Source organism: Typopeltis vanoorti, chromosome 2, assembly GCF_054136105.1.
Source record: "Typopeltis vanoorti isolate ZY-2024b chromosome 2, IOZ_Tvanoo_1.0, whole genome shotgun sequence".
Classification (NCBI taxonomy): Eukaryota; Metazoa; Arthropoda; class Arachnida; order Uropygi; family Thelyphonidae; genus Typopeltis; species Typopeltis vanoorti.
Window position 1 is genome coordinate 54932257 of NC_143550.1, and position 576716 is coordinate 55508972.

The window sequence follows — 576716 nt, forward strand, 5'->3', positions numbered from 1 at the left end:
TGGGCACTCTGCTCCTTCGTTTTGGACAATCAAGAAATCGGCTGCAGAGTTTAAACGTGGCTGTACCATCCTTGAAGATGATTCACGTGAAGGACGTCCGAAAAGTGTAACAACACCAGAAATCATTGATCAAGTGCACGATATGGTATTGGATGACCGGCGACTCAAAGTGAATGAAATTGCTGAAACTATAGGCATTTCAAAACAAAGTGTAGGTTATATTTAGGATGAAGAATTGCATATGAAAAAGCTTTGCGTAAGATGGGGGCCGTACTTGCTCACAGCAGATCAAAAACGCACTCCCATGAAAATATCTGAACAGTGCTGGGAGCGTTTTACCAAGAATAAAACTGATTTCGTGCTTCGATTTATTACCGTGGATGAGACTTGGATTCACCATTACACACCAGACTCCAAACAGCAGTCAAAACAGTGGACAGAAACTGGTTGTTCAGCTCCAAAGAAGAGAAAATCGGTTGCATTAGCATGAAATGTCATGGCATCGGTGTTTTGGGATGCTAAAGGCATTTTGTTTATTAATTATCTTGAAAAGGGTGAAACAATAACTAGGGAATATTATTCCGATCTTTTAAACAGACTAGACGAAATAACGTAGTGAGAAAAGACCCGGTTTGCAGAAGAAAAAAATCATCTTTCATCAGGCCAATGCACCTGCCCACACAGGTGTTTTGGCAATGGGAAAATTAAGGGTGCTGCACTATGAATTGTTGGAACATTCACCCTATTCCCGAGATTTGGCTCCCCCGACTTCTATCTCTTCCGAAAACTAAAATTCTTTCTCGGTGGTCAGCATTTTTCTTCGAATCAAGACGTGATTGCAGCAGTAGAGGGGTATTTTGCAGATCTTACTGAGAACCACTACAGGGACTGGATAGTGGCATTGGTGCATCGCTGGAATAAATGTATTAGTCTTAAGGGAGATTATGTTCATAAATAAAAATAATTTTAAAATTATAAATTCGTTTTTTCATTGTTAGGCCGAGAAATTTTCAGACCACCCTCGTATAAGAAGTTCCACATGATTAGAATTAGTAACTTAAAATCTGAGAATCTTTTATTTGGGAAAATAAACAGTAGATCTCTTGATCCATGCAATCCGATGTTCTCTGGGATGCAAATCTGGCAAATTCAACAAACATGGCAACAAGTGGAAGCCACCGTTGTATTCGTTGAATCGCCCTCGAAGAATACCTACATCTTCACACGATATCGTACTACAACACCACTGTGTGATATGGAAAGAAAGGTCATATGAAAAGTAGGGTACCTGATGGCAATAATGGATAGGTAATTTGTAGCCTTTATAGCACTACCAGTATAAGTGAGTATGAGCGCTCCAAGAAATACTCTAGAAACATTATTCATAGGAATACGCAGACTTCGATATTGGAATAATTCCTTTCCAGGGTTTTCAATATTCCCACAGCTACTATCCACATTTCATAGCAAGAAACGTGACTCGCACACAAAAAGGCTATTTCTTTCTAGTTTAGTGAACCGATGATATCTCTAAGAAGTAAATATATATAGAGTCCTTGATGATTAGTTGTCGGAATCAGTACCTATAGTGAGCACCTAATTTTTAGGAACATTTGGCTTTAGGTAAATTTTCATTATCAGCTATGGAACAAATGATCTGTTCTGGATGCCGCTGAGAATCAATATTTAGAGTCGCTGCCATATGTTAGATCAGCAATTGCTTTACTGATTGAAACACCATAAGTACAGGATTCTGAAAACAGCCTAAAATATTTGCAGCTGCTGCCCTACAAATGCAACCTATCATCATGCCATTTTAAAATAATCTCGCATTGCATCGCTTGTTTGTGTCAATCAGAAAATTCGAATGAAAAGTACTTCACAGACTTTCAGTGTTTTATATGCTACATTTCAGCATAATACTCTGGAAGAATAGTGAAATAATGGGGTGGTCATAATATTTTGACTAAACTTTAATGACATTAAAAGAGTACAATAATATCTAATTGAAGAAATGAAGAAAAGCTGTGCAGTACCTAGGTAACTTATTTTCCCCTCCATGATGCTGGATTAGCAGGATGATAACTTGTGAAAGCATTATCGCGATGAAGCCGCATAATTGTTGATTTTGATGAAAGTGAGCTATTTTATCATCTTACTTTTTAGATCCAAGATTTTTTTCTCTTGCTATCTAATTAATTTTGTCAGCCAACTTGATGTGACAAACTCAGACTTTTCATACTTTAGGATGCTTTCAAAAACTATATAAAAATTAATTAGGGAACCACGAGATGCCAGAATTTATTTACCAGTCTCTTCTCCAGATGCCACTTACAATTAGTGAGTCTTGGGCCAGCTATCTCTGACTGAGTGCCAGTGGAGATAAAACTCTCCACTTGGCCTCCAAAGGTTAGATAGAGCTAATTGTCTCGTCTACAACCTATTAGAGAATAAAATGCGTTATCTCAGCTAAAAATTGTTCATAGCTTATTTCTAGATTAAAAGTAAGAACCTACACTATTTCAGAGAATAACATATACTGTTAGGGTTAGGGACAATAAGATGGCAGCACTTGTTTGCCAGTTTTTTCTTTGGGTTGCCGTTTATAATCATTGATAGTCTTGGGTTAACTATCTCTGGTGATCTAAGGATGGAGTTTGAACTATCCACTCAGTCTCCAAAAGTTAAATTAGGCTAAAACGGCCTCTCCTGCTCCCTATAAGAGAATAAAAGGCGTTAGCTGATTTTTTATTATTATTTCAGGATTGTGTAGCTCAGTGGAAGTAGCATTTGCTTCCTCAGTACTAGGTTACCTGAATAAAGGCCTAGGTTCCATTCTAGTCGCTGACTAGAGGATCTGTTTCTAAGCTTTTCTTTGACCACTTCCAAAGTTAGTTTTTCTTTGACACTGACAAGCAGGTTTTTTCTATTGGAAAGAAACTTGAATTTTTCGTTCATTAAACTCAAGAAAAGTGACCTAAGAACCCACCTATTTCAGAAAACGGATACTGATGTTAGGATTCAGGACCACTACAGGGCAACACTTCCCAGCTGTCTCTTCACTGGATGCCGTTTACATTTAGTGAGAGTGTTAGCGAATCTCTGATTGGCTACTGGTGGAGACTGAACTTCTTCCTCAGTTTACAAAAGTTATATAGCGATAAAGCGACATTGCCCACTCCTAATGGATAATAAATCCGTTACAGGACGTATGAAATACGTCCTGTAACGGATTATAAAGAGTACATGGATTTATTTTATTACCTCTTTTTATTTCCAGTTTTTCTCATTTCTAATCCCCCCCATTAACATTTTAATGCTCACGAAGTGTAGATTTTGATTTCATATTTGCATTTTGAGATTAATTAATTTTTTCATTATGGGGCCCATTAGCTTGTGTTCAGAGACTTCTCCATTTTTGTTCTACCCTGTTGGCTAAATCAAAAACTATGATTTTTTTTTCATGTTTCATTTATACGACGATGGTCTAACAAGGAAAATACGAATTTATAATCTCAAAATTATTTTAATTTATGAACATAATCTCCCTTAAGACATACATTTATACCAGTGATGCTCCAGAGCGATTATCCCGTCCCTGTAGTGGTTCTCAGTAAGATCTGCAAAATACCCCTCTACAGCTGCAATCACGTCTTGATTCGAAGAAAAACGCTGACCAGCGAGGAAGAGGTTTAGTTTTGGGAAGAGATAGAAGTCAGAGGAAGCCAAATCTGAGGAATTTGGGTGGATGTTCGAACATTTCATAGTGCAGATCCCTTAATTTTACCATTGCCAAAACACTTTTGTGGGCAGGTGCATTAACCTGATTCAAGATGATTTTTTTCTTCTGGAAACTGGGTATTTTCTCACGAAATTTTTTGTCTGGTCTAGTTAAAAGATCGGAATAATATTCCCCGGTTATTGTATTACCCTTTTCAAGATAAATAATAAACAAAATGCCTCTAGCATCCCAAAACACCGATGCCAGACATTTCCTGCTGATGGAACAGACTTTGTCTTCTTTGGCGCTGAATAGTCGGCTTCTGTCCGCTGTTTAGATTCTAGTGTGTAATGGTGAATCTAAATCTCATCCACAGTAATAAATCGAAGCAAAAATCAGTTTTATTCTTGTTAAAACGCTCCAAGCGCTATTCAGAGATTTTGATGCGAGTGCAATTTTGATCTGCTGTGAGCAAACGGTGCACCCATCTTGCGCAATTCTTCATCCTAAATGTATCCTACACGTTCTTTTGAAATGCGTATAGTTTCAGCAATTTCATTCACTTTTAGTCGCCGGTCATCCGATACCATATCGTGCACTTGATGAATGATTTCTGGTGTTGTTACACTTTTTGGACGTCCTTCACCTGGATCATCTTCAAGGCTGGTACGGCCACGTTTAACATGTTCATTGCCAATGAACTCGCATCGCGCGATGCGAGTTCTCGCCAAACGGCCGATCACGCGTTATCGCATGGACGTCACTAACTAAATAAAAAAAAATTGGCCACCACACGAAACTCCAATTTTCAGCTTGGCAATGAAAGTGTTAAACTCGGCAGCCGATTTCGTAATTGTCGAAAACGAAGGAGAAGAGCGCCCATAAACGTTTATGAACTTCGAAAGAATTTCTTTTGGCATTGAACCTTCTTTTACAACAAATTTTATAATCGCATGATACTCAATTTTATCCATTTCAAGGGATGCAGACAACACTTTGGCTTCCGACAGCTGTACGAAAAAAACTACTTGATAGAACCACTTGCAATTTCACTTCGATGCTTATGGCAGATGCACCAACTTAGAAGAAAAAAAATCTTGCTGATAGTATTGCCATTTATGATTGAGGCCGAGAACATTTCAGGCCACCCTCATACATTAATTGGAATAAGTATACTCAAACTTATTATAATTAAAGTTTTTGTTGAACGAAAAAAATTCCTGAAAGATTGCAAAAATATTTTTTAAAAGGCTAACTTTGAAGCTGAAATAAGTTATTGCAAGAAACAGATAAGATTTCCAAATTTTTACATGAGACACTGTTCATAGGTGGCTCTAGAGGCAAATTATTACATCCATTTATACAATGTTTTACGATCTCCTCATTGCGGTATAAACATAAAAATCGCTTCTTGGGAGTGTTTACATGTGACCTGCTTAATGTTAATGTAAAAATTCACAAGTAGAATATGTTACAATTTTTTACTTTCATACCAGTAACTGAACTCTGCTGACAATATACTTTATATTTCCAGGATTTGCAAAGATTGTGTGCATTAGTTAACTGTTTTTAAAAATTATGTTCTGTTAGGTGAATAGTGGACATATTGTGGAGATGCATCTACCAACTTCCAAAAGATGAGATGTTAAGGCAGAAGAGCTTCATTTAATCTGCTTGGGGAAGTAAATAGGAATGGATTTTTTGTTTTCTTTTGAGAAAAATAGGATAAAGATTTATTTTGATATTTTTGATGATCTAAGGGGTGCTTAATGATGAAAGTTATATAACTAAGAGGAGACCACCACATAGCCTTTAAAGGAATGCGGAAAACTGATCAGGGCTTCTGAACTAATGTCTAATCCTCACCTTCTCGTGGTATTATCTATTTGGACGAACGAGGATGGGCTGACAAATTGGGACATAGCTGACCAATTTGTATATTTATTGGCTTAAAGCAAAATATCAGATGATGGTAGAACATGACAGAATTTCATGCCCGCTGGGGCGTCGCTCCGGTTAAACAAAGCTCCGTTGTTTTCGCCAGGGAACCAGGGTAAAAGGTCAGCTATTGGAACAAACCGTAAAACCCACCCCAATTCAACATCAAGAGTTCAAGATCGGCACTATCAACGTGAGAAACTTGAATGGCAAAGAAATGGAGCTAGCTGAGGAATTAGATAAGTACCAGATCGACGTAATAGGGGTGACTGGAACAAAAAAGGCAAAAACTGGTGAGATCTTTCTGACCAATAAATACAAAATATTATATTCAGGAAATGACAAGCAAGGAAAAGAAGGAGTAGCCATAGTATTCAACACTAAATACGAAGTTAATCTTCTTTAATGACAGGCAGTCTCAAGTAGAGTGATGTGGGCAAGTATAGGAATGGGGAACTGGAGAATGAGACTTATTTGTGCCTACGATCCCACAGAAGATAGAAGTGGAGGAATTTTTTGAGGCTTTAGAGAAACAACTGACATAATGAAAAAGGAAAATTTGGTATTTATTGTGGAACTAAATAACCTGGTAGGAAATCTTTGTCAGACATACAAAAATATTTCGGGAAAATTTGGAGAAAAGAGCAAAGCAAATAATAATGGCCAATACCTGTGGGATTTCTGCTCATAATGTTTCTGGAAACTGTCAGCAAAGGCCCCTTTAGGAATCCATCGCAGAACCGCTGTCACACGTTCTTGGATTCCGGATCGAACTGGTAGCACCAGGTCTCATCTCTTGTGACGATGATTTGCAGAAAGAATGGATCCTGGTCACACATAGTAATAAAATCTCCAGAGGTTTCCATCCGTTTTGCTTTCTGTTAGTCTGTCAGCTTGTGCAGCACAAACCGGGAACAGATCTTCCGCTTACCTAACTCTTCCCGGACGATAGTGCACACCGTGTCCTTTCTAATGCCCAGTTCCTCCGCCAGCAATCGTGGAGTCAGTCGCTGATCTCGTGCCCAGCATTTGTCGCACTTGTTCGATCATGTCTGGGATTCTGTTTGCCGACGGACGACCCGAACGTGGCTCATCCTCAGTCGTTTCCTTCCCGTGGCGAAAGCGTTTGAACCAGTCGTAAACACATTTTCTGCTCACGGCTTCCGTCCCCTACACTTGCACCAACTTTTCATGCGTCTCTGTTTTCCTCGACTTGTAGCAGAACTTGATGTTCACTCGTTGCTCTATTGCACTGTGACCCTACCTCTCACAGTGACTACGTTCGACTGCCTGCAGCGAGTTTACCCTGACGGTCACGTGTACTCCACGCTAGATGGTGCTTCTCGACGTGTCTCTGGATAGTCATGTGCATGCGCGCACCTGGCCCATGTGCCGTTGAGATATCGGACCATTCACCAAACTTTTCAGACCGCCCTCGTAGATGGTCTGTGTGCTGATTGTAGCCGGCTTTTATGTCCCACCCCTTTTAACACCCTCTGGTCCCTGTCAGTCATTTTCGGCGGCTGCCCTGGGTGTTTTCCTGCACTAGTGATGCCAGAACGTCTCCATTTGTCGATCACATCACCAGCTGTTGAATTTGGATGCACCAGTTGAGTGGCAATGGCACATATAGCCATGCCACCAATGTGACCGCCCATCATGACACCTTTCTTGAAGTTACTGAGTTCACGTCGTGTTACCATACCACTTGTATTCAACTGCTATGATGAAATATTGCTTTATACTGTCTGTATACCAGTTTTTATGTTATTAACAAACCTGGAATGTCCATAACCTTCAAATAACAGGGGTTTCCAGATAATTATTTGTAGAGAGTGTATATTTCTTACAATATGTCAATTCGTCTTCTATGACCCTTGATGACATTCAGATCACTGGTCTTGAGCTGCTAGTTTCTAGCTTTCATGACAAGAATGCACCATATGAGTAACTTCCTTGCCTTCTAAAAGACCAGGCATCCTTTTCATTCAAGACATTACTTTTTGCCCATTCAGTTACCAACGCTGTACAAACTGTAAAGTACAACCTTAAAATGCTGTTCTCATGTTAAGGATCAGCCTATCCTAATTCTCTAAGCAATTAAGGCAATGCCTCGAAGCGGAAAGTTTGAAGTGCGGAAAAATTGTATCTCGGCCATAAAAGCACCGCTTTCTTTTTATTTTATATTTTCTTGAATTTAGGGGTGGAACATACCCTAACAATAGTCCTGTTATGGATAAGTACACTAACCACCCTAAACATACTTGATACCTTCCACAAGAGAGTACTTCAGTAATTGGTTATCTTTTTCTCACTGATTCACTTCAACAGCTATTTGATAGATTGTTTATTTGTTTTCTACATGTATTTCCATAGGTGATATCCCACGGAATTTGCATCCATCTTTGTTTCATTTTTTACTAAGTCTATTAAAGTAGGGGCAGTTTGGGTCAAACGACATTGCTCGTTTATGTTTTTACAGTCTAAACACAAACCCACTGAACCGGCTTCTTGTCTGCCTCTATTTTCTGGAATAAGAACATTTCCAACCTTCAGTTTTTGAAGAAAAATGTCGGTTTTTCCTTTATCCTTGTCTACACTCAGCAATAATATGTTATGGAGTTCCAACCTCTCATGTATAGGATTGCTGGGGAAAAAAAATCCTGAAAGATGTCAATATTAGGATAAATATAAAAAAGTAGTATAGAAATCGTCAGTATATAATCCTCAAAATATACAATAACACTGAGAACAAAAATTACAGTGATGAGTATCTAGAAGTTGTTTAAAGAGTGCCTAAACCACGGGTGTTGTTTTATCACCTTCCGCTTCAGCCCCCGCAAAATACTTGTGATATTTGGAAGGATAAATACTTATTCTCCTACTTTTTAAATGTCTTTTAACTTGCACTTTGATTCTGCGTTCAAATTTGTCGATAGGCGACGTTGCCCTTCTTATATTTGTCTTGCCGTTTACTAATACGATAGGCTCCTATGAAATAAGTGCATGTGAGCCAAACGGTATCGAGGTTAGGTATAAATGCATGCTCGTAGTTAGTGTTTTGATCATTAAATGTAAATGCGCGCGATAGAAGGAAGTGGATTTTCTACGTTTCTAGTCACATGATTCAATTCACTTTTCAGTGTGTGTTTTCAATTAAGTGTAGCAGTTTGTTGTCCTTACTGTTTTTTCAGATCTTATTCTTTTCTTTTTCCATCAATGTTTTTGGGGAAAGGATAACATTTTAAGAAACTGGGTAGTAGTAATTACTGTCTTCTATCGAAATGTCTCATCATTGGATTACACACTGACGTTTTCAGTAAAATTAATAAGTGATCCCTGTAAAGTAAGTTGAGAAATTTTATAATTATATTAATGAAATAACAACATGTGCAAGAGATAATTTTGGCTTTTGAAGGTGTACATACATATATATAATGAATATGTATTGTCCGATTTAAAAGTCATCAAGCATTTAACGAATATACACAGTCATCCGATTTTGGAAGTAGATCTTTATACCTTTTAATTCTAATCTCATCGACGAACGCTCCTACTGAAAAACCATCTATTATCATTTTCTTGAATAGACTACTGAATGAGTTCGTACCGCTATTTTATTTTCGTGTTTCATAAGTTTGCATGAACTTTCAGAAGCTGTATCATATTGTTTTAGTTTGGTGAACATTTGATCTCTCTTCTTTTTATTTTGAACATTTGATCTAGAGGGCCATTTCGATTGAAATTATTGTTCAGCATTACAGTATTTGGTAGCAGAACGTTGATGTGTTTGACTGTTCACAGAATTAAAACTTATATATCATGTGGACTGATGGGTTCCAAAATCACAGATATATGTATTTTTATGCCCTTTTAAACAAAACAAAAAAAAAAAGCTAGCTCTTGAGGCTTATCTCTTCATTGAGGAACAAATTATTATTATTTTATGGTATCTCCATGGAGTCTGGAGACTCATTGCAGGAGACCCAAATCAACCATCATACACACATATCCTATCATTTCTCTCCTTGAATCCATTTACGGTCAGGGAATTCTGACAATCCATTCCACTCACTCTCTATGCAAAAAATCTGGACCACACACCTACACAACTTCCATGGATGGCCCTAGTTCTCTGACTCTTTGTCATATATTGAAAATTTTCACTTGCATGAATTTTAAAAACCCCTTTAATCTCTTAAAAGTTTCTATTGTGTCTTCCCCCCCCCCCCTTTTCCGCATATCAACTAAACTTTGTAACCCACAAACCTTCAACCTATCATCTGTAGGGAATATTCCACAGACCTGTTACCATATGGGCGCTCATCTTTGAATCCTTTTGACCACCGTCTGGTTCCCAAGAAACCCAGGTGACCAAATCTGTGCACAGTAGTCAAGATGTGGCCGAATCATAGCCTTATAAAGAAGGATAATAACTTCTTTATTTTTTTTGTTAGTGTGTTTTTCAACATCCAAGCAATTTGTTGAGCTATTTTACCAACTTTTCAGTATTTCCTCTGAACTTCAACCCTTTGTCCCCAAGTCACTAGCCTCATCAATTTCCTGCAAATCATCAATATGATACACCATATGCAACCTTTTCAACCAGAAGTGCATAACCTTATGTTTTGCACCATTAAATTGACAATCGCTATCCTTTGCCCACAATGCCAATTTATTTAAATCATCCTGCAGGATATTTACATCACCTTTATCAACTATGGCTCTCTAGTTTTGCATCACAGTAAACGACTGAATATCTGCTCTTAAATCTTTCCCTATGTCGTTGACATACAAATTAAAGAGTAGTGGCTCTAGTACCAAACCCTGAGGTACTCCACTAGTCACCATCATTCTTTAGCTAGACTCCACTTTACCATATACTACTCTCTGGTGTCTGTCAGACAATCCTTATCCATGCTACTAGTCTCATATCCATTCCCATCCTCTCCAGTTTTTGTAATAGTTTTCCAACTGGTATTCTGTCAAATGCCTTGGTAAAGTCAAGCAGTATCATGGTGTAACCATTATCTTTATTCACATCTGCTGTCACTTTATTATAAAATGTGAATAAGTTATTAATACAGGACATATCCTTTACAAATCCTTGCTGCCCACTAAGAGTATTGCATCCCTGCCCACCCACTATTGTAATTTACCTTTCACCAACTTTTCTAATACTTTAACAACTACTCTGATATATTAATTGGTCTGTAATTTGCTACCTCTGTCTTGGAGCTAACATTATGCAATGTTACTATCTTACTCTCTTTCCACTCCCTTGGAACCCTGCCAGAGCTGAGATTTAGATTTGAACAACTTCATCAGAGGCAATGCCAATTCTCTTGCATATTCATAAATAGGTGTCGAATATTGCTAGAGGACATATTCAGTAATCTTGGTTTTTATTTTATTTTTTAATAGCTATTAATATTGACCAGATTTATGTATTTTCATAGCTGGCAGCCTAGCTTAAAGTTAAATCTTAAATTAAGTGGTTTCAAGTTTTTCTTTAATTTTCAAGATATCCAGGCATATCTAAAATTTCCTAACCATATCCACTTATATCTGTGCAGTGAATCCCCCCCCCCCTGCCCAAAAAAAAAAAAGAAAAAAAATTAAATCAGCTCAATTCAGAAGAAAGTTATTAGTTGATCAAGAAATTGCATTACTGTCACACATTCAACTTGTAATTAATGTATTGTCTACACATACTTCTAAGGATTTTTGTAGGCAAAATAAGTTGCCATTTATAATTTCCTAGGTTTGTTTTTCATTTAGAAAAACAAACCTAGGAAAGGTTTGTTTTTCATAATATAATATCATAATATAGTATAATATCAGTTTAACTTTTGGAGTTAAACTGATCTTATACTATCAGTTTAACTCCAAACTCAACAAACTACCTTTTCCTGTAATTTTTCCTCCCAAATTTCTGTGGCACATTCTTCTTTTATACATTTTAAAGTAAAATGTATATTACTAGAAAGGTTTGTTTTTCATAATATAATATCATAATATAGTATAATATCAGTTTAACTTTTGGAGTTAAACTGATATTATACTATCAGTTTAACTCCAAACTCAACAAACTACCTTTTCCTGTAATTTTTCCTCCCAAATTTCTGTGGCACATTCTTCTTTTATGTATATTACTAGAAAATTATAACTTTGGAGGTGGGCAGGACCAGATATGTAGTCAGGTGTTGCTATAGGCCAGGATATGTAGAGGGTGATTAGCAGGAAACATGCAGACAGATGAGCTTGAAAAGTGGGTGATTTCAATTATGACAATATAGTTTGGATAGAGGAAAGTGATATATTGCATAACAATTAAAATGACTTGCAGATTATGGATAAACAAAAGATTTTAAAAATATCCAAATTATTGTTCAGCATTAGTGTCTAGTATCATTCATTATAATATAATGAATGACACCAGACACTGTAAACCTTTCTCTGTCTTTATATTTTATTAAATCAAATATAAAGATTATGAGAGAGGTGATTAGTACAGAGAAAAAAATTAGAGGAGACTGGCTCTACATTTAAGGGACAGTTCTTTCATTATGTGACCAGCAAGAGAAGGAATGATTTGGATAAATAGTCTTGCTAGATGAAACAGGTTTGTCGAGTGACCAAAGCATACGATAGTGTTGAGCTGTTTTAATGAATACTTTATTAATATTTCATTCAGGGAAATACTCAATTTGCAGATGATGCAAACTTATGGTTATTAAGTGTAGTACTGATTTGGTGGCTTTTTAGGAGGATGATCTGAATAAGTTAGAAAGGCAGACATATGAATGGGGATACTGCTCAAGAATCTATTTTACAACCACCCAGTTACTAATCTTATATAAATCGCAAATCCACCCATCCTTGGCATGTACACACATTTGGGGTGGTGCACCTAAAACTGCCTTAAAATCTTGATGTTCTCCAGAGGAAAGCAATTTGTTTAATAGATGACTCTTTCCTCACAGGCTCACTTCAACCTCTATCTTACAGATGAAGTGTTTCAGCTCTGTGTCTCTTCTACAGCTGCTTCTGTGGTCACCAACTGAATTGGTAAACATTATTCCTCCATTTGCTGTTAGGTCTATTAAAACAAGAGCAGTTGCTGTCCAACATCCCTTTACAGTACAACTACAAACTCATCAAACCTGCTTATCCTCTTCCTCATCTATTCCATCTACCTCTGTCCTCTTGAACATTCTTCCTTATGTGTTTCCCAACAATTTCAACCTGCAGCTCTTTAAGAAGAATGTGAATAGGTTTCTTCTTTCTCAGCCCTCATCTGCACAGCATTTGATGTGCTATAGGTTCTTGTACCTCTCGTGTGTTGGGATAAATATTAAAAAAAAAAACTTATTGCAGTTGACAAACATGATTTCAATACTGGAGTGATAGCTATGAGCATGAGCATATTGAAGTCATGATCTACAGAGTTTGGCAAATAGAAGGCAAACGGATGATATGATTGAGATGTTTAACTGTTGAGAGGTACTTACTTGGATGGATATGAGAGATTTTTCTGATGGTGGAACAAATGGAAGGATTCCATTTGTTCCACCATCTGAAATGGACATGTTATGCTGGCCTGAGTTGTTAGTGTATCCGCTTTCCAGCCAAAAGGCTGCAGGTTCGAATCCTACCATGAGCATGTGTTTGTGATTGTCTGTGAAAATACTAGTGGTAGTGATCAGTGGTAGATGGCATTGGTGTAGAAGATGAAAGTAGTTGCGATTCATTGTAGTTGATGGAGAAGGAGAGTTGTAGAGTAGGTGCTCTGCCTCAATGAGTCTTTGGACTCCCTGGAGGTGTCACAACAATAATAATAATAATATGGACAGGCGAGATTTTCCATAATAAGTTTGTGGACTTTTGTAATATTTGTATAATTCTTATATAATGTATATTGCACAATATTAATTGTTAATGATATAAACCTCTTCATCCCTCCCTCAGTACATAAGTTGATATTCAAATCTGATTATTTATTTTTTTCATTATTATTATTATTATTTCGGGCAACTCCAAGGAGTCAACAGACTCATCGAGGGAGGCCCTAACATCATGTCAAGAACAACTATTTGACATTCACACAGTATCTATCATACCTCGTCTTGAACTCATTCACAGTCATAGCATCCACAACAGACTCTGGCAGCTTATTCCACTCATTCACCACTCTCCAAGTAAAAAACCTAGCTCTGACACCCTTGCTAACCACATTCTTGCCCAGCTTCCATGTATGTCCCCTAGTCCTCCCACTACCAGTCCTATTCTCGAAAATATCTTCTGAATTAATCTTATAGAAACCCTTCAGTAATTTCAATGTCTCAATCATATCACCCCTTTTCTGCCTATCAATCAATTTTTGCAACCCACAAATCTTTAACCTGTTCTCATAAAGTTCATTCCATAGAACTGCTATCATCTTGGTCACTCGTCTCTGGATCCTCTCCACCTCCTCCCCATCAAGAAGAAACCCTGGTGCCCATATCTAGGCACAGTAGTCTAGATGGGATCTTATCAAGGCTCGATACAGAGGAACAATAACTTGTTTGTCTCTGCTTGTTAAAGTATTTTTCAGCAACCAAGTGATTTGATGAGTTGATTTAGCCACTTTTGCGATTTGCCCCCTAAACTTCAACTCCCTATCCACCAACACTCCCAAATCCCTAGCCTCATCCATCTCCTGGAGTATGGTTCCACCAATGTGATATACTGCTGCTAATCTTTTCACCCCAAAATGCATAACCTTACTTTGCCACATTAAATCGACATCCATTTTCCTTAGCCCAGTCCTCCAAACTATCCAAATCATCTTGCAAAATTTTGACATCCTGTGCACTCACTATTGCTCTACCCAACTTTGCATCATCAGCAAACAAGTGAACACTTCCTCTCAGATCGTTTCCTATATCGTTAATGAACAAATTGAAAAGTAGTGGTCCAAGAACAGAACCCTGCAGCACACCACTAGTCACAAGCTGTCTTTTGGACCCTACTCCTGAATTAACCACTCTCTGATATCTCTCCATCCTATCCATCTCACCAATCCTATATCCATCCTCATATGCTGCAGTTTACTGATTAGAATTCTATGTGGTATCCTGTCAAAGGCCTTAGCAAGGTTCAGTAGAATCACTGTAAACCATTACCCTTATCCAGTTCAGCCGTCACTGTGTTATAAAACGTGAGCAAGTTACTGAGGCATGATCTACCTTTCACAAAACCATGTTGTCTCCCATACAGTATCCCATTTTCATCTATCCAATCCTGTATTTTTCTCTTGACTAATTTCTCCAAGACCTTGACAACGATTCCTGATGCTAATTGGTCGATAATTTACAACAGCAGTCTTGGAACCTCCTTTATGCAGTGGAACTATTTTCCCTTCTTTTCACCCCCTCGGGACTAACCCAGACCCGAGATTCAAATTAAACAAAATGGTCAACGGCACTGACAATGCTTTAACCACTTCACGTACGACACAAGCTGGTATACCACCCAATCCCACAGATGTATTGACATTGCGGTTTTGTAATGGACTACTCACCTCCACTTTATTCACCACATTAGTTCATTCATTCCTGCAATGTCACCACCTGGATGATATATTCTAGCAAAGGGCTCGCTCAGTAATTCCACTATATCAACTGATTCCGTTACCTCTCTACCATCGGCATTCTTTAAAATCATTCTACCATATTCATTTTTTCTTTTACTTGCAACATATCGAAAAAACTGTTTGGGATTCTCTTTAGCCTGCATGGCTAATGTTCTTTCATAATCTGTTTTTGCTTTTCTTACCACACTCGTTACCCTTCTGGCCTGCGCTTTATACCGTTCATGTGCCTGCCGGTCACGTTAACGGTATATTGGTCACCTTTCTCCTTAAATTCCCTCCATAGTTGTTTTTTTTTACAGCTCAAGCTTAATGGTGTTATTCATCCATTTAACCCCTACTTGATTTATTATTCAGACTCTAGGTATACAGTCAGCCATTGCCTCATGCAAACACTTCCTAACCGCCTCCCATGCACTATCAACATCTAGCCCTTGCAGTTTTACATGCCATGGCACTGAACCAATCAAACTCCTAAGCTTGTCATACTTACCAGCCGGATAATTCCTGTATCCTGTCTTAATTGTAAATTCCACACCTTTAGCTACCTCCCAAGTCAAGACCCTATGATCACTCTCACCAATTGGTGGCAACATGGTCATATTCGTTACAGCCAAATTCTCAGATGGAATTACTAGGTCAAGCACTCTCTGACCCCTAGTATTTTCTATTACATGCTGTTGCAGATTGTTATCCCTTAATAATCGCATAAAATCCAATTCCTTCCTCCCATGTGTCATCTCCTCCTTCCAATCAATGTTACCATAGTTGAAATCACCTATAATAATTACCCTCCTTCCACTCATTTCTTCTATTTGCTTATGCATACTATCTCCACCATCTATTCCATCACCTGGTCTATAGCAGCACCCAACTATATATTTTTCTGCTAGTTTCAGTCTCACACCAAATAGCCTCAAATGTGCTCTTTTCTCTATCCTGCAGTTCCACTTGTATTCTCCATTATTGATGATAGCTGTAGCTCATCAGCTATCATCAATAACACTCCTCCCCCATTTTATTCTCCCTGTTACTCCTGAACACACCATACCCCTTCACATTCAATCCCACTAGCTATTTCATCTCCTGTCAGCCATGTTTCACTAATGCCAATAACCTGTGGCCTGGAAGTGCCAACCAAGGCCAAAAATTCTTCCTTCTTGTTCCTAATACTTCTGGCATTAGTATACATGAATTGCAGAAGCCCATTTGTAGAACAAATGGGCTTCTGCAATTCATACAGTCAACCATTGCCTAATGCAAACACTTCCTAATGATTCGTAGTCTTTCGTATTTCACTTGGGCATATTACACACATTCATACACTCAACTGTCTCCCTAAAGTCTGCATATCTACTCCCCCCCCTTAATAACTCTAGTTTCTCTGATTCTGCACATTCACTTCCACTACATTCGACAACACCTTTTCAAGTCTCCGTACACCAAATCCATTCAAATGTAAACCATCCATCTTATATAAATTCTTTCGCCCATCGAACTCACTCCACACTTCCACAAATTCCACACCACTCGTCCTGCATAAATCACTCATAAAGTCATTTGCAATTATGGCCCTCTTCCTATACTCTTCACTGTCATACCGCAGCAACAGACTCATCATCCTAACTCTCTCACTCTTCTCTTTTGCTACCTCAAGCAATTCCTTCACATCCTCACTCATAGCCATTTTGTCTCCTTTCAAATCATTTGTACCTGCAACCACTATCAATTCTTTCACCTGCTTGATGTTCATCATTTTCTTCTTTCTTTCCAACCTTCACTTTATTTATAAAATTGGCTTATTGTAGGTTAAACCTTTCTGTTTGAGATCATTATAAAAATGCTGTAGCATAATTTCCAGGAATCTATTTCAAGAAGCAAGCATGTATTATTAAGTCCAATTTGATCTGATCAGTTCTGATCATATTTTCTAAGTCATTTCTAATGAAGCCATCTGTATATGGAAGTTATCTTCCTTTTGTTTTATTCTTCTAGTGATGATGATGAATGTGTAAATTCATCATCATCACAAACCGTGGACTCACTGCCCATTGGTGTCCGATGCCTCCTTCACTATCTTCTTCTACCTTTCTTTGTCCAGTGTCGTAGTTTCTTTACATCCATTCCACACCAGTCTTTTATGTCGTGTATTCATTTTCCGTATGGTCTACCTCTTCTGTTTACACCATCCATAATACCAAACATGAATGCCTTTATCTTCTGGTCCCCACTCATTCTGCAGATGTATCCAAATAATTGCAGCTTCCATTTTATAATCTTCTGGATTAGATTCTCCTTTGGTTGTATCTTCTGATAGGGCTCTTCGTTTGTGATTTTCTGTACCCGTCCTATTCTTAGAATCTTCCTGTAACAAGTTCTTTCAAATGCCAAAATAGGTTTTCTTGATTCTTATTTATTACCCACATTTCAGGTCCATAGTACACCACTAAAGATACATGTTTCCAGCACTCTTAGTTTTGTTTGCAGGTTAATCACTTTTCTTTTCCAGATGTTATCCATAGCATTTAGATTTGTTCTTCCCTTTGCAATCCTGATCTTTATTTCTTTTTCACAGTCCAAATCATATGTCATTTTACTTCTCAAATATGTGAAATGTTCTACATTTTCTATATCAATTCCATCCACTTATATCTTTCACCAAATACCATTGTCTTTGTTTTTTCCAAGTTCATAACAAGTCCAAATCTCTTTCCTTCCTCATTTAACAGTTTCAGTGATTTTTGTAGTTCTCTTTCTTCTTCTTCTTCCATTGAATCATTTTGGATCATTTTTGCAAGGCTGTTAAAAAAAAATTAAGATAGTGTGCTGTACAAAAGTCACCATCTCCACTCATTACATCCTTTTGTTTTTTTTTTTTTTACATCCTTCCTCATTTAACAGTTTCAGTGTTTTTTATAGTTCTCTTTCTTCTTCTTCCATAATAATGTCATCTGCAAATCTCTTTACACATTCCTGACTATTAATGTTGATCAGAACTGGTCCAGTAGATGATGTGGGATTATCACCTTGGATCATTTTTGCAAGGCTGTTAAAAAAAAATTAAGATAGTATGCTGTAAAAAAGTCACCATCTCCACTCATTACATCCTTTTGCAATTTCAGTCTTGTAAATGTCTCTCAACAGTTTCTCTGTCATATCATCTCTTTGTAATCTATACACCAAACTGCAGTTTGCATGTTCTTGGTCTGTCCTCATAACTTGATATCATTTATTTTAGATAAGGATTACAAAAATTATATTGGTCCTATTATCATTTTTGTTATCCAACTCTGTACCCTTTCCAAAGTTACTTCATCTCCTTCAAATCCTGGTGACCAAATCTAAGCAAAGTAATACATATTTGGTCTGATCAGGGCTTTATACAATGGAATTGCCACTTATATTTCTGCTGATTGTCCTTCTCAGTATTGCAGCACTCTTCTGAATTATTTTCACCACCTTCACAATATGTCTCCTAAACTTCAAATTTGTATTGCCATCACTCCAAAATCATTTGTTTCCACTTCATCTACTATAGTTCCACCAATAGGATATGCAGCCTCCCATCAGTGGCTACTAAATTTCAAGCTTTACATTTAGGTGGTCTATGAGCTTGAATCCCACTGTGGGCATGGACATGTGATTACCTTTAGGTGATAGATGAACTTCATTGCCCAGTTTGAGCAATAAAGCAACAAACTACCACCCTGCTTATTGTAGGTGTGTTTTGTAGGATTTTTGGACTAGATAAAATGAATAAAAAATGAATAGAAAAAATCCTTATCTCCATCCACAATGCTAATATGCTATAAATTTTCGATCCTTTTATGGGTGGGAGTTGCATAAAAAAAAAGTTGCATTAAACGGATATCCATATTCATTCATCCACCTACCCAGCTTATTCAAATCTTCCTGATGGATCACCTTCTTCTTCTTCAGCCTTTTGGCTCTGTCCACTGCTGGATGAACGTCTCCCCCATGCTTTTCCAGGCCATTCGGTTTTTCTGCCTCTCCCATTCCATCTCACTCCTGCAACTTGTTCCAAATCATCCTTCCATCTTCTTCTTGGTCTTCCTCTTCTTGCTCTATCCATTGGTCTCCACTCTGTTGTTTTTCTAGTCCATCTTCCGTCACTGCATCTGGCAATATGGCCTGCCCATCTCCACTTAGCCAGTTTAATGTATTTTACAATATTGGTGACACCAGTTTGAGATCTTATCCAGGTATTTGTCTTCCTATCTCTTAATGTTATTTTTAGCATACTTCTCTCCATTCGATGTTGTGTTGTTCTCAGCTTTTTGTTTAGGACTTCTGTTAAAGTCCATGTCTCTCCTCCATATGTTAGGACAGGAAGTATGCATAGGTTGTAAGCTTTCCTTTTTAGACTCATAGGGATGTCACTTCTGAATATCTCTCTCAATTTCCCATAAGCCATCCATCTAAGATGAATTTTTCATTCAATTGCTTTTCTTTGTCAGCCCTGAAGAGATATCAGCTGGCCTAAATATACGAGGTACTTGTTCTATTTCATGATTTTCAACTTTGACAGTTTTTTGGTTTATGTATTTATTCATTATTATTTTTTGTTTTTTCTCTATTTATTTTTAATCCAATTACTCTGGAGGCTTCATTTAGCTGATTTAGCCTTTCTTCCAAATCTTCAAGATTATCTGCTATTAATCATCATCATCATCTGCAAATTTCAGATGATGCAGCCTTTCTCCATTTATGTTTATTCCTTTTGTTTCTCAATCAAGGCTTTTAAAGACTTTCTCTATTGACAACTTATTGATTTTTTTTCCCAGTAAGTTGTCTTAATGTGTGAAAATGGGCCCAAGTATTGTAATTATTTCTAAATCCAGCTTGTTCACAGGATTGCATTCTTTCAAGTTTAGATTTTATTCTATTATTTAATTTTAATTTTTGTGAAGACCTTGTATATTTAGACTTTATACTCAATTGGAAGAGCTGTACTGGAGGAAGTAGGGGAGACGAGATCTGTGGGTGATGATTAATAGAAAACTGAAATTCAGGGAACATTGCAAAGGTGGTGAAGGTAACCCAGAGGATTGCTGTAATACTGGGATGGACACTGACCTGCAGAGATAAGAGTTATCGTTCCATTGTATAAGACCCTGATCAGACCACACTTAGACTATTGTTCTCAAATTTGGTCCCCAGGATTTGAAGGGGATAAATTAACTGTGGAAAGGGTACAGAGGATAACAAAGATGGTTTCAGGACTGTACAATGTTAGTTATGAGGATTGGCTCAGGGGATATGGACTGCAGAGCTTTGTAAATAGAAGGAGAGGTGATATGATCGAGACTTTTAAACTGTTGAGAGGTAGTTACAGGATTGACACTGGGGATGTTCTTTCGCTTGGTGGAACAGCAGGAAGGAGCGATGACAAGGGGCCATCCCTGGAAGTTGCAAGAGGAAGAGGGTGAGGACTGGTTTCTTTGCATGGAGGGTGGTTGAACCTTGGAATGCATTGTCTGATAGAGTGGTGAAAGCAAAAACAGTCATTGAGTTCAAGGAGTGGTATGATAGACTTTGTGTTTCTAGGAAGGACCTCCAACGATGAGTCTTTTGACTCCATGGAGGCCTGAATAATAATAATAATAATATGGTGGAGAGTAGGCTTATAGGTCTGTAGTTTTTAATTTCTTCCTTATTTCCCTTTTTAAAAATTATTATTAGGTGTGAATTGTTCCAATTTTTTGGAATGTTTCTCTGTTTTTAGCCATTTATTAAAGAGTTTGATCAGCTGTTTGATGATAGGACTTCATCCTAGTTTTAAGAAGCCTACCATAATTCCACCTTTTCTTGGGGCCTTTCCATTCTTCATTTCCGCTTCACCTTGTAAGATCTCAGGGACATTGTATTCTTCCTCACTCAAGTTATTCATAGTTGATTCTTGGATGTCTCGTTCTGTGTTTTCATAAAGTTCAGTATAATTCTTTTGATTATTGCTTCTCTATTTTTTTATAAGTTTACCATTTTTTCCTCTTACAGCAGCTATTTCCTTTGTTCTAACATATAATGTTCATCTTAGGATCTTTGTAATGCTATTTTTTTCTACGGTTTCTTTAGTTTTCTTAGTATTATACGATCTAATTTCATTTTTCATCCTTTTTCGTAGAGTTACAAATTTCCGAGTATTCTATTGTGGTCACATTTGAATTTCTTCTTTTCTTCATCAGATCTAAAGTTTCCGGTTTTAGTTTTTCCTCTCTTTGGTGTCTTTTTTACACCTCCTATTTCTAGTGCACATTTCAAGAGAGATTTTGTTAAGATTTCATTAGCATCATCAATGGTAGTGGCTATGTTTAATTTCTTCAGTTCATTTTTGAGTGATTTTCTATAACAGTTTTTATTGTAATAGAGGTTTTGTAGATTCACTAAATTGGACTTTTCTCTTATGAGCTTATTCCGTTCCCATTTTTTGTTGATCCTTACTTTTGCTCTAACTAGTCTGTGTCACTTCCTTTATTGAATCTATTGAGCACTTAGGTATTATTTATTATGTCTTTTGTTGGAGAAGATAAAGACTATTTCATTATAGGTTTGTCTATTTTCGGTTAATTTTCTTCTTCAAAAAGCTGTTTATAATAAAAAGGTTATTTTCTTCTGCGAATTCAATGTCTTTCTCCTCTTTCATTCTTCTGTCCAAATCCAAATTACCGATGGAGTTCAGATGGTCATCTCAGATTCCAATCTTGGCATTAAAGTTGCCCATTATAACTATAGAATTCTTTAGAATAATTTAATGTGGATTCTAATGTCTGATAGAAAACTTCTATCTCTTCATCTGGATGGTCCATGATTGGTGCATATATTTGTATAATTTTCAGTTGGTATATTTTATTTATTAAGAGACTTAGTTCAACTATTCTTGATATTTTATTAACAAACAGGACATTGTCCTTGAGTGGTTCATTTATTAGGAATCCTCCTACACCACCAGTTGAGTTTCTTTCACATTCATAGTGGTAGAATAGATGTCCATCTTTTAATTGTATGAAAGTTTTTTCTTCTTTCCTTCTTATCTCTGATAGGCCCACAATGTCCCATTTTATGTGGTCCAATTCCTTCATCAGTTCTTCAAATCTATCATCATCCCGGAGAGATCTGCAGTTATATGTTCCTATTGATATCATTCTGCCGTTGTTCATTGTAGATGGCCTTGAGGTGACTAAAGATGGTGGAGATCTTCCTGAAGGACTACCACATTAATATTATTACTAATAACCCTTCCAAGCTTCACATCACCTGTAAATAGCAGAATGTCTCTCTGCAATCCAGTGACTTTATTGTAGACATAAATGTTAAACAGCAAAGATCCCAGTACTGAGTCCTGTAGAATTGCACTTGTGACCTCCTTTGATAACAGGATGCACAATTCCTATCCGAATAAACAGCACATTAAATTTAATAACTACATCTGGCCTATCTGATCATGTCCTGAATACTCTACATAGAATTGACTGAAAAGGCACCTATTCTTTACATTATACTAAAATGTGGTATGAGCACAAATTTAAAGAGGCCTGCGAAATTCTTATCAACCACCCTAATCTTAAAGTAATGGTAATCTAAATATCCCAAGATGGCACATATTCTACCCACATAACCTTTTGTTCTGAGAGTTAATTATAATTACAACTGTAGTAATTATAATTAAAACTGTAGTAATCTAGGATCTTAGCTTTAATATAACAAAGACTTGTTTAAATTATTGATTAGGCTACCAATTTTGCTGTAATTATTAATATGAAATATGCAATGAAAAAGTTCATAGAAGAAGCAGATATAAAGAGTATGAAAGTAAAGATTGTGAGCCTTCTGCCTCAGTATGATAGGATAAAATTGAGAAGGATCATGATTGCTAATGGGTCAATGAGAAGATTGTGCAGGAGGAATGGTGTGCAATTTATAGATGTGTGGAGTGAATTTGATAGACGCCTGTATATGCCTAATGGATTGCACTTAAATGGTTTGGGAGTTTAGGTGCTTGGAGAAAGTGTTGTTCAGTGAGAGGTTGGAAGTGCAAAACCAAGGAACCTAGAGATATTAGGGGCAGGGGTACAATCAAGCATATCTCTAGCTACCCCTGAAATAGATGAGTGCAAGAATGATCATGAAGAGCTGGGTGCAGTTTGCCATGTTTCGAATCTCAATGGGCAAGTAATGACATTATGTAAAGGTAACTGTGGACCCAAGGAGATGTTGAAATGCACATCCACAAATGCCCAAAGTATCAGAAATAAAGGAGAGGAGTTTTTAGCATTGGTCAGCTCGACTTGGCATCAGCCAGACATGTTGTGAGAGAATGATGTAGTTACAGAGATAGAATGTAATGTATATTGTATTTTCAGAGAAGATAGAAGAAATAGGGCAGGAGGAGGGGCATTATTGATGATAGCCTCAACCAACAAAAATAGAAGTTAAGGAGGATTGTAGATTTTGATGTAAGTGGTTCATTTGAGGTTATCTGGTGTGAGATAGAGATCAATAAGACAAAATATATTACTGGTTGCTACTATTAAACCTGGGGGATCCAGAAGAAAAGATGGGTGACATGCATCAACAGATTATCACAATGAGTGCAGGACAAGCAATTATCATGGGAGACTTCAACTATGGTGATATAGATTAGGAGGAGGAAAGTGCACATGAAAAAATGGAAATTAAATTTATACAGTTACTAAGGGATATTTACCTGAAACAGCGCATGATATGGAAGGCACCAGAGATTTGAGAGTGTTGGATCTGGTAATAGCATCAGTATATTTATCTTATAACTGCAGTAGCAACTCTATCTCTGATCTGGGAAAGTGACCATGTAGCCTTGTCCTGGGAGGTTGCTCAACATGTGGACATTTCAGTCAAGAAAAGTTTTATGCAGAATTACAAAGCCGGCGATTATGACAAACTTAGGAGGCAACTTGGAGCAGCACCATGGCATACACTATATGGAATGAATGTCAGTAGTGCATGGGAAGTGGTCAAGAATTGTTTGAGTGAGGCATTATAAGAGTACATACATACCCTGGGTTAGGAGGATAAATGGAGTAGGGATTAAGTTGATGACTAGCAATATAAAGCAGGAGCTACAAAAAAAAAAAAAAAACATTGTGGAAGGAATATAAACAACAAGCTGATCAGCATGCATATGAATAGTATAAAGCACAAGCAAGAAGGGTAACAGGTATTGTAAGAAAGGCTAAATCAGATTTTGGGAGAAAATTAGCTAAGCAGGCCAAAGTAAATCCAAAAGTTTTTTAGCTACATAACAAGTAAGAGGAAAGAATGATTATGGAAAGATAACTTTACTCAGTGCTGATGGTAGGAAAGTGACAGAAGCAGAAGAAATAGTTCAGTTAAAGTGATCACTTTGCAAGAGTATATCATCCAGCTGGTGACTTAGCAGTTACTGAGGTGACAGACATTGATGTGAGCATTGTAGTCAATGTGAATCGAGTTTAATCAATGTAAATACAGTAGCTCACCTACTGTATTCACGTTGATATTGCAAAACATCAATGTGAATTGAAATTTTGCAATGTGAATCAATGTGCAAAATATCAGTGTCTGTCCATGTGCTACGGGAATGTGCAAGTGAACTGACAGTGCCTCTGATGAAGTTGTTTAATCTAAGTCTCAGCTCTGGCAAGATTCCAAGGGAGTGGAAAGGGGATAAGATAGTTCCATATGGATAATACCTTTCCAAGTGATTACTTGGCAATCCAATTATTTCTTCTGTTTCTCACACCTCCCTGACATCAACATTCATTAACGCTATCTTTTCATAGTCATTCTTCCTTTTGCTCACATATAGAAAAAAGAATCATTTGGGATTTCCTCTGATCTGCTTGGATAATTTTCTCTCACTCATTTTACATTTCTTACCATGCTAGTCACCCTTCTTTCTGTGCTGAAACTGCTGATTTTTTTCCCCTTATATACTCTTCATAACATTTTCTCTTGCAGCTCCTGCTTAATGATACTACTCATTCCGTTAACTCTTATGCAATTTATTCTCCTAACGCCAAGTATGCAATGTGATACTGCATTTCTTAAATGCCTTTTGATTATTTTACACGTGTTGCTATCCTTCCCTTTCAGTTTAAGACATGGTACAGCTCCAAGTTAGCTGCTGAGTTTTTCATAATCATCATCACATATGCTCCTCCTTAAATGAAGATTTCACATGCTTAGCCACCTCCCAGGTGAAGGTGGCATGATTTTTCTCTCTCTCCTCCTAATCAGAGGCAAAGTAGTTATCTTAATTGGACAAATTACTCTCAAAACCCAGGTATCTTGTATCCTCCATCAAATGCTGCTTCAGGTAATTCTTTCAACAGCTATTAAACTCCATTTCTTTCTTCTTGTGTTCCTTTTCTCCTTCCAAGTTGTGTTCCCAAAGTTGAAATCACTCCCACTCCCATAACGATTACTCAACCTGTATTCAATGAGGCTTATTTACCAATGCATGTTTTCCTTTTGCTTTCCCTAGCAGCAATCAACTGTATATTTTGTCTTACTGCCTTTTATCACCAAATATCATTAAATGCACCACCTCCTTCAACTATATCTTCCTGATTAATTTCTACTTTTGCTAGTGCAATTCTTCAGATATCGTTGGCAGTACCTCCTTCCCATTCCTGTTCTATCCTTCCTGAAAACATTCATTACACTCTAACCTTGTGACAATATCATCTCTGTTAATCAAGCCTGCCTGTTAGCTTGAATTAGTCAAAAATTATGGGTAACCAGTGCCATAAACTCCTCACCTTTGGGATTAGTATGTGTCCTGCAATATCCACTTTGGACCACAGGTATCCTTAAATTTTTTTAATGAATGCTTCATTCTGATCTGAGACCTGAATAACTGCATTCGACATTTTAGGATCTTTCTCAATCACTCACCTAAGATAACCTATACCCATGATCACTTGCACCACCCTAAAAGCTTTAGTTTTCTTTATTTTGCACATCAGTTCTCTATGTGAACACAACTCCCTCCAGACAACTAAATCCAAATCCACTCAAGTGCAATTTATCAGGCATATGCAAGTCCTTACATCCATGAAATTCACTAAGTATCTAAAAATTTTACATCATTCCCCTTACACTACCTACACACCAACTCATTTTGCAAATCATTAAAGAACAGATGTCAAAAAAAAAAAAAAAGTAACAGATCACTCAAGATATTTCAAACCTAATAGATGAAAGAAGAAAATACAAACTAGCAATAGAAGTGCCATTTGCCCATTTACTTGAATGGACAAATGGAATTTCTTCCACTCTCCTCTAAATCTGTTAAAATGCATGTCCCTAGTTACTCAAAACCTCTTCTCTTCATAGTGCAACTCCTGACAACAAATTTTCTTTCCTCTTCTATACTACTCCTTTTTCTTAGAAATACAATATAAATCAGCAGGTTTTCAAATCCAACATTTTTCATGATCAACTATTTTTTACACATCCATAGTGTTAATATTACTATTTAATGAACAACCTTTCATTTGCAAATGCCTTCAAAAAAAAAAAAATTCTTACACAAATCAATCACTAAATACCAACTATGAATAACATTAGGGATAAACAGCACCTATACAAAATGTGTTCATCTTTAAATGGGCTGGATAGTACTGCATTACTGGCCAAATCATGCTCATGCGTGCAGGCTGCATTGGTTATCTCTATCAAGTTCTTAAACTTTGTTAATGTGGAATCCCTGTGAAAATTTTCATTTTCACAGTGAACCATTATCTGAAAAATATTTTAATCAAGAAAATATATTTACATCAGAAATAATAAAGTAACATCTGTTTTGAAAATTATTTGATTTAATAAAAATATAGTATTTTCCCATTCACTAAAGGTTTTATCAAAAAACTTTTCAGAACAGACATAAGTTATGTCTATATGCTCTAAGAACCCCCCCCCCCCCCCCCGACAAGTTTTCGTGGATAACTAGAGGTCCATGGAATACGGTTTAAGACTCATTGATCTAGCCTGAGGCGATCAGAAAATGACCGTCGCATTCAAACCCTATCCAATGCTCATGCAATTAAACCTACACATTTGGACAGTGTTATTAAGGAATTTAGTTTGCAACCGTGGGTATAAACTGCTGAATTCATTAGGTTTTCAAGAAGTGCTTGCAAATGTATAAGGCATTTTACTGTAAAAACAATCTTCATTTAGTCTCAATTTTTTTTATATATGAATCTCACCATGAAAAGTTGTAAATTTCCTGTACTTTATCACAAGGAGGCAAAATAGAAAAATCTGGAACATCTGCTCTGAAGCTTAAACATAGTACTTTCTTCATGGTGGTGTGGTAATCTTGCAACACACAATGAAAATCATTTACATGTATCCTCCAAAAGGTATTCACAATCATCCATGCCACAGTGGGATTCAAATGCTGAGCCTATAGAATGAAGAATGTTCATCTATAGATTTAGTAAAAATTGCTAATATGCACATTATGCAACCTAAAAATTCCACCTTTACTCATCCACAGTACCAGTGCACTATTTGATAAACAAATAGTACACTAGTTCAGTTATCCTTGAGGAATATGTGACTTGAAAAACATTCAAAACATTTTCAAAATCTAGCTGAAATGTCAGCTAAATTTTACATTCAACAAACTTTTGCAGCATATATTATTATTATTAAGACTTTGTCCAAGCAAGGTTTATATAAAATTTTTTCATTGCTTTTCAGCTGATCATCTTGCAATTTACAAAACCTCTTACAGAATCACTATATATATCCGGCCTAGTTGGCCGAGCGGTTAGCGTATCCGCTCTCCAGCCAAAAGGCTGCAGGTTTGAATCCCACTGTGGGCATGGATGTTTGTGATTGTCTGTAAAAATACTAGTGGTGGTGGGCAGTAGATGTTGGTATAGACTGTAGATGAAGATGGTAGTTAGTTTGCTGTAGCTGGTTGATTGAGCTGTGTAGTAGGTGCCCTCCCTCGATGAGTCTTTGGACTCCTTGGAGGTGTCACGTAATAATATAAAGATGGATTTATACATTGGGTAGTATGTTTGAAGATTCAGAGGTTCTAACAGATGGTGCTGACTAAACAGGTAAAGGTTTATGCTTGGAAAGAGACAGTCTCCTCTCCACCCACCTTCTGATCCCCAAGAAATGCAGGTGACCAAATCTGTGCATAGTAGTCAACATGTGACTGAATCATAGCCTTATAAAGAGGGGTAATAACCTCCCTATCTTTACTTGTCAGTGTGTTCTTCAGCATCCAAATAATCCTCTAAGCAATTTTGTCAACTCTTGCGATATATCCTCTGAATTTCAAATCGCTATCTGTCATCACCCCCCCCCCCAGATTCCTAGCCTCATAAATTTCCTGTAAACTAGTACTATCAACATGATACGAAGTTTGTAATCTTTTCATTCCCAAAGTGCATTACCTTACATTTTACAGCATTGGATTGACAACCGTTATCCTTTGCTCACACTGCCAATATATTTAAATCATCCTGTAAGATATCTACATCACTTTTATCAACTATTGCCTTCCCTAGTTTTGCATCATTAGCAAACAACTGAATGTCCCTCATTCAAATTTTCTGCTATATCATTAATGTACAAATTAAAGAGTAGTGGTCCTAGTATAGCCCTGGGACACTCCACTAGTCATCCTCATTCACCTTGATTCCACTCCACTGTACACCACCCTCTGATGTCTGTCAGCCACCAGCCTGATATCCATTCCCAAGTGCTCCAACTTATATAATAGTTTTCATGTAGTATTCTGTCAAATGCCTTAGCAAAGTCGAGCAGTATCATGGTGTAGCTATTTCCTTTATCCAATTCTGCTATCACCTTGTTATAAAATGTGATTAAATTACTGAGGCAAGATTTACCTTTCACAAAGTCATGCTGCCACTATAAAGTATCATATTCCTATCCACCCATTCTTGAATTTTACTTTTAACCAACTTTTCCAATACTTTAACCACCACTTCAGAGATACTAATTGGTCTGTAATTTGCTACTTCTCTCTTGGAGCAAACTATATCATCTACTTCATATCTATCTCTAACTGCTTCAATTTATGTAACAAAACAAAAAAAAAACTAGTACATGACTGATGCATGACTTGCCCTTCACAAAACCATGCTATTTTCTGTATACAATATCATATCCCCTTCTACCTGTTACTGGAATTTGCTCTTAACCAACTTCTCCAATATCTTGGCCACCACCCTTACATGCTGGTGAGTATAATTTCCTTTATGCAACAGAACTATTTCCCCCTCCCCTCCTTCCACTCTATGTAGTTAGCACCCTACCAGAGAAGAATCTTTCTTATCAGAGGAAGTACCAATTCTTTAACACATTCTCATAATATGCGGTATCCCCCCTCTAATTCCAAGCTGTATTCATATGAAGATTCTGTAATATCCTAAGTACCTAGTTCATCTACCCTTATTTCCACATCAGCCCTGTCACACCTGTTACTGCTATCTCATCCAAGTGAATACCAGCAATTCAGTTATTTCATATACTTCTGTCACCACCCTATATAGCATCAACAATCATCTGAGTTATCCTACCATAGTTACTCTTCTTTTTTACTTGTTGAATAGTGAAAGAATTCTTTGGAATTTTTTTTGCCTCACTCAGCTGATTTCCTCTTATACTCTGATTTTTTCTTTTTTCACCATGCTAGTTTCCTTCTTGCTTGTGCTTTATAATGTTCATGAGCCTGCTGATTATCTTTATCCTTTTGGGGGGGGGGGGAGTCTGGAAAGTTCTAATAAACATCTAGAACGAAAATGTTTTTTTTTTTTTTTTTTATTTTCAAAAAAAAAAAATCTTTTCTTTTAGGATAAATTAAAAAATTAATTTTGGTTCTAGGTGTTTATCAGAACTTTTCAGACCACCCCTCATATATCTCTTCCATAAATTTTCTTCTTTGCAATCCAACTTAATAATGCTACTGATTTGTTTTCCACTGGACATTTGTATAGTGGAAAAAGGTACTCTGGAGTGATGAATGAAGGTTCACCTGTTTCCAGTTTGATGGCAGGATGTGGAGGCGCATGGTGCACACTTGTTACCACATGTGTGGTACCCATAGTAAAGTTTGATGGTGTGAGGTGCATTCAACTGGTTGTTTTCCATGGTTCTATGAAGGCAGCTCAGTACCTTGATATTCTGGATAATCAGGTGCTGCCTACACTGTGGAGTTTTTATGGAAGATGACAATGTCCCATGCCACAAAGCTGCAGCTGTTATGGAATGGTATGAAGAGATGGGTGTTAAACGACTACCTGGCATGTGTGGAATCCTGATCTCAACCTCATTAAACACCTGTGGGACGAACTGGAGTGGTGATTGAGGTCCAGAGCAGCACTTCCTCAGTCTGTGAACTCAGTGCTGCTGCTTTGATCGAGGAATGGAGACATATGTCACCTGATGTCTGCCACACATCGGTGGAAAGCCTCCCTCAAGGGGGGGGGGGGCGGTGCAGGAGGTGATCAAAGCCAAAGGTGGACATACCGGATATTAGGATTCGCTTGCTGGTATCAATTGTAAATTGCTCAAGTGTCTGAAGAATTATTGGTAGATAGTGTATGTGATACTGCATTTCTTATATATATATATATATATATATATATATATATATATATATATATATATATATATATATATATATATATATATATATATTATTAATTTATAGCACATGAAATCATCAATAGTCATTGATGATTCCATGTGCTATAAATTAAAGATGCCAAGAAATTATATTCTTGGTTTAATCCTTGATCCAAGTGCAAGCAAACAAAGTTTTGCACCTAAAGTAACTTCAGGACTGGGCAACTTGTATATAGCGGCTAATGACTTCATACCACTTGCCTTAGTATCCCATAATACAAAGCACACATACTTGTAGACATGTACCGTATTTACTCGAATATAACTCCTTTCCCCCCCCCCCCCCCAAATGAAAGTTAAAAATCATGGTGAGAGATATATGTGGGGATTTTCAGAAACTAAAGTTTTTCAGGAAAAAACTAAATTGACATTTATAATTAAATTCTCAGTATTCATTATAATTTATAATTGCTCACATTACGACCCAGAGGAAGACCACAATATAGGTGGATTGATACGGTACAAAGTGCCTTAGAAGACAGAAATATAAGATCTGATAATATTGGAGTCTTGACAAGTAACAGACTGATCTGGAGGAAAATTGTAGATAGGAAGTTAATAATGATGTAAATTTTTCATGTAGTACTATCATATCCTGTATACCCCTTGAGGGTACATGGCAGAAATTTGATGATGATGATGTTATTTACACGATCGCTGCTCACCTTCATCACACGATATATTTGAATCTTTAGCGACAATGCTTCTGTAATTAAATTAAAACAAACAGTTTCATTATTGCTTGTCTTTTTATTATTTCGGAATCATATGATCTTTGAGTTATCATAACTTTGAGTTTAAAACCAGCACTGTAATTGAACATTTCTCCATATTTCAAGCAAAAATTACCAGTAATTTAAGACTTGACGTTATGAACAATTCTTCATGAATGACTATTGAAGTGAAAAGAGAGCGCAAAACGGACAGCAAAGGTAGGACGGTAGAAATAGCATAGCTATGAAGATGTGCACATGATTGTGCGGCATGAATGAAAGATTGCACAACTCAACGACAGAGGCAAGCCAACAGTTGTTGAGTTGAAATGCTGATTCTCTTCAGCTGAATTCCAAAATATCTGAAACTGCCATAACAGCATTCACCATCTGTTTCTTCAAATTTTTAACTTTTTTTCGTGTGCTAGGTATATGTGAAACTTTTTTAATTTCTTTTTTCCTAAAGTAGAATCAGGAGGTGCAAGATATACTTGAGAGCAAGTTATATTTGAGTAAAGACAGCATAATGCTATGCATTATAGGAAGGATCACTACTCAGACTGGTTTTGACCTTTATTGAGGTCCCATCAGTGGGAGCCAGATCCAGAAGTGGTACTAAGGTAGCCAAAAGGGGTCACACCTTATTTCTAAAATAGATGAAGTTTTTGCACTTGGTTATACTATAAATTAAAGATGCTAAGAAATTATATTCTTGGTTTAATCTTTTATCTAGACCGGTTTTGACCTTTATTGAGGTCTCATCAGTGGGAGCCAGACCCAGAAGTGATATCAGGGTTGAATTAATGAAGGTCATATTTCCATATACGAGGAACCAAAAGGTGTCTCACCTTATTACTAAAATACTATTGATTAGAGATAGATGTTGAAGACTTTCCACTTGGTTATACTGTAAATTAAAGATGCCAAAGAATTATATTCTTGATTTAATGAGACCCTTCTGATAGTGCATAACATACATGTCTGTAAGGATATGTGCTTTGTATAATTGGATACTAAGACAAGTGATGTGCAGTCATTAGCCTCTATATATGAGTTGTCCAGTCCTGAAGTTACTTCAGGTGCAAATTTAGTTTGCTTACACTTGGATAAAGGATTAAACCAAGAATATAATTTCTTGGCATCATCTTTAATTTATAGTATAACCAAGTGGAAAAACTTCCAACATCTATCTCTAATTCAGAGTACTTCAGTAATAAGGTGTGACACCTTTTGGCTACTCATATATGGAAATGTGACTTGTGCGTTACTTCAATTTTGGTATTACTTCTGGTTCTGGCTCCCACTAATGAGACCTCAAAGGTCAAAACCAGTCTGGGTAGTGACCCTTCCCATAATGCATAGCATTATACATTTTTAGCATTATGAGATACTAAGGCAAGTGATGTGAAGGCGTTAGCCTCTATATATATGAGTTGCCCAGTCCTGAAGTTACTTCAGGTGCAAATTTCGTTTGCTTACACTTGGATAAAGGATTAAACCAAGAATATAATTTCTTGGCATCTTTAATTTATAGTATAACCAAGTTGAAAAACTTTCGCCATTATGGGAACTCTACTAACCACACCGGTTTCTACCTTTATTCAGGAATGTTTAAGTGCAAGAATACCTCTCCAAAAACTCATAAGATCCCTCAGATTACCAAACAGTGAGTGATCCAAAGGATCATTTAACTCGGCAGTAGTTTCACTCAGTGACAGGCTCACCCTGCCACCAAGAAGAACCCTCAGCAGTGGCTCTGCACAATGGCAGGTTCACCACACCACTGAGTAGAGCTGCTGATATCTCAGGGAAAGCAACCACATCAGCACAAAAGCACATCAGTGGGAGCCAGATCCAGAAGTGATACCAAGGTTGAAGTTATTCAAAAGTCATATTTCCGTTTACAAGTAGTCCAAAGGTTTCACACCTTATTACTAAAATACTCTGGATTAAAGATAGATGTTGAAAGTTTTTTCACTTGTTTATATTATAAATTAAAGATTCCAAGTGAAAATACTTTAGTAATAAGAGGGGTAGGGATTAAATACATTACACTTGGTTTCATCCTTTATCCAAGTGTAATGTGCTTAATCCCTACTCTAGCAGATCAAGACTGCATGCCCACTCTCTTCTCCCTTATGGACAGCATGGGAAAATTCTGTGATCTTGCAAGATCCAATACTCCCAAACTCCAGGTAATGTCATTCATATGCTGTTTCAGGTCATTCACTAGCTGTAAACTTTAATTCTTTCTCTCCTTCCAGTCTGTGTCCTAATTGAAGTCCCCTTATAATGATTACTCAATCTCTGCTCACTTAGCTAATTTTCCAACAATCTTATCCATATCTCCTTTTTTTTTTTTTGTTTTCTCTAGCTTACAGCAACCAACAGTATATTTTGTCCTGTTGGCTTTTGTCTCATGACATATTCCTTCAAATTCTAGGGTTGAATTAATGCAAAAAGTCATATTTCCATATATGAGTAGCCAAAAGGTGTCTCAACATTACTAAAATACTGTTCATTAGAGATAGATGTTGAAGACTTTCCATTGGTTATACTGTAAATTAAAGATGTCAAGAAATTATATTCTTGATTTAATGAGACCCTTCTGATAGTGCATAACATACATATCTGTAAAGATATATGCTTTGCATAATTGGATACTAAGACAAGTGATGTGCAGTCTATATATGCCTATATATATATATGCCTATATATATATATATATATATATATAGCCTCTATATATGAGTTGTCCAGTCCTGAAGTTACTTTAGGCACAAACTTTGTTTGCTTACACTTGGATAAAGGATTAAACCAAGAATATAATTTCTTGGCATCATTACCACCCTTAACTCTGCCTTTCTGATCATGAGCTTGGTTATCCCTCCACAACTTTTTGCAGCTCCTGCATAATGTTAAATGCTACTCATCCATTTATTTCTTACTTGATTTATTTTATTGACTCTAGGTATGTTCTCTGATATTACCACATAACCTTAAGTCACAAAGAGATTTAAACATTTAATAACTTTTTTGATTATTAATTTTTTTTATTAATTTTTTCATTTGATATTTTTCAGGTATTCTAAGTAACATTTGGGAAATTAATATGGAAAAGTTCACCACTCCAAAAGCGAAATAAAATCATGCAGTTTTCTTTTGAAATCCAGCACATTTTTGGCAAGTGAATAATTTTGCGAATATCTGCAATTACTTGGCCATCATGTTCTCTAGATCTGATGACTCCTGACTACTACTTATGGAGTTACCTGAAGGAAAAGGTGTATGTGAACAATCCTCACGGTCCAATGGCTGAAGGAGAACAGCTGTCATGGAAAACACTATAGAAAGGGCCCATCTTTGTGAATCCCAAAATTTGTTATATGGTTTTTCATAACTAATAATAATAATAAAAAAACTTGAGATTCTGTATTTCATCATCAATCATCAATTTCCTGATATGTACCCCCAAGGGGTTTTCAGATTACTATGACAGCACTATATGATTAACTTTAAATTATTGTTAATCTCCTATCAACAATTTTCCTCCAAATCAATATTACTTGTGAGCACTCCAGTATTGTCATATCTAACATTTTGTGCTTCTAAGGCACTTCTGACTGAATCAATCTACCTAGACCTTGGTCTTCCTCTTGATTTCCTTCTGCCATCTTGGAATCAAACACCTGTTTTGCTAACCTTTCTTCACCCATTCTATTTTAAGTGGCCATACCACCTTAGATTAGCTCTGCTGACATATTTTTGAATGCTTATAATGTTAAGTTCCTTTCTAATATCTTCATTTTTAATGTGATTCTGCCATTGATGCCATTTTTCATTCCTCTAATTTTTCTCATTACCCTGACATCTGTGGTCTCTAGTCTTTGATGCCTGTATTTCATTATAATAAAACAAAATAATAATAAAGGTATTAAATGTTTAAATCCCTTCGTGACTTATGGACCACCCTGTACTTACTTCAAACAAGCCTTGATCCTTTCTCCAGCACTGTTAACATCATCCCTCTGCAGTTTCTTATATCACTGCTAGGCATGTTACTTCCAAGCAGTCTCCTAAGTTTATTATAATTACCAACTCTGTAATTTCATATGCACTCCCTTCTTAACTGGAAACTCCACATTTAGCCACCTTCCAGGTGAAGACTACATGATGATCTGCCTTAGTTGGCTGCCTTAAGGGTAAATAAACAAATTCTCCAGTGCATTCACCATACCAGCACTCTCTAATCCCTGGTACCTGACACGTATGAGGGATTTATGTTAGTGATGTTACAAGAGGTTTAATTGTGGGAGTGATATGTAGTTTTCAGATAATGCAAAGTTGGAGAGAGAGAGGAGGAGGATTTCAATAATTCGACTGCACTAAGTGTTATGAGTGGCCTGCCAGTAAGGTTTGGTTTAATTTTTTTGTGTACAGTTTGCTAAGCGTTAAATGCAAAATGATTCAACAGATCCTTTACTATTAACTCGAGGATTAAAACATGAAGATACTCTAGCTCCTATACTTTTTATCGTAGTTTTGGAATACATTATCTGATTGTTTACAGTAGATATCAAAAGCACTCTATTAAACAAATCATGCAGATTGTAGCATATGCAGGTGACATTAACATGTCAACAACTAAACAGAAAGTAGAATCATTTCTCATTTCAAATGAAACATTTGAAATGAGAAAATTTAGCACATGCTATAGGGCTAAAAATTAATCATCAGAAAACCAAAATAATGATTAATACCAGGATCAATTAACTGATATGAGTGTAAAAATTGGGAATCTTGCATTAAAAAAAAATGAAACAATTTAAATGTTTAGGGGTAATTTTTTTATTTTTATCCTACATGAGAGGTTGGTTAATTGACCTATAGTACGTCAGTACCATGTATGAATAGTGGGTTGGAAAAGGAGAAACTTGTTTACATTTGATTTAAAAGTCTGCTTATTGTATTCCTTGCGAAACACATCAGGGGAAAGACTGTTCAACAATACAACAGTAGTAGGCATGAAAGAGGAGGAAAAGAAACTTGTGCTGTGGAATTCAAGGTATACTGTGAAGGGATGCTGGGTGGCAGCTGCATATGTTTCAACAGACTTAGTACTGAGTGTAGAAATTATTGATGCTATTTCAGATGAACATTTGCCATGGAAATATTTATAGAATACACTCAATGCAGAAACCAAACATCTTTGCAAAAGTAGGGAGGGAGGGAGTTAGTAAGAGATGGGTTATTAATCAATCTAATTGCTCTCAGCTGTATCATCAAGCATTTTGAGGGAGCTCTTAGGGCCCCCCCCCCACTCTAAATGCGAGAGCAGTATTCAATAGCTGAGCAGATTTGTGATTTGTATAAGTTAACAGAGGTCAAGTAACATCTTCAGTGAAAGAGAAATCCTTTTTATTAGAAGCTGAGGATGCAATAGTTGCGATGTGTTTATGCCAAGAGAGGCTTGATGTTAGGGTAATTCCAAGAAGAGAAATCTCATTCATCTTGTCTAGAAATTTGAGTGTTGTCAAAAATAATACTGGGAGAAAATGGTTCTTTTTTCTGTGTGTGTGTGTGTGTGTGAGAAATAGAACTGGGTCTTACTAGCATTGACATTGATGAGGTTATCCGAACCCTATTAGATGGTGGCTTGGAGATCAGAATTGAGGGCATTGGTGGTTGATGTTATGTGGGAGTAAGGTTTATCAAATGAAAGGGAAGAATGCAATGTGCTGTTATCTGCAAAACTGTGTATTGAGTTGGAGGTCAACTGAGGAAGATCGTTGATATATAGAAGGAAGAGGATTTGGTGAGAGAACAGAACCTTGTCAAACCCCAGCATTAGTTGAATGGTCAGAGGATAAGGGCCCATCCACCATCACACTTAGTGTACATCTGGACAGAAAGCTGGCAATCCAACTGCAGAAGTTCTGAGACAGACCAAATGATGGGAGTTTGCTTAGTAAGCCTTTGTGCCAGACCTGGTCAAAAGCTTTGGAGATATCAAGTGCAACCACTTGAGATTCACCAAACTTCTCCATTGTATTTGTCCAGAGATGGTGATATATGTGAGTAGTTCTCCTGTTGATTGGCAGCGACAGAATCCATACTAGTGGTCGTTTATTAGCTGGGTGCCTTCAAGGTAGTATAGGATTTGGGAATTGACAGTTCTCTCTCTCTCTCTCTTTCGACAGAATCCATACTGCTGGTTGTTTATTAGCTGGGTGCCTTCAAGCTATTAGGATCTGGGAATTGACAGTTCTTTACATTACTTTAGATGGGACTGAGGTGAGTGAGATATGATGTTTGATGGTGATTTGTCACCCCTTCTTGGGAATGGGTTGAATATAGGCCAGTTTCCACTTTGGGGTAGATACCAGTGGAGTAAGAGAGTGTATACAGGCAACATGGGATAGGAGTCAGTTCTGGTGCACAAACTTTCAGGACAGTTGGAGGAATGCCATTAGGGTCAGGAGATTTTTTTGTGTCTAATTTGGATAATAGTTTGCTAATCTCTTTCTGGCCAAAGGATATACGGTCATTGTATATTGGGCATCTGGAATTGAGGGGGAGGATTTATTATTTATCAGTTATGCATGAATTGGAGCCAGGAGATTGACTTTTACTGTTGCTGATGGTAGGCTTGGCTGCCATTTGAACAAGCTGCAAGTTTCTGCTTTTTTCTCTTTCAAACTCTGATTTCGAAGCATTGATAGTTTTCTTGGAGCTATTTTAGACTTTGGTATAAGCACTAAAGAAGGATGGAGTTCTTGGTAGTGGACACTATTAAGTTTCAGTTGAGGCCATGGATGTTAGTGGTGGATATGCAAAACTCTGTGGGGTATATATTTGGTCGCAAGGGTCTTGCACATTTCCTATGCAGGGCCTGCATACTGGTCTCCATGGTGGCTACTATTGGTGTTGCCTGATTTTTGCACTAATTTAACTTGTTTGTAGTTGATAACCCAACTGTTGTCTCCATTTTGGCATTTTTCTTCAAGTTGTTTTCAAAGTTGTCATCTGTGTTCTCTCTGGGCAAAAGTTAAATTAGGTCAAGCATGTAGTGCATGATTGTGGGCAGGTGTCCTTGAACTTGTTATTAATTTAGATGTGCTTGTTGGTGTGTCACATGATATGGAAAGTTCATTCTGTCCTTTCTTTTATTTATGAGTCTGAAACAATGGTACCTAATGATGTTTGTTGAATCAAAGTTGCATTCTCCTGCTAATTTGCTTATGTTATCTTTTAGTGATTTACTGTAGCGCACTATCCTATTAAACATCTAATTCCATTTGCCTTAAAGTTTACATTATAATTCAGAATGATTGCCATTGTTATTCTCATGCATTGTGACTAAAAAGGATAATTCCACCATTATCAATGATAATATTTGTTTCTTCCTGGATATAACATTCCTAATTAGTAGTATTTTTTAATAAGTTGATAACTGCCTTAGAAGAGGAAGAAATGTATAACTGATATTTATTTTGACGATAACAGGGCAGTTGAGAATGTGATATTACATTAAATGAATTGAAGTTTCTCCAGTTGAAGCTGAAGGTCTGTACACTTCATGGATTTATGTAGAAAAGTTGGAATGGTCTAAAAGAGATGAGCCACATTTAGATCAGTTAAGTGTTATATGTTTTGAATAACTGCTATTGGACAAAAGAGAAGGCAGGATGGTAGGAATAAGGGTGCGTGAGAGAGTGAGAAGAAAGAGAAAGCATATGTATAGCAATTAAGAGTAGAGAGAGAGAGAGAGATGATACAGGTAGGATAGCCCTGAACAGAGTTAGATCAGTCACATCTGGAGAAGTATAGTGATGAGAAGAGAAATTTGGGAAAGTCATGGGCTGGTGAGAGCACAAGGGAGTTATAATAAGAGCGTGACTTAATGGGACTTTACATGGACTGTTATTATTATGATTATTATTATTTGACACCTCCAGGGAATCCATAGACTCATCGAGGGAGGGCACCTGCTCTACAGCTTTCTCCACCAGTCAATCCACCCACTACAACTAACCGCAACTATACCAACGCCGACCACCACCACCACCACTAGTTTTTCCACAGACAATTACAAACATCCATGTTCAGGGTGGGATTCAAACCTGCAGCCTTTTGGCTGGAGAGCAAATACGCTAACCACTCGGCCAGCCTGGCTAGCTGAGTGGTTAGTGTATTATGTTTGTATACTAATTCGAGGCGTATCAGAAGGCTGATTGTGTGGCATTGAGTCATTGTACACAAAGATAATTTGAATAAACAAAAATTGGTTACCTGAGGATGACATACACTTGAGAGTGTTGATGCTATGTAGAAGGAAGAAAGTAGGTGAATGAATGGCCTTGTGAATCAGCATTAATTACAGAGTTTGAGAATAAAGATTCATTCATCCTTCCACTATCACACGTGATGTGCATGCAGACCAATTTGAATAGTTGCAGATGTGAGAAGATAGATCATGTGATGGGAGCTTACTTAATGGGCCTTTGGGCCAAACTCAAGAAAATGCCTTAGATATAACAGTCATTACTTGACATTCCCCCCAGACTTTACCATGACATTTGTCCAAAGGGGGTGACATAAGCAAGGACACCCCCACCCCGAGGTTGATCAACAGCAGCAGAATCTGTGTGACTGGATTCCACTCATTAAATCAGATGAGTGCTGTAATAACCTTCATGTAAATTTCTATTAATACACCACACTAATAACAATCCTGTTGGATAAAGGTTAAGTAAACTAAAATCTAATAAAGATTAGAGATTTGATATTAGTAGTCTTGGTAGACAGCAGGTTATGATTTGCAATGCTTCATTAAACCAGTCACATTAACTATATCATTCTCTTTTTCTCTTTTAGTTATTAAATCATCATGAGTCTATATGCAAATCAGAATTACAACATTTCTCAAGTTGCGCAATGGTTTCATGCTTTTCCACATATAAATATAACATTTCAGCAAGTAAATTCTACCTTTGAACCTAGCAGCAGCACTTATCTTGAGGTAAGTTGAATTTTTACAGTGGTTTATCATGCTAGAAATTTGTATGGACTTTAGGTTGTCTCATTAAAGTAGTGCTGTATCATTTTAGATTAAAATTATCATTTTCTAGCATAAACAAGGTTTTTTCACTTAGTTGGGAAGTTAATTATACTTGACAAATTATATTCTTGTTTTTATTTACACTCAAGCATAAGCAAACAGAAGTTCGCACAAGAAGTATCATTGCAATGAAGTTACTTGTGTGTGTGTGTGTGTGTGTGCGTGCGTGCGTGTGTGTGTAGAGGCACAAATTTTGTATTATGATTTAAGCCAATGAGAATATAATTTGTTTGGCAATTTTAGATTTAACTGAACAAATTGTATTCTCGTTGGCTTAAATCATAATACAAAATGATGGTACAATATTACAGTATTTCATTCTGGTGTCACCTGGTTAAACAAAGCACAGTAGTAGAAATCATTCTTGGTTTCTACAACTGTGCCTTGTGTGAATCAACCTCCACCAAAGCGTATTAAGACCTCCATGCTGGAACTTGTGGTATGGCCTCTGAACAACATCATATTTCATGGTAAGTAGTGGACCTTCCAACAGGACTCAGCCCCTGCACACACGGCGAGGACCACACAACAATGGTTGGAGGCGGATGTGACTAACCGCCTATCACCATCTGATTAGCCATCTGGAAGTCCTGATCTGAATCCATTGGACTTTGTTGTGATCGGAGCTTGAGAGAGAGTAGCCTGCAAGAAACGACACCTCAGCATCGCCAGCATGAAGTTTTACTGATAGATTAAAGGTTTATGCACTGTTCAAGTTGTAACAAGGAAAGCAGCAGCAACAACAATAGCAAAAAAAAAAGTACTGAAGCCCTAATTGTAAACAAAAACCTCAAAAAAAAAAAAAAAAAACTGGTGTGGGGATATTAAACTGGCCCTAAGAGATATCAACTTCATATTTAGGTATCGTTTGCAAAATAATCTGTGTGTATTATTAACTGCCTGAAGGCATAGGCCTGGTAGTAGTCGTGCAGGAGGAGGAGGTGGGGGTGCCTTTGTTGAGTCCATGATGTTGCAATTAGTGTTCCCTTTATATCTCTGTATCCACAAGTTGTATTTTTTCTCAACTGAATGCTCCTGTTTTCTTTCAACTAATAACCAAAATGAACAGAATATCATTTATAGTTTGCAAACTATAAATACAAAACATTCCTCAAATTCTATTCGGCTATACTAACATTTTGCAAGATAAACAAAAATGATGTACATCACCACTTAGACTTCCAGACTTGACTTTCTTTTTCTGACTGAACTTTGATATCAACATCATTCACTGTACCATCTCTACGGTATACACTGTATGTTCTTTCTGCACAAAGGGGATTTTTGAATTCACCACATGTCTTGTGGTTTCCAGAAAGACAAAAGAATGTTAAATAATATAGATATGAAATTCTGAAAATGGCATAATTAGAATAATGTTAAATAACCTCAAAAGTCCTCTGGTCCTGATGTTGTCCCAATTGTGTTCAAAGGTTGCATCCCAGAACTAATATATGTCCTTTTCGATCTATACATTCTTTGTACCCAGCTGGTAGCTACTTGGAAGCAAGTCTACATTCAGCATATTCCAAAAAATGGGAGATAAATCTGCTCTTAAACTATTGATCCATTGCCTCCACTTCAGTTCTTTCACATGGAAGTCACTAACACTCAATTTTGTTATTACTTGGAGACTCACCATTTAATTATTGACCACTGTTATGGATTTTACTATAGATCTACTGTGGATTGCCTATCCTACACTACTAACCTCTCGACATAAGGCATGGAAAGGTTTGAACAAATAGATTGTGCTGCCCACAATATTTCCAGAGCATTTGATCAGGGCCTGCCCAGCAAATTACTGTCCTTTGATCTAGCTTCTCTGTAATTGGGTAGCCAATTTTTTCTCTAGTCAGTATCAGGTGATAATCTTCATAGTGCAAACATTTCAAATTTCCACAACCACAATCTTTAAATACAGACTTTTATGCGATTCTTCAGTGAGCAAGGTTTATCTAGTTGTCTTCATTTGTACCAAACATTTTTCTTTCACACAAAGGGAAGATTAATTAAGACTTTTTTTTTTTTTTGATAATACACAAACCACCAAATAGGATCAGATCTTAGACTGGCATTTACACCTAGTATTTTCAGAATATTGTTTTCATGTTTGGGGGTTTCTAAATGCTGTGTAGAAGAGAGCAATCTGGCTCTCTGACTTCAGTTGTCTTACAGCACCTTTATGTCTCTTCAACAAATTCTCTGATTCCATAGTTGCTGCTCTATTGAAATGGAATTCCTGTTTCCTATACTTTCCACCAAGCCTGTTAAAATACCAGCAGTTGCTCATTCAGTGTTATATTCGTTTGTTTAGTAGAACTGATGGAGAGAAAACATGTTGAAGCAATTACTTTACTTAAAACTAAGATAAAATAACCCTTGATGTTTCAACTTTTATATCATGTTCATCATCAGGAATTCATATATATGAACTAAAGCACAAGTTATCACAGTACACTAGTAAGCTGTAGCATATCTGCTTTAACTATTTATCCTAGCCTGACATCTGGTGATGGAAAAGAAAGAGGAGGAAGGGAAGAGTCAAATTAAAAAAATAAAATAAATAAAGAATAGCATAAATTAAAAGTGGAATTACATCAATTGCTACTAGTTAAATTCTATACAGTCCTGTTATCTTTAGATTTTTTTTTTTTTTTGTACATTGAAAAGGTTTTCTTAGAGAATATAACTACTAGCTAATTTATTATTTTTGATTAGTTTTAATTAAATTTTAATTTTAAGGTCAGACTAAGATAAACAGTTAACAGAGCAGTTATGCTATTATCTTACTAAAGTGTATTGTGAAGCTTATGTTTTATTTCATGTACAATATATATATTCCTGCCAGACTGGTTGGCCACGTGGTTAGCATATCTGCTAACTTTGCACTCTTTTTTTTTTTTTTTTTATTCTATCCATCTCTTCTATGGTATAGCCTTTTCCACAAAGTGTTCTTTCCTACCAACTTCAAGTTCTTCAAAAAATATATCAGTAGTTTCCCACTTAACTTTTGCCTAAACAGTACCAGTGTGCTATAGGTTCTACTGTCATGTGTATGATTATAAACAAAATATTTGGAAATGGCTCTAGGTTCATTTGTTGTGATACTGAATAATATCACCATAAAAGAATGGCATCTGAAAATGCATATTTTGTATAATTTGTTTCAGATCATATTCAAAGTTGCTTTTTTTTTCCAATACATTTTTTAAAGAAAAATTAGTTAGTATTAATCTTTTTCATAAGAGCATATGAGATTTCCAGTATTTTGTATTAAAAAATTTGCCACTTTTTTGTCAGATTTTTTTTAAAATACAAACTACTGGACTTATTTAGGACAGATATTCAGTGCTTCATGCCCCTCAGTAAAGGATTACAATAAACTGAACTATAAAACAAATGACTGGTACTTGTATCCTCATTAGTGATACTAATGCCAAACAGAAGACTGATTCAGAAACTGAAAACAATTTTTTGTGGTAGTGAAATTTAGGTAGAAGGCTGAATCCAGTGTGTATTTTATCAGTATACATAATTTGTCACCAAATTTTCTGTAAATGTTTTAAAGATTAAATGGTTTGTTTATATAAATAAACTTTGTTTATACAAATGCTTAACATAAAATACCAATTTATATAAATCTACCTTATATGGCAAAATTTAGCAACAGTAAGAATTTGGATAATTTATTAATTTTTGCTGTAAATTGATTTAGCATATTTTATTTCTCTTTTGTAGGCTCTTGGAATTATTGTGGCCATTCCAGGTTTCTGGCTTATCTTGACACTCTCAGCATTCCTTATTTTCTTTTTATGCCGTTGTTGTGATTCAAGTTTTAAGAGAAAAAGAAAGATTACTTGCTTAAAATGGATATTAACTATATTTGCTATCTTATGTTGGTGAGTTATTTTAAATATCAAGTTAATGAATTTATTGTGTGTGTGTGTGTTGTTTAACATTAAAATAACTAGCATTTTTAACAGTTCTCTAAAGCTCCTTCATATTAAAGCTTCTCTACCAAATGTAGATTTATTTATTTAGTGTATGGGGGAAAATGCAAAAAATTAATGAGCAAAACTGTATACATGTTTACCAATCAATGACACTATCTGGGAGTAAATGCAAGTTCTTGAGGCCTTCCGGGAAGGAGTGTGGGACAGCCATTAATGATATGATGCATAGTCTGCACAGCACCACACACACACACACACACACACACACACACACACAAAAAAAAAAAAAGGGTGACTGTGAAATTCCCCACAGATGTCATAGTGGGCACAGCAGCCTTGTCTGGCTCTAAATCTGTTTAGCTGACTCCATAGGTATTGCAGTAGATTGAATCCTGAAGGTTTGTTAGTTGGATCTGTAATCAGGTACTTGTTTTTAGTTCATTCCAGAGTCTTCACCACTAGTTCTGGGGATAATCATCTGGCACTTCCAATATCCATATGGGAGATCTGGAGGTAAGGCAGAGGTGGAGAGATATCTTGATGTATAGGAAGGTAGATGATTTTTATCATATATGATGATTAGCATGTATGTAAGAAAGGTAAGCTGTATGACACTTTGCATTCATTATTGTCTGAAGAATGAATGGTATTGGCACATGGTTTTAGCCTATCAAATCCTTGGTGGATCCACGAACTATTATGAGTTTGTGGATGCACTGATTACTGTGCAGTTTCTGTCATATGCACCAATTTAATGTTAACATCTTTGTGTATATACTGAGTGATGAGGAAGAATTGCAAAAAGTTCATATCTGATTGGTGCAATGACTTTAAACTTAATCATATCCTGGATGCTAAAAGAAATGACTCAAGAGACCAAATAAAGATTTTATACATATATATATATATATACATACATACATACATACAAGTACACCAGGCCTCCCATATGAAATTTTCTGGCATCCTTGGTTCCAGAGCTTTGCTGGATTAGCTGTTTTACGAAACTAATGGAGGATAATAACAGTTCATCTCTGTCTCGCTAATTATACCTCTCCCATATCTCTAAAATACCATGCACTACTAGGAACTTAAATATTAAATGTGAATTAAGTGATCATATGGAATGTATTAGCATAAATGACGATATAAATGGGTATGGACTTGTCTACTCTTGATATATTACCACCATTGTAAACTGTTCCTTGCTCAGAAACCTTAGCTAGGGTTAAATGGTTAATACAGGATGCCTCGCAATTCGACGTCCCACAATTTGACAGTTGAATTTCGCCAGCCGGCTCATGTGCATGTATGGAATTGTGCGATGTTATTTGTCATTTCTTGTTGGGCTGCATTGGTGTTTGCTCGTGTTGTTTGTGCTAATTTTCAATTCTGCATTTTTCAGAAAGTAAAAATTTTGTGTACCTGCAGTTATTATTACATTTTTGAGTGAAATTTAAGAATTGGTTCAAAGAGAAGTGAGCAGAGGAATAATTCAGGAAAGAAGCACACTTGGTTGAGCATAGAGAAGAAGAAGAAAGAAATTGTAGATAAAGTGCAGAAAGGTAGAACAATTACACAAGTAGCTCAAGAGTATGGCGTTCCTAGGGCAACTTTTTGGCAACAGAGAGAAGATTATGGGTGCTGGGGTGTCTGCCAGTGCAATGAAGATTTCTGACAAGAATAGATCTTCAATCAGTGAAGGGATGGAAAAGCTGCTTATCACCTGGATTAGAGAAAGACAGGTGACGGGAGACCAGTAACTCAGGCAGTGATCTGTGAGAAGGCTAGGTTAATTTTTGAAGAATTGCAAAAGAAAACTCCAGGATGTACCTCAGATCAAACTGAGGAATTCAAAGCAAGTTGAGGCTGGTTTCACAGATTCCAAGATAGAACAGGCATCTAAAGTGTTCTCAGACAGAGAGAAGCTGCTAGTGCAGGTAAAAAGGCTGCAGAAAAGTTTATGAAAAAATTTGAAGATTTTAATCAGGAAGGAAAGCTACAACAGATTTTTAACTGGGTTATTTTGGAAACACTTGCCAAATCAAACTTACATCACGCAAGAAGAAGAAGTGATGCTCCCAGGATATAAGCCTATCAAATGCAAGCAGAGACTTTAAACTAAAGCGACTTCTGGTTTATCACTCAGAAAATCCTTGGTACTTTGGGAAGAAAATCAGTAAGTCCAAACTGCCAGTGATGTGGAAATCCAATGCACAAAAGCCTGGGTAGACCAGCAAGTTTTCAAAGATGGATTTTTGAGGTGTTTGCCCCGAGCATGAAGAAGTTCCTCATTGACAACAATTTGCATTTGAAAACACTGCTGATCCTTGACAATGCTAGTGCTCACCCTCAAGACTTAGAGGACATTCTTGAAATTGACTTTGACTTCATCAAAATCCAGTTCTTGCCTCTAAACACGACGTCACTGATCCAACCCATGAAGTGATTGCGTGTTTTAAAAACTTTACACCAAGGCTTTTTTTTCACGACTTTTCAACATGACTCACTCTTCTGACAAAACACTGAAGGACTTCTGGAAGACCGAGTTCAACATTCTCCACACCATTTCCTTCATTAAAACTGCCTGGGATGGAGTGACACAGAGAACCCTTCATGCATCGTGGAAGAAACTCATTTCTAATTTTTAAGGATGACCACGGTGCAGACCAAGCAGCTGGAGAATCAGAAGCAGCTGTAGCCATGCGAGAGATCATTTCGACGGCTCTTGACATAGAAGAGGTTGATGAGGCTGATGTAGAAGAGCTTGTGGAGGATCACAATGACGAACTGACTATGGATGAACTCAGAGCACTCAGCGAACAGCAAACAAAGGAGAGAGGAAGAGGAATTTCACCTGAAGAAGAGGATAGCAGGGAAAAAGGGCCGATGCCAACAGCTGCCATTAAGGAAGTTTTATTCCATTGGGAGAAGGTGCAGTCTGTTTGGAATGGCACCTCAACACTGCTGATGTGAGTAGAATGACTGACTTGTTCAACAACACCATCAAGCATCACTTCAAAACCATCTTGAAAAAGAGGGAGAGACAGTCCAGCTTTGATCAGTTCATCATTCCTCTTCCAGCAAAGAGGAGACAAGAAGAGGTAGAATAGAACAGGATAAAGAAGACTCCCTTCCAACATCTAAGGCCCAATAGATTGTATGTATAGTGTATACAATAGTGTATAATTTAGTGTGTTATACAATAGTAAAATACGTAAAGTAAATAATATGGTGTATTTCTCTCCCACTCCCCCATTAGGGGGAATGGATGGGGGTCTGACAACAAATGAATCTATTTTCCATAGACTTATATATGGGAAATATTGTCCTGCAATTTGACAGTTTCGCAATTTAACATTAGTTCGGTGACAGATTAATATCAAATTGCGAGGCACCACTGTATATGCAAAATAAGCTAAGAATCACTCTAAATCAAGAGATCATCAAGTGCAGATATAAATAATTCACCGAGCATGTGCAGATGCAATTTACAAATTATGGTGGCCTAATATGAACTAGTCTAGTTACTATGGGAATTTCAGATGTGCTCTCATAATTTTTTCCAGACTGAAGGAAATAATGGACAATCTGTTGTATACTTGTTCAAAATATATATATATACTGGGAGGGCACCACCCCCCCTGACACCTGCGGTGCCAAGTTAACCTCCCAACTGGCTGCTATGGATGAAATAGTCTAGCTTTTTTCATGGATCAAAACTTCGTCGACATTCTGCCTTTTATCATGCCATTACCTTCCTCCACCGTTAATCTAGTTTCGGCTATTTTATAGCCATTAGTGGATTAACTGTTGGTGAGTGACCTTTGTGTCCCCCCTGTCTTTACGTCTATTGTGTTGCTTAGAATTTCATTTACTATCCTAAGGTATTTGACCTTTTTTGCCTCTAAAATGATTTATTGTGTCTCTTCCCAAAAATTGAAATGAATTTCACATATGTGAAAAAAATCAATCCTGAAATGACTACCGATCAGCCTTTGCAATGAATCTATTTACTGATAGTAAATTTGGTGTATTTTATTCTACAAATCAGTGCACCGGAAGAGTTGCACTGTGATTGTTCTTTCACTTTACTTATAATGTAGAAACAATTTTTTTCGAATTTCAGAATTTTCAAATGTTTGCTTTGAAAATATGTCAAATATTTATATTTTTAAATAATATTTATTGAAATAAATACGTCCTTTTGCTTTCGTTTCTAGTCAAATAGCATTATATGGATCATCACATTTCAGTTTTAGAAACGGTTTTTCGTTATTCATAAAGACAAAAAAAAAAAAAAGTTATAATGCTAAATTGCATTACTTGGTTTCCGATTGTGTCTTTTTTGTATCAAAAATTTATATCCAATGATATTTTAGTGGTGATTCTTCGCCTTCTTTTATTTATTTATTTATTTGTATTATGCATATTAAGATAATATCCAGTGCATATCCTCGTAGATATGTTGAAAATATAATGTGAAAAATATCATATACGGAATGATTCAAAATTTTTGCTAATTTTGAAGATTTTCTAATGCTTCCCCCCCCCCTCTCCTTATCCTCTCCTGGAACTCAATTACATAACTACTCTAAACTTCTACAGGTTTGAAAGCTTTTCTAGACAGTATTCAAAATCTATTACTTCATTTTACCATTTTGACAAAAGATATACGGCAATCAGATTGTACCATGAAGCTTCTAATTCTGTATACTAATTATTTGCAATCTAAAACCAGCTGTTCTACTGTCTGCTGAAATTATGTGAAATTTTAGAAATAATATGCTATATTTTCACCATGCAAAATTGTTTATATGCATACCACACAAAAGAAAGTTCAGTAGTATTATTTTTGTTTGTTTTTCTTTAAAAAAATCTAAATATTACTTCTGCTGCTGCTGGAAGCTATTTCTGAAATAATCTATGTCTTATAAATACTTGGTAATATCCTCTTATCTGGAGAAAAAGCTGAAGGCTTATTACTCTCAGTGCTATTGAGAAAGAAAGGGGAGAACACTAAAGTGCCTCTGGCTGTAGTGCAGAATACATCAAGAATGTCTTGTTTCCTTTTCGATCGTTGATTACCGATATCCTAACAGAAATACTGACATTTCGTTTGCATGCTTATACATTATTTATGCCAAAATATTTTCTTAATTTATCATGATCAGTTTCACTTTTATTATCAAAAAATTAGAATTTTCATACAAATATCTTGAAAAAGAGGATTTGAATTATTTTCAAAGAAAAGGTACAAATGCGTTTCATAATCTTCTTTTTTTGGGTGGGGGGGGAATATAGACCTAATCAATCTGCGGATATTTCAGAGAATTTATTTCATAAATCGTTCGCAAGACAACTGTTACAAACATAAATCACTTGGGGAACATACCCATTCATTTTAGTGTAAAATAGTAGCAAAGGTTCAGTTACTTTAGATATCTAATCCAGAAGAAAATGTTATGTCTGCTGAGATTAGAATCTTACATAAATAATTTTTCTGACATGATTTCTCTATTTGTTATAATGTAACCAATTTCCAGATTTTTTCCCTCCTGCAGACTTCATGTTATATGCAGTGATTTCTTCTTTGTAGTACAAGAAAAAAAAATCAGATAACAGAAGAAAAATATGTAGTATTTTCTTTTCCACTGGCTGAATTTACAATGTTCTTTCTTTGTGTTCTGAAGAGAAAGTGCAAATGACTTTTTTCTTACTATTTTTGCTATTATAACATCTGATATAATTATAAGAGTGACATTTTACTGTTTTTCTCAAACACAAGAAATAGAAATAAGGTAGTAATAATATTGTTGATTCTATCAAACTTCATTGTAGCAGAAATTTTTATTACAAAACTTTGTAATATATATATCTCCTAAACGAGAAATTTGGAACCCATATCACATCAGTGTTGAGTGTTGGCAAGGTGAAAATGTTCACGTTATTATTTATATATTTCATTTATTAACTAGGGGGGCTATGCCCAACCCCTCGTGTTCCAGACTGGTAGGCCAGTTCTCCTTGAATTCTGATGACTCGAACTTTGAAGACTCGAAAGGGGAGGGTTCCTTCCCTCCAGAAATCCTTCGGATTTCCCCCTTCGATAGCTTTCCTGAAGCAGATCTGGAGGCATGTCTCGCCTTTTTTGCATTTACAGTACCATAACTATGTGTACGATTCAGTAAAAGCAAATCAGTGAGTTCAGGACACATATAGTAATTATCCATTGTAATGCAGTAACCTTTCCCTAGTAAAGGGTTTAGTAACTGCATTACTGCATGCATCGACAAGGGGGAGATCTGAATATTTATCTTGCTCGATTACAGTTTGCTTTCCTGTATAAGGTTTGAAATCCCAAAGATATCCACTTTCCGATTCACAAAGCATAAAAAATTTTACTCCATACTTTGCTTTCTTTTTGGGAATATACTGCTTACATTTCGGTCTACCTTTGAATGGCATAAGGCTTTCATCGATACTTAAGTCTCTCTCAGGAATGTAGAGTGATCTACATTTCTGACTGATTTTCATCAGAAAATCATAAATTTTGTTGAGGACTGGGCAAGGATGTGTTGCCTGATCCTATTCCTCATTATTTTGAAAATGCAAATACTTCATGATGAGACTGAATAGTTTTTCAGTCATAACATCACAAAACATTGGCTTGTTCAGAATCCAGTCTGTAGACCAATGCATTTCGAGAGCAGGCTTTTTCACAATACCTTGCACAATCAAGAGTGCTATAAATGTAAGGAGCATGTTGATATCTATTGGACTCCAAAGTTTACTGCGAGAATTGCTGCTTGCCATCTCGTAAATGAATTGTGTCTTGGGTATACTTACTAATTATTCCTTTCTTCCCAGCTCTAAGTTAACGGAGATTAACTAAACCCCACTGAGAAACAGAACAATAGAACATGCAGCACACTAAAGAGCCTCAAGCAATATCTGAATATTTTACAGGCAGAAATTTCTTTTTTGGTTTTCCACTTTCTTTATTCTGATATTGCATTTGAAGGATGACAGTGATTTTAAATATTAATTTCGCCTATTACCGAATATCACATAATTTCCTGATTTATAATAATCAGGAAATAATATGTATATTTTTGATTTATAATTTGCTAATTTATAATAATCACCACATAGTTTCAGTATCGAAAAATTAAAGTTATGTGGAACAATTACTAGAGAAAAATAACGAATTAAATAAAAACTGTACCTATGTTTCATAACAGTTTTCAGGTGTGTGATAGTGATGCAATGAGGGGGGGGGGGTTTAAACTATCAGAGGCGAAATAAAGTTCAATATACATATTTTGAATGATAAAAATAAACAAATGTATCGCTTACTTTAAAAATTGGAGAATAAAATATCTGAATTATGCAGAAAATATCTAAATATAAATTTAAATCATAACTGTTAATTTCATTTTGTAATGACCAATTATACAAGGAAACCAAGAAAGTGAAAGTAGTACAAAGAACAGTAGATTACTATACAATAAGAAGAAAAAATTTAGTGATATGATTAAAGAATTTCATGTTATTCTCTATAAAGCAAAGTTGCTCAAGCATGTCTTAATGGAAATTTGTGAAGTATTATTCGATTTCGATGGTTTTGTACAAAAATAAAAATAATATAATCTGGAACATCAGCAGCCGGTTTTCTTTTCTTTTTTTAAAGAATATTTCAAATAATTATCGTGAATTAATTTCTTCAAGAACAAAGAAAAATGTTTTGTCTAGTAAGCGATTAAAAAAAAATTAGCACAAAAAAATTAAAAATTAAATTGGTTCTCCAGGGTAAGGCAAATTTAAGTGAAGAAATTATGCAAGATCTTTATTTTGTCCAGACATTAAAATTGTATTCTACAATAAAAAGAGAAAACAAAAATATAAATAATTTCTCTATTTTTAGTCTATCCTATATAACTAAAATCTAGTTACCCAATATAGAACAAGGAAGTGCGTTTCTTGTTTTATGGCAACTGAGAGACAGCTACGAATGTGAGATAATCCGATTAACCGTTCTCTTCAGCGTGAGGGTTTATCTCACCTTCTAATGAACATGAAAGTCAAATTGCACTTCTTATCCAGACTCTTTCAACAGGTGGGCTGAATCATATCCAGATTTAGCTCAACATCTATAGACGTCCTGGCTGTTTGGGAGGTTAATCATCGAGAGTGTTAATCCTCGCTTCCCATCTAGTATCTGATAAAGTTTCAAGTGCTGTTTTGGTGTACTTTTTTCATTACATCCCATTGTTTAGTCGAAGCATTAAAGCAATTATAAATTTCTCATATAGTGCTAAACAATTAAATGTTTAACATTTAATTGTTTTTAATTATGATATGATCTTTTAATTGTTTAAGTTCCATCCACTTCTTTCAAGAGTAGTAAGAGTTTTCGATAAATTTGCCAATTAGAATAACCATTGGTAGTTAATTTCTGGTTTCTTTCATTCGAAATTATTTTGCAACAAAAACAAAAAACATGGTTTACAGAAGTGGAATACATGAGCCATGTTCTTGGCAAAATTTCATTGTTTGCTATTTGATGATAATAATCAACATTACTAAAACTTCTATGACAGTCATGTAGACAAAAATTATTTTTAGTTTGTTTTGGTCCTTGTTTTATGAGAAATTTTCGAATGTCACCATTATTAATTGCAGGCCAAGTTGCTGGATCACTTCAATTAAAACTGGTTGAGATATGTAGTGTCACATATGACTGATGTTGATGGGTCTAATAAATCAAAATTGGAAGTTCTCTTTGATAGCTGTGTAGAAAGTTCTGCAGAACGTTGCTTCGCTTGTTCATTTTCGTCTTGTTTATTATCTTCATATGCTATTTTCGTATTTTCAGACTTTTTTGAGGAATTTAGTTAGCTTCCCTTTCTGTTTCTCTTTTTCAAGTTATTTTTGCCACTTTTCTTTTTTTATTTGCAGCTCTGGATATATATATATTTTTTTCATTTCCATTATGCCCAAATTTATTCTGAAATAAAAAATCTATTGAACAAAAAAATTCCAGAGGAAAAAATATAAGGGTTAGGGTTAGTTATTCGGACTTAAAATTTTAGGTTATAGTAGACATTAATACACAAAGCACTATATTAAAAAAAACTATGCCAAGAAAATTATAGGATTCTAATAATGGAAGGAAGTTTTTTTGAGCAATTACAAAATCTTGGCTTTACAAACAACATGTGAGATCTGTTTCACAAAAAAAAATACCCAAATGTCACTTCATAATAGAGGTTAAGCCAGGCATAGATTCTCGTGATCGCTACAACGAACTGCAGAAAATGCTGTGTGCACGTCATATCCTAACCGGCAAATGCGCACTGCATGTAAAAAAGAAAGTGAGTAGTGTAAGACCATCCCCCTGTAACATGGCACCCTGGGCGAGCGTGCGGCTCGTCTAGTGCCTCTGCCAGCTCTTTACTACAAATAGTGAAATACAACTTGCAGTTTTTGCTAAATTTTATTAAAGTTGCAGTATTTATTACAATATATTTAGTGCATATCAACATTAATGTCGAAAAATTTTTTCTGCTCACATCAGTACCCCTTGAAAAGGCACCCTGATGCGATGCATCGCCTGCTGCTTACTGTGTTAAGCCGGCACTGGGTGGAAGAATTATTGATGCCAATTCTGATGAACAGTGCCCATAGAAGTATTTATAAAGGATGCAGGCTGCAGAGACTGAATATCTGTGCAAAAGTGAGTGGAGTGTATTAGTCAGAGAGAGGTTATCAATCAATCTGACTGCTCTTTTCTGTATAGAATTCAGTATTTTCCAGGAGCTCTTAGGGCACTACACCAGATGTAAGCATATTCAAAGGTTCGGCAGATTTGTGATTTGTATAGGGTTAGGCGCTGTTCAGAGTTAAAGTAACTCCTCGAGCAAAAGAGAAAGACTATTTTTTTTGGATGCAGAGAAGGCATAGTTGTGATATGTTTGAATCAGAGAGAGAGATTTGAGGTTAGTTATTCCAAGAAGGTGAATCTCAACTTGAACAGAGATTTGAGTATATCAAAGATAAGATTGGAAGAACAGGGTTCTTTTTTTGCAGAAAATAAAGCGTAGTTGTGTTTTGCTAGCATTGAAGTTGATAATGTTATCCAAACTCCATTGATGAATGTTTTGAAGATTAGAATTTAATGTAGTAGAGGATGAATTCTGGATGTTGTGATTTGTGCTTTGCAAGGCTTGTCATTTTTTGTACTGGATGACTGTCATCCAGTACAGCGAAACTGTACTTGATTGGCAGTCAGCTGGAGTAGATCATTTATGTACAGAAGGAAGAGGGTAGGTCAGTGTTTCTCAACGTGGGACGTACGCTCTACAGGGGGGGCAATTCGAAAATGTACATGCACACATTTATACATATTTATATTATACTTTATCAGAACTTGGCTGACTATTATGCTGGGGGGGGGGCATCAAAATCTTTGAGACGTTGAGGTGGGGCATGATCCAAAAAACGTTGAGAAACACTGGGGTAGGCAAAAACACAGAGCCTTTTGGAACCCCAGCATTAGTTGTATAGATAGAAGATAAGGAGCCATCCACAATCACTCAAAGTGATTGTCCTGTCAGAAAGCTGGCTATCCAATTGCAGAAGTCAGGGGACAGACCAAATGATTGGAGTTTTCTTCATAGACCTTTGTATTAAACTTCATCAGAAGCCTTGGGGACATCAAGTGCAACCACTTGAGATTTTATTATTATTATTATTATTCAGGCCTCCATGGAGTCAAAAGACTCATCGTGGGAGGTCCTTTCTAAGAAACACCAGTCTATCAAGACTCGTCGAGGGAGGTCCCTCCTAGGAAACACAAAGTCTATCATACCACTCCTTAAATGCATTGACCGTTCTCGCTCTCACTACTCCATCAGGCGATGCATTCCATGGTTCAACCACCCTCCATGCAAAGAAACCACTCCTTACCCTCTTTCTCACAGTTTCCTTTCGTAACTTCCAGGGATGGCCCCTTGTCATGACCCCTTCCTGCTGTTCAACCAAGCAAAAGAACTCCCTAGTGTCAACCCTGTAACCACCTCTCAACAGTTTAAAAGTCTCAATCATATCACCCCTCCTTCTATCCACCAAACTCTGCAGTCCACACTCCCTCAGCCGATCCTCATAACTAACATTGTACAGTTCTGACACCATCTTTGTTATCCGCCTTTGTACCCTTTCCACAGTTAATTTATCCCCTTCAAATCCTGGGGACCAGATCTGAGAACAATAGTCTAAGTGTGGTCTGATCAGAGTTTTATACAATGGAATGATAACTATTTTATCTCTGCAGTTCAGTGTCTTTTTCATTATTGCAGCAATCCTCTGCATTACCTTCACTACCCTTTGCAATATGTCCCCTAAATTTCAGGTTTCTATCAATCATCAAACCCAGATCTCTTGTCTCTATGACTTTCTCCAGTTTAACTCCTCCCATGGAGTATGCAGCATCCCAAACCTCAAGACCTTACATTTTGCTGCATTAAACTGAAACCCCCATTCATTTGCCCATCTATCTAGCTTATTCAAATCCTCTTGCAGGGCTACGACATCTGCACTATTACTAATAACCCTTATTTGTCAAACCTTTCCCTCTTGTTTGGCCATAGATGGATGACATAGTTTAGTAGATCCATTGTTTATTAGATGAGTCTTGAAGGTAGCATAGGAGTTGGCTGTTGATCGTTCTTTCCATTACTTTAGAGGTGAGAGAAATCGGACGGTTGTTTGAAGGTAAAGATGTCACCTTCTTAAGAATAGGTTGTATATGGGCTTGTTTTCAGACTTCAGGAAAGATACCAGTGGAATAAAAAAATGCAAATAGGCAGCATAGAGCCAGAGTCCACTCTGAAGCACTGACCTTTGGAACAGTTGGAGAAATGCCATCAGGGCCATGAGACTTTTTTGGTATCCAGTTTAAGCAAAATTTTTCTGATCTTTCTGGCAAAAGGTCATTGATATCATTGAAGTGTTGGAAATGTTTGGGGGAGGACATTTACCATGATCAGCTATGCAAGAATGGGATGAGAAGTAAATTGTTAGCAGTAGAGAAGAAATAGTACCATCTGGAAGTAGTGTTGGGCAGAAGTTTCAGCAGGGAGCTTTTGACCAGAGCCCAGAAGACATGGCTGCTGTTTGGGCAGGATGCAAGTTTCCTGCTTTTTAGCTCTCTTAAAATCAGTTTTTGCTGTGGCGATAATTTTCTTGCAGCTTCCAATATACACTTTCAAATCAATGATTATAAAACTATTTTAAATCCAGTCTGATTACTAAAATTACTCTTTTTGACATCTCCTTTTTCTATAATTATAGAAGATTAATAATTCTTACACTAGTATTGAATAATTTTACAAATTAATGAATATTATTAACACTATCAGTCCACCAGACTGAGTATATTGTTTTACACAGCAAAATCTATAGAGAAGAAATATTCTTTTAAACTGAGTTATCAGGCCTATCTCGAAATGTAATTTTTTTTTTTTTTTTTTTTACTTTGACAAGGGTGTGAAGTTTTTCTTTATTTAGCATATATGTTCTTTTACACTGTCACACCAAGCTTGAATATTATCTTACTTAAGGTAGTTTCAGATTAGGAAGTATAATCACAAATTCTTTATGAGTGAGAACATTTTTTGTAATGTTTTACAAATGGATTATAGAGAAAAATTGGGACTTTTTCTTCATTGGTGCTACTTTACAGTGTCATCTCCTTCAGTTGTTTCTGAATAATAATAATTCATCATATCACTTATGCTCTTAAGAAAGAAAACAAACTTTATAGCATTTTTTTTTATGTTGAAATAAAATACCTGTTGAGGATTCTTTTTGGTATTATCCATTTAATTACACTATTAATTTGTCAGCCATAGGATTTGTCTTTGCTTAAAAATTCAATTTCGAGATGCCTGTTATTCCTGATGGAAAGTCTTATACAAACTTTTAAAACAACTCCTTGAGGTTTCCATTCTTAATTTTGTCCCTGTCTGTTTGTTACTTGGATACTGACACTCTTCTGGTCCAGTTGTCATTCTCCCATGAAATTTTCTTGCAAGTTCATTTGGACATCCAGACATTAATGACTACCCCATTGTTAGCAAAATGGGAATGTCTGTACAACAAAACTGTATTTTTTTTAGAACCATTTTTCCAGTATAAAACCACAAACAAAGATGTCAAATAGAAGCTCTTTTTATTTTGACTAATTTCATGAAATCTATTGTTTCATTTCATTGGGAAATAACACGAATAAACTGAAAACTAGAAAGCAACAAACTGAAATGCTCTACATTGATTATCATTTTTACTCAATGTTCAGAAAATCAGCTGAAATGTTGAATTATCCTCTACAGTGTAACAATAAAAACAAGGGATGATTTTACATAACTGTTATTTTAAATGTCACTTAGATAGATACAGTAATAGTGTAACAAAAACGCTGTAAAGGATACTTTACACTGTTTTTGTAATTACACTGTGTTATGTTGACGATAATAACATATCTTCAACATTTCAGCTGATTTTTTGAACACACTTATATAAAAATGGTAATCAGTGTAGGGCATTTCAGTTTATTGCCATTCTATTTGGTGTTTTGTTTCCATCGTATGTGCTGCCAGCCCTGAATTTTTTTTTTTTTTTTTTTCATTGCTTTTCTTGCCAGATTGCTTGTGCAAACAGGGTTGATAAACGAGTCACTGGGGTTTTTAGAATTTCATCTTGTTCTTTGATGAATTTTATTGAACAGTTTGTATTTGGAGAAAGTGGAATGTTTGATTTTCCACATCACCTGCTTGCCATTTTATTTAATAAAAAAGCAAATATCAATGGTATTAGCTGAGCAGCTTCAAGTTACTATTACCATTATTTAAATTGTAAATAAAGAATATCATCTTTCAGATCCCCCCCCCCCAAAAAAAAATGATGAACGATTTGTGATGTAACTGTTCTTGTAGTACTGTCATAAGATCCTTCACACCCTGAGAGTACATATCAGGAATTTGATGATGATGATAAAATAAAATAAAAATGACTGATTTTGAGAAGTGAATACATATCTTGAAAATGTTAAAGCATCCAGAAATAAAAAACTAGTGATGATCATAACTGCTGCTGAAAACTAAATATCAAAGGCAGAATATGATATCCAAGTTTTTTTATAGTCTTTATAAAGAATTTATAGTCTTCAGCTCCACTGTTGTGTGAGAGGGTGATTGAAGACTATTGTTGATTAGCTTGTTAGAAAGTGGAGATGCTATCCACTTGGCCAACAGGCCAGAAAATTTGCATATGACTCATTCTTTTGATTTACAGAGTTTACATTCCACATAGGTTAAATCCCAGCAGTGTTTTTATTTTAAAGGATGCTCTTTATTAAATTGCTGTTTTTGTATATCTAGTGTATGCTCAGATTAGTAAATAATCAACATATGATAATGTTGATGAACTATTATGATTATAACTGAATTTCCATTGCTAGTTTTTGATTAAAATTTTATAGTTGTATTTGATACAATGTGGTAATGAAATTTTATCTGATATAATATGGGAATGAAAATACATATTGAAAAAATGCATTAAAACATTTTTTTTTTCAGTGGTGCTCTTTCTGTTGGACTGTATGGAAATGAAGAAGCTCATGTAGGAATTCGGCATCTAGGAAAACATCTGGAAAATATTGCAAAAATAATCAGCACTTTGAAGAATCAGGTCAGAATATTGTATAACATTCTGTTATGACTTGGCTAGGCAGCTGTGAGGTGAATATCACAGATGCCTACTGTAACTGTATTGGAAGACAGTCATATATGTAAGCAAATAAGATGAGGCCATTCATTAATCTTCAAAGTTCAGAATTCATCTTATATTCCAGATAATCTTGTGGATTAGGCATTGAATTTTCTGGATATTAAAATAAAAATCTGTTTATCCTTTTTTGGTTTCAGTCTGGAAAAACAGCTATTTCTCCTTTCTGGTCATTAACATTAACCATACCTATCCAATACAGTAATAGAAATAAGACATTTTTTTTCTTCCTGCAGTTCATTAATAAGTGTAAACCACTCTGAGTTACCAAATTTAATCTTCACACAGCTCTTACATTTAGCATGTATATTCCTGATCATAACTGTTTCTTTTCCTACACCTTCCTTTTCCAGATTTCTCAGTTTTCCATTGAGCACAGTAATATATTTTCCAAATCAAATGCCATAGCTTTTTAAAAATTCCAAAATTCAAGGTTTGAGATGGTCCTGGATCATAACAAAAGTTTGCAGCAAGTTAGTCAGGAAGAATATAGAGAAAAATCTAAGAAAATGAAGTGTGTAAAAGTGCTAAACAAAGCATGGAAAGACTTTGGTAAGCATTTAGAAGATAAATATCAGGAAAGTGGTAAAATTCTGGGGACTATTGAAAAAGCTAGAAATGGAGGACAAAGTATAAAGGAATCAGAGATATTTTGCTTATGTGCACTATGTACTATATATGTATTTTTTCTTTTACTTAATTTTTTTTCCAGTAGAAGGTAAGGATAAGGATATTCCAGATGTTTAGAATAATTACATTGAAAGATTGTATTGTTAAATGAAATGAAAAAGTGTATTCCTAGTGAATGCACTTTTTCATTTCAGAAAAGTGAAGATTTTCTGCACAACGGTGGCAGACAACATTCATTAGGAATACAGTCTTGTAGGTAAAAAACTTCATCTCATCTTCCTTTTTCCCTCTTTTACCTTGCGGTGTTGAGGGTTAAAAAACTTGAGGTAAAAAAAAATCCGTTAAAGCCTAAAATGTGGAAAAGTAGATGATTTGACCAGAAAATTTTAAATATGGAGGTATAAGTTTGCAGTGCATGCACCCAAGATGATCAGAATGGAAAGACCTCGGTTCAAGAAATTGTATATCAAGTACCAAAATCCTGAACATTCCATCTCCACCAAGCATAGTTTTCTGGAATAAGACAAGAATCCTTTATAAAAACCAGTTTCTTGTAGAACCGCTTTATAATAGAAACTTGTAATGTTGCTCTATTGCCCTAACTTAAAACAGATGTGATGGTCTGTATTTATCTCCTTTATGAGAAATGGTACTCTTCCACTCCACCAATCTTTTCTAACTTATATGTATTAAATTGAAAAATGTAGACCATTTTTGTGGTCTTACTTTAGCTACTGTGGTGGTGGTTTTTTAGAATTTTCTGTTTAAATTGCTGTTCCATTTATGTACTGAAGATGCCTGTGAAACATAGGCACAATTTTACAATTAAACATCAAGATTTTCCATATGACTTTCCTATCTTGTATTTTATTGTTAGTATGCCTACTCCTGGTATTTCAATTTTAAGCCAAAACTTCAGTGAAGGTCGAAACCAGTCTGGGTAATGACTATTCCCATGATGTTTTCCAGTATGGGATACTAAGGCAATTGATGTGAAGTCAAGAGCCTCTGTATATTTATGAAAGGATTAAAACAAAGATGTAAGTTATCAAGTAATATACTTTGTAATCATGCTCAGTAATATACAATATAATTTAGTCAGGTGTCTCAGATTTTTTGTGACCCCCACCTATAACAGATAAACCTATAGTACCATTTGTCAATAATGGTTGTATTATTCAGAAACTCTTCCCTAGAAACAAAAACATGACATTTTAAACTTGAGGCCTCTGATAAGCAAGATGGTGTCCTTACATCAGTTGAAAAATATTGTTTACCACCTGGAGATATCAACAACCTTCCTTGCTATAGTGGGATTTGAACCCATGGTCTTGTTAATACTTATTTGTTCAGCACCCAAGTGGATATTACTATTAAGAACAAACAGTATTTGTGGCTTAAGTATAGTGCACATGCATTTTTCATTTACAAGATATCCATTGTTTGATTTTTACACAGCACAGTATATTGATACTCAAAATGAACAGTTTTAGTTAATTAAATGTTCACCCTTCTTACCCTGTGTTTAAGTTATGGAAAGCACTTTATTTTCTACTCATAGGAACAAATGGAATGAGAGTTGTATATTACAGGTTAATTGTTTCTAGGCATAGTGCTTTATGCCATGTGAGACACTATTAGAATTCATGATGACTTAAAATTCTTCTCTTTAATTTAATGAATTAATAGCTTTGGGGGGGGGGACTCTTTATTTAATATTGTCCCATTCCATCTTTCTGTATGTATTAGTCGGAATGGCCTGCTACTGCCAAGTAATTGGATTTTTCTAAATTAATTTTTAGCAGTGATAGGACAGAATTCTTTTCTCATTGCTCTCTCTTTCTCTCTGTGTGTGTGTGTGTGTGTGTGTGTGTGTGTGTGTGTGTGTGTGTGTGTGTGTGTTGATACAGGACCATCTGAGTCGAAAATATAAATATTTCTCATATCCTTGAATCATAGGGACCATCATAATTAAAACTTTAAGAAATCATTCTTCCAGATTTTTTTTTAAATATTTCTTTTGTAAGTTTCCTGAATCATCATATGGTATCCACGTTGTAGCCAAGAAATAACTCATATATCTCAGCTGGTTGTTTCTTATAAATGTACTCTTTTTCTATTACTCTGAAGACACAATGAAGACTGAATTATTAGTAGAAAATCAACTTATTATAATTATTTTTATTTTTTATAGTAATTTCATGCATGGGAAATTCAGTTTATATAGTACATTATAGTGTATTAATACTTTGAATGGTCAGTGAGTGATGAAAAAGAAACTTGTTGATATTGTGTTTTTGAAAACAATTGCAGATTATACTGTACTAATTATATAAGAAAAGACTGTTGACAGTCATTTAATGGTGAAAGCTATATAACGAGCATAAGACCATTACATGGCCTTTCAAGGCATGTGGAGAACTGATTGGGTCTCTGACCAAATGTCCATTCCTCGCCTTTGGTGCACCACCTTATCTACTGAATGAATGAGGATAGGCTGGCAGTTTGGGATTTAGCTGGCCAAATTCTGTATTGCCTTAAATCAACAGAATGATGAAATTTCATGCAGACTGGGTTTTTTTGCCTCGTTAAACAAGGCCCAGCTGTTTTCAAGGAACTATGGCGAACAGTGAAAAATCATCTACTGGAACAACAACAGAATTCAAGGTAGGCACTATCAAGATTAGCAACATCTACTGAAAAGAAGTGGAACTTGCAGAAAAAATTGTAAAGCACCATGTTGACATGATTGGTATTACAAAACAGGTGAGATTCTTCTACTAACAAATACAAAATGTTCAGGCAGTAATTATCATTTGAAAGAAAAGAATGAGTAGGTAATATTCAACACTAAGCACAGAGATAAATTTCTTGAAGGGCAGGCAATATCAGGTAGAGTAATGTCGACATACAACATAATGGGGAATTTGACAATGAGACTTATTGTGTCTGTAGTCTCACAGAAGGTTCTACTTCTGTGGGACTTCTTTAATAATTAAGGCAGCTAACATAGAGGAAAATTTGGTCCTTCTTGGAAATCTAAATAGCAGAGTAGGAAATGGATACCAATCATACAGAAATGTTTGGGAAAATTTAGAGTAGAGCACAAAGCTAAGAATAATGGCAAGCAGCCACTAGATTTCTGCTCAGGACATGGAATGTAACACCATGTTCCTGCATAAAGATGCACACAAATTTATATAGAGAGAAGATGCAACAAATTGAAAGTCTCATTGACTGTCTAGCTGGCTTAGGACACAGTGTATACAGGAATTTGAAATAGGAATTGATTACCATGTAGTTTTAAACAAGATAAAATTGCACATCACATTGGGGGAGGGGGGGTAGAAGTTTTAAAGATTACTTGAGTTGCTTTTAGAGGTGAAATGCAAACTCAAATATAGAAATATTATTCAAGAAAAAATGAGTGAGCATGATGATAAGAATCACTTATTGACAAACTCTGAAGAAAACTAATTGATTCACTCAGTGAAGCACATGATAAAGTTTTGCAGTTGCCTTCAAAGATTGAAACATCAGAATTCCATGACTGCCTCTAACTTCTTGATGGAAGTTAGAGGCAGTCGTGGACATGATGAAAACAAGTTATTGAAAGTTCCTACCATGTAAATCAGCATATACTATGAGAGAATATAAAATAATGTGTAAAACCAGCTATGGGAAGACTGGTAAGAATATAGAATATAAATATTAGGAAGGTGGCAAAATGCTCTGGAGACTATTGAAGGAACTTAAAAATGGAGGAAAGAGTACTGTAAAAGGAATTGGAGATGATAAAGGTGACTTCAGAAAGGTAGATGATATTCTTAATGTCTGAAGTAATTATTTTGAAAGATTCCAGCACGATCCCCAGATCTCAGCCCCATAAAACACGTTTGGAATGCAATAGTTAGATGTATTGCTACTCGAAATTCCCCTCCAGAAAACAAACAAGGTCTTATCCTGCTCTGAAGGAGGAGTGGGCCAGTCTGCCTCAAGATCTACTGAATCACTTGGTGCTAAGCATGGTATGACATTGTGAAAGCTGCAGCACAGTTTGGGGTGGACATATTCTTCTTCTTTTGCAGCTTATCCCACTTAAGTAGGGTTGCTGGTTTTAATGAATCTTCCACATCCTTCTGTCTTGGAACCACATCCAAGTTCATCCTCAAGTCCTCCTCCACCAGTTCCCTCCATCTCTTCTTTGGCCATCCACACCTCCTCCTCTCCTGCACATCCATCTGCATGACCTTTCTTCCCACATATTCGTCCTCCCTCCTCGTCACATGACCATACCGTCTCAACCTTGCCTCCTGTATCTTCACTCCTAAGTTCATAACTTTCACCATTCCCCTTACATGGTCATTTCTCAGATGATCCTTTCTGGTCACACTGTACAATTCACCTAAGCATTCTCATCTCCTCTACCTCCATCCTGCTGAGGCTATTTTTTCTCAGGGCTGCAGTTTCCATAGCATATATCATAGCTGGTCTTACTACTGTCCTGTAGATTTCGTTTTTTAGATTGATTGGCACCCTCTTATCACATAGCACTCCATCCATCTCTCTCTCCAGTTCTTCCATCCATCCTGTATCCCACCATTTCTCAAACTGTGGTACATGTACCACTAATGGTACATTACGTTATTTTTGGTGGTACAATTTTTACACAAAATATATAAATAAATGTTCAGAAAAATTTATTTTATTATTGTAACGAGTAGACTGTTCCAAGAATTTAGCTTGGTGAATCGAATAAAACAAGGAAATAAATTTTATTGCAGTTTTATGTGAATTTTCGGAGGCGAAGTCTCATTAGCGTGTCATAAGGGTTTTCATATTTAATATTTATTTTGAAAAAGTATTTTATGGTGGTACATATATTTTTTGATTCTTATTTAAGTGGTATAAAATTTAAAAAGTTTGAGAGCCCCTGCTGTATCCCACTTCCTTCTCAGCCTCTCTATCCTCTTCCTCTGTTGAACCCAAGTATCTAACTTCCCTAACCTTCCTGATGATATGTCCTTCCAGCTCCAGATCCATCTCTTGGCTGCTATCCACTTTGCAGCACACATACTCTGTCTTACTTTTGCTCAGCCTCATGCTCTCTCTCTTCCAGTACTTTCTTCCATCTTTCCAGTTTAGCTGTCAATTCTCTTGAGTCTGCACAAAGCATGATGTCATCCACATACAACATTGTCCAAGGCACATCTTCTCTCACCTCCTCTGTCACCACCTCCATTACAATATTAAACAGGAACGGACTTAATACTGACCTTAACTTGATACACAGCAACTGTCACTTGAAAATTTTGTCTTTAGGGTGGACATATTCCATACTCAAATGTCTCTCCTCAGTTTTCTGTAAGCACTTTACATTAATTCCTTAACTACGTCCTTATGAAATTTGTAACTTTTGCCAAAAACGTATTGTAATTTAATTTGTACAAAATTGATAACACATTTTTTGTATAATATAATTTATTAGTAAGTTGGCAATAAATTTATGTCCACATTTGGCAGTAGTCATGGAAATTTTTTCATATACAGGTAAAAATATAGTTCATCCTTAGCTTTTGGACACCATTGTACTTGATAGACATGAGAGTTCTGAGAAGAATTAGAAGATTGAACAGATGCCTCAACTGTAGAATAATCGTATTACAAATTATGGTATTAGGAAGGAGCTTAAGTGGTAAGCATTCCTGAATGCTTACGGTTTAAGCAGAGATGATTAATAGGTAAACATCTTATAAACACATTGGCCATTGAATTAGAAACTTTTATTTAATACCGTGTTGGACCTCCTTTAGTCCGAATTACAGCACGTGTTACCAGCATCTTTTCCTTTAATATTACTCAGTGATCAGCATTCATTTCGTACAAATTATGGAGACTACAACCATGTTAAAATTAATTGCTTTAATTTCCTGACATTTCGACCTTCATATTAAGGTCATCACCTGAAGTATGCACATATACGAGGGTGGCCTGAAAAGTTCTTGGGCTAACAATGAAAAAATGAATTTATAATTTCAAAATTATTTTTCAACATAATCTCCCTTAAGACTAATATATTTATTCCAGCAATGCTCCAGCGTCATTATTCCCTCCCTGTAGTGGATCAGTAAGATCTGCAAAATACCCCTCTACAGCTGTAATCACCTCTTGATTTAAAGAAAAACTCTGGCCAGCGAGGAAGAGTTTTAGTTTTGGGAAATAGGATGGATGCTCCAACAATTCATAGTTAGATCTCTTAATTTTCCCATTGCCAAAATACCTTTGTGGGCAGGTGCATTGTCCTGATGAAAGATGATTTTTTTCCTTCTGCAAACTGGGTCTTTTCTCATGAATTTTTTCGTCTAGTCTGGTTAAAAGATTGGAATAATATTCCCTGGTTATGTTTTATCCTTTTCAAGATAATCAATAAACAAAATGCATCCCAAAACACTGATGCCATGACCGTTCTTGCTGATGGAACCGGCTTTTGTCCACTGTTTTGACTACTATTTGGATTCTGGTGTGTGATGGTGAATCCAAGTCTCATCCGTAGTAATAAATCGATGCACAAAATCAGTTTTGTTAAAACGCTCCAATCACTGTTCAGAGATTTTCATGTGAGTGCATTTTTGTGAGCAAGCACAACACCCATCTTGTGCAAAGCTTTTTTATTTGCAATTCTTCATGCAAAATATATCCTATACGTTCTTTTGAAATGCCTATAGTGTCAGCAATTTCATGCACTTTGACTTGCCGGTCATCCAATACCATATTGCACTTGATCAATGATTTCTGGTTTTGTTACACTCTTTGGACGACCTTCACTTGGGTCATCTTCAAGGCTGGTACAGCCACGTTTAAACTCTGCAGCCCATTTCTTAATTGTCAGAAACGAAGGAGAAGAGTGCCCATAAACTTTTATGAACTTTGAATGAATTTCTTTTAGCATTTAAACCTTCTTTTACAAAGAATTTTATAACTGCAGGATACTCAATTTTATCCATTTCAAATGATACAAGCAACACTTGCTTTAGGTAGCTGTATAAAACAAACTACTTGATAGAATGACTTTCAATTTCACATGGATGCTTATGACAGATATTCAAACTTAGAAAAAAAAAAAAAAAACTTGCCGATAATGTTGCCATCTATGGTCGAGGCTGAGAACTTTCAGATCACCCTGGTATATATACAGAGACAAGCTATATTACATTTCAAACAGTATGCCAAAGAGACAATGATTTGATCAACCACTATTTTTTTTCCACTAGAGGTCAGGCCAGTAGAATAGTTGTTGATCAAATCATTGTCTTTTTGGCATACTGTTTGAAATGTAGTATAGCTTGACTCTGTATATATTGAGTGTACTCGAGATGACCTTAATATGAAGGTCAAAATGTTGAAAAATTAAAGTAATTAATTCTAACATGGTTGTAGCTCCATAATTTGTCTGAAATGAGCACATGTGGTTTGGCATAGATTCCACAATGTGTAGAATTGGATTGAGGCCTTCAACATACCAGCCATTCACCAGACAGTCCTCTAACTGGCTCTGATTTGATGGAAGAGGTCTTCACTCCTGGATCTGTTTTTCTAACATGTCCCATACATTCTCAATGGGCTTCACATCTGGGCTTTGTGGTGGCCAGTGAAGATTTAGCTGCCACTGTTATATTTGCTGAACAATTGTTTGATGGGCAGTAACATTGTCATCCATGAAACAACCATCACATGCTTGATAAAAAGCCAACATTACAGGATGGACTTGATCTGCAACAATGTTCAAATATTCCTTGGAGAATACCTAAACTTCCAGCAGCCTTGAATTGTGTTTACAAGGCAAGCTGGCTTTTTTGATTCCTAGGGCTCCTGCCAAACTCTGTCTACTAGTGGTACAGAATAAGGTGTACCGTGACTCATTGGACCACATCGCTTTTTCATAGTCTTCCAGTCACACTGTTCCTGACACCACTATAGACAAATTTTCCAGTTCTTTGCAGAAATCAGTGGTTTCTATATAGGCATACGACTGCTAATGCTAATTCTTTTCAATTCCCTGTGCATAGTTCGGTGAGATATGGGTTGGAAACAGCCTTCATTAAATGCTTCGCTCAATTGCTGCACACACACACACACACACACACACACACACACACACACACACACACACACACACACACACACACACACACACACACACACACACGCATGCGTGCACGCACACACACACACACGGGAAGTTTTGTTTGTTCGTACAAGCCTCCTCAGACAATAGCTGTCTCGTTTTTGACAGACTGGCTGTCTTAGGACTACAGTTAGGCCTCTTAGACAAGCAGTGTAGGTTATTTTTTCACTAATTAACAGGGATACCTTGCCTTTTGAGAAACCAGTAAGCTCTGCTGTTTTCAAAATTATGACCCAGCCAGACTGGTAAGCACAATAAGTCCTTTATCAAACTCCAAAAGATCCTTTATTTTTCCCCTTCGTGATCAACACTAGTGATGATGACTGACCAGCAGCATTCTTAAATAGTTGCCTAGTGCATATGGTGAAGCACCTGACCAGGTATTTTGCATAAAGTCTTCTAATTCAATGGTTGGTGTGTGTAGATGCAAGCAATATTTTATAGTTCTTTGCCGATGAAGGGAAAACTAGAAATCATTCCTGGAAGCTATGGGAGTGTGGTTAGGAAGCATATGAGATCCAGATTCTCTTCTGTGTGGTGAGTGTGCAGAAGGGTTTATCGTTAAATATTGTGTATGTGATTTGAACATAAAGGAGAAGCTTGCCTAATAGTAATTCATTAAAAGATGTCAAGATTTAACTATGTTGTAACTTAATTGCTATTTAGTGTTATATATATCACAAGCATTGCGTATATTTCGTGTTTCAAATTGTATGTATGCAACAGTTTTTGAAATTGGAGTTATGAAAATGATACAGTTTTGCAGGCACCAGCCAAAATTATCCTAATATTCCATTTCTAGTTTTTGGTTTAATGTTTTTCATGCTTCACATGAAGAAGTTATTTCTATTTTAGAAGTAATATAACAGTTTGGTAGATGACTAAAGCCTGTGGCTACAACTTGTTTTTGAGCTGGAAACAAAGTACAGTACATGTGGTTCAGGATTAAATGTCAGTGAATATGTGTTTGCATGCTTATATTTGGGTGATTTAACTTTGTAGATTTTTTTTCTTTTTAAACCAGTTTTCTGATACATTCTCACAGGCCAGATTAAAATTGTTAGTGTGTTCAAAAACAATGGAAGGTCCTTGAAATATCTCATTTACATGTTGTTCTAAGTGCACTCTTAGTGTATATAGGCTACTTGGAAAGAAGTCAATGTACACCATAGTGTGAGGAACAAACAGCCATGGTCATGATCAAATTCCTGACATGTAGCTTCAAGGGGTTTACAGATATTATGATAGTTCTGCATGAAGAACTTAAATCATTACTAAGTGCCTATCAACAATTTTCCTCCAAATCATTCTGTTATCTGTCAAGACTCCAACATTATCAAATCTTATATTTCTGCAATTAATCCACCTATATCTAATTCTTCCTCTGGGTCTTTTTCCTCCAGCCTAGCAGAGAACACTTGTTTTGTTAATCTTTTCTCTCCTATTCTGTTTAAGTGACCTTCCCAATGTCAAGTTCTTTCCTAATAGCCTAGTTTTTAATATGATATTGCCATTGATGCCATCTGTTCATGCAACTAATCTTTTTCAGGACTCTCATATCTGTGGTCTCTAGTCATTGGTGAAGTGTTTTATTTCTAACCCCCAGCTCTCAGATCCATAAGTTAAAATTGATTTAAACTAATGTAGTTTTGACTAATTTCTCTCTTATTCCACATAAATTTATTCACTTGATTTCCTATCATACCAGCTTTGTTGATTCTGTTGTCTATTTCCATATTTAATTTAAAGTCTTCATTAAAAATTGTGCCTAAGTAACTGAAATGTTTTACTTGTTCTATAGGTTCCCCATTCACGATGCAGTTGATATTTTCAATGTTTCTGCCTATTTTCATTGTCTTTGTCTTGTTATTGCTGATTTTCATACCAAATTTATTACAAAGTTTATTCAGTTTAGTCAGAGAATCTTGCAGACATATACTGGATTTATTTAAAAGTATAACATCATCTACATAAAGTAAAGAGCTGAGATTAACATCTCCAATTTTGATATCAGGTTTAATACCACTTTCCTTCATAATGTGATCCATATAGATAATGAATAACAGAAGGGATAATGTACATCCTTGTCTGACACCAGATTTAATATCAAGCCATCTTCCTATACTTCCTTCAATTCTAACTGCTGACTTACAACTCAAATAAAGACTAAGTATTGCTTGATATAATGCCCCATTGACACCATATAACTGTAGCCTCTTGAATAGCTTTTCTCTTGGCATCTTGTCATATGCCTTTTCCAGATCTAAAAAACTTAAATACAGACATTTGTTGTATTTCCTCAGTTTCTCAGCTGCATGACATAAAGTGAAAATCTGATCCGGACAACCTCTATCTATCCTATCCTATCCCAATGGCTTTAACAGGCCTTTAAGGCCCACAACCTTCCAAGCATGCTTGGATTTCGTAACCGAAATACGAGGATAGAATGGTCACTCCTATGTCTCAAGGTATTCTTGGCTGTATCCCTGTGTGTTCACGGGGCCGGTTTGCCTGCTTGCGGGATGAAAAACACTAGATAAACTGGCGGAAAAAACCCTACTGCCCGCGCCCAAGACCGGCTAACTTGGCTATGGCTGAAGAAGATCCTTCAGCTCCTCACGTCTCCGACGGGAATCGAACCTAGGACACTCCTTCCCCAGGCATATGGTTGCAAAACGCAAAGCCACTAGGCTAACCGCGCGGACCGGACAACCTCTACTTGGCCTGAATCCAGTTTGTTCTTCACCAAGCTTCCCTTCCAAAATCCTTCTCAACCGTTGAATAAATCTTACCAGGAACACTCAGTAAGCCTCTAATTCTTACATTCAGTTTTATTTCCCTTTTGTACTATGTATTTTGGGTATTATAAGCTCTACTCCGATCATCTGGTATTCACCCCTGTCCACGCCTTCTGAACTATGCAGTGCAGCCACTGTAAGACTCCATACTTTCTGGTCGAATATCATCTACTCCTGCTGCCTTTCCACATTTCAGGCTTTTGATGGCTGTTTTTACTTCAAATAGGGATATGTATTCCTGATTGCATGCCAGTTGAGTGTTTTTTACCATTGTGCTGTGACTGATTGTTTCGTTTACAATTTTTCAACGTGATTACTCCATACATCAAGAATATCTTTTTCACCAGTTTTCATGTCACCTTTCCAACATTTCTGAGCTTTTACAGCAGTCTCTAGAATATTTTGCTACCGTCTTGATATTTATTTTCTATGTTCTTGTCAAATGTCTTCCCATGATGTTTGTTTATCTAGTTTTACACAGTGTTTATCTTTCTTATATTTGTTTCTGTATTCTCTAAGAATACAAGCCGACTTATTTGTCAGGAACTTTCTATATACTTTCTTCTTTTCCTTCACTGCCTCTTTCACTTCTTGTGTCCACCATAGAGTTTTGATTTTTCTATCCTAACCACATGCCTCTCTGGCAATCAGTGTTTTCTTCAGGGCTTGCCACTGAATTTCCATGATTTGGTTCCTGTTCTCAAACTCTCATTTTTTCTTGAATAATGTTTGTGTATTTTAGTCTTCAGTTCACACCTGAGAGCTGCTCAACTTTTATTCGCTTTAAAACTTTCTTACATGTTCTTCTTTTCAGTAAGAAATTCAATGTTATCCTGCTCAAGACTAAATGTGATCACTTCCAATTTCAAATCCTCTGTACGCTCTAGTGTCCTTCTCCAGTGAAAAAACATCCCTCTCTACAACAACATAGTCGATGAGACTTTTCTTATTCCTTGCCTCTTCTCTCCATGTGAATTTATGCACATGTTTATGTTAGAACATTGTGTTAGTAATAAGCAGTCCATGTCCTGAGCAGAAATCCAACAGGTATTTGCCATTATTATTAGCTTTGCTCTTTTCTCCAAATTTTTGTATGTCAGACAATCATTTCCTACTCTGCTATTTAGATCCCCAACAAGGACCAGCTTTTCTTTTTATATTGTGTCAGTTGCTTTCTCTAAAGCCTCAAAAAATTCCTCCACTTCTACCTTAGTAGAACCTTCTGTGGGACCATAGGCAAAAATCAGTTATTGTCCAGTTCCCTATTCTGAATATTTGACCACATCACTACTTGATATTGCCTTCCATTCAAGAAGATTAGCCTCGTATTTAGTGTTGCATGCTATCGCTAATTCTTTTCCTTGATTGTCATTGTCTGAATATAACATTTTGTATTTATTGCTCAGAAAGATCTCACCAGTTTTTGTCTTTTTTTGTTTCAGTCATCCCTATTATATTGATCTGGTACTTATCCAATTATTCAGCGAGCTCCATTTCTTTGCCCCTTCTGGGTTCTTATGTTGATAATACTGATCTTGAACTATGGTGATGTTGAGTTGGGGTGTGTTCCAGTAGCTGACTTTTCACTGTTCACGCTGGTTCACTGGTGAAAACAACGGGGGCCCTTTTTTAACTGGACAGCGCTGAAAGAAAGTATGAAATTCTTCTGTCATGTTGTGCCATTGTTTTATATTTTGGTTTAAACCAATAAGAATACAATTCAGTTGGAATCCCAAATTGCCAGCCCATCCTCTTTTGTTCAGCATCCACGTATATACCTAACAGGGTGCACCATGAGATGGTGAGGGTTGGACATTAGGTCAGAAGCCCTGATCAGTTCTCTGCATTCTTTTGAAGGCTATGTGGAGGGCTCCTCTCAGTTACACATCTTTGACTCTTAAGCAACCTCCACTTTAATAAGATGTAGGAATGACTGCAGGAATCATACGAAGGCATTGTTTCCACAAGCGTACAATAGCAATCAGTGGGAATTTTGGACCATTCTTTCTGTAGGTTATAATGAGGTCCTGAACTGTGGAGGACATCCTTTGACCTAACCCGATTCTCCATTTCATCCTACAGATGTTCAGTAGGGTTGAGATCAGGGCTCTATGAAGACCAGTTAAGGGTTGGTGACATGAATGTCTTCACACGACTGGTGACATTCATATTCACAAACTATGCAGTTACAGCAGCAACCTTATGACAGGGTGCATTATCTTGCTGAAAGAGAGAAATTGTCAGTTCCATGAAAACTCCACAAAGTGGCATGCATTGCATTGTTCAGAAGGTTGAGATACCTCTCTGAGTTCAGTGTCCATGGCACCACAAACAGAGGTCCAAGGACAAACCAGGAAAAATGACCATACCATCACACCACCACCAAAAAATTTCATAGTTGGGATTACACACTCTGGTAAGACATATTCACTTGGCATCCACCACCAAAACTGTCCATCTTCTCAATAGAGGATGAATCATGATTCATCACTCCATAACACAGCTTAGCAAGCTTCCATGTCCCACTGTACCCACTCTTTGCAACATTGCATGTTGTTTCGGGTAATGTGAGGCTTGCATATTGTGATCTTACCATGGAAACCCATTTGTGAACCTTGGTTCTGAATGTTTTTGTACTGATTCATATTCCAATAAATACCTGGAACTCCACATTCAGTGTGTTGGCCAATGAATGGCGGTTTTAAATATTATTCTTCATGGCACCCTACAGTCATTCAGTGGGTGTGGTGGGTTGTCCACTGTGGGTAGCATGAAAACTCCACAGTTGACTCCCTATGCTTCCATCTCATTATTTTATCACTGATTGTTGACCTGAGTTGGCCCCATTTGCCAACAATTTTCTGAACAGATAGGCCTGCAACATGGCATCCTATCATGATGCCTCTTTCAAATTCTGTCATTTCCCTTCTCACAGCCATTGCATTTGGATATACACTATCTACCGATAATTGTCTGGACACTTTAGTAATTTACAATGGATACCAGCAGGCAAACACTAATATCGGGTATGTCCACCATTGGCTTTGAGGGAGACTTTCCACCAATGTGCAGCAGACATCAGATGGAATTTGTATCCATTCTTCTTTCAAGGAAGAAAGACATTCTTCCATCCTTGATGGAAGAAATGGAGATCGAGGATGTGCTGCTCTGGACCTCATTCTCCGCTCCAAGGTGTTCAATGGGGTTGAGGTTAGGAATCTGCGCAGGCCAGGACAGTCATTTAACACCTGTCTCTTCATACTCTTCCATAACAGTTGCAGCTTTGTGGCATGGGGCATTGTCGTCTTGATAATAACACGTGTCTGTTCCATAAAAACTCCACAGTGTAGGCAGCACCTGATTATCCGGAATATCAAGGTATTGAGCTGCCTTCATGGAACCATGGACAACAACCAGTTGTCCCACTCCACCCAGCTGAATTCACCCCACCACCCAACTTTACTGTGGGTACAACACATGTGATAAGAAGTGTTCACCAGGCTGCTTCCACACCTTGCCATCGGACTGGAAACAGGTGAACCTTGATTCATCGCTTCAGAGTACCATTTTCCACTGTAATCTCCAGTGTGTGAACTGGTCAGTTGTCCAGTTCTCACACTATTTGCACCAGGCCAAACAAGCCGGCATGTTCGTTGTTGTAATGTTCGGCTTGTGTGCTGCTGCTATTCCATGGAAACCCACTAAATGGAGTTCTTTTTGTACAGTATCGGTGCTCACCATGGTGCTACTTGCACTCTGGAACTCATCACAGATGAGCTGTGCCAATTATAGTCAATTTTTGCATACCTGTTTTAACACCCTCCTGTTGCCGTCAGTTATTTTTGGCAGCTGCCCTGGATGTTTTCCTTCACTAGTGATGCCAGAACGTCTCCATTTGTTGATCATATCACGAACTGTTGATTTTGGATGCTCCATTCGAACGGCAATAGCACATGTGTACATGCCACCAATGTAACAGCCAATGATGACACCTCTCTCAAAGTCACTGAGTTCATGTCATGTTGCCATACAACCTGTATTCAACTACTATGACGAAATACTGCTTCCCACTATCTGTACACCAGTTTTTACATTATTAATAAACCTGGAATATTCCATAACGTCAAATAGCAGTGGTATCTATACAATTATTGATAGATAATGTAGTTGCACTGACTTGGGAGTATTATTTATTATTATTTTTTTTTTTTCACCACATCGTTATACAACTTCTAGGGATGACCTCTTGGCCTTCCCATCTTAACATACACTTTTTTTTATGTTTCCTTCTGAATTAAACAGATGGAATCCCTTAATTAACTTGAGGATATCTGTCATATCTCCTCTTATCAACACTTCAGAGTTCTCATATCACTTTGGTCATTTGTCTTTGGACCTTCTCTAGTGTTTCTACATCACACTGAAAACTAGGTGACCAAATCTGAGCATAGTACTCCATGTGTGGTTTCACCAGTGCCTTATATAGAGGCACCACCGCCTCCTTATCCCTACATGTCAGTGTACTTTTCATCATAGCAACTAACTATACCGGCTACAAACACGTGGTCATTACATGCCGTGATGTACCTTGTCCATGGGGGTGTCCATTGACTTCTTTCCAAGCAGTGTGTGTGTAAAATGATATTGAAACATATGATTTAATTGTAAAACAAGAAAATTACATGCTAACCACAGTAACAAACTTTGATGAAAGTACAGATATTTCATATTGAAAATAACAGCATGTCATCAGTTTGCAGAAACATCAGGCAAAGCAAAGAACAAGAATAAGGTACATACAACAATCAGTTTATCAATCAAAACAGGTTGCTGAATGTGTGGTTTATTGTTTTATAGTTATGCCACAGGTGCTTTTAAAGTTTAGATTAATTTAACTTTAATTTTTTTTTAAATCAAAACCATGCTGTTTTACTTCTGTTAAATCCTGAATGAAATGCTCAATAACAAATTGAACCTTTCAATTTGTTATTGAGCATTTCATTCAGGAATTAACTAGGATCTAAAAACTCTATAAAAAAGGAAATGCTTGTTACATAGGTGTAAAAACTTTAATGTATTAATATTTTATTAACGGAATTTTGTAAGTGATAAATTGTAAACTGTATTATAAATAACATACCAGAGTCTAAAAGGTCTTAGTGAAAGTTACTTTAGAAGGAGAAAGTTTAAGCCAAGTCCACTTTAGCCTAATCAGCTTTTGAACATAACCCCGGGGCATCACAATGTGAAGTTCGAGACACGTGCGTGAGGCACCCATGTGATGAGGAGCATTTCAGGGAGAAGCGTAAAGGAGTGTGCAAAAAAGAGTTAGGTGTTGTGAGCAATCAGTGACGTAGTTGGGAGAGTGGACAAGGGGATATATAAGGATTTGGCACCGAAAATAGCTCTCTCTCTCAGTCCTCTGTTCTTCGTGGTGTCTCTCTCTCCCTCAACTGTGGGTTCTGATGGAAGCAGTTCGTGGCAACGACTAGAAGGATGGTCAACGACGGCTACAAAGTCAAGTAGCAATCCGTTTCAAGCATAGCAGCGGCATAGCCATGCAGCCAGAGGAGACAGCAGCTTTATGCAGAGTCGTACATGCCTATCTGTCGAAGCGGTGTCGCTAAAGTTATGGTTCGTGATCGTAATCACTAGTGGTAGGAAGTCGGAGGAAATTACAGATAGCAGACCTAGGAACCTAACCGAAGGGAATCAGCACAGATTGACGTTAAGCCCACGTGGTCGGTAACGTAGAAACTTTTATTGTCTTTCGAACTGAGAGCAGGACTAGAGCAAGTGAAAGTGCTAGCCGTATATGTGATATGACCTTTTTATAACTGTCTGGACTATAGTGTTTTACTTTGTGGCTAAATGTTGTATTCTTAGAAGTTCGTAGTTACTAAATTATGTCCATGATAGAATTTTGGTATATTGTAGCCAACCTGGGAATTGAAAGGTTGTTCACTTATATAACTGTGATAAGTTAACGAGAATTAGATTAATTGATCTGTTGAAAACCTTTTAAGTGACTATTTAGTTATAATTAGATAGATTGTCTGAGAACCTTTGAGATTTTCTTTCATGAACAAGTCATATGTCTAAAACAAAGTTTTGATCTCTGTGTACAATACCTTAGGTGTAATATAAATGTTTTGCTTTCTATACCTAAGAAACTTGCCTGATTTCTCATGCCAATGTACCGTTTGCTAAAATTAGAACCTGTGTAAATTCAAGTGCAGGGGGGAAGGAGATTTGGTTACGACTGCTGATTAAAGAATAAACTAATAGGGTGTATTAAATAATAGATTCTAACCGTGTGATTATCAGCGTGTTAACTCTCTGACAGGAATATCTTTTTGTATAGGAATCAAGATGGCGCAACTGTGTTAACAAATAAATTTTTCTTGATTCCGAAAAGGAGCTAACTCCAGAACTGCAACAATAGAAGAATTTAGCTCTCGCCCAGGGCATTCTCTTTGTCTGCAAGAATAACACACGTGATCCGTCAGAAAAACGGTATCTGATAAAATTTGGGTCTAACTAAGACTAAGCACTGTAAAATTAGTGGCCAGAACAGGAACAGCAGAACAATTAATCCAAAGACTAAAGAACTATAGGTAAGATTTATAAAGGACAATAAGGCACGACATATACATATAAAGAGAAAATAACACTTCCACAAGTCCTGAAATAGGATTGAACCGTCTTGTAATGCTTCCTCTCAATTTGAATAGTCTTTTTTGGGGGATATGTTTTCAGAAATATTACTTGGAAGCTGGTAGCATGGATAATCTTTAAAAAAAAGTTTCTTGGATCACTTCAAGGACTCTTCCTGATCTTCTGTGACAGTCTTAAAGGATTTTGTTAACACTGTGCATCCCAACATCTTTTGTTAAAATCCACTGACAAACATCAATCATCTGTTGAATTTTAATTGTGGGATAGTCTACATGAACCATTATGCCATCCATATGAATTTGAGTGGTTGATTAGCTAGTGTGAGTCATATTTAATATTTTTTCAGCCAGCCAGCAACCTTAAAACCCATGAAAACACTTTTGCCTAGCAAATGTGCATTACCAAATGCTTTAAGAATTTCTTAAATCTGAATGTCTGCTTTACTAAAGTTTTCAGCTTTAAAACAGGCAGCACTAAGCACAAGTAAATGCAAAGTTATAATAATCCTTGTGGGCATGCAGAGTAGCAGTGAGTGATATGCATATAATCTAGTTTAGTTTCATGATCTTTTCTCAAAATGTTTCTGAATTATTACACTAGATGAAAAGTTTTAGATCTCTTGTATTATCTGTTCTTGCCCAATTGAATTAATTTTTTTTTACCTCTTGCTTCTTTAGTTCATAGCCTTAAGGAGAATGAACTGATTAAATTAAAAAAAAGATGAAATAAAGTTGGTTATGCCTAATTGACTCAATTCAAAAATGTTATCAGAAAAGGAAATCTTTTAATAAGTTAATGTACATTGTTGACACAGATATTGCTAATATTTCGCTGGTATTCTATCCACATCTTCAGAGCACAAAACAGTTTGTTACAGTACACGAAACGACAACAATCCGATATAACAATGGGACTAGTTTGAAAAATTGTAACATACAACACAGACTGAAGTCCTAATTAGGCACCATCTATGTTGGGGGGGGGGGGGGACAGAGACAACGCACGACATTAATTTGGTCTTAAATGACTGTCTCCCAAATTTTTTGACATATTTATACAGCCATACTTGTTGAGGTTTGGAGTATGTTTCAAGGCATCTATTGATTCCAAGAACAATCACTCTGACTTATAACGACTTCTGTGCTATGCTTTTGTTTTTTCCAATGGTCTGCTAGACCCTACCTGCCATAGCGATAGTGCTGGATGTATTTTTTATGTTCACTGAGGCAGATGTCCATATTTCTTCCTGTCTGTCCATAGTCAGCTCGGTCACAAGAACAGGGCACTTCATAAACTCCTGGATGTGATAGAGAAGAGAGTTTATCCTTAGGTGAATGGACAAGAGTTGCCAATTTGACATAAGGTTTAAATACAATACATAGCTGATATTTATTAAGCACTCTATGTATCTTTTCAGATCTGCCTTGAGCAGACCATATCTTGGATACCTTCACACAGTATCAATTGGAAGAAAATCAAAATGCTACACAAAAGTCATAGAGATTGTCTTTGGAATCAACAGAAGCTTTAAAACATACTCCAAACCTCAGCAAGTATGGCTGCATAAATTTACCAAAAATGATTTTAAGATCTAATTAGTACTTGTCCTAATTAGATCTTAAAATCCTAATTAGGCACCATCTTTTTCCAACATAGATGGTGCCTAATTAGGACTTTACTTCCTTGTGCTGTCCAATTTTTTAAACTAGTCCCACTGTTATAGCAAATTGTTGTTTCATGTATTGTGACAAACTGTTTTTGTGCGCTGAAGATGCTGGATATAATACTGCGAAATATCAGCAAATAAGTTAATAAATATTAGTTATTTTCTTATCATTCTGTGTTGTCATCAATACTGTGAAAATAAATTATCATCTACTGTGAACACATAAGCCTTTCCATGCTTATTTTAATATTAATGATTATTTTATTAAGTTAGTGAAATGTTAAAACTATTCCCCCCCCATGATAAAATTCTTCTATATCATGTTAATTTTTCTTTCTTTTAATTCAAATAGACTGCTACCATTGAATTTATTCTTGATGATGACATGAAGAAAGATATTAATAAGCTGGAGAGTATTTTTAAGACTCCTGTTGCTAACATTACTATGCATTTACTTCTGGAAAATGCCCTGTTCAGTTTACGTAATAATACACATGCTGTAATTTCCTCGGCTATTGAAATTGGTGGTGAAATAGAGAAAGTTGACATTCAGCCTATTCCTACTATTATCCACCAAGTTGAAATAATCAGGTAAGCATAACTAACTTTATAATGCATTATCTGATGCTGTTATTGTGGTGCATTAAAATTGCTTATAATAAGTTATGACTGCTATAATCATCCACCTTTTGAGGCACATACTGCAACCCACCAGCCTATCTGGTTTGCAAGGCAGTTGATAAACTACAGATAACACTCTTAAAAATTTAATTAAATTACCTTGCCTTAAAAAATAAAATTAAAAAAATCTCTATTTAAAATAATGCTCTCACTCTTATTATTAATATGTAACCCATAGTTTAGTGTCATACTGTTGCAGTTTGTATAATTTTCTGTATAGTTTTTCGTCATGTGCCCCCGAGATACATCTGATTCTCCTTTTTATTAACAGAATCTAGGATGTTATTACATCATTACAGTGAACAGTAGTTGAAATAACATATTTCCTTGTCTCCTTTTTTTGTTGATCCCACACATGAAAAGTTACAAGACCTATACCACTGCATTGCCATATGTGAGCAAGTGATTAAGGAGAAAAATGGAGATTGTTCCATAGAATGAGGTGGATTTCTTTTACCAAATCAAATTTCCCCAAACTTTTTCTGTTTCCAGTTTTCTCTCTCTTTCTCCAACACACATTAAGATCTAAGATGATTATCTTATCTCAAATAATTTCCAGCTGTTCCCAAAAAAAGTGTGTTTTCCTCTATATATCCATAATATCCAACTTCTCATTATTACCTTCAAGTGTCAATATGTCCAATGTTCCTCTTTTCAATTTCCTTTCTAGTCCAGGTTATTCATTATCATTATATCCATCCAGCTTTGATTCATTTGTTTCTTTTTAGCTGTAAATAATCTCACTGCTAGCATGACATTCCTGTTGCATCTTCATTGGAAGATATAACAGGCTCCATTAGGCAGAACTTAGTATAATGGATTCACTGTACTAGTTTACTCACTTAATAAACATGTCTTAGCTTTTATCAGTAGCCTGCCAAACATTTTGCTACTTTTTTGATATTTATCTTCTATATTTTTATTGAAATCCTCCCATGATATTTGAGTTTTGCTATTTTTAAATTTTTGCAATTTTTTCCCCCTCTGTCCCATGAGGGTGGTACTTGCAAATTTGCTTATTACAAACTATCAATAGAATTTTTATTTTTTTCCCCTTTGTTCCCTGTTTTTCTTTAATATTTCAGGATGGTCTCTTTAACTCCCCGGATCTACTGGGAAGTAAGAGTTTTTTATTCTTTCAAACAACTGTGTCATCTTAATATGCCTACCTGGCTGATTCATTCAGTCATTTTTTTTAAATTTCCACTGAATCTCTAAGGTGTGGTTCTTGTTTTCAAAGTCTTTCATTTGTATACAAATGCAAAGTTCCCTGGGGTTCTGTTTTATTGCCTATCCTCTCACTGACCAATAACTATTTATGGTTTTACTGATGATAGCACACTATTCATCTTGCTGTCTTGATAATATACAAATATTCCAAGTTTCAGAATATTTACAACTGTTGTATAAGTCCAGCCCATCGTGTCATTGTTCAGTTATAAGGATATTCTTCTCATATTCAATATTACTTTAATGCAGCCTAGCCTTTTTACTTAGTCTTACTTTTGATAACACGCATATCATATTTACACTTTGCCTTCCTTAGTAAAAAAAAAAAAAAAAAAAGGGGGGATGCTTAAGGATCATAGCTGTACAACTGAGAGGAGACCTTCGCATCGCCTTTAAAGGAATGCAGAGAACCGACCAGGGCTTCTGACCTAATGTCCAATCCTCACCATCTCATAGTGCACCCTGTTAGGTATCTTCCTGGATACTGAACGAATGAGGATGGGCTGGCAATTTGTGATTTAGCCAGCCAAATTCTATTCTTATTGGCTTAAACCAAAATAAAAAAAAACGATGGTACAACATGATATAATTTCATGCAGGCTGGGGCGTCACCCAGTTAAACATGACCCCTGTTATTTTCGCCAGGGAACCAGGGTGAACAGCGAAAAGTCAGCTACTGGAACAAATCCAAAAACGCACCCAACTTGTCACCAGAGTTCAAGATCAGTACCATCAGCATAAGAAGCCTGAATGGCAAAGAAATGGATCTAGCTGAGGAATTGGATAAGTACCAGATCTACATAATAGGAGTGATGACTGAAACAAAAAAGACAAAATCTGGTGAGATTTTCTGAGTAATAGATACAAATTGTTATATTTAGGCAGTGACAATCAGGGAAAGGAAGGAGTAGCCATAGTATTCAACACAAAATACGAGGCTAATCTTCTTAAATGGCAGGCAGTTTCAAGTAGAGTGATGTGGGCAAATATCAGAATGGGGAATTGGACAATGAGACTTATTTGTGCCTATCGTCCCAAGAAGGTTCTACTAAGGTAGAAGTGGAGGAATATTTTGAGGCTTCAGAAAAAGCAACTGACACAATGAAAAATGAAAAGTTGGTCGTTGTTGGGGATCTAAATAGCAGAGTAGGAAATAATTGTCAGACATATAAAAATATTTTAGGAAAATTTGGAGAAAAGAGCAAAGCTAATAATCATGGCAAATACCTGTTGGATTTCTGCTCAGGACATGGACTGCTTATTACTAACACAATGTTCCAACATAAAAATGTGCACAAATTCACATGGAGAGAAGAGGTAAGAAATAAGAAAAGTCCCATTGATATGTTATTGTTAATAGTGATGTTTACCCACTGGTGAAGGACACTAGAGTGTAGAGAGGATTTGAAATTGGAAGTGATCACATTTAGTCTTGAGCAGGATAACATTGAATTTCATACTGAAAAGAAGAACATGTAAGAAAGTTTTAAAGTGAATAAAAGTTGAGTAGCTCTCAAATGTAGACTAAAATACACAAACATTATTCAAGAAAAAATGAAAGAGTTTGAGAAGAGGAACCAAACCTTAGTGAGTCAGTGGCAAATCCTGAAGAAAACATTGATTGCTTCAGCCAGAGAGGCATGTGGTGAGGTTGTCTGCAAGAATAGCAAAATCAGAACTGCATGGTGGACACAGGAAGTTAAAGAGGCAGTGAAAGAAAACAAGAAAGCATATCAAAAGTTCCTGGCAAATAAGTCAGCTTGTACTCTTAGAGAATACAGAGACAACTGTAAGAAAACTAAACACTGTGTACAACCAGCTAAACGAAAGTCATGGAAAGACATTTCACAAGAACATAGAAAATAAATATCAAGAAGATGGCAAAATATTCTGGGGGCTGTTGAAAAAGCTCAGAAATGTTGGAAAGAGTGCTGTAAAAGGAATTAGGGATGATAAAGGTGACATGAAAACTGGTGAAAAAGATATCCTTGATGTAAGGAGTAATCACTTCAAAAAATTTTAAACGAAACAATCACTCACAGCACAATGTTAAAAAACACTCAACAGGCATGCAATCAGGAATATATATATATATATATATATATATCCATACTTGAAGTAGAAAAAGCCATGAAAAGCCTGAAATGTGGAAAGGCAGCGGGTGTAGATGATTTCGAACACAAATGCTCAAGTATGGAGGTATAAAAGTCTTACAGTGGCTGCACAGCATAGTTCATTAGGCATGGATAGAGGGACAAATTCCAGATTGGAGTAGAACTCTCATAGTACCCATATATAAAAAGGGAAATAAAACTGAATGTAAGAATTAGAGGCTTACTGGGTGTTCCTAGTAAGATTTATTCAAGTATACTTGAGAAACGGTTGAGAAGGATTTTGGAAGGCAAGCTTGGTGAAGAACAAACTGAATTCAGGCCAAATAGAGGCTGTCAGAATCAAATTTTCAGATTACGACAAATAGTTGAGAAATCGTGGGAATATAACAAAGAACTGTATTTAAGTTTTGTAGATCTGGAAAAGGCGTATGACAGGGTGCCAAGAGAGAGAGAGAGAGAGAAGCTGTTCAGAGTTCTACAGTTGCATGGTGTCAATAGAGCATTATATCAAGCAATACTTAGTCTTTATTTGAGTTTATAAGTCAGCAGTTAGAATTGAAGGAAGTACAGGAAGTTGGTTTAATGTTAAATCTGGTGTCAGACAAAGATGTGCATCATCTCCTGTTATTCATTATCTATATGGATCACATTATGAAGTGGTATTAAACCTGATATCAAAATTGGAGATGATAATCTCAGCTCTTTACTCTATGCAGATGATGTTATAATTCTCAATAAATCTGCTACAAGTCTGCAAGATTCGCTGACTAAATTGAATAACTCTTGTGATAGATTTGGTATGAAGGCAGTGGCAGCCAATGAAAATTTTAAGTGGGGGTGCTGCATATACAAAAAAAAAAAAAAAATTCTAATCAGTAACGAATTTATTAATAAATAAATTTACATATTAAAAATTGTTTTATTAAAAATATTTCATCCTCACCACGAACAAACACCAATAATAAAAGTTTCATATCAATAGCATTGCTATTGCAAAACGAATATCATCAGTGTTAGATCGCGGTGCATTTGTTTCGTGTAATGATAATTGAAAAAATATAATTCTTTTCATATTTTCAACAGTGACACTCATCATAATTCAGCCTTGTATCTATAATAAATAAATAAGTATATGTTATTTTAACAAAATAAAATAATATTGACAAAAAATAGTTCACCACGCACACACACCAATAATAAACATTTCATATCTCACAGAAATAACATGCGTAAGGATACTAAAAATACACTGCCTTTTGGGCAGTGTATTTTTACACTGCCCAAAGTTGGCAGTGTAAAAATATTCGTTGGTGCTTGCAATGACAAGCGCCAACGAATATCGGCGTTAAATCGCAGTGCATTTGTTTTGTAATCTTAAGTGTTAATCGAACAATTCCAATTATTAACTATTCAGCCAATGTCAAAACATAAGCTGTAATCTTTAGCATGTTGTATTGCATTTATATAATGTTGTGAGCATTGTTATTATTTATAAACACAAACAAAATTAAAATTTTTCATTTTTTCCTTGGGAGTGCTGCAGTGTCACAGTGCTTATGTACGGGCCACCACTGTATGAAGGTCAGCAATGACAAGATAAAGACAATGATAATAGTCACTAACATTGAAAATATCAACTGCATTGTGAATGGAGAACCTATAGAACAAGTAAAACATTTCAGCTACTTAGGCACGATTTTTAGTGAAGACAATAAATTAAATATGGAAATAGATAACAGAATCAATAAAACTGGTATGGTAGGAAGTCAACTGAATAAATTTATATGGAATAAGAGAGAGAAAGTAGTCAAAACACTAAATTAGCTGTATACAAGACAGTGTTCAAACCAATTTTAACTTATGGATTTGAGAGCTGGGTTAGAAATAAAACACTTGACCAAAGACTAGAGACCACAGATATGAGAGCCCTGAGAAAGATTAGAGTGGTGAACAGATAGCATCAGTGGCCATACTAAAAATGAGGACACTAGGAAAGAAATTAATATTATTAGCATCCAGGAATATGTTAGCAGAGCTAATCTCAGGTGGTATGGTTGCTTAACCCCCTAACCGGCCGGTGTGGATGAAATATTCAACACTCCCTAGCTTTTTTCATGGATCAAAATTTCGTCGGCATTCTACCTTTTATCATGCCATTACCTTCCTCCGCCGTTAATCTCGTTACGGCTATTCTATAGCATTATTGGATTAACTGTTGCTGAGTGACCTTTGTGTCCCCTCTCCCTGTCTTTACGTCTATTGTTTTGCTTAGAATTTCATTTACTGTCCTAAGTTATTTGACCTTTCTTGCCTCTAAAATGATTTATTGTGTCTCTTCCCAAAAATTGAAACCAATTTCATATATGCGAAAAAAAAAATCAATCCTGAAATGCCCACTGATCAGCTTTTGCAATGAATCTATTTAGTGATAGTGAATTTGGTGTATTTTATTCTACAAATCAGTGCACCGGAAGAGATGCACTGATTGTTCTTTCACTTTACGTATAATAATTGAATAATTTTTTTTTGAATTTTAAAATTTTCAAATGTTTGCTTTGAAAATATTATGTCAAATATTTATATTTTTAAATAATATTTATTGAATTAAATATGTCCTTTTTCTTTCGTTTCTAGTGAAATAGCATTATATGGATCATCACATTTCAGTTTTAGAAACGATTTTTTGTTATTCATAAAGACAAAATAAAAAAAAAATGTTAAAATGCTACATTGCATTACTCGATTTCCGATTGTGTGTCTTTTTGGTATCAAAAATTTATATCCAATGATATTTTAGCAGTGATTCTTCGCATTCGTCATTTATTTATTTATTTATTTATTTGTATTATGCATATTACGATAATATCTAGTGCACATCCTCGTAGATATGTTGAAAGTATAATGGGAAAAATATCATATACGGAATGATTCAAAATTCTTTTTCATTTTGAAGATTTTCTAATGCTTTCCCCCCCCCTCCTTATACTCTCCTAGAACTCACAGGTTTGAATGCTTTTCTAGACAGCATTCAAAATCAATTACTTCATTTTACCATTTTGACAAAAGATATACGGCAATCAGATTGTATTGTGAAACTTCTAATTCTGTTCTATTTATTTGCAATCTAAAACCAGCTGTTCTACTGTCCGCTGAAATTATGTGAAATTTTAGAAATAATATGCTATATTTTCACTATGCAAAATTGTTTATATGCATACCACACAAAAGAAAGTTCAGTAGTATTATTTTTGTTTGTTTTTCTTTAAAAAAATCTAAATAATACTTCTGCTGCTGGAAGCTATTTCTGAAATAATCTACGTCTTCTAAATACCCTCTTAGCTGGAGGAAAAGTTGAAGGCTTATTACTCTCAGTGCTATTGAGAAGAAAGGGGGAGAACACTAAAGTTCCCCCAGGCTGTAGTGCAGAATATGTCAAGAATGTCTTGTTTCCTTTTCAATTGTTGATTACCTATATTCTAACAGAAATACTGATATTTCGTTTACATGCTTATACATTATTTATGCCAAAATAATTGCTTAATTTATAATGATCAGTTTCACTTTTATTATCAAAAATTAGAAATTAAATCATACAATTATCTTGAAATGAGGATTTGAATTATTTTCAAAGAAAAGCTGCATATGCGTTTCATAATCTTCTTTTTTTTGGGGGGGGGGGGATATAGACCTAAGCAATCTGCGGATATTTCAGATAATTTATTTCATAAATCGTTCGCAAGACAGCTGTTACAAACGTAAATCACTTGGGGAACATACCCATTCATTTTAGTGTAAAATAGTAGCAAAGGTTCAGTTACTTTAGATATCTAATCTAGAAGAAAATGTTATGTCTGCTGAGATTAGAATCATATAAAAAAAAAATCAGCTAACGCCTTTTTTTTTTTTTAATTTTCGTATACGGGAGTAGGCGAGGCCATTTAGCCCTATCTAACTTTTGGAGACTGAGTGGGCAGTTCAATCTCCACTGGTACCCAATCAGAGACAGATGGCCCAAGGCTATCACTAATTAAGCGGTACGCAGTGAAGAGAGACGGCTCAAATGTGCCGCCATCTCGTGGTCCCTAACCCTAACACCATATATTTAATGTCTGAAATAATGTGGGTTCTACGGTCGATTTTCTTGAGTTTACAGGACGAAAAACCCGAGTTTCCGGGAGGAAAAACCTGCTTGCCCGTGCCAGAGATCGACTAACTCGGGAACCGGTCGAAAAAAGGCTTAGAAAAATTTCCTCTAGTCGTCGACTAGACTCGAAACCAAGTCTTCCTTCGTGCGGCCAAGCGCGGCGGCGATGTGCAGATTAGAATCATACGTGAATAATTTTTCTGACATGATTTCTCTTTTCGTTATAATGTAACCAATTTCCAGATTTTTTTCCCTCCTGCAGACTTCATGTTATATGCAGTGATTTCTTCTTTGAACTATAAGAAAAAAAATCAGATAACAGGAGAAAAATATGTAGTCTTTTCTTTTCCACTGGCTGAATTTACAATGTTCTTTCTTTGTGTTTTGAAGAGAAACTGCAAATGACTTTTTTCTTACTATTTTTGCCATTATAACATCTCATATAATTATAAGAGTGACATTTTAACGTTTTTCTCCCACACGAGAAACAGAAATACGGTGGTAATAATATTGTTGATTCTGCCAAACTTCATTGTTGCAGAAATTTTTATTACAAAACTTTGTAATATATATATATATATCTCCTAAACAAGAAATTTGGAACCCATATCACATCAATGTTGAGTGTTGGCAAGGTGAAAATGTTCCCGTTATTATTTATATATTTCATTTATTAACTAGGGGGGCTATGCCCAACCCCCCGTGTTCCGGTATGGTAGACCAGTTCTCCTTCAATTGTGATAACTCGAAAGGGGGTTCAGCCCCTGAATTCTGATGACTCGAATTTTGAAGACTCGACGCTCAGGGTAGCCCCTGAGTTTCAAAACGTTTCAATAAACATGACATAAAAAAGCTTATCATTTTATATATATATAGGGTAGATTTTATTTCATTATTTTTTATTGTTTTGATGAAATACTTTACCTGGAATACTCTTTCCAGTTTCTCTGTGTCATAAAGAGAACTTAAAAATTAGCCTTCAAGATGAAAAGGAAACAGTTCATTCAGGTATCCCTCTATCAATATTTGTAGTCCTGAAAAGGACTGTTTTGATTGCCTTGAAAACAAACATTTTTTATTTCATACTGTTCAGAATTTAAAATTCTTGAACAGCGTGGAACACCTTGAAGCAAGGGTAAACATACAAAGCAGTTTTATACTCAGGGCACCAGATTTTTGTTTCCTTTCTGATATTTTTTTTATTACATACATAATATTTGCGTTGAGGTTTATTTTTTTATTAGCCGTTGGTGGTAGATTTTCGGGATAATGGCTGGAGTTAGCAGCGTTCAACCTCAGATGTCTGATAGGATTTCCTGTTTTTCTGCTTGCTGAAGAAGGTGCATGTGCATGCAGCAATGCTTTCGCAATTTCTATTCTGTATTCTAGATATGTTATGGTAGACAAACATTTTTTCTTGTACAGGAGGATACTGTTCCAAATAACAAAATCCAAACACTTCAAAATTCAAATAACATGTCCGAACACTAGATTGTAATATTTTTTATGCTGTTTCCTCATTACAGAGTAGAATGATAGCTGCTGATCGTACCTGTCGACTCAACTCATAGTGTCGTTGTATGCACACACAGCAATGGGTTTTTCTTTCTTCAAACCATGCTTCTCCACGGATTCCGCTGATGGATTGTACAGGGAAGATAGCAGAAAAACATCTTTTTTGTCTTTCCAACGTAGTGCAAAGACTTTCCCTCGCTGATAAGTTCGGATTTCCCCCTTCGATAGCTTTCCTGAAGCCAGATCTGGAGGCATATCTCGCCTTTTTGCATTTACAGTACCATAACTATCTGTAAGATGCTGTAAAAGCAAATCAGCGAGTTCAGGACACATATATAGTAATTATCCATTATAATGCAGTAACCTTTCCCCAGTAAAGAGTCTAGTAACTGCATTACTGCACGCATCGACAAGGGGGAGATCCGAATATTTATCGTGCTCGATTACAGTTTGCTTTCCCGTATAAGGTTTGAAATCCCAAAGCTATCCACTTTCCGATTCACAAAGCATAAAAAATTTTACTCCATACTTCGCTTTCTTTTTGGGAATATACTGCTTACATTTCAGTCCACCTTTGAATGGCATATGGCTTTCATCGATACACAAGTCTCTCTCAGGAATGTAAAGTGATCTACATTTTTGACGGATTTTCATCAGAAAATCATAAATTTTGTTGAGGACTGGGCAAGGATGTGTTGCCTGATCGTATTCTTCCTTATTCTGAAAATGCAAATACTTCATGATGAGATTGAATTGTTTTTCAGTCATAACATCACGAAACATTGGCGTGTTCAGAATCCAGTCTGTAGACCAATACATTTAGAGAGCTGGCTTTCGAAATGTATTTCGAAACTTCGGGTTTTTCACTTTCTTTATTCTGATATTGCATTTGAAGGATGACAGTGATTTTAAATATTAATTTCACCTGTATCCGAATATAACATAATTTCCTGATTTATAATAATCAGGAAATATGTATATTGTCTGATTTATAATTTGCTAATTTATAATAATCACCACATAGTTTCAGTATCGAAAAATTAAAGTTATGTGGAACAATTACTAGAGAAAAATAACGAATTAAATAAAAACTGTACCTATGTTTCATAACAGTTTTCGGGTGTGTGATAGTAATGCAACGGGGGGGGGGGGGGGTTAAACTATCAGAGGCGAAATAAAGTTCAATTCTATTGTAAAAATATGGAAATGAAATTTCACATTTGATATACATATTTTGAATGATAAAAATAAGCAAATGTATCGCTTACTTTAAAAATTGGAGAATAAAATATCTGAATTATGCAGAAAATATAAATTTAAATCATAACTGTTAATTTCATTTTGTAATGACCAATTATACAAGGAAACCAAGAAAGTGAAAGTACAGATTACTATACAACATGAAGAAAAAATTTAGTAATATGATTAAAGAATTTCATGTTATTCTCTATAAAGCAAAGTTGCTCAAGCGTGTCCTAAAGGAAATCTGTTAAGTATTATTCGATTTCGATGGCTTTGTACAAAAATAAAATTAATATAATCTGGAACGTCGGCAGCCGGTTTTCTTTTCTTTTTTTAAAAGAATATTCCAAATAATTATCGTGAATTAATTTCTTCGAGAACAAAGAAAAATCTTTTGTCTAGTAGCGATTAGAAAAAAAATTAGCGAAAAAATAATAAAAAATTAAATTGGTTAAGTGAAGAAATTATGCAAGACCTTTATTTTGTCCAGAAATTAAAATTTTATTGTACAATAAAAAAAGAAAACAAAAATATAAATAATTTCTCTTTTATTCTATCATATATAACTAAAATCCAGTTCACCAGCATGGAACAAGAAAGTCCGTTTCTTGTTATAGGCAACTGAGAGGCAGCTACGAACGGGAGATAATCCGATTAACCTTTCTCTTCAGCGTGAGGGTTTATCACACCTTCTAATGGACATGACAGTCAAATTGCACTTCTTATCCAGGTTCTTTAAACAGGTGGGCTGAATCTTATCCAGATTAAGTTGGACGTCTATAGACGTCCTAGCCGGTAGGAAGGTTAAACAGAATGGGAGAGGAAAGATTAGCAAAACAAGTGTTCTTTTCCAGGTTGGCAGACAAAAGTCCCAGAGGAAGACCAAGAAATAGGTGGATTGATACTGTAAAAAGTGCCTTAGAAGACAGAAATATAAGATCTGATAATGTTGAAGTCTGATTGATTTGAAGGAAAATTGTAGATAAGAAGTTAGTAATGATGTAAGTTTTTCATACAGTACTATCATATCCTGAGAGTACATATCAGGAATTTGATGATGATAATAGTTAAAAAAAATTAAAAAAAAAACCACTCGGTGTCCATTTCTGCTCAAGGTGTACTTCTTATTTATCCAGCAAGAGCTGGATAAATAAGAAGTACACCTTGAGCAGAAATGGACACCCAAGTGTTTATTTTTTATTTTATTTTTTTATTTTTATATCTCGATTCAGTAACTCATATGTAACTGATTACCTCTTTTATCTAGTAGTATAGGTATTATATATTATTTATTCTTGTAGAAGGGCTTATATGCTGGCTAAATGATAACTAAATACTTAAGGAATTGACAGCGTACACTAGAAATATAAATTAAATCAACTTTAATATATACTTTCTGATATTTCGGCAACGTGCCATCTTCATGGGAACTTAAGATAAAGACACGTGCATGCAAGTACCACATAACAGAAAATGAGAAAAGAAGCGAGGAAGCTACCTTTTTCCTAAAGTCCTGATGGTGCTCCTGACAGGCTATATTAGGTGTTCTTGGCCTTTGGGCTGAAGTTCTTCTGATATATGTTTCCCAAATTTGGGGCAGTCTCATGCATCCAAATTTGTTAAGGTTTGGCATGTTCTAAGGGCTGAGGCTGATTCCATGAATAGTCTTTCATATTTGAACTTGCTGCAGTATATTACTGTGACTGTCTTCCACCTTATTCTGTGGCGAGTATCCAGAGCATGGTCTGCAAGCCCAGAGTGGCTGTACTGGTGAAATCGGATGTAGTCCTTGTGTTCTGAGATTCTGATATTTGCTGTCCTGCCTGTTTGGCCAAAGTAGGACAATTTACAGCTGCAAGGAACCCAGTATACACCAAGTAGGTCTAGGGGAAGTGGTTGGTCTTGAGTGGAGTGGATAAGGGATGCCAATTTTCTATATGGTCTGTAACAAGAGGTCCAGTCATGTTACAGACCATATAGAAAATTGGCATCCCTTATCCACTCCACTAAAGACCAACCACTTCCCCTAGACCCACCTGGTGTATACCAGGTCCCTTGCTTGAAATTGTCCTAATTTGGCCAAACAGGCAGGACAGCAAATATCAGAATCTCAGAACACAAGGACTACATCCAATTTCACCAGTAGAGCCATCTGGGTTTGCAGATCATGCTCTGGATACTCTCCACAGAATAAGGTGGAAGACAGCCACAGTAATACACCGCAGCAAATTCAAATATGAAAGACTATTCATGGAATCAGCCTCAGCCCTTAGGAACATGCCAAACCTTAAGAAATTTGGATGCACGAGACTGCCCCAAATTTGGGAAACATATATCAGAAGAACTTCAGCCCAAAGGCCAAGAACACCTAATATAGCCTGCCAGGGGGGGCACCATCAGGACTTTAGGAAAATGGTAGCTTCCTTGCTTCATTTCTCATTTGCTGTTATGTAGTACTTGCGTGCATGTGTGTTTATCTTCCCATGAAGATGGCAATGTGACGTTGCTGAAATATCGGAAAGTATATATTAAAGGGGAGTGATGGGGAGGAAGTGGAGAGGATACAGAGACGAGTGACCAAGATGATAGCAGGTCTGTGGAATGAACCTTATGAGAATAGGGTGAAGATTTGTGGGTTGCAGAAATTGGTCGATAGGTGAAGGAGGGATGATATGATTGAGACATTCAAATTACTGAAGGGTTTCTATAAGATTGATCCAGAAGATATTTTTGAAAATATGACTGGTGGTGGGAGGACTAGGGGCCATGAATGGAAGCTGGGCAAGAGTGTTAGAGCTAGGTTTTTTACTTGGAGAGTAGTGAATGAGTGGAATAAGCTTCCAGAGTCTGTTGTGGGTGCTACGACTGTGAATGAGTTCAAGGCAAGGTATGATAGATACTGTGTGAATGTCGAATAGTTGTTCTTGACATGATGTTACGGCCTCCCTCGATGAGTCTGTCGACTCCTTAGAGTTGCCCGGAACAACAATAATAATAAGAATAATAATAATAAAAAGTTGATTTAATTTATATTTCTAGTGTATGCTGTGAATTCCTTAACTATTTAGTTATTATATATTATTTAGTAGTATAGGTATTATATCACTTCATGGGATTAGATATTCATCATTAGGAAGTAGAGATGTGACATCCACATGAGCTGGGTTGCTTTATTTATTTATTTTATTATGGGCAGTTTGTACTATATTTTTGAAGTTCCAGTTTTGATCATTACAATTTCATTAGAAAAATATATGGTTATCAAAATATCAGTTGCTGCAATCTTAATTAAAAAAAAGCATTCTCAGAATAATTAATATTTATTTTAATACAGGTGGCCAGTTACAATTGCTGTACTTGGCCTCTTGATTATCTTGTGCCTTATTCTTATCTGGGGAGTAATTCGTCATTCTCGATGTCTTTTGATATTGTAAGTTCAATTTTGAATTAGATAATTTTTTAAACGAAAAATTAAATATTTCTTACATGTATGTGTTTCTTGCTTATTAATAAATTTGACATAAATAATCTTACTATACTTGAAGCATAAGTAACAATACCTGATGATCTAATTATTTGTTCACTCTTCAGTTTATACATGAAAATTAAATTTATGGTTGTGCCTGATCTGAAGAGTGTGTCAACTCTTGTCACAAAGGATAGGCTAGCTGATGTGGCATCTGTCCAAGATAAACACCTTTTTTGAAGTCTTTAATTTCTTCATATTCCACTGATAGCATACAGATGTACATTCAATTACATTAGGACACAAGTAGATGTGCATACATTGAGCTCTATACCTGCCTTATGAAGTAGTAGTATAAGCTAAATGTGATAATCTGAATATATGTATATTCCTCTTTCATTCTAAAATCATGGAATGTCCCACTGCTTGTTTTGGCATAGTGAACATCCATTCATCACTCCCAAACATGCACAAGCAGTGGGAGTAATTCGTCATAATGTGAATTATGATTCACATTATGACGATAGTGAACTCAGCTAGTTAAAAATTTAACCTCATGCTCAAATTTCTGCTTACATCTACCAGGCTATAATAAGGATGAGATCAAAAGCATAATTTTCCATTGGATGTTGTGTGTGCAAGTAGAGTGAATGAATTCAAGAACAGGTGTGACAGCTGGTGCAAAAAGTATGGTCTCTCTCAGTGAGTTCCTGACTCCTTGAAAGTCTCTCGTAATAATAAGAATTTTATGCTTACTTATGCAAAACAAAATCAAATGAGATTGTATCTGGATTGGCCCTGAAGGTGGAATCTCAATTTGAACAATTGCCAATAATTCTTTTAAATGCAAATCAGTTTCAAAGCAGAATTATATATTACCAAAGAACCAGTCACGTATCTTAAAGTTAACTTTGAACATCTGTGAACATAAAGAGGAGTGCATATCAAAAATGAAAGAATTAACAAAACTGACCACCGTTTTAGCCTTACTTTGAATAAACAGACCAGTATTGGAAATAACATATTTCAGTCTTGTTGTTCATTGATATGATGCAAACATTTTTTCTTTATGGTTAGTTCATATACCCAGAAAAAAAATTTCTTCAATTGATATTCAAAATAGTGTGGACTTATGAATGGAAGAATTTGGGATAATAAGAATAAGAATTAATAATAAGAATTTGGATATAGAAAGTTGGAGTGAAGATTTATTCTGCTGTAATCATACCATTTATTCATGAGCCAAATTGCATATATGTTCCTGGAATTTCTAGGAATTGGAAAACAATGTGTCTCAAGTCCTAGCATGCTTATTATACTCCAGAAACATGCAATCTGAATTCCCCTGCTCTTTTATTTCACTTACTTAACAATATTTTTATTTCTTTTCTTCTCTCATATCAATTTCATGGGTATGAATTTTTGCTCTTAGAAAACACACTTTATTCACTTATCCAGCACATGCATAAGCATTGAATCTTCATGCTATATCCTTTCTGTGGAAAGGATTATGCTTACATAGTTTTCTTTCTTTGAAACCATTCTCTTTATGTTTTTGCTTTCTCTACATCTTTTGCTTAATGTGGTAAATTCTGTATAATCTTATTACCTCTGCTCATCTTCCATTCTTCACTGTTCTGACTCTGTCATCTGTTTTACGCTCCATTTTGTTAATAATAGAGCACATATAGACCACAGTAATAACTTTAATTAAATAAAGGTATACAAATATTTCTTACTGAAAATAACAGTACATCCTCAGTGTAGAACAAACAGTTAAAAGGAATGGAATACAAAATACAGAACAGTCGGTGGATCACCAAATAAATTGTTGCCGTGTACCAGAAGATTAATTACTAAATTATTATTAAATAATTCTTTAAAGATAATAAATTCATTAATGGTTGCATAAAAAAAAGAGTGCTGAAATCCAATGGCTAACTTCATTAAGGGAAAAAAAAAAAATGAAATATCTATTTCAAAAGCCAATAAAGGAAAAGCTGTTGATCATGATAAGACTATGAGAAAAAAGTAACCAACCTTAAGTATAAAGAGCTAATAAGCTTCATTTCGGCAATGAAAACATTACTTAAATTAAGGGGATATTAAATCCCACATAGTTTTAAAACCGAATAAGAAACTCAAAGATCGGAATCAGAGAGTTTCTTGCCGAATATAGTAAACTATAAAGTATCGGCGACACTAGCGTTAGCCAATGCAAGTGATCCTAGTACGTAGTACAATACCGGGCACCTCGTTGCAAAGGTGGGGGAAGTTCAGATCGCTATTCTTAGGTATTTTCCATAATGTAAAAACACATTTCCTAGGAAATGTATGCTGTTATTACATTATGGAGGGAGGTCACTACCCAGACCGGTTTCAGCCTTTTTTGAGGCTTCATCAGTGAGTAGCTAGACCTAATACCAAAGTGTATAGCGAAAAGAACTTATGTACTCTGCGAACAAGTTTTCCAAACAGGTGCAACCATTAAGTTAAGTATAAAGAGCTAATAAGCTTCATTTCGGCAATGAAAACATTACTTAAATTAAGGGGATATTAAATCCCACATAGTTTTAAAACCGAATAAGAAACTCAAAGATTGGAATCAGAGAGTTTCATGCTGAATATAGTAAACTATAAAAGTATCGGTGGTTACTAGCATGAGCTAATGCAAGTAGTCCTAGTACGTAGTACAATCTCAGGCAACTCGTTGCAAAGGTGGGGAAAGTTCTGATCGCTAATCTTGGTATTTTCCATAATGTAAAAATACATTTCCTAGGAAATGTATGCTGTTATTACATTATGGTGGGAGGTCACTACCCAGACCGGTTTCAGCCTTTTTTGAGGCTTCATCAGTGCAACGAGGTGCCCGGTATTGTACTACATACTAGGATCACTTGCATTGGCTAACGCTAGTGTCGCCGATACTTTATAGTTTACTATATTCGGCAAGAAACTCTCTGATTCCGATCTTTGAGTTTCTTATTCGGTTTTAAAACTATGTGGGATTTAATATCCCCTTAATTTAAGTAATGTTTTCATTGCCGAAATGAAGCTTATTAGCTCTTTATACTTAAGTAACTTAATGGTTGCACCTGTTTGGAAAACTCGTTCGCAGAGTACATAAGTTCTTTTCGCTATACACTTTGGTATTAGGTCTAGCTACTCACTGATGAAGCCTCAAAAAAGGCTGAAACCGGTCTGGGTAGTGACCTCCCTCCATAATGCAATAACAGCATACATTTCCTAGGAAATGTGTTTTTACATTATGGAAAATACCTAAGAATAGCGATCTGAACTTCCCCCACCTTTCCAACGAGGTGCCCGGTATTGTACTACGTACTAGGATCACTTGCATTGGCTAACGCTAGTGTCGTCGATACTTTATAGTTTACTATATTCGGCAAGAAACTCTCTGATTCCGATCTTTGAGTTTCTTATTCGGTTTTAAAACTATGTGGGATTTAATATCCCCTTAATTTAAGTAAAGTAACCAACCTCTTACAAGATACCTCCACATATCAAGAAATCAATCATAATCCTACAAATTCGCAAATTAAACAATTAAATAAGTTGCTTGATGAAGTTATCAGTTGGGATCAAAACTTCGTGGATAAACTGCACACTCATTTTGGAAGAACTCCTCGCTTATATGGCCTCCCAAAAATCCATAAAGGTTATCCAGTAAGACCTATCATAAATTGTATTGACTCTCCCACTTATCAAATTGCTAAATTTTTGTCATGTTCATTAACTGCCCTTAATGGACATTCTAGATCTTACATCAAAAATTCGACACATTTTCTTGAAAAAATCAAGGATGTTCAAATCAAAGAATCTGACTTATTAGTCAGTTTTGATATTGTTTCCCTTTTTACCAATATTCCATTAGCTGACACGATCAACTTATTATATGATGATTACCCTCCGGATATTGCAAAGATATTTGAATTCGTTATACATTCAGGTTATTTCAGCTGTAAAAACAAGATCTACAAACAAGTTGAAGGTACTGCCATGGGTAGCCCTCTGTCTCCACCTTTGGCAAACTATTTTTTGAAACATCTAGAAGACACCTTGTTCTCATCCATTCATCCCCAACCCTCTCTTTGGTTTCGTTATGTCGATGATGTTTTTGCTATTTGGCCACGTGCTGAAGAGGAACTTGCCACATTTCTACAACAGATAAATAGCCTTCACCCACACATTCCGTTCATCATGGAAGAAGAAAAGTCTGGTAGTTTACCATTCTTGGACATCCTTCTTACACGCTCATCCTCTGGTACTTTGTCTACAAGCATCTATTGAAAACCTTCTTTTACTGGAAGATACATTCATCAAAAGTCTGCTCATCACACCTCAAAAAATTGGCATTATCAAATCTTTAATTAATAGAGCACATAAAGTGTGCTCCTCTCCATTAAACTTACAACAAGAACTTTTCACTGTAAAAAAGTTAATAGAATCTAATGGTTACAACCCCAATCAAATCCAGCAAATATTTGACTCCTATGTTCCAGCACCTCAGGATTCTTCAACAGACTGCAGAGTTTCAATCCCTTAAATTTCAGGCATCTCAGAACCTATAGGCAGAATTTTGAAGAAGTAACATCTTATTCCCACATATTTTCCTATCAACAAAATTTCTCACTTGTTGCCATCTACAAAAGACAAACTGTCACCTTTATCATTAGCTGGTGTTTACCAGATAGCATGTGAATGCAACGTATCTTATTTTGGATAAACAAGCCATTCTGTGGAAAAAAGAATGAAGGAACATCAATATTATATCGAATACATGCAACCTCATAAGTCTGGTCTAGCACAACATAGCATTGACACTAATCATAATATTCAGATAAAGCTTGTCTTCTCCACAGATGTAGATATAAATATGAATGCCTTTTTAAAGAAAGTTGCGAAGCCCTCTTACATCGGCCAAATTTAAATCGAAATGATTGTCTCTCTCTCTCTCTCTCTCTCTCTCTCCCCTAAAAGTTTGGGAGACTCTTATTTTATGCAACCATCAATGAATTTATTATCTTTAAGAATTATTTAATAATAATTTAGTAATTAATCTTCTGGCAACCGGCAACAATTTATATGGTGATCCACCGACCGTTCTATACTTTGTATTCCATTCCTTTTAACTGTTTGTTCTATACTGAGGATGTACTGTTATTTTCAGTATGAAATATTTGTACCTTTTATTTAATTAAAGTTATTACTGTGGTCTATGTGTTCTATTATTAATTTACTATGCCACAGGTACCTCTTAAGATTAGCTCCATTTTGTATCATTGTCTCATCTCTCGCTTTGCTTTACTTTCACCCTCATTCATTCCTTCACTTTTATTTTTGTTTCCACAGTCTTGTGTTCATGTGCCTATATGTATTGCTGCTAGTACTGTATATTTTTCTTTCCATTCATAAACTCTATACATTTCTCAAAGTGTATGTTATCTGTCTACTACATCGGATAAACAGCTCAAGTTTAGTTCTGAGGTTTTACTCAAGTTCTGTACTGACTATACTGAATTTTATTCCAGTTTGCTTGCTTGGTTGGCTGAGCGGTTAGCGTACCCACTCTCCAACCAAGGCTTGAGCTTCGAATCCTACCATGGGCATAGATGTTTGTGATTGTCTATAAGGTGGGAGATGGATGTCATCACCTAGTGTGAGACCACCACACCGCTTATTGGAGACCTGAGGTGGCTTGAGAAAGTTCCATGTTTGGTCTCTAGAGCAGGGTTTCCGGACTATGCAAAAAATAAATTAAAAATACAAAAAATAAATAAATAATAAATAAAATAATGTGTGTATCTATAAAAATTTATAAAAATAGGAAAAAAATATCCCTAGCCTGCCAACAGTACAAAATGTACTATAGATTTACAAATAACGATTTGCAAGTTGCAGCAACATAAACAAATAAAAAAAATATATTTTAGTAACCTAAAAATTATTTACACACCTGTCTATCTCTATCTAACTGTGGTAAATTAATTCTTTACTCTAAATCATAAAAATGCAAATCGAATTGACCTTTGTTTCACAATTTCCTGGTGAATGGTAGCCTACATTCACCAGTGCTACCTTATAGGAAAGTTATCCTTTGTTTGTCTGCAGTTCATTTTAGTTTAAATTGTAACTTGATTTATTCCTGTACTTGTAAGATTTTTAACTGTCTTTATAGGTTTTCTGTTCTTGGACTTCTGTCAGTGGTAATTTGCTGGGCATTAGTATGTGTCTATGTTGGTATATGTGTAGTAAGTATTTTTATTTGCTCATTGATATATATGAAAACTTAAGCATGAAGTGTACTTATTTTTAACAGCTGGTTGAAACAGTTTACACCAGGTTAACACAAAATTGGTCAAAATTAGTTCAGTTTTTGCCATTTAGAATTTTTTCTTATTACTATTTATTGTTATTTGTTATTGATTATTTTATAACTATTTATTGAATTATAATAACTTAATTCATTTTAATTAATCTTATCATTAAAGAATGAAAAGGTTGAAGCTGGGTTTTAACAAAAATGTTCCCTTGTATAATGATTAACATCAAAATAATGACGCCACATAAATTACTTACGTGATCGTAAAGTAATATTTTTTGCGACTCCGCCTGTGAGAATTTGTAAATCTATTAGTACCTATATTAGGAATTTAGTACTTATCATGAGTGCACTGAGGTTTTTCGTTTCTCATTATCAGCATCAAATTCCTGACTGGTACCTTCAAGGGATGTACAGGATATTGTGATAGTACTACATGATGAACTTACATCATTACTAACTTCCTATCAACAATTTTCCTCCAAATCAATTTGTTATCTATCAAGACTCCAATATTATCAGATCATATATTTCTGTCTTCTAAGACAATTTTTACTAAATCAATCCACCTATATGTAATTCTTCCTCTGGGTCTTTCTTCGTGTCAACCTGGAAGAGAACACTTGTTTTGTTAGTCTATCTCTTCCCATTCTGTTTTAAGTGGCCATACCACCTGAGACTAGCTCTGCTAACACATCCCTGGATGCTAACAATGCCAGGTCTTCCCTAATATCCTTGTTTTTTAATATGATATTGCCATTGATGACATTGATTCACACCCCCTAATCTTTCTCAGGACTCATATCTGTGGTCTCTAGTCTTTGTTCAAGTGTTTTATTTCTAACCCACATCTCAGATCCATAAGTTAAAACTGGTTTGAACACTGTCTTGTATACAGCTAATTTAGTGTTTTGAATAATTTCTCTCTTATTCCATTTCAGTTCACTTCCTACCATCTGGCTTTGTTGATTCTGTTGTCTATTTTCATATTTAATTTACCATCTTCACTAAAAATTGTGCCTAAGTAGCTGAAATATTTTACTTGTTTATTGGTTCCCCATTCACGACAGTTCATATTTTCAATGTTTCTGCCTATTTTCATTGTCTTTGTCTTGTTATTGCTGATTTTCTTACCAAATTTATTACAAAGTGTATTCAATTTATTATTATTATTTGTCACCTGCAGGGAGTCCAAAGACTCATCGAGGGAGGGCACCTGCTCTACAACTCCTATATCCACCACTCAATCCACCAACTGACTGCAACTACACCAGTGCCATCTACTGCCGACCACCAACACTGGTATTTCCAAAGACAATCGCAAACATCCATGCCCATGGCAGGATTCGAACCCATAGCCTTTTGGCTGGAGAGTGGACACGCTAACCACTCGGCCAGGAAGGCTGACAATTTAGTCAGGGAATCTTGCAGACTTGTACTGGATTTATTTAATAGTATAACATCTGCATAAAGTAAAGAGCTGAGATTAACATCTCCAATTTTGATATCAGGTTTAATACCACATTCCTTCATAATGTGATCCACATAGATAATGAATAACAGAGGTAATAATTATACATCCTGGTCTGACATCAAATTTAATATCAAACCATCTTTCTGTACTTCCTTTAATTCTAAGTATTGCTTGATATAATACCACAGTGGCACCATATAACTGTAGCATTTGGAATAGTTTTTCTCTGGGCACCTCATATGCCTTTTGCAGGTTTACAAAACTTAAATACAGATCTTTCTGATATTCCCAGGATTTCTCAAATATTTGAATTGAAAATCTGATTCTGACAGCCTCTATTTGGCCTGAATCCAGCTTCTTCTTCACCAAGCTTCCTTTCTACAATCCATCTCAACCATTTCTCAAGTATACTTGCATAAATCTTACCAGGAACACACTGTATGGAAATACCTCTGTAATTGTTACATTCAGTTTTATTTCCCTTTTTTGTATATTGGGTACTATGAGAGCTTTACTCCAATCATCTGGAATTCCTTCCTCTGTCCAGGCCTTCTGAACTATATATTGCAGCCACTGTAAGACTTGTACTTTTATACTTGAGCATTTCTGGTCGAATATCGTCTACTCCAGCTGCCTTTCCACATTTCAGGTTTTTGATGGCTTTTTCTCTTCAAGTATTGATATGTATTCCTGATTGCATCCCTTTTGAGTGTTTTTTTAACACTGTGTTGTCACTCCTTGTTCCATTTAGCAATTTTTCAAAGTAATTGCTCCATACATCAAGAATATCTTTTTCTCCAGTTTTCATGTCACCTCTATCAACTCTAATTCCTTTTACAGCACTTTTTCCTCCATTTCTGAGCTTTTTCATCAGCCTCCAGAATATTTTACCACCGTCTTAATATTTATTTTCTATGTTCTTGTCAAATGTCTTCCCATGACTTTTGTTTAGCTAGTTTTACACAGTGTTTTTCTTACATTTGTCTCTGTATTCTCTAAGAACACAAGCTGACTTATTTGCCAGTAACTTTTGATATGCTATCATCTTTTCCTTTGCTGCCTCTTTAACTTCCAGTGTCCACCGTGGAGTTCTTATTTTTCTATCCTTGCAGACAAATCCGGCTCTCTGGCTCAATCAATCAATATTTTCTTCAGGGCTTGCCAGAATCTCCAAGGTTTGGTTCCTGTTCTTAAACCCTTTCATTTTTCTTGAATAATGTTTGTGTATTTTAGTCTACAGTTCACATCTGAGAGCTGCTCAACTTTTATTAGCTTTAAAACTTTTTAAAAATTTATTAATTTTTAAAAATTTTTAAAAATTAATATGGATCACATTACAAAGGAAAGTGGTATTAAGCCTGATATCAGAATTGGAGATGTTAATCTCAACTGTTACTTTATGCAGATGATGTTTTACTTCTTAATAAATCCATTACAAGTGTGCAATGTTCTCTGACTCAATTGAATAACTGTTGTAATAGATTTGGTATCAAAGTCAACAGTAACAAGACAAAGACAATGAAAATATCATCTACATTATGAATGGAGAACCTATAGATTAATTGAAACATTTCAGCTACTTAGTCACGATTTGTGTAGTGAAAATGATAAATTAAATATGGAAATAGACAACAGAATCAATAAAGCTGGTATTGTAGGAAGTCAACTGAATACATTTATATGGAATAAGAGAGAAATTAGTCAAAACACTAAAGGTGCTGTATACAAGAGAGTGTTTAAACCAATTTTAGCTTATGGATCTGAGAGCAGGGTTAGAAATAAAACACTTGATGAAAGACTAGAGACCACAGATCTGAGAGTCTTGAGAAAGATTAGAGGTGTGAACAGATTGCTTCAGTGGAAATATATTAAAAACGAGGATAGGAAAGGACTTAACATTGTTAGCATCCAGAAATGTGTTAGCAGAGCTAATCTCAGGTGGTATGGTCACTTAAACAGAATGGGAAAGGAAAGATTAGCAAAGCAATGTTCTCTGCCAGGTTGCAAGAAAGACCCAGAGGAAGACCAAGATATAGGTGCCTTAGAAGAGAGAAATATAAGATCTGATAATGTTGGGGTCTTGACAGGTAACAGATTGATTTGGAGGAAAATTGTAGATAGGAAGTTAGTATTAATGTAAGTTTTTCATGTAGTACTATCATATCCTGTACACCCCTCGAATGTACATATCAGGAATTTGATGATGAAACTTTATGTTCTTTTCTATTTGAAATTCAATATTATTCTGCTCAAGACTTAAATGGTGATCATTTTCAATTTAAAATCCTCTGTATACTCTAGTGTCCTTCACCAGTGAAAAACATCCCTGTCAACAATAACATAGTCAATGAGACTTTTCTTATTCTTTGGCCTCTTCTCTCCATGTGAATTTGTGCACATTTTTATGTTGGAACATTGTGTTAGTAATGACCAGTCCATGTCCTGAGCAGAAATCTAACAGGTATTTGCCATTATTATTAGCTTTGCTGTTTTTTCTCTAAATTTTCCCCAAATATTTTTGTATGTCAAAAAATCATTTCCTACTGTGCTATTTAGATCCCCAATAAGGACCAACTTTTCGTTTTTCCATATATTAGTTGCTTTCTCTAAAGCCTCAAAAAATTCTCTTCCACTTCTATCTTAGTAGAATCTTCTGTGAGACCATACACACAAATAAGTCTCATTGTCCAGTTCCCTATTCTGATATTTGCTCAGATCACTCTACTTGATATTGCCTGCCATTCAAGAATATTAGCCTCGTATTTAGTGTTGAATACTCTATCTATTCCTTTTTTTCCCTGGTTGTTGTTGCCTGAATATAGTTTTTCAATCATTTGAAAGGAGTAGCTATAGTATTCAACACTAAATATGAGACTAATTCTTCTTGAATATCAGGCAATATCAAGTAGAGTGATGTGGGCAAATAACAGAATGGGAAATTGGACAATCAGACTTATTTGTGACTATGGTCCCACAGAAGGTTTTACTAAGGAAGTAGAGGAATTTTTTGAGGCTTTAGAGAAAGCAACTGAAACAATGAAGAAGGAAAAGTTGGTCCTTGTTGGGATCTATATAGCAGGTAGGAAATGATTGTCTGACATACAAAAATATTTTGTATTTCATTTTGTTTTTCATTTCTTATTATTTTTAAGATTTTTATTTATTTAAATTTTTTTACATAATCCAGAAATCTGCTCTGGAAGCTAGACACGGAACTTTTTCAAGGTCACTTCAAGCATCTAGTAAGTAGGGTGGTGTTGGTCTCGCACCAAGTGATGAAATTCATCTCCCTCTGAGGACATTCACAAAACATTCATATCTGTGGCAGGATTCCAACCAACAAGTGTATGTTAGGAAACAGGTATGATAACCACCCAGTTACTCATGCCAGCATGTAATCACATTTTGTAAAATAATTGGGAAAAGAGAACCATGCTTACTGTGTATTGTGTTTGATTGTATGCTGGAAAAAAACTTTCTCAGTCTGTGTTTCCCATAATGTGTTGTGTTATAAAATGACTGTCATTCTCTAATAATGTAGCCATTGATGGTTATTTGTATGAATGGCTAACTGTGCACCTTGCTTCCATGTAACTAATTGCTCACTACACGGTGATATACCTTTTTCCTTCATGCCCATGTTAGTGCCATTTATTTGTTGTCGTTTGTTAATCATTTTGCCTATGAGGCTCTTCTGCATATACACTATATGATAGAAATATATAATTTTTTTCCTGTTTAAGTTTTGATAAATTTTTGTTATCAGTTTAATTCATTTTATTTTTAAATTAAGTAAATTAATCCTGCCATTAGAAAGAAAAGCTTTATGGTAAACTACACCAAAGTTTGGTTTAAAAAATCCATTTTATACTTTATTTCCCCCTCTCTCTTCCCTGCACTCTTAATTTTGTTTTTGATTATTAACAATTCATTTAATTTCTTTGTTTCTGAAGAAAAAATGTTTAAGCCAGACTTGGCAAAATTTTATTATCAAAATAGTTATACATTAAGTAAAAGTAAAAATAATCATTCTTTACTGCAGTTTCCTTCTGGAAACTTATGTTTTTCATTGTACAAAACAAACTAGCAAGGAACAGCATTCATTTAACAGCCATACATGCATTTCATAACCTTAAATGCTCATATTTTCCAATAACAGTTAGATTAGTGTGGGTGAAGTATTTTGCAAATTTTATGCTTTATTTTGGCTTTAATTGTTGGCATTATAGATGCATTGTGAAAGGCATTAGTATTGAGATGTTGCATAATATTTATTTTATGCTTTAAGTATTAACACAACACCAGATGAATAAAAGAAATTATATAGAAATAGAGGATATTAAAGATCTAACCTTATTTCAAAGCTGAACATATGTAGAAACTGAAAGTTTGAAATTTTGACCAGAGAGCTTATGAGAATACAGTACTTGGCATTCATTGAAGTTGCCTTAGCTTGCACCACTTAAAAGACATGAACATTGTCCAAGCATCCATGTATTTGCCTTTTATTAGTGCATATGATACAGGTTTCACTGGCCTGACAGCTGTTTTGAACTGTTGGTACTCTTCAGAGACCAGGCAGAAACCTTACGAAAGCACTCTCATTCAATAGAGAGTTGTATTTTTCATAAATGAACTCTTGGTTGGTGGATAATAATAGTTATCAAAGGGGCCATACAGCTTCATTTTGGCAATGTAAGTTATATACACAGTCTTATCATAAATACTGTTACAACTTCCACAGATCACTGTTCTGCAGAATTGCTTGAGCCCGGTTCTGTTATGGCACTGTATGCACATAACATTTTCATGCTTAGTTGTCTAGGTGTAGCTTAACATGCACTGGGGAGATTATGAGAACAGTGTAGCTGTAATAGCAATAATTCATGATAAGAAAACACTCGGGATCTGTAGGATGTTTGTGTATCGAACTATTAACCATTATAATGATAATACAGAAGACATATCTCACCTCTAAAGAACAAGCTGACTGTGCTGCATTAGTATGAAACAGCTTGTGAAGCTGTGAAGACATGCTTCTGCCATAATCCTGTGAAAATGCAGAAAGTGATGTTGAAAGTTAATGTTTTGCAGAGAACGATGCCACATGTAGTAACTGATGACCTGGGGGTTACAGCCTATCATCTTTCTGATGGACACTTCCTAACACCACAACTCATGTGGCAGAAGGTGATAAAATCAAAGGTAACTCTCCAACAGTATGCAAACAACAGACACAGAGATATCCTTGTAGCAAATGAGATTTTCACCATTGAAGAGTCGTTTAACTGCCAAAATTATTGGGATATATGCCCTGGATGGTCGCACAGCATGTGTCTTAATACCCAGGATTCAGAGAGATCATCACCCCATATCAGTGATGGTTTGGTGGGAGGTGATATATCAGGGTGTGTATAAGTTGCATTTCTGCAAGGAAGGGTTCAAAACCTCCTCCAAAATGTATCGAGACATATTGGAACCTGTGGTATGAACAACACCTTGCTTTGGCAGGCAGTGGACTGTTCAATAGGACTCAGCCCTTGCACACAATGCCACACACCAATGGTTGGAAGTGAATGTGCCCGACCACATATCATCATCTAATTGGCCATCTAGAAGTCCTGATCTAAATCTGTTAGACTTCAAGTTGTGGTCGGAGTCTGAAAGAGTAGCCTGCAAGAACCTGTTTTCAGTGGTGTTGTATCCATAAAAATTATACAAGACACCAATAGGCTAATGTACTCTTTACAGATGAGTCGTTTTAGTCTTTCCTCTGATTCTAGATAACACTTGATCTTTCATGAAAGTGATACTGCCTACCATTGTGAGAATGTTCCTGAAAGGGATAGATACAGCAGTGCTGGGATCATGGTGTGTAGGGAGGCATTATGCTTAAAGGATACACTGAGCTACAAGTGCTGTAAACAGGGACTGTGACTGGTGAATGATATTGCAACGAAGTTCTTCATTGTCATGTTCGATTGTTCCATAGTGCAGCAGGCAAAAAATTCATTTTGATGGATTACAGTACCACACCACATCGTACACAAGCAGTGGAGATACTTCTGGAAACCAAGAATATTAATCGAATCAAGTGGCCAGCATACTACTCAGATCTCAACCCCATAGAACACGTTTGGGATGCAATAGGGAGACGTATTGCTGCTCGAAATTCCCCTCCAGAAAACAAACAAGGCCTTATCCTTCTCTGAAGGAGAAGTGGACCAGTTTATTATTATTATAATATGGGTACCTCCATGAAGTCTGAAGGCTAATTGCAGAAGACACAATCTATCATACCTCCCCTTGAACCCATTAACAGACAAAGCACTCACAATTGACTCTGGCAACCCATTCTACTCATTCACAGCTCTCCAAGCAAAAAATCTAGTCCTAGCACCCTTACTAACTACAAGTTTATTCAATTTTCATGGATGATCCCTTGTTTTGGTCCCCTCTAGCCAAGTTCTGAGACATTTCCCCTGCATCTATCCTATAAAATCCTTTAAGCAACTTAAATATTTCTATCATATCCCCTCTTTTTTTTCCTATCAACCAACTTCTGCAATCCACGCACCTTCAATCTATCCTCATAGGGTTCCACAAGCCACTCACCTTGGTCACTTGCCTCTGAATCCTCTCCACCACTTCCATCCCCCCCCCCCAAAAAAAAGATTTGAACACAGTAGTCCAGATGTGAGCATATCAAGGCCTTATAAAGAGGAATAAATAATTAGTCCATAAAATTACTTATAGCCAAGTAATTTTATGGACTACCTTAGCAGTATGCCCTCTAAACTTTAACTCTCGGTCTACTACCATTCCTAAATCTCTAGCTCCATCTATTTCCTGGAGTACAGTGCCATCAATCTGATATGCACAGCTTGTAATCTGTTTATCCCAAAATGCATAGCTTTACATTTCTCAACATTAAATTGATACCCATTAACTTTAGCTCATACTGACAGCCTATTTAAATTGTCCTGCAAGCCTCTCCACATCACCTTGATTAACTATTACTCTACCTAATTTCACATCATAGCAAACAACTGAATATTTCTTTTCAGGTTATTTCCTATATCTTTTATCTACAATTTAAACAGCAGTGGTTCCAGCGCTGAACCTTGTGGCACACCACTAGTCACCTGCTTTTGCCTCAATTCTGCCAATCAGTATACACCATCCCCATTTGTTCTAATTTGCATTACAGAGTTCCATGTGGTATTCTGTCAAATGCCTTTGCAAAATCATGTGTAGCCATTTCCTTTATCCAACTCAGCTGTTACTCTATTATAAAAAAGTTAGTAAATTACTAAGGCATGACCGACCTTTCACAAAGCCATGTTGACCCCACATACAGTATCATATTTATATCTACCTATTCTTGAATTCTCTTTTTTTATCAATTTTTCTTGTACTTTTACCACCATGCCTGAGATACTGATTGGTCTATAATTTGCTACTGCAGTCTTAGAACCTCCCTTATGCCAAGGAATTATTTTGTCCTCTTTCCACTTGGAATTTTCTTTCTTTCCCCTAGGAATTCTATCAGAGCTGAGACTTAAAGAGCCTAGTCGAAGGTATGCCAGTTCCCTTCACATTCTTGCAAAACCCAAGCTGATATCCCACATCTGAATTTACATTGAGATTCTGCAATATCCTAAGAACCTCCAATTCATTCACCTCTGTTCCCACCCTTGCAAAGTGGTCACTCAGTAACTCAACTATTTTATCCACTTCGGTCTCCTCATCACCATCATCACTCATTAAGGTTAATCTTCCATAGTCGTTCTTCCTCTTACTTCTCACATAATGAAAGAACTCTTCGAGATTTCCTTTAGTCTGTTATGGCTAGATCATAATCTGATTTTGCCTTCCTTGCCATGCTGGTCACCTTTCTTTTTATATACCCTCCACAGCATTTTCTTCTTCTGCAGCTCGTGGCTAATGATATTACTGAACCATCTAACTCCTACCCAATTAACCCTCCTTACCCTAGGTATACAATTTAATATTGCTTCCTCTAGATGACCCTTAACTATATCTCATTCACTACTAACATCCTTACCCTGCAGTGTTTTATGCCATGGTACAGATTTAAGCTTTTTCCTAAGCATGTCATAATCAACTGCCTTATAGTTCCACAAATACCCCTTTTTAATAGAATATTCCTAATGTTTTATGATCTCCCAAATCCAGACTGCATGGTCATTTTCACCAATTGAAAATAATGTTGTCACCTTGGTTATGGATAGCTTCTTTGATCCTATGACCAGGTCCAATACTCTCCCATTCTTAGTTTCCTCCATCACATGCTGCCTTAAGTATTTATCTCTTAGCCGGTGTATAAATCCTATTTTCTTCCTGCCATGTGATCTTTCTTCCTTTCCAGTCCCTCATAATAATCACTCAACCTGTAATACTAATTTGGCAATGCATGGTCTTCCAGATTATTTGTGGAACTCCCTGTCCTATAGCAACAACCGAACCAACTATATATTTTGTTTTAGTTGCCTTAATCTCACACCAGATTAAGGCAACTGTCTATCTACTATTCTTTTTGGCTACAATTTGACAGACAGATATCAAAAAGTGGTATACAGTGGGTGTGAATCTACCAGATTTAAGGTCGAAGGTATTCCAGTTCCCTTCACATTCTCGCTTTCTCTTTATATATCCTCTTTATATTCATAGTGATGTACCTCAGGGTTCAGTCCTTGGGCCATTATTGTTCAATCTATACATTAACGACATCAAGCAGGGTCTATCATCAGATGTGCAATTGTTTGCCGATGATGTGAAGATTGACAGTGCAATCAGGGATGCTACTAATATTCAGCAATTACAAAATGATTTGAATAGACTAGAAATCTGGGCAAACAAAAATGGCTGTCAGTTTAATGTTAGTAAGTGTAAACTTATGCACTTTGGTGTGATTAGAGTTCCAGCGACATATTATATTAGCAGGGTTATGCTACAAGAAACTGAGGGGCAAGGGATCTTGGCATATTGGTGGATAAGAATTTAAAGTTCAAAAGTCAAATAGCAAAAGTTGTAAATACAACTCAGAGGATAATTGCAGTGTTGAAGCGAACCATGACATATAAGGATAAGGAAGTCATTTTGCCTTTTTATAAGACTTTGATAAGACTACAACTGGATTATTGTGTGCAGATTTGATCTCCCAGGTTCCAAGGGGATAAAGAAGCTCTGGAAAGGGTGCAAAGAAGAATTACATAGATTATATCCACATTATGGGATTTAGATTATGAGGACAGATTGCAAGTATGTGGATTGCACTCTGGTTAACAGGAGAAAGAGGGGTGATGTGAATAGAGGTCTTTAAACTTTTGAATTGGTGTTATAGCATTTCAGCTGATGAAATTTTTTGTAATATGGAAGGCAGGGAGAGAACATGGGGCATTCATGGAAGTTAAGTTTGTTCACAGGCAAGAAAGGGGTAAGAGCTAGGTTTTTCTCACAGAGAGCAGTGAGTGAGTGAGTGAAATAATTTGCCCTTAAGGGCAGTGATTGCATCTAGTGTAAATGAATTTAAAGGAAGGTAACATACTGATTTGGGTGATTTATAGCCTCCCTTGATGAGTCCTTGACTCCCTAGAAGTCTCAGATAATAATAATTCATCTGGTATCATCAGCAGTGCTCTCCATCCTATCTTCTTTATCTTCCCTGAAAATACTTAACCTTTCACATTCAATCACTGTAACTACATCTGCTGTTAGCCAAGTTCTCACTAGTGCCTATAATTTTTGGTGAGGTTGCACTAATTAATTACAAAAACTCCTCCCTCTTGTTCCTGATATTTCTGACATTAGTATATAGAAACTTCAACATCACTTTAGTGCCCCCACACACACCTTTACTTTCTGAATTGACTACCCTATTCTTTTTTTTGCTTGAAAGACTAGATTTCTCATTTAGTCATTCACACACTCACTCGCTTCATGTGGGCCTTCATACAAAGTCATTTACTTCCACCCTAATTGCTTAAGTTTCCCTAAAGTTTCACTTCAGCATGCCCGGTGAACAAAACTCTCTATAGACACCTAACACCAAAATCATTTAGATGCAGTTCATCAGCATTGTACATATCCTTCTTTCCATCAAAACAGAGACTGCAGATCCACAAATTCTACATCATTCCTTTTGCACAATCTGCATATAGACTCATTGACTATCAATGCCCTTCTCCTCGGTTGTCCTCTATCATAGCGTGGTAGGAGACTTACAATCTTCACCTTCTTGCTCTTCAGTTTTTGCCTCTTTTAACAACTCCTTTACATCCTTCCTCATAGAATACTTCTTGCCTCTCAAATCATTTGTACCAACCAAGACAATCATTTCTTTCGACTTGCCTTTTTGTATCCAGATGGCATGGCTAATATCGTGAATTTTTTACAACTGGAAAAGATGATTTTGTCACACTTTCGTTAAGTACTCCCCTGATCATTGAGTCTTCATACATAATTTTCTCTTTAACTTGTTTGTTCGGTCGGTCTTTATTATTCCTTCAGATCACCTGCTTCTTTTTTTTTTTTGCATCCCTGCTTAACTCTTGCCACTTTTTTTAATTTTTAAATTTTGCGATTTGTCCTGTGAAGGGTAGCATTTAAGTGCCAATTTCTTTATTAATATCCATTTCATTCTTCTCTATTTCCACGGCTGCACGTTCAACATTGATGTCATTTTCCATCTTACTGTTGCTATTTATTGTGTTCTTGTCTCCTGACAGATACTCACTTTTGAAACACTTAATAAATTCTCTCTCTCCAGTTTCAATTTCCTTCCATGTATTCTTTAATTTTCTTGACGAATACATTTCACACACTCACTGCACTAAATAAAATCCCATAAATTCAAATCTCCAGACAACGTGGTCTTTGCTGTCATTGTTCGTCGCATTGGTGCCATGGTGACAATATCACAATAAAAATGTTATAAAGATACTAAATACTCTAAAAACACGAAAATCTACACTACAATACACTAATTTTCCAAGGATAAAATACAATAAAACAGACAAAAAATCACTAATTCTTCATGAGCACTAAATTACAATTACACGACCACTCACAATATAACCTTGAACCAAACTTCAGTTTGCCTGAAGAACTCCTGAATCACTTATTGCTAAGTATTTATAACATTGTGAGAGCTGCATTGCAGTTCAGGGTGGATGTATCCCATACTGTGAAATGTCTCTCCTCATACTCTTCTGTAATTCCTTCATTCGTAGTTAAGGACGTAGTTAGAAAATTTGTAGCTTTTGCGAAAAAGTATTGCAATTTAATTTATAACACATTTTTTTTGTGTAATATAATTTATTAGTATGCTGACAAATTTATGTCCACATTTAGCTATAGCCATGAAACTTTTTTCATATACAAGTAAAAATATAGTTTGCTCTTAGCTTTTGGACACTAGTGATAGTGATCAGATTATTAAAATATGAAAATTAACAATAAAACAAGATATCCAGTATTCAACATTATTCAAGAAAAAATGAAAAGAGTTTAAGAATAGGAACCAAACCTTGGAGATTCACTGGCAAATACTGAAGAAAACATTGATTGATTCAGCCAGAGAGGCATGGCATGTGTTGAGGTTGTCTGCAAGGATAGAAAAATCAGAGCTCCATGGTGAAAGAGGCAGTGAAGGAAAAGAAGACAGAATATCAAAAGTTCCTGGCAAATAAGTCAGCTTGTGCTCTTAGAGAATACAGAGTCGAATGTATAAAAAAGAAAAGAAAAGAAAAAGCTAAACACTGTGTAAAACTAGCTAAACAAAAGTCATGGGAAGACTTTGCTAAGAACATAGAAAATAAATATCAAGAAAGTGGCAAGATATTCTGGAGGTTGTTGATGAAGCTCAGAAATGGAGAAAAGAGTGCTGTAAAAGGAATTAGAGACGATAAAGGTGACATGAAAACTGGTGAAAAAGATATCCTTGATGTATGGAGTAATCACTTCGAAAAATTGTAAACGAAACAATCAGTCACAGCACAATGTTAAAAAACACTCAACAGGCATGCAATCAGGAATACATATCCATACTTGAAATAGAAAAAGCCATCAAAAGCCTGAAATGTGGAAAGGCAGCAGGGATAGATCACCAGAAATGCTTAGGTATGGAGGTATAAAGGTCTTACAGTGGCTGCACTGCATAGTTCAGAAGGCCTGGATAGAGGGATGAATTCCAGGTGATTGGAGTAGAGCTCTCATAGTACCAATATATAAAAAGGGAAATAAAACTGAATGTGAATTACAGAGGTATTTTTCTACTGAGTTTCCGGCAAGATCTATGCAAGTATACTTGAGAAACGGTTGAGAAGAATTGTGGAAGAAAAGCTTGGTGAAGAACAAGCTGGATTCAGGCCAAATAGAGGCTGTCAGGATCAGATTTTCACTTTACTATATACAGTTGAGAAATTGTGGAAATACAACAATGATCTGTATTTAAGTTTTGTAGATCTGGAAAAGGCACATGACAAGGTGCTACAGTTATATGGTGTCAATAGGGCATTATATCAAGCAATACTTGGTCTTTATTTGAGTTGTAAGTCAGTAGTCCGAATTGAAGTACAGGAAGATAATTTGATATTAAATCTGGAGTCAGACAAGGATGTACATTATCTCCTCTGTTATTCATTATCTATATGGATTGCATTATGAAGGAAAGTGGTATTAAACCTGGTATCAAAATTGGAGATGTCAATCTCAGCTCTTTACTTTATGCAGATGATGTTATACTTTAAATGGATCCAGTACAAATCTGCCCTGACTGAATTGAATAAATGTTGTAATAAATTTGGTATGAAAATCAGCAATAACTAGACAAAGACAATAAAAATCAGTAGAAACATTGAAAATATCAACTGCATCGTGAATTAGAAACCTATAGAACAAGTAAAACATTTCAGCTACTTAGGCACAATATTTAGTGAATACTTTAAATTAAATATGGAAATAGACAACAGAATCAACAAAGCTGGTATGGTAGGAAGTCAACTGAATAAATTTATATGGAATAAGAGAGAAATTAGTCAAAACACTAAATTAGCTGTATACAAGACAGTGTTCAAATTAATTTTAACTTATGGATCTGAAAGCTGGGTTAGAAATAGGGCACTTGATCAATGACTAAAGACAACAGATATCAGAGGCCCGAGAAAGATTAGTGGCATTGACAGATGGCATCAATGGCAATATCATATTAAAAACAAGGATATTAAGAAAGAACTTCACATTGTTAGCAGAGCTAATCTCAGGTGGTATGTTATGGTTACTTAAACAGAATGGGAGATGAAAGATTAGCAAAACAAGTGTTTCTGCCAGGTTGGCAGGAAAAAGACCTCCAGAGGAAGACCGAGATATAGGTGGATTGATACCGTAAAAAGTGCATTACAAGACAGAAATATAAGATCTGATAATATTGAAGTCTTGACAGATAACAGAGTAATTTGGAGGAAAATTGTTGATAGGAAGTTAGTAATGATGTAAGTTTTTCATGTAGTACTATCATAATATCCTGTTCACACCTTGAGGATAGCATGGCAGGAATTTGTTGATGATGATGATGAACAAATGCTTTACATACCAATCTCCTTACTCTTCTTCAGTGTGATTAGAGCAGCTCATTTCACTTCACTTCCTCTTGGTTTTCGATACTACCAGATAAAATGTAATCTTGTTCAGAACACATACACATGATCAGGTTGTCTTATAGTTTCGACAAACTGTTTTATCCTTTTCTGCAGAAATCATATCCATATATACATCAACTTAAAAAAAAAAGGCTTTTTTGGTCAAGGCATAATGCCTTCTGGCCTGATTTGCCAAGTCATTAGCGTATTCACTCTCCAACAAAAAATAGGTTGTAGTTTCAAATCCTGCCATAGGCATGGATGTATGTCAAATGCTTTTAGGTGGTAGATAAATTTCATAACTCTGTGTGAGGTTACTCTCCCACTTATTGGAGGCTTAAAGGGGCTTCAAAAAGTTGGTTGTTTGATTTCTGGAGTAGGTATTTTGGATCAGATAAAAATGAAACAAAAATTCCTGCACTTTTCTCTGAACTCATAAAAAACAAAGCTGCCCATCAATTTCCATTAACAGTCCAGCTTCCTCATGTAGGCAAAAAGCCTGCACCCTCTTAATGTTCAAGAGAAAAGTCATTATATTGTTTCTTTCATTAACCTGTTGCTTGCATGTGACAATAAAGTGCTGTTAGTATCGCAACTTCTTGATATTTTCCCCATGAGGTGTTTAGTTTTATCTTAATTTTCACTACAGTAAATTTATTGATAGTTAAAATTCTGTTTCATAGTTCTCTTTGTGGCTAAATAGATCTCCCTAATTTGCCTAATTGTTGTGCTAGCTGTACATATGCTATTCTGCAAAAATTATAGACACTATTTTTCTTGAGCGCTGCATATGGTAGCCAACCATGAGACAACATGGTATAAAGGCAAAGGCTGTAATAATATTGTAAAATAATGTAGTTGTATACACTACAAAAAATGGGATATAGTTTAGAGTTAACTGCTATAATTTATCAATCAGTTTATGCAATTGCAGCATAATTAGAGCATCTGAGATCAACTGTGATGTGTGATGGTGAAGAGAAACTTAGGAAACATCGGGCAGACCACATAAATTTAACTGAAAGCAATAGAAAAGTATGCTAAAAATGGTTGTGCATTCCTCTCATTGAATGTTGTGGATTTTCACAATTGCAGAAGTTTGAATCAGAAGACTTATATGCATATAAATATGACCTTCATGTCTTTGGTTTCCATGGAAGGGCTGCTGCATGTAACCAAGCAAAAATCCAGCAATATCCCACTAGTGCCCCCCCCCCCCCCCCCTAGCCAGCTTGCATAGAGCAAAACCTGCTGTGATTTGACAGTTACTGCTGGAAAGCTGTAGTATGAAGTGATGATATATCTGTTGAAAACAGATTAATGTGCTTAGGTATGGCAGTTTTTAGGAGGCCATTATTTACCAGAGTATATCAACCTATTTGGTAAATGCTGACAGTGCTGTTATATTTGAAGATATTCCTCCTGGTTTAGACTAATATCATTTTCTGTAGTATCCAGAAAAACTGAACATAAAATTTTCCAGAATGTCAGTATGATGATGTCAGTACTATGGAAATGACTTAATTGCATATTAATGTAGCAATGTACCACAAAGGTTATTGTGATGTGGTTTGAGCAAATAGGAGTGCAAACATTAAACAGAACACCACAGACTCCTAATGTGAACCTATCCACATCCAACTTCAGGAACTAGTTTGCTGTTTTGATGGAAGAATGGACCAAAAAATATCTGCATCCATTTATCATTTAGTGGCAAGTCTACATAGTGGACCAACAGTTTGATTTTTGTAAGATTTGCAAGATATATACTATGAGAGAACAAAAAATATGAATAATGGCTTATAGCTGTCTTATATTTGTTTTAATCAGTTATATGTTTTGAAATGAATCAGGATTATTCCAGATGTTTTAAGGTTCAAAAACAGCTATTTATCTCATCAGAAATTTTGAAAGAATGCATGCTCTTTGTTAATGTTCTTAAATGAAAACAAAACATATTCCATCTTTAAAATATGAAAAATTTATGAATTGCTTTGTGGAACATTCTGTAGCATTTAATTTCTCCATTATGGATTATTATTTATTAGTACAAAAATATGGGGAGGGAGTAAAACAATAGTAAAAAGCAAGTATACCCGATTTTTCCAGTTCCCTTTGTAATTGTATACACCAACCCTTCCCAGATTAGCCATTTTGCTGGACTAGTGATGGGTGCATGATGATGATAATTCATCAGTACACCTATGACCTACTTGTACATCTCATGTTTCTAAAGTACCCATAAACAGCTAAAACACTTAAATAATTAAAGGTGATTAAGTGATTTAATGAAATTTATACATTAGTACAGTAAAAATGATATGGGTTTATCTGTATAGTATAAATGAAAAGAAGTTTAACTGATATACTTATGAAAAATGTTGCATTAGTACCACTCCCACATTCAAAAATTTAGAATTTGACTGAGATTGTAACATCTGGAAGCTGTGTGCTACCTGGATTACCATTTACTTCATAGCTGATTTGATTAATTATGGGTCTGTCATATTGCAGGGAAAATCAGAACATTTTGAAGTGATGTTTAATGCGCTTTGATATTTCCCTATATAACATATCAATTTTCATTTTCATACATCAAATGAAAATTGATTAGCTCATGTTCTGTCACAAAGGTGCGTTTACTCTAGCCCTTTGATTAATGCATCCACCAAATAAATCAACTAGTCAGTAGTAAGTTTTCATCTACATCTGCTTCATTTTCATCGCTGTTATCTTCATTACTTTCGTTGTTTTTTTATCAGGATTTTCAAAACAGTATCTACACAATTTCAATCAGTATTGTACGTCCACACTTCATAGAACCGAGCCTGGCAATGTGCCAAGAATAGTCAATTCATAATGGGGAGAAAGAAATAAAGGATGTACGAATTGGTCACCAACACACAAAATCACGTGTTTTATAAGTAAATTTTCCAACTGTTGTACAAGCAAAATAGTTACCACTTTAAGAAGTAGAATTTTAATAAAAGGAAAGCTAATTTTCCAACATATAATAATAAACACCCATCCCATGAAACGTATTGATTACCTTAATATTGGAATGGATTCTCCTTCTTCTGACATGCACAGAAGCGTCAAAGGGTCTCACATCTGCGGACGTACAGTATAGTGATGAACGACATGCAGCAGGTTCAGCAATGCATTTTGAATACTCAATCAAGTCATGAACAACTTATTTCTCCTTTGATATGTTAAATTCTATAAAGTCATTGCCAATATTTACATCAGAAGGATTATTACGTGTCATGACAAGCCACAACTTAAGCCATTATTTTGTTCACATTGAGTCAGTCTTGACCTTCTCTCAAGTACTAGTGACAAACCGAACTTCTTTCATATTAATTTCTTTAATAAATATTTCTATAGGCATCAGCATTTACAGCTAACAAATGTTATATGAAAAGTGAGCCTTCACAGAGCATAATATTCCTGTAATATTCTATCCCACGAAGCATCTTCATTACTTTAATATTGGAATGGATTCTCCTTCTTCTGACATGCACAGAAGCATCAAAGATTTCACACATCTGTGGACGTACAGTATAGTGATGAACGATAGGCAGCAGGTTCAGCAATGCATTTTGAATACTCAATCAAGTCATGAACAACTTATTTCTCCTTTGATATATTAAATTCTATAAAGTCTTTGCCAATATTTACATCAGAAGGATTATTACGTGTCATGACAAGCCACAACTTAAGCAATTATTTCGTTAGCATTGAGTCTTGACCTTCTCTCAAGTACTAATGACAAACCGAACTTCTTTCATGTTAATTTCTTTAATAACTATTTCTATAGGTATTTACATCTAACAAATGTTACATGAAAAGTGAGTCTTCACAGAGCATAATATTCCTGTCTTGAAACTGTATAAACATTTTTCTTACACAAAATTCTTCTCATTCTGAACAAATGAGAAGAATTTTTCAGTTTTCTGGTAGGGCTACAGATGTAGTGTTCTCAGGCTTCAGGCACAATTCAAATCATTCTAACATCACATGTGGTAGTCCAGCAATTTTAATCTGCACATTATATTACAGAATAAATTTTAATGCCTTTCAAGGCCTATAGCATTTAGTTTTTTGTATTACTAGTGACTTAAATCTATGCGCCTGCTGCGTTTGGACACCCCAAGACTAACTCTGTCCTTGGATGGTCTGAATCCTATTAGCCTCTCTTTATCCTCCGCTGTTAATATCCTTTGCATCACCAATATAATGCAGTTTATCAGCATTATACACTTCCTTAGAATGGAGTAGCTACAAGTTTAAGAAATTTGTCCATATACTCTGTATCTTCTTCATGGTTTGCAAACCATTTCTCACCACATGCACACTTCATGGATAGAAATTAAAATTCTGTGATGTTTAATTAAATCTTTGAAGCCATCCTTTGCTAGTCATATTCATGTTCTTATTTAAGTTCTTTATAGAGTAACATTGAGAGGCCTGTGTAGTTCAGTGGAAGTGGCGCTTGGTCGCTCGAAGTTTAACTTAAGTTCAGGTCTAGTCGCCTACTGGAGGAACTTTTTCTAAGCCTTTCTTCGACCGGTTCCCGAGTTAGTTGATCTCTGGCATGGGCAAGCAGGTTTTTCCTCCTGGAAACTTGGATTTTTCATCCCAGAAACTCAAGAAAATCAACCATAGTACCCACATTATTTCAGACAGTAACATATCTTGTTAGGGTTAGATACTAAGAGATGGCAGCACTTGTTAGCCAGCTTCTTCATCTGTGGCTTCTATAATTAGTGATAGACATGGGCCAGCTATCTCTGATTGGCTACCAGTGGAGATTGAACTGCCTACTCAATCTCCAAAAGCTAGATAGGGTATAAAGGCCTCGCCTACTCCCTATAAGGGAATAAAAGGTGTTAGCTGATTTATTTTTTTATTTTTTGATAGAGTAACATAGCCTGTTCTATTAACATGCTATCCAACAAGTCCACTCCATCACTCTGACATCAAAACCATTCCATCATCACTCAATCATGTTCAGTACTCCTACCATTTTCATAATTTATTTACGATTTACTTGCTTCTTGAATTCACTACCCGAAAATAATTTAAATATTTGTACATTTGCTTTTTTTTTTTTTTTTTATCAAACAATTGGCCAACCAGTATCATACTACTTTTGCGATGAAAACATCACTGTCTGTTATTTCTATACTTCTTTCTTATCTTGTATTAATATGGACTTGTGTTTATGCTTGATACTACCACTCTCACTACTACTACCACTGTGAACTGGACCCACCTTAGAAACCCTACTATGGTTTAAATATAAGTGATCAAGATGTCGCCACCAACTTCAAATGTAAATAAGTAAGTGTATACCACAAGTAACGTCATCTTTAGTGGATCAGTGAATTAGTCAGGTGCACTCTCGTAACTTTGTCTGGATTAAAGAAGGTGCCAGACCATCTGTTTTCTGAAAATCGGGGTGTACCTATATTTACCTTATGTGCATAAGAAAATGTCTGTGTCATTAAAAAAACTATTCAGTATTTGGGTTATCATTTATTTACTTTTATCTGCATGATATGTGCAGTGGTGATTTTGCTACTGCAAATGTGTAATTCATTATTTATTTGCATCTAATATTATTTTTTGATGATTCATAAATTACATTGTCATTAATTTTTTTAGGCTGGTTCAGACTTCTGCCTGGATCCTCAACCATTTTTGTACCATCAAGCTGAAGGAGTGCTAGAAAGCAGTTATGTATTTCTCTTGCTTTTTTTTTTGTCATTTGTTAACACTAATACTTTAGAAGATACATTGTAATCAAGACTAGTCTCATAAACTAACTACAGGTCATTGAACTAGAGCAGTGGTGGCAAACCTTTTTATGTCCGCATGTCAAAATTTACAAATCAAGTTGCTGACGTGCCGGGCAGGTCAGCAACTAATTAATAAAACACTAATTAATTAATTAACATTAATTAATACAAAATTAATTGCAGAATTTTATTGAGACAAGTTTAAAAATTAACATAGAATTTCATAAAAATTAACTCATAATTTGACATACACATTGTCGTATACAAATCAATATCAACCTTTCATTAATTTGTCAATATCAATCTATCAATTTATTAATGAGATTTTTGCTGTTGTACATTAGATGCCAAATGCTTTATATCAGGTTCATATTTTGTCACTTTTAGTAATACACATGCAGAACTAGAATCATCAGTCATTCTATTTCTTAAACTGTCTTTTATAAAATTCATTTCGAAAAATAATGACTCACAAGCATATATAGAGGAGAAAATTGTTAATATAGCCGTCAAAGCTGTATAACTGAGAGGAGACCTCCACATAGCCTTTAAAGGAATGCGGAGAACCGACCAGGGCTTCTGACCTAATGTCCAATCCTCACCTTCTCGTGGTGCACCTTGTTGGGTATCTACTTGGATACTGAACTAACGAGGATGGGCTGGCAATTTGGGATTTAGCCGACCAAATTGTATTCTTATTGGTTAAACCAAAATAAAAAATGATGGTACAACATGACAAAATTTCATGCCGGCTGGGGCGTCGCCCGGTTAAACAAGGCCCCCGTTGTTTTCGCCAGGGAACCAGGACGAACAGCGAAAAGTCAGCTACTGGAACAAATCTGAAAATAAACCCCAACTCAACATCACCAGAGTTAAAGATCGGTACTATCAACGTAAGAAGCCTGAATGGCAAAGAAATGGAGCTAGCTGAGGAATTAGATAAGTACCAGATCGACATAATAGGGGTGACTGAAACAAAAAAGACCAAAACTGGTGAGTTCTTTCTGAGCAATAAATACAAAATGTTATATTCAGGCAATGACAATCAAGGAAAAGAAGGAGTAGCCATAGTATTCAACAGAAAATACGAGGCTACTCTTCTTGAATAGCAGTCAGTCTCAAGTAGAGTAATGCGGGCAAATATGAGAATGGGGAACTGGACAATGAGACTTATTTGTGCCTATGGTCCCACAGAAGATTCTACTAAGGTAGAAGTGGAGGAATTTTTTGAGGCTTTAGAAAAAGCAACTGACACAATGAAAAATGAAAAGTTGGTCCTTGTTGGGGATCTAAATAGCAGAGTAGGAAATGATTGTGAGACATACAAAAATATTTTGGGAAAATTTGGAGAAAAGAGCAAAGCTAATAATAATGGCAAATATCTGTTGGATTTCTGCTCAGGACATGGACTGGTTATTACTAACACCATGTTCCAACATAAAAATGTGCACAAATTCACATGGAGAGAAGAGGCTAGGAATAAGAAAAGTCTCATTGACTATGTTATTGTTGATAGTGATGTTTTCTCCCTGGTGCAGGACACCAGAGTGTACAGAGGATTTGAAATTGGAAGTGATCACTATTTAGTCTTGAGCAGGATAAAATTGAATTTCATATTGAAGAGAATAACACGTAAGAAAGTTTTAAAGCAAATAAAAGTTGAGCAGCTCTCAGATGTGGGCTGTAGGCTAAAATACACAAAGATTATTGAAGAAAAAATGAATGAGTTTGAGAACAGGAATCAAACCTTGGAGATTCAGTGGCAAACTCTGAAGAAAACATTGATTGATTCTGCCAGAGAGGCATGTGGTGAGGTTATCTGTAAGGATAAAAAAATCAGAACTCCCTGGTGGACACAGGAAGTTAAAGAGGCAGTGAAGGAAAAGAAGAAAGCATACCAAAAGTTCCTGTCAAATAAGTCAGCTTGTGCTCTTAGAGAATATAGAGACAAATGCAAGAATGCTAGACACTGTGTAAAACTAGCTAAACAAAAGTCATGGGAGGACTTTGGCAAGAATATAGAAAATAAATATCAAGAAGGTGGCAAAATATTCTGGAGGTTGTTGAAGAAGCTTAAGAATGGAGGAAAGAGTGCTGTAAAAGGAATTAGAAATGATAAAGGTGACATGAAAACGGGAGAAAAAGATATCCTTGATGTATGGATTAATTACTTTGAAAAACTGCTAAATGAAACAAGCAGTGATGACAGCACAGTGGTAAAAAAACACTGACCAGGCATGCAGTCAGAAATACATATCCATACTAGAAGTAGAAAAAGCCATCAAAGGCTTGAAATGTGGAAAGGCAGCAGGAGTAGATGATATTCGACCAGAAATGCTGAAGTATGGTGGTATAAGAGTCTTACAGTGTCTGCACTGCATAGTGCAGAAAGCCTGGACAGAGAGAGAGACAAATTCCAGATGATTGGAGTAAAGATCTGATAGCACCCATATATAAAAAAGGAAATAAAATTGAATGTGAGAATTACAGAGGTATTTCCCTACTGAGTGTTTCCTGGCAAGATCTATGCAAGTATACTTGAGAAACGGTTGAGAAGAATTGCGGAAGAAAAGCTTGGTGAAGAACAAGCTGGGTTCAGGCCAAATAGAGGCTGTCAGGATCAGATCTACACTTTACGACAAATAGTCGAGAAAGCATAGGAATATAACAAAGATCTGTATTTAAGTTTTGTCGATCTGGAAAAGGCATATGACAAGGTGCCAAGAGAGAAGCTATTCAATATGCTGCAGTTATATAGTGTCAATGGGGCATTATATCAAGCAATACTTAGTCTTTATTTGAGTTGTAAGTCAGCAGTTAGAATTGAAGGAAGTACAGGAAGATGGTTTAATGTTAAATCTGGTGTGAGACAAGGATGTACATTATCCCTTCTGTTATTCATTATCTATATGGATCACATTATGAAGGAAAGTGGTATTAAACATGATATCAAAATTGGAGATGTTAATGTCAGCTCTTTGCTTTATGCAGATGATGTTATAGTTCTAAATAAATCTGCTACAAGTCTGCAAGATTCTCTGACTAAATTGAATAGCTGTTGTAATAGATATGGTATGAAGGTCAGCAATAAAAATACAAAGACAATGAAAATAGGCAGAATCATTGAAAATGTCAACTGTGTTGTGAATGGAGAACCTGTGGAACAAGTAAAACATTTCAGCTATTTAGGCACAATTTTTACTGAAGATAGTAAAATAAATATAGAAATAGACAACAGAATCAGCAAAGCTGGTATGGTGGGAAGTCAATTGAATAAATTCATATGGAATAGGAGAGAAATTAGTCGGAACACTAAATTAGCTGTGTACAAGACAGTGTTCAAACCAGTTTTAACTTATGGATCTGAGAGCTGGGTCAGAAGTAAAACACTTGACCAAAGACTAGAGACCACAGATATGAGAGTCCTGAGAAAGATTATAGGCGTGAACAGATGGCATCAATGGCAATATCATATTAAAAACGAGGATATTAGGAAAGAACTTGACATTGTCAACATCCAGGAATGCGTTAGCAGAGCTAATCTCAGGTGGTATGGTCACTTAAACAGAATGGGCGAGGAAAGATTAGCAAAACAAGTGTTCTCTGCCAGGTTGGCAGCAAAACGACCCAGAGGAAGACCAAGATGTAGGTGGATTGATACAGTACAAAGTGCTTTAGACTATAGAAATATAAGATCTGATAATGTTGGAGTCTTGACAAGTAACAGACTGATTTGGAGGAAAATTGTAGACAGGAAATTAATAATGATGTAGTTTTTTTCATGTAGTACTATCATATCCTGTACACCCCTTGAGGGTACTTGGCAGGAATTTGATGATGATGATGCTAGTTTTTATAAACAGCAAAAGGTTTCAGGAATGGCATTCCATGTTCTCAATATTTCCTCTTCTGCATTCTTTTTAATTGCACCCAATAATCGATCATTTTCCATTATTTCCAAGTCATTTCTCAAATCGACAAACTTTTGTTTCCATATAGAACTAGATTGAAAATCGATTAGTTGCATTTCAAATTCAGCCACTCGAAAATCTCCAAATTGAGTTTATTTGTTGATGTGTCCGGATGCAAATTAATTTTGATGTCTCCGCAAATTGCCTGAACTGCATAAATCTTGAATAAAATTTGTTGATTATCGACTGAATAACTGTAGAAAACTCTTTTGTCAATTTAATTTGATCTGTTTTTTCATGGGATTCTAGATCGGCAAAGAATTTTTTTTTATATTTGGAAAATATTGGAAGGTATTGGAAATAACGTCACAATTAAAAATTAGTAATTTAGCTTCGAATGCTTTGATTAAATCAAACATGACAATAATTGTCTTGTTAACACCTTGCAGTATAACATTTAATTCATTTAAATGTAAACACAAATTAGTAAAAAACATTAATTTCTAAAGCCATTCGATGTTCATTAATTGATTGTATTTTTCAGTGATTTTCTTATTATGTAAAAAAAGTCTGACTTCATCTAGACACTCAACAAATCTTTGAAGAACTTTCCAACGACTTAACCATTGGACGTTGGTGTACATAAGTAAACCATTATACACTGAGTTTACTTCACTTAATAATTCTATAAATTTTCGTTTATTTAAAGTGCATGCCGATATAAAATTGACCAATTTTGTTACAATGCTCATAATATCTTCCAGTGGCTTGAAACTAGCCTTTGCGCATAAAACCTGCTGATGTATAATACAATGAAAACCCAGAACTGAATGTCCAATATGTTTGGTAAATAAATTGACGAACTCATTTTCCTCTCCAGTCATACTGTGAGCACCATCAGTAGTTACTGATACAATTTTGGAGGGATCTATTTCTCTTTCAGCAAGTGCATTTACAACTGCGTTGCAAATATCTATTCCTTTTGTTGTTGTTGCTAATGATGTTAAACTTATCAATTCTTCTTTGATGTTATTCCCAACACAATAATGAATAAAAATTGCTAAATGAGCTGATCCAGTTATGTCAGTACTCTCATCAAGACAAAGAGAAATTAAACCAGAAGATTTTATATCTGTTTTTTGCTGATGGGTTATATTTTTAGCCATTTCTCTGATTCTATCTTTCACCGTGTTTCTAGCATATCTTTTATTTGAATAATTTTTTTTTCTTTTCAAAATCTTCAAAGAGAACTGGTGTGCATTTTAACCATGCTTCTTTTATATATTCCCGTTCACTAAAAGGTTTTCCGTGTTTGGCAGTTACATTTGAGGCAAAAAAATTAGCAGGCAAGTTATATTTGAATGACTGCCGATAAATTTCATTAGGGTTGTTGACTGGATATTCCTATTTTTAATTGCCCGAGCAATAAATTCTTTCTGTTCATCCTTGCTTTTCTCAAGGAGCGATTTATGGTTGTCTCATAATGCCGTTTTACTGACGATGTTTTTTTTTGCACACAACTGCCCCGGAATATACTGCATATTGCTTTATTGTCTTTATTAATCAAGCCATACTCTCTCTGCTGCTCGACTGTGATAATTTTCATTTTTTATTTTCACCAGCCGTTCACTAGAACTGTAACAAAATAATTCGCAACTTAAATCAAATACATTTTTTTATGTTTCAAAAAAATCAACATTTTATTATATGCCTAAATTAAATTATGTTTATAATTTCCATTTACAGTAGCAAAAACAAAACAGTGCACATACGCAACAATAATGCACTTGCCGCTGCTTATTTCTGACTACTGGCGGATGCGTGGTGTGAAATGCATAATGAACACATGTGCGATTAGAAAAGGGAAAAGTCGGAATCCTAAGGATCAGTCGTTCTCAGTTCTTTTTCTATAAGACTGTATTTTTATTTATTCTTACTGTATTAGAGGACTCAGTCGTAAATACCGTTCCCATTTTTTTAAAGTTCATACATTAAACTAACATAAGTATTAATATTATATAAATTAAGTGGATATTAAATCCAACATTATTTCAAAGCCGACTACAGTGACTATAGAATTTTCGTGGGAAATTTGACCAGCGAACTTATGGAAATACACTTGCCACCATACTACTTTTGCTCTAGCCGCTAGGGCAACTCGTAGTATGGCGGCGAGTGTATTCCTGTAAGATCTCTGGTCAAATTTCGTACAAAACATCTATAGTTTCTGTAGTTGGCTCTGAGATAATGTTGGATTTAATATCCACTTAATTCATATAATTTTGTATCGCCGATGTGAAGCCTTTTGGCTATTTATTTTAGTAAATAAGTATTAATAATTAATTATGGCATAATCATGGAATATTAATACACTTAATGTATACAATGTAGCATGTTGACAATTATAAAAGTACGCATTTAAATTAGTTATCAATCACAGGACTAATGCTACAATATTGTAGTTTCCTTAGGCCAACATCATTAAATTAACTTCTGGTAAGTTTCATTGACATATCCCATTCTGATCACCAAAAATTTATAATGTTATTCAGTGTAAAATTGATTATTGTATTATTAAATTGATTTTAATGATGTTGGTTTGAAAAAAGAAACTGTAGTGAGAAAAATATTTATGCATTGTAACTCACCATAGAAGTCAGTGGAGCAGGGGAAGCAGCAGAAGGTTGTCGGCGAATGCTTACTGTCGAATATAACTTGCCCTCGCGTATAACTGGCACCCCTCATTTCACTTTACGAAAAAAGACATTAAAAAGTTTTGCATATATATCTTCCATACAAAAAACAACATGCCTCCCCAACAGCCATATATACTGTAGATGCAAGAAAAAAAATAGTTTTATTGTATCACTGAATAAGGTACAGAGGCTTTTGCAGTCTATGTAATATATTTCTCAACAATTAGTGCAATTAGAGACAGCTGAAATAAAAACGGCACTAACTAATGAATCACATGTACCCCTCTCACAGAAACTATTCTGTATAGGCAAGCCAAACCATATGTTGCACCAGAAACACAAAAACTATTGTCCAATTTTTCAATTACATGAAATAAGTGTTTGATTGCATTTGAAATTCTTGATGTCATTATGACAGATCATAAAGGCTAACTTCAAATAAAATTCTACCACGAATTGAAACATGCCATATAATGCTTGTGTGAGTTCCCTTCCAGCTCTAATGCAAACAAGCAGCAATAAAAATCAACCAAGGGTTGAAACTTTGTGTGAGTTGATCCCACTGGTAATGAGTTCTGTCGGAATGATAAACGACACCCCGTCATGAATGTCTTAAAACTAAGAAATATATAGTGAATGTTGTTATGACAGTTGCTGATGTTATGGAATTCAGTTGAAGAGAATTAGCATTTCAACTCAAAAATTGTCGGTTCCATTTGTCTTTGGGTCACGTGATCTTTTGTTAATACCGCACCAATCAAATTCATGTCTTCATAGCTGCTCTCTCCTGTAAAACAAAATTTAACTTGTACATATTGTAACAATTAAAAAAAAAGGTGGAATAATTTATAAGCATATAAAAGGATATCATGTGTAAATCGCTGATGTGCCAGCAAAATTCTCGTGCGTGCCACCTCTGGCACGCATGCCATAGGTTCGCCACCACTGAACTAGAGTATATAATGAACTTTTTTTTTGCACTTTCCCAGGAATAAGTTTGCCTTTCAAAAGAGAAAAATATATATATTATTACTTAGGGTTATATTTGTAAACAAGAAAAGTTGACCAAGACCTGATATATACTCAAAGCCTAATACAACATTTTAATTTGGATAAAAAATAGTAATTTGCATTTATTTGGCATATCGAATAGAGAAAATGCTCCTAGATGTCCAAAGGTCAAACTCTTTAATTTACAAATAACACAAATATATACATCATCAAATCAGCCACTTAAGTATGCATGCACCAATATATTCTTCAGCTTGTAACATGAAAAACATTTTAATGCACACAACTTCCTTTCAATCGCATAATCTAATAGTTGTTATCCTTTACAATGAAGCTTCTGGAATTTTGTTTTTTTGCTTCCAATAGAAACTTTTATCCCTTGTTGAATTCACAAAGAAGAAAGATTAACATGAAAGCTGCTCTCTATATGACAGCAATGCAAATTAAATTCTTCTTGTATCTCAAATCAGGAAATACTGAAATAAACATGTCTTATTTTCATCCAAGACACTTCAATAACTTGATCTACTTTCTATATGAAAGTAGCAGAAAGTTCCATTGAATAAACTGTTAAAACCATATCAGCAATTTTCACTTCTAAAGAAATTTACTTTCTATATGAATGTATCAGCATACTTCCCTGAAGAAATAATTAATCACATCAACTGTTTCAAATCACTTATCATGCTTAGAATCCTAAATGAAACACTTTCCTCAGCCCATTTCTATATGAACTGGAGAACAATGAAGTTCCTTTCTGCTTTAACTGAATTAAATCCTATATGGGGTGCTTAAGGGTCAAAGCTATATAACTGAGAGGAGACCTCCACATAGCCTTTAAAGGAATGCGGAGAACCGACCAAGGCTTCTGACCTAATGTCCAATCTTCACCTTCTCGTGGTGCACCCTGTTGGGTATCTACTTTGATACTGAACGAACGAGGATGGGCTGGCAATTTGGGATTTAGCCGACCAAATTGTATTCTTATTGGTTAAACCAAAATAAAAAATGATGGTACAACATGACAAAATTTCATGCCGGCTGGGGCGTCGCCCGGTTAAACAAGGCCCCCGTTGTTTTCGCCAGGGAACCAGGGCGAACAGCGAAAAGTCAGCCACTGGAACAAATCTGAAAACAAACCCCAACTCAACATCACCAGAGTTAAAGATCGGTACTATCAACTTAAGAAGCCTGAATGGCAAAGAAATGGAGCTAGCTGAGGAATTAGATAAGTACCAGATCGACATAATAGGGGTGACTGAAACAAAAAAGACCAAAACTGGTGAGATCTTTTTAAGCAATAAATACAAAATGTTATATTCAGGCAATGACAATCAAGGAAAAGAAGGAGTAGCCATAGTATTCAACACAAAATACGAAGCTAATCTTCTTGAATGGCAGTCAGTCTCAAGTAGAGTAATGTGGGCAAATATGAGAATGGGGAACTGGACAATGAGACTTATTTGTGCCTATGGTCCCACAGAAGGTTCTACTAAGGTAGAAGTGGAGGAATTTTTTGACGCTCTAGAAAAAGCAACTGACACAATGAAAAAGGAAAAGTTGGTCCTTGTTGGGGATCTAAATAGCAGAGTAGGAAATGATTGCGAGACATACAAAAATATTTTGGGAAAATTTGGAGAAAAGAGCAAAGCTAATAATAATGGCAAATATCTGTTGGATTTCTGCTCAGGATATGGACTGGTTATTACTAACACCATGTTCCAACATAAAAATGTGCACAAATTCACATGGAGAGAAGAGGCTAGGAATAAGAAAAGTCTCATTGACTATGTTATTGTTGATAGTGATGTCTTCTCCCTGGTGCAGGACACCAGAGTGTACAGAGGATTTGAAATTGGAAGTGATCACTATTTAGTCTTGAGCAGGATAAAATTGAATTTCATATTGAAAAGAATAACATGTAAGAAAGTTTTAAAGCGAATAAAAGTTGAGTAGCTCTCAGATGTGAACTGTAGACTAAAATACAGAAAGATTATTGAAAAGAAAATGAAAGAGTTTGAGAACAGGAATCAAACCTTGGAGATTCAGTGGCAAACTCTGAAGAAAACATTGATTGATTCTGCCAGAGAGGCATGTGGTGAGGTTGTGTGCAAGGATAAAAAAATCAGAACTCCCTGGTGGACACAGGAAGTTAAAGAGGCAGTGAAGGAATAGAAGAAAGCATATCAAAAGTTCCTGGCAAATAAGTCAGCTTTTACTCTTACAGAATACAGAGACAAATGTAAGAAAGCTAAACAGTGTGTAAAACTAGCTAAACAAAAGTCATGGGAGGACTTTGGCATGAATATAGAAAATAAATATCAAGAAGGTGGCAAAATATTCTGGAGGTTGTTGAAGAAGCTTAAGAATGGAGGAAAGAGTGCTGTAAAAGGAGTTAGAGATGATAAAGGTGACATGAAAACAGGAGAAAAAGATATCTTTGAAGTATGGAGTAATTACTTTGAAAAACTGCTAAATGAAACAAGCAGTGATGACAGCACAGTGATAAAAAACACTGACCAGGCATGCATTCAGGAATACATATCCATACTTGAAGTAGAAAAAGCCATCAAAGGCTTGAAATGTGGAAAGGCAGCAGGAGTAGATGATATTCGACCAGAAATGCAGAAGTATGGTGGTATAAAAGTCTTACAGTGGCTGCACTGCATAGTTCAGAAAGCCTGGACAGAGGGACGAATTCCTGATGATTGGAGTAGAGCTCTCATAGTTCCTGGCAAGATCTATGCCAGTATACTTGAGAAACGGTTGAGAAGAATTGTGGAAGAAAAGCTTGGTGAAGAACAAGCTGGATTCAGGCCAAATAGAGGCTGTCAGGATCAGATCTTCACTTTACGACAAATAGTCGAGAAAGCATGGGAATATAACAAAGATCTGTATTTAAGTTTTGTCGATTTGGAAAAGGCGTATGACAAGGTGCCAAGACAGAAGCTATTCAATATGCTGCAGTTATATGGTGTCAATGGGGCATTATATCAAGCAATACTTAGTCTTTATTTGAGTTGTAAGTCAGCGGTTAGAATTGAAGGAAGTACAGGAAGATGGTTTAATGTTAAATCTGGTGTGAGACAAGGATGTACATTATCCCTTCTGTTATTCATTATCTATATGGATCACATTATGAAGGAAAGTGGTATTAAACCTGATATCAAAATTGGAGATGTTAATGTCAGCTCTTTGCTTTATGCGGATGATGTTATACTTCTAAATAAATCCGCTACAAGTCTGCAAGATTCTCTGACTAAATTGAATAGCTGTTGTAATAGATATGGTATGAAGGTCAGCAATAAAAAGACAAAGACAATGAAAATAGGCAGAATCATTGAAAATGTCAACTGTGTTGTGAATGGAGAACCTGTGGAACAAGTAAAACATTTCAGCTACTTAGGCACAATTTTTACTGAAGATGGTAAATTAAATTTAGAAATAGACAACAGAATCAGCAAAGCTGGTATGGTGGGAAGTCAATTGAATAAATTCATATGGAATAAGAGAGAAATTAGTCGGAACACTAAATTAGCTGTATACAAGACAGTGTTCAAACCAGTTTTAACTTATGGATCTGAGAGCTGGGTCAGAAATAAAACACTTGACCAAAGACTAGAGACCGCAGATATGAGTGTACTGAGAAAGATTAGTGGCGTGAACAGATGGCATCAATGGCAATATCATATTAAAAATGACGATATTAGGAAAGAACTTGACATTGTCAGCATCCAGGAATGTGTTAGCAGAGCTAATCTCAAGTGGTATGGTCACTTAAATAGAATGGGAGAGGAAAGATTAGCAAAACAAGTGTTCTCTGCTAGGTTGGCAGGAAAACGTCCCAGAGGAAGACCAAGATATAGATGGATTGATACGGTACAAAGTGCCTTAGTTGATAGAAATATAAGATCTGATAATGTTGGAGTCTTGACAAGTAACAGACTGATTTGGAGGAAAATTGTAGATAAGAAGTTAGTAATGATGTAATTTTTTCATGTAGTACTGTCATATCCTGTACACCCCTTGAGGGTACATAGCAGGAATTTGATGATGATGATGATGGATTGACTACATTTTTATGTTCCAACATAAAAATGTGCACAAATTCACATGAAGAGAAGAGGCAAGAAATAAGAAAAGTCTCATTTACTTATTGTTGATAGTGATGTTTTCCCACTGGTGCAGGTCAGCAGAGTGTACAGAGGATTTGAAATTGCAAGTGATCACTTAGTCTTGAGCAGAATAAAATTGAATTTCATATTGAAAAGAAGAACATATAAGTAAGTTTTAAAGCGAATAAAAGTTATGCAGCTCTCAGATGTGAAGTGTAGAATAAAATACACAAACATTATTCAAGAAAAAAATGAAAGAGTTTGAGAATGGAAACCAAACCTTGGAGATTCAGTGGCATGAAGAAAAAACTGATTCAACCAGAGAGGCATGTGGTGAGGTTATCTGCAAGGATAAAAAAGTCAAAACTCCATGGTGGACACAGGAAGTTGAAGATGCAGTGAAGTAAAAGAAGAAAGCATATCAAAAGTTCCTGGCAAATAAGTCACCTTGTGCTCTTAGAGAATATAGAGACAAATGTAAAAAAAAAAAAAAAAAAAGCTAAACACTGTGTAAAACTAGCTAAACAAAAGTCATAGGAAGACTTTGGAAAGAACATAGAAAATAAATATCAAGAAGGTGGCAAAATATTCTGGAGGCTGTTGAAAAAACTCAGAAATGGAGGAAAGAGTGCTGTAAAAGTTGTTAGAGATGATAAAGGTGACATGAAAATTGGAGAAAAAGATATCCTTGAAGTATGGAGTAATTACTTCGAAAAATTGCTAAATGAAACAAGCAGTGATAGCACAGTGGTAAAAAAACTCAACAGGGATGCAGTCAGGAATACATATCCATACTTAAAGTAGAAAAAGCCATCAAAGGCCTGAAATGTGGAAAGGCAGCAGGAGTAGATATTTGACCAGAAATGCTCAAGCTCAAGTATGGAGGTATTAAAGTCTTACAGTGTCTGCACTGCATAGTGCAGAAAGCCTGGACAGAGAGAGAGACAAATTCCAGATGATTGGAGTAGAGATCTGATAGCACCCATATATAAAAAAGGAAATAAAATTGAATGTGAGAATTACAGAGGTATTTCCCTACTGAGTGTTCCTGGCAAGATCTATGCAAGTATACTTGAGAAACGGTTGAGAAGAATTGCGGAAGAAAAGCTTGGTGAAGAACAAGCTGGATTCAGGCCAAATAGAGGCTGTCAGGATCAGATCTTCACTTTACGACAAATAGTCGAGAAAGCATGGGAATATAACAAAGATCTGTATTTAAGTTTTGTCGATCTGGAAAAGGCATATGACAAGGTGCCAAGAGAGAAGCTATTCAATACGCTGCAGTTATATGGTGTCAATGGGGCATTATATCAAGCAATACTTAGTCTTTATTTGAGTTGTGAGTCAGCAGTTAGAATTGAAGGAAGTACAGGAAGATGGTTTAATGTTATATCTGGTGTCAGACAAGGATGTTCATTATCTATGTGGATCACATTATGAAGGAAAGTGGTATTAAACCTGATATTAAAATTGGAGATGTTAATCTCAACTCTTTTCTTTATGCAGATAATGTTTCACTTCTAAATAAATCCTTACAAGTTTGCAATACACCCTGACTAAATTGAATAACTGTTGTAATAGATTTGGTATCAAAGTCAGCAGTAACAAGACAAAGACAATGAAAATGGGCCAAAACATTGAAAATATCATCTACATTGTGAATGGAGAACCTATAGAATAATTAAAACATCTCAGCTACTTAGTCACGATTTTTAGTGAAAATGATAAATTAAATATGGAAATAGACAACAGAATCAATAAAGCTGGTATTGTAGGAAGTCAACTGAATACATTTATATGGAATAAGAGAGAAATTAGTCAAAACACTAAAAGTGCCGTATATAAGACAGTGTTCAAACCAGTTTTAACTTATGGATCTGAGAGCTGGGTTAGAAAAAAAACACTTGACCAAAGACTAGAGACTACAGACGTATGACAGTCCTGAGAAAGATTATGAACATGAACAGATGGCATCAATGGCAATATCATATTAAAAACAAGTATATTAATAAAGAACTTGATATTTGCAGCATCCAGGAATACATTAGCAGAGCTAATCTGAGGTGGTATGGTTATTTAAACAGAATGGGAGAGGAAAGATTAGCAAAAAAAATTGTTCTCTGTCAGGTTGGTAGGAAAAAGACCCAGAGGAAGACCAAGATATAGGTGGATTTATATGGTGAAAGGTGCCTTAGAAGATAGAAATATAAGATCTGATAATGTTGGAGTCTTGACAGGTAACAGATTGATTTGGAGGAAAGTTGTAGATAGGAAGTTAGTAATGATGTAAATTTTTCATGTAGTACTATCATATCCTGTATACACATCTTGATACATGGCAGGAATTTGATGATATTTTAATCCTTACCAAGTACCTTTAAAAAAAAAAAAAAGAGGTGAAACTGTTCCAGCTGCAGTTTATTCAACATCATTGAAGAAGGTACTGAATGGAAAATGCCATGGGAAACTGAGCAGATTTGTGTTGCTTTTGCAAGACAATGCATCTGCTCACACTGCTCGTGAAACCTAACTAACAGTACACAACCTGGGCTTTCAATGTCTGCCTCACCAGCCTTATTTGCCAGACCTGGGCCCATCTATTTCCAAATTTAAAGAAACACTTGAAAGGATCAAAATGTACCACAGATAATGAAGTCATATCTGCAGTCGATGAGAGGACTGGTTTGTGAAATAAGGGAATGACTTTTTTTTTCAGAGGACTGCAAATGACGCAGCCACGTTGTAGCTAGTGTATAGAATAATGTGTAAGGTACATGGTTCTACCTCAATTCCTTCATGGTGATTATCACAACTTTTCAGCACACCCTCATATATTGAAGACATTGAAACTACACAATTTTTCACATGCTGTGTTCTTTCCTTCCCTCAAACAGCTGAACATGTAGTGATTGTGATAACATTCTTTTCACTTCCATGCTTGCTCAGAAATTGATTCAAGCAACTTCTGCCTGAATCCATCATTACTGTTTTCAGTACTGTGCTTGAAACAACAGTTCTTATAGTGCAGGAAAGTTTATTTTAATTATAATTTCAAAATGAAAGTAGTGGAAATTGTAACAGTTCTTCCTTTTGCCTTTTTTTTTTTTTTCTGCACTGAAGAAGTTCACTTTTTTCAATATTTAACTTCCCTCATCATTGATGACATTTTGTAAATGTTTGTCTAGATACAAACCACACAAACATTAAACTCTAATATCAAACTAAATAACAAAAAGGAAACATGTTTAAATAACTACTTTTATAAAATGCCTTATAACTAACTTCTTAATTTTAATGAATTTTTATATTTTTAAGTTGTTGATATTTGCATTTTAATACAGTGATCTTATAGTAGTCTTATTTACATAACACTTGATGATTTTACTTTCATTTCACTGCTAAAATATTTTCTGTGCACGCCAGGAACCCTAAGTATGGAAATTCCTCTATAATGTTCACATTGTTTTATTTTCTTTTTTTTTTTATAGATGGGTACTATGAGACCTCTATCCAATGATCTGGAATTCAACTCTCTGACTACTCAGGGGTACATATAAATTCTTTGCTTTCCACATTTCAACTTTCTTGATGGCTTTTATCTACTCAAGTATTTATATGCATCTCTGATTGCCTTCCTCTTGAGTAATTACTTTGACGGATTGCTGAATGAAATGAGTATTGACAGTACACCAGTAGAAAAGAAAACATTCAAGAGGAAGGCATTCAGGAGTACATAGAAACAAGTCGAAAAGATAAAAATAAAAGTCCTAAAAGGGGTAACTCTCTATGGACACTTGTGGATAGCTGAAGCTGTTAGGTGGAAGGTCTAAGAAAGTTCTCTCATCTTCAGAAACTATACAGAACTACATTTTATCAAGATTAGGTTGCTTTAAGATTCCAAAAAATCATTTGTGTTTCTATTTACTGCAGTGAAGCATTTTAGTTTTTTCTCCACTTGATTCTGTGCAAGGTGTCCAAAGCTTTGTCTGCAAGGAAGGCAATCAGAGTACATATAAATACTTGAGGTAAATAAAAGCCATCAAAGAAGTTGAAATGTGGAAAAACATCTGGAGTAGATGATATTCACCCAGAAATACTCAAATATGGAGGTATAAAAGTACAGTGATTACACTGCATAATTCAGAAAGCTTAGAGGGGTTGAGTTTCAAATCATTAGAATAGAACTCTCATAGAATACCTCTGAAGAGGAAAATAAAACAATATGAAACTTACAGAGGAATTTTTCTACTTAGTGTTCCTGGTAAGGTTAATTCAACTAATTAACCTCAAGTATACTTCAGAAAAATTGGATCAGAAAATGTGGAAGGGAAGCTTGGAGAACAAGGAACTGCGTTCAGGCCAAATAGAGATTGCTAATATCTGATTTTCACTTTAAGTCAGAGTGAAATTTTTCTTCAGGAGTACTCCTTTTATGATGTCATTCACTTTTTTACTCAATTTAGGACATTACTGATGTTTTAAAGACATTGATACATGAAGAATATAAGGAAGGAATAATTTTGACATACCTTTTGTAGGATGTTCCTGGTTGTGTTCTTTTTGAGCAGCATCTGGCGATACACATTTATATATTACTACTGAAGTATGACTGAAAGGAGGGGGGTTAGAAATGTGAAGATAGAAAGATGTGGGAGAATTGTAGATAAGACAAAGGTATGTGAATTTAAAACCCGAGTTTCAAGGGTGGGCTGTGAATTCTTTGGGAAGAAGGCTAAAGATAGAAATTTTTGGGGGAAAGGAGAAGGATAGAATATGATGAAACAAGATTAGGGGTGTGAGTCATTTTGACTGCATGTCATCTTCAGAGAGCATGGGAAAAGTGGAGTCTATATCGTGTCGGCTTAGTGTTTTTGTCTTGGGTGTATCTGTGTTGTTTTCTATTGGTTGGAGTCATGACCTAATTTTTATGCTGTAGAGCTTCCAACTCTGGGAGATTATATAGGGGAGGTTAACATTTATTGAATTTTTGTCACATTTTATGGCTGTAGGTTCCATTATTCTAAGCGTTTTGTTTTCCTGTATGTCTACTATTATGGCTTTGTCGATTTGCGGGGTATGCTTCTGTTCAAGAGCGTAGGCTGCTATTTCTGTTTTCCTTGTATTTTGTGTTTTCTTTTTCTTTTTGGTTACCACATTTCTTAATATTAATTTAGTGGAGTAACATGGAAAATTTTCCAGAAATAATATTTGTATTTAAGTTTACTATAGAAATATAAGATCTGATAATGTTGGAGTCTTGACAAGTAACAGACTGATTTGGAGGAAAATTGTAGATAGGAAGTTAGTAATGATGTAAATTTTTCATGTAGTACTATCATATCCTGTATGCCCTTTCAGGGTACATGGCAGGAATTTGATGATGTTGAAGTTTTCTAGATTTAGCAAGACATAATGACAGGGTGCCAACAGAAAATCATTTTAAATTAAACACTAGTTACATGGTGTAATGGGATGTTATAATCAACAGTATATGGTCTGTATTTGAGTTGTAAGTCAGCAGTTTGAATTGAAGGAGGTACAGGAAGATTGGTTTGTTAATTCAGGTGCAAGGCAAGGGTACACATTTCAAGCTTGAAAATAACAGATTAATTTGGAGGAAAAATTGTCAATAGGAAGTTATAATCCTATGAAAACATTATACCATTACTATCATAATATCCTGTACAACATCTCGTCTTATTGAAAAAATTTTTTCAAATCAGATTAGGGGCTATTGAAGAACACTCTAACAAGTGGGGATAGAGAGGTTATTTTCTCCTATATAAGACTTTAATAAGACCACATCTGGACTACTGCACACAGATCTGGACTTCTGAATTCCGTGACGAAGTTGTGGAGAGGCTCCAGAGGCAAGTGACGAAGATTGTGGCAGGTCTGTGGAATGCTCCCTAGAAGAATAGATTGATGGCCTATAGGTTTCAGAAATTAGCTATTAGATAGATGAAAAAAGAGGAGACATTATAGAAGCATTTTTGTTATTAAAAGGTTTTCTTAGGATTGACACTGAAGACATTTTTCGATACATGGCAATAAAGGAGAAGGACAGAACAAGGGGTCGCCAATGGAAGTTATGTAAGTTTGTGGTTAACAAGAGTGTTAGGACTAGATTTTTTGTTTGGAGAGTGGTAAATGGGTTGCCAGAGGTGTTTGTAGGAGTAAATGAGTTTAAGGAGAAGTATGACAGGTATTGTATGAATAAATGGATCTCCCATGATGAGTCTTCTGACTCCATGGAAAGATACCTGCATAATAATAATAATTATCTCCACTGCTACTCATTATCCATGTGTATCACAAAGTGAATTTAAACATGATATCAAAATTAGAGATGTTAATCTGAGTTCTTTACTTTCTGCAGATGATATTATGCTTCTAAATAAATTCAGCAGAATCAATAAAGCTGGTATGGTAGCAAGTCAACTGAATAAATTTATATGGAATAAGAGAGAATTTAATTAAAACACTGAACTATCTGTATACAAAACGGTTTCAAACAAATTTTAACTTAGGGATCTGGGAGTCGGGTTAGAAATAAAACACTTGATTAAAGATTGGAGAGTAAACATCAGGGGAGTAAACAGATGGCATCGATTGCCTTATTTAAAATGATAATATTAGGAAAGAACTTGACACTGTTAACATTCAGAAAAGTGTTAGCAAGCTAATCTCAAGTGATATGGTCACGTGAGTAGAATGAAATATGAAAGGTTATCAAAACAAATTCTTGCCACAATAATAGGAAAATATCCAGAGAAAGACCAAGATCTAGATGTATTGATAGAATAAGAGGTGCCCTAGAACAGGGGTCTTCAACGCATGGCCTGCTGGCCGCCTGTGGCCTTTCGGAGCTCTTTGCCATTGCCCACTGGCATTTTGAAAAAATAACTACTTAACATTGAAACACAATTAAATAAAAAATAACTTCAATGAAGCCTGCGGGCCACTAAGCTATACTGTGGTATTTAGAATTATAAGATGCTTTCCAGATTCACAAGGAACGCTGTTCATTTGATACTTTATATAATAAAATCCTATAAAAATAAATATTAAATTGACATGCTTCTTCAGCCATCTACCAGTGCCAAGTGGTACTTAAGCACCGGTACTAACGTTGCCAGTAGATGGCTGAAGCATAGCCTATTATGGTTTTATATTGCCAGACTTTTTTCATTAGTGTGAGACATATTCAGTGGATAATAACTGTTACGTGGCCATTTTGGATCATTTTTTGGGTTCACCTTCCATCACTATGGCGTCTATGAGTAAAAAGCGTAAATCAAGTATTTCTTGTTGATTGGATTTTATAGATGCGAACACAGATTGATAAGAAAATAACTATTAACTTAAATGCTAATATTTCGCTGGTATTATATCCAGCATCGTCAGAGCATACAAACAAAGTTTGTTACAGTAGCGAGACAACTGCAGTCCGGTGTAACAGTGGGACTAGTATGAGTAATTGTAGCGTGCAACACAAAGACTAAAGTCCTAATTAGGCACCATCTAAGTTTAAAAAAAAAAAAAAAGATATTAATTTGGTCTTAGATGATTGTCGCCCAAATCTTTGGTAGATTTATACAGCCATACTTGTTGAGGTTTGGAGTATGTTTCAGAGTTTCTGTTGATTCCGGGAACAACCTCTCTTACTTGTAGAAGCTTCTGTGCAGTACTTTTGTTTTTTTTCCAGTTGATCCTGTGTGCAGGGTATCCAGAGCATGGTCTGCCAGACTTGACTTGCCATAGCGAAATTGCCGGATATATTTTTTGTGTTCACCGATGAGGATGTCCACAGTTCTTCCTGTCTGTCCATAGTAGGCTCGATGATATGAACAGGGCATTTGATAGACTCCTGCATGCAATAAAGGAGAGAATCTGTCCTTGGTGAACGGATGAGAGTTGCCAATTTCACATAAGATTTAAATATAGTGAGTAGTTGGTGTTTTTTAAGCACCCTAGATATCTTTTCAGATGTGTCTTTAATGTACGGGATAGTGATAGTTTTGTTGTAGTTTCTGTGGTAGATAGTGTGGGGGGGGGGGATTTTGGGGGATCATTTAGTATTTTGTCTATCTTATGGGGATTATAGCCATTGGTCAGGAAGGTGTGATGCAAATGAGAAAGTTCAGAAGTGGAGCAATGCCATTGGAACAAATTGCTCTAACTCTATAGGCTAGTGTTTTTAAGATACCATATTGTTGAGAAGGGTGATGGTGTGATTGTTTGTATAAATATCTCCCTGTATGTGTGGGTTTTCTATAAAACGAGAATGATAAGGAACCATCTGGAAGATGTGTGATAAGTGTGTCCAAGAAGGGTAGACAGTCATTGGCTTCTAGTTCCATTGTAAAGTGGATTTTAGGATGTTGGCTATTTAGATGCACTAAAAATGTATTTAATGTGTCTGGGCCATGTGGCCAAATAGCAAACACATCATCAAAATAGCATAACCAGAGATTAGGTTTGAGAGTGACTGTGTTGATAGCTAGCTTTTCCAGATGTTCTATGTAGAAGTTGACTAAGGAGGGAGAAAGAGGGGGGGGGGGGGGATCCCATAGCTGTCCCATCTATTTGTTTGTATATTTTCCCTTTCCATGTAAAATAACTTGCCTGTACTGTGAATTTAAATAGCTGAAATATATCAGGGGGAAATTGTGAATTTAGTAAGTTGAGTTTTAATTAATGGTACATTCGTGAATAATGACGTGATATCAAAACTCACCATTAGGTCTGAGCTTTTTTTAAGGTGTGATTTTCTAAAATACTTTTTAAGTGGGTAGAATTTTTAACAAAGGAGGGAGAATTGTTTGTGCAAGTGGCTAGTAGTTTGGCTAAATGTTTAGCAAGCTTATATGTTAGACTGTATTTCGACAAGTGATTCTTGTCAGGTTTTTAATGAAAAGTGGACCAATTTGTACTTTTTTGTGCTGATCGACGATAAGCCAGTGTGTTTAATTTGTCAGTGTCGGTATCAAAAGAATACAATATAAAACGACACTATGAGACAAAGCATGCATCCAATTTTGATCACCTTCAAGGGCAGCTTCCTGTGGACAAAGTGAACCATCTCCAAATTGATTTAAAATGCCAGCAGGATACGTTTAAAAAGCAGAGGGAAGAGAGCAAAGTGCACATCAAAGTATATGTAATAACTGAAAAAATTGCTAAAAAATCAAAAGCCTTCTTGGATGGCGAGTTTGTGAAAGAGTGTCTCATCGCTGCTGGGGATATTCTGTTCTCAAATAATGACATGTTTTAAAATCGAGTTTTTTTTGGGGTAACTGTAGCACGACGTGTTGAAGAACTTGCCAGTGACATTGAAGGAACTTTAAAAAAACGGTCATCCGAATTTACGTCATATTCACTTGCTTTAGATGAGAACACAGATGTAAAGGATACAGCACAACTGGCTATCTTTGTCCGTAGCATTGATCAACAATTCAATGTGACAGAAGAACTGCTAGCGCTCGTATCTATTCTTGAAGCTGCCAGGAAAACTCTCCAGCATTTTGACCTCAGCTTCACCAACCTCAAAGGTGTGGTAACTGATGGTGTCCCTGCTATGATGGGAAAGAACGAAGGGTTTGTTGCGCTGCTACGGAAAGAACCAGAACTAGAAAGAAAAGATTTGGTCCATTACCACTGTTTAATCCACCAGGAGAATTTGTGCAGGAAAACTATTGGATTTGAGAATGTCATGAAAGTTATTGTGACTATCGTCAATATTATTAGGGCAAGAGGATTGAATCATCATCGATTCCAAGAGATTTTGACCCAAGAGTGTTGAAGCGGATCATGGCGATGTGGTTTATTACAGTGATGTGTGTTGGTTGAGCAGAGGGAAGGTTCTTAAAAGAGTCTTTAACTTAAGGAGCGAAATATAGCAGTTCATGCAAACCAAGGGGAATCCGCTTGCGAAATTTAATGATCCAAAGTGGATGACAGACTTTGCCTTTGTGACCGACATCTCGTTGCATATGAATGACCTAAATACACCGCTACAATCCAAAGATCACAGGTGCACACTCTGTTTGATCACATCAAAGCTTTTGTGGCCAAGCTCAAACTTTGGGAGGCACAACTCGCAAAAAAAATACTTAACTCATTTTCAGCTTCTCGCTGAGTCCAACTGTTCATCTCTTGATGAATACTCTACAAAATTAGCTGTGTTGCGAAGTGAGTTCGAAGAGAGATTTAGTGATTTTCGTAACCAACAGTCTTCTTTAGATTTATTTTCAATGCTGCCGGAAATGCCAGGCTCAGTACAAATGAAGCTGCTTGAACTCGAAAACAACTCTTCTTTGAGAGAAAAATTATTCAATGTGCCCTTGCTTACATTTTACAAAGACTACATTTCTGAGGACGCATTCCCTAATCTTCGCCAGTATGCTTTGAAGATGTGCACATGTGAAGCCCAAGACAAGAACTTAGATTACTGACCAACATCTCGAGAATACTCTGCGCTTAGCGACTTCCAACATTGATGCCAACATCAACAAGCTAGTCAAGGAAAAACATTGCCAAGTTGCCCATTGACATTGTAAAAAATGAATGTTTTTCTTCATTAAATTAACTTTTTTCAAGTATTGATTGTATTTACTTATCATAAACCCAACTCCTACCTACGCTCTTAATGCTGAGTTTGTTTATTTTTATAGGATTTTATGTAAAGTATCAAATGCACAGCATTCCTTGTGAATCTGGAAAGCATCTTACAATTCTAAATACCGCAGTATAGCTTAGTGGCCCTGCGGGCTTCATTGAAATTTTTAATGTGACCCACACTGTCTGAAAGGTTCAAGACCCCTGCCCTAGAAGAACAAAATGTAAGATCTAATAATAGCTTGACAAATAACAGAATACTTTGCAGAAAAATTGTCAATAGGAAGTTAGAACCCTATGAAAACATTATGCCATTACTATCTTAACACGTTCGCTGCCATGCTCTTCGGGCATAGTTTGTTACCGCACGCCAAGCGCTTTCACTTCTTCAAGGTCAGTAAAAGTAATCTCGTAGCCAGTGGTAATTGACATACAAATATATTCGCAGTTGGCTTGTGAGGCTCATATACCAACTACGAGTATACGCACGTTTGCTGCTCGCTCCGCACGCCAAGCACTTTCACTTCTTCAAGGTCAGTACGAGTAATCTCGTACCTGCCGGTAATCGACATATGAGTATATTCGTAGTTGGCTTGTGAGGCTCAAATACCAACTATGAGTATACTCGTAGTTGGCAGCGACGTGTAATATCCTGCACATTATATGAAGGTACGTATCAGGAATTTGATGTTGATGATATAGAACTTGATCATTGCATATGTATCAACAAGCGTGCAGATAAATGGAATGATCTCATGAAAGAATGTCTTTATTTTGTCAAATAATAATTTTTATTTGTAATTTTATGCAGTGTTAAAATAAAAATGTCAAAATTCTGAAAACTTTTGGATTATTTTCATGCACAATAAGATGTGCATGTTGTTCTTATTTGAAATCAAATGGAAAGATATGATATTAAAGAAACTGCTTTGGAAACTTTTTCATTTATTGAAACTAGAAAAATCAATGTTTTTCACTGAGTATTGTAAATAGTACCAAATAAAATCTTCCAGTTTGGTAGAGAAGACAAATTGAATATTGAATTAAAGAAACAAGAAATTATGTTCTTGTGTAATCCTTTATTCGAGTGTAAGCAAAACAAAGTTTGCATGTGAAATATCTTCACGGCTAGGCTGCTTGTCTATAGAGACTAATGACTTCACATTAATTGCTTTGGTATCCCATAAAGCACACAACCATTATGAGAAGGGCCTCTGCATAGTCCAGTTTTGACCTTTATGAAAGTATTATCAGTGGGAACCAGACCCAGAAGAGATAAGGTTAAAATAAAGCAGAATTCATATATTTTTCATATACAAGTAGTGAAAATATGTAATATCTTATTATTGAAATACTCTGAATTAGAGCAAGTTGTTGAAAGTTTTTTCACTTAGTTATAAATTAAAGATAACAATAAATTATATTCTTGTTTAATCCTTTTTCCAACTGGAAGCATAGTTTGCATGTGGTGTATGCACATAAGTAAACAGTTTGCTCTCACAAACAAACAAACAAAACAGTGTGTGTGTGGTTTGCATTATGAGATAAGTCGATTAATATGAAGTCACTAGCCTCTTAATACAAGTGGTGTGAAGATACTTCACATGCCAACTTTGTTTGCTGACAGTTCGACAAAGGATTAAACAAGAATATAATATCTTGTGAACTTCAATTTATTGCTGAAAATAACTTAAATTTAAAAAAAAAATGAAAATAAGGATATCCTAGATGTCTGGAGTATTAAATGAAACAAGCAATGACAGAAAATTAGTAAAAATTTTCAAGAGGAATGCAAACAGAAATACATATGAATACTTAAGGTAGAAAAAGTCATCAAAAACTTAAAATATAGAAAGGCAGCTGGAGTAGATGATCTTATGATCTTCAACCTGAAATACTCAAATATGGAAGTATAAGCATTTTGCAGTGGCTCGACTGCATAATTCAGAGGGCCTGGTCAAAAGGTCAAATTCCATATGATTGGAGTAGAGCTCTCATAGTTTCTCATCTATAAAAAAGAGGAGAAAAAAAAAAGGGGGGGGATGAAGCTGAATGTGAGAATTACAGGGGAATTTCTCTACTAAGTGTTCCAGACAAGATTTTTGCCAGCATACCTGAAAAGAGTTTGAGAAAGATTGTGGAAGAGAAACTTGAACAAACTGGATTCAGGTCAAATAGAAGTTGTCAAGATCAATTTTCACTTTTTGACACATAATTGAGAAATCATGGGAATATGACAAGATCTGAGTTTTGTTGATCTGAAAAAGGCATACCACAAAGTGTCCAGAGAAAAGCTTTTTAAAATGCTTTAGTTATGTGGGATTAATGGACTATTAATTATATAGAACAATATGTAGTCTATATTTAAGTTGTAAGTCAGCAGTTAGAATTGAAGGAAGTACAGGAAGATGTGTGATGTAAAATCAGGGATAAGGCAAAAATGCCCATTATCTCCACTGTTATTCATCTGTATGGGTCACGTTATGAAAGAAAGTGACATTAAACCTGATATTAGAAATGGAGATATCAATCTTTGCTTTATGCAGATGATGAATTTCTAGTTCCATGGTTCTCTAACTAAATTGCATAACAGCTGTAATAAATTTGGCAGGAAAATCATCAATAAAAAGATCTAAACTACGAAAATATGCAGTAATACAGATAATAAAAACTTCAGCTGCATTCTCAATGGAGGACCTATAGAACAAGTAAAATATTTCAGATATTTAAACACAATTTTTAGTAAAGATTGCAAATTAAATTTGGAAATAGACAACAGAATGAGCAAAGCTGGTATGGTGGGAAGCTTGATGAATAAATTTATATGCAATGAGATAGAAATTAGCCAAAACCAAACTAGCACTGTGTCAGACATTGTTCAAGCCAGTTTTAAGTTATGAATCAGTTGGGTTAGAAATACACTTGAGCAAAGACTACAGACAACAGATATGAGTGTTCTGAGAATTACAAGAGTGAACAGATGGTATCAATGGCAGAATCATATTAATAATGAAGATATTAAAAAGGAACTTCACATTGTTAGAATTCAAGAATGTGTCAGCAGAGCTGATTTAAAGTGGTATTGTCACTTAAACAGAATGGATGAGGAAAGGTTAACAAAACAGTTGTTTCATGCCAAAATGGCAGGAAAGAGACTCAGAGCAAGACCAAGGTCTAGTTGAACTAATTCGGTCAGAAGTACCTTAGAAGCATGAAATTTAAGATACGACCATATTGGAGTGTTGACAATTAATAGACTAATTTGGAGGAATATTGTTGATGGAAGATTAATAATAATGTAAACTGAATCATGTAGTGCTTTCACAATAGTCTGAACAGCCCTTGAGGGTATGTATCAGGAAATTTGTAATGATGATTGTTTCTTATATTCGAGCACCTCAGCAAAAAAGAAGAAAACAAAAAAATGCCAAAACTTTGAAGAAATATAATTGCATCCCATATCATGGCTGCTGTTATCTGCTTCTCTGAAGATTTTACTCTTTCATTTCTGCATATATACAAGGCTACTTATTCATGCTTCTTGTCTAATTACTATGGTCAAACTAGAAGATCTACCAGTGTCTTCTGGAAGAACATTAGGAATAAGCTTGATACCAGAGTTATGGTCAGCAGATTCAGTAGACGATGCCTTGGTTACCCTGAACGGAATCAAGGAGAAAAAACTAAAATGCATGATTGTATTTACTGGAGTAAATACAATCGTGCATTTTAGTTTTTTCAGAAACATTTTTTGGAATCTTAAATCAATGCAACTTCAAAATGTGGTTGTGTATAGTTTCCGAAGATGTAAGAAACTAATTCTTAACTACCCAAAAGTGTCTGCAGTGGATGACCCTCTTCGTAGTTTTATTCTTATCTTTCCACTAGTATTGTTTATTACACAATACAATTCATTGTATCATCTGAAAATGCCTCATTGACTGAGATCAAATATTGGAATCATTAAACCTTTGTTTAATTCATTCCTTTAAACCTTAACATGAACTTCAGCTAGCACTTAAGCCTGAAAACAAGATTGCTGCAAGATGTGCCAGCAGGGCTGGCGGAAGCGGGCATGCAGAGCATGTGTTGAATGCGGGCGCCGCCGGGGCACCATTCATAAGTTCATTTTTATCAAACAAAATTTTTATCATGAAAACAAAAAATTCTTAGACTGATCAACGTTAAAAAAAATAAGGCCGGATACACCGAATAAAAATTTAAAAAAATTGTATGTTGCCACCTCTTTGATCAGCTGACTGTTTACAATTTTGCAGTGAGAGCAGGCTAAATGCTTGCCTGCAGAATGTTGTGTCTACTGCAGTCTATCTAAAGTGAAATGGTGAACGGTTTTTATGTGCAGAAACGAACTTTCGTACAAAACATTTGTTGCTAGTTAACCTGTCATATGGTGTGCATCTCAGTAGGCTACTGACAGTAGCGCAGTGCGGACTATTATTTCGTCTCTGTGTCTTGTTGTGTAATAATTTCTTGTGGTATAAAATAGAAATAGAATCAAAAATTAAAAAAAAAGTTATCTGGTGCACAAAATCATAAGCGTCATGCTGCGAAAGAAGCAGATATTAAGAAATGAACACTGGGCTCTCAATAAATGTGTTAAAATATTAAAATATTCTGATGCAGATTGTAACCAACTCGATACATCAGAAATCAGAGTTGAAGAACTGTGCACATCATCCAGTTTACATGAAACTACTATTGCAACTATTGAATAAGATAACAAGACGCATGATTTAAGTGAAAAACAGTTAGGAGGAAGATTTAGTTGTAGTTGACCATGAAACTAACATATTGTTAGTCTCTGTAAATTTAGAAGATCCAGGTGAATGGGGAAATATTGATGAAAAATCACCAGTTGTTTTAATTGAAATGGGGCCTATTCAAAAGAAAAATATAATATATCCCAGAAATACATATGGTCATAAATTTGGCGACACGTATTATAATAGAAAAATGATAAACAGTGAGCTCGTGCCAAGAACATGGCTCATTTATTCCGAAATTTTAAATTCTGTTTTTTGCTTTTGTTGCAAACCTTTTCACCTACCGAATCAAGTAGTCTTGTAGAAGGTTATAACGATTGGAGAAATGTAAGTACAACTTTGCATAGACATGAGACTAGTTTAGCTCACATGAAAAATTTCTTAAAATGGAAGGAACTTGATAAAATTTTAAAAAACAAAACTACTATTGATTGCCAGACTCAAAGCATGTATGAAATGGAAAAGAAACATTGGACGAGTGTTTTAGAATGCTTGATTGAAATTATAAAATTCCTCAGTAACCAAAATTTAGCTTTTTGCGGATCATCTGATAAATTATATGAAAGGAATAATGGCAATTTTTTAAAATTAGTCGCACTGTTTGCGAAGTTTGATCCTGTTATGGAAAATCATGTTGAAAGAACCCTACAACGAAACAATAGAGTACACTATTTGAGTAAAGACAGTCAAAATAAAATATTGGAAACTTTGAGTAATGCAATCAGGGATACAATTTTATTATCAATTCGAAAATCTAAATATTCCATAATTTTAGACTGCACACCTGATGTAAGTAAAACAGAACAAATGACCATTATTATTTGCTTTCTTTCCTGTGACAATGGAATTGTCGAGATCAGGGAAAACTCTAGGTTTTGCAGATATATCAGATTCCACAGTGGTTTATATGCAACAATAATGGAACAACTGGAAAAATTGAACATTCCCATTGAAGACATGTGAGGTCAAGGGTATGACAATGGGGCAAATATGAAAGGAAAAAAATATGGGCTCCAAAATTTGCTTTTAAACAAAAATCCTCGAGCTTTTTACATGCCATGTGCTGCTCATACTCTAAATTTAATCATTAACGATGCAGCCAAATGAATGCAGATACAATTAGTTTCTTTGCAATTATTCAAGAAATATACAATTTCTTTTCATTCTCTTACAAACGTTGGGCAATCTTTTTAAAGTTCGTAAAAAAATTACCCCATCAGAAACGCGATGGGAAAGTAAAATTAATGCAATCCACCCTCTACGATATCAGTTAGGAGAAATTTGCAATCCTGTGAGTAAAATGCTTCAAGACAAAAATATGAACATTACACTTACTTTAGAATCTATCAAAAACTTAAAAATATTCTTACAAGAGTATCGATCAGATGCAAATTTTAAAGAAGTTCTAAAACGGCAAAAGACCTGATTGAAGAGGTGGACGAAGCAAAAGAATTTAAAACTGGTACGGAAGTTCGACAATGAAAGAAGACACGACAATTTGACTACAAGCATCATGACGAAATATCACAATCGCCAGAAGATAAATTTAGAGTGAATGTGTTTTATACACTTCTAGATGTTGCAATGTGTTCGTCAATGGAACATTTTGAACAACTAAAAACATATTATGATAATTTCAATTTCTTGTATAGGTTACTACAAATTAATAACGAAGATTTACGAAAAAATTGTGATGATTTAGAGATTCTCTTGAAGGACGGCGACAATAAAGACGTAAATGCAATAGAACTATATGATGAGTTATGTGCTTTCCAGGATATTTTTCAGAAGGATAATTTAAATATTCAAAATCCTTTCGATATTCTTAATTTTATTGTGTCCAATAATTTATCTTTCCCTAACTTTTCAATTGCTTTAAGAATACTATTAACCTTACCTGTTGGTGTAGCGAGCAGTGAACATTCCTTTTCCAAGTTGAAATTGATTAAAACCAACTTAAGAACAAGTATGTCACAAGAAAGCTTGTTAGTTTGGCGTTAATAGCTATTGAAAATGATATGTGTGGAATTAGACGTAGACCATTATTTCTAATTTTATGAATATGAAATCAAAAACCCTAAAATTTCAAGTATATTTATGTAATTTAATTTATTTTCTGTTATTCTGTAAAGATGTTATTTTTTGAATACTTATATTAAATGTTCTAATTATTTCTGAATTCATTTCTTATTTTCTCATCTATCTTGAGTTTCTTTTATTTTCCTAAAAGATAGTTCCACTTATAAAAATTGTTAAAAATTTTTACAAGTTACTAAGAATTTAGTAACTTGTAAAATTTTACAAGTTACTAAGAATTTAGTAACTTGTAAAATGCAAGAATTTTTTAAACTTTAGTTCAAATAAATTTTAACTTGAATTAAAATTCATTTTAATTTTGTTAGCGATTTGGGTCGGTGAGAAGGCTATAATCCCTGTATCATTATATTCAACGATTAAAGTGACGTGGCTTTATCAAAATTTGCTTCAACTTTTGAGAATTTTTTGAATATTTGGATTTTTAATGATTATCCTGCCTAGTCAACACCCCTGGTTCGTTACATTTAGCGAACCATCTTGTGGCTGTTCTGTCAAAATTTATTTAAGAAATTTGAAATAATTTCAATTTTTATTATCGTAAAAGAACCACACATGCCCGGATTGTTTCAGGGGCGCTTAGATAAACATTGCATGCAGGCGACAAAGACCCTAGCACCGGCTCTGTGTGCCAGAATAGCATGTTCGTGTTATTCACAGTTTATTACTGTTATGAGATAGAGAATTTTTGCAGTGTAAAGAGGTTACTTTGTCGCATGGCATTCTTTACTGTAACTGGGGAGATGACATTCCCATGTCATCTCCCCAGTTATGATAGACAGTATGGCACAACATACTGTCTATGTGTGATGAGATTGAATGGATAATTTCAATTTATTAAAAATTTAAACCTTTAAAAATTGTTATGTAGATAGTATACATTATGGATTAGTTTTTCCTTTAAAATTTTTATTCTTATTGGTCCTAAAAATAGAATACTGGAAAATAATGGCAAAATGTATAGACAGACATTAATTATTGGTTGTTTATGTGAGCTAACCTCAGGCTTGCTTTGATTCCCCCTCCCCGAGTATATTATGTTCTGGCCTGAGGTCTAGAGATGTTACATTTCTGAATTAGAGTCATTAAGGCTAGTTTCTTGCACTATTAGTACAGAGCCAGTAGTCATACAAACGGCTGGCTGTTCACGTAAATATAGTGCATTGATTTTAGTAGTTGTCAGAAGTATATCCACAGTGAATGGGAATTGTAAAAGGATTTCTGTAGTACTTTCCATATGTTTCTTTTTTTTCCTTTTTTATGTAACATTTTGTGACAAACACATAGGAAGTTCTGTTTTATTTTAGAACTTTGCTTTTATATGATATTTATAGACTTTCTAATAAAAGTTGTATATAGGTGGAATTTTTCATTTTGTAGAGTCAGAGAATTAGAAAGGCATCCTTGGAGGTTGAATGAATGTGGTCAAGAAATGGATGAAAGCTAGATTTCTCTCTCATAGTAGTGTAGTGCATGACCTTGGACTGGCATGCCTTTTGAAGTGGTGAGTGCAAATCGTGTGAATGAATTCAAGGAAAGTATGACAGTTGACATGTGTGATGTGTAGCCTACCTATGAGAAGTTGACTCCCTGGATATCTCTAATAATAATAATAATTTATATATATATTAAAAAAAAGTCTCAAGAGATCTTCAGAATATACTTTTTCAAATCTATATAAAAAAAGTTTTATTATGCTATTATAAAGTGCACATTCATCATTTTGCATTTTCCATTCTGAATTTTGCTATTCGTGTGCATTGCACGATTTTTAGTAGCAGCTTTTCTTGGATGTTGGCTCCTCTGTATGCTATAAAATTCATGGTTAATGTGTAAGTAAATAAATCATTTCTGTTTACTAAAACATGTTCTGTCTTATTACTGGGAAGTAGGAAGGTATATCATTCATGAAAAACAAATATACTGCAGTAATGTGAAGAATCATAAACAGTGTATGAAGAGATATTTCATGGGAGATTGCTCCTTGGGCAATTTTATTTTATTTTTTCCATTATTTTCTCAGCTTTTGTGAAATTCTGCTGCACAAGAATTTGCTGTTTATTTCATTAGCCACTTGCCAGAACTACCTAATAATTATAATTAGCAAGATTTAAAAGTTCTTTTTCCATAGCTCATAAAATCTCTGAAAGGAAACTAACCTTGTGTGGACTTGATCTACTTGCTTAATTTATATTTAACAATAAGTGCAATTAAATGAGAATGAAACTAATATGCTAAATGCAAACTTGATGTATAATCATAGTAAATTCTTTTGTAACATTTTATTCTATGTTAAACAAATTTCTGTTTTGTAGGTATTCTTTCATATTATCTCCAGTGTAGTGAACAGAGTGTTAATCCATTTTCTAAGGTAAAATATTAACTTAAGCAATAAACTAACCTGAGTTTACAAGCTTTCTATTCCCTCCCCTCTCCCTATCTGTTGTTAGACCTTTAGAAGTTAAAAAATAAATAATGAAGACATAACTGCTTCAGTTCATATAAGACTTTCTCTATTAGCTATTGAAATATTCTAATGTTATTCTCTTCAAACCATGTATTCTCATGCAAGTACTAATACAAACAAATTGTCATAATGTAAGACTCAGAAATGTCCAGAGCAGCATGTGGGATCTTGCAGTCATGATTCTGACCACTGTGCAACTCAGCCCTTTTCCAGTTAATGTGTATTTATCATTTACATGGGATTCTTAGTGATTGCTTACATCTCCAGGCAACACCAAACATGAAGTAACCTGTCTTCTCAGGGAGTAATGCTTCTGTCACGCTTAGGCTCGCTGCCCTAATCCATGCTATAGGAAGCAAACACTGTCATTATGCTGCCACCTCCAAACTTCATTGTTGTGACAACAAACAGATAAATGTCCTGTGGTGTGTGTGTGTGTGACTTATCACACACTACAGGATTGATTGCCATTGCTCCACTTTCCGTATCCTGTGTAACTTGTCCATTTCCAATTAATGTGTATTCGTTATTTTCACAGTGCATAGACACATGGGATTCTTTGTGATACATAAGCAGTCACTGCAAACAACACCAAAAATAAGGTAAATAGTCTCCTCCAGAAGTAATGGTTCCTTTCACTAATGGAAGTTACTGTCACTGTTGAAACTGCTGATCTTTATTAGACACTTAACTTGCAAATTGTCTAGTTGTATCACCACTGACTTTTTTGGTAGAATTTTCCCTAATGAGACTTCATTATTCAGTGAAATTCAATTGTAATTTTATGAGTTATGCAGTTCAGAGTATGTAAATGTACACTTCAGAAAGTATTCATTTCTGAAGATGTGAACAAATGTGAAGTTGTAGCAAAAGACATCTACAAGGATAGAAAAATCAACAACAAACCAGAAAATTACCGACCAGTTGTCCTACTTAGCACCTGTTATAAGCTCCTAGAAGGGCTCATCCTCAGTAGAATCGTCCCTAAGATAATAAAACAAGTCCCAGTGGAACAGGCCAGATTCAGACATAAACGAAGCTGCTGTGATCAGGTTATGTCACTCACTACACACATAGAGGCAAGCTACCAACAATGCCTGAAAACAGCTGCTAAAGCTGTAGCTTTTGTAGACCTTACTGCAGCTTATGATACAGTCTGGAGGCAAGGTGCAATCTCTAAGTTACTCCGTGCAATCCCATGCAGAATAACAGCAAAACTAATTGATAACATGCTAAGCAACCGCCTGTACCAAGTGTGTATGGACGAGAACAAAAGTAAACAAAGAACACTGGATAATGAATTACCACAAGGGTCAGTTCTGGCTTCCCCCCTCCTTTTTAACTTATACATTGCAGATTTGCCTAATACAGCCTCCAAGAAGTTTTGCTGTGCTGATGACATTGCTCTAGCCACCAGACATACCAATTTTACTACAATGGAAGATACACTAACAAATGCAGTCCTAGATGAATACTTCTGCAAATTACGCCCAAATCTTAGCAGTTTCATGCTTTCATCTGAACAATAACCATGCTAACAAAGAACTGATGGTCTACTTCAACCACAAACTGCTACACTACAACAGATTCCCGAAATATCTGGACGTCACTTTGGATAGAACTCTATCTTTTAAACCACATCTCATTAACACAGCATCCAAGCTAAAAACATGAAACAATACGCTGCACTGCTCTTGGTCTCATTTACTCTGCAGCTGAATATTGCTCACCCATATGGCTGAACAGCATCCATGTGTACTTAGTTGATGCTCAGCTTAACACCACTATGTGCCTTATTTCTGGAACAGTGAAATCAACCCCAACTTACTGGTTCCCAGTTCTAAGCAACATCCCACATCCACAGATCCATCTTTCTTCTATGTGAATACAGCGAAATCATGGAAATCCAAGATCTCCCAATCCATGAAGACATCCCATCCCTAGAAATAAATAGGGCTAAAGTCAAGGCACCCTCCAATCTTAACAGCGAAAAATTACGGAGAGAAGTTTTAACATGGAGGAGAAGTGGAAAGAGTCCTGGCGTAACACTTCAACAGGGGGATTTCAACAAATTAGTGGACCCAACACAGATGCCTTCGGGTTTTGACCTACCTCAGAAAACTTGGTCAAACCTTAACAGAATCCGCATCAATCATGGCAAGTGTACAGACCACCTAGGTGCGACTGTGGATCACCCTGTCAGACAGTTAATTACATTACAGTAGATTGTGCCCAACGTGCATACAATGAAACCTGTCAGACTTCATCCATGCTAGACCAAGTGCAGTTGACTGGATAATCAACCTAGACATACAGTTGTAGTCTATTCTTGAGTGTCTTTTTTATGATTGTATTATGTATTATTATAGTACATATGTCTATTATTATGTTTTATGTTAAGGATTAATGCAATGTAACTTTTCATGTGTGAGCCATACGCTAAATCAATAATGATAGAAAAAACAGAACTTAGTGAAGGACTTACGAAGTTGAAGTGGCAATCCTGAAAAAGACTAAGTATCAATTTCTTGTGAACTAGCAAATGACCTTGGAGAGCACAGAGAAAAATGTAAGGAAGCTACATAAAATTACTAAATAAAAGTCACAGGAAGAGTTTGGCAGGAATATTGAAGATAAGTATCACAAAGATGGCAAAATGGAGGAGGATCTGATTAACACAATATAAAAATAGAAGTTAATGGATGACCGAAGTAATTTCTTGGCAAAAATTGTTAAATATTATTATTATTATTTTAACGGTGTCTCCATGGAGTCAAAAGACTCATCGCGGAAGGCCCGACGTTGACACACTAACCATTATTTACACAATACCTGTCATACTTCTCCTTAAATTCATTCACAGTTGAAGCATTCACAACCACCTCTGGCAAAGCATTCCACCCATTCACAACCCTCCAAGTTAAAAATCTAGTCCTAACACTCTTGTTAACCACACTCTTACACAATCTCCAGGGATGGCCCTCGTTCTCTCACTTCCTGCACTGGTCTTAAAAATATCATTAGTATCAATCCTGTAAAATTCCTGTAACAATTTAAATGCCTCTATCATACTCCTCTCCTACGTCTATCATCTAGTTTTTGGAGCCCACAGATCATCAATCTATCCTCATAGGGATCATCCCACAGACTTGCAACAATCTTTGTAACTCGCCTCTGAATCCTCTCCACCACTTCCCCATCACCAAGAAATTCAGGCGACCAGATCTGTGCACAATAGTCCAAATGCGGCCTTATTAATGCCTTATAGAGTGGAACAATAATCTCCCCATCCCTGCTTGTTAGTGTGTTCCTCAACAACCATGTAATTTGATGTGATGTTTTGGCAATCTTTGCAATATGCCCTTTATACTTACGTTCTCTGTCCACAATAACTCCCAAGTCTCTTGTCTCGTCAACTTTTTGCAATTCAGTTCCGTTAATATAGTAAACAGCATGTGATGTCATCCTCCCGAAGTGCATCACCTTACACTTAGCCACGTTGAACTGACAGCCATTTACCTTAGTCCATACCGTCAGCCTATTTAAGTCATCCTGTAAGATATTTACATCGTTTGAATTGATTATTGCTCTTCCCAATTTTGCATCATCAGCAAACAAGTGGATATTTCCATTCAAAGTATTTCCAATATCATTGATGTACAAATTAAACAATAGAGGACCATGCACTGAGCCCTGAGGTACACCACTAGTCACTTGCCTTTTCCTGGACTCAGCTCCTCCGTAAACCACTATTTGATATCTGTCCACCAGCCAGCCTTTAATCCAAATCACCATCTTCAAATCCATACCCATTTGCTCTAATTTATGCAACAGAGTTCTTCAGTATCACTGAGTAAGGATTTCCTTTATCCAACTCCACTGTTACTTTATTATATAAAGTAAGCAAATTACTTAGGCAAGACCTACCCCTCACAAAACCATGTTGCCCCTTATAAAGTATCATATTGCTGTCCACCCAGTCCTGAATTCTAATTTTTACCAATTTCTCCAAAATCTTAACCACCACTCCAGATATGTTGATTGGTCTATAATTTGCAACCTCAGTTTATATTATAAGCTGAACAGTTATATAACTGTTCCTGCTTTCTGTTTTATAATATTAAATGTTATAAAATGGAGTGCAGGTATAAAATATTAAAAGATTCAGATCGATACTTGAGTGGAAAAGCCACTAGAAATCTAAAATTGTGAAAAGGCTGATTAGATGATATTCAACCAAAAGTGCTGAAATATAAAGGTATATAAACTTTATAGTGGCTACACTGCATAATTCAGAAAGCTTGGTCAGAAGGTCAACTTCCACTTGATTGGGTTAGCAGCACTAAAGGGCAATAAAGCAATGTGAGAATTAGAAGAATGCCCCTACTGAGTATTGCAGGTATGCAAAAAAAAAAAAAAATGTTGAAGAGAAACCTGAAAACAGTTTAGACCGATTTGGGGTTGTCACCATCATACTTTACACAGCAAATAGTCCAGAAATTATGGGAGTGTCACAAAGATCTGTATTTAAGTGTCGTAAATCTTGAAAAGGCATGAACTGCTGACTGACAACTACTTAGAAGTTGTCAGCAGTTCAAATTGGAGGAAATATAGGAAGATAGTTTGATATAAAAAAAAAAAAATCAGGGGTAAGAAAAGGATGCATATTATCTCCACTCTTATTTATCATCCCTGTGAATCACATGAAAGAAAGTGACATCAAGCCTGATATTAGAATTGAAGATGTCAAATTTAGCTTTTTGCTTATTGCAGATGATGCTGTTCTACTAAACATATCTAGTGCAAGTCTCCAGGATTCACTAACTGAATTGAATAACAGCTGTAACAAATTTGGCATGAAAATCAGCAATAAAACAACCAAAACTATGAAAATAGGCAGAAAACTTCAGCTGCATTCTGAATGGAAATCATATAGAACAAGTAAAATATTTCAGCTATTAGGACAGTTTTTAGTGAAGATGAGAGGTTAAATCTAGAAATAGATAACAATAAGCAAAGCTAGTATGGTGGGTAGCCAGCTGAATAAATTTATATGGAATAAGAGAAAAATTAGCCAAAACACCAAACTAGCAGTATACAAGACAGTGTTTAATGAGAGTTGGGTTAGAAATAAAGCAGTTGATCAAAGACTAGAGATAACAGATATGAGGATTATGAGAAAATTAGAGGAGTGAACTGATGGCTTCAATGGCAGAATCGTGTTAAAAATGAAGATTATTAGAAAGGAACTTGACATGATTAGCATTCAAGAATGTGTCAGCAGAGCTAATCTAAGGTGGTATGGCCACTTAAATAGAATGGGTGAAGAAAGGTGAGCAAAACATGTGTTTGATGCCAAGATGGCAGGAAAAAGACCCAGAGGAAGACCAAGGTCTATGTCGATTGATTCGGTCAGAAGTGCCTTAGAAGCACGAAGTGTTAGATATGACATCATTGGAGTACTCACAAGTAATAGATTGATTTAGAAGAAAATTGTTGATAGGAGATTAATATTACTGTAAACTTAATTATGTAATGCTGTCATAGTAACCTGAATGCCCCTTGGGAGTACATATCAGGAAATTGATGATCACTTTGCTGAGATCAAAATTTTGGGAGACTGTTCATAGAAATTACACAGAACTTTAAAACACAAATAAAAAAAACACGGCATGTAGTTGTGGTTAGTGTTAGTTTTTACAGCTACTCATGCATATATATTAATTGCCTCCTTTGTAGAGCCATAACGAGTTTAAGTGTGCTTTATTACCAATTTGCAAGAAGATCGGTGGAATTTTCTTATTAAATTGTGTCGGTGTTTTAAATTTGTATGACTAGCTCTCTTGAAATTTTAATTAATTTGAATTCAAATTATTTTTAAATAGCAATTACTCATACTACCCAGTATTTATGAAATAATTTCTTAAGTTCAAGTTGTAGTTGCTAGTTCTTAATTAATGCTGGTGCTATAACCTGTTCTTTTAAATAATTTAAATTTAGAAGTCTGATATTTGAGTTGGTATTATATGTAATGTCATCTTTTTTGCATTTCAGGCAATAAGAGAGGGCAACAAAGCTGTTGATAGTATTCAGACTTCATTAGAAAAAATTATTGAATTTTCACAGTTTCTATATCATGAAAAAGAGGTAAGTAGGATAACTTTATTTGAATAAATTATGAGATGAAAGTACAGTAAAACTTGTTCAAAGCAGAATCTCAAGGACCGAATATATTTTCCACATTGGTCAAGTTTCTGCTTTATACAAAATTGCAAAAGAATTTAAAATCCATTAAAATCAAATTACATGTTACATACCTGTTTATGAGTGAAAATCGGCGGCACTGGCTCTTGTAAGTAGGTGATACTTGTGGACCTGTGTTATTAAAATAATAGTAATAATAATAATAATAACACATTATTAAAGTATTAATGCTCTATTACACTGCACATTACACATTTCCAATATACAACTCATTGAGAATTCTTCCACAGATCCAACAAAGAAACTTGTTTCCACTTTTTTGTGATCATGTCTTTTTGAATGCAGTCCTTAACTGTATACAATAGTTCAAGAAGGCTGGAAGAGTTTGAATCGATTGCAAACTGCATTACTTCACTGATGCATTGAAGAGCCTGTTCATGTGTACGAATTTTCGTTGAAATATCCTGTTCTTCAGCTGCTGCTTCTCCTCCTCATCCTCCACATCTTCGTTTTTTGTATTTCTTACCGCTAGTAGAGCTGTAGCAGATTCAAAGCTGTAATGTGTGGCTAGATGGTCATCACTCCGAACAAAGTTCTCTGTATCACAGAAAAGTTCTTTTCCTTGGCAGAGATTGGATATTACAGCAATGTTTTCACTTGTCTCCTCCAAATTATCTCTTACATCACTTTCCCCAAACCCAGCTTTAGCAAAACACATTTTTACAGTTTCTGCTTTAATTTTCTTCACTGCCAACCCGATCCAGTTCACAGCATCTAGAACCAATACGGATCTTGCAAATGCGTAAGAGCTATCAGCTTCTTCTACATTCGAAATCAAAGTTTGCATCAGAAATCATAGTGCGATTTGAATGTGTAAATAACACCCATATCCATGGGCTGTAATACGCTTGTTGCATTTTCTGGGCGATTTTCACATTTGAAGGTATTACCTTTGGGTGGCAGGTAGCATTGTCAAGAAAAAGGATGACATTTCAATTTTCCTTCTTCATTTTTGCATTAAACGTGTTTAACCACTCTTCCATTGTAGCTGTAGTCATCCAAGCTTTTTTATTGTTCTCCAAATCATTGATGAATTGTTAATTTTCAGGTTCTTGAAACATCTTGGTTTTGCTGCTTTTCCAATCACGAGAGGCTTTTCCATTTTTCCCACCATATTCCCACACAATAAGACTGTAAGTCTTTCTTTGGACATTTTGCCCCCTGTACACTTTTCTCCCTTAACCTCGAGTGATTTTGTTGTTAATTCCCAAAAAAACAATCCTGTTTCATCTGCATTATAAATGTTTTAGGTTCATATGGTGAAATCAGTTCTAGAAGTTTTGGTTTCCACTCACTACAATTTCATCCACATCTTTAGATTCCCCACAGAATTGTGCCTCTTCTTAAAACTATCCAACCATCCTGTAGACACCTTAAACTGATCATTCCTGAAAGATTTGGCTACTGCAAGAGCTTCACTTTGGACCATTGGACTGGATATGTTAATGTTTTTTGATCTTGCATTCGTGAACCACTCCCACACTATCTTGTTGATTTCCTCATTACCTTTGCCTTCCTTTTCTTTCGACCGTTTCCTTGCAGGCACTCATTCATTATTTTATCCTTTTGTTTAAGTGTGTTGTATACTTGCGTTTTGCCACACTTAAACATCATCATTATTTCCTGTACCGAGAGTTTATCGTTTTCTTTAGCTTCAATGACTGACTTTTCATTTAGCGACAACATCATGTACGATTTAGCCATGACGGTTTGTTGAAATTCAGGTTACTGAAATGTTTGAACTTACCAGAAACTGACCAACATTGTTTCTCAAATGAAACAATAAAAGCAACACGAGTGCCAAAATCTAATAAATATAGGTGTATTTTTAAAACACTTTCCACTTTATACAAATAATTTTTAATAAATTCTTCAAATATTGCTTTCCGTTTCCACGTTGGGCAGATTCCGCATTATACAAAATAAATAACACCGTAATGCCTATTCTTCTGGCTGGGACTATATAATTTGTTCACATTGAGCAAGTTTCCACCTTATTCACGTTCTGTCTTAGATAAGTTTTACTGTATTTGGTAGCCTGAAGAAGTTTGAATGAGTTCCATATTTGGTCTCTAAAACAAGTATTTTAGAGACCAAATATTTCCATATTTGGTCTCTAAATCAAATATTGTTTTGATTTAGATTTGTGTAAATCAAAACCCCATGTTCTAGAGCTTATTTACACCAAGTTTGGTTGAATTTTTGTCCAGTATGTTTTTTGCTATAGGGCTCTGAACACCTCCTCTTTAATCTTCTTCTGTGTGTGTATACACACACGAGAAAATGATGATGATGGTACCAATGCCCCATGTAGCAGTGAGTTTGAGTCTATCTGGTATGAAATGGAGGCTAACAAATTAGAAAATCAACTAGAGAATTAGAAAAAGTGGAAAAACGTTTAACTAAACTTAGATAGGATAAGAACAAGCAGGAAAGTACTGAATTTGGTGATGATAATATTAATAACAACAAGGTATGTCAGTTAAAATCTAAGAAAAAAGAGGTGATTTGGTATGGTGACTCAGTCTTAATTTGTGGTTGCCAAGGAAGTCACCACTTCTAGTTTCTGACAAATATGACAAATCTAATTGAAAAGCAAAAAAAAAAAGTAAAAGAGATGGTAGTTCTGGCAGGTACTAATAATTCAATTAGTGAGAAATATAGTATGAGAGAAGATATGAAAGATTTGTTGGAAGAAGCGAGAAAGATATGTGAGAGAGTAAAAATTGTACGATTGCTACCTAGATATGACAGTACTGAGCTAAGAAGGGAGGAATGGGAAAAATGTGTGTGAAAGTTCAGCTATGGTATGCAAACATGATAAAGATATGAATGCCTTTGAACATGGTTATATATGTGGTGAAGGGATGGAAAAATATGCTTTTGGTTCGGACCTTTTAAGTATGTCTGGGGAAAGAGAAGAGAAAATTCTAGAAAAAGACCAAATAGATTGCATATCTAATTATAAAAATGCTGCAAGGTCGAAGAGCTGTTGCATAACCTGGATAAATTTGTCTATAGGACAGATGGAATATCAGCCTGTTTGCTAAAGGAATGTTCAACTGAATTGGCTAAGCCTCATGTTTGTATCACTCGAGTCTCAGCTCAGGAACGATACCACAGGAATGGAAGGAATGTATGATAATTCCATTGTACAATGGGTGCAAAAACTGATGTGTCTAACTACTGACCTATCAGGATCTCTGGTGTGGTAGAGAAGTTGGTAAGAACTCATATACAGAAATCAGTAGACAAACAAGCTATACTTTGCTAGGAGCAGCATGGATTTACTTAAGGAAGGTCATGTTTTAGCAATTTGCTCATATTTTATAACAATGTTATAGTTGAGTTGAATAAAGGAAATGCATTCACTATGATAATGTTGGATTTTTCTAAAGCATTTGATAGGATACCACACAAAAGGCTCTTGTATGAACTGGAAAATATAGGATTGGAATATAAACTTTTGACTTGGATCAGTGGATGGTTGACAGACATATCAAAGAGTAGTATACATTGGGTGTGAACCGACCAGATTTAAGGTGACCGGTGTAAATCAGGATTCAGTCCTTGGGCCATTGTTGTTCAATCTATACATTAATGACATTAGGAAGGATCTAACAGGAGATGTGCAATTGTTTGCCAATGATGGAAAGATAGGCAGGGCAATCAGGGATGGTACTGATATTCAGCACTTAACAAAATGATTTGACTAGGCTGGAAATATGGGCAAACGAAAATTGCTATAAGTTTAATGTTATTAAGTGTAAAGTTATGCACTTTGGCATGACTAGAGTTTGAGCAGCATATTATATTAGCAGGGTTATGCTACAAGAAACTAAGGAGACTAGGAACCTCGACGTATTGGTGGATAGGAATTTGTAGTTCAAAGGTCACATAGCAAAAGTTGCAAATACAACTCAGAGGATAATTGCAATGTTGAAGCGAACTGTGACATGCAAGGATAAGGAAGTCATTTTGCCTTTTTATAAGACTTTGATAAGACCACAACTGGATTATTGTGTGCAGATTTGAACTCCTGGGTTCCAAGGGAGGGGATAAAGAAGCTGTGGAAAGGGTGCAAAGAAGAGTCACACAGATTATATCCAAATTATCGGATTTAGATTATGAGGACAGATTGTGAGTATGTGAATTGCAGACTGGTTAACAGGAGAAAGAGGGGGTAATATGATAGAGGTCTTTGAACTTTTGAATGGGTGTTATAGCATTTCAACTGATGAAAATTTTTTGTTATATGGAAGGCAGGGAGAAAACACCGGGGGGGGTATCCATGGAAGTTAAGTTTGTTCACAGTCAAAAAAGAGGTGAGAGCTAAGTTTTTCTCCCAGAGAGCAGTGAGTGGAATAGTTTGCCCTTAGGGGTAGTGAGTGCATCTAGTATGAATGAATTTAAGGAAGGTATGACCGCTAGTTTGGATGATTTATAGCCTCTCTCAATTAGTCCTTGACTCCCTGGAGGTCTCAGATAATACTATCCTATCATTCTCATCCATCTAGGACGGGTTGAGCTCCCTTCTAATGAGGGGTTATTGGCGTATTAATGCAGGCAGTTCGTGACTCCTCTGGTGCATCACCTAAGGGCAATATTCATGACTGCATCAATGTGTGTGTTCACAGGGCCGGTTTGCCTGCTTACGGGATGAAAAATCCCAGATAAACCGGGGGGGGGACCTGCTGTCCACGCCCAGGACCAGCTAACTTGGCTATGGCTGAGGAAGATCCTTAAGCTTCTTATGTTGTCGACAGGAATCAAACCTAGGATACTCCTTCCCCGGGCACATGGTTGCAAAGCGCATAGCCACTAGGCTCGCTGCGTGGGCTCTCAGATAATAATAATAATAATAAATAATACACACACACACACACACACACACACACACACACACACACACACACACACACCCTAAATACCAACATATAACCTCATTTGTTGATACTTTGAATAATACTGTAGCTTATTTTGACAAATTGAAACATAACTATCTTGTCAAGAAAGATTAATATCACAGAAATTTGGTCTCTAGATCAGGGTTTCTGATCTGTGTAAAAATAATTAAAAAATATAATATATAAAATTAATAAAAAATACAGAGGGGAAAAAAAAAACTTTGGCCCACCCATGGTAAAAATGCACTATAAATTTGCCAAAAATCTTTCGTGAGTGGGGACCATGTAAAGTGTGCATGAACGATGTAAAATGATATATATATATATGCTATTCTCAGTTAAACAGTATCTCAATATAACCAGCCAGCCAGATGATTCCCCAAACGTTCCATTTGGTTATATGGAACGTTTGGGAAATTATTTGGCTGACTGGTTATGTTCAGATACTGTTTAACTGAGAACAGCATTTTTTATATATAATGTATGTATATATATAAATTTATTTATTTAGCGTATGGCTCACACATGAAAAGTTACATTAATCCTTAATATATATGGACATAGTAATAGACATATGTACAATAATAAGACATAATACAGTCATAAAAGAGACACTCGAGAATCAAGAATTGGCTACAACTGAATGTCTTGGTTGATTATCCAGTCAACTGCACTTGGTGTAGCATGGATGAAGTCTGACAGGTTTCCACTGTATGGACACATTCTGCTGTAATATGATTAATTGTCTAGCGGGGTGATCCACAGTCGTACCTGGGTGCAGCAATCATGCCATGGTTGGTGCGGATTCGGTTAAGGGATGACCAAGTTTTCCGAGGTAGGTCAAAACCCGCCCGAAGGTATCTGTGTTGGGTCCACTAATTCAGTGTTTCTCAAAGTGTGGTACGTGAAAGGTCGTTTGGGGGTACGTGGCAATTTTCGGCTATGCATAATTAAAGGAGTATTATATTTTTCAATAAACAATGCCATAGAGACAACTGGGATAAAACGGCACTAACTAATGAATCACATCCCCTCTCCAACAGAAACTTCTGTATAGACCAAAACCATATGTTGCCAGTGGAACATATGGTTTTGCTTGGTTCTTAACGTGTTAAAACTAAGAAATATATAGTGAATGTGTTTCAGATATTATGGAATTCAGTTGAAGGGAATTAGCATTTCAACTCAACTGTTGAAATGCTAATTTGTCTTTGGTTCATGCGATCTTTTGTTAATACCGCGCTAATCATATGCAGTTCTTCGCTGCTCTACATATCTCAAGTCTTGTAAATTACTGGTAATTTTTGCTTAAAATAATGGGAAAGAAGATGACGCTATTTGGGTAGATGACTTTGACAATGCACACAAAGAAACTGTTCTCGATGCCAAAAGTAGTGATAGCGAGTAGGAGCTTCTTGGTAAGTTGCACCATTTTCAGTTTTTTTCTGATAACTTTAGTTTCCAAAAATTCCCACAAGTATCGTGCAACACGATTTTTTAGCTTTAATTTTGGGGAAAAGGTTCGGGTTATATTTGAGTAAATATGGCATTTTTTTTTATGCTTTCAAATTCTATTATTACAATTATTAATTATTAATATTACAAATGTACATCTATTATTACAGTAAATGTAATTAAAATTGTAATCATAAACTTTTCATAAACCAGGATAATGTGCAAAATATAGTCCAAGTTTGATCAAGATTGATCTTCATCTTACGAAAATCCTGTATATGGCACTGCTATGAATTTATCATTTTCTGGTTATTATAAAGTTCATAATAAAATGTATATATGAAGAGTTAAAGATTGGATTTATAAAACTCCCAAAAGAGAACAATATAGCAAATACAAGTAACTGAAAGCAACAAGAAAACGTTGATATTGCATCTGGATCAAATGAAATTGATGAGTGTGTCGTCTGACATCTCTAAAGAACCAAAATTTAAAAATAAATCATATTTTTTGTTTACATGAACATATAAATTCAAATAAAATAGATATTTAATTTTAATTAATATTTTAAATTAATTTATTAATTTAAATTAATTAATTTTTAAATAATTAAATTATTTATTTTTAATTAATTAATTAGGGGTACTTGGTAATAATGAAAATTTAAGAAGGGGTACGTCGATATCTGAAGTTTGAGAAACACTTCACTAATTCATGGAAGATCCCTGTTGAAGTGTTACACCAGGACTCTTTCCACTTCTCCATGTTGAAACATGTCTCTGCACAAGATTTTTTGCTGTTAAGATTGGACGGTGCCTTGACTTTAGCCTGTTTATTTCTAGGGGTGGGATGTCTTCATGGATTGGAAGATTTTGGATTTCCGTGATTTTGCTGTATTCATTTAGAAGAAAGTTAGATCTGCGGATATGTGGAGGTGGGATGTTGCTTAGCACTGAAAGCCAGCAGGTTGGGGTTGATTTTACATTTCCAGAAATAAGGCTCATAGTGGTGTTAAGCTGGGCATAAACCAAATACACATGGGTGGTGTTCAGCCATATGGGTGAGCAGTATTCAGCTGTAGAGTAAACGAGGCCAAGAGCAGTGCAGCAAAGCGTTGTTGCTGAGGCACCCCAAGTTGTTCCACATAGTTTTTGCAGTATATTGTTTCTTGTTTTTAGCTTGGATGCTGTGTTAATGAGATGTGGTTTAAAAGATAGTGTTCTATCCAGAGTGATGCCCAGATATTTTGGGAATCTTTTGTAGCGTAGCAGTTTGTGGTTGAAGTAGACCATGAGTTCTTTGTTAGCCTGGTTCATACACCAAATTATGAAAACATGCCTATAGGTTAGTTATTGTAACAAATGTACATCTATTATTACAGTAAATGTAATTAAAATTGTAATCATAAACTTTTCATAAACCAGGATAATGTGCAAAATATAGTCCAAGTTTGATCAAGATTGATCTTCATCTTACGAAAATCCTGTATATGGCACTGCTATGAATTTATCATTTTCTGGTTATCATAAAGTTCATAATAAAATGTATATATGAAGAGTATTGTTCTTAATATATTAATAGCACTATACATAAAATGCTTATTCAGCTGAAGGTAAATTAGTCTCATATGAGTAGTGGGGCTTTCCTTCCTGAAAAACAGGCATACATGTTGAAGAATGCATACAATTAACAGACAAAAATACATTTGGCTTGCATTGCTGTAACAAACTATTGAAAACCAAAATCCCATAGGCACAATGCTAGGATAAAAGAAATTCACTGTAGCAAATTATTCACTATAAAAAAACTTTTCCCGTGTATTCATGACTTCTTTTTCACGGTATTAACAACACCACAAACACTTTTATCACAAAGATGTTTTATTAACGCTTATATTTCGCTGATTTTCAACTCAGCATCATCAGAGCACAACACACTTGTAAATGCGACAGTGAGTGAGTGAAACAATATAATACCAAAAGACAAAAGATCTCAAGTCCTATTTTTCGCGCTCTCTAACGAAAAAAAAAAAAAAACAGCAGTTATCCAGGAGTTTTTCTTAGGATAACCGTCTCCCAAATTTTTGGCAAATTAATGCAACCATATTTGTTAAGGTTGGGAGAATTCTTCAAAGCCATTGCTGACTCAAAAAATAATCTTTCAGATCTATAACAACTGCTAAATAGCACATTCGTTTTCCTCCATCTAATCCTGTGTGAAGGGGTGTCCAAAGCGTGGTCTGCCAGTCCTAACTTGCCATAGTAATAGTAGTGAATGTATCTTTCATGTTCTTCCAGGCGGATGTTCACTGATCTTCCTGATTGCCCATAATAGGCCAAGTCACAGTCACACGGAACTTCATACACTCCTGGGTGTGCTAAAAGTTTATCCTTAGGCGAGCGGATCAGAGTTGCTAGCTTGACATGAGGTTTGAAAGTGGTGCGAAGGCCATGTTTCAACAATACTTTGGCTATCTTTTTTGATGTACCTCTGATATAGGGAATAGAAATGGTCATGTTGTATTCTTGTGTATTGGGGGGGGGGGGGCAGAGTAATGGGCCTATGTAGTATTTTATCTATTTTGTAGGGATTGTAGCCGTTGGTTAAGAACGTATAGTGCAGGTATTGGAGTTCAGTGGTCAGAGCTGTATCGTTAGAACAAATGGCTCTGTGTGTAAGTGTTTTTAAAATGCCGTACTGTTGGACTGGATGATGATGTGATTGTTTATGTAGGTATCTTTCTGTGTGTGTAGCTTTCTGTAAATAGAAAAAGATAGTGATCCATCTGAAAGGCTGGTGATTAATGTGTCAAGAAATGGTAAACAGTTATTTGATTCTTTTTCTACTGTGAAGTGAATTTTGGGATGTTGGCTGTTTAGGTAGGTGACAAAAGCATCCAAAGGTGTCTTGTCCATTGGGCCAGATGGCAAACACATCATCTACATAGCGTAACCACACTTGTGGCTTGTATGTAGCTGTGGTAAGTACTTTGTTTGATGATTCTGCATGGAGAAGATATTGTATACAAAGCACGACGGTTCGGTAAGGTGAAACTGAAATTGTCCAGAAAATTCAACAGGTTAGCCTTCCTTAAACGATGCCACGACAACGATATCATTCCGTCTTTTCTGAAATTCAAAGAAAAGTTGCAATCGGCAAAGGCACATCGTATTTATCGACCGGCAAGTATAGCGCTTCTAACGAGAACAGATCGCCGCTACTCGCATAGAGCTTAGTAAGCTAAACAGCTCTATCACAGCTCTACAACAAGAACTAATCATCATCATCATCATCATCAAATTCCTGCCATGTACCCTCAAGGGGTGTACAGGATATGACAGTACTACATGAAAATTTACATCATTATTAACTTCCTATCTACAATTTTCCTCCAAATCAGTCTGTTACTTGTCAAGACTCCAACATTATCAGATCTTATATTTCTATCGTCTAAGCCACTTTGTACCGTATCAATCCACCTATATCTTGATCTTCCTATGGGTTGTTTTCCTGCCAACCTGGCAGAGAACACTTGTTTTGCTAATCTTTCTTCTCCCATTCTATTTAAGTGACCATACCACCTGAGATTAGCTCTGCTAATGCATTCCTGGATGCTGACAATGTCACGTTCTTTCCTAATATCCTCATTTTTAATATGATATTGCCATTGATGCCATCTGTTCACGCCTCTAATCTTTCTCAGGACTCTCATAGCTGCGGTCTCTAGTCTATGGTCAAGTGTTTTACTTCTGACCCAGCTCTCAGATCCATAAGTTAAAACTGGTTTCAACACTGTCTTGTATACAGCTAATTTAGTGTTCCGACTAATTTCTCTCTTATTCCATATGAATTTATTCAGTTGACTTCCCACCATACCAGATTTGCTGATTCTGTTGTCTATTTCTATATTTAATTTACCATCTTCAGTAAAAATGGTGCCTAAGTAGCTGAAATGTTTCACTTGTTCCACAGGTTCTCCATTCACAACACAGTTGACATTTTAAATAATTCTACCTATTTTCATTGTCTTTGTCTTTTTATTGCTGACCTTCATACCATGTCTATTACAACAGCTATTCAATTTATTCAGAGAATCTTGCAGACTTGTAGCAGATTTATTTAGAAGTATAACATCATCCGCATAAAGCAAAGAGCTGACATTAACATCTCCAATTTTGATATCAGGTTTAATACCACTTTACTTCATAATGTGATCCATATAGATAATGAATAACAGAGGGGATAATGTACATCCTTGTCTCACACCAAATTTAACATTAAACCATCTTCCTGTACTTCCTTCAATTCTAACTGCTGACTTACAACTCAAATAAAGACTAAGCATTGCTTGATATAATGCCCCATTGACACCATATAACTGCAGCGTATTGAATAGCTTCTCTCTCTTGGCACCTTGTCATATGCCTTTTCCAAATCGACAAAACTTAAATACAGATCTTTGTTATATTCCCATGCTTTCTCGACTATTTGTTGTAAAGTGAAGATCTGATCCTGACAGTCTCTATTTGGCCTGAATCCAGCTTGTTCTTCACCAAGCTTTTCTTCCGCAATTCTTCTCAACCGTTTCTCAAGTATACTTGCATAGATCTTGCCAGGAAACACTCAGTAGGGAAATACCTCTGTAATTCTCACATTCAGTTTTATTGACCTTTTTATATATGGGTACTATGAGAGCTGTACTCCAATCATTGGGAATTCGTCCCTCTGTCCATGCTTTCTGAACTATGCAGTGCAGCCACTGTAAGACTTTTATACCACCATACTTCAGCATTTCTGGTCGAATATCATCTACTCCTGCTGCCTTTCCACATTTCAAGCCTTTGATGGCTTTTTCTACTTCAAGTATGGATATGTATTCCTGACTGCATGCCTGGTCAGTGTTTTTTATCACTGTGCTGTCATCACTGCTTGTTTCATTTGGCAGTTTTTCAAAGTAATTACTCCATACTTCAAGGATATCTTTTTCTCCTGTTTTCATGTCACCTTTATCATCTCTAACTCCTTTTAAAGCACTCTTTCCTCCATTCCTAAGCATCTTCAACAACCTCCAGAATATTTTGCCACCTTCTTGATATTTATTTTCTATATTCTTGCAAAAGTCCTCCCATGACTTTTGTTTAGCTAGTTTTACACACTGTTTAGCTTTCTTACATTTGTCTCTGTATTCTGTAAGAGTAAAAGCTGACTTATTTGCCAGGAACTTTTGATATGCTTTCTTCTTTTCCTTCACTGCCTCTTTAACTTCCTGTGCCCACCAGGGAGTTCTGATTTTTTTATCCTTGCACACAACCTCACCACATGCCTCTCTGGCAGAATCAATCAATGTTTTCTTCAGAGTTTGCCACTGAATCTCCAAGGTTTGATTCCTGTTCTCAAACTCTTTCATTTTCTTTTCAATAATCTTTCTGTATTTTAATCTACAGTTCACATCTGAGAGCTGCTCAACTTTTATTCGCTTTAAAACTTTCTTAAATGTTATTCTTTTCAATGTGAAATTCAATTTTATTCTGCTCAAGACTAAATAGTGATCACTTCCAATTTCAAATCCTCTGTACACTCTGGTGTCCTGCACCAGGGAGAAAACATCACTATCAACAATAACATAGTCAATGAGACTTTTCTTATTCCTAGCCTCTTCTCTCCATGTGAATTTGTGCACATTTTTATGTTGGAACATGGTGTTAGTAATAACCAGTCCATGTCCTGAGCAGAAATCCAACAGATATTTGCCATTATTATTAGCTTTGCTCTTTTCTCCAAATTTTCCCAAAATATTTTTGTATGTCTCACAATCATTTCCTACTCTGCTATTTAGATCCCCAACAAGGACCAACTTTTCCTTTATCATTGTGTCAGTTGCTTTTTCTAAAGCGTCAAAAAATTCCTCCACTTCTACCTTAGTAGAATCTTCTGTGGGACCATAGGCACAAATAAGTCTCATTGTCCAGTTCCCCATTCTCATATTTGCCCACATTACTCTACTTGAGACTGACTGCCATTCAAGAAGATTAGCCTCGTATTTTGTGTTGAATACTATGGCTACTCCTTCTTTTCCTTGATTGTTATTGCCTGAATATAACATTTTGTATTTATTGCTCAGAAAGATCTCACCAGTTTTGGTCTTTTTTGTTTCAGTCACCCCTATTATGTCGATCTGGTACTTATCTAATTCCTCAGCTAGCTCCATTTCTTTGCCATTCAGGCTTCTTATGTTGATAGTACCGATCTTTAACTCTGGTGATGTTGAGTTGGGGTTTGTTTTCAGATTTGTTCCAGTAGCTGACTTTTCGCTGTTCGCCCTGGTTCCCTGGCGAAAACAACGGGGGCCTTATTTAACCGGGCGACGCCCCAGCCGGCATGAAATTTTGTCATGTTATACCATCATTTTTTTTATTTTGGTTTAACCAATAAGAATACAATTTGGTCGGCTAAATACCAAATTGCCAGCCCATCCTCGTTCGTTCAGTATCAAAGTAGATACCCAACAGGGTGCACCATGAGAAGGTGAGGATTGGACATTAGGTCAGAAGCCCTGGTCATTTCTCCGCATTCCTTTAACGGCTATGTGGGGGTCTCCTCTCAGTTATACAGCTTTGACCCTTAAGCACCCCCAAGAACTAATCACGTGTTTAAATCCTGAAATATGGACTGTCCTACAGCACATCTCTGAAGTTGCAGCAAAAGAAGAATTTACAAAAGTAAAAAGCAAACACCTAAAGAAATATGAACTCCTACAACAACGCCAACATACAAAGTCCCGACCGCAACTTCGACGAGACCACGTGGTCGTAAACCTATCGTCGGAAACACTCACTGAAGAAGCCAAGAAGGCTCTCAGTCTAGGACATAACTTTGCCGTCACGCCCAAACAAATTCCTAAACAAGAAATTATGATGAAAGTAGAACGGAGTATCCACGATCTTCTGCCAGCAATGGCCAATAATGTGCGACTAGATATAGCAAGTATTATAAACAAGGCTAAGCCTCCAAAAAGCAATATGCCACGTAAGCAAATAACTGCCCTAAAAAAGTTATATAATAATAAAAATATTATTATTACAAAAGCCGATAAAGGAAATGCAACAGTTATCATGAATAAAGAAGAGTATAACAGAAAAATGCAAGATCTCATATGTGACAGTTCCACATATCAAATTATACATCGAGACCCTACGATGTCTCAAAAGAAAAAAAGTCCAAAAATTACTGAAAAAAGTGACATCATGGCCCAAAGAAATCATCAGGAAAATAAAACCAATTCATGTTAAACCACCCCGTATTTAAGGATTACCAAAAATCCACAAAACTAATATTCCCCTACGCCCCATAATTGATACCATAGATAGTCCCACATATAAACTGGCCTCGCATTTAGCCAAGTCGCTTGCCCCCCCCCTCTACTGGCAACTCCTCTACTTTTGTAAAAAATTCAATCCATTTCAAAACACTGGTTAAAAATCTAATCTTAAAAGATTCAGACATAATGGTTAGTTTCGATGTCACCTCCTTATTTACCAATGTACCACTTATAGACACTCTTGATTTAATCAAATCTATCCCCCCGGATATTTTTGAATTATTTCAATTTACCATGAATGCAGGTTTCTTTACATGGGGGGGGGGAATTCTACAAACAGATTAATGGTACTGCTATGGGTTCCCCCCCTCTCTCCCCCGTTAGCAAATTTTTACATGGAACACTTTGAAAACAAAGTACTTACCACAGCTACATACAAGCTACAAGTGTGGTTACACTATGTAGATGATGTGTTTGCCATCTGGCCCCATGGACAAGACACTTTGGATGCTTTTGTCACCTACCTAAACAGCCAACATCCCAAAATTCACTTCACAGTAGAAAAAGAATCAAATAACTGTTTACCATTTCTTGACACATTAGTCACCCGCCTTTCGGATGGATCACTATCTTTTTCTATTTACAGAAAGCCTACACACACACACACACACACACACAGGAAGATACCTACATAAACAATCACATCATCATCCAGTCCAACAGTACGGCATTTTAAAAACACTTACACACAGAGTCATTTGTTCTAACGATACAGCTCTGACCACTGAACTCCAATACCTGCACCATACGTTCTTAGCCAACGGCTACAATCCCTACAAAATAGATAAAATACTACATAGGCCCATTACTCTGTTCCCCCCTCCCCATACACAAGAATACAACATGACCATTTCTATTCCCTATATCAGAGGTACATCAAAAAAGATAGCCAAAGTATTGTTGAAAAATGGCCTTCGCACCACTTTCAAACCTCACGTCAAGCTGGCAACTCTGATCCGCTCACCTAAGGATAAACTTTTAGCACACCCAGGAGTGTATGAAGTTCCGTGTGACTGTGACTTGGCCTATTATGGGCAATCAGGAAGATCAGTGAACGCCTGGAAGAACATTAAAGATACATTCACTACTATTACTATGGCAAGTCGGGACTGGCAGACCACGCTTTGGACACTCCTTCACACAGGATTAGATGGAGGAAAACAAATGTGCTATTTAGGAGTCGTTATAGATCTGAAAGATTATTTTTTGAGTCAGCAATGGCTTTGAAGAATTCTCCCAACCTTAACAAATATGGTTGCATTAATTTGCCAAAAATTTGGGAGACGGTTATCCTAAGAAAAACGCCTGGATAACTGCTGTTTTTTTTTTTTTTTTTTCGTTAGAGAGCGCCAAAAAATAGGACTTGAGATCTTTTGTCTTTTGGTATTATATTGTTTCACTCACTCACTGTCGCGTTTTACAAGTGTGTTGTGTTCTGATGATGCTGAGTTGAAAATCAGCGAAATATAAGCGTTAATAAAACAACTTTGTGATAAAAGTGTTTGTGGTGTTGTTAATACCATGAAAAAGAAGTCATGAATAACCATCAACACCTAAGCTTATCTGTAGATTTTCCTATGTATGGTCCCTGGGAGTTAGCTGTTCATTTAATGAATAGCTTGTGGAAGGCCTTCTACAATGGGTTCTAGCATGCCATCGAGATTTCAAATAATGACAAGTAAGGAAATGTTTGCTGACAACCATGAAAAGGTGCTTGGAGTTTTCTGAAATATTTTCATGTAGCAATAAATTAAAAACCATTGTTTTTAGCTCATTAACTGAAACATACAACTTATTTGGTAATGGAGCTGCCCTGTATTCCAAAGGCTGAATTTACTAAAACATTCAAAAGTATACCACAGTAATTAAATTTTAATAATATGTAGATATTTCATCTTAAGTATCGCTAGACATCATCAGTACAGTTATTACAAATAATACTAGGAATTACATACAAAGGGACAGTAAGTTTGCATGCTTAACATTGGAATCTCTCTAATATCCCTCTATTAAAAAAATTCGACTGTAATTAAAATATATCTGATGAATTTATTTTATACAATTGAGGATAATAATTTCCTAGACTTTTGGGATAGTGAGACAGTCATTATGGTTCAGAAGCTGTATCTTTAAATGCTCAAGTTTATATAAGGATCTATGTAGTAGCTTGGTGTTTTTCCATTGGATCCTATGGTTAGGATTTTCATCTCCATGTTGTGCGAAGCCAGATTTGTGTGGTTTGATAAGATGGATGTGGTCTTGATGTTCAGAGATGCCTTTACTTATAGATCTTCCTGTTTGTCTGTAGTAAGACATCTTACAAGAACATGGAGCTTAGTGTATGCCTGGTAGCATCATAGGTGAGAGTTTGTCTTTTGGAGAAGGTAGCAAATTGTGGATCTGGTTGATTGGTTTATAGGTAGCAGCAAGTTGTATTTCTTCATAATTTTTGACAGACATTCCAAGATGCCTTTGATATATGATATAGGTGTCCTACAGGCTTCTTCTTGTCTGGGTAGATGTGTCAGGAAGTGGCTGGTGATTTTTTGAGTTGTTTTTGGATTGTATTCATTTAATAAAGATGTATCTTTAATAATTTCCAATTCTTGTTTTAAAGATTCTTCAGAGGAACAAAATTTGTGTGCTCTGGATACCAAAAATTTTATGATGCCATATTTTTGAGAAGGATGGTGAGCCGATGAATTGTGGATGTAATGACTTGAAAAAGTTGGTTTATGATAGACAGAAGTGGAAATGGAACCATCTTGTTTTTGTTGGATGTGTATATGAAGAAAAGAGATACCTTGCGATGATTCTTATTCTAGTGTGAATTTGATTCAAGGATGAAGATGAACTAGAAATGAGTCTAGTTCTTGTTCAGAGTGACTCCAGACTACAAAGATGTCATCAATATATCGTAGCCATAATTTTGGTGCACAATCCATAATCTTGAAGCAAAATTTTGCTTCAAGAGTGAAAATTTTATCTTCTAGATATTCCAGAAAAAGGTTGGCTAAGTTAGGTAATAAGAGGAATTCCATTGCTGTTCCTTCCTCTTGTTTATAAATTTTATCTTTCCATGTGAAGTATCCAGGTGTGATAGCAAATTTGAATAATTTCACAATATCATCATCATCATCAAATTCCTGCCATGTACCCTCAAGGGGTGTACAGGATATGACAGTACTACATGAAAAAATTACATCATTACTAACTTCCTATCTACAATTTTCCTCCAAATCAGTCTGTTACTTGTCAAGACTCCAACATTATCAGATCTTATATTTCTATTGTCTAAGGCACTTTGTACCGTATCAATCCACCTATATCTTGGTCTTCCTCTGGGTCGTTTTCCTGCCAACCTGGCAGAGAACACTTGTTTTGCTAATCTTTCCTCTCCCATTCTATTTAAGTGACCATACCATCTGAGATTAGCTCTGCTAACACATTCCTGGATGCTGACAATGTCAAGTTCTTTCCTAATATCCTCATTTTTAATATGATATTGCCATTGATGCCATCTGTTCACGCCTCTAATCTTTCTCAGGACTCTCATAGCTGCGGCCTCTAGTCTTTGGTCAAGTGTTTTACTTCTGACCCAGCTCTCCGATCCATAAGTTAAAATTGGTTTGAACACAGTCTTGTATACAGCTAATTTAGTGTTCCGACTAATTTCTTTCTTATTCCATATGAATTTATTCAATTGACTTCCCACGACACCAGCTTTGCTGATTCTGTTGTCTATTTCTATATTTAGTTTACCATCTTCAGTAAAAATTGTGCCTAAGTAGCTGAAATGTTTTACTTGTTCCACAGGTTCTCCATTCACAACACAGTTGACATTTTCAATGATTCTGCTTATTTTCATTGTCTTTGTCTTTTTATTGCTGACCTTCATACCATATCTATTACAACAGCTATTCAATTTAGTCAGAGAATCTTGCAGACTTGTAGCGGATTTATTTAGAAGTATAACATCATCCGCATAAAGCAAAGAGCTGACATTAACATCTCCAATTTTGATATCAGGTTTAATACCACATTCCTTCATAATGTGATCCATATAGATAATGAATAACAGAGGGGATAATGTACATCCTTGTCTCACACCAGATTTAACATTAAACCATCTTCCTGTACTTCCTTCAATTCTAACTGCTGACTCACAACTCAAATAAAGACTAAGTATTGCTTGATATAATGCCCCATTGACACCATATAACTGCAGCGTATTGAATAGCTTCTCTCTTGGCACCTTGTCATATGCCTTTTCCAAATCGACAAAACTTAAATACAGATCTTTATTATATTCCCATGCTTTCTCGACTATTTGTCGTAAAGTGAAGATCTGATCCTGACAGCCTCTATTTGGCCTGAATCCAGCTTGTTCTTCACCAAGCTTTTCTTCCACAATTCTTCTCAACCGTTTCTCAAGTATACTTGCATAGATCTTGCCAGGAACACTCAGTAGGGAAATACCTCTGTAATTCTCACATTCAGTTTTATTGACCTTTTTATATATGGGTACTATGAGAGCTGTACTCCAATCATTGGGAATTCGTCCCTCTGTCCATGCTTTCTGAACTATGCAGTGCAGCCACTGTAAGACTTTTATACCACCATACTTCAGCATTTCTGGTCGAATATCATCTACTCCTGCTGCCTTTCCACATTTGAAGCCTTTGATGGCTTTTTCTACTTCAAGTATGGATATGTATTCCTGACTGCATGCCTGGTCAGTGTTTTTTATCACTGTGCTGTCATCACTGCTTGTTTCATTTGGCAGTTTTTCAAAGTAATTACTCCATACTTCAAGGATATCTTTTTCTCCTGTTTTCATTTCACCTTTATCATCTCTAATTCCTTTTACAGCACTCTTTCCTCCATTCCTAAGCTTCTTCAACAACCTCCAGAATATTTTGCCACCTTCTTGATATTTAATTTCTATATTCTTGCCAAAGTCCTCCCATGACTTTTGTTTAGCTAGTTTTACACACTGTTTAGCTTTCTTACATTTGTCTCTGTATTCTGTAAGAGTAAAAGCTGACTTATTTGCCAGGAACTTTTGATATGCTTTCTTCTTTTCCTTCACTGCCTCTTTAACTTCCTGTGGCCACCAGGGAGTTCTGATTTTTTTATCTTTGCACACAACCTCACCACATGCCACTCTGGCAGAATCAATCAATGTTTCCTTCAGAGTTTGCCACTGAATCTCCAAGGTTTGATTCCTGTTCTCAAACTCTTTCATTTTCTTTTCAATAATATTTCTGTATTTTAGTCTACAGTTTACATCTGAGAGCTGCTCAACTTTTATTCGCTTTAAAACTTTCTTACATGTTATTCTTTTCAATATGAAATTCAATTTTATCCTGCTCAAGACTAAATAGTGATCACTTCCAATTTCAAATCCTCTGTACACTCTGGTGTCCTGCACCAGGGAGAAAACATCACTATCAACAATAACATAGTCAATGAGACTTTTCTTATTCCTAGCCTCTTCTCTCCATGTGAATTTGTGCACATTTTTATGTTGGAACATGGTGTTAGTAATAACCAGTCCATGTCCTGAGCAGAAATCCAACATATATTTGCCATTATTATTAGCTTTGCTCTTTTCTCCAAATTTTCCCAAAATATTTTTGTATGTCTCACAATCATTTCCTACTCTACTATTTAGATCCCCAACAAGGACCAACTTTTCCTTTTTCATTGTGTCAGTTGCTTTTTCTAAAGCCTCAAAAAATTCCTCCACTTCTACCTTAGTAGAACCTTCTGTGGGACCATAGGCACAAATAAGTCTCATTGTCCAGTTCCCCATTCTCATATTTGCCCACATTACTCTACTTGAGACTGACTGCCATTCAAGAAGATTAGCCTCGTATTTTGTGTTGAATACTATGGCTACTCCTTCTTTTCCTTGATTGTTATTGCCTGAATATAACATTTTGTATTTATTGCTCAGAAAGATCTCACCAGTTTTGGTCTTTTTTGTTTCAGTCACCCCTATTATGTCAATCTGGTACTTATCTAATTCCTCAGCTAGCTCCATTTCTTTGCCATTCAGGCTTCTTATGTTGATAGTACCGATCTTTAACTCTGGTGATGTTGAGTTAGGGTTTGTTTTCAGATTTGTTCCAGTAGCTGACTTTTCGCTGTTCGCCCTGGTTCCCTGGCGAAAACAACGGGGACCTTGTTTAACCGGGCGACGTTTAACCGTAAAAGTTAAACCTTGTTTAACCGTATTAATTTCACAATATTGGATGGAAATTTTTGAGTTAACAATTCTATTGTCTCCTTATGCGGAATATTAGTGAAGAGAGAGAGAGAGAGAATGCCGAAGCTTATTAGCATGTCTGTTTCTGACAGTTGAATGTCTTTTATTTTTGTGTGGAATTTTTAATTGATGAAGCTGAGTGGCCTATGAGAGGACAGAAAAGGTTATGGCTCCTAAGTTTACTATTACAAACATTTAGGAGCTATAAACTTTCGTTATGGCAAAATGAGTTTCTTAGTACATGGCATCACAGTCAGGAGACATAAAGAAATGGGTTAATATATAAAAATCACAGGAAATATAAAAAGAAAATTGCAGGAAACAAAAGAATCACATGGAGAGAAGATGCAAGATATAAGTCTCATTGACTATGTTATCGTTGATAGCAATGTTTTCACACTGGTTCAGGACACCAGAGTATACAGAGGATTTTAGATAGGAAACTATTACCATTTAGTTTTGATCAGAATAAAATTAAATATCATATTGAAAAGAGAGAGCCTGCATAGCTCAGTCGGTATAAACAAAGCCCTTTGGGCGGAAAGACCTGGGTTTGATTTCTGTCAGTCACATGAGGAACCTTCATCTGGTCTCTTTCGATGAAAGGTGAGTTAGCAGGTTTCACACAGAGGTAGGGGATTTTTTCACCTGTAAACTCTGGGGTTTTTTGTTCCCCAGAACAGACAAATCGGTCCCGTGAACACATGCATCTACAAACATAAGACACACCGGGAGGCATGGGGATAACCACCTTATCCTTGAGTTGCAGTTGCGAAGTCCAAGAATACTTGAAAAGGTCATGGGTGCTTAAGTGCCTGTTAGGACCATATGAATAATAGGAAAATCATATTGAAAAGAGTGTGTAAAAAGTTTTAAAATGAATGAAAATTGAGCAGGCTTTCAGAGAGGAACTGTAGAATTAAATACACAGACATTATTCAGAAAAAGAATGAAAGAGTTTGAAAACAAGAGCCAAACCTTTATCTCCAAGATTTAGATAGGTTAGGTCACTGGCAGACCCTGAAGAAAATGATTCAGCTAGATTTATTTATAGAAACTTTCACAGCTTACACCTGATATCAGCTTAAACCTGATATCAGAATTGGAGGTGTAAAGATCTGATTTTAACTTTATGCAAATGATGTTATTTTTCTAAATAAATCCAGTTGCAGGATTCTCTGACTAAATTGAATAACTGCTGTAATAAATTTAGTATGAATATCAGCAATGAAGATAAAGCCAATGAAAATATGCAGAAACATTGAAAACATTAACTGCATCCTGAATTTCTTTCTTATATTTCTTATAATATAGAAGTGTGAATGAAATTATATTTCTTCCTTTTACTTGTTCTTATAGGAGAACTTATAAAACAACTAAAACATTTCAGTTATTTACACACACTTTTTAGAGAAGATGGCAAATTAAATGTGAAAATAAACAATAAACAAAAAATGAACATGATTAGCAAAGCTCGTATGGTCAGAAGTCATCTAAATAAATTTATATGGAATTAAAAAGACATTAGTCTAAACACCAAACTAGCTTATACAAGTGGAGTGCTTCCTTAAAGAGAATGGGAGAGGAAAAGTTAACAAAGCAGGTGTTTCTTGCCAGGATAACAGAAAAAGATCCAAACGAAGGCTAAAATCTAGGTGGATTAATAGATTAAAATTAAAAACATAAGGCAAGCAATTCAAAAACAGAAAAGTAAACAAAATCGTAATTGTAGTAGATACTACAACTTAACCAGTGATAAGTTCAGTATGAGAGAGGATATGAAAGGGTTGTTGGAAGAGTGAAAAAGTAAAAATTGTAAATATATTACCTAAAATGGATATGTTATGGTAAAAATGAATTAAGAAGAAGGGCTATGATGCCAAATGATTCGATGCATAGGCTGTATGGATGTATGGAAGGAATGGATGCGAGTTTTTGAATGTATGGAGTTAGTCTGAGGGAAAATTCGATTTGTATAAGAGAGACAGCCTACATTTGAATACATTTGGTATTAGGAGTCTTGAAAAACTAATAACTGGTATGAGACCTAACACAAAATCACGAAAACTAGATTATAAAGGAGGAATGGTGAGAATATGAGTGTAAGAGTGACAATGTTATATAACTGTGTTAATGACAGGAATTAGATTTTAACATAAAAATTATTACACGGAGAGAACGATTTCAACTTTGTGTTCGTCTGGTTTGGACTCATCAAATGTGTGCAAGGATGTCTACATGTACAGGGTGTCCCAAAATTCAAGCAAGAAGTAATTTTGATAGAAAACACAGGTTTTTAATTAAAAATTTTAATTTCTTATTGGTTCATAAAGTATACAGTATAGGGTTATGCATGGAATAGCATATCGGGTAAATGGCCTCCATGGCTTTGCTGGCACATACGCACTCTTTTGTCGAAATTTTCCATGACCGTTTTGCATAAATGTGGCTGAATTTCGTTGATACAGCGCTCAATTTCCTCTTTCTAGCCGTGGATGGTCGTGGGCTTGTTAGCATAAACCTTAGACTTCAAAAAAACCCCAAAGAAAAAAGTCCAACGCCGTTAAGTCACATGATCTGGGCAGCCAATTCTGATCACCAAAACAGGAAATTACACGACCAGGAAATGACTCATGCAGTAATTGAATTGTTTCTCGGGCTGTATGGCATGTGGCACCGTCTCGTTGAAACCACATGTCGTCCACATCCATATCTTGCAATTTAGGCACAAAAAACTGGATTATCATGTCGCGATAGCGAGCACCATTAACTGTTATTGCCTTACCAGCCGCATTTTCGAAGAAGAATGGACCGATGATACCTCCAGCCCAAAATCCACACCAAACAGTGACACGTTGTGGATGTATTTGTTTCTCAACAATCACTCATGGATTTTCTGAACCCCAAATGTGACAATTTTGTCGATTAACGAAGCCATCAAGATGAAAATGAACCTCATCGCTGAAGACGATTTTGTTCGAAAAATAAGCATCCACTTGTTGTTGTTCCATAATCCATTCAACGAACTCTCTTCGCTGTGTGTGGTCAGTAGGCTTCAGTTCTTGAGTCAATTGAACTTTGTAAGCATAAAGATGCAAATCTTTCATGAGAATACGCTGTAGAGAGCTTCTCGAAATGCCCAATTCAAGACTACGGGGCCGAATTGAATTGATGTTCCTGGACTCTCAGCAACACTCTAACGAACTGCTTCGATGTTTTCTGTTGAACGACTTGCTGAAGGATGGCCAGAGTGTATAAGATCACTAATTGATCCAGTTTCCTTGAATTTTTTAATTAATCTTTTCACAGTTGAAGTTATATCACTATTCCGACCATATTTTTTATGAAAATTGCGAACTGTAGCTGCCAAACCTTCATTATTTTTAAAATATTGCTCAACAATGAAAATACAAAAGAACATGCAGGTAGATTATTATGTCTATACACGAATGGAAAGAGTATCAGAAACAAAGGGGTAGAGTTTTGTTGCCTTGGTCGATATGTTGGTACCTCAGATTGTAGGCATTAGTGAGACCTGGCTGTCAGAATCAGACATACTAACTGGTATTGAGTGTAAAGGTTTGTATTTTTAAGAAGAATAAACAGGATAGGAGAGGAGGAGGGCATGCTACTAATAATGTTGGATGACTTGAATCCAGTTAGTGTTGAAAACTATGATTGTAGTACTAGTAACATTATTTCATGTGGCAGTGAATTTGAAACCATCTGGTGTGAGGTGGAATCTAACAAGATCACAGAAGTGGCAGGTTGGTTGCTAATAATGAAGAAATGCATCAACAAATAGAGATGATTGGTGTAAAAAGACTGACTAATCATAATGGAAAACTTTAATTATCCAAGTATTGATTGGGTAGCAGTAAAATCTCATGAGAAGAATGAAACCGAATTCGTTGAGCTGTTGCGAGACAACTTCCTCAAGCAACATGCGACAGAAGGAACTCGAAAGTCAAAGGGTGTTAGATATGATTATAGTGCCAGTGGGTGTTTCAGTTAAAGACCTAACTATTCTGCAACTTGATGACAATGATCATGTGATACTCACTTGGGAAATGAATAAGTTTATGAATGTTCCATTCAGCAGAGTATCAGTTGCTGGATGAGAAGAATATCAACAGTGCATGGGAAGCATTTAAAAAATACTTGAATGATGCAATATCAGAATGTGTCCTGAGAGTACGAAGAATAAATAGCATATGAGTGAAACGGATGTGTAATCTTATTAAGTAAGAGATTTGTAATAAATGGATGATATGAAAGTAATACCGTGTACATAAGGATGATGTCCGTTATAAGCAGCAGGCCAGAAGAGCCACAACTGTTGTGTGGAAAGCTAAGTATGAGCATGAAAAGAAAAGAAACTGGCTCTGCAAGCTTAAAGACAATCCAAAAGAATTCTGTTGATATGCTGCAAGTAAAAGAAAGAATGAATATGAAAGAATAGCTCTTCTGAATGCAGATGGTGTTGAGGGTGACAGATGCAGAAGAGATTGTTCAACTAATGAGCGCCCATTTTGATAAAAGCTATCGACTCGGTGTATGCAACATTGAATTCACTGTTTCCTCTTCACTGGATGAAGAAACTCAGGCATATGAAGAGGAGATATTAGAGCTATTGCACAAACTGAATAAGAATTCAGCAATAGGGACTAATGGGATATCCGCATGGGTGCTAAAAGAGTGTTCAGCTGAACTGGCTATTCCTTTAATCAGGCTATATAATTTGAGTCTCAGAACAGGGATGATTCCACAGGAATGGAAAGAATGTATGGTAATCCCATTACACAAGGGTGGTGCAAAGACCGATGTGTCCAACAACCAATAGGTATCTCAGGAGTGGTGGTGAAAATTTTGGAAAAATTGGTTAGCACTTGCATTAAGAAATGGGTTGACAGTGAATTTCTACTTTGCAATGAACAGCATGGGTTACCTAAGGGAAGGTCATGTTTTAGCAACTTGTACACCTTCTATAATAATGTTACCATTGAATTAGACAAGGGGAATGGATACACCATGATACTTTTGGATTTTCTAAGGCTTTTGACAGAATACAGCATGGAAGACTGTTGCATAAATTGGAGAATATATTTGATTTATAAAGCATTAGCTTGGATAAGAGGATGACTGACTGACAGATGTCAAAAAGTGATATATGGGGGGGGTGAGTCTGCAGGATTTACGGTAATCAGTGGTGTACCACAAGAATCAGTCGTTGGTAAACTGTTATTCAATCTGTACATTAGTGATATTGGGAAGGATTTGATATGTGACATTCAGCTATTTGCTGATGATGCAAAGATAGGTAGAGTAATCAGAAATGCTGCTGCTGATATGCAGTATTTGAATGATGATTTAAATAGGCTGCAGTTGTGGGCATGGGAAAATGGATGTCAGTAAATATAAAATCATGCACTTTGCCGTGATTAGATATCCATTGCTGTATTATATTTTTGAGATCATGCTAGAAAAAAGTGAGCAGGCTAGAGATCTTGGAGTATTAGTAGTTAGCAAGTTGAAGTTCAGGGAGCCATGTAGCAAAGATTGCAAATACAACTCAAATGATAATTGCAATGCTGAAACAAACTTTGACATGTAAAGATGAGGATGCTTCTTTACAAGGCCTTGATGAGACCTCAGTTGGACTATTGTGCACAGGTCTGGTCTCCTGGCTTCTGTTGTGATTCTGATACAGTGGAGAGAGTACAAAGGAGAGTGTTAAAAATGATATAAGGATTGTGGAATTATGATTATGAAAGTAGATTGAGAATTTGTAGATTGCAGACACTGGCAAATTGCCAGCCCATCCTCGTTTGTTCAATATCCAGGTAGATACCTAACACGGTGCATCACGAGAAGGTGAGTATTGGACTCCTTACTTTTAGTATTGCACAGTGATCATTCATTGTAGAAATTATGGACTTTACAACCATGTTATAAATATCTATTTTAATTTCCCAACTTTTCCACCTTCATATTAAGGTCATCATCTGGAGTATATACAAGGACAAGCTGAGTTACATTTCACACAGTATGCTAAAGAGATAACGATTTGATCAACAGTTATTCTACTGGCATAACCTCTAGTAAAAAAATTAATTATTTAGAAACTAAATCAAAGCTAAATTCTATTTAAGATAACATAAGAGAAACATTCTTTCATACAGATAGTTTTCTTACAGTAACAATGATGTCCTAGTTTAACATGACAATTGTTATGTTAGATTTAAGATTCTGGAATATCTACAGTCCTGTTTATAGTTAACTCTTAGGAAGAAAGGTTCCATGGGTAGAATATGTGCCTTCCATATGCTTGGGATTTTCAGACCATCATTATTGTTCAGATTAGGGTGGTTGATAAGAATCTCACAGGCTTCCTTCGAGATTCTTATCAATAATCTGAATTAATGATGGTCTGAAAATCCCAAGCATATGGAAGGCACATATTCTACCTACAGAACCTTTCTCCCTAAGAGTTAATTATAAACTGGGCTGTAGAATCCAGATAATCCAGAATCTTAAATCTAACGTAACAATTGTCATGTTAAATTAGGACATCATTGTTACTGTAAGAAACTATCTGTATGAAAGAATGTTTCTCTGTTATGTTATCCTTGATAATTTATCTTTGATGTAGTTTCTAAATAATTAATTTTTTTTTTATGTTATATTTTCTCTAGAGGTCATGCCAGTAGAATAACCGTTGATCAAATCATTCTCTTTAGCATACTGTGTGAAATGTAACTCAGCTTATCCTTGTATATTTGTATATACTCCAGATGATGACCTTAATATGAAGTTTGAAACGTCGGGAAATTAAAATAGTAGTTTATAACATGATTGTAAAGTCCATAATTTCTAAAATGAGTATTGGACATTAGGTCAGAAGTTCTGGTCAGTTCTCTGTATTCCTTTAAAGGCTATCTGGAGTCAAAAAATAACACGTAGTTATAATTCGGGTTCTTGGAGTGTGTGTGTGGGGGGGGGGACAATGTACCGTATTTGCTGGCGTATAGGATGCACTCCCTTTTTTGTACACATTTTTTAGGAAAAAAAACTTTATCACTGAATATTATAATGAATTTACAGTATTTCAAATATAAAGTAATAAATAGGTCTACTTTTCAACAAATACCTAATCTAACCTTTTAATCATCAAAACCCAGAAATTCATCTCCAGAGCTAAATGAAGAGACACTTGAAACCTCTTCTAAATCAGAATCTGAGTCCTCATACAACAAATTGTCCTCTGTACCATCCAGTGCATTACTAATTCTATACTTCTTAAATGATTTAACCACTGTCTCAGTTTTCACAGCATCCCACGAAGCTTTGACCCACTCACAAACTTGCGAAATGCTAGGCCTCTTTCTTCTTCCTGATGCGTAACCTCAAAATCTGAAGACTGCATCCAGCTCTTCCACTTCTCCTTCATAAATCCCTTAAATGGTTTATTAATACAGACATCTAAAGGTTGAAGCTGACTAGTTAGACCTCCTGGAATTACAGCTAACTGAGTTTTCAATTCCTTGAGTTTATTTGTAACATCGTCTGTTCTTTGAGAATGAAACTGATCCCATACTAGCATGGCAGGCTTCTTCAACAGTCCACCAAGGCACCTAGACCAAATTTTATCTATCCATAACTTCATTCCTTCTCCATCCATCCGGCCTTTTGCGTGAACATGTACAAACACTCCTTTAAGCAGTTTTTCTTTGGGTAGCGTCTTCCTTTTAAAAATCAACAGTGGCGGCAATTTTGTCCCATCAGCACAGCAGGATAAAACAACCGTGTAGTGAGTTTTTTCGTGCCCTGAAGTTTTAATAGTAACACTTTTAGTGCCCTTGGAATCTACAGTTTTGTTTGAGGGCACATCAAAAGTCAGCGGAACCGCATCCATGTTTCCTATTTGTGCAAGTTTAAAATTTTCTCGTTTCCTTGCGTTAATGACTAATAGATGAAATTCAATCATTTTTTTCTTCATATTCAGCTGGCATCTTTTGTGATTTTTTGTTTTAGTCCACATACATAGCTGGTTTCTCTTCATGAATCTTGAACACCATGATGTTGATCCGGTAAAGTTGGCGATCCCTTTGCTAGTGGCTATCACTTTCGCTTGATGAATAATCATTTTTGTAGACACTGAAAGTCCCACTTTTCTGTGGTCTAAAATCCAAGTATTCAGTTCTGCCTCAAGAAAATTTTTTTTTAAATCCTCTTCCTGATTCTGCCAAGTTCTTATCATTTTCTCAGTTGGGGATGGTTTGAAATGCCTCTCTGCAGCCCTGTTTCCATGTTCTTTAGCATACGCAATCACACATAGCTTGTATGCAATATTGTAACAATGCCGACATTTTTCAGCCATAATTTGCCAAGAAATTTAGAGAAAATTTAACGGCAGAAATTTATCACCATTCACAACTGCGACAACAATTGGAAAGTTTAAACGAACAGGATGCAGCTGTGATCATTGATGACAGCGCATGTGCATCCACTGAACTCTATGTCAGTGTTTCTCAAAGTGTTGGTACGCATACCCCCTGGGGTACGTGAAAGGTCTTCAGGGGATCCATGGCAATTTTCGGCTATGCATCATTAATGCATAGAATAAAATTTAATGTATCCGTGAAGTTCGAGATCGTAAAATGTTCCTATTGTATCACTGAATAAGGTACAGAGACATCTGTAGGCTGTGCAATATGTTTCTCAACAAACAGTGTAATTAGAGACAACTGGGATAAAAACGACACTAACTAATGAATCGCATGTCTCCCTCCCACAGAAAATGCTGTATAACTCAAGCAAAACCATATGTTGCCAGTGCAACATATGGTTTTGTTTGAGTGAACGTGTTAAAACGAAGAAATATATATAGTGAATGTGTTTCAGATATTATATAAGGAATTCGGTTGAAGAAAATTAGCATTTCAACTCAACTGTCGGCTTGTCTTTGTCATTTAGTAGCACGATCTTTTGTTAATACCGCACCAATAATGAACGTGAATGTCTAAAGTTTGAGAAACACTGCTCTACGTAACTGGAATGCTCTCGCGCGCACACACACTGCAAGGAAGCAATAAAGAAATTGCATAAATCAGAACAGAGAAAATTTCCAGAAATGAAAATAATAAAAAACTGAGTATCGACGTATAAGACACACCCTGTTTTTCAGACCTATTTTCAAAAAAAAAAAAAAAGTGCATCTTATATGCCAACAAATACGGTAATTGAAAATCTTCAGAAATGAGCATAAATTTTGAACCACCACATCTACTATAGTTACACATTTGATATTATTAAAATAGGCATGCTACAAAAAAAAAAAAAAAAAAAAAAAAAAATTGCAATTTCAAGCTGAATGTGAAAGTGACTGAGATTTTGCAGAAATATTATGATATTAATTTTTGATGTTAACAAATGTAACAGTCAGGAAGGGAGTAATATAACTTAACATCATTTGTTGCTATTAAAATCAGAAAAACTTATCTACACCCTCTGTCCAAAAAGAAAGCGAACTTTTTGAAAATAGAAGGAACTATTGGCGCCACCTGTTGTATCTTTTCGTTGTCAAAAGCGGCAACCTTCATTAATGTTGTGTCAACTGTTTATGATATTTGTTTCATTAGAAGCCGAGTTATAGTGCCAAGAGTGACATTGTGTTGTGACAAATGGTCGGAAAATGAGTTTCAAACAGAGAGCTGCAATTGACTTTTGTGTTAAACTTGGTAAAAGTTTTACCAAAACACATCAAATGCTTCAAAAAGCATACGGCGATAAATGCTTATCCTGCACTCACGTTTACGAGTGGTTTAAGCGATTTCAAAGTGGTCGTGAGACGCTTGAGGACGATGAAAAGCTGGGCCTTCTAAAAACTGGACTGAGCAAAGTTAACAACCAAAAAGTGCTTGATTTCATCAAAGAAAACTCGAAATCATCTGTGAGATTGATTGAAGATGAATTGGAGATTCCCAAATCAACTGTGCACAACAATTTGACCAAGAGTTTGGGCCTTCGTAAATTGAATTCGCGATTTGTTCCCCACAAGTTGACCGACGACTAAAAGATGTATCGAATTAAACACTGCAAGGACCTCATTAAAACTGCACGTAAGGACTCAAACTTCCTTGAAATGATCATTACTGGTGACGAAACATGGTGTTTTGAGTATGAGCCCAAAACAAAGCACCAGAGTGCTGAGTGGAGAACACCAGAAGAAGGGCATCCGAAAAAAAGTTGCTTTGAGAAGTCAAAAGTAAAGACAATGCTAATTTGTTTCTATGATTCCAAGGGCATTATCCACAAAGAATTCTTTCTGCCTGGCCAAATGGTCAATGGTGAGTTTTTATCACGAAGTTTTGAAGCGATTGATAGCGAGAATTCGCTGTGTACGGCATAAATATTGTGACGACCAACCGTTCATCCAAACACACTGTCACACTTGGCACTCTAACTCGGCTTCTAATGAAACAAATATCATAAACAGTTGACACAACACTAATGAAGGTTGCTGCTTTCAACAACAGAAAGATAAAACAGGTGGCGGCACTAGTTTCTTCTATTTTTGAAAAGTTCGGTTTCTTTTTGGACAGAGGGTGTAGAATGGAAGCTTGATGATCAGTATAATAGTATCTTGGAGGAAATCAGATAGTTCAAATATATTTAATTCATTAAAAATATTGTTTAAAAACATTTATGAATATTAACATAATGATTTTCAGTGTAAGTATTTGAAAGTTGCCAAGAATAATTTCTGCAATATTTTGTTATAATTGATAAATTATCTTGTTCCATTATATTGATTTCAAAAATAAAGGCAGATATCTCCATTAGTAAATAAATTCATTGCTCAAGTTGGGCTCTTGTCACATTACAAAATAGATAATTTTATTTTCACATATGAAATTTGTGTCTTTATCCTTAAAACCCTACAAAAAATAAACTGTAAAGCGAAAAGTTAAAATATTGAATAACAATTTCTGATAAAAGAAATTCCAAGTAAAATGGTATACTTTGTGGATACAAAGGTCGTTTGGTTTCTGTTAATGGCTGTACAGTTGCTATTAAGAAATTAATGGCAGAGTTGGGTAATTATATGATAAAAGACAAAGCTGCTCATATTTTGATCCTTGAATAATTCTAAGGTGCTTTGTGTATTTCATCCACTTTCCAGTAGGGAAGTTAATCAAATAGTATTTAGTAAAACTTAAGTGAGCCATGGACTATGATATTTTAAAACATAGTCCATGTCTCATTCCCAGTCAAAGAAACATGTAAATCTCCAAGATACTAGTAAAGCCAAGACAGGCCTGCGTAGCTCAGTGGAAGTGACACCTGCATCCTCTGCGCTAAGTTGCCCAAACTTAGACTTAAGTTCAAGTCTAGTTGCCGACTGGAGGAACTTTTTCTTACTCTTTTTTCAATCATTTCAATGATCTCTGGCAGAAGCAAGCTGGTTTTTTTTTCTCCCCCCAAAATCGGGGTTTTTGTCAAGTAAACTCAAGAAAATTTACCATAGAACCCACATTATTCTCAGACAGTAACACACTCTGTTAGGGTTATGTACCAAGAGATGGCAGCACTTGTTTGCCTGTCTCTTCATTGGTTGCTGCCTATAATAAGTGATAGTCATGGGCCAGCTATCTCTGATTGGCTACTGGTGGAAATTGAACTGCCCACTTTTTTTTCCAAAAGCTAGATAGGGTTAAAAGGCCTCACCTGCTCCCTATAAGGGAATAGCTGATTACAGGAAAACCTTGCTTAACACGAATTTGATATGCACAATAATCAGTTAATGCGATTTTTTTACATTATGCAAATTTTTTTGTCACAAATCTGCAGCAAGTGGAAAGGCTGGAACTCATTAAGAGAAACTGGTGCTAGTAATACAATGATTGTGCAAGACCTGGAATACAGCGAGTTTACAGTTTGGACTATATTAAATAAGAGCAAAGAATACAAAGAACAAGGAAAAGTTGCAATTGCTTCTTTAAACATGCTGATCACCCGAAATAGAAGCCATTTAATGATTGAGATGGAGCTTCTATCACTCTGGATTGAGGATTATAACCAAAAAAAAAAAAAAAGAATATCTCTTAGTACAGGTAATATTCAGGCAGAAGCTCTCAGTATTTTACATCATTGAAAGAGACCAAATTTCAAGAGGAATGTGAAAGCTTTACTGCGAGTTTAGGATGGTTTAACCGTTTTCAAAATCGAGCTGGACTGCATAACATAAGAATAACTGGGGAATCTTGTAGTGCTGATAAAGATTCTGTGGCCAAGTTTCCTGAAGAATTGTAAAGGATTATGACGATTGACAAATATTCAATGTCCACAAATTTTTGTTTGGAAGCCAACAAAAACTTTAATAGCTAAAACTGAAGCATCTCAACCAGGATACAAAGTATCTAAAGATCTTACGCTTTTATTAGGAGGCAATGTGGAAGGTGACTTTAAACTCAAGCCCCTATGTTAGTTTATTGTGCACAAAATCCAAGAGCTAACATTATTGAAGAAATCTGCACAATTGAAAAAAAATTTGGATTTAATGAAGGGATAATGAAGATGTGAGAAAGTTGCTCGATTCCCATTTAGAACAGTTAATCTTCACATAGAAGAACAGCGTGCATATGAAGAAGAAGATAAGGAGCACGAACAAGAACAGAATATTATGACTAAGAAGCTAACTTCAAAAGAACTTGAGCTAGTTTTCAGTCACATTGAGCATGCTAAGGAAATTTTGTTTGATGCTGATCCTGATATGGAATGAAGCTTCGAAGTCTGCCGAAATCTTGATAAATCTATCGCACATTGCATCGCAAGAAGAAAAAGTTGAGCATGATTCAAACATCTTTAATTTTTTGCAAAGAAAAAAAAAGTAACTGAATCAAATGTTGAGACATTAAATAAAAATTTAAGCAATTGATTTTTATTAACTTTGATTATTTTATCCTCTAATATAGCCTATACTGTAATTTTTTTTCAAATTTATGTTGATGGATGAATTATAATTATTCCTATTGTTTATTGTATTCGCTTAGTGCGCATTAAGCGAGGTTTTCCTGTATTATTATAGAAACACTTCATCCCTCCACTAATAAGACCAAGACAAATGCCCGCCTTAGATCACCGTTAAATTCACAGATGTATACAATGATCTAACAGCTAACCTGATGAATAATAGTACCTTAGTAGTCATTTTTCCCCTTCAGTAGGAATGATTTCTGCTGGATGTTTTTGGGTGGCCATGGGAGGCATCTGCATCATCTGAGGCATATATATAATAGATTCTCCCTACTCCTTGTATAAGAACATTGTAGAGATTCGTTAATCATATGAGTTGGATTCTTGCTGAGCCTCTTGAGGTTGTTGTATGGTGTTGTGTAAGAACATATTAAGGACAGTGATCATTTTCAGGCAAATATCTTCAAAAGGTGTACAGCATTCTGTAATGGTACTAAATAATTAAATGTACATTGTTACTAAGGCAGTTTTCTTCCAAATCAAACTGTTATTTGTCAGATTTCCAATATTGTCAGATCTTACATTTAGTTTTCTAAGTTACTACTAACTGCATCAATCCATCTAGATCAGGGGTGGGGAACCTTTTTAGTATCAAGGGTGAAAATTGCTAATTTAAAAACTTCTGCGGGCGACTGGTAAATTTTAACTCTTATATGTAGTGTGCAATATATATCTTACCAGACGTATGATGATCATATTATATCTAATATAGCTATTTTTGGTTTTGTATATTTAATTATTTAAATTTAAATAAATTTAATTATAATAAATTTAAATTATTATAAAATTTTATTTACATGTACATACGAGTACATCAGCATAGGGGCGAATTGAAATAGACTCACGGGCAAGGGGTTCCCCACCCCTGATCTAGATCTTGGTCTTTGAGATTTTTCTCCTTGTCGTCCTAGTATTATAAACTTATTTGGCTAACCTTTCCTCTCATATTCTGTTTAACTGGCTGTGTATCACATTAGATTAGCTCTGTTTACACATTCTTGAATGATAACAATATAATCTAATAGATACCAAATAATAGAAATCTAATGATTTCTAACCCACCTTTCAGATCCCCTAGTTAAAATTGGTTTGAAGATTTTGTTAAATCTGTTAACAAAAGATTAACAGAGTAGCTGGAATCAGAATCCTTCAGCTGGTGTATGGACTTAAAAGTGTAGAGTGGTTCTCAATTTGGGGATATTCTAGTAATTCTCACATTCAACTTTATTTTCTTTTTTTTCCATAGATGGTACTATGTGTCTATTCCTATAATCTTGAATTGAACTTTCTAACCAGATCTTCTGAATTATGAAATGTCACTGTAAAACTTTTATACGCCAATATTTGAGCATTTCTGGTTGAATAGTATCTGCTATCTACCCCAGCTGTCTTTCCACATTTCAGTTTTCTGATGGGCTTTTTCTACTTATATTGGTCAGTACTCCTGATTGCATTCCTCATGAATATTTTCTCTCAATGTTCTGTAACTACTTCATTTAATATTTCAGTGCACTTACTCTAGAACATCCAGATTATCCTTATCTTCAATTATTATCTTGCCTTTGGCATCTTCAATTCCTTTTTATAGTAGCTCTTTCCTCCATTTCTAAGCTTCTTAGAATTGTAGCATCAAGAATGTTTTCCCCATCTTCATATTTTCTGTGCTCTTTAACTTATCTTCTGTACTGTTTTGAGGGCTTTTTGTTTAGCTACTTTTACATATAACTTAGCTTTCTTACATTTTTTTTCCTTTATATTCTCATCATATATATATACTTATTTACTTTCTGGAACTTTTTGGTTTCTTTTCAGTATGCTGAGTGTTAACTCAGCATACTAAAAAGAAATGATTTGGGAAAGAAAAAAAAAACTATTTCTGATGGCTGATTTTTCCGGGTCAAGCAAATGAAATTTAATTGGCTTTTAGCAACAGATACTTTCACTGAACCCAGAAGATGTTATGCTATAGAATAGATATTAATAAAATGTTCACTCAGTGTGTGTTGTCAAGCCTAACAATTTTGATTTGATAGGCTCGACAAAAGGATTTAGCTTTTGCATTTATATATTTAATTGTTTTTGTTTCTAGTTACTCAGTGGGAAAGAAATCTTCAGTTTTTTTTTCTTCTTAGCTAATGCCAGATGGCAATATCTTCTTTGAAACTTTTCTTTTCAATATAATGCTGATTTTTATCTTATTAAAAACTAAAGTGATGACATCCTGTTTCACATCCCCAGCATGCTCTTCTGTCTTGAACTACTGTGAAGATATCACTGTTGACAATAACATAATAAGACTTCTTATTTTGTGTTTTTTTGTCTGTGAGAAGTTATGCACATTTTTGTGTTGGAACATGGCTTTTTTTAAATATATACAGAGTCTATCAAAAAAAATGTATACACACTTCAGCAAAAGAAAAACCTATTAAAAAATTGCAATACTAAATTTATACAGACATCATGGGATGAATACAAGTTACCTTTAACTTCCCAAAGTGTCCAGTGGGAGTGCTGCACATGCCATTTCAATTTCTTTCCAAAGGGCCACCAGTGTGGCTGGTTTTCTACAATACACTACATCCTTTAGTTCCCCCCCCCCCTCCAGATAGAAGTCCATGGGTGTTTAATCAGGAGAATGTGAGGAGAACTCAACTGCATCTCTTCGTCCTATCCATTGTCCCTGCAAACTCATTGAGGTAAGCTCTCACGTCTCAGTGGTAGCATGCCATCTTGTTGGAAGAGAAATTGATCATTCCCATAAAGTGCATGAATGGCAGGTAAAATGGTTGTGCATAGCATGTCTAGGTACACTTAACCAGTAACAGTACCTTCAAAGAAGAATGGTACTGTTAAACCCCTGGATGACAATCCACACCATACATTGAGCCCGGTAAGTTTGACTGGCTTGTCCACATGAATGCCTGGATTTTCTTGAGCCCAGTAAACACAATTATGCAGATTCACTATTCCATTAAGCTTAAATTGTGCTTCATCAGACCAAAACCATCTTCCTCACAAATTCCTCATCCTCATCTACTATATGTTGAAACCACTTACAATACTGCATTCTTCAATTAGGATCATCTTCATTCATTGCATGTAAACTTTCCATTTAGCTGCTTTAAGAATGCACCATATGCTTGCACTGCTAACTCCTGTCTCATGTGCACATTGTATGGTAGACTTCTGTGGCAAGTGTGTAGACTGTTTCAACACCATAGCTGAGGAAGCAGGACTTGTTGCTGTGCGAGCCCTCCCGGATCTTCCCTTGTGCACATCACACGTTACCATGGGTCTCAAATTTATCACGAATACATGCAACTGTCAGGCATGTTGGAGGTTGTGTTACAAACTCATACCTCCATTGTCATTGAACTTCAACAACATTCTCAAATTTGAAATACCACTTTAAAATGGTCTTGCGTTTCTTGAATGACAGTCGTGCCTCGGCCATTTTGTTTCACTGTCCTACTAGTCACATGTTGATGCTAGTATTCATGTGAGTAACATCTTTTGAGAGAACATCATACTACACATTGCTACCATAATTCGATCCAACTTCAAAAAAAGTCCATCTGTTAAAGTGTGTATACATTTTTTGATGGACTTTTTGTGTGTGTGTCTATCACCCCACACACAAGATGCTTCAAGGCCTATAGCAAATAAATGCCACATGTGGGCTGGGTTCAAGAGCAAAGAAATTTGTTGATATTCTTCATAAAGAGCTGGAGGTCATAGTCATGAGGAAGGCTGTTCTGCAGAACTGAGTTAGATGGAATTTTTATTCCATGATGACAGGGAATAGCAATTTTAGTGAGTCTGCAGTTCAGCCATAAAAGGATGATGGCAGCTGTTAGCAATTATATTTCTTGGCAAGTGTAATTTATTAAGTTTGTATGTGGAATAAGAGAGAGATTAACCAAAATACATTTGTTTCAAAAATGTATAGTATATAGAGCAGCATTCTGACGAATTTTAACTTGTGGATCTGATAGCTGGGTCACAAGTAAAACAGTTGATTAATGGCTAGAGACCATTTATATGAGAATTCTGAGAAAAATCAGTTAACAGATGGCATCACTTGCAGAATCATATTAAAATTATTATATTAGGAAGGAACTTGATATTGTTAGAATATTAAGTTAAGGGGATAATAAATCCCTCATTATTTTAAAGCCGGATACGAAACTCAGAGAACGAAATCGAAGAGTTTCATGCCGAAGAACTATCGGCGAGTCCAAGCATAAGTCAACACCTGGGTGGTACAACACTAGGGCAACTCGGAGCAAAGGTGGAGCAAGATCCATCACTATCCTTAATATTTTCTCATAATGTAAAACTCAGCTCCTAGGAGATGTTTTACATTATGAGGAGAGGTCACTACCCAGACCGGTTTCGACCTTTATTGAGGTCTCATCAGTGAGTAGGTAGACCTGGATAATACCAAGGTTTAAGTGAACCGAACTTACATATACCCCCTACTATCCCCTTAACTTTATTATCCTTACTATCCCTACTATCCCCTAACATATTAAGGGGATAATAACTCTATATTATCCCCTTAACTTAATTTACTCCGCTGGAAAAATAGCCTCTTGGCTCTTTATTGTTAGAATATTGTCAGGAATGTGCAAATAGAGCTAATCTCAAATGATTTGGTGATTAAACAGAATGGAAAATGAAAGATTAATAAAATGAGCATTGAAGGAGAAAAGATCCAGAGGAAGATCATGTTCTAGATAGATTGTGTAGTTAGATATGCCTTAGAAGACCAAAATGTATCATCTGGCAATGGAAGAAACTGTCAATAGAAAGATCGTAATGTGTAAACTTTTCACGTAGTACTATCATAGTCGTCTTTACATCTCTTGATATATATCAAGAATATTATGATGATGATAAATATTAGTGACAGTTTATGGTAGTCACTTCCCAAAATTTTGATATTAAAATACAATGGGAATGATTCAAATTTGAATAGCAGTGTTTTGCTGGTCTCCATGATTTTGATAGAAATGAGCTGCACATTTACTCAAAATTGTTTGATGCAAATTAGAATAGAAAATAAATCATCTGCTACCTGGATTATGTGAAAATCATTCATGCAAACGAAAAAAGCTGCATGCTCCAAGGGGGTAAGAAACATGGAAGTCCAATGTTTATCACATGCTGAAAGTATAAATGCAACCTTTCCAAATACAGTCATCCCTCGACTTACATCCGGGTTCCGTTCCATCTGGCAGGACGTAAGTCGATACATTAAATCAACAGAGTTATAGGGGTTAGGGACTTAATGGTAATAAGTACATATATTGTCATTTTAATTTATAAATCTTATTATAAAACTGTGCTGTATGTTACTGCCACTGTAAAGAAATAAAAAGAAAGGACCCAATTATTTGCTGTGGCAAATAATTTTCTTCCATGATAATTTTATCCAATTTCTCCACAAACTCCTTGTCAGCCTTCTCATTAGCATTTGCAGATTCCCATACATTTTCACATATTATTCAGCACAAAATGCTGCTTGAATCTCATAAACCAACTGGAAGAAGCGTTGAATTTGTAGTCATAATCGGGTTCTGCTTTCTCCTTTAACATGTTGAAGAGACTTAGTGCCTTAGCAGTTATGGACACAGTGCTAAGGGGTATGCGCTTTTGGTTCAGGTCCTCTATCCATGATGCAAGTAGTTTTTCCATATCACCGATAGGACCTTGTCATTGCTTCGTCACTATCGTCGATTTAATGGAAGCAGATCCTTTCACAGCCTCTACGATTTTATCCTTATTTTTCAAAATGGTTGTCACTATAGAATAAGACTATCCGAAGTCACGTGCGATCACGCTGACTGGCTTACCAGCTTCATGTTGCTTTATAACTTGCAACTTTGTTTCAAGATCAATTGCTCGCCTCTATTTTTCTGCAATTCTTCACTAGGTTTTTTGATTGTCCGTGTAGGGGGCCATGTTGCACAAAACATCCAGAAATATTTAACAATAAATACATAAATAACCCATTTCTCAAATACAAAATCCACAGAAGAACTGTTGAAGACACGTGCGACTGCCAAGGGAGATTACTGCTGAAAGCGCTGTTGCCATTGTGCATGCTTTACCTTAGGCTCACTAGCGTCTTGTTTGAAAGTATACCCGAAAATGTTATTTATTCCCTTACGGGATCACGGACATATCTTTGAAAGAACGTAAGTCGAGGGATGACTGTATTGTGATTTACTGGGACTCGTCAATTAATATTTTTTACCAGAGTTGTGAAAATCTGTATGGAATACAAACTCTATAAGATATTATTAAATTATTTTAAGGCATTAGAGCTTTTTTTTTTCTTTCAAGCTGTTAATTATTTTTTATGTGAACATTTGTAGAGCTTGTAAAAAAAGAACAGTGTCATATTTCTTTTCAGCCTTTCCACTGAAATTATACTTTGTGTTCTTAATTTTCTTAGGTTACAAGCATTTTGGATCATTTATCACACCATATGAATGAAACAGATAAATTATTCTCACATGCTTCAGCATTATTGGATTGCCAGAATATGCATGAAAACTACATATCTGCTATGGATGCTGTTTGTACAGATACATTGTATGTATTTTCTATTTCGTTTTAAAAATAAATATTTATTAATTTCTAAGCTGAAAAACAGATATTTAAGTAATATACTCTTCTTTTGTCTATTGTTTATTTAATATAAATCATATTTTTAACATCTTAAATTAAATAAATATTATTTATTTATTGGGGGTGCTTAAGGGTCAAAGCTGTATAACTGAGACGAGACCTCCACATAGCCTTTAAAGGAATGCGGAGAACCGACCAGGGCTTCTGACCTAATGTCCAATTCTCACCTTCTTGTGGTGCACCCTGTTGGGTATCTACTTTGATACTGAACGAACGAGGATGGGCTGGCAATTTTGGATTTAGCCGACCAAATTGTATTCTTATTGGTTAAACCAAAATAAAAAATGATGGTACAACATGACAAAATTTCATGCTGGCTGGGGCGTCGCCCGGTTAAACAAGGCCCCGTTGTTTTCACCAGGGAACCAAGGCGAACAGCGAAAAGTCAGCTACTGGAACAAATCTGAAAACAAACTCCAACTCAACATCACCAGAGTTAAAGATCGGTACTATCAATGTAAGAAGCCTGAATGGCAAAGAAATAGAGCTAGCTGAGGAATTAGATAAGTACCAGATCAACATAATAGGGGTAACTGAAACAAAAAAGACCAAAACTGGTGAGATCTTTCTGAGCAATAAATACAAAATGTTATATTCAGGCAATGACAATCAAGGAAAAGAAGGAGTAGCCATAGTATTCAACACAAAATACGAGGCTAATCTTCTTGAATGGCAGTCAGTCTCAAGTAGAGTAATGTGGGCAAATATGAGAATGTGGAACTGGACAATGAGACTTATTTGTGCCTATGGTCCCACAGAAGGTTCTACTAAGGTAGAAGTGGAGGAATTTTTTGACGCTTTAGAAAAAGCAACTGACGCAATGAAAAAGGAAAAGTTGGTCCTTGTTGGGGATCTAAATAGCAGAGTTGGAAACAATTGTGAGACATACAAAAATATTTTGGGAAAATTTGGAGAAAAGAGCAAAGCTAATAATAATGGCAAATATCTGTTGGATTTCTACTTAGGACATGGACTGGTTATTACTAACACCATGTTCCAACATAAAAATGTGCACAAATTCACATGGAGAGAAGAGGCTAGGAATAAGAAAAGTCTCATTGACTATGTTATTGTTGATAGTGATGTTTTCTCCCTGGTGCAGGACACCAGAGTGTACAGAGGATTTGAAATTGGAAGTGATCACTATTTAGTCTTGAGCAGGATAAAATTGAATTTCATATTGAAAAGAATAACATGTAAGAAAGTTTTAAAGCGAATAAAAGTTGAGCAGCTCTCAGATGTAAACTGTAGACTAAAATACAGAAATATTATTGAAAAGAAAATGAAAGAGTTTGAGAACAGGAATCAAACCTTGGAGATTCAGTGGCAAACTCTGAAGGAAACATTGATTGATTCTGCCAGAGTGGCATGTGGTGAGGTTGTGTGCAAAGATAAAAAAATCAGAACTCCCTGGTGGCCACAGGAAGTTAAAGAGGCAGTGAAGGAAAAGAAGAAAGCATATCAAAAGTTCCTGGCAAATAAGTCAGCTTTTACTCTTACAGAATACAGAGACAAATGTAAGAAAGCTAAACAGTGTGTAAAACTAGCTAAACAAAAGTCATGGGAGGACTTTGGCAAGAATATAGAAATTAAATATCAAGAAGGTGGCAAAATATTCTGGAGGTTGTTGAAGAAGCTTAGGAATGGAGGAAAGAGTGCTGTAAAAGGAGTGGAGAGATGATAAAGGTGACATGAAAACAGGAGAAAAAGATATCCTTGAAGTATGGGGTAATTACTTTGAAAAACTGCTAAATGAAACAAGCAGTGGTGACAGCACAGTGATAAAAAAAACACTGACCAGGCATGCAGTCAGGAATACATATCCATACTTGAAGTAGAAAAAGCCATCAAAGGCTTGAAATGTGGAAAGGCAGCAGGAGTAGAGGATATTCGACCAGAAATGCTGAAGTATAGTGGTATAAAAGTCTTACAGTGGCTGCACTGCATAGTTCAGAAAGACTGGACAGAGGGACAATTCCCGATGATTGGAGTAAAGCTCTCATAGTACCCATATATAAAAAGGTCAATAAAACTGAATGTGAGAATTACAGAGGTATTTCCCTACTGAGTGTTCCTGGCAAGATCTATGCAAGTATTCTTGAGAAACGGTTGAGAAGAATTGTGGAAGAAAAGCTTGGTGAAGAACAAGCTGGATTCAGGCCAAATAGAGGCTGTCAGGATCAGATCTTCACTTTACGACAAATAGTCGAGGAAAGCATGGAATATAACAAAGATCTGCATTTAAGTTTTGTCGATTTGGAAAAGGCATATGACAAGGTGCCAAGAGAGAAGCTATTCAATACGCTGCAGTTATATGGTGTCAATGGGGCATTATATCAAGCAATACTTAGTCTTTATTTGAGTTGTAAGTCAGCAGTTAGAATTGAAGGAAGTACAGGAAGATGGTTTAATGTTAAATCTGGTGTGTGACAAGGATGTACATTATCCCCTCTGTTATTCATTATCTATATGGATCACATTATGAAGGAAAGTGGTATTAAACCTGATATCAAAATTGGAGATGTTAATGTCAGCTCTTTGCTTTATGCGGATGATGTTATACTTCTAAATAAATCCGCTACAAGTCTGCAAGATTCTCTGAATAAATTGAATAGCTGTTGTAATAGACATGGTATGAAGGTCAGCAATAAAAAGACAAAGACAATGAAAATAGGCAGAATCATTGAAAATGTCAACCGTGTTGTGAATTGAGAACCTGTGGAACAAGTAAAACATTTCAGCTACTTAGGCACGATTTTTACTGAAGATGGTAAATTAAATATAGAAATAGACAACAGAATCAGCAAAGCTGGTATGGTGGGAAGTCAATTGAATAAATTCATATGGAATAAGAGAGAAATTAGTCGGAACACTAAATTAGCTGTATACAAGACAGTGTTCAAACCAGTTTTAACTTATGGATCTGAGAGCTGGGTCAGAAGTAAAACACTTGACCAAAGACTAGAGGCCGCAGCTATGAGAGTCCTGAGAAAGATTAGAGGCGTGAACAGATGGCATCAATGGCAATATCATATTAAAAATGAGGATATTAGGAAAGAACTTGACATTGTCAGCATCCAGGAATGCGTTAGCAGAGCTAATCTCAGGTGGTATGGTCACTTAAATAGAATGGGAGAGGAAAGATTAGCAAAACAAGTTCTCTGCCAGGTTTGCAGGAAAACGACCCAGAGGAGGACCAAGATATAGGTGGATTGATATTGTACAAAGTGCCTTAGATGATAGAAATATAAGATCTGATAATGTAGTCTTGACAAGTAACAGACTGATTTGGAGGAAAATTGTAGATAGGAAGTTAGTAATGATGTAATTTTTTCATGTAGTACTGTCATATCCTGTACACCCCTTGAGGGTACATGGCAGGAATTTGATGATGATGATGATTAAATAAATAATATAGAAAAAAAGAAAGTGCACAACTGAAGATAACACTGCCCTACAAAACTTGAATGGGATTTTTATTAGGATAACTTACTATGCCTAAGTTTGCAAATACTGATTTCATAAATGAAATTTATTTATGAAAAGGAAGGTATGCGTGAATGAATACTTTCATGTTCATTTCTGGCTTAAATATGAGCATTGATGATCTTCACACATTCATTAAACTCTGATCTGTTGTTTCTTGAGAACTATGTTCTGTATGATATCTGTGAAAAGGTCAGTATGTACATTTATTGCTGAAAAATGTATGTATTTCTCTTTATGATCCTCTCTGCCTTGAAGTTTCCTTACACAAGCCTGCTTTCATTTACTCTCTTAACCTCTCTTCTAACTTTAATAACTACTCTGGTGTGTTTGGTTATTTATCTGTGAAGGGTAATTTTCTGTAGTCTAGTTGACCAAACAATTAAAACATCTTGGAACTTCAATGTTCATGATTCAAATTAACTTTTTTAACTCTCACATCAAACTAGAACAGATAGCCAAGTATTTGCTGTCTGTTAGTAACAATAAGATGCACATTGTCCATCTAGCAATCAGTCATTTAAATTTTGAAAACATGTATATATCCTAAAGGGGTGGACATTATACTGTGATATGTTCTACTTTATTAAGTTTACGTTATCATTAACCTTCAACAATTTTCCTCCTTATATGTCAAGACTTTATATTGTCACATCTCGTACACTGTTTAGAAAGAAGGCAACAGACACCATAGTGTGAGGAGCAAACAGCCATGAATTCCACCTTAATAAGATGTAGGACCTCCTTTCACTGCGATGACTGCAGCAATCCAGCAAGCATATGATGGTGATCAATGGGAATTTTAAACCATTCTTCCTGTTGGCATGTAATGAGGTCCTTGACTGTTGTGGAGCAGGCATCCCTTGACCTCATCTGACACTCCAGTTCATCACACAGAAGTTCAATAGAATTAAAATCAGGGCTCTGTTGGAAGCCATTCAAGTGTGGTGACATTCATGTTTATAAACCATGCAGTTGCAGCAGCAGCCTTATGAGACAGTGGATTGCCCTGAATGTTCAGATGCCACAGACAATTTTCATTGTCCGTGGCACCACAAACAGAGGTCTGAGGCCAAACTAAGAAAAACAGGACAATATCATCACACCACCACCTCCCAATTTCATAGTTGTGGTCACACACTGGTAAGAGGCATCTGTCTACCTGCTCGGTAGAGGGTGTAGTGTGATTCACTGCTCCGTTACACAGCTTTCCAAGCTTCCATGTCCCACTGCGGATGCTCTTTGAACCACTGAAGACAATGCTGCATATTGATTCGGGTAATATTAGACTTGCATAATACAGTTCCACCATGGAAACCCATGTTTAAGAAGAGGTATGATAGTGCCTATCATACCTCTTCTTAAACTGATTCACTGACGAAGAACTGACAACCACCACAAGCAATCCATTCCACTCATTCACCACCCTTGTGGACAAAAATCTAGATCTCACATTCTTGCTTACTGAAATTTTACTCAACTTCCAATGATGACCTCTTGTTTTGTCACCACCTGCCATATACTGAAAACGTTTCCTTACCTCCATTTTATAAAACTCTTTTAGCACCTTGAATGTTTCTATCGTGTCACCTCTCTTTCTGCTATCTGCCAATTTTTGTAACCTACATATCTTCAATCTGTCCTCATACAAAATATTCCACAATCCTGCAGCCATCTTGGTTACTCACCTCTGAATACTCACAACCACCTTCACATCTCCTAGAAACCCAGGTGACTAAATCTGAGCACAATAGTCCAGATGTGGATGTATCAGTCTTATAAAGATGAATAATGACTTTTCTGTATAAATTAGTACTCCTGATTGGATTCCTCTTAAATATGTTCTGTCATTGTTCTCTCATTTAAGTCTTTCATAGTAATTACTTCAGTCATCCAGAATATCTTTTCAGGTTTTTTTTTTCACCCTTTATCTCCGATTCCTTTTACCATGTTTTCTTCATTTCTAAGTTGTTGTTTTTTCGGTAGCTCCAGAACATTTCACTCCTGTCTACTACTATCTGTCTACTACTATGTCTACTACTACCTGTCTACTACTATGTTCACTGGGCATCTGTAGATGCCCAGTGAACATAGTAGTAGACAGGAGGCATTATTCTTGTGAGCAACCATACTCCATTCCAACATGCAGCTTGATGCTAACAGAGGCAGTGGTCATCTGCCTGCTTGATAGGACCTCTTATTATCATAAGAAGGGACACAGATAAGCCTCTGTAGCTCAGTCAGTATAGATGAAGCCCTTTGTTTGGAAAGACCTGGATTTTGATTCCTTCCATGACACGAGGAACCTTTATTTGGTCTCTTTTGACTAAAGGTGAGTCTCATACAGAGGGTAGAGGGTTTTTTCACCCGGAAACTCAGGTTTTTTGTCCCTCAGAACAGGCAAACTGGCCCCGTGAACACACACACAGATGTACATTAATTATTACTTACAACAATATGTGGAAGAGATAGATTTATGAAAACATCCCAAAACGATACCACTTAAGAATCTTTTATTTAAAAAAAATAACTGCACAAACTCTGCCAAAACACAAGGAAATTCTTCCAGATGTGTGAATAGATAAAATGGATACCTCTTCATCTATAGAGTAAATTCAGAACTATTAAAATAGTTCTGAATTTACTCTATATTTAATAGTTCTGAATTTACTCTATGGATAAAGAGGTATCCATTTTATCTAGTTAACTAGTCTGATATATTTACTTAGGAGTAATGAATGCTGGCCTTCTGTATTTTCCCTAAAAGGTAAAACAGAAATTGATGAAAGTGAGCTTCATAAGATAAGAGTGTTTCATAGATTGATTACAAGGATATGGGAGACAGGATTATGGCCTAGAGACTGGAAGAAGTCAGTTTTCATACCACTACAAAAGAAAGGTGATATGAAGGCATGCAAGCAAAATAGGGTTGAGGCAGAGATGCCTGAGGAACAAGCAAGTTTTAGGAAAGGTAAGGGCACCAGAGATCAGATCCTTTGTCTTAGACAGATCATAGAAAAATATAAAGAATTTGATAATTCTGTAACACCACATCTTTTGAGATGTGGTGTTACAGAAGGCTGTTGAGGATATCATATACTGAAAGGCGTACAAATGAATGGGTGTTAGAAAAGATCAGTAGAACTTTAAGGCTCCTTAAGGATATTGACAGAAGAAAGTTAAAATATTTTGGACACATAGAAAGGATGGAAGGGGGACTTCTCAGAACAGTAATAGAAGGTAAAGTTCCTGAAAAAAGAGGATGGGGGTAGACCATCAATGAGATGGATGGATGGATGGCGTGTGTGGAGTGACTAATCTTCAGAGAGTTGAGACCGCCAGAAAAGCAAACAACAGGCTACATGGCGAGGCCTGGTGTAGCACATCACTGAGCATCGGAGTGACCATATGGCATCTGTAGATGCCCAGTGAACATAGTAGTAGACAGGAGGCATTATTCTTGTGAGCAACCATACTCCATTCCAACATGCAGCTTGATGCTAACAGAGGCAGTGGTCATCTGCCTGCTTGATAGGACCTCTTATTATGGTATTTCTCACTCCATATACAGTGCTTATAAAGGGTTAATTAAATGATTTCAGCAACACTATGGGGTAGTACACATTACTAACATCAGAAGAGTGTTGTAGAGTGCATGCCTGACATCCCTATACGCTTACCAAAATCCAATCATTTTTCCATGTTATCCATTCTTTTACATGGCAACTGAGTACTCTATCATGGATATGATGGAAGATAGATCAAGCTGACTGGAACATGTTTTCATCTTAGCAGAATTTGATTCTGTAACCCTTCATTTTAGACAAATTATGGACTCTATAACCATGTTATAAATAACGATTTTAATTTCCTGACATTTTGACCTTCATATTAAGGTCATTTCAAGTATATACATATATACAAAGACAAGCTGAATTACATTTCACACAGTATGCTAAAGAGACAATGATTTGATCAACGGTTATTCTACTGGCATGCCCTCGTGAAAATAAAATAAAATAATTTTAAAAAAAACTACATCAAAAATATACATCAAAGCTATATATAAGATAACATTAGAGAAACATTCTTTCATATAGATAGTTTTATTACAGTAACAATGATGTCCTAATTTAACATGACAATTGTTATATTAGATTTAAGATTCTGGATTACCTATGTTGTAGGTAATCTTAGGGAGAAGGTTAAGTTAACTCTTATAGTTAACTCTTAGGGAGAAGGTTAAGTGGGTAGAATATGTGCCTTTCATATTTTAGGAATTTTTAGACCATCGTTATTGTTAAGATTAGAGTGGTTGATAAGAAACTCACAGGCTTCCTTAACCCTTTAACTGCTGATTTTATATTCTACTGGCATTGTCCCATATGCTGAATTAATTTTGCAGAAAATTTATAAATAAAATCAATTAAAATTCTTACTGAAGTAAGAAGTCCAGACAGCATCATACAGTCCTGATATACACTTGTTCACTCACAAAAATGGCAATAATAGTGTTTTATAAAATTTACATAATCAAGGGGGGTGTCCACTTGATTAAGCAAATTACACACATTAATTTATGTAGAATCACCAGGATCTTTTTCATCTGAAGTACATAATTCACACCATCTACCGCCCTCCACCACAACTAATTTTTTTGTCTGTAAATTGCGTGTGTTCTGAAGGGCCGATTTGTCTGTATGCGGGATGAAAAACCCAAGTTTTTGGGAGAAAAAACCCTGCTACCTCCATATGAGATCAGCTAACTCACCTTCGATTGAAAAAGTCCATATATAAAGATTCCTCCCGTCACGACGAGTATCGAACTTAGGCCTTTTCCAATCGAAGGGGGAAATGTACTGTCATTCTTCCAATTGCGCTACGGAAGTGTTTAATATGATTAGTTACACCAGTTCAAAATTTTCTCTTTAGATGTCATACAAGGACAGAAACCCAAGCCAAAGAAACTTCAATCGAGTTAACTCGATTGTAGCAAAGTCGGCATTTTTTTTCGCGCTTGAGTTAACTTGACCGTAGCAGTTAAAGGGTTAAATTTACGTTCATACCATGTTTTGGTGTGATGTAAACAATTGGTGCTTTTCCAGTCAATTCTATGTAAAGTGTTCAGGGCATGATCAGAAAGGCCAGCTTCACCATAGTTATTATATTTAATGTGTCGTTTATGCTTTTGTCTGATAGGAATTGTGCGTCCCGTTTCCCCTATATAGGGTAGATTACAGGTGCAATAAATACGGTATACTCCAGGGTGGGCCAGCAGAGGGAGTGGGTCTCTGGATGAGTTGAGTAAGCTCTTTAATTTTGCAGGAGGTTTAAAGGTGGCTTTAAGGTTGTATTTTTATAGTATTCTGTTTATTTTATTTGATGTCCCTTTCATGTATGGATGGGTTACAGTTTTATTGTAGTCTAGTTTATCTTTGTTTTTAAGTGAGATCTTGTAGAGAATTTTATTGATAGTATTTTGGCTATAACCATTTTTTAGGAAAGTATTGCTGATAACTTTAAATTCATCTTTTAATGCTTGTTCATTGGAGCAAATCTTCAAAGCCCTGTTTTTTTAGAGTATTAATGGCACCTAGTTTTTGTGTTGGGTGGTGGTTAGAATCACACGTCTTCCTTCTGGCAGAAGGAAGACGTGTGACAAGTGTATCTAGAAATGGAAGTGTGTTCTGCTTTTCAATCTCAATTGTAAACTATATGCGTTTGTGTTGTTTGTTTAGGTGGCTGAGGAAAGTGTCTGATGTCTGGCAGCCATGCGGCCAGTTAGCGAAAGCATAGCATCGTCAACGTATCTAAGTCAGACTTTGGGTTTTAAAGGAGAGGAATCTAGAGCACATTGCTCAAAATATTCCATGTAAAAGTTAGCAATAGGTGAGGGATACATTTTGAGCCCATGGCTGTGCCTTCTTTTTGTAGGTAGAAAGCACTTTGCCACACAAAATAACCAGAACGTAATACATGCACAAAGAGCGCTGTGATATCGGGATGGAATTTGTCCTGTAAAAGAAGGATTGTGTCATTGATTATGAAGAGGACAGAGACGTCAAAACTGACTAATAAAGCATCTTTTTCTAATGTAATGTCTTTGATTATGTTTATAAAGTGTTGTGTGTTTTTAATATATGAAGGGAAAATGACCTACCAATTCCTTAAGTGTTGGTGCTAATTTCTTGGCTAGGTGATAATTAAGGCTGTCTATACCCTCCCCCCCCCCACTATTGGCCAGAGTGGCATGTTTTGTTTGTGAATCTTTGGTACACCATAAATTCTCGGAGAATGAGCTTAGTGCAGAAGTAATTTTTTGATTGTATCTTTGGACCATGTAGTGACTGATTTAAGTAGCTTCTCTGTTTTCTTTTTTATTCTATTGGTTAGGTCGTAGTTGATAGATACTGTTGTCTGAGACTATCTGATTCATTTTTTCTAAATATGTGGTTCGATTTAGAATAACTGTGGCACTGCATTTATTGATTTGCACGCCAGTACCGGTGCAGATCTCCACCAGAGTTTCCTCTGGCTTAGTCCTGCCCAGGCATATCCTCCGCGCGGTTAGCCTAGTGGCTTTGCACTTCACAACCATATGCCTAGGGAGGAGTGTCCTGGGTTCAATTCCCATCACAGATGTGAGGAGCTTAAGGATCTTCCTCAGCCATAGCCAACTTAGCTGGTCTTGGGCATGGACAGCAGGGTTTTTCCCCCCCCCAGTTTATCTGGGGTTTTTCATCCTGCAAGCAGGCAAACCGGCCTCATGAATACACGGATCTGCAGCCATAAAAATACTTAACCCCCCATGAGGGGACTCAACTCGCCCCAATAGAGACAGGGGAGAAAACGGAGGAAACTCCATATGAATAAATAAACTGCCTTTATCGACTTATAATTACTATGTCCGGATTTGATTTTGGTGATTTCACTGCTGTTAATTCATGTTTCGTTAAGTTGCTTGTCATTGTTTTCTTATAATTTACATTTAAAATGTTAGAGGTTTCTAAACATATTTTATCATTCAAATAACTTGAAAGTTCAGATTTTTAATTTTGTACCTGGTTTTGAGTAAAAGCCAAGTTTTTTTTCGAGTAGCCTGGATCTGTTCTCTGAGTAACGCTTTCTCCATACAGTGTATATTCGTTGCACCTTTGTTGAGGTAAATTTTCTCTTCAGTTTGATGTAGTTTGGAATGATCTTGCTATCCTTACAATGTTTTAAAAATGAGTACCCTTGTGCTCTGTATGCTGACCACTCTTTCTCTTGTACTTAAATTGCCTTCTCTCGCTGATTGCAGAGTCTAAAGAAGACCATATTTTACTGTCATTTGACAAAAACCATGTAGTGTACAATCATCTGAAGCTTAAGTCTTTCATACCTCATCTCCTTGTTGTTCACCAGTAGGATGACTATAACTTTGTGGACTTCATTGCTACCAAAATTCAGTCCTGGCTCATTTCTGGAAAGAAAGATCGCATATTATTTCCCCTTATTTTGGTAATATGCAGGTCTTCAAACAAGATCAGGTTTCTTTTCTTGAACTAACTTTAAACTGGCACCCTTTCCTGCACAAACACATCTTGGCCATAGCTTCTTCTACCTCCACAAAAAAAAAAAAAAAAAAAAAAAACTAAGCATCCAGTGCAACTGCTAATGCTGTATAACTTAAATCCATCCAACTGTGGGCTGCTCACACTTCACTGAAAATGCTTGATGCTCAAAAGATAATACTCTCTTTATTAAAGCTTTACTCTATTCACTTTCTTATCTCTTTTCTTCTTTTTTTGTAGGTATTTTCATGAGCAATGTTCTGCTGAACTGGTCACTCTCATTCCTCTACTGTCTTTGAGAACACTATCTGTTGGGCAGTGTCCATTTACTGTCTAGCCTCAAAGCTACCAAACAAACTTCTTTTTTACTCATCATTCTGCCTACTGTACTGCTTTTTTTTTCCCAAGGACAAGCCAACTTCTTGCTGTTGTCAAAAAACCTTATCGAGTTCTTTCTCTTCAACCGCTTACCTATAGTGCAGCTGTATGTGCTATCGATTTGCAACTTTTATGTTCTTTATAAAAGTTCTGTTAGCATGGTAACAGATGTGAAAATTTTGATTATTTTAACAGTTTAGGAACACTTTTATAATTTGTTCATCACATTGTTTATAATTCCATTTTGTTATTTCTAAGTTGCCAAAGTTACATAAAGAAGTCTGGATCTATGAATAAGCCAATTTAGGAATCTTTTAAATTGAAGTAATCATTCCTAGTTTTGTAATAGTAAGCTCTGACATTTTATACTCAGCATTTTTATCCTAGATTATAAGCAAGTCTTAGGGTTTGGTTACAAAACCTTGCCAAAAGAGCAAGAATATCCCCCAATATATTTGCCTCATTATTCAATTTATTCTTAATGAGGATGTGTGTGTACTTGATATATGGGCAAAAATCATATAATAAAATTTGTTTTATAAGTTTTTATAAGTATTATTTCTGCGAAAATTCCCATGTTACTCCTCTTAAAAACTATTATTTTTACGGCTATTTTTCCTGCTTTCGTTTAGTAGTGCATCTTTTAATGTCATTGGCTTTATACTCAAGATTTCTTAGGGCATTACAGATCTATTATAGAGACAAATATATATGCAGAATAATAGAAGAAGAAAATTTGCACATACCTTTTTTGGAGGTTGTGGTTGGCTGTCTTCTTTCTGCGATGTGCATACTTCTGCTGTTAGGCTGTTAAAAGGAAGGGGGTTTTTTTTGGAAAAAGTGGGGGGGGGGGGTTGAGGCAATGTGGAAGAATTGATTTGAAAAAACTGGGATTTATATATATTTATTTATTTATTTATTTATTTATTATTAATAAGGGTGGGCAGAGCACTTTTTTTGGAGGGGGAAGAGATGAAAAAAGGGGCCTGAAAATAGAAATTATTTTTTTGAGAAAAGGGAAGGGTTTATGGGAGAAGGGGTCAGGGGATGTGCACATGCTTAGTGTAATTCTTTGCCCCTGATGCCTTGATGACCAAAGAAAAATTGGTAAAAATAATCTAATTAGATAAATAAATTTAGTTAATTATTATCTCTAAACTTGTTTCTCATTTGCTGCCTTGTGTTTTAGCCAGTCTGGAAAATCTTCAGCTGTTCATCTTGAGGAATATCAAAATTGCATTAATACCATGAGCCAGAGTATGCTGTTATTCTAAACACAAGGTCCTTTGGTAAAAGACTAAAATTTGTATAAGAATAATTTTCTTATGGAGCAGTTATGCACACAGAGAGTTGTGTATTATTGCTACATCATCCCAATCTCACTTGATTGAGGATAATAGAGGAGCTTTTCCCCTCCTGTTTGTGGAAATTGTTTATCATATCTGTCATCATCATCAAATTCCTGTCATGTACCCTCAAGGGATGTACAAGATATGATAGTACAACATAAAAAAAATTACATCATTACTAACTTCCTATCTACAATTTTCCTCCAAATTAGTCTGTTACTTGTCAAGACTCCAACATTATCAGATCTTATATTTCTATCGTCTAAGCCACTTTGTACCGTATCAATCCACCTATATCTTGGTCTTCCTCTGGGTTGTTTTCCTGCCAACCTGGCAGAGAACACTTGTTTTGCTAATCTTTCCTCTCCCATTCTGTTTAAGTGACCATACCACCTGAGATTAGCTCTGCTAACGTATTCATGGATGTTGACAATGTCAAGTTCTTTCCTAATATCCTCGTTTTTAATATGATATTGCCATTGATGCCATCTGTTCATGCCTATAATCTTTCTCAGGACTCTCATATCTGCGGTCTCTAGTGTTTGGTCAAGTGTTTTACTTCTGACCCAGCTCTCAGATCCATACGTTAAAACTGGTTTGAACACTGTCTTGTATACAGCTAATTTAGTGTTCCGACTAATTTCTCTCTTATTCCACATGAATTTATTCAATTGACTGACTACCATACCAGCTTTGCTGATTCTGTTGTCTATTTCTATATTTAATTTACCATCTTCAGTAAAAATCTTGCCTAAGTAACTGAAATGTTTCACTTGTTCCACAGGTTCTCCATTCACAACACAGTTGACATTTTCAATGATTCTGCCTATTTTTGTTGTCTTTGTCTTTTTATTGCTGACCTTCATACCATATCTATTACAACAGCTATTCAATTTAGTCAGAGCATCTTGCAGACTTGTAGCGGATTTATTTAGAAGTATAACATCATCCGCATAAAGCAAAGAGCTGACATTAACATCTCCAATTTTGATATCATGTTTAATACCACTTTCCTTCATAATGTGATCCATATAGATAATGAATAACAGAGGGGATAATGTACATCCTTGTCTCACACCAGATTTAACATTAAACCATCTTCCTGTACTTCCTTCAATTCTAACTGCTGACTTACAACTCAAATAAAAACTAAGTATTGTTTGATATAATGCCCCATTGATACCATATAACTGTAGCGTATTGAATAGCTTCTCTCTTGGCACCTTGTCATATGCCTTTTCCAAATCGACAAAACTTAAATACAGATCTCTGTTATATTCCCATGCTTTCTTGACTATTTGTTGTAAAGTGAAGATCTGATCCTGACAGCCTCTATTTGGCCTGAATCCAGCTTGTTCTTCACCAAGCTTTTCTTCTAGAATTCTTCTCAACCTTTTCTCAAGTATACTTGCATAGATCTTGCCAGGAACACTCAGTAACGAAATACCTCTGTAATTCTCACATTCAGTTTTATTTCCCTTTTTTATATGGGTACTATGGGAGCTCTATTCCAATCATTGGAATTCGTCCCTCTGTCCAGGCTTTCTGAACTATGCAGTGCAGTCACTGTAAGACGCTTATACCACTATACTTCAGCATTTCTGGTCGAATATCATCTACTCCTGCTGCCTTTCCACATTTCAAGCCTTTGATGGCTTTTTCTACTTCAAGTATGGATATGTATTCCTAACTGCATGCCTGGTCAGTGTTTTTTACCACTGTGCTGTCATCACTGCTTGTTTCATTTAGTAGTTTTTCAAAGTAATTACTCCATACTTCGAGGAAATCTTTTTTTTCTCCTGTTTTCATGTCACCTTTATCATCTCTAACAACTTTTACAGCACTCTTTCCTCCATTCCTAAGCTTCTTCAACAACCTCCAGAATATTTTGCCACCCTCTTGATATTTATTTTCTATATTCTTGCCAAAGTCCTCCCATGACTTTTGTTTAGCTAGTTTTACACAGTGTTTAGCATTCTTGCATTTGTCTCTGTATTCTCTAAGAGCACAAGCTGACTTATATGACAGAATCTTTTGATATGCTTTCTTCTTTTCCTTCACTGCCTCTTTAACTTCCTGTGTCCACCAGGGAGTTCTGATTTTCTTATCCTTGCAGACAACCTCACCACATGCCTCTCTGGCAGAATCAATCAATGTTTTCTTCAGAATTTGCCACTGAATCTCCAAGGTTTGATTCCTGTTCTCAAACTCTTTCATTTTTTCTTCAATAATCTTTGTGTATTTTAGTCTACAGATCACATCTGAGAGCTGCTCAACTTTTATTCACTTTAAAACTTTCTTACATGTTATTCTCTTCAATATGAAATTCAATTTTATCCTGCTCAAGATTAAATAGTGATCACTTCCAATTTCAAATCCTCTGTACACTCTGGTGTCCTGCACCAGGGAGAAAACATCACTATCAACAATAACATAGTCAATGAGACTTTTCTTATTCCTAGCCTCTTCTCTCCATGTGAATTTGTGCACATTTTTATGTTGGAACATGGTGTTAGTAATAACCAGTCCATGTCCTGAGCAGAAATCCAACAGATATTTGCCATTATTATTAGCTTTGCTCTTTTCTCCAAATTTTCCCAAAATATTTTTGTATGTCTCACAATCCTTTCCTACTCTGCTATTTAGATCCCCAACAAGGACCAACTTTTCCTTTTTCATTGTGTCAGTTGCTTTTTCTAAAGCGTCAAAAAATTCCTCCACTTCTACCTTAGTAGAACCTTCTGTGGGACCATAGGCACAAATAAATCTCATTGTCCAGTTCCCCATTCTCATATTTGCCCACATTACTCTACTTGAGACTGACTGCCATTCAAGAAGATTAGCCTGTTCGTTTGTTAATTTTTTTAACATTGTTAAGACTTAGTACAATATGACCATGCCACTCTGTTAACTCAAGATTTCATTTGCAGATTTGCATTGTTTAATTTTTCTGTTCTGTTTGCTTGTGCCTATTTTACCTTATTCATAACTGGTGATGTCCCTGAGGCATAGATGAAAATTTTATAAGAAACAGTTACATAAGAATAAGTTACATAAGAATTTCTTATTAAAAATAAAAAGTTAATTTGGTGTTTGCTTCTGTAAGGGAGTTTCTGTATTCTGTTTCTCTTGCATTCATTAATGCTTCCTTACTTCATTCTGCTTACTAAAGAATAAGTCAACTTCTAAGAAATTAATGGAATTAATCGAACAATAGTCAAAAAAAAAAAAAAAAATGAAGCAGCTAGCTTCGCAGTTTTGAAACCCTCTCACAATGATATCATAATAGGGTTTGGTAGTGTATCACCATAACAAAATTCCAGTCTTGTAATATGATTATTTTCCATTATCAAGTGTACTGAAATAACCTAGATATGAGAATATATCCAAATGTTAGTCAGCATTATGCAGACATGGTTATTAGTATCATACTGTATTACTATATTTATCAAGGGTAACACAAAAAAATAAAGCATCAATTTTGATTTTATGCAGTTAGATTATTATTATTATTATTCCTGATACCTCCAAGGAGTCCGAAGACTCATCGCGGGAGGACATCTTCAACTGTCTCTACACCTTACCTCTACTACGAATCAACGCCATCTAGCGCCCACCTCCAACACCACCACAACTAGTAATTTTTGTCTGTAAATTGCGTGTGTTCTGAAGGGCCGATTTGTATGTATGCGGGATGAAAAACCCGAGTTTCCGGGAGAAAAAACCCTGCTAATGTCTGAAGATTTTATTAAAACCTTGTATGTATTTTGCTATGTCCTTCATAACAAATTGTTAAGAAGGAAATGAGTATTTTTCATCAGCAAAACTACAAATTATTTTCCTTAATAAAGCATAATTCTCTTCTTATAATTAGTTTTGCATGTTTTTTTTATATCCAGAAATGGAAATAAAAGTATGATATTTTCAAATAACTCAGCTTTATTAAATATTTATTTTAGGGAAGGTACTGCTTTTATGCTTGTATCTGCAGCTGGATCTGGACTGCTACTTACTATTCTTATTTGGGTAGCTTCTCATACATGGATCCACATAAGGAAAAAGTAAGTTATATGGTTCTGTTTGTTTGAGAGAGATTTGGGTTTTTTTCTTTCTTCTGCAAAACAAATCTAGCCAGTGAACATGTTGCAATTGATAGACAGTACATTCTTCTCAGGTGCATCTACATTTATTCTAAATGATCCTAATATTGTAAGACTTGTATTTGTTAATGTATTCTTAATTTCTTTTTAAACTACTTTGTTATAAGTGCGTAAACCTAGAAAGACTTGGAATCAGACTTAATCTACTTAAATTATCTAAAGTAGTGTTTTCTGTGTTCCAACCTGAGTCACAGAAAAATATTCTGTCTGCCTGCATATTCCAGGGCAAATAGTCTTTACGTATTAGTAACTAGCTAACTTGCTTACAGAGAGAAAAGTCTACAGAGTTTGCAAATCTTGTGTTAAGGCTTAAGTGCTATGAGGACATAGTGTATGAGGTTTAATGGAATATTTACAGCACTGGGAAAGGATTAAAACTAATTTTATTGCTTCCAGTATTTCATCTCAGTCACTGAGACTTCTTCAGGGATTACAAATAAATTTTTTAACAACACACTCAAATGTAAAACAATACTAAGTTAAACATGTGGGTGACTCTAAAGTCCTATCTATGTGGTGTGCTCTCTGTGGGCATTTGTAGGTGACCTAGGATGTAAAGTGGATCTCTGATAATTCATTTTTCCCAAATTTTGTGAAGTTTTATACAACCATATTTATTTAAATTCAGTTGATTTCTGAGTGCCACTACAGATTCTGAAAACAGTCTTTATTTTTTGAATTTACTATGGTGGAGCATGGTGGTTTTTTTCTCCAGGAGATTCTGTGGGTTATATCCAAAACATGGTCTTCAAGGTCAGATTGACAGTCATATAAGGCTATGTATTGACAATTTATGTCAATACATAGATTGACAACTATGTATTGACATAGTTGTCGATACATCTTCTATCAGATGTCGAGAGAGGAAGGAGCTGATCTTTGGTGGAAACGGATAAGGGGTAGTAAGTTTACGGCAGGGCTTAAACACTTTTTGGTGGTTGTACTTCTTTTAAGGATCTGGCTATTTTTTCTGATGTGCCACAGATGTAGGGTATGGTGATGGCATTTCTGAAGTCCTGAAGAGATGTCTGGAGAATAGGGAAGGAACTGATTATTTTTTTAATTCTGAAATTGCTGTAGCCATTGGAAAGGAAGGTGTTGTGTATGTGGTTTTGGTTGAAAGGGAGGTTCCACTGGAACAAAGCTTGTGGGCTCTATTGGTTAGCGTTTTAATAATACCATATTGTTGAGAGAAGTGGTGGGAGTTTGTGAATGTATCTTCCTGTGTGAATAGGTTTTTTGTATACAGAGAAGGAAAGGTTATCATTAGGAAGGCATGTTACTAAGGTGTCTAGGAAGGATAAACTATTGTTATTTTCCTTTTCCATCGTAAATTAGATTCATGGATGTAGGCTATTGAGATGCCTGAGGAAGGAGTCTAATGTGTCTGGGCCATGAAGCCAAATACATATCTTAGCCAGGTAGAAGGTTTGAGAGGGGGGGGGGGGGCTGAGTCTATGGCTTGTTTTTCAAAATTTTGCATGCAAAAATTGGCAAGAGGGGTGGGGGGACCCATATTGGTTCCCTCTATCTGTTTGTAGATTTTATTTTTCCAAGAAAAAAACCAGAATTGATGGCAAATGAAAAGAGATCTAAGATATCAGAAGGAAAAACATTTTTTAAGAGTGCTAAGATATCAATTTCCTTCTGATGTCTTTGAGCTTTTTTCTTTTGCCATAATTCTGGTATCAATATCATCATTTGTGAGGTATCCCCGGCATTTTCTTCCAATTTGCTTTATACTTCATGTTTAGGATATTGAGTGTTGGCTATTTGGTTTATATGTTCTATACAATTTTGTTATTTTTGTTTAGTTTTTCTTCTATTGAATTTACATAATTCTGGTATCAATGAGGTATCCCCGGCATTTTCTTCCAGTTTGCTTCATACTTCATTAATTGTTTAGGATATCGAGTGTTGGCTAATTTGGTTTATATGTTCTATACAATTTTGTTATTTTTGTTTAGTTTTTCTTCTATTGATTTTATTTTTAATTCTTTTAAAATATCTTCATTACTTTTTTTAGTCTAATAATTTGTTTTACAGTTTTCATTTTACTCATTTTTATTCTTTGTTCACCTTGTTTATTTATTGTCCAAATTTGCTACCAAATAAATAACCTTGGTACTGCAAAAGTATTGTATACTTTCAAGTGTGTTTCTTTTTATACAGGATTAAGATTTAAAGTTCTGTTTATCAAGCCTGCAAAAATTTTGAGATTTTTAATTTCATGTCCTATTTCACAGCCAAATAATTAAGTCTTTGTATTCAATTATTTTATTAATAATATAAATTCTTCTCACTGTAGTTTGTCCACAAAGTGCCATTGTTTTAGTCCTGTTTCTATGATGCTTATGTATTGACCTTTGTAAATTATCTTCCTTATCTGATGTTATTACCTGATCATCTGCAATCAGGCAATAACATTATCTGATTTGATATTGTGTATGTCTGTAATACTGCGGAGCAGAAAGCAAATGGAAAAACTACTGCTCTTCCTTATCTCCATGGCGAGCAAATCCTTACAATTGGCCCCAAGTTCCCGGCGTCCCTTAAATGGGACAGGGGTGCGAAGAATCTCGGGCTCAAAATGGTGTCCACTTTTAAAATCTCAACTTGGAATGTCAGAACTCTGTATGAAGCTGGCAAATTAAGAAATGCCACAAGAGAAATGAAGAGGCTGGGCATCCAAATTTTGGGAATTTGCGAGACAAGATGGCCAGGATCTGGAAAGTGTCAACAAGATACGACAATGTATTACTCTGGGAATGATGAGAACAAACATCGACATGGTGTAGCTGTAATAGTAGATGAAGAAATCAATAAATCAGTAATAAATTGGATTCCATTTTCTGAAAGGATAATGCTGTTACAACTTAAGGGAAACCCCGTTAACATAAATATCATCCAAGCTTATGCACCCACAGCTGACAAAAGTGAAGAAGATGTTGAAGAGTTTTATGAACACCTAAAAGAGATTAAAAACCTAACAAAGAAACATGATATAAACATAGTGATGGGTGACTTCAATCAAAAATGGGAAGAAGGGGTGATGGAGAAATTGTTGGAGAACATGGCTTAGGCACCAGAAATTACAGAGGAGATCGCCTAGTCCAGTTCTGTCAGGAAGAAGATCTAACAATAGCAAATACCTAGTTTAAACTTCCACCCAGAAAACTGTACACTTGGAAATCGCCTCAAGATAACCGACATAACATTGTCAAAAATCAAATTGATTACATACTGATAAATAAAAGATTCCACAGTAGTATAAAGAGTCCAAAGACTTATCCTGGAGCAGATATCTCATCAGACCACAATCCCATAGTTGCAGAAGTACGTCTTAGATTAAAATCAGCTAAAAAATCACAAAAGAAGAAAAAGAAAATTGATGTAGAAAAACTGAAAGACCTGAACATAAATAAAAGTGCCAAGACACAGCTTAACCTACAATTACAACAGATTAACATAGAAGAAAAAATAGTGGAATCTCTTTTATTCTCTTATTGATACAAGAAGAATGTACAAAAACAAAAGACCTAGCCAGATATACAGAAACACATAACATCATCAAGAAAAAAATAAAAGAAGCCAAGGAAAATTGGATGAAAAATTTATGTACTGAAATTGAACTGCTTCAGAAGAAACATGATAATTTCAATCTGTATAAGAAAATCAACGAAATTTCCGGAAAACTCAGAAAAAAGTAAACAGTGTCTCTAAGAGACGAAAATGGAAAAATAGTTCTAGAAGAAGAGAATAAATCACAGATTTGGATAAAATATGTAACAGAACTTTTCAATGATACTAGACAGAAGCCTATAAATATAAAAGAGAACATTCAAGAACCAGCAATCATGAAATGTGAAATAGAGAATTCTATAAGATCAAGTAAAACAAGAAAAGCCAGTGGACCAGATGGTGTGCAAACAGAATTTTTAAAATTAATAGAACCAGATAACATCAAACTTCTTGGAAAAACTATTTAATAAAATATATGAAAGTGATGAATTTCCATCAGATTGGCTCAAATCTACATTTATCACTATGCCAAAGAAACCCAAAGCGAATTCCTGTGGTCACTTCCAACTTATTAGTCTAATGAGCCAAACATTAAAAATATTTTTGAAAGTAATTCAGAATCGCATTTATAGAAAAAGTGAAGAAACTCTAAGTGAAACACAATTCGGCTTTCGGAATGGTTTTGGTACTAGAGAGGCCCTTTTCTGTACCCAAATATTGATACAAAATTGCATAGAAAAACAGAAATCTGTCTTTATGTGTTTCATAGATTTTGAAAAAGCATTCGACAAAGTCAGACACACTAACTTAATAGAACTACTTCAACAAATAAGGCTAGACGAACAAGACATAATACTAATAACAAATCTGTATTGGAATCAGTCAGCTACCATTCAATTAGACAACATTACCACAGTAATATTAACATCAAAAGAGGAGTGAGACAAGGATGTGTGCTCTGACCACTCCTGTTCAACATATACACAGAGGTAATCTTTAAAAAAGCATTGGAAGAATGTCCAGAGGAATCACAATAAATGGAAAGATTGTTAACAACCTACGATATGCAGATGACACCGTGCTAATTACAGATAACATTATGGATCTCCAAAAACTCATTGACAGACTATACATAGAAAACCGAAGAATGGGAATAAATATAAACATCAACAAGACAAAATACATGATCATCAGCAAACATCCAGCCTCATCAATGAAACTGACACTCAATGGGAAAAATTCGATCAAGTGTCAAGATATAAATATCTTGGTTGCTGGCTTAATGAAAGGTGGGATCCTGAAATAGATATAAAGACAAGGATTAAAGTTGCACAGCAGTCCTTCATGAAAATGAGAACACTATTCTGCAATAAAGACCTAAACATGGAAGTCAGATGCCGAATGCTGAAATGCTACGTGTGGTCTCTTCTGCTCTATGGAGTTGAAACATGGACATTGAAGGCAACAACTATCAAGAAAATCGAAGCCTTTGAGATGTGGCTATACAGAAGAATGCTAAAGATATCATGGACAGAAAAAATTACCAATGAAGATGTCTTAAAATCCATTGGCAAAGCTAAACATCTTGTACAAATAATCAAGAAACGAAAAACATCATATCTTGGCCACATCATGAGAAACAGCAAACACCAACTTCTACAAACTATTTTGGTAGGAAGAATTGATAGCAAAGGAACTAGAGGAAGAAAAAGAATATCATGGTTGGACAACATCAAGACGTGGACAGGAAAGAGCAGTGCACAACTGCTCAGATTAGCACAAGAGCACAGTTTGTTTGCCAAGATGGTCGCTGACCTTCGATAAAAGATAGCACAATAAGAAGTTACCTGATCATCTGATGTTATTACATGATCATCTACCAATTATCTATCAATCCATCTATCAATACATTTCATAAATGTATTAATTAATAAATGTTGGAGAGAGCATCCATGTCTTACACCTTGATTTATAGATTATTTTTCACATTTTTTTGTTGTTTTTCCAGTTTTTATTTTTATTTTGTTATTTTTGTATATGTATTCATTGTTGCTTATAATAAAATATTAGGTATATTTATTCCTTGTAATATGTCAAGGAGTATGTCTTTACTTTTTTCATAATTTATAAACAGATGAGTTTTTAAATTAAATTTGCTTCTTTATAAGTATTAAACAAAATGCTGCATCCATTGTAGAGTATCCATTTTTAACGCATTCACGATGAAGTGATCAAAAGTCTCACTGTTGGGGTGAGAGAAAACACCATGCTCCACCAGAATTTCATGCTTCCATATCAGCAGATGATGCTACATATTATGATGGGTTCTTCGATTGACTAAATCTGCATGGGAGAGGGGAACAAATAAGATTGTTTTAGGATATATTAGAAAAACAGTTGAATGGATTTGAATTTATTATATATGATCATCATAATCATCAGTTTCCAGATATGCACCCTCATCTGGTGTTCATACTATTATAACAGCACCACATGATTAGCTTTACATTATGATTAATCTCCTATCAACAATTTTCCTCCAGATTAGTCTATTACTTGTCAGTACTAGGATTGTCATACCTAACATTTTGTGCTTCTGAGGCACTTCTGACTGAATCAATTCACCTAGACTTCGGTCTTCCTCTGGGTCTTTTTCCTGCCATCTTGGCATAAAACACCTGTTTTGCTAATCTTTCCTCATTCTATTTAAGTGACCTACTATAGATTAGTCTTTCTCACACATTATTAAATGCAAACAATGTCAAGTTCTTTTCTTTTCCTTTCTTTTAGGCTTACACGGTGATCCAAATGCATTTTTGAAAATTATGGAGACAACTACCGTGTTTGAATAAAAACTTTAGTTTAATATAATTAAAATCTACATTCGACGTTTCGACCCTTATGTCAAGGTCATCTTCTGAAGCATACAACTATACACAGAAAACAATCTACACTACAATCAGACTATTTGTTAAAGACACTGACCAACCCTACAACAATTGTTGGCCTGACCTCTGGCGAAAAATCATCATAAATAATGGCTATAACAAAAATACTGTTAATAAAATACTCCATAAAACTACAACAAAAACGAATCTAGATTACAGTAAAACCATAGCCATCCCATACATTAAAGGGTTATCAGAAAAAATCAACAGAATCCTACAACATTATAACCTCAATGCCACCTTTAAACCACCCACTAAACTTAAAACCATATTCAACTTCTCTAAGGATCCTCTCCTCCCATTAGCACATCCTGGAGTCTATTGCATCCGCTGCACCTGTAACTTACCGTACATTGGTGAAACAGGACGGACAATCCCATATGCAAGAAAGAACACGTTAGACACATTAAATATAACCATTATGGTGAAGCAGGCCTCTCAGACCACGCACTCAACACCTTACACCAAATCAACTGGAAAAGCACCTGCTCTTTACACCGCACAAAAACGTGGTACGAAAGGAAATTTAAGGAAGCCTGCAAAATCCTGATAAACTACCCAAATATCAACAACAAAGATGGCATGAAAATTCCAAGGATCTGGATGGCACACATTCAGCCTACCTAATATATAAGATCCAGCATAAGTCAGGACTCTAGCCAATCATCAGCTAGTATTAGAAACCATTCCATACCAACTGGCTGGAATGTGTACATGATGTTAATATATGTATATAGATAGATATTGGTTATTGTGCCCAATGTATTTCTACAACAGATAACACTAATAATAGGACTCTAGCATTGATGTATAATTTTTTTTTTCCACCAGAGGTCAGGCCAACAATTGTTGTAGCAGTTGGTCAGTGTCTTTAACAAACCAGTTTGATTGTAGTGTAGCTTGTTTTCTGTGTATAGTTGTATGCTCCAGAAGATGACCTTGACATAAAGGTCGAATGTAGATTTTAGTTATATTAAACTAAAGTTTTTATTCAAACACGGTAGTTGTCTCCATAATTTTCAAAAATGCAATGTCAAGTTCCTTTCTCTTTGTAATGTCTTCATTTTTAATATGATTTTGCCATTGGTAGCATCTGTTTAGGCCCTCTCATTTTTCTCGTAATCATCATATCTGTTGTCTCTAATCTTTGATCAAGTGCTTTATTTTTAACCTAACTCTCTGATCCATATCCTAAAACTGATTTGAACACTGTCTTATATATATATATTGCTAGTTTAGTGTATTGGCTAATTTCCCTCTTATTCTGTATAAATTTATTCAGCTGGCTCCCCACCCAATACTAAACTGAGACTACAAGGTTTGGTTCTTGTTTTTAAACTGTTTCATTCTTTCTTCAATAATGTTTGTATGGTTGAGTCTACAGTTGACCTATAAAAGCTACTCAACTTTAATTCTTTATAAAACTTTTTTGCATGCTGTTCTTTTCAATGTATTATTCAGTTTATCCTACTTTAAATTAAGTGATGGTCACTTGCAATTTCAAATCATACAGTCTTGTATCCTGAACCAGCATCAAGATATCACTATCAACAATAACATAATCAATGAGGCTTTTCTTGTGTCTTCTTTCTAGGTGAACTTGTGCACATCTTTTTTATATTGGAACATGGTATTAGTAATGACTAGTCTATATGCTGAGCAAAAATAATAATAATGGTAAGTATCAGCTTGCCTTTTTCTTTAAAGTTTCCCAAAACATTTCGATATGGCTGATGGGATTCACTTATAACTACTTATAACTGCTGTTTAGGTCTCTAACAATTACCACTTCTTTCTTCCATTTTCATTATGGCAGATGCCTGACTTAAAAAATTCCTCTACTTCTTCCTTCTGTGGGAACATAGACACAAATATGTTTCATTATCTATTTTCTCATTTCTAAGTTTTCCCACATAACTCTACTTAAAACACATGGGGATAAACTTCCAATCAAGAATTTATCCCCATGTTTGTTGTTGAATGCTATCACTACTCCTTCCTTTCCTTGATCATTATTGCCTGAATATAACATCCTATACTTATTATTTAGTAAGATCTCACCTTTTTTGTCTTCTTTGTTTCAGTCATGCTAATTTTGTCTTCTTTGTTTCAGTCATGCTAATTTTGTCTATGTGGTATTTTTCCAGTTAATCTGCAGGCTTGATTTCCGTTCCATCATCATCATCATCAAATTCCTGATATATACCCTCAATGGGTGTACATGATATGATAGTACTACATGAAAAATTTACATCATTACTAACTTCCTATCTACAACTTTCCTCCAAATCAGTCTGGTAAATGTCAAGACTCCAATATTATTATATCTTATATTTCAGTCTTCTAAGGCACTTTTTACTGTATCAATCCACCTATATCTTGGTCTACCTCTAGGTCTTTTTCCTGCCAGGTTGGCAGAAAAAAGACCCAGAATTAGCTCTGCTAATTCATTCTTGGATGCTGACAATGTCAAGTTCTTTCCTAATATCCTCGTTTTTAATATGATATTGCTATTGATGCCATCTGTTCATGCCCCTAATCTTTCTCAGGAATTTCATATCTGCAGTCTCTGGTCTTTGATCAAGTGTTTTTTTTTCTAACCCAGCTCTCAGATCCATAAGTTAAAATTGGTTTAAACACTGTCTTGTATATAGCTAATTTAGTGTTTTGGCTCATTTCTCTCTTATTCCATATAAATTTATTTAGTTGACTTCCTACCATACCAGCTTTGTTGATTCTGTTGTCTATTTCCATATTTAATTTACCATCTTCACTAAAAATCGTTCCTAAGTAGCTGAAATGTTTCACTTGTTCCACAGGTTCTCCATTCACAATGCAGTTAATATTTTCAATGTTTCTGCCTATTTTCATTGTCTTTGTCTTTTTAATGCTGACTTCATACCATATCTATTACAACAGTTATTCAATTTAGTCAGGGAATCTTGCAGACTTATAGCAGATTTAGACGTATGACATCATCCGCATAAAGCAAAGAGCTGAGATTAACACCTCCAATTCTGATATCATGTTTAATACCACTTTCCTTCATAATGCGATCCATATAGATAATGAATAAGAGAAGGAATAATGTACATCTTTGTCTGACACCAGATTTAACATTAAACCATCTTCCTGTACTTCCTTCAATTCTAACTGCTGACTTACAACCCAAATAAAGACTAAGTATTGCTTGATATAATGCCCCATTGACACCATATAACTGTAGCGTTGGAATAGCTTCTGTCTTGGCACATTGTTCATATGCCTTTTCCAGATCTACAAAACTTAAATACAGATCTTTGTTATATTGCCATGATTTCTCAACTATCTGTCATAAAGTGAAAATCTGATCCTGACAGCCTCTATTTGGCTTGAATCCAGCTTGTTCTTCACCAAGCTTCTCTTCCACAATCCTTCTCAACTGTTTCTCAAGTATACTTGCATATATCTTACCAGGCACACTCAGTAATGAAATGCCTCTGTAATTCTCACATTCAGTTTTATTTCCCTTTTTATATATGGGTACTATGAGAGCTCTACTCCAATCATCTGGAATTCATCCCTCTATCCATGCCTTCTGAACTATGCAATGCAGCCACTGTAAGACCTTTATACCTCCATACCTAAGCATTTCTGGTCACCTATCCCTGCTGCCTTTCCACATTTCAGGCTTTTGATGGCTTTTTCTACTTCAAGTATGGTGTTATATTGTATAAAATATCCTTTTATACAGCTTAATATGTTTTTAATATCCTTTATACTTTACTTATACTTATCTCTTTCATACTTAAACCTACTTAAATCAAAATCCTGGCTGGCTCGCCATTGTTAATTTGAAAAATCTTTCCAATATCTTTCTTCCACAGTATTTCTCTATATTATAAACTTTATCTCCTTAACTCAAAATTATCTCTAGGCCGAATTACTAATAAGAGTAAAGCTATTGGTTTGTGGGACAAAGGAATTACTAATGGCAGATACCTATTCCTTTGTCTCAGCACTGGTTCTAATTCCTTATTCGGATTCAGGGAAAAAATATTTTTTAACTGCACCACCCCAAATCCTAGATTAACAAAGCTTGTATGACCAAGGAACCAGAACACAGTTAGCATTCAATCTCATTAAACTATAATTCTCTTTTCAGCAGTTGTAGCCTATCTACGTAGGCTGTTCAATAAGTAATAAGACTATATTTATACAGAAAACAGATTACCTTTAATCGTCATCATTTACATGGTCTTTTTCGAAGTAACTACCATGAGACACAATGCATTTGTCCCAACGTTGCATCCACTTCTTAAACACATGTGAAAGTCCGTTTTTTTGGAGTTCTTTCAAAACGCCTCTGCAGCTTTTACACATGCTTTGTTGCTTTCGAAATGGCGGCCTCTTAGTGGTTTCTTGAGCTGAGGAAACAGCCAGAAATTGCATGGTGCGAGATCAGGACTGTATGGAGGGTGTGGCTGCAAAACGTCCACTACACAACCAGCAATATGTGGCCTTGCATTATCGTGGTGCAATAAGAAGCCATTCTTCAGCAATGGACGCTTCCTTTTGACGTGCTTGATGATAATCGCTGCTGTGTTGATCATTGTCTCTGCTATGTTGATCTGTGATGGACGTTGAAGGTCTTCCCTCACGTTCAAGATCTTCCACATTTTGCCTTCCTTCCTTAAAAGTTTTATGCCAGCGAAAAACACTTGCCCTTGATATTGCTTCATCGTGGAAAGCTTCGCGTATCATGTTAAATGTGTCCGATGCCGATTTTTGCAAATGCACACAAAATTTAATCGCATAACGCTGTTCCAAGGACGCTTCCATTTCAAAGACTGGTCGCGCCTCGTAGGCGCGCTGAAACAAGCTTGCGTTTAGTCGTGACACTCTGGCACATCAGCCCATATATGCCATCTATCAACCTCTTTTGTTAATACAGACAGCAACATTTCTTTATTCCACAGAAATTAATATTGTTATGAGTGGTTTTGCCACAGTAAAATTAGTCTTATTACTTATTGAACAGCCCACGTATTATCTAACCTCCCACTATGGTTCGTAAATTTTATGAGCAAGTGCAATAGAACAAAATTTAGGCAAGGCAGCAGTTAAACTCAAAACAAAACATTTAATTCAAAAGACATATCATACATTTTACAGTACTAAACTGAATAGACATTCTAAAATAGACAATGAATGAGCACTTAGTTTACAATTTCTTAATCTCTCTCATGGATTGCATTCAAAGAATCTCACTCATGATAACTAAATATTCACTTGATATATCACTCTTAACCTTCAATTCTATGTACATTATTTAACAGACCTATTCAATTTCTTTACTCCACATGCTCTCAACAAAATTATCTCATACAAAACAAACATATCTCTATCCTTTAGGAAATACGTTCTAGACACCACGGGCTGTTTCACTATATCCTATACAGAATTCTCAATTTAACTCAATAAAATAATGAAACAATTACTAGAGTCTTATCTTAGTATTCACAAACATTCTTCTTAAACAATTTCACTTGTAAGAGAGCATTAGCTGTACATTACCAATTGCCGGGTTGCTACTTGGCCTCGTCACTAATTTCGTCGGGATATTCACCTTTGATTCCAAGTTCACTCTGCATATTCTAAGGTATTCTTCACGGATTCTCTCTGCACAGAAGCTTACAGGATATCTCTGTAAGCATCTGTGCTTTTCGTCTGCTGGGCTGACCGCTAACTGGTAGACTTTCGAGTCATTGTCTCAAAAACCTCGTCGAAAGAAGGGGATACCATGTGGAGGCTCCACACACATCAGCACGACCACAAGACGCACAAGATTCAGGACCTATGAGACCATCCGATAGCACGAGAACCCGATAACAGGAGCAAGGCGCGATTTTTGGCACTGCATGCCCTTTTAAACTTCGCGCCAACCGTTCATACTACGTCATCAATCTCCCCTTCCAATATCTTTAGCGTCATCCCACATCACCAAGTACTCAGCGCCCCACACGGAATCCATTCGCAATCTACGGAGTGTAGGAGAAGGGGGGGAGGCAGCGTGCTTACAAAAGATATACACCTGTACTCCGTTGCACGTGTTATAGACTTTGGCCATTTTTGCATAATAGGATTATCTCTCTTTTCTAGCAGTTGTTAAGTACTTACAAAACAGTAAGGTTTAAACAACTTAATAATTCATAAAACTTGACAATATAAGACAATATTTAAAACTGAAGGATTAATTAACATTTTAGTAACATTTGGTTAATTTACAAGTGCTCAGTAAGTCTGATATATCAATATTTATTTCCAAAGTGTAAGGTCCATGTTAAGTCTGTATGAAACGTAAATTACTTTAATTCAAGTTTCATTCAGACTCAAGAATGGATATGTATTCCTGACTGCATGCCTGGTCAGTGTTTTTTACCACTGTGCTGTCATCACTGCTTGTTTCATTTAGCAGTTTTTCAAAGTAATTACTCCATACTTCAAGGATATCTTTTTCTCCAGTTTTCATGTCACCTTTATCATCTCTAATTCCTTTTACAGCACTCTTTCCTCCATTTCTAAGCTTCTTCAACAAACTCCAGAATATCTTGCCACCTTCTTGATATTTATTTTCTATGTTCTTGCCAAAGGTCTCCCATGACCTTTGTTTAGCCAGTTTTACACAGTGTTTAGCTTTCTTACGTTTGTCTCTATACTCTCTATAGCAAACAATCTGAATCTCAAAGTGAATGATGACGACATAATTCAACTCATAGAAAGTTCCCCTGAAGAGCTGACCAACGAAGAATTAGTCGAACTGGAGGAACAACTGTTGCAGAAGAGGAAAAATGAGAAAAGGAAGAGGGAAAAGAGAAACAGGAATAGGTAGTTAAGCAATTTACAGTGAAGGGTCTTGCAGAAATGTTCTTTGCGGTTAGCGATGTTTTCAAAATGGTTGAAGACAGAGACCCCACCCCAATATCGAATGATACTTAATAATAGAAATGAAAGTACATGATGTGTTTGCTTGCTATGAACAAATTTATGATGAAAAGAAGAAGAGGAATAAGCAAAGCACATTGGAGATTTTCATCAAAAAAAACAAAGGTTATACCAGAAGAGCCACAGCCTGATTGTTCACACAGGGAAGAAAATGAAGATGTGATTGTGGAGGAAGATTTGGATGATTATTCTCCTGTTTTCTGGTGGCAGTAACGCACATTATAGTTTTATAATAAAGTTTAAAAATTAAAATGACAGTATACTTATTACGGTTAAGTCCTTAACCCCTATAACTCTGTTGATTTAATGTATCGCCTTACGTCCTGCCTGATAGAACGGAACCCAGACGTAAGTTGAGGGATGACTGTATTTGTGTATTTTAGTCTACAGTTCACATCTGAGAGCTGCTCAACTTTTATTCTCTTTAAAACTTTCTTATGTGTTCTTCTTTTCAATATGAAATTCAATTTTATCCTGTTCAAGACTAAATGGTGATCACTTCCAATCTCAAATCCTCTGTACACTCTAGTGTCCTGCACCAGTGGGAAAACATTACTATCAACAATGACATAATCAGTGAGACTTTTCTTATTCTTTGCCACTTCTCTCCATATGAATTTGTGCACATTTTTATGTTGGAACGTGTTAGTAATGACTAGTCCATGTCCTGAGCAGAAATTCAACAGGTATTTGCCTTTATTATTAGCTTTGCTCTTTTCTCCAAATTTTTCCAAAATATTTTGTATGTCTGACAATCATTTCCTACTCTGCTATTTAGATCCCCAACAAGGACCAACTTTTCCTTTTTCATTGTGTCAGTTGCTTTCTCTAAAGCCTCAAAAAATTCCTCCACTTCTACTTTAGTAGAACCTTCCGAGGGTCCATAGGCACAAATAAGTCTCATTGTCCAGTTCCCCATTCTCATATCTGCCCACATCACTCTACTTGAGACTGCCTGCCATTCAAGAAGATTAGCCTCGTATTTATTGTTGAATACTATGGCTACTCCTTCTTTTCCTTGATTGTCATTGCCTGAATATAACATTTTGTATTTATTGCTCAGAAAGATCTCACCAGTTTTTGTCTTTTTTGTTTCAATCACCCCTATTATGACGATCTGGTATTTATCGAATTCCTCAGCTAGCTCCATTTCTTTGCCATTCAGGGTTCTTATGTTGATAGTACTGATCTTGAACTCTGGTGATGTTGAGTTGGGGTAAGTTTTAGGATTTGTTCCAGTAGCTGACTTTTCGCTGTTTGCTCTGGTTCCCTGGCAAAAACAACAGGGGCCTTGTTTATCGATGATTGCTGTCATCACTTCTTTTGAGGTTGGTTTTTTTTTTTCTCTTCTTCTAGGAGTTGAAGTTGCATCTGTTCCAGTAGCTTACTTTTCATTGCTCACTTTGGTTCTGTGACAAAAACAGCCGGTGCCTTGTTGAACCAGAATGATGCCAATCCGTCATGAAATCTCATCATGTTGCACCATCATATCCACATAAACCACATCACATCCATGAACCACAAAACATAATATTTATTATATTTGAATTAATAAAATATGTAAATATGTGAACTATCATTTATATTTGTGTCCTATAAATTGCTGGGTGGAGCGAATAACTTGATCCTATAAACTCTTGATATACATGTTTGCATTTATGATAGTATAATTTAAAAAAACAAACAAAAAAACTTGAAAGTAAACACAGTTTGTTTCTGTAATGTAAATAACTAACCAATAATAAACAGTGATCAGCTTCTCAACATAACTATGTGGAGAGGCTAATCCAGTGAACTAATAACGATTAGATGATTCAACTAGACATAACAGGAATACATGCAGGTTGATTGAGCAGCAAATGATATCATACAATTTGTTGTGCTTGTCATATGTATTTATTTTTGTTTTATTTATATTTCACTTAGTTTTCTAAGAAGTTTCTTTTATTCACTGATGATCAGTATATATAGTTTTTACATAACAATATATACAAAAATAATTTCCAGTCATTGGAATTATTCACTATTTTGCAAACCCTACATTCGTTTTTTTTTCTCCCTCAGTGGCTCTTTTGTTATATCAGTTATAGATATATTGCATATGCTGGTATTTTACTGTAGATCAACATATGCAGTTAACTTATTATAATTCATAGGATTCATTTTTATTTAGGATTAGATGAATTTTTCTTAGCGTGAAAAACATTCCTTCCTTAACAGACACTATACTGTAGAACCAAGAAAAACAAATAGTGTTATTGTATCACTAAATACAAAAGCTCTCATGGCATTTCACCTTGTTTTCTTATCATTGTCTTTTGCTTTAAGCTAGTTGGATGTTGGTTAAATCTTAAATTTGAAGTCTATCCTCATTTGTTTATTATCTGGATAAACACCTGCTGATGGAATGTACCATGAGAGAATGAAGATTCAACATTAGGTCAGATGTCTGGTTTTTTTCATTCCTTAAAAGGCAATTTGCATGTCTCCTTTCATTATCTTGCTTTGACCCTTAAGTGACTTACTGATATATCTAATGTTTTTAAATTTCTCGTATGATGCTCTTAGTCTAGTATACTGACAGTTATACATAAACCACTCCAATAATAGAGTGAGTCAGTCTCCAATAAAAGAAGTTTCTCAAAAGTATAGTTTTATTTAGAAAACACTTTGGATCAAATTGCTTTTATAGTTATTAATTTATATTTATCTTATATACAGTTTAATTTTATTAAAAATGTTTTTTTTTTTTTAAATTTTGATGTTGTCACTAATTTCCTGGATTCTAAAAAGAATTAAGTTTAAAGTCATTGCACAAAAATTGTATATGAGCTTTTGTTTTTCACTTAATTATCATCATCATCCATTGTCAGTCCACTGCTGAATGAATGCCTTTCCAGGATGACTCCAAAAGTGTCTGTCAGTGGCTTTTCTTTCCCTCTTGCAAATTTAATCGAAAACTACCATGTCATCATGGTTGTTTTTTCTCCTTTAGAATCCAATCCACTACTTCTTTTATCCAACATTGATCTTATGTTCGAACAATATGCCCGGCCCATTGCCACTTCAGATATTTCATTCTTTCTTATGATGTCAGAGACTTTGGTTTGATTTATCCACGTATTCCTTTTGTGATCCAGTCTTGTGATACCAAGCATATTTCTTTCATTACTAAATTGGGCTCTTAATTTTTGAATTTCTTTTGCATTTACTATACGTTTCACAGCCATGTGTCAATATAATATAGAAAGAATACATTGGTTGAAAACTTTCCTTTTTAGGCATAATGGTAATTAGCTTTTGAATATTGACTATAATTTCCCAAATGCTTTCCACCAAAGCACTGTATGTCTTTTAATTTCTTCCATGATATTTTGATCCATTGATGTCCATTGTCATAAGTATATGTAATGATCCACTTGTTCAATTTCATCATTAATTATTATTATTTCTGGCTATTCACATAAATTGGGTATTCTATTCTTCATGTTTATCTTTAAGCCAGCTGTTTTGCTAGCAATTTAGAGTTCATGGATAAGTCTGTAATTCAGGTGCTGTTGAAGTAAAAATAACTGTCATCTGCAAAGTATAAATGACTTAAATATCTTCAACTTATCTTCAAACCTTAATACATGCTATAAATACAAATGTGTTAACACTAATTAGTGCATCTAATAGGATTACATCCAGTGTGTACATGCATGCACAAATTTCTCTCTATCATAGACTATCTCCAATCACTTTGTCATAGTTGTTTTCTTTCTGCTTCATTGCCTTTTCTATGTGTATTTTCGATGTCACTGTTCTGCCTACATGGTGATCATTATTTCTCCACTTTGTAACTTTAACTCTAAAAATATTGGCACTTGCTAGTCAGCATTCATACTTCATCTTCAAACTTTCAGAACCAATTGCTCATCCTTATCTTTCATTCCATCTTTCTCTGTTCCATCCTTATGTTCTTTTCCCAAAAAATTCTTCATATAATTTGTGGCTTGCTTTTGCACAGTATATGGAAGTTCCTTATTAGATTACATAATGTCAGACTCCAGTTATAACTGACAACATTCATGAAAGTGGGAATCTTAAAAGTAAGCTTTCCTGTTGATTTGAAATTGTGTTTGTGACTCCTGCACACAAAAGGGTGTAAACCTATAGGACATTAATATTGTGAGTGGGCAGAACTTGAGCTTTAAGCCAAGCATGGAACTTTTTCAAGCCACTGGGGCTTTGCAATAAGTGGGCAGTGGTCTCGCACTGTGTAATAAAATTCATTTCCTACCTAAAGAGAATTGGGGGAAGGGACACACCTTAGTGAAATTTGAATCCTCAAGCTTATGTTTCCAAAAGGTTAGCATGCTAACTTTCCAAAAGTTAGTATGCTAACCCTTCTGCCAACTACATCTAATTCTTGACAGGATATCAATTCTATTCTAGATTCTCTGGTTTGCTCGAACTTTTAATTTTGGGTCCACATTTCATTACCAGTGGGAGTTTCAGAAGACATCACTTTCCTTACAAGACTGGCTAAAAAGGTAATTAAAAATATCCACATTTTTTCCCTATTTCCAAGTTATTTGGGAACTTGTCTTGCATAAACTTTCTGGTTGTTTGGTACAATTTCATGCCAATTCTTATATGTGAACTTCATGGAACTGACTGTATTTTGGATGACTACATCATCATGACTGATCTGCATTTGGTTTGCCACATTAGTAGTCAAGAAATAAGTGCACATACTTTTCAGTGTTCTCCATTTTCACTAGGTTTCCCTTTGCTTTAGCAAAACACTGTCACCATACTATGCTGTAAGTTTTCAGTGAAGTACTGCACCTGCTAATCTTCTAGTCCCAAAACTGAATCACTGCATATTGTTCTTCAGTGCAGATAGTCAACAGCGTGGCTATGTTCCTATCCTTCTCATCCGTCCCTTAGGGTGGATTGAGTTCCCCCCCTCCCCATGAGGGCTTATGACGAATTAATGCAGCTGGTACATCACTCCCCTGCTACATCTCCTAAGGGCAATATTCATAACTGTAATCCATGTGTGTTCTTAGGGCTAGTTTGCCTGTTCTGGGGATGAAAAATCCCCTACCTCCATATGAGACCAGCTAACTCACCTTTCATCGAAAGGTAAGTTTCATCACTGATGGGAATCAAACCCAGGTTTCTTTCTGACCAAAGGGCTTTGTCTATATCGACAGAGCTACAGAGGCTCTGTGGCTATGTTCATGAAACTGATTAAAGCAAGGCAGTCAATTAGAGAATGAAATACTTTAACACAGTTACATGTTTACTGGCTGTGAACACATTCATCACTGGAATGAGTTGCAGTGGATGGAATTTAAGAACTGAAGTTGCAGGTGCTTTCTGACTCTTTGTATCTCTAGTACTTAAAAGTAAGAGAATTTACATTGTTTTGATTTTTTTTTTTTTTAAATGTCAGGTTTCCCATAATGTAAACAAATAAGCTAGAATTCTTCTTCTTCTTCCTAACATGGAATTTAGGCCAGACAGCCTATTCTGGTCTTATGCCATCTCATTCTTGGTCTTCCATTTCTTCTTTTTCCACTTACTTTATATATCTGTATAATATTTTTGGTAGTCTGCTGTTGTCCATTCGATTTAAATGTTATCCATTTTTGTTTATACTGTCTTATGTAGTAATTAGTAAGTTTTATCTTTAGGGATTGTAAAATTTCTTCATTTGTTTTATGGTCCTACTTGGTATATCCAGCTGTTTTTCTGAGAAATTTCATTTCTGCTGTTTGAATTTGTTTTTCATCTTTCCTTTTTATGGACGATGTTTCACTTCCATATAGTAAAGTTGGTTTTAACAAGATATTATATAGTCTGATTCTAGTATGTTTTGTACTAGGAATGGCTTAAATATATTATTTATTATGCCATTTACTTGGACAAAGTTTGATATTTTAGTCTTTGTCTTTTTCTTCTTCATATGATAAATCACATCCCAAGTATTTGAAAGTATTTACTTGTTCTAATATTTTATTATCTATCACTATTTTACTTCTTATTGGGTTTTCTCCTTTGAATGCAATTATTTTCGTTTTGTCTTTAGATGTTGTCATATTATATTGTTTTGAGATATCATTTAATGATTTTAATGATCTTTGTAAATCATCTTCTGATGTAGCTAATACTATTTGATCATCTGCAAATAGTAGTGTATCTATCTTCATTAGTGGGGTTATTTGTATACCAGATGGATTATACTATTTTGAGATTGTTATAATTTTACACACACACACACACACACACACACACACACACACACACACAATTCTTCATTTACACGGTAGATTGGTTTCAGAAAAAACCATGTAAATGAAAACTATATAAAAAAAGAATAAAGTGCATATGAAAAAATAGAAGAATGGTTCCAGATGTTAAAACCCGATATGAACAAGAAGTTATTTTCAAACAAAATATATGAAAATCATTGAATAAAACTCTAATTTTAATGGAATATTTTTTTTTTATTTCATATGCTTGTTTAAAGTATATACATATGTATCTTTCTTAAAGAAAACAGTGTGTCACTAATAAAACAGAAATTCGAAAAGGCTCAAATACACCCGGTTATTATGGTTATTAGTTAAATTTTATTTGCCATCACTTTCTGACTGTAGCCGCATTCTTTTTGTGTGAGACTGTAATAAAATCACTTCCATCACTTTGGCCTTCTTGTTCATACTGTAATGGCAAAAACGTTTTCTTCAGTAAAGGGAACTAAATTAGCATTCATTTCCAATAATTCTGAAGGTTGATTTTTTTTTACCACAAACTCTGTAATTAATCGTTGAGATCCTCTTTTGACCAGATCTTTGTATAATTCTTCATATCGCACCATACATGAGTTCAGTTCACATTTAAATTGTTCAGCTCGTTCAGTATTTGGATCATGTCTAAGATGATGACTGCAATTTACTAGCCATTTGAAGCCCTTCTTTAATTAATTCTGCAGTGAGTGGAATCTCTTCATCATCACCACTTTTTTCTTTTTCATCAAGATTCTCAAGGACAGCTTCTATTATTTCGTCATCACTATAGCCTTGTCAACCATCAATTCTTCAATATCTGTAGACGAAAAATCATCAAATCCTTCTCCACCAACTGGATATGCTAATCTGACGATATTGGGATATTCAGTTGTATGCAAAGGGTTTTTCTTTTTCACACATTCTGGCCAAGTAGCTTTCCAGCATGCATTTAAAGTTGATGGTTTCAATTCTGATAATGCCAACTTAACTTAGCAAGTCTGATGCAATCCAAATTAGAAAATTTCTTCCACACATCAATAACTGTTAGTAAATTATCCTTATATAATTTATCCAAAATGTACTGGAATATAGGTATTATTTCTGGGAAAATTCCCATTCCAGTACATCCCATGTACTGGAATGTTCTTATGTAGTAAGTTTTGAAGGTAGTGATCACATCCTGGTCTAGTGGTTGTAGGTGACAGAAAACAAAATTCCACATTTGGGTGTTCTAAAAACAGGATGGCCAGGAGCTTTGTCTATAATCAATAAAACTTTGAAGTCCAGATTTTCTTCCGTCAAATAGCTTTTAACTTCTGGAACAAAACAGTGATGGAACCATTCATTAAAAATTTCTTTTGTAACCCAACCTTTTTTTGTTTGCCTTCCAGTGCACTGGTAACGTGTTAAAATCCATACCTTTCATTGGCTGTGGTCTCAGGAATCGGTTAATGAGTAATGGTTTTAATATACGATCTCCTGAAGCATTGCTGCAAAATAATAGTCACACGATCCTTAGCTGCTTTAAAGTCACCAACACATTTTTGTGATTTTGCTATATAAGTTCTACTTGGCATTTTTTTTCCAAAAAAAGGTCGGTCTCATCTGCGTTCCAAACTTGATATAGTAGCCATCATTTTCAATAATTTTACACAGTTTTGAAAGAAATTCCCTAGCTGCCGCTTCATCTGCAGATGTGGATTCTCCTTTTATTTTTACATTATGAAGCACATATCTTTTGAGAAATTTTGTAAGCCAACCTGTGCTTACAGAAAAATCACAATTGTTATTTGATTGTTGTTGGCTCCTTTTTCTGAATCTGTTTGTACAACCGTAATTCTTTCTCTTTGATGATATTTCCATCTAAAAGTATTCCTTTTTGTGAGCAATCTTCTATCCACATTGCTGGAACCTTTTCCATCTTCACTTTTATAAGGTCTCTCGTATACGATGACAACTTGGCACCTAATTTTGTTCCATAAAGAACAGATTTTCTGATGGCCTCTTCATTTTTCTTAATCGTTCTCACAGTAGCTTCGTTCAGTCCAAAATATTTCCCTTAGGATGTTGAACCTTCTCCAGCTGCTAAACAATCTAAAATTTGGATCTTAATTTCTAAAGAAATAGCTCTTCTTTTCTTCTTTTGTCTAACTGAATTATCTGACATCATGATTAATGGGGTAATGTTACAAAAATATCTGAAAATAATTAATTTTACTAATTTGATATTACACATACAAAACTTCAAAATTTAATATATATCTGTATAACTCTATTGCATGAACAAAACACAAGACTTGTAAACGTTTCGAATTGTAAACAAGAAACGATTGTTTAGCAAACAGCTCAACACCTTCCAAGCAGCTTTATATAGGAGAGCCTCCTGCAACGCACCAACTTAACTTTGAGGAATCAGCATAGCACCCTTCTGCTTCCAGGAACCAACTGCAAATGAATATAATGGATCATTTGTCGGCTTAACTTCGGAGGATTGTAATTACAAAAATTGATTTTTTATTGTTGTCGCCACAATTGTCTACATTCTGTAGCATAGAGTAATCCCTGATATTTAAAACATTGAGGTGGGAGGGATGGAGGATCCCCAAAATTCAAGTTTAAGTACATATGTACCATTCTAGGAAATGATAATTATAATGGAAATACCCTTTTTAACAGAACTGAATTCAAACAGAAATTTTAAAAATAAGCGCCATTTGAACTGTGTAGAATCAAAATGTGCCGTGTAAAAATAGAATTCCTTCTGTTTTCTAAATCGTGTAAAAAAAAAAAGGAATTAGCTGTATATTGAAAAGCAGAGGCAAGAGGGTACATCTTTGTTGTACTCCTCTTCATATATCTTTCCATTCTGAGATGTGTTCTAATTTAACTGCTATTTTATTTCCTGTATATATATTTCATGAATGGATTGTAAAAGTTGGTTTGGTATATTTAAATCGGTTAATAATTTAAACAATTTTTGTCTATTAATTTTGTCAAAGGCTTTTTCATAATTAATAAAGACCACATATGTTTCTTTTTGAAATTCTCTTCTCTTTTCTATTAATTTGAGATCGTCAGCTTGTCGAGAGCTCCTGAAAAGATTAGTAGTATTTTGTGTTAACATTAGAAATTTTACTAGAATTTTAAGTAGTATTGTTGCATTTTGTTTCTTGGTGTGTCTGTGCAATTTTTGCCTGTTTTCTGTTATTTTAATTATTAATTTTAAGATAAGATAGCATACATATGGCACCGATAAAGAAAAAAATGGCAGCCAGGTCGCCATGTTTGCTTAAGAGTTTTGATGTAAATGATTTTATGCAATGTGCTGTCTGTGAGATGTATACCTTGCGAAGAGCGGTGGGAGTCTGGTTAGAAAGTGATAGTGGAGTTAATATGTGTGCAGAAAGTGTAAAGAGAATGAGGATTTCAAGCGTGTTTCGTGTGGCGAGAGTGATATCGTTAACGGTAGTCAGAATGTAGAAAATGGCGGTGTGCCAGAGAATTGCGTGGTAGTGCCAGATAGGTGTGAGAGCGTCGTTGAAAGTGTAAATGGGGGCAGAAATACAGAACGAATGGATGATTTGATTGATAATGAAAATGGTGAGATAAATGCGAGTAGTGAAATTGTCGTTTGAATGGTGCGATACACAGAGCTAAAAGGCAACTGGAGCGTATGGAAAAATGCGTGCTGAATGTACCGACAAATAACCGGCGAAAGTTTGTGACGGCAAATAATAGAATGTTTGTAAACGTCAATAAAATGAAGGAGCGAGTGCTGTATGTGTATGGGGATTCGCTATTAAGAGGCATAATAGTTGAGAGTTTACCGAAGTTGTACCAGCCGGGTGCGAACATAAAGGACGTCAGCGAATCTATTCGACTGCAAAAACAGAGGGTGAAAGAGATGATAATCGTGGCAGGAGCATATGATTTGAAAGAGGACAAAATGGAAATGATAGAGGATGTGAGGGAATTATTTGAGGTAGCAAAAGAGAAGAGTGAAAGAGTTAGGATGGTGAGTATCTTACCGCGGTATGACAGTGAAGCGTTTAGAAGGAGGGCCATAATTGCCAATGACTTTATGCGTGGGTTATACATGGAGAGTGGTGTGGAATTTGTGGATGTGTGGAACGAGTTCGATGGGCGAAAGGACTTATATAAGATGGATGGGTTACATTTGAATGGAGTTGGTGTACAGATACTTGAAAAAGTGTTGATGAATGATGTGGAAGTGGATGTACAGACTCAGGGAAACTAGATTTATTAAGGGGGGGGGGGAGTAGATATGCAGACTTTAGGGAGGCAGTTGAGTGTATGAATGAGTATATTATGCCCGAGCGAGTACGAAGGACAACAAATCAGAATGGGATAGTTAGTATAAGGCATCAAAGTAGGGATAGGACAAATGGGCTTCTGCAATTATTGTACACTAATGCCAGGAGTATTAGGAACAAGAAGGAAGAGTTTTTGGCCATGGTTGGCACTTCCAGGCTACAGGTTGTTGGTATTAGTGAAACATGGCTGACAGATGATAACGCTAGTGGGATTGAATGCAATGGGTATAGCGTGTTCAGGAGTGACAGGGTGAATAAAAAGGGGGGAGGAGTGTTATTGATGATAGCTGATGAGCTGCAGCCAAGGAGTATAGAAGTGGAACTGCAGGATAGAGAAAGGAGCAAATTTGAGGCTGTTTGGTGTGAGATGGAATCTAGCAGAACAAAATATACAATTGGGTGCTGCTATAGACCAGGTGATGGAATAGATGGTGGGGATAGTATGCATAGGCAAATAGAATCTATTCCATCTCCATTCCATAATAATTACCCTCCTCGGAAGGAGGGTAATTATTATGGGTGATTTCAATTATGGTAACATTGACTGGAAAGAGGAGCGGGCACATGGGAGGAAGGAATTGGATTTTATGCGGTTATTAAGGGACAACTATCTACGGCAACATGTAGTGGACAATACCAGGGGGTAGAGAGTGCTGGACCTTGTAATTGCAACTGAGAATGTGGCTGTAACGAACATGACCATGTTGCCACCAATTGGTGAGAGTGACCATAAGGTCATGACTTGGGAGGTGGCTAAAGGAGTGGAATTTACAATTAAGACAGGGTACATGTGGAATTACCGGGCTGGTAAGTATGACAAGCTTAGGTGTATGCTTGGCTCAGTGCCATGGCATGTAAAACTGCAAGAGCTGGATGTTGATAGTGCATGGGAGGTAGTTAAGAACTGTTTGCAGGAGGCAATGGTTGACTGTATACCAAGAGTCCGAATAATAAATCAAGTAGGCATTAAATGGATGAATAACACTATTAAGCTTGAGCTGCAAAAAAAGAAACAATTGTGAAGGGAATTTAAGGAGAAAGGTGACCATCAGGTGCAGGAACAGTATAAAGCTCAGGCCAGGATGGTAACAAGGGTGGTAAGAAAAGCAAAAGCAGATTACGAAAGAAAATTGGCCATGCAGGCTAAAGAGAATCCCAAACAGTTTTTTCAATATGTTGCAAGTAAAAGGAAAAATGCTCATGGTAGAATGCTGAGGGTAGGGAGGTAACCGAATCAGTTGATATTGTGGAATTACTGAGCGAGCACTTTGCAAGAGTATATCATCCGGGTGGTGACTTTGCAGGAATGGAAGAACCAACAGCTTATACTGGAATTGTGATGAATGAAGTACAGGTAACTAGTCTATTACAGAACCTCAATGTCAATACATCTGTGGGATTGGATGGTATACCAGCTCGTGTCGTACGTGAAGCGGCCAAAGAACTGTCAGTGCCCTTGACCATTTTGTTTAACTTGAGCCTCGGGTCTGGGTCAGTCCCAAGGGGGTGGAAAGAGGGGAAAATAGTTCCGCTGCACAAAGGTGGTTCCAAGGCTGCTGTTGAAAATTACCGGCCAATCAGCATAACAGGAATCATTATCAAGGTCTTAGAGAAAATAGTCAAGAGGAAAATACAAGTTTGGATAGAAGAAAATAGGATACTGTATCGGGGACAGCATGGTTTTGTGAAGGGTAGGTCATGCCTCAGTAACTTGCTCACGTATTATAACACAGCGACGGCTGAACTGGATAAGAGTAATGGGTTTACAGTGATTCTACTGGACCTTGCTAAGGCCTTTGACAGGATACCACATGGAATTCTAATCAGTAAATTGCAGCATATGGAGATGGACATAGGGTTGGCGAGATGGATAGGAGGGTGGTTGACAGAGAGAGATATCAGAGAGTGGTTTACTGAGGTGTAGAGTCCACAAGACGGCCTGTGACTAGTGGTGTGCCACAAGGATCTGTTCTTGGACCACTGCTGTTTAATTTGTTCATTAATGATATAGGAAAGGATCTGAGCGGAACAGTTCATTTGTTTGCGGATGATGCGAAGTTAGGGAGGGCAATAGTGAATGCAGATGACGTCAGAATTTTGCAGGATGATTTGGATAGATTGGAGGTCTGGGCTGAGGAGAATGGATGTCAATTTAATGTGGCAAAATGTAAGGTTATGCATTTTGGGGTGAAAAGATTGGCGGAACTGTGCTCCAAGAAATTGATGAGGCACGAGATTTAGGAGTGTTGGTGGATAAGGAATTGAAATTTAGGGGACACATTGCAAAAGTGGCCAAATCAGCTCATCAAATCACTTGGTTGCTGAAGAATACGTTGACAAGCAGAGACAAGCAGGTTATTGTTCCTCTGTATCGAGCCTTGATAAGACCCCATCTCGACTACTGTGCCCAGATTTGGTCACCTAGGTTTCTTCTTGATGGGGAGGAGGTGGAGAGGATTCAGAGGTGAGTGACCAAGATGATAGCAGGTCTGTGGAACGAACCTTATGAGAACAGGTTGAGGATTTGTGGGTTGCAAAAATTGGTTGATAGGCGGAGGAGGGGAGATATGATTGAGACATTCAAATTACTGAAGGATTTCTATAAAATTAATTCAGAAGATATTTTTGAGAACAGGGCTGGTTGTGGGAGGACTAGGGGACATCCATGGAAACTGGGCAAAAGTGTGGTTAGTAAAGGTGTAAGAGCTGGGTTCTTTACTTTTAGAGTAGTGAATGAGTGGAATGCGCTCCCTGAGTCTGTGGTGAATGCTGTGACAGTGAATGAGTTTAAGGCGAGGTATGATAGATACTGTATGAATGTTGAATAGTTGTGATGAATATGATTTGGGGCCTCCCTCGATGAGTCTAATGACTCCCTGGAGTTGCCCGTAATAATAGTAATAATTTTAGAGTAAAAATTGGATCTAAGTAGGATCGTCCTTTTTTGGAAATCATTTTGTTCTTCTAGTAGTTTGTCCTCTACAGTACTGTTTTAGCTTCTCTTTTAGTATTCCTGCATATATTTTATATCCTGTAATTAGCAGATTAATTCCCCTATAGTTATTGCAATCGTCTTTATTTCTCTTTTTTTATAGATCAGGATAACCAGTGCTTTTTTCCAAGAGTTAGGAGTTTTTCCAGATATCCAAACCATATTAAAAAATTTCAGAAGTCTTTCATTAAATTTTTCACCTGCATTTTTGTATAGTTCCATATTTATATTATCTTCTTTTGATGTTTTCCTATTTTTCATCTTTTTATTGTATTTTTCAGTTCTAACATCATGATATTTTCTGTTTGGTCATTCTTTGTTTTATAAAATTTTATTTCATTGTTTTCGTCTGTCCAGAGATTTTGGAAATAGGTCATCCATTTTTCTATATCTATTTTTTGTCTTTTCTTTTATTTCTTTGTTCATGTATTTTATTACTTTATAGGTTTTGGGTTGTGGTTTAAATATATCCTTTTCTAGTTCTGTTATGAAATTGCTACATCTTTCTCGTTTTGCAATTGCACTGTTTCTTTTATACTCTATTTCTGCTTCTATTCTTTTGGAATTTAGCCATTTCTGGTAACTGTCCTTTTCTGTTTTTGTTATATTTTCTATTTCTTTGTTCCTTTGTCGTAGTCTTCGTTTTTTAATCTATTTGCACTTTATTCCTAAGCTTACTGTTGCTGCTTTTGTGAGAATTTGTTTCAAATTTTCCCGTTCCTCTTCTTTGTCACTTGATTCATGTATAGTTTCTGTGTTTAAGTTTGTGCATTTTTGATATTGTTGTCTAACATGGGGATCCTGTAATGAAGAAATTTTGTAACTTAGTTGATAAGAATTTTCAATTTTATGTATTTTTAGCCACTTTGGTTTCAATTTTTGCTGATACCATATAATGATCAGAGTTTAATTCAAAGCCTCGATATGCTCTTATGTCTAAAATTAACTCCACTAATTTAAAATTTGTGATAATGTAGTCAATTACTGATTTGCATCCTCTGGCTGACCATCTATATTTATATATTTTCTTGTGCTTTAACCCCAAATTCATTATTCTCGTATAATTATAAATTACAAAATCTTGCAGTCTGTGACCATTTTGATTACATGTATCTTTGCCAAATTTACCTATTTTTGTATTTTTTGTTTCCTATTCTGGCATTTAAATCTCCTGCTAGTAGTAAATAGTCAGTTTTGTTTGTTTTTTCTGTTGCATTCTATAATTTTTTATAAAATATATTACTGTCTTCTTCTTTTCCCCTCTTCTGATGCATATGCATCAATTATTGTTATGTGACCTCTTAATGTTTTCTATCTAATTTCTAACTAATTTCTATTAGTCTTCAAATAGTTATAATATACAATATTGTTCTTTAGAGATTTATATACCATAATCATATTACTTGCTTTTGCTCTTTCTTCTTTTTTTACCCCACTGTAGATTTGTATATAGTTGTTTGTTTCTTTTGTACCTTTTTGTTTTTTCTTTGTTTCTGTTACTATACATATCTTTATGTTAGTTTGGTTTAGTTGTTTATCATGTTCTTCTTCTTTGTGTGCAATGTTTCTCACATTCCATGTTGCAATCTTCATTATGTGTTCCTTTTTCCCATTTCGTTTACCGTTTCCTGAATTGTGGTCTTTTCCCTGATAGTTTGTCCGGCTTTTCTTTGCATTAGACTTGAAAGTATTTTGAATTTCCCCAGGGCAGGTTACTAACCTGTCGCTGGATAAGTCCAGTGGTAGGGCTGCTACCTAACACCTCTGGACAGGCAGATCTAACACCATTTACTCTGTTAGGATGTTAGTTATACCGCCCATACTCGGTTGCCAGTGTCTTGTTTGTACTTTTAGAACAGGATGGACCACGAGAAGGCGAGGTTGGCATTTGATTGGGAGAGGCTATGTATCATGCTTCACCACCCCTTCCATCCCTAAGCTAGAATTCCAAAGCATAATTTTTTTTATAATTATTTTATATAGCAGCTATTGCAAAGATTAAAAAACAGTCCTCTCTACACACTTTCTATTAAAAATTAAAAGAAGTATCTAAAAAAATTCTTTGCTTTTGATATTAATTGTATTGATTAATAAATCATTTTATTTCAGACCACAGCCAGAACATATTGATGAGGAAGATCCTTTCTTGCCACGCCCTACATCAACAACATCTAACCCAAGAAGGAGCCGTGACACGTATGGCAGTACTGGATTTCGTCCTCGTTATAGCCACACCCCTCCCCAGACCCCTCACTTCACTGCCTCGCCGTGAGCACTTTTCTTTCTTTCTTTGTGTATTTTTAGTTTGAAGCACTCTTTTCAGGCAGTGAAGTGCTGCATGTCTATTTTCATCTTATACTTTATTATCTGCATTATGGTGTTTTTCATTTGCAGTTGTCATTTATTTGATTAGCAATCTTTTAAGATGTATTACTAGACTGCATTTTTCATTTTTTTTTTAAGTTGAAGAGGATAAAAATTTTCCAAATTATATTAATAGGCAATGTTCTATAGCTCAAAAGCATACATTAAATACTTTAATGTATGCTTTTAAGCTATAGAACATTGTTATGATTTGATATCGAGTTAGTAATTTTGCTAATCTTAAATCTGTACTGATGTTTGGTGGTTGCATAAAAGCATGGTTAATTTTGATGACCTCCCCCTCCCCCCCACCCTGCTGATCTTCTCACTCAAATTGCATGAAGTTTGTCCTTTAAAAAAAAAAATAAATAAATAAAATAAAAATAATTTATACAAATGTGTTTGATCCTAAATGTAAATTACATGTAGATATTGCATTGATTTATTTTTTTTAATTTGTGTTCTTTTACGAAACATTTATTCACATACAAGGAGTGTTCAAAAAAAGATGGAACTTTTTTAAATAGTGCCAACCAGCACAGAGAGTGTGCTGTGGCTACTGAGCACACCTAGCAGCAGGTTTTGACAAAACTGCCACTTGACCCGTTCTGCTATGAGCATTAGTCGTCGAGTTACATCTGCTGAAGTGAGTATATGCACAAGCTTTTCGTCAGATTAGTTACAAAGTGACAATGAAAGAGCTTAAAGAACAACGTTTGTGTGTGAAATTTTACTGCAAGCTTGGCAAAAATTTTACAGAGACATTTCAATTGCTTAATGAAGCATATGGGGGAAGACTATATGAGTCAAATGCAGTGCTATGAGTGGTTTAAGCGTCGATGGATGATTTTGTCAAAGATCAAGGTGATGTTGGTTGTGTTTTTTGATTGGGAAGGCATTGTCTATTATGAATTTGTACAACATGGTCAGATGGTAAAGAGTTGTACCAGGAAGTTTCAGCATGTTTGAGCAATGCTGTACTCAGGAAGCGGCCTTAGTTGGTGGGAAACCAGACTTGGATGTTGCACCATGACAATGTGCCATCTCACGTGTTGCTCCTCATCTGCAGTTATATGACAAAACATCAGACATCTGTTGTGTCCAATCCACCCGATTCTCTGGACTTAGCCCCAGCAGACTTTTTCCTGTTTCCCAAACTTAAAACCACTTTGAAAGGACGTCATCTCTAAATCATAGAGAAGATTCAGGAAAATGTGATAAGAGAACTGCACGCAATCACAGAAACTGTATTCCAGGATGCATTCCAACATTGGGAATGGTGTATTGCCAGTAGAGGGGGACAGCGCTTAAAATGTTGTAAAACGAGCAATAAAGTCTTTATAGCAAAAGTTCAGTCTTTTGAACATGCCTTGTATTTAGCTACTTCCTATTTATTGATTAATTTATTATTACTTTGTCTAGCTGTAAACGTAATAAAACAACAAAAATTACATGATAACTACAGTAATAAACTTTAATGAAGAGTACAAACATTTTGTACTGAAAATAATGGGAATACAAAGTATTACAACAATCAACTTACCAATTAAAAGCAGCTCTTGCATGTTAGAAATTAATATTAATTAAAGAAACTGATATTAATATTAGTTTCTAGCACGTGGCAACTATTTTTAATTGGTAAGCTGACTATTATATGTACCTTGTATTCCTGTTCTTTGATTTGTTTGTTATTTCCACACACCGATGATGTACTGTTATTTTCAGTGCAAAATATTTGTACTTTTCATTAAAATATATTACTGTGGGTATTGTATCATTTGTGTTGTTTTATAGTTATGTCATGGGTACCTTTAAAGATTAAACATTGTAATGGTGCAGTATTACCTTTGCTGTCCTTGTGGCAGTAAACTGCAAACTACCATCCCTCCCCCCCTTTCTCTGTGTGTGTGTGTGTGTGTGTGTGTGTGTGTGTGTGTGTGTGTGTGTGTGTGTGTGTGTGTGTGTGTGTGTGTGTGTGTGTGTACGCATGCATGCATGTATGCGCTCACACACTCATACACATGCAAACACTATCCTTTAACATGTATTAGTACTCATTTCAACTTTCAACTCAGGGCAAAGTAAGCATGATGTACAGATATCAGTGCAATGATGGAAATAAATGCCCTACAAATATAGGATAAGCAATTTGAAGCGTGATGAGATTGGGAAAGAAAAAGATGGCTTATAAATTGCAGATGGCTTATTCAAAAATCAGTTGTTAAAAAACATTGTAAAGTGAAGAAAACTGAAGTTAGATTCTGCTTTCTGCCACTTTGAGATTAAATCTAAAATTTAAACTGTTGGTACTGACAGATTTTTCATCAATTGAGAGATGTTCTGACACATTCAACCAAGATGTTGTATAGAACTGAGAGCAGTAAGACTGTCAAAAGAATAGAGAAGATTCAGGAAAATGCAACAAGAGAACTGCACGCAATCACAGAAACTGTATTCCAGGAAGCAGAATCTAACATTGACAATTGTGGGACTAACAACTATTCGGAAGTTTCTACCATAGGTTTTTCTTTGGCTAATTGGTTGTGGTTATGATGATAATTATGGGGCAGAGAAATAAAAACAATGGGCCCTTCAGTAGTGACATATTCTGTGGAGCAGTGAATTGCACAATATGCATATCTGGTAGATGCACGTGAGTATAGGATACAAGATGTGACAATTAAATTCCCTGAATGCTTATGTCAAAACTGCATTTGCTTCAAAGTAATCCCCTTTATTATTGTGTAGCATTGCACTTAGATGAAGATGTCATTGTTCAAAATGTTTCTGGAACTCATCTTCTGAAATGTGTTCCGTTACTATCACCATAGGACACTGGATGTCAGAAAATCTGTGTCCTTTCATGGCATTCTTCAGTTTTGGAAACAGACAAAAGTAGCAAGGGGCTAAGTCTGGTGAATACAAAGAATGGTTCACTTTTGTGATTGATTTTTATAGCTGGAAACTCACAGGCAACTACTATGTCATGTACAGGGACCTTGTCCAGCACTTCTAAATAACAATGCTTTTTCACTGTTTGTCCTTGTTTAATGAATTCAAAATGAATTATGTGGGGGGGAAGCATTGTCTCGATCTGTGAACATGACATTTGCACCTTTTTTGGGCTTGGTGAAGATGTTTTCCATTGCATTCTTTGGCATTCTGTTTCAGTCATACTAAAAGCACAAAATTCAAGTAATAACTGTGAAAATCAGTCAACCATAAAGAAAGATCAGAACAAATATCAAGCTGCTGCTGATTTTTATTTTCACTCAGAATTTGCAGAAGTATCTTTACAGAAATTTTTCTCATTTCCAACTCATCCATTAATATCTTCCTTATGATTTTCCTATCATCATCATCATTAAATTCCTGATATGTACCTCAGGGGGTGTTCTGCATAATTATGACAGTACTACATGAAAAATTTACACCATTATTAACTTCTGATTGACAATTTTCCTCTAAATTAATCTGTTATCTGTCAAGATTCCAATATTATTAGATCTTATATTTCTGTCTTTTATTCCTGTGCCTTAAAGCAACTGACCATTTATGAGCGATTTCCTCAGAGAGATAATCTTGAGTGCTTCATTTCTTGTCTCAAATAAACAAAGACAGCTTTTTGCTATATCAATCCATCTACATCTTGGTCTTCCTCTGAGTCTTTTCCCTGCCAACCTGGCAAAGAACACTTGTTTTTCTAATCTTTCCTTTCTCATTGTGTTAAAGTAACCATAGCACCTGAGATTAGCTCTACTAACACATTCCTAAATGCTAACAATGAAAAGTCCTTTCCTGATATCCTCATTTTTGATACGATACTGCCATTGATGCCATCTGTTCACTCCACTAATTTTTCTCAGAACTCTCATATCAGTGGTCTCCAGTCTTTGATCAAGTGTTTTATTTCTAATCCAAGTCTCAGATCCATAAGTTCAAATTGGTTTGAACACCATCTTGTATACAGCTAATTTAGTGTTTTGACTAATTTCTTTCTTATTCTATATAAATTTATTCAGCTAACTTACTACCATACCAGCTTTACTAATTCTGTTGTCTGTTTCCATATTTAATTTATCATCTTCACTAAAAATTGTGCCTAAATAGCTGAAATGTTTTACTTGTTCTGTAAGTTCACCATTCATGATACAGTTGATGTTTTCACTGTTTCTGCTTGTTTTCTTGTCTTTGTCTTTTTATGCTGATTTTCATACCAAATTTATCACAACAGTTATTCAGTTAGTTAGGGAATCTTTTGCAGACTTGTACTGGATTTAATCAGAAGTATAACATCTTCATGGTTTCTCTATCTAAATTTAATTCTTCTGCCATCAATCATACACTTAATTATCTGTCAGATATGAACTAATTGCCACCCTCTTTCCACATTTTTATATGTTCGATGAGTTTGTAGTCACTCAGTTCATTCTTTGTCAGGTCTTCCTGTCCCCTTTAAGCCTTGTATGTCATTCAAATAAGCTAGACTCTTTCTTTTTTTTTTTTCTTGGCATCATCACCATAAACCACATTATATGTCTAGGCTTGTGCTTTTGCTTGACTTGCACAAAACTTGATGTTAATACACTGTTCTAAATTCTGTTCCCTGGTTTTCTGTCAAAAGCAACAAACAGGTACAAACTCTACCACAGCTTGTCAACTACTGATTCACTAAAGTCAGTCGCATTTGTATCTTTTATATCTATTTATTTGCTTTCATATCTTCTCTCACAGCAACAAACTTCTTATAAGGTAAGTGCTTTTCTTTCCTTTAAAGATTTATTAGAATTCATATTGCTTTGTTCTGTTCATTGAATTGGGGAAGAGGGAGCTGCCATCTACAAAATGGGTAATCAAAATCTGAAGATAAGTAGCCTAAAAACAGCTCTCTGACCAGTGCCGAAGATAAACCAATACTGTAGGGGTTTTTACACAAACTTTCATTCAAAGTTTTTTTACACAAAGTTTATGTATTGGCATACACCAGCCCAAATGTTTAAAAAACAGGAAAAACAAAGGACTTTTTCCAAAATGGTTTGAAGGCAGGCATAAATTAAACTTGCATAATTTTCTGGATGAGACTTGGTTACATCCATTAGCAGTCGTGGTGATTTTTACTTTAATTCTTCCACAGAAAGGAATCAATAAAACAGATGGAGTGAGCTGGATGTATAAGAGTATTGATAATACCTATCTTCTGTGGTGGATGATGATGTAAGTAGGGAGTGATGTATCTGCCAGTAAAAGAGTTTTTGCTTGGGGTTTTCTTTAATGGAAGATTGATACAGTAAATTGAATATCAAATGTAGCCTTTAGAATGTGTCTGGAAAGGGAAGGCTGTTGTTAGATTCATGTTTGGTATTGAACTTAATATGGGAGTACATGGAGTTGCTAGAAATTGCTGAGTGTGACCTAACTGAATGTATAATATACAAAGTGAAACTAGATAGCGTGAACTCTCACTATAGCAAACTTGCTGGATAACTGGAATATCTAGATTGCTATAGTGAATTTTTTTGTACATTGCTTTTTTACCTGGTAGGGCTTTGATTGAGACTTTCCATTTGTTTGTAGAGCGAGCAAGTTTATTATAGCAGTGTTTACTATAGTGAGTCAGCTGTATGAAAATGATATAAATGATGTTTCATAAAAATGTCTGCCAAAGCTGGTGAGAAAGCACTATACATGTGGCTGTTTGTCCAGGTTGTTTGTATAAATTCTTTTGCTGAAATAGTGTTCATTGATGGCAAACCTGAACAAGTTAACAGTATCCTCAGAGAAAATCAGCTTGTAATGAAATGGTATATTGATGAATAGGGAAACTACATCAAAAGAAATCATTTGTTTTATTGTTCAGAAAATGTGATCTTCAGTTGAAATGTGATCTTCAGCATTGAAATCAGTGCTGATTTTAATATAAGAACTACAGTAGCCATTAACATCTTGAAGGAGACCAAAAAATATTTAGCAAGGACATAATGGACATCCTTCTTTGTGTATCTTGAGAAGATGATAGATATGAAAAGAATGAACATGATAAATTCATTATTTAGCAGCATGGATGTATCCCAATATTGTACTTGGTCCAATAATTTAATTTAATTAGATTTGCATAACTTGATCTCTGCTGATCAGAATAGGCAGATCTATCCCTTGATGTGATAACTATAAGGACTAAAGTCAGAAATATTATACCAAATAAGGCTTGTAGATTTAAAATTAGATGAATTTTGATATGTGCATCCATTTAGCTGACAGCATTGTTGGGGAAGGTAGTAGAGAACATACAAAAGATCTGTCTTTTGTATGATTAGCTAATTTTGATGAGAACATCAGAGCAGCGGAATTATCATTATCAGCCCTAACAAGGGCTGATAATGCCTGTTGCATTGCAAAGAATTCAGTTTTCAGAAAATATGTTCATAGTCTTGCTTTGTATGAAATCTGGACCACTTCAAAGTAATCTTAATTTACTTAGGCTTAGATGGTGTTGGTTATTCATAATAGTACTTTATGATATAAACGACACCAAGAGACAAATAAATTGCAACTGTGACAAGCACACAACATCCGACTTACTTCCCTTCTGCTGTAGAAAGTATTTCAAATTGTAACCAAAGGTGTCCTCTAGGAGCTGTATGACCTTATTGTTGAAAGTTTATTTTTCACTTGGTCAGACTATAATAAATTTAGTTTAATCCTTTATCCAAGTGTGTGTGCAAACAAAGTTTGCGTCTGAAAGTATCTTCAGGACTGGGGTAAAGTGGTACAACACCAGGCGACTCCTTGCAAAGGTGGAGTAAGCTACCAACACTCCTATTTCAGTATCTCCCATAATGCAAAACACATCTCCTTGCAGATATGTATAATGTTATGCATTAAGGGAAGGGCCGTAAGTTCAACATATCCGCAAGATGTGTTTTGCATTATGGGAGATACTAGATAGGAGTGTTGGTAGCTTACTCCACCTTTGCAAGGAGTCGCCCGGTGTTGTACCACTTTACCCCAGTCCTGAAGATACTTTCAGCCGCAAACTTTGTATGACCTTAAAGTTAATTTGGAGAAATCATGCTATATTTGGTCTCAGAATTACTGTTTTCCAGATCAAATTAATTTATTGTAAATTAATGCAACCATACTTGTTGAGGTTGGGGGTGAGGTGCTTCATAGCTGATGCAGATTCTTAAAATAGTCTCTGAGACTTATAGTGACTGCTGTGTAGCACAGGTGTCTTTTTACATTTAATCCTGTATGAAGAAATATCTAGAGCATGGTCTGCCAGTCCTGACTTACCATACAGATGATTGCAGTTGTAGTTTTGGTATATTTCAAGTCAGATGTTAACAGATGTGCTAGGCTCGCCAAAGTAGACTAAATTGCAGCGCAAGGAACTTCATATACTCCTCTGACCTGGATCTCAAGTATGACTGCATTAATTTACCAAAGATCTGGGAAACAGCATTTAGGCTGGCAGTCTCTGAATTAACTTTATTATTATCCAGATCCTAGAGGAGACCTTGTTAGGGCATTTGTTTCCTACCAGATATCATAATATCATCATATAATTTGAATTGTTTCTACAACATTCTAATTGTGTGCTCTGATGATGTTAATTAGGAAGTTCAATAAATACATATTTTTTTCTTCTGGTTATATTCACACTGTGAAGCAGTTATGAATAATCAACAGCACTTAAGCTTATCTCTATGTATAAGAATTGATATGGATGCATGCCCCTGAATATTTGGATGTCCAATAAATAATGGTAGATAGAAATCCTATCTACCATCATTTGCAGTGCTTCCTGTGATGCTCTTACAAGTGTAAACATAATTATTGCATAGGTAAAATTAATAAGAAAGAATTGTATGCTTCGGGTTAAATTTAAGAATAAAGAAACATTAAGCTTCTTGTGATTCTTTTGCACATCTGAACTTAGTTCTTGCATGAATAAAGAAAATTTTATCATAGTTGTAGATCTTGATCAGTTTGAAAGAAGAAAATAATAATAAAAATAAAAAGGGTGGAGATAAGATACGGATTGAACAAAACATTTCTTCTTCTTCCAAATATTTCAAATAGTAATTTGAAGTTCCAGGTTGAGTTATCCTGAAAAAAACAAATATCATCATTATCAAATTCCTGACACGTACCCTCAGAGTGAGCACAGGATATTGTGCTATACAAGAAAGAGATACATCATTACTAACTTCCATTTGTAATTCAACTATCAATTTGCCTCCAAATTAATCTGTTATCTGTCAAGACTCCAATACTATCAGATCTTATATTTCTGTCTTATAAGGCATTTGTTACTGTATTAATCCACCTAAATCTTGGTGTTCCTCTGGGTCTTTTTCCTGCCATCAAAGCAAAGAACACTTGTTTTCCTATCCTTCCCTCTTTCATTTTGTTTAAGTGGCCGTACCACCTGATATTAGTTCTGCCAACACATTCCTGAATGCTAACAATGTCATGTACTTTCGTAATATCCTCGTTTTTAATATAATACTGCTTGATGTCATCAGTTCACTGCCCTAATCTTTCTTAGAAATCTCATATCTGTAGTCTCCAGTCTCTGATCAAGTGTTTTTATTCCAAACCCAACTTTCAGATCCATAAATTAAAATTGGTTTGAACACTCTTGTATGTTGCTAGTTTATAGTGTTAGTGTTATAGTGTTTCCATATAAATCTATTTAGATGACTTCTGACCATATACTGTGCTTATTCTGTTGTCTGTTTTTCCTGTTTAATTTGTCATCTTCACTAAAAAATAGCTGAAATGTTTTACTTTTCCCTGGGTTCTTCTTCTTAGGAGTTAATGATTTCTTGTAGATAAGCTTATACATTGGTTAGACATACTTCTAATTTTTTAGGAAATGACAAAGTAAACTAAATTATTAATTATAAAAACTTGAATAACTACCTATATTTCGGCAATGTTACATTGCCATCTTCAGGGATCACAAAACAATGATATGTGCATGCAGGCACTCACACTAAGCAAATGAGGCTGAAGAAAGGCAACTGAAGTCGGTCCTAGAGTCCTAAAAGGTGCCCCCTAGCAGGCTAAATTGGGTTTTCGTGGCTGTTGGGCTGACAACCTTAGAATGTATGCTTCCCAAATTTGGGACATTCTCATGCACCCAAATTTGTTGAGGTTTGGGAAGTTTTTCAGAACTGAGGTTCATTCAGGGAATAATCTTTTGTACTTATTGTGGTGTAATAAAGTGGCCTTCTTCCAGCATATTCTGTGGTGGGTGTCGAATGCATGGCCAGCAAGTCCTGAGTGGCTGTATTGGTGGAACTGAAAACTTTTTCTTTTTTAATTTGTAGAACATCCATACTAGCCAAAGAACGGATATAATGTACTGGTTTCTTTGCCTGTAATTCCCCCTAAAACCCTAATCAGATACTGTTGCTACAGCCAGTGATGTATCAATTAGTGGTAATGTGAACCCACAACTAACTTTTTAATATCATTTATCATTTTGAATTCTTCACAAATTCTTACTTCCTTTCCACCATTGGAATGTGAAACGTGTGCCTCAATTAATTCATTTCTAGAGCTGCACTTTAATGCATGTAAAATTCCTTTAGTTTTTTTAAAAACTCGAAAAGTTGTTTTGAGCTACTATAAACATACTTGTAGATATACTCTGTTTAAAATTAGTCATTGTCAAGACTAGCTCTCTGGGCAGACATGATTGTTACAGCTATCATGACAGATTAAAAAGTAACTGTATATAAAGAACATATCTTACCCTTCAGTTTAAATCTTTTGACACATCTCTTTTTTAAAAGTTCATCTAAATGTATACCAAATCCTGCAGCTTTATTTACTTCAGCAGTTATTATTATTATTATTATTTTCGGGCTACTCCAGGGAGTCCTTAGACTCATCGAGGGAGGCCCTAAACATCATGTCCACACAACTATACGACATTCTCACAGTATCTATCATACCTTGCCTTGAACTCGCTCACTGTCATAGCACCCACAACAGACTCTGGCAGCTTATTCCACTCATTTACCACTCTAAAAGTAAAGAACCCAGCTCTAACACCACTGCTAACCACACTCTTGCCCAGCTTCCATAGGTGTCCCCTAGTTCTCCCACCACCAGTCCTGATCTCAAAAATATCCTCTGAATTAATCTTATAGAATCCTTTTAGCAATTTGAATGTCTCAATCATATCTCCCCTTTTCTGCCTATCAACCAGTTTCTGCAACCCACAAATCTTCAACCTGTTCTCATATGGTTCATTCCATAGACCTGCTATCATCTTAGTCACTCGCCTCTGGATCCTCTCCACCTCCTCCTCCCCATCAAGAAGGAACCGAGGTGACCAAATCTGGGCACAGTAGTCAAGATGAGGTCTTATCAAGGCTCGGTACAGAGGTACAATAACTTGCTTGTCTCTGCTCGTTAAGGTATTTTTCAACAACCAGGTGAGTTGATGAGCTGATTTAGCTACTTTTGCAATGTGTCCCCTAAACTTCATCTCCCTATCCACCAACACTCCCAAGTCCCTGGCCTCATCAATCTCTTAGAGTACAGTTCCACTCATGTGGTATACTGCTGCTAATCTTTTCACCCCAAAATGCATAACCTTACATTTTGTCACATTAAATTGACATCCATTCTCCTTAGCCCAGAACTCCAATCTATCTAAGTCATCCTGCAAGACTTTGACATCTTCTGCATTCACTATCGCCCTCCCCAACTTTGTATCATCAGCAAACAAATGAACTGTTCCACTTAGATCCTTCCCTATATTGTTAATGAACAGATTAAACAGCAGTGGTCCAAGAACAGAACCCTGCAGCACCCCACTAGTCACAGGCCGTCTTTTGGACTCCACTCCTGAATAAACCACTCTTTGATATCTCTCCATCAACCACCCACCTATCCATCTCACCAACCCTATGTCCATTCCCATATGTTGTAGTTTACGGATTAGAATTCCATGTGGTATCCTGTCAAATGCCTTTGCCAGGTCCAGCAGTATCACTGTAAACCCATTTCCCTTATCCAGTTCAGCCATCACCTTGTTATAAAACTTGAGCAAGTTACTCAGGCATGATCTACCCTTTACAAAGCCATGCTGTCCCCCGTACAGTATCTCATTTTCATCAATCCATTCCTGTATTTTTCTCTTGACTACTTTCTCCAAGACCGTTACAACAACTCCTGATATGCTGATTATGTAGATAATCTGAAAACTAGAGAACGAAAGGAGGAGGGAGGAAGAAACATAATTACATTAATTTCTCAAGTTGGGTGAGTTGGGTCTTGTCGGCTATGCTTTATCTACTGATTACAGAATTAAATGGGATAATATGAAACTGTTCCATCACAGCTGCTACAAATTCGAGCATCTCTTCAAAGAATTCTGCAAGTCATTACTTCATCAGACTATAATGGACAAACATAACTGCATTCTCAATTATGTGAATTCTCACCCTTTAGAATAAGAATATTTTAAACCTCTTTATAATGCATTACTGCTTTCTAAAGAAAGCAGTAATATATTAATACTTGCACTTCACATCCATTTTGTTATGAATGAAATGAGTTTTGTTCCATCAATTTTTAACTCAACATGTGTTTAAAATAATGATGGAACAAAATAATAGTCACAGCTGGACCTGCATACATTAATGAAAAAAACATATTGACTATTATCAATGAAGTTAATTAAATAACTTGCATAAAATACTAGTTTATTTAAATGTCTTTATTATTATTTTTTTTATTTATGTTTTTAAGTATGGACACATCAATATTGAGTGAATTATGCATCTTTTATCCACTATTTTTCATTATTTATTTGCTTTGCATTTTTGATCTCTTTTTGTTTTCAATGTAGCTAAACATAATAGGGATCTTTTGACTTATTGACAGACATGTTCCTTGAAATCACATAATTCAAAATTATCTAACAGTAATAATATAACTAAAGCTTATCTACTTAAACATTTACCTTAAATCCATTCCTTTATGAATCTAATTATATTATAATTAGAGCTTGATTTTAATGATGTACTATAAAATAAATTATTAAATAGAAAAGCAAATGAATGAACTTCTATTTACAATAGAATATTAAGCAGTTATTTATTAATAATTTTTCTTGCTGAAGTTGTCTAAATTTAATCCCACATTTGCAGAATTTGTCTACCAAATTAATAACAGATTTGCATGCTATCTTCTCTTTTTAGATTTCTGTGTAATAAGTCATGCCATTCTACTAATGCTACCTTGAAACTGCTCTAATTCCTTATGTGATTTAAATATCTGTAATATTCAATTAATGACATTTTAATTGGAAATCTTATTTACTTTATTTTTGTTACTTTTTTGGTTTCACTGTCTTGAATTTATTATTGAAAATAGATAATTCACTTAACATGAATACTATTCATTATGACCATTTACAAATAATTTGATATATTAGTCCTCATTAAAAATTAACAAAACAAAAATTGAGAATGCTAAGGGTTATCGAACTCATACTCATTGTTTGTCAGTATTGATATGACAGTGCATGATTCTATGCTTAGTTTTCCCACAAGTTGATCATATACAGTAGTAGCAAGAATCAAAAATCTATAAACGATATATATAATATATTATTTTTATGGCTATTTAGCCTATTTTTGTTTAGGAGTATCCCTTTTTTATAATGTCATTGACTTTTTACTCAAATTTTAGGGCATTACTTATTTTTTATATGGATAGATATATGAAGAATATATATAGGAAGAAAAACTGGACATACCTTTGTGGGATGTTGCTGGCTGTCTTCTTTTTCAGTGCATCCTGGCGTATGGCGATATACATTCATTGTTGAAGGGAAAAAGTATGGCTGAACAGAAGGGGGATCAGAAAAGTGCAGTTTGAGAGATATGGAAGAATTATTGGTGAGGCAAGAGGTATGTGAACTTTTTTGAAAAATCCAGGTTTTTTATATTTTTTAAATTATTAAAGGCTGGCAGATAATACTTTGGGATGGGGATGAACATAGAAAATTTTGGGGAAGGAGAAGAATGTTACCCCTGATCTTATTCCATAATATCCTTCCCCAGAAATTTCTATGTTCACGCCCATCCCAAATTCTCTGCTCATCTTTAATAATTTTAAAAAAATATAAAAAACCCTGGTTTTTCAAAAAGGTTTACATACCTCTTCCTCACCAATAATTCTCCCACATCTCTCAAACCCCACTTTTCTGACCCTCCCCCCCCTTCCATTCAGTCATAATCCCTTCCTTCAACAATGAATGTATATATCTCCATACACCGGGATGCCACTAAAAAAGAAGACAGCCAGCAACATCCCACAAAGGTGTGTCCGGTTTTTCTTCCTATATATATTCTTCATATATCTATCCATATAAAACATAAGCAATGCCCTAAAATTTGAGTAAAAAGCCAATGACATTATAAAAAAGTCATACTCCTAAACAAATATAGGCTAAATAGCCATACAATAATATTTACTTAGAGGAGTAACATGGGAATTTTCCCAGAAATAATACCTACCGTATTTTCCGGTGTATAAGACGCACTTTTTTACCTTAAAAATTCATCTTAAAAATGGGGTGCATCTTATATAATGAAGGTAACTTGAAAAGATTGTTTCCTCTTTTCAAAGTCATACGCACTCCCTTTTATGTTCCAAGATCTTTGTAGGCGGTTAATGGTGCAATCAAATTGATGCATGACCTTCACATGACTTCTAGCGCGTCATTGGCTAAGAATGGGGAGTCCCTATTCAAGTTTCATAATATCTTATCTGAATAATCAGTTACCGATGTTTATCAGTATTGAGTTGACGTGTTGAGATATTTTGTGTTCAGTTTGATATTTCCCCGTAGATTTTAGTGATGGAAAAAAACGACATTCGTATTCTTCAAGTTACAAATTGCAGGTTGTAAAATATGCGGAAGAACACAGGAATAGGGAAGCTGAATGACATATTGGATCTCCGCCTACAGAAAAAATTATTAGAACTTGGCATGGTCAGAAGGAGATTTTGTACAATTTGTGTAATGAAAAGCGCGCGGAACTTGGAAAAATTGTGAAGTGGCCAGAACTAGAGACCGAAGTTTTGAAATGGGTGCAAGAAAATCAGCAAAATGGCATTGCCATTTCAACAAAAATGATTCGTACACATGCAGTCAAAGTAGCCTGTGAGTGTAACATTGAAGATTTTAAAAGTGGTCGTCATGGTGTTACCGTTTCATGAAACGCAGTGGACTTTGTATGCGTACAAAAACAAAAATCAGTCAAAAAATGCAAAAGAATATGAAGACAAAATTATTTCTTTTCATAAATATGTGATTCAACATTGAAAAAATTAAAATGGTTTAAAGTTTAGGTTTTTTCCAGATAATTGTATTAAATTTCTTGGGTGCATCTTATACACCGGAAAATACAGTATGTATATATATATATATATATATATATATATATATATTTTTTTTTTTTTAATAATTTTTAAAAAGAATCCATATTTTTAACATTGTTGGTTTTGCAAGTTTTAATCTAGATTAAAACTTGGTTTTGCAAGTTTTAATCTAGATATTCCCCTGTTGTAGATGCTGTGCTTTATTAATATTTTAATGACTTCTCTGTATCATCATGGTTTTCTTGTAATTCTCAACGTGTAACCATTCTGCACTCTTCTAGTCCTGATTTGCCATAATGATAATAAATACATATACTATGTTCTTCATGGTAGATGTTATTAGCTCTTCTGTCTTGCCATTGTTGGTTAATTTGCAGGCATAAGGTATTCCAATATACTTAAGTACTTTAAAAATATAAATAACATACAAAAGATATACAAAATTAATAAAATATATTACAAAAAACTTTGGTCTGCTCACATTACTACAGCTTAACAACCTCTTGTGGGGGAAAAAAATAATTACTCACTTATCTTTCTTTCAGATTTGCTTGGTATTCATCACAACACCATTATTGTCAAATATATTTCAGTCATCTAACACTATCAATCCTAGATCTTGGTCTTTCTCTGGATCTTTTTTCCTGCCACCCTGGTCCCCAAACACCTGTTTTATTACTTTCCTTTCCCATTCTGATTAATATTTTAATATTAATAATAATATTAATATTTTTTAATATCTTCATTTTTAATATGATTATACTATTAATATCTTTTCACTCCTAATTTCTCTCAGAACTCATGTTTGTGGTCTCTAGTCTTTGATGAACTGTTTTATTTCTAATCCACCTCTTAGATCCAGAATCATAATTGGGATCTTTATTATGTAAATTGCTAGTTTAATGTTTTGGCATAATCTCTCTTATGCACATAAATTTCTTACTAGTTCATCATCATATGAATTTACTTATTCTGTTGTCTGTTTCTATATTTAATTTATGTTCACTAAAAATTATGCCTAAATAGCTGAAATATTTCACTTTTTTAATAGGTTCTTCATTGAGAAGGCAGTTAATGTTTGCCATGCTTCTGCCTGTTTTCAGTTTGCAGATTTTCATTCCAGATTCAGCATCTCTATATGGATCACACATTATGAAGGAAAGTGGCATTAACATGATATCAAAACTGAAGGTATCCGACTCTGCTCTTGTTGCAGACCATGTTTGTTATACTACTAAATATATCCACTACAAGTCTTCAAGATTCTTTAACGAAATTTATAATGGATATATTTATTAATATTAACATTTGTCAGCATGAAATAAAGAGCTGAGTTGTATATCTTTAGCTTTGATATCAGTTTAATACCATGCTCCTTCATAATATGTGATTGATATAGATCTTAAATAAGGGTGAAAGTATTGTGCACCCTTACCTGATTTTACATCAAACCATCTTCCTTACCTTTTTTTAAATTCTGACAACTCATTTACTCTCATATCTTTTCTTTTCATATTGAAATACATATGTCTAAATTTTATGTCAGCATAATTGAGCAGATGCAAATAAAATTCAGGGGCAGGATAAACTAGATTCAGACCAAATAGGGGTTATTAGGATCAAATTTTTACTTTAAGGCAGTCAAAAATCATGGGAATATACTAAGGATTTGTGTTTCATTTATTTCAAAATTGGAATACCATGAGTTGGAATAATAATAATAACTATAAATATCTAGGCCAGGTAGACTATTTTGCTCTCAACTCAAACATTTCATTGGTCTGCTTCTGTCTCTTTGATCTGTAATTCATCCTCCTAAATAACAATAATATATTGACTGTGCTATTGCTGAGAGTGATATCTTCATGCTTGTTCAGAATATAAGAGCATACAGGGTGATAAAAATTAAAGTATTCCTGTTTAAGACCTTGTGGAATGCCATCCAGTGATCCAAATGCTGTGAAACTTTGCAGGAATATGTTGGGTGTCATGCAAAAGCAATATCTGAGAGTGGGGAAGATTCTGAAATTAACCACCAGGTGGTGTTGTAAACACCAAATGCATGGAATTTGCATATTATGCAACTCAGCAGATGTCAGGAGAATTTAAAAAAGGACACAGATTTTTCCCTTCATTCTCAATGTTAAAACCATCCACAGTGATGGCACTAACCTTGCCCTAACGTGCTTTGTCCCTGAAGCTGTACTACCTAAACAATTGCAATGCTGTTGCTGCACTCCACGAATTTCATCACCTGAACAAACGTTGACAAGGCCCACCATGTCCTCTGCAACAAATGATTAGTTGTTTTGAAGAAATGGGATCATTAGCAGTTACACCTGGCAGTGGTCGCAAACCAATCAGTTCACAAGAAGTGAACTTGCTACCACCATTGTAGAGCAGGTCCTGAATAACAACATTATTTTCTGCAGTGCACGTGCTGTATTAAGACACATGGATGTGCCTTGCACAACTGTTTGGAAAATGCTATGGAAGATTCTGTATGTTTACCCATTCAGAATAAATCTAACACGGGTTGTGCCCACAGGACTTTGAAGTTGACTGACATTTGCTTTAACATTCCTTGCTCAATTGGAGTTGGATGCTTCATGGACATAGATGATTTTGTGTTGAGATGAGGCTCACTTTCACTGAATGGAGCTGTGAATACTCACAATTGCCAGGTATGGGCTCTGCAAAACTTGCATGCAATCCAACAAATTCCTTTTCATTCACCCAAAGTTACTGTGTGGTGCAGGCTTACAGCTTTGTTTATCATTGAACCATTCTTCTTTGAGGACATTTGCCATTTTGTCCTGTAATATGCTGTTACTGCCGAGGAATATTGTGATATGATAGACAATTTTGTTGTGCTACATCTACGGCAGTGCTAGTGCATGGATTCAGTCATTTTCATGCAGGATGGGACGCCCTCCACACATCACTCAATCCATACAATTTCTTTGTATGGATTGAATGATGTGTGGAGGATAAATTTCATGGATACAATCCATGAAATTTCATGGAAATCAGAGTGATTAGCCATGCGTTTTCCATTGCATGGTCACCTCATTCACCTGATCTGACCCCTATGACTGGAGATTATTCAAAGACAGGGTTTATCGGAATCATCCTGATAACTTGGCAGCACTGAAAGACAGCATAATGCAGCACATGCGCAACATCAGTCCCTATCAGCTGTGTTCTGCCATTAAACACACTGTGCAAAGGATGCAGTTTGTAGCTTACAAGGAAGAGCAGCACATTGAACAGTGCAGCTCTTGAATGCATAACGAAAGTGAATAATAAAAATGTGTTGTTTATGCTTGTTTTGCTTTACTCCTTCTTACACACACAGAAAAATTATTACATTTTATATTTGGCACATCATACAATGCTCCTAGTAGTGTATTTTAGAACTAACTTTTTTTCTCGCATATCACAATTGTTTCTCAGTTACCACTTGCACATGATGATGTACAAAGTATTTCTGCAAAGTTTCACATCATTTGGATCACTGAGTGGCACTCCACAAGGCCTTAAACAGGGATACTTTAATTTTGATCAGCTTGTACATTGGATTTGAAAATAGAAGTGATCATGATAGTTTCGTGCAGGGAAAAAAATGAATATAATATTCATTCATTTATTCAAATATTTACAAAATTTAGAAAGAATTCAAGTAATCCGATTAGAAAATATAATTTATATTTAAGAATTCCAAAAAAACTTATCTATGTTGTCATGGATTTTCAACAAGCATTTTGTATATGGGAGGTGGTGGCTTAAAATAAAATTATTTTCATACCAATAGGTATTTTTTTATTAATGCAGGAATGGTCATTCTTCTGGTCAAGAAGATCATACATTTCTACAAGGAAGATATTCTCCACCCCCGGCTGTAAGTCTTTCTCATATGTGTATATAGAATGTTGACACCTTAATGTGATTTGGACTTTTGCAAGTAATGTTAACTTAAGAAAAGTATTTTTTTTCTTCCCTTATAATGTTAGCATAGTGTAATGTTGTGATTATCTGTGTTTGATTAACCAGCATTGTTTTAACCATTGCAAATAATAGGAACAGAAGTGCATGCTGAATGTTTCGACCTGAAACTACAAAGGGCTTATTTTATAAATACAATATTGAATAGCAGGTATTCAAATGATGAATAGGCAAAAAAAAAAAAAGGTTTCTTTCCCTAAAATATTTCGCGTGAATGTTGAAATAAATGCCACATTCTTGAATTCATGCGAAATCAACATTGGAAAAGCATGAGTTTGAATATAAATGACTCCAGAAGAAAAATTAAGATAAAATTAAAGAACAATAGATATTACCAATATTTATTAAACACCCAAACATCCATATGGATGAAATATACCAAATAATTTCTACAAATAACCATTAGCTCAGTTTGGCATTATCAGAGACACTTTAAAATACACAGTCATTAAAGGCAGAAGAATGAAATGACCTCAAGAATAAGGACAATCACATGCATGGAAGATGATAATAGCATTTTTTATGATGATTTGTTATTAATGCTGACATGTAAATAGAGCAGTGAACAGATTTTGGTGTATTATTACCATGTCTGCCTGTCAGCATTAATAATCAAAATAACCATGAAGAACACTATCAGAGAAAGAGTCATGCAAAAAAAAATTAATATCAGTAATAATAATTAAAGAGAAGAAGATTAAAAGCTGGGTTGAATTTACACATAAGTTGAAAAAAATATATTAATGGGAACAAAAAAAAAAATTTATATAAACTAATGAAGACTAGAAGAAGAAATGAGGAGCCAGGTTTTTAAACAGATAAGGACAGAAATCTTGTAACTGCTGGGAGAAAAATTAGGATGATGTTACAATGTTATTTTAGAAACCTTTTAAATAAAGAGGAAAGCCATAGTGAAATAAATTGGAATGAATACAGTGATGAGAAAGAATATAAGGAAATAAGTCTGACAGAGGTTGAAGCATTAAGGAAGATGAATGGAAAATCCTTTGGGATTCCTGTTGAACTGATTGGAATTTCTGGCAATACAGGATTGAAATGGTTATATGCAGAACCTGTGCTAGGGTCTTTGCCGCCCTCATGCAATTTCTGTCTAAGCGCCCCTGTAACGATCCTAGCATGTGTGGTTCTTTTACTATAATAAATATTTAAATTATTTGAAATTTCTTAAATAAATTTTGACAGAATTGCCACACGTTGGTTCGCTAAATGTAACGAACCGGGGGTGTTGACTAGGCAGGATAATCGTTAAAAACCCGAATATTCAAAAAATTCTCAAAAGTTAAAGCAAATTTTGATAAAGCCACTTCACTTTAATCGTTGTATATAATGATAGGGATTATAGCCTTCTCACCAACTCGAATTGCTAACAAAATTAAAATGAATATTAATTAAAGTTAAAATTTATTTGAACTAAAGTTTAAAAAATTCTTGTATTTTATAAGTTACTAAATTCTTAATAACTCGTAAAAATTTCTTAATTTTTATAAGTGGAACTATCTTTTAGGAAAATAAAAGAAACTCAAGATAGATGAGAAAATAACAAAAGAATTCAGAAAATAAATTAAATTACATAAATATACTTGAAATTTTTTAAATTAAAATTTTAGGATTTTTGATTTCATATTCACAAAATTAGAAATAATGGTCTTCCTGTCTAATTCCACACATATATCATTTTCAATAGTTATTAACGCCAAACTAACAAGCCTTTTTTGTGACATACTTGTTCTTAAGTAGGTTTTAATCAATTTCAACTTGGAAAAGGAGCGTTCACCGCTCGCTACACTAACAGGTAAGGTTAATAGTATTCTTAAAGCAATTGAAAAGTTAGGGAAAGATAAATTATTGGACACAATACAATTAAGAATATCGAAAGGGTTTTGAATATTTAAATTATCCTTCCGAAAAATATCCCGGAAAGCACATAACTCATCATATAATTCTATTGCATTTACATCTATATTGTCGCCGTCCTTTAAGAGAATCTCTAAATCGTCACAATTTTTTCGTAAAACCTCGTTATTAATTTGTAGTAATCTATTCAAGAAATTGAAATTATCATTATATGTTTTTAGTTGTTCAAAACGTTCTATTAACGAACGCATTGCAACTTCTAGAGGTGTATAAAACACATTCACTCTAAATTTATCATCTGGCAATTGTGGCGTTTCGTCGCGATGCTCGTAGTAAAATTGTTGTGTCTTCTTTCGTTGTTGAATTTCCATACCAGTTTTAAATTCTTGTTCCCCATCTACGTCTTCATTCAATTCTTTTGCCCTTTTTAGAACTTCTTTAAAATTTGTATCTGATTGATACTCTTGTAAGAATATTTTTAAGTTTTCGATAGATTCTAAAGCAAGTGTAATGTTCATATTTTTGTCTTGAAGCATTTTACACACACGGTTTATTCTGTTAAGTAAATCATGCCAAGTTATAAGAGAGCAAATAAATTTATAGTCCTTTATTTTAGTAGGTAATGTTTGTGCTTCATGCCGAGTTTCTTTATTAAAATTTTCATTATTTAAAATTTCGAAAAGTGCATTGCAAATTTCTCCTAACTGATATCATAGAGGGTGGATTGCATTCATTTTACTTTCCCATCGCGCTTCTGATGGCTGTTTCAATATTAATTTTTTTACGAACTTTAAAAGGATTGCCCAACATTTGTAAGCGAATGAAAAGAAATTGTATTTTTCTTGAATAATTGCAAAGAAACTAATTGTATCTACATTCACTTTGGCTGCATTGTTAATGATTAAATTTAGAGTATGAGCAAGCAGCACATGGCACTTAAAGAGTTTGAAGATTTTTGTTCAAAAGCAAATTTTGGACCCCATATTTTTTCCCTTTCATATTTGCCCCATTGTCATACCCTTGACCTCGCATGTCTTCAATGGGAATGTTCCAATTGTTCCATCATTGTTGCACATAAACCGCGTCCTGTGGAATCTGATATATCTGCACAACCTAAAACGTTTTCCCTGATCTTGACAATTCCATTGTCACAGGAAACAAAGCAAATAATAATGGTCATTTGTTCTGTTTCACTTACATCAGGTGTGCAGTCTAAAATTATGGAATAATATTTAGATTTTCGAATTGATAATAAAATTGTATCCCTGATTGCGTTACTTAAAGTTTCCAATATTTCATTTTGAATGTCTTTTCTCAAATAGTGTACTCTATTGTTTCGTTGTAGGGCCCTTTCAACATGATTTTCCATAACTGGATCAAACTTCGTAAACAGTTCGACTAATTTTAAAAAATTGCCGTTATTCCTTTCATATAATTTATCAGATGATCTGTGAAAAGCTAAATTTTGGCTACCAAGGAATTTTATAATTTTAATCAAGCGTTCTAAAACACTCGTCCAATGTTTCTTTTCCATTTCATACATGCTTTGAGTCTGGCAATCAATAGTAGTTTTCATGGTATATTCCGGTAATTGGACCACTTTTTTTTTAATAAGCTATATAAAACACAATGAATTAATAAAAGACCCGAAGTTTCGTAAGTCTTTTGACTCAAATCTTCAGGGGTAAAAGGTAACTGAAAGTTGAAAAAACAAAAAAGAGATTAACAGTTCATACTATACAGTTGTAGCCATCTGACTATTCATAAAATTAAAAATCAGAATGCAGATTCAAAGCATTGCTAAGTTTAAACAATGCTGGATGATACTACGTTCTGTTGTTCACGTTCATAATGTCCGAGGTCTGACTGAGGTATATTTTTTATTAAATCTGACCGAACTTGGTGGTGAATTAATCCTTGATTTTTTTTTTTGCATTGTGTTGGTATTTTAAGCATGTTTGCAGCTTCTTTAAATTTTCTTATGTAACAGTTTTTTTCTATGTGCAACATGTTTGTATTCTGCCATAGTACATTGTGGCCGGTGGAAGGGGTATGGAAAAACTAGACCTGATTTTTGTTCTCTTCTGTTTTGTACATCCTTTTGATGTTTGTTCATGCGAATTTCCCCAGATCTTCCTGTCTGTCCTACGTAGCAGTTGCCGCAAGAACAATAAATGTTGTAAACACCTGGTTTTTTTAAAGGATGATGAGGAGGTTTTGGGGGATGTAGAAATCTCGAAATTTTTTCCAGTGGTAGAAAGGCTACTTTGATGTTATATTTGTTAAGTAATTTAGCCATCTTGTCTGTAACATTTTTGATATATGGAAGTGTGATAGCACTTTTTTTTTTTTTTTTTTTTTTTTGAAATCTTGTTTCTGAGAGATACTTGTAGGAGGTGTGTGGAAGATTTTTTTGATAGTCTTGGTTTCATAACCAATCTTTTGAAAGATCTGTGGTAGATATTCTAATTCTTCATGTCTCTGTTTTTGTGTGCTGGAAATGTTATACGCTCTGTCCCTTAGGGTTTTTATTATACCTATTTTTTGCAAAGGGTGGTGGTGAGAGGCCACATTAAGAAATCTTCCTGTGTTGGTTGGTTTTCTATATATTGAGAAAGAAAGTTTATTATCCTTTTCATTGACTTCTAATAGAATGTCTAGAAAAGGCAGTTTTCTAAGTTCTTCTTGTTCTAAAGTAAATTTTATATTATTATGTAAATTATTTAGGTAATATTTGAAAGCAATGAAAGCCAGAAAGAGGGCAGAACCCGTAGCCAGTCCTCCTTTTTGTTCCCAAAATTTGTCTTAAAACGTGAAAAAAGTATTATTTATACAATGTTTATAAAGATCTACTATGTCTGGAGGAAAAAAGATATTTATTAGATAGATATTTTGAAGAACTCAAAAGAACTCTACATTCAAAACACCCATTAGTTCCAAGAATTTATGGTGTACCAAATATTCATAAGATAGGTATTCCCTTAAGACCAATAGTAGATGGTAGAGACTCTCTGACCTCTAATTTAGCAAAACATCTGACAAAAATGATTTTACCTCATACAGGAAAAACATCTTTCATCAAGAACAGTACACATTTTATTGAAAAAGTAAAAGATATTTATATTGGACCTTCAGACATATTAGCAAGTATGGATGGATGTTATCAGCCTATTTATAAATGTTCCAAGAAACAAAACTGTGAATTTCCTAGAAGACCTTTTTCCTCTGGACATTGTAGATCTTTATAAACATTGTATAAATAATACTTTTTTCACGTTTTAAGACAAATTTTGGGAACAAAAAGGAGGACTGGCTATGGGCTCTTCCCTCTCTCCAGCTTTAGCTAACCTATTTATGGAAAACTTTGAAAATAATGCTTTAAACAATTATCATCAAAAACCAAAAATATGGCTACACTACATCGATGATATATTCATCATATGGCCAGGAACAACAGATGAACTCATTGCTTTCAAAGATTACCTAAATAATTTGAATAATAATATAAAATTTACTTTAGAACAAGAAGAACTTAGAAAACTGCCTTTTCTAGACAGTCTATTAGAAGTCAATGAAAAGGATAATAAACTTTCTTTCTCAATATATAGAAAACCAACCAGTTTTTATTATACCTATTTTCGTAAAAAAATAGGTATAATATAATAAAAACCCTTTTTGATAGTCTTGGTTATGAAACCAAGACTATCAAAAAAATCCTCCATACACCTCCTACAAGTATCTCTCAGAAACAAGATTTCAAAAACGCTATCACGCTTCCATATATCAAAAATGTTACAGACAAGATGGCTAAATTATTTAACAAATATAATATCAAAGTAGCCTTTCTGCCACTGGAAAAAATTTCAAGATTTCTACATCCCCAAAACCTTCTCATCATCCTTTAAAAAAACCAGGTGTTTACAACATTTATTGTTCTTGCGGCATCTGCTACATAGGACAGACAGGAAGATCTGGGGAAATTCGCATGAACGAACACCAAAAGGATGTACAAAACAGAAGAGAACAAAAATCAGGTCTAGCTTTCCATACCACTTCCACCTGCCGCAATGTACTGTGGCAGAATACAAACATGTCGTACATAAAAAAAAAAAACTGTTACATAAGGAAATTTAAAGAAGCTACAAACATGCTTAAAATATCAACACAATGCAATAAAAATGAAGGATTAATTCTCCACCAAGTTTGGTCAGCTTTAATAAAAAAAATATACCTCAGCAGACCTTAGACATTATGAACGTGAACAATAGAATGTGGCATCATCCAGCATTGTTTAAACCCAGCACTGCTTTGAATCTGCATTCTGATTTTTAATTTTATGAATAGTCAGATGGCTACAACTGTATAGTATGAACTGTTAATCTCTTTTTTGTTGTTTTAACTTTCAGTTACCTTTTACCCCTGAAGATGTAAGTCAAACGACTTAGGAAACTTGTCGGGTCTTTTATTAATTCATTGTGTTTTATATGGCTTATTTAAAAAAAAAAAATGTGGTCCAATTACCGGAATATACCATGTGAACTTCTAAACCACAGAAACCTCCACTTACAATAGTAGTTTTGTTTTTTAAATTTTTATCAAGTTCCTTCCATTTTAAGAAATTTTTCATGCGAGTTAAACTAGTCTCATGTCTATGCAAAGTTGTACTTACATTTCTCCAATTGTTATAACCTTCTACAAGACTACTTGATTCAGTAGGTGCAACAAAAGCAAAAACAGAATTTAAAGTTTCAGAATAAATGAGCCATGTTCTTGGCATGAGCTCCCTGTTTTCCATTTTTCTCTTATAATATGTGTCACCAAATTTACGACCATGTGTATCTCTGGGATATATTATATTTTTCTTTTAAACAGGCCCCATTTCAATTAAAACAACTTGTAATTTGTCATCGATATTTCCCCATTCACCTGGATCTTCTAAATTTACAGAGATTAACAATGCGTTAGTTTCGTGGTCAGCTACAACTAAATCTTCTCCTAACTGTTTTCACTTAAATCATGCGTCTTGTTATCTTGTTCAATAATTGCAATAGTACTTTCATGCAAACTGAATGATGTGCACGGTTCTTCAACTCTGATTTCTGATGTTTCAAGTTGGTTACAATCTGCATTAGAATATTTTAATATTTTAACAAATTTATTAAGAGCCCCAGTTTGTTTCTTAATATCTGCTTCTTTCACAGCATAACGCTTACAATTTTGTGCACCGCAAAACTTTTTTTAAATTTTGATTCCATTTCTATTTTATACCCACAAGAAACTGTCACACAACACAGAGACGAAATAATAGTCCGCACCTCCACTACTGTCAGTAGCCTACTCAGATGCATACCATATGACTGGTTAACTAGCAACAAATGTTTTGTACGAAAATTCATTTCTGCACATAAAAACCATTCACCGTTTCACTTTAGTTAGACTGCAATAGACACAACAATCTGCAGGCAAGCATTTAGCCTGCTCTCGCTGCAAAATTGTAAACAGCCGGCTGATCAAAGAGGCGGCAATATACATCATCAAATTCCTGCCATGTACCCTCAAGGGGTGTACAGGATATGATAGTACTACATGAAAAAAAATTGCATCATTACTAACTTCCTATCTATAATTTTCCTCCAAATCAGTCTGTTACTTGTCAAGACTCCATCATTATCAGATCTTATATTTCTATCATCTAAGGCACTTTGTACCATATCAATCCACCTATATCTTGGTCTTCCTCTGGGTCGTTTTGCTGCCAACCTTGCAGAGAACACTTGTTTCGCCCATTCTGTTTAACTGGCCATAACACCTGAGATTAGCTCTGCTAACGTATTCCTGGATGCTGACAATGTCAAGTTCTTTCCAAATATCCTCGTTTTTAATATGATATTGCCATTGATGCCATCTGTTCACGCCTATAATCTTTCTCAGGACTCTCATATCTGCGGTCTCTAGTCTTTGGTCAAGTGTTTTACTTCTGACCCAGCTTTCAGATCCATAAGCTAAAACTGGTTTCAACACTGTCTTGTATACAGATAATTTAGTGTTCCAACTAATTTCTCTCTTATTCCATATGAATTTATTCAATTGACTAACTACCATACCAGCTCTGCTGATTCTGTTGTCTATTTCTATATTCAATTTACCATCTTCACTAAAAATCGTGCCTAAGTAGCTGAAATGTTTTATTTGTTCCACAGGTTCTCCATTCACAACACAGTTGACATTTTCAATGATTCTGCGTATTTTCATTGTCTTTGTCTTTTTATTGCTGACCTTCATACCATATCTATTACAACAACTATTCAATTTAGTCAGAGCATCTTGCAGACTTGTAGCGGATTTATTTAGAAGTATAACATCATCCGCATAAAGCAAAGAGCTGACATTGACATCTCCAATTTTGATATCATATTTAATACCACTTTCCTTCATAATGTGATCCATATAGATAATGAATAACAGAGGAGATAATGTTCATCCTTGTCTCACCCCAGATTTAACATTAAACCATCTCCTGTACTTCCTTCAATTCTAACTGCTGACTTACAACTCAAATAAAAACTAAGTATTGTTTGATATAATGCCCCATTGACACCATATAACTGTAGCGTATTGAATAGCTTCTCTCTTGGCACCTTGTCATATGCCTTTTCCAAATCGACAAAACTTAAATACAGATCTTTGTTATATTTCCATGCTTTCTCGACTATTTGTCGTAAAGTAAAGATCTAATCCTGACAGCCTCTATTTGGCCTGAATCCAGCTTGTTCTTCACCAAGCTTTTCTTCTAGAATTCTTCTCAACCTTTTCTCAAGTATACTTGCATAGATCTTGCCAGGAACACTCAGTAACGAAATACCTCTGTAATTCTCACATTCAGTTTTATTTCCCTTTTTTATATGGGTACTATGGGAGCTCTATTCCAATCATTGGAATTCGTCCCTCTGTCCAGGCTTTCTGAACTATGCAGTGCAGTCACTGTAAGACGCTTATACCACTATACTTCAGCATTTCTGGTCGAATATCATCTACTCCTGCTGCCTTTCCACATTTCAAGCCTTTGATGGCTTTTTCTACTTCAAGTATGGATATGTATTCCTAACTGCATGCCTGGTCAGTGTTTTTTACCACTGTGCTGTCATCACTGCTTGTTTCATTTAGCAGTTTTTCAAAGTAATTACTCCATACTTCAAGGATATCTTTTTCTCCCGTTTTCATGTCACCTTTATCATCTCTAACTCCTTTTACAGCACTCTTTCCTCCATTCCTAAGCTTTTTCAACAACCTCCAGAATATTTTGCCACCTTCTTGATATTTATTTTCTATATTCTTGCCAAAGTTCTCCCATGACTTTTGTTTAGCTAGTTTTACACAGTGTTGAGCATTCTTACATTTGTCTCTGTATTCTCTAAGAGCACAAGCTGACTTATTTGACAGGAAATTTGTGATATGCTTTCTTCTTTTCCTTCACTGCCTCTTTAACTTCCTGTGTCCACCATGGAGTTCAATTTTTTCTATCCTTGCATACATCTTCACCACATACCTCTCTTGCTGAATCAATCAGGGCTTTCTTCAAGGCTTGCCACTGAATCTCCAAGGTTTGATTCCTGTTCTCAAACTCTTTCATTTTTTCTTCAATAATCTTTGTGTATTTTAGTCTACAAATCACATCTGAGAGCTACTCAACTTTTATTCGCTTTAAAACTTTCTTACATGTTATTCTTTTCAATATGAAATTCAATTTTATCCTGCTCAAGACTAAATAGTGATCGCTTCCAATTTCAAATCCTCTGTACACTCTGGTGTCCTGCACCAGGGAGAAAACATCACTATCAACAATAACATAGTCAATGAGACCTTTCTTATTCCTTGCCTCTTCTCTCAGTGTGAATTTGTGCACATTTTTGTGTTGGAACATGGTATTAGTAATAACCAGTCCATGTCCTGAGCAGAAATCCAACAAATATTTGCTATTATTATTAGCTTTGCTCTTTTCTCCAAATTTTCCCAAAATATTTTTGTATGTCTCACAATCATTTCCTACTCTGCTATTTAGATCCCCAACAAGGACCAACTTTTCCTTTTTCGTTGTGTCAGTTGCTTTTTCTAAAGCGTCAAAAAATTCCTCCACTTCTACCTTAGTAGAACTTTCTGTGGAACCATAGGCACAAATAAGTCTCATTGTCCAGTTCCCCATTCTCATATTTGCCCACATTACTCTACTTGAGACTGACTGCCATTCAAGAAGATTAGCCTCGTATTTTGTGTTGAATACTATGGCTACTCCTTCTTTTTCTTGATTGTCATTGCCTGAATATAACATTTTGTATTTATTGCTCAGGAAGATCTCACCAGTTTTTGTCTTTTTTGTTTCAGTCACCCCTATTATGTCAATCTGGTACTTATCTATTTCCTCCGCTAGCTCCATTTCTTTGCCATTCAGGCTTCTTATATTGATAGTACCGATCTTTAACTCTGGTGATGTTGAGTTGGGGTGTGTTTTCAGATTTGTTTCCAGTAGCTGACTTTTCGCTGTTCACCCTGGTTCCCTGGCGAAAACAATGGGGGGCCTTGTTTAACCGGGTGACGCCCCAGCCGGCATGAAATTTTGTCATGTTGTACTATCATTTTTTATTTTGGTTTAACCAATAAGAATACAATTTGGTCGGCTAAATCCCAAATTGCCAGCCCATCCTCGTCCATTCAGTATCCAGGTAGATACCCAACAGGTTGCACCACGATAAGGTGAGGATTGGACGTTAGGTCAGAAGCCCTGGTCAGTTCTCCGCATTCCTTTAAAGGCTATGTGGAGGTCTCCTCTCAGTTATACAGCTTTACAATTTCTTTAAATTTTTATTCAGTGATCCGGCCTTATTTATTTTAATATTGATCATTCTAAGAATTTTTTTTTGTTTTTATGATAAAAATTTTGTTTCATAAAAATGAACTTATGAGCCGTGCCCCCGGCAGCGGTACCCGCATGTTCTGCATGCCTGTTTCCGCCAGCCCTGGTTATATGAGATCTTTAGACTATCTGGAAAAAGGTGATTCCTAGTGATTGGACCATGGAGATTATTGTTCTTCTCTTCAAGGATTAGGCATTTGCCTGTTCCAGCTTCAGTGGTCTTTCTATCTTGCAGCTAGTCTCTCTCTCTCCATATGATCTATATTTATCCACCTCTTTTGGTAACGAACATCTTTCCATCCTAAATAGATTCTCTTTCCCTTTCTCTCTACATTCCTTGATCTTTTCATTTACGTTGTATATATCTAGTTCTCTTCTAATGTCTTCATTTCTTACATAGTCCAATTTCTTGCGTCCTTTAACTGCTCTTAAAATTCTAATTTATGCATCTTTTACTTTTATCTTTCTTTTTAATGATACATGTTTCTGAACCATATAATCAAATGGGAGTGGCTATTACATTATAAAATTTCGGTTGAGGTTCCCATCTTTTTTCTTTTCTTTTTTTTTTATTCTGTCCTTTCCACAGATTTTCTGAAATTTCTTTATTTTTTCATCTATAGCTTTATCTTTTAGATATGATTATTATGCACCCTAAATAATCACACACTCACCTGTTCTATTATTTTATTTTCTGTGAGTATTTTTGATCTAACACATCTTGACCTTTAAATGCTGACTTTTTTCTTTTATGAAATTTTTAATCATTTTCACATAATTTTTTATGTAACCTATAGAACTGACAACCACAGTATACTGTGGTTGTCAGTTCTGCTCTTGGAATCTCAGACCACAACCTCATACAAGCCTCTTTTTTTACTGCAGAACAACCTACACCCACCAGTTCACAGTGTTGTGTCCTTTGGCACTACAAGAGTGCCAACTGGGAGGACCTCTGTGATTTCTATTCCTTCCCACAGTCCAACTAATGCTTCAGTTCTTCTAATCCAAACACCTGTTCAGACTGAATAACAGAAATCATCCTCACAGGAATGAAGGCTTTCATCCCCTATTCCAATCCAAACTTTCAGTCACCATCCAAGCCTTGGTTCTCAAAAAAGTATGCCAATACTGTAAAAGAAAAAAATCTCTACTTACCACAATTTGGCTCAACACTAAAACTTTATCATCCCTCTCTGCTTATACTGCAGCCCACAACAGTTGTAAAAGAATTATCACCAAGTCTTAGTCAGACTTTGAAAGGACCAAATGCTGCAAACTTGCCTCTTGCCCAAATGATAGTCATAACTTCTGATCCCTTGCCAAGGTCATTGGGCACAACTGTCCACACAGGTTTCCACCACTCTCACATCTAGATGGTACTGTAGTCACCTCACCAAAAGACAAGGCCAACTTACTTTCATCACTCTTTCTTCCAATTCCTGCAGCATTCATGACCTGGGCAAAGTTCTCTCCACTCTACAAAGAACTCATGTCTCCCAGTCTTCTGACAAAAAAGAAATCTGAAGAATCCTTAACAACCTGAACACAAACAAGGCTACTGGTCCTGACGGTATCCCACCTATTGTGTTAAAAAATTGTACCCCAGAACTAACACCTATCGTGTATCACTTCTTTGATCTATCCTATTCATCTAGCATCTACCCAACAATATGAAAATAGGTCCACATCCAGCCCATCCCAAAGAAAGGTGATAAAAGTCAGTCAACAAACTACTGTCCAATTGCTCTCACTTCTGTTCTCTCAAAAATTATGGAGAATTTCATCAACATCCCAACTCTTGAACCATCTAAAGATATACCAACTGATTGGTGACTGACGGTATAGATTCTGCCATTTGCAATCTACAGCTTGATCTTCTTGCTTTCACTACCTACCTATGGACTCGAGGCATGGAAAAATTTTGAGAAACTCACGTGGTTGCACTTGACATTTCAAAGGCATTTGATCGGGTTTTCACAGGGACTTGCACACCAAACTGCCATCCACTGGTCTACCTTTCTCACTCTGCAAATGGATCGCCAACATTCTCATTGGTCGCTCACTACTTGTCATGGTGGATGGCTTACTCTCCTCAGATTTCCCCACCTGTGCAGGAGTACCCTCAGGGTTCTGTTCTTTCACCCACCATTTTCCTCTTGTATATAAATGACCTGCTCTCACAAACTTCCAATGTTATTCATAGCTTTGCTGATAACAGTACACTGCATTCATCCTTTTCATTCAACAAACCTGTTAGTACTCAAGTATTAGCATCCTCAAGATCTACCACAACCAGGGACCTGAACTCAGATATCCTAGCTGTATCCCAGCAGTGCAAGGACAGAACTGAGTTTTGGTGGCATTGAAGTTTACAAAGCCACCAAAACTCAGTTCTGTTGCTCTCTTGCAAGAAAGAACTAGCATCCCTTCCCCTTACCTTCAGTAATACTGAGATATCCAAACACAATCAGATTTCTGTTCTTGGACTTGCCTTCCACCTCTGATCCTTCCTGGCACAACGATATTTCAACTATAGCTTCTGCAGCCACCAAAAAACTTTATGTACTTTTTCACACAAGACACTATTTCACACCTTCACAGCTGCTAACTCTATGCAAAGCCAAAATCTGCCCAACAATGGCATATTGCTCCCATATTTGGGGTGGTGCACCAAAATTCTCTCTAAGATTGCTTGATTCTATCCAGAAGAGGGCAGTCCATCTAATTAATGATCCCTCTCTCACAGACCCACTTCAATCCCTCTCTATAGATGTTCAATTTCTGCCTTGTGCCTCTTCTGCAGATAATTTTATGGACAGTACTCTGCTGAATTGGCCACTGTTATTCCTCCACTCTTCTCCAAAATCATTAAACCAAGAGCCACTGCTAACCAACACTCTTTTCCTGTCCGTCTTAAAACTCACCAAATCAACTTCACTGCCTCCTCTTTAATTTCATCTACTTCTGTCCTTTGGAACAGAAGTCCAGAGTTCCTCCTAGTCTGCCTCGCCAAAGATTACAACCCTCATCTGTTCAAACAAAATGTGAACAGACTACTCCTTTCTTCTATTCCTCTTGCCTACACATGGCACTAGTGTGCTATAGATCTTGTCGCCTTTCATGTGTGAATGAGATAAAGATATAAGCTTTTTCATGTAGTACTATCATAGTTATCCTGTACCCCCCCAGGGGTACATATCAGGAATTTGATAATGATGATGTTACTAACCTAGTGCATGATTAGTAAACCTTATTTAGCCTAAGGATTGGGTTTATGAGCTGATTTTGTAACATTTTAATTAGGAACAAAATCATCATCCAAGGAAGAATAATTTCATTTATTAAGAGAGAACAAACTTGGATTAGGAGTTCATAATGAGATATAGAAATCCCAGAGGTCACTGCAGTTGCAACATTGTAGTGCTATAGGATATGAGGCTGAATGGGCTGGGAGAAAGATGATCTGGAGAAAAAGAAACATGGACAAGGTTATGATCAGAGTTGCTAAGAGTAGAGCTAACATCACCAATGTATTTAGAGAAAGAGCTAGTTTAGAAAGGGCCCAGGTCATTCTAGATAATCTCCATCATTGGGAGAATGATGGTGATTATCTAGAATTCTGATAGATAATTTGTATCAACTTATTTCTGACATTCAGCTACTTTTCCAGCTTGGTCTGTCAAGTTAGACAAGGGAAGCTAATTAGAATTGTTGACAACAAAATCTCCAGGGAAGATTTACTCACTTTTGTCCAGTGGCGGCCCGTACATAAGCACTGCAACACTGCAGCGCCCCCAAGGAAAAAATTAAAAATTTTAATTTTATTTATGTTTATAAATAATAACAGTGCTTACAACATTATATAAATGCAATATAACATGTTAAAGGTTACAGCTTATGCTTCGACATTGATTGAATAGTTAATAATTGGAATTGTTCGATTAACGCTTTAGATTACGAAACAAATACACTGCCATCTAACGCAATGTCAATATTGTCACATTCGACCAATCGCAGCCAGTCTCGCCGAATGCGTTTGCGCTTGTGATTGCACATTACAAGTCATTCTGACGCTGCTCGTTTGAGCAGTGTATCATATGCTTGCGCGTTATTTTTGTGAGACACAAAACTTTCATTATTGGTGTTTGTTCGTGGTGAGGGTGAAATATTTTTAATTAAGCAATTTTTTAATATGTAAATTTATTTATTAATAAATTGGCTACTGATTAGGAAAAACGATTTTTTTTTTTTTTAATTTTTTTTTTTTTTGTATAGCACCCCCACTTAAAATTTTCACTGGCTGCCACTGCTTTTGTCATTATTAGACTGTATGTGATCAACTTCCAGAGATAGATAATCAAAAGATCAATATAATCATCAGAATTAGGAGGGTGGAAAGGGAACAAATGAAAGCAATAAAATGAGCCAAGGAAATCTTGAGCTAAAGCAGATCATATAAAGGAGGTTTTGGGTCTGATAACTTTTGACATGGGATATCACATGTGACAAAAGTGCATGAACCCCCCCCCCCTTCTTACAGAAGGCATGATGCAACATCATAGGAAATTTGAGTGAGCTGTTGTTGTAGAGGATGGCAGTTTGAGGTGCAGTGATGAATAACAAATCAGGCTGTCAAATAATACAATAATCAAATAAAAGAATAATTCTAATATGGTCAGAAGCCAGTAAAATAAATTGCTAAGAACAAAAGAGAAAGTGCCCAAAACACAAAATTAGCAGTATATAAGACAGTATTGTAAATTAAACTAATTTTAATTTAAAGTCTGTGAATTCACCATAATGCATCCTTTTCTAACTTCACAGACCAAGCTAGAAGAGAAACTGAATTGTTTGCAGTCAGTAATGATTTAATACAAATCATTTACAAACTTATTGGAATACCAGATAATCTTCATTCACCCAACAGTCTGTAACTTGTTACCAGCTCTTCCTCCAAATAGTGCTGATGTTTCCAAACATAACTTTATTCATATTTCCTTTTCTACAGATTGATTTTTCTCCTAGTCAACTCAGCTTTTTACCTTATGGCACCATAATGGTGCTAATTTGGAGGACCTCTATGATTTTTACACTTCTTTTCCATGGTCTGATTTGCTGTTTCCATTCTCCTGATCCAAACACCTATTCTAACAAAATAATTTAAATAAATCCTTAATGGAATGAGGGTCTTCTTTCTCTAATTCACTCAAATTCTCAGCCTCTACCCAAGCTCTGAATCTTTATAAAGTGTACCAAAGCAGTCCAAGATAAAAATTTAGCTGAAGTCAACAACTCCAGCCTCTCACTCGCCACAGCCCAAATCAGGTGTTAGAAAATAGGAAATCTAAAAGAGCCAAAATGAGAAGCTTGCTTCCTGCTCAAATGGCAGTTAAGCCTTCTGGTTCCTCATGACCAAGGTAAATCATCTTCTACTAGGCAAGATCTGCTCGCTTGTCAGAAGGACATCAGAAAAATCCTCAGTATTCTTGATATTAATAAATTTCCTGGTGCAGGTGCTCTTTAGTTGTGCTAAACGCTTGTGCTCCAGAATTAACATCCTTCCTGTATCGTCTATGCAAGCTGACATACTCAACTGGTGTCTACATGGAAGCAAGCCTCTATCCAGCCTGGGTCTTAAAAAAACAGATAAGTCAACCATCAAACTGTTGTCCCATTGCCTTTTCTTCATTACTCTGCAAGTGATGGAAAAGGTTATTGACAGCAAGCTTGACTACCTAGAGACCTATGTTCATTACTGATTCTCAAATGGATTTTGTCACTTTCATTCTGTAGTATATTTCCTTGGTAACCTTATCCACTCTTGGACACAAGCCATGGAAGGATTTGGAAAAATACTCACAGGTTTGCTCTAGATATTTCTGAAGTATTTGATTGTGTCTTGGCATTAAGGTATTTTTATCAAGTTGCCATCTTATGGTCTCCCTCCTGTCCTTTGTGATTTGATTGACAGTTTCCTCTCTGGTTGTCCATTGTGGATGGCTTCCTTTTATCAGTTCTGGGATAACCAAGATTCTGTACTTTTTTCCAAGCTCTTCCTCATGTATATATTAATTACAGTCTCTCTCTCTTTAACTTCAAGTCATAGCCATAGTTCTGTTGATCAAAGTACTCTCCATTTCTCTTCTTCATTCAGAAACCTTGTAATACTCAGTGATTGATTCAAGATCTTCCCTAACCAATGCCTTAAACAGCAGTCTTTTCGATATTCTCAGGTGGGGTGAAGATAATCCAGTGAATTTTAATTATGTCAAAACGCAATCCTGCATAACTTACAGAAGATGGCTCTGTGATTTCCAGTCATCTTCAGTTTTCTGTTTGGACTGATTTCTCAACGCCCTCCCAAAAAAAAATGCATTTTTTTCTTTCAAAACACTGCTTCTCTCCTGCTCACCCCTAGAATATTGTTTTCATTTTGAGGGTGATGTGCCTAAGAATTCTAAATTACATACAGAAAAGGGCAGCTCTCTTAAATAACAATCCCTCTCTCTCTTTACAGACTCCAATCACTTTCTCATTGATTCTCTGTTTTGCATTATGCCTATTTTAGGTACTGTATCTACTCCTGTGAACAGATCGATTGAGGAGTTGGTGGTCTGATAATACAGTTGTCTGGTTCTTTCAAATTATGTATGTATAAAGGAATCCAGCATTGTGTTCCACTTTCATGATGCTTCATTATGATAATTTCTCTCAAAATCCACAAACGTGCATAGTAGGTTAAATTAAACTTGCCAAGAAATTATGCAAGCTTTCTTGTTTAATCCTTTATTCAAGTGTAAGCAGCAAAATTTGAACATGAAGTATTTTCATGACTACTATTGTACAGTATATACAGGCTGATGACTTCAGTTGACCTAGACCAGTTTCAACATTTGAGATGTCAGTGAGAGCAAGACTGGGAGAGATACCAAGGTTGAATTAATGCAGAAGTCATATATTTCCAAGTAGTAAAAAGATGTATTACCTTATTATTAAAATACTCAGGATCAGAGATAGTTGTAGAAGGTTTTTCCACTTGGTATAATTTCTTGGCAAGTTTAATTTCTAACCAAGCGGAAAAACTTTGTGCATAGTAGGGTTGCACGTCAATGTCCATTACCTGATGGCAACTTCATAGTCAGTTAATTACAACTACTGATTTTGTATACACCTATTGCAGAACAAACTTTAGTTTGCAACCAACAAGATTATGTTGGTTCCAAAATTTCTGAAATCCATTCTTAAAAAATCCTTTTATAAGTTTACATTACTTTCATAGATGCTACTCTGGTAAAGTGGCCACTACTCTTCCTTCATTTCCTTTAATCAAATAAGACATGAGCATGGTCAATATCTTGGCATAGTTCACCTCTAAACATATCGAACTAACTTCTTTCTTCTTTCATTCCATTTATCTCTATTCTTGGAAATGTTTTTTCTAATAATTACAACCCCTTCCCCCTGTCCAGCTTTTCAAGAAATGTATTAAAAATGGAAGTAAATAATTTTTAATGTCATTTGAAGCTATGCATTAACCAAGTGGTTTTCTTACATCAGAATTAACTTAAATTTGAACAAACTTGTTATGTATGCAAAGGACAATAAAGTTTAGCAGGGCCATTTCAGTTCATGCAATAAGTTGGTGTGATGGCAAGTCTTTGAATTCTTCCTTCAGTTTGTTCATATGCTGTATTTTTTCATTGCTGTATGAAATAGTAAAAAATATATGGAAAAAAAATTCTTTTTTGTTTTTTAACACATTCAATATTAGTAAAAAATAACTTGTTGAAAATGTCCATTATTTTCTCAGGCACTCCATGCATGGAGTTGGATTCACCTTGTTAGGCCCCCCACTAACCATTCACATATAACCTATCATGATACTTCTCCTTGAACTCTCACCATCTGGTTGCTGAGTGGTTAGCGTATCTGCTCTCCAGCCAAGAGGCTCTAATTCTTTACCATATGTACTGCTTTAACCTGTGTCCTAGTGCAGCATGACCTTTGATGTCTTTGTGCCATTAAAATCAAATCAAACCAAAATCCTTGCTCATTCACTGACAAAACATCCACAACTGTTTCTAGCAACCATTCTATCCATTTGTCACCCTCCAAGCTAAAAATCTAGTCCTTACACCTTTCCGAACCACACACTTATATTATTTCAAGAGGTGTGACCACTTGTTTTCCTCTCTTCTTGCCACGTATCAAAAATTTAAGTCAAGGCAGCATTTTTTATTTATGTAATTACAAAATCATTAGCATTTTTGTTCTTTATCAATAATTGAGCTTATGATGGAAAAAGAGAGATTCCATTCCACAGAGATTCCATCGCACAGAAGGCCCGCCAATACAGCAAAATGAGGTTGAAGATATCGAGACAACTAAATCGTCTGACCTTCCTAAAGCGCTGCCGGGATGACAAGGTAATCCCAAATTGTGTTAAATTTAAGCACCGGTTTACTTCACAGAAAACTCTCCGTATTTATAACAGCACCAACTTTGCCCTACTACGAGAACAAATTACTGCGATGCGTGTTCTCCTTGCCAACGAAAACAAAACCTTATGGTTGCTAGAGGAAGAGCTTTCAGATACGCTTGGCCATGACCTTTGGATGATTATTTATGACGTCTCATGTGCTTCGGCGAAAAAAGAATTTGAAAAAATACGTAGTCAGCACATGAAAAAATATGATACCTTGATAAAGAATTATACTTCCATACCACAACAACCACTCAACAGGGTAGTCAACCTCTCTTCCGTAGTATTGAAGCCTGAAGCACTCACCGCACTTTCACGTGGCCACAATTTCACCCTAGCTCCTAAAAGAATACCTGCCGAGGAAATAATGATCCAAATAGAACATGGGATTCGCAACCTTCCTAACCATATCGCCAACAACGTTTTCACCAAAACAAAACCTCCAAAAACCAACTTATCCAAAGACGATTATGCAGCTCTACTAGAAATGAAGAAAAAGAAAAAAAAAAAAAGTAATCACCAAAGCGGATAAGGGAAACGCCATGGTGGTTCTCAACCAAAAGGACTACATAAGCTTAAGGCTTTATTATTAGAACGTACTACCTACCTACCTACCTCCCTATTGAATCCTATTACCTCCCTACCTACCTCCTACCAGCTCTCAGATTAGAACTCTCCACAGACTCCTTAAGAAGGTCACTTCTATTCATGTCTTAGCCTGTTGAAGTTACTAACAAACTTAAACCTTTTAACTCTAGGCCCCTCTGATTATACGGACTTCCAAAAATACATAAACAAAATGTGCCATTACATCCCATAGTGGATTATTATTATTATTATTATTGTTGTTGTTCCGGGAAACTCCAAGGAGTCGACAGACTCATCGAGGGATGTTGAAAGTTTATTTTCCACTTGGTTAGAGTATAAGAAATTTAGTTTAATCCTTTATCCAAGTGTGAGCAAACAAAGTTTGCGCCTGAAAGTATCTTCAGGACTGGGTTAAGGTGGTACACACCAGGGCAACTCGTTGCAAAGGTGGAGCAAGCTACCAACACTCCTATCCTAGTATCTCCTATAATGCAAAACACATCTCCTTGCGGATATGTCTATTGTTATGCATTAAGGGAAGGGCCACTACCCAGACCGGTTTCGACCTTTATTGAGGTCTCTTCAGTGGGAGCCAGGCCCAAGTCGAGATATCAGGCAGAAGCATTAGCAGGTCATCTCCACCTATAGGAATTGCCAATTGGTGTGCCACCCTTTTTTAATAAATTACTCTGGATTTAGAGAAAGATGTTGAAAGTTTATTTTCCACTTGGTTAGAGTATAAGAAATTTAGTTTAATCCTTTATCCAAGTGTGAGCAAACAAAGTTTGCGCCTGAAAGTATCTTCAGGACTGGGTTAAGGTGGTACACACCAGGGCAACTCGTTGCAAAGGTGGAGCAAGCTACCAACACTCCTATCCTAGTATCTCCTATAATGCAAAACACATCTCCTTGCGGATATGTCTATTGTTATGCATTAAGGGAAGGGCCACTACCCAGACCGGTTTCGACCTTTATTGAGGTCTCTTCAGTGGGAGCCAGGCCCAAGTCGAGATATCAGGCAGAAGCATTAGCAGGTCATCTCCACCTATAGGAATTGCCAATTGGTGTGCCACCCTTTTTTAATAAATTACTCTGGATTTAGAGAAAGATGTTGAAAGTTTATTTTCCACTTGGTTAGAGTATAAGAAATTTAGTTTAATCCTTTATCCAAGTGTGAGCAAACAAAGTTTGCACCTGAAAGTATCTTCAGGACTGGGTTAAGGTGGTACACACCAGGGCAACTCGTTGCAAAGGTGGAGCAAGCTACCAACACTCCTATCCTAGTATCTCCTATAATGCAAAACACATCTCCTTGCGGATATGTCTATTGTTATGCATTAAGGGAAGGGCCACTACCCAGACCGGTTTCGACCTTTATTGAGGTCTCTTCAGTGGGAGCCAGGCCCAAGTCGAGATATCAGGCAGAAGCATTAGCAGGTCATCTCCACCTATAGGAATTGCCAATTGGTGTGCCACCCTTTTTTAATAAATTACTCTGGATTTAGAGAAAGATGTTGAAAGTTTATTTTCCACTTGGTTAGAGTATAAGAAATTTAGTTTAATCCTTTATCCAAGTGTGAGCAAACAAAGTTTGCGCCTGAAAGTATCTTCAGGACTGGGTTAAGGTGGTACACACCAGGGCAACTCGTTGCAAAGGTGGAGCAAGCTACCAACACTCCTATCCTAGTATCTCCTATAATGCAAAACACATCTCCTTGCGGATATGTCTATTGTTATGCATTAAGGGAAGGGCCACTACCCAGACCGGTTTCGACCTTTATTGAGGTCTCTTCAGTGGGAGCCAGGCCCAAGTCGAGATATCAGGCAGAAGCATTAGCAGGTCATCTCCACCTATAGGAATTGCCAATTGGTGTGCCACCCTTTTTTAATAAATTACTCTGGATTTAGAGAAAGATGTTGAAAGTTTATTTTCCACTTGGTTAGAGTATAAGAAATTTAGTTTAATCCTTTATCCAAGTGTGAGCAAACAAAGTTTGCGCCTGAAAGTATCTTCAGGACTGGGTTAAGGTGGTACACACCAGGGCAACTGGTGTGTACCACCAGTTGCCCTGGTGGTTGCACCAGTTGGTAGCTTGCTCCACCTTTGCAACGAGTTGCCCTGGTGTGTACCACCTTAACCCAGTCCTGAAGATACTTTCAGGCGCAAACTTTGTTTGCTCACACTTGGATAAAGGATTAAACTAAATTTCTTATACTCTAACCAAGTGGAAAATAAACTTTCAACATCTTTCTCTAAATCCAGAGTAATTTATTAAAAAAGGGTGGCACACCAATTGGCAATTCCTATAGGTGGAGATGACCTGCTAATGCTTCTGCCTGATATCTCGACTTGGGCCTGGCTCCCACTGAAGAGACCTCAATAAAGGTCGAAACCGGTCTGGGTAGTGGCCCTTCCCTTAATGCATAACAATAGACATATCTGCAAGGAGATGTGTTTTGCATTATAGGAGATACTAGGATAGGAGTGTTGGTAGCTTGCTCCACCTTTGCAACGAGTTGCCCTGGTGTGTACCACCTTAACCCAGTCCTGAAGATACTTTCAGGCGCAAACTTTGTTTGCTCACACTTGGATAAAGGATTAAACTAAATTTCTTATACTCTAACCAAGTGGAAAATAAACTTTCAACATCTTTCTCTAAATCCAGAGTAATTTATTAAAAAAGGGTGGCACACCAATTGGCAATTCCTATAGGTGGAGATGACCTGCTAATGCTTCTGCCTGATATCTCGACTTGGGCCTGGCTCCCACTGAAGAGACCTCAATAAAGGTCGAAACCGGTCTGGGTAGTGGCCCTTCCCTTAATGCATAACAATAGACATATCTGCAAGGAGATGTGTTTTGCATTATAGGAGATACTAGGATAGGAGTGTTGGTAGCTTGCTCCACCTTTGCAACGAGTTGCCCTGGTGTGTACCACCTTAACCCAGTCCTGAAGATACTTTCAGGCGCAAACTTTGTTTGCTCACACTTGGATAAAGGATTAAACTAAATTTCTTATACTCTAACCAAGTGGAAAATAAACTTTCAACATCTTTCTCTAAATCCAGAGTAATTTATTAAAAAAGGGTGGCACACCAATTGGCAATTCCTATAGGTGGAGATGACCTGCTAATGCTTCTGCCTGATATCTCGACTTGGGCCTGGCTCCCACTGAAGAGACCTCAATAAAGGTCGAAACCGGTCTGGGTAGTGGCCCTTCCCTTAATGCATAACAATAGACATATCCGCAAGGAGATGTGTTTTGCATTATAGGAGATACTAGGATAGGAGTGTTGGTAGCTTGCTCCACCTTTGCAACGAGTTGCCCTGGTGTGTACCACCTTAACCCAGTCCTGAAGATACTTTCAGGCGCAAACTTTGTTTGCTCACACTTGGATAAAGGATTAAACTAAATTTCTTATACTCTAACCAAGTGGAAAATAAACTTTCAACATCTTTCTCTAAATCCAGAGTAATTTATTAAAAAAGGGTGGCACACCAATTGGCAATTCCTATAGGTGGAGATGACCTGCTAATGCTTCTGCCTGATATCTCGACTTGGGCCTGGCTCCCACTGAAGAGACCTCAATAAAGGTCGAAACCGGTCTGGGTAGTGGCCCTTCCCTTAATGCATAACAATAGACATATCCGCAAGGAGATGTGTTTTGCATTATAGGAGATACTAGGATAGGAGTGTTGGTAGCTTGCTCCACCTTTGCAACGAGTTGCCCTGGTGTGTACCACCTTAACCCAGTCCTGAAGATACTTTCAGGCGCAAACTTTGTTTGCTCACACTTGGATAAAGGATTAAACTAAATTTCTTATACTCTAACCAAGTGGAAAATAAACTTTCAACATCTTTCTCTAAATCCAGAGTAATTTATTAAAAAAGGGTGGCACACCAATTGGCAATTCCTATAGGTGGAGATGACCTGCTAATGCTTCTGCCTGATATCTCGACTTGGGCCTGGCTCCCACTGAAGAGACCTCAATAAAGGTCGAAACCGGTCTGGGTAGTGGCCCTTCCCTTAATGCATAACAATAGACATATCCGCAAGGAGATGTGTTTTGCATTATAGGAGATACTAGGATAGGAGTGTTGGTAGCTTGCTCCACCTTTGCAACGAGTTGCCCTGGTGTGTACCACCTTAACCCAGTCCTGAAGATACTTTCAGGCGCAAACTTTGTTTGCTCACACTTGGATAAAGGATTAAACTAAATTTCTTATACTCATCGAGGGAGGCCCTAACATCATGTCAAGAACAACTATTCAACATTCACACAGTATCTATCATACCTTGCCTTGAACTCATTCACGGTCGTAGCACCCACAACAGACTCTGGAAGCTTATTCCACTCATTTACCACTCTCCAAGTAAAGAACCTAGCTCTAACACCCTTGTCAACCACGCTCTTGCCCAGCTTCCATGCATGGCCCCTAGTCCTCCCACCACCAGTCATATTTTCAAAAATATCTTCTGGATCAATCTTATAAAAACCCTTCAGTAATTTGAATGTCTCAATCATATCACCCCTCCTTCGCCTATCGTCCAATTTCTGCAACCCACAAATCTTCAACCTATTCTCATAAGGTTCATTCCACAGACCTGCTATCATCTTGGTCACTCGTCTCTGGACCCTCTCCACTTCCTCCCCATCATGAAGAAACCCTGGTGCCCATAGCTGGGCACAGAAGTCCAGATGGGGTCTTATCAAGGCTCGATACAGAGGAACAACAACTTGTTCGTCTCTGCATGTTAAAGTATTTTTCAGAAGCCAAGTGATTTGGTGAGCTGTTTTAGTTACTTTTGCAATGTGCCCCCTAAACTTCAACTCCCTATCCACCAACACTCCCAAATCCCTGGCCTCATCAATCTCCTGGAGTATGATTCCACCAATGCGATATACTGCTGCTATTCTTTTCACCCCAAAGTGCATAACCTTACACTTTGCCACATTAAATTGACATCCATTTTTCCTATCCCAGTCCTCCAAACTATCCAAATCATCCTGTAAAATTTTGACATCTTGTGCACTCACAATTGCTCTACCCAACTTTGCATCATCAGCAAACAAGTGAACACTTCCTCTCAGATCCTTTCCAATATCATTGATGAACAAATTGAAAAGCAGTGGTCCAAGAACAGAGCCCTGTGGCACTCCACTAGTCACAAGACGTCTTTTAGACTCCACTCCTGAATAAACCACTCTTTGATATCTGTCCTTCAACCAACCTCTTATCCATCTGACCAACCCTATATCTATACCCATCTGCTCCAGTTTACTTATTAGGGTTCCATGTGGTATCCTATCAAAGGCCTTGGCAAGGTCCAGTAGTATCACTGTAAACCCATTACCCCTATCCAGTTCAGCCGTCACTGTGTTATAAAACGTGAGCAAGTTACTGAGGCATGATCTACCCTTCACAAAACCTTGTTGTCCCCCATACAATATCCCATTTTCATCTATCCAATCCTGTATTCTTTTCTTGACTAATTTCTCTAAGACCTTGACAATGATTCCTGATATGCTAATCGGTCGGTAATTTACAACAGCAGTCTTGGAACCACCTTTATGCAGTGGAACTATTTTCCCCTCCTTCCACCCGCTCGGGACTAACCCAGACCCGAGACTCAAATTAAACAAAATGGTCAAGGGTACTGACAATTCTTTAGCTGCTTCTCGTACAACACGAGCTGGTATACCATCCAATCCCACAGATGTATTGACATTGAGGTTATGCAATAGACTACTCACCTCCACTTCATTAACCACAATTCCTGTATAATCTACTGGTTTATTCGTTTCTGCAATGTCAGCACCTGGATGATATACTTTTGCAAAGTGCTCACTCAGTAACTCAACTATCTCAACTGATTCAGTTACCTCCCTACCATCGGCATTCTTTAAAATCAATCTGCCATGTACATTTTTCCTTTTACTTGCTACATATCTAAAAAACTGTTTAGGATTCTCTTTAGCCTGCATGGCCAATGTTCTTTCGTAATCCTTTTTTGCTTTTCTTACCACACTCGTCACCCTTCTGGCCTGCGCTTTATACCGTTCATGTGCCTGCCGGTCACCCTTCTCCTTAAATTCCCTCCATAGTTGTTTCTTTTTTTGCAACTCAAGCTTAATGGTGTTATTCATCCATTTAACCCCTACTTGATTTATTATTCGGACTCTAGGTATACAGTCAGCCATTGCTTCATGCAAGCACTTCTTAACTACCTCCTAACTATGGGAGGTAGTTAAGAAGGCAGTCCTTGCAGTTGAACATGCCATAGCACTGAACCAATCAAACTCCTAAGCTTGTCATACTTTCCAGCCCGATAATTCCACATGTACCCTGTCTTAATTGAAAATTCTACACCTTTAGCCACCTCCCAAGTTAAGACCCTATGATCACTCTCACCGATTGGTGGCAATGTGGTCATATTTGTTACAGCCAAATCCTCAGATGTAATTACTAGGTCAAGCACTCTCTGACCCCTAGTATTTTCCATTACATGCTGTCGCAGATAGTTATCCCTTAATAACCGCATAAAATCCAGTTCCTTCCTCCCGTGTGTCCTCTCCTCACTCCAATCAATGCGACCATAGTTGAAATCTCCCATAATAATCACCCTCCTTCCACCCATTTCTTCTATTTGCTTGTGCATACTGTCACCACCATCTTTTCCATCACCTGGTCTATAGCAGCACCCAATTGTATATTTAGTTCTGCTAGCCACAATCTCACACCAAATGGCCTCAAATGTGCTCTTTTCTCTATTCTGCAATTCAACTTCTATTCTCCTTGGCTGGAGCTCATCAGCTATCATCAACAATACTCCTCCCCCCATTTTATTCTCTCTGTCATTCCTGAGCACACTATACCCATCACATTCAATCCCACTAGTTATATCATCTACAGTCAGCCATGTTTCACTAATACCTATAACCTGTGGTCTGGAAGTGCCAACCATAGCCAAAAACTCTTCCTTCTTGTTCCTAATACTCCTAGTATTAGTGTACATGAATTTAAGACCCCCATTAGCCCCAACCCTACCTTGATGCCTTATATTAACTATCCCACTCAGATTTGTTGTCCTTATTTGCTCTGGCATATTATATTCATTCTTACATTCAACTGCCTCCATAAGGACTGTATCTCTACTCCCCCCCCTAACAAATCTAGTTTCCCTGAATTTGCACATCCACTACATTCAGCAACACTTTCTCAAGTCTTCTTACACCGTAACCATTCAAATGCAAGCCATCCATCTTATATAGATCCTTTCGCCCATCAAACTCACTCCACACATCCACAAATTCCACACCACTCGTCATACATAACCCATGCATAAAGTCATTCGCAATTATAGCCCTCCTTTTAAACATTTCACTGTCATACCGTGGCAAAAGACTAATCATTCTAACTCTCTCACTCTTTTCTTTTGCTACCTCAAACAATTCATTCAGGTCTTCTATCATTTCCATTTTATCTCCTTTCAAATCATTCGTACCTGCCACAACAATCATTTCTTTCACCCTTTCCTTTTGCTCTCTAATAGACGCAGTTACGTCCTTTATGGTCGCACCAGGTTGGTACGATTTTGTCAAATCCTCTACTAACACACCTCGTACTAACGAGTCTCCATACAGCACTCTATCCTTCATTTTGTTCATGTTCACATTCATACGTCTATTTTTCCTGTCATACCTTTTATTATTGGTTGGTTCATTCAGTCTACTTTTGTTCATGCACTCTAACTGCTGTTTTGCTCTTTCTATCGCACTATTCAACAACGCGATCTCGCTCAATGCATCTATCTCATCTTTTTTGTTCTCTGAGAAACCATTTATACTATCATTCACACTTTCTACATTCACACTCTCACAATTTTCATGTACAACCTTGCCGTTTCTTGTCATATCCCTATTTCCTTCATTCTGAAGGATGCCATTGATTCCCCATATATAAATTAGCCAAACATTTAGCCAAAGCGCTCACACACTATACTGGCAATACACCATCACACAAAAAAACTCAGCCCACTTCAAAGCCAGTATAGAAAACCTCTCACTCCAACACACGGACATAATGGTCAGTTTTGACGTCTCCTCCCTATTCACAAATGTCCCACTCAAGGAAACCCTAGAGCTCATCCAAGCAAATTTCCACCCGATATCTCAGCCCTATTTCAGTTCACAATGAACTCAGGCTATTTAGTTTGGCAAGGAAAATTCTACAAACAGATAGAGGGGGACATCCATGGGGTTCACAACTTTCCCCACTCTTGGCCAACTTCTTTATGGAGACCTTTGAAGAGAAAGTCTTAAACTCTGCCCCACAAAAACCTACTATTTGGCTTCGGTATGTGGATGATGTGTTTGCTATTTGGCCACATGGCTCAGATACACTCCACTCCTTCCAAACATACTTAAACAACCAACACCTCAACATCCTCAACACTTGCTTAGCCAATGGCTACAACCCCCAAAAAATACTAAAACCAGTAAACCACAATCCCCCTCCCCTTCACAATAAAGATTACACTAAATCTATCACCATCCCCTACATCTGGAGAAAATACCCACCATCCCTTACCTCTGAGAAAATAACCAATATCCTCAAAAAATATGACCTAAATTCTTGTTATAGACCATATAAAAAGTTGGCATCCCTTATCTGCTCTATCAAAGACCAACCACTTCCCCTAGACCTACCTGGTGTATACCAGGTCCCTTGCAGCTGCAAATTGTCCTACTTTGGCCAAACAGGCAGGACAGCGAATATCAGGATTTCAGAACACAAAGACTACATCTGGTTTCACCAGTACAGCTACTCTGGGCTTGCAGACCATGCCATAGATACCCGCCATAGAATTCGTTGGAAGAAAACTAAAATAATACACCTCAGCAAGTTCAAGTACAAAAGATTATTCATGGAATCATCAGCAGCTCTAAAAAACATTCCAAATCTCAACAAATTTGGGTGCATGAGACTGCCCCAAATTTGGGAGACTTACATCATGAGAACTTCAGTCCAATGGCCAAGACAACCCAATTAGCCTGCTAGGGGACACCATTAGGACTTTAGGAACAATATTAGTTTCTTGCCTTCTTCCTCATTTGCTTTTGTTAGTGGCTGCGTGCACATACCATATTTGTATGTTCCTGAAGATGGCAACGTGACGTTGCCAAAATATTGAAGGTACTCATTAAAGTTTCCTTTAATTAATATCCGATTTAGTGATGGAAAAAGAAAACAGAATAATAATAACATTAATAGAAGAAAGTATAATTGATAATATAACATTGCAATTTCAGGCACAGGAGTGTGTGTGAGAGAGTGAGTAAGTGATTACTTAATCCTCTTATTTCAGAAATATTCTTTGACTGTATGCATGTAACTGTCCTTCTGTATTGATGCTGTTTTCCACATTTCTTTTTCTGTGCTTTCTGAATATGATGCTTTGATGTATGATATGAGCTGAAACATTTTACAGAAAAAGTGACATGAGGTTTGCTGATCCAGAGTTAACTGATCGGTCCATCTTTTAGTTGGGAAGCCACTGTCTGTCCTTTCTTCCAGCTGATATTCCATAATGTTTGATCCCTTCATTGTACTTGGTCCCACCAATAATTCAATATTGAGCAAACTGCAGACTTCTTATTTCATTTTTTAATAGTTATATCAATCCAGCTGCACTTCTGAGAAATAGCATTTCTGCTGTCTGAAATGTACTTTGATCTTTGTCAAACTTCACATCTCACTTCCATAAAGGCCTGCTGGTATTGCTATTGCTTTGTATAATTTAATTTTTGCATTTCTTCCAGTTTAATTTTGGGCTTTTTCTAATAGTTCCACAACATAATTAAATCTTGTAATTTCGGTAACTATCTACTTCTCCGTGATGGGGTATGTGGTATCCAAAAAATTAATCTGTTTTACCTGCTCAATAACTTGATTTTCTAGTATAATTTTAGATTATAGCCCATTTACCTTTAAATGTTATCAGCTAAGTTTTATCTTTTGAAATTGTAAGACTTAGTTTGCTAGTATGCAACTCAGATCTCTTTTTAAAGTATTTGCCACTGGACAAAATTGCTTGATCATCTGCAAGCATAAGACTTAAAGAAATTAATTTTCTGGTATACTTAGTTGTGTTTTCCTATTTCTAATATCTTTAACCAGGTATAAGTTAAATGGCATTCTAACAAGGTGCAAATTGGAACTGGCAATGGCTTTGACTAGGCTGTTTAAGTCTCAGCTCTGGCAAAGTCCCAAGAGAGTGGAAGGAGGGCAAAATAATTCCTTTGCATAAAGGAGGCTCTAAGTCTTTGGTAGCAAATTAGAGACTATTTAGTATCTCAGGAGTAGTGGTGGTGGTAAAAGTACTAGAAAAGTTGGTCAAAAAGAGAATTCAGGAATTGGTAGATCAGAATATGATACTCTATGGGGACAGCACTTTGTGGAGTTGTCATGCCTTAGTAATCGACTAACTTTGTATAATGACTGAGTTGGATAAAGGGAATGGCTACACAATGATACTTTCAGATTTTGCAAAGGCATTTGAATTGCAACAAATGGGAATAGATAGGAAACTGGGTGATATGGATAAAACGATGGCCGATGGACCAATAGCAAAAAGCAGTATATGGTGGAGCACAATCCAGGAGAAGGCAGAAATAGTTGGGGAATAATTAATCAAGATGATGTAGAGAGCTTGTATGATTATTTAAATAGTCTGACAGTATAGGCAAAACATAATGTATGCCAATTTAATGTGGGAAAAGTGTGACATTATTCATTTTGGAATACAAAGATTACAAATTGTGTATCACATTGAGGGAACTCTACTCTAGGGAATTGATGAAGCCAGGGATAGAGAGCTGAAGTTTAGACGACATATTGCTAAAAGTAGCCCAGGTAGCTCACAATATTACTTGGTTATTGAAGATCAACTAACAAGTGGAGATAAGGAATTATCGTTCCTTTTGATAAAGCCTTGGTACAAATACATTGGTTACTGTGTATGGTCTCCTGAGTTTCTTGGGGAAGAGGATCCGGAGGTGAGTAATTAAGATTGTAAATAGTTTGTGGAATGCTCCCTATGAGGATAGATTGCGAGTTTGTGAATTGCATAAGTTAATAGGCAAAAAGGGGGAAGAATATGATAGAAACATTTAAGTTACTTAAAGCCTTTTATAGGGTTGATGCAGGGGAAATGTTTCAGCACTTGGCTAGAGGGAACAGAACAAAAGGTCATCCATGGAAGTTGGGTAGGAGTGTGGTAAGCAAGAGCGTGCGGACTAGATTTTTTGCTTGGAGAGTGGCGAATGAATGGAATGTAACTGAGTCAGTTGTGAGTGCTTTATCTGTTAATGGTAAGCATTTGTCTTCCAAGAATATTTTGCAAAGTGTTTAAATACATCTATTGCCTTTTTCTAGTATGCTGATTCTACCAGCCGTGTGTAGGTGAAGATTTTTTATACATTTTGGATATTTATTTTTTTGACATAATTGATTCTATAATTGTTGTACGCTTGATTCTACACTGATTCTACAAGGCGAAGATTTTTCATACTTTTTTTTTGACATAGTTGATTTGTGTGATCAGACAGTATATTTATTAACTGTGTAACATAAAAACTTTTTTATACTACAGTTAAATGTGCTGCACTGTGTTTGGCAACAGTGTGCATGTGGGGGGGGGGGGGAATACTGCATTGTTGGCTTTTCAAAATGAGCTTATGAAGGGGATAACTTCACTTTGGAGTGAAGTTATCCCCTTCACTCCAAAGTCAAAAAAAAAAAAAAATGTCTATTTAAAAACAACTGTAATGTCATTATCTAATCCTTTTATACCACTACTACTGATTACTTTCAGAAAGTAATCTTTTGTGTATGTTATAAAGTGGTATAAAAGCTTCAGCTTTTATACCACTTTATAACATACATGCTGTGGATTTAAATCCTACTATAGCATGGGTGTTTATGAATATTATGTACAAGATGATGTTCATCACTCAACATCAGACTCCTGCTGCTTACTTGGAAGTCTTAAGTAGCTTTGCAAAAAAAAGTATCATGTTTGGTTTTTTGAGCAGGTTTCTCAGTCTATCCAACCCTTAGCCTGCCAATATTACTAATATAAGTTATCAACCTTAATGGATATTATTAATAATAATAACTGGATTATTTATATTTAAAAAATTATAAAATTTTCACCTAGCATATAGATATCCTTAGTATGAAAATTAGAACAATAGCACAAAACAAATATCATAAAAAAAAGATTAGCAATGCAGATATGAAATCACGAGTTTTAGTAGAGCAACAGAGTAATTGTAGTAATTATATCCAAAGTTTGAAAAATGTAGTAAGAACTGGAAATAACGATAAATACAATTCATCAAATATGTTTAGGTAAGGATGGTGTAATAAAACTTCACGGTTTTCCGTAAGGAATCTGCTTTTATGAAGAACATTAGCCTTCTTCCAGAAAACCTTATGCTCGAAAGCTATAGCTGCAGCTCTTCCAGATTCACCATAGAGTGCAAGTCTGTGGCCAGTTTTTGGAATTTGTACAGAAAATTTTATCCTTTGCAGAAAAAAATAGTGAAAATAGTGAAAGCTTTCAGACAGAAGAATGTGGCAATTGAATGTCAAGAGTTATAGATATCTTTGCTTACTGGTGTGTGTGGAAATGATATAAAAAAATAAAAATAAAACTTGCCAGTGTGCTCAGATATGCCTTGAATGTAAGAAATGGTCAGCATTGACCAGGGCTGGTCTGAGAGTATCTGATGCCCCTAGGCAAAGAAAATTTAGGCACCCCTATACATTGTCTCTCTATGTATATTTTGTCATACCCACACAAGCCCACGTACACTTACACATGTGGATATTTATAAAAATAATATCATTATGAACATTAAAAAAATTTATTATTCAAAATCTCTGCACTTGAAGTGAAGTATACAAAGAGCAGGGGAGTGGAAGAAAGAGAGAAAGGCAATTTTTTTCAAGGTTTTACTAATTTTTTTCGAAGGTTGTAATTTTTCCCCGAACTATGTAGCAAAATCTGGCACCCCGAAGTCTTAATCCCCCCCAAGACAATTGCCTAGGTTCGCCTAATGATAAAATCGGCCCTGGCATTGACTGTTGTGAGGAATTGGAGAAGGACCACTTTATATACAAATCTTGTGGAGGCTATACATGGTCTAGGTGGATGTCTTCAGTTTCAGCATTAGTAAATTATTCATATCACTGACCACTTTTTTTTTTTAAGCAGATCTCCTTCATATATCAAAATTACATTGGATTTTAAAATCACTTTTCTGGATATTGTTTGTTTATTCACCAGGGCTGGTCTGAGAGTAATCTGATGCCCCTAGGCAAAGAAAATTTAGGCACCCCTATACATTCTCTCTCTATATATATATTTTGTCATACCCACACAAGCCCACGTACACCTACACTACTGATTTGCTTAGCAAGATCTAAACTTATCTAACAAGCAGAAGAGATAACCAAGTTCTCTTTCCAAGACATCAGCCAACTACTTCATGTAGAATTTGAACAATGTCAGTAACTTACATCCAAGAATTTATTACCAAAATCAGTGCTGTTCATCTAAATATGTAGTTCATGTTAGAAATTGAAAAATAATTGTATCTTCTTGGACTGTCTAACTCTTTACCAGCCATATGGAGACCTTCAAGCTAAGTTTTTCAAATACATAGTGGAGGTTATATTCATTTACATCCATGTTGAAATTCCAGACTAAGAATTCTCAATTATTAGGTTCACTTTCTTTGCTCCATGAACATATTACAACAACAACAAAAAAAAAAAAAAATCCACTTTTTTTATTTAATGATTTTGGTGATATGTTCTTCAAGATCATCAACAAATATAACACTCATTCTTCTTCGACCACTCAAGATGAAATCAGCCATGTTGCCATTCCTCGTGTTCAGAGCATATCTTGGTATGGATAAGATAGAACTTCCTCAAGCGTGTTGAAAGGTATATGCGTTCGTCGTACATGTTGAATAATTTTAACAGTATTTATGAGAACACAGACTGATAAGAAAATAACTGTTTATTAACTTATTGCTGATATTTTGCTGGTGTTCTATCCAGCATCTTCAGAGCATAAAAACAGTTTGTCACAGTACGTGAGACAACAACAATCCTGTATAACAGTGGGACTAGTTTGAACAATTGTAATGTACAACACAAAGACTAAAGTTCTAATTAGGTGCCATCTATGTTGAGAAAAAGCAGGAATTAATTAGGTCTTAAGATGACCGTCTCCCAAATCTTTTGCAAATTAATACAGCCATACTTGTTGAAGTTTGGATTATTTTTCAAGGCTTCTGTTGATTCCAAGAACAATCTCTTGGACTGACTTATAAAAGCTTCTGTGCAGCACTTTTTTTTTTTTTTTCAATTGATCCTGTGTGCAGGGTTATCCAAGGCATGGTCTGCTAGACTTGCTATAGCAATAGTACCGGATGTATATTTTATGTTCACTAAGGTGATGTCCACAGTTTCCTGTCGGTCCATAGTAAGCTCAATCACATGAACAGGGCACTTCATAGACTCCTGGATATGATAAAGAAGAGACTGATTCTGTCCTTTGATGAATGGATAAGAGTTGCCAATTTGACATATGGTTTAAATATGATGTGTAGTTGATGTTTATTAAGCACTCTAGATATCTTTTCAGATGTGCCTTTAGTGTATGGGATAGTGACAGTTTTATTGTAGTCTTCTGTGGTAGATAGTGGGGGGGGGGGGATTTCTCACTCATTTATGTCACACCTTCTTAGCTAATGGCTATAATCCCCATAAGATAGACAAAATACTAAATGCTCCCCAGAAATTCCTCCCCATTCTGAAGATGCTGGATAGAATACCAGCAAAATATCAGCAATAAGTTAATAAATAATTATTTTCTTATAAGTATATGTTCTTATCTATACTGTTAAAATTTTCAATATGATAGAACTTCCTGACATTCAAGTAAAATTTCACCGTATCCAAAAGCTTTCATTTTTTGGAATTTTGTGAAGGATTAACTTCTCTATTGGTTTGGGATGTTTTTACCAGATCTCTCTTTTACCTTTAGTCTATCCTGCTCTAGCTAATCCAGAAGATTTGTAGCAGTTTATCAGGTGCATTGGCAGACACAAGCTGCGATTGTTAAATTTTTAAGAAATTTGAGAGCTGGTTTTTTTTTTTTTAAATTGACAGTGGCTATAAACTGTATAGCAGCACACACTTTGATCCACAATGTGACTAGCAGCAGCATTCAGGCTTGTATGTGGTGACAGAGAAAATCGAGCCAGAGTGTACTTATTTCCGCACCCTCTGCTTCCTTTCCCATGCCCCCTTCCCCACAGTAGCCTGTACAGGTATCATCTTCACTAGCAGTTTACAGGAATATTATTTTTCAACAAACATCTAGAAAAGCAAAGATTTTGCATCTAGAATTGTCATTACCTTAAGAAGAGACAGCACAGGCAAAATTAAGTAGATGTTTTCTGATAATGAAATTCAGTTTATACAGAACAGCCCCCAACTTACATAAGAGTTCTGCAGTCTTTATGTAACTTTAATTTTACATGCAAGTATGATTTAATCCCTTCCTTTGTTAATCATGCCTTATTGCTTGAGTATTTACAGTGTGTATGGTGTAATATGTTAATAATTTTCATGATAGTTTGTCCCAGAATTCACACACAAAATGGATTTCAATGTGTAATTATTAATGCAAGGTAATATAATGCAATAATATAAATGGCATGAATCAATAGAAAAAAAATTTTTTAATATTTAATTTGGACATTCTACCTTTCTTTTGAAATTATCAAGAGATTACTGAACACAGCTTGTTTCTTTTCTTTATGAATCTCGCCATAACAGGCTAATGTGTCACTTATTTCTCTTTGGACTTTTTTAAAATGTATATAGCATGCAAACACTAAAAATGTGCAACTCTAAAATGCTAAAGATATAGCACATCTGTATTGAAAGCGAGACTGAAGAAGAGGCCTGTCTGCCTTGCTGAAAGCTGCCATTAGATGGCATACAAATAACATAAGCAAATTAAGTAATTTTCTATCCCTATTTTCTATCCCTTGCACAATAATTTGCATAAGTCAGAATTTACGTAAATCAGGGGACAACTGCCTGTCCTTCAGGGAAGATTATAATTCTCACAAAGGGAGAACCTACCTTTTTTTTTTTCAGTGAAAAATTTACCAGCACCTGGTCATGGGAAAAAAAAAAATTTATATCCTTATATAAGGAGTTGTAGTATTCTGGGCTTGCAGGATAGGCTGTGACAACCAAACATAGAGCTCTTGTGAAGAAGACTAAAATTCTTTACACAAGTGAGTTTATGTGAGAAGACTATATGAAGAAAGTTATGAAGCTTAATTGCATTATCCTAATCTAAATAGATCTGTTGGATTATATGAGGGTGGTCTGAAAAATTCTCGGCCTCGACTATAGATGGCAACACTATTGGCAAGATTTTTTTTTTCTAAGTTGGTATGTCTGTCATAAGCATCCATGTGAAATTGCAAGTCATTCTATCAAGTAGTTTGTGTTATACAGCTGTCTGAAGCAAAAGTGTTGTCTGTAGCCCTTGAAATGGATAAAATTGAGTATCGTGCGGTTATAAAATTCTTTGTAAAAGAAGGTTTAATGCCAAAAAGAAATTCATTCGAAGTTCATAAAAGTTTATGGGCACTGTTCTCCTTTGTTTTTGACAATTAAGAAATGGGCTGCCGAGTTTAACCATGGCCGTACCAACCTTGAAGATGATTCACGTGAAGGACATCCAAAAAGTGTAACAACACCAGAAATCATTGATCAAGTGCACGATGCGGTATTGGATGACCGGTGAGTCAAAGTGCATGAAACTGCTGCGACTATAGGCATTTCAAAAGAACGTGTGGATATATTTTGCATGAAGACTTGGATTCAGCATTACACACCAGAATCCAAACAGCAATCAAAACAATGGACAGAAGCCAGTTGTTCAGCGCCAAAGAAGACAAAGTCAGTTCCATCAGCAGGAAAGGTCATGACATCTGTATTTTGGATACTAAAGGTTCCTTTCACAGCCCATCACTCATATACAGTACTACTATAGGTTGACCAGCCAACCTCCTGTATATGGGCCCAACATAAAAATTTTTTAAAAAAATGAAGAATTGCAAATGAAATGGCTTTGCGCAAGATGGGTGCCACGCTTGCTCATAGCAGATCAAAAACACACTGGCATGAAAATCTTTGAACAGTGCTTAGAGCATTTAACAAGAATAAATCTGATTTTGTGCATTGATTTATTACTATGGATGAGACTTGGATTCAGCATTACACACCAGAATCCAAACAGCAGTCAAAACAGTGGACAGAAGCAGATTGTTCAGCACCAAAGAAGACAAAGTCGGTTCCATCAGCAGGAAAGGTCTTGACATCTGTGTTTTGGATGCTAAAGGAATTTTGTTTATTAATTATCTTGAAAAAGGTAAATAACCAGGGAATGTTATTCCGATATTTTAACCAGACTAGATGAAAAAATTCGTGAGAAAAGACTCAGCTTGCAGAAGAAAAAAAAAAACATCTTTCATCAGGACAATGCACCTGCCCACAAAAGTGTTTTGGCAATGGGAAAATTAAGGGATCTGCACTATGAATTGTTGGAACATCTACCCTATTACCCAGATTTGGCTCCCCTTTGACTTTTATCTCTTTCCAAAATTAAAACTCTTCCTCTCTGGTCAGCGTTTTTCTTTGAATTATGAAGTGATTGCAACTGTAGAAGGATATTTTGTAGATCTTACTGAGAACCACTACAGGGACAGGATAATTCCACTGGAGCATCACTGGAATAAACATATTAGTCTTAAGGGAGATTATGTTGAAAAATGAAATTAATTTTGAAATTATAAATTTGTTTTTTTATTGTTAGGCCAAGAACGTTTCAGACCACCCTGGTATTTATCTCTACTGGGAGAAGTAGAATGCCAGTTAATACTGCTCTTTAAGGCTTTTTTTTTTCTTTTTCACCCCATTATAATTAGATCACGAAGCTCTGTGAAAACTCAGTTTCATGTCTGTATTGTTAATGTTTCTGTAATATATTTTTTTTTGTTCCACTATTCTTACTGAAGATGCTGACATATGCTATGTGAAAATTTTATTAATAAAAAAAAAAATAAGTTATTCAATTATTATTGTGCATTAGTATTCAATTATTAGAGCCCCCGTAGCTCAGCCCTTTGATCGGAAAGACCTGGGTTCGATTCCCATTCACAACATCAGGAACCTTTATCTGGTCTCTTTCAACTAAAGGCGAGTTAGCCAGGGTCATACAGAAGTAGAGGGTTTTTTCACCCAGAAATGCAGGTTTTTTTTGTCTCTCAGAACAGGCAAACCAGCCCTGTGAACACACATGGACTTAGTTATAAGATACACATACTTAATCCCTCATTAGAAGTGTTCAACCCGCCTCCCATAGGGATGGGGAGAAAGAGGGGGGGAACCCTATACAAATAAATAAATGAATCCAATTATATATTAATATGCCAACTTGTTTTAATTTAGAAGCAGTTATGTGTTTTGTATATGGAATTGTCATTAAAAAAATTTAAGTGCTAATAATAAGGGCTTAAATAAAGTTCGTTATAATGTAGATTTACTTTAAGCTGGTTCATTTTATCCATCATGCTACAAAATTGTATTCACTTAAGTTCTGTTATTAACTGATGCAGTGAATTTCTATATTATATAAATTTCATCTTTTGATATTCTATTGATTTTAACTGTTTTGAATGCTATTTTTATTATCAAACTATATTTATTGAAGTTATGAAATGTACACATAAATATAAAAGTTGATTACAGTTACCTACATTCTTTAAGGTGTTGATTTCTTAATTAGGAACTACCCCTGACTGTCTTTCCAAATTAGCCTCATTTGTAAAGGAGTCAGCTGCTGAATTTTTTTATTACTTTTCTTTTTTTTTTTGTAATCATAACTTTCTGTTTTACATTGTTTTCTTAATGCTATGCAGATACATTTATTTTCCTTGTTTATGCATTTGAATGATTATAAATAATTTCCCATTTTTAATTATGATATTCAAGACTATTATGATTAGTGTTCATTTATATTGCATGCTTTTGGAACGTACATTAAAGATTTATAACATATATAATTGCACCATACTTTATCAGAATAAAGTGCTAGATACTTGAAGAAAAGATCCTGGTGTTTAGACTTATAAGTTAGCTCTCATGCATTGTGTTGTTTCAGGAAATTGACAACATATAGTAGGTAATAACTAAAAATTTTAATTATTACTTCCTATATTTTGCCAAAGTTAAATTGCAGACCATGCCCTGGATACTCTGCATAGGATCACTTAAAAAAAGCCACTTTATTTCACTAAAGCAAATTTAAATTTGAGAGGCTTTTCCTTGAATCTACTGCAGCTTTTGCCAATTCTCCCATCCATCTTTGTTACTGAAGTGTCTGCATGCACATGTTTGATACCAATATTGATCCTTGAAGATGCCAATTTAACTTTTGATGAAATATAGGAAGTAATAATTAAAAGTTTTTATAGTTATCTACTCTGTGTTGTCAATTTCCTGAAACAACATAGTACTGGAGAGAGAAAAGATTGAAACTTAATTTTTATAAATTTTCCACATTGCTCTTTGAAGTCTAGAGTTTATATATCAAATTTTATTTTGTGTAATTTTCAATTTGAAAATGATATATAACTAGCAAGATTTGCATATAGTTGCATGCTATCACTGAAAAACTTTAACTAATTCAGATTTGACTCGTTTTGGGTGTGTTTGCAAAATGCATATCCATTAAATCATCCATCTGTCTGTCTACATCTGTCCAACCAGAACAACTCTGTTTTGGTTGAACAGATTGAGATTTGGTACATTTAGAATCTCTACTTAAAATTAGTAAAGTATATTTAATTTTGATGAAGGAATGTGTAATAGCATAAAGGTCAATAGACATGATCTGGAAGAGGTTAGTAACTTTATATATCTAGAGGACAACATGCCACATAATTTAGACTATAAAGCAGTGGCGGCCCGTACATAAACACTGCGACACTGCAGCACCCCCAAGGGAAAAAAAAAATGAAATTTTGTTTGTGTTTATAAATAATAACAATGCTTACAACATTATATAAATGCAGTACAACATGTTAAAGGTTACAGCGTATGTTTTGACATTGATTGAATAGTTAATAATTGGAATTGTTCGATTAACGCTTTAGATTACGAAACAAATGCACTGCGATCTAACGCTGATATTCATTTGCCTTGTCATTGCACGTTACGTCATTCCCACACTGCTTAAACGTAAGGCTCTAAGCCTTACTCAAACGGCAGTGTATTTTTAGTATGGTTACGCGTCTTATTTCTGTGAGATATGAAACGTTTATTATTGGTGTGTGGTGAACTATTTTTTGTAAATTTTATTTTGTTAAAATAACATATAATTATTTATTTATTATAGATACAAGGCTGAATTAAAACGAGTGTTACTGTTGAAAATATGAAAAGAATAATGTTTCAGTTATCGTTACACGAAGCAAATGCACTGCCATCTAACACCAATATTCGTTTGCCTTTGTTGTTGCATGTTATGTCATTAGATACACTGCTGCTTGGGCAGTGTATCTTATGCATGCGCTCGTTATTTCTGTGGGTGAAAAAAGTGGTTTTTTTTTTAATTTTTTTTTTATATGCAGCACACCCACTTAAAATTTTCACCGGCTGCCACTGCTATAAAGAGATAAAATCTCAGTTAACAAAAATCTCAGTTAACTTTCTAATCTCAGCTAAAGGCTGAGACTGTTAGAAACCTGCATGTTCACAAGTATGCCCTGTGAGATGTGTAATGGTTAAAGAGGTGAGAAAAATATTAGCTTTGAAAAGAACATATTTTAGAAAGATTTTGTGAATTGGATCGGTGCAAAGGGTAATAAATGAAGAACTGTATAACAAAAGTAAACTGCAAATCTCTTGCAGAGAATAATTCAAAGAAAATCCTCATTCAAATATCCTCATTTTTAATATGATACTGCCACTGATGCCATCTATTTACTTGCCTAAACTTTCTCAAAACTCATCTGTAGTCTTTGCTCGAGTGTTTTTATATCTAATCTAGCTCTCAGATCCATAAGTTCAAGTTGGTTTGAACACTGTCATGTTCTCCCTACCATACCAGCTTTACTAATGCTGTTGTCTATTTCCATATTTAATGTGTCATCTTCACTAAAAATTGCATTTAAATAGCCAAAATATATTACTTGTTCTATAGGTTGATGTTTTCCATATTATTGCCAGTTTTCATACTCTGTCTCATGACTGCTGATTTTGACACCAAATTTATTACAGCAGTTATTCAATTTAATTAGAGAATTTTTCAGACTTATTCTGGACTTATTTAAAAATATACATCATCTGCATAAAGTAAAGAGCTGAGATTAACATCTCCAATTTTGATATCCAGTTTTATGCCTCTGTCTTTCATAATGTGATCCATATAGATAATAAATAACAATGGAGATAATGCACACCTTGTCTCATACCCAAGTTAATCAAACCATCTTTAACTGGTTCAGTTCTAACTTCTGATATTATACTCAGATTATGTGTCAAGTGATGATATAATGTCCATTTACACCATATAAATGTAGCATTTTGAACAGCTTTTCTCTTGTTACCTTGTCATATGCCTTTCCTAGATCTACAAAAATTAAATAATACAGATTCCAGTTTTATGCACATGATTTCTCAACTATTCATCATCAAGTTAAAATATGATCCTCACAACCTCTATGTAACTAAACAACAAGATCCCAGCTTGTTGTTTTACAAGTTTTCCTTGCATGGTATTTCTTATCTTCTTCAGATACTTGCATAAATATTGTTGGGAACATTCAGTAGGGATATTTTTCTGTAATTCTCACATTCAGTTTTATTTCCCTTTTTTTATAGTGAGTATTATAGGAGCTTTACTCAGATCATGCTCTACTCTCACTGTAAAACTTTTATATCTTCATATTTTAGCATTTCTGGCCAGCAAAGGTTGGTCAATTGGTAGAGCCTCTGCTACTAATGGCTCACAGAAAAAGTTAAGCACGTTTGAGCATGGTTAGTAGTTGGAAGGGACAATCATTCGATGCTGTTGGTACACTCTCCCTCAATGAGTCTTTGGACTCCCCGGAGGTGTCACATATTAATAATATCTACTCTAGCTACCTTTTTTCACATTTCAGGTTTTGATGACTTTTCTACCTCAAGTATTAAAATGTATTCCTCATTCCATTCTTCTTGGATGTTTTTGGCCACCATGCAGTTTGTTTCATTTTGCAATCTTTCAAAGTAATTATTATTATTATTACAGGTATATTACTTGACTCTACTCATAGTGTCCAGTGGGATAAAGCAGTTCTCCTCCATAGATGCAGATTCAAATATGAACACTTATTCAAAGAAAGTTGTGAAACTATCTTACACCGACCGAATTTAAATAGAAATGACTGTATGTCTCTCTCAAAGATCTGGGAGACTTTTATCTTATGTAAAAAACCATTTATCTTAATAGATTAAATTTGTTATTTCTATTATTTCCTAACACGCGGTAACAATTGCATTTTAATAGGTGATCCATCGAACGTTTGCTGTATTCCATTCCTATTACTGTTACAGACACTGAAGATGTACTATTATTTTTAGTACGAAATATCTGTCTTTTTACTAATTAATGATTTCACTGTGGTTTTTTGTATGTTACTTTATTATTTAATTACTATGCCACAGGTTCCACAAAAAATCGTAAATTTTCATAGAAAAAAATATTGGTGTCCACCACTCTCTTCCCAATCTGGAATGCTCCTGCAACCACAACCTGGTTGAGAACCCTTGCCTTACACTCATCTAGGGAGGCTCTGAATATCATGTCAAGAACTATCCAACATTTGTGTAGTATCTGTGATACTTTGCTTTGAACTCATTCACAGTCATGGCACCCACAATAGACTCTGGCAACCTATTTCACTCATTCACTACTTTCCAAGCAAAAACCTAGTTCTAACACCCTTGCTAACTACACTCTTACTCAGTTTTCATGGAGGGTCCCTAGTTCTCCCACCAGCACACCTGCTCTGAAAAATTTCCCCTGAATTAATCTTGCAAAAACCCCCTCAGTAACTTCTATATCTCAATCATCTCACCCCCTTTTCCGCCTATCAACCAGTTTCTTTAACCCACAAATCTTCAACCTGTTCTCGTAAGGTTCATTCCAGAGACCCTACCATCTTGGTTACTTGACTCTGGATCCTCTTCAGCTCCTCACCAATTAATCCAGACCTTTAAAATATCTTTGTCTTCAGTTTTTGTCACCTTCCTGTTCTTTGATATCCTCCCTTTTTAAGCTTTTTCAATTGCCTCTGGGATATTTTGCTGCCTTTCTGATATTTATTTTGTATACTCTTACAGAAGACCTCCCATGACTTTTTGATTTAGCTAGTTTTGCACACTGCTTAACCTTCTTACATTTTTCTCTGTTTTCTTTGAATCACATGTTGACACCTTACTTGCCAGGAACTTTCAATATGCTTTCTTCTTTTTCTTGACTGTGTCTTTAACTTCCTGATTCTACCATGAAATTCTGCCATTGGAAACAGAAATCCTGCATGTACATATCATTATTATGAGCTTTGCTGTTTTCTCCAAACCATTTCTGTATGTCTGGTAATCATTTCCTACTCTGCTGTTTAGATCTCCAACAAACTAACTTTTCCTTTTTCTTTGTTAGTTTCTTTCTCTAAGTGCTCAAAACATTCCTTGACTTCTTCATTTTTTTTCTAGTGGAACCAATGACACCAAGCAGTTTCATTGTTCAATTCCCCATTCTGATATTTGCCTGTATCACCCTACTTGATAAAGCTTCTTTTCCATGATTCTTATTACTTGAATATAACATGTTGTATTCAGTGCTTAAAAGAATCTCACTTGTTTTTGTTTTCTTAGTTTCAGTAACACCTATTATGCCCATCTGGTATGTATCCAATTCTTCTGCTAGTCCCATTTCTTTTTTGTTAGATGTTGATGATGTTAGTCTTGTACTCTGCTGGTTTTGAGTTGGAGTTTGTTGTAGTAGTTGACTTTTTGCTTTTCATCCTGGTTTCCTGCCAAAAATTGAAGGTGCCGTGTTTAACCAGGCAACACCCCAGCTGACATGAATTTCTCTCGTATCATTTTGTATTTTGGTTTAAGCCATTGAGAAAGCAGTTTGATCAGCTAAATTCGAAATAGCTAGCCCATCCTCATTCATTCATTATCTGCTTATGGTAAATACCCACTTATGGGGCTACAAGAAGGTGAGGATCAGATATTACAAGGAACCTAGTCTTTTCTGCATTCCTTAGAAGACTACGTGGAGGTCTCCAGTTAATGATTCTGCTATTGATACTATCTGTTCACTCCTAATTTTTCTCAGAATTCTATCTGTGGTCTCTAATCTTTAATGAACCATTTTACTTGTAACCTATCTATAAAATCCATAACTTCAATTTAGTTAGGACACTGTCTTATATACTGCTACTTTAATATTTTGGCTACTTTCTTTTATTCCATATAAATCTCAAGCTTACATAAATCTTATGCGAGCATACTTAAGAAGAAGCTTATCTTATGTTTCTTCTTAGGTATGCCTCTAATTCTTGCATTCGGTTTTATTTCCCTTTTTTATAAATGGAGGCAATAGGAGCTCTATTCCAATCATCTGAAATTTGACCTTCTGACCAGGCCTTCTAAATTTTGTTATGCAGGTAAAAAATTATCATACCTTTGTATATGAGCATTTCTGGTTGAATATTGTGTATTCCTGACTGTATTCCTCTTGATATAAATTACTCCAATCATCTAGAATAATTTGTCACAGTTTTTGTGTCACCTTTTTATCTTGGATTCATTTTACACTACTCTTTCCAACATTTCTAAGTTTTTTTGATAGCCTCTAGAACATTTTGCCATGTTTATGATATTCATAAGTCTTCCCATGACTTTTGGTTTAGCTACTTTTACACACTACTTCATTTCTTACATTTTCTCTATTTTTTCAGAGCACATGCTGACTTAGTTGCTATGAATTTTCAATATGCTTCCTTCTTTTTTAGGACTATCTACCATGGAGTTCTTTTTTTTTTTTTTATGCTTCTCTCACTGAATTAGCGAAAACCAAAGTTTGGTTCTTGTTTTCTAATTTTTTAATTTTTTCTTGAATAATATTGTATAACTATAAAGGAATTTCCTTACCGAATATTTCAGGTAAGATTTATGCAAGCATATTAAGAGGCTAAGAAATATTGTGGAAAGGAAACTAAAAAAACAAACTGGCTTCCATGCTGAATGGAGCTTGTCATGATCAGATTTCCACTTAATACCAAGCATTTTAAGGAATCATGAGAATATAATAAGGAGCCTTCTCTTTGAGTTTTGTAGATTTGGAAAAGGCATGTGACAAGAAACCACCTGAGGAGCTGTTCAAAATGCTACAATTGGATGGTGTAAATGGGACATTATATATTAGCAATATATAATCTATATTTGAATTTTAAGTCGGCAGGTAGAATTGAATGAGTACAGGAAGATTGTTTGATGTTAAATCATGTGTGAGACAAGGCTGCATATTATTGCAACTGTTATTCATCATCTATATGGGTCACATTACAAAGAAAAATAGCATTAGGTCTGATATCAAGATTGAAGATATTCAACTCAGCTCTTTACTTCATACAGATGATGTACTTGGAAAGAAATCCAGTAGGAGTCTGCAGGATGCAGGAATAACAGTTGTAATAAATTTTGTATGAATTTTCATACAAAATTAATTACAACTGTTATTCCTGCATCCTGCAGATTCCTACTGGATTTCTTTCCAAGTACATCATCTGTATGAAGTAAAGAGCTGAGTTGAATATCTTCAATCTTGATATTTAAATTAAAAGACAAAGACTGTGAAAAAAGCAAGAACATTGAAAACTTCAAAACTATCCTGAATGGAGAACCTATAGAACAAATAAAACATTTCAGCTACAGTTTTTAGTGCATACAACAAATTAAATATGGAAATAGACAACAGAATTAGCAAAGCTAGTATGGTAGAGTGTTGTTATAACTATATTTGCTTCTACTTGTATATTCCTGTCGTTGCTATTGTCTTTACCGCTGTTTTCTACACTCTCCCATACAGTTACTTCCTTTCTGGCTTCTGTAATAGTTTTCTAATAAGTTAAATAAATCAGCTATCACCTTCTTTTTCTTAAACAAACCATGATTCAGGCCTCTCCCAAAATTTTGTCACGTGTAATCCTTTCATTCATTAGGACTTGGTCTATATATGGGACAAAGCCCTAAAGTTATGTCCTCTGAGACAGTCTGCCGGTTAAATATTGAGGAATTTATTTTTTTGCTGCGCCAGCCAATACAGAGGATAGATAACACTCTTATCTAAGGTGGCTATCTCAGAATAATACACAGTAATAAAATTTCAAACTCTAATCTAACTGTTCTCACTTCTTTTTTTGTTTACATGCAGTCGTGGCCTGAAAGATTAAACTACATTCATATGTCCCTCCAGCTAGGTTCGTTAGTAATTTTATGAGTGGCTATTTGAATTCATAAAATAGTCTGGATTCAGGCAGATGATATAAAACATATTTATTAAGGCTTAAGAGATATACAAGAAAAATATAAGGTACATGATTAACTTAATCACCTTCCTAGCAAAATTCTGATATCAATACTAATGCTATAATGCATAAATCATAACTTGGACCATAGAGCTCCTATAAACCTACAATTTTCCAGCATAAATTATTTTATCATCAATCACCAAGGTGGTTGATGATAAAATAATATCACATAAAAGTTATATCACATACAGATCCTTTCTAGGGAAATATTTCTTCCAAACAGGGGACAGGTTACTGCCAAATGGGATAATCACTAAAGTTCTCTATAAACTGCCAAATGGGATAATCACTAAAGTTCTCTATAACTTGTCCATTCATAAATTAACCTACAGAGTTCACTCATATCTTTAATTGGAAATCAGATACTTTAACATTCTACGTTACCATCCCATGGAATGACTTTCTGTTCTGTCTTCAGCCTTGTCTGGACATCAAGGCACCTTTGTGGGCTACTGTTCTTCGGGTCACTTATGATAGCTGCACGATCAGGTTCTCCGAGTCGATAAGGCAATGTGCCGTTCTGGTCTTTCTCTGGAACCGCAGGAACACATCTATATCATCGGTCACTCAATATAGCTTAGCTATTCTGTTATGAAGAGATAGCTAGCTTTGCCTCGCGAACCTCGATAAGCCTTTCATGACTTATACAGCCGACCCGGAATCATCCCGTTGGCGGAGATGGAGAGCCAACGTCCAAGAGCGCTGGAACCAAAAAAGCCTCGTGTGGGGGGAGCTTGACCCTTATATTTTCCTCTTTCTTGGAGATTCTTGCGCTTAATTACATTGATTACTGCACGGCACTCATTCACTTGCACGTGGCGTTCTTCCGAGAATACGTTCTAGCTTCACTTTCCTTATAAATTCTCCTTCCCTCAGGCCATACGTTGTACTGGACGGTTAAAGTGTGACCCTTGGACTTTATCTTACACTCAACTTGCTTTCACGCAATACATAGAATGGGATACTCTAATTAAATAATAACCTTAAATAAATTCCTTCATTTGACTGTACCAAAGGGGTTAAGTCACACATTTCTTAGACTAGACATTTCTTCAGTTTTGCCTTAAATTATAATATATATTTCAATTTCCATGCCAAAACACAACATTCTCTGCCTACAATTGAAGGTAGTTGTTCCTGAATACTTTAAATTTTTTTATTTTCAATTTTTGATTATTCAGGACACAACAATATCAACTGAATGGATTTATGTGGATTAAAAAAAGAAATGCATCAAAACACTAAAGTATCTTATACACACACAAATGTGCGTGTGCATGAGGGAGGTCGGAGAAGTTCTGATAAACACGGAACAAAAATTAATTGATTTTACGTCTTCTATCCTAATATATCGTAAAAGAAAATATATTTTCGGGAAAAACATTTTTGGTCTAGGTGTTTATCAAAATTTACATACCCCTTTATGTGTATGCACATACATAAGATGAAAATTTTCTCCACCTCTTCTGTGGATCCATTGCCACAAATAACTATCATTATCCAGTTCCCCCATTGATCTTGATGTTAACATTCAGGAATGTGTGAGCAGAGCACACACCCTTATAAAGATGATATGGTCACTTAAACAGAAAGGGAAACAAGTGTTTCTTGTGGGTTGATATAAGATCTGACATTACTGGTGGTCCTGAGAGAGAAGATTAATTGGGAGGAAAATTGTCAGTATGAAGTTAGTAAATGATATAAACTTTTCATGTAGCACTATCTTAATATCCTGTATACTTCCCCACCTCAAGGCTACATATTAGGAGTTTGTTGACGATGATAATATTTGTTTATTTCAGTTTACAGTTCACCTTTGGAAATTACTGAAAATTAAATCACGATCACTTCCTATTTCAAATCTCAGGTCTTCAACTAGCTTGAAGTTATCATTATCAATAATAATGTAGTCAATGAGACTTCTTATTTCTTCTGTCTTCTCTCCATGTGAATTTGTTTCACACATTTATGTTGAAACATTGTTTGTAATGACTAGTCCATGTCCTGAAAGGAAATCCAAATACTTAACTATTGTTAATAACTTTGCTCTTTTCTTTGAATTTTTTACCAACACATTACTATTTATTTGGTATTCATTATATACTCTGCTATTTAGATCTCCAATAAGGACCAACGTTTCTTTTATGTCTGCTGCCTTCGCTAATGATTCGAAAAATTTCTCCACTTCTTCTTAGTAAAACCTTTTGTGGGTCCATTGCCACAACTGTCATTGTCCACAATTGCCATTGTCCAGTGATGTTTACTCACATCATTGCTTGCCATTGACGAAGTTTATCCTTATGTTTGTTGTTGAGTACATAATTACTCCTTTCTCTCCCTGATTATTATTACCTGAATAACATCTTGTATTTGTTATGTAGAAGGATCTTGCCTGTTTACATGTTCTTTGTTTTGCTAACACCGATTATGTTGACATGATTCTTCTCTGATTCTTCTGCCATTTAGACTTCTCTTCCATTGATACTTCTAACATCAGTGGTGTCTATCTTGAATTCTGCAAATGTTGAGTTGGAATTTGTTCCAGTCGGTTCTTTGTTGAACTAAGTGACACTCCAGCTGGCATGAAAAAACTGAGCATCTGCAGTGATTGCCCATATATGATACCTGCGATCTCCTCTGGCCCAGCCTGAGCACTACTTCATTCGCCTTGCGTTCAGAGCAGCCGTGATTCCTGAGAGCTATAGGTATTTCCACCCTATGTGACTGCTATTTCATAAGTAGTATAGATATAGAAGACACGACACAACAAAAATAAAATAAATGAATTTTATTAGGAAAAGATTTTTGGAAAATTTTCTGGTGTTTTTTCCTTTTTCTTTTTTGGGGGACAGCCTCCCCCCTGGTGCACCACTCATCATCAGATTCCTGACATAACCTCAGGGGTATACAGGATATTATGATAGTACTATGTAAAGAAGTTACATCAATACTAACTTCCTATCAACAATTTTCCTCCAAATTAACCTGTTATCTGTCAGCATCCCACTATTATCAGATCTTATATTTCTCTCTTCTAAGGCATTTTTTGCTGTATCAATCCATCTTGATCTTCCTCTCGGTCTTTTTCCTTGCAGAGAACACTTGTTTTGCTAATCTTTCCTCTCCCATTCTGTTTAAGTGATCATACCACCTGAAATTAACTCTGATAACACATTCCTGAATGCTAATAATGTCAAGTTCTTTCCTAATATCCCCATTTTTAATATGATATTGCCATTGATGCCATGTGTTCAATTACCTAATCTTTCTCAGGTATCATATCTGTGATCTCCAGTCTTTGATCAAGAGTTTTATTTCTAAGCCAGCTCCTCAGATCCATAAGTTAAAATTGGTTTTGAACTGTCTTGTGTACAGCTAGTTTAGTGTATTGGCTAATTTCTCTCTTATTCCATATAAATTTATTCAGTTGACTTCCTACCATTCCTGTTTTGCTAATTCTGCTGTCTATTTCTAAATTTAATTTACCATCTTCACTAAAAATTGTGCCTAAGTAGCTGAAAGGAAAAAAGAAAAATCAATAAACTACTTTCTCAATCCACACATGGCACAGATGTGTTTATTATTATTATTATTACGGGTATCTCCATGGAGTCAGTAGACTCATCGCGGGAGACCCAAACTAGCAAAACAATATCTGTCATATCTCTTCTTGAATTCATTTACAGACGAAGAGCTCACAACTAAGTCAGGCAATGAATTCCACTCATTCACCACCCTCCAGGCAAAAAACCTTGTTCTGACACCTTTGTTAACCACACTCTTCTTTAATTTCCAGAGATGACCTCTTGTTCTTCCATCACTTTCACACAGCTGAAACATTTCCCCTGCATCAATCCTATAAAAACCTTTTAGTAATTTGAAGTTTATGGATTCTACCTCTCATGTATGGAATCAATCAATATTAATACAAAAATTTAAATGCTTCCATGTAAATATTGGCAATCTGCAATGAAATTAAGTTCATTACCAAGCCTTCTTCTTTCTGTTCATATATATTTTGCTATTACATTGAGGGGGAGGGGGGGGGGGGAGAATAAGGAACCTACTTAATGTTTGGTGGTAAAAACTTATGTAACAATAAGATTTTGTCCCTCAGTATTCTTCCAAATAATCTGACCACTTCCAGGCAGGATAATAAGTGCATGATTTTAGAATTGATTGCTATTTTTTCAATGAAATCTTTTTATGATTTAACTTTTTTATGTATAAGGCCATTCTTCTGGACAAATTGTTGATGTTCATTGGGTTTGATATGACATTTCTTGCTTTTGGTTTGTGTATCTAACCGGCATGCAATAAATTGTGTGCATTTTTAGAGAAATCAAAGCTATATAGAAGAGAAGAGATATTTTGCTTTAAGGATATATGTAAGTTAATGATACTTAAAAGAAATTCTATATTTACTTAGTAGATCTAAATTTCTAAAGGTGTAGATACTTGATCAGATACCTCTACCTTTTTCAAAATGCTTCAATAAAACTCTATAGTAAATAATTCTCTCTCCACATACACCACCACACTATTTGGGTACAAGTTAAACTTTTACTGTAGTAGGAAATACAGTAAATACCTAAAAATCTATTTCAAAATAAGAGATAAGCGAAATTTTTTTCTAAGAATATTAGATCTTGCATCTATTTCTTCTATTCTTTACTCCCAAGAAAGCAGGAAAGAAAAGAAAACGTAAGAAAAAGCCTGCCCTAGTCCTGCAGATTATTAACCCCTTAATGTACCAATTAAAAATCAGAAAGCGGTCGTTTTTCTGCCAATTTTTTGGGCAAGGGTGATTTGCTGGATCAAATTCATCATTATTTGAAAAATAATGATGAATTTGTGCAAACGCAAACGAAATAGCTGATACACGCCGTTGGCAATTTTTCTCGGCTGAAAGGAAATAGACACAAGATTGTCTAGCATTTATATTTGGTTGTATTTATATGTGAAACCAAAATTCAAAATCAATTTTGGTGCAATAAACAAAAGACATGTCACAGACTTCTTTGTATGTTAAGGGGTTGAGGCTTGCTTTGTTTTTGGAAATCACTAAAGGTAAATTGGTGAAATAAAAAATTGTGAAGCTTTATACAAAATCAGATTATTTGAACTGAAATATATAAGAAATGTTATATCACGGGATTTTGAATTTTCATCCATAAATGATACAAAAAAGATTGTATCCGTGGTTTCACTATATAATATGTGATTTATTTCTGATGACTGAACTGGAGAGAAATAAGAATGTAAGCTGTATTATACAAACATTAACATTCAGCTCCAGTATATAAAATAATTACAAGTGCAATGAATTCATCACTAATTTAATACACATTCAACAGTTTTAAATTATATTTTGTACATTGCATTGAAAAATATAGGTCACATCAGATACAAGTGCAGTTCTATATGCCTGGAAATAAGACGGGGGGAAACTACTGATTGCAACAATTGCATTTGATATTGAAAGTTTTTTCCCGTGGTTATACTATAAATTAAAGATGCCAAAAAATTATTCTCGGTTTCATCCTTTATCAAAGTGTTAGCAAACATAGTTTGTGCATGAAGTAACTTCATGCTTACACTTGGATAAAGGATGGAAACAAGAATATAATTTCTTAGCATCTTTAATTTACAGTACAAGCAAGTCAAGAAATCTTTCAATATTTATCTCTAATCCAGAGTATTTTAGTAATAAGGTGTGACACCTTTTGACTACTTGTATATGGCAATATGAATTCTGCATTACTTCAACCTTGGTACCACTTTCTGGTCTTGCTCCCACTGATGAAGACTTAACAGGGCTGGAGTAGGAGTTCTTATTCTTGTCTCTCTCCTTGGATCATTCTGTAATATCCAAAAGGATGCAGAATGGAGAATCTTGACAATAGATTGAAAATATTGTGGATGTGTAATAAGGTTTATAAATGTTTATGCTCCATCCCAATGGAACAGTTAGATGAAAATTCTTCCAGGAATTGGAGCCATATTTATATGGTGCACACTACATAATAGCAGCTGGAGACTGGAATTGTATTGAAAACCCCACATTCGACAAAATAGGAGGACACCCCAGGAGTGGAAAAGTGGGATATGCACAGTTAAAAACATGTCTCGACAATGCTCAGCTAGTAGATAAATTTATATCTCTTCTTCCCTTATAAATAGGATAATTCAGATAAAACATCTTGACATCAACATTTCAGATCATAATCCAGTTCTACTTAAGTTCAACTGCATGGAAAAATAGAGATCTCTTCTGGACCATGGAGACTTCCACCAAATTTACTGTTAATTCCAGACCCTCTGTTCAAATTGGAATAATGTTATCTGGAATTGGGATATGTTAAAATTCAAAGAAGCAGTGAAGCAGAATATGATGGGATGGGGAAAGGAACAGGCTTTCCTCAAAAGGAAGTTGAAAGACCTGTATAAAGAGAGAGAAGCTAGTTCATAACAAACTAATGCAATGGTATAGAATATAGCAACATCATTGGAAACATTAACATAGAGATAGAACTGGAAAGGCAGAAAAAAGTAGAAGAAAGAAATTTTAAGATAAGAATACAGCAGCACTTAGCAGATAGCCTTGAGCTGCATTCTTCAATAGACAATTCACAAAATTTCGCAAAGAGAGGACTATCATTCAAATCTGCTTTGATGGAGAAGACATGTCTACCACTCAAGCCATCCTTGACTCCTTTCAAAAACACTACAAAAATCTGTTTGAAGACAATAGTGCTATTGTTGGAAATTATAACTCTTGGAACATTAATGGCTTTCCCGTTCATATCCAAGATGGGCTTGACAGACCCATTACAGCATCTGAAGTTTCCACAGACTGTAAAGAATGCCAAACAAAAAAATCACCAGGACCTAATGGTCTAGGGATAAAACTTTATTGCAAGGCATGGGATTTTATTCCTAGTTATTTATCTAGTTACACTATTTAATTCCTTTCTCTCATCAGGACACATACCAAGTGAATTTGTAGCAAGCCATACAATCCCCATTCTTAAACCTACAAGATATTTTTCCATATTATCAATAACAGGCTTAAAGTGGGAATGAGATACATAATTAAAAGCACACAGGTGTATGGAGTACTAGGTTGAGCAGTAGAATTTAATCTATTTCTGCTAATTTAGTGATCTAATCCACTTAGTTAGCATGAAAAAGCAGTCAATGGCAGTGCTATCAGTAGACCTTACTCAAGCATTTGATAATGTCTGGTATCCCTTTCTATTCCACATCCTCCAGCAAATTGGTGTAAGTAAAAAACTGCTATCTATCTGTTATCAAAGGGGCCTATGCCAATTCAACCACCTGCATCCTAGTTAATGGATTCCTGTCAGATCCAGTAAAAATTTGAAAAGGAGTCAAGCAAGGTTGCGCTCTCAGTCCACTGCTCTTTGCATTGATTCTTGAACCTTTCTTACAGGAAGTCAACAATACACATGCTGTGTGAGGAATAACAGTTCCTTCAACCTATAAAGGAAAATAAGGTATTAGCATATGCCGATGATGTAGTGGAAACTTTGAAAAATAATGATTCCATATATGTATTTTTTGGTATTTTGGAAAAATTCAGCAAAAGTAGTGGATTAATTATTAATGCAGAATTATTCCCACTTTCCATAAATAAGAATTTATGGAAAGTGGGATCTTGAAGGCATTCCTTTTGGACTAACTCCTAAGAGAGAGAGAGAGAAGCCCTCATTATACTTGGAATTCCCTTCTCCACCTACTCAATATTAACAGTCCAAGAACTTATATACAAAAACTTTGAAATGTTATAAGACCGGAAAATAGGGCCACTCTCCTTTTCTTCTAAAGCCATAGTACTCAAAACCATAATCTTTCCTGCTCAATTGTACATTATAAATATTACAGACGTCACAGAAACTGAAGAAAAGCATTATTCAAATTAAGGGGATATTAAATCGCACATTGTTTTAAAACCGAATAAGAAACTCAAAGATTGGAATCGGAGAGTTTCATGCCGAATATAGTAAACTATAAAAGTATCGGCGGTTACTAGCGTGAGCTAATGCAAGTAGTCCTAGTACATAGTACAATCTCAGGCAACTCGTTGCAAAGGTGGGGATAGTTCTGATCGCTAATCTTGATATTTTCCATAATGTAAAAACATATTTCCTAGGAAATGTATGCTATTATTATATTATGGTGGGAGGTCACTACCCAGACCGGTTTCAGCCTTTTTTGAGGCTTCATCAGTGAGTAGCTAGACCAAATAGATACCAAAGGGTATAGCAAAAAGAACTTATATACTCTGCTATACGAGTTGTCAAACAGATGCAACCATTAAGTTACTTAAATATAAAGAGCCGATAGGCTTCATTTCAGTGATATAAACATTATTCAAATTAAGGGGATATTAAATCCCACATTGTTTTAAAACCGAATAAGAAACTCAAAGATTGGAATCAGAGAGTTTCATGCCGAATATAGTAAACTATAAAAGTATCGGCAGTTACTAGGGTGAGCTAATGCAAGTAGTCCTAGTATGTAGTACAATCTCAGGCAACTCTTTGCAAAGGTGGGGAAAGTTCCGATCGCTAATCTTGGTATTTTCCATAATGTAAAAACACATTTCCTAGGAAATGTATGCTGTTATTATATTATGGTGGGACTACTTGCATTAGCTCACGCTAGTAACCGGCAATACTTTTATAGTTTACTATATTTGGCATGAAACTCTCTGATTCCAATCTTTGAGTTTCTTATTCGGTTTTAAAACAATGTGGGATTTAATATCCCCTTAATTTGAAATGTTTATATCGCCGAAATGAAGCCTATTGGCTCTTTATATTTAAGTAACTTAATGGTTGCACCTGTTTGACAACTCTGCTATACCCTTTGGTATCTATTTGGTCTAGCTACTCACTGATGAAGCCTCAAAAAAGGCTGAAACCAGTCTGGGTAGTGACCTCCCACCATATTGTAATAACAGCATACATTTCCTAGGAAATGTATTTTTACATTATGGAAAATACCAAGATTAGCGATCAGAACTTTCCCCACCTTTGCAACGAGTTGCCTGAGATTGTACTACGTACTAGGACTACTTGCATTAGCTCATGCTAGTAACCACCGATACTTTTATAGTTTACTATATTCAGCATGAAACTCTCTGATTCCAATCTTTGAGTTTCTTATTCGGTTTTAAAACAATGTGGGATTTAATATCCCCTTAATTTGAATAATGTTTATATCACCGAAATGAAGCCTGTTGGCTCTTTATATTTAAGTGGAGAAAAGCAATTATATAGTAAGTCTCTGCAATTTTTTTGGTCCAGCTGATACCAAGAAGTTAAAAATTAATTTTTTCATCAAAGAAACATGGAGTATTTGGACTTCAGTCTTAAAACTCTGCTATCTAAGCAATACAGTTTCTAAAATCCATAAAACATTGCAGACTGATCACACATGTGCAGACCTTCTCCATTACTACTTGGGTTTTCATCTTCCCCTGTTTGGAGTTAATGATTATACAGATCCAAAAGCTGAGATTGTTCCTGAATACTACAACACTGTGCTTAACTCTAAGACTGCTTAAACACTCTGGAGTTGACATCCTTTCCATCAAAAAAGTAAAATTTAGTATAAAGAAATCTTTAATCTCTTTGCCGCAAAGTTCCACAGTTGGGTACAGACAACAATATTTTGTTTCATAACTTGAAGTTCCAAGGGTAACATGAGGGATCTTGCTCGGAGAATTGCATGTGGCCGCCTTCCAGTTAGTACTTTCAAATGGAGGTACTTTAACATCAGAAATCCGATCTGTAACATCTGTTACCGAATGGAAACAGTAGAACATGCATTCTACAGTTGCCCTCTTGCCCTGCATATTTGGAACAGATTATGTAATGTGTTGGGCATTCCATTACTTACAACAGAACAGGTTATTTTTTTTGCAGTACCCACCACCTGTCAGCAATGGGAAGAGAATTTTGATTTTTATAATTAATTAATTAAAATATAATTTATGGAAGGTTAGAAAGAAACATGGATTTGAAAACCAGCAATATGACATCCAAATGCTTTATAATATTGTATTGTGGAAATTTTATTGTTCAGTCAGACAATTTTTGTATTTAGAAACATTCTAGGAGATATCAAATTTATCACTAGATGGTGTAGACCACCCACATTATGCAATATTCACCAGGGGGAGATAAAATTCTGTCTATTCTTGCTACGAGAAGTTTTTTAAATAGTTCCATCCTCTTAATTATGCCAGCCTGACTGGCTGAGTGGTTAGCGTATCCGCTCTCCAGCCAAAAGGCTGTGGGTTCGAATCCCACCATGGATGTATTGTGAAAAATACTAGTGATGAAAAATGAAAAATACTTGTGGAGTAGGTGCCCTTCCTCGATGAGTCCTTGGACTCCCTGGAGGTGCTATGTAATAATAATAATAATTCAATGTGGTTTTATAGTCAATTTAAGGGATGACTGAAGAGCAATCCCAGGCAGAGAAGGCCACAGTTAACCCAGATGGGCTAACCACCTAGGTATTAGTCATCACAAGGACTCATCGAGGAAGGTGCCCTTCCTCGATGAGTCCTTGGACTCCCTGGAGGTGCTATGTAATAATAATAATAATTCAATGTGGTTTTATAGTCAATTGAAGGGATGACTGAAGAGCAATCCCAGGCAGAGAAGGCCACAGTTAACCCAGATGGGGCTAACCACCTAGGTATTAGTCATCTTTGCACTTTAGTTTCAATTTGTCTTTTGGTTGTTCATCTATATGAGATTGGTGAAAAAGGAAAACTGATTGCCTTTGGCTATATGATGATATAAAAAAGCTGAGGGCATTTCTCTATCTCTCATGCTATCTATCTATCTGTCTTTCTTTCTCCTAATACTATCAGGCTCTTTTTCACCCATATACTAACTACTCTAGGCCTATGATGAACAACCCTTTACTTTTTCACCTCAATAAAGGTGTTGGGAGTGGCCCTTCCCATAATGCATAGCATTATACATGTCCTTAAGGATATGTACATTGCATTATGGAATACTAAGACAATTGATGTGAAGTCATTAGTCTCTATATACCAGGAGTCTGGTCGTGAAGTCACTTCATGTGCAAACTTTGTTTGCTTACACTTGGATAAAGGATGAAACCAGGAATGTAACTCCCTGGCATCTTTAATGTATAATTTACAATTACATTTGTTGTCTTTTAATTTTTTTTTTTTTTTAAGTAATGTGCATTGATATAATCATAAAATAAAAATATTGCTAGACATTCATGTATATACTTCACTTGATAGATACAGAAGACAGTGTAATGCAAAGTATTTTTTAAATGCAAATGTTTATATTGTGTGTGTAAAACAAAGCATGACAGTTCATAAATATTAATTTTAAACAAATTCTACTGAAAAAAATTGAAACAAGTATGCCATATATATATACACACAGACTATGTTGACAAAAGTATTTGGACAACTAGTTGTGGTCAAAATGCATTTTAATTACATCTATAGTACCAAGTGGGACCATCTTTGACCTGAATGACAGCAGGCTCTCTCTTTCCCTTTAGAGAATGCTTTCAACCAATTTCTGATACATTGCAACAGGAATATTCTTCCATTGCTGATGCCACTGTGGTCTGGAGCAAATTTGGCATTCTAATTTGTCCTGAAGATGTTCAATGGGGGTTGGGGTCTGTACTCTGGGCTGGCCAGTCCAACACTTCGATGTTTATTTCTATATACAAGTAGTCAAAAGGTGTCACACCTTATTACTAAAATACTCTGGATTAGAGATAGATGTTTAAAGTTTTTCCACTTGGGTTATACTATAAATTAAAGATACCAAGAAGTTATATTCTTGGTTTCATCCTTTATCCAAGTGTAAGCAAATGAAGGTTGTGTGTGAAAGAAATAAGACTTCTGCATTACTTCAACCTTGGTATCACTTCTAGGTCTGGCTCCCACTGATGAGATCTCAATAAAGGTTGAAACCAGTCTGGGTAGTTCCCCTTCCCATAATGCAAAGCATGATACATGTCTATAAGGATATGTGCTTTGCATTATAGAATACTGCAAAGCACATATGAAACATAATGACTTCACATCACAAGGCAAGTGATGTGAAGTCATTAGCCTCTATATACAAGTAGCCCACTCGTGAAGTTTCTTCATGCATAAACTTTGTTTGCTTACACTTGGATAAAGGATTAAACCAAGAATATAATTGCTTGGCATCTTTAATTTATAGTATAACCAAGGGGGGAAAACTTTCAGACTATATTATTGTTGCTGCATGTGCTCTTTAATGTGTTTCCTCTGCCTTAGTTGTTACTTGAATGTGATTTATAATGAATCAAAATTACTGTAATCTGAATGCATGCAGAACTTGTTCAGTATTCTAAAGATATTTCTTGGCTCTTATTTTTGGGAGCTGATGCAAAGTGTAGAGAGAATATTCCATTGTCTCCTTTATTTTATACTTGGTTCTGCTGTATTGAGTACATGAGAGATTAATTATTCTTTAACATAATATGCTTCTTGTGCAGCTTCTCTATTCTACCATCAAATTTCAACTCTCCTTCTCAAATTATTTCTGTGCTACTGTTCTGGCTATGAGTTTGTCAGTCATATCCAAGGTATTTATTAGAAATAGTCAATAATTATGTACTAATTTCATACAAAATTTGACTTAAATGGGACATCTTTTTGTTCTCTGAATAACACTTTTGATGTCTTCAGTAGTTCCGTATACTCTTTTCATGTAGAAATGATATCTAAATTTCAGAAATATTAACCTGTTAAGGAATAGCTTTTATTTGATGTGTAAGGTCTCAAATTCTCATACTTTAATCAGTACACTCACAATGAATGTAATAAGACATCTGCAATCTTCTGTGATGATTTTCCACTATATGAAATTACTCCATATATCTGCATTACTTGGTGTAATTTGTTTAAATTGATAAGTTTTACAAGTTTAAGTTTGCTTCTTCAGGATTGGGGTTTTTGCATGTGGCTGATGCTCACAATAGGTAAATCTACAGTACTTTAGTACCATGGTGAACTAAGAGATTTTTTTGTAATTTTTTATATTGTATTATTTTTTGTATTTTTACTTTATTTTTTAACTAATGTGGAAATCATGCTATAGAGACCAAGCATGAAACTCTCAAATTTCATCAGTCCTCCATTAAAGCAGGGTGGTGGTCTCACACCAGGCAATGAAATTCATTTCCCACCTATAGACAAATCACAAACATCCATGCCTATGCTATGATCCAAACCTACAATCTGTTTGATGGAGAGTGGATACAACACTCATCCAACCAAGCCAGCATTTTATATAAAGCAGGTTGTTTTTCATGGGATAGCTATAAGAAATAATAGTAAATAAAAATGTATGAAAAATTTTCTTTATCCTCTTTTCTTGAACAGTGAAAAAAATAAATTTATATAAATAACACATTCATAACACAGTTCATGGCAGCTGTTACACCCTATAAGCACAAAATCAGCTAAAGTATCTTAGAAAGCAAAACTAAAGAGGGGGATAATTTGCTGCAGAGAATTAAATTGACTTTGAAGAGATTAAGAAAAACTATATCATGCTAGAAATTTGTGGAAACTCTTCAAGTCCATAGGGAGGGGATTGCTCAATGTAGATTGCACATCATGTTGGAGGCTTAATGGATTTTTTTACAACACTCAGAAAGGATTAAAACAGAATTTAATACTTCCTATATTTCATCCTAGTCACTAGGACATCTACGGAGATTACAAAAACAACTAATGTACAACTTAGTTACATGCCTGCCTAATGATACACTTGCCTTCACTGTATACAAAAACCCACACACACACGCAGGCAAATACATTCACAAACTCTCCCACCACCACCCCTCTCAACAATATGGCATTATTAAAACTCTTACCAAGAGAACCCACAATCTTTGTTCCAGTGTTGAAATTTTATTTTTCACTTGGTTAGAGTATAATAAATTTAGTTTAATCCTTTATCCAAGTGTGAGCAAACAAAGTTTGCTCCTGAAAGTATCTTCAGGATGAGTAAGGTGGTACAACACCAGGGCAACTCGTTGCAAAGGTGGAGAAAGCTACCAACAACTCCTGTCTCAGTATCTCCTATAATGCAAAACACATCTCCTTGTGGAGATGTGTTTTGCATTACATTATAGGACATGATGTGCAATCATGTCCTATAATGCAAATTATAGGACAACATGATGTGCAATCTACATTGAGCAATCCCCTCCCTATGGACTTGAAGAGTTTCCACTATCCCATGAAAATTCCCCATTAAGGGAAGGGCCACTACCCAGACTAGTTTCGACCTTTATTGAGGTCTCTTCAGTGGGAGCCAGGCCCAAGATGAGATACCAGGCAGAAGCATTAGCAGGTCATCTCCACCTATAGGAATAGCCAAATTCCTATAGGTGGTGTTGTACCACCTTACCTCAGACCTGAAGATACTTTCAGGTGCAAACTTTGTTTGCTCACACTTGGATAAAGGATTAAACTAAATTTATTATACTCTAACCAAGTGAAAAATAAAATTTCAACAACTTTCTCTAAATCCAGAGTAATTTATTAAAAAAGGGTGGCACACCATTTGGCAATTCCTATAGGTGGAGATGACCTGCTAATGCTTCTGCCTGGTATCTCAACTTGGACCTGGCTCCAACTGAAGAGACCTCAATAAAGGTCGAAACTAGTCTGGGTAGTGGCCCTTCCCTTAATGCATAACATTAGACATATCCGCAAGGAGATGTGTTTTGCATTATAGGAGATACTGAGATAGGGGTTGTTGGTATCTTGCTCCACCTTTGCAACGAGTTTCCTGGTGTTGTACCACCTTACCTCAGTCCTGAAGATACTTTCAGGCGCAATCTTTGTTTGCTCACACTTGGATAAAGGATTAACCTAAATAAACTAAATTTATTATACTTTGTTCCAGTGGAACTGCCCTCACTACTGAGCTTAACCACACATACAGCACTTTCCTCTCTACAGCGATCACAGTATCAAAAAAATAATCAGTTCCTCCCCCCATTCCCCGTCCTTCTCGTCAACAAGATTTTAAAAATGCCATCACCATACCCTACATCCATGGCACATCCGAAAAAATAGCCACGATTCTAAAAAAGTACAACCTACACACAGCATATAAGCCCCACCGCAAACTTACTACCCTTATCCGTTCTACGAAAGATCAGCTCCCTCCTCTCTCTGCCTGGAGTTTACAAAGTACCCTGTTCCTGTAAGCTGGCGTACTTTGGACAGACAGGCAGATCAGCATCCATCTGCCTGGAGGAACACAAGTCTTACATCTGTAAACACAACTATGGTCATTCAGGCTTGGCTGACCATGTCTTGGACACCACCCACAGGGTATCATGGAAGAAAACCACCATGCTCCACCACAGCAAATTCAAGAAAGAGAGACTATTCTTAGAAGCAGCACCAGCAGCTCTCAGAAATCAACCAAATCTTAATAAATACGGTTGCATTAAGCTTCCGAAGATTTGGGAAACACTCATCACGAGGTCCCACCTTACATTCCAGGCCACCTACAACTGCCCTTAGAGGGCGCTCCACCTAGATAGGACTTTAGTGTCACCCACATGGTTGGGCTTAGTATTGTATGATATTTGTGTTAATGTTACATTAGTTGTTTTTGTAATCCCCGTAGATGTCCTAGTGACTAGGACGAAATATAGGAAGTATTAAATTCTGTTTTAATCCTTTTTGAGTGTTGTAAAGAATCCATTAAGCCTCCAGCATGATGTCCTCACAGCACTTAAGCCTCCACACACGAAGAATAGATTGTATATATCTTGCATAATATACCAAAATGTGGCTGTTATGATAAGGGATTCTTTATAACAGTACAGTGCTGTTATAAAGAATATTTGCTACAGCAAACTATATCTACTGTAACAAATTATTCCTGTGGTCAGTAAATTTTTTCAATGTGAGTCAGCTGTATATTATCTTTGACTTCTCAAAGATGATACACAGCAGAATTTTGCTTGTGTAATCTTAACTACACAAGGAAAATGCTGTTCAGTATATGAATAGGTTAAAAGATTCAAGGACTTTTTGATGTTCTTGAATTTCTCCTAAGATAACATGCATGATATACTTAGTTTGTAATCCAACCTTTGAATAATTTTGCACTTCATGTGTATATGTGTGAAAGACCTGCAAAGAATATCTACTTATGCTTGAAATCAACAAACATCTGTAAAATAAGTTAATCTCATATCTTAAAGGTATGTTTTTTTTTATGTGCAATAAGAAATGTAACTGCTTTCAGTTAGCACTCTTTCTACCTGTATCAGGTACTTTTTTTTTGGCATAAGAGCACTAGTGAGTTGCATGCATCAGCTTGCATGATGTAGCACTTTTAGTTTTATTTGTTATAGCATGGATGTTCAGTGTCTGACCCCTACCATCTCCCTGTTCGTTAGTATGAACAACTGTCAGGGGAACTCCTGATTGGAAATGCAGGAAATAAAATGTACTACAAGCCCTGAATGTCCCTTCTACTGCAGCCTGACTCTGACCTCACGTGTGCCACGAAGTTTTGAAGGAGTTTGTACATCCACTTCAAGAACAGCTGATAACTGAAGATTATGCATCATCAGAAGTGTCCTCTATATTTCTAGTGCTAATCTCTGTACCTGTGTCAAGATAAACAGTTCTATTAGAGCTGTTAGTTTCTTAAAAACATAGTTGTCCTATTAATATAAATTTACATAGTGTCTTGTATATGTTTATTTCATTGACTGACATGCAGTATAATACAAAATACTTCAATTCTGAAAGGGAAGGTTGTTCAACTTTCAGTTTATTAAATTAGTAATTCACTATACCAAAAATTTGTCATTTGTTATTAGGAAATGCATTTTATTGTAAAGATTATTTCTATATGATTAAAACCATAGGCCAAGAAGGAGCCACTTGGAATTATAGTAAATTTATCAATACTAATAACTTTTGTAACATGACAGATGTTACTGAATGTAAATTTTTCACATGACTTTGTCTACAATATGCTGTATATTCTGTGCTCAATGTAAATACTACAAAATTAGAAACTTTAGATGTTAATATCAATACATCAGATTTCCATGTCTTATGGAACTGTTTCAAAAAAAAAGAACAAAAAAAAATTGTCATAACTTCCCCCTCCCCCGGTCACCTTCTCTGGTTAAGTAGATTATCACTGCTTTTCAAGTTCATTGCTACATGCTTTCACATTATATATTTATAAAGGCATATAATATGCTATAATATATGTTATATTTATAGAATATGATTTTTCAGACATAAGGTAATATTTCATTTCTATGGGATATAAAAATGCTTTCTTTTAATTATAACTTCTGAAATTTTATTATTACTTAAATATGAAAATTTAAGTAATAATTTTGTTTTGTTTATAGATGTTTATTCATTAATTTAAATATAGATACTTGGTGTTGTTTTACATTCATTGGCAACATGCAAAACGCATTAGCTATTAATTTCAAATATAACACAGTTTCAATTAATTCTTTCAAATTCCAGTTTCGTAATTTTTTTTCTTTATTATCCTTTATTGCATGTATTTCTAGATTTTTTTTCCTGTTTATTTTTTGGAAGAATTTATGTAATGATGTTTGGTGCACATAAGATAGCTATAGAATGAAAGAAAAACTTATAATTTAAATACTTTGCAGATATTGGCTATTTCTTTAAGTTATACTCTCTCTCTCCCACTCATGCATACTCTTGAATTCTTTGTTTTGCTAAATATTTTTGCCTAAATAAATTCATCAAAAGATAATGAGCATTTCAAGGCATGAATTCTCTTAATTTGTATTATTTATTCTGTATAAGCATTCTTGATATTTATGTTTTTTTATTCCACAATATTAGATCTAATTTTCTAATTTACAATATGTTTTCGGAAGTAAAATCTTGATGTTTTTTTGTAGCAATATGGAGCACAACAAGGATTTGTATTTTTGAGTGTTTAATAGATAAGCATTTAAAAGGATGTTGTGTTTTTTTTTTAATTCCAATAACTAGAAAAGGTTTAGAGAACTTTTATTGCTACCAAAATGTTTAGACTATTAGAAACAATGTTTCTTCAGTAAATTAATTTTAACATTATACTTATATCTGAGTAATGCATACACATGCAGTGAAGCCTCTTTATAATGTTTCTTTCCTCTTATATATATCCTCATTTGTTTTTACTTCATCATCTCACTGTTCAAATTGTAGCAATTAACCTATATACTGTGTGTGTGTATATATATATATATATATATTAAAATTCATCTCTTTAGCATGATGAATTCAGGTCTAAGAAATCGAATGTGCTGTACTTATTTATTTCCAAATTATAATTTTTTTTTCTTTCAGTATGGCACTGTCTGCAGAAAAGAGTAACTTGAATAGTTCATCCTGACTGTTAAGAATGAGGTGTGAAATCATTTGCAAGAAACAATCATTCTGCTCAAATGGAACCCTACTTTTCATTATTCAACCTTCACGAAATGGATAGTGCATCTTAGAGATTTCAGGTAGTGCATCATTGTGCAGATGACACAGACAACATGAAATTATTTTTAAGATGGACTTAACTCAATTAGAATTCATCTAACTAAACAAAGATCGAGTCTCACATTTCTCCCCAATATAGTATTTAAATTTCTTAATCCTTTAAAAATGTTATAGAGAGGTTTCACAGAATGCATGATATTTTAAGATTAGTTTGGTTATCATTCACGAAGTTACCAAACTGTTCTCTTATCTGAAGTTTATTTTTTTCTCCCTCTTTCACGGTTTGTCCACTGGCATCTGAAATGTCATTTCACATGTCATTTAGAATTTATAATCTAATGTAATTTGAATACACAACTAACATACAGTCAGATTAAGAGAAGTTTGGTAGAATAATCTTCAAAAACAGTGATTAAATGATCGCCCAAATTTTTATTGCTAAATGTTTATCTTAAAACAGTTAATGCCAACAAAAATACAACAGAATACTTTTTTTTTTTTTCATTTTGTTAAAAATCTTGTTCAGTTAAAAAAGCTAATTCAGATAGAGATTTTAAATATATGTACTTTCTACTTCCAGTTGGTTTTTTAACCCTTCATATTCACTTTGGTGTATGTCTGTGATGTTTGTCAAATCAGTTTGGGTGAATTAAATAAGGACCATTACCTGTTTCTCAGCTGTTTTACAGAATATATAATTTTATAGTATTTACAGTATGTTTATACATCACATCTAAGATATATTTTCATAAATTTGTTTAGTTATATATATCTTTAAAATTGTGATCATCATAGCTTCACTTTTTTGATATCAAAATAGCTCAGACATTAGATGAATGCTGACTTTTCTTCCCCATCCTGTCATATATATATATATATATATATATATAATTTGAACTGTGTATGTATGTTGTGAACACTCTTGTGTTTCTCATTTTTTGCTAGCATGCACCATCTAAATATTAATGAAAAATCTTTTAGCGTTTTCTTTGATATTGATTTTTAAATTTCTCCTCTCCTGGCATGAATTTATAAAATAACTTGATAAAAATTAAGATTTTTATTAAGTACAATTTGTAATTTTAATGAAGTGGATCAGCATAAGTAATACTTATGCTGATCCACTCCTTAAAATTTGCTGTACTTGATGGAAGTAGATCAGAAAATGCAGCTCACCAAAAAAAAGTTAAATAATATTGTGATATAAGCCAAATATGCCAAAACCTGATGCATAAATTCTCTGTATAAATTAGTCATAGTTAGAAAACATTTTTAATATTTTATATCATTGATAATTACAGTGAATGTTCAGTCCTGCGAAAAATTTGTGTCAAAAAAAAAAAAAAAATGGTGGTGGAAGTGAAATTTAAATGATTGCAATCTGTTTGTTTACCATAAAATTTGTTCACTTTATTCGATCTACTATAATTTTTTAGTGGTTTAATGTCATGAGTCATATAGCAAAATTCTTGACTATGATTGATTAGAATGGGAAAGGAAAAAAAAAACCTACTATAAAACTTTAAATTTACTACAAATTTTTTTTTTTTATAAAATTATAAAATCTGTAGTTGATTTATGTTAATATATTATGCCTTTTTTGAAATTTTCGAGTTCTCCCTTTCTGAATATCTAACGTCCTTGTTTTAAAAACTGCAATACAAGTAATACACAAAAAATAATATTCATTCCAACTATATTCTCTGAGTAATATACATGATCTTTTGCCTGTCCCATATATACCCTAATAAATGTTTGTAATTGTATAATTTTTGGAAGTACTGTACTATATACATTTATTTGTTTCGAGACTTTTAATGGTGTCCAGTTACATGTAAAAAAATATGTCCTGTTTGCAAGCAACTTTACCTGTAGTTTACTTATGTGCATAATCGATTTTCAAAATGTTCATAAATATTAAGAAGAAGAAAAAACAGGATACTGTAAAGAACATGCTGTATAAAGTTGTAAATTGTGATGCTTACTGTGCTGTTAAATTATAATTATTAATTGATCGAATGGTTAGTCATTTATCTTAATCATTGATAGGATATTTAAAAAGTTGAAAAATGTTCAGAAACGTCTTTCTGATAAAGAATGCTTTATAAAATTTTTTGCAAAAAATAAATAAAAATTTTTAAAAAAAAATGGGAGGAGGATCAAGAATTTGCACATTTCATCAATATATTCAGTATTATTTGATGCATCAGGGTTACATTTTGATATGTCTATACTTTTTGTCATTTGATATATTTTTATGTATATGAAACCACTATTTAACAAAATTTCAAATTTTATATTGTCGTGTTTTTTGGGTGTTTATTTTGTTCTTGTAGAATTGTCATTTTGCATGACTATTTAATAATTCTTGTATGCCAGAAATAAAAAATTAAAAAAATCATAATTATTTGTATTATTTTTTTATTTGTTGATTTTCTAAGGATTTTGGAATTTTTTAACTGATAAAATTAAATTGGAAACTATCTGTAACGAATATTGTGAGCCCATTGCCGGATGGTAGCATTCCTGAAGTGTCTGAAAAAAAAAAAAAAAATCGTGTCTGCATTCACAACACACTCATGCAAAGCATTCCACCCTCCATGCAGAGAACCTACTCCTCACACCCTTCTTATGCAATTTACAGGGATGGTCTCTTGTTCTACCCCCTGCTTCCCATTCTATGAAAATTTCTTCCATGTTAACCTAGTAACAAGCCCTGCCGACTTAATATATTCCCTCAATGTCTTCATACTCTCCACATTCCAAAGGCCAGCTACCACCTTTGTGATTCTTTTCTTGACCCTTTCTAACATATCCTTGTCACTAGATGATCAAATCTCTGCACAGCAATTCATTTGAGGCCTGATCAAGGCCTTATATACAATGGAACTATGACCTCTTTATTTCTGCATGCCAAAATCCTCCACATTATTGCCATTATCCAATGTGACAGCTTCACAACTTGAGCAGTGTGGCCGCTAAACTTCAGTTCCTTATTGACGACCACTCCCAGATCTCATTTTCTTTGCCTCCTTCAAAGTTTTCCCACCAAGTGTCCACTTCGTATCTCATCGTCACTTACTAAATTTCAGACCTTGCATTGTTGTGTCCCTTTCTCTATAATTTCTTATTGTACATAGGTACAATAAGAAATTATATTGCACGTCAAGTCTGATTCAGGAAGTCACGTGGTATCTTCAACACAAAGGAATTGTCTCTGGATTGAGCCAAGACCAGTGAAGCAAGGACTTTGGGATCTCACTTCTCTCAAACTCTGGGGTAATTTATTTTTTTGCTGCTCCACCTAAAGTAATAGGGTTAAGTAAGGTACTTTAACCGAGAAGTGATTCCAAAGATATACAACGGTTACTAGTAATTTGCAGTCGTGACCTGAATCGGACTTCCTTTGTTTCCCGTTTAGATTCGTATATCCTTGTTGCAGGTGGTGCATCGGATTCTTTTACTCAGAAAAAGGCAGGGAGTTAAATATAGCTAAGGTTTATTGAACACACTAATGCAATATACAATACAAAATAGCACATACTAAATTCAAGTCACATAAATCGTTCAAGTAAATTTCTATGATTGACCCTTAAATTAATGAGAACACTAAAACAACAAATTCCATGTACTACATACAAGCCAAGCTTTCTTAGAAATACACTGCTTTACATTAACTTCAACAACTAAATACATAATGGAACTCATTGTTCAAACTAGACCCTGCTCTATCCTCTCTTAAACATTTCTGCAATACTTTAACCAATACAAGGGTTAACACAACATGGTCGTCACTAGTTAAGGCACTACAGTTCCCTCCTAAGTTCAATCAAAGTATCTGTCCCTTAATGTCTCTTTACTTCATTCACAATTCTTATGGATCCCTTATACATGACATGAAAAGAAAAGTTCTACATTACCATACACCAGGGCTTTGTTACACTTGTTCCTCCAGCTTCTGATAGCCTCCTTCAATTCCAATCATTCTTCGGGTCAGATCGATCGATGCGTTCACTTGGATGTCTCTTTCCACTCCTGCACTGTTGATCCTCTCTGAGTATGGCTGAGGTTATATTCTTGCTCCTATCTCATGGCGTAGGCTGCACACCAAAATGGATAGGAATATGCCCTTCTGTATGAGAATAAAGGCACGTATCCTCATCAGCACTTGACCGGCAAATATTATCTGCGTTTGTCGGCCATTGAATAGAGGTCATCTTCGATCATTCTTCGTTCCGAGCTCTATGGGACAGCTGCTCCATCTGCCGAGCGGGTACCTGTGGACCGCGGGTTAAGCACAAGACGACTGCCGAAGAGATAAGAGAGCGAGGGGGGGGGGGGGTTGTTGACCCTTTTATACCCTTATCGACAACCACTGCCACCTACGTAGCTCGCCCAACGTATAGCACTCCTCCCTTCTGGGTCTTGCTCGGCATCGTACTTTCTCTTTCATGTCACACTACTCCACGTGGCTTTGAGCATGTGACGGCCTGGGGATTTTCTTCTTCTTTCAGTCAGCACTCCCATAACCTTTGAGCTTTTGTTTACAGTGAATTTTTGGAAGCCATTGTACAAACATATAATTCCAATTCTAACCAAAATCAAATTCTATTTATACAATACTACTGGCCTTACACAATATATTTCTTTTATCATCTATTTTTTTCATTTATCCAGATTAACCATAATTCATACAGTATCACTGGCCTTACACAATATATTTCTTTTATCATCTATTTTTTTTACAATTATCCAGATTAATAATAATTCATATGGTATTACTGGCCTTACACAGTATATTTCTTTTTATAAAGTTTTTTTTTTTTCTGGTGCCTGTAATTCATACCTAGAAGCAAGCACTTTTCAAATGAGAATCCCCTTTTTCTTCCCCTCCTCTTTCTTGTTAAATGATGAACTAGGGTTCCTAGGAATCCTCTTCCTTCAAAGTTTAACAACATTTTGCAACATTGAACTGACAGTTTCACTTAAATCCCATTCATACAATCTATTCAAGTCCATTGTAAGTGGGTGCAACATTTTGCTTGACTTATGCGTTGTTCTCTCCAATTTTTCATCATCTGCAAACAGTTAAACCCGTCCCAATATCATTAATACACAAGTTGAACAATGGCTCCAATACAGACTTCCGCACAACAATTATTACATAAATACATTGGTGAAACATGATCTCCCTTAACAAATCGGTTGACAATCACAGAGAATACTGTTATCAACTTATTTCTGTATCCTACTTCTTACTAATCTCTTCAATTCCACAACTCCATATATATATATATATATAGAGAGAGAGAGAGAGAGAGATTGGCTTTAATATGTAGTCCTAGCCTTATCACCACCTTTATGCCATGAAAAATTATCATTATCATGACGTCAAAAAGTTCGAGAACAACAAAATTAATAGGCATAAAATACACTGGCTTTTGTAGCCTTCATTGCTTCATAATTCTTAACAAAACAACCTGACCCAATCCATTTCATCATAAAGATGGAATAGATTGTATATCATGTTAGTAAATTATTGATTTCTGGAGCTTTGTTTTTTGGTATAAAATCCAGTTTTCAAGAATAAAAAGCTTGCCAAGACTGATAATTCTGATCTGATCTCATTCAGAAATTGGATGAACTGAGCCATCACCATCATTAACCTTTTGTTGCATAATTGGATTGAACAGATTTTGGATATACAGCTCATCTTACTGTTGTTCATCAATATAGTGGAATGTGCCTTTTGAGGAAGTTAGATTTTCAGAGCACAGGGAAGATTTAAATATTCACTTTGGAGTGTGTGTGTGGGGGGGGGGGGGGAGTGTGCTCACTACATGTCGTATAATTAATTGGTAAGTTGTGAATTTTCATGTTGTACTGCATTATTCATTTTTTCTTATTTTGAGATTCTGCCCTCCTTTAACTGCTGTATGGCTATCAACCTCTAAAATGTTTTTACATATATGGGAGTGTACTGTGAAATGGACAAAATGTAAGACATTTTTATTGAAAGCTTTCATAGAGATAAACTTGATTTATATGAGCTAAGTTAGCTTTTTTATTATTATTAAAGATCTACAATTTTTTAGTTTACTTTTTTTGTCTTCAAAAAACAAAATTTTTGAAATTTCTTATTTGTATTTAGGGTGACAATCAAAAATGAAGAAAAGAATCTTTCTGTGCCAAATTATGACCCCCCCAAAACATGAACTAGTATGAAGACAAAAATGTAATGCTCCAAATGAGAGAGGAAGAAATATTCCTGATGTTTTAAAAGATTGCAATATGCATTGAGAAGTATGAGGAGTCGAAAGGCATGGTGAAGATGATATACTGAGAGTTTTGAATGCAGGTACCAGTCATGACTGCATCAAGGAATTGAAAATGCTTATTTATATACCTAGTCCTGTATATAAAAATTGAACTATAAAATCAGGAAGAAATATGAAATTTCTTATTTAAAAAAAGGGAATTAGGGAAATGCCATTTCAACCAAATGTTTACAGCAACCATATAAGAAATTTTTAAAAATCTAGATTGGAAAAATATAGTAAATGAAAAAGAACTAAAACGCCCGTTGTTTACTGATGACATTGTTCTTTAGGAAACTATGAAAGAATAAATGCAGAAAGTAAAAAAGGATTAACTATAAAGACAAAACAAAAATAATGAATAATAAATACATAACCAAAAAGCCAGTGTATATGAAACACAGGGAAAACCGACATAACTTCCTGTCTAGCAAAATATCACCAAGTAGAGGATGTGAGGGGGGGGAAAAATTATATGAATTCAATTTGGCTGGGGTAGCCTTTGGAAAATACTGTGAGGTACTCATCTGCCTTAAATGAAAAATATCAGAGTTGTATACCTCTGGTCACGACATTGAAGTGACACATGGACTTCAACTAAAAAAAAAATTGACAATTTGAGGATTACCCAAAGAAAATGGGAAGATCACTGTTTGGTATTAGCATTCAAGATATGTGTACTATAGAAAGTACAATATTTTGGTCAGAGCTCACCAGCCTGAAGAGATTGTAACAGCCATTAAAGGATCAAAATGGCAATGGATATCAACTTTGTCAGATGGACAAAGTTGATATCTGAATGGTATTCCAGAAATGGAAAAAAGATAAGTAGTAGGGTTACCATACTTCCTGGGACTGTGCCAGTTTGCACCTGTTGTTCAATCTGGTTTAGCATGTCTCCCCACCCAGGCAACATAACCAACATGTTAAGACATGCTCTTGATGCTGATAAAACGAAGTGCGCACTGATATTAGCGATTAAAGACAGCTAACTTCTATAGGTAAGGGTGGTAGAAATATTCGATGCTACTGCCCTTCCGACTACTCTGTATACAAACCAGTTGCTATCACCTGCAGGTTGCAACACGAAGTGCATTTGTAAGAGGCCATCAGTGGAAACACATTGGAAATTATGTTTGGATGCATGGGAGATATGTGCAGAAACTGTAGATCGCCTAGAGAGTTGTGTAAATCCAAAACTTTACAACACCTCTAAATTTTGATTGCATTTTGCGGTTCTTATTAAGTTTGAATCATTCGTCTTTAAATACCAAACGTAGCATATCAGACAATTTCTTACCTTGCAATGATAACAGCGCAATTCATATAAATTGGAGCTCGTTATTTGTTTTTGAATGAATACATTTCCAAAATCGGACTCTTTCCCTTCCAACGGGCGGTTCGTTAACATGGCAGTCTATGGGAGACCGGAGCGGACGCATTTTTATGTGAGAGGTACCCCGTGTTCGTTCGCAATCGGATGAGACGTCACCAGAGGGGGATGAAACCAGAAGTTACGCCAAGTTGACGTCGCCGTAACGTACAGTAGTACAGGAACTTGCGGCAGACCGTTGGTTTAACCTAAACTAAACTAACCTAACCATCGATTGAGTAGAAAAATTGCATTTGATTCGTTTAGATTAGATTAGATTAGTTTAGGTACCTAACCATCGATTACAGTTGAGTAGATAAATTACATTTGATTCAGTTAGGTTAGGAGGAGGAAAGCATCTCGCTGGAATGTAACCTAACCAAATCAACGGTCTGCTGCAAGTTCCTGTACTACTACACGTCACGGCGACGTCAACTTGGCGTAACTTCTGGTTTCATCCCCCTCTGGTGACGTCTCATCCGATTGCGAACGAACACGAGGTACCTCTCACTTAAAAATGCGTCCGCTCCGTTCTCCCATAGACTGCCATGTTAACGAACCGCCCGTTGGAAGGGAAAGAATCCGATTTTGGAAATGGATTCATTCAAAAACAAATAACGAGCTCCAATTTATATGAATTGCGCTGTTATCATTGAAAGGTAAGAAATTGTCTGATATGCTACGTTTGGTATTTAAAGAGGAATGATTCAAACTTAATAAGAACCCATTTTGCTCAAAAGTATTTGGAAATTTTTAATCGAAGTATTCAACAAATGGAGTATCAAAGAATTACAATTATTGAAAACAGATTGCAAACAGGAAACCATTGAAAAAATTTGCTCGTACAAAAGCAAAGGAAGAAATGATAAGAACTCAAAGCAGTGTATAATATGCTCGTTGCGAGTGTTTTAAAAAAAATAAAATAAAATATAGAGACTGATTCAAACCTTGGATTTGGGACACTCCGCTCCTGTCGGCAATTCAAGTCGAGTTTTTCTTACGATTAAATAAGCAAATCGGCAATTGAACATATGCACATAAACAGACGAAATAAATGTACATTTATTTGGTCTTTTGTTTGTCATTTATTGCCAAATCATGTACCCAACTTCACATTAGTATATGAATGCCGCAACATACCGATATTAGATTACTATATGGATTTTTTTACATTCTTTGTTTTACTTTGAGTTATAAATGTAGCTGAAGCAATTATGACGATAATGCTCATTCTTTATAGCAGTATCATTTTCTGGAACATTTCCTACTGTATTTGAGGTTAGCCCACTAATTTAATTCCCCAGGCAATGATACATGAAATGCAATAATTCTATAGAATTATTTTCTGAAAACAAATAACATAAGGTTTCTGACGAATTCCAGGATAACATATACAGCAACAAAAGAAAAACAAAATGCTTAAGCATACTTCCCCCTCCCCCTATTCACTTCAAAATGCATTTGATTGGAGGATCGCATCTGCCGTCTTACTCATTCTATTGTGAAATGGGTTAATATTAAATAAAAAGCGAATTGTTCCTTTAATGTATTCCAAGCTTCCTTTTTCATCTGCAGAAAAAAAAAAGTCTCATCCTATTAATAAATGCACGGAACAAAGGCTGATTAGTAGGGCATGAAGGGAATCCAGTTTAAAGACGGTTTTCATGCACCATTGCCAGATGTCTCAGAGTAATCACTATCTGACAATAATTCCTCCTTATCTTGCGTTTTGTTTGTAAGAAAGCAGTATACGTCCAAAGATAGATTGGATAAGTAATAAGCAGGGCTGCCCCTAAGAATTTTAGGGGCAGCTGAATGAGTCTGAAGCCATCTGGTGTGAGGAGGAATCCAACAAGATCAATTACATAGTGGGGTGTTGTTTCAGACTTGGTGGATCGGCTGCTAGTGATGAAGAAATGCATCAACAAATAGACAAAATGAGAGCGAAAAAAGTTATCATAATGGGAGACTTTAATTATGCAAATATTGATTAGGTAGGAGAAGAATGAAAATGCATTTATTCAGCTGTTTCAGGACAACTTCCTCAAGCAGCATGTGTTAGAAAGAACTCGAGGTCAAAGAGTGTTAGATTTCATCAGTGTGTGTTTCAGTTAAACAGGTAATTATTCTGCCTCCTGTTGGTGACAGTGATCATGCGGTACTCACTGGGGAAGTAACTGAATATTCCATTCAGAAAATGTTACATGCTGTACAAGGAAGTAGGAAATTGTGACCATCTGAGGAGTATTGAATTCAGTGGGATCGGATCGGTTGCTGGATGGGAAGCATTAAGCAATACTTAAATGATGCGATATCGAATTTTGTGTCCCGAGAGTTAGAAGAATGAATAGGATGTAAGTCGGAAGGATGTGAAACTTATTAAACAACAGATTCGTAATGAAGGATGATGTGGAAGGAATACTATGTGCACAAGCATGATATTCGTTATGGAAATTACAAGCAGCAGCCTAGAATAGTCACAACCCTTTGAACGAAAATCAAAAGTCTGAGTAAGAAGAGAAACTGGCTCTGCATACTAAAGACAACTCACAATAATTCTATCGATATGCTGCAAGTAAAAGAAAGAATGAATATGAAAGAATAGCTCTTCTCAATGCAGATCGCGTGACGGATACAGAGACTGAAGAAGTTGTTCAACTAATCAGTGTCCATTTCGTTAAAAGCTATCAAACTGGTTAATGCATCACTAAGTTCACTAATACCTCTTCACTGGATGAAAAAAATCAGGTCTATGAGGAAGAGGTACTAGAGCTATTGCACAAATTGAATACGAATTCAGGGATATCATTTCGTGTGCTAAAAGCGTGTTCAACTGAAGTGACTATTCCTTCGACCATTCTGTTTAGTATGAGTCTCAGAACAGGAAAGATTACGCACAAATGGAAAGAAGGTATGGTAATTCCATTACACAAGGGTGGTGCAAAGACCGATGTATCCAACTATCAACCAATTAGTATCTCGAGTGGTGGTGAAGATTTATAAAACAAAAATGGTCAGGGCTCGCATTCAGAAATGGGTTCACATGGAATCTCTAACTTGCAATGAACAGCATGGGTTTGCTAAGGGAAATCATGCTTTAGCTCATCCGGTGTATCCATTCCCCTTGAACTAAACAAGGGGAATGGATACACCATGACACTTTTGGATATTGCTAAGACTTTTCACAAAATACAGCATGGTAGTTGCATAAATTGGAGAGTATAAGTTTGGGTTATAGAATATTAGCATGGATAAGAGGATGGCTGACTGACCGATATCAAAAAGTGGTATAAGGGGATGCGATTCTATGAGATTTAAGATAAGTGGTGTACCACAAGGGTCAGTGCTTAGTCTGCTATTACACAATCTGTATATTAATGATTGGGAAGGATTTGACAAACGACACACAGCTATTTGCTGATGATGCAAAGATAGGTAGGGTAATCAGGGATGCTGCTGATATGCAGAATGATTTGAATAGGATGGAACTGCGGGCATGGGAAAATGGATAACAGTAAATGTAAATTCATTCATTTCTGAGTAATTAGATATCCAATGTCGTATTAATAGTCCAAGTGTGGTCTCATCAAGGCTTTGTAAAGAGGCAAAGTGGTATCATTTTCTTTACAAGTGAAGTTCGTTTCAGCATTGCAATTAACTTTTGCAGTTGTATTCGCAATGTTTGCCACGTGCCCCCCCCCTGTACTTCAACTTCCTATCTAATGAAACTCGGAGTTCCCTAGCCTCATCAGTTTCTTCTAGCATACTCCCACCAAGCTAGAAGAAACTGACGAGTTGAAGTCTTCTGTTATTACTGATCTTGTTAACGTTATCAAGAATTTGTCCTAATTCTTCCTTGTCATTACAGAGGAGTATGGAATCGTCGGCATACCTCAGATTACTGATCAATCTATCACCTATTCTAAGCCTTGTTTTGAGCTCATCCAGTGCTATGCGCATGATGACCTCAGCATAGGTACTAAACAGGTAAGGGGAAAGTATGCATCCTTGCCTAACTCCCTTTCCAACCTGAAGCCCATCAGATAATTCACCACACGTTCTTACCGTGGCTTCGTATTCACTGTACAGATTAGCTATCAACTTGATAGTGTGTGGACGAAAACCCATTCTTTTCATTACTTCCCACATTTTCATATGCTGAACACAGTCAAATGCTTTGGAGTAGTCTAAGAAACACACTACCAGAGGGAGTCTGAATTCTTTATATTTTTCTATAATCTGTCTAAGGGAAAGGATCTGACCTCTAGTACCCTTACCTTTCATAAACTACTCTTTCTTCAGGCATCTCTGCCTCGATTTGGCCTCAAACCTATATAGTTAGATCTTTAAAAACATTTTGTTTGCATGAGAGGTTAAACTAATAGTTCTATAGTTCTTGCAATCCTTCATATCTCCCATCTTATGTAGTGATATGAAAAAGAAATTCTTCCAGTCTCTAGGCCATGATCCTGTCTTCCATATCCTTGTAATCAATCTATGAAACACTCTTATCCCTCGATCCCCCTGTAGTCTTAGTTAACTCTGCTGGGATTCCATCTGCACCTGGAGCCTAATTGATATTAAGCTGCTTTTTCAATCTCATGCCTAAGTGGAGGAGGTTCCAAATAGAAATGTTTCCGGTGAGAGGGATCCTCTAAATTTTCTGTATCCTCCCTATTGTACGGTTCCTCACAGTATTCTTTTCATCTGAATACCAAATTTAATATCAAACTGAATGTCATCAAAGACATTCAGTTTGGTATTAAACTTGTACCGTAGGTAACGAACTAAAAGAAACACCATAACCCATTTTTTAGGTATGTTAGTCAAGTGAGTTTTAATTTTTCGTCCTACTAGTTTCACCGATTTTTGCTATCGGCATCTTCAGGGATACAATTGGTAAAGCGATATGAAGCTAACAGACTAGATTTTAACTGACGGTTCTAATTCATACAAAATTAGTAGTGCGTGAGACAATACGCGTGTCGCGCGCACATTATTTATTGGTTGAGAGACATAATGTAATTGGCATGAAAGTTCATTTATTTAGTGTTTAATGATCTAATTAAAGCTTTCCAAATATCAGGTAGGATTAGACCTTGATTCTTCTTTAGGTTTCCTGTTGAACGGGCGACTATAGCAGCTTCTGCAATGGTAGTTCTCTTCTATATAGGGCATATGACTCTTATCCCACTCAATAAGATGATTGGTAGTGGCGAAGTGGGAAGAAAGGCCTGAAAAATCTTCTGTTGTTTCTAACATAGCCTATGTGCTCCTTCTATCTCGTTTCGAAGCTTTTAGAGGTCTGACCAATGTAACTAACACCACAGGAACAAGGTATATTATATACTCCAGAGTACTTGTAGAACGGATTACCTTCATATCGCTTACCAGTTGTATCCCTGAAGATGTCGATAGCAAAAATCGGTGAAACTAGTCGGATAATAAATATTCACGTGACTAACATTCCTAAAAAATGAGATATAGTTTCTAATACAAGTAGTCAAGAAAAAAAGTCACACTAAAAGAAACACCCTTTTAAAATTGTGTCCCCTGATCTGGAAAAACTCATTAGTATAAAAGTTTTCCTTGTCCTACTTGATGACACCTCTCACTTCTCTATATTCTTTAGTCCGTGTCTCTTTGTTTCTCCAACCGTCGTATTTCGATTACATCACATGTTGAATCTGATATCCATGGTTTTCTTGGTCTTCTTATTGAACCAAGATACTTCCAGGCTGTATCCTTTATTGTAATCCTGGCTCCTTTCCAAAGCATTTCCAGTGAATTCTCCTCACTAGTCTCCAAAAAAATCATCCAACTGAGTTTTCTTCTGTGAACTCACTAGGAATTACTCTGACATCCAGTCTAGTAGGAAGTGCCTGACTTGGAAGTAATACCTAGTGGGTTATATATTAATTAGTACCATGGGTGGACTAAAGTTTTTTTTTTTTTTGTCCTTTTTAGTATTATTTATTTACATTTTTTATTTTCTGTAAATGCCAACTTTTTAAATTTAATAATATTGTACTAGCACAGTATTCTGACCACACTTGATTAATCCAGTATATTCGGAAACCCTCATCCTTCCTTAACTCAAGATAGACAAACTTCATCGTTTTCATGGTAACTATCATGTATCATGTAGACGGACAATTTTAGGAAAAATTTGGAATTGCTTGATACTTCCAAAATTTTTGATACTGTGAATGGGAGGTTTACTTCTTCCATCTCAACTCAAAAACTTCATGCCTGAGTCGATCCTGCATGATCATTTGTCTTCTTCAGAATTTTCACTGGGTGGCTTCCAAAAATTTGAAGACCTTGATCTAGTAGCATGGCTGATGTACTTTTATGCCATGCACCAATGGCTGAATCCTATCAGGAGGCTATGGGAATTTCATTTATGGGAGAAGGTTCAAAATTGATCAGTCAACATACACAAAATATAAATCTGCCTGCAGGCCCGATTCGACCAGTTAAGTTGTGATGTGTTTTTACATTACCTCCCTACAGTGTGTTTAGCTGCTTTTTCTCTATTTGCCTACAATCGCATACATCTTTCACTTCTCATTAGTAATTTGTCAAGAATTGTTCATTACGTATCTCAAGTCTTAAATTACTGGGTAATTTTTGCTTGATATAATGGGAAAGAAGATCTATTTGGGTAGATAATTTTGTCCACAAGGAGCTGCTCTCGAGGACAGAAGTAATGGAGAATAGAAGCTTCTTGGTAAGTCATACCCATTTTCATTTTTTTTCCCCCTGAAAACTTTAGTTTCCGAAAATCCCCGCATATATCTCGCACCACGATTTTTTTAGCTTTAATTTTGGGAAAAAAGTGAGAGTTATATTCGAGTAAATACAGCTATTTTGCCTGCTTTTGTTTAGGAGTGCCCCTGTTTTGATGTCATTGGCTTTTTACTCAAGAATTCTTAGGGCATTGTAGATGTATTTTAGACAAATATATGTAGCATAATAGAAGAAAATTTGCCCACATTTTCTTGGATGTTGTTGCCTGTCTTCTTTCTTTCTTTCTGCATACTTCTGCTGTTATGGTGTTGAAAGAGTGGGGGGGGCTTAGGCAATGTGAGAGAATTCATTTGAAAAAAAAAACGAGTTTTTTGTATAATATATACATATATTTTTAAAGGTGGGCAGAGCACTTTTTTTTTGTCAGGTGGGAAAAAGATGGCTGAAAATAGCAACTTTTTTTAGAGGGATTTATGGGGAAAGGGGGTCGGGGAGAGGGTTGACGGGTGCGAGCCGTTTCGACCGTGTGGGTTGTCGTCTAAACTCATGGAGGAAGTGGATGCTATGTCGTGTCGGTTTGGTGTTTCTACCTTTGAAGTGTTTGTGTTATCACCTATTGGTCGGAGTTGTGACCTAATTTTTATGTTATGAAGCTTCCAACACTCGGAGATCATGTATGGTCGGTGGACGTTGATCGAGTTCTCGTCACATTTTATGGCTATCATTTCCGATATTCTAAGCAGTTTCAGTCTTGTCTGTCTATTATGATGGCCTTGTCAATTTGTGGGGTATGTTTTTGTTCAAGGGCATGAACTGCTATTTGTTTTTCCTGTACTTGGTATTCTATTTTTCTTTTTGATGTTGCGTTTTTTAGTAAATGTTCTGGAATAGGAATGTTACAGTCACGGAAGTGTTCTTGTAGTCTTGCCCATAAAGACCTGATGGTAGAACCTGTGTAGGTGATATCATCAGTCTTTTTTTTCGGCAGGGAAATTTGTAGACTATGTTGTGGTGTTCTAATATTTCTTTGTGTGTGTAAGATTTAGTGGGTTTAGAAGATTTGCCAATTTTTGGTTTGTATTAAATACCAGTAGTCAGTATGTTTGAAGATGTACAAGAAATGTACATGAAAAACAGTTGCTATTTTCAGCCCCCCCCTTTTCATTTCTCCAACCCTACAAAAAAAAAAGCGCTCCGCCCACCCTTAAAAATAATATATGTATATATTATACAAAAAACCCGGGTTTTTTCAAATTAATTCTCCCACATTGCCTAAGCCCCACTCTCCCTTTCAACACCATAACAGCAGACGTATGCACACTGCAGAAAGAAGACAGGCAACAATCTAAGAAAAGGTATGTGCGAATTTTTTTCTATTATACTACATATATTTGTCTCTAAAATACATCTGCAATGCCCTAAGAATTCTTGAGTAAAAAGCCAATGACATTAAAACAGGGGCACTCCTAAACAAAAGCAGGCAGAATAGCCGTAAAAAATACTTTTTAAGAGGAGTAACATGGGAGTTTTCCAAGAAATATTTATTTCTTGGAAAATAAAACAAAGTACTGCTTGGTCTGCCTGAGCACTACTTCGTTCGCCTTGCACATTCACAGCAGCTGTGATTCTCAAGAGCTATAGGGTATTCCCACCTTATGTAACCACTAATTCATAAGTAGTATAGAAATAGAAGGCACAATACAACATAAAAAAAAAAAAAAAAAAAAAAAAAAAAAGAATTTTAATTAGGAAAGGATTTTCGGAAAATTTTCTAGTGTTTTTTCTTTTTTGGAGGGGGAAGGCCCATTCCCCCCCCCCCCGGTGCGCCATTCCGATGAAGTTAGAGACACAAAGAAGCAGACAGAGTTAAAATTCAGAGGCAACATTCCTAAGATGGTTACATCACTTCAGAACACTGCAATACTGAAAAGAATACTAACCCGTATAGAAAGAAGGTATTCTCCCACTTTACATGGCCTTCATAAAACCTACCTAGATTGCTAAACATTAAAAATGATCCAACACCAGATAATCAAAATCATAATGGACTTGTAGAACTTTGTTTATGAAGACAGACTGCAGTGTGGCCTTCAAAGTCTGAAAACTAGAAGAGAGGAGAGATATGTACAAGTTAGTAGGTTGATCATTAAATATTTAAGGAATTGACAATGTATACTAGAATATAAATTAAATCAAACTTTAATATATACTTTCCAATATTTCAGCCATGTCACATTGCCATCTTCATGGGAACTTAAGATAAAGACACGTGCATGCAAGCACTACATAACAGCAAATGTGCTTGCGTGCACGTGTCTTTATCTTAAGTTCCCATGAAGATGGCAACTTAAGAATGAAATACTGGAAAGGATATATTAAAGTTTGATTTAATTTATATTCTAGAATATGTTGTCAATTCCTTAAGTATTTAATAATCATGTTTAACCAGCATATAAGCCTGTCTACAAGAAGTAGGTTGATCATGCAGTACAGATACAGAAATTGGAAGATCACAGCAGGCAGTTGAGAGGGGGGGGGGGGGTTGTACCCTGAAAGCTGAGTAAGGGTGTGGTCAGGTCCAGGTTCTTTTTGTGGCATATATTGAGCAAATACCTATCATGATCAGTGTTCAACTTTTAATTATACAGTACTCCTCTAACAGAAAAGGCTTTGGTATGCTAAAACCAAAAACCATCACATTTTAATCACATTTAAAAACAATATAACAGATACATTCATCCAAAATGTCAATGATTTTTTGGGGGAGTCAAAAACTATAATAACTATATCGAGTGTAAATAACTTAGACAAATAACTTCCCAAGTATTTGAAAAACTGATTTTTCACTCAAAATGCCTAGACATATACTGGCTGCCACTGAATTTAAAAAAGCAGCAAATCTAGCATTGTTTGCTGTGTGTGTGTGTGTGGCAGATGTGTATACACATAGAGTTAAATAATGTAAATTTTGATGCAAATATGGTTACTTAAAATAAAAAAAGTTTGTAGCAGCAGAAAATATCATATTAAAAGTGGATTAACATAAACCTCTATATAGATTCAGTGGATTAGTTTTCTGAAATAAAATCCTTCATAGTCTTCTAACTGAACCAGGTTGATATCAGTAAGAACATAACATCTCTTCAGCGGTACAGTTAAAAGACATGTAATTGTCATTAGCTGAATGCAAAGGACAGGTAAATTCACAATTTGTCTGAAAGTTGGGCACTCAGACAAACTCACGTTTTTGTATTAACTTTTAACCCTTAATACAAAAAAGAATTTGACTATCAGTATTTGGAATAACAGAAATAGGGTTTCCTGCAGCCCCCCCCCCCCTCCCTAAATATGACATATTTTCCATCTGTGCTTTCCTCATGCTGACTGACTAATGATATGATTGCAACTGAAGCCTAATATGGTATTGCAGAAATTCTGTCAATTACAAGAACTACAGTTCTTAATACAGAGTTTGCTTTTATAGTTAGATACAGAAGCTTCTGAAACAGGAATTTCTGAGAGAATTTTTATTTTCTATCAGGAGAACCTGAAGTTAGTGGTTGAATACATCTGTGTTTTGTAGGATCATAATTTCAATAATCAGGAAATGTATCACAGAATTACATACATGATTGTGTACTGCATTTATTGCTTCTGTTTTATTTTATTAAATACATTTTTATAACACATATAAAAAATAAATTTTGTGTATTTTAAAAAAATAAATAAAGACAATGAACAGGGACTGAGTATGTGTCACACAAAACACTAAAACAGTCTAGCCAGTACACAACACTCTGGGTCCTTATACTTAGCATCACCCTAGCACAAGAGCCTTTGTAGCTCAATCTGTTTCAATTATGCCTTTGGTCAGAAAGACAAGAATTCAAATCCTGTCTAGAAGGTCAACAATCTTTATCAGAACTTTTCAATAATGTGAGTTAACCAGTCTCATATGGAGGTGGCAAGAAGTTTTCTCCTGGAAACAGATATTTCATCCTGCAATCAGGCAAACTAGCCAGGGGCGCGCGCACACAATTTACAAATATAAATAAAGGGCTACATTAGAATTATGATGATAAAATCTAAGGATATGTGAAAGGTGGTGGACACTTAAGAGCATGTTAGAACTACTAACAAGCATTGCTAGCAGTTCTAACAGTTGTTAGTTGGAAAAACAAGATATGATCTTTGGTTGGAAAAGACGTGGGTTTCATCTAGCATTGTGCTTCATACGTGCACACTATTTATATTATTCACATATAATTCTAGATCATGCTCTTTCACCATACAACCATAACGAATCATGTACCCAAACAATCTTTCTTTTCAAGTGAAGGTATATCTCATATAGAAGTAACAGGGTTTTTTTGTCCCACAAAACAGGCAAGCTAGCCAGACATACAATTAACAGACAAAATACCTTTATAGAGCAGACTTACAGCTTAGTGATCAATAAGTCCTGGGACTCCATGGAGATACAAAATGGAAGGCCACGATTTAATGCATCATTTCCATATCTTACCACCATTGTGAAATAGCATGTGATTTATCAGATCTTGGAACATTCTCTCCACAGACCACCAGTTGAATGTTTATTCTCTTGGTGCCATTACAAGAAACATTTGTTATTCTACAACACCACACTTACATGCTGTTGAAGAGGATGCTTGATAATTAATGTTTTGGGGTCTAAAAAGTGTAGAAAGCAGTGGTGGCCGGTGAAAATTTTAAGTGAGGGTGCTGCATATACAAAATAAAATTTTTAAAAAAATATTTTTTCCTAATCAGTAACCAATTTATTAATAAATAAATTTACATGTTAAAAAATTGCTTTATTAAAAATATTTCACCCTCACCACTTACAAACACCAATAATAAAAGTTTCATATCTCACAGAAATAACGAGCATCGATACACTGTCCAAATGAGCAATATCAAGCATAAACGAATGTCGGCGAGTCTAGCTGCAATTAGCGCGATCATTCTCACACTGCGTTAGATCACGGTGCATTTGTTTCATGTAACGATAATTGAAAAAATATAATTCTTTTCATATTTTCAACAGTGACACTCGTCATAATTCAGCCCTGTATCTATAATAAATAAATAATTATATGTTATTTTAACAGAATAAAATAAGATTTGCAAAAAAATAGTTCACCCTCACCACGAACACGCACCAATAAAGAATAATGCGGGCAAGCATACACTGCCCAAAGAGCAGTGTCAGATTCACTAGTTACGTGCAACGAGAAGCGCAAACGAATATCGGCGAGTCTGCTGCGATTGGTTGAACGTGATATAACGTGATAATTCTGACACTGCATTAGATCTCAGTGTATCTGTTTCATAATCTAAAGCGTTAATCGAACAATTCCAATTATTAACTATTCAATCACTGTTGAAACATAAGCTGTAACCTTTAACAGGTTGTATTGCATTTATATAATGTTGTAAGCATTATTATTATTTATAAATACAAACAAAATTTCATTTTTTTCCTTGGGCGTGCTGCAGTGTCGCTTATGTATGGACCGCCACTGGTAGAAAGATAAAAACCTAACAAAGTAAAAATAGAACAAAGAAATTCAGAAACAAAATAGAACAAAGAAATTTAACCTGAACAAAGTTCAGGTTAAAAGTTATAAATATTTAAACCAAAGATTAATTTATGAAGTTTTATGTCCTCATTTTTAGCAGATACCTAAATTGATTGATTTTAACTTCAACTGGGAGATTATCAATTTATTTCACCCCCACCTCCCCCATCCTATCAAAGTAGGGATTGGAAATTTAATTTAAAATAATAATAATAATAAATAAACATGGAAGAATTTGTCATGGAAAAACTTTTTAAGTACAGCCCAAATCTACAGGAAGTATTTATTATTATTAACATCTCACCTCCATGGAGTCAGACTCATCGTGGGAGGTACATACTATGCTCATCTAACCGTGCTTCAAACTGATTCGATGTGTCTACACACACAACACACTCAGGCAATGCATTCCACTCACTAACCACTCTCCATACAAAGAACATTCTCCTCACTCCTCTGCTCACCCCTCCTTATACAGTTTCCAGTGAAGGCCTCTAGTTCTATCCCCCCCCTCTCCCTGTCTATGAAAAATTGCTTCCATTTTAACCTGATAACAACCCCTGACTAGCTTATATGTCTCAATCATATCTCCCCCCCTCCTATTCACGAGGCTTTGCAACTTACATTCTCTCAATACTCTATGTGGAGTACGTCCACATGGATGTAGATGCATAAAGGCAATTCTAAAAATAAAAACTCGTAGTGATGTTCCCATTAAATTTAAGCTACTATACTACCTTTATTGATTTTTCATTCCTGACTGGCATGCCAAAGTTTTCCTTTTTATTCTGTTCTTCGCTATTAAATAAATTTTATTAATGACAAAACAACATGCTTTTTTAATATATGTCACTCATAAAATTTTATTGACTCAAAACCTGACACCAGACTGTAGCATGGAAGTGAACACACCTATCACAGCACCTTGTCTGTCAGTTTTCTTTGTGTACCATTGCTGCAAATCACAGACATCCATAGAGCTTTACAAGACAACGTATCAAATAAACAGGGTTTGTGCTGTACATTTTATACTGAATGCAGCTACAGAATTGTGTTTAGCTAGCTACTTACATAAAGATCACTAGTTAGTACTTTGCATTACAATCTATATACCTCTGCACCTTTATGAGGGTATGTACAATATTTTATATCTTACACAAAGTAGATACATACAGATGAGGAAGGAGGTTATTCCCATATTCATTTGATACACTATCTTCCCCCATCTCATTTGCACCATTTCCAGTACTCAATTTACAAGTGTTGCTGCATTTCTCTCCATTTCTTTTCTGTAACATGTACAAACAAAACTATTTCTACACAACTCAATTCTTTGTACTGGTAAAACAATGAGGTATACCACGTTACACCTGAAATCGAAACTCTACCTTGTGCAAAAAACAAGGAGAGGGGAATGGGGAGGGTAGAATGTTAATTTCACAAAAATACTTTAGTATTATTAAGAAATTGTACACAAAAAATAATAGCAATGTAAGAGAATCATGTTTGTTACAATGGAGGGAAGGGACTACACATCCTTTTTTTTTATATAACAGACGTATAAGAAATGGCACAAGTTATTGCAAGATATTAAATGAACTGCAGGTAAAACACTTACATGAAAAGCTCTTACTGCTGATAAAAACACACAAATACGTGACCATACTTTTAACTATTTTAACGTTTGCCATTTGACACAACTTCAATAAAAAAAGAACACATTATATGTGATATACGGACACATGACCATTATTTTAACATAGAATGCAAACAAATACGGTAAAAAGACAGCATATAAAATTAAGTATTAAGTTTTCCATATCAGCTAACCAATTTTTTTTAAACAGGTAATAAGAAGTGATGTAATAAGAAAGCCACACACAAAATCAGTTGTCTGCACTTGAAGAAAGGCAATAGGCATGTGAAAGACAATTGTTTTTAACTTCCCTGAATACAAGTTTGTTATTATTCTTCTTAAATTTCCATATAAAATTGAAATTCAATTTCAAAAATGAACAATTGTGAATTTAAAAAAAATATGAGAACAGCACACATTAAAATTAAAGCATAAACATTATTGTACTGAGAGTGGTATAATTTTTTTTTTTTTAATGTGAGAAATCTGATTGTACATTCAAGGTGAGCGAGTCCTTTAATGCTAAAAGCTTAAAAATGTGTGACTTGATTAAATTTATAATATGCAAACATGAATATTATAAATCAGCTACAGTTAGCACCCTTTATTGTAAAATTAATTCACAAACTGTGTATCACAGGACCCATATGAAACAGCAGTATATTAAACAGTTTACTGCTGAATAATATCTGTAACACCATGTACGTTTAATGCTAAGTTTTAAAACTGACCAAATTCAAGAAATAAGAAGGGGGAGGGGAGGGGAATAAAACTTTGTGCTTCGATTTTATATCTGAATCTATCCAACAAAGACTCTCAGATCAAAAATTACTTGGTGTTCAACTAAGTTGTAAAGCAGAACAGCAATAGAGAAAAGAATTTTAATGGTACTACTCAAACTCTTTATAATGCCAAAGTGCTCATCATAAAGATAATTTTTAAAAGAAATATAATGGTGATAAAACCTAACATAATGTCAATTAGTGGATATTAATAAAAGCATATGCTTTTATTAATATCCAGTAACATCTATTTTCTAGTATGATTTGTATCATCTACTATAGAAAAGAATGGGAACTTTAGAATGAATTTTTGGTCCTCAATGTTTTGAATTTATCCTAAAATAAACTGCTAAATTCTAACAGTATACAATAGTCTACAATTATTTCATAAGCTGAAATGTTTAAATTCTTAATAAAATATACATGTCTAAGCTCCTAAAATTTTTGTGGATAAGTAACCTTCTGAATAAAATAATAAAATTAATCAATAACAACTATTAGCAAAATGCCACTTCATAATTAAAGATGTAAAAATGCAATTCATTGTTTTATTAATAATCCATAATCATATTTGTTCCTTAAAAAGGAATCATGATTTGAAACTACTCTACATAAAAAAAGTTTTATGAAATTATAAAGAAATACTATTTGTTTTCAGTATTTCCTTTGTAATTTTTAGCACTATTACCAATTCCTAAGTTTAAAAAAATTCCTTTATTTCCTCAGGCAATATCTGCATGCTAACTATTTCTCACTTTACTATGAAACAAATAAGTATTTTATTGTGCTAAGTTACCTTCAAATAATTATTAATTATTCAATCATTCAAATCAGAACTTGCATACTGTCATTTAATTGTATAAATATTTACTATAATATCCTCCAATGAGCAAGTTTCACTTTAGGAAAATTACTTAATATTTCATGATCCAGAACTAAATAACTACCAACTGTTTGATTTTTTTTTTATAATACTTTCAGGTAACTGCCATTGTATGATATTCTATACTGTAATTACATTGACTGCAATTTAGACATAATATAAAAAATAACAGAACTTTTTTTAATCTTTATGTTATTTTATATAATAATTTTATATCTACACACATTTTTTACACACAAATTTTACATATACTGTAGTAGCTCTTTCAAATGCAAACTTATTTGCAGCATAGTTTAGTCTTTACTATACTATACTATGATTGTAGCCTACCAATGTAATAGATTGTCAGCAAATAAGGATATGCTATAAATATGCATTCATTACTGTTTTCACCAAAGTATAAAAATTAAGCCTGTCATTTACATATTTTATTATAAAAATTGGTATTGGATTCAAAATATATTTTAAAAAAACCTGAAGTTCAATAAAAATTTAATTGATATTTCTCTAGTGTAAGTGGAGTTAACATCATTGTTAGAGCAAAAGAACAACTAAAGGTAAATAATTAAATGCTCAAAACCAAATAATTTAGATAATCATGTCTTTTTATTATTTATTTTATTTAGAATCATGCTACTTTTGAATTTAAATATGAATATATATAAATGATTTGCTTTTGTATATTTATCTTTAGATACTGTTTTGCTGTGACCCAGAAAATATTAGCATTTAAGTTCTTAAGGAACTTTGGCCTTTTCTTCAAAAAAGTTTATTATAATAATTTATCATATATTAAAATATTTAAAAAAATATGCAAGCTTGAAAAAATATATATCTGCAAATTTTCAATTAACTGAACTCTTAAAAAAATAAAATAAAATAATGAAATTTCACAGTGTACCTTTAAATGTCATATAATAACAATTTTCATTTGAAAAAAGTTTAAATTATCTACTGCTGACACTAAAAAATAATTTAATATGAATACCAATTATCAACTGATGTGCTTCTGGCATGTTTAAAGGTTAGAGTGGGGATGTAATGATCTTATATAATTTTAAAGAGGATAAAGTCTGAATTAATGATATTGTAACTTTCCAATTAGTGTCATACAATGATGTTATAGGCCGCTTATTACTTATATATATTATAGTAAAAAGAGTAAAAATCAATTTGTTTAATTACTCTATGCTTAAGTTGTCACATGATCAACTAAGAATCACTTTGCTTATAATCATAATCAGATTATCTGATTTTGAAGTAGGAAATACTGCTTCTAGATATTTTGGGTATGAAACAGAGAAACATGGCAGGCAAACTTCAAGTTTTTGAACAAATAGGCTGGTTACAGTGGGGTTAACATAATTAAATAGCTAACATCATAATGTTATCAATTACTATGTTTATTTTGTTACGTTTAACAGAAGCCCATTATTTTTTACCATAAGATGAAAATAAATCTATATGAAATTAATGTTTTATATAATGGACTAAAGTAACATGAAAGATGATCTTCAAAATTAAATAAGAATAAAATAACTTTTTATTATTAACAACTAAATCCTCTTTAAAGATCAATTTAAAGACCATATTACCAAAATCTGTAACAAATGTTGCTAATTTTCTACAACAACATTTGTTACAGTAATAGCTGATATATCCAAAAAAAAGTACTACACTGAGATTGGTGAACCAATTCCTGATCATTTAATTAAAATCAATTTGTGATCACTGAATTAATAATGAAGAAAAGAAAAGTTATGTTTACTGAATTCTGATACTACAGTAATTAACAGTGAGAAAAAAAAAATTAAAATAAATAAATAAATAAAAATAAGACTATACAATTTTGAACAGCAAAAATAAGCTGAATTTAATATATTTTTTCTTTGAATATATTCAGCATAAAAAACAAGAGGAAATCATGTTACAACAACGTAAGGAGACATGAAGAAAACAACAGCATAATGTATAATAAAAAATCTGGCAACTTTGCCTTACTTTTTTCTTCATTTTATTAGAACAAAGGGAAGAATTGCTCGATTATTCAATCTTCAAATCTCTGAACCTTCAATTATCCAACTCTTGAATGAGTTAATGTGTCAAATGCCACCTGGTATAGTAGCATCATGTAATTGTACCTTCAGTTATTCAACCCTTCAATTATCCAACCAGCAAACTGCTCTTCTGTGGTGGATAATGAGGGATCACTGTATTTTAAAACATTTACATAATGTAATTTCAATTAGATGAGCAATACTGAAATTTATTAAGGAAGTATATCAATAAATGATAACAAACCAAGTTAAATTCCAAGATGGGTACTTCCAACACACTGTATAATCTAAAATGGATCCTATTATGAAGCCAACCAAAGAGTTTGTGTTTTTAAATTTATTAGACGTTAATTCTTAATTTGAATATAAAATAATTGAATGTTAATGACCGTTTTCAATTCATTTGACATTTATAAGAAATGGGACCATCCAGAAATACTTTTATAAACACTATGGACTTTTCAAAACTTAGCACTGGAATGACAAACTTATAATTTTCAACCACAAAATTTGATATTTTTACCAATGGAAAAATAAATAGCTATAATCTAATCTGCAATACAAGAGAAATGAAACCACTACAGCAAGAAATAACTGTTGTTCTCAAGTATCACTGTCAATTATAAAACCTTATATCATATTAGATTTAATCAGGTTCTGGTTTTGTTTAGTAATGAAAAAAATTATAATTTCAGTCTTATATTTTACTTCCCCAGTCACCTAGACATTTTTTCCACCGCAGACAGGAAGACAACAGTAATTCTGTTCTCTGAATTAGTACTGGCATAGAGTCAAAATAGGTTGGAAAAGTAACTTACGGGTTGAAAATTATAAAAGTCAGGTGCCATTTTGTAAGAAAAGTAATTTTATTTTTCTAGAAGATGCATTCTTACATACTTTTACTAAGATGCCAATGAGCAAGCTATATTTTCACATCTATGAAATGACTGTTTATATCTATCACACTCAAATATCCCATAAACTAAATAACCTGATGGAAAACTCATGAAAAATATTTATATAATTCGAATTAAGCAGGTTTAAAGTTTTTTTTTTAAATTAATCTTCTCACTGTTTTTCATTTTCTTGATAATCTTTTGTGTTTATCACTTACCATTAACAACTTTAAGTGTGCCCCCTCCCCCCTCACTAAGAATGGTTTACTTTTTCCAGAATAATTCTTCCTGATGTGTTTCCCCCTTTTTCAATTCAATGCCAGAATTGCACATCAAAGACCAACAAGAAATAACAAAAGATAATACTACAAAATCAACTATTTTACATAAATTATAAACATGGTCATGATCCTGAGAAACAAGTGCTACTATATTACAACTGAATATAAACATGCTTTTCATGAAATCCATGAAATTAAAATATGAAAAATCACAGTTATGCAACTTGATCACACAAATGAAAGCTAGAACTTAAAATAAAGATGTCACATCACATTCAACATTTACATGTCAAACATTTTATGTACATATATTTTTTTTTCTTACTGACTACAAGAAACAGAAAATGAAAATAACTTACTTTTGTTTCGACATCCTACAAAAATATTTTAAAATTGAAGAATTAAAATCAGAAGTACAATCTAATTTTAATTAACTTAAGGTTTAATTCAAAGAACATAGTTTAGAAAGTTTTGTGTGATGGAGAGTAAGAGTATGCAGTAACTAGCATATTTGATAAAGTTATTTTTCTGTTTTACAAATAAAAGTTTGATTTGTTATACTAAATGACAGTAATCATTATTTTGTAGCTCCTGTAAAGCTTTCTACATATGATTTCACCAATTCGGAGAAAGGGAAGAAGTATATTATTCGATTAGGTTAAGATGATAATTAATAACAACAGTAAGGATGATAATCAAATGATTCAAATTGTAGCTCCTCCAGTCAATTTAATATTGCAACCATTTCCACAAGTTTTTCCTTCCAGTACAAATATTTATATTCCAACAAATTGTAATTAATTTAATCTTTCCATTTTGAGTTACGTAAAACTCACTACAGATTTTTCTAATTAAATGGGGGGGGGGAAAGAAGCATAACTTAAAATATGATAGTTGTTGATAATAAACATATCATGCATAATTTTAAATTTCTGATTTAGAAGCTGAAATTTTTTAACATAAAATTTGTAACAAATTTTTTAGTAATGACATCACATTACTGGCAACAGTTATATTTAAATAGCTTTTCTTTTAATTCTAGTTTCTTACACTTTATACAACAATAACAGCTTTTTATAGTGATATTCTAATTCATGAGAGTAAGGGACTTTTACTCAGAATTTAAGCTAAAAATTCTGGAAGGAAAAAGTTAAGTGCAGCTCACAATTTAGACCTTAATTCAGCAGTTAATCTTTTGTGTATGAGTTGTGTTATGACAGAAAATGGCAGCACCACCTGTCAAACACATTAAAATGCCGCTGTAAATGCTCCATGTGCCTAGATCCAATAAACCAGCAAATATGGATAGGTGTCAAATTTAAGAAGTAGCCTCACTATTAGTTGAAAGAATTTCTTCTTCATTTGATGCTAATCGCTTCACTCTTGAGTTAGCTGTGTTAAAAGAAGCATCAACTTCTAAACCACTGTCACTATTGTCAATTGACATGGTAGAAATTGGCCGTTTGGCAAACCTAGTTAGTGGTGAATGTACTTCTGTAGACTGTGAAGATGCAGAAGAGGGAGGAGGTTGAGGGGCAACAAAAGTAACATTACTGTAAACACCAGATTGAGTTCCTTGAGGAATGACAGATGTGATGGGAGTGAGAGTTGGAGCAGATGATACCACAGTTAACATAGACGATGGATATGTAGCCATGGCTGATGGAGGAGCCTGAACTATGACTGTAGGTTGGGCGTGCATGGGAGATTGAGATCTTTCTCCCTGTTGGAGGGAAAGCTTCTGAGAACAAAGAAGAATTTCTGGTTTTCCTGAGTTTGATATCTGATTGTACACTTTATCTGCAGAATAAAAAAAAATAAAAATTGTCTGATTAATTTCATTAAAAACAAGTAATCCTTCAAGTTATCCAATCATAAGGGGAAGTCAATCTGCTAATATAAGTGAGGGTTTAGTTAACTGAAAGTTCAGTTATATGATGCTGCCAAAAGCCAATTAACATGCCAACCCATTCAAGGAGCCGATTAACTGAGGGTTTCATTATTTGAAGGATAATTGAAGGATCACTATATTTTATTCTTTAAAAATAATTTTAGACTAACCACAATTTACAAAATTGTTATTACTTATAAGATATCACTAAGTCCATTCACAAATGCTAAGCATGAAAAAGAAAACTTCTACTTTGCTTTAAAAGGTAGCTAAGTTATTTGATGAAAAATTTTGTTAAGACTTTAACAAAATTTTTTAAGGGCTAAATTCAAATTTTTAAATTTTTATGGGCTAAATTCAAATATGAAGCAACACCCTGCAGTTTATTCAGGAAACAAAATTACAATATTTGCAAAATAACAATATCTGCATATTGTTATTTTGCAAATATTGTAATTTATTAAAAATTTATTTCTATATCCATATAGAAATAAATCTAATAGCATACTTGCATTGTGTCTTACAGTTAAAAAAGAGTCTTCTTCAAAGTCTTTTGTTCTTGTAGCTGGCAACGGTGTTTTTTTTTTTTAAAGAACCACAAAAATTGTATTAGCCTAAATATCACTATTCTATGGAAAAAAATGTTCTGATGGAATTGTTTAGCATGTTCTGATGGAATTCCATCAGAAATGATCTGATGGAATTGTCCAAGTGAAAAGGAAAGGAATTTCAATGTGAAGACAGAAAATCAAACAGACCTTTAATGACATTTGCACTCTACTGCTTTGTACACAGTAGCATATCTTCTATAAGATCTCTATCACTTTTAACAGACCTTAAATTGCTGTAGCAGCTTTGAAAGCCTGCTTTCAAAAATTCAAAAGAGCTGTCTTAACCAAGTGTCTGAATCTATGGACAAATAAGATGCCTTTCATTTTTGCATTGCTTATTCTTGGGAACTTGTCTTCAAATATTTGGAAATCATCATCATTCTTATTTAAAGTCTTAACAAAATTTTTCATCAAACCAAGTTTAATGTGAAGTGATAGCAAGAGATTTTTTTTTTAATGGGGATTCATAGGGGAAGAATATGAAATGAGCCTGACAATCCCACTCACAATAAAAAGTAACAATATTTTGTGGAGCCTAACTGCATGACCATCAGAAGTACTATTACTTTGAAGTCAGCATAAATTTTTCACCTATATTCATTATAGTCAAGAAGTAAAGCTGTACTTTTCATTGTAGCTTTGCACAAATAAATATATCTCTATTCAAGTAGCATATACTATTTCCGGTGTGTGTGTGTGTCTAGACAAATTAAACTCTTCTAATGCTCTCAAAACAAGGCAATCTGTTGCTCTTTTCAAACAGTTTTTCAATGTTAACAGTCTAGACTTTAATATTTCAGCATGTGTTCTGGCAAGATTCACACACAATGCTCTCTCACAAGATCATCTAAACTCCGTTTGGGCTATCAAATGAGTAGCTCACATAACTGGCAGCTAAAATCGTGCGTAGGTTTCTGTGGTTAAGAAGTTCAATAGAAATATTCCAGTTTTGTGACCACATGTTTATTAGAGAACTGTTTTTAAAAAATTAAACAAGTACGAAAAATAACCCGACAACTTTCAATAGTCGTAAGACTAACATCTTCAGGGATAAAGAGAACTAACAGTTTAAAGCACAAACTATAAGAAATTACAAAAACAAGTTCATTTGTTGGTATTATGAACATCAAAAAAAGTTCGTTACAAAAACCGAATAACAGATCTATACAACTGTTAATGCATGTTAGTTGGAGACAATGCTAATTTTTGTCACATTCTGTGGCTCACGCTCACTCTGTCCAAGGTCTGAAGTGGGTAAATTTTTAATAAACGATGACCAAACTTGATTTAAAATCAAACCTGGGTTTTTGTTGCATTGTGTAGGAATTTTAATCATATTTGCTGCCTCTTTGAATTTTCTTGTGAAACAATTCTTATCAATATAGGACATGTTTGTTCTATCCCAGAGCACATCATGACCGGTAGAAGCTGTGTGATATGCTAAGCCAGATTTATGTTCTCTCTTCTTTTGTACGTCCCTTTGATGTTCGTTCATGTGGATTTCCCCCGATCTGCCTGTCTGGCCCACGTAGCAGAAGCCACAGGAACAATGAATATTATAAACCCCTGGTTTTTTCATTGGGTGATGTGGGGGTTTCGGAGAATGAACAGATCTTGATATTTTTTCAAGTGGCAGGAAAGTCACTTTTATGTTGTACTTGTAGAGTAATTTGGCTAATTTATCTGTTTCATTCTTGATATAAGGAAGGGTGACAGCATTCTGGAAGTCTTGTTTATTTAAGTTTTTTGTAGGTGCTGTATTGAGAATTTTCTTAATTATCTTAGTTGTGTAACCATTCAGTTGTAGGATCTGTGTTAAATATTGTATTTCTTCTTTCCGCTTTTCTCCTGTACTGGGGATGTTGTATGCTTTATCCCTTAAGGTTTTTATTAGGCCTATTTTTTGCTTGGGATGGTGGTGGTGGTGTGAGGTAGCATGAAGAAATCTTCCTGTGTTTGTTGGGTTTCTATAGATGGAGAATGATAACCTTTTTTCTTTCATTTATTTCTATAAGGATGTCTAGGAAAGGAAGTTTTTTATTTTCTTCTAGTTCCAGAGTGAATTTTATGTTTGGATGCAAGTTATTAAGACAGTCTTTAAATGCAGTCAGTTCTAGTGCTGTTCCCGGCCAAATGATGAAGATATCGTCCACATAGCGGAGCCATATTTTTGATTTTATGCGCTAGTTTTGCAAAGCATTAATTTCAAAATTTTCCATGTAGAGGTTTGCTAGAGCTGGTGAGAGGGGGGTGAACCCATTGCTAGTCCTTCTTTTTGTTCCCAGAGTTTGTCTTGGTAAAGGAAGAACATGTTTTTTATGCAATGTTTGTAGAGCTGTACAATGTCCAGTGAAAAGAGATTCTCCAGGATGTTTACTGTTTCATAGAAAAAGTAAAAAATATACACATAGATCCTTCAGACATATTAGTGAGTTTAGATGTGGTCAGCCGTTTCACAAAGATTCAACGAAACAGTAAACATCCTGGAGAATCTCTTTTCACCAGACATTGTACAGCTCTACAAACATTGCATCATTCTTCCTTTAACAAGACAAACTCTGGGAACAAGAAGGACTAGCAATGGGTTCACCCCTCTCACCAGCTTTAGCAAACTTCTACATGGAAAATTTTGAAAATAATGCTTTGTAAAACTGGCACATAAAACCAAAAATATGGCTCTGCTGTGTGGACGATATCTTCATCATTTGGCAAGGAACAGCACTAGAACTGACTGCATTTAAAGACTATCTTAATAGCTTACATCCAAACATAAAATTCACTCTGGAACTAGAAGAAAATAAAAAACTTCCTTTCCTAGACATCCTTATAGAAATAAGTGAAAGAAAAAAACAGGTTACCTTTCTCCATCTCTAGAAAACCAACAAACATAGGAAGATTTCTTCATGCTACCTCATACCACCATCTCAAGCAAAAAATAGGCCTAATAAAAACCTTAAGGGATAAAACAACATCCCCAGTACAAAAGAAAAGTGGAAAGAAGAAGTACAATATTTAACACAGATCCTACAACTGAATGTTTACACAACTAAGATAATTAAGAAAATTCTCAATACAGCACCTACAAAAAAATTAAATAAATAAGACTTCAAGAACGCAGTCACCCATCCTTATATCAAGAATGAAACAGATAAATTAGCCAAATTTATCTCTCTACAAGTACAACATAAAAGCGACTTTCCTGCCACTTGAAAAAATATCAAGATCTGTTCATTCTCCGAAACCCCCAATCACCCAATGAAAAAACCAGGGGTTTATAATATTCATTGTTCCTGTGGCATCTGCTACGTGGGCCAGACAGGCAGATCGGGGGAAATCCACATGAACGAACATCAAAGGGATGTACAAAAGAAGAGAGAACATAAATCTGGCTTAGCATATCACACAGCTTCTACCGGTCATGATGTGCTCTGGGATAGAACAAACATGTCCTATATTGATAAGAATTGTTTCACAAGAATATTCAAAGAGGCAGCAAATATGATTAAAATTCCTACACAATGCAACAAAAACCCAGGTTTGATTTTAAATCAAGTTTGGTCATCGTTTATTAAAAATTTATCCACTTCAGACCTCGAACAGAGTGAGCGTGAGCCACAGAATGTGACAAAAATTAGCATTGTCTCCAACTAACATGCATTAACAGTTGTATAGATCTGTTATTCGGTTTTTTAACGAACTTTTTTGATGTTCATAATACCAACAAATGAACTTGTTTTTTGTAATTTTTTATAGTTTGTGCTTTAAACTGTTAGTTCTCTTTACCTCTGAAGATGTTAGTCTTACGACTAACGAAACTTGTTGGGTTATTTTTAGTACTTGTTTAATTTTTTAAAAACAGTTCTCTAATAAACATGTAGTCACAAAACCGGAATATTTCTATTGAGCTAAAATTATGGTTTTCATGAGAACATGAAGCCGCACTTTCATGCCGTTGATAGAGTTGTCTTTCCAGACTGGATAAAGACAACTCTATCAACAACATGAAAGTGTGTCTTAAGTGGTTTAGGAACTGGCAATGCATAATCATGATGTATCTCTCACAGCTGATGACTAGTTTAAGTATTTTATTAAGTGTTTCCACTTTGCAGAAAAGGGAGACATTTCTAAACAGAAGTAGCAACCACTTGATCCCCACATGCTCACTTGTTGTCAATGGATGGCAAATGATATTAATAAATGTGTATCTTTAAATAATCATGCTGAAACATATAAGGAAGTTCAGGTCCATTCCTCATCTCCCACTTTATATCCAAAATACAATCAGTCCTCGATTTGAAACATATGCTATTTATGAAGCTATCCCATTAACACATTCACCAAATACCATTATATGTTCATACATTCACAGGATTCAACAAAGATAAAGCACTGCAAAAGACTGGTGACAAGACAGTACTACTGGAAGAAGAGCTTGCAAATAAAGACCTTATAGAGCTAGAAGCACAGAAAACTATATTAGAAGTAGCTCCCAAAAAAGGTTACAATTAAAATAATTGGCAGAGGCTTTTGTCTCAGTTATTAAGGTAATTTATTTGTATGAGAAATGGACCACAACATGGAGAAATTTAGCAAAGTACATAAAATAATATGAGCTGCAATTGCTTGCTGCTTGCTACAGAGAATGTGATGCAGAAAAGAAAAGAATGACTATGCATAGTAAAGTTGGATGTTGTAAAAATAATCATAATTAAAATTCTGAATATTTTTACTAATTGTTTATGTTAAAATGTTTATTAGTTTTGTTTTCATAACACGCATTGTCGGCACTTGCGATGTGCCCGTTATGGAAATTGTTTTGTTAAAAGTGATATATAAAGCAGTTAAAAATTTAATGTACTTACCAGATTTGATATTTGTATTACTTAAAATAATTTTTATTGTAATTTAAAATTATCAAAGGTTGTGTTTTATGAAGACATTCTCTTGTCGCTAACGGAGACAACACGTCAGCCATTATTTATACCTAACTTCTTGCTTACCAGTTTCATGGAGTGCGCATGCTCGCGGAGAAGTTTGATGAATGATTGACAGCTGACAAGAAAGCGTCTGGTATCTGAATAACGGCTGTAAACAAGAGAGTGTTCGGAAGGAATTTAGAACACAGGCCGGCAGACATTTAGGTTCGGAAGGAACTTAAGTTTTTTAAGTGACAGTCGGAGGAAAATTAATAGTATATTCCGAAAAAGGAATCGTGGAACTATTAAGTTTTAATGTGGAATAAGTATGCGGTTAAGTAAAAGGGAAATATTGCTATAAATCGTTTTAAAAGGAATATTGGAGGAAACACTAATTGAAAGCTTTATAGTAGATTCCGAAAAGGGAATCGTAGAACTGTAAGTTTTTTTTTTTATCGGAAGAGTTAAGACTGTCAATAAGCATTTAGTGAATAAAAGAAGAATTTGCTATTTACGTTCTAAAGGAATGTTCGAGAAAACTCTGATTAGGAAGTTTCATCTGTATTAAGGACGCCAGATCTGACTATTATTTCTACTGAAGAAAAGAGAAAGAATTAAGTCAGGAAGAATTAATGTGTGTTACATAAGTGATGAGAAAGGATCCTGTAAAAATGAAGAATGGAGTTATATATCTTCAGAAAAGGGCCTTGACAGAGAAAGAAACTGGCTATAAACATTTTGTGATTGTGCAAACAAAGTGTTTAGTCTGGTCTTAAGTGTAAGTTTATTTTAAAAAGGCCTTGGATCCAATTAATTTGTAGTTACTTATGTAAAGTTGTTTGAAGTGTATATATATATATTGTTTTTGTTTTATTAAATGTGTTTATTTTGTATTTTGGTCTTGAGTCAGTGATTATTTGGATTCTGAAAGAAAGAGTTAAGATCATTGCACCAATTGGAGTGAACCCTTGTGCATATAATAACATATAGTGCACTCGGAATTAAAAAAATAATTGTTAGAAACAGAGATCATTCTCTATGGTAGGATTAATATTAAGATAATATCTATGAATATCCTTATCAATATAAAAATCCACCAATTATTAACAATGGCACAGTCAACTACAGGATTGGTTATGACTTAACTTATTTTTAGAATCCAGAAAGTAAATCTTGACTGAAGTAAAATGGCTACAGAAGATAGCAATTTTAGTAGTGAAGTTTCTTTAGTTAAAGATGAGGAATTTTTTAGGTTAATTAATCCAACTTTAGTAATACCTTCTCTCTCAAGTGATAGTAGTGAAAGCATAGAAACATTTTTCAGATATGCAGAAAAAATTAGAGATTTGGGAAAATGGTCAGATTTTCATTTGTTGATTATACTTCGGAATAAATTGTTGGGCAAAGCCAAAACATTCTTAAACACATCTCCTTTACTAAGAGACACTGACAGTTATGCAACTTTTAAAAGTTTGCTAATATCAGAATTTTCAAGTGTAAGAGAATTAGGGCCTAACATTTGGAAAATTCAACAGTGCATTCAAGGTAGTAGGTAGTCTGTTTCAGAATATTATCACAGACTTTGGAGCATTGCTCGTGGATTTAATGTTTCATCTGAAGAGAGATCCTCTTTGGAATGGTTGCTGTTTAATCAATTTAGGCTTGGCCTTAAAAGATAATTTGAAAGAAACAGCATACAAGAAAAAAGTTAAAAATCTTGAACAATGTTTTGAACTTGTTAAAGAAAAGGAAGAGAGACTTAGAGATATATTTCATTCCTCAAACAATAAACAAGTGAACTCTTTTCAATATAATGAAACTCATTCTCCTAGCATTGTGGCTGCAGATAAAGTGAGAGAAGGAAAGCTTCATAAATTAAAAGGTGCTAAGAAACAGTCTAAGGAAATTTCTGTAAATCTAACAGAAAATGTTCCAGAATCTGATTCCAAGGTAAAATTACATGATTTGGGAAAATTAGAGGAACTGAAAACATTTCTGAGTGAAGAAATAGAAAGACAACAGAGACCAATAGTACAAGGACAGGAACTTCTGTTTAAGATGATATCGGATTTAACAATATCCAAGAATACTACAGATAATCAATCTTTTTCTTGTAAATCTAATGATATTGACAGGAATAAAGCATCTTATAGGAGATATGTTCCAAAATGCTTTAGATGCAATAAACCGGATCATTTTGCTAAAGACTGTTATGTTAGAGATAAATCTTGTTTTCAACATAGGAAATCAGAGAATAAAGAAAAATCTGGGAATAATTATTATTCCAATATCATACTGGCAAGGACAGAAATGTCAAACTACTCATTGGACATGGGTAAAGCTAAAGACAGCTCAAACCCTAAAAGAGAGTTTGATGTAGCATTAGCTCCTTATGCTAATGGAGGCAATCCTTTGACAGTTCTACAAGGATTTATTGAAGATGTGCCTTGTGAAATCTTACTTGACACAGGTGCACATATCTCACTCATTTCTTATAGCTTGTTTAGCAAAATTAAATCTCTAATTCCAAATGATATTTCAGTTTTAAGCTATCCAATTAAATTAAAGGGAATATTTGAATCAGAAATTTCAGCTGATAAGCAAATAAATGTTTTTATTTCAATTCCTTGTTTTCCATTGAAAGTTTGTCATTCATTAATAGTTCTTCCAGAATCCTCAAATCCAAATGTACAAGTAATATTTGGAATTGATTTTCTGAAACGTCATGGTTTTGCATGTAATTTTGTTGATAATACAGTGTCCTTGTGTGGACTAGAATGCCGTTTAAACAGGAAATCAGGTGACAATGGAAAATTAGAGCAGTCTCTTGAAGTTTTTCAAGATACTAATGATAATGATCAAGTGTTCAATATTGAGACTCTAAAGAATAAGGAACCTAGTTCACAAATTTGGGAAAAAGATAAGATTGTCCAAGCTCAGAAAGATGATCCCATACTCAAAACTATCTATGAAGCAGTATTGAAGGGTGAAACTCAGTTAGATACATTTTTGAACCTGGAAAACTTATATTTTGATAAAGATGGGTTACTCTTATCTAGACAAATGGAAGATGGAAGGTTGAAAGTGAAAATATTGGCACCAACTCAAATGATTCCTTGGATCATGTACACTTTCCATGATTCAGACTTGGCAGGACACCAAGGATTTTCTAGAACTTGGGAAAGAATAAAGGATCGTTACATCTGGAAAGGTATGAAGAGTGATATACTCACATATGTCAAATCATGCCATAAGTGCCAAATAAGATCCCCTTTTAGAGGAAAAGCTGCATTACAACCATTTCCAATTCCAACTAGACCTTTTCAGGTTGTTGCTATTGATGTGGTAGGTCCACTGCCAATTACTAAAAAAGGCAATAGGTATATTCTAGTAGTTATAGACATGCTAACTAGATTTCCTGAAGCAGTGTCAATGAAGGATCAAACTGCAAAGACTATTGCAAGAAAGTTTTTGAATATGATAATTTGTAGATATGGAACTCCTCAGACCATACTTTCAGATCAAGGAGCAAATTTCACATCTGAACTGTTGTTACATTATGTAAATTACTCAACATTAGGAAGATTTTTACAACAACTTACCACCCGCAATGTAATGGTATGTGTGAAAGGCTGAATAGAAATATAAAGCAAATACTTTCCAATCTGGCAAACACTAAAATGAATGATTGGGACACGTATCTTTCTCAAGCATTATTTGCATGCAGATCTGCTTTTCATTCTGCTATCAAGGAAAAACCATCTTTTGCTTTATATGGTTTTGATCCAATCTTTCCTAATGAACTTGTTTCAGTCATTCCTAATACAGGATACAATGATATAAATGAGTATCAGGAAACAGTAGTAGATAAATTTTCCACTACTCACAGATTAGTAGGTGAAATAAGTAGATTAAGTTCTCAGAAAACTAGGCAGTATATAAATCGTTTTAGAAAGTATAAGTCATTTGCACCAGGTGATTTAGTATTGTTAGATGATAAATCTAGTATAAAAAGAGTTGGGAAATTAGGAAGGAAAGCTTTAGGTCCATATAGAATTTTAGATAATTTTTCTCCTGTGAATTTTAGGATTCAAGATATCAAAAATCCTAGTAAAATTTTAAGTATACACTCTGATAGGTTAAAAAGGTACTTTTTAGGGAGTAGAAATTTAGTTACATTAGGAGACAATATGAATAAAATATTGAAAGATGAGCGTTGTTTTCCTAGTACTAATTGTGCATCTCATTCACAATCAAATAATGGGAAAGGGAATAGGTTTAAAGCTCATAATTCAAATACACAGCAAAGGAGAAAATTTAATTTGGGTAAAACAAAATCTAATGCAGGAAATTTTAGAACTTTCAGGGTACATAATTCAGATAATGTACAATGTAAGAGTGGTGATAATCAAATCGAGTCTAACATGGATGAAATAGTAGCAGAATATCATAGATTAGTTAATATAGAGTTAAATAAGCCAGAGGATTGTGAAAATACCTCTAATTTAGTTAGTAAGGATAAAGAATTTCAACTTGTAGAATCTCAGACACCTGTAGAATTTGATTCTGATGATTCTGTAGATTTAGGGCATAATTCAAATAATTTAAATGAAATATTTGAAAGGTATAGAAATGAAATCTGTAAGTATAGTAAATTAGAAGATGTAAATTCTGAATCATCTCTAGCATCATGTGATTCTGAAACTAGTGATTCCGAAAGTGTAAATAATGATGAGCAAGAATCACATTATTTTTTAAGATCTAGGAATAAGCATTAAAAGTTTTGTTTAGATATAAGTTAAATATTTAAAAAAAAATTTTTTTTTCAGAGAAAGATGAAACTGATGTAAAAATAATCATAATTAAAATTCTGAATATTTTTACGTATTGTTTATGTTAGTATGTTTATTAGTTTTATTTTCATAACCCGCATTGTCGGCACTTGCGATGTGCCCATTATGAAAATTGTTTTGTTAAAAGTGATATGTACAGCAGTTAAAAATTTAATGTACTTACCAGATTTGATATTTGTATTACTTAAAATAATTTTTATTGTAATTTAAAATTATCAAAGGTTGTGTTTTATGAAGACATTCTCTTGTCGCTAACAGATACAACGTGTCAGCCATTTTACAGTACTTAGTTTCTCGCTTGCAACGAAGTGCGCATGCTCGCCGAGAGGTTTGATGTGTGATTGACAGCTGACAAGGAAAGCGTTGGGTATCTGAGTAACGTCTGTAAACAAGAGAGTGTTCGGAAGGAATTGAGAACACAGGCCGGCATATATTTAGGTTCGGAGGAACTTAAGTTTTTTATGTGACAGTCGGAGGAAAATTAATAGTATATTCCGAAAAAGGAATCGTGGAACTATTAAGTTTCAAAGTGGAATAAGTATTGATGAATAAAAGGAAAATATTGCTATATGCATTTTAAACGGAATATTGGAGGAAACACTGATTGAAAGATTTATAGTAGATTCCGAAAAGGGAATCGTAGAACTGTAAGTTTTTTTTTTTATCGGAAGAGTTAAGACTGTCAATAAGCATTTAGTGAATAAAAGAAGAATTTGCTATTTACGTTCTAAAGGAATGCTCCAGAAAACTCTGATTAGGAAGTTTCATCTGTAATTAGGACGCCAGATCTGACTATTATTTCTACTGAAGAAAAGAGAAAGAATTAAGTCAGGAAGAATTAATGTGTGTTACATAAGTGATGAGAAAGGATCCTGTAAAAATGAAGAATAGAGTCATATATCTTCAGTAAAGGGCCTTGACAGAGAAAGAAACTGGCTATAAACATTTTGTGATTGTGCAAACAAAGTGTTTAGTCTAGTCTTAAGTGTAAGTTTATTTTAAAAAGGCCTTGGATCCAATTAATTTGTAGTTACTTATGTAAAGTTGTTTGAAGTGTGTATATATATATTGTTTGTGTTTTATTAAATGTGTTTATTTGGTCTTGAGTCAGTGATTAATTGGATTCTGAAAGAAAGAGTTAAGATCATTGCACCAATTGGAGTGAACCCTTGTGCACATAATAAAATATAGGTACACTCGGAATAAAAAAATAATTGTTAGAAACAGAGATCATCTCTATGGTAGGATTAAATATTAAGATAAATATGAATATCCTCAATATAAAAATCCACCAATTATTAACATTTGTATGAGAAATGGACCAAAACATGAAGAAATTTAGCAAAGTACATAAAATAATATGAGCTGCAATTGCTTGCTGCTTGCTACAGAGAATGTGATGCAGAAAAGAAAAGAATGACTGTGCATAGTAAAGTTGGATGTAATGCCCATAAGCAACAAAGGGGTTTAAACATTTAATGACTTTTTTTTTATTTATTAATTCTTTTTATCCTTTTTATTTTATTTATTTTTTGTTGTTGTTATAATAAAATACAGAGATTTTTTTATCAGTTATGAAAAACCACATCATGTAAATGCCTTCCACTTTTGGCGTCACAAAGAGGGGCCCTTGCTATAGCAAGTTCCACGACAGCTGTTAACGTTTCTGGCAGCGACCTAATTTCTACATGAATGTTCTTCTTCAGCTATTAGAGTGTCTGGGGCTTGTTCACATACATTACATCCTTCAGATAACCCCACTGGAAGAAGTCAGGAGCCATCAGATCTAGAGAACGTGATGGCCAATTAATTGCAGACCCTCATGAAATTTTTCGCTCACCAAAAACATGCCTTAGAAGTTCCATTGTGGCTCTAATGGCAGCTTGTTGTTGGGTTGTGTACTTTTCCATGATTAATTTCCCAAATGTTCCTTAGAATACCTGGGGGGGGGGGGGGGATTAATGATAAAAAAAATCATTCAGAGAGTCGATATCCAATCCATCTAACCAATATACTATTTATTCCCATCCTCTACAGCTTTATACCAACTTACCATGTGGTAATCTATTAAATGATTTTGCAAAGTCCAAGAATAGCACTGTATATGATTCTCCCTTATCATAAAATGCAAGTAAATTGCTAAAACAAGACCAACCCTTTACAAATCCATGCTGACCATCATAAAGAATACATCAACACAATTTTGTTCTATTCCTAAACAATCCCTCCAATACTCAGACTACAACTATAGTCATACAACTGGTCTATAATTAGAAACAAACTTCCGTCCTAGAGCCATGCTTGGAGTGGTACTATTTTGCCTTCTTTCCATCTCTTAGAAACCTTATTCCCTGCAAGACAAGTTATGCTCTTGACCTGGTAATTAAATTACCAGGTCAAGAGCATAACTAACTGTTGTGCTCATTCCTTAAAAATATGCAGTGATATGTCATCATCCATTCCCACAGCTTTATTAACATGTAACCCAATCAACACCTGATACACCTCTGATTCTTTCACTTCCAATCCTCTTAATACTTGTCTCCCTTCTACATGTTGCATGACATCATTTACAAACCAGTATGATAAAAGTGGTCATTCAATAATTCCACTATATCCTTTACAACAATCACTCTGCTGCCATGACTCTCCACCAGTGTCAATCTGCCATAATTATTTTTCCTCTTGCTTGCCATATAGCAAAAGAATTCTCTTGAATTAACCTTGGCCTGATCAGCCAATCTCCTTTTATAATGCACCATTTCTTTCTTTGCCATACCCATCACCTTCTTGGCCTGCAGTTTATATGCTTCATAGATCTGATCGCTACCATCTTGTATCTCCTCCATAACTTTTTTTTCTTTTCCAACACAGCTTGTTTGATTTCACTATTCATCCATTTCACTCCTGCTCAATTTACTCACCTAACTCCTGGAATTCAGTTATACATTCTTGTGTGAGATGAATGAATTTTCTTATGAATTTCCATACACTGTCAACATCTCTTCTGGACAGCTCATCTACTCAACATACTGATGTTAGCTGACTACAGAGCTTCCCATAATCACTCACTTTATAATTCCACATGTATCCTATTTTGGCTGTAATCCTCTTCTTGTTTCACCACTTCCTAAACAAGTACCTCATGATCACTCTATCCAACTGGCCACAGTGTTTAATGTCTCATTAACAACTACATCTTGTGAAGTTATGACCAAATCATCCAATACACTAAATGAAGTCTCTAGTTGCTTCAGTCACATGCTATTTAAGATATTTATCTCTCAGATATTCAACAAACTCACTCTCCTTCCCATATGCTATCTCCTCCTTCCATTCTACATTCCTGCAATTAAAGTCTCCCATCAAGATTACTTTTGTTTTACATGTCCAACCAATTTGCCTAAACTTTTCACAATCAGTATTCTGTACATTCCCTGGCCTATAACAGCATCCTATCAGATATACTAGCCTGTTAATTTCAACTTTACACTATACAGATTTAAAAACCTGCGCAAGCATCATCAACTTCCACAATTTGTGGATACTATTCCTCTGCAATCATTAATAGTACTCCCTGCCCCCATCTCCTTTTCTTACCTTCCTATCCTTCCGAAACATTGTATATTCTTCCATATCTATTCCCTACATCACATCCTCAGGCAACCACATTTCACCTATACTGATTATCTTTCGACATTCTGACTCAATGCAACAAACTCAGCTCTCTAATTTCGAATACTCCTTACATTTGTATACAAACATAATAATCCCTGTGTCGTGAGGCCATTAACATTCTCTACTCTAGCCAGCAACTGTACCACACCTCTCTTCAATCTGACCACCACTTCCATTTCTCTGATCCTGACTGATTGCCATTCATATCTGCCTCATTCCTCACCTTTATGCATTCCATCACCCAGTCCTGATGCAATCATACATTCAACCTCATATCAATCTTCCTCTTGTTGTATAACCTGTTTGGCTGTGCTATCCTGTTTCACACGTATCCTTTGATCATTAGCTATATTAACTTCTTGTTATATTAACTGTCTTCTCAGCTAACAATAGCCTTTCTAAATACCCAACACCAAACCCATTCAAATACATCCCACTGACTTTAAACCATTCCAGTTTTCCTTCAAATTCACTCCACAGATTCACAAACTGAACCTCCTTTGCTTCACACAACTCAGCCATCTTGCTACAACATCTGTGCTCTCCTTCTCAATTCACTATTGTCATATCTGAGCAACACCCTAATGAATTTTCCAAGAAAACTATTATTCTTTATCTGCTGCAACAATTTCCTCGAGTCTCTATAAGAATTCTTTTTTCACCAACTAAGTCATTTGTGCCAACTACTGCTACCACTAATTCTGATGCCTGCTCTTTCCTTCTCTGCAAAGCATTAGTTATTGGTTTCAGTAACTAATAACTAATGCTTTGCAGAAAAGGAAAGCATTAGTTATTGATTTCAATGTTCCACCAGGAAAGCATGTGTCGTGTACTTTATTAGTTGTCACAACTCTAATGATCTGGTCCCCTGTATAATGATATATGATTATCCTTTGACTCTTTCTTTGTAATATTAACTTCCTCCTCCTTATTCACATCTGCCAATCTCATCTTCCAGATGCTTCATTTCACTAACTCTTGCCTAAGCTCTTCTACTAGAGTCCTGATGCTAGGTCCCATTTCTAAACACTCCAACCTACCACTTTTTTGCATACATTAATGCTTTCCTTCTTTTCGTTCATTCTAAAAAAATCTTTCATATTTTTCTGTGCATACATGAAACAATTTGCACAATGCATCCACTGGGAAAAATGCAGAATAGAACTGAATATGTTTCATTATTTATTACAAATTATATTATAATTTGTACACTGTAGTATTTCACTATAAACAAAGAGTAAAATCAGTTAAAAATGTAACAAAATAGACCTACACATTTTAGCAATCAAGGATGTTAATTGTCAACATATCTTATGGTTTTCATCAGATATGGTTTTAACTTCATTTAGAGAAAATGCACCTAGAAAGTATGCAAAATTAGTAAAAACAATGCAGTTAGAAAATGTAATTTCCCCCCCTACAGTATATGGATAGGCATTTAGAAAAAAGAAAAAAAAAACATAAGTAGAAAACATAAATAAAGTACCTTCATGCTTTGAATTTAAAGAAAGTATAAGGTTACTTTATGTATGTTTTTGAGTTGAATCCCCCTCCAAATGCATATCCCTTGTAAAAAAATAAAGGAAATTACTTTATAGTATTTGTTTTCATGCTTTCTAGTACATATTTTAGCAATTCTGCATACTCTCTAGTTGCATTTTTATCTAAATCATTATCCATATCTCCTTGTAAAATAAGTCAGAACTAACAAACCTAAAGACACAGAAGTCATATTTCCCATATACACCTTTTCACTACTTGTATATGGAAAATATGTCTTCTGCGTTATAACCTTGGTATTGCTTCTGGATCTGGCTCCCCACTGGTGGGACCTTAGCAACGGTAGAGCCAGTCTATGTTGAGGAAACCTTCCCATAATGCATAGCATTATACACACCTGAAAGGATATGTGCTTTACATTATGGGATACTAAGGCTAATGTGAAGTCATTTAGCTTTCATATACAAGTTAGCCTAGTCTTGAAGATACATCACATGCAAACTTTGTTTGCTTACACTTGGATAAAGGATTAAACAAGAATATAATTTCTTGGCATTTTTAATATGGACAGCAGCATTGTATTGTATTTAACACAATTATATTAAAATCCACTATTTTGCTTAAAGGCAAATGTTGGTTACATAGTGAATGGTGGTCTAAATACAGACATCTATCTTTAGACATTTATCTTGCAGAGCATGCTATCACCACCAGACACTGAATTCTTTGAAAGAAAAGATGTTTATTGCTAAGGATTATTTTTGTTCACAAGGAGTTGGTAGAGCAAATAGTCCAGCCTCTGACATGTTTGTCAGCAGTTTGTTTGTCATTTCCGTAAGTGTTGTATCCCAAGAAATAGTGCCATCATCATCGCCTTAATTGAGAGGGTGACATAATGGGAGTGTTCTACCGCAATGCAAAGGGCATTCAGGGAGACCATGAACTGTTAACACAAATGGGAATCAGCAATTTTCTCCAGCATATAGCTGTGCTGGAGCAAATGTTATAGCCTCCAAACTGCAGTCAAAAGCAAACAGTGGTAAAACTTGGGATACCGAGGTGATCACTACAGAAAATACTTAAGGAGCTGGATGCCTTTTAATATGTCATTCAGGTAGATACAGCAACGGATTACACTGCATGGTGGGAATACTGTGTACACATGCTGGCCAATCTATGAAGATCCATCCTTCCTCCATAATATCTGGTTCTCACACGAAGTGCATTTCCATCTAAGCAGTCATGTAAATAGATGAACCTACTGGTTTCTTGGTTTCTCAAGACCTGAATTTGTCCAAGAGAAACCTCTTTACAGCGAGAAGGTCACCATATGATGTGCAGTTTTCAGTCATAGCATAATTGGGCCTTACTTCATTGAAAAGGGTTGTATAACTATGACCCTGAATAGTGAATGCTACATCAAGAATACATTACTTTCATTCACCCAGGATTTCAATAGGATGTGTTGTGCAAAAAACATTCCATTTCATGCATAAGTATTCCAACAGGATGGAGAGCAACTGTCATACATCACATGATGCTAGAACCTATTTATCAGAGCACTTCCCTGGGAGGCTCACAGAATTCCCATACCCTTCATGCTCTCCTGATCTCGCATCACTCGATAACTTCGTTTCGGGCATGTTTAAGGAATGGGTATACCATCATGACCCGCCTTCAAGCCTTGATGAACTAAGCGATATAATTACAAGATGACAGAGAACCTTTAAAGGTGCCATACTAACTGAGCTTTTAATTTAGTACATCATTGTTGAAATGAGTTGTGAAACATCATTGTTGAAATTGGTGTGATTTTTCCTCCGATCTCAGTTTTTCATCCTTAGACAGGCTGATTAGTGTGTGTGTGTGTGTGTGTGTGTGTGTGGAGGGAGCAGGGATTAATAACATTTAATATATAAAGCTTTCTAATTAGCTTCTGCATCCCCTAAGAACAGGAGTATTATGTCTGTAAATTTGCATGTGTTATTTTCAGGAGGGGGAAAAAATCAATTTCAATTGGAAAGTTCTTTGTGTCACTGACAAGAAATGAAACCAACAGGCAACTGCAGCTAGTTCACTTGCTGAATATTATCTTCTAAATTAAAGTTTTGTTAAAATTTTATGTCTTACCATTTATAGTTAATTTATGCAAGTGCTGCAAAAGTCTATTTTGCTATTTGCATGTAATTTAATGAAAAAAAAATCTGTTATGTATTAAAGCATTTAATATAAGAGGACAGTTAGTAATTTGTATTATAACAAAATGTGTTCTTACCGGAATCCTGCCTTATGTTTTCAAAATGAGGACCATTGCTTAGCACTCCATTGGTAACCATAGTAACAGGTTGTGATGCTACTACAACTTTGGACTTCCCTGACAATGAAGCCAATAGCTGTGAACTGCTAATTGTTGGCTGACCAGAAGAAGTTCCACTAGTTACAGACAGATAGGCTGAACCTGATAACAAATAATTGGGACCACATTACTGTTTTGCAAATTCTACTGTCAAAGGATATCAAACAACAATAATATATCAAATAATTGATCAGTTATTTTTCTTGCAATTTTTTGTGTAAAGCATTACCTTAAAAAAACTTAATTTTCAACACTGGAGAGAAAGTATAGAGACAATAAAATACATGATACAACTCATGTTGTGTCATCCTTTTCTTTTGGTACTTTGGTATCAACATATTCTAGATGTCTGAAGAAATTACTCTGAAAGATGGTTAAAATTAAATGAGCGGTAACACAACAGTATAAGAAAATATTCAAGAGGAATGCAATTAGGAATACATGTCATTACTTAAAGGAGAAAGGTTATCAGAAACCTGAAATGTAGAAAGGAAGCTGAAGTATATGCTATATTCAACCAGAAATGCTCATATATGGAGGAATAAAAGTTTTCCAGTGTGCAACACTGCATAATTCACATAGCCTGATCAGAAGATTGAATTGAATGAACAGAGTAAATCTCACGTTGTTCCATCTATACGGAAGAATTTTCCTACTGAGTGATCCAGGTAAGATTTTTTTGTAAGAGAGGGCTAAGAAAAATTACTGAAGAGAAACTTAGGGGAAGAACAAGTTGGGTTTGGGCCAAACAGAAGTGGTCAGGATCAAATTTTCACTTTAAAACAAATAACTGAGACAAACAGTTTAAGACAAGTTGGTAAGGACTCAAATGAATAAATTTATATGAAATAAGAGTGAAATTGGTCAAAATACTAAATTAACCTGCATACATGATAGTGTTCAAATCAATTTAACTTATGGATTTGAGAATGAGATTTCAGACTAAGGACAAGAGATATGAGAGCACTGAGAAAAATTAGGAGAATGAACTTGACATACAGTAATGTGTGATCATGTCTAATCAAAGGTGATCACACATTAACGTATGTTGTGCCATTACTGTGCGGTCATGTTATTAAGAAGAAATGGCAGCAAAATAGGTATTTATTCAAGGATGGAGGGAAAAAAGATCCAGAAGAGGACCAAACTCTAGGCTGGGTGCAGTTATAAGCTTGGACCTAAATATGATTTGACAATATTGGAGTCCAGACAAATAACAGATCAATTCTGGAATAAATTTGTCAACAGGAAGTTAGTAATAATGTAAACTCATCACACAGTACTATCATAGTATCCTGAACATCCCTTCAGAAGGATACACATCATGAATTTCATGATGATGCAACTCACTATAATACTTGCAAATTTTTGGAACATCAGTGTGCTGTGATAAGCAATATATATAAGACAAGTCAACCTCACTTTCCTGTTTTATGGCTTGTTTCCATAAATGCTCTAAAGAGGCAAGAGGATTGATTTATAAACATACCTTCCCTAAGTGAAAGAAACACTAAACAGGCCTCTTGGCTGTAAATCAATTTTTGATACTGAATGAAACACTGCTGCTCTGCTTGCTTACTGAAAGCCTGAATGCTTATTACTATATTTTACCTTTAGAGCAGTGTCTAATTTCTGCCTCACCCTTTACAGAGGACACTATTCATGGGTGTGTTCAAACTATCATAATTAACATGGCAGTAAAGCAGTTCTCAGGCCAGCCACTGAATGCTGCTAGATACTAGAGGATTGAACATAATGTGTATGTCAGGAAAGTAGGGGGGGTGGACGCAGTAATCGGATCACGGAAAAAAGGCACAGAAATTCTGGATATTATCCCATTTCACTGTTTGGGTAATCAGATTAGAAAATCAACCTTCAGAGATGAAGGTAATTCAAGTCACTAAGATCAGCATGGTGATTTGAATTAGCAAAGCAATAAAGGCAGCAAATAAAAGCAAAATGAGACAAGGCAATTTTATTCCAGAAATGATCATATAAGAGGAAATTCAAGGTTTTAGTAATTTCTAGCATAGAATATTCAGATGTGATTAATGCAGATGTTCACAAAACTATCCAAACTGATAGTTTAGGTTGCCTTTAATTGTAGAAGATGATATGCTCTCATAGTCTGATTCTGCTTTTTTTGCCATTCTGGTCACCACCTTTCTCTTTGAATTTCCTCCACAGATTTTTCTTTTTTTGTAGCTCCTGCTTAATAATGCTATTTGTTCACTTGACTTATCCTATAGGTATGCAGTTTGCTATTACTTCTCTCACAAAACTATCCTCCAATTGTTGAATAAACCACCAAGGAAAATCACCTCCCACTATACTGTGAATAACTCTTCACATGCACATTCAGATCTTTTGTCAAAAAGCCATCAGAAAAGTCTCCTAGTTCCTATATAATATCTCTTGCTTAACTAAAAACTTCAGTTACAGAATTAACACTCCAACCTATATAAGCTGCATTACTCATTCAGCATCTATTCAACAGTTAAGTCATTATCCAGCTGCTTTTTTTTTTTTAAAAAAAAAAAAGGGAAATGTGGAAGCAAGCAATTATCCAGTTGTCTTTGAAAAGGAAAATAACTCAATCCTTTGGGGAAATAAGGAAAATGGTTTAATGAGTGACCATCAATATCAATTCCCCTACCCTCATTTCACAACAGATCTCTTAGCCAACCTTATGTACCTTTGGATACAAGCCATGGAAAAGTTAGGAGAAACTCATGTGGTTACTCTCGACATTTCCAAGAAGTTATGTTCTTCTTTTCTCCTTGACTGACAACTAGGCTACCTGTATATGGAGGCAGATGACTTCTCATAAAATTGTCCTAGTATCCCATAATGCACAGAACACTCAGACATGTATTATAGGAAGGGTTTTTATTGACCTTTATTGAGGTCTCATCAATGAAAATACTCCAAATTAATAGCTGTTAAAAGTTTTTTTTTTTTCAATTGGTTACAAAGTAAACTGACCTGTGTAGTGTAGATCCATCTCATGATGCATAGCAATGTACATGCCCAAAAGGAGGCGTACTGTGCACTATGGGAATTTGAAGTTATCTACAAGTAGCCTAGTTGTCAAGATATGTCATGCAAAAACTGTTTGCTCAATTACATAAAATTAAAACAAGAATATAAATTGAAGTTTGGTCATGTTATTATGAAGCTCCTGTAAGATTGGTGATTTTTTTTTTTCTGATTTACTGAGTTTTCTTAAATTTACTGGTGTATTTTTAGTACTTTATAATAGTTTTTAGTAGTTTTATTGTATTTAGTGCAATTAGTAATATAACTGTAGACAATGTTCTCTCCAAGCATGTGTGTGCAAGCACTGGTTCAAAAGCGAATGTACTCACCTAGTAACTGCACCCACAAAAGTTTTGCTTTCAGAATACAGTCTTCTAATATATAATTAATAATTTCTGAACATACCATAAAAATGAATTATATGATAAACCATGCTTGTCACTTATTTTATTTAGTAATTCTCCAATGTCTCCACTCCAATGTCACTCTAAGTGATTTTCAACTAGTGTGCTACAAAGGGTCTGCAGATGTGCCATGGGAATTTGAGGGAGGATCGAAAAGAAACGAAAAAAAAGTGAGGGCAGGAAAATCATCAACGTAAATTTTAGAAGTACTGTATATTTTTCATAAAAGGCTGATAAAAATGAAAACAATGACACTTTAATAGAAAGAAAAAAAGTTCTTACAGTAAAATTCCAAGCACTTCCATCCCTATTGTTCCTGTATTTAATAATTCTACAATGTACTTTTGCCACTTTACCTTTTATCACTGTCAATCCAGCTGTTTTTTGGATTAGGCATGTGTCATTCCATATGAGTCTGCACTAATGCATTTTTGTTTGTTATTGCTCTTTCGTTCCAGTTATTTTCTTATTTCTGAATTTGGTTGCCTTTTATTTTTGTTTTGTTTATTTTATGACTTATCAGACATGGACAGATTTATAAAAAAAACATAATTGAAAATCTTTTTTCCAGTATTATTCCACATGGGATAGAATAATTTTTATTGATCACTCTACTAATGTCACAAAAATTTTTGTGTTTCTCATTATCAGGAGAAATACATGAATAAACTAAAAATAGGTCATAACAGGTAATATACATATTGAAATATTTAAAAAAACAGGAATAACAATGGAAAGTGCACATTTGCTATGATGCTGGTTCATGGTCTCTGCGAACTACTGGTTATTGCATGCATGTTATGTTGAATTAGAGAAGACCAGTCTTGATGTAGAATCAACTCTTGTTTTAAGATGCACTGTGTTAGATCTCGAGCGAGGAATTTTCATTAAAAAAAATTATTTCATTCAAGATCTAACATGAATAAAATAACAACTAAGAGATACTTGTACTATAGTAGGAAAACAAATTGCAAGAGGGAGCATAAATGAATAACTTTAATGTGAAGTACAAAGGAAAGATGAATTTTGTTTATCTAAATAGAAATTCCATTTTGTAAGTTGTAGCCATCAAATTGTAGTCTATGTGAACTGTATATCAAGTGTAAACAAAGGTTCAAAAGTTGTGTGCTAGCCATCCAGTTTAGCGTAATGCCTGAGGCGAAGGCTTATGTGGAAGGCAAACTGAGCCCGCATCCCCTGAAAAGAGCACTCCTCGAGAAGCAGAGTTATGACGAAACAGCTTAAGGGCACAAGGGAAAGTGCCGTGTGAAAATTTCTGCAGCAGAAAAGTGGGCGTAACAGAGATAGAATAAATAAGGATTCGCACAAGTTTCAATCTCTCTGAAGTTTGTTCCTGTTCTCGCTTGGACCTGTGATTGCTGACCAGTGGCAGGTACTATGATGTCGGACGACGAGCTCTCCCCTGTGGATGCTTGATGGGTACTGGATGGACAGTATGGGAGAAGTTGGCGTCCACTGTTTCGGGCCGTCGGTAGAAGTCCTACCGGAAAGAGGCAGTGGAAGAGTTTTTCCCAAAGATGGTAACGCTGACCAGAGTGACCCGCTAGAGATAGAGATGAAAGCTAGCATCGCTAAAGTGCAGAGAAAGGCCTTATCGGATGAATAACATGACCTCCACGTGGATGCAACCTGTTGAAAGTGTAGAGTCGTATCCAACAAAAGAAGTCGGACCAAGCGGAGACGGTAATCAAACACAGTGATGGTAACGTACAGAACTTTCTTACTTATTTTCCAATTGTATTAGAAGAAAAGGTGAATCAGTTTCTAGTGGAAAGGAAATTATGGACAGATACTTAGGGAACTTTGAATGACTAATATGCTTAGCAATTTGTTGGGTTTTTTCCCATTAGACTGGTTGTCTGAAAACTTATGCACATGTGTGTGTGCCAAGTTAATGTGAGGAGCTAGTATTGTAGATAGAATCTAATAAGAATTTGTATTGTGAATGTTATGAGTATCATTGATTAACTTAGAGGCTAGAGTTGTTGATTATTTATTAGAATGTTCACTTGTATTCGCCAGTTTAATTTAGTGTCTAATTGATTAAATTCTTGTGTATGTTTGATCTAAATGTAAGTGTTCTAAGATCCTAATAAACATGTTTTGTTATGTAAACCTGAGTTTTGCCTGAGCATGAGGCCAACCTACCACTCATAAAATCTGAACCTATGCGAAAGGAACATGACAGGGGAATTCAGAACGTTTGAGTCGCAACTGCAAGCTAAGAATCCTACAGATGTTGTAGAGCTTTAGTAAGATAAAATAGGCATTAAGATTCTGGGAAGTCTCTCTCTCTGAACAAGGATTTTTCTGTTCTAGGACTCTGATTGATGCAGCTTCAAAAAACAAATTTGTCAGCGTCTGAAAAGGAGACAGCCCCAGAACGAAAGTCTAGAGAATTCATTCTTAGTTGGTGACCAATTTTCACTTTCATAGGGTAGTTACAAAAGGGTGATTTGGAGTTTTAAGGTTAGGAAATTCTGGAAAGGATAGATCACAGTATAGGGAAGGAAGTTACACAAAGGAAAGCATTACTTTTTTTAGAGAAAACAATGTCGTAACAACTGTTTAATCATTTCAGTTGATTTCTTGAATGCTTGAGAAAAAGTTGCAATTTATGTGGAGCATTTTGGTTTGCTCCCATAATAATTGATGCTTGGCTATTAAAATCATAATAACGGAATTAACTCACGTAAAATATTATTTATTAGTAGAATTTTCGCCTGAGTATCATAGGCATCTTCAGTATGTGAAAAGGCTGATTAAACAATAAATGGCAATTCCAAAAAGGCACCACCTAATGTAAGACAACTAAAAAAGGTCATTAAATTTCCTAACTTATTTAAAAAACAAAACAAAAAAGAATTAGATAAATAAAACACACACACACACACACACACACACACACACACACACACACACACACACACACACACACACACACAATTAAAAGGTTAGGAAAAATTAGCTGATTTAAAAAGTACTATCTCCCACAATGGGGATAGACATAGACCATCGGATCTGACTTTTGTGAAGGATTCTCGTCTTGTTCCAATGAACTCTATATCCAGTGTTGATGGCATGCTCTGCAAGTCCAGACTGTTCAGGTCCATAGTATTGAATATAAGACTTGTGTTCTTCCAGTCGAATAAAAGCAGATCTTTCTGTTTGTCCGAAATAAGATAACCCACAAGAGCAAGGAATCTGTAGACACCTGGATGACTGAGATGAGGAAGCTTGTCCTTTGGAGAAGTGAGAAAGGTGGCGATTTTTCTGATGGGTCGAAAGGGAACAAAAATATTTAGTGGTTTTAAAACTTTTGCTATGCGTTCACTAATGCCTTGCACATAAGGGACAGGAATATGCATTATTTCTTCTGTATTTGAAGAGGAAGATCTATCAAAACTACTCATATCTCTTTTGATGAAAGAATTCTTATATCCATTAGATAGAAAAGAGGAAATATTATATTGCAATTCTTTCTGTAATAGTTCTTTTGAAGAACAAAAGGGGTGGGCCCGATGAACCAGTGTTTTAATAGTTCCTGCCTTTTGACTGGGATGGTGATGAGATTCAGCATGGATATAATGGCCTGTATGAGTCTTCTTCCTATAAACTGAGAAATGTAGGTTACATCTGGTTGGCAAAGAATTAAAAGATCTAAAAAGGCTAACTGCTTATTTACTTCTACTTCTAAGGTGAACTGGATCCTTGGATGAAGTGCATTTAATTTAGAGAGAAACTGTTGTAATTCATCAGAAGAGCCATTCCAGATAGCAAAAATGTCATCTACATATCTGAACCAATGAGTAGGTCTAGGCAAAATGTTATCAAAAATACTTTGTTCAAAGTGCTCCATAAAGAAGTTGGCAATAGCAGGAGAAATAGGATTGCCAATTGCTGTTCCTTTGATTTGTTGATATAATTTGTTTTTAAAGGAAAAATAACCAGAATGCATTACAAAAATGCATCAAATATTTTTACAATGTCTGAAGGAAATTCTTGTTACAGTAATTCAATGGTCTCAGATAAAGGAACATTAGTAAATAGTGAAACAACATCTAAACTAATTATAGTTTAGATGCTGTTTCATTATTTACTAATGTTTACTAGTGAGTAAATTTGATAAAAATTTTGAACTTTTATAAGTGGGACAACCTATACAGTCAGTAACTGATCTTAATGGAATGCCTGGTTTATGAACTTTTGGAAAACCATACAGTCTAGGTGGACGACCAAAGGAGGTTTTAAGTTTTTTCTTTTGATCTTCATCCCATATAGATATATTATCTATAAGAGAATTAAGTCTTAAATTGACTACCAGTAGGATACGATGTGAGAGGCCTGTAAGATGAATAGTCACGGAGCAATAGAGACATTTTTCTCTCATATTCTCTTCAGTCGTGAATAACTACAGCCTTCCCTTTGTCAGCGTTCGTAATAATTAAATTATCATTATTCTTCAGTGATTTTAATTCAGAGTAAGATAGATTAGGACGAGGAGGCTTGGCATTAAAAAGAATTTTTGCACATTCAAAATGCATCCTGTTAGCTGTTTTTCGGGATAAGGATCGAATACCTCTGTCTATGCTATGAAAAAAATCCATCATGGGTCTTATTCGGAGAAATGGTAAAATTATGTCCTTTTGATAAAACAATACATTCACTGGCTGTTAGTAGAGGGCCAGAAACATTGATAACAACACTATCTATCACAGACATTAGTAATGGATCTGGTGACCCTCCCTAGTTCCATTATAATGGATCTAGGAAGCCACCTTTATGTTTGGTTGATAAAATTATGTCCTTTTGATAAAACAATACATTCACAGGCTGTTAGTAGAGGGCCAGAAACATTGATAACAACACTATCTATCACAGACATTAGTAATGGATCTGGTGAGCCTCCCTAGTTCCATTATAATGGAACTAGGAAGCCACCTTTATGTTTGGTTGATGTAGAATCCTTGATATTCTATCTGTATATAAGGGAGAATCACTGTTCCTCTGAAGTCTTGTCCTTTGTGTTCATCAACAAAAATTATTCAATATCCTCAACAGTACAACTTAAAACAAGGGATTCTACATCAAGTACATTGTTATTCCTGTCTTTTAAATATTTCATTATGTATGTTACCTATTATAACCTATTTTTCGGTTTGCTCAAATGCTACAGAAGAATGGCAAGTCAGCTGCATTAAATTGCCTAAAGCACCTAATTAGGGTAGGTCATAACAGGTAACTTGACCTGTTATTACGGCCAGACCCATCTTGGATGAAAAATGGGTGGAGTTTATTTATGTATTTCTTCTGATCATGTGAAACACAAGAATTTTCACAAAACTAATAGAATTTATTCTATTCCATCTGTTTCTTTCAGGTAGAATAATACTGGCAAAAATATTTCTATGTCCTCATTCTATAGTGAGGACATAGAAATGCAACGATAAAAAACGTAAGTTAAATTATTACAATGAATCAAGTGTGGCTGACACTAGTTCTGATAGTAACATACAGTACCATTAAGTTTAGTTTTAAACCATCATGCATCAAAATAATGAAGACTATTTGTTCTTTGGATTCCTTTTATCTGAAAAAGAGCAGTCAAGTCTTATTTATGTGTTGATTATAGTGAGAAACTGGTAAACAAAGCTAAGGTGCCAAGTAAGTTGCAGAGACACTTTCACACAAAGCGCTCGCATTTATGTGGGAAATCAGCTGAATATTTTGAAAGGCTTATAGCTGATCAAACACTCCAGGCTAAAAAATTTGACCAAATCCATAACTATGTCATTGCTGAAATCATAACAAAAAGATGAAATCACAAGACCTTTTTGATGTTGTCAACAGTTATTTCACTTCTCATGATTTGTCATAGAAATCATTCATCAGCATTTGCATAGATGGTGCTCCCCCCCCCCATATCAGGAAGCCTGAGATGATTCATCACAATGGACAAACAAAGGAACTCTGGCATTGTTTTTACACACTGTTTCCTGCACAGAGAGGCCCTCATTTCAAAATCAGTAGTACCAGAACTCCAAAAAGTACTGAATAAGACGATCAAAAATGTTAAATACATCAATTTAACCATTAAAATCAAGACTATTTTTAGCATTGTGTTATGACACACACACACACACAACTACTGCACATGGAAGTGAGGTGGATATCTCAAGGGGAAGTGGTTTCAAGGTTCTGTGAACTGAGGGAATAGCTCGTTTTTTTTTTGTTTTTTTTTCACCTAAAGCCTGATGAGGAAATAAAAATCTATAATAGATCCAGGAATAAGCATCAGTCAACATACAACAGTAAACACAATGCTTTTTGCAGATGATCAAATAATCATACAAAAATCAGATCTTCAAAGATCCATTTATCATTTACAGCAACAACAAGTGACAAATTTCGTTAAAGAAAACTAGAACTATGGTATTCTAGGGTAAATATCCCATGCAATATTTAGAATGTGATATAACATTTGAACTTGATAACAATATAGATAATAAATTACGCCATTTCCAAGCAGTCTTTGATAACATAAAACAAAAGGAAAAACAAGTAAGAAAAGACGAGTAAAAATTTTAAACTCATGGCAATACCAACAATACTATATGGTTTGGAAAGTTGGATGCAGAGAAAATGGGATGAAAACACACAGCTGAAATGAAATTGCTTAGAGTAGTTAAAGGCTATACAAAAATAGGGAATATGAAGAGATCAAATAAGAAATGAATTCCAAATAAGTAATCTCATCCATCCCAATAAATGAAAAATGCAATTGAATGAACATCAAAAGAACTGGAAGGAACACATATAACAAATGGAATATGATCAACTAACAAAGAAATAATTAAATATAAACCTAACGTGAAAAGAGATACAGTTCCTTAGGAGAATAATGATAGTATACTCCATTGGATGCCAAAATAATCTTCCAGACCAGATCTTGAATAAAGATGGAGAAGCCTTCAAACATGTTCATGATTTGAATATCACAATATTCAAATTCTGCTTATGAAATTGACAACCGGTTTTTGGTAGTCCTTGTGATCAGTCAAATTCAACTCTACCATCACTGTTTATTGTTCTTTCAATCTAACAGTGTGTAATATTTCTATATATCTACAGCTATTTCACCACAATAATCTCATGATCAGTGAAGAATTTCAATAACAATTACATTTTCTTGAATTGTAAATTCGATTACTGTTCATTGTTTTACATGCATCAACAAAATTGTAAAAAAATTCTACTGTGTATGCAATAACACAAGAAATAAAAATTTGATCATACATCAATGTATATATACTAAACTGTAGCAGAGGAATGATCTAAACAAGACTAGCTATATGTAGAAAGTTTTTTTATCTTGGGTTTATTATACGTTAAAGATAACAAGAAATTATATACTTGTTTTTTTTAATTCCTTGAGAAAAGGATTAAAAACCAAATATATCATTTCTTGGTATCTTTAAAGACTGTTATATGTTAAGGCTACTTGCACTCTTAAGTGCTGTGCATGCACAGGTATTACTTTTGGAAAATCCCTCATATCTTCCTCCATAGCAAAATTGAAACATATTAAATTATCTAATACATTGTTCTCCAAGTGTGATACTGTTAAGCTGTGAATGAAATTGTTTTGTATATTTTTGGTTTTTTTTTTCATTCACATTTAACATAATATACCATATACCAAGCAAGACTTGTGTAAATATTATTTAATGTAAACAACTTATTTCATAATTTAATATTCATATAACTACCTTAATTTTGTCTAATATTTAATTATTTAATCAAAGATATATGTATTAATAATGAAAAGACTGCATTAAATATTATTAAGCTATTTTAATTATTATTATGTTAATATTATAAGAACTTGTATTTGATAATTTAACTGCGCATTATTTGAAATGTAAATATTCTCTATTTATTCCTGTTTGTAAAGTTTAACATTATGTAATAGCTCAATTTTATTATATTTTGTTTTGTTGTCATGTTGTTGTATGTAAGTGAGCGAGCACGTTTTGGAAACACCACGTGAGGTTTATTGAAAAGAGTTTTAGAAAGAAATCACGAGAAGAATTTAGGCGAGAAGAATGGATATAAAAAGGGAAGAACACTGAAATTATTTATTAGAGATTTATTAGAGAGAGATTGGCACTTAGGTTGGAATCGGAGCATTCGGGAATCACAGTGCGATAATAGCGAGTCGGCAAGTCACTCAAGCAGCTAAATAAAGTCTACTAGTCGAGAGGCGGTTAGCTAATAAGTTGTGGTATAACAATTATAGCTACGGAAAACAGCTGAGTGACTACTAAATAGACTAGCAATACTTGAGTTGAGGTTTAATTTCAGGGCCGACCTTTCAAGGACACATGGAAACTTGAAGAATAGCACGAAGTAACTAGAGAATAATTACAGGCAACAAAGTTGAGTTTAATGATAGCGGTGTTAAGAATTATGGTACCTAAAGGATTAAATTGATGTCAAAGGAGCAGGCAACTGTGCATACTAAACTTCAAGTTAAGGAATTATTGTGTGTTACCTTAGTACAAGAATTGTTAGTAGAACACTGAATTAGTTAAGTGATGTCAAATGTAGTGCAAGCAGTTTGATCTATGCAAGAACATTTGATTGTGTGTGTATTGTGAGCGTTAATTAATCCAGTTATTTCTAAGAAGATTTTTTTAAATGAGTGCCGTTAATTGATTAAAGTGTATACAGTTACAAAAAAGTGTTTGCACATAAGTATATGAAGAAGGAAAATTGTCGGTAAGAATATTCCAACCATTAATATTCCTATGCAGAGATATGAGTGTGTTTCTTCCTAGAATATCCCTATACTAACAGTAACTGTTGCGGAGGTTAGCTGAAGCGTAGATTTAAAAGTGTAAGCTTGCGAAAAAGTATTGCCACCAATAAATTGTATTTGAAACTAAAAAAAAAAAAACTATGAGATGTTAATGTGAATGATCACTAAGGAATTTTATGACATTAAGCTTTATTAAGTGTTAAGTGAGCTGTGTGAAGACTGTATTTCAGATAACTGACCAATGCTTGAGTTTGTATGACTGTATTATCAGAAGAGCTAAAGCGTTTGTAATATCTTAATTAATGATTTTGAACTTATGTGTATAATTTGTGATTCTAAATTAAATGTTTGTTTTTGTTAATCAAACGTTGTAATTTGCCTGAATCTCTTTTACTGCACCATTCATAAAATATTCGAATTAAGTAAATTAAGTAAGTTAAATATTCTTGGCCAGTATATATAATATTAACACCTAAAAGGAGAGATAGTTGTGAGTTGGTTTATCTTCAATTCTTGAACTAATTCAGATATAAAGTGGCACAGTCTTTAAATATAAATTTTCTTTATATTTGAATTAGAAATCAACTAGCAACCTTCTATTTTGTTTAAGAATAAACAAAATAGAAGATCCGACATATAGTAAATAATATGTTGGATCCAAGGTATAGATTAAGATGAAATAGGATCCAACAATACTGATATTCTATCTATGATTCCTTGTGCTACATGGAATCATGGATAGAATATCAGTATGCTACATGGCTTCTATAGCTCAGTCAGGCAATATAAACCTTCGGCCAGGCAAGATCTGGGTTCAAATCTCACCTATTGAAACAATGGATCACAGAGGAGTAGCAGGGTTTAGCTTCTAGAAACTGTTCATTCCATACAACAGGCAAAAAAATCCAGTTGGAGAACATACACAACTGACAAATGGCTATGCAGAGAGGATTAACTATACTCTCACAGCATTAAGACTGATACATTACATAATACTTATCCAGAACAAACCATTTAACTGAACATGGAAGACGAAGCAAAATTCCCAATATCTCATCTATATTTGCTATCTTTCTGAATCTCACTCTTTGTGATAAACAATATCAAAACAAAATCTTACCAGGTGATCCAGGTGCCGATTTGCTGGTTTTAATGTCATGGCTCATGGCCAAATAAGAAACAGGAGGAGCTAACATTTGTCCTAGGTGTGACACAGAAGAATCTGAAGCTGTTTCTGATATATTATCTGGAACAGGACTGGGTTCTCGAGATAAGGAATCAGGAGTCACTAATCCACTGAGACCGCTATGGCTAGGAGATGCAGGAGCTGACCTATTAAAAAATAAAATAAAATAGAAAACTGTAAATAACCAAAAGAACTTATCTATTTCTGTATTATATATTTTATAATCTCAGATAACCAGAAGTTTGACTCTACATAAAAATTCTGAACGCAAAATTTCTCAAAGTTAATCTCATCAGAAATGGCAAATTTATTTTTACAAGCATGTTGTTGTATGTTTTGTATCAATGAAGTCTTTAATAAAGAAAAGAAGGTTTTGTACTAAAGAAGCCCTCCCATGTTATTTTGGTCAATTAGAAAAATTGTACACTCCATTAATTTTGATGATAATATACATAAAAAAGGAAAGTATAACTCTAATTTGAAAAAAGAACACAAAATACCTTTGGTCTCTCTGGCTTAGTAATTTGCTTGCCCCTCACTTGTTTGGAAAAGAGATCAACATGTCCATTAGTAACTGAAGGACGTAATTGATCACCCCCCCCCCCCTCCAGGCATGAGTAAGTTATACCTGTCTTAGACAAAGGTGGCATTCTCCACAAAAACACACGCCTCCAGCAAATATGATTTTTGTTATTTAGCAATTTTCTCCTACAAAAAAACATACTGGTTCATGTAAACTTTCAATTTGGAGATATCGTGCACAAGTTTACAAGAATCTAAAAATTATGAGCATCCAAAATGAAATTTTCTAACAGCAGTTATAAAAACACAAAGCATCAACTGTATTCACAATGGAGAACCTACACAATAAGTAAAATATGTCAGCTTTTAAGTAATTTTTAGTGAAGATAGGTAATCAAATACAAAAATAGAATACTCTAGGGAACACCAGGCAAATAAATTTATATAGAATGAAAAAAAAAAAAATTAAATTAAATTAATTAATTAAATAAATTAAAAAAAACACTAAAACTAACAATATGCAAGTATTCAAATCAACTTAACTTATGGATCAAAGAGCTAGGGTCAGAAATAAAATAGCTGACCAACATAGATATGAGGGATTGAGAAAAATCAGGGAAATAAACAGATGACATCAATGGCACAATCATATTAGAAATGAAAGTATCAGGAAGGAAACTGATATTGTTGGAATTCAAGAAAATATTCAAGCCACTATAGTACCAATTTCAAGGTGGTATGGTCATTTAAACAGAATGGAAGATGAAAAGTCATGTTTGATGCATGGGAGAAAAAAGTCCAGAGGAAGACCAAGCTCTAGGTGGACTGATGTAGTAAGAAATGTCTTCATCATCATCATCATCATCATCATTTATTTATAATTTTACAATTATAAAGGAAAGAAGGAAAACCTTCTCTGTCATATGCTAATTGACGGATCTCTGATGCAGAGAGTTGGGGGAAACAGGGAGAATATTGCTCATGTATTTCCAATATGGAGTTCGGGGTCTGCCTCTTTTTCTTTTTCCATCTGTAGAGGCGTAGGAGACCAGAGCATCAAAGGGTACAAAGGGTGGATGTGTAAGTTGGTGGCCGAGCCATTTTATTTGGGTTCTTTGAACAGTGAGGACTAGAGGATCTTGCTGAGTTTCATCTAATACAGTAAAGTTGGGAATGTGGTCTTCCCAGAGTAATCCAGGATATTTCTTAGACAAGTAGTTCCAAAGCTATTTATAATATTGGTCCCTGCTTTTGTTGAGATGTTCCAGGTCTGGGAGCCGTACAGAAAGATAGACTGGCTGGTGCACTTGTAAAGATGAATCTTTGTCTCCTTTGAGATGAGGCTTGACTTCCATACTTTATTAAGACTTCTGGGGAACTGCAGTGCTTTCTGTTTTCTTGTTTTAATGTCTATTAAGGAATCTGAGATATGTGTGATCCAAGGTATACAAAGTCCTCTACTTCTTCAAGGTGATCATTTTGATTTATATAGATGTGCCCATCTATCTGATGTTTTAATATCTTTGTTTTCTGAGTTTATTTTTAGTCCAAATATTTCTGCAGTTCTCCTAAGGCTGTTGAAGTGGTTTTGGGCATCTGTAATGGTGGAGTCAATGAGGACTATATCATCATGCTTTTCCAATTGTTTCCACAAGATACTTATTAAGTCCCATGCTCTTGTAACTTATCCCACTTTGTTCAAATAGATCATTCAACTGAGCGGCGAATCATCAATGCTATATTCAACTGACCAAACATCATAATTCCAGATTAGCTCACCAAGTTGATAAAGATACATGAACCTCAGAGACAATAGCAAATTGCTTCATCAAAGCATTTGTAAATATGAATGTTTGCTCTAAAGTCTTACTATACCATCCAAATCTTAATCACAATGATGAACTTTTCTATTTCCAATTCATAAAATAATTCCCTACCATCAAATTCCTAAGAGTGTTATAGTTGAACTTAGTACACATATTTATAAAGATAACCATTTTGATAATAAGTTATAACCAGTAGGATTTGAATTTTCCAATGTTTCCCTCATTATCACTGATGATGTTTTGTGATATTCAAAATATTTGTTAATTAGTTTTAGTTAATTAAGTATTTTGCCTTTTCGCTGTCGTCTCATGTTCATTCTTCAATTATGGAAAATCCTCACAAGTTCCTTTACATTATACACCCCTGTCCAAAAAGAAACTTAACTTTTCTAAAATAGAAGAAACTAGTGGCACCACCTGTTGTATCTTTTTGTTGTCAAAAGCGGCAACCTTCATTAGTATTGTGTCAATTGTTTATGACATTTGTTTCATTAGAAGCCGAGTTATAGTGCCAAAAGTGACAGTGTGTGTGGACAAACGGTCAGAAAATGAGTTTCAAACAGAGAGCTGCGATTGACTTTTGTGTTAAACTTGGTAAAAAGTTTTACCAAAACACATCAAATGCTTCAAAAAGCATACGGTGATGAATGATTATCCCGTACTCGAGTTTAAAAGTGGTTTAAGCGATTTCAAAGTGGTCGTGAGACACTTGAGGACGACGAAAAGCTGGGCCGTCCAAAAACTGGACCGAGCGAAGTTAACATCCAAAAAGTACACGATTTCATCGAAGAAAACCCGAAATCGTTCTTCATGAGATTGATTGAAGATAAATTGGGGATTCCAAAATCAACTGTGCACAACATTTTGACAGAGAGTTTGGACCTTCTTCGTAAACTGAATTCGCGATTAGTTCCCCCACAAGTTGACCGATGACCAAAAAATGTATTGAATTGAACACTGTAAGGACCTCATTAAAACCGCTCATAAGGACTCAAACTTCCTTGAAATGATCGTTACTGGTGACGAAACGTGGTGTTTTGAGTATGAGCCCAAAACAAAGTGCCAGAGTGTTGAGTTGTTGAGTGGAGACCACCAGAAGAGGGGCATTCGAAAAAAAAGTCGCTTGGAGAAGTCCAAAGTAAAGATAATGCTGATTTGTTTCTACAATTCCAAAGATATTATCCACAAAGAATTTGTTCCGTCTGGCCAAATGGTCAATGGCGAGTTTTATCTTGAAGTTTTGAAGCGATTGATTAGTGAGAATTCGTCACGTACAGCATGAATATCGTGATGCAGGCAGCTGGTCACTTTTGCATGATAATGCACCATTTCATCGTTCAAACATCATGAGACAATTTTTGAGCAAAAACCAAGTTTGTGTGTTGGATCACTCGCCATATTCACCTGATTTAGCACCCTGTGACTTCTTTCTTTTCCCCCAACTTCATTTGCTGATGAAAGGAAAGTGATACTACACCATTGAAAATGTTCAAGTGGCAGTAACCACAACCCTCAACAATATCGCAAAAACCGATATAAAAAACTCATTTAACGAATTAATTGACCATGCCAAATGCTGTATTGAAGCTGAGGGAGAGTATATTGATTGAAATAAATTATTTGAATAATTATAATTGGCACGTGTTTTATTTTCTATCAAAAGTCGGTTTCTTTTTGGGCAGAGGGTATAGTAATCTTTTATTCTTCTTAAATGATTATATCATTTGACAATGATTAAACTTGTGTTTCAAATATTAGTAAAAAGAAAACTTGTTTTCTAAACAAAGACAATGTATTCACCTACCCTGGTTTCTACCATCTTAGCATCATCATAATCAAATTCCTGATATGTACACTCAAAGGTATTCAGACTACTATGACAGCTACATGAGTAAGTTTACATTATTAATCTCCTATCAACAGGCTTCCTCCAAATTAGTCTATTGCTTGTCAGCACTCCAATATTGTTGTATCTAACATTTCATTCTTCTAAGCTTCCAATAGCAAGTTCTTCTAAGGGATTCCTAACCAAATCAATCCAACTAGACTTTGGTCTTCCTCTGGGTCTTTTTTCCTGCCATCTCGGCATCACACGCCTCTTTTGCTAACCTTTCCTCACCATAGCGACAAGCACCTTAGATTAACTTTGATCCTTGAATGCAATGTCAATTGAATTAGAAAGGACTTAACAAGATCAAGTCCTTTCTAATATCTTGATTTTTAATATGATTCTGCCTTCACTGTCATCTGTTCGGCCCCGAATTTTTCTCAGAACGCTCATATCTGTGGTCTCTAATCTTTGATCAAGTGCTTTATTTCTAATCCAACTCTCAGATCCATAACTTAAAACTGGTTTGAAAGCTGTCTTGTCTACTGCTAGTTTAGTGTTTGGCTAATTTCTCTCTTATTCCATATAAATTTATTCAGCTGACTACCCACTATACCAGCTTTACTTATTCTGTTGTCTATTTCCAGGTTAACTTACCATCTTCACTAAAAACTGTGTCTAAATAGCTGAAATATTTACCTGTTCTATAGACTCTTCATTTCCTGCCCTAGCCCTCACCCAGTGACCATCTTAACATGTTTTATAATTGTTCACTGACAATCTAACTAGATGTAGAAAAGAAAACCCAAGTTAATATCCTAAATGAATGTAGATGCTAACATGTTTTACATCTTGTATCCAATCAATTTGTTAAGTAAAAAATTAGATTCCAAATTCTAAGCAATAAATAATAAAGGTATATGGAGTATAACAAATATACTAAATTTGGTATACTAAATATAGTATACCAAACAATGAAGAGAGTATTTGCAGGCTGAACAATATACTTCAGAGGTGCATCCAGCACTTGAGAAGTGTAGTTGGAGATCCCTGAACTAAAAAAAAAATAAAATAAATGGCAAAAAGGAGTGTCTTTTTACCATTTATTTTATTTTTTTCAGTTCACGCAATTCTAGAATAGCATCATGAATCATCCCAACCAACCAATCTCTTAAAATAATTTAGAGCCACAAAAAGCAGAGGGAAGTTCCAAACAGAAAAAAAATAAGGGGGGAGGCTTATTATAAGATCCACTTTTAACAAAAATCACTTATTAAACCTACATAGAGATTACAATATATATCAATCCAGAAAGTTACTGTGCAGAAGCAAGAGGAAAATTTTCATAACAATATCATCATTTCTGAGCAGGGCTGATATAAGAAAATAATACATGATTATCCACTAATCTCTTGAATTAATATACTCCATCCAAAATACACATACCTCGATGACAGACCTCCATATGGAGCTCTGAAACAGGGTACTCCCCGTTGCCGCCTTTTTCTGAATGCTTGTTCTATTAGTTTAGTTTCTGACAGCGGATCAATCCTCCAGAATGAACCCTTTCCTGGTTCCTCTTGTGGTCGTGGTACTTTCACAAAATGTCTATTGAGGGACAAATTATGACGAATGGAATTCTAGAAAAAAGAACCAATAGAAATTTTCCAGTAAATATATAGATATTAAGTGTTAATTAATAAAAATATGAATATTAATCTACTTTAAAATACTACCTGGAACTATTTACACAATAGCCAATTATGTGCATTAATTTATTCTTTAATTCATTCTGTATCACGCAGATAACAGTCACTTTAATATTTTCAACAGTTACTTGAAACAGTATACTCTAAAAGTAAAAATTACGCAAAACTGTGAAAACATTAAATATTAATATCATACACAAGAACATGACTTCTTTTATATTTATAACATGGATATTGAAGCTTTTCTTAAATCCATGTATCACTGGTGTGTGTGTGTGTGTGTGTGTGTGTGTGTGTGTGTGTGTGTGTGTGTGTGTGTGTGTGTGTGTGTGTGTGTGTGTGTGTGTGTGTGTGTGTGTTATCTAAGAATTAGATAATACAGGAACCTTGTTGCCTGGAACCAATCAGGAGGGTAGTGGCCTCAGAGTGAACTAAAAAAATTGTTTAACAGCTAAAGACCTTCACAAATATCTATGCTACAACAAGATTCAAACCCAGAACTTATTCATTAGAGCAGCGTTTCCCAAACTTTTCCTATGACGGAACACTTCACAAATCCTGAAATTTAACGGAACATACTGTTAGAGTCGAGTATCATCAGTCTCATATTCAGTGTAAAACTACATGCACACTATCGCCGAAGCAGGCTGTATTGCATCGCAAAAATGCGACAGTGCACACTACAGGGGTGCTGGGCCGCACCGCATCGCATCGACCTTACTTGTGACCGCACGTTTCCTAGAATAGATACCTCCATACTTCGCTCGCATACAGAGGTCGACAACTGCGTGTGGCTGAGTCAAGGCCAGTGCGCATTGGCCTTAATAGCACAATCCACACGTAAAGTGAAGAGCTCCTGATTTTCAAACATGTTTGAACTTGTTGCAGCATTTAAAACCATTCCAGGCTCATGTTAATTTTGATAATTTTTCACGGAACACTTATTCACACCAGGGTTCTACAGAACACAGTTTGGGAAACCCTGCATTAGAGCATGGAGGCACTATTTTATTCAGCCAAATAAGCAAGTAAACCAAATATTAATTACTAAAAGAAAAGACAAGAATCCTGTGGCTGAAGTCAAAAACTCCACTTCAGTCTACACTGAAGTCAGTATCATTGATATATCCAAATTCTGACTATGAATAAGCCAAATGCAGAAAACTGCCACCTGTTCAAAGGCAGCTGAGTTTCAATTGAAACTCAATTGCAACTTTTCAGTTGCAACTTTTCCCTGTGATACTTTCAACCTCTTTCTCACATCAAGATAGTATCACTTGTCACCCTAAGGTAAGGTTGATCTCCTGGCATAGTCTTCTCTGCCAACTCTACTATGAGAAAATCCTGCTATATCAAGAACAGTTCCCCACATGCCTCCCTCTGGTCTTTCACCTGAGCAACAACAGAAAAATCATTAATAGCTTAGATACCAACAAGTCTTCTGGTCCTGATGGTATTCCTCACTTACCCCAAATTTTGGACAAGAAATAACACTTATCCTATATCATCTTCATAAACAATCTTTCGTACTCATCTGGCATCTGCCTTATAATATGGAAACAACTGTACATCCAGTTCATTTAAAAAAAAAAAGAAAGAAAAGAAAGAAAGGGGGAATTGGGCATCTAGTGTTTGCCCTCACCACAGTACTGGAAGTTTAGAAATTAATTAGTGATCACCAATATGAATTTTGCTACCTTCACTAAACAAGAGATCTCTTAGTCGACCTTTGGACACAAGTTAAGGAAAGGTCTAGAGAAACTTGTGTGGTTGTTTTTGAACAATTCTATAGCATATAATTGGATCTGATGTAGCAGCCTTTAAAACCATGCCAGGCTCATATTAATTTTGATAATGTTTCAACTTATCAAAATTAATTTAAAACTAATTACTTTAAAACTAATCAAACTACCATTTTATGGTCTGCCTTCAACTCTTTACAAATGGACTGCCTATTATATCCTCTCCAGGTATCATTGTAGAAACCACAGGATAACCTAGTAGATGGCTTCAATACTCCCAAACCAAAATACTGCATTATTCCTTAAGCAAGATTAGATTTTCCTTCCTGAAGATCTTAAACCACAGGTCTTTCCTAAAAAGGGCAGATTACATCCACAGGCTCCTCAGCCTCTAAAATACCTGGTGCTCTTTTCTGTTCATGACACTACTTCTAAACCAAACTACCTCTAACATTATGGAAATTTTCAATCAACCTTAGAACACTGTTCTCACATTTGAAACGTGCATCAAAATTCTCCTTAAAAATGCTGATTGTATTACAAGTGAGCAAAGTCTGCATAATCAATGACACTCTTCTCATATATTCACTCAACTTTTTCAGATCTGTTCTCTTTGCCTTATACTTTTTATATAGATCACTGCTTTCACAGAAGTTGCTCTGTTGAAATGGCCATTATCTTTCCTCCTCTTTTCTCTATGCATGTACAAATAACAGTGACTGCTAGTCAATATTTATAGACAGTTCAGCTTCAAAGTTATGAAACCAACTTCTCATCATTCTCTTTCATTCTATCTATCTCTGTTCTCTGGAACATCCATAGAATGAAATGGAGTGAACAGAGGCGGGTAGGTGAAATGTCCCGAAAATAGCCTGGTGTCCTTTCTTATGAAATATGAGAATTACTTTAAAATTCAGGCAGATAGGCATCTGGACCACAACACGACAGACATTACTGTAGTGAAACAACATGTATAGCTTACCATTCCAGCAATACCAGAAGATAGTATAGTAGAAGAAAAAGTACCTGAAAAAATTAACCAAGCACAGGGATCTGGAAATTGAAAGTCAACAAATTTTGAACAAAACAAAGCAACAAACAACAGCTATTAACTATCCTAGAAATACCAAGAGCAATACCAAGGAAATATATGAAACACCTGAATCTCCCATATATAACATTCTCAACTCCAGAAAATGACACTTTCAGGGACACATTCTTATAACAATATCTCACAATTCCTAGGCCTTTAGATAAGACCTGAGTTGGATACATATGCCAGTCAAAGATGTGATGATTTTGTTACATTGTAACAAAATTTCTTGTATTCTTTGACGTTTTGCTATATTCCTGATATTTACCTTCTCAATTACCAAAGCCTTTCTATGACTTTTGTTTAGCTACTTTCACAAACTACATTGCTTTCTTACATTTTTTTCTGTATTCTCTAAGAGCACATACTGACTTACTTGCTAGGAATTTTCAATATGCTTTCTTAAATTCAGCTTCAAAGTTATGAAACCAACTTCTCATCATTCTCTTTCTTCTGGAACATACATAGAATGAAATCGAGTGAACAGAGGCAAATGGGTGAAATGTCCCGAAAATAGCCTGGTGTCAGGCTATTTTCACAGACAATTGTGATTGTCTGTGAAAATACTAGTGATGGTGGGCTGCGGTAAATGGCATTGGTGTAGTTGGGGGTTCATTGTAGTTGGTGGATTGTGAGTGGTGGAGATAGAGAGTTGTAGAGTTGGTGCCCTCCCTTGATGAGTTTTTGGACTCCTTGGAGGTGTCACGTAATAATGAAATAAAAATAAAATAAAAATAAAATTAAAGAGACCAAGAAATTATATTCTTGGTTTAGTCTTTATCCAAGTGTAAGCAAACAAAGTTTGCGTATGAAGTCTTTACAAGACCAAGCTACTTAGCATCCCATAATGCAAAGCATACATCCTGATGAGTGGGTATAATGATAAGAATTATGGAAAGGGCCACTACCCAGACCAGTTTCAACTTTTATTGAGGTCTCATCAGTGGGAGCCAGAAGTGATACCAAGGTTGAAGTAATACAGAACTCATATATTTCATCAATATATTATATATATAAATATATAATATATTCATATATTACAAGTAGCGAAACGGTGTCACACCTTATTATTAAAATACTCTGGATCAGGGCTAGTTGAATGTTTTTTCACTCGGTTATAAATTAAATTAAAGATGCCATGAAATTATATTCTTGGTTTATCCATTATTCAAGTGTAATGGATAAACCACAGATTACTTCACATGAATGTGAAGTCATACCCTCTATATACACGTAGACTGGTTGTGAACAAACTTTGTTTGCTTACACTTGAATAAAGGATTAAACCAAGAATATAATTTCTTGGCATCTTTAATTTAATTTATAACCAAGTGAAAAAACTTTCAACAATATGCTTTCTTGTTTTCCATGACCATCTCTTTAATTTCCCAAGTCTAACATGGAGTTCAGATTTTTCTATCCTTGTAGTCAACTTCACCGTTAAAGCTGAATCAAATCAACCAATGTTTTTTTCAGGTTCTACTAATGATCCATATTTTGGTTTTTGTTTTAAACTTATTGTTTCATGAATATTTCCATATTTGAGTCCCCAGTTCACCCATGAAAGAAGCTATATTGATTCTTTTAAAAACTTTCTTATACACTTTTTGTTCAATATGATATTCAATGTCATCCTGTTGAATCAAATGGCGATTACTTCCTATTTCAAATTGCCTGTATACTCTTGCGTCCTGAAACAACATTAAGATATTGCTGTTAACAATAACATGATCAATGACACTTTTCTTATTTCACATCTTCTCTCCACATGAACTTGTGCACATCTATATGTTGAAACAAGGTGTTACTTCTGTTCAGGACAAGGGCTAGTCCTGACCAGAAATCCAACAGGTGCTTACCATTATTGATAGTTACTCTTGCCTCCAAATTTTCCCAAAACATTTCTGTATGTCTGGTATTCATTATCTATTCTACTGTTTAGATCGCTACTGAGAACAAACTTTTCCTTTATGACAGCGGCCTTCTCATGACTCAAAAAATTCCTCTACTTCTTCCTTTATAGAACCTTCTGTGGGACCATAGGCACAATTAAGTTTCATTGTCCAAATCCTGATTCTAATGTTGTCTTCTGCTTCATTCTATTTGTTATTGCCTAACATTTAAGTCTATCCTCATGTTTAGTGTTGTATATTATTACAGCTATTGTTTATTAAATTACTTAAGGAATTTACAACGTACAAATGATATAAATTAAAATTAAACTTTAATCTATATTCCAGGGGTGCTTAAGGGTCAAAGCTGTATAACTGAGAGGAGACCTCCACATAGCCTTTAAAGGAATGCGGAGAACCGACCAGGGCTTCTGACCTAATGTCCAATCCTCACCTTCTCGTGGTGCACCCTGTTGGGTATCTACTTTGATACTGAACGAACGAGGATGGGCTGGCAATTTGGGATTTAGCCGACCAAATTGTATTCTTATTGGTTAAACCAAAATAAAAAATGATGGTACAACATGACAAAATTTCATGCCGGCTGGGGCGTCGCCCGGTTAAACAAGGCCCCCGTTGTTTTCGCCAGGGAACCAGGGCGAACAGCGAAAAGTCAGCTACTGGAACAAATCTGAAAACAAACCCCAACTCAACATCACCAGAGTTAAAGATCGGTACTATCAACGTAAGAAGCCTGAATGGCAAAGAAATGGAGCTAGCTGAGGAATTAGATAAGTACCAGATCGACATAATAGGGGTGACTGAAACAAAAAAGACCAAAACTGGTGAGATCTTTCTGAGCAATAAATACAAAATGTTATATTCAGGCAATAACAATCAAGGAAAAGAAGGAGTAGCCATAGTATTCAACACAAAATACGAGGCTAATCTTCTTGAATGGCAGTCAGTCTCAAGTAGAGTAATGTGGGCAAATATGAGAATGGGGAACTGGACAATGAGACTTATTTGTGCCTATGGTCCCACAGAAGGTTCTACTAAGGTAGAAGTGGAGGAATTTTTTGAGGCTTTAGAAAAAGCAACTGACACAATGAAAAAGGAAAAGTTGGTCCTTGTTGGGGATCTAAATAGTAGAGTAGGAAATGATTGTGAGACATACAAAAATATTTTGGGAAAATTTGGAGAAAAGAGCAAAGCTAATAATAATGGTAAATATCTGTTGGATTTCTGCTCAGGACATGGACTGGTTATTACTAACACCATGTTCCAACATAAAAATGTGCACAAATTCACATGGAGAGAAGAGGCTAGGAATAAGAACTTAAGTCTCATTGACTATGTTATTGTTGATAGTGATGTTTTCTCCCTGGTGCAGGACACCAGAGTGTACAGAGGATTTGAAATTGGAAGTGATCACTATTTAGTCTTGAGCAGGATAAAATTGAATTTCATATTGAAAAGAATAACATGTAAGAAAGTTTTAAAGCAAATAAAAGTTGAGCAGCTCTCAGATGTGAACTGTAGACTAAAATACAGAAATATTATTGAAAAGAAAATGAAAGAGTTTGAGAACAGGAATCAAACCTTGGAGATTCAGTGGCAAACTCTGAAGGAAACATTGATTGATTCTGCCAGAGAGGCATGTGGTGAGGTTGTGTGCAAAGATAAAAAAATCAGAACTCCCTGGTGGACACAGGAAGTTAAAGAGGCAGTGAAGGAAAAGAAGAAAGCATATCAAAAGTTCCTGGCAAATAAGTCAGCTTTTACTCTTACAGAATACAGAGACAAATGTAAGAAAGCTAAACAGTGTGTAAAACTAGCTAAACAAAAGTCATGGGAGGACTTTGGCAAGAATATAGAAAATAAATATCAAGAAGGTGGCAAAATATTCTGGAGGTTGTTGAAGAAGCTTAGGAATGGAGGAAAGAGTGCTGTAAAAGGAATTAGAGATGATAAAGGTGAAATGAAAACAGGAGAAAAAGATATCCTTGAAGTATGGAGTAATTACTTTGAAAAACTGCTAAATGAAACAAGCAGTGATGACAGCACAGTGATAAAAAACACTGACCAGGCATGCAGTCAGGAATACATATCCATACTTGAAGTAGAAAAAGCCATCAAAGGCTTGAAATGTGGAAAGGCAGCAAAAGTAGATGATATTCGACCAGAAATGCTGAAGTATGGTGGTATAAGAGTCTTACAGTGGCTGCACTACATAGTTCAGAAAGCCTGGACAGAGGGACGAATTCCTGATGATTGGAGTAGAGCTCTCATAGTACCCATATATAAAAAGGGAAATAAAACTGAATGTGAGAATTACAGAGGTATTTCCCTACTGAGTGTTCCTGGCAAGATCTATGCAAGTATACTTGAGAAACGGTTGAGAAGAATTGTGGAAGAAAAGCTTGGTGAAGAACAAGCTGGATTCAGGCCAAATAGAGGCTGTCAGGATCAGATCTTCACTTTACGACAAATAGTCGAGAAAGCATGGGAATATAACAAAGATCTGTATTTAAGTTTTGTCGATTTGGAAAAGGCATATGACAAGGTGCCAAGAGAGAAGCTATTCAATACGCTGCAGTTATATGGTGTCAATGGGGCATTATATCAAGCAATACTTAGTCTTTATTTGAGTTGTGAGTCAGCAGTTAGAATTGAAGGAAGTACAGGAAGATGGTTTAATGTTAAATCTGGTGTGAGACAAGGATGTACATTATCCCCTCTGTTATTCATTATCTATATGGATCACATTATGAAGGAATGTGGTATTAAACCTGATATCAAAATTGGAGATGTTAATGTCAGCTCTTTGCTTTATGCGGATGATGTTATACTTCTAAATAAATCCGCTACAAGTCTGCAAGATTCTCTGACTAAATTGAATAGCTGTTGTAATAGATATGGTATGAAGGTCAGCAATAAAAAGACAAAGACAATGAAAATAGGCAGAATCATTGAAAATGTCAACTGTGTTGTGAATGGAGAACCTGTGGAACAAGTAAAACATTTCAGCTACTTAGGCACAATTTTTACTGAAGATGGTAAACTAAATATAGAAATAGACAACAGAATCAGCAAAGCTGGTATGGTGGGAAGTCAATTGAATAAATTCATATGGAATAAGAAAGAAATTAGTCGGAACACTAAATTAGCTGTATACAAGACTGTGTTCAAACCAATTTTAACTTATGGATCTGAGAGCTGGGTCAGAAGTAAAACACTTGACCAAAGACTAGAGACCGCAGATATGAGAGTCCTGAGAAAGATTAGAGGCGTGAACAGATGGCATCAATGGCAATATCATATTAAAAATGAGGATATTAGGAAAGAACTTGACATTGTCAGCATCCAGGAATGCGTTAGCAGAGCTAATCTCAGATGGTATGGTCACTTAAATAGAATGGGAGAGGAAAGATTAGCAAAACAAGTGTTCTCTGCCAGGAAAACGACCCAGAGGAAGACCAAGATATAGGTGGATTGATACGGTACAAAGTGCCTTAGACGATAGAAATATAAGATCTGATAATGTTGGAGTCTTGACAAGTAACAGACTGATTTGGAGGAAAATTGTAGATAGGAAGTTAGTAATGATGTAATTTTTTCGTGTAGTACTGTCATATCCTGTACACCCCTTGAGGGTACATGGCAGGAATTTGATGATGATGATGATGATCTATATTCCAATATTTCGACAACGTCAAGTTGCCATTTTCACAGGAACTTAAAATAAAGACATGTGCAAGCAGGTACTACACATAACTGAGGACGAAGCTGGAAGCAGTTGGTCCTCCTAAAAGTCCTAATGGTGCCCCCTAGCAAGCTATGTAAGTATTCTCAGCTGTTGGGCTGAAGGTCTTCTGATGTAAGTCTCCCAAATTTGGGGCAGTCTCATGCAACCAAATTTGTTGAGGTTAGGCATGTTTCTTAGGGCTGAGGCTGATTTCATGAATAGCCTTTAAAATTGATTTTACTAGGGTGTATAACCATGGCTTTCTTCCACCGTATTCTGTGGCAAGTATCCAGAGCATGGTCTGCAAGACCAGAGTGGCTATACTGGTGAAGTAATTTAATTATTATTATTATTATTATTATTACAGGCAACTCCAAGGAGTCGACAAACTCATCGAGGGAGGCCCTAATATCATCTCAAGAACAACTATTCGACATTCACACAGTATCTTTCATACCTTGCCTTGAACTCATTCATGGTCATAGCATCCACAACAGACTCTGGCAGCTTATTCCACTCATTCACCACTCTCCAAGTAAAAAAACCTAGCTCTAACACCCCTGCTAACCACATTCTTGCCCAGCATCCATGTGTGGCCCCTAGTCCTCCCACCACCAGTTCTATTCTCAAAAATATCTTCTGGATTAATCTTATAGAAACCCTTCAGTAATTTGAATGTCTCAATCATATCACCCCTTTTCCGCCTATCAACCAATTTTTGCAACCCACAAATCTTCAACCTGTTCTCATAAGGATCATTCCACAGACCTGCTATCATCTTGGTCACTCGTCTCTGGATCCTCTCCACCTCCTCCCCATCAAGAAGAAACCCTAGCACCCATATCTGGGCACAGTAGTCTAGATGGGGTCTTATCAAGGCTCAATATAGAGGAACAATAACTTGTTTGTCTCTGCTTTTTAAAGTATTTTTCAGCAACCAAGTGATTTGATGAGCTGATTTAGCCACTTTTGCAATGTGCCCCCTAAACTTCAACTCCCTATCCACCAACACTTCCAAATCCCTGGCCTCATCCATCTCCTGGAGTATGGTTCCACCAATGCGATATACCGCTGCTAATCTTTTCAACCCAAAATGCATAACCTTACACTTTGCCACATTAAATCGATATCCATTTTCCTTAGCCCAGTCCTCCAAACTATCCAAATCATCCTGCAAAATTTTGACATCCTGTGCACTCACAATTGCTCTACCTAACTTTGCATCATCAGCAAAGAAGTGAACACTTCCTCTCAGATCCTTTCCTATATCGTTAATGAACAAATTAAAAAGTAGTGGTCCAAGAACACAACCCTGTGGCACACCACTAGTCACAAGCCATCTTTCCGACTCCACTCCTGAATAAACCACTCTCTGGTATCTCTCCATCAACCACCCTCCTATCCATCTCACCAACCCTATATCCATCCCCATCTGCTCCAGTTTACTGATTAGAGTCAATGTGGTATCCTGTCAAAGGCCTTGGCAAGGTCCAGTAGAATCATTGTAAACCCATTACCCTTATCCAGTTCAGCCGTCACTGTGTTATAAAATGTGAGCAAGTTACTGAGGCATGATCTACCCTTCACAAAACCACGTTGTCCCCCATACAGTATCCAATTTTCATCTATCCAATCCTGTATTCTTCTCTTGACTAATTTCTCCAAGACCTTGACAACGATTCCCGATATGCTAATCGGTCGGTAACTTACAACAGCAGTCTTGGAACCTCCTTTATGCAGTGGAACTATTTTCCCCTCTTTCCACCCCCTCGAGACTAACCCAGACCCGAGACTCAAATTAAACAAAATGATCAAGGGTACTGACAATTCTTTAGCCGCTGCACATACAACACGAGCTGGTATACCATCCAATCCCACAGATGTATTGACATTGAGGTTTTGCAATAGACTACTCACCTCCACTTCATTCACCACAATTCACATATAATCTATTGGTTCATTCATTTCTGCAATGTCACCACCTGGAAGATATATTCTTGCAAAGTGCTCGCTCAGTAATTCAACTATATCAACTGATTCAGTTACCTCCCTACCATCGGCATTCTTTAAAATCATTCTGACATATATATTTTTTCTTTTACTTGCAACATATCGAAAAAACTGTTTAGGATTCTCTTTAGCCTGCATGGTCGATGTTCTTTCGTATTCCTTTTTTGTTTTTTTTACCACACTCGTTACCCTTCTGGCCTGCACTTTATAACGTTCATGTGCCTGCCAGTCACCTTTCTCCTTAAATTCCCTCCATAGTTGTTTCTTTTTTTGCAACTCAAGCTTAATGGTGTTATTCATCCATTTAACCTCTACTTGATTTATTATTCGGACTCTAGGTATACAGTCAGCCATTGCTTCATGCAAACACTTCTTAACTGCCTCCCATGCACTATCAACTTCTAGCCCTTGTAGTTGTACATGCCATGGCACTGAACCAATCCATCTCCTAAGTTTGTCATACTTACCAGCCCGATAATTCCACATGTACCCTGTCTTAGTTGTAAATTCCACACCTTTAGCCTCCCAAGTCAAGACCCTATGATCACTCTCACCAATTGGTGGCAACGTGGTTACAGCCAAATTCTCAGATGCAATTACCAGGTCAAGCACTCTCTGACCCCTAGTATTTTCCATTACATGCTGTCGCAGATAGTTATCCCTTAATAACCGCATAAAATCCAATTCCTTCCTCCCATGTGTCCTCTCCTCCTTCCAATTAATGTTACCATAGTTGAAATCTCCCATAATAATTACCCTCCTTCCACTCATTTCTTCTATTTGCTTATGCATACTATCTCCACCATCTATTCCATCACCTGGTCTATAGCAGCACCCAACTGTATATTTTGTTCCTGCTAGTTTCAATCTCACACCAAATAGCCTCAAATGTGCTCTTTTCTCTATCCTGCAGTTCCACTTCTATTCTTCTTGGCTGTAACTCATCAGCTATCATCAATAACACTCCTCCCCCATTTTATTCTCCCTATCACTCCTGAACACACCATACCGCCTCACATTCAATCCCACTAGCTGTGTCATCTTCTATCAGCCATGTTTCACTAATGCCAATAACCTGTGGTCTGGAAGTGCCAACCAAGGCCAAAAATTCTTCCTTCTTGTTCCTAATACTTCTGGTATTTGTATACATGAATTGCAGAAGCCGATTTGTCCCATCCCTTTTTTGATGCCTTATACTAACTATCCCATTCTGATTCATGGTCTTTTTACCTTTTTACTCTTTATACCATTCATGTGCCTGCCAGTCACCTTTCTCCTTAACACGTTCATTGCCAATCACGCGATATCACGCGATGCGAGCTCTCACCAAACGGCCGATCACGCGTTATCGCGTGGACATCACTAACTAAATGAAAATAAAATAAAATAAAAAAAAATTGGCCACCACTTAGAAAATTCCAATTTTCAGCTTGGCAATGAACGATATCGCGCGATCACGTGATGCGCGTTCTCACCAAACAGACGATCACGCGTTATCGCATGGATGTCGCTAACTAAATAAAAAAATTAAAAAAATTTGGCCACCACACGAAATTCCAATTTTCAGCTTGGCAATGAAAGTGTTAAATTCCCTCCATAGTCGTTTCTTTTTTTGCAGCTCAAGCTTAATGGTGTTATTCATTAATAAGCATGTATAACCAACGTCTAAGCCTTTCTATGAGAATTATTATCATCCACGGAGATTCCATCACACGCAAGGTCAGCCATTACAGTAAAATGAAGCTGAAGCTATCAAGACAATTGAACAGTCTGACCTTCCTAAAACGCTGCCGGGATAATCAGATAATCCCAAATTGTGTGTCAAATTCAAGCACTGTTTCTTGTCACAAAAGGCTCTCCGAATTTATAACTGCACCAACCAGGCTTTGCTACGAGAATAAATCGCCACTACATGCTGTCTCCTAGCAACGCTAACTTACCTATACGGGTGCTTGAAGAAGAGCCCTCTAGCACGTTAAACCACGAGCTTTGGTCAATCTTATACGACATATCGTGCACTGCTGCTGATAAAGAATTTAAAAAAGTGCGAGGTCGACATATCAAAAAGTTTGAGAAATTAAAAAAGAACTCGACCTCTGCACCAAAACTTCCTACTGACACTGTGGTCAACCTTTCTTCAGTTAATTTGAAGCCTGAAGCAGTCAACGGTCTCTCACGTGGCCACAACTTTGCTACTGCTCCCAGAAAATTACCAGCTGAGGATATAATGATCCAAATTAAATGCAGAATCAGCCACCTTCCAAACCACGTGGCCAACGGATGTAGCTTGTGTTCTCACCAAAGCTAGACCACCAAAAACCAACATAACCAATAAGGAATATAAATTGCTGCAGGAATTAAAGAAAAACAAAGAAATAATAATCACCAAAGCGGATAAAGGTAACGCCACAGTAGTACTTAACCAAACAGACTACACAGGTAAGCTTAAATCTATATTATTAGATCAGACTACTTACCTCCCTATTCAGTACAATCTCACCAACTCACAAATTAGAAAACTCCACAGGCTCCTTAAGAAGGTCACTTCTTGGCCTGTAGAAATCACTAACAAATTAAAACTGTTTAACTCCCCCCCTCCGTATATATGGACTCCCAAAAATACATAAAGAAAATGTGCCATTACGTCCCATAGTGGATGGCATTGATTCCCCAATGTACAAATTAGCTAAACATTTGGCGAAAGCGCTCTCACACTATACTGGCAACACACCATCACATATAAAAAACTCAGCCCATTTCGAAGCCAGCATGGAAAACCTTACACTCCAACATACTGATATAATGGTCAGTTTTGACGTCTCCTCTTTATTCACAAATGTCCCACTCAAAGAAACCTTAGATCTAATCCAAGTTAAATTTCCTCCCGATAATCTCAGCCCTATTTCAGTTCACTATGAACTCAGGCTATTTCGTTTGGCAAGGAAAATTCTATAAACAAATAGAGGGGACAGCCATGGGTTCACCACTCTCCCCACCCTTGGCCAACTTTTTTTATAGAGACTTTTGAAGAGAACGCCTTGAACTCTGTCCCACAGAAACCAACCATATAGCTTTGCTAAGTTGATGATGTGTTCGCTATTTATTCACAAATGTCCCACTCAAAGAAACCTTAGATCTAATCCAAGTTAAATTTCCTCCCGATAATCTCAGCCCTATTTCAGTTCACTATGAACTCAGGCTATTTCGTTTGGCAAGGAAAATTCTATAAACAAATAGAGGGGACAGCCATGGGTTCACCACTCTCCCCACCCTTGGCCAACTTTTTTTATAGAGACTTTTGAAGAGAACGCCTTGAACTCTGTCCCACAGAAACCAACCATATAGCTTTGCTAAGTTGATGATGTGTTCGCTATTTGGCCACATAGCTCTGATACACTCCTCTCCTTCCTAACACACTTAAACAACCAACACCCAAGAATCAAGTTCACCCTGGAAAAGGAGAAAAACAACAGCCTCCCTTTCTTAGACACACTAGCCACCCAAACTGATGGAACCTTGGTTTTCTCAGTTTATAAAAAACCCACCCATACAGGCAGATACATTCACCAACAATCCCCCCCCCCTCCTCACAACAATATGAAGTTATTAAGACACTACGCAACAGGGCTAAACTTATCTGTTCAAATGACAATGCCCTAACCACTGAACTAAACCACATCCTCAACACTTTCTCAGCCAATGGCTACCCCCCCCCCAAAAAAAATCCAAAAAATATTGACACCAGTTAACCACAACCCCCCCCCTCCCCCTTCACAACAAGGATTATTCTAAATCCATCACCATTCCCTACATCCGAGACAACTTGGAAAAAATTACCAAAATCCTAAAAAAACATAACTTGACCTCTTGTTACAGACCATATAAAAAATTGGCATCCCCTATCCGCTCCACTAAAGACCAACCACCTCCCTTACTTAGACCTATCCGGTGTATACCAGTTCCCTTGCAGCTGTAAGCTGTCCTATTTTGGCCAAACAGGCAGGACAGCGAATATCAGAATTTCAGAACACAAGGACTACATCCATTTTCACCAGTACAGCCACTCTGATCTTGCAGACCATGCTCTGGATACTCGCCACAGAATACGGTGAAAGAAAGCCACGGTTATACACCGTAGTAAATTCAAATTTGAAGGACTATTCATGGAATCAGCCTCAGCCCTAAGAAGCATGCCAAACCTCAACAAATTTGATTGCATGAGACTGCCCCAAATTTGAGAGACTTACATCAGAAGACCTTCAGCCCAACGGCCAAGAATACTTATATAGCCCGCTAGGGGGGGGGGGTGCACTATCAGGACTTTTAGGAGAAACAGCAGCTTCCTGCTTCGTCCTCAGTTACTGTCTTTATTTTAAGTTCCTGTGAAAATGGCAACGTGACGTTGCCGAAATATTGGAATATAGATTAAAGTTTAATTTTAATTTATATCATTTGTACGTTGTAAATTCCTTAAGTAATTTAATAAGCATGTATAACCAATGTCTAAGTCTTTCTACGAGTATTACAGCTACTCCTTCCTTTCCTCAATCATTATTGCTTGAATATAACAACTTATACTTGTAATTATGAAGAATCATATCTGTTTTTGTCTTCTTTGTTTTGGTAATACCAATTATATCAACCTAGTGTTTCTGTAATTTTTCTGCCAGTTCCTCTGTAGATACTTCTTACATTGATAAAAAATAAATTTCGAAAACAATAAAATTTAAGTACAAGGCATTTAGGTAGGAGATGAATTTCACTGCCAGGTGTGAGACCACCACTTATTTGTAGGCCTGACGTGGCTTGAAAAAATTCCATGTTTTAGGTCTCTAGAACAAGGTCTAGATTATGTAAAAAATAAATAAATATAGAAGAAAAACATCCTTAGCCCACCCACAGTATTAATGTACTATAGGTTGACAACCTTTTGTGGGTGGAAGCAACCATTTAAAAAAAAAAAAAAAACTAATTGAAAACTGAAAATTTTTGATTATTCAGATTAATAACTTTATTGAAATTACTAACCAAGTTATTATGAAAAGAAACAACCACTTCTTTTTTTAACTTCCTAAAAGTCTCTCAGTATCCTATAATTCATTAGGAATAATAATTTTTAAAAAAGCAGGAAAAATAGGAAGCATGAAGACCTTGTTAAATTTAGTTTCCACTGGCACATTCTTCAGAAGTAAATATATGAAAGCAAGGTATTAAATTTTAAGAGATGGGAAACTAATTAAAATCAAAAATGCTACATAAAATAGCCTAATGAGAATTAATAACAAATCCCATTATAAAGTCCTAGCCAAAACACATAGCATGTACAAACACATGGCATTGCTGGGATGATTGGCTGAGTGGTTAGCATATCCGCTCTCCAGCCAAAAGGTTGCAGGTTGGAATCCCACCATGGGCATGGGTGTTTATGATTGTCTGTGGAAATACTAGTGGTGGTGATGGGTGGTAGATGGCATTGGTGTAGTTGTGGTTAGTTGTAATTGGTGGATTTGAGTGGTGGAGACAGAGAGCTGTAGAGTAGGTGCCCTCCCTAGAAGAGTCTTTTGACTTCCTGGAGGTGTCATGTAATAATAATAATATAGAAATAAACTATTTCTCTAAATCATAACAAGTGATAATCAAACTCAAATATGCTGCTTATATCAAAATTACCTGCCATCCCCTATCTGCTGTCCTATAAAATGGATAATTTTTGGTAATATATGAGTAAATTTCATTCAATGTGAGTTGTTTGTCAGGAGCTGAAGATATGGCTTGAACAATCAATTGTGCATATGAAAATGGAGGTTTCTGATCGTCTCTGGAGCTAGAGAGTTCACTGTTTGTTGTGGGTGGTTCAGTTGTTGGTGCTGTCAATTTTTGTTCAGGCTTTTCTTCAACAGAAACAGTAGAAGCTACATATGCTGCAGCTGCTGCCATCTGTAGTTCACTGGCAATATTTCGACGGTGGGAACCTGCTCTAGGACTGGCAGGACACGAGTTGGCAGCACTAAAAAAAAAAAAAAAAACTAATTAAAATAGTTTTACAAATCATTCAGGGAAGAATGAAATGGAACTAATTTCAGCCATTATCTATATGTCTAATTTCCCCTTCCAAATTCTAAAAGAAAATGATTCCTAAAAATTTAAATTAAAAAGCAAAACAATAAACCTGTTTTATGAAAAAGGGGTTTGCTTTTGATAAAACCACGAACAACTTTAATAGTATTCCAATTTACTGAACTACATATCAGTTTCTAATAGTTAACAAATAGACTGCTTGTTTGGCAGCAACCTATAGTTACTGAATCATATACTAATGAATGCAAATATATAATATTTTGCATTCAGCATAAATAAGGAAATACAGTGATACCCAGTAGTTACGTGGTAGGTGAGACCAACGAAAAGCACGTAAGTCGAATTCGCGTAACTCGGGGTATAATTTTGCATGTAATTTATATATACAAACATACAATTGGGACCAAAAGTTTACAAAAACACCTATATTTTTTTAAGAAATATACAGTAATCATAATTGTAGTTTTTCGTACATAAAAAAAAGAAAGTTATTTCGATGTCGATGGTTTCATAAAATCTAATAGATTCGTCTGACGGCATAATTCTTTTTCTTGTCACGCAAAATTTCTTCATAGCAAGCCAGTGATTTTTTTATTCCTTGCCTTGTGGCTACAATTCGTTCCTTGTTAGAATCTATGTCCTCCAAAATCTGTAAACCTTTCTTAATTAAGCTGAGACTTGTTAATTTTGCAATTGTCATGTGCTTTTCTGGTAAAACTGGATCTGAGGTTTCGGTCTCTTCAGTAGCGCTTTGCTTAACGCATCTCTATGAGCTCGTCGATGGTAAGCTCCTTGTTATGCGAGTCTAACAGCTCACTGACATCTTCACTGTCGACTTCTAAATCTAATTGCCTGGCAAGGTTGACAATTTCTTCTGTTGCCTCAGCAACTTGATCAGTTTCTGGCAACATTTCCGTTTCGCATTTAAAAAAGGATGGACAAAGTTTTTTCCAGACACCACTCAAAGTTTTTTGGGAAATTTCACCCTAAGAATCTCCGATAATCCTTACAGCATCTAAAACATTAAACTGTTTCCAAAACTCTTTAACAGAGAGTTGCTCATTTTGCCTCACAGCTTCATTCAGATTTGCAAATGAACGCCGTGTGTAGCACGCTTTGAATGTTTTGATAACTCCTTGGTCCATCGGTTGAAGTAAGCTCGTATTTGGAGGCAAGAAAACAACTTTTACACGTGGATCAAAATCAATTAAAGTTGCAGGAGGGTGACCACGTGCATTATCAATAATGAGCATAACTTTCAACGGAATTTTTTTAAACTGGCAATAACTTTCAACTTCAGGTATGAAATGGTGACTAAACCAGTCTTCAAAAATAGAAGCTGTCACCCAAGCTTTAGAATTTGACTTCCAAATCACTGCAAGCCAGCTTTAGATTTTTTTTTCAGAGTTCTTGGATTTTCGGAGCAATAAATTAAGAGAGGTTTTAACTTGCAATCACTAGCTGCATTTCCACCAAGCATTACTGTCAACCGGTCTTTGGAAGCCTTAAAGCCAGGAAACGTTTTTTCTTCACGTGCGATGAAAGTTCTCTTAGGCATCTTTTTTCCAGAACAAGCCAGTCTTGTCTACATTAAATATGGTTTGACTGCTATAGCTATCTTCCTCGATGATAGCCTTAAGTGTCTCAGGAAATATAATAATAATATAATCCTTAATAATGTTGAGTTTTGTTTCCAAAGTCAATGTTTTTCTTTTCTTGCTAGCTGTAGAAGAATCGGGCTTGCTTCTTTTGGATGACATTATTATTTTTTATGTGATTTTGTAGACTATAAAAATTGTGTATGAATGAAGACCGCGCAAAACACATCAGTACTTGTTCACAGCATGTGCGACACTGGCGAATGCGGCCAGCGCAGAAAGATACGACTAGTGGTGAGGCGTGACAGGAATACGTACATATAAGAAACCGCGTAACTCCGGATTCGCGTAAGTCGGGGTAGTGCACATCAGGGTATTACTGTACTTGTTATCCATATACTATGCATTAAGAATTTTGGCTCTCTTGTAGAAGTTAATAATTGAACTTTCCAAACACAACAGAGTTATAATTTACTGACCTGAATGGAACCAGTAATCTTTTAGATAAAAAAAAAAAAAAAATATTGATTAATATAGAAAATGGAATCAAAATACAAAGATGCAGATATGTATATAATCCAGTACTGTATTACAAAGTACATTAAAAGGAGTCTACATATCAACTTTTGTGTTTTTATTTTCAACTCATCAAAAACATTTAAAAGGTTTAAATGTTAAAATTACAACACGTAATTTTAATTTCTAAGAAGTACTTTCACGTAACTCTGGTTATCTGATATTTGATGGAAGTTTTTTCACTTGGCTATGCTACCAATTATATATTTGATTTAATCCTTTATCCAAGTGTAAGCAAACAAAGTTTGTACCTGAAGTATTTTCAGGACTGGGCAACTTGTGGTAAAGGTGAGATAAGTTCTGATCTCTTGCCTTAGTATCCCATAATGCAAAGCACATCTGCCTACAGACATGTATACTGCTATGCATTAAGGGAAGGGTCACTACCCAGACCGGTTTCGACCTTTATTGAGGTCTAGTCAGTGGGAGCCAGACCCATAGGTGGGGATACTAAGGTAAAGGATTAAACCAAATATAAAATTGGTAGCATAGCAAAGTGAAAAAATAGACTGCCATCAACTATCTCTAATCCAGAGAATTTTAGTAATAAGGTGTTGACACCTTTTGGCAATTGGTATATGGTGATATGACTTCTGCATTACTTCCACCTTAGTATCACCACCTCTGGGTCTGGCTCCCACTGACGAGACCTCAATATCGAACAACGAGATAGACCACAGGCTAAACTTACCTCACACTAATTGTGTAAAGTTGTTTAAAACAGAGAAAAAGTTCTTGAAGTGCTACACTAGTTTAATACTAGTTATCCGTAAATATGGCAATCTTATTCCCGAAATGGAAAAATTTTTAATGGTATACATTAATGATCAAAACTGGTTGCCGTGTTCCAAAACTGGTTCCCTTAACCAATCTATTCAAAATAACTTTTTTCATATGCAAAAATTATTCTACATTTTTCATTTGCACAAATGATGTAAATAAATGCTTTATTTACAAGATCATGCACATATGACTTTAAAATGTTACTCAACTATTATTACATACATCTAGAAGTGAAAAAAAAAAGTTGTGATTCGCTATATGATGAAATTCACTACACAAAGTTGGTCTGGAGCATAATATGTCATATGACTGAGGTATGTCTGTACCTTGAAATGTTCATTACACAGTGACCAGCACCGCAACATCTGGTCAGCTCAACTTCCCAAGACCTGGTATAAGAGAAAACCTGCTTTTTAAAGACTGCGCACATCTGCTGGACAGTAGCCATCATTAGCAGTTGTCACACATTCCTATTCGAAATATATATATATAACCTTATGAAGTAAAACTCAATGTATTCTGAGGATTTGCTGAGTAAACAAATTAAGCACAGTGTCATAATAACAATTATTGATATAAAGTAGAGAGAGAGAAAGAAGAAAAGATAAAGAAAATCTTATTACTCATGAATAGAACTAATTTCAGTCTATACAAAGACAGAAAAAGTTGGGTGAACACTGACATTGTGATTCATGCTATGTGTGATGTGTGTGTAAGTACGAATTTACTTTTGCAATGTAACACATGAACTTCAATTTGATTAACATAAATAATACTAGATTTTAAACACCAAATGTTTATGAAAGTTGATGATGATAGTGATAATTTTACTATTATTTTTAATACTGTTTCATTTAAGATTAAAAATTCTTTTTTTTTAATAACTTCTAACAACTAATGGTTTAAAATCCACAGAATATTATATATATTTCTTATTCTGAAAAAAATATTTTTTCATGACTAAAATTTTTAAATATTCAAATTTCAGTAAGTAAACATTGCTCTGTATGATGTTCCATTTACTCCATATAACTATAGTATTTTGTAAAGCTTTGCTCTTGACACCTCTTCATATACCTTTTCAAGATTTTATAGTCTCATGATTTCTTAACTATTTGTTGCAAAGTGAAAATCTAATCATGACAATCATAATTTGGACTGAACCTAGCTTGTTTTTTCCCAATTTTTCATGCAAATCAGCAACTAAGAAATGCTTACTCACCCAGCAAAGATCATAAGAAAGAGACATAGCCTATATTATATATATTATGATGCATGGTGGCATGTTATCTCTAGACCACAAGGCAGTAAGAAATTCTTCACTGTAGATAAGCATATCAAGAAGAAAGGATGCAAATGGAATACATCTTCCATGCTAAGAAACTGCTCATTGTGGGGGGGGGGGGGTCAGAAAGAAGGGAGGCTGTTCAAGATGGACTGACTGTTTCTCCTCTTTGTTCTTCCCAAGATTTGAGAAAGTTTAATTCTTAGGCCTCCCACCTAATAGCTAAGGCTAGTCAACAATACCCAGGGGTGTCCCTCATAGGACTTTAGGCTTCAAAGTCTAACTTCTTATACTTATTGTTCTGTTTTTTTATGTGTGTTATTATGATTTTAATATTGTATCCTGGTGATGTCTCTATGAAAGAGAGAGAAAATAAAACTATTAAACTTGTGTTTAATTATTTATCTGTGCTACAATCATTCAACTAAACCTAATTATGGATCTGTTAGAAGCCCAGGATATATTTCTCAGCCAACAGACTAAGTCATCGGCCTGGGAGGAAACATTAAGGAGTGGCATCTACACCTTAGTGCCTGCTTCAATGTAAACTTCGACCATTGTAGTACTAGGAATTACATGGTAAATGAATTTCATCACCAGGTATAATACCAACAACAACTTCATATTGCATATGGGATACTTGAAGTGGGCAAAAATACATCTATACTACAGAACAAAGACCCAATTTACTTTTTTTCCTACATTTCTTACAACATGCACAACTGGTGTTTATAGAATTGTCATGCATCTTGAAAAGATGATATTATTTTTTTTCAAGGGTAGGTACAACTTTAAAAGTTATTCTGCATACTGGCCACAAGATAGAATACTGAACTGAACATAATGATAATACTTTTTAGCTAGCAAATAAATCTTGCTGCCAATATTTGCCAGAGCCTAGTAAATCCAACCCTAAGCATTTCATTCCATGTTCCTCCTAGTTTTGACTCTCACCGTAAACAACAACTATGAAAAGTCAAGCAAAGAGAACTGAATTATATGTGGATGAAGGCAAATTTCACAAAGACTTCCATATTTTCTTCACCAACATTATTTATTGTTTGTGAAGTGAATGGCTTAGTTCCAACTTAGACACTGTTCATTTTCATCTGAAGTCTGCAAAACACACTTACTCTTAAGAAAACTCAAATTCAGCTTTAAGCACTACCCATCCCAGTTTTCCCTATTAAATACTCTGATTTTTTTTGTCTCAAAGGTGGCATTTATGCCTATGTTTGCTTTGATATAGCATGTTAGAGTTTCCAACTTAGAAAATCCTCTCTTTCATCATATTCAGCTAAGTCTCTCTCTCTCTCTCTCTCTACCCCATTTTATCAAATTCATCTACTGTCTCTATTGCTCTCACAATACAACCAACTATTCTGAAATTTTTGATACCCCTTCTTTAAATGGTGATTTTTCCACAGTCTGATGATTTTCCTAATAGTGAGTTTGCTTTCCTTGAAATTTTAATGTTCACAACTTTCAAATGGCTTTTCTTGTCTAAATGCACATGCTCTTATACAAGAGCATATGCACATGCTCCCAATGATCTTGCAAAAATTGTTCACATGGATATCTGATTTGGATCTCATCCTCAGTAACCCTATGTACTGCAGATATTTTTGTCCTTTATGAAATTCAAGCCACAATCTAGAATTATATAATGTTGCTTCATCAAAGTACTCACACAGCCACTCTCATCCATATGTTGTCTAGCATGATAAGAATGCAAAGTGGGATTATCTTTGCAATTTCTTTGCCTCATTTCCTTGCTTGAATTACTGTTCAAGTAAGGAAATGTTCAGTTCAAATGTTCCACTGAAACATTTGAACTGAACATACCAATGAAGCAATTCTTATTGGCATGAAAACATTCATTACCCATAATGACTATCCCTTATCTAATTAAGCCTTGATTCTTCAAGTGTGTGCGCTATGGCTGTACAAGAGAAGAAATGAGCATACTGCAAATTGGCTTATATCAAAATCTCCATCTGAGTTTTATGTTTATATACCAAAGTCCAAGAATAGCTGCAAACAATCAACACATCCTAAAATAATTCTGGAAGAGCTAAAAATAGGAAATCTGCATAGCGTTCAATCAGCAGTCATGCTTTCTAATTTCTTGCCAAAGCCATATGCCATACTCCTGCTTCCACTAATTTGCAACTGGATTGTTTTATTATATCAATATTATGCAGAGAAAAAATGTCAATCTCCTGACTTCTACTTTACCTTGTATTCTTGTACAGATGATTGTGGTAAATGTTTTTCTTACCATCTCCTTTCAGACATTAAAAGGTAAATCTTGTTCAAACCATAGGTAACAAAAAGTCTCCTGATAACATTTCTCCAATTGTTCTGTTGTTTCTCTGTTGAAAGTAATAGAGAAAAACATTAACACTCGACTTCTATGTTAAATGAATGCCTTTCAACTAATATACAATTGCGAGTAGAATTTCTGCTACTGCTGATCAATAAGGGATCTTCTTGATTATGCCATCCACCATCTTTGTAAAAATATAAAGGCACAGAAAACTTCAAGAGTTCTAAAGTGGTTAGGGGCACGCCAAGAGTATTTGCTATCCGGGTGCAAACGTTTATCAGCTGCCGCTAATAATGCATTGTATAATCCTAATTAGATATTAGCTACATAAAATGGCACCCTATCAATGTTGCTGCCTTGGGTGCGGTGCACCCCCTTGCACCCTCAGGTGGTTGTTCTTGATATTTCTAAGGCATCTGATTGGGTATGGCACAAAGATCATTGGTGATTTTCTGACCTCTGCAACTGGGTTTCCAGCATTTTTTGTCTGAACATACAATGTATGGAAGTGAATGAATCTTTATCCTTAAACTTGCCAACTGATGCTGGATTTTGCAAATCTGTTCTTTCACTTACTCTTTTTCTTCTGTCCACAATCTTCTTCATTTAGCAGAAAATCCATTGCAAAGCTGCTGATGATAATGCCCTACATTATATTCCTCTTTCTCATTGACAAACCTTGCAATGCACAATGAAATTCATCTTCACCTAAAGACACTTGCAAATATCCACGCATACAGTAGGATTTGAACTAGTAGCATAGTGGCCGGGTAGTGCATATGCAATCCACTTAGCCAGTTACTATCATTTCCCGATAGTACCTTAATAGATAGAGACCCTTAAATTTACATTGTTACTAGCTACCTATAAACAATCTGACTCCAAATTAATCTGTTATTTGTCAGGACATCAATACTGTCAATTATTATTATATTTCATTCTTCTAAGGCTGCACGAATCTACATACACCTTGGTCTTCCTCTGCATCTTTTTAACTTCTATCCAAACAAACAAACACTTGTTTTATTAACCTCTCCTCTCCCATTCTGTTTAAGTGATCATCATTGCCAAAATCATATTTTTAATATGATTCTGGCATTGCTGCCATCTGCTCACTGAAAAATTGTGCTTAGGACTCTCATATCTGCGGTCTCCAGCTTTTAATCATTTTATTTTAATCCTTTTTAGATAAAATAGATATGCATACTAACCTAACACTGTCTTGTATACAGCTGCCAGTTACGTGTTTTTGTTAATTTCTCTCTTAAATGATATAAATTTATTCAACTGGCTCCCCCACTGTACCAGTTTTGCTTATTACATTATTTATTTCTATATTTAATTTAACATCTTCACAAAAAATTTCTATCTACACAGGTGAAAGGCTTCACTTATTGTACAGGTTTCCAGTTAGAATGCAGTTATGCTATTCATAGTGATTTATTATGTTAAACTTTATAGAAGATGTTCAGTTTAATTATAAGAATCCTGAAGACTTGCAGTTGATTTATTTAAGAGTATAATATTATTTATATAAAGTTACGAGTTGAATTTAATATCTTTAATTCTGATATCAGGCTCAATGCCACTTTTCTTGTAATGTAATCGATATTAGATGACAAATAACAATGAAAATAAATAGCATCCTTTGCAATATGCCTGAATTCACATCAAATTATTCGTTCTGTATAATGTTCCATTTACACCATATAAATGCAGGCTGTAAATGGAACGTTATACAGAGTATATACAGGGTGATCAAAATAAAAGCATCCCTGTTGAAGGCCTTGTGGAGTGCCATCCAGCAATCGAAATGCTGTGAAACTTGCAGGAATACAATGCGCATCATGTGGACGCGATCTCTTGGGGGGGGATCCAAAATTCACTGCCTGGTGGCATTATAAAACAACTTGGCAGGTACCAGGAGGGTTTAAAAAGATGAACAGGATTTTTCCCTTCATTCTGGTTTTAATAGCATCCATAGTGATTGTGCTAACCTCCCCCAACATGCTTTGCTCATGAAGCTGAACTACCTCAACAATAGTAATCCTGTTGCTTCACTGCAAATTTCATCACATGAACAAATGTTGATGAGGTCTACTATCTCCATGTACTCTGCGATGAATGACTAGAAGTGCATAGAAAAACTGGTTAGAAAAAAATGATTAGAAGAACTGATTGTTTTGAAGAAACGGGATTATTAGCAGTTACACCTGGCAGAGGTCACAAACAGTACCATCGACGGGGTGCAGCTTAATAGGGGCACTCGTTCAGCCATACTGCAGTATGCACCGTCACTACAACAGGAATTGTTAGCGTAGCAAGTGCGGAAAAAAGTTTTTCCAAGCTTAAACTGATTAAAAATTATTTGCAAACCCAATCTTTCTTGGGTCAGCAATGACCCAAGAAAGATTGATTGGTCTAGCAACTATATCGATAGAGGCGGACATAGCTTATAATTTAAATTTAGAAGAACTTATAAACAGTTTTATTGTGCGATATCCCCGTAGAGCAAACGGTTAATTAATATTATTATGTAACCGTTTCACATCAAATTATTTGTTCTGTATAATGTTCCATTTACACCATATAATTGCAGGCTGTAAATGGAACGTTATACAGAGTATATACAGGGTAATCAAAATAAAAGCATCCCTGTTTAAGGCCTCGTGGAGCCATCCAGCAATCCACAAAAAAGATCTTATAATCCATCAGTGGCGATATTTAATTGTTTGCCTCAGGGCGTGATCTAATCTGGCGACGGCCCTGGTCACAAACAAATCAGTTCACAACAAGTGAATGAAGTTGCTATTGCCATTGTGGAGCAGGCCATCAAAGCAGAACTGCAGAATGGCACTCTACAAAGTCTTAAATAGGGATGCTTTTATTTTGATCACCCTATATATATTTGGTTCCTGCAGTGCAAATGCAGTATAAGACGCATGGATATGCCTTACAGAACTGTCTGGAAAATTCTCTGGAAAATTCTGCATTTCTAACAATTCAAAATAACCCAACACAGGAGTTACTCCTGCAGGACTTTGAAAGTTGACTAACATTTGCTTTAACATTCCTTGCTTGAGTGGAGTTGGATGCTGTGTGGCCATGGATGATTTTGTGGGGAGATGAGGCTCAGTTTCACCTGAACGGAACTGTGAACATCCATAACTGCCGGGTATGCGCTATGGAAAACCTGCATGCAATCTAACAAATTCCTTTGCATTCACTCAAAATTACTGTCTAGTGCAGGTTTACAGCTTCGTTTATCATTGAACCACTGTTCTTTGAGAACATTTGCCAGTCGGATCATGTGACTTGCTCAGTTACTGTCAAGAGGTATTGTAATATGATAAACAATTTTGTTATACTACAGCTGGATTCAGTCATTTTCATGCAGGATGGGAACTCTTCACACAATGGTTGATTTGTACAAGAGAGTTCTTCAAGAGCATTTCATGGAAGCCAGAGTAGTAAATGCATGGCTGATTACTTGTTCATCTGATCTGATCTGATCCTGTGACTTCTGGCTCTGGGGATTTCTCAAAGACAGGGTTTATCGGGATAACTTGCCAGCACTGAAAGACAACATAACACAGCATGTGTGCAACATCAGTCCCGACCAGCTGCATTCTGCCAATGAACACGATGTGCAAAAGATGCAGTTTGTGGCATACCGAGACGAGCAGCACACTGAACAGAACAGTCTATGAATCCAAAACAGAAGCGAATAAAAATGTGTTATTTATGCTTGTGTCGTTTTTCTTCTTCTTCTTACTCTCACATAAAAATTTAAAAATTACTACATCTGGTAAATCATACACCTCCACCTGGTGGCGAATTTTGGAACCCCCCCCCCCTCAGATATCACTTCCACATGACTCATAATTTGCAGCATTTGAATCACTGGGTGGCATTTCACAAGTCCTTAAACAGGAATACTTTAATTTTGATCACCCTGTACATTATGTGAAATTATATATTATAAAAAATATTATTAGATACATATATAATATACATTTTTAACCATATTACTTATGGTTTATGAATTTTGGTATGCTTGGGGTTTCTTTTTTTTTTTTGTCAAAAAAAATTAACAAAATAAATCTAAAAATAATTAGACCCAACATCAAATTGACCAAGTTCAAAAAACTTACAAGCAGAAGTGAAGGAAAAACTAAAAAACTCATTGAACACTGTTTTTTAATGAGTATTTTCTTTTTCAAAAACATTTGTTTTTAAAATTTAATTTAGTATGCTTCTGCTGCTATGTTAGAAAGTTACATTCATCATAAGTGATCTCTAAGTGGGTGCATAATAAAATATTAAGCTATAAAGCCGAGAAGCTTACATTTGTCTCACATAAATATTGTAATAGACAATATTACAGATTCAACTATATTTTATAGCAAAATGTAGAAACAAATCAAAGTAATAGAATAATTTTCTTACTTTTGAAAATTTACTAGAAAGCTTAGGAGAAGGTTATGTTTGTACAAACTCTCATAAATTTTCAAAACGCTTAAGTTTCTTTCTACATTTGGCTATAAAATATGGACAGCTCCATAATATCCTCCATTACAATATCTCACTTATTTCAAGTTGAAGCAACTCTGTCCTATAGTTAAAAATTTGACAGTTGTTATATTTAGGAAAGGCAAAATTTTATTCATCCTTTTATTTTTATATCAAAGATCCTAAAAATCTTCAATTTGGCAATGTAAAATGAGCAGAAATAGGAGATGTTAAAGATATGTGTTTATTTCTTAGTCGAATATACATATATTACATATACATATACACATATAGGGGGTGCTTAGGGGTCAAAGCTGTATAACTGAGAGGAGACCTCCACATAGCCTTTAAAGGAATGGGGAGAACCGACCAGGGCTTCTGACCTAATGTCCAATCCTCACCTTCTCGTGGTACACCCTGTTGGGTATCTACCTGGATACTGAACGAATGAGGATGGGCTGACAATTTGGGATTTAGCCGAACAAATTGTATTCTTATTAGTTAAACCAAAATACAAAATGATGGTACAACATGACAAAATTTCATGCCGGCTGGGGCGTCACCAGGTTAAACAACATCCCCGTTGTTTTCGCCAGGCAACCACGGCAAACAGCAGAAAGTCAGCTACTGGAACAAATCTGAAAGCACACCCCAACTCAACATCACCATAGTTAAAGATCGGTACTATCAACATAAGAAGCCTGAATGGCAAAGAAATGGAGCTAGCGGAGGAAATAGATAAGTACCAGATTGACATAATACAGGGTGTTCGGGATAAATTTGACAGTTTCGTAAGGAAAAAGAAAATCTTCTTTGTATCTATTAAATTTAATGAATTGACAAAAAAACATTACAGGCAGAGTTAATTACAATACTATCAACAAGATTTACTCAAAATAACCACCATTAGCATCGATCACAGCTTCAATCCTGCTTCGGAACCTCGAACAAGCTGATGCTACAGTCTCCCTGGGAAGGGCCGCAAAAACTGTTTTAATTTTATCCATTAACTGGGCTTTTGTATTACTGGAAGTGCGATTGGTGTCTTTTTCAACTGCGCCCCATACAAAATAATCCATGGGGTTAAGGTCTGGGGAGTTTGGAGGCCAAACATTTGGACTGGTGAAGTCGTAGAAATTTTCAGACAACCATTTTTGACTTTTCCCAGAGGTGTGGCAAGGGGCCGAATCCTGCTGCCATACATACGGCCTACCATTGGCTACCCTTGTTATCCAGGGCTTGACTACAGTGTTTAGCAACTCCACGTAGCCATCTGAAGTCAACCTGAGGCCCTCTTGGAAAAAATGCGGAGGCATCACATTGCCTTCAGAGGATACACATCCGAAAACCATCACAGTTTGGGGAAATTTAGTCTGCATTACACGAGGAATGTCCTTTGTACTGTATGCAAGCCATCTGTTATTCTGCGTGTTGTGTTTTTGATCCTGGCAAAAGTTTTTCTCATCGGAAAAGAACCAGATTGTTTGTGGTTCCGCAGGATGTTTCACTTTGCTTAGAAGTTTCTTCGCGTTTATCAAACGTTTTTCACGGGCCTTTTCTGTAAGCAGCTGACCTTTGCGGCGCTTGTATGAGTAGTAGCGGAGGTCTTCATTGAGTGCAAGCTTCATAGTAGAGGCTGCAACATTCATTTCACGTGACAAAGCCCGAATTCCAATGCCAGGGATCTTCAACACCTGTTCCTGCAGATTTGCGAGGAATTCTGCTGTACGAACGCAATCAGATTGTCTGCTAGGGATCTTTCTTCTTGCTACATCCTCGTAGTCACCATTGCAAGTCTCTAGTTCATGCCTGATTGTTTTTACTGTATTCAGGGAGCATTGGGCAGCAGTCGAAATATCCTTATTTTGATGGCCGGCACGAATCATCATGATACAAGTTATTCTCTTCCATGATTCAGGTGGGTTCCAGCTATCCATCCTTTCTGACATCTTGTATATGAATGAAGAAGGGTCCAACCTTTTAAATGAAGAGAAGTGTGTGTTAATACATGTAACTTACGGAAAAATATAATTAATTATAAATATGTCAAATTTATCCCGAACACCCTGTAGGGGTGACTGAAACAAAAAAGACAAACACTGGTGAGATCTTTCTGAGCAATAAATATAAAATGTTATATTCAGGCAATGACAATCAAGGAAAAGGAGTAGCCATAGTATTCAACACAAAATACGAGGCTAATCTTCTTGAATGGCAAGCAATCTCAAGTAGAATAATGTGGGCAAATATGAGAATGGGGAACTGGACAATGAGACTTATTTGTGCCTATGGTCCCACAGAAGGTTCAACTAAGGTGGAAGCAGAGAAATTTTTTGAGGCTCTAGAGAAAGCTACTGACACAATGAAAAAGGAAAAGTTGGTCCTTGTTGGGGATCTAAATAGCAGAATAGGAAGTGATTGTCAGACATACAAAAATGTTTTTGGAAAATTTGGTGAAAAGAGCAAAGCTAATAATAATGGCAAATATCTGTTGGATTTCTGCTCAGGACATTGACTGGTTATTACTAACACCGTGTTCCAACATAAAAATGTGCACAAATTCACATGGAGAGAAGAGGCAAGGAATAAGAAAAGTCTCATTGACTACATTATTGTTGATAGTGATGTTTTCTCCCTGTGCAGGACAACAAAGTGTACAGAGGATTTGAAATTGGAAGTAATCACTATTTAGTCTTGAGTAGGATAAAATTGAATTTCATATTGAAAAGAATGACATGTAAGAAAGTTTTAAAGCGAATAAAAGTTGAGCAGCTCTCAGATGTGAACTGTAGACTAAAACACACAAAGATTATTGAAGAAAAAATTAAACAGTTTGAGAACAGGAACCAAACCTTGGAGATTCAGTATCAAGCCTTGAAGAAAACACTGATTGATTCAGCAAGAGAGACGTGGTAAAGTTGTCTGCAAGGATAGAAAAATTAGAACTCCATGGTGGACACAGGAAGTTAAAGAGGCAGTGAAGGAAAAGAAGAAAACATATGAAAAGTTCCTGGCAAATAAGTCAGCTTGTGCTCTTAGAGAATACAGAAGACAAATGTAAGAAAGCTAAACAGAGTGTAAAACTAGCTAAACAAAAGTCATGGGAAGATTTTGGCAAGAACATAGAAAATAAATATCAAGGTGGCAAAAAAATCTGGAGGTTGTTGAATAAGCTTAGGAACGGAGGAAAGAGTGCTGTAAAAAGAGTTAGAGATGATAAAGGTGATATGAAAACGGGAGAAAAAGATATCCTTGAAGTATGCAGTAATTACTTTGAAAATTTGCTAAATGAAACAAGCAGTGGTGACAGCACAGTGATAAAAAAAAACACTGACCAGGCATGCAGTCAGGAATACATATCCATACATAAAGTAGAAAAAGCCATCAAAGGTTTGAAATGTGGAAAGGCAGCAAGAGTAGATGATATTCGACCAGAAATGCTGAAGTATGGTGGTATAAAAGTCTTACAGTGGCTGCACTGCATAGTTCAGAATGCCTGGACAGAGGGACGAATTCCCGATGATTGGAGTAGAGCTCTCATAGTACCCATATATAAAAAAGGAAATAAACTGAATGTGAGAATTACAGAGGTATATTCCTACTGAGTGTTCCTGGTAAGATTTATGCAAGTATACTTGAGAAACGGTTGAGAAGAATTGTGGAAGAAAAGCTTGGTGAAGAACAAGCTGGATTCAGGTCAAATAGAGGCTGTCAGGATCAGCTCTTCACTTTACGACAAATAGTGGAGAAATCATGGGAATATAACAAAGATCTGTATTTAAGTTTTGTCGATTTGGAAAAGGCATATGACAAAGTGCCAAGAGAGAATCTATTCAATATGCTACAGTTATATGGTGTCAATGGGGCATTATATCAAGCAATACTTAGTCTTTATTTGAGTTGTAAGTCAGCAGTTAGAATTGAAGGAAGTACAGGAAGATAGTTTAATGTTAAATCTGGTGTGAGACAAGGATGTACATTATCCCCTCTGTTATTCATTATCTATATGGATCACATTATGAAGGAAAGTGGTATTAAACATGATATCAGAATTGGAGATGTTAATGTCAGCTCTTTGCTTTATGTGGACGATGTTATACTTCTAAATAAATCTGCTACAAGTTTGCAAGATTCCCTGACTAAATTCAATAACTGTTGTAATAGATATGGTATGAAGGTCAGCATTAAAAAGACAAAGACAGTGAAAATAGGTAGAATCATTGAAAATGTCAACTGTGTTGTGAATGGGGAACCTGTGGAACAAGTAAAACATTTCAGCTACTTAGGCACAATTTTTACTGAAGATGGTAAATTAAATATGGAAATAGACAACAGAATCAACAAAGCTGGTATGGTAGAAAGTCAATTGAATAAATTCACATGGAATAAGAGAGAAATTAGTCGGAACACTAAATTAGCTGTATACAATACAGTGTTCAAACCAGTTTTAACTTATGGATCTGAGAGCTGGGTCAGAAGTAAAACACTTGACCAAAGACCAGAGACAGTAGATATGAGAGTCCTCAGAAATATTAGAGGCATGAACAGATAGCATCAATGGCAATATCATATTAAAAATGAGGATATTAGGAAAGAACTTGACATTGTCAGCATCCAGGAATGCATTAGCAGAGCTAATCTCAGGTGGTATGGTCACTTAAACAGAATGGGTGAGGAAAGATTAGCAAAACAAGTGCTCTCTGCCAGGTTGGCAGGAAAACGACCCAGAGGAAGACCAAGTTATAGGTGGATTGATACGGTACAAAGTGCCTTAGACGATAGAAATATAAGATCTGATAATGTTGGAGTCTTGACAAGTAACAGACTGATTTGGAGGAAAATTGTAGATAGGAAGTTAGTAATGATGTAAATTTTTCATGTAGTACTATCATATCCTGTACACCCCTTGAGGGTACATGTCAGGAATATGATGATGATGACAAAAGCTACTTTACCCCAATACATTGATTTGCTTCCTTGGGAGATTGATAACTCCACATGAATGTAGTTTTGGACATATTTTTTTAACATTAATCTTCTTGCCTTCTTGAAGTGCCACCTAGACCTGCTATGTGTGGAAGATGATCTTTATTACCATATTGCTTATTAGAGGCACAAAATAGTTGATGTAGAGTGGGAGGAAGAGTCTTTTACTTAAAAGTCACTTTATTTGATATCTCAAAAATTTGTATTAATGTACATTATCCCCTCTGTTATTCAATGGATCACAATATGAAGAAAAATGGTATTAAACATGATATCAAAATTGGAGATGTCAATCTCAGCTCTTTGCTTTAAGCGGACGTACTTCTAAATAAATCCACTATAAGTTTGCAAGATTCCCTGACTAAATTCAATAGCTGTTGTAATAGATATGGTATGAAGGTCAGCAATAAAAAGACAAAGACAATGAAAATAGGCAGAATCATTGAAAATGTCAACTGCATTGTGAATGGAGAACCTGTGGAACAAGTAAAACATTTCAGTTACTTAGGCACGATTTTCAGTGAAGATGGTAAATTAAATATAGAAATAGACAACAGAATCAGCAAGGCTGGTATGGTGGGAAGTCAATTGAATAAATTCATATGGAATAAGAGAGAAATTAGTCAGAACACTAAATTAGCTGTATAAAAGACAGTGTTTAGATCAGTTTTAACTTATGGATCTGAGAGCTGGGTCAGAAGTAAAACACTTGACCAAAGACTAGTGACCGCAGATATGAGTCCTGAGAAAGATTAGAGGCATGAACAAATGGCATCAATGGCAATATCATATTAAAAATGAGGATATTAGGAAAGAACTTGACATTGTCAGCATCCAGGAATGCATTAGCAGAGCTAATTTCAGGTGGTATGGTCGCTTGGGCAGAATGAGAGAGGAGGGATTGGCAAAGCGGGGTGTTCTCTGCAAGGTTGGCAGGAGGAGGATCCGGAGGAAGACCAAGATGTGGTGGATTGATACAGTAAAGATGCCTTGGAGGACAGAAATGCGGGACCTGATAGTGTTGGTGTCATGACATTTAAAAACAGATTGATTTGGTGGAAAATTGTGGATAGGAGGTTGGTAATGATGTAAATTTTTCATGTAGTACTATCATATCTTGTGAACCCCCTGAGGGTGCATGGCAGGAATTTGATGATGATGTTTTGAACAAAAAAAAAAAAATACACATTTTTAATGAATTTTAATTGGTGTATTTTCTTTCTCAAAACATTTGTTTTTAAAATTTAATTCAGTATGCTTCTGCTGAAATTCGAACAAAATATTTGGTATTCTGTACTTTGGCCAAATCCTGCTTCAGTACATTCCTAAAATTTATAGAAGTGATTAAAAAACAGCTCTTTGGAATTTGTTTTACTTTAGTTTTTTTTTTTTTTCTTACTTCCATCAGAATCTTTGGGCTGATACTGAAGAGTAGGTAACAACACTAACAACACTCAAAGATAGCACTGAGATATTGGAAAAACTCGATTGTAGCTTAAATATTCCAAAGCACATTACATCGATTTTTTACTTAGGTCAACTCCCATGAGAATGTTGTAAAAATAACTTGTTTGTCTCTGTATATTTTGTACTAGATATTTTTGTAAATAACTCTTTAGAAATTAACTGTATATACTCCTTTAATAAGAATATTTTAGAGTGTTAAAAACAAAGGTAATGTTTTGCCACTGGAGCTGCATGTAATAGATCTACATGGCGGCATAAGAAAGGTTGTTTATGAAATTTTTGTGTGTATGTGAAAGGCTTACAAGCTCTGCACGTAAACACCTCCGAAGTCAGTCAGAAAGGTTCAAACAACTTTCCGATGGCCGGCAACTTACAATCAAAAGAAAGCGGGTTGAACTTGAAACTTAAGATGAAAGAATCATGCCGAATTCTTCAGGGGTTACAAACTTCGTGCGAGGTCTCAGAGAAGGATAATAAAAAGGGACAGAGCCAAGCATAGAGAGCTTCCCGGATCCAGAAGTTGCTAGAGAGAGAGTAGACTGCCCAGTTCCAGTCGCTACCAGAGATGAAGTTTCAAGTCGCCAGAAAGCTTCCAGTCGTCCAGGCATTTCGGCGATCCCAAATCAGAGGAGAAAAGGCGATGTAAATTACCTGAAGCAGCTTCGCTCAGAATATTTTCTTTTTCTTCGTGGGAGAACAACCTTTTGCCAGTCGTAGTCCACAGCCCACTATTTTCCCGTTGAGATATATTACTGAAGCCAGACATTCCTGAGGAAGCTCAAGATCTGAGAATGAAAGAAATGCCATAAGACTGTAGTGAAAGACTTTTGACTGAATGTGCAATGCTGAGTCTTTTGTAAGTTAAAACCTTTTATATATTCCCTCTCATAGTAGGTTGTAGATGGACTTTTAAGAGATTGTTCAATAGTAGTAAGAATTGTCATTAACAGAATCGATTGGCATATTGGAAGTGGATATAAATTTTGTAAAGATAACTTAACAGAGAGTTAGCTAACCTCTTTGCAGGTAAACTAGAAGTTTAATAAGTTGAATTTGTAAGCGGAGAGTAAATGAGATTGTGAATTAAAGAAGTTAATTAGTGTTAAAGTAAATAGGATATAATTTATGCTAAAGATTTTATAAATGGATAGAGAAAGCAATCTCCCTAATGTCTAAATTCATGTATATTTCATAGTAATGTAAATAAATTGTTTTGTTCTTTTTGTTAAAAGAGTGCTGCCTGTTTATTTATTTTTACAACTGCACTGTTCCTAAATAAATCGGACTTGTGAGTGGGAAACTAAGTGATATAGCCGAAGCATAAAGTTAAGTAAAAGAATAGACCACGACTGTTTGTGTAAAGTTTTATTGAAGGAATTTGTGTTAGAGAGAGAAATCTGCCAGCCGTATTATTGAGTTTTATGCTAATTAAATTATATTAGTGGCGCAGTCTAAATTAAATAAATTTTCTAGTATCTTAGGCATAAGACTCGTAGTGCGAAGGGTAGATGAACATAGTATGTAATAATATAAGCAAGAAAGATTCAGAGAGAGAAAGCGCACACAGCTAACTTAGAATAACGGCATATAAAGATATAGATAATATAGAAAGTATAGAGAAAAAGACATTACAAGTAATAAATAAATAATAACATATTATTACAATGGCACCCCAAAAAATTTACAATATCTCTCACTTTTTTTAAAAAAAATAAAGAAGAGGATGTACTTCCTTAAATAATATTCAGTGTTGTAACTAGGTTAGAATGAGCAAGGAACTAGCCTTGGAACACAAAGTCAGTAAACCAATAACTTATAGAAAAATATAGTAAAAAAAAATTTATTTTTGTTACTTTAGGTTTTAATGTTTAAGAATGTAATGTTTTTAAATAAATGAGTTCTAAATAAAAATTAAAAAGAGATGACATTCTTCAATTGTAGGGGTGTATTTAGTATTTTAGACCTCAGAACAAAAATGTGTAAGGAGCACATAATTAGCAAGGCTGTTCATCAAGGATGAAAGCTAAATAAAAGCAGACACCTACACATTATAAGCATGAGAACCAACTGGACTTTCTTACCCAATGTCCGATCATCACCTTTCCATGATGTACCTTGGAACAAGAAAGTAAAAGTATGAACTAGCAATTTCGGACTTAGCTTACCACATTTGGTTCTATACTGGCTGAAACAATATATACAATATGATGGTACAACAAATATCTTACTAACTGGGAAGTACCCAATTATCAGTAGATGCAATTCAAATTACTTGTTGTAAAAGAGTGAAACATAAAAGTTGATTAAATTGGAAACCCTTTCTTCCTAGACCTATTGGGAAGAAAGTTGATGACTTAAAAGTAGTCATGAAATCATAATTGTCCCAGAATGTCATAATACAAAACCACCGTTAGTTGTATACACCAGGAGCTAATGACATAATTTATGTTTTGCCCTGGGTGAAAAAAATACCTAGCTACACAGCATATACAATATGATTTACATTTTATTCCTGCATATTATTATTTGCAGTATTAATTATGAAAAAATATATATAAGAATAAACAAAATATTCAAAAATGATAGTATGTTCATAATAATTAATTTGTTTTTGTCTTGAGTATCAAAATTTCTTTCTGAACACTGACTATCATGTCAGTCAGTCACTGCGTTTTTTTTTTTTTTTTTTTTTTGAATCTGACACACAAGGCCAGAAAACCCACAGAATAATTTTTGAAACAGGTGAAATAGAATTCTTCAAAGTTCTTCTATTCTCAAATTAATATTTCAAAGAAAAAAGTAAAAAGAATAATTTCAATAAGTTTCCTTTTGCAATTCATCAGTGAACTGTTTTTGTTACTGCCTTTTAATGATATGCTAATTTGGTAAAAGGTATCTCTATACATATATTTTTTTTTTTTTTTTCAATTGTCTTTTGGCAAAAAGCTTTTTCAGTTGGTGTTGTTTGATAAATGTTTTCAGTAAATTTTCTGAAAAAATTTCAATTCTTTAAATATATAATTCCACATATTCTTACCTTATTGTACCAGTTGGAGAGGGAACAGGACTTACAAAATTTGGTTCTGGTTCTGGAATGTTGATTTTAAGGGGAGCCATGGGCTTGTGTTTTGGGGATTCGGGAATGCGAGGAGGATCAGTTTCATCGATCAGGGACTGGAACATGATTTTGATATTTGTGCTGGGAAACCTGAACACACATCTGAAACCAAAATAATGGATTAGCATGTACACAAGTAGATGTATTCAGTTCATTTCATAAAATACAGATAACTTCAACATAAAGAAATCTGCACAAAGTGTCACTTTTCAGGGAAAGGAGAGTAGGGGGAATCAAAAATATCAACTTTTGAAAATAAGTTCAGCTTAATCCAAATGTTCTCAAACTGTAAAGTGTGACACTTTTGGTGGATATGAGTTTTTTTGCACTAGTAAAGTTCAACACTATTATTTACATAGTTTATGATGTTCCTTTCCTCATACATATAAAATTAAAGTGTGTCATTAAAATCATCATATAATTCCTCATATTCCTAGAAAGGACCACTTGTGTGGCCCTTGCTAGGAAAAAGACTTTAAAAACAATTAACTTAATCATTCTTCAATTGCTGAAGAGAGATTAGTCAAGAGATTAAAGTAGTTATTATAATGAATTACAATCAAATATTTCAGCATAATCCTATCTTCCTCTTACATGTTATGCTCAATGGCCTGTCACAATTCAAGTTACTTTGCAGTGACAGGCTATTAACACTATGATAAGGCCTTTTTTTTTTTTTTTTTTTAAATGTTTGATTCCAACTAATGTTGTAAACCTATTACACATTAGTATCTTTGAGACAGGGATGGGGAGTAAAGGTTATATAGTAATTTGAAAACCTTGATATAGAGGCCAAAAATCAAACTTTTTTTTTTCAAACCACTTCCGCATCCAATAAGCAAAGTGGTAGTCTCCTATCCACCAATGGAATTATTATTATAATTATTATTAGAGCAACCTCCATGGAATCAGTAGACTCATCATGGGAAGCCTACACAACCAGCTACATGTGTATCAATTTGAACTTTGAAAATCATTTACACTTTCCATAATCCACAATGCACTCTGGCAACGTGTTCCATTCTTTGCATCCTCCTAGAGAGGATTCAATCCTAGCTGTTTCAACCATAGGACACTGCCATTACTAACTGAGCTATAGATGCTCTTCAGCATAATCATGAAAACAAATATTTCATTTTTAGAAATAAAAATTCTATCCAAATAGCCAGTCAACAGTCGAAAAGTAATCATGTAGACAGAGATTTAAAAATATTATTTTGTACTTTCATTCATTTAAGTAAGAATAATACTCTAGTTTTAGTGTTTTAAACAATCCCCTGGCTCACTATCCATCTCTATTTACAGAAAGTCTACTGATACAGAAAGGTATTTACATAAACAATCACACTGCTATCCTTCCAAACAATATGGTATCCTCACCGAGCCAGGACTATTTGTTCAAATGACACAGCTCTTGCAACTGTGCTCAGGGATCTTTGTAGCAACTTTTTGGCCAATGGCTACAGCCCATATAAAATAGACAAAATACTACATGCACCCCCATCAAGTGTTTTTGCATTATGGGATACTAAGAAAGTTTATGTGAAATCACCAAATCAATGTGAAATGAATAATAATTTACTTGATGACCAAGCAAATAAACGTTCTACTACTACTTCTGATCCAGAATATTTTAACAATATAGTGATACACTAATTTAATACTCATAGATGGAAATATATGATATCTGCATTAATTTGATCTCAGTATCATCCCTGGGTAGCTCTCACTGAGGATTTCCAATAAAGGCTGAAACTGATCTAGGTAGTAATGCTTCCCATAATGCATACTAATATCTGTCCAAAAGGAAGTGTGCTTTGTATTATGAGATACTAAGGCAACTGACGTGAAGTCAACAGCCTTTATATACAAGTAGTCCAGTCATGATAATACTTCATGTGCATAATTTGTTTGCTTATGCTTGGATATAGGATCAAAACAAGAATATAATTTCTTGTCTATTATAATTTATGTGGTCAGATTAAATGGAAGGTTATAGACTAAATGCAATCCAAAAAGACCTCAATGGCTGTAGAGAATAAGGATCCCCTACTGTCCTAGTCTTCATATTGTTAGAATCAAAAATCCAAGCTATTGGATACTTATTGTCTGTTATGAACATTCCAACAAAGAAAGAAGTTATGCACAAGCATCTTTCTGAAAGACAATCATATTTGATTGTGGGTGACTGCCAATAACAAATGGCTATAACTGTCCCAGATAAAATCTAATTCTTGATAACTTAGTATTAGTACTATAGTTTTTCTCCTTTTCCTACTGAAACCAAGGATTTTTGCTGTCTTTCTCAATTCCACCAGAAAACCCATATATTTTCTACTAGTCTTGTCCATCTGTCTTTTCATTTGACAAATTTTGTCTCGTGCAATTCTACAATTTTATTTTGCTACAATTTTCTATCTCACTTATTAGGAGGTCCTGGGTTCAAATCCCAGCCAAGCCCAGGTATTTTTTTTTTTAATAGTCTCTGGAGCACAGCTAAGAGAATGATGGGACACTGCACCCTCTGAATGGAAAAAATCTTTCTTGTCATCACAAGAAAAATCTTTATGCAGTTTTTTTTCAGTGAAGGTGTCAGTCTATCTCATACGGAGAAAAAAAGCATTTTTCTTCCTGGAAACTCATGGGGTTTTTTCATCCTGCATACAGGAAAACTGACCAGAGAAAACATGCAATTAATAGACTTTTGAAAAATACTACTAGTGGACTGTAGATGGTATAATGTATGGTTTATGGTCTATGTCATGCAAATTATTGATATAGTTTGCATGACAGTGCATGTTGCACATGTGCAATTGCATAACTGAAGGACATAAGTATTAACCATATGGTAAGATGAAGAAAACAGTCACAAGCAACATGCAGGGAGGGATACACAAGCAGTCAGTACTGGGTCTTTTTGGGAAGGAGGGGAGATAAAAGATTGGGAATTCATCAAGATGAAGGGAGACAACTTGTCAGTAGACATTCATCATGTTGTAAAGTGTGCGATTTCAATTTCATTGAATGGGAATTCTATTTTCATAATTAACTCTCTAATGTGCTAAGGATGAGCAGTTCATTTCTATTTTTATTTTTCAAGAGAAATATATTTGAATTATTACACTTAATAAAGAGTACTTTTATAGCCATATGGAAATGGAGTTTGCTTTTATTGTGCTAGATTGCAAGAAGGATTGTCATAGAGGTTCATTTCTAGTTGCCAACTGGGTCAAAGCTGTATAACTGAGAGGAGACCTCCACATAGCCTTTAAAGGAATGCAGAGAACCGACAAGGGCTTCTAACCTAATGTCCAATCCTCACCTTCTTGTGGTGCACCCTGTTGGGTATCTACCTGGATACTGAACGGACGAGAATGGGATGGCAATTTGGGATTTAGCCGACCAAATTGTATTCTTATTGGTTAAACCAAAATAAAAATGATGGTACAACATGACAAATTATCATGCCGGCTGGGGCGTCGCCCGGTTAAACAAGCCCCCCCCACCCCCGTTGTTTTCGCCAGGGAACCAGGGAGAACAGCGAAAAGTCAGCTACTGGAACAAATCCTAAAACACACCCCAACTCAATATCACCAGAACTGAAGATCAGTACTATCAACATAAGAAGCCTGAATGGCAAAGAAATGGAGCTAGCTGAGGAAATAGATAAGTACCAGTTCGACACAATAGGGGCGACTGAAACAAAAAAGACAAAAACTGGCGATATCTTTCTGAGCAATAAATATAAAATGTTATATTCAGGCAATGACAATCAAGGAAAAGAAGAAGTAGCCATAGTATTCAACCACTAAATACGATGCTAATCTTCTTGAATGGCAAGCAATCTCAAGTAGAATAATGTGGGAAATGAGAATGGGGAACTGGACAATGAGACTTATTTGTGCCTATGGTCCCACAGAAGGTTCAACTAAGGTGGAAGTGGAGAAATTTTCTGAGGCTTTAGAAAAAGCGAATGACACAATGAAAAAGGAAAAGTTGGTCCTTGTTGGAGATCTAAATAGCAGAGTAGGAAGTGATTGTCAAACATACAAAAATATTTTGGGAAAATTTGGAGAAAGGAGAAAAGCTAATAATAATGGCAAATATCTGTTGGATTTCTGCTCAGGACATGGACTAGTTATTACTAACACCATATTCCAACATAAAAATCTCACAAATTCACATTGAGAGAAGATGCAAGGAATAAGAAAAGTCTTCTCACTGACTATGTTATTGTTGATAGTGATGTTTTCTCCTGGTAGCCAACAGAGTGAACAGAGGATTTGAAATTGGAATTGATCACTATTTAGTCTTGAGCAGGCTAAAATTGAATTTTCATATTGAAAAGAATAACATGTAAGAAAGTTTTAAAGCGAATAAAAGTTGAGCAGCTCTCAGATGTGAACTGTAGACTAAAACACACAAAGATTATTGAAGAAAAAATTAAACAGTTTGAGAACAGGAACCAAAACTTGGAGATTCAGTGGCAAGCCTTGAAGAAAACCCTGATTGATTCAGCTAGAGAGGAAGTTGTCTACAAGGATAGAAAAATTAGAACTCCATGGTGGACACAGGAAGTTAAAGAGGCAGTGAAGGAAAAGAAGAAAGCATATGAAAAGTTCCTGGCAAATAAGTCAGCTTGTGCTCTTAGAGAATACAGAAGACAAATGTAAGAAAGCTAAACAGCGTGTAAAACTAGCTAAACAAAAGTCATGGGAGGATTTTGGCAAGAACATAGAAAATAAATATCAAGGTGGCAAAATATTCTGGGGGTTGTTGAATAAGCTTAGGAATGGAGGAAAGAGTGCTGTAAAAGGAGTTAGAGATGATAAAGGTGATATGAAAACGGGAGAAAAAGATATCCTTGAAGTATGCAGTAATTACTTTGAAAATTTGCTAAATGAAACAAGCAGTGGTGACAGCACAGTGATAAAAAAAAACACTGACCAGGCATGCAGTCAGGAATACATATCCATACATAAAGTAGAAAAAGCCATCAAAGGTTTGAAATGTGGAAAGGCAGCAAGAGTAGATGATATTCGACCAGAAATGCTGAAGTATGGTGGTATAAAAGTCTTACAGTGGCTGCACTGCATAGTTCAGAATGCCTGGACAGCGGGACGAATTCCCGATGATTGGAGTAGAGCTCTCATAGTACCCATATATAAAAAAGGAAATAAACTGAATGTGAGAATTACAGAGGTATATTCCTACTGAGTGTTCCTGGTAAGATATATGCAAGTATACTTGAGAAACGGTTGAGAAGAATTGCGGAAGAAAAACTTGGTGAAGAACAAGCTGGATTCAGATCAAATAGAGGCTGTCAGGATCAGCTCTTCACTTTACGACAAATAGTGGAGAAATCATGGGAATATAACAAAGATCTGTATTTAAGTTTTGTCGATTTGGAAAAAGCATATGACAAGGTGCCAAGAGAGAGAAGCTATTCAATATGCTACAGTTATATGGTGTCAATGGGGCATTATATCAAGCAATACTTAGTCTTTATTTGAGTTGTAAGTCAGCAGTTAGAATTGAAGGAAGTACAGGAAGATGGTTTAATGTTAAATCTGGTGTGAGGATACATGGCAGGAATTTGATTATGATGATGATGATGATATATCTTTCTTTGACCAGTTTCTCAATCAGTCCATCTATAGTACAGGCAAGTAGGATTTTTCTCTCAAAAACTCAGGTTTAATTCTGCAGCCTTGAAAAACTGACTGTAGAACTCCCACTATTCCAGAATATACATCTGTTAAGATTTGGGAGCCATTAGATGAGAGCATTTTTCTGCTGTAACCTCTCTCTCTCTCTCCTTAAAGCCTTAAAATTCACTGATAGTGAGAGCGCATTTCACCGTCTGTGACCAATGAAAGGCAGAGACGAGACACCCACCAATCTTAAATAAATAAATAAATAAATAAAAATTACGATTAAAGGAACTCTTTGAGAATAAAACAGGTTAGAAGAGGATTTCATGGTTTTTTAATGATTAAGGAAACTATGAGAATTATTTCTCAATATAAACACTGCTTCTTCATTCAGACGTCTGAACAGATAGATATGATGTAGCTAATAGGTTGTTCTCTTGAAAATGGGCCTAAAAACTGTGGCTGTGATGAAAATTTCATGGCCTGCAGTGCTTGCAAAAAAAAAAAAAAAAAAAAAAAAAGTTTGGACATCAGTTGACAGTTGGGACCAGCTGTCAAGTGATTCAAGTATATGGAATCACTTGACAGCTGGTCCCAACTATATCATATATGTTACATATTTTACAAGCTACATTAATAAACAAGGAAGTGAGATCATGCAATATAGCTATCATATAACATTTTCTATATCTTATTTTTTGCTTAATGTGAAGCACGTGATGCTGTAATCTGACACTGAAAAAAATACAACTCCCTCAATTATAATGAAAGTATTTGTTTGTATTCCAATGAACAAAACTCATGGCATTATACACGAGTAAACATGCACGCATAATGCCGCGACCATCTTTCCATCAATGATTATTCTTCACTCGTCGCCTATCATTTGCTGGAAGGGCTTTTCTATACCATACCTACAACGATTAAACAAACAAAGGAATACTTAATAGTGTCATTAGTAATAATAACGATAACAACTTAATTTGTTATCGTGTTATCGTTATTACTTATAATATTATTATAAGTAATAACGATAACACCTTAATGTTATCCTTATTACTATTAACAACAAAACTACCATCGCAAAACTAAAATGTTATAGTAAATTTTCTTTTTCCTTCCGAAATAACATTCAAAAAACGTATACCCTCTACTCGATAGATGGCGCCACCAAAGTTACCTAAGTACGAATGGAAAATAATGTGAAGATCGCGCTTGAACGAAAATAGTGTAGTCCAAGTTTACTGTACTTCTGATTATTTAAAACTTTTTACGAGAGATCGTAACTTACGTAATTATTTTTTAGACTATATGTATGGTAATACTATAAATCTTTTTTTATCTGCTAAGTCTGAAATGCTAACATGTAGAAAACAACTTGCAAATCATGCCACAAAAAATAATAAACATGGAAGAATATGAAAAATCAATCTTATAATGGTTTCCATTATTTGAGTTACTTCTACGGTGCAGTGGAAAAATCAACAACAATGTGCCTTTCGGGTGGAAACATCCAATTCGAATCTCATCAGATACGTGAGGAAGATTTTTTTTTTTTTTTTTCTCCCCAACTCAAGGTGAGTCAACCGATTTCATATGCAGTGGGATTTTCCGCGAGGAAACGCAATGAAGATTAGGTTTCCTCGAGAGATTTAGCATTTCTTTGATGTACTGCGGTGGGAAAATAATTACTTATGATTACGTCCGTATCATGGCAGTGTGTGTGTAAACACATACAGCTCATTTTTCAATTAAAAATGAATCATTTTTCATTGAAATCAATGAAATAAATAATGAAAAGAAAATAAAGTGCTCAGTTTGAGATTAACACACTTATGATTTTTAATGCGCTTTCCTGGCAGAAAACGAAGACAATTTTCAACAATAAACACTTTATACGGTAAACAATTGACGTACATGCATTCTAAAGGTATTTCCCCTAATATAAATTCGCTAATTATAACTACATGCGCGATACGGCCAGACGAAAATTTAACGAAGATAAAATTTGGCTTTTTAAGTCGCGGGGTGAAAAATATATGAAAAGATAAAGGGTTACTACAATTTGTAAACCGCGTTGTACGAGGGTTACCTGTAACACACCGTTTTGCGACTTGTATATAGGAAATATGACTTCTGCAATGATTTAGTTCTCAACAGCTCCACGTGTCTTCCCACTGATGAGACCTCAATAAAGGTCGAAACCGGTTGGGGGCTATTATGAATTCGCTCTCTTAAGGTTTTTGCCTTAAGGGAGCAATTTGAGTCTCCAGGGAAAGTTCTCCGGCATGGGCCGGTGAGGGGCTTTGTCGGTGAATGCTTTTCTTCGGAATATGAGCGGTTCTGCTCGGTGGTGGGTGGAAGGCCATCACTGAGTGGAGCCAATGCTAAGATGGACGGTCTTTCGCCCACAATTGAGTGGCCTAGGGATCGTCCGAATATTTAGAGACGGCTTTTCATGAGGTGAAAACCGGTCTGAGTAGCAATCCTTCCCAATAATGAACAGCAATATATTGTCTCCTACACAACGAAAAGTCCTAAACCTATGGTACAATTATAGCATAGTAGGCTGACTAAACAATTTTATTTATTTACTTTAATTTATATATATATATATATACACACACACAACTACAACGTTTTAATGCTAATTATGTATAAAGACTGTCTATGTTGTTCATAGTCTTTTAACCCTCAATGTTTAGTGTTTTTTCTTTTATAATGTCACCTGAAGAAGGCTGTTACAGGCCGAAACTAGTAGTGTGTTTATATTAAAACCTTTTTAATTAAATCTCGGTTCTAGTCATTCAATTTTTTTCATAAAACTATGTATGTTAACCAAGTCAATGATCATTCTGTCATATATATATATATATATATTGCTATTTATTTGATTTAAATTTTTTTTTTTTTTTTTTTGCATATGCTTCGGTAAAGAATTAAAACAAGAATTTAACTTCTTGTCAAGATAATTCCCTTTGAACAACTTAATAGATTCGAAGTTTAAAATATTTACTCCTCTTTCATGAGAGCGTATTCTCATCTCTTAGTATTGCAACAGAAAAATGAGGTGGAAACAATTATAAACGTATAGGAAATACAGTTGTTAATCTGAATTTTAAACATTAAGTATTGCAGCAGAGAAAATTATAATCAAATCACAATATTGAAAAGATATGCTTTTCAATATTTTGTTCTAGTAAGTAATTTAACTTAGGTTTGAGGAATTCGAAATTAAGGGATTACTCCATAAAATTTAAGCTTGCTATTCAATTATTAACAAAATATTTATGATAATATTTCAGTCATAAAATGTGGGTTGTCAAATTTTCAAATTTCAAAACCGGGATGAATAAGAAAAGCCGTGATAACATAGACCTTGCATCGCATATGACGTACAAAGAGCATCTTCTTACATTATGTTTCGTAAATTTTTCATGCAACCAGAATGTGATTCGGAGTTTACGAAATACAATCCGTTATTATAGAAAAATAGCATAAAAAGGTATTTTAGTTTTATACAAAAGATGCGTTTCTGACTAGCCAGTACTTGATCAAAAAAAAAAAGATATTGTCATAAAGTTCAAAAACTATTCACAGAAATAATTAAAAGTTGAACAAAAGATATACAGAATAATGGTAGGGAAATTCTATAAAATTAGTTAGTTTTATGCTTAGTTATTGAATAAAATTTTATTAAAATTGGTATGCGAAGCAACACTACGTCTTCTTGCCACCGAGTGATATTGAAAATATCGATTCCTATTCAAAACCGAAACACCCTTAAATTCGACAGCTGACAAAACAACCGAAGAATTTAAAAACAATATTAAGCATTTGAAAGTAAATTTAAGAAACAAAGCTGCGAACTGGCCTGATTGGCGTACACGCTCTCCAACTAGTGGATGCATCTGACGATCTTTAGGAGATGCATTTCATCGACAGATAAGAAAACAGGGCCTCCGTTAATTCATCCATGGTATTAATGTACTACAAGTTTACAACTTTTCTCGTGGATGGGAATCGCATAAAAAACTAGCCAGGAACACACTTCGCAAACAAAAATGTTAAAAAATAGTATTTAAATTAACGGGATATTAAATCCCACATTGTTTTAAAACCGAATAAGAAACTCAAAGATTGGAATCAGAGAGTTTCATGCCGAATATAATATAAACTATAAAAGTATCGGCGACTACTAGCGTGAGCTAATGCAAGTAGTCCAAGTACGTATTACAAACTCGGGCAACTCGCAGCAAAGATGGTAAAGTTCTGATCGCTATTCTTGGTATTTTCCATAATGTAAAACACATTTCCTAAGAAATGTATGCTGTTATTACATTATGGTGGGAGGTCACTACCCAGACCGGTTTCAGCCTTTACTGAGGCTTCATCAGTGAGTAGCTAGACCAAATTAATACCAAAGGATATAGCGAAAAGAACTTGTATACTCTACTATACGAGTTGTCAAAAAGGTGCACCCATTAAGTTACTTAAATATAAAGAGCCAATAGGCTTCATTTCGGCGATATAAACATTATTTAAATTAAGGGGATATTACCTTTGCTGCGAGTTGCCAGAGTTTGTACTACGTACTTGGACTACTTGCATTAGCTCACGCTAGTAGTCGCCGGTACTTTTATAATTATACTATATTCGGCATGAAACTCTGATTCCAATCTTTGAGTTTCTTATTCGGTTTTAAAACAATGTGGGATTTAATATCCCCTTAATTTAAATAATGTTTATATCGCCGAAATGAAGCCTATTGGCTCTTTATATTTAAGTTAAAAAATAGTATTTATGAAAAAATATAAAACATTGTATTTAAAAAACAGAAAAGCTACCAGAACAAAGAATAGGATAACATTTTATCGGTTATTTCCAAATAATAAATGCGTACAAAACATGGAACAAAGGTCTATATTTACGGAAGATCCCCTTCCCCTCTTACTTTAGCGTTCACCAGTACAGTATACCAGTAAAAAAAAAATGTATTTCACAAGAAAAGTCGCATATGTCAAAATTAAAATATTTCTAAAATAAAAAAAAAAATCATTTATATCTCACTCTACAAACAAAAATAAAGGTTCCCAAGCAACGAAATTTGTATTTAAAAAAAAAAAAAAAAAAAAAAGTACCCACCGAGATCAATGCGAGATTTAAGAGGCTTCCTGGAAATAAGATCCATTTTATGCAGCGGTTTGAGGGGAGGGGGAGATCAGAATTTTCTCTTGACAAGCACTAGTGCGAACTTATCACATTATTTTTTTTTAACAATAAAGTGAAGTGTTTTTTTTTTTTAACCCTCCATCTGCTAGATACAAAGTGCAACAAGACATTACACAAGAACGCGATGAGTTTTGAAACCAATACATTTGATTAAATTCTAGTCTGAATATATTTTCTTGAATTTATTCGCTTTAGCATTATCTTTATTAATCAACGAATTAGACGACAGAAAAGTCATGTTCATTTTTATTTTTGTAAAACAGATCAAGTTTTCCTGACAAATATTACTCCTTTTGTAGCTAATTTCTTTCACTTTATAAAGGTGATTAATATATAAAAAATAAAGAAATATGAGTTTGAATCAATGAACTGAAGCAACGGAAGAAATTCATTATTACGATAATTATGCTCCAAAAACAAATCGGATATCCAATTAGTGGTTTAAAGGTGGAGGGGGGGGTGCAGACAAAGTTTTCCACTCCTTTAAACACATACCCAAATTTATTTATTTATTTACATACACGAATAAATAAAAGAGGCTTTGTAGCTCAGTTGGTTTGTTTCGCCAGAGCTCTTTGTTTGGAAAGACGTGGGTTAGAATCCCGTCTATAACGCGAGAAACCTTTACCAGGGCTTCTGTGAAATTGGCTAAAGATGAATTAGCCAGTTTCACATGGAGATGGAGGTTCCCCCCCTCCGGGAATCTGGAGTTTTTCGTCCCTCAAAACATGCACATCGGCCCCGTTTTAACGCACATATCTACACTCATAAAAAAATCGCCCTTAGGGGCAAAGGAGTGGCTAGTCATCAGTAATTCCCTAAAAAACCTGTAATGAAGAGACTCGATCCTTCTCGGACGGATAAGAATTAGATGGAATAAATTGAAATAATAAACCTTCTAAAATGTATGTAACAAATGATAGTATTTTCATGTGTATGAACTGTATCAAATATGAATACTATTCGAAGAAGCAGCTGTAAGATACACAGTTTGATGTTCAATATGTCAGGAATGTTGGACATCTAATTAAGTGTGGCATCTTTTAAATAACAAGGACCAAAGCAATCGAAGATAAACTATTTACTGTATGCGAGAACTATAGCAGTTTCGTCTTTTTTATTCCCTTCTAAACAGCCTTGAACTAACCAAATGTACTTCCGCATCCAAAGCGTATAATTTCTCTCGATTATCGGATCTGATCCTTTATATCTACACGACACTTAGCATTCAAATATGGCCAGATAAAAATAGCATTGAATGCTTTTGTAGACAGGAAATTTGAGAATACACCTGTCTTCTGTTTGATGCATGATACACGTTTAGAAGAGGAACAAGAATCAATATGCTGCCACACAAGCTCGCAGAAGATATCTCGTCACTTTGAAGCTGAATCACAGTTTAGAATTGTCACCCAGCTCCAAAAGTGTTTTCCAAATCACTTTGCCAAGTTATATAATTCTTGGTGAAGTAATTCAGCAAGATTTATTCAAATAATTAAACACGTCACTTCAATCCTTATTGTTGTCAATTTCGACGGAATTTCAAATCGAACCAAAACGGTTTTCTGATCCTACGTAATGCGAAATAAAGCAGAACTCCCAACACGACCTGAATATTATCGATTCTCATTTGTCTTCTCAGGTACTAGATAGCTTTCCTAGCCAGTAACGTCCGCAAACACGCTACAAACACCATGCCCAAATCAGATTCCTCCCACCCTCAAGACGTTGGCAATATGTCTGAGTGATATACTGCAGCGCCCGGAGACTGTTACTATGGTTACACTCCGTCAAGACGCTCTGCTGCTTCAAGGGCAATATCCCTTGAAGCAGCAGAGCATGTTGCAAAATCCGTATGACAAGAGCTAAAACTTCGCTCATTCCATTCTCTTTATCCTAAAAAGGATTTTCGTCAGAAATAATTAATTTTTTTTTTTTCAGACTTAAGTATCGTTGATAGCAATCTGATCAGAGCATGTGTACATCATTCATACCCAAAACAAAACGGAAATACAGGAAAAGGTGTCCTGGTGAATCAGGTCAGGAGATTATCTCAGTTTTAAAAACTGATACGGAGCAGATCGCCTTCATGTTTCAACAATCCGCGATACAAGAAAGAAATGCTACGAAGACTGTGTGATGAAATATGTTTTTTTTTTTTTCTAATTTAGTTAGACAAAAACCAAAGAGAAGTATGTGCAGAAGGTAATGAAATGTTGCATGAAATAAACCATTTGACGGCTTTTCATTTTTAAATAAGTAGGTGGCAGTATTTTTTAGGAAATCGGTAAACAGTCGGTTTCCATCTTCTATCATCAATAAGGGTTGAAAGCACTTCCTTGACTTACTACATAAGAGGTAGTGTTTATAACCCTAGCTGGTATTTCTTTGTGTGTGTGTGCGTGTGCGTGCGTGTTTAATAGTTGATTCTCCCGGGCTGCAAGATTAAAACCTCGAGGTTTTTGTGCTCAATTCACCATGATTAAAAACAATCTAACCCCGCATAGGCTGAAAAAAGTTACAACACTGTAATTCCAGTGTTGTAACTGGAATTCCAGTGTTGGATAACTTGAAGGATATTCGTCATGTTCTTCCTTTCGCATGATTCTGGCTGATTTGTACTGTTTTGCATAAATCTAAACTCTCAGCACGTTCTCTATACTGAAAATCCGATGTAAAAGAGGACATTGTAACAGTGCAGGGAAAGAAAACAGATGGTGTTCGTTTAAAACGAATAATAAACGCGGGAAAAGAATGAACCCAGTTTGTGTAATATTACATCAAAAATGAAATATATCTGGATTTTGCTGTGATACATATTATAACGGTCTTACAGTTATAATTCTTTATCATTCCAGTGTACACTAAAACTGATTATCGATGAATGTTTATTTTGAGCTTAGAGGTTATACTGCAGACGTTCAGCTGATATTCAAGCTCCTGCTATCCATTTACTTTTTATTCTGAGCAATCGATGGATGTTTATGATAAGATCGATGATAATGAGTTACGTGTTCCTGGATGTCTGACAGAAGAGAGTGGAGACTCGGCCTATTACATAATTTAAAAAGTTTTAAATTCAAGATTTTCAAGGTCGAAGATTGAAAATCTTTCTTGGGCGAGATTCACGTACTGCGTCTTATATTCAGTATCGGGGGGGGATATAGAGACCAAGAGTAGTACTTTTTTTAAGACTTATGTACAGTTAACTACAATAAAATTCTCTGAAAATACGTCTTATTATTAATATTAATAATGCTAAAATTCACCTCCTATGATACTAAGAAAACTCAATTGCCATACTCCTCCGCAGAGGGCTCATGAATATCTTGAACACTACGAAGTCTCCTCATCCTGTTCTTACAATGTCCTCCAAAATTAAGATCCATCACAAGATTCGTAATATTGGTATATCCAGGTGAGATCCGGTTTTTCTTCTTGGGATGACTTAACCCTCTGGACTTTTCTGGCACAGACATATCCCAATGGCCTCCTCTGGTTCCAAAAATCTTGGTACCTTTTATTAAGGAGGGGGTTGTATCTTCCACAGATACCTCTACTTGATGCATCTTTTCAGATATATGACTTCGTGAAATCTTACTCCAGGTTTACTATCTTTCCCACCACAGACAATAGTATGCAAATAACCGCAAACGAAATATTCAGATAATTTAGTTATCTGAATAGGTGAATTTTACAATAACAATTCGTGTATAATGAAACATCATTCATAGTCGCAGCAACTAAACCAAGAGTTGATGGGCACTTCAATCTTGGCGACTAGCCATTTAAAAAACTATATTCTGAGACATTCTTGGAGACGACTAGACTGTTGACTGCTTTGCAATAGTATATATGATGTGCAAACTTGACTAGCCACTACACTGCAAGATTTCATTCTGTACCATATGGAAGTTTGAATTAGAAACTTTCTGCCTTCGAAAAAGCTCAATTTATATCATTACTGAATAAATAAATATTAGTAAATTTACCAAATCGAAGATGGGGGTTAAAAAAGAGAAGGGAAAAAAAAAGCTACGGTTAACCACTCCTACTGGGAGTGGTTAGCGAAATACCATTTTGTATTATCCCGAACGGTATTATTACGTTATATCATTTGAAAACGCTTTTGCTGTTTGGATCCTGTAACGATCCAGTGTAAACAAAAGTTGAAAAGAAAAAAAAAAAAAAAAGAAAAAAAGGCACGTGACTACACGGCAGTTTCAAGTGCCCCCCCCCCTTCCTCCCCAAGTAATATTGCAAGATAGGATAACATTACTTGATAGATAGGTCAAGTAAGAAATTTATTTATGCCTAGCTTTACTGTGTTCCGTCTATGTTCGGTGTATTTCTTGATTTAGAAAACTTAGCATTTTAATTTAATGAGGAAAAATAAATTCATTCAATATGAAACACCTCTCCAACGGTTCTCCTGATATAAAATACCAAGAGAACTAAATGTACTTCATTTTAAATTGCATAAAAAAATTCTAGGAAGCTAACGCGCTGCCAATAATAAAAGTAAAATAATAATAAACACTAATTCTTATTCTGTGCCGATGATAGGATCAAACACAAAGTGAAACTAACTAGCTAGCTTCCGTGCACTTAGAAACACAATTGAAGTTGTATGCCGTTCATCGCCGTAGAGAAAACAATAAAAGCACTTTATATGTATTAGAAAATTACGCTCTTCCCCAGCTTGTCAACGTAGGTCATCCTGCACTTTGAAAAACAACACGCGACAAACATTTGATGCCGGAAGAGGTGAATGAGTTTCAAGGCCCAATTTTCTGGTGACTTCTTACTTCCGATGTTACACTCTTACATTATTTTATTTTATATTTCGCCTATGGGATTACGGAAATAATGCACGTTAAAAGCAACTTTTAACAAACTGTCGTTCTGTCGTGAAAATTATACATAACATATCTTCTATTGACAATTTTCTTCCAAATTAATCTATTGAATTATTCATCGTCCCAAATCTTGTCAAAATGACATTGTTGAAGGATAATCGTCGAGTGCCTTTCTAATATTTGCATACGTAATATGATTCTACGGTTGATACCATCTGTTCACTCATTCAATTATTCTCAGAACTCTGATGTCGGTAGTTTCTCCTTTCTGGTCAGCTGTTTTACTTTTTTAAAACAAATCGAAGATCCACAAGTTAAAATACGTTCCAGAACTGCTTTGGATACTGTTTAGCATTTTGGCTAATTTCTTCTTATTCTCTACAAATGTATTCAATAAATAAATTTATAAACTTATGTATTCAATAATTATTCACTACAATTTATTTCAACTGTTTAATTTCAACGATTAAACAGTTGAAATATTTTTACTTGTTTTTATAAGCTTATCAGTGAAAATGCAATTTGTTTGTTCGTTTTTTTTTTTTTTTTTTAATGCTCCTGCACATTTTCACAATTTCTGTCTTATTAGTGATTTTCATACCAAACTTGTTTACAGCAGTTATTCACTTCAGTTTAGCAGTCCTTACAGACTTGAAAACTTGTAGCGATAGAAGCATATTATTATCTGCAGAAAGAAAACAGATGAGTTAATATCTGCAAATCTGATACTAGGTTTAATGTTGCTTTACTTCAAAAGGTGATTTCATATAGGTAACGAACAGCAGAAGCGGGCGCGAGCAAGCTTGGTTTACATCTGATTTTACATCAATCTTTCTGTACTCCTTTCAATTCTCCTAGTGACCTAAAGCTACCGAATGCTCTGTGTAAAGTGCCATTTACACCACATAACTATAGAGTTCTGAAGCGTTTTTTCATTGTATCACAGGCCTTTTCTAGATCTATAAAAACTTAAAATATGGATTATTATTCTAATCTTATAATTTTCTTCCGATTAAGTCTAAGACTATAAATTATGCATTTTATATATGTTTCATATACAAAAATAATCTTCATTCCTTTTGTTCAAGAGAGAATTCATAGTTTTATGCAAATACGTCTAATAGGAGATGCAACCGACTTTTTCAAACCGAATGAGGAAATCCCTGAAGATAATAAAATAAATGTTTCCAAATAATATTCGTGTATGGCGACAACATTCATTATTACAAATGAGCCGTTTTTTAGTTATGTGGATTTGTTTTGCCTAATTTTCCCATTAAAATGATCCAAGTGAAACTACTACTCGATAAATTCTAATAGTGATACTGACTACCAAATTATTAAAGTCCAACAAGCCAAGAATTATTACTGCGATCTCGATTTATTCTGCTATAAAACAGTGCAATTATAAAGCGAAAAACAGGAGTTTTGAAACTGTTATCAGTTTACATCATTTTGCTATTAAAAACTTAATACAGGAGAAAAAAAAAAAAAACTTTCAGCAATTCGTACAATTGTTCCTAGCTTGAAATTCTTAAGAGTTGAATTCTGAACTGTTGATATTTCCCTATTTTATGAGAACTACTGTGATGTCGATAGTTATGATGCAGTACAGTAACTATCTATTTAAAAATTTAAATGTAACAAGTTAAATTTTACTAAATACAATATGTTAAATACTTACTATTAACCCCATCAAAATGAGTTGCTGCGTGTTGCAGAATTTGTGTGTCTAAAGCAGTGTATTGCCGAAATTTAAAAATACAATATAAAATAGCGAACTTTTATATCTATTTATTTATTTTTACATTTTTTACGTTTTGCGCCCCAAATCTAGTTGCGCCCGTGGCGGGCGCCTCTTTCGCTACGCCCTCGTTACACGGCACTGTGTCGATGATAAATTTATGCTATTCTAAGAGTTGTATCGAGTGACAGTACTTTTGTAAATATTCGAAGAGTGAGTTAAAAATTAGTTTTATCAATCGTCCACAAGTTTTTAGCTTGAGCTTGTATTTTACAGATGTAACTGCTTTGCCTAATATTGTCACTGCAAATGACTGGAATGAAACCAAAACTGAAAGTATCCAACAATTTTTAAGAGAGACTATAAAATACCACATGCCATTTAAGTCCATCCAGTCAGAACGAAGTTATTGGAATATATAATTTCGACATGTTGAGCCGCTGCAAATGGCCAGATGAAACAAAAATTGGAACAAAGTTTAGCATTCAAATAACTAAACTCCATCCAGCCAAACTCCCGTAACTTACACAGAAGGATGAACAGATAAAGCATATGCAGTGAATTTTCTCGAGAAATCTATAAAAAGATAATCGGGGTATCTAGCCATACACATGGAAAAGTTCGATCGTCGACCGTTTTCAAGTTGGAAATGGGAGGGGGGGGATTAAACTACATACATGTCGATATATAATTTATGCCAATTTAAAAAAAGCAAAAGAAAAAAAACTAGGACGTTCCTAAACATCAAACTCCATTAAATATCCCCATTCTCTCCCCCCCCCCCCCCCCAAAAAAAAGATATTAACGTGTTTTGAAGAACGTGAACAATCCGGCTTCTTATTTATAATAAAGTTAGCAATCATTCACCGTCTTTTAAAAATTACTAAACTGTTAGATATTTTATAATCTAAGTCAATGCAATTCCCCTCCCCTCTTCTCAAACAACCTACTCCTGCTGAGAAGAAGGCTGTTTAATAAAAACGATGGCACTTAACTGCATGCTAACTGCTTATTATCAGAAGAGAGTTAACGTGTTGATGACGATGACAGATCCCAAACACGAAAGAGTCTCCACCCGGTGTTGTAATTACTGTTCAGAACAGGTCATAGTTGAACTCATTAGTTGCTCCGTGTTTTAATAATCAATTAGTCGTTCGAATAAAAATGTTTCTTGTATTTCAGAGTGAATAATTAACAGCGTATCATCAATGAACATAAAACAGAGCCGGAAGCGACAGTAATGCGCCTCTACCATCGTCAATTGCAGTTCCTAAAAGAATCACGCAAGGAATGTTGTGAATGATTGCTTGCCAACTTCACGGTCTCTTTTATAGAGACAAGTCTTAATAATGACGTACGAAATCATGCTTTATAACTCATAACTATGCATTTAATTCAAACTTTAACCTCACGCGAAACAAGCGAAGAAATCTAAACCTATCCTTTAGTCTCAACTTGGCACGCTTACAACATATAAGATCCTACTCCGTCGAAGTGACTGTTGAGAACCCACTTTCACTAATGTTAAAGTGGAATCTCCATAATCACTGCAACCTTAACAAGCACATCGAAACAGGTTGAATTTGACGCCTATTTTAAAACTATCTCTAACAAACAAATCACTGAAAATTTATGTCGTTCAATGCAAGCTCCTCCCCTTAAAGTAACGTAAAACAGTTACGCTACTTTATTATTTGTAATATCATATGATTTCGTCATTAAAATATTTTACACATAATGGATTCATTGTCATAATTTACTTTCCGATATTTATTTTATACAAAGTTATTAGAAATTATAGCAAAATAGAGTCTGTTTATCTCTTAAAAGTTTGTTTGAATATAAATCACAAATGGATGAGAACAGATGTGCGAAAAGTATGGTAATAAATGGAAAGTTTATTTTTAAACAATGTTAGTTACATTTTCAAACTTATTTACTGTACTTTTTTTTTTTTTTCCACATTAATGATTGGATGGCCCCATTACCTATCGCGATGTTAATCCCGATAGGATCTGTCGAATGCAGAGACAAATGAATCACTTCTTACAAGTTCGTTTGTTTAACGAAAAGTGACCGCTGGACCAAGAGGTTTACTTTTAGTTTCCTATTTTTTTTTTTTACTACAAGTGCGGAATTAAAACTAAACTACAAATCAATTCGTTTTAGATCATTATTCGTCGTGATAACGATGTGTTTTTGCCTATTTATTTTACTGAAGCCCAAAGCGGAGATGATATGTGATGCACACGTGCATATAATATTCTTTATATCAGGTACTAAAGTTTCAATTACGTTAAATAATTATCATATTTATATTATATAAGAATTATTTTAACTTTCGTTTAAGATAACCTGAAATGACTTCATAAACAACCAATCATCATGTGAGCATCTCTACTGTAGAAGATGGAAAGAACTACGATGACCATCTTAAAATCTTAAACTTGAGACGTCAACTGTAATCCCAGTTTACCGAGATATACCAGATTTTAAATTTTATTTTATTTTTTACAAATGACATTACTTTGTAAGCCTAATCACAATATCGAAATGAATCTCACAGGTATCCATAAGTCAAGCAATTTACTTCCTTCCCTTCTCATCCGTCCCTTAGGACTGATAGAGTCCCCTAATGAGGAATTTACGACGAATTAATGCAGCTTGCTCATCACTCCTCTGCTGCATCCCCCTAAGGATAAGTACTCCTGACTGTAGATCCATGTGTGTATTCACGAGGTCGGTTTGCCTGTTCTGAGGTACGAAAAACCCGAGTTTCCGGGTGAAAAAAATCCTTACCTCCGTATGAGACCGGCTAACTCACCTTTAGTCGAAAGAGACCAGATAACGGTTCCTCACGTCACAGACTGGAATCGAACCAGGCCTTTCCGACCTGGACTTCGTCTATACCGACTGACTGGGCTACGGAAGGCTCTAGAAATTTACTATGGTTTTACAAATAGTGTAATGTTTCTTTTATTTAAATGATATAGTTCTATTAGGTTGACGAATGGGAAGTTGTTTCGATTCATGGCAATAACAGATTTTCTTAAAATCATCAGAGTGATGCTACGCGTAACAAGCGATGTCAGCGAGCTACAAGCACTAAAAATTACTTGCTACGGAAAGTCCCTCTATAGCCCCTGACAACAGCCGATAATTCTTTGCGACCAACGGAAAAATGATATCATGCTTGTATCTAAAACGCAACAGGAGAAGGAATGAACAAAAAAATAAAATTTTCAGTGACTTTTCAAGATTCAGGCACCGTACAGGAAATATCGATGCCAACTCCGATGAATAGTGACCATAGAATATTTGTGGAAAATCAAGCTGCAGGAACTGTACATTTAGAGCGGGATAAATTGGTGAGAGATGCGTCGTTATAATTTCTCTTAGCTAACAGTTGCTAGGAGGAAAAGTAACAACTTGCGCGAAAGAGAACATTTAATTTCATGGATGCTGAAAAGGCAGTATTTGTAATATATTTATGCCAAAAAGAAAGACCTAGAATTGTTTCCAGGAAGATAACGCTCATCTTGCTCGGATATTTAGGCGTTGTCTAAAGTAAGAGTGAAAGAAAATGGCCCTTCTTTTGCGAGAAATAAGACACGACTCAGTTCTGCGAACTTTCAAAGTAATAAAATTATCAGAAAACCGGTGAGAAATATCAATTTAGAGTTATAAGTATTGATATTCTGTAAGTTGTTATTTTGCTAATGAAAGTTTTGTAAACTGAGATTATTAAACGCAATCGGTAATTTTGTCAAATTACCGGATTGCTTCTTCTGTCAGAGACAAATTACTGATACATATAGAATAGTAGGTGAGAAAACGGAGCCTGGCGGCACATTAGCTATTATTAGAATAAACATCCACTTTCGTATGCAATGTGCGTCGGGACAGAAAACTGGCAACTTGGAGAAATCAGAAGACAGGCCAATATGATCGGAGCTTGCTTAATAGAATAGTCCTTTGTGCCAAACATGATCAAATGCCTTTTTGATATTTTGATGATAATAACGGTATTTTGATAATAAAGATTTCTCACTGTTTTTTTTTTTTAAAGAATATATTGAAAATGTGCTGATTTCCATGTTGTAAGATAGACAGTAATGTAAAAGGAGAGAATTAAAAAAAAAAAAAAAAGCAACATAAAACAGGAGTCAACTTTGGAGCACAAACCTTCAGAAGCATATCAGAAAAGCCCAACAGCTGAAATGTATCCGGGACCAGGAAACTTGCTGGTATCCTAAACAGAAGATTTAAAAAAAGAAAGGAGACTTCAAGTTCAGAATGGTAAAGGGCTTTTACAAAAATCCCCAGTATAAGAACCAGAGGAAAAGTAGGTGGAGAACAGTGTAACAAAACCATTGTGTGTGTGTGTGTGTGTGTGTGTGTGTGTGTGTGTGTGTGTGTGTGTGTGTGTGTGTGTGTGTGTGTGTGTGTGTGTGTGTGTGTGTGCATGCGTGCGCAAACATACACAAAGGAATATATATATATAGATTTTGATGCCGTGGTGTAGAAACATGGTACCAGAAGACTACTGCTGAAGATGATTCCGAGGAATTAAATCTCGAAGGCGTTAGAAAATTATTCTATAAAGTGATTACTGGTGTAGTCTTAGGGAACAAATTCGTAATGTGCTGGATTCAAAGAATCCGATCGACAATTTTATGATATTTTAGTAGATTTACTGTGCTTCCAAATATCTGGGATTGATTCAAGTTGTTTCTCTGAAGGCATGTTGGAACACTGTATACACTACTGCAGCCGTCTTTGCAAATATGCACCAAACTTGATGCATAAGCGTTGCTTCTTTAATAACTGGTAATGCGATGGAAGGTGAATTATGCTTCTTGCACTTCATCAGAGCAGCTCTTCACAAATGAGTTAAGCCCACTCTTTCTTATTTGCCAGTAAGTGGAGTCAGGAGAACATGTTACCAAATATACATGGTAACAGTATTAAGAAATGGCTATCATTTCAATACTGTCAGCAATTTACAAAAAAAACAAACAAAAAAAAAAAAAAACCTTCTATCCTGGATACATTTTTATCACCCATTTTACTGTTTAAACATTTCGTCAACGGCCAAAGTATGTTTTCTATTTTTTTTTATAAACTCGGTACACTACGTAAATACATAAAGCCTTTAAAATTTCCAAATAAATACAGTCTTGAGGGCTACTTTCTGAAAGATAGCACTATGTGTGTAAAAGTACGGCGAAGATGACTATTTTTTTTTGTACTATTATCTACATCACTATCAACTGCACGCACACAGGAAAAAAAAAAAATTAATACTAACTTTAGGCAAAGCGATATACAACCATACTTCGCATATTATTGCACGAGTTGATCATAACATGAGGTAAATTACCGGTTGGATCGTGGAGTGTCTTCGTTCTCCAACCAACGGTCGTGCGTTCGGAACTACTCTAGCCTAGAAGTTTGTGAAAGTCTAGGTGGTCGAGATTTTCGTCGTCTGGCTTGCAGTTTTAAAGTACAATATTTGGTCTCTACAGTAGGGTTTCAGATGATCAAAATCATCACCTCACCATGATAGTAAATGTGCTATATCGTTTCTAATCTTTTGCGAGTGGGTGGACAAAAAGAGGGATCATGTTTTTTTCAAGTTTGCTTTCCCCTTTCCAAAATATAATTATATTTTAGATTCTCATCGTTATATCAATACGAGTGCTTCTGAACTTAACGTTTCAATGCAATCAGCAAATTCAAAAATTACTCGCAAACATTAAATCCAAAAAACACTTTTATGGATTTAATACCTCATTAAGGCTGTGAGGTCGACGAGTTGCTCGCCACTGCTTTCATATCTGCACAAAGAAAACAGAAGTTTGTTATTCCTTTACTGAAAGAGATTACCAGAATGACCAGCAAGTTGCCATAACAACGTATGACGTCAAGACAACAGGCGCAGCGATATCTGAAAAAAAGCAATCTGTATCCTCAGGGTAGAATGAAATGACACCATTACGATTGGTACCTTTTGAAGAATTCTCAAAATGAGAAAGGAACTCATTCTAAGGGAAATAAAGACATTTAATGATAAAGCAATCATATTTAACTGAAATAATTTAAAGACTGATGTATGATGCTCGATATTGTATCGAATTTCGGTGCAGTATTCATCGTTCTTAATTTTTATTTTTCACTAATTGTAACAACAGGACATATCAATAAATATCTTTATTAGATGTTAGATCTGACTAAACTCAGTATCACAAATGTGTATTCATTAAAGAATACAAACTGCATTTGAAAGACATGGCATAGGTATAATATTATTTGAGTGACAAGCGTGGTTTTAAAAATGAGAATGAATGATGAGGTACTGGTCCTATTTAGAATTATGGCCGAAGCAACTAAAGATATGAGACAATTGTCTGTTGATTGTATAGGTATCTTGGGTAGGTTTGCCTTTTTTTTTTGCGAATGAAAACGAGTTTCCGCTTTTTTTTTTTTTTTTTTAAGGTTTCTTATGTTCTGAGATAGGATTCAGAACCAGGTAATGCCAATAGAAGGGGAAATGTCGTATCATCTTTGAGAGTGCACTGTTGAATGAAGAGAAAAACTGATGCGAAAGATGTGGAATAGGGAAAAAAATACAAGGGAAAAAAAAAAAAAACAGATTGACAAATTGGATATGCTGTGGACAAGTTTACACCAAACAACGAGAAACGACGTGGCAAGCAAATAAATACGCCTGCAAACAGAAGCAGACATGGTGATATAACTGACTGAAGGAACTAAATCAACTAAATGGACTAGTCTTGAAAGAAAGAGTGGATGCAGTCAGAGAAAGAAGTTGTTAGGGTGAAATCAAGAGATGTCTTGTATAAATAACACACAATGAATGAATACAACACTAATGGTAAGAATGACTGTGAGAAGAAAGATGATTAATGGAAGAGTGACCCAAAGTATTACTAGATCGAATATTTTTCCACCAGCAGTAACAGTTGTAGCTGGGGGAAGGGAAGAGGGCATTAGTCAAACTGCCTCAAAATTAATGCCATAAATGGGCCATAATTGAGAGGTTATAATTATAAGGATAAAATATGAAGAGTGTGCTCTTTCGAAAAAAAAAAAACTGTCGTTCTGCCGAAGAGAGAATGAAATGTGACAGAAGGGTCTTGGAGACTCAAAGTATTAGATCAGATATTAACACTGGACGATACAGGGTCATGAGGTAGCATCCCACTTCCACATCAGGGTGAGAATACAGCCCTCATATAGAAGGTAGTCAAGAATGTAGAGGATATCTTTAAAAGGAGAGACACGTGTAAAACTAGATTAAAAATAACATATTAATTGGTCCATTTTCACTATACTGAATTTTTGTTACTCGTTGATTAGTACAGTAATAAATAAGGATAAAAAATGACCAATTTGAGGAAAGTTTAAAGAAATTTAAGAAAGAAAAGAAGAAGAAAATCAGTGCTCACTGAATACTCATTAATACGCACGCATAAAAACTCCAACTTTTCCATTTTTTTCAATATTTGTTTCCAATTAAAATATCTAATATGAATTCAAACATAATTTAAATAACCTTAAAACGCGTAAACTCCAAAATATTAAGGTTTGAAACAAATTGAATTATCGCTTATATATTTGGAACTACTGTATTTACAACTTTATTTTTTTTAGTTAACATACAGCATAATTTTATTGACTTACTAGGGGGGGATGCTACCCCCACCGACGCCTACGGCACCCAACCCCCCGAGTTCCAGACTGGTAGGCGAGTTCTCCTTCAATTCTGATGACTCGAATTTTGAAGACTCGACACTCAGGGTAGCCTTGAGTTTCAAATAACTTGACAAAAAAAGCTCATCATTTTATATTATAAAGTAGATTTCAATATGACATCAGTTGTGATCCCTTGCTTATTTATTTTGAATCCCATAAATCGTGACAGGAATCAGAACCGAACAATCATTGGAAAAGCATCAAGTTCAAATTCTGAGCGAAGACTACAATTATTTTACTTTTTTTATACCGAGTAACGTTTTCTATTGATATTTTGTAACACAATTTACAGGCACAAATACACTAGACTTCAATGCCTCAGCTATACCTAAAAAGTTCTTTTATAAGCGATAGGTATGATGAACTATTTTATGCTAAAATGAAAAAAAAAAATTCAATTAGATCTTTCTATCTCGAAAATTTTGTGTAATCCGTATGCAGTTTCCACGTTATTTCCAAGGGCTTCTGTGGTAATGGGATTAAAGATAACATCCAGCAATTTCGTGCCGAGGCGAAATAGGTTTCCTTATTTTTATATGGATCGCCGACATTCTCTCATTTCCTTCTGCATGGCCTTTATTGCTATCTCCACTGTACACACAGTTTCCCAAACAGCACCTCTCCTACACCACTCAAAAAATGTGCTGTAAAAATCCGTACTTTTAAAAGATATAGAAAGAGAAAAACGTTCAACAAAATCCACTACTTACTTCTGAACGTGTAAAACAAACTTCTTATTATTCTTATTGCAAATAAATTAGCACGTGGCCGAAGCTAAAGAAAAACGCATATGCAATAGTCATTCAAGATAACCGAGACCCTCCTACAATGCTTTTCTTTCAAATCCAATACGAAAGAAATTAATTTTAAAAGTCCAATACGACTTGTTTTTCTCGCAAAAACTACCTTACGTGTGTACCCATCATTCGCTTATTAATTATTCGAACATTTTAAAAAGCACGTTCACGTGTAATTCAAGATACACAGAAATAAGCTTGTCAAATACTTTAGAAAATTAATTACATAGTTCAGCTACGTTAATGTATTAAAAGTGCGTGACGAACGAAGTACTTATAAAAATGTACAAGTATTTATATTTTATAAGTGTTTTTTATTTCTTAAATACTAATTATTTAATTATTAAATACTAATAAATTTTATAAAATTTGTATTTTTATTTTATAAATACTTCTAAAAGACAAAAGACTTCGCTCCCACCCACCCCGAAGTTCAGTATTTCACTAATATACTTTCTACTAGACGAACTAAAGAAAAAAGCTGCATCTCCCCCAAACACGTCCCTTCACGACATTGCAAGTGGTTTTACCTCTCAAACAACTACGATTTTATAAGGGGAAGAATGTGCAATCGACAGCAGAAGAAACCTCTAGATCACGGGGGGGGGGGGATGCAGTGTCAAAAGTTATCTGCAAAACCTAGTTTCTCACATTTCCGACTGGGGCTATTAAACAAAACACGATTTCCACGGGAGAGAGTAGACCGCCTGAAGCAAAGTGTCCTGTTTGTTTGTTTGTTCAAGTTTTTCCTGAATAACAATATCAGTTGTTTTGTTTGTTTGTTTTTTTAAACAGTAATTGTGTTTAAAGTGAAACTTGAGGTTGATAGTCATCTTTTCAATGAAATTCACAAATATTCAGCAGCTATGGAGTGCTTCAGAATTTCAAATACGACATATTAATTAAAAGAGTAAAACACTGCAGCAATTGAGTTACAACAACAAGATAATAACTACCAATCACTCGAGCGTGACAGGTCGACGGGATCGCCCAAACTAAAGCTATGAACGTCTGAAGGTCAAATGCGGGAGCTCACACAAATGAAAGGAGATTTTGAAGACAATTTGGATCACGAACACGGGTGGGCGTCCGCACAGGGCACTCCCCCCCCCCCCCCCGGAATCTACTTGCGAAAAAAAAAAAAAATTAAATAAAAATTTATTAACGTAATTATTTGTCTCCAAGCTTTCCTCTCCCTCCGGGAAAATTTTCTGCGGACGCCCATGATCACGAATATACTCTAATTCTAATTCTAGAAAGTTAAAGCTGAAGGTAAGAATATATACAAAAGGTCAAGGACATCATTTTTCCCTAATCGACTCAAATCACATTCAAGGCATATAAATAAATAAAAACTGGGTAAAGTCTTTAATTTTTAAGATATTTATATACCTTATATATTACTGTTTAGACCGTGACTATTTTAATTAAATTAAACTTTGCATTTCTTATTGATGATAGAGTTGGGGGGAAAATGTATTTAATTGTATTTATACTTCGAACGTGTTGTAAACAATGGAATAAACAGTGTCCGTATAGTATGAACAAAAGCGAAAATAAGTTAACCTTATGGTATCTGACTTATGTTGAGCCACAAATTTCACAAAGCGCGTCACATTAAGAGAGAGGGAAAAAGTAGCTACTTTGGCTTTTTTTTTTCTTTTCTTTCTTAATACACTGAGTGTGAATACAAAAGAATTCAGTGGACTTCTTACTACTCATAAATTAAGTCAATCTACTATTTAGAGTTATCTTAGAAGTCAAACAAAATGGATGAAAGTCTAACCAATCATATTAAATACAGATAAATAGGAACAGACCTCAGCAGGAGATGAGAAGGAGGAAAAAATGCGGCTTGCTTGTTTAAAATGCCGATGTTTTGAACAATTTGTTATAAAAAGTTATAGTACACTGCAAGGTTATTTTTTTTAGTAATAAAATAGAACATAAGCATCAACATTTGTTCCATCCGGTAACAAATGTCAAAAATAGATTTATTATTAAAAAAAAAAAAAACATAGATCATATATATTTCATAAATGGCAGCTCATAATAATAATGCTACCAGAATTAATACACCTACTGTAATTTAGAAAATAAATCTAAATTCACTCGACTTTGACATGATCACCATATTTGAAATAAAGTGAGCTAAACCATAAAGAATACTTTTTCTTTATGGTTTAGTAAAATGAATATAGTGATCATGATTTACTTATCAAAGAGTAGTCATCATGAACCAAATACACTTTTCTATATTCCTTAATATGGTAGAAGTCATGAAAATCAACACCGGAGGCAGCGGTTACGACATTCACCATTTCCAAGGCTACATGTAGTATGACATCTTTTTTGCAAACACAATTCGTCCTTCACAGCATACCACCCGCAGGTCCACAAACCCTTAGCCCTGTGTGCACGTGATCGTCCTCGACTAGAACATCGCAGCTGTGAGACAAGAACAAAAACAAGTCGGTGGTGAGATGGCAAATTGCCAAAAACGAAAGTAAATCCTACCACGTGCCGTAATCTTGTCGTCGGTTGTAAAGAAATCCAGCAAGACAAAAACAGGGCTTGATACAGCTTATCCTTTCATGGTCTTTCGCTATTTGCATTTGCTCTTATTATCTGCGATGTCATAGAAAATGATTCGAGGCGATAGTTAAACAATAGCAAAATGAAGAAAAACAAACACATTACATGCATAATACAATATTCAAGAATACTTGAGTAATTTGTGGTTCAGAATTAAAAATTAGACAGAACGGCTTACTTTATGAGCATGCAAAAAAGTGACACTATTTATTTATTTTTGCGTGCTCATAAGTAATGGCTGTCATTACTTATGAGCACTTCCACATACAAACGCGCTGCTGTTGTGTGCTTCTAGACTACTCAACCATGTCTATTAAGATCCTCGTTTTACTGACGGTAAAACGAGGAAGTAAAGAAAGAGAGGTTAGAAATCGAATTGCTGGTAGAAAGCACTGTCACCGAATCTTCCTTACAATAGGAAAATTAAAATAAAAATAAATACATAAATAATATTGACGCTGCAAAACAGTGACAAGTAGAAGCTTTTTGTCGTCAGAAATGGAAAAACCACGAACTTGAAAAAAATGCTCTATGAATTGATGTGATTGATCTGATTTGAACGGAATTATGGCTGATGCAAATAATGATGTAAGGCCAATAAATGTCTGTCAACTGCGTGTGTTCGCTGGGCGGTCGTCGTCTTATGAAGACGAAAGAAAAACCAGCCACCTTATTATTATTACGTGACACCTCCAAAAACTCGTCGTAGGAGGGCACTCTACTCACTAGACCTCACCGTCTCAATCAAGTACTTAATCTTCCCGGCTACTCATCTTCGGACTCTACCATCGTTAACACACAACGCCATCTACCGCCCAATATCAATGGCATTTTGTGTCTGTATATTGAATATGTACTCTTGCCCGATTTGCCTGTTTGAGATTCCGGGGGGGGGGGGGGGGATGCTACCTCCTTCTCCTGCTAATTCACTTTCAGAGATGGAATTCGAACCCCAGTCGTTCTAATCAGATGGCTGGTTGAAACTACAATCGAAGCAAACTATAACATTATGACGTTATTGCGTGTGTTCTCGACTGCCTTTTTTTTGGAGTTAAAAAAAAAAAATTTCCAGATTTCGGTCGCAAACACCTCGTTCTGCCACGGTCAAAACCAGTTATATAAGGTGAAGGTTTAATGGTAAAAAAAAAATTTTTTTTTCAATACATTTATTAACACTGAAGACGTAGTACAAATGAAAATGTAATACAAGAGATACAACAAGTATTTAGAACAATACAAGTGATAATAGGAGATAGTAAAAAGTAATACTACGTATGTTATATAAAAAGAACCTACAATTATTTTAAAGTGGTAATATAGAGACTGGTAGTTAAAGAAAATATTAGGAATAAAGAACAGAAAACGGAAATAGATTAGAAGAAACTGTACAATGTGTGTAACTAAGGACCGTAGCCATATTGATTACTATAAAAATACAAATGTGGGCGATACAGTCACTAAAAAATTATCTATGAGAGCACACGTATACATCCAGCATATAATTCAGACATAATACTGTTATGTTTATAACAGTATGTCTGAGAGGAAATTAATGTATATAACATTAATTTCCTAAAATATGCGTTTAAAATAAAAGTCAACTTTATTTAGTCCCATGTGAGGTAGTCTATCAATCTTTTTCTAAAAGTGTAACCTGATGTTACAGATTTTATTTCATTAAGCAGCTTATTGCTAAGGGCTTAAAAGATCTGTATCAAATTTCTTTGTTTGCCTTGGGAACTACCAGCAAGTTCCGGTCACAATGCTATTCTTACATATAATACAATTTTATAGATAAAGTTTCTGTAATGGCAAATAAAGAATGACAAACGGGTCAATAGTTGAGTATGCAAAGAAACAGTAATGGCTATAGCTCTGATTATTCTATTTTATATTCGAATCAAAGGAAGCAAATTGCTGTAGTAATCTCCATCCCAACAAGTAATACCATACTGCAGTGAAGAATTTACCCATGATAATATAAGCATCTTAAAAATGCTAAATTGACAAATTTTTATCATAAAATATTCTGTTAATTAGGAATCTCAACTTGTTTGTTAAAAATGTGATATGGGAGTTCCATTTCAGGTTGCTGTCAATATGGAGGCCCAAGTACTTTATTTTTTTGGACTAAACTACAGACAATTCTGAGTACAATTTGTTTCGTGTCATTTTATAGTTATGTGGCGATCTAGCTTAAGGCGAAATATATTTATTTAGTTTTATCCGTATTAATTGTAAAGCCATTATTGTTAAACCGCTTATTTAGTTTTAACATGGTTGATCCGATTTTCTAGTTCCTCAAGGGTCGTTTCAGTGTACATCAATGTCATGTCATCACGGAAAGATATCATTTTGCCAAAAAAGTTTGTACTCAACAGATCATTTACATATATTAAATATAGAACAGGTCCTTGCACGGAACCTTGTGGTACTCCATATTTTATTATTTTGGTTGGGATATTGAAGGTCCCATAGCTAATATATTGTTTCCTGTCATTGAAATAAGATTTGAATCAATCATTTGTAACGCCTCTAATGCCATAAATAGACATTTTCAAAAAGAGGAAGTCATGATGCACACAGTCGAACGCTTTAGATATACCAAGAAAAACGTATACGAGAACGTTTCTCTATTTATACATGAATTGTTTTACGAAACTCCAACAGCGCTTTTTCCGTATTAAGTCTGGATCTGAACCCTTACTGATTAGGCGCGTAAAAGGATATGAAATTTAGGTAGTGTTATTTAATCAGTTTTTTTTTTTTTTAAGATTTCAATAACCTTTGAGACTGTAGATAATATTGATATGGTCTGTAATTTCTAATTTCATTTCTGTTACCTCCTTTAAATAACGGAAGAAATGAAGCAATCTTTAAGTATTCTATACATTGCGATTGTTGAAAAGATGTATTTATAATATTTAAAAGTTTGCAATTAGAAAGACTAAACTGTTTACATGTTATTATTTTTGAACTTCGAAGTTATGGAATGTTTTATCATCTTTTTCAAATGGAAAAGAAGAAAAAATAGTTAGTTTAATTAACACAACATCATAAAGGCTATTACAAATTGAAGAAAATCTGTATGAATGTTACAAAGTAGATTTGCTAAAGTGAAAGTACACAGCGAAATTAACAACTTGCCATAATACTGAAACATTGATAAGTGCAGTTTCAAAAACGTATTATGCCAAATAAAGACAAACTACTATCATTGGCATCACATATGACCAACAACGTATGGCATACGTGAAAAGCATGGGCATGGTGGGAGGGGTCGCAATATTCTTCTTCCTGATCAGCTACTTACACCATATTTAGAATTGGGCATGAACTAGACTAGTGAAATTTTCAGCTTCAGAAACTCGCTTTTCCCAACTGTCAACACATCTGAAGATGGTTATATTATACTGTGATTTCCCACGTTTGCACTGAAAATTCCATTATTACTACTCGTATATAGCAAATGTACAATAAGTTCATCGTAAAGATATATTTTGTATTAGATGTGAAGAGAAGAAAAGTGCCTATATTACGTGTGAATATCAAATAAATTGATAATAATGTTAACTGATTGCTTTAACAAGGCGTTATAATTATACATTAGCACAGTACTGAAGCCTTATAATAATCAACAAAATGTTGATCTTTTCCTAATGGAATCTCTCTCTCTCTCTTGAAGTTTTGTTGTGGAGGAATATTTCGGGATTTAAAAGCTCATGTTTCTTTTTCTACTTCTTATTTCGTTCTATTCCAGTGGTTAGTTATTATTATCTTTGCTCTCCTACATTCTTTCATAGCACAGTCGTATGCAGATTTTTTCTGTAACTTAAAAACACAGGGGGCCAATTCGGAGAACCATTGCCACCATAAATGAAGTCCTGAATACCACGATATCATCTTTTACAATTATCTTAAACAAAAAAACAAATATTCTTCACGGATCTGACAAACTATATTTCAAGGAAAATGTATGCTTTATTTTTAAATGATAACAAACGAATGCTACTTAGAATAATAGATTTTTAAAATAAGCTAATAGGATTTTGATAAAATATTATTAAAAGTACACATGATAATTTTGACAAACGCAGCGCTTCTACGTTTATAAATAATTTACTTTAATAGTGATACAGTTAAACAACATCTTTGCAGGAAGGATAAGTCGCTAGTCAAACAGAACAAGGCGAAGATGTAAACTTGTGCTTAGAGTGGTGCGCATGACTGACAATGAAAGAATTGTTTATCATGCGATATGAAACTGGCGATCAATTGCCGGTGGGCCGGTAAATCTCACAAGGTACAACGGTATGTGCGCGTGTGAGGCCCGGCAGTTGTAAGAGAAAGACGTGAAAATCATAAGTGGTTTTTCCTATGATGTTAAAACAAGGAATTGACGGTTAATGCCTTGTGATAAAACGGAAGAACTAAAAATGTAATATGTACTGTATTCCAGTACTATTACTGCAACAGAGTTTTTGTAGACGGAAAAAAAAAAAAAAAAAAAGCGGGCTGGCGAAGTGAACTCATCAAATGCCTACATGTACTGCTTGCCACAACAAACAATTGGCTGCTCATGGAGATCAGATAAAAATATGCCCCCGATAACAGCTATTTTAGCAACAGCAGCAAATGTATATTTCTTCTTCTGTGAAGATTACTGCCACTATAATGATAGTAATAATAATAATGCTTGTACTTTTCATTACAAAGAACCACTAAATAGTGTAACCAGCTTCGGCTTCATCGGTGATAACGAATCCGATTCGCTTGCAGGATCAACCACGTGATGCTTCTAAAAATGTACTAAAGACGGCCCTGTCAGCAAATTGTTGATTGTTTTTATTGAATTTCTAAATGAAAGTAAGCGAGTGAGTCATCTGGCATTCAGTTTAGTAAATTTTGCAAATACGTATATCTTAATTATAAATTACCAATCATGGTAATGACTGGTAATTTATCCAAGAAGGGAGAGGGTAGATTCCTTCCTATTTTACGTTTATACGCAGACACATCGTACCGTGCAAGCATTAGTAACTAAATCTGACGAAATATGGTAGTTAATCCTTATTCTCGTAGTTCTGTATATATAGGTAACCCTCGTACAACGCGGTTTCGATATAACGTGGTCTACGAATTGTAGTAACGCGGTAGTACTTAGACAACGCGTTTTCGATAAAAACACGGTCTACAAATTGTAATAACCCTTTATCTTTTCGTATATTTTTCGCCCCGCGAATTAAAAATCAAATTTTATCTTCGTTAAATTTGCGTCTGCCCGTATCGCGCATGTAGTTATAAGTAGAGAATTTATATTACGGGAAATACCCTTTAGCACGCATGTACGTCAATTGTTTACCGTATAAAGTGTTTATTGTTGAAAATTGTCTTCGTTTTCTGCCAGGAAAGCGCATTAAAAATCATAAGTGTGTTCATCTGAAGCTGAGCAATTTATTTTTTGGTGAGTTGCATACAATATGTAAGCAGGTTCAAATGAGGAGGAACTGGTACAGTTAATAGATGACATCGAACCAAAAGACGAAGAAAGTTCTGCCGAAGATTCAGATTGTGATGAATCCATTAAAGAATTCAGTTTAAAGAAATTAGCAGAAGGATTGGACTTGGCAAGAAAGTTAAGAAGTGATTTTACCGATGATGATCCCTCAATGGACCATTCCGGAAAATTCACGAGACAATTGGGTATTTATTTAGCACCGTATTATGAAGTTAATAAAAAAATTGCAGCATTGCGGTAAGCAAGGTCTTATTACTGACTTCTTGATAACTAAACCAGCCGAAGTATGCAATGAGAATTATACAAATCATGTCAAAGAGATTTCAAGTGATGAAGACGTCCGGCCACACGTAAATAAAGAACATCTACGAAATGTTAGTTTTGAAGAGAGTGATGACGATTAAAATATGCCCTTTATTTTATTTTGCCTAAAACATTTATGCATTATGTGCAATGAAGTTTACGTACAATTTGTATTTTTTCTAAGTTTATACTATGTATTTTGTTTCATAATTAATATGTTTTCTTAACTTATATGAATTACCTGAATTAAATAAAATATTTTTTGTTGGATATGTCATTGTTATTTATATAATTAAAAAAAAAAAAACGATTTCGGAACATAACCCTACTTTATCTGTGTGATCTGTCTCGCATAAGGCGGCATTTCTGTGGAACCTAACATCCGCGTTATACAAGGGTTACCTGTCTTCTGGCGATTTTCCTTGCTATGTGGGATGGAAAAAAAAAACAAAAAAAAAACACGAGTTTCCGGAAAGGGAAACCCTTCTACCGCTGTATGAGATCGCCTTCAATTCAAAAAGGACTTGATAAAGGTTCTTCGGGTCCTTTACGGGATTTGAACCCAGGACTTTCTAACTAAAGGACAACGTCGAAGCCGACTGAACTAGAGGCTCTACGGAGCCGGCTTACAAGAATGAATTTAAGACATGACAAAAAAAAAAAAAAAAAATCCGCATAAAAACAAGAGCTATGCCGAATTTTAACAAGAGAACTACAGCTATTAGGCTATGTCTATTAACATCGTAAAATTTTCAGTCCTATTGTCTGCTTTGTGAAATGAAAACCTCGAATTTCCGGGAAGATAAACTCCTTTCGCATCCAGGATGGGATTTAAGTCGTCTTCTTTAATCGAAAAGAAACTTTCCTGGTGGAAAAATCATGCCACTCCGTTGAAACTGGTTAAATACCTTCGGATAGAAAACCTTTATAAACAATCCCGGAGTCCTACACATGACTCTAATCTTTTTTCTTTTTTTTTTTCCGGATCGGAATAATAATCGGTAAATCTTATATCTCTGGAATGTAAATTGATAAGATAATTTGGTATGGAACTTAAAAAATATTGCGTAATTAATTTCCATAAAGAGTAGTTTTAAATAATAACAATGAAGTAAATATTTAAAAAAATAAAAAATAAATAAAAAAGAGGAAGATAAACTGAAAACTCACTGGCAAAAGGCCGATCTTTCTGACTAATGATAATAGCAACAAAGATTTTTCCCCTCACAATTCTTACAGTGAATAAATTTTAGTCTTGCGAATTTCAATGCCTATGTTCTCCTCCTCCCACCCCCGCCACTGCTCAAAATAAAAACTTAAGGTTGAAAAATGATGTTACTAATTGTTACAAATAATTTATAAGACGCTACTTTTCACCTATCTACAATCCAAAATCCTATTACAATTCCAGCTGCTGTTTGGGGAGGTGCGTCAAAAACCTCCCTAAAAATTCTTGATGTTATCCAGAAGAGCGGTTCTGCGTATCGATTTTCTCTCTTTCCCACTGACTCACTCCAACCATGTCTCACAGATGGTCCGTTTCATCCTTATGTCTTTTCTACAGGTACTTTCATGAGCTGACTCCACTGAACTGACATCCATCATTCCTTCGCTTTCTGCTAAGCCTGTTGAATTTAACAGAGCAGCAGTTGCCCAACATCATTCTACCGTCCAATTGCAAATCAACTAAACCTGCTTCTCTTCTTGTATCGTTCCATCTTACTCTTTCCTTCTCCCTTAACCCTTGCTTACACACGGCACCGGTGTGCTTATAGGCTCTGTAACATCTCGTGTGTGAGATTGATATAAGAAAAAAAAAATTAAATCATTCTTAATTAAAAAATATTTCTTTATAATATTTACACATATACTGTATAACTTTCCATAAATTACTGAAAGTTTAAAATTGAAATACACATTAACTTTTGCTTCTCTCGCGTCATCCTTTTTGGGAGCTAAAGGGGTGGGGGGGTTAGAATTTTGGATATCCTTCAGATTAAAATTAATTAGAAACATATTTCGGTACACTAGAACGTAACCAATGTGATACGAGGCAAAAAGAATTTTTTAAAAAAATGGGGAGAATGTATGAAAGAAAGAGGAATACTGTTCGTATATCACATACAGATGAACAGTCAACAAATTTTGGATTTGTTGACTTTTTTTTTGATTGAAACGTCTACCAATGTTTCAATACGCGCTATTTATCGTATAATATTAAATTTAATGCAATTTAATTTAATAATGCACATATTAAATTCAATATGTGCATTATTCCATGGAAGTGAGACACGGGAAAAAACTTGCTCTACTCTATGAATGAGAAATGACCGGAGTATAGGATATTGTACAATACTGTAAAGAATGTAAATGGAGATGGGCTAGCCAAATTAGTTGATTGTCAGACGACAGACACACAAAATTAAGCACTGAGCGCATACCAACAGAAGGAAAGGTCGCCAAAGAACAAGATGGAGACACACAGAACTGGAAAAAAAAAAAAAAAACTGGATATGATTTTTATAGGGCTGTGATTATGCACTATTCTGAATCACTTAATATAACTGCAATCAACATAAATAAATGAATGACTTAGTTATAGTCAACAGAACTGTTGCATTATTAGGAATAATTCTGATGCAACCCAAAGATCTGTTTCGAACGTCTTTTGTCTTGTTCATGTTCAGCGAACGGCCAACGTTCAGCTGCTTTTTTTACTACTTTTATTTTTGCTTAATAATATATATTTACCTGTGTTGTTGTTGTTGTGGTTATTATTATTAAGTTGCTGTGACATTTACACTCGAAATCACCAATGTTGTCGAAACTGGGAAGCGATCTAGTGAAACATTGTCAGTATTATTTGCATGCATATACAAAGTTAAACAACATACAAACACAAATAGACAAAATATACACACGTTTTGATGTTGTTGTTTTTTTAAGTATCCATAAACACGATTTTATTGTATCTAAAAGACCTTTCTATGCAGATAAATTATGCCAAGTTAGACATGCATGGTAAAAGAAGTCGTAAATTATATTTTGGAGAAAAACTAATAATGCCTTCAGCTATAGTATAACCGTATCAGTATTACAGGAAGTAGAGGTTTGTTGCCATCATGCAACAGATTTAAGATTTATTTACGACAAATTAAAAGCATAACTTGAACGAGAGAGAGCTCTCGCATAACTTTTTTTTTCTTACTCTCTTTATTAGAATTATAAATATAAATGATAATCATACGATACTTCCTTGTAATAACGATGTTTATAACGAAAGTGGTAAACAACGGATAAGTCAGTAATAGTCCACTGCACTGCTATAGCAAATAGACTTTGTTAACTTCTAATACTGCCTTAAGCAAAAAAAAAAAATTTTTTTTAAATCTGAAACATTTGAACTAGAACTTAGTGATTTGGGACATAATGAAAATACTTTCACGTACCGTTGAAGCCTCAAATTAGGAAATCATTTGTAATACTTCTTGGAAATTTTAAACAAGCGGAAACAGACAAATAATAAACGAAGAAAATAAATCTATATATATTCGAAAGTACTCATTCCACTCCCATACATAAGTATAAATTTAATATATGAATGATAAACAAACATAAGTATAAATTATTATGTATAACTTCATTAATACAAATCTTCTGTGAGATGGCGCTTTTGTTTTTTTTCCTCCAAGTACGTATCGCATCTAGACGATCCGTAACGTAACATCGATAAATAATATTTGAAAAAATATATGCACATATTATGTATATTATAAACAGAATAAGTAAAAAATATTTTGCTTGTTCCTTGAATATTCACTGACTTAACTTACTAAGTAGATGTGCCGTTAGCATTAAGCAACATTCGTTTATCACTACTAGATGGCAGCAGCAACAGACTTGATAATAAAGCGAGTACGGGCCATAGACCCTGCCCTCAATGACGAACGCAGCCAAACAAACGTCGGGAGGTGGTAGAAGTAGTAACCTTGAAGAGGGTATGGTTTGCGACTTGCGGCATGCGAACAACACCGAGCGCCAATACTATGACGCAGTTTGCTATGCGAGACACGCGCGGAAGTGACTGATAATCTGGATAGCAAACTATCTTTACGAAATATGGAGTACTCTTGAGGTATCGACAAGCTAAAGGCTACATCAAACGTGAAAAAACAAGAGCTACTGTACAAACAGAATTAAATTACAATTCATCACACGCGTCTGCCATCAATTAGCTATATAAAAGAAATACGATGTAGCGATCTTTAGTTGCTATACTGTGCAGTGAGATAAATAGCTTGCTTACTATTTATGGATTATTGACTTCGTTGTTATATGAAATGCAAACTATCGCCAAGCACGTCAGTATGTAATCGGTTACTGACAAGAAAAATAAAATAATGAAGTCGTGATGTGTGGCCATGGAAACTGCAAAAAACTACATAAGATGTTTAGCATACGTTTATGTAACTTGATGCCATGCGGTAGAGAAAGAGCATGAATGAAGACAATAGTTTACTTGATGCATACGAAAGTGTTAATGTTGCATTACAAACCTCAACGTAACATCAACATACAAAAAAAAAAAAAAAAAAAAAAGTGTCTCCGTACTGCACGCAACACTGAATTAAGTAAAGGTTTAAATAGAAATCACCCTATTGTACTGCTGATTAAACACTATTCAATTTTTTTTCTCCAAAGTACGTATCGCATCGAGACGATCCGTAACGTAACATCAATAAATAATATTTGAAAAAATATATGCACATATTATGTGCATATATTTTTTATTATTTACTGATAGCTATATAAAATGGCTTTTCTATGAAACATCAATCACAAGTGATAGACAACATGAAGGAGAGTGTTTTTTATGTAGTTTGAAGGTGTGAGGTTAGTGAAGTGATAGTCAACATGCAATAAACAGAAATTTAGCAAAAAAATATTGTAACAATTTAATAATAAAAAATAATAATTTCTATGTCAAATAAAAAACAATATGGATTTATTCTGCTTATTAATTATTATGTACTTTTTACCTAGATCGGGTGTTCTCAAACTTATGAAGCTGAAAGCCGCCGCATAAATTAATGCACTATATTTTCCGAGTTCCTTTTTAAAATCTAATAATATACAGTGTCAATGGCCCACTCAGGATTTAATTGGGGGGGGGGGGGTGTAGGCGGTTTGAGAATACACACTACACATCGCATACGACCCATGACTGAGCATCTGCAATGATCGCTAATTCATAAGTAGTATAAAAATAGAAGACACGACATAAATAAAAAAATTAATTTTAATTAAAAAAAAAAAGATTTTTGGAAATTTTTCTAGTGTTTTTTTCCCTCTTTTTTGGGGGGGAGGGGGGTAAGGGCCCCTTGCACCCCCTCTGGATGCGCCACTGTACAGTGTTAAACTAATCACCTCAAGATAGTTAACACATAAACAAGGGATGATACGAAAGTAATACCTCTTATCCCACTCCCAACTTTCGATTTGAAACACACTGGAAAGATTTATATGTCACCAAATAAGTAATCTTCTGGTTCCACCACAGTGAATGGCGCTGTGATCCCTGGGCCCAGCACACCAGTTCAAAATGGTGGCTGCTATAGATGCTCGTGCACTTTTTTGGAGAGAGAGAGGCACTACAATCAATTGAGATAGATTCGTGGTGATGATGATAAAACTGAAAAATGCATCCGTAAAATTTGGCCTACTAGAGACACGAACCATGCTCCTCCATGACAACGCGCGACCTGACACCAGTATGGGCATAAGGAATACAACTGCAACATCTGACTACACTGATCTTTCCCATCCTGCTCGCAGCCCGTATCCAGCATCCCCGACTACCACCTATAACCCTCTGAAGGATAGACTTCGATGACATCATTTTGGGAATGACGAGGAGGTGAAACAAGATGTTCGTGAAGAGCTCCAACGTCGGAGTAAAAGACTTGCGGGATTAGCAGCATCTCAGCGATGGCAAAAATGTACAAAGAATGATGGAGACTTAAAAAAGTGACAGAATGTCCGAGAAAGATGAGATGGATCTGGATCCATGTAATCATCATTGTTAAATATATTTTCTGCGAGGGAAAAAAAAAAATATATATATATATATATATATATATATATATGTATATATATAGGTGGCATTTTTTCGTACAAATCCTCGTGTATATGTATGTACTAAATATCTCACAGCGTTGTATATGGTATTTTATATACATTATAACGCAATATAAATAATTCTACATGAAGTAAATGAAAAACAAAAGTAATAAATTCATTTAATGTGAAATATGGAAATTGTAATATTTACACTTTGGGAGAGGAATTCTGTGGTTATGTTATACTTCGTAAACGGGTGGTAACCCAGTTTTCAAAACATTAAATAATTATAGAATGATTCCATTTTAAAATTTTTTGTATGGGAATTCGTCTGTGTACTGATGAAATGAGATGTTTTTTTTTTTTAATAAAACATCTCACATATGAAAATAAAAAGTGAACAAAACACTGAAAAGAGAGAGAGATTAGCTGCAATTTAGAAGTATCACTTTGGTATCGTTCTTTTTATTGGTACTGTGCTGGTAGTGCTCGAATTTCAAAAACATTTAGATTCTCAACAATAAAAATAATAATGTCAGCTAAGTGGCCACTTCTAAATTGCAGCCAACTTCTTGATGTCTCAATATTCGGCTCACTCTTGACATACTGTGGATTTGAATCTCACGGTGGCATGAATGCCATCAGATGGTGAATGAATTTCATCGCCTATTGAGAGACCACCAATGTGGTCAATGGAGTTATGAAGTAGTTTGAAAACATCGCAAATTTGTCTCTAAAGCATGGTTTAAAGGTTAACACACCGTGATGGGAGACAAGGATACAACAGGTTCGTGGATGGGATATCTCAAAAACATCTCGTATTTTTTGTATTCAAAAGAAGATACAAAATATAATGTAATATCATTGGTTTGAAGGGAATGTGACATAATGCATCAAACAGCTTTATATGGCTGTTTGGAATTACGGCTGAAGAAATAAAGACCGAATACTAGGGGGGGGGGGTAAAAGACATCCGTATAAGAAAAATAGAGTAAATGCAGGTACTAGACGGATACAAGAGGAATGCGGTGTAATATTTCTGCTTCGTACTAGGTTCTGATTAAGTGGGGTAATATATATTTTCAACATGCAAGGTGTCTTACAGCAATAAGATAAACAATCATCATCCTTTTGGAGATTTAACGCCCCCAACGTCCTGTTCAGGCCTCATTCCATCTTCCCTTATCATTCCTCTAGAAGGGTGGTTTCGAATTGTCCATTCTTTCAATATGTTCATATGTTATTGCAATATTGAGTCTATCTTTACGTTCTGCTATCCGTAGGAATGTTCCTATTCTTCTTTTCTTTTCTTTTTTTTTTTCTGCAGTTTCTACGATCCATATTTCACTTCCATACAGCAGAGAAGTCTTGTCAGAACTTTATAAATTCTTATTCTTGTATGCTTTTGAACATGGCTAGGTGTGAAAACATTATTGCTGATCCGTTTACCTTTAGGGAGTTTGAAATTTTTGGTATCAATGTCAGCTTCTTCTATATATGACATAGCGCGTCTGAGTATTTGAAGAAATGAAACTGAATAGATTAGTGCTCAGTTTCTGAAATGAAATGGGGGAGGGGAAGGCGGTATTTTAGAACGCACGAAGAGGGTTAGTCTCTTACTAAAGAAATGACGAATAATATGTTAAAGACGTAGCTGATTATCGTAGCTTAATGATTCCCAAATCAAGCAATTAAACCGACTATCTCTTAATCCTTTTTTTTTATGAATCTCTGTGAATTTTTCTGTGAATCTCTTTGTGCGGTAATTTGCTATCGTTATATACTGACGATTTTTGTTCAAATTACAAGTGAATGAAATTAGTATATACTTTGTGTAAACAATGACTGGAGTTTGAGTACTCGGCAAACAATCAAATGCATTTTGAGGGCTATGTAGTGAGTGTCGTTTAAATATGTGCATTCTCGTTTTCAAAAATGAGTGAGAAAAGAAAGGATAACTAAGATTATAGAAGCCTTGATACGATTTGATTCAAGACCAAGCACTGACAATAAACGCTCGTGAATGGGGCTAAAATGGAACACCGATTCTAGGGATGGTTATTAATTAAATCATTATATGGTGTATCTATATTTTTTTTAAATCACTGTTATACTTAATAAACTACAGGTTATGATTTTTCAAGTCTGTAGTGCATTTTTATTATATACTTTTTGTATTTGTTTATCGTTTCTCCGAGAGAAGAATATAACTCCAGACTGATCCTACTACTCAGTCCTGTTCATGACGGCGGAATCCAGCGCATACACTAAGCAAGTCAGCAATGGGCCTCTAAATGGATTTGTCGCACACTTTTCGCCACGCTTCAGTAAAGACCCCAAGTGTGACATGCCAAGCTGTTTTACAAATACTGAATATTTCAATACCTTCAGTTACACTATATAAATAAAATCTGGAATTTTGAAAAGTTTTCTACCTCTGACAAATCACGATTATCAAATTTCCTTTCAAAAACAATTGACTACAAAAACAAGTAAAAAAAATCAAAACTTGAATTTTCTTATTTGTTTCATAGGCTTCATTCAAACGACCTTGGATTTTTTAGAATATATCGCAAAGATTTAAAATCTGGAATAAAACTTAATCAACGATTTAATTGCATGCCTTTTAAAATAAAATTCTAGCTGAGTGGCGGAACGTTGCTGAGACAAAATTAAAAATGCAGTCAACAAATTTTGAGTATTCTTCAATAAGAATACTTGCAAACTAATGTTGAAAGCAACTCACTTCGGAAAACTGGTGGAAAAATTATTACATTTTTATGTTTGATAAATTGAATTATGCAAAAAGATATGTGACTTTGATAAAAATGGCACGGGATTATTTATTTAATTTTTCTCACCTCCATATAAAGTTTTCCTAAAAGCATTCTACCTCAATGGAACCTTTCATTTAGTGGTGCAAACCACGAAAAGTTTACTTCTCTTCGTGGTTTTTTCCTTCCCTACATGACACAAAAGGCGCCTACGATAGTAGGCGCCTTTGTGTACATTAGTACACAAAATCGTATCTCAATGACTCGTAGGCGCAGCTTTCTCTTGTGGTTTCTTTCTTATGATATGACACCGCCCTAAGACCAAGACCCTTATGAAGCAGGAAGGCACTTGATCAAGCAGGTAGTGATGTCATTTACTTATATATTGCACGGATGCATTACATAATCTGGCATTTCAAAATCAGACCTTTTTTTTTTTTTTTAATACACTCAGAAATGTTAGGATCGTTTTCAATATTTAGAATATCGAAATAGATACGACTATGCATGCACAGAGAGCCAAAGTTTTCAGCTTATTCTTTATCGAAAGAAGATATGTTAAGTAACATATTATGAGATGTTACTTAATGACTTAATAAAGCAATATCAGTATACTAAAGGGAAAACATTTAATATCCCAAGGGTGCGATTAAATACTCCCAAATGTATGTCCAGTACCCGCGTCGCTCTTGAAGTGAAATTATTGCCATAACTAGCGCACAGGAAAAGGGATTTTAGTCTTCACGTAAAGTGGTTAGCAGTAATATCGGCCGATTTTAGCCTAATACATGACATTTTTTAAATCAAAGTTTTAAATATTCCATCGAAATCGGTTCACAATTCTCGAGAAGTTTCATGGGGACGGACAACAGGACGAAGCAAATACGTACCGATCGCTTGCGCATGCTCTTAAAAACACCAAAATATCGGAAAATATTTGGTTTTCCTATTTGTCTGTAGAAAGATGAAAAATTCTCTTTTCTTCTTCTCCCCCCCCCTCAAAAACATTTCGTGCAAAAAATAATTATAATTCATATTTGTAATTGGATTTTCGAAATTTTTAGTGTGTAGGTATCTTAACAAAACTAGTATTTTTAGATAAGTGAATACATAAAATAAATTTTATTAATATCTAAAAGATTTTTGTCTTATTTAGAGCACAATTTGTGGATTATGTAGCCCTTAGCCCACCCAAGGTACTAAGTGTCCTATAAGCTGAGTGCTGAACAACCCCTCACTACCCTCCATTATGAGAAAGCTGCCTACTATGCAGAAAACCAAGAGTCGGTGCGCCTACTACAGGAAAAATCCCCCATCGTACCAAAATTCATTTCTGACTGTATCCTTCAAAGGTGTATGGTGTCAGCAAAGTTATATGAACTTGCTAAGCGTTGGACTCTCTCTCCGGTTGATTTCAACACACTTTCTTTGCGTGTAGTGCGGGGGCACACTGGCGGCATGGAGAACTTGCCAGAGAGTGACGTTTCGAATCCCAAGGTTTGGAGTTCGATAGCGCAGCGTTGGGAGTCTAAGCCTCTCCTGTTCTTACATGCCCTACCATAGCATGTAGCATTGTTTTCAGCGCGAAGTTACAAAAATAAAACAAAATATAAAAAATTTTAAAGCTGCATGGGTGGCATATACATAAAAAATTAAGCAAATCCTCTGACATCTTGTGATTTAGGAAAGGAAATAAGCAATATTCTTTGGGATCTAAATGGAAATAAGTCGGCAGCCGGGCTCTACCTATCACAGTCTCCGAGGTTGAGTGTATTCCCAGAATGAGCTAGATAAGAGGCATTATTCTTAATCCTAATTGGTTTATTTGTATGTTCTACAACCGATTTCTCTGAAATGCGGGATTAAAAACTCGAGTTTCTTCAGGAGAAAACAACCTTACTTCTCTGCGAGAAAGATCGACTACTATCGATACGCGAAAAGCGGAAAAGTGTAATCTAACAAACCATCTTTTCCAATGTACTCGATATCTTGACATTTCTTAGTCATCTGCGGCACCTCGACAAGAAATAAGCACCCAACTCGTTTAAATAAAAACACGAAGGAAAAAAGCGGTTTATCCTGTCAATTCTAAGACTGCTTCTTCTGCTCTAAGTAATTGTCTTGTATTTAAATGCTGCAATCAACGGTTGTCCACATAACAGTCGTCTAAGTCAGTGGTCGGCAACCTTTTTAATATGAAGGGCGCAATACTGCGGGCGCTGCGTTGCCGACTCCTCCTGATTTAAATAATTAAACTTAAAATTACAATTGGCATGAATGGTTTTGAAATGTCTTTCTATATTACTTTTTTTTTAGAAATAGCCACACTATTATTGCATAATAAACAAATACATTTGCCATTATGATTGATTAAAGCAAGGCACTCGCATCTGATCTGACAGATACATGCTAATTGTTAACATGAATATTATTTTTGTATTCATTTTTTATTTTTTATGGTATTTTATATACATTCTTATGTGACAAAAAAAATGTTGTAAAAGCGAGGTAAATAAAATAATGTTAAAATTTGAAATCTCATTTTTCTTAAAAAGAACATAGAATTTCTAAGCCTGAAATGAAAGAAAAAATGCCTGTGTCATGAGCCCTCCGTAATTTTCAAATTTTATTGTTGCGCTCTTAAACAAGAAATTATATGGAAACTTGTGCTACGCCATAATATCAGGTTTTTGTTTTTCCAAGAAACATAAAAAAAACATTAAAAAGGTTGATGACCTCTTCAAGATGTGCTTTACATTTATGGAAAATACTAAGGATAAGAGGTCTGGGGCTTGCTTCACCTTTACTACGAGTTGCCCATAAAGCACTACTTATGCTTGCATCCGCCGAAACTTTAGTTTCTATATATTCGGCACGAAACTCTTGTAGTTTCTACATTCGGCTATGAAATAATGTTGGATTCAATATTCACTTAATTTGTACCATCATGTATTATATTTGCAGTGTTTTTTCTTCGTGTTTTCTTGCATTTTAGCACATACTAGTAATGAATGTATCTCTCAGATATACTGCGATCTACATTGCAAAATTACCGCTGCGAGCTCCAAAGCAGTTTACAATAATTTCTCTGAGGGCGCACTAAAAATTCACTGCGGGCGCCATGGCGCCCGCGGGCAATGCGTTGCCGACCTCTGGTCTAAGTAGTTGTTAGTTTTGGAATTAAAGCCGAAGGAACTAAGACTTCAGCCACAAGTCTTAGTTACTTTGCTATCTGTGGGACGAAAGTCTCTATGACATGAAGAACTTTTATAAGGGCTTTTTGAACTAAACGTGAGTTAGCCAGTCTTATACAAAGAAGGCAGTTTTTCTTCTTCTCCCCCCCCTCCCTCCAGAAACCAGTGTTTTCATCTCGCAAAACATGGAAACTGGCTAACACATGCAATTAAGATAATAATACACTGGCCTCAAGGCTTTATTTGTTTCGGCTGTAATTCCAAATAACCAACCTCAGCTAATTTAGTGAAGACTACAAAATAAATATGAAAACAGAAAACAGAATAATTTACGACTGTTGACAAGCTAACTGAATAATTTTATATAGAATAAGGAGAAATCAACCGAAACGACCCGAATCCGGGTGTAGGAAGGAACCTTTTATAAAAAAAAAATTGTTTTTAATTTATTATTTTTTTTTTTAATTTTAAACTGAAGGTAAGTTAGCCGACGGCAAGCAGTTTTCCTCCTAGAAACTCCGGTTTTCTTTTTTTTTTAAATCTCACAAAGCAAGTGAAACGGTCAGAATTAACATTATACACTAATTGTTTCATCTGCAATTCCAAACAATCCGATAACAGTATTCAACGAGACAAATCAAGAATGGATTAGTTGAGTAAAAACCTTCGGTTCTCAAGTGAGAATGGTGCTTAGAAGTACTGTACAGTATTTGAAATCTCGCAGCAAAACGACCATTACTTTCTTTTGTGAACCTTCCCGCAGACCACCACGCTACTACTTCATTCCGCTTATCAGGTATTCCTGGTATGCTTCCCAGCATGTGGGAGCGGTCATTCACAAAATATTTGGTAGAACGAGGCCAATCTTGTAACTCCGTAGTTGCCGCAGGTATATTACCTACTGCAGAACTATTATTGGTGGAGTTCTGCGGACATGCAACCAACAAGATTCAATGCCTTTCGTTGGTGAGAATGGAAAAACTTGTAATGAAAATATAAAAATAAACATTTGAAAATATCCATTTCCCAGATATTAACAGATACACATTTATTAAAAATTCAACATATTAGCTGATATGGGGGGGGGGGGGATAGACGCAAACGGTTACGGTAACAGTACCGTAGCAGGAGAATACGTCTAAAAGACGGCAATCTAAGTAGCTTTTTTTTTAAAAAAAAAAAAAGTAATAAATTATTCTACACATACCGGCCACTGAATCAGAAACTTTTATTTTACGTATAGGTATGCGACTGTCAATACCGATCATTTTCAATTCCCTGCGCATAGCTCAGTGAGATAAGGATCGGGAACAGATTTCATTAAATGCTTCAACTGCTGCACACAAGAAGTTCTTTGTCCGTACAAGGCTTCTCAGACGACGGTGATCTCATTCCTGGCAGAATGTTTTAGGACCACAGTTACTCCTCTTAGACAAGCAATGTAGGTTATTTTTCCACTGATTAAAACTCGGGATATCTCACATTTTGAGAAATAAGTGAGCTCTGCTGTTTTGAAAATCGTAACTTCGGCCAGACGGGCACCCACAACAAGCCCTTTATCGGACTACGGAAGAGTCTTTGTTTTTCCCATTATGATCAACACGACTGACGATTACTGACCAGCAGAATTCATAAACAGTAACCTAGAACACGTGGTGACGCACGTGAGCAAGTATTTTGCATATACGATGTGTATATATACAGTCTACATGACCATGTTATACTTTTTTTTGAATACCTGCTCTCTAGAGCTGTCGCGAGGATGATGTGACCTTTGTCCAGCTGCTAAAAAAAAAAAAAAAAAGGGCTAGGTTCGAATCGCCTATACTATTGCGAGGAACTTTTATAAGGGCTTTTCGACTGATCGCGAGTTAACGTCTCATAATAAATTGGCAGGATTCTCTTTCAAGAAACTTTGGTTTTTCATCCCACAAAAACAGGCATACCAGCCAGAAGAATACATACTTTTAAAATTACAAATAACTATTTCGGCTGCAATTACACTAACCTAATTGAACTGAAAAAGTATTCGAAGTTATAAAAATTACACGAATTCAAGTGGATTAAAAAAAAAAAAAAAAAAAAAAAAGCAACTTACGGTTCTCTAGCATAAAATTTTGTAACCCAAGGATGGAATTTCGATTCAACTCATAACTGCGATCTTTTTTTTAACAAGCGGTATTTTGCAGAGATAAACTGTCTTAATAAATAGACATTTTGAAATGTGTTACAAAATAGAAAAAAAAATGTACATTTCGGAAGAAATTCAATAAATTACTGGTAGAGCTGCAAGAATTTATTTCAGCCTAGGTAAGCACTAAAAGATATGTTTAGCAGTTGCTCTACTTTATAGTGAATCTTCAAAATTTATCGTAAAATGAATTCAAGACTAGTATGTTACTGTGACGTATCGGATTTATGAAATAAGAGTAAAAAAATAGTTACTAACAACCAAGGCACAGTTCTACTTTTTTGGAAAATCACTAATTACATAAGACATGGACAATGAATATTGCTTCAGGATGTTTCTAAGTGAAAATGTTTGAGTCGTGAAGCAAAGCAATAATTCAACAAATAAAACGAAGACTATAATACAGAAATATCTTTCAATTCGACGATTTTATAACGAATACAGATAACACGAGGTCGAAAATGGTTGTGAATATTGCTTGATAGGAGAAGTAAACACTAACTTGTTAGTCTAGTTGCGTCACTGAATAATACCGTTCATAGTTTTTTCATCCACTGGCGAGAAAAAAAATAGTTCGCCTTGCTTTTCTTAGTTGTATGGGGAAACACCATATACTTGGGTAACATGCCTCGTCTCTGAACTATCAACACCTGGCGTTCAAACACTAATCGGGCATATTTTTTTTTAAAGTCAGTGAAGGTGGAAGAGGAAAGGCTGACAGAAAACTGGTCAAGCGCGAGCAGAAAACCCACTCGATCAGCTGATCGATCAATGCAAGTGCAGCTGCAAACTGTTAGCTATAAACCTAGCACAGGTGACAGCAGCAGACAACTGTTTTTTATTCGTGATCTTAAGTGAATGGTGTTTTGCAGTCTTTTTACACAAAAAAGAGGAAGAAATTTTAGCATTCAAAAATATCTCCATACAAGTATAATAAAAATTTCCCAATCTACAAAAGTACCACGCAATTAGTATTCCTCACTTCGACAAAAATACAGCATTGGTTAAAAGTTCGTAATGTAAGCATTGAAGGGTCTGGCATGAAGAGGTACCATTCTTGAGGCAATTAAGGGCCATGGATTTTATTTTCATTTCATTTTTTGCGTCAACTGCATTTGTTTACCGAGTTTTTCTGTATATGATGAAAAAATAATAATAATAAACAAACAAATTAACCTAATAAGCTACTATTTATTTACGTTTACATTAAAAAAAAGAAAGAAAGAAAGAAAGAAATGTTGCAAAAGCCAGAGGAAATATAGTGTTGCCAAAGGATATGAAATTCGACTAAGTACTATAATAATAATAATCTGTGAGAAGCAAAAGATATTATATGGAATTTACTGCTAGTTTGAGGAAAGGTGGATGCAAATCATATTTTAGTGAGCACCTCTGCTGTTAATGAACATCAACTAGCGTATTTTAATCTTTCAAAAAAATCAATAAGTTGGGTAATTTTTCACGTGCTAACAGATCTTTAAGCAATCCGTTAAACTATATAAAGAACCATCTTCCAGATTTGTAAAGCTCGAGGCATCGTATTATTTAATGACTCCTACGCTAAAAAAGCATGAAAATATTCATTATAATAATACATTATTATAAATAAAATAAAATAAAATAAAATAAATTTTGTGGACCTTCATGTTTTCATGAATGCTTTTCAAATTTTACATGGATCTGTGCCGCCAGAGAGCTTACAGTCTCATGCAAAAAAGACTAACTAATGCAGTATATATATATACTACATAATCAGAAAATTAAATGTCTGTTTTGTGTATCCCCATGCCTTATTGCAAAATTTGAATTCAAAGCGCCATATTAATTAGCGAGTTCAATTACACCAGATATTTTCATTTTATACGAATAAAAAAAAAATGAGATTCTGGGCAATTAACTTTGACATCTCCTTATCAGCAACTTGGCATGGAACATTGTCTGAAAGTTAGTGGCATAACCTGAAGCCATAAGACGAACAGTCCATTTCCTTATGTAGTAGCCTATATGTTCTAACCTCTTGCCGCCATGTAAATGAGCGTAAATCTAGATTTCTATTACTGAATACCTATTTTCCAAATTTCGACACAGTATACCATCAAAGTTTGTTCCCGATTATATCAAAAACAAATGGTTTACCAGTAGACTGCAGAAGCTCGCCTTTCGTAATTTCCTGGACAAGGTTTCAAGCCGATATTATACGAATATCATTTCAAGTTTGGTACACCGCACATGCAATAGCCAGTGGAGGATGATGTAATGGTTTCTGCCTTCACATCAGTTGTAAACCAGACTGAGTGAGCACGTTTTCTGTTTCTGGTGTTCGTCTTCTTATGGGAAATAATTCAAAGTGGGGAAAGAGAGGGGGGAAAAACTCAAGTCGGCTATATAGTGCATTTTGCATGACAATACGATCATATTTTTCATGCGAAATGTCGCGAGCTTATGGAATAGTATGAATGGTAAATGCTTCCACATTTCTCCACCATATAGTTCTAACATGAATCTTCCGAACTCGATCTGTTGTAGATCTGGTAGTAGCGAAGTGTGTTCCACTCCATGGAACACACACTTCGCTACCACCAGTGACGAGGTTTCTGCTAAAGTGACCCGAATTATCAAACACATCAACAAGATAAAGGTTAGAAAGAAGTGAAGAGAATGGACGTTACATCGAAAGATTGTAAATGCATTTTGTTAATTAAATGAGTAGTGCGCAGACCTTGTGAAATAATCCTCGTAGACTGATCTCAACCAAAGCCGAAGATATCGGTAAACTGCTGGACATTAAAAATGGCGTTTCAATCTCAGTTCGGTTTAAAACTCTGTAGTCATATGATCTTGTTCCTGTAATGACTACGACAGGAACAAGTGGAATGGTTTTATCCATTTCTGAGACAGCAGTGTGTTTGATAATTCGGTGATTTCTATAATTTCTGCTAGTGTCGTTTCCCACGCTCGTCGGGCATCAATAGCAAGGCTTTTCTGAAAATCAAGTTATATAGTTTGCACATCTCAAAGTGGAGTGCTGGTCGAAGGTGTTTGAATGCAAAGGGAAGTGCCTAATTTTGAAGATCAGCAGCGTATATTCTCAATGAAGAATCTAAAGTTTTATATTTTATGCTACTTTGGTTTTTGTTTACAGTATTTTGCTAATATTCTCGTTTAGACTGAAAAAAAAAATTTTTTTTTTAATCGTATACTTTGTGCAATTTTAATCTGGTGTTATCCACACATGCAGGATGAACATTAATGATCTGAGCAGTTGAAAAAAAAAATGTATATGCTCTTTACAATTAAATGACATACAGAAATAAAAGGCCCTAATGAGGTCAAAACTTCAAAAAATTTGGCACATCGTGGAGTATAATGAATTAAGTGTTTCTATTTCATTTACTTGTTCAGACAATGAGTGGTTCTGTTGATTCTGTAGTTAGATGAGACGAGGTCAGATAGATACTCTTTTTTCTGATTTTTATTCTTCTTCGTCACTGAAACAAACTGTGGATAGTAGGTTTCATGGTCCTCCCAAAGATACATTACAGCAAAGTTCATAACTTAGCACTTATTTACAGCGTAATGTTCTGTTAACAGTTTAAATTTGCAGGAGACAAGACGTTTTCTCATAATATTCATCTACTGTGTAAATATTATTAAATTCAGGTTAGCTCGATGCGTTCATTTTAGGCAGCGGAGGAAGGACTAGCAAACTACTGCACAACTCTCCAGTTAACCTAAAATTTCCCTTTTGCTGATGCAGCTAGTGGCTTGAAATCGTCCGTATCACTGAGGATGAAAGTCGTAGAACAAAAATTTGTTTCAGTGAAAATAACATACTGAAATAAAAGATTCAGTAACAAGAAATTTTTATCCCCATTAACCTATCCAAGTAACTAACGAGTAACTTCAATCTGGTGGTTACCTCAATATCCAGGAAAGGGGGGGGGGTAAAAAAGAAAATGAAAAACAAATTCACTTATAGTGCTCTGCTGGGTGTGCTACTACTTCTCCTTCCAATGATCTAAGTTTAATTTCTGCAATTTAAGAGTTTTGAAACCACCACACAGGTGACAGATCATACGTGTCTATCCGATATTTCAGAAAAAGATTGAATTTAAAACAGTATAGGGCAGTAAGACAGAGATGACAAATACAGTATTTATACTATTTATAGTACAGTGTAAATTACACTGACTGTTAATACAATTACGCTGGCAAACATAATTCTGCAATATGAAAGTAACCACATCAAACTCGGAACAAAATTATGCAGAGGATCTACAGCACTCTCAAACTAGATTACTTAAAATTCCATTCTCTCTCCATAGTCTATACAGTCAATTCTAAACTGGCTGCAGAGACTATGACAATACTATATTGAAACCTCCACTGTGTTTGTGTTAAAGAGAGATTATTATGTGACACCTCCGAGTGGAGGTATCACGTAATAATACTCCACTCGACCCGCTCAACACATATTCCGTCTCCCCTACTACTTAATTCTCCACTTACACACATGACACTACTATTAACGCCATCTATCGCCCATCATCACCACCAACAACCGTATTTTTTCCCTGTAAATTGCGTGTGTTCCCACGGCCGATTTGCCTGTGGGCGAGATGAAAAATCCGAGTTCCCCGGAAGAAAAAACCCTACTACCTCCGTATGAGATCGGCTAACTCATCTTCAATTGAAAAAGCCCATATAAAAACTCCTCTCGTCATGACGAGAATCGAACCCAGACCTTTTTCCAATCGAAGGACGCAATGTTCCGTTGTTCTTCCAAATGCGCTAAGGAGGCGCTTCAGTATTTGTGTGAAACTCAAACTAGAGACATCGAAAAATTTTGATTTCTGATCGTTATTGCCAAATTCTAAACGTGCAAAAGGCTCTTTTAAATGATTAGGTGTGTGTGTGTGTGTGTGTGTGTGTGTGTGTGTGTGTGTGTGTGTGTGTGTGTGTGTGTGTGTGTGTGTGTGTGTGTGTGTGTACTTTTATATATTTTTTTCCAACCGCCTAGGATGTGAAAAACTTCAACCTCCTAATATGCATTAACCAGTCTCATATGGGAGCGTAAGTTTCAATGGCGGCAGTTTTTCATTCCTCAAAACGTGAAAACCTGCCAGAAAAAATTTACAACAGAAAATTTACTTTCCATATCGTCAGTCGAAATATGTCACTTATGTATCTAGTAACCCCGTAGCACAATCGCGAGAGACATTTGTCATCGGTTGAAAAGAGTAGTTCAAAATTGGGTTTGGTTCAGTTGGGCTGGAATTATGGCCAAAGCAACAGGAATTGTGTTTGTTGAATGTGTGCGTTTTCTGGCCAGTTTGCCTCTTTTCCAATCTCATCTAAGATGCGAAAAACTTTTAGAAAATTTTTCAACCGCCTAATATGCATTAACCAGTCTCATATGAGAATGGTAGGATTTCAATGCCGATAATTCCAGTTTTTCATATCTCAAAACGTGAAAACCTATACAATCAATAGACATAATATACTGGTCTTAGAGCTGTGGCCAACGTTCTAATTAAACCAAGTACTTACTCCCCCCCCCCCAAAAAAAGCTTGTGTGTGTGTGTGTGTGTGTATATATATATATATACACACACACGGGAGGACTGACCACAGGAGATAGTAGGCCATATGATGCAACATGATGCCTTATTTTAGTTAAGGCGATTTCTTTCTGGTTGCAACCTGAGAGAACGTTCTTAACAGTTTTTATTATCCTGCACGTCAAACTCCACTGTTAATGCTGAACAGGCAAGTGTGGTCTATATTAGACTTCAAACTGAATATGCATTCTGCCTATGAAAAATATGCTGAATGATCGTTATGCTGAAGTGGTAACCAATATATATGTCAGTTAGCGGGCTTTAAAGTAAAATTCCTATTTACATCTACCAGTGATGAACAAAAACCATACTCAAGTTTCGCTAAAGAGTATGACCGAGCATAAATATTCTGAGTAAATCTCATGCTTCCTTTATCAATGAATTTATCCACTAATGTAAAGTAATGAATTTTATTGAATGGAAAAAGAAAATCTGTGTGTATCATCACGGGTCTTTTCATATATCTATTACCTTCCTTTTTGAAGGAGGGGGGGGGGGGGAGATACAGTTTATTTTTCAGTAACGATGAAAATGGACCTTTTAAGCAGAAGACAAGTAAATAAATATCACTAGTCGACACATTACCCAGTCCATAAAGCGCAGATAAACTTAATGTAGATAATTCATTTTTGAAATTTGTAAGCTATCATATAACTCCATTTTTGAAAATGGAGTTATATGATAGCTTACAAACCTATCTTCGAAAGGCTTCAGGTACATCAACTACCAAAATCCTCCCATGAATTTCTAATTTCCCTCAATTTCAGATTCATTAGTTTCCTCAATCTCTATTTACCTATTTTCAATTACAGGATTGAAGACTTTCCATCTCGAAGGTAATATTTGTGCATACGTTCACTATGATGTCCAATACAGAATATCCTATGGCTAAAAATGTCCTCATTTTATAAGATTACTTTGATGTTTTCATTATTCGTCTACAATTAATTAGATGATCTCTTATTTTCTTGCTTCAACTCTTGTCTCCAATCTAACTTTATTAACATCGAAGTCGTCTTCCTTAGAGAATTTGCTACCACCAACTATTTCAAATTTATGGATACTAGATGATCCAAAGCCACTCTTTCAACTACCAAATTCTATCTTAACGGTATGCTCGAAGGGAGTAATTATAGATCAATTAGCATTTCTGTAAGTATTGGTCTTGGCAAAGTAAGTTAGAACCACATTTCAGGCATAGACAGCAATATGGGAGAGAATATTATAAATGTGTAAAGGATGAGATCTGTCTTAGTAATCCACTTGAATTTATGATAAAGCGAACTGAAATGGATGTTGTACCGTAATATTACTAAACTTCGCAGTGGTAAGTTACCTGAGACCACAGAAGCGGATAACTAAAACTGCTATCAACGGGAAAAGGGTGAACTCTTCCTGGCAGATTCAAATAAATAATATGGGGAAAAGTCGAAGAGAATTTCATTCCCAGAGTGAAGCAGAACTGTCTTTGGACCACTTCTATTTCCTTATATGTTAACGATATTGTGAATGGTTTAAAGTAGGAATTTTGCCGTTGATACATAATGGAGAAAGACAATTAATAATAATAAAATTTCCACTGGAATCTCTTTTTGAAGACCTAAATAAAATGTTGTTGTAGGCAAAGCAGAATGGGTGTTACTATACTGCATGCATACAAGAGTAAAGGATTTTAGATTATGGATCGAGATTACAGCCTGTTGCAGAAATTGCACCTCAAGAGAGTGATGGGGACCAGACAACTGGCGACATACAAAATAAGTGACAAAGACGATACACACACACAAAAAAAAAAAAACACCACAATTTTGAGGAACTACGACCGGGAAAAAATGGAACTACTCTTTCTGAATAAGGGTTCGTCCACCGGAAATGACTGACGAGACCTAAAGCCATAAATACACTGTCTGCTGTTAACTGCGCGTTTTCAAGTCTTTAAGGATCGACTAACTCGGGAGCCGGCTGAGGCTTACGAGTTAATCGATCTTTGACACAGGGAAATAAGATTTTTTCTCCCAGAAACTCGGTTTTTTTTTTTTTTTAACCCCATAAAACACGCCCGCAGAACTGGCACTGCAAAAGACAATAATACGAGTACTAGGGTTCAGGGCCACGAGGCGTTCGGTTCATTGATAGCTTGAGCTCACATCAGTGAAGGATGGAATCTGGTTGCACATCTGACTTCTGATTACACCATTTATAAATACAAGGTATTTTTTGTTGAGGGTACACTGGTGATAAGGGAAGAGATTTCAAAGCTGACCAATGGTTTCCTTTTGTAGAGTGATATCTTTTCTATAAAGTGTGTTCTAATTTTTAATGCAGGAAGGCAATGTTTCAATCCGTTGCTCTATATTCATATACAGTGTTAAAAAGCCAATTCTTCCAGAATGGTTTCCAATCGATTATTTTCCAAATTGGTCTGTTTTTGTCAGGTCTCAGTTTCTTACATTTTATTTTTGTAACTAACCCTAGCTGCATTAATCAACCTATAACCTGGTCATTCTTTTGGGTATTTTTCCTGTCATGTTTATCTCAAACACTTTTTTTTGCTAACCTTTCGTCTCCAACTGTTTAAGCAACAATATTTATTTAAATCAGGGATGGGGAACCCCCGCCCGCGAGTCTATTTCAATTCGCCCCTTTGCTGATGTACTCGTATGTACATGTAAATAAAATTTTATAATAATTTAAATTTCTTATAATTTAAATAACTAAATATACAAAATCAAAAATAACTATATTATATAAAATATGATCGTCATACGTCTGGCAACCATCAAATCGAGACCAGCCATTAAAATAAAAAGAAATCAGAAACAAAGGCCATTAATTCGATAAAAAGTAAAGGGTTGAACAACAGGGAATTCAAAGAATTTTTGCAAGATCTTGAAGCCGAATATGGGGACTTATCGTACCATTGTGAAGTTAGGTGGCTAAGTAGAGCTCAAGCGATTTTATGAACTTAAAGACGAAGTGAAAATTTTCTTGGACATTAAAGGTGTCCCCATTAAAGAATTGGAGGATGAAAAGTTTCAAACTATTTAGCATTTTTAGTAGACATAACTAGTCATTTGAATAATCTAAATTTGAAATTACCAGGCACCAATCAGCTAATTGACCTCTTTGCTCACTCATATCAAGAGCTTTGAATCGATGCTTCAATTATTTCTTCAATTGTAATTAAAAGATACCATATCAGATGAGAATGTTGCACATTTAATTATTGAGATATATATTGCACACTACATACACTATATATAAGAGTTAAAATTTGCAAGTCGCCCGCGGAAGTTTTTAAATTAGCAATTTTCGCCCTTGATACTAAAAAAGGTTCCCCACCCCTGATTTAAATTAACTCTACTTAAACATTCTTGAATATAATAAAGGCAAGTTCTTTTAGGATATCTATTTTAAAGATGTTTCTTCCAATGATGTCGTCTCTTCATAACTCTTATTTTCTTCAAAACTGTTTGTACTTTTTTGCAAATTGATGTTAAACGGAAAAAACTAAATAATATTCATTGTTAGCACTTTTTTTTATATTTTTTTTTAAATGTGAATCCATATTTCTACCCTATTTTTGACCTCTTCCAACTCAACCTGAAACTCATAACAGTTCCATTTGGTACAACACAATATTCACACAACATCCAACAACCACTCAATGTACGGCTCATCCTACATGATCATTTCTGCAAAATGGCTCTCAAATGATGAGCTAGAATCTGACAACCTTTTTTGAATGGCATCTGGAACTGATGAGGAGAATCAACTGGACTTCGTGTAGGCCATTCATTACCTTAAAACTTGTGGGATAACACCAATTTAGATGCCGAGTGAAATGGTTCACAACTGAATGAATATGCAGAAGTCTGATTTTAATTTCTGGATTATAAAAATATCCCAAATAAATTATAATCATCATTATGCGGCAAATGGCAGCATTATCCACCTACTTAAGATGAAATGAGTAGAGAGAACAAGTACGGAAATTGCGTGCAATCAAAACAAATGTTTTCCCCCAACTCTGGTTTAAACTGTTCTGCTGAAACAAAATAAAATAATTTGCAAATTTTTGTTGAGTTCCCAAATAGCAAACTTAATCAATATCTGTTCAGCTAAAGGAAAAAGCTTCAGCTGATACTGATGTGCAAAATTAACTAAAGATATCCTAATAGGGATTTATTAATTTTAATGAATTAAATCATAAATTTTATGAAATTAATAAAGTGATATATAATAAAGTATCAAATAAATACCCCCCACCCAAAAAAAAAAGAAAGAAAGAAAGGCCCATACACTAACCCCAGGTAAAACTTAACACCCGCATATCTTTATTATGAGTTATCTTCCATTCTACTTTTTAAAAATATGGAAACAAACGGTATTAAATAAAATACAATTCCCGTCGCGACGGGAGGAATCTTTATCTGGACGATTTCAATCGAAGGTGAGTTAGCCGATCTCATACGGAGGTAGCAGAGTTTTTTCTCCCGGAAACTTGGGTTTTTCATTCCACATACAGACAAATCGGCCTTTCAGAACACACGCAATTTACAGACAAAAAATAGTAGTTGTGGTGGTGTAGATGGCGTTGATGGAGATGATTCGTAGTAGAGGTTCGGTGTAGCGGTTGAGACAGTCGTAGGTGTCCTCCCGCGATGAGTCTTGGACTCCTTGGAGGTATCAGGAATAATAATAATAATACCTTTCAATTACAAAAAATATTCAAAATAATTACATCCCACTTATTGTCAATGAATAATATCACTATATTAATATAGTCTTGCAAGGATTAAAATGATCAAATGTCCTACATATACAGTACTTTTTTCTTTTGTAATAATTCTGAGAAAATTAGATTTGAAATGGAGATCAATGTAATATACTGTTAAATGCAAATTCCATAGATCTCCTGTAAGTGAATACACCTAAAAATGCATCTGTAAGGTGCTTGCATAATGGAAAAAAAAATAATAATTATATTATTATTATATCAAGCAGAATCAAATAAATTAAAGTTTAAAAAGATCATAATCAAACTTACAATTTTACATGCTTTTGCCACACAATTAGTTTTCCATGGCATGCATGCTCATTTAGAAATAGAATGAGAGGTAGTGCTACAATAAGTAGAACTCTCAGACAGTGACAACAGTATTATCTTAAGCATTTTAATGCATGATGAAATAATTTTTTATACGAAATTCATAATGCCATAGTATAACTACATAGTATGACATTACACAATTAAATTCTTAATAATATTGGAAACATGGTACACAAAGACAAAAATGGGCAAGCTCAAGCTACATGCAAACTGAATTTAATTTCTAAAAATAACTGGGAATGAAGCTCCAGCAAGGAATACGTTCTATCAGACATTAGCTCTCCTAAAATAAATAATTCATTCTAATTTGTTTCAAAAAGTATTTCCATAATGTCATTTGTTTATTTGCTGAATTATCAGCATAATTGTTTCTAAGCTATGAGCTATCAGACAGGTGCATCTACTCAAATAGAATGAAATGTACAGCCATTTATAGCATACCCGCACATTAATCCCTATACAGATTTTCATGTTTATATGTGCACTGTGGCAATGCATAAAATCAATAATATAGCAACCAGTTTGCTTTCATGTGAAAAGCAGAGGGAGTACTGCAACAGAAAACATGAAAGCTCATATAGCCAAAAATAAGTTAGTGAACAAGAATTGGCAACTTTGAATCAAGCAACTGAAAACTTGACATATGAAGATGTGCATAAAACTTGATAAGGAAACTGAGATATTACCTCGTAATCAAGCAACCAAAGCACCCACCCAATGAGAGAACCAAAGGCTCACTAGTATGACATCACCATAACAAGGATGAAAAACTGTAATTATTAAACTGGCATTTAATTTATAACTTATTTTAATAGTATCTGTGGCTTATATTTTTCTGGATTTAAAACTAGCATCTTCAAAATACACTACATGTTACAGTTAAACACGTAACAATGAGTAAGTGAAACAATTCAAATTGTAATGGACAAAAGATCTAAAGTCCTAATTTGGTACTTATGACAACAGAAGTGTTGATCTTAAGATAACAGTCTCCAAGTTTTTGGCAAATTAATACAATTATACTTGTTCAGGTTAGAAGTATGCTTCACAGCCATAGCTGACTCTAAAAATAATCTTTCTGACATGTAATGACTTCTATTAAGCACACTGGTTTTCTTCCATCTAATCCTGTGTGAAAGGGGTATCCAAAGCATGGGTCTGCCAGTCCATACTTGCCATAATAATGGTAGTGGTATTTCTATGTTCTCCAAGGAGGATGTTAACAGATCTTGTCTGTCCATAGTAGGCCAAGTAACAATCACATGGAACTTCATACCCTCCAGAATATGCTAGGGAGAGCAGATCAGAGTTGCTAATTTAACATGTGGTTCAAAGGTTATATTTTATTAGTACTTTGGCTATCTTTCCAGATGTACCTTGGACGTAGGGAATAGGAATAGTTGTTTTTGTTCTTGTGTGTCTGAGGAAGGGGAAGTAAGAAGGTCATGTAAGTATTTTCCACCATCCGGGAAACTATGGTGAAGATATTTAAGTTCGATGGAAAGAGCTGCATCATTCTAATGATGCAGAGATATAGTTCTATGTGTGTTTTTAGAACACCATACTGTTGACCTGGATGATGATGATGTGATTGTTTATGTAGTTATCTTCCTGTATGTGTTGGCATTCTGTAAATGGAAAAAGATAGTGAACCATCTGAAAGCCAGGTGATTAATGTGTGAAGAAAAGACAAACAGTTATTAGATTCTTTTGCAACTGTGAAGAAGTGAATTTTGGGATGTTGGCTGTTTAGGTAGGTAACTAAAAGAAGCCAAAGTATCTTTTCCATGAGGCCAAATGGCAAGCACATCATCGACAAAGTATAACCACACTAAGGGCTTGTATGTAGCTGTGGTAAGTATTTTGTTTTCGAAGTGTTCCATGTAAAAATTAGCTTGGGGGGGGGGGGGGATCCATAGCAGTACCATCAGATTGTAAAAACTTTTCCATGCCATGTAAAGTAACCTGCATGCATAGTAAATCTAAATAATTCAAAGATATCAGGGAGGAAATTAGACCTTATTAAATCAAGAGTGTGTATTAGCAGTACATGGGTAAATAAAGTCGTGACACTGACACTAACCATTATGTCTGTATTTTTAAAGATAAGATTTTTAACTAGTGATTTGAAATGGACAGAATTTTTTTTTTATATAAAAGTAGAGAAGCTGCCAGTAAGAGGGACAAGCGACTTAACTAATTGCTAAGCAAGTTTATAAGTAGGACTGTCTTATATTAGATTTGTGGAGTTTAGGTACTCCATAAACATGGGTGGCGTAACATGAACAGGTTTTTATTTTGTTGATGATTTCTTTGAGCCAAGAAGTCACTTTTTTTCAATAATTTATGGACTTTTTTTTTTTCTTTTGAGATACAGTGGGGTTGCAATCAACAATTTTCGTAGAACTGTCACTTAGGAGATCCTGTATTTTTTTTTTTTTTTGGTTTGTTTTTGTTGTAATCCTCTTGATTCATGATAACTGTGGCATTACCCTTATCAGCTTTAGTAATCATAATATTTTTATTCTTATATAACTTCTTTAAAGCAGCTATTTCATTCTGTGGTATGTTACTTTTAAGTGGTTCAGATTTGTTCAGGATGCTAGCTATGTCTAAATGCACATTATTGGCTACTTAAGGTGGAAGATTGTAAATCCCCTTTTCTATGTTCATCATAATTTCTAGTTTTGGAATTTGTTCAGGTGTAACAATGAAGTTAATACCACAACTGAGTGTGTTCTTAGCTTCTTCCTTGCATCTGTGATGATAAATTTATGACCATGCAATCTTGTTGAAGTTGCAGTCTCCACGTCCAAGGTACGTTTGCAAAGATAGCTAAAGTACTAATAAAATATAACCTTTGAACTACATGCTAAATTCTGATCTGCTCTCCTAAGGATAAACTCCATCCCCTAGCATATCCTGGAGTGTATTAACTCCATGTGATTGTTACTTGGCCTACTATGGATACACAGGTAGATCTGTCAACATCTGCCTTAGAGAACATAAAAAATACATTTGCTACCATTACTATGACAAGCACGGACTTGGCAGATCATGTTTTAGCCACCGCTTCACACACAGAATTAGATGGAAGAAAACAGTTTGATTTATAGAAGTCGTCATTATCAGGCAGAAAGATTATTTTTAGAATCAACCATGGCTATAAAAGCATTCTCCTAACCTGAACAAGTATGGTTGCATTAATTTCCCAAAAATTTGGAGGAATGTTATCTTAAGATAACAGTCCTCAACTCCTGCATAGCTGTAATATTTCTTTTTACAACATTAGAGGGTGCCAAATTAGGACTTTAGATCTTTTGTCCATTCCGATTTGAATTGTTTCACTTACTCATTGTCACATATTTAACCGCAACATGTAGTGTGTTTTGAAGATAGTGGTTTGAAATCCAGCAAATATAAACCAGTTACTAAACATCTTTTCTATAATTTAGTTTGTTTGGTGTTGTAATACTGTTAAAACAAGTTATGAATAACATTCAACACCTAAGCTGGTTTGAATTAATCTTCGGTGAATGATTTCAAAGAAAGTTATGACATGCATTTGACATTATGTGATCCAGAAGAGGCCCTTCCATCTTTGACCTCCTGGAGGAGTCTGCACATTAGTAACAATTTTTAAGGGACTGAGCAGGTAAAAAAATGTGTGTGTGGGGGGGGGGGGGGATGTTACATCACTTTTTTGACTTTACTTAGATCAATATGACCTCCAGCAGCTATTAAGATTTAAGTGTGTAGTGAATAATAAATGAAACATAGCAGATTAAATCTCTTTTTACATAACCACATAACCTACGCTATTCCTACTATATATCAGCATTTCAAAAGTTCTAAAAGCAACACCTGCGTGGTCAGTGAGATGATGTAACAGTTTCCACCTTCATGTCAGCTGTAAGCCAGACAAAGTAAAAACATCTGTGCTCATTTTCTGTTCCTTTTGGTCTTGTGTGCAATAAGACTTCAAATGGAGGAAGAATCTGAATCACATCAGTTATTGTACAATAACTGATGTTCATAAATCAAAACTGAACCCTTAAGTTAAAAAAATGCAACCGAGTTTGACCTTCACTTCTGTGAAGGTCAAACAAGAATTACAGATGATCTAAGAAGTGGCAGACAACCAAGTTATGGACTAAACGTTGGTGGTTACTGTTAACAGCCTGCTGGATGATTATTAAAGTGTGTGTGTGTGTGATGAAATTGCAAATACTTCAACAACAGTTGTCTTCAAACATCTAACTAAAATTTTGAAGAGAGTTGTTGCCAAGTGGGTACCACACACACACACACACCTAACAGAAGCCCAATAACATATTGAAAGATCACAGAAGAACTGCCGCATCATCATATCATCATGGGAATGAAGGTGAAGTTTTTTTTAACAGATTTACTACCATAGATAAACATGGATGGAAGATTTTCAAGAAGTGAAGGTGATATGATAAGCATTATCATCATGCTTCAAGTAGCAAAGCATGATGATAATGGATTAACAAACATGAAAGTGATAGCAACAAAAAAAAAAAAAGAACCTGCAGGTTAACTGTGATGGCAGGAAATTTCTACAAGACACTTCATGTCTAAAAATTCTCGGCAAAAGACTTTATACATTCATGGCCAGAATCACTCATTCTGTGGGAAACTACCATTAATGAGGTTTCTACTGCAGTGACCCAATTTATCAAACAGATCAACAAAAAAAAATTTTTGTTGACAAAATTGGACAGTAGTGAATAAGTCTGAATGGAAATAGTATTGTGATTATATGCAGAACTTTTGAAGTGATCCTCATATTATAATATTTATAGAGCAGGAAAACATTTTAAAGTTTATAAAAAATTCAATATTATAATGATTATTATAAAAGACTTAATTATGACAGTCAATACTTCTAATGATTACTATAAAGTGTTAAAAAAAATTATTATTACAAATAATAAAAATTATAGTATGCTTCCAGAATGTATCATCACATCAACTAGGTGCAGCAATGGAATTTCCAGACTCACCATACTTTTATTGAACTTGCAAGAATGACTATTTGTTCTTTCCTCTCCAACAATGTATTAAAAAATTCCATCTGCATCTATTCTATTAAAACCCCTTTACAACTTTATGTTTCTATCATATCCTCTCTTTTTTGCCTATTACCAAACTACTGTAACTTACAAACTCTCAATCTATCCTCATAGAAGCATTCCACAGACCAGACACTTCACACTGGACCAAGAAACTGAAGGGACCAAAGAATCAAATCCAAGTGCAGTAGTCCAGATGTGTAATATTAAAGCCTTAAAAGGAATATTACTTCCTTATCCCTATCAGGCAAGTGTATTTTTCAACATTCAAGTGATCTTTTGTGTTATTTTGCACACTTCTGCAATGCTAGCCTGGTTGGCAGAGTGGTTAGCGTATCCACTCTCCAGCCAAAAGGCTGCGAGTTCTAATCCCACCATGGGAATGGATGTTTGGGATTGTCTGTGAAAATACTAGTGGTGGTGGGAAGTAGATGGCATTGGTATAGATGATGCGGTTCGCTGTAGATGGTGGACTGAGTGGTGGAGACGGAGAGTTGTAGAGTCTTTGGACTCCCTGGAGGTGTCATGTAATAAAAATAATAATAATAATTCCATGTCCACCATCATCCCTCAAGATGCCTTGGGATCTTAGGAGTGACTGCAGACATGGAGAAGATTGGTAGTAAGAGAACCAAGTCAGTTTGGAAGGCAATGTATGAGTACTCTGTTAAACAGTAAGAATATACTAAAAGAAACAGAGCAGATAATAAACATTCTTATAATAATTGTTTTAATTTTTGCCCAATATGATCCTATTTGTGATTTCCTAACATGCATTGTAGCAACAATAATACCAAATCACAATGTATTAAATGGGGCAAGACTATTTTCCCCAGATACTTCATGACCTCAGCATAACTGCTACTATGACAATAAACGACAGCCATTCATCTGATATCCAGTTAACTTTAGATTATAAAAAAAGTATAAAAATGATCAGAGACAATCACAGAGATGTTCAATTCATTGTTTTAAACATGCTTCTTTAATGATTCATTCATTATCAATGATTTACGGCAAAATGTTTTGAAATTATGCAAAGTAAAAACTCTGCTGACTGAATGAAATTTCATATTTAGGATCTTAGCTAAACTTTGCTGAGCAAGCTAAATGAGATCAGTGGAAAAAGAAAATTGTCTAGAGCACAAACTCTAAATAAAGAACTGTAGATAATTCTCTTTTCCATAATTTTGCTACCAAGATTGCTACTAAGATCTCAAATATAAAATTTATTCTGCAAAAAATAGTCTAGAGTGCTTATAACTCTAGACAATTTTCTTTTGTTGTTGCTATCTGCCATCCAGTCATTTCTGACTCTTGGTTATTCGTAAACACAGACTCTGAATCTCACTCGGCCTCTTGTTACTTCTTTCAGCATTTATTAGTTGTTGTTGGAAAGTTCCTTAATCTTGTCCGTTCAACTCATTCACTGCCATTCTTTCCTTCTCATGTTCTCAATCCTTCCCAACATAATTGCCTTTTCCGATGATTCATTTCCTTGCATAATATGCCCAAGAATGTTAACTTCTATTTAGCGATCATTGCCTCCAAGGAGCATTCTATCTTTATATTATGTAAAAACCTTCTTATTAATAATTCTTGCAATCCACAGGATTCTTAACAATCTCCCCCATGTCCATAATTCAAATGAATCAATTTGCTTTCTGTCTTTCTTTTTAATGATCCAACCTTCATATCCATACATCACTATGAAAATACCGCTGCTTTTTTGTGGATTTACTAACATATCCATCTTTCATAATTTTTTTCAAGTTTGAGAGAGCCCCCCCCCCCCCCCTCATAGCTATCCTTTTAATTAAAGCTGCAAAATAAACTACGGAAATGTCAACATTATGCAGTGATCAAAAGATTACAGCAGCGGAGACATCCTCCTGTTCTGAAAAAAAAATGTTACTGATAGTAATCAAAAGCAAAGCATATTATAATAATGACTTACAATACTTAAGATGTAACGAATGGAAAGAGTACCTTAGAGAAGCAGCTATTTAACAATGGTATATGAGGGATTGTCTCAAAAAAAAAAAAATATTTATGAACAAATGAATCTAACAATGCTAGCTTTTAGTGTTTATATTCTACATATCAAATCACTGCAGTATATTAGGATATTGAATGTCCTAACAATATTCCCAGAAAGTAGTGAGATCACAGTCTGGGGAATATGTGCAAATCTTAAATAAGTTTTTAATGTTATCCTTGGGCATTCTCAACCTGTATGACATTACAAGGGAATGGTGATGGACGAATAATCATAGATGGTGATCTTCTGAAGAAATATGGGTAGTGGGAGCTGCTTTCCTACCTATCCTATAGGCCTATAAATTCCATCTGACCCAGATTATTTCTCACAGCCCAAGGAAATTTCCTGAAAATGTTCGGACCATTCAGGAACCTTATTCTGCTGTGATTTGACTGGTCTACTACACTGGTCACTAAGACAATAAGAAATTATGAAGGAGAAAGAAGTGTAATAAATTAAATTACACTTATTAAATGAATAATAATATCTTAGTAGTGTGCATGACTTTTGGAATGATTTCCATAAAATGCTTTATAGAAAGAACCTATTCTGTACAACATTTAAAGCAATTTATGAACAAAATAAAAATGGCATTTATTGCCTCTTGACTGAATCAAATATCTTCCAATATATTTGTTGGTTAAAGGGGAAAAAATTGTAAAAGTTCTTATATGAACAGACGTTTGGTCAGTTAAGTCCAAAAAACATATGCCCTCTAGCCCACCTTGAAAAATTCAGTATGGAAATTGATCTGAACTAAGCTGAGAAATGAGATGAGAATTGTGTAATTTTCATCTCTTTCCACAATTAAGAAGATCATACAGTCTTAAAAGTCAAAGAAATGGCTGTAATAATTTCAACATTTGTATTAGCACTTATAAATATGATTATGTTAAATAACAGAAATTAATATTGCCTATATTATTTTGTTATATTTTGAAATGAAAATTGTGTCTGTAAGAATAAGAGCAGGAAAATGTATATAATGCATGTCACTTTGTGAAATATTAAACAGTTCAAATCTTACATATGTAAGCAATACACTCAAAAGCACAATATTTCTCTCAGTCAGGCAGTTGCATTACTGTTTGGTTATCAGAATAAACTATAGATAAGACAAGGAGTTGATTTTGTACTGAATGAGATCAAGGTTATTTGGCAAAGCTTACAAACATATGAAGGAATAGTAAAAGTAGGCAAAATCAGCTGGCTGCAGTGCTAACAAGTCAAATATAAAATGTTATGACAACAGCTGGAAATGCAATTGTTTTTGATCTCAAAATTATTTCTGGAAATCAGTCTCAAAGGCTAAAGTGAAAGTGATTCATTTAATCAAATTGGAATATTTTCATAATAACTATCTTTTGGCTATTGTGGAAACATTTTTCTTGATTGCAATTAATGAAAAAAAAAAAAAAAAGAAAGAAACTTATGTACTTGCTCGGCAGCATCAAAAACATTACTAGTAGCTTCGCTGTTCTCCATCTTAACAATATTTACCAACAGTTGTGTCGATTTGTTTGCTTTTTGGTTTATAAACTTTAACCTACGATCAGTAATACAAATATATATATATATATAAATAATCACACACACGCAATAGCAAAAAATTTCAAGTCCATTTAAGTTTTAAGATATATATATGGCAAGGAATGATTTTATTTCAGTTTTTATTCAGCACTTCTTAAATAAACTTATCTTTTGAATTAATTAATAAAAGAGAAGTTTTGAGTTTTGTGATTAAATTGGAGTAGGGTGTCCTTTGCTTCAAATCCAATCTGTGACCAGAGAACTCTTCTAGACACACAAGAAAATGCTAACAAATCTTTGAAATAACACCATTTTCCTCTCTAGAAATACTGCCAAATATATATACAACATACTTAACTGACATCTAATACCACTGGCAACACAGTCACAAGAAGTCAAAGGATTGATAATAAAGGTTATCCAATATTTAAGTGTGAACAGCAGAAGGGTCAATGAAATGAAATACAATAATTTTCATTTTAAATCACAATGATAATATCTAATATAATGTGTTGGTGGTCTTGGAGCAATACATTATGACCATAAATGTTGCTATTTATTACCCTGTAAAAACAATTAATGATCCCTAATTTCAGGATTAGTTTGCATTAGAGCTATAAAGCTTGTAATCACTCAAGCTGTACAGCTTGAAGTGATCAGAAAGTGCAAGTCAAAAAAGCTCACAAAATCATGTAAGGTAATCCCACAAAATAGTGCCACTACATAAAGGAAGCTCCAAGAGAGAAGAAGCAAAAAATTATAGGCCTCAAAATCTCAAATTTCATAAACTGGAACAATTAGGGATGGATATTAATCTAGTGATTGGGATTAGAGGATGGCTGATGGATGGATATTAAAGAGTGATTTATGGAGGAGTTGAGCTGTTGTTTAATTTGTACATTGATGATATAGGAAATGATTTGATGGGAAATATTCAGTTGTTTGCTGATGATGCAAAACTGGGAAGCGTGATGCAGAGATCCTACAGGATGACTTAAATAGACTAGCCATATGGGTAAAGGTAAATGGCTGCCAGTTTAATGTGGCCGAGTCTAAGGTGGTGCACTTCGGGAAGAAGAGATTGTAAGCTGTGTACTATATTGATAAAACTGATAATGCCAGAGACATGTGTGTGTGTGTGGGGGGGGGATTGTGAAGAAGAAACTGAAGTTTAAAAGGCATATTGCAAAGATAGCCAAAACAGCAGATCAGATTATGTGGTTGTTAAAGAGCACACTAACAAGCAGAGATTTATAAAGCTTTAATAAGGCCACATCTGGACTAATTTACACAGATCTGGTCACCTGGATTCTATGGGGGATGAAGAAGTGGCAGAGAGGATTCACAAGTGAGTGACAAAGATTGTGGCAGGTCTATTGAATGTCCCTATGAAAACAGATTAAAGGTCTGTGGGCTTCAAAAACTAGCTAATAGGTGAAAAAAGAAGAGACATCATAGAAGCATAAAAATTATTATAGGGGTTTTATTATTATTATTATCATCATCATTCCAAGACCTCATGGAGTCACAGATTAATCTAGGAGGCCCCTTTTGTTATACACACACACACAGCTCATAATACTGTGCCTTAATACCTTAAATACATTCAAATTCTCTGCAGACATCATGCTCTCAGCAAGGCATTCCAAACATTCACAACTCTCCATGCAAAAAATCTGCTTCTCACTCCCTTGTTCACACCCTCCTTACACGGCTTCCAGGAATGACCTCTTGTTCTCCCCAAATCTCCCACCATTTTATGAAAAACCTTTTCAACATTAATCCTATAACAACCCCTTACTAATTTGTAAATCTCTATCATATCACCCCTCTTTCTCCTATCCACTAGACCCTGCAAACTGCATCAACTCAACCTTTCTTCATATTCAACATTCCAGAGATCAGAAACTATTTTAGCCAAGTGCCTCTGGACCCTATCCAGTATCTCTTCATAATTTTGAAAACCAAGTGACCAAACGTGTGCACAGTAGTCCATATGTGGCCTAATCAGAACCTTATACAGTGGAACCAGAACCTCCTTACTTCTAGAAGTCAGTGTCCTCCACATCATTGCCAGAATTCATTGTGTTGTCCTCAGAATTTTGGCAATGTGTCTTCTAAATTTCAGATCCTTATCCACCATTACCCCAAGATCTCTTATTTTTTCCACCTCCAACAATATATCCCCACAAAGAGTAAATTCTACATCCCATCATTGTTTTCCAAATTCTAAATCCTTACGTTTCACACTGGTGTCCCCACTCCCATGCCCATTCACTCAGTCTATTCAAGTCTTCTTGTAAAGTCACAACATCTACTCTGCTCCTCGTCCCAACTTTGCATCATTTGCAAACAGCTGTATATCCCATTCAAATCTTCCCCAATATCATTAACATAGAGGTTAAACAGCCATGGCCCTAAAACAGACCCCTGACACACACACACACCACTAGTGACTTTCTTCTTCTGGGATTATTGCTCCCCATACTCAACTTGTTGATACATATCAGACAGCCAATCATCATTCTAACATCAACCCCCATCCACGCTAGTTTGACAATAAACTTATCATGTGGTATTCTATCAAAACTGCTGTATATCCATCTCCCACATCTAATGTTGCTGTCACCTTATTGTAATAAGTAAGTATATTACGAAAACATGACCTCCTTTAGAAGTCATATACAAACATAACAGCTCACTCCTGGATCTATAACAAGTTTCACTAATACCTTATTAGATGTGACTTCTCCATACTTTCCTTAAGACACTTCTTTTTCTCCTTACTTGTCCCAGAACCCTCTTCAAATCCAACTGTTTTCCCTGCATTCCAGGTCATCCCTTTCCCTTTTTATCTACACGCACACACACAATTCACATCCTCTTGAAGCATCAACCTTTCTCACGCTGCGTTTCCCTGTCCACCCTGTTTTCTCATTTTTTACACTCATGCTACCCACTTCATCGTTCATAAGAACCAATCTCTCCTTCCTTACTCTCTTGCTCTTTCACCTCGCTTCTTACTTGCTCAGATTCATTCTCTGCACTCATTACTCTCCCTTCCAGCATCAGTCTCTCCAAATGACTCACAGCAAAACCAGGAATGACACTGACAACTTTTTTTCAGGAAGGAGAGAAGGAGAATTTACCCATGGAAATTGTGTAAGAGTGTGGTTAGCAAGGGTATTAAGACTACATTTTTTGCTTTGAGAGTGGTGAATGGGTGGAATAGGTTGTCAGAGGTGGTTGTGTGTGCTTCATCAGTGAATGAGTTTAGGGAGAGGTATGATAGGTATTGTTGTGTGAATAGTGGGTCTCCCACAATGAGTCTTGTAACCATGGATATACCTGTGTTATAATAATCATCCAGAAAACCTAACTTTCTCAAGCCTCCAATAAGCAGGATAGTCTCACACCAGATAATGAAAATATCTGCCACTTAATGAGTTTCACAAACATCCATGCTACAATAGGATTGATTCCAATCCTGAGGTTGCTGGTTAGAAAGTAGGAGGCACTATCCACTCAAATTTTTGCCTCTTTACAAGGCCTTGATAACACCTCACTTGGACTACTGTGTACAGGTCAGGTTGTGATTCTGATATATTGGAGACAGTGCAAAGAAGAGTGTTAAAAATGATATCAGAATTGTGGAATACTGATTATGAAGACAGATTGAGAATTTGTAGACTGCAGATACTAGCAAACAGGAGAAAGAGGGATGATATGATTGAGATTTACGAACTTTTGTAAAAGTCATACAGGATTTCAATTGGTGGAATTTTTCAATTTATGGAGAGTGGGGAAAGGACAAGAGGGAATCTTTGGAAGCTAAGAATGAATGCCGCTAAGAAGGGGGTGAGGGCTATATTTTTCTCTCATAAAGTGGTGCATGATTGGAATGGATTGCCATGATGTGAGTGCAAGCAGTGTGAAATGAATTCAAGAATAAGTATGATAGCTGGTGTGCACAGTACATGGCCTTCCTTGATGAGTCTCTGACTCCCTAGAGGTCTCTTTTAATAATAATAATAATTATAATAATAAATCAACCAGGTTAGAAAATAATGACGTTAGAATTCTCTAAGACTGAATGTCATTTAAGTTTTACAATGCCATTTAGAAACTGTAGAGAAAATTATTAACATTTTCTAAACAATTTTTGGTTAAGATGCATAATTCTTTTGGTTCTGCACCAAAATATCAGACTTAATTTGCCAAGAATAAACACAACACATTCGCAATGCTAGCAAACTTATCAAAATGAATTCAATCAAATATGGTAATAAATTGCCTGTTGGATACTCTTTTGAATAACGATGATTTTGAAAGTCATAAGTCTACCACATGGAAATAAGCACATACATATAGATAGACCAAAAAAAAAAAAATACTGTTTATTAACAAATTTAAATACCATAGTAATCTTTCTTTTTTTTTTCTCTTCTTCAGAACATTCAATAGCAACCTGAACTGTACAAATCCAGAAGAAAATCTTAGTATAACAATGTGAACTATACAATTCCAGAAGAATCTTAGTACGTGAGGACTTTAGCAGTTTATTGTAGTGGTTTTTTTGTTTTTTTTTTAAATCACTAGAGGTCAGGCTAAGAAAAAGAGTAGATAACAATGTTGATTTAATTTACCTTTATAGAGTGCAACAGCATGTAGCTTGGTTCCTATACACATGTATCCTTCTGATGATGACCTCGATACAGGGGTCGAAACGTCAAGTGTTATTTTATTAATAATTAGTAAAATAATCATTTCAACACGTGTGTTTTGTGTCCCTAAATTCTTAAATATGGAAACCATAGTAACCTGATGCTTAGAATTTCAAACATTCATGTTTATTTCAGTAATCAAAGTTTAAGAGTCTCCGGTAGCTCAGTCGGTATAGAAGAAGCCCATTTGGTTGGAGAGACCTGGGTTCGATTCCCATCCATGATGTAAGCAATCATCTCCTTCGACGAAAGGTTAGTTAGCCGGTCTCATATGGAGACGGAGTTTTTTTTTCACCTGGAAACTCAGGTTTTTTGTCCCTCCCCAGAACATGCAAACCGGCCCCATGAATACACACAGATTACAGTCAGGAATACTTAAGACCCTACCATAGGCCTGATTCATCAGCTATATGCCGGTCCCAAGCCTGGATAAAAATGGGGGGATTGAGATGGTGCTATACTTCCCTGTAAAAAGGGCCTCGCGGCCATTGTATCATCACATGCTAAATAAATAAATAAATAAAAGTTTAAATCTCCTAGTAGAGATCTTGTTAGTAATAATAATATTTATTGAGCCTTAACTAGTTAGATAATGATGCTGACTTGTAAGATTTCTGCTGTTTCATAATTCTGTTTCTACAGTGCATTTAAATGCAGTCAGCAGCAATAAAGATTTCAGGGATGTGTACATAATAATTTTCGGGATCAGTAATTTATACTTATAAAATATTGTTATTATAACAAACTTTCATGGAATCAAGAGACTGTGCAGAGCAGCTTATCATTATGAATAGAGTGCCCTCCAGTGAAGAGTCCTCGGAGGTGTCAAGTAATAATAATAATACTGAACCTTAAACTCATTCACAATATTGCTACATATTTTACTCACCCACCCTCTTTATGTATAAAATCTATGCCTAATCCCTTCTGTATTGTTTTTATGCATCTGATAAATAAGGAATTATGACAACAGCCTACACAATAAATGTATTATTGACTAAGAAAAAAATAAACATTTATTATTATTATGTAGGCAGTGTTTTTTTTTAAAGTGGTAATCTTCTCACACAGTGGTGCACTCAGTATTTAATCTTGGGTGGGGGGAGCCAAGTTGAACGGATAAAAATATTTTTAGCGCTCGGTCCGCCCGAGTACTACTTTGTTCGCCTTGTATTCAAAAGAATAGAAGACACGACACAACATAAATAAAACAATAAATTTTAATTAGGAAAAGATTTTGGAAAATTTTCCCTTTTTCTTTGTGGGGGTGCCAGTTCCCCCCCCCTCTCGGTGCACCACTGTTCTCACAAAGATTGGGCATATTAGCCGATATTCATTTTTCATGTTTTGTCTCTAGAGGGATTCTCAGATTATCTTAACCATTAGTCCACCTAGGAAGTGTTGTAAAATAACAGGTTTCTGAACTGTTGTGGGCAGGGTGCTCATATAAAAAATATGAAGTGTGTGTGTTATACACACACACACAGCTCATAATACTGTGCCTTAATACCTTAAATACATTCAAATTCTCTGCAGACATCATGCTCTCAGCAAGGCATTCCAAACATTCACAACTCTCCATGCAAAAAATCTGCTTCTCACTCCCTTGTTCACACCCTCCTTACACGGCTTCCAGGAATGACCTCTTGTTCTCCCCAAATCTCCCACCATTTTATGAAAAACCTTTTCAACATTAATCCTATAACAACCCCTTACTAATTTGTAAATCTCTATCATATCACCCCTCTTTCTCCTATCCACTAGACCCTGCAAACTGCATCAACTCAACCTTTCTTCATATTCAACATTCCAGAGATCAGAAACTATTTTAGCCAAGTGCCTCTGGACCCTATCCAGTATCTCTTCATAATTTTGAAAACCAAGTGACCAAACGTGTGCACAGTAGTCCATATGTGGCCTAATCAGAACCTTATACAGTGGAACCAGAACCTCCTTACTTCTAGAAGTCAGTGTCCTCCACATCATTGCCAGAATTCATTGTGTTGTCCTCAGAATTTTGGCAATGTGTCTTCTAAATTTCAGATCCTTATCCACCATTACCCCAAGATCTCTTATTTTTTCCACCTCCAACAATATATCCCCACAAAGAGTAAATTCTACATCCCATCATTGTTTTCCAAATTCTAAATCCTTACGTTTCACACTGGTGTCCCCACTCCCATGCCCATTCACTCAGTCTATTCAAGTCTTCTTGTAAAGTCACAACATCTACTCTGCTCCTCGTCCCAACTTTGCATCATTTGCAAACAGCTGTATATCCCATTCAAATCTTCCCCAATATCATTAACATAGAGGTTAAACAGCCATGGCCCTAAAACAGACCCCTGACACACACACACACCACTAGTGACTTTCTTCTTCTGGGATTATTGCTCCCCATACTCAACTTGTTGATACATATCAGACAGCCAATCATCATTCTAACATCAACCCCCATCCACGCTAGTTTGACAATAAACTTATCATGTGGTATTCTATCAAAACTGCTGTATATCCATCTCCCACATCTAATGTTGCTGTCACCTTATTGTAATAAGTAAGTATATTACGAAAACATGACCTCCTTTAGAAGTCATATACAAACATAACAGCTCACTCCTGGATCTATAACAAGTTTCACTAATACCTTATTAGATGTGACTTCTCCATACTTTCCTTAAGACACTTCTTTTTCTCCTTACTTGTCCCAGAACCCTCTTCAAATCCAACTGTTTTCCCTGCATTCCAGGTCATCCCTTTCCCTTTTTATCTACACGCACACACACAATTCACATCCTCTTGAAGCATCAACCTTTCTCACGCTGCGTTTCCCTGTCCACCCTGTTTTCTCATTTTTTACACTCATGCTACCCACTTCATCGTTCATAAGAACCAATCTCTCCTTCCTTACTCTCTTGCTCTTTCACCTCGCTTCTTACTTGCTCAGATTCATTCTCTGCACTCATTACTCTCCCTTCCAGCATCAGTCTCTCCAAATGACTCACAGCAAAACCAGGAATGACACTGACAACTTTTTTTCAGGAAGGAGAGAAGGAGAATTTACCCATGGAAATTGTGTAAGAGTGTGGTTAGCAAGGGTATTAAGACTACATTTTTTGCTTTGAGAGTGGTGAATGGGTGGAATAGGTTGTCAGAGGTGGTTGTGTGTGCTTCATCAGTGAATGAGTTTAGGGAGAGGTATGATAGGTATTGTTGTGTGAATAGTGGGTCTCCCACAATGAGTCTTGTAACCATGGATATACCTGTGTTATAATAATCATCCAGAAAACCTAACTTTCTCAAGCCTCCAATAAGCAGGATAGTCTCACACCAGATAATGAAAATATCTGCCACTTAATGAGTTTCACAAACATCCATGCTACAATAGGATTGATTCCAATCCTGAGGTTGCTGGTTAGAAAGTAGGAGGCACTATCCACTCAAATTTTTGCCTCTTTACAAGGCCTTGATAACACCTCACTTGGACTACTGTGTACAGGTCAGGTTGTGATTCTGATATATTGGAGACAGTGCAAAGAAGAGTGTTAAAAATGATATCAGAATTGTGGAATACTGATTATGAAGACAGATTGAGAATTTGTAGACTGCAGATACTAGCAAACAGGAGAAAGAGGGATGATATGATTGAGATTTACGAACTTTTGTAAAAGTCATACAGGATTTCAATTGGTGGAATTTTTCAATTTATGGAGAGTGGGGAAAGGACAAGAGGGAATCTTTGGAAGCTAAGAATGAATGCCGCTAAGAAGGGGGTGAGGGCTATATTTTTCTCTCATAAAGTGGTGCATGATTGGAATGGATTGCCATGATGTGAGTGCAAGCAGTGTGAAATGAATTCAAGAATAAGTATGATAGCTGGTGTGCACAGTACATGGCCTTCCTTGATGAGTCTCTGACTCCCTAGAGGTCTCTTTTAATAATAATAATAATTATAATAATAAATCAACCAGGTTAGAAAATAATGACGTTAGAATTCTCTAAGACTGAATGTCATTTAAGTTTTACAATGCCATTTAGAAACTGTAGAGAAAATTATTAACATTTTCTAAACAATTTTTGGTTAAGATGCATAATTCTTTTGGTTCTGCACCAAAATATCAGACTTAATTTGCCAAGAATAAACACAACACATTCGCAATGCTAGCAAACTTATCAAAATGAATTCAATCAAATATGGTAATAAATTGCCTGTTGGATACTCTTTTGAATAACGATGATTTTGAAAGTCATAAGTCTACCACATGGAAATAAGCACATACATATAGATAGACCAAAAAAAAAAAAATACTGTTTATTAACAAATTTAAATACCATAGTAATCTTTCTTTTTTTTTTCTCTTCTTCAGAACATTCAATAGCAACCTGAACTGTACAAATCCAGAAGAAAATCTTAGTATAACAATGTGAACTATACAATTCCAGAAGAATCTTAGTACGTGAGGACTTTAGCAGTTTATTGTAGTGGTTTTTTTTGTTTTTTTTTAAATCACTAGAGGTCAGGCTAAGAAAAAGAGTAGATAACAATGTTGATTTAATTTACCTTTATAGAGTGCAACAGCATGTAGCTTGGTTCCTATACACATGTATCCTTCTGATGATGACCTCGATACAGGGGTCGAAACGTCAAGTGTTATTTTATTAATAATTAGTAAAATAATCATTTCAACACGTGTGTTTTGTGTCCCTAAATTCTTAAATATGGAAACCATAGTAACCTGATGCTTAGAATTTCAAACATTCATGTTTATTTCAGTAATCAAAGTTTAAGAGTCTCCGGTAGCTCAGTCGGTATAGAAGAAGCCCATTTGGTTGGAGAGACCTGGGTTCGATTCCCATCCATGATGTAAGCAATCATCTCCTTCGACGAAAGGTTAGTTAGCCGGTCTCATATGGAGACGGAGTTTTTTTTTCACCTGGAAACTCAGGTTTTTTGTCCCTCCCCAGAACATGCAAACCGGCCCCATGAATACACACAGATTACAGTCAGGAATACTTAAGACCCTACCATAGGCCTGATTCATCAGCTATATGCCGGTCCCAAGCCTGGATAAAAATGGGGGGATTGAGATGGTGCTATACTTCCCTGTAAAAAGGGCCTCGCGGCCATTGTATCATCACATGCTAAATAAATAAATAAATAAAAGTTTAAATCTCCTAGTAGAGATCTTGTTAGTAATAATAATATTTATTGAGCCTTAACTAGTTAGATAATGATGCTGACTTGTAAGATTTCTGCTGTTTCATAATTCTGTTTCTACAGTGCATTTAAATGCAGTCAGCAGCAATAAAGATTTCAGGGATGTGTACATAATAATTTTCGGGATCAGTAATTTATACTTATAAAATATTGTTATTATAACAAACTTTCATGGAATCAAGAGACTGTGCAGAGCAGCTTATCATTATGAATAGAGTGCCCTCCAGTGAAGAGTCCTCGGAGGTGTCAAGTAATAATAATAATACTGAACCTTAAACTCATTCACAATATTGCTACATATTTTACTCACCCACCCTCTTTATGTATAAAATCTATGCCTAATCCCTTCTGTATTGTTTTTATGCATCTGATAAATAAGGAATTATGACAACAGCCTACACAATAAATGTATTATTGACTAAGAAAAAAATAAACATTTATTATTATTATGTAGGCAGTGTTTTTTTTTAAAGTGGTAATCTTCTCACACAGTGGTGCACTCAGTATTTAATCTTGGGTGGGGGGAGCCAAGTTGAACGGATAAAAATATTTTTAGCGCTCGGTCCGCCCGAGTACTACTTTGTTCGCCTTGTATTCAAAAGAATAGAAGACACGACACAACATAAATAAAACAATAAATTTTAATTAGGAAAAGATTTTGGAAAATTTTCCCTTTTTCTTTGTGGGGGTGCCAGTTCCCCCCCCCCTCTCGGTGCACCACTGTTCTCACAAAGATTGGGCATATTAGCCGATATTCATTTTTCATGTTTTGTCTCTAGAGGGATTCTCAGATTATCTTAACCATTAGTCCACCTAGGAAGTGTTGTAAAATAACAGGTTTCTGAACTGTTGTGGGCAGGGTGCTCATATAAAAAATATGAACCATAGAATAACAATGTGATATATTGTTATGCAAGTGGAGAGATAAAGAATCTAAATATCATCACAGCTATTACCATGAGGATGTTAGAGACAATTAACTCCCCACATCTGTAAAGGATGAAGGCTATTCCTATATTCAGTGCTGGGACCATTGCTGTTTAATTTGCCTATAAGTGATACAAGAAATAACCTGAAAGGAAATATTCAGTTGTTTGTTGATGATGTGAAATTAGGGAGTAATAATTAATCAAGGCAATGTGGAGAGTTTGCAGGAAGATTTAAATAGGCTGTCGGTATGGGCAAAAGTTAATGGGTGTCAGTTTAATGTCAAGAAATGTAAAGTTATGCATTTTGGGATAAATAGATTACAAGTAATGTATTACATTGATACCACTGTACTCCAGGAAATAGATTAAGCTAGAGATTTAGGAGTGGTGGTAGACAGAGTTAAAGTTTAGAGGACATATTGCTAAGGTAGCCAATAAGATTACTTGGCTAGTGAAGAACACATTAACAAGTAGAGATAAGGAAGTTGCAATTCCTCTTTATAAGGCCTTGATACACCCACATCTGAATTACTGTGTTCAAGTCTGGTTTCCTGGGGATGAAAAATTAGTGGAGAGAATTCAGAGGCAAATGACCAAGATGGTCATTTGCCTCTGAATGGCCTCTGAGTGGCCTTTGGAATGTTCCCTATGAAGATAGATTGAAGGTATGTGGATTGCAGAAGTTAGTTGATAAGAGAAAAAGAGGGGGATATGACAGAAACCTTTAAGTTGCTTAAAGGATTTTATAGGCTAGATGGAGGAAGAAATGCTTCAGCACTTGACTAGAGGGACCAGAACAAGAGGTCATCCCCTGGAAGTTGAATAAAGGTGTGGTCAGTAAGGGTGTAAGGACTAGATTTTTTGCTTGGAGAGTGGTGAATGAGTGGAATAGGTTGCCAGAGTCAGTTGTGAGTGCTTTTTCTGTTAATGGGATTGGGTCTCCTGCAATGAGTCTTCGAACTCCATGGAGGTGCCCATATAATAATAATAATAATAACATGGCTTATTTAGCAGTCTTTCCAAAAAGTAACTGGCTAATATGAGGAAGTTTGGTTTTATGCCAAAAGGTTTCTCTGAAATTACATGGACAAAATCAGTCCATGTAATAAATAGCCCTTTGAAAAAAATACAGAAGAACAGATTAAGAACTTTCTTAATCTAAGCATGGCTATTAATAAATTTAACCAGTAATGTGAATTTTACTGGATTAAATTTATCTTCTGAAAAAATAACTGTACTATGGTACAGTATGTGAACAAATCTCAGAGATCCCATTGAAAAATCTGTACCAAAGTGAAGGGCAGATAGTGACAAAAATTAAGATGCTACTCAAAAGTGTTCCATTAAGTGATTTGCAGGTATAGGAGAAATCAGACTATCCACAGCAATTTCTCAGAGTTGTATATTAATGAGCAAAAGCATAATAACTATCTACCTAGCCATGTGATGGGCCTCCTTTGCCCAAGATAACCACATACACATGTCTTGGCATCAACTCCACTAGACCACACAGAAGGTGCCCTGATATCCTTGACAGCGAACAAGCAAGACACTGGAGCTGACAACAGAAGTTGCATGCATTCATGTGATCTTACAAATGTTAGATGGGATTTAAATCAAGAGAATTAGGAGGCCAAGGAAGCACACAGAATGCTTGGATATGTTCTTCGAACCATGCTTGCAAAATGCAAGCCTTGTGATCTAAATGGGTCATTGTCTTCCTGAAAGAGACCAGATCTATCAGGACACATTGTCGCTATGTAGGGTAATACCTAGTCTGAAACAATCCCCAGGTAAGAATTTGCAGTCAAGCTATGTTCAATGGGGATGAGAGGACCCAGTGATAGAGAAAGGAGACCCCTGTACCAGGATACCACCACCACCAATGGTGCAGTCTGGGTGCCCAGAAACAGGAAAAATACATATCAGTACAAATCAAGGGATGAGGAGAAAGAAGGATAGCATAAATCAGGACTAGTGGTTACAGTATACAGAAATGGCTTACATTGATTACAGTTTCTTCATAAGAGCATTCAAAGAATCATTTTAAATGTTATAATGAATAGTTTTTTTTTAAAGAAACAAGGTATGATCCCACATCAACTTTAGTCATCTTTCATCAAAAACCTGGTACAAGCAGATCTCTGACATTCTGCACATCACTAGTCACTATAATATAATGTGAATCTTGTGTGTGTGTGTGTGAGTGTGCGTGCACGACATGTTCAGTCTATTTGAAATTCTTTGCATTACTGATACTCTGCTTGCCTATTGCAAAACCAGGTCAATGTAACATTGGTTTAGTTTTTTATTGTTATTTTACCCTCCTAAAGAAGTGTACAATAAAAAACACAAAAAGTAAAGATTAAAACTTAAACTGCTCAACAGACAGTCTTCATGTGGCATATACACAGACTGGACAAACTCTCAACAAGGTTCATTTACATCATACAGATTTCATGTTTTGCCTTGCTATCTTATCACATACTTTTTCAAGATCAACAAAGTTAAATATAGGTATTAATACATTCTCATAATTTCTCAACTATCTGTCATAAGGATGGCCTTGTTGGCCAGGTTAACATACCCACTCTCCAACTAGCAAACTGCAGGCTCAAACCATCCATGGGCATGGGCATGGATGTTTGTGATTGTCTTTAAGTAGGAAATGAATTTCAATGCTCACTGTGCACTGCTATCTTATTTCACTGCAGGCCTAAGTAGCTTGAAAATTCCCATGCTTGGTTACCTGAGCAAGGTTTCTGGATAAGGTCATTAAATAAATAAAAATATATAATCCTTAAAGAAGTTTTTAGAAAGCACTTGTGACACAAAAAAAGCAATATAAAATATACTCAGTGGTACAGAATAGTATAGTAGGTATAAAGCTAATAGAAATAAATTTAAAAAAAAACGTTATTGTTTATAATTAATAGGATCAGACTTCCTCAAATTTTTCGTAAGGAAACAGTCATTCCAGTTTAAATTAAGAAGAAATAGTAGTGCTTCATCACTCTCTTTGAATAAGAGCTCAAATTTAAAATGGTATCATCATCATAAAAGGTGAATCTTCAAACAGATAATTCTGTGGCTGGTGCTGACTCTATGCCAAACTAGACCAAACTCTTGGGTTTTTTTTTTTTTTTTTTCATAGAAAATCAAGACACTTGTAATTCTCCAAAGAATGTCGTGTTTATCCAAAGTATGAAAGAAGATAACCACAAGGAAGCGGTAAACATCTGGGAGAGAAAGAGGAGACTGTTTATTCTCAGTGGAAGGTAACATGGAGGAGAGTTTACTCACAGGAAAGTAGGCACTATTTTATATATTTTTAGGATCTTGCAATTGGTTCAAAGATTCCAGCAATGTATGGGATTTGGACTTACTTCATATTGGAGTTATTAGGAACAGGCTAGTATGTATTACGATATGTTGGATTTTCTTTTGGCTGAAGCCATTCTGCTGCATAATTCCTTGCAATATATTAAGGCCTCCACATAACATATAAGGGATGCTGAGAAATAACAGGTGCTTCAGACTCAGTGTCCAATCCATACCTTTTTTGTGGTGCACCCTGTTGCTAACTATTATCTTGGATGCTGTAAAAAAGATGCCAATCTAGGACTCAACCAACTAATAAGTTTAAAGAACTAGTCTATAAATAGAATACATTGTTAGCTATTAAGTGAGCATGTGCTCTTAGAGAAAAATGCTGAAAAGCTAATTATGTATAAAATTTCCTTCATGGGAATATTTTAGAAAAATTATAGAAGATTAACATCACAAAAGTGACAATGTTTTGGAGACTGCTAAGCAAGTTTAGATATAGAAGAAAGAGTATCACATAATGAATTAATGATCATAATAGTTACATAAAAACAGAAGATGATTTTTTCCACCCACTCAGAGACAAAATTACTATAATTTCAGGATAAAATAAACCCCTTGTACTCCTGTATCAAATTTGCTACTGAATGCAAATCCAACAACAGTCTTCCCTTTCTGCATACTTTAATAATTCATAATTCTACAAGCAGTATTGAATTTTCCGTTTATAGAAACCCTTTCACTGGAAGATTCATCCAAATGTCTTCACAAAATCACAGAAGGCAAGTATTATCAAAGCTCTTGTACACAGAGCTTGTGCAATCTACTCTTCTGTTAGAATAAGTAAATAAAATAAAAAGTACTTTGGTGACTACTGGTTACAATGAAACTGACATCCAGAAAATTAGTGGCAGTTATCATCCCTCAGCCAGAAAAGAATTTCAATATCCTACCTTAAAGGAACTTCTGAACAAACAGCATGAATTCTTTGCAAATTTAATCTATAACACTTCCTTCAAACCAATTCAGAAAGTGTCTTCATTCTTACCATCTACAAAGGATGCATTACCATCTCTCTATCAAATGCTCATGTCATCCTTGCTATTTTGGACAGATTTGATTTGATTAGAATCCAAGATCATCACAACTATAGTCTTGCAATAGAATTGCACGAGCTCAATTCCTATTAGTGGTGCTGTGTGCAGCCAACATTCACGTGTTTATCAGTAGAGAGAGTTGTCTAGTTGTGCAGGTTAACATGCAGTGGGGAGATTATGAGAACCATGAAGCTGTAATAACAAGTCACAAGGTTGGAATGCAGCCACCTGTTATTTTCAACACACACTAAAAACACTCAGGATCAGTAGGATGTTTGTGTATTGGACTATTAACTGTTATAACGATACAGACGATGTATCTAACCTCCAAAGAACAGATCGACCAAGCTACGTTAGGATGCATCAGCTTGTGAAAATGCTTCCGCCATAATCCTGCGAGAACATAGAAAGTGATATCATGAGAGATGAATGTTTTGCAGAGAACAATATCATGTGTACTAACTCATGACCTGAGGGTGAGAGCCTACCATCGTTCTACTGGACACTTCCTAACACCACAACTTATGTAGCAGAGAGTGATAAAATCAAAAGGCATGCCTTCTGATTTTATCACTTTTTTTTTTTAATGAAGTTCACGGTATGCAAACAACAGACACAGAGATATCCTCTTCACAGATAAGAAGATTTTCACTACTGAAGAGTCATTTAACCACCAAAACCACGGATGGTTGCACAGCATGTGCCATAGCACCCAAGATTCAAAAAAGTCATCACCCCACTTCAGTGATGGTTTGGTCACGTGGGGGGGGAAGGAGTTGCATTTCTGCAAGAAAGGGATCAAAACTTCCACCAAAGTGCATCAAGACACCATGCTGGAACTTGTGGTATGCCCCCCCCCCCCCCAACATCCTGTTTCACAGTAGGCAGTGAACCTTCTAACAGGACTCAGCCCCTGTACACAAGGCAAGGACCACTGTTGGAAGTGAATGTGCCCAACATTCATCTCCAACATTTGGAGCGATCAGTGACAGCGTTCCAATTGGATGTTGTGCATGCCATCATTGATATGTGGCCTCGCAGACTTTGGGTGTGGGTGAAGGCAAAAGGGGAACATTTCAAACATCGAGTACTATATGCACATTATACATGTGGTTTGTTGCTGAAAGCTGTAAATGATTTATTGATAGATTAAAGGTTTATGCACTTTTCAAGTTGTAACAGTATTTATGGCTAAATAAAGGTATATTGCATTTTTGAAATCCTACAAATCTGGTCTTGCTTCTAATACTATTGGCACGACATAGAGTTCTTTGGAACCAGACAAAGAGTCTTCATTCCAACATGTTCAAATCTGATTGTCTTTTTTTTAAAACACAAAAAGCTATAAAACTGCCCAAAACTTGAACTGCTCTGAGTGTATGCAAATCTGAAAATTTGGAAGCGATTACTATTAACTCTTCCTATTTTTTTATTTATTTTTTTAAATCTGTGTAAACTTTTATAATTGTTTCTTTGCACTCTAAACAGCCGTGACTGACACACCAGCTAGGAAGCACATGATATGACTCACTCTTGTGATTCATGTTCTGAACATAGTTTACAAATCTTTCTCCCTGATGATATCCATTTACAATGGATGAAATATATCAGAATTTTTGAACAAAATAATATTTTTATACGTGTATAATCCATTATAAGTATCTATAAATATGTCTAGCACACATGTTCCCTTAAAATAATACAAAAACCCAATATCACTTTGATTTCTTTCATTTTCTTGAATTCTTGCAACACTTTCCCACAATTCCAAACTCACCATTCGATGCCTTCTTTGATTTTTTGCCAGAAAGTGATCAGAAGAATCTTGTCCATATTGAACAACTTCTTGGAATGATTCTTACATAATTTGATTTTTTAACGATACTTCTGACATAATGATTAGAAATATATACACGTTTGCACAAGAATAATGTTTAATTTGCCAAATATTTCGGTCTAAATATTACAGACCATCTTCAGTGGCTACATAGGAATAGTTTTAAAAAACAAAGTGGAATACGAACAAGTGATCATTCACACATAGAACGAGCCGCGTGATGTCATATCGCCAAGTATTAGAAGAGTAAACATTTTTAAAGTCATAATTAGAGATATTAATTCAGAAATTCATATAATAATCTTAAATAACATTAGACTAATATAGGAAATTTACATTAAAAAAAAAAAATTAATGTGTTATCCTGATTAAACTTTCCCAAATTTTTGATATAGATATACAGTCATTACGTTGAAGTAAGGCCTCCACACTTTCTTTAAATAAACGTTCAAATTTGTAGTGACATCTGTGTAGGAGAAGAGTCTTGGACCAAAGGATGTTGTGGCTTGTTTCTAATCCATGCTGAGCTAATCCAGATTTCTTGGGTTTGTTGTGTTGAATTGATGCTCTTGAATTCTTTTTTCTATAGAACGTCCAGTTTGTCCAAAGTAGGAAAGATTACAATTACAAGGAACTTGATACACACCAGGTAGAGACAGGGTTGAGCATTTATCTTTAGATGAAGGAAAATGGGTGGATAATTTGTTAATAGGTGTATAAATGGCTGTTAAATCATATTTCTTCAGTATTCTTGAAATTGGTTCTGAAATCCCAGAAATGTTAGGAATTGGAACGCGACGTATTGAATCTTTGCTGTTCTCTGTTGGATTGTAAGAATCGAAAAGATGTTGTGTACTCTTTTTGGAGAAGCCATTTAGTTTCATGTGATGTTTGATAGTCGAAAGTTCTTTCTGTAATAAATGAGAAGTTGAACAGTTAGTTTTGGCTTGTCGAATTAAACATTTGATGATTCCTGTTTTTTGACAAGGATGATGAGCAGATTCTTTGAGAATATAACGACCTGTGAAAGTTGGTTTTCTGTAAACTGTTGTTGTAAGAATACCAGAAGGTGAACAGATGAGAAGGACGTCTAAAAAAGATAACTTGTCTTTTTCAATCTCCATGGTAAACTTTATATGAGGATGTAAGGAATTGATACTGCTTAAAAAGGAAGGTAAGGAGTCTCTGTTGTGAGGCCATACAGCAAAGATGTCATCTATATATCTAACCCAAAAGGATGGGTGAGGGAATATAGATGAGAACAGGACTTCTTCTAGATGTTCTAAATAAAAGTTGGCAAGAGCAGGAGAGAGTGGACTTCCCATGGCTGTTCCTTCCACTTGGTTGTAAAATTTGTTTTGACATAAGAAATATCCAGAGTGCATTATGAAATCAAATAACTTTATAATATCTTGTGGGAAGATGTCAGCAAGTAATTCTAAAGTCTCTTTGAGAAATATTTGGCAAATTAAACATTATTCTTGTGCAAATGTGTATATATTTTTAATTCTTACATAATGGAAATGTTCTCCAAACAAATACAGCACTGCCAATCATTTTACAGAACTCCTAATAACTTACTGGGACATATTAAAAAAATTGAGGGGGGGGGATCTTGGGTGGGTACAATTTTTCAATGCAAGACGAATTTCGCATAACTTATCAAGCCCTGTATGTATATATGTGCATACACACACACACACACACTTCTTTTTTTAACTCAGTAAAATATACATTTAAAAGAAAAGCACCAAAAAAAGATTATTTACATATCACAATAATATATTACAAATAATAACAAAAGATTTTTTTTTCACATACAATAGAAAAGAGGCAAGTGATAACTGTATGACAGTTATCATTGATGAATTTTGCTACAGTTCTTTTTTCTTTATGATCATGATATTCTAGAGAGAGTCTGCTTTATAGTTACCTGTGTAAGTTCCACAAGGTTTTGCTCTGACTCTGTGATTGATGGGTAAGCTAGAGGTGATGGCCTTGGTGCAGATGAAGAGGAAATTATATATTCGGTGTCTCCTCTTAGCTGTGCGAGTAGTTACGGCTGCTAGTGGTAATGTTCAGGATATAAGTGATAATCGCTGTGTTTGCAAGACAGGTAAGATATGTGTGTTCCAAGGTACCTGGGATAGTGTTGAAGAGACATAGTTCAGACTCTCCAAGCTCGAATTTGTAGAGCTTAGGAGTTGGCAAAATGTTGTGCCATAGCTTCCATCATGTCTGCATCTGGCCTGGTACCTTAGCTAATTATTATTTAAACAATTTAGAAAATATGATTTCCATCTGTCATCCTCAACCTATTTTCTGGGCCTGCTATGCAAATGATGCATTTGCCATTTGGTCTCATTCTAAAAATGAACTACCTTCCTTCTTACATCAAATCAAAAATCTATATTTGCATATTCAGTTTATTATAGAGAAGGAGAGTTCTGGAAGCTAACCCTTTCTGGAAATCCTAATTACCTGATGCACAACTTTTGGGCTTGTCTACCAGTGTATCAGAAATGCCTACCTTCATTTGTCTACATCATCTTTTCCAGAAAATCAATTGTCAAAAGCATTAATTAAAAAAAACAAAAACATGATATCTGTTTTTCTTCATCTTTATAGAAAGGGCTTGCACAATTAAAGCATTAAAAAAATTGAATGGTTACAATCACCTATCATATGCGACAGATATCTTACAATTCTATCCAAGAATAATGCAAGAGAGTACAGACTTCTGGCAAGACTTTTACACCAAGTACCTTAAACCTCAAATGTTAGGTATTGCATAACACAGTACATAATACAGAGGTGTAGTTAGGGGGGGGGGGTCTGCCCCAGGCGACACTTTGAACATTTTTGAACTTTTGCAGTTAATTCTAAAATACAGTCTCGAGAACTCAGTTCCAACTATTGTAATACTACAGCGAATTTTCCAAACAATTGCTGTAAGTGTTACTAGTTGTGAGAGGACTTTTTTCTAAATAAAATTGATTAAGAATTACCTACATTACTATGAAATAGACTTCGACAATGTCATTGACGATTTTGCTAACAGAAAAAGCAAGAAAAATAACATGTTAGAATGTTGAAATGATAGTTTTATTTCAAAAATAAGTGTTTTAATTTACTTCCCTATACATAGTTTTGACTTTTTGTGGTATTTTTGGTGTATCAGGGACTGCCCCGGGCGGCAAAAGCTCTAGCTACATCACTGACATAATACTAAATAAAGTATTCTGTGGAATGATGCTCGCCTTCTCCACAGAAGCTTTAAATAAGTTCAGAAATCTGTTGCACATTTCAAATTTAAATAAGATTGATTGTCTCTCCCAGAAGTCTGGAAGATTATCATTCTGTCTAATATCAAAAATAATTAATTATCTATTTCATGTGATCATTTCACAGCACACAATACCTTACTGTTTTTAGCCCGTATCCCACTGTTACATTGACCTTGTATTCTGTCTCTTTGAAATGCTTCTTTGTATCACACTGATGATGCACTTAATTTCATGTGAAATATTTACTTGAATTTCAATAAAATCAAGTATTGTGTCTTGCGTTGCACTCTCTCAATGAACTGGCTTTTCCTTTGTGCAGCCAGTCTACTTGAGTTAATGATTCAAAATACTCCTCTATTTCTTCCTTAGTTGGGTGCAAATAAGTCATTTGTGCCCACTTTTGATATTTGCTCGCATCTCTCTACTTGAGATTGCCTACTTGAATATTCATTGTTAGTGCTGAATAAATACTACTGCTATGCATATACTCTCCAACCAACAGGCTGTGGGCATGGATGTTTGCAACTGTCTTTAGGTGGAAGATGAATTTTATCACTCGGTGGTGTGAGACATTACTCCTCTTATAGAAGGCCTGTGAAATGGCTTGAAAACGTTTCATGTTTGGTCTCTAAAGCATGGTTTCCAGACCAGGTAAAAAAAATGAATAAATATATAAAAAATATATAAATATCAATAAAAATAGGGGGGGAAAAATCCTTAGCCCACACATGATACGAATGTAAAACATCTAATTGTTTAGCAGTAAATCACTAGTTTTCATCTTCATTTCAGCAACACATATTATATCATGTTGACATAATTGAATATTATTAAGCATGTTACAAAAGACAAGAATCGAATAAATAAAACAATTCACATTAAATTATTAACAGGCATGATAAACAACTCTTAAGTCAAATATTTAAATCTCTAATTATCTTATTACAAGAATTATCAGGGCCAAAATTCAACATACAACTACACTTCTAGGCTGAATATTATTGATCTGTTGACAATGATTTATTTAACTTATATTTCACTCAGGTATTCCAGGAGGGAAAAATCTGAATCAAATCCAAGTTCATAAAAGAAATTAGCAAAAATAAACAACGACACAGCTTTTTTCCTCAGAAACTTCTACATGGGTGACATTGTCAACCAATTTTAAAATCAAATGTGGTATACTTGAACCAAAATGGAGGGAAGTTCTATGGGACATTCTCTCATCATGCACAAACTTGATCACAAGTCTCATTGTTTAATTAATTTTTTTTATCAAATTTGGAATACACAATACTTAAGTTACCCCGAGAATTTTCATCTTAGTACAATGACACCAAAACGGAAGATGGAGAAAACCTCTCTGCAGATGACACTATAGGTTATGCTGTTCAAAAGATACAAAAAAATCTGATATCTTAAAAAAATCTTATATGCAAACAATAAGTGAATTACTAAGAAAGCAAAAATAGCAGCTCTGAAGTAGGTTCGCTAACATTATTCTTTTAAATGGTGAGAATTTAAATGTCAATCTGAAGTTCTAACTATACAATAAGCTAGCTCACCATCAGTTGATAAACTTTATCAACTGATGGTGAGCTAGCTGATCTCATACGATCCCTTGCAGATTTCCCCTCCCTTCCAGAAATTTGGATTTGTCTTCCTGAAAAACAGGCATCCAGATCAATGAACATATTAACAGACAAAAATACCATGTAGGAGCGGATGGTAGTGTGCAGCATGATCAGATCTTGTTGTGTCCCCTAGTGTCCTGGGCCTCCATGTAGGTAGATGTCACAATAATAGCAATAACAACAGCACCACTAAATAAAAATACAATTCAGAAGGAGCTTCTCAGCTCCTTCTGAATCTTTGTAGTGACAATATTATGCTAAAGGTTCTGCAACTTGCATGTGAGGTTTAAAAAAAAAAAAAAAGTACTTATTAAATTCATCTCGTCCAGAGATGAATTTAATAAGTACTTTTATTAAATTCATAAATTCATTAATTCGTCTATCTGCCCATACACAAATTATTCCAGGACTTTAGCTGTGCAGATTTTACACAAATTTAGCATTTTGAATTCTTACAATATAAACCTGTTTAGCCATTCTAATTTGGTTTCAACTGGACCATTTGCAAAGAGGGACAAAACATATCAAAATTGTACACAGCTATAGCTTCAATCCTGCTGAATTGTTGAATGAAATGAAATGAAATGCAAACAAGATGTCAAATAAAAAAAAAAAATTAAAAAAAAATTATGTCTAAACTCTTAAATCAAAATGGGCAGATGTGTCAAAAATGTACTATAACTTCTGAAACGCTCTAATTTTTACAAAAATATTGGTTACCATTCAACAGTTCTTTAAATAATGTAAATCTGTTATAGGCAGCATAATAGTTCTCACAGAAACAAGCGAACAATTTGGAAGTGTCTAACTAACCAAAAGAATTTAGTATTGCAACGTGCATTTAGCTATGTTGATATGTCACTATGCAACAAATTTTTTATACAGTACTATGTTCAAGACAGTTATATTTTCCCCCATTCCATTACAATTTTAATTTTTTTTGACAAAATGATTTGCCTTTTTTTTTCTACTATAACTAAGCAATTTTTTTGGTGAAATGATAATTGCTAAATACAGTGATGGAATTTAATGAAATTTGATATTCAGGATATCACTTAATAGGATCTTAAACATCAAATTGCACACATATACCAGGTTGCTCTTTTTTTCCTGAGCACATAAATGATTAGTCATGAGTATTAATCAAGAAAGGTGCACCAGGAAATTTGACAACTTATCCTGTGTAGAAGTTGTAATCAATTTGTGTGCAATAATTGCAAAAATAAGTTTGTTTGTACGATGAACTCCAAATGTTTGAACCTTGTTGAATGACAATGGCAATTGTTGGCATCTGATTGAATAAATTGCTATGCGTATTTTTTTTTCTGTAACTCAATGAATATTGAAATTAAACCCTGTATTGATTTGTTGCTTATATGTAAACAGATTAACAATTTTTAATAAATGAATTTATGAAAAGAAACATTGTACTTATGTTATTATTTATGCAGAAATGAACAGTATTTCTATATTCAGTTCATTAATATCTACAAAGTTTGAACCCACTTCAAACAATATCCCCCCCCACCACCACCAAAAAAAAAAGAAGATACATTTTGATGATATTGAAGTAATGTTATTAACATGAAATTTATAATGAAAATTCTTATATAACAGCTTACAATTTCAGATAATTCCGATATTGATATCACTCTTGAAATATTATACCATTACGATAATTTTATTAAACTTAATCTGAAAATAAATTTTATAGTGGTACTATTTTCTTAATGCAAATGAGTCCACAAGAAAGATGCCCTTGAAAAAATCTACACCTAAATTTAAAAAAAAAAAGGCTAAAAACAAACTAAGTATACAACAACTGGCTGCTAATCTATGATTATTATCAAATAAAAATAATAACAGATGTATATAAACATGGAAAATCCTTAAAACTTTACATTTAGTAATTTTATTTATTTAAGTGTAGTGTCCTCTTGCATTGAGTCCTTGAAGGCATCAGGTAATAATAAGGAATTACGATTAATTATAATAAAACTGGAACTTTTACTAGCTTTCCATTCACATGTCACAACCTTTAGGTGGCTTTCAAGTTCAGTGACCTTGGATGCTAAACTTGAAAGCCACCGAATTGTTTTTTTCCCACAACTATTACCTGTTTCTTCCCTTGCAAAGACACAATCTTCCCACAATCAAGATATTCTGTTGGCATTCTAATAGACTTAGACCCAAATATCCATTACAAGTCAATAGGTTTAATAATCTCTCTCCAAGTGGTAAATCCTTCCTGAATTGCAATAATGAAAACCAAAGAATTCTTAAAAAAGAATTGCTTTTCAAGTTGACTGCAACTGTATGGCACTTTCATATGATGAAAACTGGTGTTTTCTTTCGAGTCAAACTTCTTCGTTTTTGCTCAATTAAAAATATGAATGTTTACTCTATATTTGTTAAACAACAGACAACCATCCAAAGATGTAAAATCTTTGACAGTTTAGTATCCCTTATCACCTTTAAAATGACATACTTTTTTGGGAAAGTATATCATTTTAATGACATACTTTCCCTAGAAAAAAAGAAAGTTATAATATATGCCCGTGTCAGAATTTTTATTTATTTATTTTTATTTTTTTGCAAAGTTAACTCATAATACGATAACCAACCTATATTACACCTATTTTCACACAATCGTATGAATTACCTCCAATTTCATCTCAAAATTAACTCTAGTAAGAACGTCATTTGAAGGCACATTGTTCAATATCAATGCGCCTTAAAATACACTGAAATACATGGTTGACAGTGATACAATTTGCAGCACTATCACAATAAAGGTCTTAATTAATTACCACCAACAATTGCTTTAATTTTATGACAATTCCATTGCTTGCCTTAGAAACTGGGCATATATTTATGAAATTTTTACCTTTCAACTAATTCGTAAATTAATTAATTCGCTATGGATCTGATACAAATTAGAAGATTTGTATCAACATTTGTATCAATTTATTCCAACCTAACCAGAAGATTCCGACACATGGCGTTGTTTATAAACTATATGCTGCATAACAAAACAAAACTACTATTTATTTATTTTTGTTTGTTTTCATTCCAGAGAAATCAAAGCAGCATATTTATATCAAGTGGGTCAATTTATGAAAGAAAAATTATACAATGTATATAACATACTTGTAACCACATCCTTTACAAAGAGAAAAACAAACGAGTTCGTTTAAACATAATGCTTTGTTTTGATTTCTCATAACTTTTGGTTACCAATATGTTATAGATAAATCTCTAAATTTAATAAACTTTCAACTATGAATAATGTGTTTAGCAGACAAAATAAAATAATGACATCATGTAACAATGCTTTGAATAGTGATTAATTTGTAAAAACACAACTAAGGACCGTACACGTGACATCAGCATGATTCGTTAGAGCGCCGCGGTCCCGAGTCTTAGCTATTTCATTGGAAGATTAGGCTTAGCAACAACATTTAACCTAATGTACGCAACGTGCTCATGGTTGCACAAAGTGTAAACAAACAAGATAGACATAGATACTCACGTTTTCTGAAGTTGCAGAGGTGGCGCACCTTTCCTTTGAAATACTCCATCAACAAAGACGCCATTCTTTCCATTACAAACCATATAAAAATGAGGAGTTTCGAAATATATCTCTATATGCCTCCTAGAGATGAAACTCGAATGCCCCATATTTACATCTACTTCCCCTCGGCTACTGTTGCGACCGATCGTTATTCGGTTCTGCCTTATCATATATTCAAATTCTCTGCCTTCTAACCTAGCTATGGCAGTTTCTTTGGGTTCGGGACTCCATTGAACTTTAGACGGGCTGGTTGGGGCAGATTTTAAGGCTAAAAGAGCCCAAGCATCGTTATCGGAAGCCTTTTGGGGAGACGCCATAGCTTAGCAAGCACACCTTGACTCTTTCCAAAATGGCTGACAGACACAGCAGTAACCACTCTGTACCACGTTTAATCAATGAGCGTTCTGCTCTTTCCCACAATTCCGTGTGTTGGTGTAGTGCGAGAGTATTGGATCAGCGGCCTGTCTAGAGTACTGATAAGAAGCATTCCGGCGAGGGTTTGTTGATGTTTTTGATGCAGCTCATAATACTGGCGATTGGCTGTTTACATTATGTTTTGACGGCCGACTTTCATTCTTCGAGATAGTAGCCGGCAGCCTGTAGGGCTGAGCCTTATTCTGGATGCGCTTCTTTCCGCTGAACGCGGAAATAGCGCTGATTTAACCAACATATATGTGAAAAATGAATTTGAAAACACCAAGGACATAAACCAGCAGCCATTCACCGACCTTGAAATTTGCGTGATGTTTCAAGGCATTTGATGTTTTGTAGAAATTTTATTTCCATTTAATTAATTAGAGATTTAAAAAAAAAACAACTGAAACAGAGATTATGAAAATATTGCCAATCCACACAAATTGTAATTAGTAAATTAATGTAGTTAATAACAGGAAAAATTCTTATTGAAAAATGTACAGTATTCTGATTTGAATACAGTATATTATTTAACCTGCTGTATAATAAAAATCAGGTTCACTGTAACAATATGAAACACCGTAAACATTTCTGTTTTTGTTTGTTTGTTTGTTTTTTTCTAACTTAACATGAAATTTCTTTAGGTGTGGAGATATTTATTAAGGATAATAAATTTTGTCCAACTCAAATATATTTTGTTTTAATTTACCTTGAGTATTTTCGTTTAGAAAAATATAGAAATAGTAATAATTCTGAAATAAATACTTGAAAGATAAGAAAACGAGGATGCGAAGGAAATTTTAATTAAATTTAAGTTTTGGATAATGATGAAGAAGTTAGAAGAATCGAATTTCTATTAAATTAAAATAAATCTGAAAAAACATATCGACCAATAAACTAGTAACCCAATAAACACATCGAATCCTTCATTTCCTCATTTGATGCTTTCCTAATCCTCTTATAGGATAAATTTTCGTAAAATTAATATTCGAAGGTAATCCAAGCCTTGCTAACTATTTTTGGATATCCTACTCACTCAAAATGGGGCACGCATATCCCTTTTTTTTCTTTTTCTTTTTTGGAGGGGTGACTTTTAATGACTGGGTATAATTTAGAAAAAAAATTATCTAATGCTGCCCTTTTTGGCACAGACATAAATTATGCTCTGTACATATAAGATATAATAATTCTGACAAAGACGTAAAGTCCATTTTAGTGAAAAAGAAAGGGAAAAAAGGTAAATTTTAAAATAAACACTTTTTTTTCTCTTAAAGAACAACAACAACGAATATATATATATATATATATATATTCCTGTCTATCAGCGAACGCCAGATTGTGAGGGAAGAAAGAGGTGTATGCTAAAGACGCTACCACCAAGCAGGACAAATACTCGCTACCTGTTTCTGTAAAGCAGGAAAATGCTAGCTAGTCAGGTAATGGAATTGAAGAGTACAGAAGCAAGTATGGGAGAGTACAGCCACTGCTCTGGTCACAGCAGAATGCTAGTATCAAGGTCTTTGTCGGTACATTGACTGAAACTTTTAAGAGGGAAAGTTAACCTCTATAACTCTTTCCTATTGGGCATGCCAATACCCCCCCCCCTTCCCCCGCAAATAGAAAAGGTTCCAAGAATACGACTGTACACACCTCTCCTTTCATTTTACAGAAACAAGCCCCGGGCACCTTTTATTTACAAAAAAGTTGTTAAGGTACGTAATGACCTATTTTCCTGCGTTTGTTTTAAACACCTCCACCTGAAATGCTCTTGCTTTTTATTAATCCAAATGCACGTATCATAAATACAAATCTTCGAACAAACTACAATAACAAGTAATAAATATGAATCGTTAAGTAACACACACAAATAAAATAAATAAATAATGACAATTTTAATTCTATAAAAGTCGTAATCTAGAATATTTAAGAACTAGGAAGGGTTTCAAGGAAGTATTTACAGTATATATGATAGAAATTGCAGTATGATATAGTTTCCGTTTCTAATGAAAAAAAAAATTAAATTTCAGGTAATAGCAGACGAAATTGGTACAATAATCAATAAAATAAAATAAAATTCTATAATAAAAAAATTTTATAAAAGAATTAAGGTATGTCTCAGGGCCTAGTTAAAGGAAAACCATGAAGCTGAAACACAATAAAACATATTCAGAATATAAAGTTTATTATTCTACTTCTTAACAAAGAATTAAGCTAGTTTGGCGGGCATTTTGTTTCTTTCTTTTTTTTCATACAACCGACGGTATGGCCCTATTGCCTCTTTTACTCTTCTGCAAATTTTACTGCTTCTGTCTTCATCAGGGTCAGCCTCTAAGCATTACTGTTTAAAAACTTCGATTGTATGAAAAATATTTTCAAATTGTTTCTGCGAAATCTCTTTTGACTGATTATCAGTGGTTAAATTTTCTTCATATTCTTCGGGATCTTCCCGCTGTGCATCTAAATTTAGCAGGTCGGAATCACTCAATTCTTCAGAATGAGATTTAATTAACTCTTGGACGTTATCATTGAACGGGAGAAAGAAATGAAGGACGTACGCACGTGATTTCGCCAACACGCGAAATCACGTGCTTTATAGATGACAGTTCCCAACGGTTATACAAGCAAAATAGTTACCACTTTAAAAACTACAATGATCAGAAAAGATAAGTTAATTTTCCGACGTGTAATAATAAAACTCATCCGTCTTCTGGGATGAGTTTTATTATTACCCTATTATCGGAATGGATTCTCCTTTTGGTGACATGCGCAGAAGTGTCGAAGGGTCTCGAATCTGTGGGCGTACTATAGCAGACGACATTGGTGGTAAAAATTTGGAACATAGTGTACATATTGTACATGGAAGTAGTAGTATGCCATTAAAAATAACTTTGTAAAATGTTTTAAATCGGTAACTAAATTATTTCATTCTGGTGAGTGATTTTTTAAAATAGTTAGCCATAAAAATGTCTAGATAGAAAATTTTTAAAATCTGTAACATTTATTTTTAAGATGTATATAGGAGCACTAATCGAATTTGGGTATCGAAAAAAAATGACGCATTGATCGAGGGATTACTGTACAATAATCTAATGTTTATATTTCCCTGAAATATAAACATTAGATCTATCGGAATTCTATCTGAAATAAAATCCAAAAATGTATATATATGTGATATATTTTTCACCAAATTGTCAAATAACATGATGGAGGGAACTAATAGTAAACATGATACAAGTTGGTTGGTTACATCACCAATGCCACTATTTGACCAAGTGGACAACATACCCAGAGGCGTAGGAACGCTTTGTCATAAGAGCAATTTCCAAGGGCGCCAGTGGCAGCCTATTTTGCTAATTGTGGAAATTGTCACTCTATAAAAGGCACATAGCTACGAATTTGCTAAAGACACTTAAAGCCTAACTACACTGCTGAACTTACTCCTCCCCCACCCCCTCCAACCACAGGCTGAGGTTTCGAATACCGTCGTGGACATAACTCTTTTCTGAAAACTTTAAATGGGAGATGAATTTTAACCCAAGTGCTAAATCGCTTCTCCTTTTATGTCTAGTCTTTAGAGTAAGGTTAATGTACTGTAAATTTACAATTTTACGTGGGTGGTAGTCATAATAATAATAAAAATTCCCTAAAAATTAGAGAGCAATAACAGCAATTTTGGGGAAAATATAAATATTTTATCTGTCCCTTGTCCTTGTTACATTTCGTATTATTTTGTATAATGTAAGTACTAAAATTTGCGCTAAATAAGTACTAAAATTTCAAGCCATTTAAAAACTCAAATGCCTTGAAAAATTCCAAGAGAGGATTCTAAATAAATACCAACACCTGTCCAACCCTAACAATGATATTCTGTGTGTATGGATAGACAGACGAAGAGGTCCTACTCACATCATTGTCCTTATACTAGTCTCTCAATGATAGTTCGTTACCTGTAAATCTGCAATTATACAATGTCGTACTTCTTTTTCCCCTTTGAAAGTTTATCAGTAATAAAAATAATAACAAAAACAATAGTAGAGTAGCCTAAGAATAGGACCAGAAAAAAAAAAACGGTTTTTTTATTGTCGAGATACAATTTTGCCGTCCTCCAAACTTACTGCTCCTAGGCATTGCCTTAATTGCAGTGGATTACGACAACCCTGCCTAAGAGTGACTTCCATATGTTAGATCGACAGAAAGACCATTATAGGTTACATTCTTATACCTAGTAAGGATATTTTTTCAGCCAATTCCATAGTTAGTCGATCCTTTGATGTCTATGACAGTGTTGTTTTTTTTTCGAGAGAGAGAAAAAATTCGTTTTTTTTTTTCCCACAACACAACAAAGTTAACTGTAGCATACACACTAGCATGTACAAATAAATATTAGTTAGTGTTCAGAACATTGCATTTTGTCAAGCACTTTATTAGAATGCATTCAATTTTGGTGATAGTAAGAGGTGAGAGGTGGAGCCGACAGTCTACCCATTTCCAAAGGTTATGGAAGGAGTAAGAACAGCTCACATATTCGAATTAGGGATGGAAAAGGTGTCGGAGGATTTATTATTAAAAAATAACATACCAAATATTACTATTATTACATGCACCTCAAAGGAGTCCAATAACTTTGTGGTGCTTTCGTATATTAGGAATTTTCATGGCTTCCCGTTCATAGAAAGATTTTCTTTGAATCACCTTCTTTATTTTCATCAAATAACTTTTACGAATAATTCTTGGAATAATATTTTATTTATCTAAAATGTATTAACTTATTAATATATTTTAGAAGTATTAAGCTATATAAAAATTACTGCTTACAGATGAATACATAACCTATTTTAAATAACATAATAACTGTAAGACTAATTTCATTTGTTGTTTACATAATTTAAAAATAGATTATTTGCGTTTGTTAAAGAATGCAGTTTTTCAAATCATGGTGTTTCGTTAATATATAAATTCCTACATTTTTATGGTTAATGTTCGCAATTAAAATGGTAAATGTCAGTAAAACAGCAAATGCGACATCTATATTTTATCAGTAGCTAAAACATTAAATATTATCCATTTAGTGTAAGTGATTAAATCTGTAAAATAGTGATTTCAACAATGTTGTTCTATAATACTGTCATGAGTCATGAATAAATGTCAGAGAGAGAGAGAATCCTGCGCAAATTGTGTTTCAAGTTGATATGTGACATTGCATCGATTTCTCCACGCCCTCTTGACAATCGTTCGTTCCTACTAGGGGAAAAAGTTCCACAGTTCGGAACATACTACCCTCGGCTATACACCACAATTAGTAAACCTGAACTTCGAAGAATTACGCTGTTCGAGATATCCTGCTGTGTTTACAATACCTTAAGCCACTACTGTTGTTCCCAAAGGTCTGTTACATAGGTCAAGCTTGGCATTATAGTAAAATGTTCATAATCCGTTTATTCCAGAAAATAGGAGGTTGAACCGATGAAATAGATGAGTAAAATAAAGTAGTAAACCAAAGCAGAGCATCCCAGAAGATTGAAAATACTCCGTGAAAGGTTTAATATAATGGAAAATTCTCTTGTTTTTCTATTTCTTCTTGCATTGCTATTAGCATGAATCATGTTCTTTGAAGATAAATCTTTATTTGAGATATTAATAATAGGTAGTTCTTAACTGATTAGTTCAAATATACTTCCATTCTTTATATATACGAACTAATTTATGAAATATTACGTGGTAAAAAAAAAAAAAACGATCGTAGTAGTGTTAGTAAAATAAGTAAGGTAGCTAGATCCCCATTAATAATAATAATAATAATAATAATAATAATAATAATAATAATAATAATAATAATAATAAAACATGACTCTTTAGTTTACTTTTTTTGTCACTAGAAATATTTTTCTGTAGAAAAACCAAGAACTGAAAGTTGAGTTTTTTTCCTGAATGCTATCACTTGCATGTGAAGTTCAGAGACAATTTTTTAAGTGGGCATGGCCTACAAATGAAATAGGTATTTTTCTAATTTCGCAGCAACATCGACACTAACTTCTGAATGTTGACAGTCTTCGGTGGCGACACACACCGCTATTTTTTCTTTGTACCTATTTTAAATTTCAGCTTCTCATTGTCCGCTAATTTACTTCACATAAACAGTGGAGTGGTTAACGAATAAGTAGGAAAGTGCTTAAAAGCTGTAGTCCTCTCCCTTCTTAATGTTCTTTAACCGTCGAGTGTGTTGCAATCGTCCTAAAACAAAAAATCCAAACGAATCGCTGTCCATAACCTATATTCACAAAGAACAGTGTTGTTAGTTTAGATAACATTTTTTTTTTTTTTTAAATTTCTTCTTCATCTTCTCCGTCCTAAGATAGGTTGAATCTCCAGGTTAATGGGTTTACAAGCATTTCATGCAGCTGGCCTGCCGTTCCTTTGCTGCATTCCCTAAAGTTGGGTGTATTATGGCTAAGGTTATGTAGGTTCACTAGACTTGTTGACCTGTTTGCGGTATGAAACCCAGAATACCGGAGAAAACCTCTCTATCGTCTTATTCCACTGGCTAATCACTTTTGTGGTAAACTTCTATAAAGTTTCGCATTATCAGCTGGGTTCAAAAACAGAGGTCTCTCAAACAATAGTACGAATGTCATAACGTCTCTATGACTGACGGTATGACATTCACTCACTCACACACACACACACATACACACATTCTTGTTAAAAACCTTCTATCCTATTAGCAATGTAACTATTTAATTATCCAACTGCTTAAGACTGTTGATTCAATACCATTTACACCAATCTTTGTAAGTTTTTATAAATAAAATAACAGTTAACTTATACTAAATATAATACTTTTCCGATACACTTCAGACTCCAATAAACAGTGATGCTTTCTTATTATTTCAACTTCCTTAATTACTCAAAGGCATTCATAAACATCCACGTTACAGCAACAACGTTTGTGAAAAAGCAACTAAATGAACGAGTGACAAAATAAGTAATGAATTATTATCAAAATGATTCCATTCAGTGGTGTGTACGATTCCCAGCTTTCCACTATAGAAGCAAAAATAAAAATAAAAAAAATCCTCTAACGTCTATTATTCTCCAAAGTGAGCAGGTGGAACTACTTTAACTCTCATTACTTTTGTTGAAGACAGGTTGGAGACATGAGCTCGCTTAATAACGAGTTCATGCTGTCAATAAATAAACCAAGGGCTTTTCAAGAGAGACGGTAGAGCAGACAACTCCTGCCATCTCCTGACGCCAAACCTAGCATCTCTATTGACGTCTTTAATAGTATGAGTCTATGGTCGATTTTAAAAAAAAAATTTTTAAGATGTGGGATTAAAATCAGTTTCCAGAAGGGGAAACTGATTTTAAGTTTCCAGAATGTGAAACTCAACTTACACATGCCAGAGTTATTCTAGTCTTCTTCTATAGAAGTCTTCATTTCCACAGGGCTACACAGGCACCGCTATAGAGACAATAGATTTATAAATATCATATAAAGGAAACTATCTCAACTAGCGAGGAGGCTGCTCCAGACATAAATAATTTGTGATAAATTGCGTAAAATCATCATTCATGCCTTTTCCAGGTTCCTTCAGATCATGAAATTACAAATATATTATGTACATAATCTATGGGCATCAGACCACATATTTTGTCCATTTCGTTTGGTTTAAGTCAAAAACTGGTTGTTCAGATTGTTTTCATTAAAACTTAATGACACGAGCCCATCAGAACAGCAAACGTGGGGAAATGCATTCTTTAGTTCCATAAATTCTGGACTTGATGGTTATTTAGAGCGCAGATTACGTTCAGCTGAGATTCTTTCCTCTTTAAGTCGATGGAACCATTTAAATCTGACTTTGTCCAAATTAGCAGTAGCAGCAGCCAATCCGTCTATCAATTTCGTGTTATTCTCAGACCAGTTTGCTTGCTTCTTTCCATGATGAAAATTTCCTTTTGTCACCAAAATGTGCGACTGACTAACCCACTTTTAGTTGGGAAAAAGTCCACATTTTCATTCCCCAAAGGGAGTAGACAGAACTCTTTTTGTTCTTCCTAATATTCGTAAAGCAGCAGGTAGCTGGGCCCCACTCCTGCTCGTAACTATGGCTATGGTTGAATTTATGAAGACGAGTCCTGTCTAGGAGCGAAGAACCTTTAGAAGGGCTTTTCAATGAAGGGGGAGCTACTTATACTTCTTATACTTAGGTCAAAAGGTTTTTCTCATTGGAATCTTTGGTTTTTTCATTCAGGCAAACTGGCCAGAAGAACACACCTCAATTTATAGAGATAATATACTAGCCTCATGGCCTTAGTTGATTTCGGCTATAAATGCAAAATAAACGATCCTTATCCTGACTCTTTTATTTTCTCAAATATTTCTCTGAGTCTCAGAGTTAAGAACCTGAAAAAGTAATGTTTTTCTTACGAAAGACAGTACTTGCCTGGGTTGAAGTGACTGAGTCGGGATGATGGTGGTTGAAAAAAAAAAAAAAAAAGCTTATAAAAAGTTTCTCTAGTCTACGACCAGAATCAGATTTATACACATTTAGGAAGTAGCCAAATTAAAAAACGTTTGTAAGTAATAACATGCGATCCTATGGAACTTAGCACTTATGCCACCTTTATTAGGAACTGCTCTACGTTGCATTAAAAAAACGATCCTGCAGTGTTCGGAATTTCTGTACCAGGCGTGTTTTACTTCAGAAGTTGGTTTAGATTTATAAACTTAATAAAATTTTTGCAGTTTAAGTATGTCGTTCAAGAGAAAATTCTAAAAAGCATGCATTTTTTTAAAAAAAAAAATCGGCCTTTACGATTTAACAACGTAATTGTCGAATTCCCATTCAAGTGCCATCTCCTATCTAGGAGGTTGACTACCATGATTTGACTGATGGTTAACTACGGACATTACGACATGTGGTGAAGACCCTCTCTTCAGCATATTGTCGAAGTATTCATACCCGTGCTATGGAGAGCCTCTATATAGACTCTATACTATAGAGTCTATACCATCTAAGCTACGGAGGCTCTCCATAGCACGGCTAATAGACGAAGCCGTTTGGTCGGATAGACCTGGGTTCGAATTACGTCAGTGACGTGACGAACCTTCATCTGGTGTCTTTAGACGAAAGGTGAGTTAGCCGATCTCATATGGAGGTAGGAGTTTTTTTCACCCGGAAATTCGGGTTTTTCGTGCCCCAGAACAGGCAAACCGGTCCCCTGAACACATCTCCAGACATAGAACACACTGTGAGGCATAGGGCGAACCACCTTATCCTCGAGTTACGGTTGCGAAGTCCAAGAATGCTTGGAAAGGTCGTGGGCGCTTAAGTGCTATTATTATTTTTATTATTTTTTTTTATTTAACTTGATAAAATATACATTGGAAGATAGGCAACAAAAGGACTATTTACATATTATAAGTATATATACACCGTTTATTACAGAGAAAAAAAGATTTTCCTTTCTGATATACAAAAGAAAATACAATAAACGAATCAAGATTACAGTTCGATTTAACTCTTAGTTATCTTTCAGATGAAGTGTATTGTCGTCGGCAGTCCAGAACAGGGTACCAGTTGGATTCCACTCCTCTATGAATTTCGCGACAGTTCTTGTTTCTTTGTAGTAAACAAGTTCCAGTGAAAGCCTGCTTTGTAGTTTCCGACGTTGACTATGCATGAGGGTTTGCACCGATTCGGTGATGGATGGGTGGTGGTTGTTTCTTGTGTGCTTTAGGTCGAAGCTGTGGATAACGGCCTTAGCACAGATGAAGAGGAAATTACATATTCTGTGGCTGTTTTCTTCTGTATGGACTAAATTCCAGTAGTCTTCTGGCTGTGTGCGTAGTTACAGCTGCTGGAGGCAGTATTCAGAGCATAGGTGATCATCGCTTTGTTTGCAGGACAGGTCAGATATGTGTTCCAAGGTACCTGAAACTTCGCAGAATAGACACAAATCCGTTTCTCTACTTTGAAATTTGTAAAGCTTAGAAGGAGTTGGCAGGATGTTATGCCATAGCCTCCACTGTATGTGGGAATCTGATTTGGCACACCTCGATTTATATGGAAGATAACACTGAAAACTGGGTGATATGTGCAGCCTTGTAGATGAGATGGTTAAGGATAAAAATATCCAGGGCGAAGTTGGAAGCACTGACATGAGGAAGTGGTATATTTTCTTGTAGTAGTTGGAGCGAAGAATTGGAAGTGAGGCTTCAGATGATACGAGATGAAAGATCAGCTCAGCGCAGTTTCTAGAAGGAATACGAATTCCCTGAGGTGTAGCAATATCTGGATAGACTTTTATAATAGCAGCTTGCATCTGTTGATATTGCTTTTCAATTTTTGGATTTTTCAGTGGTAGGCATGTGAAATGTTTTCCACCTTAGGGTCTGGGTCATGAGGTTCCCTATGATTCTTATTCCTGCAGAGTTCCATGTAGGGATAAGACAGGGCTGACCAGTTGCGAGACTTGTTATGTTTCTGTTCGAAAATAGTGGTTCTGTACGTATACAGCTGACCCTGTTGATCCTGTCAGTTTGTGATGAGGTTCTGTATTTTTCCACCTCTGTAGGCATCTCTGTAAAAATGAGGTAGTTTAGGAGGTGATGGTGCAGAACTGGCCATTCGGAGGATTGTGGAAAGTGTAAGTCTTCTGGTGGATGATTTCATGATGTAATCTAAGGTGGTTACATAAGTAGTATGATGGACTGTAGGAGGATGATTATCCTGAAGGATCTAATCTTGTTTTCAAGGGAAATCAGGCCTTGACCTCCCTTACTGAGATCAGAGTATGTTGTCTAGTTAGTATTGTTCCAGAGGAAACGTTTGATTGCCTTTTAAATGTGATGGAGAAAGTCTTCACAGAGTGTGAGTACTTTGAGGTATTGTTATGCCCCTATCTTACGATTTTTGTTTGTCTTATAAATTGCCTTCGTCTATATTCTTCTAACTACTACTTTCAAGACATCACCAAAATTTCTACTAATATCTGAGTTATTGTTCCCCGTAGTATCCCTAGTGTTTGTATTTTAACTGTGCCCTTTGGGATATTTAGTTTAGGATATTTTATACATAAGCAGAGAAAAAGAACTCAAATATCTGAAAGTGTAACTATTGCAGTCGTGACACTATTTCTTGTTACTCAACATTAATTCCTTAAACTTCCCGTTTCTTAACATTAATTCTCCGCGTGATTAGGCTCGAATGTTTCTAAGCGGTGCATTGGATTAGCAAATTCAGACAACTATTTTATCATTACACATAATGTTTATTATTTCTCTAAGCATATTACATATCAATCACTGAACTAAATTACTTACACACTAAAATTAGCTTAACACAAGTAGTTGAGCTATGATTCAACAAAAGTTACTACGATCATGCCGCCACAAAATTTCATACAAAACATAAATTCACTTAACATGGACAAATTAGATTACCACACACTATTAGATTATTCAACTTCAAGTACACTAACAAAGTCATTAACTACTCTAGCACATACTTATGACAATTCTGATTTTTTACACATCACACTAGGCATTCAAATTCCTCAGGCTACTTAATTACTCAATTCACACTAATCAAACTCAATATTAACAAAACCATTTACTTCATTAACACACAACTATGTCATTAACTTTCCTTTGACAATATAGTAGGCACTCAAGATCCTGAGGACAATTAATTATTCACAAATTATCAACACTAGCTAGCTTACTTTTAACACTCTCTATCAAATTCTAAAGTCCTATTATAATTTCTCCCTAATCACCTTAACAGTTCCGTATTATGACAATGGTACCTATCACAAACAACTTCTAGTTAACATAAGACAAAATTCACAATACCTTTCTTTAGCTTCACTTACGGGCTTGAACGAACTTGCTTGCATATCTTCTTGCAATTCAGGGCTATATAAACATCTGCGCGGTCGGCTGTACTATCCGAAACGAGGACATCGATATCTTCACAGCTTCCTATGACTCTATGGCATATTTCGCTTTCTACATAGGAATACGGGAATAGCTTTCCCGCTCACCTTCGATTCCTTGTTGTGGCATGAGGATATAAGCCATATCTCTCCAGTCAGGAACACCGTGAAATCCACTAGAAAACCAAACTAAAACCATCGCGACTATCCAAACGTTTCTTCTCCTCTCTCAAAAGGCAATAAGGCCTCAAGCCTCCTTGACTATCTAAACGTCTTCTCCAAAAACCAAAAGAGCCTACTCTCTCCTCGAAAAAGCCGCGAAGGGGGGGTTACCAACCCTTTTATAGCTGCCCACCTAACGGCGCCCTTTCTTACTTCTTTTTCCCGGCTCCTACTTGTTTTCCATCTGTCTACTAATTGGGTAGCATTTTGCCGCCATACGTCATTTTGATCGGCAACTTGTAACGAAGTTTCTATCCGGGTATAGGCCCTAAGCGATATTCCGTTATTTCTCTTGTTAGCCTCTATCTTAACCCCTTTCAAATACCTTTCTCAGAATTCTACTTAATGCTTAATCTGTAGCCTCTCACATAGCGTATTCCATGACTCATTCTTTTCCACTTATGTACTTAACTCTCTCATTCTTAATCGCATTACTATATTAATTCTTAGTTAGTTACTTATTTAATACAAATTCCTTATTTAGTCATAATACATCTTAATACATTCTTTTCTTTTGTTATCTTAACTAAACAATAGACCTTTACAATTTACTCAATTTACACTGGATGCAAGAATATTATATTAATTAAATTATTCTTTTTATGCAGGGGTTTTTATTTATGTTATTTATTTTTCATGTTACACCATGATAACTGAGAATGTTATATTCTCAGGATATCAGGTGTTACAGTATGCCATAACACACTCGCAGCCATCTGGTTAAGTATTAGTTCTCTTCCTCTAAGTAAAGACATGGAACGAATACTGTTCTATTTTCCTAGCACCTGTTAAAATCGGTTGTGCAGATATATAACACACTGAACTGTGTCAAGTTCAGTGTGCTATATATTTTGATGTTGCTAAGGTGTACACCTAAGTATATGTATCTTTCACTTGACCAGGTACATTCGATCAGAGAGTTATTTTTAGCCTTCTATCTGCCTGACCACAAACCAGTGGTTTTTGCAGAGTTTAATTTGGCTCCTCAGGCTTGTGCATATAGTCTGTGTGCTTCCTTGGTTAATGTAATTTCTCTTCATTTCGGACTATTACAGTGACGTCATTGGCATATGTTGACAGGATTATTTTTTGATGTGGCTCTATTATGCTGGTTCGTTTAGAGATGATGGTGTCGTGTATACTTTTTAAGACGGATTCTATGGCCAGTGTGTATAATTGTCCAGAGAGAGAGGACATTGCTTGATCCCTCGAGAGTATGATAAAGTGCGAGTGAGGTTTGTTGATTTTTAAACAGAACAGTGCATCTCTGTACAGCACTTTTTCAATGATGAGAGGACCATAGCCGAATGCCTTTAGGACTTCATAAAGATACTCGTGCTCTATTCTGTCGAAAGCCTTCTCCTGATCAAGGCTGACGAGTGCTAGGTTTCATGTTGGCTGTTTGCGACGTGGATGAGATCTCTTATTAAATGGAAGTTATCATGTATTGAGCTTCCTGCAACAGACTAAGTTTGATGTTGGCCAATAACTTCAGGCAGTGTCTGCTTTATTCGTTTAGCTATAACTTTGGAAATGATTTTGCAATCGATATTAATTAGTGAGATTGGACGCCAGTTTCGGAAATCCATGTGGTCTCCCTTCTTTGGTATCAATCGTGCTACTGAGGTCGTAACGGATTGTGGGAGCACATTGAGGTAGGCTTCTTGCAGTGTTTTGAGGAGAAGTGGTCCGACTTGATTCCAGAAGACATGGAAAAACTCTGACGTGAGAACATCAAGTCCAGGAGATTTGTTCGTTGGAAAGGATATGCATGCAGTTTTCAGTTCATCTAGCGTGATTTTGTTTTCTAAGTGGTTCCGATGTGTTCCAGAGATTTTTTGTTGTTTCTTTCAGTATTTCGTGAATGGCATGAAGGGATGTTCTTGTAGAGCTGAGTAGTAGTAGGGGAGGCGGTTTGAACAAGATCAAGATAAGATAAGCAATCGTAACGTCATTGGTCGATTATAAGATGACGTCATTGTGGGCGTGACGTCATGAGATTGGAATGTTTGGAATTTCCCTGTGGGCATATGTTTCAATGGCTTCAGTTCTAGTGTTTTGTTCACGTATGGAATTATGGATGATGTTAGAGATAAGGATTCGTGTCATGATTGGTGGGGCACTTTGAACAAGATCAAGATCAAGATAAGATAAGGAATCGTGTCGTGGGTGTGTGTTGTTTTCAGATGAAGATAAGTGACGTCATTTGTTAGTTGTAAATAAGTGACGTTATTGTATTGAATGGAAAGGAGATATATTAGTGTATAAGGAATAGTGTTGTGATTGGTGGGACACTTCTGACCAGATCAAGATAAGATAAGGAATCGTGACGTGAATGTTTGTTGTTATAAATTTTGGAATTTCGCTGGGGCCCTTGTCTGTCAGGGACATCACGTGGTGTTTTTGGTTCGCTTATTGCCTTATGGGTGATATTCAGAGATAAGAATCGTGATGTTATGTGTTTGAAAATTCACGCTTTCGAGGTTTTCTGAATAATTTAATTATATGCTATGTCACTCAAACATACACTTTTTTTTTCTTCTATAGATGGTAGTACTAATTTCCAATACATTTTGGGGCATTTCTTTCCTGTTAAAGGGTGGGAATTCTTAAAGTAGATTCGTGATTGCAGGCATGATTAGGATTTTCTGAATAATTTAATTATATGCTGGTGTCACTAAAACATACATTTCTTTTCTTCTTCTATAGATGGCTGTACTGATTTTCCAATACATTTCCTGTTAAAGGGTGGGAATTCTTAGAGTAGAGTAGAGTCTATTGGTGGCTATGTTTCGAGCTTTTCTGAATAATTTAATTATATGCTGGTGACCCTCAAACACACACACATACATATTAGACATCGAAAGTCGCTAATATATCCAAGTTGATACTCTAATATATACCCTATGATTATTCTTATGAAAAAAAAAAATTATTCAGTGTTAGAATTACGCTTACCAAAACATACGAGCAGTGATTATTGAAATTATAATTATCAATTGTTATGTTCAAGTGTAAAAAAAAATTACATTTCTTTCCAGAATGGGAACATCTTGGTACCATCTAGGTTTTCTGAATATTCCAAATTGTTGATTATTAACATATATTCACAGAACACAAACACAAGTCTGAAAATGCAGTTCACTTTTTTCATTATAGGTTACTGTGGCTAACATATATTCACACCACAAAACACACAAAACATAGGAGTTGAAAGATATTTCTGTAAATAACCAGAAAAGCTAGTTGACTACTTAATTTAATTACTATCCGATTGGTTCTCTGTATTAATTCTTTCCCACTGTTACTCATGCTATGATTTCCCAAACTTAGTGGGAAAGTCTATGCGCCGATTAGTTTAGGGTAAGTGTTATTTCCGGTTTCGAATTCCGATTGCTGTTAGAGTATGGAATTCTGACAAGTGAAATTATTATCACCACCTAATGCTATTTTTTTCCCATCCCAACAATTTCGGACATATGATTGAGAGAAATAGTCACATGGTCTAATATCAAAAATACTTTTTGAGGATATAATACTTAACATAATAAGGACAAATAATATAGAATATCCTTCAAGCCACAGAGATAAGATTTGCCCCATGATGTCTCAAAGTAAGATAATCTCACATCAACATCATATCCAACAGCATGTAGAAAAATGTCCATGAATCATCTGCATGAAAGTTTCATTTTGGAAGGAACGGTCAGGGTTAAGGGTCAGGTAAACAGTACTATAAGGAAAAATAAACGAGTCAAGTCTCTTTGCAGTTAGAGCAATTCGTTCATCCCGTGCAGTTATCATATTGTGTTGTGGTGATTGGTATCCAGGAAAGTAAAGTAAAATAATGGGTGAGCTACAAAAGTCATTGAAATTTTCTTTCTTCAGGAAAATAGTACGAGACAAAACTCTTCACCTAGCTCTAAAAGGATGGAAACCGATTATTATTTTAGAAGACACGTACATTGTGATGTATTTATCCAAGACCACTTGGGAAAAGTTATGCAGGAAGTGGTCTGATATCCTCGGCTACTTGCAAAGAAGAGTTGACTATGAAATGGACCTCAGTGAGTGTTATATTTTGAAATGCCAAGATGTGGAACTAATACTTGATGATACAGGAGGTGATGGAAGTAAAATTTTTTCTATTAGTTGTAGAGAAGCTGAGAGATTTTCACCAAAAATGTATGACATTGATAATCATTTGCTATTTTTGGAAACTGAATTACCACCTATTCGTATCATGGGGAAAATTATTGCTAATCATTTAAATTCATCAATGGTAAAATTAGACTTTTAAGATTTTATCCAATTTCATAAAGAGTCTTTATTTTGGGACATTTATAAACATTTTACAAAAACTGTTTGTGTTATATTTGCTGACAAAAGAATACACAGAATGTTTAGGGAGGCATGGTGTCATTTCCAGACTGACACAATATCAAATGTATGGAAGTGTGGTTACCATGGTATCTGATTTAAAAACTCTTTTGCATGAACAGCTAATTTGATGTAATGTAACCAAGAAACAGTGAGTAACAAAAATTTTATTCATTGAACTCTTTGGAAAATGTTAAGAGTCTAAACTAAATATTGTGAAATATTTTTAGGTAATTACATGTTTCGAATTTTTCTCAGTGACTATACTTGTAAATAGTATTTCAGCAAAATAAAATATGCATTTGTAAACTTAAATGAACAAAGATGTGTGCTTTTGTTGTTGTGTTTTTCCATAGTGAATTTTTTACTCAGTTATTCTGATTAGAACTTGATATTTAAATCCACAACTTTATATCTTAATGCAATTCTGTTTAATTATTTTTAAAAAATCACAATTGTGAAATTAATGCCAGGAACGGGAGAAAAAATGTTGAAAACTGATATCCATGTATTGATTACTTTAGAAATTGTCTAATGCTACCTATTGACATTGTTTGAGTTATCTGAAAACAATTCGTTCACATAATCGAAAATCCGAACTGTTAGAATTTGGTTGTTTTACAGAGAGAGAGCAGATAATTAACCCAAAACGTGACTTTAACTCTTAAAGTTTGGTATAGAAAAAATGTTTGTACTCTCCAGATAACACATATACAAATTTTACCTTTCCCCACACAAAGTAAGATAAAAACACACCAACAGTATATCCAGCAGCATGTTAAAACATGTCATTGAGTCATCTGAGCAAAAGATTCATTTTTGAAGGAACGGTATGGTAAGTGTAAACAGTACTATAAGAAAATACCATAGAGTCAAGTGACTTTGGACTTAAGGTAATCGTTCATCCACTGCAGCTGGTGTTTTGTGTTGTGGTGTTTTGTGTTTGGTAATGTAAAAATAATGGGTCAGCCACAAATTCTTTGAAATTTCTTTGTGAAAAGTTCTAATTGTTTAGAATTTTGTAAACGAAAGTTACCATAAAGTATACGATCAGAGCTAATAATCAGTGAAATAATAATAATAATAAATAACTATTTATTTGTGGTGCCATATGAAGTAATCTAAGAAGAAGAAGAATGAAGGAAAACGATTATGCAAAATCGACAGTGGGTGAAAAATACGAATTTTCAGTTATCATTGGGATAATCGATTGCCAATTTCTTTTGAATAAGAGTTAAAATTTATTTCCTAAAGAAATTTGTATTTCTGATGGAATTATTGTAAGATATGCATTGACAAATTCACCTTGTAGTTGGAAAGAATTACCTGAAAGAGTTAGAAAACAGAATTCTTGGTTAATAAAATATAACTATCAGCTGAAGTGGGAAATTGGTTCCCTACCTCTGGACAAACTAAGAAATTGGATGATAGAATCAACATGCAAATATCAAATATTACTTGCCGAAGGAAGAGAAAAATCAAAATCATTAACGAGGTTAAATGGGAGGCCTGTTCTTGATTTAAATGAAATTGGATGCCCAAAATGTGAAAACATAATGTGTACTTTTAAATGCTTTTGGAAACATAACAAAAGATTCTGTGCTTTTAATAATTCTCAGAAGTATATGTATTGGTCTCAAAAAAATAAATATGCAACCCTTAATTTTACTACAGTAATAATTTCCCAACGAACACAAATGAAAAATTAACTTTCAGATGAGTCACATTGTCAAAAACCACATGATGGCAATTCCAGAAGCATGGAAGAACCTTTGATGTATTTTTCAATTTATTTATTTTCTGTATTGTTAGATTCAGTAAATGCAATTTGTAAATAGTATTTTATTCAAATAAAATGTGTAAATTTAAATGAACAAATTGGGTGTCATTGATGTATTATACAAATTAAGAAGGAGGATAACATTTTTTTTCCTTGTGAAATTTCATGCCACAAAGTAACCAGAGACTTTTTTTTTATTCATTGAATTAAAAGTCTTATTTGTTCATGCAAGCCCTCAAATATTTCAAGAAACTGTCAAATCTTGGAATAATCGGGTATTAAATTAATAGCCAGAATTTTAGTGGAGAAGATTTATTTTACACAGCCATTTGTTAATAATATTACAGTCAAATAAAAGGTAACATAGAAATTAATAAAGTATATATTACAGAGGTAATACTCATTTGAAGTATTCAACTCTTGGAAGCAAAAGGAATAATTGGGTATTAAATTAATAGACAGAATTTTAGTGGAGAAGATTTCACCTAAAAAGTTACAATACTGTAAGAATTTGGTTATTTTACAGTCATTTGTTAATAATATTATAGTCAAATAAAAGGTAACATAGAAATTAACAAAGTATATATTACAGAGCTAATATTCATTTGAAATAATAAGAAATAACTATTTATTTGTTGTGCTGGCAAAAGAAATTTCTAAAAGAAACCACAAGGGCGAGTTCAAAACCCTGATTGTCACAAATATCCATTACTTAAAATTACTAATGCTAAAGAAAGAAAGAAAGAAAATAAATTCAGTTACAGAACTAGGTTAAGAGCACAAGGAATCGCAGGTAAAATTAATAGTCAATATTGGTTTTAAAAAATTAAATGTAACCATTAATTTACTACACCAATAATTTCCCATGGAACGAAGAATGAATAATTTTAGGATATGTGTCATCACATTCATGTGAATGCTAATCACTTAGTCATATGTAAGTATTTGAGAAAAATCCAAACTTGAGAAAATGCAACCTTTTGAACAATACCGCAATTTACGGATGTGACTTATGTCATTTTCATGAAAGACCCCTTTGAAGAAAACCGCTCGCTGGCAGATATTGCTCATGACGATAACATAGCATTGGGCTGAAATCTAAAGGAAGAAGTACTCAACTATTTCAGATTACAGTATTTACATAAATTTTCTTCTTTGTGGTTTTTGTGTTTGTGTTGTCGTGTGGATATAAAATTCAACTATTTTGGAATATTTTTTTTTTGGAATATTCGTATTTAGAAGAGCCATTCTGGAAAGCTGTAGGTGATTTTAAATTATCATTAGCATTTCTAGAATACATACAAAAAGTTTTGTAATCCATTTAACTCTCTGTTTATTTTAATTTATTTATTTTAAAATGCTGTAGAAACACCAGCATATAATTAAATTATTCAGAAAAGCTCGAAAAACACAGCCGCCGCTAGACTCTCCTCTACTCTAAGAATTCCCACCCTTTAACAGGAAAGAAATACCCCTAAATCTATTGGAAAATTAGTACAATCATCTATAGAAGAAAAAAAAAGTGTATGTATGTTTAAGTAAGATCACTTTCGAAATCGCCGTGAATTCACACACGATTTGTTTATTTATTTATTTATTGAACTTTAAGATCATAATTTTAGACAAATCAAAATATTCCGATGAATTATGAATCAAATGTGAACTTGAATTAGAATATGAATATAGAAGAAAATACGGATGAGCTATGAAAAAAAAATGTATACTTGAGTGACACCAGCATATAATTAAATTAATCAGAAAACCTCGAAACACTGCCGCCATTACGACTCTACTCTAAGAATTCCCACCCTTTAACAGGAAAGAAATACCCCATAATGTATTGGAAATTAGTACACCCATCTATAGACAACCAAACATGACGACAATGACGGATGTGTGTCACCCTGTGAAAAATACAAGATATCTTATCTCGAAAACATCGCCCACAATTCCATAGTCAAACCAAAACACCCATGTGATATCACAGAGAGACATATGTTCCCCAGAAATTTCTAAACACATAACGTCACGATTCTTATCTCTAAATATCACCCACAATGCATTAACGAACCAAACAAACCACGTGATGTCACTGACAGACGAGGGCCCCACCGAAATTCCAAAATCTATAATAACAAACATCCACGTCACGATTCCTTATCTTATCTTGATCTGGTCAGAAGTGTCCCACCAAATCACGACACGATTCCTTATACCCTAATTATCTCCCTTTCCATTCAAAACAATAACATCACTTATTTACAACTAACAAATGACGTCATTTATCTACATCTGACAACAACAAACATTCACATCACGGTTCCTTATCTTATCTTGATCTTGATCTGTTCAGAAGTGCACCACCAATCACAACACGAATCCTTATCTCGACCATCATCCATAATTCCATACGTGAACCAAAACACAAGAACTCACGTCACTGACACATATGCCACAAGGGAAATTCCAAACATTCCAATCTCATGACGTCACACACAATGCCGTCAACCAATCACGTCACGATTCCTTATCTTGATCTTGATCTGGTCAGAAGAGGCTCCCATACTACTGAGCTGTATGCATTCTTGTAATATTGTAGGATTTGAGAAGTGATTTTACTTGGAACTTCTGTGATGTTGCCATCTTGAAGTCTGATAGCAGAGATTCAGTTTGCTGCCTAGCATGTTTGTTTTTTTTTCAGAAGAGAAAAAATATTTTGTGGGGCATCTGAAAGATTTATTTGTGTGTGCCTCCAAGCCATTCAAAGACACTCAGAATTATCTGCAAAACGCCGATAATTCTGAGTGTCTTTGCATGGCTTGGAGGGCTGAATGATATTCAAGGCTTTCTTCTGGGAGATACTTGGGCTGTTTTTCATGTTGTCAGATTCTAATGTTCCTCTGTTGATTTTTCTGGTGACTGTAGATCTACGTAAAGGATTTTATTTGTGATTTTAGGTGAGACCACCATGTTTTCATTGGTTCTGTGTCCCCTTTCAAGTGAGTGAGGTTAGTTATTAAAGCCTGAGTGTTTATTATGTAATCTGGATCTTTCAGGAGGGTATTGTTAAAGATCCAATAGGCACTTCCTGATTTGGATGCTTTCAAAGATAATGAAAGTTGCAGTTTGATGAAGCAATGATCTGAGATGTAGGAAGGGGACGTGTGAGATGTTTCTAACTAGAGGAAAAGTGTGTTTGGAAATGTAGTATCTGTCCAGTCGTGCTTGGTAGAGTGGCCTGTTAGTTGCTGTGATTGCTGACCTCCATGTGTAGGACTTCTTTTCTGGATGTTGATGCTGAATGACATCAATGAGTTCATTATCGTTTTATCAATGTTTGAAGTTTGTTTATTAATTGGCTTCGATGTTCAGCACATTGAAGTCTGTCTTTTTCTTGATCAAGAGTGCAATTAAAGTCTCTAGCTAATATGATATGTTCTTGGTCAATACTAGAAAGATGGTTTTGAATGAAATCCAAGATTTGTGATGCCAGAGCCTCCTGCTGTGGTATGTAGATATTGAAAACCTATGCAGAGTAGAATGGTTGGGTGCTTTTATGTGAGCATACAAGGTGTATCATCAATCACTTTCAGTTTGTAGGGAGATCGATGATATACACCTAAGCTATCTCCTGCTCCATGATGTTGTAGGGTTGCAGAGTGATGTAGGTCATAAGGCCACTCTTCCCATCTTCTGGATAAATTGGTTGAGGAGTTGATATTTGTTTCTTGCAGAAGTATTAGGTCTATATGATATTTTTGTACCTAATAGCAGAGGCACATTCTCTTGCATTGAGAGAAAAAAGGCTCAACGACATTATGTTTATGAAAGTTTGATTGTAAGTTTAATCTAATGTTGGTCCTGGTATGGTATTTGTAGCCCATTAATTAGGTAGTAGATTCGCTTACTCCTGTTAACCTTTGCTCTGCTCTTTTTTACATTTCAGTTTCGAGTGTAGGTCCTGAAGTTGAGATATTAGTTCAGTATTCTTGTGGTGTATCTAAGACTATAGTTAATTTGTGAGGGGAGCCTCGCACTTTCTGTATGAAGGATGATAGCTGCTTCATGATTAGAGGGCCCTCAGTGTGGGGAAGTCCCCCCCTCAGCTTCTTCCTCTTCTAAGTCGTCATGTGGAAGTACAGTTTCCTCATCGTCTGGGAACTCTATTTCTCCTTGGCTGGCTGCAGGTAGTGAAAGGCTATTTCGAGTAGTTTCTTCTATCAGATTAGGTTTTGAATTAGTGGGAGGTTGGGTTGGTGATTGTGCCCGGGAAATACTTTTAATTAGTTCATCCTGGTCATCTCTGTTGGGAGGATCCGTGTTTTCGTGCTGTGAGACTTCGTTATCAGAGCTTTGGATCTCATTATTCAACAGAACCTTGTCTTTTCCAGTTTCGGGATTTTCTTGGCTCTGCAATTCGTGATGGGGAGAGGATTTTTGGTTTACGCTTTGATTTTTCTACTTGTACGATGTTGTTCTGTTCAACAGGTTTGCTATTCTGGGCTGGGATGTTTGTTGACGAATCATTGTAATATAGGGACATTGTTTCCTAATGTGACCCTAATGAAGATTATGATGAGAAAGATAAGTAGAAAGTGTAGGTGATTCCATTTTATGTCCGTGTCTTGATTAATTTTGACAGGTTGTGTAGTGCGTCGTTGTTTGGAAAATGCATTAATGCCTGTCTTCGGAAACTTTTGACATGGGCAAATTTGGGCTTCTTCATGGTTGCTGACAATGTGCGTATTTTTCCTGTGATCTAAGTGCCTATTAGGACCACTGATAGATAGATTTACAGCCATGAATCTATCTATCTATAGATTCATGGCTGTAAATCCGTGTGTCTTCACTAGGCCAGTTTTTCTGTTCTGTGGAACGAAAAACCCGAGTTTCCTGGTGAACCCCCCCCCCTTACCACCGTATGAGACCAACTAACTCACCTTTAGTGAAAGGGACCAGAGATAAAGGTTCCTCACGTCATGGATGAGAATCGAACCCAATCTTTCCGACCAAAGGGTTTAGGCTATACTGACTGAGCTACGAAGGCTCTAAACGTAACATCTAAGGGAAAGTAGATGTTTCCATTGTACAATCACATGAATGACGTGATCCCGTTGAAAATGATCATCTGGGTTCAATTCTCATTGCTGACATGAATACTATTCCTTTGAAATCAATCTGCTTTTTCAACCAAAGATAACTTATCTAGTCTCATACAGAACTGATGTTTTTCGTTCAGAATAATTCCAGTTTTTCATCCCTTATCAGGTAATCAGCCTGAGAATAAACATCGAATTCATACAAGTACAATAGACAATGGCCCGCAATTGTTACCTGTTGCAGGCCATTGCTCGTCTAGCATTCTGGTGAGAAGTAGTGTTGGCCAATGAATGTAGCATTGTGGTTAAAAAGTGTAAAACACCGGTTCTAAGTCCGTTCTAGGAGTCAAGATAGGACTTGAATTAGGAGCTAGCATTTCAAAAACTTGATGAAGAGTTGAGAAAAAAAAATCATCTATCTACATTAGGGAATCGTAAACAGAACTACATATGGGAAACTGTCTAGGAAATCGAGCTAGGAGTGCAATCTGTCGTTTATTATCACTAGGAGGATTTTTTTTTCTTTCTTTCACTTTCTGCTCATTGAAGTTTGCCAATCCATGATCACTGAATATAATATTTAATTTATTATTATTATTATAATTTTGCGACTTTCTCTCCATTCTTTACTTATTCGAAAACATAAACGTATTATAATTATTGACTCCTGTAAGATAGAAAGAAATTATAAATAGCATAATCACCGAATTGGAAGCCTTTTTCTTTTAACATATGAAACGCTGAGAATAATGAAATTGCTAACAGATGGCGCCAATTTAGAATTAAAAAAAAAACTCTCATTCTTTAAAATGCTGCTTTTTCTTAAATTTTTGGCATATCAGTTTTAACTTTTAACACCACCGCCACCATAGTGTGAGCGCCACCTAGAATTCCAGATGAATTACTAGTGATTTAAATAAATTATATAATTTCCTTCACTTTACTTCTCGGTTTTTTTAGGACAACATAATCACTCTTTCATAAAACATAACTTGATTTAATCAGATCACAACATACATGAATTATATATATATATATATATATATAAAGATATAAAATATGGTAATTAGGGGTTGCTGAGGTCATTAATACTACGGTAACGTAATAAGTACAAACAGGTGTTCTCCGAGCTTTATTTAATGAAACGACTTCCATAACTCAGACAAAAAAAAAAAAAATGAAATCATGCCAGACGTCATTTTGGGTCGACGATCTTTTATGTTAATTATTTATATTTTTTTATTTTGATTACTTAATTTTTTGGCAGTAATGTCGGCCTTGTAATAAGGAAGTAATATTATTATAGTAATACCGGAATAGTAATCATAGATTGCCCTACTTATTTTATTGCGACCAAATGGGTGAACTCTTCTTATATTATTCTTCGAAATACAAGGTTTGAAAACTGCATGTTATATTAATCTTAGTCATGAAACAGAACTGTTTAAAAAGAAATGAAAAAAAAAAAAAAAGAAAAGAAAAAAAGAGACTGGATCTTCGTGCTATGTAATAAACGTTGTATAAAACAATGACTTGCTTTTTTAGCTTAACTGGGAAACGCCCATGTAGTAATTAAATTAACATTTTATGTACAACACAAAAGGCAATTTTTATTTTGTATAGATGTTATGTAGAATGCTTTCATTTAGTTCCTTCTTCCTTATGTTGGATGTCGCAAACGGTTTTTTATGACCTTTCAGATGCAATATTATACCCTGCTTAAAAAAAAGAAAAAAGTATACTCTTTAGTATGCAAATAAAAAAAGTACTGTAACAATACCATGCACAAGAAACAACAACTTATATCTCTTATATATATACTTATGATATATAGATTTATATATATACGAGATCTAATCCCTTCTAGTGATTTTGGTATTGCTGAGGAGAAGATAATTAATTAATTATCGTATGATGCTACAGAGGCCGTGCGTGTGCGTTTCCTTTACTGTACGGCACCATCTCAGTTTCCCCCTCCCCCAAATTTTTTATCCTGGCTCCGGCATAGCTGACGAATCAGGCCTATGGCTGGGTCAGTATTCCTGACTGTAATCCGTGTGTGTATGTTCAAGGGACCGGTTTGCCAGCTTGTAGGATGGAAAAAACCCAAATAAACTGACAGAAAAAAAACCTGCTGTTCACGCCCAAGACCGGCTAACTTGGCTATGGCTGAGGGAAATCCTTAAGTTCCTCACGTCGTCGACGGGAATCGAACCTAGGACGCTCCTTCCCCAGGTATATGGTTGCGAAGCACAAAGCCACTAGGCTAACCGCTCAGACGAGGGCAAGCTAGATGAGCTTAAATAAAAGAAGGCACGATTTCATTTTAGAAAGATGACCAGATTATCCTCAATCCATTGAAGGATGGTAGAGAAAGAGATCAGCATTTAAGGCACTGATTGCAGATGATCTAGAATCTCCGGTTTGTGTACTGTATGGTTTGTCGAATAAATAGGACGAATGAAGTGTACTATTATCAGCAAAGCTTTGAATAGGATTAGCAATGATTGAGAGTCGGTCATAATTATAGGAGAAAGAAATAATAATACATGTTAGCATGCCTTGAAAGAGTAATTTAACTTGAAGCCTACTACTGTATTACTCGGTGAGACATATCAATATGAACTGATCAAGAAAACAAATTATCATTTGTTTATTTTATATTTTAGAACACATTTATGCAATTCAGAGGGAAAGGAAGAAATTCTTATTGTACAATAAAAAAAATAATAATAATAATTAAAAAAAAACACGCGTCATTAAAATGGATACGATTTTCATGATTTGATGGTATATTGGCGTTTTAAAAATTTAAACAGGGTACAGTTTGAACACAAAAGATTCAGATTAATGAAACACCCAAAATGTGAGTGCCTAAACCCGACTGTTCTCTTCTTTTATGATTGTCGAATATAACAAAGGCAGGAGCCATCCTATTTTCCTCTAATCCGAGCTTCTTTGATTACTGGCTACAATTATTTACATTTGTATGGACAAAAATACATTTTTCGAAGTAAATAATTGTTTTAGTTCTTTGATTTTGAATAATTCTGTAAGAGGGAAATATGGCAGTCTTTGATATTCTCCATTCCACAAAAATGGTAGTATGTTTACTTATAACTATATAAGTAAACATACCTAGTTAATGCTTTATTTCATCTGTATTGAAATTTATTCCACATACAGTATCCTGCCATTAATTTCTACTATGCTTTCGGAATCTTTTTTAGTTTTAAGAACAGCAGTGAAAAGGCCATTCACTGCTGTTTTGCTTGGATAATTAATAATACCTAAAGTGCCTGTGTATCCCTGTGGTAACGCTAATCCATCTACGTTGCTACAGTACTAGAAGAAATAATGTTATAGGTTCGATATTCGAGTTGCCTACCAACAGAACGTTTTTCTTTTCTTTTCTTTCTTTCTTTCTTTCTTTTTTTTTTTTTTAATTTATTAACTGGTTCCGACTTGCTCGATCTTTGATAAGTAGGATTCGCTCTGAGAAACTTGAGTTTTTAATCCTGTAGCTCAGAATAATCAAACGCATACTATTGCAGAGAGTAATACCAGTTAGGGTTAGGAACACCAGATGGCGACATTTATTCTTTACTCTCGCTCCCAAAATCTTGAAATTGTCGGCAGCACTGAACTGAACTACTGGCGACGACAAATGTAAAAAATACAGGCAGATTCGAAACACAAATGCATTGCATGAGTTTTTACACAAACGAATCTATCTGCCTTGGCTCTCTTCTTGTAAAGAGAGAGAGAGGGGGGGGCAGAGAGAAATTATCGCTCTAGAATGAGCGATAATCATAAAATTAATAATGCTAAGAAACTTGTAAGTGTAACTCTGTGGAAGAGAGAAAAAGAGCGAAGGAGAGAGTGTTGCCCTGCCTATGTCGGTGAATCGATATAGTAATTAGAGAAAGTAGACGTTAGCTGTCTCTCTCAAAAAATAATAGGAACAGCATTATATGAATTTAGAAGTTCTTTGTGTTTAGTTTACTGGCAGATTCGAAACACAAATGTATTGCATAAGTAAAGTTTTTAGACATGCGAATCTATCTGCCTTGCCTCTCTTCTTGTAAAGAGAGAGAGAGAGAGAGAGAGGCAGAGAGAAATTAAACGAGGAGAGGTAGAGATTAAAAAAAAAAACTATAACGTGATTAATACTAAGTATCGAAATGATCAATAACTGCAAAAAAAGAGCGTAACAACATTCTATAGTGACAATTTATTATTACAATTGAACCTGAAGCCGTTTTTAGTTTATATCAGTTTATTGCAGTGGTTCTCAACTTTTCTACTATCGCGATCCACTTTTAACTTTTAGTATTCCTCGTGATCCGGGATAATCATAATAAAAACGAAATTTTGTTTTAGAATATAAATGAAACATATTTTATATTTACATTTTGCATACTGAATTTTACGTAATTAACACAGAGTGAAATTTTAAATACAGTATATTGTTTGACAATTATCAATTATAATTGAAACAAAAGATTGTAATCATCTTCAAAATTCAATTTTAGTCCTCTTCTAACTGCGACTCTTGAAATTAAGGAAATTCTAGACAGTCAAAGAACCAGAGAAACTATTTTTTTAAAGAATTCGAAGCAGAGTGGATAAAGAAAATTTGGAGGAGCCCTCTCACCAGGAAAATTTTGATTTGGAACCTCCTCCACTTAGGGATGAAGTTGAAAGAGCAGTTAAGCAGCTTAACAGCAATAAGGCCCCAGGTGCAGATGAAATCGCAGCAGAGTTAATTAAAGTCATAGGGGATGGAGGGATAAGAGTGTTTCATCAGATCAGAGATGCCCGAGGAACAATCAGGTTTTAGGAAAGGTAAGGGCACCAGAGATCAGGTCCTTTGCCTTAGACAGATTATAAAAAAATATAAAGAATTCCGACTCCCTCTGGTAATGTGTTTCTTAGACTACTCTAAAGCTTTTGTCTCTGTTGAGCATGTGAAACTGTGGGAAGTAATGAAAAGAATGGGTTTTCCTCAACATACTATCAGGTTGATAGTCAACTTGTACAGGGAGCAAGAAGCCACAGTAAGAACAGGTGTTGGATTGACTGACTGTCTTCAAGTTGGAAAAGGAGTTAGGCAAGGATGTTTGCTTTCTCCTCATTTGTTTAGTATATATATGCGGAGGACATCATGCGTGAAGCACTGAATGAGCTCAGGACAGGAATTAGAATAGGAGATAGATTGATCAGTAATCTGAGGTATGCTGATGATACAGTACTCCTTTGTAATGACATGGAAGAACTAGGACTAATTGTTCACAAAAGTTAACAAGATCAGTAATAACAGAGGACTTCAACTCAGTCCTTCAACTCAATCCTATGGAGAAAGAATCGAGGAAGTCAGCAAGTTTGAGTACATGGGATCCATTATTAATGTGAATAATTGCTGTTCAGAAGACATCAAAAGAAGGTTAGGAATGGCTAAAATAACAATCACAGACCTGTCTAAATTCTAGAATCTATCTCCATGGGAACAAAGTTGAGGATTTTGGATGCAGATGTTTTTCCAACAGCGACTTATGGATGTGAGACTTGGAACCTAAAGAAGTCAGATAAGAAACGAATATCTGCGTTTGAGATGTAGTGGTACAGAAGGCTGTTGAGGATGTTATATACTGAAAGGCGTACAAATGAATGGATGTTAGAAAAGATCAGCAGAACTTTAAGGCTCCTTAAGGATATTGACAGAAGAAAGTTAAAATATTTTGGACACATAGAAAGGATGGAAGGAGGACTTCTCAGAACAGTAATAGAAGCTAAAGTTCCTGAAAAAAAGAGGATGAGGTAGACCATCGATGAGATGGATGGATGGTGTGTGGAATGATTGATCTTCAGAGAGTTGAGGCCGCCAGAAAAGCATACAAGAGGACTACATGGCGAGGCCTGGTGTGGCACATCACCGAGCATCTGAGTGACCATACGGCATCTGTAGATACCCAGTGAACATATAGATAGATAGATAGAAGTGAACTCGGAATTTATTTCCGTTTTCAAGTAAAAATAATATTATTGCTTACCTAATACGAAGGCTGAGCTTGTTATTCTGTTACTGGTTGCTTGATCCTACATCGAAGTCGTCTTTAGCATCCAATTAGTCTACATTCCTGTTTGGTTTTAATTTGAAGCAAACATGAAAATGCTAATTCAGGTGAATTCTTAACTAGGTGGGTATGAACAAAGGGTGTTTTTTCTCATTACTTTGTTTTCAAGTTTCAGTTACTTAACGATATATTTACTTATAGTTAATGAAATATTGCATTATGTTAATATTCGAGTAAATAGAATGGCTACTCATTGGAAATCTTTCCACGATTCGCCATTGGTCACAACTCATAGGTTGAAATCATTGAAATCATTGTTATTTGCAACGTATAATTCTGTCATTTCAAATCGCTTTGCTTAATTTCACTAAAAAAAAAAAAAAAAAAAAAAAAAAAAACCTAAAATCAAAATTGAATTTTCCATAAATTTATTACGTATCAAATTTCACTAAAATCTGTCGAGCCTAGCGAGTGTTATATTGTTGCATAATACATCTAAAGAACACATAAAAACAGAAAGAAAAAAAATTCAGTTCCAATTTTCAACCAAAATTAGTAAAATGAAATATTAATTGCTAAAAAAATCGGTAATTTCATAATCAAGAAAATTTTTCAGAAGTAATTAATGTAGGAAGAGAGAGAGAGAGAGAGAGAGAGAGAGTCAAATAGTTCTTACTACGTTCCTCTATTCTATAAACTGCAATCAGTGATTGCTCTTTGGAAGGTGGCATTCCGCCAAGACCAATGCTGTAAAGGTTAGTGACATCATGTCTCCTAACTATCGCGGGACAATGGCTACGTCTTACGCATCTATTTTTATTGTCACAACAGGGAGTTGTCACTCCCTATACTATAAAATATTGAAGCATTTAGTGTCCGATATCGTTTACACTCGACGAAACGAACAGTTGATTCTAATGGAGAACTCTACATCCAGGATTATTGCATAAGTGACGTGTTCATGTCCGAGAATGAGATGGAATTCGAATAGTCGATTTATGTCTTTCTAATGAAGTAGAAGTCACGAAAAACATTAACGGAAAATTTCATTTATGATTTGGACCTTTCCAGGTACTCTCGTGTCTGAATAACAAAAATTAAAATGGTTGTCCAAAGTTTTCAATTATTCGTTCATTTTTTGCTGTTGCACGCATTTATCATTGATGGATATTGTTTCATTTATGATTTATGGGCCTCACAAAAACGGAATTTGGAGATGTATATTCTAGGAACTACAAAACAAATTATTCAAGTCGTTCACGCGAGCGCCAATATGAGTCAGTAATTAAATATTAAAAAAAAAAAAAAAAAACTGTAATCTAAAATTAATGACCATATTATTCGATTTCACGAACCCAGTAATCATAATAGCAATAATTTTATTGTGAAATGGCATTGTCAGAAACTTAAGCATATTGTATCGATTATTTACATTCATTGCTGATTATTACATTTAAAAAAAAAAAAAAAAAAAAAAAAAACGTTTGTAACTTTATGTTGTCACAAAACGTAGTTTTGTATTCTTACTATGATATCCATAACAGGAAATTTGTAGGCGGAACCGCTGGGGGGAGGGGTAAGCACAAAGGCAAAAGAAACGTGATTATTATTACATTTGTCTCGCCATGCATGCATATGGATTATTTATTATACTCGAAATTTCTCCTTTTTTCTTATTTACATATTCATTTAGTATTTATCTGTTAATTAGTATTATTATTTTTACAGATTTCCAACGTTAAAAGCAATATATAAATCTTTCTATAATTTCTACAACATGCCTCCATTTCCCGTTAATTATACCTTTATATTAACATTAGTTTCAAACCATAGTTTGATAATAGTAAATGTTTACGACATACATTGTATGCACACTCGCTCTGCTCTGCTATTTTGTTTTGTTTCCAGTTAGGACTACTGCGTTTATCGACCGTGTGCTTCAGCTTACTATAACTGTTTGATGATTATCTCCGTCTCTTTTTCTCAGGCTGACACTTTAGAACAGGTTTAAAGAACAAGGACACACACACTAAGAAATCTCTGTATTCTTTTACATCCTTGTGTGACAAAGTAGTAACTCATTACTTTTATTATATTTTTTATATGTCACTCATGAAATGACAACGACTGTCTGTCAAATGAGTACCAAAATTACCATATTCAAACACATTTCCTCTTGAAAACCGTTATACTTCCCTTGTTACACAAGTTAGGTCAACATGCAGGAAGACTGCCAAGAAAAGATTTCTGCACGTTTCTGAATCAGTCATATGCAGTATGGAGAAACCAGTGGCGGTTCGTAGCTTGAAATCGTGGGGGTGCTGCAGCTTTCGAAATATACATACACAGTGTATACGTGTTTGGATAAAATATCAAAATTATGGTAAAAATTAAAAGAAAAAAAACTAAACATGAAAAAATATTGTTTATTATCGATAAAATTATATAGTTTAGTATAATTCAAAATTACTTAAAAATAAAATTCATTCCTTTAATTGTAATTAAAGGAATGGATTACAATTAAATCCTTTAATTGTAATGTCCAAATATTTAAAGAGACGGAGTAAACACGATAAGCACTATCAATCTACTACTGGCTCAAATTGCATATAAACAACAGTGGAACTGTGCGACGGACAGTGCCGTATTACGCTAATAGCTCGCATCTCACTATGACGTGCATATGCTTGCGCGCGTAGCAATATGACACACTGTGGTAAACACAGTGCTGCTAGCGTCCTTCGCCCTCCTAAGTGCTACAAGATGTATTTTTATTATTTTTTATGCAAAATAAGAGAATTGTATAGGATTGTTGATCATCATCATCATCATACGTATCAAGGATTTAGGCCTAGCATGGCCTGTTCCGGCCTTAGAAGTCATCGTTGAATCGTTTAAGAGGACGTCCTGGTTTTCTTTTTCCTAATGGCTTGTACTTTAAGGCTTGTTTTGGTAATCTTTCTGTTTTCATTCTTTGAACGTGTTCCATCCATCTATGTTTATATTTTTTAATTTTTTCAATTACTGGTTCTTGGTTTAATTCTTTCATAATATCTTCGTTTCTTTTGTGATCAAATAGGGTATACTTTGCAGTTTTTCTCATAAACTTCATTTCTGCTGTTGTTAATCTTTGTTTGTCTTTTTGTTTTATTTTCCAGATTTCGCTTCCATACATTAAGACCGGTAGGGCTAATGTATTGTATACTTTTAGCCTGGTTTGTTTTTGAACTAGGTTTGGTTTAAATATAGAGTTAATTACTCCTGTTATTTTTAAATATTTTGCAATTTTTATGTTTATATCTTTTTCATTTTCATAAGTGATCATACATCCTAGGTAGTTAAATGAATTCACCTGTTCTAAGATCTTGTTATCTAATACTATTTTAGTTCTTACTGGATCTTGTCCTTTAAAGGCCATAGTTTTTGATTTTTCCGTTGATATTATCATGCCATAATCTTTGGATATCTCATTTAGATTTAAAATAGCTTTCTGTAAGTTATCTTCAGAATTTGTAATTATTATTTGGTCGTCTGCAAAGAGGAGAGTGTTTAAGTTAACTGTAGGTGAAAGTTTAATTCCTTGATGTAAATTTTTACTCCATTTTATTATTATTTCATTTAAGTAGATATTAAAAAGAGTTACTGAGAGGGGACATCCCTGTCGGACCCCCTTGGTTTATCTCTCTTGTATATGATAGCTCATGATTTAATCTTATTTGTATTTGATAATTTTCATATATACTTGTGACAGCTTTTAGGATATTATTTGGTATTTGTCTTTCTTTTAATATGTTAAATAATATGTTTCTTTTAACTTTGTCAAATGCTTTTTCAAAGTCAATAAATGCAATATGTGTTTCTAAATTATATTCTCTTCTTTTCTCTATTATTAATTTTAGGCAAAAGGCTGGGTCTATACATGATCGTCCTTTTCTAAATCCATTTTGTATCTCTAGAATAAAGTTTTCGGAATATTTCATTAGTTTGTTATTTAAGATTCTGCTGTATATTTTGTAACATGAATTTAGTATACTGATACCTCTATAGTTTTTAGGGTCATCTCTATTACCTTTCTTAAAGATAGGAATCACAATTGATTTTTTCCATTCTATTGGGGGGATACCAGTTGAGTAAATTTTATTTAAAAATAATAAGAGTCTTTCTTTGAGTCTTGTTCCTGCGTATTTATATAGTTCTGAACCTAGCTTATCTTCTCCAGGTGATTTTCCGTTTCTTGTTTCTTTCAGGCTGATTTCTAATTCTTCTTCAGTTATTTCCTTTTCATTTTCGTTAATTGTTTGCCAGTTGTCTTTTTTAAAATATTTGTCTGTCCACAGTTCTGTGTAGTAATTTAGAAAATCTTCTAATTTCAATTCAATGTTTAATTTTATGTTTTCTTTGGTATCTGCATTTAGGTGTTTCAAAATCTTATATACATTGGGTCTTATTTTATATAAATCATGTTCTAAATTAGAAACAAATTTATTCCATGATTCTCTATGTCTTTTTCTGACTTCTCTTTTAGCTATGGCTCTTATTCTTTTATATTCTATTTCATCTTCTAATCTTTTACTGCTTAACCATTTGTGATAGGCTTCTTTTTTCTTTTTGATTACTTCTTTGATTGTATCATCCCAGATCTTCAGTTTTTTTCTTTTATTGAATTTTTTGGTCTTTCCTAAGCTTTCATTTGCTGCTGCATTTAGTATCGTTTTTATATTAAGCCATTCTATTTCTATTTCTTCATTTTGTTTTATTTTATCTAGATACTGGTTAATTCTTTGTTCATATAGCCATTGTACATTTGTGTCATTCAATAGTCTAGTTTTATAAACAAATGTTTCAATTTTTCTTTCTGTTCTTGTTACTTGTAGCCATTTAGGTAGTAATCTTAATTTTATTTTAACAAGGAAGTGGTCACTGCTTATTTCATATCCTCTGTGAACTCTAACATCTAGTGAAAATTTTGATGTCTTTTCATTTAATATGAAGTAATCTAATATTGATTTCCATCCTCTTGCTGCCCAAGTATATTTATGTATGTCTTTATGTTTATAAAGGAATTCATTATTTTTTAGGTTATTATAAACTACAAAGTCAATCAATTTTTTACCAATTTCTGTTTAGAGTGTGTTCTCCATGTATTCCTATATTATTATTAATTTTCGTGTTTCCAATTCTTGCATTTAAGTCTCCTGCTAAAATTATGTAATCATTTTTATTTATTTTATTACATATGTTTTGTAGCTGATTATAAAAATCAATATTATCCTGTTCTCTTCCTTCTTCTGGGGCATATAAACCAATTATTGTTAAATAGCCTCTATCTATTTTTATTCTAGCTTCTATTATTCTTTCATTCCATAATTTATAATGTTTTAACTGTTTTGAAAGGGAGTTATGAATCCAAATCATGACTCCTGCTTGTGCTCTTTGGTCTCTATCGACTCCACTGTATATCACATTAAAATTTTCAGTTCTCATAGTTCCTTTTAATTTCTTTTTTGTTTCAGTGATTACTGCTATTTTAAAATTTCTTTCATTTAATAACTGGTCTAATTCTATTTCTTTATATGCTATTCCTCTTACATTCCAGTTTGCTATGTGTATTATATTTTGTCGTTTCCATTTTCGTTTTCCCTTTTCCATTCCAGGGTCGTTTCCCATAGATTCAATCCGATTATCTTTTTCTGTCAGCTTACAAGTATGGTTAGGATTGTTGATGATAAAATTAAATATTACAAGCAAATATAAATAAATTAATAAATATATTTATATATCGACAAAAATTGGGGGGTGCTGCAATTCCTCAGTGCCTATGCACGAGCCGCCCCTGGGAGAAACACTATTAAAATTCTTACGAAAGGTTATTAAATATCTTATGTTTGACACTTATTTTAAGTCTCAAGGATTAAAATAAGAATTTTAGTGTTTCACAATACGTGTACGTTCTTTTTATTGTGGATTCGTTTTGTACATGTGTCCTTACTCGGATAACTCCATGCTGGTCAAACAGATTTTATTCTGATCCGTACTAAAATTTGTGGGGATCATCTGAAATTTGATTTTAATATGACCAAATCTAGGTCCAAAATAAGGCAAAACAGTTTGAAATTAAATAATTCAAAAATACGTTACAAATAGGGGAACAAAAAAAAAAAAAGAATGTGCGCTTGTCAATAGTACTTGAAGATGTCCATTAATAATAGTAATAATAATAATTCTTTCTTTCTTAATATTCCCCTCTTCTTCTTCTTCCTTTTACGGTGTCCAGGTAAGTATTCTTGAAACCGCAATCATACTACTCGAGGATAAGGTGGTTAGTCCTATGCCTCCAGTAATAATAATAATAAATAAATTAAGAAATAAGTTTTCGAAGTAAAGATCAACTGTTAAATCATACATCCAAAAATTTACGGTTAAATTCGAGATTAACTTATTTAGAATTAATGTTGGACTGGTTGGAATTAGGAACGAAATACATGCAGTTAACATTATGAGGCTGGTGTTTCATGAATGCTGAGAGCGTGTGTTCTTCTTCTTCTTCTTCTTCTTCTTCTTCTCTCTCTCTCTCTCTCTCTCTCTCTCTCTCTCTCTCTCTCTCTCTCTCTCTCTCTCTGACCGGTTTTTTGCCTGTATTGCAGAACGAAAAACCTTTCCACCCACTTACGAAAGTGGTAAACCCATCTTCATTTGAAAAGCTAGATTACAGATAAATCGCCTATCTTGTAACTGCTCAGAAATTTAGAATAAATCAAGTGTCGATTTATTCTAAATTTCAGTTAAATATAATTAATCTTTAGCTAATGAAGGAAGTCCTCGAACTAATTCTCTTTCTGATTTATCTCTGCGAATAATAGTTCTTCCAGCCAAATAGCACTATCGCCACGCAAAATCACGAACAACTTGTTATATGCATAAAACAAGGCCATAGCAGACCAAATCTTGAAATGCGAAAGTGTACTTCGAATCTCCCAACTCGAGTTGTTAACGGGAAGTTTTTTTAAGTTTTGTAATTATCATAGTATGAAGAAACTTTAATCCGGAGCCACTTTCATTGACCTAACATCAGCTTATGACACAGTTTGGATCAGGGGCCTCCTCCTAAAGTTAGAAAATATTATAAGGTGCAAAAAACTTTCCAGCTTTTTGAATTCATTCTCTCCAACAGAAAGATCCAGGTCCATATTGGTGGGAAAAAGAGCACGCTCAGATTCCTTCACAATGGTCTCCAACAGGGCTCTGTGTTAGCCCCTTTACTCTTTACATTACCACACTTACCACACTGACTTACCACATACCAGCTCAAGTAAGTATATGAACGCCGATGACCTAGCAATCTTACATCAATCTACCTCCTTTGCCAACCGGGAATCAATCTTGAACACAGACCTGAACATCCTGGAAGAGTACTTCAAACAGTGGTACTTGAAGCCAAATCCAACAAAAACTGAACAATGCATAGGCAAATCGACATCTCAACCTTTCTTTCTGTGGAAAAATGGTAGAACACGATCCTCACCCGAAATACCTTGGCGTTAGCCTGGACAGAAGCCTAACCTATAAAAGGCACATCACCAACCTGTCCAACAAAATTAAAACGAGAAACAATATTATTTCCAGGCTTGCTGGAACAACCTGGGGTTGTGGCGCAGAAGTCCTAAGGTCGTGCATAACCCTCGCATTCTCTGCAGCAGAATAGTGCTCCCCTGTCTGAGAAAGAAGTGCACACACTAACATTATAGACACCCAGCTCAATTCTGCCATGCGCACAATTAGTGGGACAGTGAGAAGCACCCCTCTCTCTCCTGGCTACCTGTCCTATCTAACATTGCTCCACCAAACACACGGAGACAAGTGTCGATTAAAGAATTTGATAAAGTGATGAGCAACCCACTCCTTCCCCTGCACCAGACTCTCATAAATCCACCTAGTCTTCGCCTAAAATCGAAAAAGCCTTTCTGGTCCACGGACGAACTCTCTTCAGCTGTCCTGCCATCAACACCTGACACGTGGAGAGAATACTGGTCCAACAATCCTCCAACAAACGCCTTCCTGGATCCCTGTGCTCTGCAGCCTGATTTTACACTTCCTAGGAAGTTTTGGTCATCTGTCGTTAACAGGATCAGAACTAACCAGGGCAGATGTGGCTACCTACTACATAAATGGAGACTGTTAGACCACCCTTATTGTGATTGTTCTCCCGTGCCACGGATGATTACTCATATTGTGAACGACTGTCCAAGACGCCAATTTCATGGTGGTGGTCTTTTAAAAGGGCTGCAGGATTTACAGGATTTTATGACTGTCTTTAAAAGGTAGATGACTTCCATTGTCACCTATGATACATCATCCTGCTTTGTTCGAGGCCTGATTTTTTTTTTTTTAAATATCTCATGATATGAAATGTGATATAGTTACCGTCTTTTGTAGGTGGGATAGACATAAAAAAAAAAAAAAGTAGTGACCATTCTATATCACGTAACATGCACATAATGAAATTTGTTTATCAGCGCAATTCGGCAAAACTTCATAAGTCCGCCAATTCTAATAAACGGATGACCTCTTAAAATTCAACCAGTACAACAAATGAAATCAAATCTGAATTCAGTCGTTCGCTACGAATGACGAATTCCGTTTTGATTGATTTATGCTTGCATAAATCAATCAAAATTGCATAAATTTGTTTGATTGATTTATGCTTGCAATTGATTACTATTGCAAGTATAAATGTCAGAACCAGTGGCATAGCTGAAAAGAAAAAAAAAAGAAAAAAGAACCCCTCCTGCAGTAGTATATAATAGATAAACTTTAATAGATAAATAAATGTTTATTTATTTATCTCGCATTATGACTGGAATCGAACATATAACCGTCTTTCTTCCAGCGATATAACATAAATGCTTCAAAGCTACGCCGGTATCGTAGTAATAAATAAATGGGTGTGTCAAATAATGTAAAATCATAATTTTATTGAGGCGAATTATTGATACAATAATTTTTATGCAGTATAAACCTCATTATCATCGTTAATCGTACTATTGTATGATGTTTGGTAAGCAAGTACGATCTCTTTACTGATCCTACTTTATAAGCAATTAGGATCAATTCAGTGTCACAAAGTGAATTAGCTTGGGTGGACCAGGCTTTATGTTGGTAAAATAAATAAAATGAAAACATATTAAATTTACTTAATACTAAATTAAGTATTAATTAATAAAAAAAATTAATAGAATTACAATGCAAATAGATAACTGTATTGTTTTACGAGTTAGCTCAGGTAAAGAAAAAATAAATAAAAATACTGTATTTACCTGAATAGACACTTTGAGCAGCATTCTCCATCCTACTCATTCAACTGAATGGCTGACGACTCTTTGGATGTCATTTGTTTCTTCTCGGCCAGTGGGGAATTATTAATATTAGTTTAAATCATTTTAACCATAAAAATAGCCCGATCCAAAGCAAAACTGAATCTTATAGATATATTCTGTTGAACATCTTAAATCCGAAGTTTTAATTAATTCCAACTATCCAGAGAAAAGTTTTCTCAGAATAGTGACTTCCCCCCCCCCCCCCCAGAGTAGTAACTTCACCAAGTTGTCCCTCAAGGCGCCATATTATCACCCACGCTATTCAACATAATATACATTAACGATGTTCATAATCTGGCCATAAGAAGTCGAATATTTCAGTACGCAGATGGCACCGCACTACTAGCAGTCCACACAGACATCAACACGGCTCTCTCCAAAGCACAACAAGACCTAAATGAATCAACGGCACCAAAACACAGATGTTAATAATACACAACCCAAGAATCATGCGCCTCGCACCACTATCGATACATTGTTACACATACCGCTGCATTAACAACAACAACAACAAAAAAACAAAACAAAAAAAAATGCCAATGTCCCGAAAACAAACCTGTAGCACATGCAAAATACTTTGGTCTCTACATAGATTGCCACCTTAAATGGACAAAACATATAGAATAACCTACATATCAACTCCTCATCATTGCAGCAAAATTCTTCCAAATAAAATACATTATTCCATCTAATATATAAAAAAAAAAACTTCTATATCACGGTATCTGCGAATCCCTACTCAGATACGGTATAATAATCTATGCAAACACATCAAACAGCCACCTAACAAAATTAGAAATATTACATAGGAAAATTGTGTCAACAGTGATTTGGACACCTTATACACAACAGCCAATATGGCGATACACAGAATCCTAAGCATTAAAAATCTGAAACACTGCATAATATTACTAAGGAATTACTTCAACATCACCTATCGAAACAACAGAGACACATATCGTATAACACGCCACACAACACCTCTCTTCATCCCTACACCTCATACGGTTCTTTTGTGAGATTACATCAGATTCCTACGCTACTCAACAACCTATATATATATATATATATATATATATATATATATATATATATATATATATATATATATATATATATATAATGTGCCTTAAACTGCGTACAGAATATTGTACAGAGCATAAAGTGTAATTTGCATTAATTGTAAATATGTAAATACTCTCTATGATGAAAATAGAAAAATTGTTATTTTATGCATAATGTGTAAACATGCAAAAAATGTCTGTAATAAATATTATAATAATATACGTTGTAAACAATTATTATTAAAAAAAATATTATGTACGTGCACGTATCTGTTATGAACAACTGTATTCGTGCAATGTATTATAAATATTATATATATAAATTATTATTATTATTACTATTTTTAGTAAAATTTTACTATTATTTTTACTATTAATATATGTATGTAATTATCTGAGACATTATTATTATTATTATTATTATTATTAATATTATTATTATTATTATTATTATTATTATTATTGGTGTCATCCTCAGATAAGCTTACATACATATAAGCTTCGAGGATGAAAGCAAAAAAAATTAGTTCTCATCCGAGATGTATCATATGTAACCAAATGCATTGGTTTACATATAATACATACATTACATGCATTGGTTTTCATGTGATACGTACATTACATGCATTTGTTATGTAATGTATACAATTATTATATACATTACATACATATGTAAACAAATGTATGTAATGTATATAATAATTGTAACAAATGTATGTAATGTATATAATAATTGTAACAAATGTATGTAATGTATATAATAATTGTAACAAATGTATGTAATGTATATAATAACTGTAACAAATGTATGCAATGTAAAAAAAAGAAAATCTTTTAAAAGTAAATCATGAGTTTATACCGTATGTTTGTGAGAACAAGGAAACATAATATTTAGATTGCATATGTGTAAATACTGTTGTATGATCACACCTTTTCAAACTTGAAAAAAAAAAAAATAGTAAACCACAACATGTAATATTATACAACTTATGTAACTCTGAACAATATAATTATAAATTATTATTATGATGTTATATATATATATAAAAAAAAACTGTTATCATCATTACTATTTAAATCTCATTATATGTAGCACAAAGTGCTAAACCTTGTAAAATAATATACTGAATAGATGATCATTGTACATATGTAAATATTTGAAAGAACAATAAAAAAAAAGAAAGAAAAAAATTCAAAAATTCAAAAATTCCGTGTAATCTTCATTGTTAATATTAGAACACGTGTTGTAAATATGGTATTATTATCAAAAATTTTAATTGAAATGCAATATAGCAATTAGTGCTGAATTTTGTAAAAATTACAAGTTGGAATGACACTAAAGATGAGTATTGTAATTGTGTAAATATTTTAGAAATCAATAAAAATTATTATTATTATTATTATTTTATTTATTATATAAATTCACTAATTTATATTATTAGTATTTTTTATATTTGAGAAATAAAATTCTCTATTATTACAAACAAGAAGATAACATAATGTGAAGTACCTTTTCATGTTTCATAAGTTTGAAAATATACTATATTAAAGTTTATGAATCAATTTTACCAAGCTATTTCATGTTATTATTTTCTTCTTTTAGATATACATCATTATAAAGCGATTAAATATCATCCGTAATTTATAAATAAATTTTGTGTAAATAAACAGTAACACAGAAATGATATTTATAAATAAATTATAAATATTATATTTATAAAATATGAGAATATAGGCATCGAAAAACATCGTCATAATATCTTCAAAATTGATATTTAGCTACTGCTCATGTTGTTGTTCTATACACGCCCTCTAGTCATAAAACCAAACGACAAGGAGACGTCATATTTGTTTGGTATGTATGTACCAAAACAGCAAAAACCGATGGTTTTTGTACTTGAAATTTGTATTTTGATATCTGCGATGAAACTATTAGCTACAACTAACATAGATTTTGGTCACTTTCACGCCTCTCGTTATCTTCCACTTGAATGGGCTGTTTATTTTGCTGTTGGTGGGTAAGTGGAAGGGGGGATATGTGTTAGGAAAGTATGTATACGTGGCTGTGGTGGTATCTATGGTTTCGTCACATATCACTTGATACAGTCTAATTATTTTTTTACTCTTGTTCTGCTTTCTCTTTCAATTTTGTATCTCATGACTGTCGTCATGTTAAAAATAATTAAAATGTTTACTTGCAGATTTCTCGTCGTTAAACCATGCAAAGATTATAAATATTCGGTAATCGCATTTATGATAAACATATGCCAGGCGACGCATATGTGCCCGGGTATATGACGTCATTCACCAGACGACGATAAAAATAAACAAGCATCGGAGGGGAGGAAGTGCATCTCAGGAAATACGGAAGTGACTTTGAAATAGTGCAGAGTAAATATATACCCCAAAGTTGTGGGAGGTGTGATTGAGACATTTTTAAAACATGTGCGGGGTTCACTTTAGAATTAATTTACTATTTCATCACTATACTACTAGCATGTAGAAGGTATATTAAAGCAAGTGCATACAAGATAAATAACACTGTTCATTCTCGTTTCCCTTTGATGTAGTGTCAGTTTTAAAATTAAAGAGAAGTCATATGTCTACGTCTAATGATAGGCCTTCATCTCACTGATATAGTTCAGATAGAACAATCGTTTTATTTAGTTGTTATCGGTGGTGACAGGAATGCAAGACGTTTTAATGGTCTTACAACGTTTTCTATAATTGGTTCGGTACGTGTCAAAGAGGTTTGCTGCATACTGACTTATCTGAAATAATAGTGATAACAACCTTTCACCTAATTTAGGATATACGATATATGATATTTATTGTATTAAGAAAAACTTTTCAGAATTTAGCCAGTTTTCTAAATTGCAGTTGTTAGAACGGCGAAAGAAATGCTCAATGAAATTCACTTAGCGAATATACGCACGCTTCGGAGTGCGTATCTTTAAAGTCGTACGACACCAAGCTGAATTTAGATTAATTAAAACATTTCGAAACATGTCCTTATATTATTTTTATTAGTTATTAAAAAGAAAAAAAAAACAATCATTTGAAACTTAAGAAGCTCGTCCAGAGAAGGTTTTTACAAACTATCATGCCGTATGTTGGATTCCGTTGTTCAAATTTCGGGATAAATAAGTAGTTCCTTTCTTCCAGTTGATCTGAATCATCTATTTTCATTTCTTCAAATGGATCAGAGCTAGATAACTAGAAGAAGTGCTCCACTTATCCTTTTAATGAAGATGGAGAACCGACCAGGACTTCTGACCTAATATCATCACTGTGTGTGTATGTGTGTTCAATGGGCCGCTTTGACTCTTTTGAGAGACAAAAAAAAAAAAAAAAACAGAGTTTGCGTGAAAAATAAAAAACCTCCACCTCCTTACGAATCCGGTACTCACCTTTGATTGAAAAGCCCTAATAAAGGTTCGGAGCCTTTTGGTTGGAAAGGCCGGGTTCGAATCCTATCTAAGAGGCGTCTTAGGATTCAAACCTGGCCTTTCTAACCAAAAGGCTCCGTCAAAACCAGCTGAGCTACGGAAGGTCAGTTTCACGTGGTAGTCACTTAAACAGAATGGGAGTGTTTATCCCCAGATGGAAGGAAATGATCCAAAGAAGACTAAGATCTAAGCAGATCAATGCAATTAGAAGCGCCTTAGACGAGTTTGTGAAATCGTCTCATTTGAGAAACTTACGAATTCGAACTTGGACATACTGCAGAAATATCCGCTAAGCTAAAGACCCGAAGAAGATGCAAAAAACTTTCCCAACGGCATCCTTCTGGCAAACTAATCATTAAATCTTGGAACCATGGGACGACCAAATGTTAGATCAGACCAAACGAAAATAATCAGGAACCACTGCGCTATGCTTAAACTTTCATTACACATTACAGAAAAGCCTTCCTCCTGCAAAGATATAGTGTTCTTTTTATTGTGGTGTCTTTAGGAGGAGTTTTTTTTTTCCCCTTCCTTGAATCATTTTATAGGTCTAACGGATCTGTTTCAAAACTTATTGTTATATTCTAAGGATCCCTGGTAAGTAAAATCTGATGAATATTGTGTACCTATAATAATATTTATCAAGCATGACCTTTGAGGGGAAAGAAGCAACGAAAAAGGTAAACGTAAAATATTCTGCAAGTTAATCAGTAACTTGCACTAAGTGCCTTGCTAAAATCTCGACTTTTGTATCGATTAACTTAATAGTTATGCGGCAAAAACACCTATACTTAACACAACCTCTGGATATAGATCTAAAAAGTAACAGTATAAAGTAACAGTATAAACACCCACACATGCGCGCGCGTATGTGTATGTGTTATTTGATAAGCATCAAGACCGTTCTTTCATTGGTAATATCAAACCGCAGTAACAGCAACACACGTTGACTGCATTAATTTGGTACAGACTGAAAACAGCACATCAGGTAGAAAAAAAAAAAATGTTTTTTCTCTTTTTCAAGTTCCAGTCATCGTTGATTTGACAGCAGATACGCCAATTAAGAAATAAGTATATAATTTTTTTATTTGCTTTTATAAGTGCTTCTCACACGGTTTATCGCTTTTTTCCCTCAGAGCATTTAACAAAACCTGAAACAAAAAAAAAGTGAAATAAAAAAAAAAAATCAAAACATGCATTTTTTATTTTATTTTCTTCTATTTTAACTTTTAACTTTTTTTTTCTTTTTGTTAATTGAATGAACGTCCTTCAACTGTGACATAATACTAAGCAATAAAATGGACATCCGAACAAGTCTGTTCTGCACAAAAGTGAAAAAGTTAAATGAGCCGTGAAACAATACGGGCTTCTGACTACCTTAATATTCTTCGGTTACGTTCAGAATTGCTTTTACATGTAATGATATTATTCATTCTTAACAAAAATAAGATAAAATAAATGAACAAGAAAAAAATAATCAACTTTCATGACATCAGCAAGATAACGAAAACTTATGTTGTAGATGTCTCTCAAATTATTATTATTTGTTTTTCCTTGCCGATAACATTAAATATAAAAACAGCTATCGTGTAAAATGAACGTCGATACCAGTTTTTCTTTTTTGCTGTTTAGCATAAACACGATAAATTCTTTGCACCTCGAAGGAACAAATAAACAGCACATGACACACCAGAGGCACAAGTCCTGTGGTCCACTAATGAAATCCTCTACCCCCCCCCCCCCCCCACACACACAGATAGCCTATTTATAAACTGTTGCTACTTGCTATGAAACCTTCAAGTATTCTGGTCATTAGTTCACCGGTCAGCAGTTTGATAGCATTCTTGCATACTGACTCAGTGTTTATCGCAGCGACTGCACACTAAAGTTCAATAGAATTGTACTGCGTCATCTGATTTTGTAGTGCCTCGCATAAAGCATAGTTCAGGTACAAAGCGTTTTCCAATTTAAATCAAAATTTGAAAAAAAAAAAAAAAAGAAAAAGAAAGAAAGAAAGAAAGAAAAATCGAAGATTTAGTAAAAATCTCAAACAGTCGGTGTATGACTGTCACTAGGTGTCTCATTCTAACACTGCCACCACTTTGTTTTCTAATAGAATGATTTATATAACAGAACAGTGGTTTACAGATAAGGGTTCCTTCTTATCTATCGCTTGATAGGATTTCAGCAACTTCCTGGTTGACAATACATAAATAAATAAATAAACCTCAGTCAAAGGAATGGACGATTTATATGTATACAGATAATTAATTGTTCAGAAAGTTCTAGAAGGTCATCAATAAACATCAATAAATATTTCATATTATAATATTCAAAAAAAGCAGCAGCACTAATAGTGATGGGTACTCAAGATACTGTGGATACATCTACAGATTCTATCGTCCAACAGATATATCATGGCGCTCACATTGCCAATGATTCTTGAGCAAGTCAGCCCAATAAGAATAAATAAAGTTCTGTGGGAGGATCTCATTTTCTTGCTCAGATTATCTGTACATGTCATAGTCCTTCAACTGTTTTTGACGAAATTTAGAATTTTTTTTTTTTTTTTTTTTTGTTACGCGGTTTAGGATCTGTCTGACAGTTTCTACGCAGTGAACCAAAACGAAACTCTGGGTTGTAATAAAGCTGCGAGAAGAAAATAAACTGCCGCAATTTTTTTACAGTTTTACAAATTTCATTGATATTATTTTGGTAATATTGAAATTTTGATAATATCAATATATTATTAAAATTATAAAATCATTTTAAATTTTAGTGATTTTTGATGGTATACTAACATTAATAACATTTTGATAAAAACATTGCTACTACCAAGAAAGCAAAAAAGAATTTTTAGAGGGAAAACAACCAACTGGAATTTATCCAAAATCTTGCACGTTCAGCAAGAGATAGCAACAAAATCAGATTTATTATTCCCAGACTGCTGCAAAGGAAGATTTGAGGATGATTGCTATAAGTAGGCCAAACAAATAAAATAAAATGGAGTAGTGATTTAAGATTTGACAGTTATCTAGAAATCGAAAGCAACCGCTAAGTTCCCAGTAGCTGTTAGGAACCGACATTAATAACCCTTACAAGATTTTTTTTAACCACTGCATGCATGCCAAATAACTATTCACAAAAGTTATATAAAAACTGAGGTATTAATGAAAAGAAGTCCAATTATTAATACATCTGTATTCAGATAAACCCTTTTGTAAAGTGAGTTGGGAATAGTTTTAGAAGATACAACTTTCGCTGAAAAATAAATAATTCCGTTAATATAAATCTAATCAAGCTAGAACATGGGCTCGCACTCCCCCCCCCCCCCTTACCCTTACGACATTCAATTGAGTATCACAAAATCAACGCTACATTCTTTTTTTTCTCTCTTTCAGAAAGAGGCTGAGACTGACTACCGACGGTGGATTTAAGAAATAAGGTCCTGGTGGTAACGGAGACGTCCAGCAGTACAGATATGGATCTGCCTTCAGAGCCATTTAAAGAGCTTTATGATGGCTTATGGATGGCTTTTTTGCAACAGTTCTAACCCCGAAAAACTGGAGGCCTACAGTTGTTTATGTGTTCTTGGATGGTTTTACATGAGGTTGTTGCAAAACACTAGTGCTAGTAGCTCATTCCTCGATACCGATGGACATGGAGATAGGGTAATCTTGATTGCTTACCCCAGTGTTTCTCAACGTTTTTTGGATCATGCCCCACCTTAACGTCTCAAAGATCTTTATACCCCCCCCCTCCTAGCATAATAGTCAGCCAAGTTCTGAAAAAGTATAATATAAATATGTATAAATATGTACATGTACATTTTCTAATTACTCCCCTGTGGGGCGTACGTCCCACGTTGAGAAACACTGGCTTTGCTTACCCTAATGGATCGTCACTGCTTACACATTTCTCGAGCATTAGCAATGCCATGTCTTTTCTGATATCTTCAGTTTTAATACGAATCGGCCATTGATGTCGATTATTCGTTCCTCTGTTGTTCCTCGATATTCTCTTATATGTTTCGTCTCCAGTCTTTAAGAAGTTGACACTTGACATTTAACTCACCGCTCAGATCAAATACTTAAAATTGGTTTCAATGCTGTCTTATACACTGATAACTTGGTGTTTTGGAAGGCTTATTTCCCGTCAGTATAAATTCATTTAACTGGTTTTAGATTGGTTTTCGTAATAATCATTATTTTAGGTTATATAACCTAAAATAATGATTATTACGAAAACCAACCTAAGCAGGTTTATATAATTATTATTGTGACAATTAACGGCTGAGAATTTTAGTATATATATATATATATATGTAATCTCCATGTTGGGATGTCATCTAATCAAACTGCCTTTTCATATTTCGTGTTTATGATGCCTTGTTATGCCTCCAATATCAGTATGTCCCGATTGCAGAACATTGAACATTTACTGCTAGTATTTTATCAATTTAAGTTTTCATAATTACTGAAGACATCTTTAGTTTTTGTATCGGGTTCATGCTCGTTGATTTCTTTTGTGTTATTTTTTCCCTACATTTGTAATTTTTCTTAGTGACCTCCAAAATATTTTATCATTTTCATTATAATATCTTCTTTCTTTCCAAAATCTTCCCGTGGCTTCTGTTTTGCTAATTTTACCCGTAAATTAGATTCCTAGATTTCTTTATATTCTCTAAGAGCACATGCTGACAGTATATAATTTCTTTGCATATAACAAAGAAATTATATAAATTTCTTTTATATATTTTATATAATTTATAAATTATATATAAAAAAAAAGAAACGTAAACTTTATGAACCGTGACATATAATTTCCTTTCCTTTTCAGCAAGTTAACTAACGGTTAACGTGTTGATATCACGTGGTATTCTTATTTTTCTATTCTTTCGCACAATTTCACGACATGCCTCCCTCACTGAGTCATTTAGTGTTTACTTTCGATATTCCCAATTAGGCTTTTCAAACTCACTTTTCGCCAATAATATTTGCATATTCGTGTCTATAGTTCACATCTAACAGTTGTTCGACTTTGTTTCTTTTACAGAAATTTAGTGCACATTTTTCTTTCAACGAGATACTCATTCCTATCCTGCTCAATACTAAGTGCTACTCACGTCCTATTTCAATTCCCCTGTGTATTCTTTTATCTTGGAACAATCTAAAGATATCACTATCAACAATAACCTAATCGAGATGATCTTTCTTGTTTTGTGTGTTATCTCTTGTTTGTTATCTCCAAATTTTATTAAGAATATGAATTTTATTGTCCAAATTTGGCTTTAATTAACTTTTGATCTTAATGAGAAACGTATTAAGCTCCTGCAACCCATCCCTACAAACAAATCAACCAGTCATAAGAACGCACGCAATTAAAAAAATAAATATTCCCAATGGGCATAAGACTAACTACCTTTCCCTGCTAAATAAAAGTTATGGCATGCAAGAAAACTTCGAAGCCATTTTAAAGTAATAGTTGAGTGTATTTATTCACTCAAAATTATTCGAAATGCCCAAAATTATTCGATTTGTTGATGTTTCTATTTTATCAGACCCCAATGAATTCGGCGATGATAAATGAACTTAATCATACAAGCAAACTGGGAAACTTGAAACGAATATTACAGAAATTTACTCTAGTCCGCCCAGGGCGGCACTTTGCATTTAAGAAATCTTGCCATACTGTCTATAGAACAGCAACTGAGTGATGAAATAAACTTCGACAATGTCATCGAGAATTTTGCTAACGGAAAAGCAAGAAAAATAACATTTTAGAATGTTGGAATTAAAGTTTTATTTCAAAAAAAAAAAAACATAGTGTTTTAATTTATTTCCCTAAACGTGGTTTTGATTTCTGTAGTGTTTTTGGTGCGTATTGAGAGGGGTGGCAAGAGCTCTAGCTACGCTACTGTACATAAGCCCACGAAACACGCATACAGATTCAGATTATTTGATTCTTTGGAAAGAAATGAATCTAGTAGACATCCTCTTTCCTTGTGCTTATGAAAGTTTATAATATATCACTGAAAGCACGTTTGAAATATCTATAAACGAATCGAAAACGATTCTACTAGTAGGTTCACCACCACTAGGCAAGTGGTGGCGCATCTACGTTTTTTTGGCAAAAGCGATGCGAAACACAAAATTTATTGCCACACAACCGAAATACTTAAAGACTATAATTTTTGTGTTCAAAATCTGCTTATGTTTTGAAAACAAATGAAATGTGCTCAGTGAGATTGTAAATAAATACGCTAAATGATTTGGCTCACTGAACACCAGTGGTTGCATTGGTGCGAGACGATAAAAGTTCTGTTATTTATTTTTATAGTTCCACAGACTAACTAGAAAAAGGTTCTCTCTCTCTCTCTCTCTCTCTCTCTCTATCACTGATAGAGAGAGAGAGACAATATTTTATTTTATTTTACTTTTTTTCTCTCTTTCTTTATTTTTTTGTACCTGACATTCGTGGATATTACACTAATTAGATTTCACACTGCTTTGTCTCAACTCTAACGTATTGAATTAGTGAACCTCAGAGGGCGCTGCTGAACTGACATCTATCACGCATTCTAATCCCAACGGCTGTCTGTTGTGCAGTTCAGATCCACGTGGGTATGCAGTGATGTCAAAGAGAAATCACCTCGGGCAACCCGAGGATAGTGAAAATGAGTAGATTGTATTCCTGTTTTTTTTAATTTAGGGTAATTTGCGGAGCGGTTGCCTAGACAACGCCGTTATTTTCCGCTACTTTCTCAGTTGTGTTATCACTCAGTCAATAGGCCTACTGAGCATCAACTAGTCTCATTTTATAGGTCTAGCAAAACGCTGAGGGTCAATGACCTCTATATATATACCAAAGGCAGACAGAGTCGAGACAGAGCTATGTCCCCAGCCGTCTGGGCGTGTTTCGGTATCTGTACGCACCAGCTCGCAGCAGGGAAATACCTCGAGCGTGTGCTCCACCCTGTTATCTGTGTAAGGATTAAACTCGAGCTCTTCCGTGCGTCATTATTTTATCAATTGATCTGCATACCTGTTTGTTTATCAATCTAAATTGCTTTTAAAAAAAAATACTAATCAAGGCATTTCAAAACACAGGAAACTGAGAATTTCT

At 35.2% G+C, this 576716-nt stretch overlaps 2 protein-coding genes across 5 annotated transcripts; one reads left to right on the plus strand and one right to left on the minus strand.

Annotated features, from left to right (window-relative positions):
- The first annotated feature begins 8543 nt into the window (after positions 1 to 8543).
- Positions 8544 to 331432, plus strand: LOC150109024 (protein tweety-like). Of its 3 annotated transcripts, none has more exons than XM_090411409.1 (15): positions 8544 to 9005; positions 40604 to 40748; positions 44589 to 44749; positions 59443 to 59554; positions 79960 to 80198; positions 93868 to 93963; positions 100196 to 100268; positions 121145 to 121214; positions 152825 to 152880; positions 159031 to 159123; positions 198756 to 198895; positions 215717 to 215818; positions 245091 to 245249; positions 263598 to 263664; positions 326913 to 331432. In XM_090411409.1, exons 2-15 carry the CDS (start codon positions 40617 to 40619, stop codon positions 326955 to 326957), a joined length of 1545 nt encoding a protein of 514 aa, XP_090267535.1. In that variant the 5' UTR covers positions 8544 to 9005; positions 40604 to 40616; the 3' UTR covers positions 326958 to 331432. The 3 variants fall into 3 exon arrangements, with proteins under 3 accessions (XP_090267535.1, XP_090267528.1, XP_090267540.1); XM_090411402.1 differs by having other exon boundaries at positions 326958 to 331432; XM_090411414.1 differs by having other exon boundaries at positions 328903 to 331432.
- An 18488-nt stretch (positions 331433 to 349920) lies between these two features.
- On the minus strand, positions 349921 to 526172 carry LOC150109025 (forkhead box protein K1-like). Of its 2 annotated transcripts, XM_090411426.1 has the most exons (7): positions 525751 to 526172; positions 431921 to 432103; positions 410940 to 411276; positions 394522 to 394715; positions 388834 to 389045; positions 375348 to 375530; positions 349921 to 357423 (listed from the first exon to the last, which is right to left on the minus strand). In XM_090411426.1, the coding sequence occupies exons 1-7, from the start codon at positions 526107 to 526109 to the stop codon at positions 356942 to 356944; spliced, it is 1950 nt and encodes a 649-aa protein (XP_090267552.1). In that variant the 5' UTR covers positions 526110 to 526172; the 3' UTR covers positions 349921 to 356941. The 2 variants fall into 2 exon arrangements, with proteins under 2 accessions (XP_090267552.1, XP_090267560.1); XM_090411434.1 differs by lacking the exons at positions 431921 to 432103; positions 525751 to 526172 and adding an exon at positions 414631 to 414753.
- Between the last annotated feature and the right edge of the window lie 50544 nt (positions 526173 to 576716).

Coding starts and splice junctions, on each gene's coding strand:
- LOC150109024 (XM_090411402.1), top strand. CDS start 40,617: ATGAGTCTATATGCAAATCAGAATTACAACATTTCTCAAGTTGCGCAA. Junction 40,749..44,588: donor GCAGCAGCACTTATCTTGAG/GTAAGTTGAATT, acceptor TCTCTTTTGTAG/GCTCTTGGAATTATTGTGGC. Junction 198,896..215,716: donor GCTGTTTGTACAGATACATT/GTATGTATTTTC, acceptor TATTTATTTTAG/GGAAGGTACTGCTTTTATGC.
- LOC150109025 (XM_090411426.1), bottom strand. CDS start 526,109: ATGGCGTCTCCCCAAAAGGCTTCCGATAACGATGCTTGGGCTCTTTTA. Junction 432,104..525,750: donor CCTCTGCAACTTCAGAAAAC/GTGAGTATCTAT, acceptor TTTTGGTTTCAG/ATGTGTGTTCAGGTTTCCCA. Junction 394,716..410,939: donor CAGCAGATAGGGGATGGCAG/GTAATTTTGATA, acceptor TCTTTTTTCTAG/AATTCCATTCGTCATAATTT.